General features: G+C 43.6%; 1 protein-coding gene across 3 annotated transcripts; it reads right to left on the reverse strand.

The window, feature by feature from the left end:
• Window positions 1-13,158: 13,158 nt before the first annotated feature.
• TNR (tenascin R) lies at window positions 13,159-438,957 on the reverse strand. 3 transcript variants are annotated; one of them, XM_033199012.1, is made up of 23 exons: window positions 438,426-438,957; window positions 218,908-219,008; window positions 102,380-102,941; window positions 99,115-99,591; window positions 92,803-93,066; window positions 90,047-90,162; window positions 87,181-87,331; window positions 81,944-82,213; window positions 75,297-75,482; window positions 62,608-62,697; window positions 61,257-61,520; window positions 60,392-60,661; window positions 58,769-58,888; window positions 57,738-57,884; window positions 55,025-55,144; window positions 51,732-51,875; window positions 50,917-51,047; window positions 49,388-49,520; window positions 26,383-26,534; window positions 24,574-24,670; window positions 20,032-20,193; window positions 14,300-14,463; window positions 13,159-13,398 (listed from the first exon to the last, which is right to left on the reverse strand). In XM_033199012.1, the coding sequence occupies exons 3-23, from the start codon at window positions 102,876-102,878 to the stop codon at window positions 13,279-13,281; spliced, it is 4,077 nt and encodes a 1,358-aa protein (XP_033054903.1). In that variant the 5' UTR covers window positions 102,879-102,941; window positions 218,908-219,008; window positions 438,426-438,957; the 3' UTR covers window positions 13,159-13,278. The 3 variants fall into 3 exon arrangements, with proteins under 3 accessions (XP_033054903.1, XP_033054902.1, XP_033054904.1); XM_033199011.1 differs by lacking the exons at window positions 218,908-219,008; window positions 438,426-438,957 and having other exon boundaries at window positions 102,380-103,261; XM_033199013.1 differs by lacking the exons at window positions 102,380-102,941; window positions 218,908-219,008; window positions 438,426-438,957 and having other exon boundaries at window positions 92,803-92,962; window positions 99,115-99,195.
• Window positions 438,958-576,716: the final 137,759 nt, after the last annotated feature.

Below are 576,716 nucleotides of genomic sequence, written 5' to 3' on the forward strand. Positions count from 1 at the left end.
CACAAGATCGGATGGTTTAGCATTTCCTCTGCTTGCACTCACTCTGTCCTGCCGCCCTGTGAAGAAGGTGCCTGCTTCTTCTTTGCCTTCCATCATGATTGTAAGTTTCCTGAGGCCTCCCTAGTAATGCGGAACTAAGTAAATTAAACCTCTTTCCTTTATAAATTACCCAGTCTCAGGTATTTCCTCATAGCACTGTGAGAACAAACTTATACAACTATATAGGTCTTTTGACGTCAGATGCAATGTTCTTTCCTCTGCTCCTCAGATAGTCTTAACATTTGCTCTTCTTGAATATGTTATGGATCTGTCCTAAATTTTACAGTACTAAAAGCTGTTGAGTTTCTTTCATAGACAGAAGATAGGGTTGATTCAATTCAGTTTACATCAATTCTATATTGAGTCCAAACAGAGTTCTGGGCTAAATACTGGAAATAGAAATGGAAAGCCCAGGCTCTTCCCTTAAAGAGGTCAGAGATGAGGGGAATTCTCTTCTCACCGGTGCCTTCCCAATTGCTTCTCAATCCTCTCCAGCCCTTTGCGAAGAAAATAAACCCTTTACTCTGCCAAGCTGGAGGTCTTTCCTCCTCAGCGTGTTTTTGTCTTGGAAGAGAAATAAATGGTTCTGCAAATCAGCTAGTGGGTTGCAGCCAGGCTCTAACAGGAGAGACCTGTTTGGGGATACTTCACTGGCTCTCCTTCTGGAAGAAGACCCTGTGATAAACAAGATCATGATGGAGAGCAGCATACCGCCTTTCACACCAAGACGAGAACCTCAAATTGTCCTTCTTTGCTGTGAGCTCTGTGCAAGTTATTTTCTCCCCCCAGAGGACATTTGGCAATGTTGGGAGACATTTTTGGTTGTCACAACATGGTGGGAGGCAGGGGTCCTACTGGAATTTAGTGGGTAACAGCACAGGGCAGGTCCCTACAACAAAGAATTATCTGACCAAAATGTTAATAGTACTGCTGTATTGAAACACTGCTTTGTAGCGTGGACATTTCAAACTGAGTTAACATTCAGGTCATTTCGTTGAAAGAAAAAAACAGATTTATGTGAATATGTCTCAAATTCTTTAAATGATACTGGATGGGGGTTGGGGGAGGATAGGAGGGCAGGCCATTCCACATTGACTTCTTTAATCATCTCTTGCTTTTCCAAGTCCATAAGTCAACTGAGTTACCTTTAATTGCAACCCAGGTTGTTATTGTTGCCAATTGTTTCGGTGTAGCTTTGGTTGTAAATACAAACTTTGGTTATTACTTTGTGGTTTTTATTTAGCGGGGACGGGATGGGGGGGGATGTCATAAACAGCGAGTGGGCTTGCAAATCAAGACAGGTATTACCTGCATGCAGGCATAATATATGCATTCCTCATAGTTTTCATTGTTTATCTTAGATCTTTAAATTTCCTGTGCAACTAGCATACTGAATTTTCATAATTGCTACTGCATTTCTTACAATGTACACATATTTGCCAGAAACCTCTGAAGAGCTTATTGTTTGTCATGAAGAGCACAGCTGTGAATGAATGCCTAGCAGTGATCTCTGATGATAACAATTTTTATTTAAAGCATTAGAGGGTATTAGCATCTAAAAGTTGATCCATACCTTCCACTGGCCCCTGGCCCCTGCCCCCGGGGAAGATTCTACAGTAATCAGTTTTTTTTTTTAGAAGGTTCTGTCAACTTTTTGGATTCAAGAGGCTCCTTAATTGCCACTTTTTTTTTAAGTGTTAGAAGTGTTTGAAATGTGTCTGAGTTTTAAAAAAATATTGTCAATGTTGAAATGACAACGCTCATCCTAATTAACTGAGTTTTTTCACTGTATATCTCTTTCCATTTTCTCATGAACACATAAACATAAGTTTGGAAAGTTTACTTTAATCTATTTTAAAAACTTTGAAGCAAGGAGCCTTACATATGTGTGAAATATCTGAATTAGAGAGTAGGGAGTTTGGTAAAAACTGGTGGAAAAGGACAGAGTCAAAGAGAGAATAAATGTCTGGCCCACGGACCATGGATTGCCGAATCTCTTTCTAGAGATTGACTTCCCCACCAGCAGGAACGTCCCTGGGAAAGGAACCATATTTGGTTTGTTTACTGTCTTGCAACTGTGTGATGGTTTGTTTTATGTGTCAACTTGACTGCACCACAGGGTACCCTGATTAAACATTATTTCTGGGTGTGTCTGCAAAGGTGTTTTTGGATGAGGCTGGCATTTGAAATGGGGTACTGAGTAAAGTAGATTGCTCTCCCTAATGTGAGTGGGCATCGTCCAATCCGTTGAGGACCTGAATAGAACAAAAAGGCTGAGGATGGAGGAATTTGCCTTTTGTTTTCTTTCTGCCCACCTATTAAGCTGAAACATTGTTCTTCTTTAATGATTTGAGTGGGATTTACAACAGTGGCTTTTCTAATTCTCAGGCCTTTGGAATTGAACTGAATTACACGACCAGGTTTCTTGAGTCTGTGGCTTGCAGACTCAGATTGTGGGACTTCTTGGTGTCCATAATCACATAAGCCATTTCCTCAAAATAAGTCTCTCTCTCTCTCTCCTCTCTCTCTCTAACACACACACACAGACACGTACACACACACACAAACACACACACACATTCTGTACATCTCCTGTTGGTTCTGTTTCTCTAGAGAACCCTTACTAATATAAACTGGTATTAAAGTTTCAATAAAAGAATTTTTTTAACTGGGAAAAAAGAAAGAGAGACAGAGGGAGACCAAATCTCTTCCGGGAGGAGCAGGGGGTGTGCAGGCCTTTCATCTTTTTGTATATCCAGAATCAGTATCGGATCTGGTATACAGTAGGTACTTTTTGAATGTAGGTGATGAGATGAGTGAAGAGGAACAAGAGACCCATTTATGTGTAGCTTTACAAGTCCAACGCATACCCTTTTTATAATTCTTTGAAAGCCCGGGCAATGGGAATATTGTACATGTCACATTAGTGGAAAGATACGGGCCCAAAGGGCCCTAATTTGTGCTGATGTCTTATTGCTGACTGGCAAAGGGGCCACTGCTAAAGCACACGTCCCCAGGGACACTGGGGGTATTACAGGCAAGAAGCTGCTACTGGGTAATTGCACTGATTACTAATGTTGCCAACATTTCTCTTGCTTAATAATCCACTTTTAATATTACCCCCTGGCAGTTCTTCGTTCCCATAACACAACAATAATTAAATCTGTGCTCAGATGGTTGTAAATGTACCCAGAGGTCTTAAGCAATGGGTGAATTATACTCATTTAAGTTAGAACATAATTCAGCAACCTCAGGAATAAATACTAATTACTAAAGTTCCTTTAAGTTTCACTGTATTGCATTAGTTTCCATTTTCATTTTCCAGACAACAGAGTATAGGACAAGATTCAAGTGACAGGTTTTTATCTCAATATTATAGCGGTCACTCCTCTAGTCCCATAATCCTGAGCTATAGGTTTCCAGAGTGGCTTATTTAAAACAGGACCAGGAAATATGACTGTTTTTAAAGGGCCACCATGGTCTGACATTCCAGAAATTGTGTTTTTTTTTTTTTTTAGGAAATGAGGATTAAAAGAGGAAATGTGGCATAGGGCAAGGGCTAAGAAAGGTGCCTTCCCTGCTCTGTTTGTGAGGGCGCCTTCTATGATAGATGGCCATGTGGCTGGAGTTTTGCACCTGTTTTACACATGGCCCCAGGGGTGTGAAGAAGCCTGCTGGTATCTAAAAAAGACTAGGAAGAACGAGTCCAGGGTGGGGATCCTGTTCCTTCTTTAAAGCACTCATGATTTCTCCCTTTTAACATGCAAGGTGGAGAAAGGTCTCTCCTTTGTGGTCTGGGGTCTTCACAATGCCCAGTCTGTTCCTGGCTCTGTTATTGAACTCCAAGCAAACATGAGTACTAAACCACTCCTGGCCACGTTCCAGCAGGCTATGCTGTTACGTGCCCCCGACCCTGGTTCATGTGGCTTCCATCTCTTTTTTTTCTCCCTTGGATAATTTCTGTTGTCATATGACCTCCCCTAGACAGGCTCCTAAAATCCCCCTGCCCACTCCAGCATGGGAGAGCAAGTCTAGGTTTGCGGTGCTTACCCTACGCCATTACTCAGTTATCTCTGCACTTCCTGACTGCCTGTGCTCCTGGAACTGACTGGAAGAAGTTCCCCTCACGACTCTCTTTTTAGGGCTGTTCCCTGACTGGGGTCTTACTTAATGTAACCCAGAGGTGAGAGTTGATCTTACATTATGCATTGGGTCCATTTTTAAGGGACAGAAAGGGAAAAGGTTTTTCCAAGTGACCAAGGCTGAGAGGCAGTGGCTAATGGTGCATTAGCTGGAGCTGCTCCCAGGCAGAGCAACAGGACCTGGCAGTGGAGGAGCTGACTGAGTGGAGGGCAGGCTGGTTCAGCATGCCAGACCTGTCAAATGTTCTCCGGCAGTACCCATAGATGGCACTAGAGCCTTGGGGATCAGACCACCCCTGGGCACTTCAGGGTTGAGGGAGCCAGGAGAGGAGGCTGGAAGGAGGTGGGCAGTGAGTCACCATCTCTATGTCTGATCAAGGACTCAAAACTGTACAAAAGGCCCATCTGGTAATGCTAGGGCAGCAGACACCACCACCCATTGGTGACCTTTTCTGATGGTAAAAGCAAAGGGTGAGATGAAATTGGTATTTTTACCTGAAAAGGCTGTTCAAGGTTGAAATGACAAACTAACATTCAGAGGGTTTAGAGGATTTGGTGTTTATGATTTCCCAAAGTGTGTGGAAGGTAGGGAAGAAAGAGAAAGGAAGAGAGAAAGACGCAAAGAGAGAGAGAAAGATGCAAAGAGAGGAGAGAAGCAGGAGAGTAGAAGAGAGGAGAGAAGAAGGAGGGAAGAATGAGGAGGGGGCCCGAGACATTCAGGATATAATGAGAGAACAGAAACAGGGTGGACAAGGGGTGTAGATGAGGGAGCAGGGCCATGGGGGAACACAGTCCACCCAAAGGGTGATGTGGAGAAGACGTGTTGGCAGAAGCGGGCCAGAAACATTAAGGAAAGGAAGCCCAGAGAAAAGAAGGCAGGCCCATCCTTAAGACAGGCATGCCCCCCAATGCTCCTAGGACTCAGAAGACACGCATCATTCTTTCAGGATCTTTTATTAACGTATAGAAAATGTGTTTAAAAAAGGAACTATACAGAGGCTAAAAGCAACCAGGACTAAAAATACTAGTTAACAATGGTTAACAAGCAGAGATTCCAGTCTTTGAGCTACAGTGCCATGAAAGGATCAGGGAAGCTGGTTTTCTCCTCTCCCTTCCTCTGTATGTTTTTATTTTAGCTCATTAAAGTGTGCATTGTCTGAGGAGTATGTACTCCATTTTCTTCTTTTTTTTCTTCCTTCCAGTCTTTCTTTTAAGTAAGCACTTTTTCAAGCTTATTGTAGCTACAAAGTCAGTAAATTGGTCTTTGTTATTTTTACCTGAAAAGGCTGTTAAAGGTTAAAATGACAAACTCAAATTCAGAGGGATTGGAGGATTTGGTGTTTATGATTTCTCAGAACAACAGTCTAGAGACCACCAGCGTGGGTTTCAGCTGCTCGGAGCCCCAGGTAATGACCCCCTCAGTGTCACAGTGACTTGCTTAGGGTACCTGGGCATCCCCATGGGCCTGGGGAGTATTCGAGGTTGGAATAATTAGATGTGTGTGTTTGTGCATGTGCACCTGTGTATGTATGCATGCATGTGTGTGTGTGTGTGTGTGTGTGTGTGTGAATGATTGGAAGGAGGAGCCTGTGTGTTAACCAGAATAGATTCACATAGATTCTAAACCTTGAATCTGTGGGACCATGGTGTTAGTCTGGGCCTCCGCAGCTGGTAAAGGAGCACTTAGTTGGCTGACATTTTTGCAGGAATCATAGTGTCCATTGCATCTAATGCACCGTTGTCACTGCTGCCCAAGCAGCTCCCACACTGGAAGGGAACCAGTGTTCTGGGGTTCTTTCTTGGGGAGATCTATTCCTTTATGTATAAACATCATTCAATTAAAGGGAAGGGGTTTATGTCTGGAGTTTTGGCCTGGCAGCTAAAAATACCAGGTTGCCAAGTACTGATTTCCTTCTAAATTCCCCAAAGTAGCAAAGAAAGCTGAGATTGTAGCCAACTGTCCTCTGATGCCTTCCCACCCACTGGGGATGTGGGGCAGGTCAGGAGTGGGGAAAAGAAACCAGGGGGATAAGTAAAATGAATGTATCTCCTGCCTTCTAGCTTCCTTCCCCAAATATTTCCACTGTCGTACTCCTGCAGGGGACAGTGAAGGTGTTTGTATCCCTGGAAGTCTGGAAGGAGGTGGTCTAAATCAGTCTTCAACCTGCTGGTTTTAACCTACAAATTTATAGGATAACTGCATTTGTACTATCCATATTGGTTTGAATACACTAATAATATAACCCTTTCTTCCCAAATTCTGGAGTGAAATTGATGCTCTGGGAACATGTACCATATTTATTCTGTGGCTTCTCCTTCCTCAATCCTGGCTACACTGCCTGCTCCAGCCTGAAAAAAAATGACTTTGGAATATCCACTCTTCTAATGTTGGGATGTTCCAAAAAGAGTGGGGTGGGGGTATTGGGTTTATGTTCTGGTTCTTATCTTCCCTCTCTCATTCCGTTGGGGACCCTCTAGGGAGAGGGTCCCTCACCTATCAAATTTAAAAAGAAAGAAAAGGAAAGAGATGTCGGGATGTTTCTTATTCCCCATGATGATGGGACTGAGGGTACCCTGGAGTATATGGCAAAATAATGCAAGGATTTCCTTTTCTTAAAAGTCAGAGGAAGTGGCATCAAAGACCCTTTGTAAGAATATTAGTAAAATCCAAGATGGTGGTCACTTGGCTAAATAAATATAAGGGGAGAAGCCTCATGAAGTGGAAAAATCAAGGGCTTCAAAATTAGACAAAGGTTCAGATTATGGTTCTATTCAGTAGCTGTGTGACTTTGAGCATGTTACTTAACTTTCCTGGCCCTCCATTCCCTCTTCTATAAAATGGTTAAAACTGACTTAAAGTTTATGGTGAGGATTTAGTAAAGTAATATATGTAAAGCCCTTTGCACAGTATCTGGTAAATAGTAGGTATGCAATAAATGCTATTTATCTTAGTCTTCATTTGGGGAGAATCAAATTAAAAAGCCTATACTAGACCTGAACTCAGCTCTGTTACTAATTGCCTGTGTGAATGTGAGCAAATTGCCTAAACTTTCTTGCCCTTGGTTTCCTTGAGAGGAAATAAAATGAGAGGATCAGATTAGATGATCTTGAGTCCTATCCAGCTCTGAAAGTGTATTTCCAACATTTGCCTGTTGGAGGCAGTGTTGAGCATGTTAGTGCTCAATGTCAGGATATTAAAGAGCAACACAGGGACTCCCTGGGGGCTGCTAAACCAGTGATGGGAAGAAAATAATAGTCCATGCATTCTTGTCCATGCGTTCACTTACTGACAATGCATCTGGACTGAAACCCTTTCTTGTGACCTAGATGTTCTAGACCTCTTGGGTGTATGGCTTGCTTCTCAGGGAAGACGTTTGCACCACCTGACCTGAATCCATCGTGCCAATGAGTGAGTGCCAGTACCCAGGAGAGCTGGCCTCATGAGAATAATAGAGTAAAATGTTTCTGAACTGGAACGTTAGCATTAGCCCGGCTTCATGGCCCAGACAATAAGGAACTGTTTTATGAAGTTATCAGAGGAGGCTGAGTGGGTCTGAGGAACAAGAGCTGTGTTATTTGGATGCACTGCAAGATCCTTATTAAGCTTGAGGAAGGACGGAGGATTTCCCGTTTGGAGAAAATGCAACACTGTCCAAAGACTGTGAGGTTTGCCAAGGACGTTTGGACAATGAAGTGCTGCAGGTGCAATGAAGTCATGTTTCAGGCAAAGGTTGGCCTTAAAAAATTAAACAGAATGCTGGAGATGACAAATCAGGCTTGTGACTACTGGTGATGCAAAAGTGAGATCCAGGCAGAACTGGTTGAGCCAGCAAAAAAAGCCCTTCTGCTTCTGGTTTTCTGTGCAGTGACAGCCCTTGGTGCCTTAGTTTCTCGTCAAGTTAAGTGGGTGAGTGGCAGAAGCTCTGGTGGGAGGTTGGAAACCAGAACGTGAGAAGTCAATGCTGCTTCCTCTCCCATGGCTGCGCCTGCCTGGTCTCTGCATTTTAGTGTGGTGCCATCTGTAGAAGGCTTGTTTTGAATCTCCAGTGATCCATCAGCTTCTTCTTAATTTTATATATTTCTTCTTCCCACCTGTTTCTCAAAGCTTGACAAATGTAGAACTGGCATAAACAAATCCAGAGTGGATACAATTAGAAAGAACCAGAGACATTTTTTTCAAATGTCTACACCAATACATCATCTTAAAGCATATAGGAGTCACTTTCCCTGCTTGTTTTTGAAAGTTTTCATTTGATCTGATGAGTTCTCATCTAGACTGCTAGTGTCCAAATGCTCCAGTATTGTTGAAGAAAGCTTTATCACATATGTGTAGGATTGGATTATGGAAGAAGCAAAGGTTTGAGGAGGCATTCAGCTAAACATCTTCAGGTCTATGATCAAAGGACTCTGTGATACAACCAGAGAGAGGCTACAGGCACAACCCCAGAGGCCAGCCTGTAACTCAGCTTTCTTTAGAGGGTAGACCCTCTCTGTCATGGTAACCTGGGTGAAAGCAGACCATCGGCGAAGTGAGGCAGAGCTGAGTATGCAGCTCCTGGCATCTGGGTGGGAGGCAGACTCCCAGACTTCATACATCTGCCCCACTCCTCTGAGGTCCTGAGACTCCTCCTGCAGCCGTGGCAAGTTTGAAGCAAGTGAAAACAAATTATCCCAACTTCTTTGGGATTATTGAAACTGAACTGAATTTTGAATCTTTCAGAGGTTTCTTAATAAAAATTTAAGAGTGGACAGTGAGATGCAAGTAAGGTGGAAAGTGTCCCCTGACCCCACGCCCTACATCCTTGGAAGAAAAGACGTAGAACTAAGAAATTAGATTAAACAGCATTCTGGTGATAGAAAGCAAGCAGTAGAAAACCGTCTATCCTGGGTATGTGGCCCCGCCTTTCCTGAAATTCTGGGTGGAGGTTACGAAAAAGAAAAAGAAAAAATGTTTTCATGTCACAAGAGTTTTTGCAAATCCAGGTCACCAGCTCGTCTATTTCAACACCCATAGCTTGGTGTATCCAGTGTTCTTGCACATTCCATCTTTTCTCCAGAGGAAAGGACAAAGAGGAACTCACAAACTCTTTCCCAACTGATGCTTCTACAAGAGCTCTTTGAAAAGATTCCACAATGACCTTTTGTCCCTTAATCTACAGCTCTGCTCTGGGACTGGATTTGAAAAGTAAAAATGTGATTAGGATTGTTTGGTTTGGCACCGAGCTCATTGACAACCATGGTTCTTTAGGTCTGGCTTTGAAATATCAGGGTGCTGGTTGGTTCTCAGGTGGAAAGAAGTGGGGCGTTAGGAGTCTTACCACTTTATGAGTAGTAGAGGGGTAGGTCGGTAGGTGAGGGACAGGTGGATTCAAACATTTGTAGATGTTTACTTGGCATTTCCTTGCTGCCATATGCTGTTGTTGTTTTACAAATCAATCTCCCATACAAATCAGCTGGCCACTTTTCCTGGGTCCTGGTTCCGCTTTCCTGGAAACTGCTGCTGACATTTCACACAGGGTTTCAGGAGGTGACTGCCACCTTGTGGCCACACTTAGCAAGTCCCCGTCCACCAGTTCACTGGTCTCAAGGTCAGCAGTTTTCCATAGACTTGTTCTTGCCACCTCTTCTACACCTGACCCCTTCACCTTCCAGAAATAACCGTGGTGAATGTGTGTTTGATATGTTGGAAACTATCTTTATATGATGGAGAAATGCATAAAAGGGAAACTACCTGGACCTTGGGTCTAGACAGTGAATCTGTTGCAGTCATTGGTGGTGGTTTTGGCTTTGGGTTTAAGTACGTATCCTGATGTGTCTGCAGTCAAACAGCCTCTGAGAAGGGTCTACCTCGATTCCTTCTGAGTCTCTTGAGGGAAACTGGTGTGCATAGGGTGGATGCTTTGTGAGTATTGCTTACTGGATTTACCTTTGGGAAAAGCAGTTGTGCTTGGAGGAGCAGGATAAGCAGGAATCAGTAAGGAAAGTTAAGAGCGTTGAGTCAAGTTGACCATAGACCTTGGGAAGAGAGTGGGGCACAGTGTCTTTTAAACACAGTGAAAACTCATGAGAAAATCACTCTACTTAATAAAAGGAATCTATAAATCCTTTTACAGAGGGTTGAATAAGCTGATCTTTGAAGTCTCTTTCTTGCTTCAAAATAAAGCGATGCAATGCCGCTGGTACTATTTGTAAAAATGTTCCATAATGTAGAATGGTTTCAATAAAAGGAAGATTTTGGTTTCCACTGATGTTTCTTGACTTTCACCTGAATTGACAACACATAATCTTTTTCTATTTCAACTTCCTTGATGAAGTAGGCTGTGCTGGCACCACCCAGGTACCTGGGTTCTGTTTTTATGGACAAAAAGAGTTTAGCCTCTTACTCAGCATGATCTTTCCTGCAATATTTGTGTGTGTGTGGTGTGTGTGTGTGTGTGTGTGTGTGTGTGTTGGTGTTTTACTTATGACTCTTGAATCAATCTCTCTCTTCTCTTTCTTTCCCTTCCTTTTCTTTCCCTTCCTGCCTTCCTGCCTTCCTGCCTGCCTTCCTTCCTTCCTTCCTTCCTTTCTTCCTTCCTCGTGAAACAGGGATTCTAGTGAATTTTCATTACCTAATTGTGCTCTCTCACCGTGCCAATTTCTACTCAGGTTTTCAGATCACAGATTAGCATTGTTGGCTGTCAAAGCTGAAAGGAAATTAGAATTCATTCTAGTCTAATCTCTCATCTGAAAGATGAATAAGCTGTGGCCCAGAGAGGTGAAACAACCCAGCCAATGTCATGTAGCTAAGATGACAGCTGTTGGCCTGTACCTCGGCCCTCAAGTTTCCCATTCAATGTGCTTCCTACTATTCATTGTTGCCCCGTCTCTAGGTAAGTCTTATGTAATTTACCTGCTTGTTGAAAGGATCTGTTTTTGTTTTTTCCTCCTCCCAGTTTGTTGAAGCCCATGGTGAACTGAGAAATGGAAGTGGCACCTAGGGTTTTCAGGGTATGCCTGTCACATCCACACCGCAGCAGTGGACAAAGCCTAGGAGCATGCGGCAAGGAAAGCGCCTCCAGTCAACGGCAGCTGACTGCATCCCCATGAGGTCCGAGGCATGATGGTCAGCCCAAGGGACTGTTCATCCTGGTTCTCAAAACTTGGTAAGAGTGAGAATGTTTCCATTAGAAAATTGCCAATACTCAGGCTCATCCAGTAACTGGTTGACAAAGGTACACACTGCCCTGGTCAGACAAACATAGGCACTACAGAAAACGGTACTGGGCCTTGAGGAATGGGAGAGGAAAGGGAGAAGACAGCTCAGAAAACTGGGATGGATTTGAGCAGATGTTGCGGGGATGGTTGCTGATATTTGATTTGGAGGAGAAATTGAAAGGTCATGGCTTCTAGAGCCTCTAGCTCTCTTGGGCTTAAGAATCAAATCGTGCTGGTGAAGACAGCGCATCTCATAAAATGGGAAGTAGGCCCACAGTTATCACCTATTCACCTTTGGATTTCTGGATGTAATTTCCTTTGGCTATTGTCATTTTTCCTTTCCAAGGCAGAAGAATAAAAGAAGATGGAAAGGCTTCTCATGATCTCACCTCATTAAGGAGGTCATTCCTGTTTCCTACAGGACCAAAAAAGAAAAAAAATTCAACCTCTTTCCAGGATGATCAGTCAGGGGATAGCTCTCTGGGCATATACCTTCTTCTTCTGATTCTTATTAAGCTACCTACACTAAGGAGGGCTTGGGTGAAGACAGATATGAGGCCTTCGGTTTGCAATTCATAAAAAAGAATCTGTGACAAATAGGACCAGAAATGGAGAAAACAGGGCTAGGGAAGATCTGTGTTTCCCATGGAAACTATAATCTCTACGGCAGTGCCCTGATTTTGACTTCTTCAGTTCTTTCCTCAATGCCTAACCCAAAAGTGCTAAAAACTACAACCATCTCCCCCTCCTACCTTTGCAGAAAGTAACTGTCTGTCTGACCTGAGGGTGGGGGCAGTGGCTGATGACTCACAGGTACATTGCCACTGTGCTAGCCAGGGCCAGGAGCAGGCAATGCCTTGGGAACCAGATTCCAAAATTCTGGTTGGGTTTGTGAGGCTCTGGGGTCTAAGACAGGATGGAATTAGGCAAAAGGCTCCATCAGGGCCAGAAAAGAGCCACTGTTCTTGAAAGGTAACAGGACATGTGGCTGGTATAGTAGAATGTCAGAAGATGAGAATCTTTGGCCCCTTATAAAGGACTTGGGGCCGGGTCCAGTGGCTGTAGCTTGTAATCCCAGCATTTTGGGAGGCTGAGGTGGGAGGACTATTTGAGGCCAGGAGTTTGTGACAAGCCTGGGCAACATAGTGAGACCCCCATCTCTACAAAAAATAAAAGAAAAATCAGCCAGGTATGGTGGCTCATGCCTGTAGTCCCAGCTACTCAAGAGGCTGAGGCGAGAGGATCACTTAAGCTCAGGAAATCGAGACTGTAGTGAGCTGAGATTGCACCACTGCACTCCAGCCTGAGCAAGAGTGAGATACTGTTAAGAGAGAAAGAAAGAATGGAGGGAGGGAGGGAGGGAGGAAGGAAGGAAGGAAGGAAGGAAAAGAACCTGGGTTGCTGGGATGGGGTACAGTTGATCTGTTTCCTCTTAAGGGGAATTGTTGGCAAACCTCTCTTGCTGAGGCTCTTTCTTCTGGGCCAATGTGAGAACGTGGCCATGTCAGGCTGTGACAAAATCACAAATACCTGGAAGGTGGAGGACATCTCGGAAGAAGGGTAGAAAAACGTATGTGCCTGTCACCATAACAATCTGCACCCCATGACTTGCCTTTGAATTGGCCCTTTAAGAAAACTTCCTACATCTCCTCCTTGGTGGGAAAGGAGGTGAAGGTTGAGGAGGACTGGGTAGGAGGGAGAATGGAGACTGAGGGTCAGGCTCCAGGGCAGCAGAAACCAAGAGCAGATGGTAACCAACGGATTCCTGCTACATCCCTGCTTCCTTCACATACTCTTAATATGTTGCAAAACACATTGCTATTACCCTCCCCCCTTGTTTCATATTATAAAATACAAACAAATGACAGGGAAGATTGGTTGGCTCGCAGCCACCCACTGCTCAGAACTGTAAGGACTGCCGTTTTCTCCCTGCCATGAGACGGTGACTGTAGGGGCGCATCTTCATTTCCACAAAGGGGATAGAGAACTCGTGGCCTTTCCAATGGTACCAGTTGATACCCTGGGTGTGAGAAAGATAAGCATGTTAGGTCATCTCCCACCATGGAACACCCCACTTCATAAAAAGGATAATTATGGAAACAGGGAATCCACAATGTGGGGTTAGCTATTTTCAGCTAACTTCGAGGCCAAGTTCCCAATAAAGTGAAAGGGGCGGAGTCTCTTTCCAGCTTTCTCCTTAAATGTGCTGCTGGCGTGGGTCCTTCCAGGGAGCATGTTGCAGGTCATTCCTTATTGCCAGCTTTGTTTTTGGCTTCCAGCAGTGGCATGCACCAGCAGATGGTTGTGAAATCCCAACAGGGTGGAAGCATTTGGAAGAGAATAACTGTGTTTGACTGCTCACTCCTAATGGGAGACTTAGGCGGTTTCTACCTAGGGTGACAAACCCTTTTGGTTTGCCCAGAACTGAGGGGTTTCCCTGATGTGGGCTGTTTCAGTGTTTACACTTAGAAAGTCTAGTTGGTCCTGCTGGTCTCCCTGTCACCCAGCCCAGTCTATAAATTTGTGGTCTCTGATAGGGAAAGATTGTCCAGTTCAGACTGGTATTTTCAATCTCTATCTTCCTGGGACCGTTTTTAGGGTCAAGTTGAGCCTGTGAAGCTGTCCTCATAACTGATAAGCTTTCTTCATGGGATCTTCTGGATAAGGGATTGAAATGGAACTTGACTGGGTATCAAGGGCTTCTCTGGGTGAGTTCCGGCTCCTGGGTCCTTTCCTTTCCTTCCTCTGGCTTCTACTCTGTCCTGATCTTATCCCATTGTCTGCATTATTTTTCTCAAGACTCCAAATACTTCTTTTTAAAGGGAAATGAAGGACTCGCATGTGCCTTTAAAACATAAAGCTAAAGGAGCACGGGTTCTACAGCTCGGGCTTATTCACAGCAGAGGTGGAGCATCACTTACCTGACTGTGCCTGGACTCCCCGTACTTCCCATTGAGGTTGGTCCGGTGGCAGTTCTTATACCACCATGCTCCCTTGTATGACATGGCACAGTTGGTCACTGCAACATCATTGTCTCTATCCTCTGTGGAGAAAGGGCGTCCTTGATGATAGCTGAGGGAGTCCCCTGCAAAAAAGATACATTCATGAGACTCTCCCATTTATTACTGCTTTATCAGGATTTTCTGGACATTTGACCCACTTCCAGCAAACTTGGCTTCCACTTATGGAGCCTTCCACTTACCTTTTCATTTCCACCCGGTTTTTCAGCATGGCTCTACTGAACTCTTAATTCACCTTACCCCCAGGGCCAACCACTTTCATGCTACAATCTCCAACCAACTTCCTAATCCCTTCGACCACTTTTGCTGAGAACTTTCTCCACTTAGCCCCATCTCATTGCCCACCCCGCCCCCAACCCTCAGCTGTTTCCTCCAGGCCTGCACTGGGACACGGGCCACTCATGGTTCCTCCTGTCTTCAGAGGAGATGGCAATGAGCCAGGCAGACTTGGGCCATTCTGGGTCACCACCATGCAGCTTCAGCCTGGCTTCTCCCCGCCTCACCAGGCCTGCCCAGACGACACCCAAGAACCCACATTCTGAACTTGAGGCCACATGGGAAGAGGGACATCAGCAAATTAGAGTTCCCAATCATAAGAAATAGGATGATGAAAAAACCATAACCATGTCAAAGGAGAAGTGCTTGGGACATCTGGGCTGTATCTTGGGGAAGAGCGGACTTCAAGAGGGACACATGGCCTATGATCACTGTCACCAAATATTTGATGGGCTATTGAGAAAAAAAATTAAATACATTCTGTGGGGAAGTATGAGGATTAGTAGGTGAAGATGACATTTTTGCAGCCAACAGACACATGAAAAAATGCTCATCATCACTGGGCATCAGAGAAATGCAAATCAAAACCACAATGAGATACCATCTCACACCAGTTAGAATGGTGATCATTAAAAAGTCAGGAAACAACAGGTGCTGGAGAGGAAGTGGAGAAATAGGAACACTTCTACACTGTTGGTGGAACTGTAAACTAGTGCAACCATTGTGGAAGACAGTGTGGTGATTCCTCAAGGATCTAGAAATAGAAATACCATTTGACCCAGCCATCCCATTACTGGGTATATACCCACAGGACTGTAAATCATGATGCTATAAAGACACATGGACACGTGTGTTTATTGCAGCACTATTCACAATAGCAAAAACTTGGAACCAACCCAAATGTCCAGCAGTGATAGACTGAATTAAGAAAATGTGGCACATATACACCATGGAATATTACGCAGCCATAAAAAAGGATGAGTTCATGTCCTTTGTAGGGACACGGATGAAGCTGGAAACCATCATTCTGAGCAAACTATTGCAAGGAGAGAAAACCAAACATCACATGTTCTCACTCATAGGTGGGAAATGAACAATGAGAACACTTGGACACAGGGTGGGGAACATCACACAATGGGGCCTGTCATGGGGTGGTGGGAGCGGGGAGGGATAGCATTAGGAGATATAACTATTGTAAATGACGAGCTAATGGGTGCAGCACACCAACATGGCACATGTATACATATGTAACAAACCTGCACGTTGTGCACATGTACCCTAGAACTTAAAGTATAATAATAAAAAAAGAGGCATATTTAGGCTAAATATACAAGGAGAAATTCCCTAAATATTAGAGGTGTTCACAAGTGGAATAGACTGCTTAAAGAGGTGGTGAGATTTCTATTCTGAGGGGCAAACAGAGGCTTCGTATTCTCTTTTGGAGATATTGTGCAGGGGGCTCAGGTAAATTGTGTATTTAAGGTGAGGGATCAGAGTGTAATTAAATTATAATAATTGATAAGACTTTTAGCAGGATCAGGATTTGTGGCTAGGATGTTGTGGAGGGGGCTCATGCTATTTATTGAATGAAAGAAGTCTTGGGTGCTTTTGAGCTTGCTTTAAGCGAGGAGAGACCTATTCTGATTCTGTGGCTTCTGAGTCTAGGCTCACAGTGGCCACTCAATGCCTCCAATGCTTCCCACCACAACTTAACTCTCAAGAGGTTGATCTTTATTTTGTAGGGAAGGCAGATGCCCTCACTGGGGAGGCCCTAACTCAACATGTCATGATCTTTATCCCATCTTCTTTGTCTTCCCCTTCCAGTCTCCAGGGACTCAGATTTTATGCCCATCTAGAGTTAACCCCACCATCTACAACTCCCTCTTTCCCATCTCTTCTAGATCCTGGAAAAGTTAAAACATATTGCTTACTTTTTCCTTTTTCTTTTATTTATTTTTATTTTTAATTTATTTTTTGTGTGTGAGATAGAGTCTCGTTCTGTCACCCAGGTTGGAGTGCAGTGGCACAATCTTGGCTCACTGCAATCTCTGCCTCCCAGGTTCAAGTGATTCTCTTGCCTCAGCCTCCTGAGTAGCTGTGATTACAGGTGTACGCCACTACACCTAGCTAATTTTTGTATTTTTAGTAGAGACGGGGTTTCACCATGTTGGCCAGGATGGTCTCGATCTCTTGACCTCATGATCTGCCCACTTCGGCCTCCCAAAGTGCTAGAATTACAGGCGTGACCCCGGCCCTTTTTCTTCTATCTTTTTTTTTTTTTAATTTTCACCTCCTCTCACCCTAAGTCACATTCATATCTTTTGTCTTAAAAATTATTAGATTAATCTTACTCCTTAATGATTATTTCTTTCACCATCAGTTCCTTGATTATGTGGTCTCCACCCACATCCTATCTTCTCACTCCCTGCCCCTCCCTCTGTCATCTAGAATTTGTCCTCATTATTCCCCTGGAGCAGTTCTCTCCAGCTTCCACTCTGAGGTTGCCTTCCACTGTGGCAGACATGCTCCCAATGTTGGTCTTTACATCCTCCCAAAGCCTGGCTCCCCTTCCCATTTCTGCCTCATATAGCCACCTCATATGTTTAACACTGTTCAGATTTATAATACCTTTCTCTTAATTCGCAACGTTAGTCAAGACTCCTACTGTCTCCCATCAGGACCAATGCAGCAGCCGCCAGCCGCTTTATGTTCTTCGCTTGGACTTACTTTATCCTGTTCATAGCTGTCACAGGGATCTTCCTAAACCCCACTTCTATTTTTCTTCTTGGGACCTACAATGGCCCTCCATTGCTACCATGTGAAGACTGAATTCTTCTGCCCCTTGATTTTCCAGCTTCTGTATCTGGCTCTACCTGCCTCACCAATCTTCTCTATTCCTCCTGAATTTACACTTTGCCCTGCTCTGCCAGTCCCTTCACAGCCTCCCCTCCTCCACAGCATCTGCACCTTCTGTAACTTCCAGGGTTTGTTTTCCTTACTGTGGGAATCCCAGTTGAATGTAGCTGCCTTTATGATGCCACCCTCCACCACCCAGACTCCCCTTCCACGAACACCCCTTAAACTAGAAATGAGAGGCCAGGCACGGTGGCTCATGCCTATAATCCCAGCACTTTGGGAGGTCGAGGTGGGTGGATCACCTCAGGACAGGAGTTCGAGACCAGCCTGGCCAGCATGGCAAAACCCCGTCTCTACTAAAAACACAAAAATTAGCTGGGTATGGTGGTGTGTGCCTGTAATCCCAGCTACTTGGGAGGCTGAAGCAGGAGAATTGCTTGAACCTGGGAGGCGGAGGTTGCAGTGAGCCAAGATCAAGCCACTGCACACCAGCCTGGGTGAAAGAGTGAGACTCTGTCTCAAAAACACAAAAACAAAAACAAAAAAACTAGAACTGAGTACCACTGATTGCGTGATGAGTTACTTCCTATTTCTTTTTAAAACTAGACGTTTAGTTTTTGTAAAGGCCATGTTTTATGCTTCTATTGAGTCCCCACAACTTGTACAATAAACTTGTAGGAGCTGCTCAACAACCTCTGATTGATAACTTAGTTTGGAATTTTCAGTTCTGATCCAAGCAGCATCCTAGAAACTTGAATGTTTGCAGCCTTGGGAAATGAGGAACAGGAGAAAAGGCTGAACTTGGATCGGAGGCCCTGGAGACGGGTTGATTCAGAAGGCCAGCAAAAATGAGAAACTACTAAAGATAAGGCGCAGGAGAATTGGGCGATATTAAATGCCTGAAGAGAGGGGATGGGCTCTTCCTCCCCAGAAACCTTCTGATCTAGAAAGAACAACCATTGTGTGATGTTGCCTAGGGATGATGGCAGCCTAACGAAGCCCAACTTTTCGACTTTTGAAGAAGATGAACTGAATATTTGAGGTGAGAGATGAGACCCTAATTAGCTGATGATGAACAGCCAAACTGTTGGCAGGATCTCCCCCTGAGACATGACAGTAGCATGCAGTCCACCTGTTCTGGCCTCCATAGGCCCTGAAGCAAGACAGAGCTGGAACAGAGGGAGCAAGGGCCAGGCCCAAGAAAGGCAAATGAAAGCACAGGGGGATGAAGAGGAGGGAGGGAGGGGGTGCCGTAGGGAAGTTGGAAGGCTGGCTTCTTTTCCTATAGGGGAAATCAGAATGGCTTTTCTATAGGCACAATTGTAATCTTAGAAGTGAATAACATCAGGTGATTTTTTAAATGATTTAGTCTGGCATCTTGTTTAATATGCTCCATTTCAATGGCTGTTTTATGCCCAAAGTGTGTCAAATTGGGCCTTTTGTTGGGGGCACTTCAGGCTGATGCCATTGCTGTTGGAAATGATCTCAGACGTGAGCATAAGAAAGGAAAGCATGTCTTCTCTTTGGAGTATCTGGCTAAAAAGAGAAATAATTGAACAGATGCAGTAACTGGAAGGACAACACCCTAATTCTCTTCTTAATTTCAAGAGTCATAAAAATGTTGCTAAAATTACACACCAGCATTTAACCCTAAAATTGGTGTTAATGAAAGGGCCAATAATTCCAAGTATCAAACATTAGAATATTTAGAAAATCACGTTTTATGAAATGTGTTATGATAGAACACAGGAAACAGATTGGCAAAGCCCAAGAAGCAGACTGGATGTTATGTTCTGAAAAAACTACTAATGCAACCAAGCTTGATGAGATGGTTGTTCTGCTTGGTAGAAATAATGTAAAAATCTACACAGAAAACCTGACCATCTATGTGGTTCTTGCGGAGGAATGAAAAGGGACATGGCCAATGAGGAACAGGTAAGTGATATCATTTGCTCCTTGACCAGGTGTTAGCATGACTGCTGATGGCCAGGGCAGAGTGTTGGGGGCATCTCAGAGAGGGGCGACATCTGTATGATTTGCACTAATTCAAAGATAGTTTTCCTGGATGTCATTGCATGGGAGATTTCTACCCAGACAGTGGATGATTCTGCTCTTACTGCGTAAGAGCCCATAGTGACTAGTCTAAACAAGCAAAACAATCCTTCTCCGTCTTCACACTGCATCTTTTTTAAACTTTAAAAGCACATTCACTCTACTGGTCTCATTTTTTTTCTGACTACTCAGTGAAGTAGGGCAGGCATCCTTATTATAATTTTCCAGATGGTGAAACTGAAGTCCTGCAAAGTTGCTTTTAGGTGAGTGGTCAGGGAGAGCTGGGACCACTGCCAGTGGTTCTGAGTGGCATGGCCCTTCTCCCTGGCCAGCAGTGAATGCAGGAACTCTGTGGGTGCTGCTGCTTCCTGAGGCAGCTTAGGCCTAGAATCTGGGGGCTCTTGTCCCATGCCCACTGCCCGTGGGGTCTGCTCAGGAGCCATAGGTACCCGCAGTGCCGTTGTAGCTTCCTATGCGGAGTTTGTACAGGTTTCTGTTGTCTTCGACAGAGAATCTGTCGTAGGAGGCAAAGGCGGCCTCCTGGCCATCCCGCATATCCACGCGCAGCTCATAGCGGCCCTGGGATGTGATCCTGTGTATGTTGTCCAGCCCTGTGGAGAACAGCAGAAAATACACTGAGACTAGCCCCCAGCAGCTTTGGAAAATGGGAGGGAAATGCGTCTGTGGCCTTAAAACATGTTACAGGGAAGAGGAGGGGACTCCAGATTGCTTTTGCTCTTGGTGCTTCACAGGTTGCTATCAAATGGACCCTGCCAGTTTCTGAATTTCTTCCTGCAAAGAGGACAGTCCAGGTCTGCTGATGGGTTTCCAAAACAGGAAACTCAGGGGTTCTAATACCTCCTCTTGACCCAGTAACTGACAAGCCCTGAGCCTCAGGATTCCTGGCTCCATCCCCTCTCACCTCTTCTGCCAAACCATGGTACTAGAAGAAAATTACAAGAGGTATTACACGGATGTGAGTCCTTGGGCATGAGTGATCAAAAACATGAGGTGAAAACATTGATCAGAGGAGTTCAGAGCATCTAGAACATCTTAACATCTCCTAGTAGCATGCACGAAGGGCTCTGTCGACCTTTCCTTACACTGCCTCTCCTGCCCCCAGCCTAGGCTTCCTGGGGCTCCATAGCCAGGTCACAGAATATTATTCTCTGCCTCCTGACTCCAGTCCCTTTCTCTCTAATCTGCCCGCTACATTTGCACTGCTACCTTTCCACTGGCCTTTTCAGCCAGTTACCCTCATTCATCTGCTTCCTCCTTTGCCTCTAAGCTTCCCAGGCCTTGGTCTAATAGATTCCTGTAAGGTGCAAACCTTTGTAAGTCCCTGAGTTAGGCAGAGTCCAGACCCCCCTTGGTGATATGGTGATATATATTTTCTTTCTTTTCTTTCCTTTTTTTTTTTGAGACAGAATCTCACTCTGTCACCAGGCTGGAGTGCAGTGACACAATCTTGGCTCACTGCAAGCTCCACCTCCCAGGTTCACACCATTCTCCTGCCTCAACCTCCCAAGTAGCTGGGACTACAGGTGCCCACCACCATGCTCGGCTCATTTTTTGTATTTTTAGTAAAGACAAGGTTTCACTGTGTTAGCCAGGATGGTCTTGATCTCCTGACCTCGTGATCCGCCCACCTCGGCCTCTCAAAGTGCTGGGATTACAGGCGTGAGCCACCGCGCCTGGCCGATATTTTCTTATTTACATTTTCTTGCCTGCTTGTCATGATTAGCCGTGCCCTGGGACTCTCCAGTTTTGATCTACCTGCCCAAACTTTGAACCATTCATCTTATGTTGCTGGTAATTTCTCTGAGTTCTAAGTTTTATCTGCTTACTGAACTAGAGTCCCCTTGCTTTGCTGTGATATCTGATATCTATTTGAGTATGCCATGATTTAGAATCAAACAATTGCAGAGACTGAAGGGAATTTAGTGGTTACTCAGGCCAGTCTCTTCGTTTTGCAGAAGAAGAAGCTGAAGTCCAAGAGAGGTGAAATGATTGGCTGAAGGCCATACAGGTCTTTTGGCTTTCCTGTCCCATTTGAGACTTAGAGTTTTACCTTGATTATAAGTCAAGGGCTATTTGACTGCTGTTTGCTGTTGGCTGAGTTGCTAACCCACAACTCGCCGTAGACTTGTGCTTGTGCAGATGTAGTAGATGCTGATGGTGCCTTGCTGTGATGCCTTTAATTGGCAGATAGATCTATCCCCCAAGCTGCTACAAGTGTTGGCTGTTAGCAACTTGCAGCTGCCTTCTTCTTGGAAAATTGCCCTTGACCAAATGGGAGTCACTTCATCCTGGAAGCTAAGCTCTTTCCCCCATGTCATGGAGCAGACCTCCATCAGTGACTGATGTGGAGGGGTACAAAAGCTTGGCCTCCTTGCCTAAGTGGTGACCAGCTCTGAGGAGCAATTCATGCTCCCAAGTTTCCCTAGGGATCACATTGAAGGGAGTCTCCAGCCAAAACCACATTTTTGTAGTTTTCTCTGCCCTGTTTTGGTTCCCCCATTCCCTTCTCCCTGGTGAACTCCCCCAGTAAGTCACTTGAACAAGAATTCCTGTTTCGATCTCTGTTTCTAGAGAACCCCATATAGGACATAAACTATGGGTCATAGTGTTATCCCCAACCTGAGTATTGCTCCCAAACTACACTGCACCAGGCCTAGCCTCTTCAAGAGCCCTCCCTGTCTCCCTCTTACCTACATCATCAAGTGAAGACTTCTGTTTCTGATTTTTAAGTTCCCTACTTGCCTCTATTCAACCCACTCACCTCATTGTTTTCTTTCCCTCACTTGCACCTTTCCTCTCAGTGAATGGGTTTCCTCCCTGGCCTCGGTTTGCAGTTGTCAGAAGAATTCCTGCCTTCCCTCCTTTTCATCATTTTCCTCCCTTCATTCCTCTGACTGATTTATCCCTCAGTGCCTTCTCTAGGAAGCTGGTCTCTTCCGTCTTTGAATATCTGTGGCCTTCTTTTCAGTGGTTCATAGGTTAGGACAGTGTTTCCCAGTGTGGATGGCATCTCTGATGACATGAGATATATAAGGCGCTAAATAGCCTTCAATAATCAGAAGAAAGGTATTTCCAGATTTAATCTGAGTCTTTTGTAATAGATCAAGGAGATACCTTAACCCTGATCCTAACCTTCACTCACAATCTCAGTTTGGTTCTAGTATTTTAGTGGTTTGTTTAGCATGAAAAGCATGAAACACTTCCTAATCTCCATTTTTAACACCATCACCACTGCCAGCAACAACAGGCTTGGAGTCCCTGTATTTAACTGTCACTTAATACTATTAATATAGTTTTCTTTTAATTGCATTTATTTTTGAGGCTTTTTTATTTATGACACATGATAACTAGTTTTCTATTTTTGGCAATGCTATAACATTTCTTTTAAAAATATATTTAAAGAGTAATCTATAGAAATTTTAAGTGCATGATAGTTTATGTATTTCAGAAAATATGACACAAATTGTGAAAGTGGTATACAGCTGCTCAGCTTTGGGAAATGTGAGTCCTGTCCTGTCTGCTTATGGATGTATTGATTCATGGGTATTACACTTGTCTCCTAAGTTGCAAGCAAGGATGATAATAGTCCCTCCCTAAAACTGCTCCCCTCCTTTTTCAGGGACTGAAACTACCTTTGTAAGACTAATGAAAGGCCAAGAGATTAGGATTACGGGAGGGACCTGAGTTCTGCTAAACTGTAGGCATAGTTTCTATAATCCCTTACTGCTCAGGGTCATATGGCCAGAGATTTGTGACTTTTCCAGTTGCTCCTATAGATAACAGCACTATTGCAGACTGGTCTTTTGAGATGTTTTTCAGACTTTTGTATTCAGGCAACCAAGTGACCCCACCTGGACCAGTGACACATGACTCAACTGGGCCTGCCTCCCCCAACTAAATGCAGACTCAGTGCACGAGGAACATTTTCCACAATCCTATGATTTCATTCCCAACCAGTTGGCAGTACCCATTCCCTAGCCCCCTGCCCACCAAATTATCCATAAAAACCCTAGCTTCTGAGTTTTTGGAGAGATTGATTTGTGTAATAACTCCAGTCCTTCCACTTGGTGGCCTTGTGTTAATTAAACTCTTTCTTTACTGCAATAATGCTGTCTCAGAGAATTGGGTTTATCTGTGCAGAAGGCAAGAAGAACCTGTTGGGTGATTATAGCCATGTGGACAATGGGGTAGTCCTAGAAGCAGAGAGGCCATTAAGAAGCTTGTTATCTAGGCATCCAGGAGAAGATGGTGAGAGGAGATAGTGGCAGGGAAGACAGAGAGGAGACCACAAATACGGAACTTGATAATTTTTTCCTCTACCTCCCTTTTTCCATCACTATGAAAATCTAACTAAGAGGGGGACACAGGTCATAATAAATGGGTCACCTTCCAGAACTTGGCACCACCACCATCTGCCTGGCTTGGATGTGTGTTTACCATCTCACGCCAGTTTGGTTCTTGATCTATATTTCCTGCCAGTGTCAGACCTCTAGGAAATTGTCAGTCACCTCTAATGCCACTTTCATTTTTTTCCCTTTTCCTTCCCAGGTCAGGTAATAACATTCCCCAAGGAACTAAGTGGAGTGGCTGGCCTCATTTCTCCCCTGACCTGTAGGCTGGCTGGCTGGTTGCCTTGCTTCTGGGAAATGGCCAGGCAGCCTGTTGCTCCCTGTGCCCCTCCCCCACCAGGCAGCTCATTCCCTTTGTAGTAGCCTCATGTCAAAACCCATCAGAACAAGAGACTATTAATGGGGATGGGAAGAGACAGAGAAAAGAGGAAAACACCACAGTAAGATAAAAACAGATCAATAGTGAAGCTAAACAGAGCAAGAGGTTCTGAAAGCAATTCAGGAGCTGTCAGTTTCTCAACAAACACAGGGTTTCTGATAATCTCAGATGGACACAGAAAGGAGAGAGATGGACAAAAAGCCAGAGAAGCACATCAAGGGAAAGCAATAAGGAGGCTTTACCTAGCCAGAACTCATCCTCCAGGTTCCCGAAGCCAACACGGTAATCAGCCCATTTCCGGAAAAAATCAGTTTGGCCATTCTGCCGCCTCTGAAATACCTATGAAGGAAAGGAAAAAAAAAAAAAAAAAAAAAAACCAAGGAGATGCTAGGGAAAATAAACTGTGATAAGTAAAATTGATATAACTGTGTTTTATATCTGCAATGACAAAGATGTCCAAAGAAGGAACATTTCAGAGCAGAGCTCAGTATTTACACAGCAATTTTTGTAGGAGATGCTCAGAACACTTCTCTTGAAGTGTAGAGGCCCCTGATGAATAGGCTCCAGTGTGATGTTGACACTAATTTGCACCCCTGCAATGTAGAAAGGACTCAGGATACATATCAAGCCCTAAATATCAGGGGAAATAGGCTTGGCTCTCAAATGAATCTTTTGCACTACAGAGTGCAGTAGAAAGCATTTCTCACCAAAAGAATAGGACCTACTTCAAATCAGCTAGTAACTGTCATCGGCCTATTGCAGGCAAAGCAATATTGCATATCATTCACTTTCTGAGCTGTTTAAGTGCTTATTTTTTTTAACCTCCAATATATCAACCTTGGCTTCAATTTCCAATTATGCTTTAAGAAGGAGGCACAAATACGTCAGAAACATAAAAGAAAATGTCTCCCAAGAGTAGCTGTTATGAGCACATCACCATTCAAAACCTACCCGTTTTGTACCAGGAAACATCCAGCACTGTTGGCAGAGTGAGAGAGGGAATCCAAAGAAGGGTGGAGGGGCTGGTTTTCCATCCTAAAGCCATTTGGCTAATATTGGGCTGCTTTAGGGCCAGGCGGTGGGAACTCCCAGCTGCCCCGACAGGCTTACATTAAGGAGGCTGCCCTTATTTTCCCTCACTCTGTATTGCCCTATCAGGCATCGGAGGAGGGTGGTGACAGGAAACAGTGTCTCTTTTTTCCTGACCACTGGTGCTCCCTGAAGGTTGTGACGGCTCTGGGGAAGAACCAAGGAGACCCTAGGAAGAATGGGGAAGGGGAGTCAGCTATCCATGTTTGGGCCCTCATCTGCTTTCCCATACGCAGTCCTCAATTGGAGGCTTCTGATCATCTCTCTGTGGCAGTAATCACCTCTTCATACAGAAATACTTTTCTTCCACTGCCTTTTTGTTTGTTTTTGTTTTGCTTTTTGAGTGTTACTCACTCTGTCACCCAGGCTACAATACAGTGGCATGGTCTTGTCTCATTACAACCTCCACCTCCCGGGTTCAAGTGATTCTCCTGTCTCAGCCTCCCGAGTAGCTGGGACTACAGGCATGCGCCACTATGCCTGGCTAATTTTTGTATTTTTAGTAGAGATACAGGGTTTTGCCATGTTGGCCAGGCTGGTCTCGAACTCCTGGCCTCAAGTCATCCACCCTCCTCGGCTTCCCAAAGTGCTGGGATTACAGGAATGAGCCACTCTGCCCAGTACCTCCACTACTTTATTATAGATGCATTTCTCAGCAGGCAAGATCCTTGGGCCCAACAGAGCTGCTACTGCCTTTCCCCAGCACCCTCCTGCTTAACTGTCCTTTCTTCCTCCTCCTTCTGTAAGGACAGATATAGTTATTCCTTTCCCTGCCTGGCCAGACATATGATTGAACTGCTGAACGAGGGCCTTGAGGGCAATGAGGAGCCCCAAGGTGGACATATGGGGCATGATAACAGGATGGCCAGAAGGATGGGGAAGTTGGCTTGGCAGGTGCTGAGCTAGGTAGACTAGAACACCGAGGATGCTTCTGTGCAAGGAGAGCAGCCGCCTGTACTTACAATCCAGCCACCCCCGTCGGTGGTCATATCACAGTACACTTGTAACTTCTGGCTCAGCTCCCCATTGAGGAAGATGGGGTAAACCCCACTCAAAGTGTCTCCATTCATCAAATGCTGGGCACAGTCTTGAGGATGAGGGAACACCCGGCCGCCTGCAAGGAAAATAGACAATGTCCAGAAAGGATTCTTTCTCTCACTTTGCATAAGAGCTCCTTGGATCATAGAAGGTCTTAGCAGGCCTCCTGGTACATCATCAACAGCTGCAAGAAATCCTCAGTGGAGCTCAAGGTGTGAATGTGGGGACTTGGCATCCTCTTGGATTTCCCTTCCTCAACTGTTGTTAGACTTATCAGACAACATACAGTTTCATGGGATCTGAGGACTAAAGGGCTGAGTTTATGGTCTAGCTCCACCAGTTACCTATTTATTGGACTTTAAGTAAATCAATTGGGCATCAGTTTTCTTATCAGTAAAATGAGGATAATAAAAATCTCCCCCTTGAAGGGCAAAGATGTGTTAATGCAGCTAGTGATTGGTTACTCAGGCAATGATTACAGATGCATGGGCCAAAATAAATCACTGCAGGCTCCACCTTTCAAAAGGATGAGAGGCATCTGGGCAAAGCTTTCTATCATCTTTACAGTAGCCATTAAGGAATGCCCAAACAAGCTCGGCATTAGCAAGAAGATGAATTATCTATTCCTTGTACAAAATAATCTCCTGACTGGACTAAACAATCAAGTGGCCATGCTTTACAGTTCAGTTTAAGTTTAAGGAGAGGGCAGGGGAAGTAAATTGCAGCTCATCTTTCAGAGAGAACAGCCCAATTTGTAGAACAATATCTAATTAGCTGAAAGAGGAGTTTAAATCCTGTGTCTTGAAGAGCTTAGCTTCAGGGCAAATTTTAATGCTGACCAGGAAAGCGAACCAGCAGAAAGCCCGCGGGAGGAGCTTTTCTGGACTGCAGGAGCTGCTAGAGCAAGCTAAAGGCAGAGCTTGTTGTGTGGGAAAGGGTGGTTTGGGTGCTCTGTAAATAGAATGATCTTCTGGGTTAACGAAGGGCATGCTGCGATTGATCTAGTTCTGCATCCTTGAACTGTTGCAGTCAAGAAGAGAGGCGGGGGAGGGACAGCACGTGTCAGTCACTGCAGTGTCCCCTAGTGGCAGAACCGGTGCACTACAGGTGAGACATAGGGCCCGCTGATGAGTCAGAGTAAGTGACAGCACAACGCCACCCACGGATGGCAACATAGCAACCTCACTGAAAGCCCTGATCATCTCAGGCCCCATTAAAGATCACCAGTGAAGCCTCCTATGTCAGGAAGAGGTGGTTGGAGTCCGTTTATGGAAGGCCCCCCTGGAGATGTGTTAACTGGTCCACAACCCCGCACCAGGACTGCCCTTCAACTTGCTGCTACCGCCCTCCCCACCCTGCCCCTGTCGAGGGCGCACCCACCTACCATAGTTTAGAACAAAGGCATTGCCTACTGCAGGCATGGTTATACCAGGGAATGACAATATATTTCTATAAAACCTGTCCTTTACCAAGTGTTTTTATTTCCATTTAATTCTTGCAAGAAACTTGAGAGGAACGCAGATTGGTATAGATATACTTATTTTACAGAGAAGGAAACTGCACTTAGAAAGATTACATGACTCAGATTGCTGGAACTCACATTTTCAGATGCGTTAAGTGCTCTTTGCACCCTACTAAAGCAGGAAATATAGTGTATGATAGAATTTACTGAAGATAGAAATCTATGCATACAGCAAAGGATTAATTAATACCTGCATTTATCTTACAAGCAAAAAGACCCCAAAGATTAAAGATCTCAAAAATTTCTATGTTCAGATCAAATATCCATACCCTCTCAAACTGATTTCTTTAATAGCTGCAGAAAAGCTAACTGTCATCTGCAGCGTGTCCTAGAACTCTTCACAGTTCCCGATGCCACCTACCCCTAGAGGCTACAGTTACATTTCAGGAGACAGGTGTGAGCTGTCTCTGTTCCCTCTCCCTGCTGCTTTGGGAGCACTGCTATTATCTCCTGGCTTCCTGGACATTCTTGACCTGGACTCTGGAACATCCAGCTTGTCTGCCTTTCTTTCTCCTCTTTCCTCTCACTGATTTTCTCATTTTAGAAGATCAGCAATTAATGCCCTTGGTCTTTAGCTTATTCCTAAGGTATGCACTAATAGCCCTTTTTCCTGAAGAAAGGTTCTTCATTCAATAAACTCAGCTTCCTGAAGGAGCCAGAACCCCAAATTTCTTTCCAATATCAATGTCTCCCCAACAAAACATCTCCCCACAAATCTCAAAATGACAGTCTCATACAAATACATATATAAATCCAAACATCAGAATGGGGAAAGAAATGATCTCATGCAGCCTTCTTCATATTGATGATGTAGGTTGATTTAATATTTATATTAGAGATACTTTGTAAAGGCTCAAACATATTAGTTGCTTTAAAGCTAGACTTACAAATACAGTAAACTGAGATGACTTGGAGAAGGGGAGTTTTGAATACCTGAATGGCTATCATAAAAGAGTGATTCATTTTTTAAAGTTAGAAAATAAGAATAAAATTATCTGAAGAAAAAAGTGTTTTCTAAGGGGTGCCAAAACACTGGATGGGATAAAATCCCAGATTATACCCTGGGAGAGGAAGGACCACGCTTTCTTCCTTCCAGCCTGGCAGTGATCTTGTTGGTTGGGAGGGAGGCTCCCCAGATGTGCATGAGGCAATGATGCATGGTTGCTGGGTGCGCTTGCCTTCCCTTTGACAAATTGCAAGGCCATTTGGTTGTTTATAGATTCCATTTGCTGTGATTTAGTCTGTGGCATTAATGTAAAGACAAGAAGCATTTTGCTCACACAGACTATCAAGAGCAGCAACCTGGGATTTTCGCATCTTCGGAACTTGGAGAAGACACCACATTTACAGCAAAACCATTCCTTTTCAACCCGCTCCAGCCTGCAACTCTAATCCTTGTCCAAAATATTATTCCTTTTTTGCAGACAAGAGAAGGCAGAGGTTCACTAATAGTTCTCAGACTGGGACCTTATTAAAATTCAGATTCCTGATTTCCATAGCAGATTCACTGAATCAGAATATCAGGGGGTGGTGCAGGGAATCAGTGTTTTACTGAAGCTTCTCAGACAAGTCTGAAGACCAGCTGGATTTGAACCCACTCTTTGTCTGGCACATTTTCCTCTTCTCTAGAGGCCAAGAGGTGGAACTGGCAAACTGAGCAGTGCCTCAGAGGAGCCCTGTGGTCTGTGTTCTCTGCCCAGATCCCTGTGGCTGGGTGGATACATACTATAGATTGAATCTCTGTCTCTCTCTCCCCCACTCGCCCCCTTTCCTCCTCTTTCCCTTTCCCAGTAGGTATGTCTTGAGTGGGCTGGTTCCAAGAATTAGATTGAGTGTGATAGGAAGGAGAGGGGATAAGAGATTGTATTTAGCCTTGAGTCTAAGCTTTGTGTTCTAGTTTTTATTGTTTTGTTCTGCTTTGGGGGTCATTGGACTTTGGCTTAGCTAATAATAAAGAACACACTGGTTCCTGCTCTGCTGTATTCAGTGTGAATGTACTGGGGCTTCATACATTTTAGGAGACTGTCAGGGCAAATTTCAGGCATTCCTAGCTCTCTGGACATCACACCGTTTAATATTATCAGAAACTTGCCTCTAACCCCAACATACATCAGCTCAGTAATTTTTCCCAAAGCAAAAATCTTAAGACCAAGAGCAAAACTGGAAGGTTTTTCTTCCTTGTGGTGCAATAATTGGAGCCTAGACTGATGAAGAAAGTTTTTATTTTTTTTAGCACAGGCTGCGGTGATTACTAAGTTAAGAGAAAAGCCACAAGAAGTGCTTGGTACACTGAAATGTCTCATGGTTAAGTGTTTCTAGATGTAATTGTGAGATCAGCAGGACCATGGTGTTCACCAGAAGAATTGCTCAGAAATTGGTTTGTTCTGGGCAGTGGAGGCTGAATGCTGAGTGGAGTGGAGCAAGCTACATGACACGCAGTGCAGTTGGGGGACCACCGCTGCTGGGACAGACTTCCTCTGTCCTGGCCCTGCCCCTTACTTGTTTTGGATTCTTGGGTGTTCCTTTAAAATGATCAGCTTTAATGGCCCTGGCAAGTGTCTGTCCACTTTTCTGACCTCAGCATCAGGTCTGAAGCCACAATGTCAGCATTTGTCTCTGAAAACAGCCTCAGCAGGTTTCTCTGTAAGCGCAGAACACAGTGTTGCTCCATAGAAGTGCAGGCAGCCACCTCTGGCTATCAGCACTTAGATTTGTTTTTCCCAGAAGCTTGTTTGTGGTTGACTCTCCCTTGTTAGAATCAATGGCCCACATCTGCAGAGTAGCTGACTAGACTGTCAGGGGCAGCCTGAGTCTGCCGACAGGGCAAGGTTACCTGCTCAGCCCACATGGGGTGAGCCACTTGGCCTCCTCACAGCGTCTCCCAGTGTATTTACCTGTTTACACTCTTACCAATTCAACAAATATATAACCGAGTGTCTGTTGGGATTCTAAATACTGGGCTAAAAGATGGGAATGTAAAGAAGGAAAAGACAGAGTCGCAACCTTTCAGGCTGCTCATGCTGTGGTGGGAGAAACAAATATAACCTTGAGCTCTAAATGCTCTGGGAAAGAGATAAACATTGCGGGCTGCCAAAACTTGGATGTGGGTGTGCAATGATGCCTGGCTGGCAAGGATGGGGTGAGCAGTGGGGGCCTGGGATAGGACAGGGGGTGACAACTGCTAATCAGAAAGTGACCTTAGGAACTGACCTAGATGCTGGCCACAAATTGGTGGAGAAGGGTGTTCCAGGCCTGTGCAAAAGTATGGCCCCTTTGGGAAGTTGAAGGTTTAGCAGGAGACAGAGCAAGAATCGGGTGGGATGGAAGAGAGGGAGCCCTGGGGAGGTAAGCAGGGATTGGATCATGTCATTTATGGAGGCAATTGGAGGAAGAGTCTTTTGGTGGACTTTAAGCTCAACTTGTTAGAAAGAACATTCTCACTGCAGTGTGGAGAATGAATTAGATGGGGGTGAGCCTGGACGCAGGACCCCATTCAGGATATAGTAGTGGGAACCCAGGAGGAGAGTGACAATAACCTTTAAGGAAGTAATAGAGTAAGTGGAGAATTAACTGAACAAGGCAGCTTTGATGTGTTCACCCTAAACAGAGCTCTGGAAGAAGGTCCTCAGGTTCTGCAGACCACCTGCCTTCTGCCCAAGGGCAAGTGCAACAGACATCCAAATCTTCCCTTCACAAGTCAGCTAAAAGCATCCTAGTACTAGAGGAATGTTCTGACATCATTTGTCTTATTATTCTGTGGATCCACTTATATCAGAAGATCCAATTTCATGGCAGATTAGGTTGGTCACAGACTGGCAGTTGCCAGCCCGGCCCCTCTCTGTGGCTCTTGATTCAACATGGCAAGGGAGGGCTGGGTCCTGATGACACTTCCTACTGATTTCCCTGATGCCATTCTGGTCACACCTGCATTCATTCTCCACACTTTAGCCAGAGTGACCTTTTTATAATGTGAATGTGATCTGATTTCATCTTATGTCTTACTTGCCAAAAACCCTTCTTTATTGCAATTAGAATAAAATCCATAATCCCTACCATGGCCTACAAAGCTCTGTACACTCCATCTTTGTCCTGCACTCCTTCCCGCTTTCACTCTTCTTCAGCCTCATTGGCTTTCTTTTAACAGATGGAAAAGACCAAACTTACTCCTCCCTCAGGCTGTAGTAATTACTCCTCCCTAGGCCTGGAATGCTCTTCTTTGTGGATTCACTCTCATTATTCAAGTCTTGCCTCACTTGTCTCAGTTAAAGAGACGCCTGTCCTGACCACCGTAGTTGAGACCAGGGTCTGGGATCGGTGGAGGAAGTGGCAAGTGATAATCAGGAAAGACTTCCTACTATAGGTGCTGTCCTAGAAGTCAGTTCTTTACACTGTCCCTATTCCATTACTCTGTTTATTTATTTACTCAGTTTTTGGTCAATTCCCATTGCCTCATCCCCTTGAATGTAAGTTCCATGAGAGTCTAATCATCTGGCTCTTACCTTATTCATCACTGAGCACTTAGAACAGTGTCTAACCTAAAGTAGGTGCTCAATCAGTGTTTGTTAAATGTATGATGCCATGTGAGCACTATATCCTATCCCTCCCCTATGGTTACGAAAAGGAAAATTAAAATTAGATTTTCTGAAAACATTTGGGGCAACACAATTTAAAATAGGCCAGAGCAGCTTCTGTATATAGTAATATGTAAGGTCCTGCTGTAACATTCACGATGTCACCTTCGACCTGTGGTGTTACTGGAAGGCAGGCCTCGAGTGCCAGATGTCCAGGTTTTTGGAGTTTTTGAGCAAAGAATTGGGCAAGACACACAAACAAAGTAACACAGGAATGAAACACAGGAATGAAGCAGAGAAGGCAGGGATTTATTAAAGCAAGAAAGCACTCCACAAGGTGAGAGTGCACCTGGGCAAGCAGCTCAAGGGCTTGGTTACAAAATTTCCTGGGTGTTAAGTACTCCTTTTGAGATCTCTATCAGCTACCCCTTATCTGAATGAAGGTTTTGGTCTGTGGCTAAAGGCTGGGGTGAATTGAATGCAGATGAAGGGATGACTGGTGCTTAGGGTGGCCAATCTAGGACACTTTCCCTTTCCATCTGAGATGTGGTGGATGGGGGAGGGTTGTAGGGAGAGCAGGCTTTGAACCTTTGTTACTAGGCATGGGGAGATGGGGTTTTTTATTTTGGTTTAATTTTAGGAAGTTGATGTTAATTGACCTTAGGGTACCTGCCTTCATACTCAGGTGTTTTCCTTTTGATCCAGCTTTGAGAAATCAGCATGAATTGGTCTTACACTCCCTGCCTCTAGACCCTATTCTCCTGCCTCAATAGTAGGTTGTATTATTGCTTGGCAAGCTTCACTGCCTCCCTGTAGGGGACCACATGTCCCTGTCCTATTGAATAGTATAAACAATTCTATGGAAATCAATTCAGTAACTTAGATGACGTGGACTAATTTCTTGAAAATCACCACATCCCCAAAGTTGTGGAAGATAAAATGAAAAGATAACCTGAATAGTATGAAACTATTTTTAAAAACAGAATTTGTGCGTAAAATCTCTAGAAAAAGAATTTCCAGGCCTAGGTAGCTTCACTCTGAATTCTACCAAGAATTTAAAGAATAAATATCATCAATTTTATACACTCTTTTCCAGGAAATAGAACAAGTGGGAACATTGCACAACTCATTCATCGCAGCAGCATTAGTTTGATAAAAACAAACAAACAAAAGAAACAAAACAAACAAACAAACCAATAAGACCAGCCTGGCCAACATGGTGAAACCCTGTCTCTACTAAAAATACAAAAAATTAGCTGGGCATAGTGACAGGTGCCTGTGATCCCAGCTATTCGGGAGGCTGAGGCAGGAGAATCTCTTGAACCCTGGAGACAGAGGTTGCAGTAAGCCAAGATCGTGCCACTGCACTCCAGCCCCGGTGACAGAGTGAGACTCTGTCAAAAAACAAAAAACAAACACAAAAAACAAAGAAACCACACCAAACCAAACCAAAACAAAACCCCACAAAACCAAACAACACCAAATAAAGGGAGAGGAAGGCTTGGAAGAAAGTTTTGAAAAAGTCTGTTTTGTTTGTCTTTCATATTGCCATGGAGTAATCACTGCCTACCCTTCACATGTCTGTGGCCTTTTTCTAATACCTGCACTACCAGGCGGAGGAGCTGATAACCCCAAAGGAACATGAGCTCACAGAATATCCATTCACTGAAGAATAAGACTACTGTGAAAGAAAGACCACAACCATTATGAGATTGATCATCTGGTATAGAATTATTAGAACAGAATTTAAATTAAGCACAATAACTTTATTTAAGGAGGTAAGTAAATTAACAATGTGAAACAGGATTTTTAAAAAATCGAATAAATAAAAATTAATATATTAACAGTTTAAAGTAAGAATACAGCAGATAGGGTGAATAAGGGATCTGAATAAGCTAAAAAGTAAGCAAGTGAATTGGAAGTTCTGATTAAGGAACTCTTTGAGAACATAAAAAGTAAGAATAAAGAGAAAGAAAACGTTAAAAAAGCTAAGGCAGGGCGGAGCAAGATGGCCGAATAGGAACAGTCTCCAACTCCCAGTGTGAGTGACACAGAAGACCAATGATTTCTGCATTTTCCACTGAGGTACTGGGGTCATCTCACTGGGGAGTGCCGGACAATCGGTGCTGGTCAGCTGCTGCAGCCCAACCAGAGAGAGCTGAAGCAGGGCGAGGCATCGCCTCACCTGGGAAGTGCAAGGGGGAAGGGAATCCCTTTTCCTAGCCAGGGGAACTGAGACACACAACACCTGGAAAATCGGGTAATTCCCACCCCAATACTGCGCTTTAAGCAAACGGGCACACCAGGAGATTATACCCACACCTGGCTGGGAGGGTCCCACGGCCACGGGGCCTCCCTCATTGCTAGCACAGCAGTCTGCGATCTAAATGAAATGGCAGCAGCGAGGCTGGGGGAGGGGTGCCCGCCATTGCTGAGGCTTAAGTAGGTAAACAAAGCTGCTGGGAAGCTGGAACTGCGTGGAGCTCACAGCAGCTCAAGGAAACCTGCCTGTTTCTGTAGACTCTACGTCTGGGGACAGGGCACAGCTAAACAACAAAAGGGGAAGTAGCAGAGGCCTGTGCAGACGCAAACGACTCTGTCTGACAGCTTTGAAGAGAGCAGTGGATCTCCCAACATGGAGGTTGAGATCTGAGAACGGATAGACTGCCTGCTCAAGTGGGTCCCTGACCCCTGAGTAGCCTAACTGGGAGACATCCCCCACTAGGGGCAGTCTGACACCCCACACCTCACAGGGTGGAGTACACCCCTGAGAGGAAGCTTCCAAAGTAAGAATCAGACAGGTACACTCGCTGTTCAGCAATATTCTATCTTCTGCAACCTCTGCTGCTGATACCCAGGCAAACAGGGTCTGGAGTGGACCTCAAGCAATCTCCAACAGACCTACAGCTGAGGGTCCTGACTATTAGAAGGAAAACTATCAAACAGGAAGAACACCTATACCAAAACCCCATCAGTACGTCACCATCATCAAAGACCAGAGGCAGATAAAACCACGAAGATGGGGAAGAAGCAGGGCAGAAAAGCTGGAAATTCAAGAAATAAGAGCGCATCTCCTCCTGCAAAGGAGCGCAGCTCATCGCCAGCAACGGATCAAAGCTGGTCAGAGAATGACTTTGACAAAATGAGAGAAGAAGGCTTCAGTCCATCAAACTTCTCAGAGCTAAAGGAGGAATTACACACCCAGCGCAAAGACACTAAAAATCTTGAAAAAAGAGTGGAAGAATTGATAGCTAGAATAATTAATGCAGAGAAGGTCATAAATGAAATGACAGAGATGAAAACCATGACACGAGAAATACGTGACAAATCCACAAGCTTCAGTAACCGACTCGATCAACTGGAAGAAAGAGTATCAGCGATTGAGGATCAAATGAATGAAATGAAGCGAGAAGAGAAACCAAAAGAAAAAAGAAGAAAAAGAAATGAACAAAGCCTACAAGAAGTATGGGATTATGTAAAAAGACCAAATCTACGTCTGATTGGGGTACCTGAAAGTGAGGGGGAAAATGGAACCAAGTTGGAAAACACTCTTCAGGATATCATCCAGGAGAACTTCCCCAACCTAATAGGGCAGGCCAACATTCAAATTCAGGAAATACAGAGAACACCACAAAGATACTCCTCGAGAAGAGCAACTCCAAGACACATAATTGCCAGATTCACCAAAGTTGAAATGAAGGAAAAAATCTTAAGGGCAGCCAGAGAGAAAGGTCGGGTTACCCACAAAGGGAAGCCCATCAGACTAACAGCAGACCTCTCGGCAGAAACTCTACAAGCCAGAAGAGAGTGGGGGCCAATATTCAACGTTCTTAAAGAAAAGAATTTTAACCCAGAATTTCATATCCAGCCAAACTAAGTTTCATAAGTGAAGGAGAAATAAAATCCTTTACAGATAAGCAAATGCTTAGAGATTTTGTCACCACCAGGCCTGCCTTACAAGAGACCCTGAAGGAAGCCCTAAACATGGAAAAAAACAACCGGTACCAGCCATTGCAAAAACATGCCAAAATGTAAAGACCATCGAGGCTAGGAAGAAACTGCATCAACTAACGAGCAAAACCAGTTAATATCATAATGGCAGGATCAAGTTCACACATAACAATATTAACCTTAAATGTTAATGGACTAAATGCTCCAATTAAAAGACACAGACTGGCAAACTGGATAAAGAGTCAAGACCCATCAGTCTGCTGTATTCAGGAGACCCATCTCACATGCAGAGACATACATAGGCTCAAAATAAAGGGATGGAGGAAGATCTACTAAGCAAATGGAGAACAAAAAAAAGCAGGGGTTGCAATCCTAGTCTCTGATAAAATAGACTTTAAACCATCAAAGATCACAAGAGACAAAGAAGGCCATTACATAATGGTAAAGGGATCAATTCAACAGGAAGAGCTAACTCTCCTAAATATATATGCACCCAATACAGGAGCACCCAAATTCATAAAGCAAGTCCTTAGAGACTTACAAAGAGACTTAGACTCCCATACAATAATAATGGGAGACTTCAACACTCCACTGTCAACATTAGACAGATCAATGAGACAGAAAGTTAACAAGGATATCCAGGAATTGAACTCATCTCTGCACCAAGCGGACCTAATAGACATCTATAGAACTCTCCACCCCAAATCAACAGAATATACATTCTTCTCAGCACCACATCACACTTATTCCAAAATTGACCACATAATTGGAAGTAAAGCACTCCTTAGCAAATGTAAAAGAACAGAAATTATAACAAACTGTCCCTCAGACCACAGTGCAATCAAACTAGAACTCAGGACTAAGAAACTCAATCAAAACCGCTCAACTACATGGAAACTGAACAACCTGCTCCTGAATGACTACTGGGTACATAACAAAATGAAGGCAGAAATAAAGATGTTCTTTGAAACCAATGAGAACAAAGATACAACATACCAGAATCTCTGGGACATATTTAAAGCAGTGTGTAGAGGGAAATTTATAGTACTAAATGCCCACAAGAGAAAGCTGGAAAGATCTAAAATTGACACTCTAACATCACAATTCAAAGAACTGGAGAAGCAAGAGCAAACACATTCAAAAGCTAGCAGAAGGCAAGAAATAACTAAGATCAGAGCAGAACTGAAGGAGATAGAGACACAAAAAACCCCCCAAAAAATCAATGAATCCAGGAGTTGGTTTTTTGAAAAAATCAACAAAATTGACAGACCGCTAGCAAGACTAATAAAGAAGAAAAGAGAGAAGAATCAAATAGACGCAATAAAAAATGATAAAGGGGATATCACCATGGACCCCACAGAAATACAAACTACCATCAGAGAATACTATAAACACCTCTACGCAAATCAACTAGAAAATCTAGAAGAAATGGATAATTTCCTGGACACTTACACTCTCCCAAGACTAAACCAGGAAGAAGTTGAATCCCTGAATAGACCAATAGCAGGCTCTGAAATTGAGGCAATATTAGTAGCCTACCAACCAAAAAAAGTCCAGGACCAGATGGATTCACAGCTGAATTCTACCAGAGGTACAAGGAGGAGCTGGTACCATTCCTTCTTAAACTATTCCAATCAATTGAAAAAGAGGGAATCCTCCCTAACTCATTTTATGAGGCCAACATCATCCTGATACCAAAGCCTGGCAGAGACACAACAAAAAAAGAAAATTTTAGACCAATATCCCTGATGAACATCGATGCAAAAATCCTCAATAAAATACTGGCAAACTGAATTCAGCAGCACATCAAAAAGCTTATTCACCATGATCAAGTGGGCTTCATCCCTGGGATGCACGGCTGGTTCAACATATGCAAATCAATAAACGTAATCCAGCATATAAACAGAACCAAAGACAAGGACCACATGATTATCTCAATAGATGCAGAAAAGGCTTTTGACAAAATTCAACAGCCCTTCATGCTAAAAACGCTCAATAAATTCGGTATTGATGGAACGTATCTCAAAATAATAAGAGCTATTTATGAGAAACCCACAGCCAATATCATACTGAATGGGCAAAAACTGGAAAAATTCCCTTTGAAAACTGGCACAAGACAGGGATGCCCTCTCTCACCACTCCTATTCAACATAGTGTTGGAAGTTCTGGCTAGGGCAATCAGGCAAGAGAAAGAAATCAAGGGTATCAGTTAGGAAAAGAAGAAGTCAAATTGTCCCTGTTTGCAGATGACATGATTGTATATTTAGAAAACCCCATCGTCTCAGCCCAAAATCTCCTTAAGCTGATAAGCAACTTCAGCAAAGTCTTAGGATACAAAATTAATGTGCAAAAATCACAAGCATTCTTATACACCAGTAACAGACAAACAGAGAGCCAAATCATGAATGAACTTCCATTCACAATTGCTTCAATGAGAATAAAATACCTAGGAATCCAACTTACAAGGGATGTAAAGGACCTCTTCAAGGAGAACTACAAACCACTGCTCAGTGAAATAAAAGAGGACACAAACAAATGGAAGAACATACCATGCTCATGGATAGGAAGAATCAATATTGTGAAAATGGCCATACTGCCCAAGGTTATTGATAGATTCAATGCCATTCCCATCAAGCTACCAATGAGTTTCTTCACAGAATTGGAAAAAACTGCTTTAAAGTTCATATGGAACCAAAAAAGAGCCCACATTGCCAAGACAATCCTAAGTCATAAGAACAAAGCTGGAGGCATCACGCTACCTGACTTCAAACTATACTACAAGGCCACAGTAACCAAAACAGCATGGTACTGGTACCAAAACAGAGATATAGACCAATGGAACAGAACAGAGTCCTCAGAAATAATACCACACATCTACAGCCATCTGATCTTTGACAAACCTGAGAGAAACAAGAAATGGGGAAAGGATTCCCTATTTAATAAATGGTGCTGAGAAAATTGGCTAGCCATAAGTAGAAAGCTGAAACTGGATCCTTTCCTTACTCCTTATACGAAATTCAAGATGGATTAGAGACTTAAATGTTAGACCTAATACCATAAAAACCCTAGAAGAAAACCTAGGTAGTACCATTCAGGACATAGGCATGGGCAAGGACTTCATGTCTAAAACACCAAAAGCAATGGCAGCAAAAGCCAAAATTGACAAATGGGATCTAATTAAACTAAAGAGCTTCTGCACAGCAAAAGAAACTACCATCAGAGTGAACAGGCAACCTACAGAATGGGAGAAAATTTTTGCAATCTACTCATCTGACAAAGGGCTAATATCCAGAATCTACAAAGAACTCAAACAAATTTACAAGAAAAAAACAACCCCGTCAAAAAGTGGGCAAAGGATATGAACTGACATTTCTCAAAAGAAGACATTCATACAGCCAACAGACACATGAAAAAATGCTCATCATCACTGGCCATCAGAGAGATGCAAATCAAAACCACAATGAGATACCATCTCACACCAGTTAGAATGGCAATCATTAAAAAGTCAGGAAACAACAGGTGCTGGAGAGGATGTGGAGAAATAGGAACACTTTTACACTGTTGGTGGGATTGTAAATTCCCCATTCAACCATTATGGAAAACAGTATGGCGATTCCTCAAGGATCTAGAACTAGATGTACCATATGACCCAGCCATCCCACTACTGGGTATATACCCAAAGGATTATAAATCATGCTGCTATAAAGACACATGCACACACATGTTTATTGCGGCACTATTCACAATAGCAAAGACTTGGAATCAACCCAAATGTCCATCTGTGACAGACTGGATTAAGAAAATGTGGCACACATACACCATGGAATATTATGCAGCCATAAAAAAGGATGAGTTGTGTCCTTTGTAGGGACATGGATGCAGCTGGAAACCATCATTCTTAGCAAACTATCACAAGAACAGAAAACCAAACACTGCATGTTCTCACTCATAGGTGGGAACTGAACAATGACATCACTTGGACTCAGGAAGGGGAACATCACACATCGGGGCCTATCATGGGGAGGGGGGAGGGGGGAGGGATTGCATTGGCAGTTATACCTGATATAAATGATGAATTGGTGGGTGCTGACGAGTTGATGGGTGCAGCACACCAACATGGCACAAGTATACATATGTAACAAACCTGCACGTTATGCACATATACCCTAGAACTTAAAGTATAATTAAAAAAAAAAAAAAAAAGCTAAGGCATTTGGAGGATAGACTATGTATTTCAACATCTAGCTAATAGAAGTCCTAAAAAGAAAAGTAAAAAAGGAGAAAGTGCTTAAATAAATAATGAAGATAAATGTCTTAGAATTAAAGATGAAATAGATCAGATTTAAAGAGTGTATAGACTGTGAAACTGGAGATAAAAAGATAAATGAACTTCAAGACATATAATGAAGTGTAAGAGTTGCAAAAAGAAAGAAACACTGTTTTTAAAGCTTCTACAAAGAAAAAGTAGACCACCTACAGAAGAACAAGAAGCTGATTAACATTCAACTTCTCAATGGCAACCCTGCATTTGAGAAGACAATGGAAAAAATTTTTAAATATGATGGGAGCAAATATTTTTAGGTAGTATTTTATATCTGATCAAATTACAATTTAAATGTATGAAAAAAATACAAAAGTTCCTCGGGCATATGAAATTGAAGAAGGTTTGCCTTACAAAATCCATTATTGAAAATTTAGAGAACACAAATAAGAGTGATAAGTTCTAGAGATGTGAAAAGTAAGAATGATTAACTACTTGGAAAAACTTTATTTATATTGTCTTAAATAAAAGGCTATAATTAACAGAGAGAAAAGAGAAAGCCTATCCATTAGAATCCAGAGCCAAAACCTAGACAGGGCTTGTTTGTGGGGAGGTGAAGCAGGTAGGGAGGAAAGAGTCCAGAGGGATTTGAGAGGGTGCTCAAGTACTTGGATTGTTACATGAAGATACCATATTGACACATTTAAGAAAGGAGGAGGGATAAACAAACATAACTATGGATCTGAAATCTAAAGTCTTGTTCTTTGAAAACATTAATAAAAGAAATATATCACTGGGAAGATTGAGAAGTAAAGACAGAATATGAAAAAAATGAAAAAGGAAAAATAGCTACAGATGCGGTAGAGATACAAAAAAAAACAATGAAAAGTCTTATGAAGAATTTTATGCTACTAAATTCTGGAACTCAGATGAAATGAATACATTTCCAAAAATTTATAAAGGGTCAAAACTGGTAAAAGAAGAAAGAAAGAGCATGGATGGATAATTAATTTTAAAAACTTAGACGTGGTAGTCAAATGTTTCCCATTCCAAAAACAAAGAAACAGAAAGACACAAACAAAACAACAACAACGTGCCCAGGTGGTTTTAGTGATGAGTTCTGTCCTGAACAAGTTATTCCACAAAAGAAAAAAAAAAAAAAATAAGAAACAAAAAAGAAAAAAGTGAAAAAATGAAGCTGTCTAACTTTTGTTTTGTTTCTTTTTAAAGTGAGATTAGTGAACATGGATTTCAAAACCCAATAAAGAGGTATACACAAGAAAAAAAATATATAGGCCAGTTTCATTTATGACTGTAGATGTGAAAAGTCTAAACGGATAGTAGCTAACCATATATAACCGTGCATTAACAAATCATATTCAGGTGAGATTTCTCTAAGGATTGTAATTAATTTATCAAGAAAGAATCTATTAATATAACTCACTTCATTAGTATACTAACTGATAAAAAAATATAAATTAAACAGGTATTATAAAAACCATTTGATAAAGTTTAACAACAAAGCTTATTACAAAAACTCTTAACTTAGAAGAAAATTCTATACCTTGATAAATGTTTTAAAACTCAAATCTAAACAAACACTATTTGTGTTTACTTAAGGTTAACCAATTATATATTTTCTTTATTTTAGAAAAAATTAAATAGGTTTTTTTGTTTGTTTTATTTTTTGTTGTTGTTTTATTTTATTTTATTTTGTTTTATTTGAGACAGGGTCTTGCTCTGTTGCTCAGGCTGGAGTGCAGTGATGCCATCTTGGCTCACAGCAGCCTCCACCTCCCAGGGTCAAGTGATTCTCTTGTCTCAGCCTCCTGAGTAGCTGGAATTATAGGTGTGCACCACCATGCCCAGCTAACTTATGTATCTTTAGTAGAGACAGGCTTCGTTATGTTGCCCAGGCTATTCTCGACCACCTGACCTCAAGTGATCTGTCTGCTTCCAAAGTGCTGGGATTATAGGTGTGAGTCACTGCGCCTGGCCTAAATAGGCTTTTTATTTTTAATTTAATTTTAATTTTTATCAAAAGGAAGTTTAAAAAGGAAGATTTAGCAAAGATTATGCAATATGATAATGCTTTAGTTACATTCCTTTTGAGAATGCAACTAAAGTCAAAGTACCTAATATTGCTGTCACTATTTAACGTAGTTCAGGACGTCCTAGGTAATGTGATAAGAAAAGAAAATAAGAGGTATAAGAATTAGAAGTACAGAAATAAAATTGCCATTATTTGTAGATGACATAAAACATTTACCTACAAATATTAACAGAAACAATAGATACTTAGAATCAGTAAGAGAGTTCAGCAGGATTGCTAGATACTGGATTGATATAAAAAAGTAATGGTATTTTTCTACATTGGTAATAACCAACTAGAAAATATATATTTTTAAATTAGACAAAAATTATCAGCAATAAAAAATAAAACATTCAGAAATTAACCAAGAACATATAGAATGTTTGTTATGAATATAAAGGAAAAACTTACAACTCTATTAAAAATAAGGATGATTTGAACAAATGAAAATGCATTATAGGCCTTGAGAAGGGATGACTGTAATATTACAAAGATATCAGTTCTCCCCAAATTAATTTATAAATTCATTGTAATTTCAATCTAAATTCAAGTTAAAAATTTTGAGGGGGAGACTTGATAAACTTGATAAACTAAACTTGTTAAACTATGATGCCTTTGGAAAAATAAAGGTCACCAATTAGGTGAGTCAACCTCGAAAAAGAAAACTAAGGAAACTTGTTTTACCATATATTAATATATTAAGCTATAGTTATAAAAACACAATGTGGTATTTGCAAAAGAATGGAAAAATAGACCTGAGAGTAGAATAGGGAGTTCAGATGTCAAAGAGAGATCCATGTACATATGGGAACTTAATATACAGTGAAGCACCGCAAACCAATACAGAACAGATGGATTATTCAATAAATGATGTTAGGAGAACTGGTTCACTATAGAAAGAAAAAGGAAACTGTATCCTCAACTAATACCAGTATAAAATAGACTAAATATAAAGAAATAAATCTAGAAAGTTAATAGCAGAACACATTGAAGAAAACCTTTTGGCTGACATGCAGAGAAAGACTTCTTAAGAAAGGTTTCAAAAGCTCAAATAATAATAGCTAATATTTAGTACAGGAACCTGAAAGAAAATTGACAAACTATATGAGCAGGCAATTTAGAGGAAAATAACACTCAAAAGACTAATAAACATATGAAGAGATGTTTAAACTCAAACTAATTATTAAAGACATTCAACTAAAAAATGAGATATCAATTATCTCTATGAGATTATCAAAAATGACAAAGCTGGGCCATGTCAAGGCATTTGGAATGATACATGTCATTAGGAAATAGGAGCTTTTGTGCACTGTTGGAGGGGGTGTAGACTAGTACAGCCATGTGGGAGAGCAGTACATATTTAAACTATGTAAACACATTCCCTATGACCCAGCAATTCCTCTTCTGGGCATATATTCCAGAAGGCAATGCCTTAGTGATTCATAAGTGGACATGTACAAAGTATTTACTGCAGCACCATTTGTGGTGGTGGAAGGTTGGAGACAATCTGATGTCCATTTTCAGGAGAATGGGGAGATAAAATAAGATGGGTGCCCACCATGCAGTATTTTGCAACAGTTGGAAGCAAAAGACTATCTAGATGTATGACAACGCACATGGGTCTGAAAAACAGTGCTGAGCAAAAACTATGAGAATAGGGAATGAATTATGTAACCCAATACCGTTTATACATATTTAAAATATACTCAAAGTAATTTTACAATAACACATTTTTCAAAAATACAACAAAAGGACACAAATTTAATGTATCAGAATGCTTGCCTATGGAAGGTGGAAGAGGAGAAGAGGGTAAAAGGAAATAAATGAGTAATTACAAACTGGGACCTTGTTGGAGATTGACATGGGTGCTGTGTGATAAACTGTGCAGTGTGATTAATTGAAACCTCTGATCTGACACCTATCCTTCTATTAATTTTGGACATGCATGGAAATGGTTTGTTCAAATGGAATAATTAGTGCCCTACTTCCTTCTCCACAGCCGGGTCCCAGAGAAAGAAGGTAGACTTCTCCTTTTAGGGGTTTGTTTGTCTTAATAAAGCAAGAACTCAAGCTGTTTCTAAACAGTGGAGCAGAGAGAAGCCCCATCACCTCTTCACTTTGGTGAAAAGGATTTGTGGCATATCTGAGGATAGACAGCTGTGGATAGTGATCATGAGGCTTTCCTTTCTAACTAGAATGTCTATCTGATAAGTATGTGAGTTTCCATGATCTGCCATCTATTGTTCCAGAGCGTGTGTTTGCCAATCTTCATTAATTTTCACAACCTCAAAAGCTGAATCTTGTGTTAGACTCCAAAGTTTTCTTAAAAAGCCCCCAGAACAGCTCAGCCTGGATGTGGGAGGGCAAGAATTGGAGCAAAGGTAATAGAAGAAAACTTCTTATTATCCATCTCTGGGTACCTCTGCAAATGATTGTTTTCACTTAACCTCAAGGTCAAGATAACCTATTTTATAGTGCTCACTGTCTCTTAGGGCAAGCTTTAACGAGAACTTTGTTTGCTTTTTATAGTATTAAAAGAGACAACGAAACTGCCTCTCAGACAATCATTTCACCAAGTCCTGGCTGCTCTGTGGGGAATATTTGTTTCCTCATTTATATTCATATCTCTAAAAGACAAGTAGACCTTGGATGAAATTTCAGGCGACAGTAAATTATAAATAATGTATCCATGTTTTCTTCTCTTCCATACTACTTGTATTTAATTCCCTCCAGAGTCTTGTGCAAACACCAGAGACAAGAGGACAGGAAGCTGTTAGCATGATGGAAAGAATGAAATGGACTTACGTTATGTGGCAGAAACACAACAAGGGAAGACATCTTGATCAAAGGAGGTTTTTGAGGGTTTGTGAGTGCCAGTTCTTTTCTGTTCTTCTCTTTTTTGGTTTTATTATTATTTTTTTACATCTTAACTCTTTTCCAGGCCATCAGGTAGGCATCTTGCTTACAATGAACCTCTTACGGTCCACTCAGGACAAGGTGAAGGTTTATCAGTGGATAGAGGCAACTTTGGGGCCAAACTTTAAGCTCTGTTGTTTCATCAGAGAAGGCATAGATAACGCTCAGAATGATGAGCTGATATCAACCCATCCTAAGAGTAGGATACTGCTAAGTGGCAAACTCAGGTACTGTCAATGAAGTTGAAAAGGATGCTAATTGATAAAAAGAAATTAGCCTCTAAATCCATTAGTCCTGGCTTGCGATCACCTGGGAGGCTTCTAGTGTTTCTCAGACTTCTTGCTCAGCAAGAGTAGTTCATGCCTGTGGGGTCCTAACTGGCAGCACTCCAGTCTTGCATGTAAGTGAAGATACACTGCTCTTCAATTTTGCTTTTCCTTATTGGCAATGTCCCCATTCCCACCCCACCAAGTTTGGAAGCTGATACCCTTGTATTCTCTTCCTCCTTAATAAAATTTGCCCTTGGGCAGAAGTAGAAAACTTTGGGATAGAGAGGTGGCATAGGCAATGAGAGCTTATTAATATTAACCTGCAAATGACTATGTAGCCTAGTGGAATTTATTCAGGGAAATTTGCATTGAGGTGGCTGGCAGAGCCTGAAGTTAGAGGGAATTTGGGCATCGTACTCTTGAAGGCTATACCTCTTTGCCTGCGCTATCCCTACAAGGGGTATTAAAAATCGCCTTAGGCTTTGTTTTATCAGAGACCCCTCTTCTCTGCTCTGCAGCTGAGATTTGACTATTCAATTTAACCACCATCTATTATGTCTGGAATGTGCCAGGCTTTGTGCAAGGTACTTTCACATGCATTATTTCTGCCCAAGAATCTTTCATTCTGAAACCAGTCATTTCAATGAGTTCCGATAAATCTCCAAGACAAAGCCAGCAGAGTTTGGTATGCATCAGCGACTTACATTTAAATTTGAGCTTTCCAGTAAAACTGCAAAAGCTTCCAAACACAGACATATCTTTGCCATGTAACACAGAAGTAATAATATAAACTACATGGAGCTGCTCAGTCAGTAGCTACACTCACTGCATAGGAAATTGGGCTTTTTTGTTTTCCCCTTTCTGAGTTGGTATTGGTCATGCCCCAAGAGCCTGGTGTCAACTGGAGTCTTGTAAAAACAAATAAACAACCTAAATACATCCTGCTGGTCCCCTGAACTGTCCACCAAACGAAGTCATTATTCTGCCTCCTCTCCCGATTTCCATGTGTGTTGTTAATCTTCTGCTTATTTGATCCTACTGAGGCCCCCGCTGGATTTGGGATCCCAGATCCAAAAAATTGCACATCCCTTGGCGCAGCTGCATCTAAGAGAGGGCAGTGAGGGGCACAGAAGCTGGTTTACTTTTACAGCCCAGGTGGGTCTGGAGTGAGGCACAGCTGTAAAATGCCACAGAGACTTCAGGCACATTGTCATACTGCTCACAACTGCTAGCTGTGGCATCACCAGGGTGGGAATTAAAAGCCCATACTACACTGAGCAAACATTAAAACCCATGCATTTTGGGGATAAAATGATTAATTTAGACCTAATAAATATGCAAATTGGGAGCTCGGTTTAAGTGTCTGTCATCTGTGTCCTTTTTATAGAAAAGAAATTCTTAATTCAATGGAAAGCTCCAACCCGTGGGTCTTTAAGTGGTAGCGTGGAAAAGAGGACCATGGAGGCCTCTTTAATTAACCTGAGAATGTGCAGGGAAGGGCTTAACAAGAAGAGGGTAACACCTTAGTTCTGAGATCAGACATCTTTGAAAGAGCATGGAGGGGGAGCATAATTGACTCCAGCCCCATAAAAGAGATCAAGTGTCTTCTAAATTCCACTTGGTAAAGATACATCTTCAATTCATGTCTTGTTTGTGTGCCCAAAGTTTATTATTATTTTTAATTAGAACATTTGTTTTTCTGGTTAATATGCTCATTGAAGATACTTTGTGATATATTGAAAGGTGTAAAAAAAGGAAGAAAAGGACTTGTTCACAATCTCAGCACTCTATAGAACTACTGAGGACATTTTCTTATGTCTGATCAGTGTCTTGCTTTGTCATTTAGAACAAGTGTAGTGGGGGAGACACCTGGTGGGGATGGGGAACTTTCACCTTTCTGGGGATGGAGGAAGAGGCTCTGGGGCATGGACAGGAATCCAGTCATTCTGGTGCTCTGACATGGCAGGCAGAATGTGGCTGAGTATATGGGACATGCTCAGGTTTGCCTCACATGTATGCACAGCCATAACCCCATAATGTGGGGCAGGAAGAGAATTCAAAGTCAGGGCTTGGCAGCCTCACATTATGGACTGTAGAGAGGCACAGTGGGAGGTGGTAGAGAGAAACATTAATAGCATAGACCCCAGAACTGAAACATCTGGGGTCAAATTCCAGCTCCCCTACTTAAGAGCTATGGGATCTTGGGTGAGTTACTTCACCTCTCTGGGGCCCAATTTCTTCATTTGTAAAAAATAGAGATGGTAATACACACCACGTAGGCTGTTGTGAGGATTACATTAGATAATACATGTAATTCAGTTAAACAGTACTTGGCAAGTAATTCTCAAAAGTCAGGTATTAGGTTATTTCCTGTTATAGATATTAGGACTTTTAAAAAATCCTTTAGCGGCGTTTTTCAAGTATCTTCTGCTGACTTAAGGAGGGAATGCAGCCGGAACAGCTGCATTTAGAAGTAGAAGACCTGGGTTCAAGTTCTGACTCAGCTACTTACTAGCCATGTAAGTCTTTGGCTTCCATGAACCTTGGTTTCATCATCTGTAGAATGGGGATCATAGGCCTTCCTGACCACTTGTTATACAAGAACTGAGTGAGACCATAGGAATGTAAAAGTGCTTTGTGTATGGAGAAGAGCTGCAGGTTTAATGTTGAGGGTTTACTACTGCTGCTTTTACTAAGTGAGTCTCTGATTACAGGTAGCAGAGGAAGGAGGAAGAGAAAGATAAACTTTGCTGGAAAAACACTTGCAGAAAATCTGAACTAGGAGGAACCTGATGTTTTTTATTTTTATTTATTTATTTATTTTTGAGATGGAGTCTCACCCAGGCTGGAGTACAGTGGCATGATCGTGGCTCACTGCAACCTCTGCCTCCTGAGTTCAAGTGATTCTCTTGCCTCAGCCTCCAAAATAGCTGGGATTACAGGCGCATACCACCATGCCCAACTAATTTTTGTATTTTCAGTAGAGACGGGGTTTTATCATGTTGGCCAGGCTGGTCTCAAACTCCTGACCTCAGGTAATTCGGCTGCCTAGGCTCGAAGTGCTGGGATTACAGGTGTGAGTCACCGCGTCCAGCCAGAACCTGATGTCTTTACTTGGTGCATTTAATTGGTCTGGGTGGACCAGGGTGTTGTGCTGCTGCTTCCTGTGGTTACTTTGTTAGTGAGAGGTTTACTGGTAGGGTAGGGGATTGGAAAGGGGGAAAGAAGGAAGAGGTAATTGAGCTTTTTTGATAAACTGCTCCCAGGGCAAGTCTCAGCAGAGGCTGCTGAGGAGCCAAACATCAGGAAGTGGAGAAGAAGGCATCAAAGTGGCCATGCTCCCTCACCTGTGGTGAAGGCGGTGGAGGTGATGCTGCTCCACGCAGTATCCTGTGCTGCCTGCAGGAGCACCGTGTAGTCTGTGTTCTCTAACAGGCCCTCCAGTCGAATCCACGTGTCTTCTGCATCCACAATCAGCTCCTGTATGATGAGCCAAAGGAAGGGTGGTGGAAGGGAGCAACTGGCTTGCAATTGGGGAAAGTAGGGAAGGGAAGTTCAAATCCTATGGGCAGTTAGGTTAGTACTGCAATGGCCATTATCATCCTCTCCATCCCACAATAAGGATTACTGCACCAATAAGCAGAGAGGAGAGCTCCCATGTGAGATTTAGGCTAGCTCCTATCTCAGGAATGCACACTGGGATAAATTTAGATACCTGCATTATTGAATCTAGAAGTTTTCAGATTGCACTGGACTTGCTTGAGAGCAGAGAAAGAGCTCAGGAAGCGGGATCCAAGTCCTCCTTCTTTTTTTTTTTTTTTTTTTGAGACGGAGTCTCGCTCTGTCGCCCAGGCTGGAGTGCAGTGGCCGGATCTCAGCTCACTGCAAGCTCCGCCTCCCGGGTTTACGCCATTCTCCTGCCTCAGCCTCCCGAGTAGCTGGGACTACAGGCGCCCGCCACGTCGCCCGGCTAGTTTTTTGTATTTTTTTAGTAGAGACGGGGTTTCACCGTGTTAGCCAGGATGGTCTCGATCTCCTGACCTCGTGATCCACCCGTCTCGGCCTCCCAAAGTGCTGGGATTACAGGCGTGAGCCACCGCGCCCGGCCAGTTTTTTGTATTTTTTTAGTAGAGACGGGGTTTCACCGTGTTAGCCAGGATGGTCTCGATCTCCTGACCTCGTGATCCGCCCATCTCGGCCTCCCAAAGTGCTGGGATTACAGGCTTGAGCCACCGTGCCTGGTTAAGTCCTCCTTACTTCTATCAAGGAGACTAACTCTGCATATGATTTCCCTTTAAAAAGAGGTTGCTTCACTAACAAAAACTTGAAAATCAGTGTTCTGGATGAACTGTTTCAACTGATGAAATAAAACAAAAATTTGTTTTGTCTTTACTGTAGGCTACACAGATACCACTTTTCTAATGTTTATCAAGAGGCATAAAAGCCATTGAATTTGGTATCCAGCTCATGTTTCCTCCGTCCTGTTGTTGAAAAATTATTCCAATATCGTGTACTTGGGAGTTTCCAATGTACTTTGTGTCATTGTATTGGAAGCACCAGCACAACCCAGTGAAGTTGCAGGGGTAGAGACCCTCATTAGCTAGAGAAGAAAGCAAGCCTTGAAGAGGTTTAGTCCTTTGCCTCAACTTACGGAGAGAGTAATAGTAGAGCTAAGACTATCATCCAAATCTTCTGGCTTGCAGACCAGGGCTGTCTCATCAACAGCAGGCTGGGTATCCTTGATGGGAAGCTGATGAGTTCCCTGTGGGTTCCTTCCTTCCCCCTCCCTCCAACGTCCCATGGTCACTCCACTAGTCAGTTTCCACATGACCTCACTTGGGAGAAATGGTCTTTTCCCTTTCCAGCAAAATCTCACCTTGCGGCTTCCATCGGTGGATTTGTAGGTCAAGACATAATTTTCAATCTCTGCCCTGGGAGGCTGCCAGGAGATCAGGGCACTTTGTCTGGTGACTTCACTGGCTGTCAGGTTTGCTGGAGGGTCTAGGACTACAAAGAGGAGAAAGTGCCAGGGCATGCCTGCCTCTCCAGCTCCTCCCCCTGCTTGATTTCAGGCATGGGTATCTGTTTGCCCACCTCTTTGGTCTTGGGATTGCTCAGATGCTAACCCCCGCTCTGGCTTGGACAGGAGCATAAAGGGTGCTCCTGGGTCAGATGATAATCATACAGTACCACGATCATTCTTGCAGCTACTTCCCCTTCCCTCACAGGGCCTCTAGGCTTGGGTGTGACATCTTCCACACTGACCCTCTATGCCTGAGATCCTGACCCTGATACATTCTCATGTCTGCTCGTTCACTCGTGAACTTGTGTTTCCACATGTTACCTTGTCTACTTTCTCCTATTCATCACTCTACTCAGCAGCTCTTTCCTAGATATCTAGTCTTTTAATATCCATCAGAATTTTCTGGGGCAGATGCATTCCAAGTACAGACCTCTCTTGACCTGGTTCTTCTGCTGTCACCCAGGGCGAGAGCAGAAAAAGACATGTGTCTGCTGGCCAAAAATTGCAGCTCAGTTTCACTGAATTTGGGCTGTAGTCAGCCCAAATAAGAACAGCTCATAGCTGCTCTGTCCAAAGCCTACAGGTGATAATCTAGTCCACCACAAGAAAACTGGTCATTTCCACAAAAGTCCCCAGGGATTCGGGTATGTAGATGACCATGTACTCACGAGTAGAGAAGTTGGTGCTGATGGTGCCACTGGTGAGAGGCCCATTGGTGGCATACATGGTGGCAGTATAGTGGGTGCTAGGAAGCAGGTCAACAAGCCGAAATTCTTCACTGACTCCGTCAACCAGGATGGTCTCTCCAGCAACTGAACTCAGATGAATATGAATAAGGGTTGAATAAGGCTACTCAGTTTAAGAAAGACCTACCAAATCCAAAGGCATTTCACATGGATTTACTACTAGAGAATTTTGGAAAAAAATCTTTCATAGGTTATCTAGCTTAGTATCTTACTCCATGCAAGGATTCCCCTCTCATCTCTTATATTGTAATTGAAAAAAAGTGTTCTTTATGTGCAGGTCAAATTGTCTTCTCTATAACTTCTATTCAGGTCTCTGGAGTCATAAAGGATAAATCTAGTCTTTTGTCTACATGACCCCTTCCTCTCCACCATCCTTCTAATCAAGTTCTCTCTTCACTGGACAGAAAATTCAGCCCCTACTTCCCATAACATTTATGTGACAATTTAAAAATCTTCACAGTTCTGTCTACTTTTCTCTGAACAAGTAACAGTTTATCAGTGTTCCTGCTAAAGTCCAAAACTCAGAGAACTGAGAACAATAATTGAGAGGTACTGACAAGTGAAATAAACAGGATCAGTCTGCACTTGTGCCACTTAAATTATTAGTTAGGTTTTGGGAATGCGTTGTGATATTGTTGTCACATGCCAAGATTATTGCTAATAAAAGACTTTCTTTGTAACCACTCCCCCTACTTCCCAATCCAATTTTGTTAGTTGATTTTTTATAACCATGGGCAGAGCTTTGCATTTATTTCTATTGCATTTTGCCTTGTTGATTGAGTTTTGGGCCACTGTTTCAGTTTATTAAAATATTTTTGAACTTGGATTCTATTGATCACAATTTTGTTTTATACACAAACTTGGTAAGCATGTCTTCTCTGAATTCATTCAAGCTGTTGATAAAACTGTTCATTAGTTCAGGGTCAACTCCTCTGTTGCGCAATTAGAATACTTGGAAATTATTTAGTGTTTAACAGTTTGCTAGGCACATTTTCAGACTAGGTAGGGCTTTGAGATTTCAAGTTTCTTGTGGTCTAAAGTTATACAAACAAGTTAAAATTCAAACTAATGCTTAAGCTTTGGAAGAGCATATATAAGGATATCATCTTTTTAATGTCCCCCTTTGCACATCATGCCATTGATCAATGCTCCAGCCATACCAAATTATGGCAGTTCTTCAGACTTCTCACACTCTCACATCTCTGCAAATGCCCACAGTCTGCTCTTATTTCTTGAAATTACCTTTCTTCACCTTTTCTTCTTTCACTTTATCTGAGACTTTTCTTCTTTCTTTCCCTCCACAGCTTGACACCAATCATAGTAGCCCATTGGACATGGCCCATGGTGTTCTGTGCATGTCTATAGCATACACTGCTCACATCAAGTTGTAACTATTTACTTCTCTGCAACATCATTAGAAGTGAGTTCCACAAAGATGAGAACTCAATTTTTGTTTCTGAATCCTTATAGCCTTGTAGAGTGTATGGCGCATGGGAGGGCATCAAGAGTATTTGTGGAATGAATGGAAGTTCATTGCTATGTTGGAGTTGTGTGTTTTGTGTCTGTGAGCAGATATGTCTGACTGCCTTCAGGGAAGCTTTGACAGAAGAGATAGGGTTGAAACCAAGACTTGAGGGATGGGTTTTCTAGGCAGACAAGTGGGGGAGTTTCCTGGTGAAAGAAATAGCATGTGCAAATGCATGGACGCTTGAGAAAGCATGATGATTATTTGAAAATGCGGGATCATGTTATGCAAGGAGGGGTGACAGGAACTGACATGGATTGTGCATGCTCACAGAGGGGTTAGGACATATCCATAGTAATGATATCCCTTCTTCATGGAGGGTCATTCATTCAACGACAGTCCCAGCTAACTCCAAATATGACCTTTCATGTATTTTTCCATGTTAACTAAGGACTGAGTGATAAGTGGGGTTTTCTAATGCCTTGATGAAATACAAATGAACTACCAGATTTGTCAGTGAAAACAATGACATAAAGTAGTTTTGATAAAACTTATTCTCAGTGAACCTGTGCTGATATATGGTAATCAGTAATTCCTTTCCCAAGTTGTGTAATTGTCTGTTTTAGTTTTTACCTTCCTAAGATTTGACAATAAGTTTACTTCTTTGCAGCTTACAGAATTGGCTTTCTCTGCCATTTTTGAAAACCAAGACATCTGCCTGCCTTCTGTCTTCTGGTGTCTTTGTTCTCTGGATTCCTGAATATAACCCAAAACAATTCCATGATCACATGTTTGATGTAGGCAGGGAAAGAACTTCCCTAAGCCTAGAGACTTGAAGGACTCAGTACTATTTTGCTTTGGGCTTCTCCGTTCTGTTCAGCTTCAACTGGTGTAAGGTGAACAAGCATGATGCAGAAGACAGTGAAATTCAAGATTTTGTGTTAGTTAAACCTGTTGGGCTGGATGTGAATAGAGAAGATAAAAACAACAGAAGAGTTTAGCTGTCCTGAATCTTTTGTCACCTGTTATCCTGTACTATCTGTTCCAAACTTGGTCCTATATCTTCAGTGTTTTTCTTGCTCTGCAAATATTTAGAAAAGCCTGCTTTCTTGTTTGTCGCATTTTGGGGGCAAGTCTTAGCTCTGTTCTGAGTTTTGTCCTCCTAGTGCTATTGCTCTGATTTTGTACTTGCCCTTGGTTACATGCCTTTCTTGTACCTTTCAGATTCAGCTTTCTCAGTTCCTAGATTTGATACAGTTTGCAGAGTTTGGGAATATCTTTTTTTTTTTTTTTTTTTTTTTTTGAGATGGAGTCTCGCTATGACTCCAGGCTGGAGTGCAATGGCACGATCTTGGCTCACTGTAACCTCCACTTCCTGGCTTCAAGTGATTCTCTTGCCTCAGCCTCCCAAGTAGCTGGGACTACAGGTGTGCGCCACCACTCCCAGCTAATTTTCATATTTTCAGAAGAGATGGGGTTTCACCATGTTGGCCAGGCTGGTCTTGAACTCCTTACCTCAAGTGATCCATCTGCCTTGGCCTCCCAAAGTGTTGGGATTACAAGTATGAGCCACAACGCCCAGCCTAGAGTTTGGGCATATCTTGAGGGCTTCATTGTATACCTGAAGTAGGAACATTTCTAATCTGTCCTTCGGATTGAAAAAATGTTTTGTTTATTCACATCATACTGGTCTGTAGCTCCAATTCCCACCATTCCCACCTGCCTGATCTGCAGGCCTGCAGACACCCACCTGCAAAGTGTGTAAGAACAATGACGTAGTTCTCCACCTCACCCACTGGCGCCTTCCACTGCAGCAGGGCTTCTGTTGGAGTGATGTTGGTAGCAATCAGATCCACAGGGTTGTCCATGGCTGAAACAGAATAGATGATCAGTTATAAGTAAGAGGAGCTGCAGGATAGAAATGCAGGGAATGATCTCAGAAGTTCCACTCATGGTACACGACTGCTGCTGCACTCTACAAAACAAAGAAGTGAGCAGAAACCTCTTCCCTTTCTCCTCTTCTGGTTCCATCAGCCTCTTCCTTTTCTCCCTGCCCCCGTTCTCTCAAGTAACCAGTTCTCCCCTAATTGCCCCCAGCTCTTCCTTTTAATTAATTCATTAAGTTCTTATGTGCAGAATACTGTGCCAGGTACTACAGAGGATTTCAAGGTATGGCTGGAATGAATTTTCAACATTTAAATGTAGATGGAGCAACTAAGAACCCACAGAAATTGTTACAATTTTTTAGTTAACGAGATAATCATACTTCCCAGGCTATTTGCACTTTTATAAATGTAAAGGTGTGCCTCGTGGAAAGATCTCTGTTGATGAGCTTCAGGAAGTGTGGTGGCAACTCCATAGGGGCAGGAGTATCCCCAGGACAGAGAACACAGAAGGTCCATCCATGAAATGACTGCATGAGCTCAGTCAGGTTGCCTCAAAAGTCATATCTGATTATTGGATGATTGCTTCACTGCTCACAGGTCTCACTCAGGACTGAGTCCTGGATATTCTTTCTGTTGCATTAAGAGTCAAAAGGATTCTTCCAGGCTTAGTAAGGAGGACAAAAGGGCCTGTTAGAGGAACAGAGTGTGCTTGTCATAAGATCATCTTCCTAGTCTAATTTGCTCATGCTCTAAGCCTTTGTTGTATTACTGTGCTTCTCTTCCATCAGGTTAGAATTTATCACAAGTGGATGTTATTACAATAGTTTAGGCATCAGCTCAACCTAAGCGTCATATAATTCACTTCTGAGAACCAAGATCTGCTGTGGATCTTACCCTATTCTCTAATTGAAAGTATTTTTTCACTTGCCTATGTCCTTTATCACAAAGAAACAACCTGGAAATATTTTCATAATGTTAAAATTTGAATTGTGTCCCTAATCTGCATGTTCAAAGAGTTCTTCAAATGCAGCCCTTAGACTACACTTGGCTTGATCTATCTGAGACGTGCATGATACCATGAGACAAACATGACACCCTGAAGGAGCACTCACTTCCAAAAGTTGTAAGATCGTAGACCTCAACGTAAAACCACAACAAACAACAGCAAAATAAGACATTCTGGGGAAATCTAGTTATTGGAAGTTGCCAGAATAGCTCTGCCTAGACTGGAAGGAGGGCAGTTTGGATGGGCACACCATTGGGGTTGGTGTACCAAATATACCAAATATCTGCTTTAGAGATACTAGTTGCTCATAACCCAAGGAATTTTTTTTTTCTTTTGAGAAACAAGGTCTTGCTCTGTCACTTAGGCTGGTGTGCAGTGGCATGATCATGGCTCACTGTAGCCTTGGACTCCTGGATTCAAGTGATCCTCCTGCCTCAGCCTCCCTGGTAGCTGAGACTACAGGTTCATGCATCCATGCCCTGCTAAAGAAATGAGTTTTTGACTGAAGTTGCTGCTCTCTTTTATCTTGGGGATAGGAGAAATTCCAAAGTATATTTCCCTCATTTGGGAAATACCATTCTCCAGGGAAATTAAGCAACCATAGAAAATCCAGGTGTTCTCCTAATGAGGCAAGCTTGATATTTTCCCACGTGCTGTGGGAATGATGGCTTAACTAGGAGGTTTGGTTTAGGGTTTGGGAATAGAAAACTTTGGCTGTGCCTGCTAGTGAGTTCTGCAGCAGATCTTTGCACATCCTGCATGGTGTACTTGCTGAGGGACCAGAGACGGAGGAGCAGTGGTGCTACCAAGAGTCCTCCTCAGACCCGTTGTATGGGCTTGTTTTCAAGAGGGAGGCCATGGGATTTGGACTACCCTTCCCCACTTTCCCATATTGCAAGCCAGTCTCTCCCTTGCACCTCCCTTCCTCTGGTCATTATGCAGGAGCTGATGGAGGATGCAGAGGACATCTGGATATGACTAGGGGGCCTGTCAGAGACATGAGGTACATGGTACCCCTGCAGAAAGCCCAGGATGCCCATGGAGCCACATCACCTCTACTGCTTTGGTCCTGGTTGAGGGAGTTATGGCCACTTTGGTGCCTTCTTTCTTCCTGGAGCACAAAGCAAGAGCAAAGGCAGCTTCTTGGTAGTTTCTGGCTATATCTGATGATGAATTTCATGACCCCAATTCCATTACTGGAATAACAACCCTTTTCTTCTCTGAGGTGAAATTTTCTTATCTGAGTCTTTTACAAAATCAGATGAATGATTCAGATATCTGTTTTAGAATTCACTTCCATCACATGTGTGAAAGGGCACTGTTTATGTTGGAAGTTCCACGAAAATTCCTAACCTAAACCAGCAAGACTTATAGAGTGACTCCCTAAACTTTTAGTATTAGAGAGGAATATTAGGGGAAGAGAAATTGCAAACTGCCCTGCAAGACACAGTGAGTTAGAGGAGCACCCCGAAATGGAGCCTCAGCCTCCAGAACCTTTGTATGAGCCCGAACAACTTCACCCAGATCCTCAGCCAGGGTCCTGACCCGACACAGCAGGGAGACATGCCTACCTGTGTGCACGAGAGTACAGATGCGCTCGCTTTCCTCCCTGCCCCGCACGCTGTTGAGGCTGATTTCGTATTCGGTAGCTGGGTACAGTCTGGTGATGGTGAATTCTGTCACAGTGTTGGGCACCACTGAGCTGTCTAATCGTCCCACTGGAGAAGAGAAGAATCTACAGTTAAAATTCAGCAGCCCTCTCATCCAAGCAACCCATGGTACAGTCTATGTCAATAAAGCAGATGGGTGTGAGACTCAGTACTCAGTGGGGAAGGATGCTACATGGTTCATGGACTGGGAATGTTGGAGTGTGAACAGGCTTTGCACACTGGTCTCATTCCTTCATTTTATGGACTCCTTGGAGCAAAGTAAAATTAGCTACCTATTAAGTGGTTTTCTAACAAGCTGGTCTTCTCTAAGACAATGACATTAAGGCAGTATGGAGGGCACTGATGCAAGGAGCAGTCTCTGCAGTCCAGAGACAGTGTAGTCTAGAAAGCTGTCCTGTGTCCTCACTGGAAGTGAGTGTGCCCTCCACTTCCTTAACAATGCCACATGTACCAGCAAGAACTGGCAGGGTGCAGGTGAGGTCTGGGCCAATTTCCTCTGACTTGTAACTTGGCTGGAGTGGCTAAAATGGGACCACGTCACCGAGGCTCCATCTGGCTTTGCTGGGTCTTTAGCCATCCCTCTGGATCCTAGTCTTGAACTTCATTCTTGTAGGAAAGTTCATGTGACCCTAGTTCTTGGCAGATTCTTTTGGGCCTCTTTGTTTCTCATGACACTGCCTAGATAATGGTGACCAGTTACCTCTGCTAGGGAAGGGCCTGCTTTCTGGGTGAATGTAATCAAGCCTTTCTCAAGAGGCATTGGTGAGTGCAGGGTTTCTTGGCTGCTCACCAGCCCACTCTCATTCTGATGGAGCATGCCACAGAGAAGAGGAGAAACTCAGGCAGGAGTGGATGTTCTGCGGGATCTGCTAATTCTCCCATATTCTTCATCCAAATCCTAGCATCTTTGAGAAGTCAAATCACTTTGTTACCTTGGGTGGGTCGATATGATACTCGGTAGTAATCAAAAGATGCAACAGGAGGGCTCCAGGAGACCATCACTGAGTCCTTGGTCACATTGCTAATTGTGATGTCCTTTGGGGGATCAATTCCTACAAGGACCCAGTGGTTGAGGGAAAAAGACAGAAAGCACAGTGTGAAAAAGAAATTCTCATCCCTGGTTTTATATTGACCAAAAAGCCAGTGTTGTCCCAAAGGCAGACAGGATCTTTCTGCGTAATAGGGTATCCTTAAAACCATGGTCAGGCTGGTGTTTCATTTGAAACCTTGTAGGTATGACTAAAGCTATGTCCATGGAGAATGTTTTAACAACATGAAGCCAAGCTGGCAAGCTCTGTACCTGTTACCTATCTGCAGGCCAACTAGGAACTTTTTAAAATTCATATGTCTTGTTTTGAATTGGGAGAAACATAGGCATTTTCTCTGGGGTAATTGTTTTTTTTAAAGCTAAACCAAATTTTGCCTGTATCTCTTATTCTTTAGCAGTTACCTTTGGTTTCAGTTTTGAAAAACTGCCTATTGACTGTACAGGGATTTCAGAGCACAAGTCCAGAACAAATCCATTTTCCTAAATTGTATTTCATTTATGCTATGGCCTTTTTTTTTTTTTTTTTCTTTTTTTTGAGAGGGAGTCTCGCTCTGTCACCCAGGCTGGAGTGCAGTGGCCAGATCTCAGCTCACTGCAAGCTCCGCCTCCTGGGTTCACACCATTCTCCTGCCTCAGCCTCCCGAGTAGCTGGGACTACAGGTGCCTGCCACCTTGCCCGGCTAGGTTTTTTTTTTTTTGTATTTTTTTTAGTAGAGACGGGGTTTCACCGTGTTAGCCAGGATGGTCTCGATCTCCTGACCTCGTGATCCACCCGTCTCGGCCTCCCAAAGTGCTGGGATTACAGGCTTGAGCCACCGCGCCTGGCCCCCGTTTTTTTTTTTTTTTCTGCTAGGGGATCACAGAGTTGATCAGCTGAGTGTTTAATCCACTTGTCCAGTTTGTAAGTTCTTGTTAGTAAGTAGGAAACGACCCAAACATACATGTCTTCACCCACATGCACCTCATATTTGAAACTGTATTTGGGAATAATGAGCTGGGATTGATCCAATTCATCTCAGAGTGCCTGTGTTTTCTAAGCAACATCCAAACCAACCCCATTCTCTGAGTGCCAGGTCACTATCTGATTGCATGCTAGTCCCATGCGAGACTAAGGAAGCATCATTTGTACCAGTGACCTTTCTGGGCAGTTAAGAGGTGGCTCTCCAGAATAGGAACAGGTGTCTCTTCACTGTAGAGGGATTCCTGTTGCAGACTAGCTATCTCCAGTGCTTTTTTTTCTAAGCTGGTAATGGGAAGTGTTTTGGACAAATGCATTCAAACTTTGACCTCCTCAAGACATTGACTTTGTCCCACCTTCCAAATGGGGGTTTCTCATCTAACGCATCTTCTTCATCACTGGAGGAAGTAGCTGTTTCAGAACAGCTCATAGACTTTCTCTAGGCAGTCCCCTACTCCTTGGGTCTTTCTCTTTTAAAATTTCATTGATTTGTCAAAGGTTACTGTGAGAACCCCTTTCATCACCTGCTGCCAAGTCCTCCAGCCTCACCTGTGGTGATGGAGCCCACAATGGGCTCAGAGGTCACTGTGCCATGGACTGCCACAAGGTTCACAATATACTCTGTGGCTGGTTGCAGGCCCATCAGGACAGCATGCCTCTTGGTGGCATCCAGGGAGACCTCTGTCATCTCTTCTTCCTCATCCCTGGGGCTGTAGTTCAGAATAAGTCTGTCTGCTGGGGGAGATGGGTCACTCCAAGTGATGTTCACACTGGAGGAGGTCACATGAGAAAAGTGCAGATGAGAGATGGGACGGAAGCCTGCAAAGCAAAGGAGATGGATGGTCCTGAAACATGTGAGAAGATGGGCCGTTGGGCCAGAAGAACTTCCTGGCTAAAGTGATCTGCTGTCCTTGTTAACAAGGGCTACACCTTCACCCACTAACCCAGAGATTCCACCTCTTCACTCTCCAGTCCTGTTCACTCCACTTTTTCCAATCCAAATATGGGAAGATGGATTCTGTTAAAATGAGAAATACTTCTGTGAGTTAATCATAATACTGGCCCAGGATTGAAAGCCTGTATCCTGGAAGGAATTTTACACGATCCCATGGATTCTCTGTATTCCCACTGATTTACTGCAGTAGGGAAAGATGGGCAGAATTAACTACTATGTCAAGGCCATAGAAAAACCAGACACAAGTTTTCAGGCGAGTAACACTGTTGCTCACCTCTCCCCTTTACTTCCAACCCTTCCCTCTTGATGCATTTATTAGTTTTGCGTCTATCCTTTTCTACCCACCTCTCTTTTCTCCAAAGGAAATGGAACATTGGAAGGGTGAGTTGCCTGGATGAATTTCTCATACTAAGATCCACAGATCCCTGAACCTCGCTGGGATTTCTGCTGCTCTGGTACCTGTGAAAGCATCCACAGTGGACTCCAAGCTCTGCTGCCGACCCCTCTCAGCAGTGATGGAAATGATGTACTCTGCCCCAGGCTCTAGATCTGTCAATGTGTATGAGGTCCTGTCCTTGGGTACAGTGACTTCTGAGGCGATCCCAGACGATGGGGTAAAGGTAATTCGGTAGTGATCAATGGGTCCACTGGCCTTAGTCCAGATGAGGGAGATGGAGGTCTCTGAGGAGGCTGTCACCATGAGGTCTCGGGGACTGTCAAGTTCTGTGGATTGACATAAATGGCCTATTTTACACATGTTCCCCAGGAGGGCAGTATATTATTGGCCTGCTTTGTGTGTTTGCAAGCTATCAGCAGGCCTGCGGACTATAAGCACTAGCTTGTCATTGCTGACACTTATCTCATATTTTGCTAAGCACCTTCCCTCTGAATGATGGCCAGGGGCTTGGCAAACAGATGAACAATCTGCAGAAAGGCACGATGAGCTCTGATACCACTGGATTGCATCCACCTCTGGGACAAAGCTGGCTGCTGATTGTCAAGCTCCTCATATTCATTTTCTCCCATCCTTTCTCAATAAGCCATAAGGACAAAAATCGTAGCTACCACCAAGTAGGGATATGCCATCCTGGTAACAGAAGGGCACCACCCTCCAACCCTGAGGCTATTTTGGCTTGTTCTAACCATGGCCAGGCAGGCAGCTAGATTTGAGGAACTGGAGACCTTTGTCCATGTGGTTCTCTAGAGAGGTTGAACCTTGGGACAAGGACCAGTTTAAAATCCCTAGCCCGGCCCAGGCTGCTAGTACCATAGCTGCTGAAATGACTTTGAAATTTACCCAGGATTTGGAAGCAAAACTGCTGAATCCAGAGCAGCAAGGGTCTCAACTGGACTTTTCTTCTGCCCTCAGATTTAATGGGTTGTTGCAAATCTAGACTTTCATCCAAGTGACCTTTGTGAGGGCATCTGTGGTGCATGCAGGGTGAAGATGCCCCATTCTGCCTGCTGTCGGGGTGGTCTAGATAAAAATATGGCCTGCAATGGCATCAACCTATTTAGGATTTTCCACCTCTGCTCTTCAGAGGTGGAAGTACAGAGGGTACAGCCCTGAGCAACTCTTCAGACCATGGGGGACCGAGCATAGGTCTGTGCGGAAGAGGGTGACTCCATCCTGCATGTCAGAGGTTAGGGAATAGGCATAGGGTAGATGTTGTTTCTAGGCTGACAGTTGTCACCAAAGCCCTGTTCACTGGAAGACATTGCTTTCTGACTAATTTTTGCTGGGACAAGCTTCCATGACTCCTTAGGCTTATAGGCTAACCTGGTCTTCCTCAGCAGTCCTCCTACTCACCAGTCCTGGCATTCATGGTGGCTGGTACGCTTTGTTGTGAGTTCATGACGGCAGATATTCCAACTCCATACTCAGTGCCAGGTACCAGATCTATCAGTGGATGGAGAAACAAACATTATTCTGTGTATCAGGCAGGGCTAGGAAGGCTGAAAGCAGGGAAGAAAACGATCTTAGACTCTTATTCATACCTTGTGTTTGGTCCTCCTTGAATCCTCTCCTAATTTCAACTATTAGGAAATCCCAATTTCACTATTTAGGAATCCAAGTCAATAGGATGAACCAGCCCATGCGGAGCTTCCTTCTTGCAGCCAGGCTCTGTGGGAAGGCAGCGAGGCTGCCTTGTCAGTGACCTTCAGAGGTGTGCTCACCTAAGTATACAAGGACTCCTTGTATGCTTAGCGTCTCAGGTTGGCTTGAACCAGTGAGGGGATTTCTTGCTTAAATTGTGAATTTCAGGAGTATGTAATCAAGAGAGACAGTGTGGACATAAGCCTGTAAAGCATTTCTTGAATGTTATATACAAGGACCAAGTTATACCTTTTATAGGAGTTGAGGCCATATGGGGACTCCTGGGTCCATTCTAGGGAGCAACAGTGGATGGATTTTTTTTTCTAAGCACAGGGCTGTCAAGTAGGGGTATGCAGAAGTCCTGTTGCTGTGGGCTTCCCACCAAGTTCAGTAATTCAGGCCTCAGGGTATCTAAGGTTGTGGATCTAATTTTAGAATATACTTCCAGGGGAGTCCAGGAAGACAGAGGAAATGCAAAAACTGTCTCACTAAAGGGTGTAAGCTTCTCTGAGGAAATTCTTTGGGAGGTTTATCACAAAGGATCCCTGAGAGGCTCCTAGAAGATCTGGAATTCTGTGGGTTCTCTCCTTGCCCTCTTTCACATTTATTTTCAGACTAACCAGTTTGACTGGTGTACTAGTTTCCTATTGCTGCTGTAACACATCACCACAATTTAGTGACTTACAACAACAAAAGTAGATTATTTTACAGTTAGTTCAGGAGGTCTGCAGTCTAAAGTAGTTCAGCAGGGCCGCATTCCTTCTGGAGGCTCTAGGAGAAAATCCATTTCCCTGCCTTTTCTAGCTTCTAGAGGCTGCCTGCATTCTTTGGTTCATGGTCTCTTAATCTATCTTCAAAGCCAGCAGCTTGAAACGATCAAATCTGTTTTCTCTCTCTGACCTCTGCTCCTATCATTGCATCTACTCTGACTCTGACCTCCCTACATCCATCTTATGAAAATCCTTGTGATCATGTTGGACCCACCTGCATAGGACAGGCTAGTCTCTCCTTCTCAAGATCTTTAATTTAATCATACCTGCAAAGTCCTTTTTGTCCTGTAAGGTGGTTATATTCACAGATGCTGGGGATTGTTTGAGGGCTATTTCATCTATTACAACTGGCATCAAACTCATCTTTATCTGTTAGGACTGGGATTGTAGAAAAACCCAACAAAGGCGGGGCACGGTGGCTCACGCCTATAATCCCAATACTTTGGGAGACCGAAGTGGGTGGATTACCTGAGGTCAGGAGTTTGAGACCAGCCTGACCAATATGCTGAAACCTGTCTCTACTAAAATTACAAAAATTAGCTGGGTGTGGTGGCGTGCATCTGTAGTCCCAGCTACTTGGGAGGCTGAGGCAGGAGAATCACTTGAACCCAGGAGGCGGAGGTTGCAGTGAGCCAAGATCACACCACTGCACTCCAGCCTGGGTGACAGAGTGAGATTCTGTATCAAAAAAGCAAAAACAAACAAACAAACAAAAACAAAACAAAACAATAAAACCCAACAAAATCAAGTGATCACCCTGCCGACCTCTAATGATCAGTCTGAGTCCTTCCGGTAGGCTCTTTGTGGGACTTTGTGTGGGCTCATGGCTGATTGCAATGGTATTCTGTTTTATATAACATCTGTGTTTTTCAGAATGGATTGTGTTTTAGAGTCTCATCACAACCTTGGGAGGCAGGTGGGATAAGCAGTCTTTTCTCCATCTGCATTAGCTTCCTATGACTACTGTTATAAATTACCACACACAGTGTGGCTTAAAACAGACATGTGTCCTCCCACAGTTCTGAAGTCTAGAAGTCTGAAATAAAAGTGTCCCCAGGACCATGTTTCCTCTGAAGGCTCAAGGAGACTTTGGTTCTGGTGGTTGCCAGCACTCCCTGGCATTCCTTGGCTTGTAGTTGTGTCACCCCAGTCTCTGCCTCTGTAGACACATGGCCTTCTCCCTGTGTGTCTGTGTCTTCCCCTCTTCTTATAACCACACCAGTCACATTGAATTTAGGGGCCACCCTAATCCAGTATGACCTCATCTTAACTCTACTGCATCTGTAAAGACCTTATTTCCAAATAAGGTCACACTCATGGGTTTGGGGTGGACATGCATTTTGAGGGGACTGTTATTCAACAGAGTACATCATCTTTTTATAAAAAGAAACTGTGGCACGGAGTAAGTCTGTGACCAGCTAGAGATGCCCGCTGGCTTCTAGTCTCAGAGTTCAGGGCTTTTAGGAGGAATGGGATGTCCTATTACTTCTTCCATCACACTGGCTTCTCAGGGCAGCTGTGATTTCTCTGGAATCCCTGATTTTGATTGGAAATACTTTGAGCAACATTTCTTTAACAAATGGCTTGGCTTGGCCAAGAGGAATGCTGCCTGGCAGCCAGGGAGTTCTTCATCCCCTTCCTCAGTAGGCTTTTGTGCAGTCCATGCAATAAATGTTGCTTAAGCATGGCAGAGCTTACCAGGCCAGTTTCCCTCCCAGGAATGCAGTCCTGAAGCCGTCTGGGTAGGCATTCGAATCAGCCCTCTTTCTTTTCTTGAACCAGCTCACTTTCTTTCCCAACCCTGGATTCTTTCTTTCTCTAAAGTGGCAACACCAGTGGAGGTAAACTTTGAAGTTTGACAGCCTTTGACATCTGACATATCTATGTTTATATTCAGTCTCTTCCACCTTTTACCTGTGTAATTTTGATTACTTAACATCTTTGAGCCTCAATTTCTGAAGAATGAGAATAATAACAGCATCTATATCAGAGGGTCATCATGAGGATTATATGAGTCCAGGTGTTTAAAGTCCAGTGCCTGGATCTTACTGGTAATAGCTAATATTTTATTACTTTGCACAGAGAACTATTCCTGGATTTTGAGTACTTTTTTTTTTTTTTTTGTGAGTAGTCTCATCAACTACAAAAAGTAACCCAGGCAAGTACAGGCTGTTCCTGGGTACACCTGTTGTTATTGGTTTGCTGGGGCTTAGCCTGTTGGCTCTGTTGGAAACCAGTGATTCAGGGAGTCCAGGTGGCTGTGAGGACCTTGCCCCTGGCTGGGCCAAGTACCTAGCTCTAGATTGAGTGGGTGATTGCAGTACCTCCAGATCCATTTGAAGCACAGATTTATCTCTATCAATATGTTCAGTGAGTCCCAGGTACATCCTTGGTTGCAGAAATGAGATTACCTTTGGGACATAAACTATTTTTATCAGGCAACTGATTGAGACCTTCAATTGCCTATAATGAAGTAGAAATTCTCCAACATAGATGAAGGGTGACAGATCGAGGGAATAAGACAGAAATTATACGCTGCCAAACAGATCTAACATGTAACATTTTCATCCCAGTTTCTTATTTATGAAGCTTAAATGAAATGTTCAATAATTTACAATGGAATCATCTTCTCCCAGAAAACTGCAGAGCAGAATTTAAAGCATTCTCTTCCCAGGTTTTCTGTCTAGAGGATGGAAAAGTGGGACTCGCATAGGTTTGTGTCTGCTGCTTTCCTTTGATTTTCAGCAGCTTTCTTCTATGCTACAAGTGAATTGTTGCTCTTTGCCAGCAGGTAAAATATAGTTCTGCTGAAAAAAAAAGCCACAAGTATCCAAGGCATAGCCAGTGCACCTATATATCAGCACTCTGAGTACTCCTAGGGATTTCTCACTTTTTAAAGACCCCATTGCTCTTTATCAATGCCCCCTTTATCTCTCCATCCAACTCCTGCAAGTGGTAACATATAAATGGCCCTGTTCCCTTTCTTAACAATAGCACGGAAAATTCATCCCATAGGAAATCACTACTCTCCATTCCTTACAGAACTTTCTTTGTTCAGGTTGGAGGTTGATGCTTTTCTCAACTCTTTTACCTCACACCCATTCTTCTTGGAACCTCTAAAGCACAGTCATCCACTCAGCAAATATTATTAAGGGCCTCCTTTGTGTCAGGCACAAGGTGGTGTGAGCTAAACAAGACATTAGCCTTGCCCTTTTGGGGATGAAAAGGAATCTGTGCTAAAAAAGTAAATTAATTATTTAGTGAGCACCCATAATATGCCAAGCATTAAGCTACATGGAAAAGAATAATGACAAAGGGGAGGGAAGAAAAAGAGAAGTAAAAAAGTTTTGAGTGTCTGATGATAAAGAGTTATGCAATTATAACTGAGCTTCTTAAATATTCACATGTTATTTAATTTCCCTGCAGTGCTACTGATAGGGTATTTTAGATAAGCGAACAGGAGCTCTAAGAAATCTATTCCGGCCGGGCGCGGTGGCTCAAGCCTGTAATCCCAGCACTTTGGGAGGCCGAGACGGGTGGATCGCGAGGTCAGGAGATCGAGACCATCCTGGCTAACACGGCGAAACCCCGTCTCTACTAAAAAATAGAAAAAACTAGCCAGGCGAGTTGGCGGGCGCCTGTAGTCCCAGCTACTCGGGAGGCTGAGGCAGGAGAATGGCGTAAACCCGGGAGGCGGAGCTTGCAGTGAGCTGAGATCCGCCACTGCACTCCAGCCTGGGCGACTGCGAGACTCCGTCTCAAAAAAAAAAAAAAAAAAAAAAAAAAAAAAAGAAATCTATTCCTTGGCCAAGGTCACACAACTATTACATGATAAAACTAGGTTTGGGAGACTGAGATGGGCGGATCATGAGGTCAGGAGATCAAGACCATCCTGGATAACACGGTGAAAACCCATCTCTACTAAAAATACAAAAAAATTAGTTGGGCGTGGTGGCGGGCACCTATATATAGTCCCAGCTACTGGGGAGGCGGAGGCAGGAGAATGGCATGAAACTGGGAGGCGAAGCTGGCAGTGAGCCGAGATCATGCCACTGTACTCCAGCCTGGTCAACAGAGTGAGACTCCATCTCAAAAACAAAACAAAACAAAACTAGGTTTGGAACCCAAGTCTCTTGTTTTTTCTGACACATCATAGCATGGTTCCCATCCCTGAGTCTTACAGGACAGGAGGAGGGAGCAGATTAAGCAAATTGGAAATTGAGAGTGATGTGGTACCTATTATAGTTTGGATGCTTGTCCCTTCCAAATCTCATGTTGATTGGCATCCCCAATGTTGGCTGTGGGGCCCAGTGGGAGGTGCTTGGGTCATGGGGGTAGAACCCTCATGAATGGCTTGGAGCTGTGCTCGAGATAGTGAGTGAGTTCTCGTGAGATCTGGTTGTTTAAAAGTGTGTGGCACCTCCCCCGAGCCCTTGCCGCCTCTCATTGTGTGATGCGGGGGCTCGCCCTCTGGCTTTCCCCATGATTGTAAGCTTTCTGAGGCCCTCACCAGAAGCAGATGCTGGCGTCATGTTTCCTGTACACCCTGCAGAACTGTAAGCCAGTCAAACTTCCTTTCTTTATAAATTACCCACCCTCAGGTATTCCTTTATAGTGATGCAAATAGACTAATGCAGGAGCAAAGCAGGGGCTGCCAACTAAGAGGAAAAGATCAGCAAGGGACTAAGAGGACACAATCAGCAGGGAGAAGATCAGCATGGGCCGTAATAGGCAGATAAGTCTTTCCAGAGAAGGTATTTGAGTCAGAACTTAAAGCTGGCTAAGATAAGGAAAGATAGAGGGAAGGAAATATGGAATTCTCTAGTGGTCAGAATGGGGACATAATGAGCGTTCATAGATTAATGAGGGCTGGAGAGGAACAGGAGCTAGCACACTCTCACCTGCAGTGCAAGGACTGTGGTAATAAAGGCAGAATGACTTATTTAGCCCTGTTTTGGAATGCCTGCTGTTGCTAGCAGAGAAAATGGTAGGGAGAAGGAGGCCCAAGGAACTAAGATTGCTGTCTCTTGCTAGCGAAAACATGAATAAGATACTTGGGGTCTGCGGGCTTGGTTGGGCTCAAGTGGACATGAGGAAATATGGACTCTTTCCATCTTTAAATCCCTAGGATCATCTACCAAGTGTCTGTGAAGCTCAAGTCTATGAAACCGAGGTTAGGGGTGTGATTGGCCCTAGTGCACTGGGTGCCTACCTTCGTGGAGAGGGACAAACTGAGGACCCTGTCCCCAAGGAACTTGCCGTCAATCTGCAGTTTTTATAGTGATTATGTTATTATTGTTAATTTTCATATTGGTTTCCTCACTAGACTCTTAGGTCTTTGGGTCAAAGATTTTATTTTTTTTCAGTATGTAGTATAGTGAGAAAACATGCATAGAAGCAGCATGGCGGTGGTGGCAGTAGCGGTGGTGGTGGGGAGCGTTGGGGAGACTCTGAAGAGAGGATATCTGGACTGGGTTTTGTAGGATCCATGGACATCTGGTGGCAGGGAGGGCATCCCAGACAAAGGAAACAGGGCATGCAAAGGCAGCTCTGGCAAAATAATTCATGAAAACCCAGGGACTAATATAAGGTCCCTCACAGAGAAATTTCCCATCAGTGGAATTTGGAGACCAGAGGTTTCATAGGGGAGATATGCAGAGAGGATCTTTGGAGAGCCCCTGAAATCACACCAGATAGACACCAATCTACTTTTTAGTTAAATGGAGATCTGAGCTCCCAGCCTCCCCACACTTATCTCTTTGGATAATGACAGGTGCATCTTCAGGGTTCCTGGAATGAGTCAGGCTTTCGAGGCCTTTCCCTGCTTTTTTCATGTGCATGATGTTCAAGTCTCAAGAGAAGCAGCCAATTCCATCCTGATTTAAAGGAAGGGACTAGCCTAACAATCCCATTTTTGATAGGAAAAATAATACTTCTAAGGACTGTTCTCAGATGGAGCTTTCTTATTGCTGGTGGAATTAATGAGAAACAAAGCTCATCAGCCTTGTCCTACAGGAGCATCCCTATTCTGGGTTGTTGCTGTGAACAAGTACTCCCTGCTGAGGAAGTGGAAGCTGAAGCTGAAATAGTCCCATCTGGCTTTTCCCCTGGGCCCCTTATCCCCAGCCTTTAAGACAAATAAGGAATAGGCCCTGTATGTCCCAGCTCCGTGAGGAAGAGGTACGTGGAAGCCTTTGTCCTTTCTTTCCTCCACTTCTACTTGGGTCTCTGCAGCCCACTCCCCACCTTCCCGCCCCTGGAAGGTGACACCATGTTTGGTGGGTGCCTTACCAAAGTGACCACTTGGGGTCACTGTGACTTCGCCCAAAGGAGGCTGAGCACTATCTGGCCCAGGCCCCCAGGCCCTGTGCCTGGTCCTTTCCTCCTCAGAAGAGCTGCAGGGCGTTGAAGGTCTGGTGCTGGGTTTGGTGTTTGTGCACTGGCCCATCAGGGAGTGCAGACAGGGCGAGGTGGACATCGAGTGTCGTGGTCAGTGCTGACTCGCCAGCTGGACTCCCTCTGGAGTCTCAGATTTCTTCTCCTGCAGACAAGCACATGGCCTGCCAGTGTACCCTGAGGAGCCCACCTTCTCACCACTAGACCCCCATTGAGGCCAGAAACCTTGAAGGCAGCAGCTCCCAAAGCATGATCAGGACGTGCTTACAGGTGTCAGCCTAGTGTGTGTGAGTGTGTGTAAGTGTGAAGGTATATGAACTTGTAGTGTATATGTATGAGTACATGAGCATGTGTGGTGTATATGACTGTCAGTGTGTGCATGTGTGTATGTGTGTGTGAGTGTGTATGTGCTTAAGTGTAAGTGCAAGAGTGTGTAGGTGTGTTTGTGTGTACATGTGTGCATGTGGTGCATGTGAGTGCATCATGTGTGACTGGCTGTAAGTCTCTGTTTTCTTGCAGTCCTATGTTGTATCACATCTGTAGAAACTGTCAAGCTTCTGGATTTCCTAGGCCCTGTTGGCAATTTTTCAGCTTGTCAACTGGAGATCGAGATAGTCCTGGTCCAGGGAGAGGCAGCAGGTTGGCAAGTGCCACCATGAGGCCCACAGGCAGGTGCCCTGTGGAGTGGGTGAGGGGTGCAATGAACAGGCTTTGGGTGGTTGTGAGAGCATGATGATCCTGTGACCACATGGGCCTGGCTCGTTTTGCCTTATTTCCTAGTCATGAGAATCCTCAAGGATCCTAGGCTTCTGTTCATGAGGGAAGACCAGGTGAGAGAGTGTGGATGGCTGAGGGCAAGTCCCCTCCCCTACTGCAAAAACACAACCACATGCCTTTTTGATGACAGATTAGAGCAGTCACCTTGTATACAAAGGCCAGAGTAGTGTTTATAATTTGCATTAGTCCCAGGCAGGGAAGTTGATGTTTTTGGCTAAATTGCAATCAGCAACTAAAAATCTTCTCCCTCCCCTCTCTCTCTCTTTCCCTCCCTCTCTCTACTTGGAGTTTCCTAAATTATTTCTTTTTGTTGTTCTTGTTGCTGCCCAGAAAGCAGAGTGGTATTGTACCCTGTTACATGGTGCCAGGTTCTAATCTTGCTGGTAAGGTGTGTAACACTCAAGGACCCCTTTGGGACTATAGGTATGGTGCACAGGCCAAACAGACACCATACAGGCTAAGTGACTGAGCCTGAGACAGACTTATTAAGGACACAGAAGCCACCAGAGCAGAGAGCAAAAGTCATTGCAGACATTGAGTCTATTGTTCAGAAGCAAATTCATATCCCAGAAGGAATTCTCTGGACATTGCCTACAGAGAATAATGGGGGGCAGGGGAGTGTTTCGAATTTTGGGCCCCAGCCTGGACTCTGTGTGGCAAAGGGCAACATTTGTAAAGAGGGAGGTCGAGAGGGGGTACTTGCTGCCAGCCAGCCCTGGGAATGTCTCAGAGACCAGGAGAGTCAGGAATGTGGATTCCACAGCAAAGAGGAAAATGGTGGACTCAGAGACAAGGGCTCCTGCAGGGAATGGCAAATACAGGTGCCACAGAGCTTTAAGGGTTGAGAGTCAATAGCGAGAGTAAAGGGGGCCTGACGTTGTGCCTGGAAAAGGCCAAGCAGCCATGGCTTCAGGTCTGAGCTTTGTGAGGTTCAATACCAATAAAAAATCAAATGGGTATTGAGTGCTTGCTGTGTGCCAAGTTCCATCTTAAGTGCTTGAATAGGGTTATATGTATGATTTCATTTAATCCTCACAACAACCCAATGAGGTAGATAGGATGTCTTTCAGGTGCGAAAACTGAAGTGCAGGAAATTTAAGAAACTTGTTCAAGGATGCACACTTCATGAAGCTGGTCTCACCCCTGAGTGGGGTGACTTCCAAAGCTGTGCCCTAAGTGAGTTTCATGGATTTCCTTGAAGCAGGGGTCCTAAAATGCAGGCTTTGAGTTGGTAGTTCTCGGGAGAAGAGGCCTCCAACGTCTCTGGGGGTGATGCCTGGGCTGCTGGTGGCTGCACCATGCTGTGGGAGGCAAAGTTCTAAACCACTAGGCCACCTGGACTAAAGGAGGACATCCTAAACAATCCAGTAGCTCACAGACCTCCTCATCTCTTTCTTCTTCACCACTGCCATCCACTTACTGAGTAGTTTGTTGTCAGAAGCACTACCTTAAGCTCGTTAAATGTATGGTCTCATGAACGCCTCATGATGGCACTGTGGGGTCGGTGGTATCAGTCCCCTTTAACAGATGAAGAAACAGAGGTTTAGAAAGATTCAATCAACTGTCCCAAATCACACAGTAAGTGGCAAGCCTGGGTACAGAGTTGAAAGTCTAGGCTCTTAGCATATTGCACAGAGCACAGCAATCAAATCAAACTGAGTCTGAACACAGGTGTTGGAGGCTGAAAAACTTAACTTTTTAGGCTCCAAGTTGGAGAGTGAGGGAGAAAGCACAATGTTTTAGAGCCAAAGTCAAACTTCTCCCTTTTGTTCCTTTCTCTTTTTCATGGCTCTCCCTTCTCTTCCCCCAGATGCCTCAGCAGGAGAACCAACAATCCTTGCAACTAGCATCTCAGCGAGTACAGATACACTTGATTTCCTTATGTGCCAATAATCCCTTCTTAAATTATGTTAAGCTATTTGCCTTTATAAATCTCCCCAGCAGTGAGCTCCCTGAGATAATTGTGTGTAATATATAAATGTAATGTAATATATATGTTTGAAATGTTTTAAGTCTGACTGTAACAAAAAATCAACCTATTTAAGCCCCATACTCAATAATAATTTTCCCATCCCTTCTAGGTCTGTGGCATTTAAATTTGGACTGTCCCTTACATTTTACTTCTTTAGTGGAAGCAGCCATGGAAGGGTCACCTTCTGACTGGTACTCAGAAGGAGTGGGTTTGAATAACAGCTGTGCCCCTTGCTAGCTTTGTGAACTTGGACAAGTTTTCAAACTCCATGAGCCTCAGTTTCCTCATCTGTAAAATGGGAATGCTAACCATACCCACCTCATGAGGTGGTTGTGAAGATTAAAGAAGTTATAACTGTATGAGGGTGCCTGGAATAAGACAGATGATCTGTGAGTGTCGAATGTTTTTTTTTCCCAGTAGAGGGAAATAAGAACTAGGACGTGTCTGGGTTTTCTGTCTCTGTGACGATTTCATGGTGCATCCTCCATCTGAACAGTTAGCCATTGATTTTATATAACTGCTAATTACCAAATTAGCCTGCGGCTCTAGGCAGGGATGGGCTGCACTTAGAATCAGTTCCCTTCTGTATCATTTCAGTTTTTGTGTTTTTTTGGGGGGATTTAGCTTAATTTTTGTGACTGTTTCAAGCTCTCTGCGAGGCCCTATGCCAGCTGGTCTATCCTTTCTCTGCCTAATTCACCCCTGTTAATCCGCTTGGTCAGCATATCTTCCGATCTCCTTGCTGTGCCTTTAGGAGTGCGTCTGTCTGGAAAAGGCATTTATTATATTTACTTTAACTGGCTGTATTTGGCAAGGCGGTTTGGGATTTCAACTTGGGAGGAAAACTGCTTTGATTATACTGCCCTTGTTTACTGTAAGTGCTCTTTGCTGTGTATCCCTTGTCTACCAAGACAGCAAATACTTTTGTAGGAATCCAAGACACAAACTAAACAGAATCTCTGTCTGTGAGCACACTGGCAGCTCCTGGTCCACGACTGTTCTGCACAGCATCTCCTTCATCTGAAAACCGCGCCCCCATTTCCAGTCTTCTACCCTTTGGTGAGTTTGGGAAGAGAGGTTTTCTTGGATGGGTGAGCCAGAGGCCCCAGGAGTGGTGTTGACTGGGTCTCACACTCCCAGGGAACAGGGAACGCTTCCCAGCCAGGTATCATTGTGACCAAGGACACTGCCTTAGTCCATGCCATCATCATTTCCCTTTGACTCCAGCAACAGCCTCCTAACCAGTCTTCCTGCCTCTGACCTTGCCCTTCTCTGTACAATCCAGTCATTACATCACCTTTCTTAAAATCCCTCAATGACTCTCCATTGCCCTTAAGAATAAACCCAAACTTTTCACAGGGTGCATATGGCATGACTCGGCTCTCATTTTATCAGTGAACTCTTGCAATCCATGCCCAAGTCGTAGTGAACTTTTGCAGTTTCATTCATTCATTCGGGAAATGCTGAACTCTGAGATTCAATGATGAGCAAAACCAAATATGGTGCAATGTTCGCAGAGATTTAGGGTGGAGACTGAGAGTCAAATAATCATGCCACACATGTAAAATGATAACCTGAGGAGTGCTAGGAGGTGAGTGGAAACTGGCAAGATGAGGCTGCTGGACAGAATGAACTGACCTCTTCCAGGAACCAAACAGGCTCCCCGAAGTGGGAAGTAACCTGGGAGTGGAAGGGAAAGTCTGCATCGGCTAGATGAAGAGGTTCCTATCAGACAGAGGGAACAGCATTTGCCAGCCCTGTAGCAGGAGGGAAAACGTATTTGAGAAATGGAAAGAAGCAGACTTATGGGCCTGGAGCCCAGAAAACACCAGCATATGTGGGTGGGACGTGAGTCTGGAGAGGGCAGGGGAAAACCAGGCAGGGCCTGGTGTCCATACTAAGGGTCTGGGCTTATCCTAAGAGCAGTGGGAAGTCCCTGGAATATCTGCATAGTGCAATGGCATAATCAAAAATGTACTCTGAAAAAGTTACTGGAAGGCCAGGTGCAGTAGCTCACACCTGTAATCCCAGCACTTTGGGAAGCCGAGGTGGGTGGATCACCTGAGGTCGGGAGTTTGTGACCAGCTTGACCAACATGGAGAAACCCCATCTCTATTAAAAATACAAAATTAGCCAGCCATGGTGGCAGATGCCTGTAATCCCAGGTACTTGGGAGGCTGAGGCAGGAGAATTGCTTGAACTCAAGAGGCAGAGGTTGCAGTGAGCTGAGATCGTGCCATTGCACTCCAGCCTGGGTGACAGAGAGACTCTGTCTCAAAAAAAAAAAAAAAAAAAAAAGGAGATGTTAGTGGCTTAGAACAGGTGATGGCAGTACAATGGACAGTACTAGACATATGTGCTAGGCACTTAGGAGATGAGATCAATAGGAATTGGCCATGGGTTTGTAAGGTGTGTGGGTTGGGGAGAGAACTGTGAGGGTGTAGACTCAGCAACCAGCATAACCCTAAGAGATAGGTCTTACTCACCTGTCAGGGTGGTCCTGGTGGTTGGACCAATGCCCTTGGGGACCAGTATCTCGTGATATTGCTCACCCGCCAGGGTGCTGTACACAACCTTGTACTCCTGAACTTCGGCCTCACTGTTATCCCACTCGAGGTCAAGGCTGGTTGCTGTGCGAGAACCAACTCGCAAGTTCTTGGGGGCATCAATCTCTACAAATAGACAGACATCACCAACATCACACATGATAATGTAATGTACATTTGTGGTGTATCTTGAACTCTGAAAAGATTGGCGGTGACAGCCCACACCCCCTGACCCTCTGGCTCACATTTGAGTGAACACTGTGGCTACCCTTAGCTTTTTGGTCTGCCATGACAAATTCCTTGGGCAGGTTAGAGTGATACTTGGGAGCTGGAGATCAATACACTTTATGCTTCCCCCATTTCCATTCAAGAGTTCCAGTGGCGTTCTATAAACCAGCCAACATCATAAGCTTAAAAACAAAACAAGGGAAACCCCAGTAGGATCAGAGCCAGCTCCCGAGTGATGGAGATGGAATAGAACAATATCAAATTTGACTGCTAAACAAAAAGACTGTTGATTTCAAGATTTTGAAGTGTAAGGTGCCTTCCTCTGTGTTTACCTGAATAAACACAGCTATAAAGGTAAGACATATATGGACGATGTGATGTAGCAGAAATAATATAGGCTTTGGAGTCAGACTTCAGTTTGATCCCCAGCTCTGACATCTTTGGTAATGGAACCATGAGCAAGTCTTTTAACCCTGCTTGGCCTTGATGGCCACCTCTGTAAAAGGGACAAATAATACCAACATTTCAGGTTGTTGCATGGATTAGGCAATCCATGGACAGTACACAGCATGATGCCCTGTACAAAAATAGGTGCCCAAGGCCTGGGCTGGCTTCCTGTTGCCACTGAAGCTTTTCCTGAGTTCCATCAACCCCAGTGCTTGTTCTCTGGGGTTGCCACAAAAAGACCACGGGGATACTGCTTTTTTTCTCCCAGGGCTGGCTATCTCTTCAAGCTTCTTTGGGCAGAAACAGCATAAATAACTTACAGTGCAATAACGTGCTGCCCAGAACAACTGTCACTTAAAACATTTAAAATAGTTCTTGCCTTTGACACTTGAATTTAACTTTGGAGTGAACTAGCCATTCGTTCTGTGAAAACCTCGAGTGGACTGTTTTAATTTGCAAATGCAAGGCAAGTTTCCACCAATTGTTCTTGTGGAAGACTGAAATGCTGTGAATCAATCTGAGTGCAGAGGCTTCGGAGTGAGAAGTGTTCTGTTTAGCGATGTAAATTGGGTGAATCTTTTAGCAGATTTATGTCTCTGCAGCTTGTTTTCCCAAGAAATGTTTCCTCACTCACTGTACTTTAGCTTGCCAGATACTATGTATTCTTGATGTGTTATGTGTGCTATTTCTCTAGCAGTTGGATGGAGAGAGGCGCTTGGATAGATGGGCATGTGGAGGAACACCTGCCCTTGCATTGTATGCCCCTAAATTTCATGCAGGAGGAGAGGCTGGGCAAAGGGACTGGACTGGGCTTGAGGTGTGCAGCTCAAACTGAACTGGAGCAAAATTAATTTAGGTTTAGGGTTAAGGTTGAGACTTCTACCTAGTGCTCTTCACAACTAAAAACCCAAGCCTTGGAAATGTTAGAGAATGCTTTGGGGTTTTCTTTTTTTTTTCTTTTCTTTTCTTTCTTTCTTTCTTTCTTTTTTTTTTGGTATTTTTGATCACAGTGGTTGTGGCCTGTGGATTAAGGGGCAGTGTTGTCTCTGAAGGGACCAGACACCTCCAATGTCAATGATCCTGAGAGAAGTCAATCCTGAGAATGAGGTCTGGAAAGACGGTTGTTAGAGCTAGGATGAAGTGAAATTGTTTGCTCCCTCTGGCCTTGAAGTCTGACCTCTAGGAGAGAGGGGCCACTGAGGGCACCCCTGTAGGTGGGAGCTGAGCTGTTCTCTGCAACGTCAGTCAGTCAAGAGCAAGGCAAAGCCAGATGTCTAGTGGAGGTCGTGTGGAGAGACTTGAGACTATGGAATAGACATGTCTAGTCTCTAAAACATAAATTAGATTAAGTAATTCCCTTGCTTAGAACTTTTCTGTTGCTTCCTGTTACAAACTCCTAATTGTGGCCGGCAGGGCTCTGTGTGATCCAGCCCTGCCTGCTTCTCAGATATCACCATGTACGACTTCTATGCTTATTCGTTGTGCTCCAGCAATATATTGCTTTTTTTCTACTCTTGAAACTCATCAAGTTTATTCCTACCTCAGGACCTTTGCACTGGCTTCTGCCTTTGCCTGGAATGTTCTCCAGATCCTCACATGGCTTAGGTCATCTAGGTCTTAGTTAAAACGTCACCTTCTCAGAGAAGCCTTTTCAAACTACTCGATTCAACATGGTCATGCCTCTGTATCATTCATTTCACTTTTCATCATAGTACTCATAATCAAAATAATTTTGGGTGTTTATTTTCTTCTGCCTTGTCCAGTTTCTCCACTGGAATGTAATTCATGTGAACCAGGATCTTGTCTATCTGTTTATTCTGTAGCCTCAGTGCCTAGAATAGTTCTTGGCACCTGGTAGGTGTTCGATAAACATACATCAAGTTTTAGAAAAGTCCTGTTAAGTATTTCAGCTGTGGAGCATTGAGATGCTTGGGGTGAGAAGGTGCAGAAGAAAGGATAGCTTTGAGTGAGGGTGCTGGCCTTGTATGAGCAGGAAGCCCTACTCTGCTCTTTGCAGCCCGATTCTTGGCTGAGGTGCAAGTGCCATCCAGCTTGAAACTGAAAGAACTCTCTGAAGAGTCCTAGAGTGGCATCACTTCCAAGCAGGTAGGGGCTTGAACTGTTGGGACTTGGATGTTCCTATTAGTTTCCCAGGACTGCCATAACAAGGCACCACCAACTGGGTATCTTAAATAATAGAAATTATTGTCTCTCCGGGCATGGTGGCTCACACCTATAATCCTAGCACGTTGGGAGGCCGAGGCGGGCAGATCATGAGGTCAGGAGATCGAGATCATCCTGGCTAACATGGTGAAACACCTTCTCTACTAAACATCCAAAAAACTAGCTGGCCGTGGTGGCGGGTGCCTGTAGTCCTAGCTACTTGGGAGGCTGAGGCAGGAGAATCGCTTGAACCTGGGAGGCGGAGGTTGCACTGAGCTGAGATCATGCCACTGCACTCCAGACTGGGCGACAGAGTGAGACTCCATCTCAAAAAAAAAAAAAATTATTGTCTCACAGACAATAGGTCAAGGTGTCAGTAGGGCTGCTTCCTTCTGAGGGCTGTGAGTGAGAATCTGTTGCATGCCTCTCCTAGCTACTAGTGATTTGCTGGTGATCTTTGGCGTTTCTTGGCTTGTGGAAGAATCAAGAATCATTCCGATCTCAGCCTTCATCTTCACCATGGTATTCTTTTTGTGGGCATGTCTGTCTCTAGGCCCAAATTTCCCCTTTCTATAAGGACATAGTCATATTGGATTAGGGCCCACTCTAATGACCTCATTTTAACTTGATTATCTGCAAAAACCCAATATACAAATAAGGTCACATTCACAGGTATGGGGATCAAGACTTCAATGTCTTTTTATGGAACACAATTCAACCTATAATAGCAATAAAGAGAAATCTGGGGTATTCAGGTCAAAAGAGCAGCCTCTGGTTGACCAGATGCCCTGGTGCCTGTGCTTGGAACCTTGAGGGAATCTGCTTAAAGAGAAGGCCTCCAGAGGAGAGAAATGGTGCCAGGAGTTCCCTCCTGAGGGCAACTGAAACCAGAGCTGCTGAGGGCAGGGAGGGGTTTTGGAGATTGGCCTCTGGGTTTTCTGGGCTGGCTTCTCTCCAATCACAGGCTGTAGTGTGCTTTGTTCAGGGTTCTTTCCTCTTTCAGAACAGCTCTAAGACCCAAGCAAATATCCTACTCACCATGCAGGAAGCAAATCTCTGCTTTAATTGCCTGTGCACTGCTAGTGTCAGAGCCATCACCTGGAAAAGCACTTTGGTTAATTTGAATTTAAGCGGAGCTCTCAAATGACTGAGGGCCTCATCGCGAGGGTCTGGGTACCCTCTCATCATTTAACTGGCACCTGCCAAACCAGGCCTGGAGAATCTGTCTGCAATGCTGTTTGCATCTCCTCATCCCTTCTTTCCCCTCACCCTCCTCCAGCAGAGGGGAGCATATTTGAGGTGTAGGCTGAGGCTGTATTGAGAAGTCAGCCGCCTGACAGCTGCCAATCCACCAGGCAACTTGAAACAGAAAACCATGTAGCAATGAACTGAAACTCAGGGGGAGCTCCTAGGAGGCAGAATGTAATTGTCTTGATCGGAATTTTCCTGGGCCACCAGCCAATCCTGCTTCCATCTTGTCGACCTGAACATCAAGAATTTGGTTTTCATCACGCTTCTTAGGAGCCCTCCTCTCCTTTTTTGCCGCTTCAAACTCCTTATCAGAGCAGAGCACAAAGAAACCACTTTTCAAACAAAACTATCCTGAAATTAAGAAAAGGATGCAGGACTCGTTGTCCACAGACAATACCACCCCCCTGAGCAAGTGGTATTGTGGAGGTGGGAAATGAGAAGCTGACCTAGAATTAACCAAGAAGGGACATGAACGTCTTTGGTTAAGTGAGGAAACAGAAGGGAAAAGAAATGGGCAGAATTTAGTTCATTGTTTCAAGGTGCACATTTGGTCATTCAGGATCCCAAGATATGTTCAGTAAAAATCCCACTGGGGCCGGGCGCGGTGGCTCAAGCCTGTAATCCCAGCACTTTGGGAGGCCGAGACGGGCGGATCACGAGGTCAGGAGATCGAGACCATCCTGGCTAACACGGTGAAACCCCGTCTCTACTAAAAAAATACAAAAAAACTAGCCGGGCAAGGTGGCGGGCGCCTGTAGTCCCAGCTACTCAGGAGGCTGAGGCAGGAGAATAGCATAAACCCGGGAGGTGGAGCTTGCAGTGAGCTGAGATCTGGTCACTGCACTCCAGCCCGGGCGACAGAGTGAGACTCCGTCTCAAAAAAAAAAAAAAAAAAAAAAATCCCCACTGGGCGCCCCCTGGGTGAGAGGGTGGCATCTAGCCCAGGAGCTGGAGAGAAAACCTAAAAGAGTATTTTTCAGAATCAAACCTTGCCTTCTCCATTTTGTCAGTGTCTGCATTTGCTCCTTTTTAACGGGAAAGCTCTTCCCTGCCCTTGATGTTTCCTAGGCTCTTGTCTCTCTTTTGCTGGAGAAAATGAGCTTACCTAAATGGTGAGTTTTGCAGCAGGACCTGGGTATTGTCCTTCTGTTCCCCTCTCTTGTGGGACAGGTTGTTCCAAGTGTTCAGGCCTCTACTTGTTCCTCCATGCTGTAAGTCCTACCCTGGGTAGTCTCCCAACTTCTGCCATATGGAGAGACTTGCCCAGGTCCACAGTGGCCATCCAGTTTGCAAACCCATCTGGCCATGACGCTAAGTTACATGCGGCAATCTAGGGGACATTTTGGTGTCCATATGTTTCACTTTTTGCCAATTTATCAATTGATTTTAAACCCAGTGGAGCACAGGGGTGTTATTTATTGATTGAATCTTCTTGAAAACCCTGGACTCATTCCATTCTGTGGCAGGCTCTTATGCCACAATCTAAGGTAGAATTCTTGAATTAGTGATTCTTCAACTTTACCCCACCCGAAGATGCTGGTCTTAGATCTTACAGATGTTATCAGTTTTCTTTGATCCCTGGGTCAACTTGGAGTTGGCAGAGATATTATTTGACATGTGACCACCCCAAGGCAAAGAGGATGAGACTAAGAATCCAGATGAGAGACACAATCACTAATCTGATCACAGGCCCTTATTTACCTAATCAGGGTGCCAGGAAGCCCATCCTTTGGATGGTGCCTGTCCTACTAGCCCACTAGCTGGCCAGACTGATGGGCACTGAGAAAGTCAGGGAGCAAGTCACCTTGAGGTCTGGCCTTTCCCAACTGTTGGCAAAGCTCTAAGAGTCCCAGTGGCCTTGAGAATGTGGGGGTGGGTGGTCACCATAGCAAGGCAGGTTTTACATGGGCTTTATTAACTTCCTATCTGTGGGAATCAGCCTCATATGAGCCTTACTGCCATTACTTACAGGGTGAATCACAGAATTGGTCAGAAGGTCTGCTTAGAATTGTACAGGTTGGGCTTGGCATAATGCCAATGCACACCATCATGGTGGTGTAGTCATTGTAGGTTTATAGAATTTTTATGATAATTTTCAGCAAATGGTAAGAATGTGTCTTGAAAAAGAGATACCTTTCCTGAATTCTCACAAAATTGCCATTTGAACTAGCAATACGGATGCTTGCACGTATTCAAGACAAACTTGTCATTTTACAAACGGGAAACCTGAGGCCCATGGTGGGGAAGGATTTATATCAAGCACAGATCTAGCTGCCAGTAGAGGTAGGATGAGAAGCTAGTTTTCCTCTCCTAGTGAGGGTGTGCTGCTTTTTCTCTATGCTGGACATCTCTCACTTCCTTCTCGCAGTGTCTGTGACAAGGCTGATGCTCTGACATACCTCATCTCATTCCTAATACCCCTCTTGCTGTGATGATACCACTGGCTGGCTCCACCCCTCTTTCCCTCCTTGTGCCTCTCTCCCTCACCACAGCCTTACCTGTTGTGAACTGAGTGGTGGCAGAATCACTCTCGTTGGTCCCTCGGACAGCACTGACTGACACCTCGTAGCGGGAGCCGGGCCGCAGGGCCTGCACTGAGTATTGGCTCAGGGGAGGCTGCAGCCGGAAGGTGGTCCTCCCGCCTTCCCCGCCTACCAGGCCGTATTTCAAGAGAATGAAATCGACTTTGGCTCGAGGGGGGATCCACTCCACAAAAGCCACGGTGTCAGAGACATCTCGAACCAGGATTTGCGTGGGGCCATCAATGACTGAATGAGAAGGATCAAATAGAACAAAAAGTTTGAGTGAGAAATAAACCTTGGGCGTCAACTCTCTCTTTTCCTCCTTATGGAAGTCTGGTCAGTCAGAGAGAGGATGGGTATTATTATTGCATTTTACAGATGAGGAAAATGAGACACAGTAAGATGAAGTATCTTTCCTGAGGACATGCAGTTTGCCTTGGTTCCCCTGAATTTTGGTCTAATTGTTCTTTTACCAGGCTGTAGTTTTCAGGTGATGGCACTTCCCAGTCTGAGCAGGGGAAGGGCACTTGCTGGCTTGAAAGAGTCGGCCCTGTTTCTTTCTGGAGGTCATGGGACAGAGAATTGAGAACTGGGTTTCTGGCACGTTTCTGCCACTCAGCTCTCACCTTCTTTGAGCCCTGAGGAAAGACCTAGGAAATGACCAGACTGCCTAAACATCCAAGACTTCCAGCTTGGTTGCCAAAGAGGTCATAATGAGTATTCAAAAGATGTCCCTGTTCAGCCACTCTAACAGCCCAGTCAACACAGTTACTAAGACCATTTAAAAACCAACAGACACTTGCATTTGAGGACATGAAACATGCCTTCTGGGTAAACTTGCTCCTCTGGATGAAAGGATAAAAAGGACCCCAGCTTTGGAATAGCCTCTTATGGGTCATTTTTCTCCATCTGTTCTGGCATATTTCTACACCAGAAGGGCATTACAGTCACCTCTTCCAGGTTCTCCAGTATATGTCCCTCATAAGCCCTAGCCTCTGGCACTGTGCAGGTCAGGGCAATACCTGGAAAGTTGGTGGATTTCCTGCAGGGCCCACCACCTGTGACTCCAGCACCCACTTGAGGTTCTGTTCGTACTAAATTAGATAATGGGGAGGTGAGGGAATGTAGAAGGAGAAAGAAAAAGAAACAGCCAAGTGAGGAGAATAGGAAACGGTCTTCTCAACTTCTCATGGGATGTCTGCATGGCCAACATGCTCTTGCCTCCATGTTTTCATTTATTATTGGGGCTAGAGCCAATTATTAACCCTTCTGGCTGGAGCCGATTATTAACGTTAATATTCTTTAAGGATTTGGAACTAAAACCAGAACTCTGGTTCTCTAATTAGCCTGTGTTGGACCATGCAGAGCCAGAGCCGGTGTGGCCATTTTCTACCATTCTGATACTGGTATAGAAACCATTTGATCTGGAGAAAAGGGAAAGGAGAGAGGGAGAGGGAAACCAGTGGCCATGCAGAGTTTCTAGAAAGATATATGGAATAATTTGATTCTTGTTGTTCCACTTTCTGGTGCAAGTCTTTTGTGAGGCCCAGATGCATTTCTGGCCCTGGGATTCCCATGAGACACTCTGTGTCCTTCCAGTAAATTTTCTATTCTGCTTCAGCTGGTTTAAGTAAGTCTCTCTTCCTTGTTACTGGAGAGCCTTGACTAAGACTTGTTTCTATCCAGTCCACTCTGGCCCACCTCCTACTCTGTCTCCAAAATGAAGTTTCTCCCTCAGGACTGTCTTAGACTGACCTTGAGTCTCTCAGTTTTTCAAGGTTGAGCCTTTCCCTTGGGTACTCCTCCCTCTTTCTGGGTCTTAGCCTAGTCCTGTTCTCTCTTAAGCTGCTTAGGACTCTTGGTCCAGCACCAGCTAAAATGAAAATCACCAGACCACTTGGGTGCCACATGGTTTGGAGTTAAAATGAACTCCTGGTTTTCATATTTGAGGTAGTAATGTGATTTAACAGAACATATCCAGCTTCTTTTCAGCATGTTGCACTTGGTGGTTTTTAGATAACTTAGGCCTTTTACATTTAATTTAACTTAATTATGAAATGGGGGAAGTGGCCTCCTAGGTGCTGTGTAAGCTTGATATCTGAAGCATAGTAGATACTCAATAAATGTGTGTCGAGTAAATGAAATAAATGGAAAATCTTCTTTATCCATGAGAAAGAAGGGGAAGCATTTCAATAAACTGTAGCTTTTTGGGGAAAAAAAAAAAAAAGGTGTCAGGGAAATGCAACTGACCACAAAAGGCTTTTGTCCTTCAACTCTTTAAATCCAGAAAACCCTAATCATAATGGATTGAACATATTAAAATGTGATTATGTAGCACAAAGGGCTTTAGCTGTGGGAGGTCTTGTAATTTGCCTAGAAGAAGGCAGCCTGAGTGCCTGATGAGGACACAGAGCTTCACAGTAGGGGCAGAAGGAAATAATTAAACAATCGTTTCCTAAAAACAGCACACAGGACTGGGAGCCAACCGTCTTTTTCATAGCCACTCTTGGATTCTGCCCTTTCGTTGGCCACTTGGTAGCAATGTTCCATTCCAATCAAGGAGGTATCAACTTGCTTTCAGCTTTGGTCCTAATGTCTAAATAAACACAACCCCTGCTCAAAAAGTAAACTAGAATAAATGTTTTTCCATTTCTTCATGATTCTGTAGATGATGTCAAAATATTAAGGACATTTTTTCTTAAATGAAAATAATTCTGCCTAGCTTTACCACAAATTTCTAGATCTGGAATTTTAATTTTAATCTTAAGGAACTGCCAAACCCAAAAATACTGCAAATGTTATAAGAATGTGATTTGACTATAAGACTAAGGCAAGGCTGGATTACCTTCTCTATGATCTCTCAATATTCTAGGAGAAAAACATTCCTTAACTGCAACATTTTCTATCCTCTTATGAACCATCTTCTCCTTTTAGCCTTTTGTCTTTTACTAATACTTTCTTAATATCAAATCACAGGAATAATTTGGACACCTTGAAACATTTCATATCAGAAGAGGAGAAGCTGCACCTGCTATTGTTGGGCTCACCCCAGGACACCCCAAAGTTTGGCACCTTGGTGTGCCGAGTGCTTCGAATTAAAGAGGAATGAAAGAGCTTCAGAAATAGCCCCAGAAGCAACAAGGTTTTTCTGACCATCTGCAGTCCTTCCGTCTCCTGACCCTTCTCCCCTTGAAGTGATTAACAGAAATCAGAATTCCTCTTCCTCAAGGCAGGTCATAGAAACTAGAACTCCTCTTCCCCAAAGCAAGCCATAAAACCTAGAAAGGTCACTTTTTCCCTCCTCCCTTCTCCTTTGAGGACCCTCATTCCAGTGGGGTCCTGCCCCATCGAGGAGGTGGAGAAGAAATGCTTCACAGAGAGGCCAAGAAGAATCTGAGCAGACAGGCCTTGCTAGGTCTCCCCTTTAGACTATTACCATTAGATCATAGCCATTTGTCCATTTACATTTCTACATGGCTGTCCATTCTTCCTCAAACCTAAGCATAAAAACAGACAATATGCCCCACGTCTTTGGGTCCTCATTTCTGAAGGCTCCTGTGTCACGTGAAACTTTGATTAAATAAATTTGTTATGCTTTCTCTTGTTAACCTGTCTTTTGTGATAGCAGTGTTGTATATGGTGAGTGAGCAAGGGCATCACACCTTTCTGCCCCCAAGTTATGAAATGTCAACTCTTCAGTTTACAGCATAACCTTGGGGAACAGAGCTGTGGAAAACCTCAGCCACCAGCCTTCTGGAGGGATTCCTACAGAGCACTTTAGGTTTTATGGTTAAAAAACATACTCTGGATCAGAGTTTCTTCTAAAACATACTTTTTGGATTAGACAATGTTTTGAAAGCTTTTTGGGTGGTAAACTTTTTTTTTAAAGGACAAAAATCTTAACTGGATGTACAAAATATAAAACAGATCAAAGTGGAGCTGTCCTGGTTGGAGGCATGGAAGAAAGAGTAATTAGAGGTCTGGCTCTCCACTGGATTCTAGCCTTGAGGCACTGCCATAGAACCTTGGTGCATTAATGGAACACAAGCTACTACCACAATAGTTCTGAACCAATGTTTTCTAAGCTGAGCTTAAGCCTCGGCACCTGATGCTGTTTGGTTTGTATTCAATAGCGGAGCATGAATTACTAATCTGTAAACGTAGTCTCATTACATTGTGTTGTGGGTCTCATTTCTGGTCAACTCAGCCTTTTGTCCTGAACTTAAAACTGGCTGTCTGGTACATCAATTTCTGTTTATGAAAAACACATAAAGCTGTACCAATAGTCACCTATCTCAATTTCTGTTACTGACAGGGAAAGTTGCTTAGCCTCTGAGTTTCAGCTCCATCAACAATAAAACAAGAACCAAAACTTATGCCAGATGCTATGTATAACTTTCAAGACATTCTTGGTGAGGACACACATTGATACATCACAATAGCTAATTTACAGCATTGAAGTTGAACATTCTTTGTTAGCTAAGGAAACAATAAGGCAAAATATGACAATTAATGAATCAATCCTTGAAATATAATAATCTTGAATGAGGTGAACTGTGGGATGAAATAATAATAGACTTAAGCCATCACCTTGAACAGTGACCCAACCCATACCTCCTTACTTTTGAATGACTTGTTTCCACCACTTTCACTTCTGAGTATGTTCTGAGTATATGTGTGTATACCAAGTATTGAGCATTCACTCTCATCAGCACAGAGCTGATCGCTTTGTGTGCTTTATCTAATTCCATCCTCATATTAACTTAATGAAGGAGGTACTCTTGTTTATCATAAATTATTCTTGCTTATCTTGTAAAATAAATTGAGGTTTGGGAAGGTTCAGGTGACTTTCTCCAAATATCATCACAGGTAAGAGTGAGTCAGCTCTTGCTGCTTCCAAAGCTCATTGACACCAGGGGCTGACAAATGAGGCTTCTTCATGAGTAAGATCAGAATAAATATAATGGAAATATTAAAAAAGAATTGTCTCCATGAAACACTCTCCCAGATGTCAGTGCTTGTAAGGATGAGTAATAAGGAAGATGATGAGCTAAGCATCTGGTAGAGTAGCTCCATCGCCAGGTACCAGAATTGTCCCAGCTCTGGGAGAAATTCTAGCACCTCTTTTGTCTCTGCACTCCTTGGGGAATTCTGTGGTTCTTTTCCGAGTGACCTAGTAGCCAGCTCTAGGGAGAAGGGTTGGAGGCACTCACCTGTGGAGACGCTGGCCGAGGTAGGGGGGCTCCGGGCCTGTTCTTTCAGAGCCACCACATTGACAATGTATTCCTCCCCAGGCTTTAGTCCCGTCTGGTTAAAGGACGTAACATCACTGGGGACCTGAGCAATCACTCCCCCTTCATTGTTCTGGACAGTGGGGAGAAGCAGAGAAAGCAAAAGAGAAAAGTCACTGGGAGAGAAATCTGATGAGAGAAAGATAAAGGTGTGGAATACTAACTGTGGGCTGTGAATTTAAAATAGGGCGAAGTCTCTTGCCTCCTTGCTGACAGCTGAGTATCTGGGGCCAGAAATAACTCCCCATGGACTCCACAAGAAAGAAACCACCCTATGAGGATTTGGCAAATGGAAGGTCAATTTTTAGGAACATTTCTTTCAGCTCTCCTGAGTTTGCTGAGTTTGCCAATAAAAATTAGTCATGAGGTGGTGCAGATTGGCTTTTGCCAATGATCAAATGTTTGATGGTTACGGTTAACATTCATCAGAGCTTTTTGGCATTTATCGTAATGAACATGCCTCTGGTTATTTAGAAGAGGATAGTCATGTGTGTTTGTGTGTAAACATCTTTATATACACACACAACACATGTCAAACTAAGACATTGCCATGAGATAATTGTTTATGAGCCAGAGCTAATATTTTGCTATATCTGGAGTTTCTCATGGTGTTACATTCAGTGTGAATCTGTCAATGTCTCGTTTCCCCTCCACCTAGATGAATTAGGACTCAGTGAGACAACCAAACATGAAGTACAAAGAAAGGAAAAAGGAAGCTTGGAAAAAGAGAATAACAAGAAGCAAAGAAGGAGACAAGAGGGAAGAGACAATGAGAAAGAGTAATTTCACAAGATTGAATCTAGAATTTATTATTTATTATCTATCTTTCTATCTTATCTTTCCCTCTCTCTTTCTCTCCATATACTTTCTATGAGTGTCCTTAGAAGTGGAGAAGACAAGAGGGCCTTTTTTGGAGGGCACTGCCATTCTCCCCTATTCTTTGGCCTCTATTTATGGTACCCAGGGTGCCTTATATGTAATTTATAGCTATACTCTTATAAATCAGTGTCATGAATGCCCCCCAGTGGCCTCAATGTACAGATCACAGCAGTTATTAAACCACGTGGCCATGCATTTGGCCTTGGCATTCCCTGGTCAGCTTCTCTTTTAATTAGAGTTTTACATATTGGACACATGTAACAGTAGAACCTGGCATAACTTTTTCTTCCTGAACAACAAGGTGACTTGATTGTTCCAATTGTTATATAACTCATTTGCCTGCTATATTTTATTTATCATTTTAACTTAAATAAGACATATTTGTACAGATGTCTGTTTAGATATATTTACCTTGCTGTGAATGTGACTATGATATGACTGTATCCACATAAGAGAATGGGGCATACAGGTTTAGTGAATAGAGCCCTGGGATAGGAGGTGGAGGCCCAGGTACTCATTTTAAGCCTGTCACCAACTAGTTGTATGATGTCCTTCAAGTTTTCTGAATCACAGTCTCTATAAATTAAACTAAACTAGATGTAAAATGAGGGGTCCTTCAAGTTTTCTGAATCATAGTCTCTATATATTAAACTAAACTAGATGTAAAATGAGGGGTCGTACCCTGTGAACTTGAAGGTCTTTTGTAATTCTAACAGTTCACGGCTCTAAGAATTTTGGAGTAAAAGAATGGTGAAATAGTCTTGTTAGCCAAAAATGTATCATTTGTCATTAAGTCTGATGAATGGCTAAAAAATGTTCTTTGAGGCCGGGCGCGGTGGCTCAAGCCTGTAATCCCAGCACTTTGGGAGGCCGAGACGGGTGGATCACGAGGTCAGGAGATCGAGACCCTCCTGGCTAACACGGTGAAACCCCGTCTCTACTAAAAATACAAAAAACTAGCCGGGCGAGGTGGCGGGCGCCTGTGGTCCCAGCTACTCGGGAGGCTGAGGCGGGAGAATGGCGTGAACCCGGGAGACGGAGCTTGCAGTGAGCTGAGATCCGGCCACTGCACTCCAGACCGGGCGACAGAGCAAGACTCCGTCTCAAAAAAAAAAAAAAAAAAAAAAAAATGTTCTTTGATGTTGAAGAATAAAGACAGAGGGAAGGAGTCTGATTGAACTTTATATCCTCATGTGTGGTACAGTTAGGGAGGACACTGGTAGGGTCAACAAATTCTGGAAATCTGGAGCCAGGCATGCAGCTCTGGCAATTCGGAAAAGTTTGTTTTAGAATTAAGAAAATAAAGAAATACTGCCTTAAAGAGTAGAAAGGAATCTTAGGATACTTTAAAAGTCATAGACTAATAAAAGAAGTTGCTAAATTAATAGGTTACAAATTTATTATGAGTAATCCAGGAGAGCCAAGGTGTCTTTGTGTTATGTCTATAACCTTTAGAGATTGATGCCACGCAAGCTGACTTTTCTCTGGTGCATCTGTCTGCACAGAATGAAGCTTTTGACTGATTATGTAACTGATTCAGTCTGGCTTTTATTATGTTCTAAAGAGAAGCCTCGATTTTTTGAGGGTCTGGCTTTCACGCTCACCAAAACCATGGTTCATCAGGCCCTAGAGTTATCTCAGCAGAGAGCTGGAGCTGGTGGCTGCTTCCTGCATCCTCTGTTCTGCAAGGTCAGGGTGCTATGATTGGAGTTACTCTTGTCAGTGGGTCATTACCACATATTTGTCACAGAAATGTTCTACATCCCAGACACCCACAACATGCCATTTTGTGTCTTTAATGGCATGGAGAGAGATATTGGGTAGTGCCTTCCTTGCTGCCCCTGATTCCAAGCTAAAGGTACAAATACTCCAAATAAGTCTGTCTGACAGTCTAACAGGTGAGTGTTACCTTTGGAATGAAGCTGATTTCCCACCCATCAAAGGAAAATGAGAAGGGCTCCCACTGCACCTCCACGGTGGTCTCTGTGATCGTCTTAAATTGTAGCCCTTGAGGAGTGGAGAGATCTGGAAAACAGCAATGTAGGTGACAATGTCATGGCTAACCCTTGGGACAGAGAGCATTGCCTGATGCTTTGTCTTGGTGAACTCCCTCCACGCCATGGGCATGGTGGTGTCTGGTGGACAATCCCAATCTTACTCCAGACACAGTGAGTCCCAGGTGCAGGAACTACCCATCCCACTGTGGCCCTACTGCTCGATGTTGATGGAATACATGAGTTAACTTAAACACAATATATAGAAATAATTTTAATGCTTTTTATTACATTAATAGGTTACTATTAAAATGCAGACATCCTTTTCCCTTTCTTACTAATGTGGTAGATCTTGGCATTTCATATATAATATAGTGCCTTTTTCAGAGGACTTGAGCAGTATCTTTAGAAGCTTTACAGCACTCTCGGGAGGCACTATGATGGCTTCTATCAGTGTTGTCATTTTGCACACAGGAAAAGAGAGGCACAGAGAAAGCTAACTAAAGGTGTGGAGCAAACCAATTTCAGAATTAATACTAGAGTGATTTCCTTGATCATTGATGCACATTGAGAGTATTTTGTTTAGCTCAAATCAGTAAGTCTAGGATGGTCTGAATTTTTCATTTCATGTATCTCCCTCTTTTCCTCCCACCGCCCCTTCTTCTCCAACCACACAGACACATACACATGCACAGGTTTTGTGAGATGGAAGTGTGCTTGTCCTAATGGAGTTCCAATTATCAGCCCTGAAATATGACAGCATGACTTTTCTCAGTTCTCCAGGAAGCCTGCTCCCATTTTAGCTTTGCCTCTCATGGGCTATTCCCATTGGAAAAAGGACAGATTTTCTCATCCTTCCTGTTTGGAAGCGTTTTCATGCTTCTTGGTTGGAAGGCAGGGCTGACTGTGAACCCACTTGAAGGTGTGTCAGGTGGTTTACATGATCTTGTCCTTGTCACCTGGGAGCTTGCCTGAGGGAATGCCCTGAATTGGCATAACAAATGCCACAGGAGATGGAAACCTCATCACTGCGCGTGCATGTGGATCAGAGAGTAGACGCTTGGGAGTTAGGCCAGGCACTTAGGATGGTGACTCATCCCGGAGCAAGGTGGGAAAAGCGGCAGATGGTGACCTGCCTCTCTGCACAATCATTGCAGATATTTAAAACCAGTTCTCAGGCACCAGAAAAAACTTTTTAAAAAAGGTCAAATATAAACAGAGATAATTATAGGCATATTAACAGAGTCAGCACTCATCTCATAGCAGAGTCCAAAATTGTAACAGAATTTCTGTCACCTGTAAAGCAAGAGGACAAGATGACTTCCTAATTCTTTCCCCTCTGCCTGTCTCTATCCTTGCATCCTTCAAAGCTCAATTCAGTCCTGGAGCTTCCATGAATATTTCAAGGCTAACTCTTTCTACCTTGGCCTTTTCCTTTTCTGAACTTTCGTGGTATTTGCTACCCAAATACCATCTTATCTACACAAAATGGGCTCAAATCTCTTACCCCTTATCTGGTGGTAAGTCCTATTTACTGGCCCAAGAGCTGTCTGAATTCTAGAGGGCTTATGTTTTCATGGTCACTTCTTGTTCCAGTTTCTTGTTACTGCTAAAAATCTCTGTATCACTCATACCTCATCTCCTGTGAATGTTCTCTTCTCTCTTCCTGGATTTTAATCAGATACAGCCCCTTTCTCATGATCTCTCTGAAGAGTTTCCACATAAGGCACACAGGCACTTGTGTGCATGCAGGTTTTGCAGTAGACTTGGGGTGATGAGAACTTCTCTTGTCTAAATTCTTCTGCCTGGCTTTTCAAATTATGAACTAAAACAGGTTTATTGTATCAATTTAAGAATTCGAGGGGTATATAGAAAAATATAATAATAACTTCCTATCTCCTTCTTATTCTACTCTTTGATGTAGTCAGTGTTAATAATTGGTATGCAATCTTTTATATTTTTCTATGCTTGAACATACACAAAATACAGATACACACCCACAAAAGTTTCCCATTATGTGTAAAAAAACTGTTCATTTCTTATGGAGAGCAGTTTAGATTGTTTTCTGTCTCCATCTCTCTCTCTTCTCTGTGAATCCTTCTAAACTATGCTCTAGGGCTTCAACATTTATAACTAAAATGAACTATTAAGATATTTTGCTAAACAAAAGACCAGGAGGAAATTATGCCACCTCTCTATCAGGAGAAGGGGATGTTGTCAGTTGTGGTTTTAAATACGATTTTTTTCTCACTTTGCTATACACTTACGGTCGAGAACATACCATTTAGCACTTACTTCTTAGAGGTACTAGTTCATATCTCCTTGTTTTGTATCTCTAACTGATTCAAAGTCAGTAGATGTCTCATACTTTCCTTGACTTCTAATCAGAGTCTAGCTTATAACAAGTCAGTAGTCTATAATTAAAGTACTCTTTGTCCTTTTGGTTCTATAATTTATGAAAGCTGCCTGAATTTGGAAACTCTTTTTAATCGAAAGTGCTTTTTAATGATGTATCCTTTCTAAATGGACCACATCTGTAGCCCTTCCCCTCAAGGGCAATGACTATTCCAGGCATCCCTGAAGAATTAAGAAAAGACACTACTATCATGAATGTCCATGATCTCATGTAGGAGAAAAGGAAAATGAAGCAGGACGGGGAAATGGTACGTACGGGTGGCCACCTTGGCAGTGATGGGAAGGCTGAGGATGTTGCTAATGACAGCGTAGACGCTGATGTTGTAGGTGAGACCTGGCTCCAGCTCCGTGATGGTGACACCACTCCAATCTCCAGGCACCCGCTGCTGGAGCTGGAGGCCCCCCAGGGCCGTCGGCTGGTAAGAGATCACATATTCCGTCACTGCCATCGGCCCGTCCCATTCCAGCTCAATGGACCTGTCGCTGATACCAGCCACTCGCAAGTCCTCTGGAGGGGCAACTACCAGGAGGCAATACATAGATAGCATGAGCTCAGAGGATTGCCTTCCCCATCCTGGACTCAACTTTCTTCCTCACATCTCACCCCCTATGCCATGTCTATATGTTCTGCTGGGCTCAATGGCTTTAAGTGATTTGTAACTTCCTTTGTGAGCAGGCTCTTGTCTTTTTGGTGCTTAGTACCACAATGTCTATAAGGTCATGAACATGCACTGGAGCCAGCTCCTACTGGCTTGTAAAGGCTGATTGTCAAATTTTCAGGACCGTTTCAAGACTGTCGTTGAATAGCGCCATTACTAAAGATTCAATTTTATAACCTAATACTTAAGTAAATTATATTAAAAACAAAGGTAATAGATACTCAAAATTTGTCACTTTCAAATTATTTGACTACATTTTACTATTATCTATACCTTTCAGATAATTTATGTGTGCTCTATCTGTCTGGTGAAAATATTCTATGAATGTACCCTACTACAAATCTGTTCCCAGCTCCATGTTTAGTGATGTCACGTTGGTAATTGAAATTGGCCATGGAGAGAGTATTTACATCATGGAAACTGGCAAATGCTACACAACAGGGCTTTTAAATTTTTTTCCTTCAGAGAGCCAGGTTGTTAGATATTTAACAGCACACCACTGGCCAAAATTTTTGGTGGTTTAATAAGTTATTGTCATCAGATTGCTCTGGGAGCCAATATCTGATTTGGCAAGTGGAAATAAAGACTCATTCCTGATTATCTTGCAAATTATGAGAAGCCAAAACAGTAAGTCCTGGATACCATGGCCTGATGAAGATACTCAACAGCCCATTATTATAGAATTTTCCCTTTTAAAGACCACTTATGTTCTGAAAGAAACCTAGCTTGTGTTAAACTAATTTTTGTTAGCCTCAATCTTGGAGATGATGATGATAAAAAAAAACATTCTTGAGGACTTTGCTTTACTTTCTTCTGATTTCTCAAATGCTGCTTGGAGTCACCAAAGGTTAAAACACATAGAAATAGCCTTTTGTGTATCGTCTTGGAAAATGAAGATTCACCAGTGTTGTGGCCATTAAATAATTAAGACTTTAAGACTAACTAGGAGGCTAACTCCAGTGTGTCTGTAATTCGACCTGCCCATAGATTAAATCAAAGATCAAGCCAATATTTATTTAAATGATCATTATTAACTTATAAATTTATATGTAGTGGAGGCTTCCATGAGTTTAAGCGTTGTCATAGGTTTTGAATTTCTCCCCTGGGTAATCTCACCCTTCCCCTTTACAACCAGGTAGGCTGAAGCCAGCTGTGTTTTGCAGGACCATGTGAGTGGAGAGTGCTGTCTCATTGTATTCACACATGCACCCTCAAATCCTCAGCAAAGGCAGAGATACAAGGAGACCTTTAACAGATCCCAGACTCACAGGATAGAATCAGCAGCATATATATGCACTGCTGGACATTTGCTTCAATTACTTTTACCTAAAACCATTCATTGAATAAAACAGTCTAGAAAGCAGAGCTTCTTGAGGATGGCAAATGTTGACTGAAACAAAAATTTTAAAAATTTTTGTTTAAAATTTATAAATCTAAAGAAGTGTAAATGAAATTTAAATAAACTTTCAAATGATGTTTTATAAACTGTATCACCTATATTTCTGACCTTTTTAAAGCTTTGAATTTCACTAAAATCTTTGGGACAGCCTGTATAACACGTACAGAATGACTCCTAGGCCATGAGAAGAAGAGTTGATATTTAGAACCTGTCAGGATTTTGCATGATTATACCGAGCACTACTGAGCACTTCTTATGCACCAGGTACAATGCTAACCACTTTTATGTAGATTATTTCATTTCATCCTCTTGCCAACACTGTGGAATTAAGGTATCATTATTACTACTATTTTATAGGTGACAAAACTGGACCACACAGTCAGCAAACATAGAAGCTAGGATTAGAATGCAGGTAGAATGACTGTAAAACTTCTTAGCCAATATACAACACCACTTTACGTTTGTGTAGCATTTCACAGTCTATAAACTATTTTCAGATATACCATCTAACTAGAATTAAAAAAAATATTTAATAGCAGCCCTATGAGGTAGTTCATGTAGATGTAATTATCCCAGCTTTACCAATGAGGAAGCTGAATCCCAGGTTAAGGATGTGCCAAAAGTCAGAGTGGTGTCATAGCAGAACTGACTGTCAAACCCTGATCTTCTACAGTCTTCATTCTTTCCCCTACAATTTAGGCAGCAGGTTACAGATTGCACAAGATGCCTCCTTTCATTTATACATGGCCTCCCAAAGTAAACTATATTAGGAATAATTCAGATGATCTTAGTAGATGTGATCTCTAGACTGGTGCTCATCCTAGAGGTAAGAAAATTCTTTTTAAACAGGTTCTCTAGTGCCTGTCTCCTGTGATTCAACACATTAACTCCAGGTTTCCTATGCAGGACTTCTGTCAGAGTGGCAGAAATGACCACTTCAAATTTCAAGTCACCAGCAATTCTTCAGGCATTTGGAACAAATCGGTGTATTCCTTTTTGCTTCCTTCTTCAAAGCTAATATTGACAATAGAGGGTGATTTAAGAAGAGCATTTTGGGATTTTAAAGCAAAAAAAGAGGTGCAGAAGGATTTAAAAAAAAATCTTGGCAACTTAGCTTAAGGCCTGAGCCTGGTGGTAAACATTGCCGACACTTCTGACTGAGAAAGCAGTAACTGGTGTCATTCCTCGTGGAAGTGGTCTTGACAATGGTGGCTCAATGGAGGAGACCACCACTACTTGCACTCTAACTTAGCGGCAGCTGTGTACACAGCTATGCACACTAGGCATCAGTAATCCTTATAAAACAAAATTATATTGAACTGTACCACAATCAAAGAGCCTCGTGCCTTAATTCAATGAATTCATGGTGAGTGCAAAGTATTCTTAGTCTTACTTTCTTTGGGGTGTCAACTTTGAAACTTGAGGAAGAGCAGGCTGTTAAAGAGGAATAAACTGTGGCTTGAGGAATCAGGGTTGCTTATCTGCAAAGATGCCACGCTGTTTCCTTTTTAGATCTTGCATAAATGTTGCACTTATGTGGTGAGAGCAGTTGGAATTAGTTCCGTGATGTGTCTTACTCCAAAGAGCAAGTGGTTTCGGGTGCCAAAGGTTGGGCTGGCTGCAGTCCTGACAGAGCGGAGGCTGACACTGATGAATCTCCGTGGGTCTGACTGAAGTCCAGGGAACAGCTTTCTGGATTGTCTCAAGACCCTGCTCTGATGGTTCTTTTATCCTGCTGGCTCCGGGGGAGTTTTGGCCAGCTCCTTGGCCAGCCCCCGCACTAACCACCATCACTGGGGAGAGATGTGGACAAATGGTTGAATGTGCTTTTCTACCCTACCTCTGACACCTCATTTTTTTTTTTTTTTTATCATGTGATGGAGCTCAGCTTTCATACCAAAAGGCTACTTCTTTGTCTATGTGGCTTTAAAATTTTTATTTTTCAATTCTATTCTACTTTGCATTCCAGAGAAGATAAAAGAGTGCTAGAAGCTGGTAGGAGACCAGGATTCTTTTTCTTACTCTGCCATTAATTAGCTGTCTGGCTCTGGGAAAATCTGTCTCACTGACTGCTGCTTTTTAAATCTGTAAAATGAGAAGCTTCTTTCTAAGGCCTGTTTTAAGTTCTCATATTCATGAATGTTTTGTTCTGTTATCTGTACATGGGCAGAAAATGGAGGCGGAAGTCTTGAGATTTTGTCCCTTGGCACACTATGAGGATAGATCAAGGCTAGGAGTCAAATGTAGTGACCTTGGCAACATTGTTCAATTGTGCTCAAGTGCTGCAGACCTGGGGGGCCTCAGAATGAAATCCACACAACGGGCAGCTATTTTCTACGCCCTTTCCAAAGAGAAAAGAATGCCCTATAAGGAAGTATATTTTGAGACTTTCAGTGTTTTCACCTTCCTAACCCTTCTGTCTCCTCTCCTCAGTCCTATGGGCAATGGGAACATAGTGCTGTGGTGTGTGCACCCGGCCAGGAACGTCAAACAGTGGATAAATAGCCCCTTCTCCTACAGCCTTTTCACAAAGAGCAAGCAAAGTAGCACTTTAGATAATGACCTAGATACTTCTCTGGAAGAGACCTGTAGCACTTGGTTTAAAAAGCAGGCCTTAAGAGTAGACCTCCTGCAAATGAGTGGTGGCTCTAGGGTTGCTATAGAAACAGATGGAGATTATGCAACTGTCCTTCTTCACATGCTTTGGGAACCTGTAAAGTAATTTATCTGGGCCTATTGAAGTGTTCCTCAAGCAGCACAGAGGTACCATGTCGGAGGTAACGTGCTCATAGTTTGGACTCAACCCAGTTGTAGCTATGCGAGCAGCTGCTGTGTCTTCCCTGGGGTAGCCAGGAGGGTTCAGTGTGAGTCCTGGATTAGATCAAGATTTTGTTTGCAAATGAACCTATCCCTGTAGAAAGGCAGGGTCAAGAATATGACAGGTATATCCAGACCACCAAAGATTGAGTCTACTAAGAAGCATGTGCGCTACAGAATAGCATCAACACAGCGATGGCCCACACTGACCCCGGCTGTCCTCCAGATGGGGCCTCATGGAGCCTGATCCCCTGGATGGGAACTGGGGCCATGCATCAGCCTGGCTTCCCAGAAGGTGCCTAGTGACTTTGGATTCAGAAACAATAAGGCTTAATTTCTGCTTGAAATTCACTTTGGGATAATTGGTGTAGTGACTATATTTTTAGAAAGATATTTCAATTCAGTAAACAAAATTGGGAGGCTAAATGAAATAATTGGATATGGAAAAAAGTAAGGAACATTAAATTTTTTTCCCTAAGCACAGTGCATTATTGTTGTTTTTCTTTTCATTATTACCATTGATTTTTGAAAATAATTTAAGTTGAAGTTAAATGTGCAGGAACGTTGCCTGCCATGTAGGAGTAACTCTGGCTTACAGAAAGCTGGTGAACCTGGCGTACCAGGCTTTCCCCCTTCAACTGATGTCACATGACTTATCAGAGAATTCCTAAAATTGCTCCATTAGAAGGTTTAAAATGTTTGTTTGTTGTTATTTTTTATTTTAAATAATCCCAGTGGGCTCTCTGAGCCCTAAATGGAAAGGACCAACCACTTAATCTGTACTGTTTAGAATGTAAACAAATGTATGTGCAATAGTCACTGATTTAGTCAGAAGAGGATGAGCTATAGTGAAATAATAAACATAATCTGATTTGCATCCAAAAGAGAATCAGTCCCAATGAGACACCGTTTTTTTTTTTTTTTCTCTCTGTTGAGTTTAGATCCCCATTGTAGGACATCATCTTTCTATCAGCTTTGACATTGTAGACTATACATAGGGTTGGTTCTAATTTGCTAGATAGTCATCTGGAACAGAGTCATACTCTTTTAATATTCTGTACTAATTGTTAGAATGTTAGCTGTTACCCAAAGTCCTTAGTACTTTATTCCTATTTAGATTTAAATCCTCGTCTAAAAACACTCTGCTCCACTAGAACCATTTCATAAATTAATAACATCTTGCAATCTGTAAGCTCCAGGATAATCAGAGAGCCTCACAGACCAACCACCATCTCTTGCAGTAGCATTGTGTAAGGCGTTCCTGGAATATGGCAACTGATGAAGGAGATATTTTGAGCGGATGGAACGCTTGGGATACCTCAGAGTTAGAGAATGGCCTTACCTAAGATGGTCCCATGACCTCACTGTCTACCCTCCCCCACCTCAAGGACAATAAGGTGTTGTCATCATTGCTACCATTGCCTTTTTCCCAGTCTCAGGGGTAACAATCCAGCTTTCAGCCTGAACTTGACCTTTTCCTATTTCCACTCTTTATCCCCTTTAATCTGCCTCATCAATTGTTATTGACTCAAGAAATCAGCTCTCTCGGAAAGCAAATGAGTACAACTCAATCGAGAATTATTTTGCCTAAACTTCACTTTCTCGCTCATCTTTCTTCCCAAGTTAACTGGAGGCATCCAGCTAGTTTGCTGGACCACCCTTGCCAAACACCCCAGAGAGTTCCCCTGCCTACCTGCTGAGCAGTCAGGGCCCTGGTAGCCCTCTTCACAGATGCAGAGCCCCTCCTCACATTGTCCTCGCCCACTGCAGTCATTCAGACACTGCCGCTGGCCGCAGTCCTCACCAACGTAGCCCTCCTCGCATAAACAGGTACCGTTGGCACATCTCCCCTTCCCCGAACAGTCCCCGGGGCACCTCAGTTCCCTGCAGTCCTCGCCAGTGTAGGGCTCTTCACAGACACACTCCCCGTCCACGCAGAGCCCCCGGGAGCTGCAGTCTGTTGGGCACCGGAGTTCGGAACAGTCATCCCCGCTGTACTCGCTGTCACAGATGCACTGGCCATCCACACACACCCCCCGGCTGGAGCAACCCAGCGGGCAGTAGGGCTCCGAGCAGTTCTTGCCAAACCAGCCTTCGTTGCAGATGCAGCCACAGGACTCAAAGCTAAAGTTGCCGTGGCCACTGCAGTGAGGGATATAGTCCAGTTGTCCTGGAATGGTCAAGGAGAAGGTCAAAGAGCAGCAGTGGCCTCTCCTGTCAATGGTGCTGGGGAAGGATGGGCAAAGGTCTCTCTACTCATTCTCTGACCAGATTTCTGTTGCTGAGAGTGAAGCTCAACATAGTTTGGTACACATCCAATGTAATAAATATTTTCACCTTCTCTACTAAAAAATACAAAAAACTAGCCGGGCGAGGTGGCGGGCGCCTGTAGTCCCAGCTACTCGGGAGGCTGAGGCAGGAGAATGGCGTAAACCCGGGAGGCGGAGCTTGCAGTGAGCTGAGATCCGGCCACTGCACTCTAGCCTGGGCCACACAGCGAGACTCCGTCTCAAATAAATAAATAAATAAATAAATAAATAAATAAAAATAAAAATAAATATTTTCACCTAACATGGGCTGTCTATGCCTAGCACAGGGCTAGGGGCAAAGATGAATGAGATCTGATCCCTTGTCCTCCAGAAGCTCACCTTTAAGGTGTCTTAGGGTGGATTCCTTAGAAGTAGGTCTTTGATAAAGATCCATGTAAAAGTGATTTATTGGAAGGTGTTCCCAGAAAAAACTGGTAGGGAAGAATGGACAATCAGGAAGGGAACGTGCTCAAGCCCAGGTGCGTTATCAAGCCAAGTCCCAGGAGAGTCACTTGGGTTCAGTTCTGCAGGGCGCTCTGGGCAGTGAAGGTCACATTTCACTGTGGGTTAAGGTCTGTCCCTGAGGGCATGTGAATCCCCCAGCCCCTCATTCGCTCTTTGGGCAGCCCAAGAAGTTTCCAACAAACTGAGGACAGCCCACTGACCAGGATGCCCAGGTGCTGGCTATGGGATTGTGAGGGACCTAAGGGGGTGTAGGCTGAGCACTGAGTCCACTGTGCAGAGAAAGGTCTTACATGTTACAAACCCGTCCGGCTCCCTCCCTGCCTGCCATCTGACTCACTCTGTTCATTCATCAAAACCCAGTGCCAGGGTTACTTCAAAGACTCCCCAGGACCTCACTCTCATTTAGTTACTGTTTGCTGTGACCCCTTTGGGATTCTATGCATGTCTCTGTCCTAGCCCTTACTATGGGATAACGACAGTGGCTAATTTATCTGCCTAGCATGATTCAAGTAAACATACTAAAGAAATACAAATGGAGTACCTGCTGGCATCCTTCTTTGCACTTGGCCCTGAGGATATGAAGTCAGTAAGTTACATCCTTGCTTAATTCTGCCACTTCATGCCGCTCCCATGAAAATATACTTTACTGACATTATTTAACTTAGCTCTTCCTTGCAGATGTTTCCCACATTTGCCAGGGATCCTGGTGGAAGGCTGGCAAAAAGTTCACTTACAGAAGTCCCAAGTTCCTGAGCTGCAGAGTCCATGCTCATGGAAACCTAGGACTTTCCCCATTCAGCTTCGTTGAAAAGATGAGCTGACCTGACCATTGTCATTGAAGCACAGTAGAACTGGACTTGCTCTTCTGTTCTTCAGATTGTTTAATTTATAATGTTGGTTATGGGGAGGAGAAGGATGTGAGAGGAACCCATGAAATATTTTAGTCCTCAGTGACTGCCTCTAGACTTGCTGTGTCTCAGGGTGAATGTGTCTGATACCCCTCTGCAGCTGCAGGCCATCTAGACTCTGTTAAAATTTCACTCTGCCACCTCCAGCCTTCATCCCTTGAAAGCCTTGAGATCATGGACCCTATAGAGGTGAGTGCTTGAACTCAAGACAAATGTCTCTTGTCATCAAAGAACTGAATTGCATGGGGTCTAAGGTACCTTTTGGGAGAGAAAACCTGTGCCCAAAGGGGTATACATACAATTCCCACTCACTGGCATTAACAGCTGATGCTTATACAGTACTTATAGAAGCCAGGCTGACATCTGAATAGGTGCTTTCATTGTTAATAACTTCTTGTTGCTCTAGTCTAGCACCATTTGTAGATGAGGAAAGGAAGGCACAGATATGTAACTGCTTAGATCATCAGCTAGGAAGCAGCAGATTCAGGATTTGAACTTGGAAATTCTGACTCTGAAGACTTAATTATGTCTTGCAGAGAGGTAAAGATAATAACTCATAAGGGTTAGTAATTAGGGGTGGGCAATGTTAGAAGTAAATCCCCTGAGATTTCAGCCTTTCGGAGGGTGCACTAAGCTGTGTGAGTGTGTTGTGTGTGAGCATGCATACGTGCATGCGTGTGTGTGTGTGTGAGAGAGAGTGTGTGTGTGTGCATACGCTTCTGAGTGCTTGTTGAGGGGGCAGGGACTAAAACTTCCATCTCACTGGAGAAGATGGGGATAGGTCCTCCGAGACTTTAATGACTGTCATCTACTCAGATGGGAGAAAGGCTGTGATTGAGTGAACAGAGCGTCTGCATTCTCTAGTCCCTCAGGTTAACATGGATAGATATTAATTCAACAGCTTGTGAAAACCAAAGATGAATGAAGACAGACATCAAATTCCCTGCTCGCCATCGAAGTTGCTGTGCTGAACCGATGAACCGTTACCTGACTCATCCCCCCAAAATCAGGTTAATGTATTTCAAACTGGTTACGCAGTGTAGAAAATCCCTGGACTGAATCCCTCGGGGAAGAAGTGCATTTAGATCTTAGAGACATATTAACCAGCAGCTACAGACTAAGGCACTTTTTTCCTTTGACCGTGTGAAGAGATGCCAGGGTTTTCCTGGGAGTGTGTCTTTGCTGGAAGTGCATTGGTCCTTCTTGTTCACTCTCCCTCTCTGCTCAGCCCTCTCCTTCCCCTCCTGAGACCACGCTGCAAGCTCCCAAACTCTACCTGTGGCAGCACTTTCTTGGCAGCAGTTGGCGTTGCACTGGTCTCGCAGCACTGACACCTCTCTCTCCAGCATCTCGATCCGGCTCAGCAGCTCCTGCAGCATCTGGGCCGAACCGGCACATGGGCAGGCCTTTTTGGGGAGGTTGATCCTGTGTGTAAAGGTGACCTGGCTCTCGTGGTCTGAAGTCTGGCCTGTGTACTCTGCCACAGTCTCGTCTTCTGCGCTCACCTCCTGCTCAGCAGAGGCCTCTAGCCCCGAGGAGCAGAGGCTGTCCAGGGGCACATTAATATTGTACACGTGGTTGAAGACCACAGGCTGTTCTTTGCTAGATGTGTTGTAGTTGGCAATGCCTCCTTCCTCCTCCACTGACTGTCTCTGGACCCTTTCTGTGGTGACCTCCAGCTGACACTCTGAAGGCTTGAGCATGGAGCCCAGAAGGATCAGGTTGACGCCAATGAGCATGTTCTTCAGAACCACTGTTTCCCCATCTGCCCCCATCCTCTCAGCCAGAGATCTGGGTTCAGGACCAGCCTGCAGCACACAGCATGGAGTTGTGGGAATCTGCAAGGGAAACCAAGGAAAGAGACAGCCTCTGAGACCTATGCCTTGGCACCATGGCTCTGCACAAGCCTACAAAGCTCAGGAATAGGTAGCCAGAGATTTTCAAGGGGGACATCAGGAAGGGACAGTGGCTGCCCAATGTCATAAAGGCCCAGGACTTTGTTCCCTAGAGGACTGGACCCCTGAAAATGGACACTGCTTCTGCATACTATTTTGTTTTCTCAAAAGGCTTATCTGGAACACACGGGTCTGGTCCCATGGTGGGCAAGTGGTTCTTGGAGGAAACATGAGGCCTGGGGGCTGGGGCCCTGTGGATGGGCTGTTCCTCTGAGGAGTACTCAGAGTTTCTTTTCTCTTCCAGGTGAGAAATTGGACCAGGGAGCCTTGGGTGTCCTCTCCTATTTCCCCAGATATTTATTGCAAAAGGGCTCTGCCAGCCACTTCAAAACAACTTCATGAGCTCCTCTCAGCTCATCTATTCATACAAGTTGTCTTCAGAATAACCAGCCAGGTAAATAATATAGCTCCAGGTAATTGTGATTGTTAATAATCCTTGGGTACATTTGTGATTATCTATGGCTGTGTGAGCTGAACTTTCTTTAAATCTTCATGTTAGTATAGTCCTTGTGCTCTGTGACCTCCAGATGCTTTTCTTCCAAGTTCCTGTTTAAATTGGTAAAATAATGAATTAGCTCCTCTGCTGGTTACCTAGTCACCAAGAACCATAGAGTACAATAAACTCACTGAGATGCAAATCAGGTTTACAGAAATTTTATTCCTTTTGTATTCTCTATGCAAAACAGAAAAGAGATTTACAAACCTTAGTTCTAAGAGTTACTAAGAAGATTAAGGACTAAGGGACCAAGTGAGTGTGACTATGCGTCTGAGAAGAAGGTCACAACTAGGATTTACTGCATTTGTACTCAGTACAGACTGTGCTGAGCCCCTCACACATGAGCTTACATGACCCTCCGGACAACCTTGTGATGGGACACTATGATTAGCTCCATCTTCTAATGGAGGAAGTTCTTCCAAGAGAGGTTAAGATTTGAATGCAGGTCTGACTCCAAAACCTGTATTACTAATTACTATGTCCCAGGGCCTTTCTTGAAAAGAATATTCCATTTTCTCTTGCTTTTGATGGAAATTGTGTAATTTCTAAGATCTTCCCAGGAATATTGTGATTAGAAAATTTTCCTAGGGTCAGATTCAATGTTCTTTTCTCCATGAGCATTTGTCTCTCATCTTTTCCCTCCTGCCTCCTCAGCTATTCTCCCGAATGCAGGCTGAATTCATATCCCTCTCTTCCAGGCCCCACTTCTGACAGCACTTGCCATGCTAGACCATGGGCTTGCTTTGCCTGCTTCTCCTCACCTGGACTGCTAAGTCCTTGTCGGTCAGACTGTGTCTTATCTGCAGTGTGTGACCGTCGCTCCAGGATGGTGAGAGTGCTCAGTGCATAGTTGTTGAATAAGTGGATAAGTGGATCCCTGGAAGGATGGAAAGACGAATTCATGAGAAAATGCTCAGTGAGCAAAAGGTTAAATCATTCTCCAACTAATTTAATCCCTCTCCATTATCCTCAAGTTAGATACTAGTCTGTTCAATTTCAGTTCTGAACAATGCCTGAGGGTTGATTTTATTAGGAATAACCTGTATTAGTACCTAGTATAAAATCATGCCTTATTATTCAGCCCTTACTATATACTGACTATTATCTGTCCCTGCTTGCAATATGGACAGGAGCAGACCAGAGCAGAGCTGTTGAGACTGTAGACTCTGGAGCCTATGGAGTCTCTGTTTAGGTTCAAGCCTCAGCTCTTTCATTTTCTAGCTGCGAGAAGATCACTTAAGCTCTTTGTGCCTCAGTTTCTCTTACCTGCTCTGTGCTTCAGTTTCCCTTACCTGCTCTGTGCTTCAGTTTCCCTATCTGTAAAGTGGAAATAATAATGGTACTTATCTTACAAGGTTGGAGGGTTAATGGAATTATTATCTGTATAATATTTACCCAGTACCCAGCATTAATTGACATAAATAAATATTGTTTGCAGACAAGTGGAATAATTGTTCCGATTCTTCCCCTAGTCAAGACCTTCCCTGAAATCACTGGAACATATGAAATGTCTTATCCATTAGTGGACAGCAGAAAAGCCCAATCCTTAACATAGCCTTGTCCAAAGATGGGTGAGATCCTTGGAGCAATGTGAGAGAAGATGCTCTGTTGGCCACTTCCAGACAAGGTAAATAAATCTTGGGGATAGGTAGAGTGACATGTTGGGATCAAATTGCCCTCCTACCTGTAAGCTCCTAAAGCCCCCTCTCATCCAAGTCTCTACTTGCCTCCTCACTTTTAGGTTCTCTAGGCATGGCTTTCTTGAGCATCACTTTCTTGAGCCCTCCTATCATTGAAAGGCTCTGCTATCAGTCATTTACAGACAGACGGGGTCTTAGCTATCTTTCTAACTGAAGCAAAGTTTGTTTATCTGATGCATGTGGATATTGCTGAATAATTTTTTCTTCTGGGAATTGGAAAATGATCACATAGCACCCCATAGCACTTAACAGCTTTTTTGCACCTAGTTGACATTCAAAATAAGTGAATGAATAAATGACATTATCAATGAAAAGGAAGACAAGTGACAGGGAAATTAAGAAAGAAAAATGTTAGGTCCTACACTTTTAGGTCCAAAGTGACAGCTACAAAATTACATGGAGGGGAAAAGGTACAGTTTTATGTGTAAAAAACACTAAATATCTTAGTCAATAACTAAACTTGCTCTGAGTCAGTCAACACTGTGATTTTTGTAACCCCTGAACTCTTATTCAAACATAGGCTTTATTAATTAAAATATAAGACAAAAGATAGACAAGGGGCTATGTTGTTCTACTCTTTACTGCACTGATCATTGGCCACTTCTAGGTGCCTAGGTTGTTAGAGGGACTCAAAATCCTATAATATGAGAGGGATAAGTTTAGGATTTTGGTCCAAAGATGTGAAGACTTAGGGGGTACATTTATTCATTTATCATTCACTCATTTGAAAGATATTTATTGAGTACCTACTATATGCTGGTCTTTTTCTTTTAGAAGTTGCATTCAAGTATATGTGGGTGGGGGGGTTGAGGCATATAAATAAATACCACAAACAATTATATATGTCATATATAATGTATTATATAATACAAATTATGTGATAGTTAGCATGTGATAATGCAACACACATGAGTTTGTGCTTGTGTCAAGAAGTGGTAACTGCTATGGAGGGAGCTGGGCCGGTCGACATTGTGTGGGGCATGATCAGGACGGGCTTCTCTGAGAAGCTGACAGCTGAGAGGACACCCAACAGAAGTGGGGTGGTGAGCTGAATAGATAGTGAGGGAATAGTTCGAGTCTCCGAGGCAGGGGCCGGTCTGGTGAGTTTGAGGCATAGTGTGGCTGGGGCCAAATGAACAAGGGAGCCCTGTGGGGAGATACGGTCAGAGAAGTAGTGGGGACCAGGCCATGCCCAGTCTTGTAAACCCCTGTAAGTCATTTGGCTTTTACACTGGATAGATGGTCACTGTTGTCAAATGCATCCATATATCAAACACTTATTATGCCCTAACCTGTCCTTGAGAAACTCTCATTTTCATGGAGGAGATGAAAACACAAGTAAATATAACGACAATGCAATGTGATAATTACCATGGCTAACAAATACATCACCTTCTCTGAGAAGGCTGGAGGAGATGCTAACAACTCTGCCGGGGGCTGCAGGGAGGGGCACGCAGAGTGGGTGGGGTGGCCGTCAGTGCCGTTTGCCAAATATTTCTGGCCTGGCTTTCCAGGAGGACTGCATCTTCCAGCCCTGTCTTGGTTAGGCGAGGCCATGGCGCTAGTTCTGGCCGATGAATTGTGAGAGGAAGTGGTGGGTGTCTTTTCTGGGCTGGTACATTAACATTGCTGATAGGAGACACCCTAGAGCTTTCTCTCTCTGGAGGTAACTGGCAGTGTTCAGGATGATGGCGCTCTGCTCTGCCAGCCTGGGTCCCCCGGTGACTACAGAGATTCCTGCTGACTCACAGTGGACATGTCATGTGAGAACATGTCGTATGAGAAATAATCTTTTGATGTTTGAAGCCCAGATTTGGGGATTGCTTTTTCCCATCATGTAACCTACTCTATCAGGGGATAGTACCAAACTTGACTTTAATGGATTGTTCTTTAGGTGGAGGAAGCCAAAGTTCATTTCACACAGAAGAACTTACATTTGCTAAAACTATGGTATGTACAAGAGCATGGCTTGTTCAATGAATGCAAGTATTTGAAGAGTTGTAAAATGCTAAGTATATGGCAAAAGGTCCTAGGGAAGTGGTTTCCACCAAATGGGAGAATCTACAAGGAAACAGATATTAGGTCAATATACAGACTAGCATTGCTAATAATGAAAGTTATCTGGGTGTCATGGTAAGTAGTGACTTCCTGGTCACTGGAAGTGTTCAGGTACAAGTGGAAACACTACTTAATGAGAGTGCCGAAGAAAGGATGTTAAGCATCAGATGAGCGATTGGGCTAGAATGAACATTGATGTCTTCTCTTTCCTGATGCTTTATAAATTCTTGGTCTTAGTGGGCTTTGAGGAGCCAACCCACTATAATATGGCATTAGTTCCCTAGGGCTGCCGTCACAAATAATCACAAACTGAGTGGCTTAAAACAACAGAGCTTTATTCTCTCATAGTTCTGGTGGCAGAAGTCCAAGTCAGGCATCAGCAGGGTTGATTCTTCCCTAGGTCTCTGAGAGGGAATCTGCCCCATGCTGCTCTCCCAGCTGCTGGTGACTGCTAGCATCCCTCACCATTCCTCTGCTTGTAGATGCATCACTCCAGTCTGCTTCTGTCTGTGCCCTGTGTTCTCCTTGTTTCTTCATATGGTTGTCTTCTTAAAAGTATAGTAGTCACACTGGATTAGAGGAACCACTCCACTCCAGTGTGATCTCATCTTAATTTAGTTACTTTTATCTGCAATGACCCTATTTCCAAATAAGTTTACATTCTGAGGTTCTGGGGGTTAGGATTTCAACACGCCTTCTTAGGAAAGCAGGGACACAATTCAGCCCATAACAAATACTAGTAATAATTGGGCCAAGTTAAGCATTTTCCTTGTATTATTTTATTTATTTCTCACAGCAACCTATCAGCTAGGGAACAGTGATATTTAAGAGTCAAGATATTTAGCGACTGGTGTGGTTTGGTCGGGAACCAATCAGAATGGGGCATCAGTCAATCAGACTTGCTGCAGACAACCAGCAGGGCCCTGTGGTGATTTTCCTGTGATGATAGGTCCTCTTTCTGTCTCCATTATTTAAGATGAAGAAAATCAATCTCAGAAAAGGTCAAAGGATTTGACCAAGATTGCACAGTTATTGTGCAGAGGAGCCAAGACTGAACCCAGATTTTGCAGACCATGGTCTGTGCTCTCAGTGTCTGTTTTCCAGCCAGCTTTAATTAGGGTTTACATACCATTCTCATGAAAAGACTTAGAGCTCTTACAAGTCAACACTCTTCTCCCCCTGGGTTCAGATTTAGGACTTTCTGACAGGGATGACTTTGAGATTAATGTTTTCTCCACCAATTCAAGCTATCTCCTCAGAAATTGCTTCAGTCTCTCCTCGAGAGGAGGCTTGTTTGATGGCTCTTTATTTAAAAGTCTCCAGCCTCTATAGTGTCCCTGAAATCAGGAGCAATTGTAACCCAGTAAACTTTGATCCTAGAGGAGCCGGGGGACATTTTCTAAACTTGTCATTTTCCAGAACAATTCTCCACTGAGCCAGCAGTTATAGAAACCCATGGCCTTTCATGGGCTCCCTCTGGCTTCATTCACTTCTCTGAGATCTCCCAATATGTCCTGCGCTCCAGTTCTACCCAAGGGATGGATGACAATCCATCCCTTGTCACACCACTGTCAACCTGTCTGCTTATCTCCTGTGCTGCTTTTCTAGGGGAAGGCAGAGAAAGAAGATAGAATGAATGGTGTGAGGTGCTCCATTTTTCTCACTTTCTTGGAGGCCTGCTGAAGGGGGAAGTGAAACTAATGTTTATTAAATGCCTACTTAATCAATGTGTCCGTAGTGTTGCTAAGCTCATGTCACTAATTATTTCAAAGTGGCTTTCTTTCTTGTGTCCCTGAAAACTTCATTTCTGCCTTCATTCTCTGTGGCCACCTTTTATTCTTCTGTACTGCCAAGAATGCTGACTGTTCCGCAGGTGGCCTCTTTCTTTGGCACTTTTTTTTTTTTTGTTTTGAGACAGTCTTGCTCTGTTGGCCAGGCTGGAGTACAGTGGCATGATCTCTGCTCACTGCAACACCCATCTCCCAGGCTCAAGCAATTCTCCTGCCTCAGCCTCCCAAGGAGCTGGGATTACAGGTGTGTGCCACCACGCTCAGCTAATTTTGTATTTGTAGAAGAGACGGGGTTTCACCATGTTGGCCAGGCTGATCTCAAACTCTGGATCCACCTGCCTTGGCCTCCCATAGTGTTGGGATTACAGGCATGAGCCACCGCGCTCGGCCTCTTTAGCACTTTTTAGTGATGCTGTTGGACAGAATTTGCAGCTTGCCATGAGAAAGGCCTGGCTTAATGCTGTGGCATATCTGGAAGGGCTGCATTGGACATGTTCATCTCTTTTAAAGAGGTCTTGCTTGTTCTGGGACCCATTCTGTGTCTTTGGTATGAGACAGTGGGTAATGTTTAAACGAGATGCAAAACCTGTCTGCAAAGGCAACAACTTAGAAGGCTCGAGGGGACTAGCAGAGCCTCCTCTCTGCCCTGCACTCTCTTCCTGTATCTCAGATGAGTCAAAGAGACTAGAATAAGTAAGAGTCGAGGACTCGAACCAAAATAGGCCAGTTAAAGAAATAAACTGGTTGTAGGAGAAGCAGGATGCCATGGTCTGAATGTTTGTGTCCCCCCAAAATTCATATGCTGAAATTCCCAAGAGGATGGCATTAAGAGGTAGGGACTTTGGAAGGTGATTAAGTCATGGTGGCAAAATTCCCATGAATGGGATTAGTGCCCTTATAAAAGACGTAGAGAGAGTTGGGCACAGTGGCTCATGCCTGTCATCTCAGCACTTTGGGAGGCCAAGGCAGGTGTATTTCTCGAGCCCAGGAGTTTGAGACCAGCCTGGGCAACATGGCGAAACCATGTCTCTACAAAAATTACAAAAATTAGCCATGCGTGGTGGTGTGTGTCTGTAGCCCCAGCTACTCGGGAGGCTGAGGTGGAAGGGTTGCTTGAGGCTGCAGTGAGCTGAGATTGTGCCACTGCACTCCAGCCTGAGTGACAGAGTAAGATCCTGTCTCAAAATAAAAGGGAGATAAGGATACTCCTTGCCTCTTCTACATGTGAGGACACAGCTAGAAGGTGCCACCTAAGAACTAAAGAGTGAGCCCTCCCCGAACTCTGAAGCTGCCAGCACCTTGACCTGGGACTTCCCAGCTTCTGGAATGGTGAGAAATAAATTTCTTTTGTTCATAAACCACCCAGTCTACGGTATTTTCTTTTAGCAGCCCAAGTGGACTAAGATGGGAAAAACAGGGAAAAACAGAGAAGGAAGGAAAAAAAAGAGAAGGTGGAGGAGAAAAAAAATGGAAGAGTGCTAGGCTGGTGGAGAAACATAAGAGTTTCGCAGGTAGAGTGAGAAAATATAAACCTGAGGGATAGATAATACACCCAGGGCTCAACGATACACTAATAGTTGTGAGGAAGACAGATGGTTAATGACCCTACAAATGGGAGTGCAAGAGAGTTGCAGTAATTCGATAGATTGATACTCAAGAGATCCGTGCACTTCCATTGATTCATTTCCTCCAGCTTCCTTATCAATATAATTATCACGGCCAACACCAGAGGTTTCTCTGAGTAATCTGTAAGAGGTGGATAACAGGATCGTTCTCAAGGCTGATTTAGTGCCTAGTTAATAAGGTGCTCACTCCCCTCTAGGAGGCCTGTGGGGAGAGACTTGGGTCACCGAGGTTGGCTGAAGCTTGTGTCCTACCTAAAGTTGTTTTTCTTTTCCTCTTCCTCCTCCACATGAACTCCTCTGACTTTTGAGAGACTGGGAGGAAGGTCTGGGAAGGTGAGGAGGAAAAGAAGTAGCCAGAAGGTACCCACATGCCTTTGAGCTTTTTTCTTTTCTTTTTGTTTTTTTTCAGAGTCAAAATGGGGTGGAGAAGACCAACATGGGCCAGAGGGGCCTCAGGAAAAGAAAAAAGAAAAGGTGCAGGAGGGAAAATGAAATGAGTGTGAAGGTTGTTGGGCAGGGAAGGAGAAGTGACCTCCCGGGGTTGGGTGGTTGGTGCTTGATTTGGATTTTTCAGCTTCTGCCATTCGTGGTCCCCACTCTGTTCTTAGGGGTGATTTATAAACCAGAATTATGTCTGTGGAAAATGACACTCTTTTTTTTTTTTTTTTTTGTAGAATTCATTTAAAAATAGCTTCCTCCCTGCCACTGGGATGCTCTGTCACTTGGAGAAAGAGGGTAATTATGAAAGATGAGGGTGTAATGTGATTATAGCCGGCCCCATTGTGTCACTGGAGGCAGCATGGGGTTGCTGGGAGAACTCGGAGCCAGCTTCTCTCCATCAGCGCTGGGCCTTTATTGGGCCTGTCAGATTTCTGAAAAGAACCCGAGGGCAGAAAACTCCCAGCAGACAGGACTCCATGGCTGGCCCAGAGCTGTCAACAAGGACATGGAATGGTGTGGGAGGATGTGCTGGGCCAACCCGGGTGCCGCCTCCCACCAGGTGCAGCTGCCCAATGCCCCTGACCATGTGCTCTTTGATGTGTCCCCATGTGGGAATCTGCAGGAAGGGTCTATGGTTCGGAACCTAATGGATCCACACTCATTTTTCAGCACATGCGGTCAGCCCAGTTTGTTCATGGCTTCGTGTCAGTGTGGATTAGGAGAAACCTCAGTGGCTGGTATATGGGACCCAGCTTCTGGTCTTGTCCTCGGGTTCTGCCTTGTACTATCTGGGAGAACTCTAATTGGCATTACCTTTCACAGAGACTCCTTCTTCAACTGGAAAATGGGACCTTGAGTATCAATCAAGGGAATGATACCAAGGGAGTAATGAGAATATCATGACTGGAAGTGAAGATTGGAAGTGAAGGTGAGGTCAGCTAGGTTGGAATTCCCACTTTACAATACAACTGGCAAGGCTGGGCAAATCTACTGCTGGGGGTGGGAGGCGTCTATTTTTTTTTTAGGCAGATGTTGATAGAAAGTCTGTCTTGTAACTTTAGATCTAAAATTTTATGATGCATGAACTAGATTTCCCTATGATAAATAGAAGCCTAATTTAAGTGAGAATTTATTTGATTTTTATAGGCTATAGAGAATTCTTAACATCTGTAAAGCATCTGGCAATTATATATATATAATTGTATATATATACATAGATAGTATATATATACACTATATATAGTATATATATTGTGTGTATATATACAATTATATACAATTATGTATGTATATCTGTATTTGTATGTTATATATGTGTGTATATATACACAATTATATATAATTGTGTATATATACACACATATATAACATATACAAATACACATATACACACATATATAACATACAAATAGACATACACACATACATAAACATATTGTATATGATCCCATTTAATCCTCACAAGAATTGATGAGATTATTTCCATTTTATAGATGAGGGTATGGGAATGATTTGTCCAAGATGCACAGTAAGTTAGAGCCAAACTAAGTCCTGAATCATATTTCCAGGCTCTCAGTTCAGTAGTAGACACCATACCTCCCTTCAGCAGCTGCCTCTATCCCTGGGAAGTAGGTAGGATATAAATAATGAATTCCTAATTAATCTACACCATTTTGGTCAGAAATTCTTCTAAGCACCTGACCTTTTGCTATCATTAATGTCTATTTTTCATCTGTGTTTCTTGAGCTTGGAGAACAGCGTGTCACTGTTCGCTGTTCAATTATTCTTCTTGAAGAGTCATATTACCTTTCATCTTTTTCTTTTCTACATTTAATACAACTGCAAAGAAAGTTTCTTTGCAAGAAAGATTGCCAGCCAGACTGTAGCCCGTTGATGGTTTCTGTTTCCTGCCCACATCCCTTAGAACAGATTGAGAAATTGGTTTGAAATATAAGAAGTGGCCTCTTCCCTCATGGAGCTTATAATCTAGTTGAGAAGACTAGGCTAATATACACGAAACTGAAGAACAAGGCAAGCCAGTCCATTTTTATGTGTTGAATTAACATTACTCATTTAAAATTAGTGTTTTAAAGGTGAGCAGAGATGAGTGTGGGAGACGTGACTGGAGAAGATTTTGTGAAGAGACGGTATCCAAGTCCAGATGGAGGGGGATGGTGGAGGGGAGAGAGGAGTTGTGGGTGGGAGAGGGGGTGGCAAAGGTTATAAAATCAGCAGAATTAACTGGAGTCCCAAGGCCAAATGCAAGGAAGTATGGCTGCTGAAGGGACCATCGTCAGTCTTCATGAAGGCTTAAAGTCGATCAACACTGAAAATAATACATACATACTTCTTGTGTGCCTGTTAGATAAGGGACTGGTCACATATTAACATGTTAGCAGATGGACCACTGGATATCTGGATATCAAGCTCTGGAAACACTACTAATATGTGCTAGACATGGGCTCAGAACTTGTAAGTAATTATAACTGTAAATATAGGAACTGATTGCTTGGTTTTTTTTTCTTAGAACATTGAAACCCTTTAGAAACAAACAAATCTTAGGAATAGTCACCTTTGAAAATTATACTCATCCACATCCAGAATACAAGATAAATTTATCTGCCCTAAAAATGTCAAATGACAGATTCAAATATCAAATTCATGCTGCTTCCAATTATATAGCATAACTATATTGGAGTTGATCCTTCCAGCAGTAAGCAAATAATTGCTTTCATATATTGGATAGCCATCCATTTCTTCAGATTACTTGTGTGCTAGAAGTGGCAACATATTAAAAAGTTCAGCTCTAGTGGTCTAAAGGAGTTATTTACTTCATCGTGTACATTATGTCTTTTAGAGCATTAAATAGCACCACCCTGACCCAAAGACTACAAGCAGGTGAATTATACCTTCTAGTGCATGAAATAACGTAACTGTTTTCTACCTGAAGTTTGAGGGAGCTCTAAGAATATTGGTATACGGAGCAAAACCTGCTTAATTAAATTCAGTTACACACTGATTGCATGCCAGGAACGGGAGTACGTTCCATTCCAGATGATGAGGTCAGGATAGAGAAGTCTCAGGTAACTCCCTATGTGACTAGGAGAAAGATATTCATATAACAAGAATAAATAGCAGGCCATGAGGAGTACCATATCAGAGATATGGGAACTTTTTCTGGGAGTCCAGCAGAAGGAGGCATTTCAGATGCAAGATTTCTCTAGAGAAAGACTGATGGAAAAGGTGACTTTTGAGCTGGGTCTTGAAGAATGAGAAAGATTTTGAAAGGAGGAGGCAATGGAAAATGCAGTTGAGGCCAGGCGGGGTAGCTCACACCTATAATCCCAACATTTTGGGAGGCTGAGGCAGGTGGATCATGAGGTCAGGAGATTGACATCATCCTGGCCAACATGGTGAAACCCCGTCTCTACTAAAAATACAAAAATTAGTTGGGTGTGGTGGTGCACACCTGTAGTCCCAGCTACTTGGAAGGCTGAGGCAGGAGAGAATCGCTTGAACCCGGGAGGCAGAGGTTGCAGTGAGCCGAGATTGCGCCACTGCACTCCAGCCTGGTGACAGAGCGAGACTCCGTCTCAAAAAAAAAAAAAAAAAAGGCAGTTGAAGCAGAGTAGAGACATGTTTGTAGAAGGGCTTGGTTCCTGGGATAGTACAACGTAGGGGTGATTGTGTTCAGGGATGAAGCGTACTAAGAAGATGTCAGAGAGCCTTGATTGGCATTTTTAGAAATTTGCTTTGTATCCGTATGCTTGTAGAGCCAAGCCAGCAATGTTTTCAGAGAAGGGCATAACATGATTAAGAGGCCCTTTGACATCTGCAGTTGCAATTGGCCCCAAAGATGAATTTCAGCCTGAAAAACATAAAAGATTTTCTCTTATCGCTTAACTTATTTTGCAGTTATTTAGTCAGTAAGGCTCAGATTAGCCTTCCTCATTACTTTAGAGAATGGTTCTTCAGGATACATAATTTCTTAAATTCCCTTTCTCCGACTTTCTTGACAAAATGCATTTTGCTCTCCATTAAGTTATACTGCATCATCTTTGTTCATTATTGTTAAAAGAGGTGCCAATGGAATTCAAATGTTCTTTTATTAACTGCTAAATTTAGGATATGTATTGTAAAATATTGGACTTTTAAATGTGTTCAATCTGAATAAAGACAAGAATTGACCATTTAGCTACATACAGCTGCCTTTCTGACAACGTAAGAATACAGAAGGCACTGAGTGGGCTCCGAGGGACGTTGATAAGCAGCACGTTTTGAGGGTTCCCAAAGTTCATGTGGGATCCACATAGGTTATAAAAAAGCCCACTAAGGGGATGCAGAACATTTCAGGGGGTTTGGGGTTTATATCTGAAATAACTTGGGCATGGTGTCCAATTCCTCTGTGGCACGATCTCGGCTCACTGCAACCTCTGCCTCCCAGGTTCAAGCGATTCTCTTCTGCCTCAGCCTTCCGAGTAGCTGGGACTACAGGCATGTGCCATCACGCCCAGCTAATTTATATATTTTTATTTTTATTTTATTTATTTATTTTTTTTTTGAGACGGAGTCTTGCTCTGTCGCCGGGGCTGGAGTGCAGTGGCCGGATCTCAGCTCACTACAAGCTCCGCCTCCCGGTTCACGCCATTCTCCTGCCTCAGCCTCCCGAGTAGCTGGGACTACAGACGCCCGCCACCTCGCCCGGCTAGTTTTTTGTATTTTTTAGTAGAGACGGGGTTTCACAGTGTTCGCCAGGATGGTCTCGATCTCCTGACCTCGTGATCCGCCCGTCTCGGCCTCCCAAAGTGCTGGGATTACAGGCTTGAGCCACCGCGCCCGGCCTATATATTTTTAGTAGAGAAGGGGTTTCACCATGTTGGCCAGGCTGGTCTCAAACTCCTGACCTCAGGTGATCCACCTGCCTCATCCTCCCAAAGTGCTGGAATTACAGGTGTGAGCCACCTCACCTGACCCCAATTCCCTTTTACTGGAGTTCTTATTCCTTCAGTACAACTTCCCTTTCTCCCCCCGCCTTTGTGGTGCACTGCTGTGCAAGACTCATTCTTTTGGCACACATACGTCTTGGAACTCTTCATTTGCCCCTCCAGAGCTTCTTTCTTTCCCAGGAAGTTACCATGCCCTGGAGCTTCCCATTCTGCCGAAGGGGACCTCCACCCAGAGAGCTGAGGTGTGGAGGAGAGTCAGGCCCTCACTGCCTCCCTGGGAGGCTGCCTGGGGCTGGCTGTGCCCCTCAGCTAAAGGGCACTGCTTTTCTCAAGGTGACCTTCTCTACGCCACTGAGCAGGCTCTATTTGCAGGTTTTGGTAGCCTCTCACCCACACCTCTCACCTCTTTGGGGGCTGAAGGATGGTAACAGGTCACATTCAAAGAGACCTGACCACCTGGACACAGTTCTCTCACTGACCAACCTGTGGCTGTCCAGTGCCTGTCACTGCAGGTACTAACAGGAACCGGACTTCCTGGAGGGGCTGTTTAATGCAGATGTTTCTTCCTGTCCCCAAGTCTGTTTAGAACTCACCTTCCTCTGTGACTCATTCCCTCCGTAGTCAAATGCCAAAGTGATAGGAGATACAGCATTGGCAATAAATTAATGCCTTCTGAAAACCCATTTGGAAACAGGTAAGCCTTATACCATAAATAACAGTGACATCTTTATTTTAACAACAGCCTTCAACTAACCTAACAGTGGACATGGTTCAGTGTGGCTTCATGCTGTAGCAGAGAAGAAGATTTATCGCCTGTAAAAGGTTTCAACATTTTTTTCTACATTGATCTTCGTACCTTTCCCCTTTTGAAAAGCACTAAAATGAGTCAGAATAACAGAACACCTGGTATTTGTAGAGCTCATCTGAGTTTTCAAGGTGCTTTCATAAACATAATCTCGATTGATTCCTCTACCAATTCTGTAAAGCATGTAAGGTGGGCCTATTGCTCCACTTTACAGATGAGTAAACTAAGGCTCAATCCTATGGCTAACAAGCCATGAAGTTGGTAGTAAAGAAGTGTTCTGAGGGTAATGTACGCTATCTCTGAGAAATTCACAATGTAAAAAGGAATCCAGCTCACATCTTCTTTAGTTTGTTTTTCTCATAGGGTGGTTGGAAAAATACAGTGACATTAAAAAAATAATAAAGGTGCAGGTTTATTTAATTATTTAACTTTATTTTTCAGGAAGAATATGTTCTCTGAATTTTTTTTTTAAAGTTTCAGCCTTCTACTTTGCTCTCTGGACACTTATAGTTGCTTTAGCGAGCAGCTGGCTGAGGTGGGGATGTGGGAGCTCGCCAACATGGACTCCAAGCAGCAGAGCTGGACATGGGTTGAGTCTGTAGCTGAGGGTGAGATGAGAGTGAGTAAAGCCAAAGCCAGTCATTGCGGAGGGAAACCTTGCTGTTTCTCTCTGTGGATTTACTCAACAATTGTCCTTCTCCAGGACTGGATCACCAGTCCCCATGAGGCTCTCGGATTTCCCTAGCAACAACTCAAAACTTGATTCTTTCCTTGGAGTTCTTAATAGGAAATTCTATTTCTTTGATCCTACTTTGCATTATCAAACAGGATTGCTGCAGGGAAATAATTATAAAAGCGTTCCCCCCTGCTGAGCAAGACACTAGCTCTATTCACTAAATAGAAAGCCCAAAGCAGGTGAGCTATTTCCCAAAAGAATGATTTTGATTATTTTCCATGTTATATTCATCAGGGGCTGTTAGAAGATAATTATGAGATAGTCAGTGACGTGTCTTTCTACCATTCCAGAATATTATACCTTCATTAGTCCAGACCTACAAATGTGTCTAGAATGATCCAAACTTTTTATCTGTAAGATAATTCTATGGTATTAAGTCAACAAGGAATATTTATTGCCTTTCTCCAAAATAACAAGATCTCTGGGTTCTTCCTAGATGACCAACAACGTGGGACTGGTGGCTAGGTTTGCCCAAACCAGCTGCATTTGATTAGGAAGGAAACATCCCCACCACCTTCAGGCTAAACTGATCAGATATGATTATATGCCCCAGAGTTTGTGCATTCTGCCCTGTCCCAATATGCATGCGTGGTTGCACTGTGAAGGAAAGGAAAGGAAGGGCTTTCTTAGACTGACATGTACATAGTCTAGGCACATGCCAACCAGTCTTCTAAGGGCTTTATATATTACCTCATTTCATTCTCACAGCAGTCATACAGACTGCCATTACTATCCCATTTTACAGATGCAGAAATTGAAGAAATTGAGGTACAGAGTGGTTAAGTGACTTGTCTAAAAGTCACAAAGCCTTTAGGTGAGGGCACCAAGATTCAAACTTAAGCAGCCTGACTCCACAGACTTTGAATGTCAAGAGCTATATTCAGATGACTGGGAAACCTTCTTATGAGAAAGAATTTGTGACATTCATCTCCCTCTCTGAGCTCCAGCGGAACTTGTTTTTACACTTATCACAATAGTTATCTGCAGAGCTGTTTGTTTCCCCCCTGGAGGGTCCCTAGAGGGCAGAGTCTATAATCTAGTTATCTTTTATCGCAGCATTCAGCATAGAGCCTGAAGTCTAATAGGTCCTCTCTCTCTCTTTCAATACATATACACACACATGTGATGTGGTTCTAGCCATCCTTACCTACCCAAGTGTCCTGCATATTTCCACAAATTAGTCTTTCCTGCTTCCCAAGTTCCTGGAATTTTTCTCTCTGCAGTGCTATCTGGGAGAACTGCTGCTGGGAGTGTGTGGGGTGGCCCCGTGAGGGCTGGGACCCACTGTCATGCTAGCCATTGGCACAGTTTATTGTTCGGGTAACAAATGTCCTGCCTACCCACTTTGCAGCCTGTCTCACTGATAGCTCCAGGATTACACGTCTCCCCCTCAACCCCAGTTTCTCTTGATTACAGCTGCCTGTCACATTGTTTCTTATTATTGACCTTAGTAACTGTCAGACAATCCACACCCCCTAATTGTCTTTCCCTGCTACATGTCCTTCTTCACTGAGAAACTGGTTTCCTGGATTACACAGGCCCTATTGGTCTCTCATAGATGCACCTGCTTCTCAGAAATGGAGTAATCTTTGGCCTTCTTTGCCCTTGGACTTGATGAAGTGGTTGACTGTGAGCTAGGTCATAGGTGCTCCCCTCCAGGGGTCTCTGTTAGGGAGATTCTAGACAGGGGTCATTGCCTAGTGAACAGGTCACCTGCTTTGGAGACACAATGCCTATCTGTCTCTCATGCCACTTCCATTCTCGGGCTTTATGAGCTTGAGCAAGTCATGTGACTGCTCAAAGTCTCAATTTTCAGATCTGTGAAGTGAGGAATATTTATAGTGAGAATGAAGCATATGTAAAAGCATTTCATAAGCTACAAAGTGGCACATAATTGATGGGAATGTATCAGCATTGTTAAAACATCAAATATAAAGAAGCACATGGTGTTCATTTCCTTGTGGGCCACAGGTTCATTATGGGCCATCCAACCGTGGGGTCATCTTTCCTCTTCCATCTTCCTCAGCCTCAGCCTTAGAGGGGTGCGAGTGGTAGGGTGGGTCATCACTGGGTGCTAAATTGATTGCTGAATTGAGCAGAATTGAGGATGCCTGGATGACTCTGAGTGGCAAATCCCATGGTGGCATTTGTGGTGCATCTTCCCGACCCAGGGTATAGATGAGTACCATTGCTTCATGCAGATGATCAGTGACTCCCAGGGAATGGTCAACCCTGCTTTCCAGAGTGGGGATGACTAGGATATGAATCAAGATCTCAATCCCTTAGGAACCATGAGGATTCCTAAAATATTCCTTGGTTTTTCTTGTGCTGTGTTGTCTGTGAAACTGGATCCTAAGAAACCAGAGGGGATCCAGGGGTTGGAACAATCCACCTGGATACAGAAGCTGGACCTTAGGCTTCAGAGGCAAGCATCACAGTCCAAGGTCAAGGCAGGCTGGCCTGAGCAAGGCTGGAGCATTGGGCTGCGGGACTGGGTGGATAAAGCAACATAAGAGGGTGCAGCCAGGGTCAACTGAAACTCACAGAGCTAGATTAGCACCACTAGTGTCAGAGCCAGAAGGAGAGGAGGCACTCAACAGAACCAGGTGTGAATCTCATAAGTTCCAGCCGGCCAAACGCTATGGGCCTTGTGGGTTAGAATGCCTGCACCAATGCCCTAAAGATAAATCAGTAAGTCTATATTGAAAAAAATTTTTTTTTCTGATTAGAAAATCTATACATATTTATTGTAGAATAACTAGAACAAGCAGAAAGACTGTATTTTTAATTACTGATTTTGGTGGGGTTTTTTCCACTTTTTAATCTGTGTTAATTTCCATAATTGAGATTGCACCCTATTTCTAATGAATACTTCAGACCAACAAGTCCTTGGTCTTGCTGTCTCTGGGAAGCACTGCCCAGTGACTCTGCCCAGACTTGAGCAGGCCTGGAAGGCAGGTCTAAGGTTGACTTGGGTCTGCATTGGAAGCCGGGTTGCACTGTCAAGCAGGTCTGATATGCCGGGCCTGGACAGGCAGTGGTGGGAGCTGGGCAGTTCCCAACAAGGGAACAGCTTCTGTACTTTCCCCTCTGCCCTGGCGCCAAGCACACATCTCTGTCAGTGCAGGAACTTTGGTAAGTGTTGACGAGGAGACCAGCTTCCTCTCCATTAGCAGATGTGCAGAATTGTGTCTAAACCCCAGAGCTGTTGTAAGGGGCATTTTGTTTGATCCTGATCAGAATAATGAACTGGGCTGATTAGAGAAAGTCCTATGGGAGGGAAAGGTCTGCTCTACCTGACCCTGGGGTTTCTGACTAATCTGAACAGCAGGGCCCTTGGGCCAGTGGACCTGAAGCTCGGGCGAAAATAAATGTCAGCAAGGATGGGAGTGACTGGACTGGAGGCCCAGCAGACAGGCTACATCGGGATGCAAACCCCCTGATTCCCATTCTCCACCCAGCAGCAGCTAGTTGCTGCCAGAGTATCAGAAGCTTCAAAGGGGGTTAGAAGGGACAGTGGCCAAGTGTGAGTGGAGCACAGTAACCACTGGCCTCTGTCTGGAGCATGTGCTCAGAAAGAGCTTCAGATACTTGGAAACTAAGCAAAAAATATCAAGCCGAAGACCCTGGAGGGTGACTCAAGCCAGAGGGCTCTAGTAGTGTTGCCTCTGTCAGCAGACCTGGGGGCCCAGGGGAGGATGGGTTCTTGCCCTCTAGAGAGATTCTGGGAGTCCCCAAGCACTATAAGCAGACCTCAGGACTCAGATTTGTGGATGTTATTTGGGGTTTATGAAACCACTGTCGAAGACCTTATGTTAAGAACACTTGAAGTAGAAGACAAGACAGTGCCATAGGTGTGGAGCTTGGGAATCATACAGCTCTGGAATCTAGTCTGAGTGTACTAGCTGTGGCACTGTGTGCAAGCAATATATTTTCTCTGAGCCTCCGTTTTCTCATCTGTAACATGGAAATACTTAATAATGGCATTGATCTCACAGGGTGGTTCTAAGCGCTTAATGTGTAATAGATATTAAGTATTTAACATAGGGCCTAGCACAAAATAAGTGCCCTAAAAAAAAGTACTAGCCTGACCGATAGTGTTTTCTGAGGTGCCATGTGGAACTAAAGCTGAATGAGCTCTTACCATCAGGATTGTATGATATGACTCTCCTGGGTAATTCATGAGCATGGAATGGAATCGGTTTTTATAAAAATCTGTGACATCAGTTCCTGGAACAGTGTCCTCCAAAGCTGAGAAAACGGCCTTAATTGACCACTACTGAGCAAGGTAAAATGGCAGCTGGGAGCAATGGGATCTGTTTGCACCCTTTCTCCCCACACATTGTCCCCCATCACTGCACTTGAATTTGCAAAGAGTAGCATTTTTTTTTTTTTTTTCCTTAACATTTCCATAGGCTGGGTCTGGGAACCTAGGGTCCATCAGGCCCTTCTTCTCTAAGCAGTGAGTAAGGTGAAAAACAATGCTGAGAGTTTCAGGGCATTATTGGGGTTAAACAGCTGTCACAATGCAGGAAGTCATAGCTTCCACGGTGCCTATGGCCTTGCATCATTGGGATAAGGCCAGGATTACAGCCCCCTCGCATCACTGGGATAAGGCCAGGATTATAGCCCTGGGTGGGCCTCAGTCTCTGCCACTTGTAAGGTCAGGGTTCTTTAAACCATGACTTGCCTCCATGCTGTTGTTGGGTCCTAAATCAACCTGGAGCTGGGCTTTTGGCTACTAGAGGAAGCTGTAACGGGAGCCCGCTGAGGTCAGGGAGACTCAGCCTCCAAGATAGTGCACCATTTATATTCTCCTAATTTAGTTACCTCAAAGGATGAAGTGTTTGAAGTGGTAGATTCCCTGAGTAGTCTGGAGAGGACACTTTTCTGGCCACACAAAGATGTGCTGAAGGAAGAAGCATATCTCTATGGATAATATTAGCAACATAAGGTGAAGTCTAATTTGCCTTCGAGGGGTGTTGCTTCTTGCTCCTGGGATACTGGAGTGCTGCGTTTCCTCTGCTGCCTGAATCTACCAGGGCCGCAGTAGCCACTGGGGTCCACTGTTGGTGCTGTCTCTGCTTCCCATGCCAGCCTCTGCACCCTATGACTCACAAGGATGGATGAGGAGGTGGTGGGGCAGCTGCCCTTCTCTCCTCCTTTAGTGCAACCTCAGGAGAGCTTGCAGAGTTTCCACGGGCAGAACTTGAAAGTGACAGGACTGACCTGATGCATCTCTGAATCTCCCTAGTCAGACACAAATCATAGCCTTTGGTGTTTATGCCAGGACACTCTGGCTCAAGGAAGTCCTGTTGCATCATGGCCAATTTAGAAAAGGAACGTTCAAGCACATTTACTCTATTGACCTTAAAAACGCATTTTACTTTGTAACCTAATACCTAATACATCTTTAATTATTGTCTAGTGTGTGTATATATATACACGTGTGTGTGTATGAAACCAAAGACTCACAGAAGAGTATTTACCTTTACTAAATGCCATGGATTCTAGAATCTTCTGATCCCTAGTCAGACATGTTCTCCATTGCACCACTGACCTGCACAATGTCATGCATTCTAATCTAATTTATTTGTTCTATTCTCCTCAAAAAAACACAGGTTGTCACCCACTAAACAGGTTTCATGATCCACCAAGACATCACAACCCACAGTTCAACAATCATTGCTCCAGAGCAGCACTGTCCAATGACTATACGATGCAAGCCACTGAGTGTGAGCCATGTATGTAATTTTAAATTCTCTAGTAGCCACACTAAAGGGGTAAAAATAAGCAGGTAAAATGAATTTTGATAATATATTTTATGTAGCAAAACAATTTTATATAGCTAAAATATTATTATTTTGACATGGAATCCATATAAAAAGTATGAGTGATATATGCTGCTTTTTTATACTAAGTCTTTGAAATCTGGTGTGTATTTTTACACTCAAAGCACAGGATTAGGCACATTTTAGTGCTCAGTGGTCCCATGTGGCTGGTGGCTACAGTGTTGGGCAGGGTAGCTTTAGAGGCTAGTTCATGAAGAAGAACCAGGAGTTTATCATGGTTTTATTTTTTTATTTTTTTTGTTTTTTAATCATGGTCTTTACAGGTATATGCGGTACTGGCATCATGTTTCATTTCCTTCCTTCTTTCCTTCCTTCCTTCCTCCCTTCCTTCCCTCTTTCTTTTCCTTCCTTCCTTCCTTCCTTCCTTCCTTCCTTCCTTCCTCCCTCCCCTCTTTCTTTTTCTTTTTTTTTTTTTTTTTGAGACGGAGTCTCGCTCTGTCGCCCGGATTGGAGTGCAGTGGCCAGATCTCAGCTCACTGCAAGCTCCGCCTCCCGGGTTTACGCCATTCTCCTGCCTCAGCCTCCCGAGTAGCTGGGACCACAGGCGCCCGCCACCTCGCCCGGCTAGTTTTTTTGTATTTTTAGTAGAGACGGGGTTTCACCGTGTTAGCCAGGATGGTCTGGATCTCCTGACCTCGTGATCCGCCCGTCTCGGCCTCCCAAAGTGCTGGGATTACAGGCTTGAGCCACCGCGCCCGGCCTCCCTCCCCTCTTTCTTTCCCTCCCTCCCTCCCTCCCTTCCTTCCTTCCTTCCTTCCTTCCTTCCTTCCTTCCTTCCTTCCTTCCTTCCTTCCTTCCTTCCCTCCTTCCTTCCTGTCTCAATTTCCCAGGCACTTCCTTCCCAGCACCAAAAAATGCATTACAGCAGAATGGATTTGGGATTGGTGTCTAGATTTTTAGATAAAAATCCTATCATTTTTGTAGCTTTGGGGAACAGTTGAGGGGAAAGTTAAGAAGATAGACATTGTACTTCTTTAACCTCAAGATGTGTAAGTTGGTGAATTCAGCAAACAATTATTGAGTAGCTATTGTGCATCAACAGTAAATCAATGCCTTGGCATCTAAGGGATTTTTGAGGGAAGCTTTTCATCAGATCTAGAAGCTAATTTGGTTAGGGCTTGTCCCTCTTTGTCCTTAATGGTCTTCCTTTTTAATTCTTGCTGTACTAGGGGCTGTGTATCCCTGTATAGCTACTGCTGACCAGCATCTCCTACTCACCGCGTAAGTCTGGTAAGATGTGGTGGAAGAAACTGATACAAGCTGCTATGGCTGGGTGTCAAATCCTGCTACGCTTATTATTGTTAATGATGACAGGACTTGCAGCTGACATTTACATAAGGCTTTAAAATTAAAACTTGCTTAAAAATACATCATCTAATTTAATTTTCCAAGGAACCGTAGAAGTCGAAGTTATTATTGTCATCTTCATATTATATATAAGGAAATTAAAGCTTATGGAGGTTAAGTAAATTGTTCAAGATTGCACATTTGTTCAAATCAACATATGTTTTCTGAGCACCTACCAGGCATAATTTTATATGTTGGCCATATAACATAGAATAAAGTGTCCGCTATTGGCTGAATTCTGACTCAAATGCAAATCTCTTTATTTTGAATTTCAAGCTTTTTTCCTCCATGCTGCACGATTCTCATTTTATGTAAGCGGAAATGCTCACCAACTACTCTTAGTTTATTCTTGGTTTGACTTGACTCATCTGTCTGTCATCTACCTTCACTTACTTAAACAATTAACTGGATATCCAGGGATAGAATCTGTTCTGTTTTCTCCATTTAGGGACTCCCTTTAAACTCATTTGGGACCTGAAAAATTAGGCACCCCTCCCTTGGGTTTTGAGTCTTCTAGTTTTACATTTAGTCCAAATAAAGCAGAAATCTCAGCCAAGGATTTAAGAGTTTCATCCTTCCATTTTATAGCTCAGTCCTCAGAGGGATATTTTCATGGTGCTCTAGAACATTCTATGATATGGGTTGTGATCAGAAGCAAAGCAAAGGGAGAAAAAAGTATTTGTAAGGGGTTCTTTGTGTCAAATAAATTATAGAATCATAGAATTAAATAGCATTAGATTTCTTTGCGGAAGAAATTTTCAGAGTCTTTAACATGCAAATCTGATTTGTGAATCATTGAGCTAGATATAGATTTATATGTATATATAGATTTAGAATTGATATATAGATAAAGATACAGATTATAAATATAGATAAATATAGAAACGGGAGGTGGCATCAAGTGATAGTTAAAAGAACAGATTCTAAATCTGGACTGCCAGAGTGAATCCTGACTCCAATGGTTGCTCTCTTGTTTCAGTGTCCTCATCTGTAAAATGGGCAAAATAGAGTTATGAGGATTAATTTAACTAATACCTACAAAGCACTTATAACAGAATCTGTGACGTGATCAGTGCTCAGTAACTGCTAGATGAAAATACTAGTATCTAGCTGAATTTGGCATGCAGAGAATCCTGAATGTAAGACCAAAGGGCCTTCTTTTAAATAGCATCTTATGAGATTAATACTACATGAAACACTCTTTGTAAAGTGCTTTCCAAGGATGTAGAGCACAGGTTGGAATAGGTGGAGAAACTGGGTAGGGTCTAGAATATGGAAGAAGAGTTGTTTGTATAATGTCACTGATGGAGGAAAGATGTTTTCTCTAGAAGAATTTGATCCTTGCCATTGTAGTCTCATCGCCAAGAAGGCACAGGTTGGTAGCCCAAGAGCCTAGGAGCCCAGGGATAGCAAATAAGTGATATGTGTGTTTTTACTTCTGATTTTTCCCTCATGACAGAGATTGCTAATTGATCACAGCACACTTTCCTGCCAACCTTCTCACAGTACTTTGTGCAACTCTATAAAAATGATGGAATATGTATGTGAGACACAACCTACTTTATATCCCTGGGTCTATTATCATTTGGTGGTGAAAAAAGTGGCAGTACTTCACCACAACTGTTGCTGAAACCCCAATATATTGCTTCGACAACAAGTTCTATTGCACCAACAAATTCTCAGCCAGCTTTGTTTAGAATTGGCTCTGCTTAGAGCCTGAGGAAGTTAAATAATGGCCAAAGTAATGGTGGCCATAGTAATAGTAAAAGTGAGAAAGAAATTGCTGAATGGTAACCTGGATGACTCTTAAGAATAAACTCCCTCAGAAAGAATTAAGTCAGGGGTCCTGAAATCAGAATTAGACGACAGTCTAAATGAGAACATTTGTTTTCTCATATTGCAGACTAGGAAGATCATTCTAGTAGTTTAAATCATGTTATGTCCTGGAATATTTCCCACCACTCCCACTCTCAACTCTATGTACTTTCAATGAGTACAGACTCCAAGACATGGAATCAGAGAGCAGAATTTAGAGATCACCTTACACCTTTTTTATTTGACAGGTGAGGAAAACCAATTCTTAGTGGTAGAGCTGAGATTGGAATGCAGGTCTCCTGAATCCTGGTTCCATGCTCCTTACACTGTAGAATCTTCCTCCTTCAATGCTGGCTGATACTTCTCCTTTACATCCAAAGATAACCATGTTTTTCATTGAAATCTTTCAAGTTTCTTCTCTGCTTTCCTCTCACTGTCTTTAGATAACACTTGTTTGGATCTACCATATAGAGAAGAGGGCTCAGGGAAACATCATTGCTTAAAGGAAAATTCTTACTGCAATAATGAGTTATTTTATATTTTGTAGTAAAAAATATAATTTTCTACGGGAAGGAAAATTTTGTTTTAACTATTTAAAGTATTTTGGAGCCTCTCTGGGGTCCAATTTGGGCATCCTTATGTTGCATGTCTGTACATGGACTGGGGGAGATATGTGACCTCATCATCTGCTTTTTCTCATAAGAGTACCTATTCCAGGAATGGAATCTTTCACAACTCCCCAAAGGGCCCGGGGAGCAGCCTGCATTTTGCATAATCATCTGCATGACATTCAGCAATGGACATTCTCAAAACTGCCTTTTCATTTGTGGACTGTACCAAATGGACCTTTAGGGAGGAATAAATCAATTGGGAGAAAAATCTGAACCTGAATCCTTTCCTTGGAAGTTTTAAAATATAAATTTGTTATTAAAATATTTCAGTTTTCATCTCAACTATGTGGTGCTGAGAAACAATAGACATGTTCTCATGTATTTATCTAACAAGCATTATCAAGTGCCTACCATGTGTAGACAGCACTGTCCTTGGTGTTGACGATAATATAAAACAGATTTAAGAACACAATCTGTTCTACATCAATTTAGCTTAAATTCTCACTAAGGTGATACCATAGGTGAGATTCCCACCTTTTTCCTCTTCTCTCCCTTCCATGGGGGGTTGAACTAGCATCCATTCAGTCCTTTAGCTCCTAGGAAGCTCCAGAGTAAAACTAGCTTACTTGGAGAGGGCACTATTTCTCCTAGGTGGCCAGGAAAGTTTCCACTGACAATAACATTTTTTGTGTTTTTTTGTAATGGGGTCAGGCTTCAGGCAGAGGAGGAAGAACCCATGCTTTCCAGCACAATCACAGAGAAAGAGTAGTGGTCAAGGTGGTAGTCTTTTGGTCCCTCAAGGGCAGAGCCAGAAAGCTGATGAAAACAGATGCTTGTGAATGGTGATTACTTCTAGGTAAAGGATCAGCCAGTCTTCAACTCTCACAGGGGTGGAGGCGGGGAGCAGGGGCTGTCCACATCCATTTCTCTTGGGTATGGACCATAATATCTCTCTCTCTCTCTCTCTCTCTGTCTCTCCCTCTCTTTCTGCAGGCTACTGATGGAGGTAAGAACACCAATGTACCTTCTTCCAAGGCTTGAGATCTTGTTTCCCTAACTGGCAAGATATAAGAAGGCATCATGCGTGAACCTCTGCCTGTGGGGAGGGGGCCAGGGATATGGGGTTGCTGACTGGGAGTGTTGAAGCAGGTTCTGCACATGACAGGTGAAGGAGGCATCCACAGAGGACAATCTGTCCCAGAGACAGGTCTGCAAGGGGTCATCTAAGTGAATGGCAATATTTACCCTTGAGATGCTGACCCTATAGTAAAGAACTCCGAGGACTGTCTGGTGAAAGCTGATGGCCAAAGGTGGCCAAAGTTAGCCAAAGGATAGGGGAACTGACTGGTCCCATTTTCTAGGCACAGCAGGAGAAAACACTGGAACAACTGTGGTTAGAAGTAATAGCAGGGAGCCCTGCACCAAGGAAGACACAGAAGAAAACCCTCAGCTCCAGAAACAGGAATCCAAAACTTGCCCAGGCAGCAAAGCCACCCCTGAGGATAGAAAACAGGCACCCTGAAACACCTCCATTACATTTTCCTTTCCCTTCTTTCTATAGCCTTTTACAAATTTTCTCCCTTGTTCTTATTCCCCATTATCTTTCCTACTCTCCTTTCTTTCTTAATTTCCTCCTCTCATTCTCTGTTCTTTCTCTGTTCCATTTTTCCTTTCTTCTTTCAGTTTTCCCGTTATTTCAAAGCTTGTTCCTCTTGCTGAGTATTTTTTTTATTGCTTTAGTTTCCATGGTATTGTATTAGGAACCTAGGGGCCTCTGCTCTGCTCCTCATATGCTTATAACCTAAATGGATCCGAGACTGCTGGACTTCACCCAGTATTCACTTTCGTCTTCTCTTTTGGTGGCAAACACATAATGTTATTTGGGGCCATATTGCATCCAACTCAAAGACTGCATAACCCACTCTTTCTTGTTAGGAAGTAGCCAGGTAATCAAGGGAGGGCCAATGAGATGTAAGTTGATTATAATGTGGGACTCTGAGAAAGTTGACCAACTGTGAAATGTAGGAGCTGACCAGCTGATAATTGCACCCTTTTTGCCCTTTCATCTTCCTACTTCCTGTTGACTGGAACATGGGCATGATGGCTGGAGCTCCAGAAGCCACCTTGGACCATGCAGTGAATGTGAGGATGAAAGCTATACAATCAGAGGAGTAGAGAGAAGACAGAAGGAGCCTGGGTCATGCTGACACTATGTGTCCACAATACTAGTGCTGAACTGGATGTCTCTGGACTTCCTGTACATAAGAGAGAAATAAATTTCTATATTGTTAAGCCATTGATACCTCCAGTCTCTGTGATTATAGCTGAACCCAGCCCTAGATGATTCACCAACCTCATCAAAAAATATTTCACATGCTCCACTATCCCCTCCTAGATCATTTCCTCTTCTGTCTTCACTATCAAGTAGGACTCGATGCTTTGAGAACAGCCTGGGCACCATCATGTTAGATGGCTCATCTTAAGCAATGTAGCATCTCTCACTCTGTTCTCCATCCAACAAACCCTTCACAGAAACAACATGGGACTTTGGGGAGTTAGGGGATGTCACAGTTGAAGGCCTACGTCCTTTGTATTTGCAGTAGAGCCTCCTACAGAAGTGTCATATGGAGAAGCGAAAGCAATATGTCTGAGGCTGTCAGCTACTGTCCAGGACCTTGGGCAAGGCAATGATTTATGAGACGCCTTTGACTCTGAGTGTATGAGAGGGCTTCATCAAGCAGACTTTGCTGGCTGTGTTGTATGTACATTCACAAAGTAATTTACAGTTCCCTTGGAAACATGAAAAAGTTTGGGTCTAAATTTAGAGTGTTCACTCTGAGCTGATGTAATAAGCTCAAAGAATATTCAGAATGAAAAAACATGGGACAATTCACCCGTCAATCTATAAACATCAAGCCCATCCATTGCATCACAGAGACCACAGTTGCTTCTTCAGGAGGTTAGTACCCTGCCTGCTTCTCACAGTCAAGGGACAGAGGGGAAGTGACTACTTTTCTGCCTGCTCTAGGAACTCTGGTCCTCAATACATTATTTTTTGGTTTACTCCTTTGCCTTCTCAGTTGTGTGAGGCCCCATGACATTTGCCATCTGTCTTCTGTTAAATTTTCTTGCAAAGTGTCTCAGTGTGTGGTCCCAAGGAACCAGCATGCAAAGCTCTGGATGCGGTCAGATTGCATTTTCAAGATTCGTCCACATTCTGGTTTCCTAGGAAGGTTCTGACAGCTTGTGAGGTAATGCACATCCATTTCCAGAGAGCAGGCGTGAGGCAGAGCACTGGCAGGAATGAAAGCTCCAGAGAAGCTCCACCTTTTATGTTAACATATGGGGTGTTGACTGTCCCTGGGAACACAATTCCTTCCCTGGGCCTGAATTGGAGTTGAGTCCTCCAACTGATCTTGCTCTGCTTCCTGTGTGTTGCCCTCCCAGCGATTCTCCAGATGGCTGGAGAGAGGATCTGGCTAGCACCGCGGCTGCTCGCTGGCACCCCCTACTGGCCCGTAACACTGTGACCTTCCCGTCGTTTGCCCTGCAGTTGGTACGTTGTCCATACTAATTCAAAAAAGGTTTATCAAGTTACTGAATAAAACCATCTTGAAACCTTGAAATGTCTCCCCAACATCTATATTCCAAGCTCATTAACTCGACAATAAAGGTGCTCTATGGTATGACTCTGTTTAGGCCCCCAACCTTACCTCTTACCGTTCCTGGCCCCTTGATTTATGTCCAGGAATATGGTATGTGTGTTCCTCCCTATTTCAGTTCCTACCATGTTTTGGTACACAACATGAAGTTTCTGAATTCTCTGAATTTACTCCTGCTGCTTCTCTGCTAAAACACCCTTGACAATTCTCAGTTCCTTATTTTCACCCCACCACATGCATCTTACCTCACTAACTCCTTAAGTTTGAGACTCTGATATCACCTCTTCCAGGTAGCTTTCCATGATCTTCACCAGGCTGGGGTAATTGCTTCGCTTTTTCACTCCCACAGCCAGCACTCTGTCATTGCACTTTTACGTTGCCTTGGTAATATATTTTCATATTTCTGTCTTCTCTGTTAGACTTCGAGCTCCTTAAGGACAAGGACTGAATTGAGTTGGGAAACTGTTGGAAGGTTATGAGCAGAGGAGTGACATAATCTGACTTATGTTTTGAAAGATCACTTGGCTGCTTATGCAGGATGGTCTCATGGGTTGGGGAGGGTGCAAGTTGGAAGTAGAAAGACCAGTTAGGAGGCAGGTGAGACATGATGGTGGCTTGGACCAGGGTGGTAGTGGAAGAACAAGTATGTCGTGGTCAGATGCTAGATATATTTTGAAGGAAGAATTAATGGGATTCCAGCCTGATGGATTGAGAAAAAGAAGGAAGTAAAAGATGGTGCCAGATATTTTGGTCTGTGGAAATAGAAGATTGACATTGCATTAACTATGATGGGAAAGACCATGGAGGATCAGGTTTAGAACAGGGAGTAATTAAAGGCTCAACTGGGGACATAAGCAATTTGAGATAGTGATTAGAACTCCAGGAAGTCATACTGAAGGGAACGTTGAATATATGAATCTGGAATTCAAGGGAGAAGTTGGGCTGGAGATGTAAATTTGGTGAATATTCATGGAAATGGGTGGCATGAGTGTAGGAGGAGAAACGAAGGATTCCAAGGACTGATCCCTGTGGCACACCAGCATTTAGAGATTTCACTGCTGACAAGAGCCCAGCAAAGGAGAATGAGAAGGAGGGACTATTGAGGTGAGAGGGGAACCAAAAGAGTAGATTCGCTGATACCAAGTGAATACCATGTTTCAGGGTTGGGGGAGGATTCAATTCTGTTAAGAGTTGAGAATAGATTCAGTAAGAGCTATTAGTCCTATTAGATCCTCAGTCTGAGGACTGAGAGCTGACCATTAGATTTGAAAATGTGGAAGTCATAAATGATTTTAGAACAGAGAAAAATAGATGCTACAGAATAGAGAGGATATTTGTAGGACCGATGTCCTTAAGTAGGAGAGAGAGGATAAGATCCAATACGCAAACGAAGGGGACTGGTTTTAGATAAAAGCCTAACCACTAGAGGCAAGGTAGAGTATATGGCCATAAAAGCAAGCTGGTTGGTAGATGAAAAGGTGGGGGTGATAGAATTTCTCTTTTGATTGCTTCCTTTTCTCAAAGGAATAGGAAGCCAGGTCATCAGCTGAGTGTGAAGGTGAGAACATATGTCTTATTCAACTCTGTGTCATCTTCTTGTCCCCAGCAATTAACATGATGCCTGGCACGTGGTTGGCATTAACACACATTGGTAAATAAGTGAACTGGAGGTCTGCCAAATGACTTGACATTAGAGTTTTTGTTTTCTTTTCTGTCTGTCTTGGAGGTGTAATTTCACTCTAGTTTTGATGTGTTTTATGTGTTCAGAACATTTGTTGGAATTGTGCAAAAAGAGAAGAGCGGATATCATGATAGAAAACAACATGTTTTGACTAAAAATATAATAGATGAGTGCTTTCATGGTGTATGCATATAGTGTATTTATATGTATATGTATGTATGTTATAAATATGCTTACTTTTATACCAACTTAAATATTTGTTAATAATACCAGGTACTACATATATATTAAATGAGAAGCAAATCCATCTTAGATTATTGTTCTTCCCTATTATAGACATGGACTACATTCTGCCAGCTATAAAAATACAGATACTTTCAAAAGATTGTGGGAATTTAGGTCCGTGGATGACCAGCACAGCTGTGAGTGTGTGTTGTTGGGGGGCTCTAGGTAGCCCCTTGAGCTACATTGTAGAAATCACTACACTTCATCTACCTAGTCCTGAAACTGGCCTGAGAAGGACCATGTCCTGTTTTACCTTCCCAGCTGATGATTTCTGACCAGTTCTTTCTCAGCGACTTAGCCCAAAAAGCTCCTAATACTATATCATATTGCCAAAAGAAGAACATGAGGAAAGGCTTCTTTAAAAAATCTAAAAACCAAGGTGGTGGGGGTTAGATAAGCAAGGAAGAGGAGTGTGAATTACTAAAAAACAGAACTGAAAAGTTATGTAGAAGCGTGACATATTTTGCATTTGGAAGTCTTCCCAACCCGAAGCTAGCTGCAGTGGTAACAGAGGGGGAAAAGCTGGCATCTGTTGGATAACGGTGGAGTCTCTGGGACTGCCGTGGTTTCAATCTGCAGAGGGGCTCCCTGTTTATCTTCTCCCTAGCGGGGGCTCTTGAGGAATACAGCTGGTAGGCAGTGTAGTCAATTTTAGTTTGCCTCATTGACCTCCTTTTTTCACATCTTATTTTCCTCTTGGCTTTTTGCACCCTCTCTTCTCCCTTCTCTTTCAACCAATTCATAGAATTCTCTGTGAAAAGCAGGCAGCAGGGCATGGAAACTAGTCTCATAAATTAGGACAAGACGACCCCCCATCAATTTGGCTCTGAATCACAAAAGTGGTAGGGGGCTTAAGTAGGAACAAGATGAAAGCAAGTGGAAGTGAAGTAGCCCCAGGGTCATGCCTGAGGAGAGGGTGGAAGACTAGGAGAGAGATAACTTAAAGCATTTATGTTGAATCCTAGAGCTCTGAAATTATATTGACTGGATTATTGGAACATTGAGAGTGAGAAAGTGGTCTCAAGGCCAACTCAGACACAGAGATTGTATTTGGAAGCCCCGAACCATGAACCATGACTAGAGGTATTGTCTGTTGAGATAGATGCATACAGAGCAACCAGGGGGAAGAGGAGAATGCTTCCACCTGCATCTGCCCTGGCATGCTTCAGCCATTGGCTCTTCTCTTTCCAAGCATTAAAGTAGAATAGATAGGAAAAGTCTTGTCAACTGCCCTAGACCATATTTATTCAAATCAGCCAGAATGGATTTCTCAAAGCAAATGTCAACCTACAGAAAGGTGCAAGTGATCTAGGAGAATGTAGTCTTGAGAGCTCCAAAACAGGTTATCGTACTCAAAGACAGTTGATATATTTCCAGGCTCCACAAATTCACCTATATTGTATACCTTGTTGTAAAATACCCATACTTTTCCAAGTGTTCAGTGCTATTTTGGTTTTAGAAGGCTGTAATAAGTGTAAAATGGGTTGTAAAGATAGTAACATATTCACCCTTGTATATTTACAGCATATTCCTGCAGGCAACTTGTAGCTCAATGGAACATTTACCCTGTAGTATAATTTTTCAATAACATTACATACATTAATAAAGGTAATTTAGAAAAAGCCCCATAAAGCCATTTGACTTTTTTTTGCCAATTGCCAGAGTAATAAAAATGTTTTTACGTTATGCTGTAATAGAAAAGCTGTGCCCTTTTGCTTGGTTAAGTCCCTTCAGCGTTTACAACTAGATATTTGTGTCTCACTTTATTACCATCTTATTTTAATTTGAACTATGGATTTCCTCCTCTGAATGGTACTACCCTTATAGTTTTGGAGAAGGGCACTCTTATCTTGCACAGCAGGAAGATCAGAGGCGTGAATCTTGGCCTAGGATGCCCTATCTCTACTAACTGCTCATGATACTTAGGTTATACGCCAGGATCCCAGGCCAATCAGGTCTTCGAGTCAATGTTTAGCAAGCATTTACCCATCATATTCTATGTGCTAAACTCTGTGGTCAGAACTGTGGCGGATACTGAAGCAAGGTTGTAGTTTGGGGTAAGAAGCTTTTAAATAGCTTTGCTAAGGGTCTGGGGTAGAAGGTGAGACAGTCTTAGTACATGTTTCAGCTTCTATAGGTGATTACTACATTTCTCTGCCAGAACCAAAGAGAATTGTTTTGGCCTTCAGAAAGAGGGAGAATAGAGAGATGGAAAGAAAGAGGAGGGAGGGTCAATGAGAAAAGAAGATAATGAGTTAGTAAGGAAGGAAGAAGAAAGAAAAGGCAATGCAAAAAGATGGATTCTGAGATTGATTGCTTCTTAGTTTGAGAAGTGATTTCCTTCTTTGTAACTTCTAAAACCTTCAGAAAATGTTACTGTCCCTACAAATGCTCTGGTTAGGGGTTGATTTTTTGGGGTAGGGGATCTGCAGAGGAATCTAATAGAGGACTGGATTTCTAATTGATGTGCACTTAAGGCACAGGGGCTCATAAAACCGTTTATGGGAGAGCTTTAGGCTTCATCTGGCCATGGACTTGGGGAGTGGTCTGTGCCCATTAAATCTAGACCTCTTGGGACAGAGAGACCCCAGCCAACTTCTGAGTTATGCCATAATCAGAGACTCCAGTCAAAATACTTATAACCAGATAGGAAAATTAAAACCAACATTCAAAGCCAAGGCATCTGATAGAGACAATATAACAAAGTGGTACATTGTGAGTTATGGCTGTGCTGGTCAGGAGAGGAGGGACCCCTGCAAGATGAGGACAGGTTTTGAATAGCCTCTTGATTTCCTGACCAAGCAATCTAAGACCCATTTAAAGGAATATACGATGGCCGGGCACGGTGGCTCAAGCCTGTAATCCCAGGACTTTGGGAGGCCGAGACAGGCGGATCACGAGGTCAGGAGATCGAGACCATCCTGGCTAACACAGTGAAACTCCGTCTCTACTAAAAAAATACAAAAAACTAGCCGGGCGAGATGGCGGGCGCCTGAAGTCCCAGCTACTCGGGAGGCTGGGGCAGGAGAATGGCGTAAGCCCGGGAGGCAGAGCTTGCAGTGAGCTGAGATCCGGCCACTGCACTCCAGCCTGGGCGACAGAGTGAGACTCCATCTCAAAAAAAAAAAAAAAAAAAAAAAAAAAGGAATATACGAGACTCAATGGAGGCCTTAAGTGGTCTAAGGATTTGGATCAGCTAAACAGAATCTGGGGACATGCCAAGAAAGAGGTGCACATGAACAGGTGCATGACAGGTAGAGGAAGTGTGGCTCGCCCACCACTGGGTTCCTTACGCCTTGGACTGTGATCAGAGCTTCCTGGGCCCTGATTCCTACAAATATGTTAGGTCCTCACTCAAACCTGTCCTTCACACACCACATCCCAGAATTAACAAATACCATGGGTCATTCACTCATTCAAGATGGCAAGTAGCATTCTTCTGACTAGAATTACAATGTCAATAATACAGGCACAGTTTCTGCTGTGCTGTCCCATGGGAGAGACAGAGGCCTAGTATGTAAAGTCACACAACCAGACAACTCTAAATTGTAATTGATGACTTGGAGAAAACCAACAGGATGCTGTTGGATACCACTGCAGAGCCTCATTGGGGAGGTGATGTTTCATCTGGGACCTGAAGAAATGATAAAGCAAAAGTCATGCAGAGAGTATGGGGACAGAGGAAGGAATGACTCAGGGAGAGGGGAAAGCATGTGCAAAGGCCCTGAATGGGGAGCGAATTTGGCGCTTCAGAAGATTTTTGAAGATCAGCATGGCAGAGTTAGTAAGGCAGTAAGAAGCCTGAGACAATCAGGCACGGTGGCTCACACCTGTAATCCTAGTACTTTGGGAGGCTGAGGTGGGCAGATCACGAGGTCAGGAGATCGAGACCATCCTGGCTAATATGGTGAAACCCCCATCTCTACTAAAAATACACAAAATTAGCCAGGTGTGGTGGCGGGCGCCTGTAATCCCAGCTACTCAGGAGGCTGAGGTGGGAGAATGGCCTGAACCCAGGAGGCAGAGGTTGCAGTGAGCCGAGATCGCACCACTGCTTTCCAGCCTGGGCAAAAGTGGGAGACTCCATCTCAAAAAAAAAAAAAAAAAAAAAAAAGAAGAAGAAGAAGAAGCCTGAGACAGAACTGGGGAGAGAGATAGACCAGATAATTTAAAGCCTTGTAAGCCAAACAACGAATGTAGATTCTATGCTGACTGCAATGAAAATTCATCAAAAGAGTTTGAGAAGAAGTTTTAAACCTGTTCAAGGATTTTTTTTTTCATTTCTTGGTTTCTCTGTGAAAATTTTCAACAGTAAATTCAACACAAAAAGCATTGACTTTACAGGCATGTACAAGCCACAGTCATCTATGCTACAGAAAATGGCATAACCTGCTAAGGTTTACTCATTACAGGTCCCAGAGCAGCCAACAGATGGATAATAACATTTAGTCACTGCCGACTGGTAATTACAGTACACATTTAAAGAAGAAATAAGTACATTTCCTGCTTCAAGTTCTCTCTTATAAAATGGAGAACCAATATTTCCCAAATTGTATACCACTGATGCAATCCATAGTTCCAGAACTGATAGAAAACTCCCCGTGGTTAATAATTCATGCATGACCTATGATTGCAGTTGTACGTTATATCTGTTTTCATTAGATGTTCCCCTTTATTGAGTTTTCACAGTGCACATCAGTAGCCTCTATGTGCCCGTGCTCAAAATAAGCTGCTTGCTTTTAAAATGTTCTGGACTATATAATTTCATTCGAGCCATTATGGGAAACACATGGTTCCTGTGTGTCTGGCTTTTTAAATCTTTTCGCACTCTTGTCTAAGACTGTGGTTTGGTTATTGATCCCAAACTACCTAGGTCTAAAGAATCGTGGCTCTTGTTTTCTTATGGATGGATTTGCCCCTCTTGCTCCTCAATGCAGGATTTTCTGATCCTGAGAGGAGGGTTTCTAATTCAGGGCATTTTGCAAGAAGGCGTTGCACGTACGTTGACACAAATGAAGCTCTTGGTTTGCGTGCAGCAAGAGAATGACAGCCCAGCCACTCAGAGCCTGATGCTTGTACTCAGGGAACTGCGGCATCAGAACCAGAGTTTGGGGTCTGACCTGGCTCTGTACCAAATCCTTGGGTCAGAAGCTGGGCTCTGTCACATCTTCCTTTGAGGGATTCATTGTTCCATCCACAAAATGGTTATTATTTTTTCTTTATTTTAGTTTCCTGGGACCAGATAGAAATTTCTGAAATAAGGGTTGTCTTGTAGTTATGGGTGACATAGTCTAATTTGTGGCTCTCATCTTTTTCTATCTGATCTAAAAACCAAATGGAAGCTATATTGCTACGAAGATACAACTCATAGGTATAGATCCATAGATAGATATGTTCAAAGACATAAATTATTAATAGTAGTCATTTCTGGATGGTGACATTTTAATTGTTCGCTTTGTTATCAATATTTTCTAACTTTTTGCAATGAACACAAATTATTTGTATAATTTTTAAAAAAGCAAAAAAAAGAATCTCATTCTTGGTGCTCAGAGCAAGGGAGCTGTAAGTCATGGTGAGCTGGGAAAAGGAGAGAAATGATGGTTCTAAGATAGCCTGCAGGACCAGCCGCCCCGTGAGGTACTCAGGGTGTGGCTGCCTTGGACTTTTGTTGTGTGTATGCGTGTTCATGTGTCTGTGCAGGTGTGTGCATATGCATATTCATATGTATGGGCATGTGTGTATGTGTGTTGTATGCATGTGTATGTGTGTGTCATATGTACATGCAAATATGTATGTGTGTATGTGCATTCATGTGTATGGGCATATGTGTTATGTTTACCTATATGTGTGGTGTGTTATATGCATGTGCATGTGTGTTTGTGTGTATGTGCATGTGTGTACACATATTCGTGTGTGTGTTCCAGACGCTCAAAACCATCCCCATGCAGCCCCCTGGGACAAAAGCCCAGCACTCCTTATCTGGGATCTCTCACTGTTCACTTGGGTTTCTATCTTCTGAAAGTAGTGGTGGTATGGAGTCAGGGGAGGAGTGGGTGCGGAAGGGGTGGGGAGGGGAGAGGCCTGGTCCCTTCCTAGTCCCCCACACCCGCAGTGAATTTGTTCTTCTTTCTTGACCTTTCTCCTGCTTCTCTGAAGGTTTTCACTTCCCCTTCTCTCCACTCCTCCTTCTCTGATTTTATTCCTGCTCTTTTTTGGAGGGTAGGCAGCGGGAAGGAGGGGAAGGCATGGTTCTTACATCACTCATTGTTTTGCCTTCTTCCCAGCCCTTATTTGTGACTAGCACTTTTAGCATTCAATTCCTTCTGCTTTTGACTCTTGATAAAATCAAACTTTTGGAACTTAGAAAACATTTTCCCTATAAACCAGCAAATTGAAAAGTCCTGGTCCTTTTATGAATCAGAAGCAGGGGGACCTCAAGACTGTTGCCTCTGCTATGCCTTTTACAATGACTATTTGGAAACATGATTTCTGTGTTGTCTCTTTTTTGTTGTTGTTGTTGTTGTTAGTTGCTTTCTATTCTTGATTTTGTATCCTTTCTAGGCAAAGAGCGGCTCCTGAGGCAATGAAGGCCTTGGCTCCGTGTGGTCAGGGGGATGTGTGGAGCTCAACAAGGGAAAATTCTTCAGTTAATATCACCAAATTTCATTCCAACACATGTAATGTGGGACCAATTATGTACCTACGCCTTCAGGTTGTTATGAAGATTTAATGAGATAATCCTTGAGAAACCTTTAACACACTGCCTGGCATGTAGAAAGGGCTCAGTAAATGTTGTCTGTTATTTTTATTACTATCAGTGTCACGCTGCTTATTGGTTTCCACTGGGAAAAGAAAATAGACTCCTGGATTCACTGTCCCCAGCCCATGAACAGAGGTGGTTTGGAAGCCATGGCAACACCCAGTGACCTCCGCCTGTGCTCTTCTCCTCCAACTCAGCTTCTCTGATTAGGTGAGCCCCTGAGCCCTGGTAGCTAGCCTTATCTTACCTCCCACATCCTGCTCTAAGTAGCCTTCAGGGATTTTGTTTTTATTTTAAATTTTTTGAGATGGAGTCTCACTCTGTCACCCAGACTGGAGTGCAGTGGCACAATCTTGGCTCACTGCAACCTCCACCTCCCAGGTTCAAGTGATTCTCCTGCCTCAGCCTCCTGAGTAGCTGGGACTACAGACGTGTGCCACCACGCCTGGCTAATTTTTTGTGTTTTTAGTAGAGACGAGGTTTCACCATGTTAGCCAGGATGGTCTTAATCTCCTGACGTTGTGATCCACCCACCTTGGCTTCCCAAAGTGCTGGGATTACAGGCGAGAGCCACCACGCCCAGTGCCTTTGGGGATTTTATAACTTCCCAGTCTGGTGGTCAGCAGCTCACTGTGCTCCTCTATCCACCTCAGACCAGGCCAAGGTTAATGTTCACATGTAACACATAGAGACTTAGGCATGCTGGTTCCGCTTTGGAGCAGTGGAGGCAACCAGAAACCACTAGAGGAAGCCAAACAACCACACACCCTCCCAGGTGGGTAGCAGTGTTTCCAGGTTCAAGCGCTTCTGATATTCACTTTCGTGACCCTTGGAAGTCCACCAGCAAACCTGTGATATAGGATTTAGCCTGGGGCTGTTTCTATTCCAAAGGCAGGCAGGGGAGCACAGAGATGGAGTGGATATGGTTCTCAGTTGTCCTGCTTCCCTCCATGCCAATAAAGAGGCCTGGTCTGATCCTGCACCAACACAGAAGAGCGGTCTAGTCAATGTTGCACACTTTGGCCCTTCCTTGAGTCAGGGAAGACCTGGCTCCAATCTAAGAGGATTATTTTTCTGTAGGTCCTGGCATCTGACCCAAGTATCCACCTACCGGCATTGCCACCTGCTGACACATTTACATGGTAATAGATGATGGGAGGTTCTGCAAAGACCCTGAACTGTCTTATCCACAATAGTAGAGACCACTTGGAGTTGTAGGAAGTACTATGTGGAAATTGCCATCTGCCCAAGCAGCTTGATTAGATGACATCTGCAGACCTCCGTAGAAGCAGCTGGTAAAAAACATTTTTCCCAGGGCACTCTGCTCGTCCTTTGGTCTCACACACACAAACACATATGCATGCATGTGCACACACAGATGCGTGTGCATGCACATACACACAAACACACACATGCCCACAGAAATTCCCAGGGTACCACAAGCCCTGAGTATCACAAGGGTGAGCTAGTCCCACAGGATGTCTTAAGGGCCATCATTCCTCTCCCTTTCCTTCCTCTTTTTCTTTTTCCTCTGCACATGCTAGATTCTTGAATATATTCAATGGTTCTGCAGACCTGTTAGGAGTCATTTTGTACTGGTACTGGATCAGTTGCTAAATGAATAGCCCTGAAGACTAGATACTCATTGCTGCCGCCTGTCCCTGGAAAGGCGTTAGTAAAGATTAAGGTGAAGGGAGAAACAAAAAAGATGAAGCTACAGGGAAATGCTGAGACTTTGCCAACAGGTCAGAAGAAGCATGGGGATCCCATGGGATGGTTAGTATGTTGGGCCCCAACTGAATTGGGCTGAAGTTTTGAAGAGATTTTCTTTCACCTGCTCACACAGGAGAGAGGAGAGCCTCTGAGTTAAGATGGCCAGGAAAATCCTGCCACTTTTCATTTGAGATTTGAGCCTCCCTCTCCAAGGCTTCCTTCTTTGTAACCCAGAAGTTTCAGTTTTTCTGCCCGATCACAGATGGACTCCACCTACAGCCTCTCAGCTACCTTCAGCACAATCATGCTTTGCTTTTGCGACACCTGCTCATCCTGCAGTGTGGCCTCACTGTCCCACAATGCTTATTTTCTCCCTTAGTCCACCCCTGCCTGGCTTCCCTTCCTTCTACCATCTGGCTTTAGATCCTGGGCCTGCCACTCAAACTACTCTCCCGGGGGAGGGTCAGCTCCCTCACTGTATTATGCATTTACTGCATCTTCTGGAAAAGTTCCAACACTCCATCGATAGACCCTCTTCCTTACCTGGTACTATGGGGAGAAAACGATTTCCAGTCTTGTCATTTGGTGCCATGAAAGATTCACGGCCTCTGGATTCAGCAGGGCCCGAGTGGAGCTTCACAGTCACTCTCTCTGTTCCTCTCCCATCAGACCCTCACCCCTCTCCTCAAGCCCTAGTCCCTTGCAACTGTGAGCTGATCTTAACCTTTCCTTCCTCTTTTTCTTTAGCAATGACAAAAATGGAGATATTTAGGTAGAATCCTCTAAGACCCAGCTCAGGGACCACCTCCTCCAGGGAGACCTCCCTGATAGCCAAGAACTTCTCCCTGTGCTGGGTTAAGTTCTCTGCTCTGGGCTCCCAAAGTGGTTTGTGAGACAGCTCATAGCTCATAACATGTATCACACCAGAGAGGCCTTTCATCCTGTTTACTTGTCTTCTGCACAGTGAGCTCAGAGAGAACAAAGACTGTATCTTCTATCTCTGTAGCTAGAGTGCCTGGCACAATTTTGTTTGATGAATGAATGAATGAATGAAGTCTTCCTTCATAGAAACATGGACCTTGACCAGGTGGGTTGGGTGGGACACAGCAGTTAGGGGTAGTGGCTCTTCCTAAAAGGGCCCATAAAAATCTAGGTGGTTCTGGGAAACAATCTGCAGCATTGGGGTCTGAAAGCACAGTTAAGTTGCATCCATCTCTCTGTGACATCCCACAGATTGTTAACTACTCATTTGGGGGGAAGGGGAGTAATTTCCTCCACCATTCTTTTTTTCTCACACAGATAAATTCACCCTTAGCTTGAAGTCTGGATTATACAACCCCACTACAAGCTGGTGCAACGCAGATTGTGAAGGGGATGAAGGCAGTTTGTGATTCTCCTCTCTTCTCATTGCAACCTTTTGTTTCATCTGACCAAAGAACTAAAAAACTTAGACTTTCCAAGCTAAAAAGGCCTTACAGATTATCTGACCCAATTGCCTGCCTTTGCACTTGAGGACACTGAGGTCCAAAGAGATTTAAAGCCTGCTGAAGGCACCTAGTTAGTATGAGGAGTGATCTAGAAGCCAGGCCTCCAGGCCTTCAGTCTGGTGTTCTGCCATGCCATGTGGCTTCTCGCAGGGGAAGCTTCAGTTATGTCTCTCCAATAGGGGATTTTGTCACTGTGGAACTAGAATTGGGGAGACACTTTTGGATACACCGTCCCAGAGAAGCAGACATGTGGAACCTGCTGAAAGTAGTGTGGCGGCTGGCATTCCCTCAGCCCTTTATGGAACCGGCCTATCTCAGCAGCAGGTAGAGCTATCTGCTCCCAGCTTGGCAGGATTGTAGCTCTTACTGATGAAAGAGAAATCAAGCCAAGCCTGAAAAATGACTTAGCATTTTGAGTGTTGGAGAGACACAGACTAATGGGTTCTCTCCTTATATGTTATATGGTTCAGTGACTTGACTGTACTTCTATAACGAATTGCTCTGGTTGTCCCCAGCCAGGTCTCACCTGTTGTCTCTGAGCCCTCTGGGAACACAAAGCCTGATGTGGCTGAGAGTGGACATGTGCTTTGAGTATTACGTCAAGTGTGCTGTGCCATGCCACATGTTTCTCTGTCCCAGGCTCCCACTCAGGGGCAGCCAATGCAGCAGCCAAAAGAGAGGAAGCAGAAGTTAGCAGCTGAGGTGAGAATGTAACGGGGACCAGCATCATGCACCGGTGCCTCCCTTCTGCCAGCTCCCTTTGAGGTCCCGGGACTCCTTTATTCTGCTACACTTTCACTCTGGATGGTCAAATCAGATATTCAGACTTAATGTATCCCACAAGCAATGGGAATGCCTCCTGTGTGCAGGCAGTGTTCTGGGCTCTGAGGCGCAGCAGTGAACAAAGCGCCCTGCTAGAAAGTCTAGCGGGTGAAATGACAATACACAACAGTGATGTGATAGGATATCAGGGCTGTAACTTTTACAAAGAAAATAAACCCTGGGAACAGGGCCTGGGGACAGGGGGCTGCTGCAGCACAGGTGGATGGGGAAGGCTGTCGGAGGAGGAGGTATTTCAGCAGAGACCTGGATGGAGAGAAGGAGCTGGTCATGCTCAGGCCTAGAGAAAAGTTGGTGCAAAGGCCCTCCCAGGCCGTGCTTCGGGTGTGTAAGGGCTGGGCAGAGGCTCACATGGCTGTAGCCTGGGAAGCCGGGGGGACAAAGGTGAGGGAAGCTGGGACCTGTGGGGCCTAGTGGATGAGGGAAAAGAGTTGAGATTGTGAAGTTTGGGAGAGCTGTAAGGGAGTAAAGAGTGATAGGAACTGATTTGTATTTGTAAAGGATGACCCTGAACACTACTGTTTGTAGCAGCATTATTCACAATAGCCAAAAGGTGGGAAAAGCTCAAATGTCCATTGAGGGATAAATGGATAAAAAAAAAAAAAGTGGCATATATATACTGTAGCATACTATTCAGTCTTAACAAGGAAGGAGATTCTGACACATGCTACAACATAAATGAACTGTGAAGTCATTATGTGGAGTGAGAGAAGCCCGTCAGACAGGGGGCAGCGGGAGTTACTGTGTAATGGATGCAAAGATGCAGCCAGCATGATGGAAAAGTTCTGGAGACAGATGGTGGTCATGATGGTACAACAATGTGAATATACTTAATGCCAGGGAATTATACACTTAATTGTTAAAATGGTATATATTTTTATGTATCTCTTACCAAAACAAAAGACAAGCAAGAACCAAAGACAACCCTGCCTTCTGTGTGGAGAATCTAGAGAGACAAAGGAAAGGATGAAAATGACACTTACAGAAAAGTTGCAAGAATAGGGCAGAAACTCCCACTAATGCCTCATCCGGATGATTGGTGATGTATTTTGGAAATAATGTTGAGCCAGACTCCATGTCGAGCCAGGTGTGAGGGCTGAGGGAAAGAGAAGTTTATGGTCTGTCACCTGGAGCCATAGAAAGTTAGATGTGGAAGGGAAGCAACTGAGTCACAGACTGCCAGGTACCAGATCACAAAGATGAGAGGGGAGAGGACCTCTCTGGGGACACACAGGTTTCTGCAAAGGGCCACGATGTGAGCTTAGGTTTCTAACTTGCAGGTTTTGTTTTTTAAACATTAATTATTTATTTATTATTGTATTATTATTATTTTTCAGAGACAAAGTCTCTCTCTGTCATCCAGGCTGGAGTGCTGTGGCGTGATGAGCTCCTGTGCTCCTGGGCTCCAGTGATCCTCCTACCTCGGCCTCCCAAGTAGCTGGGACTACAGGCGTGCACCACCACACCTGACTAATTTAAAAAAAAATTTTTTAGAGACTGTCTCACTTTGTTGCCCAGGCTGGTCTCAAATTCCTGGCTTCAAGTGAGCCTCCTGACTTGGCCTCTCAAAGTGCTGGGGTTACAGGCATGAGCCACTGTGCCCAGCTGTTTTTGTTTTTATAAATCAAGGGTGAAACATTTTCATTTTAGCCATATTTCACCTTTATAAAAAGGCCAGCCAGGTGGTGAGAAAGGGGTGGACAGGGTGAGTTTTTTCCAGAGATGGGGCCCTGCTATCCTCACAGGGAAAGGAAGATGTGCTTAGGCCTAGTGCTGTTGCAGCCACTCAGCAGTTGCTCAGTTTCTCCATCTTCTAAATGGGTCTAGTTGTCTGTCTGTTGGGGCTGGTCTAGTTGTCTGTCTCATGGGGTTGTTAAAAGGGTTTTAGTAGACAGAGCTCTATCCAAAACATCTCCCATGCTCCTAGATGTCTTCCATGCTTCTTGCCACAGTGTGTGAAATGCCCATTGTTAGAATCATTCATTGAGATTACAGGCAGAGGCCAGAGAACCTTCTGGAGCTGCTGGCCATACTGCATTCATTCATCCCTTTATTCACAGTGTGCCAAACTCTATGCTAAACATAGGGTGGTAGAACTAAGTGTCTTCCCCACAACAGCTATTCAGATAAGGTAAAAAGAGCATGTACTCTGTAGTCCAGCACAGTTCTTTGAGTATTGGTTCCATTGTATTTTATTCATTCATTCATTTATTTTTTGAGACAGAATCTCGCTCTGTTGCCCAGGCTGGAGTGCAATGACACAGTCTCGGCTCACTGCAACCTTCCGTCTCCTTGGCTCAAGCGATTCTCCTGCCTCAGCCTCCCAAGTAGCTGGGATTACAGGAATGTGCCACAACACCTAGCTAATTTTTGTATTTTTAGTAGAGACGAGGTTTCGTCATGTTGACCAGGCTGGTCTCGAACTCCTGACCTCAGGTGATCCACCCGTCTTGGCCTCCCAAAGTGCTGGGATTATAGGTGTGAGCCACTGCGTCGGCCTGGTTCCACTGTATTTTAGCTGCATGATTTTAAACAAGTATCCTACGCTCTCTGAGCCTTGGTTTCTTCATCTGCATGGTGGGAACACGGGCAACTTTAAAGTATGGCCACACGTTCTTTTCCGCTCCTCCATTGATAGGTGGGATCTATTTCCCCTCCTCTTGAATTTGAGCAGCTTGTGATTGCTTCAACCAACAGAGGATGGAGGAAGTGATGTTCTGTGTCTTCTGAGGCTACATTATAAAGGCAATGAAGCTTCTTCCTTGTTCTCAGGAATGCTGAGACACCACATAAGTCACTGTGCTGGAGAGGTCACGCTCATGCTGATAATCCCAGCCTGTGAGTTCTGCCAGCAGTGGGCCAGACATGTGCATGAAGAAGCCATCCTATAAACATATCCTCCAGTTCTCTAGATCCTGAGCCTCCAGCCATTCTACTACCCAGAGACCAGCTAGTTACATCTGCTCTGCATTGTTCAAACTCCTCACCCATGGAATCTGTGGGTATAATAGAATGGCTGTTATTTTATACCACTAAGTTTTGGGGTGGTTTGTTACACTGATAATCAGAACAAGGCCAATACACTATTCCTTAGAATTAATATGCATTTTAAATGAAAAATGAAAAACCGTACAAAGCATCTAGCTTCTTAAAGGGCCCCAATAAGTAGGAGTTTCCCCTTTCAAAAGAAAAAATCCTTGCTGTCTAGCAGTAGGAGCAGGCATGCTATTAATAACTAAATACAATGTGTAAACATCATAATAGATTTGAAAACCAAATGCAAAACACATCAGTCAAGGCACTCTTTAATTGTGTGAGGATTTGGGACTGTGGGACTATGTCAAGGAGGTCTTCGGAAGGAGGAGACATTTGAATGACATGCCGAAAAGCCAGAAGGGTTGTTTGGAGTTCACCAGCAGACAAAATGGGAGACATTCGAGGAAGAGTGGAAACAACTTGAGTTTGGCAAAGATCTTGGAAATAGTTTCTCTGCTCCCACCTGGGCTCCTTGTCAGGCCCTCCTAAACAGGACAGCCAGAGTAGGTCCTTGAGGGTGAAATTTGGGTCCTGTCACTGGGTTCCAACTCCCATGGTTTCCATCTTGCTCAGAGTAAACGCCAAAGCCCTACTGGTGACCTGCATGCGGAGGGACCACACAATTTGTCATCCAAACTGGGGTGCTTTAAGAGTGAATGGGGGCACTATTAATAATTCTTCCAGGGAAACAGAACAGACCTAATTCAAGATTGTCTTGAGTAATCAAGATGTGTGGTCACCTGACCTACATGCCAGCTCTAAAGCCTATTGTACCTGCCTGATTGCATCTGCCCTGAGCTCACCAGCTCACCCATGCTTACCCTAGTCCAGCCACACTAGCTTTCCTGATGACTCCAAGTTTCTGCCCCAGCCCCTCTGCACCTCCATGTCCCTCTGCCTAGAGTGCTCTTGCTTTGGAGGGTCACACGACTTGTCCCCTTACCTACCTCAAGTCTTCACTCAATGTTATTTGAGTGAAGGGACTTCCTGGCCAACCTATTTAGAGTGGACTCTTCCCATAGTCTTCACTTCTTCCTTGCTTTGTTTTTCTTATAGTATCCATCATCTTCTAATATACTACGTAACTTACTATTTATTTTGTTAATATTTTTTGTGCCCCCTCACTCAATACAAGTTCCACAAAGGTGAGGATTTTTGACTGTTTTATTTGCTGCTGCATCCCTGAATGTCTACAACAATGCTTGACACTTAGACGGTGCTTAATAAATCTCCTAAGTAAAAGTAGTTGACTGGCCTCCTTAATGAAATATAGTCTCGAAATGAACAGTTCAGGCAGTTCAGCCTAAGTGTACTGAAGAATGTTTTGCATGAGAGATTTTTTTAAGTTAGTAGCTTTTGAAAACAGCCTAGAGTCATGTCTAAAACAAAATGTATGGACCATGTTCAGCACAATTTTCTGTTGTAAACTTTCCCTCCACATCTCTTAGTATCATAAATTATTATAGCTGGAAGAAATCAGCTCTAAAATTCTATGATTCTAAGTGACAAGCTCTATTATATCTTTAAAAAATTGCAATGATATATTTTCTGGATAGTCAAGAAAACTGGAGGTCAGAGCAATAAGGGGAAACTGAGGATTTGGACAATTTATGAGTCAATTTCTGAGGTTGGCAGACTGTTGGCATTTCTCCCAATTGCTGTGGGGGGCATTTCAATTCTGCCTCTAGCTGCTGAAATAATACTTCTTCCATTTCTTTAGCTCCCCTCTAAAGTCTGCAGATTCGGGTAGATAAATTGTCAGCAGTCCTTCCCATTTCTGAGGCATTAAGCTTAAATCCTGTTAAGGTTCCTCATATATTAAAAATAAAACTTCTATTAACTTTTCCCCTGTCGGTGTGATCAGAGTTAAATTAATTTTTAGCACTTGGGTAGAACAGCCGAAGAGAAATGTGCCCCCAGAGCCAACATGCACAGGCTACTGGTCGGTTAGGGATACTTGAACCATTAGACTCCTGGCAGATGCTGCCCCAACCACTAGGATGTGTTGGGAGGGGCTCCATTCCCATAGACAGCGCCCATAGACATTATAAAAGATATTGGTGGCATCCCAGGCTACAGCCATCAGGTCACGTGCAGGTAGATTGCTAAGCAAGACACTAAGCTGTGGCCTGGTGGTAGACCACTGAGTCAGCCGGCCAACCCAGCTGCCTGGTTTGGTCATGCAGCATCCTCACTCCTAGAGAAGATGCTCTGTGACTCACCCACTGTGCCCAGGGAAATAGCTCGTTTCTGGGGCTGAATCTATGGTGTGTGAGAACACGGGCTCTACACCAGATCTATAAATGAACGTGTTTTCATCATTTAAAAGCCAGGAGACCTTGAAGCAAAAAAATAGAAAGAAAAAAGAGCTACTATTGATATTGCACTTACTTTGTCTTGGGCACTGAGCAAAGATATGCATATATGTGTGCATAATATGTCTAACAATATTATATTCAATAGTTATAATTTGTAATTTTATTATATATATATTTATAAAACAGAAAGAGGTTTTCCTCATTGGATCCTCCTTAATACAATTAAGTATTATTTCCCCACTTCTTAGATGAAGAAACTCAGGTCCAGGAACAAAAATTATATCATAAAAGCCATGCAACTGGCAAATGCCAGAGTTGTTGTTTGAACTCATGCCTGTCTGAAGAGAAAGTGAGCATTGTTAACCAAATAATACAAATTATTCAAACTCTCTGATCCTAGGTTTTTCATCTGTAAAATGGGGAAATAGTACCCACTTCACAGGCTTGTTGTGAAAACTAACCAAGATAATGTGTGTAAAGTGCTGAGCACAGAGCCTGGCGCAGTGCTCCATAAATCCTAGCTATTATAGTAGTAGTAGCAATAACTAAATTCCCTCTTTCTTGCAAGTCATAAGAAGATCTTTATGCTCAAATTAATGTTATGATTACTGTGTAAACCATTATGCTGTGTGTACTTTTCGGAGACAATAATAACACCATGGATTTACTCATCAATCCATTCATTCATTTGTTCAGTATATATATTTGTTTAAAGGGTATGGGATTTAAGAAGGACAAGGCATGCACCCTGCCTTCAAGAAGCTTACAATCTGGTTGGGGAGGTCAAACATACACACAAACTAAGATAAATAATAATTAAAGCAATATATGAGCTAAGGGGAATAGGTAAGATTTGAGGAGGGGAGTCACCATGGTGTAGAGGTGTGAAGGTGAACCGAAGCTGGGGTCTAGAGTAAGCAAAATTTGGCCTTTAGGAGAGAGGATGGTCAGGACACCTCGTTCCAAAGTCAAGAAAGTGCTTTGGGCACCAGCAGGCAGGCAGTCCCTCACAAATGGAACTTTCATTTTGCAACCTCTATTCTGTGATACACAAATTTGGACAGGAATTCAGGTAAAGAGTTTTACAGAGGTCTGATTTGAAATAGGAGCAAAGCACTTTCTTTAAAAAGAGGTATCCTATTCCTTAGGAAAAAATATGTTGAATGCAAAGATTATATTGTTACACTCTACCATAATACACAGACCACAGCCATTATCACCATTATCACTGTCAGCATTATGATCATCACCATGTCCACTATCCTCCAACTGTCATTATTGCCTCTACCACCACCACCATCATCACCACCACCATCATCACTTCCATCAACACCACCACCACATTAACTGTACAACCAAACCATCACCACCACCACTACTACCACCATCATCATTAACAACATCACTGTTGCCTCTACTATTACCACCATGACCACTGTCATCATCACCTCTACTATCACTACTAATACCACCACCATTATTACCATCACCACCCCTTCTGCCATCACTACCACCTCCACTGTTACCACCAACACTATTATCATCACCTCCCCCATTGCCATTATCACCACCACCATCACCACCATTCCGTCATTGTCTTATCACCACGACCACCACCATCATCACCTCTACCATCACTACTGACACTATGACCATTGCTACCATCACCTCCACCACCATCATCAACATTATTACTACTACCATTACCACTGCTGTCTCCACCAGGCAAAACTCCTAACCTCTGAGCCAACATGATTATGAAAATCTGCATTTTAAGGCTCACACCAGTGCAAAATGAGTAAGAGATTTATTTCTTCTGCTCTCCAATGTGAGGCCAAGTGGGAGCTGATCTTGACTCCAAACAAACCTATTGAGAACAATTTCCCCAAATTGTGATAATTTGTTAAGGCCAATGCTACAAAGAAAATGCATTAAGTAACTGGCCTTACTCTGAACCAAGGTTCCCACCTCCTCAAGTGTGTCTGGCAATCTGAAGGAAGATCCAGTTCTTCACAGTTCCAGGAGGTGGGGTGGCAGCGGTGGTGACCATGGAGAGGGGAGCCTGAGAAAGCCTGGCAGACAAGGGCTGTTTCTCTCCCACTCAAAGCAGCCCACTTCCTTCAGGCAATAGACAGCTCTGACTTCAAACCCTAGCCAGGGATACTGCCACATGAGTAATGCCCAGAAAGATTCTATAAATGGTTTCTTTCATCTCCTATTGAAATGAAAGAACAAGAGAGGGAGAGTAAAAATGAATTGTATTCCTACTGCAGAGAGTTCATTTGATAAATAATGTATATAGAGTTTGCAGTAATAACGGCTCTTTTCCGATTCAGCATGTGCGGGTGAATTTTGACATATATTCTCTGTATTTCTAACAGACGGTGACTGACTGGTGCCCAGATTGGCATTATGAAAAGCAAGGTAGACTGCTAACATTTGCTGTCATGTCAGAAAGGTTAATCTGGTTTTTCCCCTGAGCTGGAGGCAGGGATCCTTTGCCTTTCAGTGAAGGTGTGGGAGGGGAGGCAGAAGATAGGTGGAGGATTTGTCTTGCTCTGGGCCTAGAAATGGGAAGCAAGGTGACACGTGCCCAAGGTAGAGTGACCAGGGAAACTGTTTCTTGAAGGTCTAGCTCTCTGCTACCTTCTGCTACCTTCTTTAACATCAAAGCAAGTCCAAGAGACCCACTGGGCTTTGGAAAGAATACAGAGACATGCACGCAAGGCCATAGGAGGTCCCTTACTCCCACCAAGAAGGAAGAGGCACCAGAATACTGGAAAACCTGATTCTCTGCAGTTGTCTCTCCAGTCAGCCCTTAGGTTTCAAGGGGACAAACACTGAACTCATGCTGAAATATTAGTAATTTGATTATCACATATTACTTTCTGTTCTGCCACTAAAACAGTGGGAACAACTGTGTGTTTACAATGTATTTTGGCTTACAAAGTATTCTTATACATGTGACCTTTTATAATCCTCACAATAATGAGGCAAGAATTGTTACTCCATCTCATAGATGAGAAAACTGAGGTTCTGAAAGGTTTAGCAACTTGTCCGAGGTGGCAAAGGGATAAGAGGAAGAATTCACTCAAAATATGCTGCAGTTAGGTTTTCTGACTCTAAGGCCAGTGTTTTACTACTCAAAGTTACCTCCCTAGAGGCATTTCCACAGAGATCTTGTTGGTATGTGTAAGGGGGGTTGAGGAGTACACACACAGAAACACATGCATACCCACACACACACATGCACCCACACACATGTACATGCACACATAGATGTGTGCACACATGCATCCATGCACATATGCACTTATGGGTGTGCACACATACACTCTTGCATGTGCACACACTGATGCACGCTTGCGTGGCTGAAGCCAGAAGGGCATTCCAAGTAGGGGAGGGCTTCTGCTATTCAGCTTGTTTGCCTTTGCTTCAGTGAAAAATTACTCAAAGCCTCGAGAATCGCTCCCTTCCTGGTCCCAGATGGATGGGTGAAACAACCTGGAAGCCCCAGGAAATGATTTTCACCCTGCAGGGGTCTGCATTTCTGGAGAGTCATGATCCAGTGGCCTTTTTTTAGCCACTGACCTGCAGTTGGGGTTCATAGCAGCTGGTGGCTGCAATTTACTGGGACTAAGATTTATAGCACTCAGTGTCCAGGAAGATGCAATTTACCTCACAGGAGGGATGGCTTTTGACCCCAAGAAAATGTTTTACCTCCCCTGGCTCACCTTTAGATTTAAGAAATCACTCTGAGGGGTGACAGAGTGTCTAAAATTTTAAATACTAGATTCACTTCCCCCCGAATTAGATAACATTAATGTCAGAGCTGAATCATGGTTTTATCAGGGGCCCTTTCTTAGTTCTCTACTCAAATAACCTACAAGGAACTTTCCATAAAAGAACAGAAAACGAAATCTCTACATCTATCTTACATGTTACTTTCATCCTCCATCTTTGGCTTCGATTTCTTTCTGTGACATCTCTTGGGAAATCTTACTTCTTCATATTTTCAGGTGTTTGCTGCTTCTGCTCACTATTTTTTTTTCTGTCAATTTCCAGTTTTCTTTTCAATAAAACCTTTTCCTTCTACCTCTATGAATTCTTAATAGTTTCCTTCTGATAGTTCCTTATTTCTGCAGATTATTTTGCTTTTCTTCTCACATGTCCTGGGCCTTTGGTTTGTCCTTGCCTTTGCTTTTTCTCTTCCATCCTTTGCAGGGAGGTGTTCTAGGCAGAACGAGGACTTGGGATTGAGAAGAACACTGGTGTGAGTCTAGGCTCTATCACTTTAATAGCAGCATGACCTTGGCAAACTACTTTCGCTACTCTGCAACCCTGGTTTCCAGATCTGAAATATGGATGTAATATGCCTATAATGTAGAGTTGTTTTGAGACTCAAATGAGATCCTATTTGAAAGCACCTATCCCGGGACCTAAAATGCAATAGCTGTCCAGAGAATGTCCAGTTGCTCTCCTCACTTTCTCCTTTGATTGCAAAATATGTCCACTTCTAGTCTTTTTGGGGTCTAGTAATTTACCTGAATTAGATTGCATGGATGCATCAGGCCACATAAAGATAGAAGTGTTCCCTATTTGCTGTATGTGGAAGATGACAAACAAGGATGGGTTTGATTTGATACTGACTCTAATGAAAACACAGAAGCAACTTGAACAATGAAGGAAACGATGAGGCTGACATGAGTCAAAAATCAGTCTTCTTAGGCTTCTTGTGTGTACTGAAAACATTCTGATAAATGGGGAGGGAGAAAAAATCAAAATGTGCTCTTTGGTTCAAACAAGCTGTCATAGCCTGTGAGATAAAGATGTACCCGTCCACAGAAGCCAGCTTCTAGACACACACCCTCATTATGCACACTTTAATAATATACACAGGCATTCTCCGGAGTTCTTATTTGGCAGCAGCCAACACTCTGAGAGCTGATCTTGCTAATTTTGTGTATTTGGATTCTGCAGTAAAACAAGCAGTCTCAATATTTGGGTTCACTGGGAACTAGTTCTGGAATCATAATGATGATTAATTGTGGGAATGTCCTTGTTGCCTTAAAACTTAGTTAATTCATCCTGACAAGGTGAGTGATGATTTGCAAATCACACCATCCCTATCAATGATAACAACACCCTTCCATCACCACCCACAGACATACAGCAACAAGACAAGGCCAGCTGGTCAGAGAACATGAGCAATGGTTGAAAGGGCTATAAGGGAGGGGCACAATTTGCACCCTGTTGTGGTGGGATTTTTTTGGTTAATAATCTGCTTTGCCAATAAGATACTTTTTATCCTTTGGACATAATGAGAGAGCATGTTTTAGAAATTGTTTCTGTAAAATGTCGAATTGTGTTGTACTTTTATTAGAGGAGGAACAGGCCAACAGTAACTTTTGGGAAGTCAGTGGCCAGAGCAGAAGGTCAATTTTCTCTGAATCATGCTGGAGAAACTCTGCCTTAAAAGATTCCATATCTGTTTTTACCCACAGAGAGCCTAGAGTCCCAAGCAAGTGTCCTGGAGACAGCAGGTGACCTTTACATAGGGCCTCATTAGGTTGCTTATACTACTGACTTGAAGGTTTCAACAGGAGCTCCTGATTCCGTTTTCCAGAGATTTCAGTCCCTTCCTGATTTTACTGCATACACTTGTTGAGTGTGCTTCATAAGTATGCTTTTGCCAGCACCACCACTCTCTTCTTTTGCCACCCTTTCAGTGTATGAACTTGTCAAAAGCCACGGCATGGGCAAAGGCAGTTTATTTAGCAGTTAAATGCAACATCCAGGAATAAGATTATTTCTGTCTTCTCGCATTGACAATTCTCATTACGTTGACTTTCTTTCTCAACCTAGATGCCTCTTGATTCCAGAGTAATTTACACAGCTCCACTTATCATATCCTTAACTGGCAATGTCCAAAGTTTGGAAATGAAGTAAGAAGGAGTTTCCCTTTCTTGTAGCCCTTTTAAGATGTGAAAATGTTTCCTAAAGCTGCTTCATAGCTAATTGTCCAGAATTGTGGCATATACCCATTTCCATGACAATTATTTGCAAGGAAGAACAGAGTTACCATCTCTGGTTTAGATTGATCAAGATTACCTCTTCCCCACTAGAGGCTAGAGTAGGAACAAGCTAAATTACTGTCAAGACAGTTCGACCAAACTGGGATTCTGCCGCAAGGGAGAAATGAGGGAAGGTTGCTGGGGAAAAAAACACAGAATATATGATTTCCAATGGAGTCAATAACATAACTCCATTATCTGCTTTATGTATATAAAGCAGAAGGCTGCCAAGGAGTGATGTTCTTTTCTTCTCTGTTGTAACCTCAGCATTCTTGAATCTGAACTACGGATAGGCTGTCAAAAAGAATGTGTGGTTATCACATAAGCTTGTTAATACTGAATAGTGGATCCCTTGATCCTCACATGACTAATCACTTTCCTCACAGGATCTAAGCCACAAATCTCTTTTCCTCAAAACTTAATAGAAAGCCTTGAACTGAAAGGGGAATAATCAAGGAAGAGAATTATTTGATAATAAGACAAAGCCCAGTTGCATTGAACTCAGCACTTCTGAATGAGGGGCAAATCCATTTTCCCCACCAGGTTACATAGACATGGGTTAACCTTTGTCCTAGGAGCCCCAGGGCTTCAGAAATTCAATATCCAGAATTAAAGCAGTAAGTGAAATGTGAACAATCTTGAAGAAAAGCAAGAAGCCCATTAATAAAGACAATAGATGATACAAAGCTGGAAGACACTGCCAGCTACAACAAAGATGAGAAATTGGTTAAAGGGGCTAGAAGAAATAAAGAAGCAGGGACTAGCAACGAGAAGGTCAGGAGTTGCTTGAAAAGACACACACCTCAGGTGTAATAGCACCCAGAACATAGCCGTTCAAGTACCCGGGCAATTGCTGGATTGTGCCTTGGACTATTCCTTAACAATTGGCTGAGCAAAGGTTATGAACAGAAAGGTTGTAAGCATAAGTGAACAATAGTTAATGTGAGTTGAGGTCATTTTTTAGAGCAGAAAAGCAGCTCTTTTGAGACCTTCCACTGTCATATTGCTTTAACAGTAGCCAGAAAAAGGATCGTTCTAATAGATAACATTTATTTCTATTCTAATGCCTCCAGTCCCAGCCATCAACAATATTTATTTATTTATTTCCTGGTCTAGCACCCTGGAGGGGGTGCTGCAAATGAAGACAATTATTCAAATGCAGGGCTTGAGGAGTGTCACCACCAGTTCGCTGCTAGAGAGTGGGTATTGCCTGTCCTGGAGGGGAGAGGAGAGAGGGCTGTTAGCTTTCACAGGCACTCATCCTGCCCTGCCTGTTCCTAAGTGGGCACTGAGCCTGAGCAGGCCTGGAAAGCCAGTATGCAGATTCGGCTGTTGAGGTTTCAATTCAAAACATCAATATCCTCCAGCCCATAAGCCAGGTGGCATCCAGGCATCATAGAGAACTGAGCAGGAGTTCACTGACCCTGGCCAGAAGTCTGATAACACACAGCTGTTAAAAAGCTCGGCCTATAATCCCAGCTCTACCACTTACTTGCAAGATCTTGGACAAGTTTCCTTCTTTTGGTCTTAGTTTCCTTATCTATCAAATGAGGATAATGATGCTACTGAAACTCCTAGGTTGAAAGTTTTAAAACGAGCAACCCATGGAAACTTTTAAGTTTGGTGTCTGGCTTATGATAAGTGCTTGATAAATGCCAGCTATTATTTTGTGCCAGTCAGTGGCACAGAATGAGACCTGATGACAAATGCTTAAGTAGATTTTCAAGCATATTGATCATAAAGCAGCTAAGTGTCCTTATGGGATTTTTTTATGAGGTCTTTCAGAAGTAAAAAGATGCTTGCTTTTCCCTTGGAGTCAGCAGGGCCTTGTTTCCCAGTCTCTTCATCCCTGCAGTCAGGCTCTTTCCAGGTTCTTAGGGTCAAGCCTCTCATGTCTGGCACATAGTAGGGGATCCAGAAATATATGTGAAAGGAATATGGAAAGGAAAGGAGGAAGGAACAGAAGAAGTGAAGAGATATCCAGGAGCTCCACCTCCTCCTTGATCTGATGCAGCCTTGCTCATGGCTCCAGGCTAACCTCTAGAACCATCACTGGTCCCGCGAAGGGCAAGCCCAGTGTGGCAATCTGCCCACACTCACCCTAGCTCAGGTCCCTCAAGCCCCCCTCCTCTTATAAGAAGACCTGCTGGTTAATATAACCGCTGATTGATATAACACTCTTGAGGTCCGACCGTGGTGTGGAGTAGCTTGAGACAGGTCTTGCTTCGTCCTCACGTTTTCATACTCTAAATCTGTTTTACCCACTTGGACCCTGGCTCTGCAAACTTGACCTCGATTCTGCCTCTGGTCTCTTGAACTTGCTGTGTGGAAGTGATCTTTCCTCTGTTGCACTAACAATAGACTTTCAGGAACTGAGCTCCATCACCCTATGTAGTCATCACAGTGGATGCTATTATGTGCCTCTCCATTGATCCTCAAAACAATCCTGTGAATTAAATATTATGAGCCTCAATTTATAGATACAGAAACTGAGGCTCATGGAGGTGAAGTGCCTGGCTTAAGACCACACAGTGGGAATCAAATGCCAGTCTCTGGTTTCAAATCTCATGTTCTAGTCATTCTTCAGCCTCTGCTTTTCTGATGGACACCAACTTGTCTCTCAGAGTTCCCTGAAATGTCAGGGAAGACCCATTGTTCCCCAGTTCCGGATATGTAGAACTCAGTTTATCCATTTGGTTACTTGGCTTCTGTCGAAACTAGGCAAACCTACAGTGCTTCCATCTTCCCAGGAGATTTGTGTGCTGCTGACCCAGTCTTTCTAGGCTTGGAACAAGCACCCCTTGCAAGAGACTGAAGTCCTGGCCCTGGATCTCTGCCCAGTTACTGGGCCCTGCCATTAATGGCCACATTTTTTTCTGGGCCAGCCAGAGTGTCTACCAGCTCCCTATCTGGGGACTCCACATTATTGATCTTTTCATGTTAGGAAATTCTGTTGCTTCTTTCAGATCCGTGATGCCCAGTGTTTGTCAGAAGGATCACCTGGCATTGTCTGGTGCTGTGGAGAGCTTGTTCAACCTGCCAGGTTACCTACTGCAACATGCACCTACACATTGCCACCCTCCATCTGGCATGTTTTACACCCAGTAGACAAACTAGCCTGGGTGGGAATCCGGGCTCCCCTTTCCTATTGGGTTCCCCATTAGTATCCAAGCCACCAAGCTCCACATCTGGAACATGAGACTGTCCCGAACCTGTCTGGTCCTTGCTCTCTGGGGTCTGATTAAATTGTGGCAGAGGTGGGAGAAATGGGCCTTAACCCCTGAATCCTCAGAAGACAGGGGCTGGGATTCCAGGGCCTGGCAAATGATTAATAGGCCTGGCATATCAGATTCGACCCATCAGGGCAACATTAAGTGTGATTTATGACTTGGTTTTAATTGAGATTTTACTGAATTATTATTTGATGTAGAGAACAGACCTGGACTAATATTTCTAAGTGTCCTAGAGTCCTGCACTCAGAGCTGGGGGAATGTGGTCTGCTGGAGGGTGGCGTCCACTCTCTCCCAGTGTGGATCAGAAGCAGCTTCTCACTCTGCCCACCTTCCACCTCTCCCACTCCACCAGCAAGTGCCAATCTTGGACTAGTGACAAAAACAAAGCACTTTGCTTTCTGCTTCCTCATGTTCCTTAAAACCCTCAAACCAAGTTCAAACCACAGGTTGACCTAGTTTGCAAAATGAAACAACGAACTTGATAAAGTTAAGGTATGAGTGACTCCATGGATAATTTCCATTTTAAAAGAGGACAGAGGAATTAGACAATGCTTAATTACCTTTCTAGCTGGGGGATGTCAGCCTAATGGGGAGATGTCCGATGGACTTTGGCACAAAGAGGCACTGAGAGATGGCTACGAGTTTTTGGAGGTGTGAGTCTTGAGGCCACCTCGACCCAGGAGCTAGAAAGTGTAGCTGACTTGCTGACTACTAGTGATAGCTGCACCGAACATGCTGATATCACAGGGGACAGACAGCGTGAGGGCAGGAAAAGGAAAAGGAAATATGTGGGAATTTTCTTCCCACCCTCATGAGGCTGCTGTCTCACCTACAAGTGGGGGACTTGAGCTTAAACAGCATTTATTGAATTTTGAACTGCATTAGGCGAAGAAATTACTCGTTAATATATAAAGGACTACGTTTCCCATAATGTGAATGCTAGTGAAAAATAGATTCATGCTTGCTTCATGGAGAGAAGCTTGCCTTTAAAGTACTAATGTAAATATGTCCTTAGGGAGAGAGGGAATGGCAAATTTGATAGAAGTTTGTGATATGATACGGCAGCAGAGAAAGCTTGTGCTCAGCTCCACTCCTGCAGACATGCAGAGATGAAGGAGGACATTTGCAGAGTAGCAGAAGCAACCGGAGTGGGACAGGGTGTCTTGATCTCTGGGAAGCTGGGACACCTTGGTTCCTGGAGATTTCCGAGGGTGGGAACTTGCCACCTATGCTCTAGTGAAGGAGATGGCACAGAGTGGGGAAAGGGCATGGGATGGAGTGTAGCTGCAGATGTGAATCCCTGTTCTATCTCCGGGTAATTACCTTCTTCAAGCTTTAATTTCCTCAATCGTATATGGATGGAAACAATAATACTTGCTGTGTGGAGTGCCTGTGCAACTTAATTGAGATGATAGATTGAAGGCATCTGGCATATAATAACACCAGTTCATTTCCTCTACCTTTAGGCACTCCTTTAACAAAACATGTTGACTTAGTCAACATGTATTGAGCACTTATTACATGCAATATGGCTCCTGACCTCAAGGAGCATAGGATGTTGTGGTAAGCTCAACAACAGTGACATGGCCAGGAGACTATGAACACAGGGTAGGTAGAGTTAATCCAATCTGAGGAAATGGGGAGGAATCCAAGAAAGCTGCCAGGTCAAGGGGATACCTATGTTTAGTATTCAGTATGAGCCAGAGCAGTCCAGGGAAAGGGCATTCTAGGTAGGAGGGTCTGCACCAGCAAAAACATGATGGTGAGCTTTGGCATGGTGTGTTTAGAGACCTGCAAGTGCTTCAGTGTGGCCAGAGCCTGAGCTTTGGCATGGTGTGTTTAGAGACCTGCAAGTGCTTCAGTGTGGCCAGAGCCTGAGGTGGAGGCCAGTAGCAGGAGGAGGTGGGGCCAGCCTGGTAGTCAGGATGGGGACTTTTGTTTCAGTAGTAAAAGAGAACTTCTGAAGGGCTCTCATAAGGTGAGCAAGAAGCTGGCAGCCTCTAGGAGGCTGGTGCAGTAGTCCAGGTGACAGGCACTGAAGGCAGAAGCAGCATGTTGGTGGCAGGGGAGGGGAGGGCAGACTTGAGAGATATTTAGGCAGTCAAATGGACAGAAAATAGGCCTGAGGGAGGAGTCAAAATGACCTTCAGTTTGGAGATTGCCACCTAACCAAGATAGAGAATTCAGGAAAAGGAGCATTTGGTGAGGAAGACATTGAGCTCAGTTTGGGGCTTGTTGAGTCTAATGGACCTACGAGGCTGCTGGTTGGAGATGATCAGAGAGTGTGGGGCCATAGGACTGGATGGAAGAGATTCACCTGGTTCTCTGGATCCCAATAACAAGAAGACATAGCCTCTGCCTTTAAGAAGTTCAGTGTCCTGCCAGGAGGCAGACATTCAAATGGGAAATTATAACACAGGCTAAGAGAGACCTGATTGCCATGAGAATGGACCCACTGCCCTCACATCCACTGTTTTCTCAGATAGCAGTAAGCTCAGTACAACTATCACTAGTAGCAAGTGGGTAATTAATGGTGTGTAGTTGGGTCAGAGAAGGTTCAGAGAACAAGAGAGTTTTGAACTGGACCCTAAAGAATAAACAGAAATTTACCAAGCAGGGGACTGAGGTTGGCATGTGGGTTAGCACTTCCCAACTGTTGGGAAGAGACACATAAAGATGTGGAGGAACTATAGGGAGGGTTTTGTGGCCTGTTGTTGGGGCTGCTTGGTAACTAGAGGGATGGGGAGAAGGAGATGAGAGAGTAAAGGGATGAGAGACTGAGAGAGCTTGGAAGGCAGGCTAAGGTGCTCTGACATGATTCTATGGGAAGTGAGATCTGTCTACTGGTCTTAAATACGGGAGACCTGGGTTTTAGACTTCGGTTTTGAGCCAATTTCTTTGACATCAATATGGCTCATAGATTAGAGTGAAGTGCTACTGAGGCTGAAAGGACAGAAACTGGTCTGGAGACTACTGCAATGGTCCAAGCAGGAGAGAGTGAGGGCATCAGTTGCTGTGGGGTAAGGGAGCAGGATGGAAAGGGTGAATGCAAAAGACCCTAGAGAGGGAAAATGTACAGTGATGATCACTAGATGGGGGCCAGGGAAGAGGCAGGATGACAGGGAGATTTCTAACTGGCATGGTTGGTATAATGCACTGTGAAAAGAAACTATGAGGAGTAAAGTGTGGAGAGATGGGGGTACACAGGAGTTCAGTATTGGACGGGTTGCATTTGAGGAGTCTACAGAGAACTTGAATAAGCAGCTGGTGTGTGGATCTGGAGCTCAGAAGAGAGATTCAGACTTAAAACCGCCAGTGTAAAGGTGACAGTTAGGCCTTGGAATGGATTAGATCATTGAAAGAAAATGTATAAAGTGAAAAAGAAAAGAAGGCAGGAAATGACATGGGAGGATCATCAGCATGCAAAAGGCTGAAGGGGAAGACAAAATGCAAAAAGAGCAGAGTGAGGATGATGAGGGAGGGGTCGAAAGAGAATCCACCCAAAGGCATGCCACCAACGTCAGGAGCAGAAGTGTGCCTCCTCCAGACTCCCATGGTATGCCCAGCCCTCCCTTTATGTTATTTTAAATTTTTAATTGTTTAATTTTTAACAATTTTTGTGGGTACATAGTAGGTGTATATGCTTATGGGGTACATGAGATATTTTGATACAGGCATGCAATGTGAAATAAGTTCATCATGGAGAATGGGGTATCCATCCCTTCAAACATTTATTCTTTGAGTTGCAAAAAACCCAAGTACATTCTTTAAGTTATTTAAAATATACAATTAAGTTGTTGTTGACTATAGTCATCCTATTGTGCTGTCAAATAGTAGGGCTTATTCATTCCAGCCCTCCCTTGAACAAGATGTATCTTCGTGCCTTGTGATTGTTTATTCACTTGTTTCTCTATTAGCTTGTGGACCCCTGACTTTCAGTGGCCCACCTGCACCACTGTTGGCTGAAATAAGGCACAGGGTTGAGCACTCGGTGGGAACTCGATGACCACTGGTCAATGGAGAGATTAATGCCACCAACTGCAGCAGAGTCAGGTAAAATGAAGAGACAGAGGCAATTGAATGCACTAGAAATTTTAGCTGTTTCTGTAGGGCGGAATGAAGAAGTCAGTTTGTGTTGCTGGGAACAGGAGGCTCACTGCTCTTATTTGACACATCTGAGTTAGTCAGTGAAGAGAGAAGGGCAATAAATACACCGTAATTAGTAAAACAGAAGAACTGTCTTATGAGTCACGACAAGACTGAAGTTAACACATTGGGCTGAGTAATGAACTCATTTATGTCCTTCCCTGCCCATCTCTGTGCTTGTTGCATCACAGCTTGTAAAAATCTTTATTTGGGATCCTTGACAGAGCCAGTGATCACGTCACTCTGTACTTGTTAGAAGATAAGTACAGTCATGCATTGTTTAACCTCGAGGATTAGTGCTAAGAAATGTGTCATTAGGCGATTGTGTGAACATCATAGAATGCACTTACACAAACCTAGGTGGTAGAGCCTATTACACACCTAGGTATATGGTGTATGTAGCCTATTGCTCCTAGCCTGCAAACCTGTGGAGCATGTTACTGTACTGAGGACTGTAGGCAATTGTAACACGATGGTAAGTATTTGTGTCTCTAAACATAGAAGAGGTACAGTAAAAATACAGCATAAAGGATTTAAAAAATGGTACATCTATACAGGGCACTTACTATGAATGGAGCTTGCATGACTGGAAGCTGCTCTGGGTGAGTCACTGTGTGAGTGGTGAGTGAATGTGGAGGCCCAGGACATCACTATACACTACCGTGGGCTTTATTGACATTGAATACTTAGGCAATACTAATTTCATTAAGCTTTTTTCTTCAATTATAAACTTTTTAAAATTCAATTATATAACCTTCGCTTACTGTAACATTTTTATGTTATACACTTAATATTTAAAACTTTTTGACTCTTTTGTAATTACATAACTTAAAACACAGACACATGATACACCTGTACAAAAATATTTTCTGTTTTAGATCCTTATTTCAAAAACTTTTTTCTATTTCTATTTTTTTTTTAAATTTTTGAACTTTTTTTGTTAAAAACCAAAGCACACTAGCTGAGCATGGTGGCACACGCCTGCAGTTCTAGCTACTTAGGAGGCTGAGGCAGGAGGATCACTTGAGCACAGGAGTTCCAGGCTGCAGTGAGCTGTGATCTTACCACTGCACTCCAGCCTGGATGATGGAGCAAGACCCTGTTTCTACAAAATGAACAAACAAAGACACGAACACACAGATTAGCCTATGTCTCTATAGGGTCAGGGTCATCAATATCAGTATCTCCCACCTGGACATCTTGTCTCGCTGGAAGGTCTTCAGGAGCAATAACATGCATGGAGCTGTCAGCCCCTGTGATAACAATGCCTTCTAGAATCCTCCTGAAGGACCTGCCTGAGACTGTTCTACATTAACTTTTAAAAAAATAAGCAGAAGGAGTACTCTCTAAAATGACTATAAGAAGTGCAGCATAGTAAATATATACAATAGTAACATAGCTGTTTATTATCATTATCTAGTATTATGTATTGTACATAATTGCGTGTGTTCGACTTTTTTATATCTAGCAGTGCAGTAAGTTTGTTTACATCAGCATCACTACAAACACTTGAGTAACGCATTGGGCTACAACATCATGACAGCTACTACGTCACTAGAGGATAGGAATTTTTCAGTTCCCTTATAATCATATGGGACCACTGTCATATATGCAGCCCATTGTTGACCAAATTGTGGTTACACAGCACATGACTGAATTTGTGCTGTATGTATATTTACAAAGATTGGAGGAGCTGTGAAGTCAGGAAGGGGTGATATCTTGGAGGAAGGAGGTTACGTAGTCATCTGAGTTCCATATGGGTGCTTGATTCTCTAATCTGTAACACCTACCATTCCTGGCTGGGCTTGTGATGAATCAGGCCTCACACCCGCCCTTCCATACCAGCACTGAGCCACTGTCTGTCTCATAGCCCATCTTTGTGCCTGATAAGCAGGGGTGTCTAGCTTTGGGAGATGACACTGAGTTAGAAGTTAAGATGGGGTCTAAGAATAGAAGGTTTTGGAGCAGAGGTAGCGAATGTAGTAGTGATGAAAGAGGTGGCAGCTTTAAAATAAGCAGTGGTCCAGGAAGAAATAGCTCTGGCAAGATTAGCTCTTAACCATTTAAGCCCCACTTGCTCCTCTTGAATTGTTATATTTCAGCAGACAAGGATCCTAGTGAGGATTGTCTAACTGATGTCTGAAGACAAGCCGCGACTCCATCTCAGGCAGTAGCAAACCCCAGGCACAAGATTTCTTCATCCAGCTTCTTTCCCCAGCTGCCAAATGCATTTTCCTCCTGTTTTCATTAAGCTTCTGGTTTCTGCTTCTGTCAGTATCATCACATCAAATGCATGCACACACATGCTCATCACCAGCAGCTCCCCAGAGATGCTCTTGGCCATCATCTTGAATTTTAAAGACCAGTATTGCCCCCTTGGTGAAGAAACACCAGGGGAGAGATGTTGTTTAGGACACGCTTCAGGCTGAATTATTGTTCCTAAGAAGTGGAGCAACTCAGGTTGTCTCCTAGAGAATGGAAGCTCTAGGACGGGAAAAATGACCCAATGCACTGACAGTGACTTCTCAGCCATGGAGGAAAACTGGTCAAGTGGGCAGAGAAGATGGCCAAGGCCCAAATGTCTACAGAGCCTTGGACATGGGATTTGGGTGGCTCCTGCCCCTTGTCTGATTCTGCCCACTAGACCCTACTGGGTAGCCATAGTGATGCTGGAGGGATAAGGCTGAAGCACTTTGCCTTTGATTCTTGCTTCCCTTTTATGTGGGAGTGGCTAACAGAGTGTGAAAGTGCACTCCTTAATGTACAATCTACCCGGAAAGATCAATGGTAGCTTAACATTCATTTCTGTCTAATATTCACTTTGTCAGGTCTTTGTAATAAAAAATGCCAGTTTTAATGAAGTGCATTAAAATGAGGAGATTCATGGCCAGCCTGTATGCTTTTATCACCATTGCCTCCCCTTGAGCTGTCAGCGCACAAGCCGTTCTGTGGAAGCAAGGCAGAGGGGTGTCATTTTAGGAATCACACGTGCACACAAATTCTCCATTTTCGCAAAGATCCATGTTACTGGTGGGTATATTTCAATTAATGCACGTTATTTCTATAATATGAGATCTTCCCAGAGATGTATCTTTGGGAGGAAGTTGCATTTAGGAGCCAGGTAGGTGGACACAATGGGGAGAAGACACCTGTTATGGGCTAAATTGTGTCCCACCAAATTCCTTTGTTGAAGTCCTAACTCTGAGAACCTCAGAATTTGACATTTACAGATAAGGCCTTTAAAGAGATAATTAAGTTAAAATGAGGCCATTAGGGTGGGCCCTAATCCAATGACTTGTGTCCTTCTAAGAGGAGCCCAGGGCATCCAGAGGCACCAGGGATGCATGTGCACAGTGGGCCAGCCATGTGAAGAGACCACAAGCCAAGCAGAGAGGCCTCAGAGAGAGCTAACCCTGCAGGCCCCTGAAGTTGGACTTCCAACCTCCAAAACAGGGAGAAGAGAATTTCTGTTGTTTAAGCCACCTATGCTGTGGTGATTTGTTATGGCAGCCTGAGCAAACTAGCACAAGATCTCAAGTTTGACATTGAAGCAGTGGGCTCTGAGCTCATTCTTAGGGAGAAGAAAGTGATCCAAAGGCATGAAAGGGCATCCATAACCATGTGTGCCCTGGAGTGAGGTCAGGGAAATCTGGAAACTTCTTGAAAATAGAGTGCTTTAAATGTTGCCACTGGTAAGAGGGAACATGCTGCATGAGGAGGCTGTGCTTATAACTATGGGTAAAATGTTTGCATAGGTAGGAAGGTGCTTGGTTTTTATTTGTTGAATGTTACTGAATGAACTGAAAGACAGCATAGCATAGCTGTCAGAAGCACATACACTGGAACCTAGGCCTCTCTGAGTTCATGGACTGTTGTGAGGATTACATTGTTTAATATTTTTTATGCTTAGGATAATGCCAAGCACACAGAGAATGTTCTCTAAATGTTTGTTAAGAGCAGAAGTGGCTTGGACTCTAGTAGAGGAAGTCTATAGCAATAGTTGCTCATATAATCCCAGAGGCCCCTAGGATGCCCAGCAAGCTCTTTATCACCCAGGTCACCAAGTCCTTCCCACCACCATCATGTCCCCTGACTCCTCCCTTCCCTCTATTTGCTGGCACTGCCTCCCTTAGATTCCATCGACTCATCTAGACTCTTCTCCATATCTTTCATCTGGTCTCCTTGCCACTAGCATCATCTCCCCATTCTCTTACACCTTTCTGCTGAAGTGAATTTAGGGATGATGGCACCTTTCTGCTTATGATCTCTATCATCTAAGGGCTTGGAGAGGAAGCATGGCAGTGTTGGTGAGTTGGTTATGCCCTTTCATGAGATGACATGTAAGTGTTGTGAACACGCTGGCTTTTCAGCGGTGACAGGAATACATTCAAGCTCTTTGGCACAAAAGGGTCCTTAAAACCTGATCTTTCATATATTCCTCTGGCTTTATTTCCTATTGTTTCCCATTACTGGAAGTTTCTGCTACACAAATGCAAAATTCTTACAGTTCTAGGATCATGCAGTTATGAGATGGTGCCACTGTGCCTTTGCACCTGCTGGACCCTGTATCATGAAATACTCTTTCCCTTCTTTTATTAAACTGGCAAATTTATGTTCATCTTTCAAAATCCAGATTGCTTCCTTCAAGGAGGCAATTATTCTTCAAATAGAATGAAGAACCCTCATGTGTTGCTTTTCCTATCCTGGATGAGGAAAAAAAAACTCGTTCTTACCCAACTTACTTATTGTCAATACATAAATATAAGAAGAAGAATCCAAGAAATAATGAGTAATTTGAGCAATCTAAGGACTAAAACTGGCATTTCTTCCAGAGTATCTAACTTCCCCTCTAATCTTCGATCATCCTATGATGAAACGATATTTTAAGGTATAAGCTATCTCTGCAGGATAAGGGGAACATTAAAGCCAATGATGTGAAAAAAAGAGAGCTGAACAGGAAGAGCAAACACAGCCCGAGTGGCAGAATCAAGGGAATGTCATATTGTCCAGTGGCCAGAAATTTATCAACACACCTATGCCTGGTAACCTGCTATCTTGTTCTTGCTCCATTCCATCCTTGGGCAATGAGAACAAGAGGTGAGAGTCCTCGGTGACCACTTAACTGTCTCCCAGAGCCTAGAAGCAACCTAGTGCTTGCCATGATCACAGGACAGGGTGATCTCAGGAAAACCACAGTCTCTCCAGGCATTGGTTTACACATGGGCTTTCTAGAGTCTAATTGACAAGCTTTCCTAGAACGTAAGTAGATGATGTATGGCAAAAGTACTTCCCTAGCTCAGAACGCTGCCCAGACTTCCATTTTGCTTTTGGGAGGAACTGCTCTGTAGGTAGCGTTGATGCTCCCCACTCTGCTTTCCCTTCTTGATATCTCATTGAGATACTACTTTGAGCACCTGATCCACAGTCTTCAGTGCCCTCTTGCTGCTTAGAAACCTCCGAAAGCTGGCCTGAGATTGGTGCTCTTTGGGCCTCCCTTCTTTGGAGCTACCTGAAATAATTCACATTCCACATTTCCTCCACGTCCTCCCAAAGCTACACCTCACAGTAAAAAACCTAACAGTCTCTTCAGGGGTGCTGGAAAGTCGAGTAATTTATCTGCTAACTGATTTTTGCAAAAGCATTATCAGGTAATAACATCATTGTATGCAACCCCTGTTCTGTAAAGTAATAGAGACATATTACCTGACATATTACCAGAACCCTAAATGATGACCCTTCAGGAATTTGAACTCTGGAAGCTCAGAATGTGGGTGAGGGCAGCAAATTCATAACTATTGGTCTTTAAAGACCCATAATAGCACCAGGGAGCATCTATTATCTAGGCCTATGAATAAATTGTAGGATTCTATAATAGAATTACAGTTCCTTCCTCTAACTACATGTTAAGGAGAGTATAATGGAGAGGTAGGACTTCATGGGAAAGAAGAGCCAAAAGAATGGCTCTTGAATGTTTCTGTATTTTGGAAAGTATACAAAATATATTTTGTATATATATAAATATACAAAATATATTTTGTATATATATAAATATACAAAATATAAGGGAAAATACTTGCAAGGATAAATGAGATAATAACAACCATGGATCATTTTTAGTTCCTGGGAAGGAAAGCACCATATAGATTTGAGGTATTATTATTATGCATATAATATCTATATATACATTGTATATTTATTCACAGTGAAGCTCACATATGTCATTCCCACTAATAACATTTCTTTTCTAGCTCCCGCATAAGAGGAGATACGCAATTTTCATACATTCCACACATACTCAGAGGAACCTGCGTGGAGTATTTTTGCCGATGAAATTTTCTGGGTTGTAGCATTTATCTTTTTGAAGAGCCTCCTTCCTATAACCCCACGTGGAGAGTTGTGCTTTTACCTCTCATTGTGATGCTATCTACATGTGGATTTTTGTGTCAACTGCTTATCTTAGCCATTAACCAATTTCTTGTCTGTTTGTATTGTTTATGAAGTGTTGGCATACATAGTGCTTTGCCAATGCATAGGGCCCTGGCTCCCTGCCCCGTGGAGTGCACCATCTAATGAAAATGGACAAGCCCGGCACAATAGAAATCATAAAAATATGAGACCCAGAAAGATGCTACTGGCTTGGGAATGAGGGCAGGCCAGTCAGAGATTAAGTAGAGGATCTGAAGACAGAGAGGAAAGCATCTGGGAGAAAATTAGATGAAGGATGTTCTAACGGAGGCATACATGTACAACATATACTCAGTCAGTTCTTATACAAACACAGGGCTGGAAGAAAGCATTACAGGTTCCCTGTCCATTCTATCTCCCTGAGTGGAGTGTTTCAGTCCCTTCCGTAGTCCTTCAACCTCTGATTGATCATCCTCGGAGGTGTGGGTAGGCCAGTTAAGTGTGGATCTTTGCAGAGCAAGTGCTTAATCTCCAACTGGCTTCTTTTGCCACCCAACTTGCTTCTGGGTGGCTCGCTGCCTATGCTGTCACTTGCTGGGTGCTCAAAGAATGCAAATTCACTTGGGCAAAGCTTAATAGAGAAATTAAATATGCTGCAAATAGAGGGGCACATATTTTATTCTCAACTAAAAATAAACCATTTGGGGTTATGTGTAATTGCTCTCTTGGATTTTTCACTCCATTGGCATTTCTCTTTAGAGTGGATAATTAGAAACTCCCAGTTTAATTTCTATACACAGTCCTATACAGTTTTCAAGTGAGAAAACTCGCACCAACTTTCAATATGTGTGCATATATTGTCCACATGGAGCAACATTAATATGGGAGGAAGAGAAGAAGGAGGAGGAATGGAGCAGGCAGGACTTAGATGAATTTAGAAAGAAAGCAGAGTGCAATCGAGGGCAGAAATGGAGTGCAAGCCAGACACTGATTCATGGTCTGACCTTGGACAAAATCACCTCAGCTCTCTGTGCGTCCACTTCTCTGATTATGTGCTTCGTAATCATTCAATTACCTTTGAGGTGTGGTTCAAGAGGCAGGGCAGAGGCTACCCTGGGTATCATTTCTGTGTCTGTGAATGAATTCTATCTAGCCCAGCGTCCTTTCGGGACACCTACCCTCCCTACATTAAAAAAAAAAAAAAAACACTAGCTGCACTTTCCTTCAAATAGCCTCCGGGGTGATGCTGTACGAAAGGAAGGATGATCCATGTCTGGCTCAGTTCCTGCTGCTGAGGAAAAGGAGATCAGGGGACCTTGTTCATAAAAGAAGATAATGTGGCTGCCTCCCTGTGGTAAGACCTGCTTTTGTTTTTTCCAGATATTGTGCTTAAGCTGTCAGCATTCTCTTATTAAATTCTACTATGATCACTGGCAATTAGGCCAGTGGGGCTCATACTCTACAAATGCAGACATTAAAAGGAAATAGGACTTTAGACTATGGTTACAGGCTAGTAAATCCTGGGGCATATGGGTTACACTAGTCTGTGTACTCTTACCATTTACCTTTGCCAAGCCCTTTAAATATATTAACTCATTTCATCTTTACAATAGGTGCTTGACACTATTACCTCCATTTGACGGGTAGAAAAAATTAAGGTTTAGAAGAGGTCAAAAAATTCCTCAAGATTACACACAAGGTAGTGCTGGGATTCAAACCATGGGAAATTCATTCTCAATCTCTGGCATGTTCTCACTCCGTGTTGACTCTCTGGCTCCCTAAATGGTTGCCCATTGCCCCCTCCTTTGAGATGAGAAAGACACTCTCTCCACTGATGGTCTAACTCTGGTTTCCTTGAGCAATTTGGGGCAACTATTTTCCTAGCATTGGGTTAGAATACATTCAGAGGGCCCTTCCCGGGGCGCCCCTGACAAGTTTTCCCCCACCAACAATGCGGTATTCCCAGGTAGAGCCTGACTTGCTTCAGTCTCTTCCATCTTCGGATGATTAGGCTGCTCATGTGGGGACTCTCCAAGTGGGTGGGATAGAATTCACCTTGCTCTCCTCCCTAGGGATTTTAATCCTGGCGACCTATCACCTCAAACTCAGTTCCCTAAATCCTCAAGTTTTCCATGAGCCCCATCAGCAACTTTTACACAGAGATCTCCTGGCTGAACGTGGCAGCGAGTCCTGAGGTTTATATTCAGATCGACCCCACATACTGCCTTGATGTCAAACTAAAATACCAGCACTGCTTGGCTACTCACTGATGACTGACTCACAGAGGCAACTGAATCCTCAATCTGATATGTGGGTTTCTGAAGATCTTATCATGTCCCTCTGATATGCTTTGTGGCTGGTAGTTTCCTTTGAAAAATGTCCCAGCTGCTGTGGGTAGCCACATTTTCCAGTTACTTCTGAACCAAGCTAATGAGGCATGCTAATTTTGGAAAATGCATAACCATCCACAAATCTACCTCAAATCTCCAGAAGTAGAATTCTGGAGAGATTCTAGATAAATACTAAGAAGTAGCTCCTGTCTTCATGTTCCTCAGATGGTGCAAGGTGAGGTGGTGATACCAGCCAAGTAGGAGAAGGAGCAGAGGGAGGAGAGGCAGGAATGGCCACAGGGACTCATCTGCCCATGTGCACTAATGAGGCCTTTCTCCCAGCCTCAGAACTGACAGTGACCCAAGGACTCCTCCTACATGTCTCTGGACTGATTCTTGGCTCCATTCTCCAGCTACATAGTCAGGAGCTTGGATGTGCCTCGAAGACTGTGCTCACTGCAGGAGAGCTGCATAAAGTTGAGAAGGCAGCACCAAGTGGCCCAGGGAATATGATGAGCAGAGGGAGGGATGAACATAGTAAAAAAAAAAAAAAAGAAGAAAGAAAGAGAGAGAAGAAGGAAGGAAGGAAGGAAGGAAGGAAGGAAGGAAGGAAAAAGAAAGAGGGAGAGAGAAAAAAGGAAAGAAAGAAAAGAAAAGAAAAAAAGAAAAGAAAAGAAAGAGAGGTAGAGGTGGAGTTTGCCCTGCTGTTTCCATAGCCTCGTTTATAGCCTATTCCTCCTCTCTGGTCATAATGACTTGACTCATGTTTACTGAATGATAACATTATGCCCAGTACCGCGCTGAGTACTTTACATGACATTCATAGCTTAGTTCCCACACGCTAGATGAGGATTTTGGAGGAACGTTTACATGTTAAGAGGCTTACCTGAAATCAGATGCTAGTAAATGAGAGAGGCCAGATTTGAATCCAGAACATACCCTCCAAAGCCACTATTCATACTGCCTTTTTTTCTGACCTACCTCTTTTCTCCAAGTGCCTAGTGGCTTAAATTCAGTCCGGCCTTTTTTTAGCTGTTTGAGTCTCATTGCACTACCTCATGTTAAAAGCATATCCTAGATCACTTCCTATCCCTTTTATTAATCAAAACTTACATGGTTCTGCATTTATTCACCCAAAGATTGCCTTTTTCTGACAGAATAAACTATTTTCTACTAAAGTGTTATTGACTAACAAGGAGTAATCTGTAACTTTGAACTGAAAACCTTCTGTGTTGTCACTGTGGATTGGCATGTTTTAAGACCAAGCAGACATAAATTTGTAAATTTTAGGCACTGTCTGGACCAGCGAGAGAAAATGTGGGGTTACGGAAAGGACATTGGGACATTCATCCTTGCACCCTGTGAATAACATTATCTTATAGTAAATGCTCAGTAAATGTTTGCTGAAAAATTACTGATTCAGTGAATGAGGGAACAAACGAATGAATGAACATGAATTATCTAGACGAGATTCAAGTATGTGGTAATACTATGTCTGGTCAGTAGAGGCCACTGTTAACATTTTCCAGCATCTGTGCCTGAAAGGAGAGCCTGGGGTATGGAAAATTCTCAGTCATCCTAAAGGTTGATTTCGGGCATAAGATTCTGAGATGAGTTCCAATGTGCTCCCTTCTATCAGTGAGACACTCATTGGAGGAACTTTCAGGTACAGACAAGGGATTATCCCTTCTGCTGCTTGGAGAGGACAGGACACTTTCCCAGCCCGAGGATGGCCAATGCAGCTGAGGCGTCCACAACACAGTGGAATGAGTCACAGCCCTGGAAGAATAATCAGAGCCGAATCCTGATCAGACTACATGCTTGTGGCTGACTTGGAAAAGAGGGTGGTGGGTGGGCCCATGGAGGGATTGACCACTGGTGAAATGGTGGGTTTTGCTTTTTTGTGTATCTTTCCGATTGTAGCACTACTATAAGACAGTATTCCAGGTCATCCTCAAGGTCCAGTCTTACTCTGGTATCCTGGATAGGAACTTGGGAATCTAGATTGACACAGAACTTTTCTCTAAGAACAAGTACACTCTTCTGCCCAGAAAGCACTGTCCTGCTGCCTCCTGCTGGCAGTTGGGGACCATATCTGTTCTGGTTGTCATTCCTCTGTACCAAAGCCAACTGAATAGTGTCTTAAGGGTTGCCTCTTCTGTGAAGCCCACCTGATGCACTCAGCCTCCACAACCACACCCTGCCTCGTGTTGTCACATTACACACCAACCATGAGAGGTAAGTTTATTGTCATGTTCTGGGTATGTAAGCTGTGAGTTCTTCAAGGGCAGACACAGTTTTCTTTTATCTTTAGGTGCTAGCACCTGGCACAAGAACAAGCACAAAGTCCTTGATAAATGTTTGTTGAATGAAAGAACGAATGAATGAAGTCCACTAGGCTGCACTGTGGTTATCCGAATCAGCTTCCAAGATGACCACATTAATCAGACCTATTTAACTGGCCTATTATTTATGTGAAAAAAGTGAAAACAGCTCTTCCCAGACTTCGCTTTTGTGTCTAGGAGACTGGAAGGGGATAAAACTTTTCTTGCTGAACATAATGAATCAGAGTTAATTTTATCCATGTTAGTTTAGGGCTCTTGCACACACAACAGGAGACCCTTAATGGCCATCCAAGTTGTATCTTATTAAATTTAAAAACATAAAATGAATCACAGGAACCATAAGCTCATATGCTACTACGGGCCAAAGAGGAACATGCTGATTAAAGTTTACTCAGCAAAGAACAGTAACATTCTGTATCTCAGGCATATGAAAATAAATGTATGCTGAGAATATGCCCTGAGAAGGTGAACATCTAGCCTGGCACTTCATAATTATCAATTGAGTATATTAATAGGGATGAATTAACTGGCTAGAAACAATGGAATAAATGAAGGCATTAAGACCCCTCTGCTCCCTTCATGATTGATTATAGGAACCAAACTCACTGAAATTTCTCTAAGGTTGTATAAAATGTGAGGCTTGTACTAAAAGAGTAGAAATTCAAGCCTGTCACCCTCCCTGGGCTTTGTCTGTGCACCAGCACAACAAGGAGAGGTACCAAGACCTCACCCAGTGGAAACCTTACCTGGTGGGTGCTCCTGGGGAAGTCTGCCATTCCACTTTGCATATCAAAGTGTGTCTTGTATCAAATGGGAAGAGGGGTTGAGTGATCCCTCCAAACTGAATTAGGGATTGCCTGCAACTCAACTCACTGGGGACTCATTTCAAGTCAGCTCCCTAAACATTTATAAAACACTTTGTGTAAGCAAGGAGCTATGCCAGGCGCCAGTGGTAAACATATGAATGAACAGGCTCCAGTCCGTGCCTTCAAAGGCCCTGTAGTCTACCGGGAAAGACAGGCTAGTCAAGAGATGGTTAAGACATCAGGTGTGGTAACTACTATGAGAGAGGTGCAGTGAGGGCCTAGGGAAAGGGATGCCTGACCTGTCTGGGTCAGCGAGAGAGGTTAGTGGAGGAAAGCTTTTTAGGAGCAGAAGGAGAGGACGTGGAACCTGGGCTGAATCTTAGGGTGACTTCAAAGTGTATATCAAGGGCACTGTAAAGGCAGGTGGGGCAGGGACAGGAAACATGTCCCAGCAGGAGCTCCTTGCCTGTAAAAGAATGGAGGCCCCTTTACAGACCTGCAAACACTTCAGTATGGCTCGGACATGATAGGGAGACAGGAGAGTGAGTAAGAAAATGGGCACAGTGTAAATACAAGCCAGAAGGAAAAGGGCCTGGATGTTAGGAGTTTGCAATTGATCCTGAAGAGAAGAGAGAGGCACCAAGTGATTCCATGACAGATGGGAAAGGAGGCTGCTATTGGATTTGATCCTTCGTATGCAGGTTAGAGATGAGTTATCTCTAACCAAACCCCAAGGAAGCCAGATGGTGGGGGCTGGGAACCATGAGTTTGAACTGCAGTATAGGGTCTGTGGCTGAGCATCTCTGAGGCTGGAGGACTCTTGGTTTGTGTTTCACTCTGCCGGGTACACTGTCACCTACCCCTCTTACTGCCCATGTCACACACACACGACTGCCCTGGGACTCTTCTGCAAAATTTCCATTGTTCCAGCACTATCCTAACCCTCACCCCGTGGTGCTGGCCAGTTCACTTGTCCATATGCCCCCACTGCACTGTGAGTTCCTTGTGGACAAGGACCTTGTTTGCCTTATTCAACACTGAGTCCCTGGTACCTGCCACGGTGCAATGCATGCAGAAGGTGCACAATAAATAATTGTTCAGTTGTATGAATGGAAATCAGATGGATAAAAGGTCACTTAACCCCTCATGCCTTTCTTTACTTATTGGGAAAATGAAAACCATCTCTATGCTCATTTCCAATAATGAAACTCTCCATTCCAACCATCCACAATTCCTAAGCGTATTACTTTTCCTCTCTCCCACCCCACATATTCTTTTTATCCTCTTCCTTCTTTTCTCTCTACACTCCCACTCTTTCTCTTTCTGTGATTCTTGCTGTGTCTCTGCTGCTCGTGTATTATGTTCCAGTTCTTCACTTTACCTTGGCGTTCTTATGTACTAAATGTCCTTCCCTTCCCTTTCCACTCTTTCCTTTTGCAGTCCACCCTCCCCTGGCCTGTGTCTTGTTTCCTGGCTCTTCTAGTCTTTCTCTTTCTCTCTCTCTCTCTCTCTCTCTCTCTCTGAGTCTTCCCTGCTTCTTTCCATTTATTCCTCCTTCCCTTCCTCAATTGTTTTTGTTCTCGTGAAATTTCTACTAACCTAATTTCCTGTTTGGCTTTTAGCTCCTGGCATGTGGTTCTAACCAACCTCCAGACTTTTTTCTCTATTTATTACCAATAACAAATTGGTGATGATAATGGTACTGATGCTATTTCAGCAAAGAATGGAATAAAGATGCAGAGATGTCTCTGAAGGGACTGGCAGGTCAGCTGTGGACGAAAGAAGGAACACCACTTAGTTCATCACTGAGAATAACCTGTCCTTCGATGGAGCTTCAGAGAGTTTGTGAGCATATGATGAGCATCTGGAACTGTTCCTTCCAGAAAATAATATATCAGAAGGCAGAAAAATAATTACGTTTCCCTCAATGATTCCGGCAAAGATGTTTGCTCTCCTAAAGGACCTCAAGGCACTCATAAAACTAAGAAAACTGAGTTAAGTGCTTTTTATTAAACCATTACGAGATTTTATTCAGCTAAGACAAATGTCTTCACTGAAGGATACAGAGTTTGATAGCATAGAAAACACCCAGATGAAAATGTGTCTGAATAAATTAGACTGATGCATTTGGCATCTCAGGCTCCAAGTGTCTGATTCCCTCCTTCAGCCCCAGTCTGCTGGCCAACCAAAAAAAATCTCTAATGGTGGATTCACTGAGTCTGTAGGGTAGTAGGGAGCAGGCATGAGATAGCTTGACAGCACTGGAAGTTTCTCCCAAACTGCAAACAGCTTTGAGGACAAAGACATAAGTAGCAAAGAATGCATTTTATTTCTTTGATAGCCGTTGGCTCCCAGATCTCCCTGACCTTGTCCCTTTCAGGGACCACGCAATAGGCCAAGGAACACACAGGACATTGGCAAGGAGAAAGGGTTTGGGGTGCGGTGGGCACAGTCAGAAATAGGAGAACTTACATTCAGTTTCAGGGTCCTCAAATTTCTGGTCTGCCACTAAATACATAGAAGGTGTGGACTTAGAGAAGATAAATTTAAAGGCAGATGAATTTAAAGACACTCACTCCCAGCTTTTCCTGCCACACAGGCTGGATCCTTTATCATCCTAGAAAAGATTCTTCTGGGGATATCACAGCTCTCCCCCCACTTTTCAAGACAGAAAAGGAACTGGCCATGGGGATCTTGTATGCCAAGGGATTTAGTATAATGTTTATTTATATAGAATAAAATTGAGCCAGGCACTGTGAACAGCTCAGACTAAATAATAGTAATAGCTAACATTTATTGGGTATTTACCATGTGTCAGGCACCATGCCAAGCATTTTACATATAATTTTTTATTTTGTTCTCACAACAGTTCATGAGGAATGTATTGTCATCACCATCCTTCTGATGAAGAATCCAGGTTTAGCGAAGTGATTTAACCTACCCAAAGTCACTCTACGGCAGTGATCCCCAACGTTTTTGGCACCAGGGACTGGTTTCACCAGAGAAGACAATGTTTCCATGAACTAGGAGGTAGAGGACGGTTTTGGGATGAAACTGTTTCACCTCAGATCATCAAGCATTAGGTTCTTTTTTTAAAAAAATTGTACTTTAAGTTCTGGGATACGTGTGCAGAATGTGCAGGTAGGTTTATTGCATAGGTATACACGTGCCATGGTGGTTTGTTGCACCCATCAACCCGGCATCTACATTAGTTATTTCTCCTAATGCTATCCCTTCCCTATTCCCCCACCCTCTGATAGGCCCTGGTGTGTGATGTTCCCCTCCCTGTGTCCATGTGTTCTCATTGTTCAACTCCCACTTATGAGTGAGAGCATGTAGTGTTTGGTTTTCTGTTCTTGTATTAGTTTGCTGAGAATGATGGTTTCCAGCTTCATCCATGTCCCTGAAAAGGACATGAACTCATCATTTTTTATGACTGCATAGTATTCCATGGTGTATATGTGTCACATTTTCTTTATACAGTCTATCATTGATGGGCATTTGGGTTGGTTCCAAGTCTGCTATTGTGAATAGTGCTGCAATAAACACACACGTGTATGTGTCTTTATAGTAGAATGATTTATAATCCTTTGGGTATATACCCAGTAATGGGATTGCTGGGTCAAATGGTATTTCTGGTTTTAGATCCTTGAGGAATCACCACACTGTCTTACTTAATGGTTGAACTAATTTACACTCCCACCAACAGTGTAAAAGCTTTCCTATTCCTCCACATCTTCTCCAGCATCTGTTGTTTCCTGACTTTTTAGTGATCGCCATTCTAACTGGCTTGAGATGGTATCTCATTGTGGTTTTGATTTGCATTTCTCTAATAACCAGTGATGATGAACTTTTTTTCATATGTTTGTTGGATGCATAAATGTCTTCTTTTGAGAAGTGTCTGTTCATATCCTTTGCCCACTTCTTGATGGGGTTGTTTGTCTTTTTCTTGTAAATTTGTTTAAGTTCTTTGTAGATTCTGGATATTAGCCCTTTGTCAGATGGGTAGATTGCAAAAATTTTCTCCCATTCTGTAGGTTGCTTGTTTACTCTGATGATAGTTTCTTTTGCTGTGCAGAAGCTCTTTAGTTTAATTAGATCCCATTTGTCAATTTTGGCTTTTGTTGCCATTGCTTTTCGTGTTTTAGTCAGGCATTAGGTTCTTATAAGGAGCACGCAACCTACGTCCCTTGAATGTGCAGTTCACAATAAGGTGCACGCTTCTGTGAGAAGCTAATGCTGCCACTGATCTGAGAGGAGGTGGAGCTCAGGTGGTAAGGCTCACTGGCTAACCACTCACTTCCTGCTGTGCAGCCTGGTTTCTAAAATGCCATGAACTGGTACCCATCCATGGCTCAGGGGTTGGGGACCCCAGCTCTAAGGCATACTCAGTTGATGATCTTCCCAGCATCCTTTGATTTTGGACACTGCTTACCTTATTCCTTCTGGAAACTGCTTTCTCCCTTTTCTTCCACCCTACCCATGTGGCTACCATGGTTTTCTGTGGCTCTTCCCATGGCCAATCATCCTCCCCTCAAAGCTAACCCCATGCTTTGGAGTCAGACAGCCTACACTTAACCAAAATTCCATTAATCCCTGCTTCTGTGATCTTGAGCAAGGTGCCTGCTTCCTCATGCCTCAACTTCATCTGAAAATGGGGACAATCACAGTGCCCACCATCAAAAACTTTGTGGGAATCATTGTTCAGGTAAAACATTTTGCACTGTGCCTGGTACATGGTGAATTTCCAAAAAAATGGTAGTGCCTCTTGTTTTTAATACCAAATGGAATTGTTACTTTAGTTATTATTCTTAATCTTATTCATCACTTATCAGGAATTTAGTATGTCTCTCTGATGGTACCTTGGATTTTGAACTTGCCACTCCAGGACAGAAGGTGTGTGCAGGAGAGTGTGTGGATGGCTGTGAGTGGGCTCAGGTGGGCCTTGGGTGAGAGCATTGAGCTGTTTTCTGGCAGGCATAAGGGTGTTTCCAAAAGTAAGAGCTAGTAATATCTTCAGGAGACTTCAGTGCACAGACTGCCATTCTGTGCAAACTGTGATGTGGGGTGCAAGAAAGCAGAGAGGCAGATTGATTTTTAAAAGGCTGAACTTCCAAGCTGTTGTAAGAAGCAGCCAGCAAATGAGAGATCTATAAACCCCGGGAACATGCAGTGCATCACTGGGAATGGTGCTGGGAGCTGGATTAGGCATTGAAAATGAGTACTTTGCAGAACAAAGAAGTTTTTATATGATGTCAGAATTTAGAAATTCCCAAGACTGTTTTTTATGGGCAAAGTTAGGTGGGAAGGGAAGAATGGAGGATGAAATTACATTTCTTAAAAGGATCACCACTGAGGATTAAACACTGGTTGGAAGAGAGGCTAGGAGCCAGATGTGATTTGGGAATGCGGTGAGGGGCAATGGAGGGGAATAGATTCAATACAACCCTGCCCACTTTCTCTACTGGGCTGGGAAATTGATTTAGGGGGAACTAAGCAGGAGATCCTGAAAAGCCCTGCACAGTCTTTGGTGGTAAGTTGGGCCTAACTTTAAATGCCTCCAGGCATCTCTCTCTAGGAAAGTCACTTAGGTGAGGACACTGGTTATTGATCCCCAGCTGCCACCAAAGTTCTACTATGCACTAGTGCACATGTCACTCAAGGAAAAGCAAGAAGATGAAATTCCCAGAATCCCCCTGCCACTGTGAAAAGCTCATATATCAGGTGAGAAACAGAGAATAAGAAGGGAGTATTTTTGCCAGGTCCCAGAAGGGTGGATGGGGCAAGGGTTGTGGAATAGGTGAGGGAGGAAGGGTGCCAGGACTTTGAGAAAAGGTCAGAATGGATAGAAAGCTTGGAGTAAAGGAACAGTAATCCTGAGGACAAAGGAATGTCCAGAATTCATGGGTTTTGAACCTGCAAGTGAATTTAAACTCTACCACAGGTAGGTCCTGGTGAATGTGCCACAGTCCCAGAACTTCAGGTCATTGATTTTTAATTTATTTGTTGGTAACTACACAATAGTTTAGATGCCCTTTCAACATTGTAAGAGTGGAAAAAGGTGATATGATCATCCCTGCTGAATATGTGGGCAAACGAAGCCTCCCTCCAAAAACTTAGCAATCCAAGATCACACGGGCCAAGCCAGGAATAGAACCTAGAACCTCTTGAATTCTAGCTCCTTCTCTTGCACTTTGCTCACAAAGGGCACATCCACTTCTGAGTGCAAAACTCATGTGGTCCCAGGTACTCTGCCATTTCATGCAAGAAAGACTGTTCCATTCCACAGATGGAGGTTAGCTGTGGTCATAGATGCCATCCTCGCTGGGGAAAAGTTAGGGGCTTCTACAGTCACCTCTAGGGTCTGTACAAATATTTGGCCATCCCAAACACCCTGTGAATCATGATCGTTGAGCCAAGCTGGACAGCGTGTAGTGATTTCCTTCAGAAGGGCTAAGACTACAGTGAAGAAGGCACCTTCCTGGGGAGACCACGTAACCTTTTTCTCTGCCCTGTGGTCTCTTTGCCCTGGGAGACCTGAAACACTAAGGCTCATGGGAGGAAACTGTTAGCTATTTGATGTTGTGAACATCAACAAGAGAATGGTGATAGCAAGCTGAATGCCCTTGTGTGTGGCATGCTTGGTGTTTAATAACATTTGCCATTCAGAGTCTGATATTTCTCTGAGTTTTACATCTGTCATCACTTTTTAGAAAGTTGAAATCCTACATACATACATGCATACATGTACATATATGTACACACATCACACATACTTTTTTCCAACTTCAACAAAAAGAACTATGCATTTTCAATCTGTGTTATATAGGTTTCTTATGAACATAATAAATTCAAATACCTGAATAGCCAAGACAATCCTAAGGAAAAATAACAAAGCTGGAGGCATCATGTTACCCAACTTCAAAATATACTACTAGGCTATAGTAACCAAAACAGCATGGTATTGGTACAAGAACAGACACATAGACCAATGGAACAAAATAGAGATCTCAGAAATAAGATTGCACATCTATGGCCATCTGATCTTTGACAAGCCTGACCAAAACAAGCAACAGGGAAAGATTCCCTATTTAATAAATGTTTCTGGGAGAACTGGCTAGCCTTATGCAGAAAATTGTAACTGGATTCCTTCCTTCCACCATATAAAAAATTAACTCAAGGTGAATTAAAGACTTAAATGTAAAACCAAAAACTATAAAAACATTAGATGAAAATCTAGGCAATACCATTCAGGACATAGGCACAGGGAAAGATTCCATGATGAAAATGCGAAAAGCAATTGCAACAAAAGCAAAAATTGACAAACGGGATCTAAGTAAACTAAAGAGCTTCTTCACAATAAAAGAAATCATCAACAGAGTGAACAAACAACATACAGAATGGGAGAAAATTTTTGCAATCTATCCATCTGACAAAGGTCTACTATCCAGAGTCTATAAAGAACATACACAAACTTACAAGAAAAAAACCAATTCCATTAAAGAGTGGGCAAAAGACATGAACAGATACTTCTCAAATGAAGACATTCATTTGGCAAAAAAATATATGAAAAAACCTCAACATCACTGATCATTGGAGAAATGCAAATCAAAACCACAATGAGTTACCATCTCACACAAGTCAGATGGCTATTATTAAAAACTCAAAAAATATCAGATGCTAGCAAGATTATGAAGAAAAAGGAACACTTTTACACTCTTGGTGGGAGTGACAATCAGTTCAACCATTGTGGAAGACCATGTGGCAATTCCTCAAAGACCTAGAGGCAGAAATACCATTTGACCCAATAATCTCATTACTGCATATATACCCAAAAGGATATAAATCATTCTATTACACAGATACATGTATGTGTATGTTTATTGCAGCACTATTCACAATAGCAAAGACATAGAATTAACCTAAATGCCTATCAGTGATAGACAGAATAAAGAAAATGTAGTATGTATATACCATGGAATAATATGTAGCCATAAAAAAGAATGAAATCATGTCCCTCGCAGGGACATAGATGGAATTGCAAGCCATTGTCCTCAGCAAACTAATGCAAGAACAGAAAATCGTCACTGTATGTTCTCACTTATAAGTGGGAGCTGAATGATGAGAATACATGGGCACACGCAGGGGAACAACACACACTGGGGCCTGTCAGAGGGGAGCTTGTGGGAGGGAGATCATCAGGAAGAATAAATAGCTAATGGATGCTGGGCCTAACACCTAGGTGATGGCATGATCTGTGGAGCAAACCACCATGGCACATATTTACCTATGAAACAAACTTGCACATCTAACACATGTACCCCTGAAGTTAAAATAAAAGTTAAAGAAAAAGAAATAAATTCAAATATTAATTTTTCTTCTTCTCTTCAGAGAATCATTTTAGCATGTAACCTCCTGACTTCTTTACCTGCTTAGGCTGAACTATGATGATTTAGTCATTTTTACAAATGAGCAGTAAAGGGTCAGAATTACACAAGTTAGTGGAAGCATCCAGACCTTCTGAGTTAGATAGTGCACTTTCTACCATAGCACAAGCATCTATATAATTAGGTCTAAATTTTTAGGCCCAGACTTTTTTTTTTTTGAGACGGAGTCTCGCTCTGTCACCCAGGATGGAGTGCAGTGGCCGGATCTCAGCTCACTGCAAGCCCTGCCTCCCAGGTTCACACTATTCTCCTGCCTCTGCCTCCCAAGTAGCTGGGACTACAGGCGCCCACCACCACGCCCGGCTAATTTTTTGTGTTTTTAGTAGAGACGGGGTTTCACCATGTTAGCCAGGATGGTCTCTATCTCCTGACCTCATGATTCGCCTGCCTCGGCCTCCCACAGTGCTGGGATTACAGGCGTGAGCCACCGTGCTCGGCAAGGCCCAGACTTTTAAATGATATACTTTTTCATAGTTGGTTCCATGAATTATTTAGAAGTTTCATGAAGAAAGACCACTCATTGTGGGCCAAAGGCCATTGATGGCAATCAGACAAGGGCCTCCTAGTAACCATTTCCATAAACAACTTTGCTTTCCTGCTCAATGAACAAAGAGATTTCATCAAAATTTTGGAGGAAAAAAGAGAGCATTTATTCTTCAGTCTTTCCCCCCTCTGGAGAAAGCCCAAGTTTGTTTTGTCTATTGGTTTTGAATATTGCATGTGCTACTATCATTTATGAGAATCATTTGGTGATCAGATTGCATGTCTCCCTTGTTTAGGTAGTTCTGCAGATGGATTGGCAGTTGCTCGCATACAGCTGTGCACATCTGGCATGCAGGTGGGTTTTCTGATAGGCTAGCTTGCTTACAGAATGATTTCTTCTGGGAATGAAGAGGAGAGATTGCCCAAGGCCTGAGATGAAGCTGTCCACAAGCTTGGACACTGATTCGTCTCTAACAATGGTTTTCTGAGCAGGTAGTTTGGGAAAGATGATGAGAAGCATACACCTAGAAAATGAGGGGTCACAGTTCCCATCCTCAAAGGCGGGTGTGTGCTGAGGCCTAAGTTGGTTTTGTGGGGGTGGGCCTGAGAGAGTTTGGAGAGTTAATGCTCTAGTCAAAACTGCATCTATGGATATTTATGGATGAAATGACATGATAACTTAGAATTGCTTCAAAAAAATCCTGTGTGGGTGTGTGGGGGTGTGTAGGGAATGGGGTTTATGGATGCAACAAGAGAGATGTTGGGTTGATGATTTTTATAGCGGAGTGATTAGTACATGGGGTTCATTGACAACTCACTCTATTTTTATGTATTTTTGAAATTTTCTAGAATAAAAAGTTAAAAACAAAATCTGTTCCTACATATGGGCCTCCAGAAGCACAATTAATCCCAGTAGGCCTCTTGTTAATTCCAGGTAGTGGATGACTGGTGGGGTGCAGGCACGGACACAGGCCATAGGAGGAACAGGAGGTGGGTGGGTGGTCCCTCATACAGCCAAGGGAGGGAGAGTGGACTTGGCGCGTTTCTCCTGTGACACATTATTCTCTGCTGTACCCGTCAGAAAGCAGGTGTCGTTTCATCATGCTCCATAGCTGTCCCCTCTCCTCTCCCTCTTCTCCTTGGCAATCTCTCCAAGGAGCTCGGGGTTGCATGGGGCCTAGAAATATGACCAGAAAAGTGCTGGTAGAAACAAAATGGGCACTAACGCCACATTCTGTCAGAATTCCAAACCTAATCTAAGGAATAGCCCGAGAAAAGGAGAAAGGTGAAAGAGAACAGAAAGGTGACAAAGTAAACCGAGAAACCGAGGAAGTTTTAGAAGAAATGCTCATCTTTTGGGAGAGAGAAATGCTCATCTTTTTGGCCATCTCCTTGCTGATAGAACATAGAGATGCCCAGCAGAAGTGAGGGGTAAGTGCCTCAGGCCACCAGAAGAGAAGAGGGCGGCCTCTCTGGCCGTTGATGTGCTGGTAGCAGCTGGCTCTGCCCCACGCTCACCAGGAGAAGGTCATCCTCTGGATTTTTAACAGCCTTCGTGGAGGAAGCAGCGGCTAGCTTTCCACAGGACAGCCTCTGCCAGGCCCCCTTTCGGACCCTTCCAAAACCGAAAGTGCTCTGCATTAAGCTCCTAAATGACCTTTCCATTCCTGACTCCGGTTGGTGTCTATGGTTAGCTTCCCTCCTTTCCTCCTGGGGAAACTGAGGTCTGGAGTAGCGGCCCTGGAGCCATGCCACGGGAGCCAGTGCCTGGGCAGCGAGGTGAGAGCACCAGCGGCTTCCAGAGAGTCCATATGGCTGCGTGACCACGAATAGGTGCACCGACTCGAAAAAGACGCCCACTCCTCTGAAACACACTCTGTGTGCTTGAGTCAGACACATTCTGTTCTCTCCATCCTGACGGGAGCCTCCGTGAGATCCACTCTCAGTCGAGGGGTCCCTACAACTTCTCTTCTTGAACACCCACTCTCCCAACCTGTTTTTCTTTGTATCCGCTGCTCTCCCTGTGTCTTCTTCCCGCCTCTGACTCTATCCTGCACCCCCTTCCCATCTCTCTGGTCTGTGCCTCCCTTCCCCTGATTCCTCCCACCAGCCTGTCACTGTGCCGCCCTCCTCTCCCTTCCCCACCCCGCCCCCTCCCGCTGCTTCTCTCTGCTCCACACAGCTGGACTCTCTGGGGATGTGGCTGTTTGGGCTGCAGTTCTACGGGCACAGGTGGCACTGGCAGATGCAAGTCCTTTCCATTCATGTGGGTAAACAGTAAACATTATATTAAAATATTCATCAGCAGGCCCTCCGTCTGAATGTTAATCTGGGGCCGGAGCTGATTCATAGTCGCCGGCACCAGCTCCTGGGCAGAGCCCGACAGTGATGATGCAACTCTGCAGCAGTAGAGTGGTCAGGAGAGGTCGGCCCGGTAGCAGAAGCATTGATTTTGCATTTGGTTTAAGAGTGATACACGGTGGAGCTTTCTGGCCAGAGAAACTGCCTGTCTGCCTGGGAGGGAAATGCTTTTGTAGGGCAGTCACTGCAGCTGAGCGTGGCTGGACCTGAGCAGACCTGTAGAACAAGCAGGTATCTGACACTGAGCTCCTGGTTGCCTGTTTGACTTTTGTATTTATATGTCTGGCTATGTGCAGAGTGCTAACAAGCCCAGTGGCTCCTTAAACACTCACTGGTGATCCATTTGCTCTCTGTCGTTAACAGTGGCACACCATGTATCTATTCCATTTCACAGTTAAAGCCTAGGAATCCTGCCGGATTCTGGACAATGCCTCAATGACATCGAAGAAAAATCTAGACTCTTTCTAAGGGATAGATTTTTGGAGGAAGGATGGCACACATTTCTCAGTGTCTAAAACATTTCTTTCTCAGGAACTTCTTTCCGATAATGAATCTAGATCCCTTGCACTCCGGAGGAGTTGAAAATGGGTCAGGCATGGTGCTCTAAGTGAGACTCTTCATGTATAAGAGACCTCTGTTAGCTCACACACTGTCTTCAGCATTCACTTCTGCAGGCACGGCTGCATTCATTCATTCCTTCATTGCTCACCCACTCATTTATCCGATGACCATTAATGGATTGCCTGCCCAGTGACTCATACTGGGCCAGGCAAGGGTGAAGAGATGAGTTGTCCTCCCGGCCTGCCCTTGAGAATTCACAGTCCAGTGCAGAAGAGAGACAGATACATCGTGCACAGGGCTAATTAGTCAGTGCAAAGAGCTATGGGAACCTACATGAGGGAGTGACAGCACCTCACAGATGTTGTTTCAAGAGATTTTTGAGCTCCTCAAAGGCAAAGATCCTACTATAGTCATATGTTTAATTTTAGTGGTTGCACAGTGCCTGCTTCATAGTGAGTGCTCATGGAATGTTTGTTGAATGAATGAATGAAGGTTGTTCTTAGGACACAAAGATGTGAAAGATGATCCCTGCTATCCAGGAGCTTAGCTTTGTTGGGGAAACAAGAGATTATTGAAGGCATGAGTAAGCATGGGGTCCAACAGTCACCTCCTTACTGAGATTTTCTAAATTTCCTTTCTATAATACCCCCACTGTACCCCATACGGGGATATCTAAGCACCCACAAAACTTTACTATATATTGTTTGTGTCTGCCTCTCTAGCTGGACTACATGGGACCAAGCTCTGGGAATAGTCCACCCTGCGGCCATTCCCTCAGGACACATCCATGACAATTACATGCTGTCTAACTGAACTTGTATATTGAGGCAGAGTGGTACTCATGACATCAGAGGTGCTGTTTGTGCAGAGAGAAGCTGAGACTTGCGTCAGGCACTTCACATAGGCAGTCACAATAATCCTCACACACTCAACCTGTCTCTTTTTGAACTCATTCAGGAGGCGGAGCAGAATTCAGAAGTCTTGCTAGAGTCGCTGAATATCACATTGTGTTACTTCCCCACATCCTGTCACCATGCCTCTGAGAAACACTGGATTATACTGCGGGGAGAGCCTTTCAACATCCTGCTGGCTGATGTTTAACATCCCACTCTCTTCAAGGCATTTTGGAATTGATGTGAAACAGTCTTTGCATTGTTTCTCTATATAGAGAAATTCATGTTCTCGTGAGTTTTCCTGTTATTAAAATAGAAAGGCTCATCACTTTTATTTTTTGAGTGCCTGATTCCCACAGATACTAGAAAATGATATCTGTGTCCCTGCTATTTTAATACTCCAGTATATATGCTACTGAGGTCTGTTGGAGCCAAATTCGTCTCACTAATTTAAATACCTTTCACCAGGTATTCCCCAACTTCTCCTTGTTTTCCCACCCTGCCAATCTGTGTTGATGTGCTACATATGTCTCTCTAATGACCTGGGTGGGAGCTCAGCGCACACATGGCTCCTTATTCCATGGAATAAGTAAAAATTAAAGTGCTGGCTGGCACGCACTCTTCTTGGTGACTCGGGGCTGCCATATGCAGAAGCATCTCTGGCACTGTTTACTGAAGTCTCTCATTTTCTGTCTTGCTGGGATCTGGGAATACTTTAAATATTCAGCTCGAGGTAGTGCTTAACATTTATTAACTGCTGATTCTGTGCCAGGCACCGGGCAGGGCATATCCACATTCATCTCACCCACCCCCCCCACCCCCAACGAGACCATTCTGTGAGGCTGTAAAATGATCCTCATTTTATAAACAAGAAATGGAGGCTCCGAGCTGAAAGGAACTGGCTCCAAGTCTCCTAGCTGTTAAAAATGGACACAGGAGTTCTCATCTAACTTTCTGTGTTTTATAGACATCTGTATAGGGCTTACTGTGTTCTAGATGCCACTGTAAGCATTTTACAAACATGAACACTTTTAATCCTCATAACAACCCTGTGAGGGAGGTAGTATCTGATGCTAACAGATAAGGAAACTGAGACATGGAGGGGTGGAATCACTGCCCTCATTTATCTAGCTGCAGCTCTCTGCTGCCTCTCCCCCATAGGTCCTAGACTTCAAGTCATGCCTGTCCAGGCCAAGGGTGCTAGAGAGGAGAACAAAACAGAACAAAGCTCATCCTGAGGCTAAAAAGCTCGCTCTTTTCTGGTTTTCTTAACTGTGATACTAATTGCACAGCTGTCTAGGCATTCTTCTTTTCCTGCTTGCTTTAATAATCCTTCAGGGAAAAAATAGTGCTTACAATCTAATTTTCCAGAACGCATACTTTGCGGCCAGCCCTCCCTTTCCTCTTCTCTTTGCTTCCCCTTGCTTTTGGTTTGGCGTGGGAGCAGAATCCGCTAACTCTGAGAGATCATGCGCTCCTCCGCCTGCCCCATCTCCCTCTCTCTCACCGTCAATTACAGCAAATGTCATTAATTTGAAAGGCAAGGGACCAGGAAGAATGGATTTTGAATTAACTAGTTCAAATAATCTGATATTTTTACTGGAGCATGACAGGGTATCCAGTTAGCTGGGGAACAACAATTGCTTCCAATTGTGCATTCTCTTGGCTAAACCGATATCTGCTTAACAAGGTTTTTCTGTAAAGGGCAATCAAATAGTCATTTGTGTTTCACGGGGCATCTGAGCCTGGATCCTAATGCCTAGGGCAGCTGCTGTTGTGTGTTGTGTTGTACTGCCCTGTGGGAGAAATAAGTTTCCACTTCATGCAAGAAAGCATGCTTCTGGGACTTCCTGGGGCTCAGACATATTATCTGCCCTAGGCCCTCATTGGTACCATGAGTCGGTCCCTTGGATTCTTTAGTGTTAGGTAATAATCATCAGTGCTTATATTAAACACATCCTGGCTGGGCACGGTGGCTCACGCCTGTAATCCCAGCACTTTGGGAGGCCAAGGTGGGAGGATCACCTGAGGTCAGGAGTTCGAAACCAGCCTGGCCAACATGGTGAAACCCTGTCTCCACTAAAAATAGAAAAATTAGCTGGGCGTGGTGGTGCACACCTGTTGTCCCAGCTACTCGGGAGGCTGAGGCAGGAGGATCGCTTGAACTCAGGAGGTGGAGTTTGCAGTAAGCCGAGATCGTGCCACTGCACTCTAGCCTGCGTAACAGAGAGAGGGTCCATCTCAAAACAACAACAACAACAAAAATAAAACAAAAAACAAAGAAAATAAACAAACAAACAAAAAACAAATCCTGCTTGGGTCTTGTAAAATTCCTGGTAGCAGAAATGATTAACGATTCACCAAAATCTGGTACAACCTCTTGCATAGTAAGAAATTGCTGCCAGGAGCAGCTGCCTCACTACAGGCTACATTATCCAGCCCCCTGGCATTCAGGTCCAGTTTTTGTTGATGGTATATGAGCCTGAGTGGTCTATGTTGCTCCCAGGATGAGAATGGAATGTAGGTGAGTCTTTCCCTTTCTTGTCTATCTGCTAGCTGGATGCAAGGATTCTCAGGACCAAGGAATGGTGGAGCCATAATGCAGAGAAAGAAGCCTTAACCCCTTGGTCATCACAAAGAGGAAGACTATCCTGCTGATGAGAACACCCATATTGAGCTGGTACAAGAGAGGAAAATAGCCTTCTCTTGTGCAGCATCTATTTGTTCCCACAGCTCTTGTTAGCCTAACTTGTGCACCATCATCCATTCCTCTTTTATTCTTGTGTTTTTCTTCCTAGCATAGGCAGAGGAGGTCCATGCCCTAGTTTGAAGCTAAGCAGAGAAGGAATATGGTATTGGGGAAAACCATCGAGGGAGAGCATACATGCTGGAGAGCTGGCAGAGTGCAAGGAGGTGGGAGTTCAAAACCTGACTATATAAAAGTCATCCCCTGGGTAGTAACTTAAGTGAGCTGCTTATCTGGTATGGTCAATTACCATGCAGCACATATAACTGTTAGTATCATCATCTATTAATAATATGTGCTATATTAACGTGGTTGTGGCTGCATTTGATGATAGCATTAAACTGTTTGCTCTGTCTTCTATTGCTCATATTCAGGCTACCACACTTTGTGTAACAAGGTCGTTTGGTCACACTTAAAAAGAAAAACAACAAGAGAGGCAACATTAACAGGAAAGAAAACCTATGAAAGTCGACATACCACAAAGCACATGCCTCGGGCTTTGGCTCCTTCAAGGTTGATATTGTGTGGGATCTCGCCAATCATGAGTTTAGTTTCTGGCTTGTTTTTGTTTTTGTTGTCAGCTTTTCCTTTCCAAATATATACAGAAGAGGCAAAAAAAAAAAAATTGCTTCAGAGTAGAAATTGGACATGACATCATCTTCTTCTCCAATTAAAAATTACAAAGGAAAGCATGCCTCATGAGTAATAATAATAATCACAATTAAAATAATTGACAGGTTTGAGTATTTAATATGGGCCAGTAGAACTCTAAGGGCTCCACTCGTCACATGCAGGATCGTAAAGTTGGGCTCTCCCTGCAAGACTGATGGGAGCTGACCTGGCTTCTCCCTGCTCCTTGGCCCATCCCATTACCTTTGTTTCCCATGTACCTCCGGCTCAACTTAAGACCTTGGTATATGTTTTGCATGTGCAGCCCCTGTTCACCTTCCTCCACACCCTCCCTTCTGGAACGATCAGACTCTGCACCACATCTTTAGCAGGTGTGGCCTTCTTTACCATATCCCTTTGTCCTATGCAAAGGTCTTCTTCTGGCTAGGTTCTTCTGGGGAAGAATGGCTAATCAAGAAAATTACTCCTTATAATTAGTTCATCAAAGTGCTCCCCTTATAGCCATCAGATGCCGTCAGTGTCCTGGTTCACGTGCCCTGAAAGTCCTTCTGGAGTGGGTTAGAGTGAAAGGAGAACCTACCTTTATCGTGGTTTCTCTCAGCGGGAAGTACACAGGCCTATTTCTCTCTTTCATTCCCTCTGCCTCTCGTCCCAGTCTATCTACTACATAACTACTGTTGCCCCTACCATATGTTTAGAATAAGACTGAACTTGTTTGACAAGCACAAGTCATGGTACAATACAGCAGAAAATCTGAAAATGAAAGTAACCCAGAAAATACAATGCCTATGGATGTGGCCATCAGAGTCTGGACTTCACATGTAACTTGCCTCATGTCTCTCCTACCCCCGCATATGATGATAATTCTTGTTCCGTGGAAGCCTCAATATACTTGAGACTTGAACCAAATGGGAACAATAGTCAAGTCAGAACAGCAGCCTGGCGGAGCTCAAAGGCTGACGTTTCACCACGTGGGGGACATGAATGAGTCACTACTTCCAGGAGGGATTTTTTAGCTTCTACTATGACACATCAGTCACTTGAGTTTCTCGGAATGAATATGGAGCTCAGGGAGTTGCTTGCTAGAAGGGAAAGCTAAAAAGTGGAGCTCAGGCCTTACAAGTCACATTCTCCTCAGTTTCCATTTTTCTTGTGTGGATGTAGAATTTCTAAGTGGATTTGGGGCCTGGGAGGGCCTCCAAAGCCCAGTGGCTCTGACCTAGCTGCAGACCCAGTAACCCCAGGACCCTGTAATAGGCCCAGGTGAATAGAAGCTGTGTGTTGACAACAAATGATGCTGGGATGAGGACTGGGCGGGCAGGGAAAACCAAGGCTGGGCTGGTGCTGGGTGACCTTCGGGACAAGTGTGTGTTTGACTTCTGTGCTTCTCTACAAGACTCAGTTAGAGTTTTGTTTTAAAAGCAGAACCAGATGCTGCCTCTGAGCTCAGCTTTAGGGCTGAAAATAAATTAGGAAAAGAGGGCTCCATGCAGTGAGGCAGCAGGGCAAGGAATGCAGCATGCCCTAAAAAAGCCATTAAGACCATGTCACAGAAGGGGAGTCTCCCTGTTCAAAGGTGCTGGACAGAAGAGGTAAGGAGCAGGAGGATGCTTAGCCCTTTGCCTGGCTTTTCCCTTTTAGCGTTGTATTGTTAGCTAAATGCGATCTTGGCAAAGAAATAGCCATCCAGTCCTAATGGGAAAGGAAGAAAAACAGAGCCAGGCAGAACGGCAATGGGCTTGTGCTCCAGTGGCTTAGAAAGGAGTCCAAGATGGCCCCAACATTTCCATCCCCTGGTATACACACCTTGTGTGATGCCTCCCCGTGAGTGTAATGAGAAACCTGTGAATATGGCGGGAGATCATGCCCATGATTATGTTGTGTTATAGGGCAATGGGGAGTTTGTAGATGCCTTTAAGTTCTCTAATTAGCTGACTTGAGTTAATCAAAAGGGGTAAGTCAGTGGACACATTCTGATGTGGAGAATGCTGGAGTGCTATGTTCAGACCTCCTCTTTGGGGCAGACTCATTGAACTCCCATGCAGGGAATATTGACTGTTGAAAGCTCACAGTTGTGGCCCTTACTGAGAATTGCCCTGGGATAGAGGGAACTTCCCCATGCAAGACTTCCCTTTCAAGATCTTGGCAGGGATACAAACTCCTGGCTCCTTGCCTCAATTTGACACGATTCTGATGGGTCATCTTAGTTCTAGAACTTCCTATAGGGTCAACTGAGGCCTCAGTTAAAGCCACATATGAGTCAGTTCTTCCCACTGCTCAATCTTGCCTTCCTCACCTTCTTAGAGGCCCATCTCCCAAAAGTTTCCCCCAATAAACCTCTTGCATGCAATTCCCTGGCTCAGAATATGTTTCCAGGAAAACAGGTCTAAAGCAATGAATAAGAGTTAGCACAACAAAGATGCAGTGGCGAGGGTTACAGACAGGGAGAACAGCACCTGTAGAAGCCTAGATGAAAGTGAGGCTTTTGAACTTCAGAAGACAGTATATAAATTAACATGGTTGGAGTATAGAGTTGGAGGGTGGGAGAGATCAGAAGGTATGAAATACATGATCAAATATGCCCAAGGCTGCAGGATGGATGGACCCCCTAGATGAACCAAGGATATTCTTTGTTTTTTTAAGGGGTTCTGCAATTATCCCATAAATATTGGAGCAGGGCTCGAGTGCCTGACACAGGATCTTGAAATGTGGTCAGCATATGCTCATCCCAACCCTGCTCCCTGGGGTGTCCACATGTGTGAATTAGAGAAAATAGGATGCCCCGCTGCAGTGGTGTATGAATGGACACAGGTCCTTATGAACAGCCAGTACACGTTGCTGAGGATGACTGGGGGACGAGAGGACCCATGGCCGGGGGAATGGAAACCTCTCTAAGATGAGAAGGTATAGCTGAAGGGGCCCCTGGAAGGCTGCATTCCAACAGTAATGGGCCCTGAGGATGGATCCCAATCAAGGACAGAGCTTATGCCTCGGTGCTCAGAGTTTAAGGAAGTGCAGACCCGTGATCTTTTTCTGTAATGGATTGTAATAGCGCTATTCATATGGAAGGAATCAATATATTTTTAGAGTGTTATATTATCATATACTATCTATAAATTAAGTTATTATATATAATACATGAGAGTACTTGGTAAACGGAAAAAGAGCTGTACAGATGAAAGCTATTTTGTCTTCTTCTATGGTATTTATGTAAATGAGCCGACAGGGATGACTGTCACCTGGAAACTGTAAATCCGTGTACAAATGAGAAGCTGAATGATTAGGTATTTCACAAGGTACCTTGGGCCCCAGGCAGGCAGGTCCTGGCTTCCATTCCACAAGGGCAGCTTTCTCCCAGCAGAATGAGCGCTGTGTGCAGAGCGAGTGGGCTGAAATCTCACGACGCTCCATTCACGGAGCCGTGGAATAACAGAATTCAAGCTGAGCAATTTGCAGAGAGTAAATTAAGGGGAATAAAAATCCTGTAACAGATCCTGGAAGGAGGGAGGAGACAAAGAGGAAGATGGGGGAGGCAGGCAGAAATTTTTTAGCAATGCCTTCCTTTTGAGGTAATCTGTTACGTGCAGCCTGCAGGGAATGGAAGTTAGGCCAAATTGTGCCCCCATGGAATGCTCTTCCGAGTGGGATGTTGAGTCTACACATTGACAAAGGGCGTCTAGTCTCCAAAAGCCTTCTCCAAGGCGCAGCCTCACGGCAGATGCTGTGATGGGCTGCACGGTGGGGTGTACGAAGAAGGCTTATATCCAGGAGCTCTTCGAGGATTCACACTTGTTTTGCCAATGATGAGGCTGGTCCTAGAAGGAACTGGTCTTGGAAGGGAGTTTCTAGGTTGAAAAATCTCCCTTGGGCTCAATGGTTCAGCTAACATCTTTAATATTTCATATTACTGTGATTCCAGCTGTCACTTCTCATTTAACCAATGTTCAATGAGTGGCTGTCTTTTCTAGGCCCAGTGCTAGGCGCTCTGCATGCATTATCTCTGCATCCCTTACAATACTGCAAGGTAGGTACCATTAGTATCTGTTTTATAGATGTGGTCAGAGGCTTCAAGAGGATGGATAACTGCTCCGCCCAAGCAGAGGACACAGGTAGCGGTGAGCATAGCTCACTAGAATCCACACTTTGTGTAGCTGCTAACATCTCGCAGCTTCAGCAGCCCCTAAACTCCATCCTTCGCCCTCACCCCTGCCTTGCCTCTGCTGTGAGTTGGGTGCTCATTTCTCCCACTCACGCTGGCTGTGGCTGCTGTCTCCAGGTCTACTCAGTGTGGAGAGCACCTCCTGCCCTGCCAGTGGAGGTCCCTGTGGGTCAGTCCCCTCCCCAGGGCAAGTGAGTCCTGCTGCTCCCTCAGCAATGGAGCCCCCGCCCCTCCATAAGGAAAACGTTTAGTCAGGAAAGCTCCAGGAAAGCTTGGTCAGAGTGGTTATCAGAATCGAGTCCCCAGCAGAGTTCATGTGTTGGAGCCCTAGTCCCCCAGACCTCAGAATGTCACTGTATTTGGAACTAAGGCCTTTAAAAAGCTGATCAAATTAAAATAGGTCTTATGGGTGGGTCCTACTCCAGTATGACTGGTGTCCTTATAAGAAGAAGAAAGTTGGACACAAGTACAGAGGGAAGATGACGGGAAGAGACACAGGGGGGAGGTGGCCATCTAGACGCCAAGGAGAGACGCCTGGGACAGATCCCTTTCTCACGGTCTGCTGACACATGGACCTCGGACTCCCAGCCTCCAGGACTGTGAGGCTATACCTGCTTAACGTGCAAGCCCCCGCCTGTGGGACGGTGTTCGGGCAGGTCCGGAACCGAATACAAGGTCATCTCCAGTCTGCAGCCCCCACACCCACACAGGCTGTCTCGGCCGTGCCCACCTCTGCTTCTCCCTCTCCCGCGTGTTTTGGCTGCTTGGCATTTATTTAGCCCTTTCTGCTGACAGGAGCGGCTCTGCGCCACAGTACAACAGGAAGCCTGGCTCCCCTGCAGAACTCTTTCCCACTGGGCTCATCTCCGGCTTCCCCGGGCGAGGCAGGAGCGGGACTGACGGGCTGGCTGACAGGCAGCTGAGAGATCCCTACCCAGGGCTAACAGAGCGGAGTGAGCAGGAAGGCCGCGCACTAAGCACGCGTTCTCAGCCCTGTTCCCTTCAAGGGGACGCTGGGGCCTTTTCCAGGAGGTCAGCACCTCCGCCTCACTACACCGATGGAGGAGGCCAGAGACGTCAGAGCAGCAGGCCAGAGACGTCAGAGCAGCGCCTGGGCTGAGGCAGGAACTGAGATCCCCTGAAGACGCTGCCCACGCCCGAACCAGCACCGCCTCAGTGGGCAGCGTGCTGCCGGGAAAATGTCTGGGTGTGAATCCCAGCTCTGCCATTGATTGGCTGTGTGAATTTAGGCAAATTACTCAACCTCTCTGAATAGTTTTCTCCATTTATAAAATTGCAATTCTCAATTAATAGGATTGTTATGAAGAGCATATAAGAAACAACAGATGAAGCCGGACATGGTGGCTCACCTGAGCCATCCCAGCACTTTGGGAAGCCAAGGTGGGTGGATCACCTGGGGCCAGGAGTTCAAGACCAGTCTGGCCAACATGGCAAAATCCTGTCTTAACTAAAAATACAAAAATTAGCCAGGTGTGGTGGCAAATGCCTGTAATCCCGGTCACTCGGGAGGCTGAGGCAAGAGGATCACTTGACTCCAGGAGGTGGAGGTTACAGTGAGCTGAGATCACACCACTGCACTCCAGCCTGGGCGACATAGGGAGACTCTGTCTCGGAAACAACAGATGAAATGGATTCTGTAAATGATGGCCACAATAATTACCTACCAGGTGAGGTGGGATAGAGAGAAGAATTCGGAAGCCATTCTTAGTGGCACTAGGCTGCTCTGGGAGGATGATTCTATGAAGGAACACTGAGTAATAGAAGCCTCCTTCAACTTTCTGAATGAGCCTCAAAACACTTTTAAAAAGGTGCTGATTCGGGAGTGCCTTTCTGTTATATTGGTTCAGAAACAATGTGTTTCCTGTTTTCCTTCCAAATTGTTAGTGGTCATTGAGAGCACTTTTGTGGGTTATATTCTAGCCAACATTCTTTTTTTTTTTTTTTTTTTTGAGACAGAGTCTCGCTCTACCGCCCAGGCTGGAGTGCAGTGGCCGGATCTCAGCTCACTGCAAGCTCCGCCTCCCAGGTTTACGCCATTTTCCTGCCTCAGCCTCCCAAGTAGCTGGGACTACAGGCGCCCACCACCTCGCCCGGCTAGTTTTTTGTATTTTTTAGTAGAGACGGGGTTTCACAGTGTTAGCCAGGATGGTCTCAATCTCTGACCTCGTGATCCGCCCGTCTCGGCCTCCCAAAGTGCTGGGATTACAGGCTTGAGCCACCGCACCCGGCCTCTAGCCAACATTCTAAACACTTACGTTAGCTCAGTTAGAAACTGAATCATGTCCCCCCAGATTCATATGTTGAAGTCCTAACCCCCAGTACTTGAGAATGTGGCTGTTTTTGGAAATAGGACACATAGGAGTGTGATGATTAATGAAGCCGTTAGAGTGGGCCCTAGGCTAATCTGACTGGCATCCCTATAAGAAGAGGAGACTGGAGCACATGGCAAGGGGACACACACACATGGGGAAAAGGCCCTGTGAGGAGGCAGCAAGAAGACCCCCTTTGCAAGCCTAGGAGAGAGGCCTCAGAGGAAACGCATCCTGCCAATACCTCAATCTTGGACTTCAGCCTCCAGAACTGTGAGAAAATAGACTTCTGGTTTTGAAGGCTCACAATCTGCAATCACTTGCTAACAACACAATCACAGCAAACAAACACAATCATCACAACAAAGAGGCAGGGAATAGCGTTGGTCCCATTTTGATTCGTTCACTTATTTGGTGCAGATTTTCTAGGCACCCACTCTTGGCCAGGCCTCAGTTAGGTGCCAAGGATGGAGTGGACACAGGCTTGCCCTGGAAGAGGTAAAAGACCAGTGTGCTTATGCGAGGTGGAGACAGACAAGTAAGCAGACCCTAACAGTACAGCAGGGGTACGTGTCACAACACGGAGTGTGCGGCCAACAGGGGCCCGGTTATACCAAGGGTCCTGAAGCCAAGTCAGATGGGGTGTATGTAAAGTCTTCATTCGGGTTCGCTGGTCATTGTTTGCAAAGCCCTTGCCATTGCTCTGTGGATAAGGACAGCCTCAGTAGCTGAGCCTCCACCTCCCTCTGCAGTGGTGGGTGTGCCCCGCTGGGGGTGGGGAGCAGGGGCAGTGTGTGGCGATACAGGCCAGTGAGGATGGAGTTGCTATGATGCACCCTCAGTGCCACATGAGGTTTCATGGGTTGCCTGGGAATCCTGATTTCAAGGATTCCAAATATTAATTCACCTGCAGGCTCATTTGGGTCTTCCCATAATGGTCTTCCCTCTTTCTGCTTTCCCAGATATGAAACCCCCTATGCTGCCATCAGAGTTCTTTTTTCTAACATAGAACCACAGCTAATGACAACTGAACACTCCTATGTGCCAGGAATGTTACATGAGTCCTTTGATATCATCACCTGATGGAGTCCCAGAGTCTCTCTGAGTATCTGAGGCTGTTGCTAGCCCTTGCTTTCTTGTCTGTCAGCCTCACGTCTGAACCCCCTTTCCCTGTCCCCCTACCTGACACATACCCCATGCTTCAGGCCTATATAGCCTCAACCTCATCCTTGTTCTCTCTTCTCTCTATAACAGTTCTCAGCCTCAAATGTTTTCTCTATCCACCCAGCATAATGAACTCCTACACATCCTTCAAGACCCAGTTTCTTCTATTTGTTTTCATGCAATACCCAGAAAATACTTCTATTAAAATACTTATCACAATGTATCACCTCCACCATGTTTTCTTGTCTCTGTCTGGCACCAGCCTGAGTGATAAGGAGGGGCTGTCTGTTCATTTTGTATCTTCAGCATTTAGCACATCAGTGATGCAAAGTGGGCATTAAAGCAACCTCTGTGGAATTTACTTACCTATTTATCTTTGTTTTTTTCTCCTTTTGAGTTCTGGTGTTTTTGCCGTAGGAACAATCAACTATAGTCTTAACCCTTTTTAAAAAAGACTGTGTATCCAGGAACAGAAAATCAAACACCACATATTCTCACTCGTAAGTGGGAGTTGAACAATGAGAACACATAGAGACAGGGAGGGAAACATCACACACGAGGACCTGTTGGGGGGTGGGAGCAAGAGGAGGGAGGGCATTAGGACAAATACCTAATGTATGTGGGGCTTAAAACCTAGATGATGGGTTGATGGGTGCAGCAAACTACCATGGCCCATTTATACCTATGTAACAAAACTACACGTTCTGCATATGTATCCCAGAACTTAAAGTAAAATTAAAACAATAAATAAATAAATAGATTGTGTATCTTTAAGTAAGAAGAACCTTAGATACAGCCCTGTTGGTTGCTGTGGTGGGCAGCCTTTGGGATGGTCCCCAGTCATGCCACCTCCTGGTGGGAATTAGACACCCTTGTCTAATTCCCTCCCCTGGAGTGGGGGCTGGATTTATTGACTCACTTCTAACAGTTAGAATATGGCAGAAGTGACTGGATTATAAAAAGACCAGGTCACTTTTAATACTGGGTTATAAAAAGGCTGTGGCTTCTGCGCTGGGGCTTTTTCTGTATCAAACTGCTCACTGTGGCGGGAGCCAGCTGCCATGTAAAGTAGCCCTGTGGAGAGGCCCACATGATGAGAAGCAGAGGCCCCCAAGGACCCATGGGTGTGCGTGGGAGCAAATCTTTCTCCAGTTCTGCCTTGAGATGACTGCATCCCCAGCTAACAGCTTGATTGTAACCTCACAAGAGACCCTGAGCCTGAACCAACCAACTAAGCTGCTTCCAGATTCCTGGCCCTCAGAAACCGTGAAGCACTGGATGATTGTTGTGTGAAGCCAGTTAGCGTGGGGTCATCTGTGACTCAGCAACAGACAATTAATACAATCATGTTCTCAAAACGACTTTCTTGTACTTCTCCCTTCTAACTCCTGCAGCACCACGTGAGTGAGCTCATGGGCAGAAACTATCTCACGTTTCCTAACGATGTGAGTCAGCCCTAGACAGCCCCCTCCCCAGAAGTAGATGATAGATTCTTTGAAGGCAGGGACTGTACCTTAAAAGTAAATAGACATTGTTCACAAAGTATTTATAGAATTAACTTGGAAGAATATTCCTGTTTCCTAGCAGAAAACCAGTAGGAGCCATTGTTTTGCTGGGGTAATTGTTTCTAGTTTTCTCTTTCTCTCTGGACCAGCCTAGGAAGTATGATCCTTCCTCCGCCAGTGGTGTGTTTATTTGATAACAGTAAAGAAAAGAAAAGTTTTTGACCAAACACCTACAAGCTTTTTTCAATTACCTGGTAAAGTCACTTAAGCTGAACTCTTTTGCAGCACTGATCCTTTTCTTTCTCCTTTTCGAATTGCTAGATGGGAGAGAAAATGGTCTTTGGATGATAAAGTCTGTTTCCAGGTTATCTTTGAGAAAAATGTAATCCACTGTATTCTTCTGCTCCGAGTTTTTCTCCTGCCTCCTGATTTTCTTGGCTCTTATCTCCTTTTCATTATTTCACAGTTGCCTGGCACCTAAAAACTTCTCCCTCCCTAACTCCCTGACCCTCATTTTCCAGCGTTTGTTTCATGGCCCTTCCAAGCCACCTCACCCCTGATGCTTGACACTAGGTTGAGAAAAAGCTGGCAGAGAGGACAGGCTTCTAGAAAATGATCTTTTCCAGTCAACTCAATAATAGCTTGGCCTAATAGTAAACCTAAAGAGTTAAGAATTCATAGTCTGATGTTAGTTTGAAAGGGCTGTATCTAAACTCTTTCTAACCAATGAAGAATGGATGCTTTGTTAAATGTAGAGATCTCTGGACCAGGGACCATCTTGTACTATATTTTTAAATTTCCTTCTTTTTCCTGGGGATGGAACTAACATTTTCCAAATGGTGGAGACAGGCTTTATGGGGTGTGTGTATGTGTATGTGTTAAATTCTTTTCTAAAATGTATTTAAGGTCCAGGCACGGTGGCTCACACTTGTCTGTCTGTAATCCCAGCACTTTGGGAGGACGAGGTGAGTGGATTGCTTGAGCCCAGGAGTTTGAGAACAGTCTCGGGAACATGGCAAAACCCTATCTCTATAAAAAATATAAAAATTAGCTGTATGTGGTGGTGCATGCCTGTAGTCCCAGGTACTCAGGAGGCTGAGGTGGGAGGAACACTTAAGCCCAGGAGGTGGAGGCCACAGTGAGTCATGTTTGCACCACTGCACTCCAGCCTGGAAGACAGAGCAAGACTCTGTCTCAAAAATAAATAAAATAAACAAAATAAAATAAAATGTATTTAAGGGTTTTTCTATTCTAAGTTCAGGGACTTTGTTTTGTCTATAAATTACATCCTCATCTTAAAAGTGCACTTGATCCTAAGAACTGTGAAGACCTTTGCCCAAAGTGAAAGAAAAAAAAAAAAGACACCACAAGTTACCATCCATGTGTGCAAAAGTTATCTGTTACTTTTGACCCTGACTCAGTTTACAACCTCTATCCTGTGTCCACCATGGCCTTTCCTGGTGAGTCAGCACCATCATTATTGTTTCCTACCCCTCTTCCAGGATGGAGGTCATTGTACCAGGTGAGTGGTTAGGTAAAGCAAATAATAACTATGGTCAAATAATGTCCCTATAACTACAAGCTGTTGGAAAACTCTTAACTGGAACTACAAATTCCTGATTCAGGAAATCATAAAAAAAGAGAGTAAATAAGTATCTGGAATTTCAAATCAAGATAGTATTATTTGCTTATTTAAAAGCAAGTTTATTCTGTAAATCCAGGAGTTGAGAACATTTATCTTTAAAGTATCAGATAGTAAATTAATGAGATAGCTTTGCCACAGCTTCCCCTGAAGTGATAGTATCCTAGAATTGGCAGATTGTTTTTCTAGAAAGTTTAGCAAGGATATTTTTTACAACGTTCCCCGAAATTGTTCAGTTCTGAATTTATATAGAATGCACATTAAGACTAGTTTAGAGTAGAATTACTGAAAGGAATTAGCTGCTTATATGGCAAAAATATCACCAACACGGAGATGAATAGCCCACTCTTGCCTTGCAAAAGTGGATGTAATAGTTTTGTTACACAACTTCCTGCCCCAATTCAGCTAATTTTTCCTGCCAACAGAACCAGAGTGTGGGCCTGTGGGACTCTCCGAGTTGGGACTCCCTGGATCCCTTAGCTTCTGTTTCTTCACAAGCAAGCCTCAGAGCCCGGTGCAGTAAACATATAATAAAACAAAGCTCTGCTGCGATTGAAACAACAGAGCATGCACAGCAAATTAATTTAAATAAAGCATGTCAAATATTTGCTTCACTTTAAATTCATAAAATGCCATTTCATTAAATTGTGTTTTCGTTTATGTCAGGCAACTGTCATGCCAAAGCTACTTTTTATTATTTTAGAAGTTAGGAAATGTAGGAAAATACACTTTTAGAATAAAATACTGTCATGATAAAGATATTTGAGCCCTGTAATACTGATTTTATAGAGGAATGATGGATTGTGAAGTCTAAGGTTTTATTGTACTGCAATTAGAATAAACATTCATGGAAGGTCTCTACATCCCCTCTATGATAACCCTGTAACAACTGCCATTTGGCACCTCTGAGAAGTAACCCTCCTGGCTCTCATGACTCATGCACATCTTGTAGTGAGAGGCAGGGGTCTCAGCAGGCTGGGATCAAGACAGGGATGCTAAGGAAAATAAGAAGGCCTGCCTGAAAGGGAAGTTAATTTGTGAGTCATGGGGCCACCACTTCTAACTCCTGGGACTGCTTCTCACACTGACAAATCTCTGAGTTCCCCTTTCCTTCCCCTGACCCCTAGTGAGGTGATCATGGACTCTCCTCCCAGAAAGGCACAACAATCCTGAATTTTGGAACTCTTTCCTGGCATTGTTTCCTGGTACACAATGACTTCTCACTAAGCATGATATTATTACATTACTTTTTGAAGAACAAGACTTCTCATTCATTGCTAAAATCAACAACATATATTGGGTAACCACTCTGATCCAGCACTTTAATAGATGCTATAGCTGTAGGATGATTGAGATAGAATCTCTTGATTCTGGAAGAACTTATGGTCTTGTAGGCAGAAATATTCATTTAAAAAATTCCAACATAAATGGATTCACTCCTAGAACATGTCTCCTTGGAACAGAACTCTCTTCACCCTAGAAAGAAGCATGTAAAAGGGCCAGAACTATCTGGGGAAAGTGAGCCATTTAGAAGGAGGAGCACCCTCTCCAAAGGAGTTAAGATCCGTGACCATTTCAAGTAGGCAGCAGAGGCATCATCTTGAGGATTTCACTAAAGCTAATATTTCAGTGAGATTGATTCTCAGTGTCAATTAGAAATATTTTTAAAATCTTTATCAGACACTCAAAGTCACAAGGTTTTCTGTTTTTATTTTCTGGCTATTAGGGAAAAGTAATTTTAAAAATACAGATATAGGATAGTAACTCTTAGTAGCCTCTTTGGGTATCCATCAAACAAGTGATGACTTCTTTCCTCTGTAACTATCCTCCCTCCAACATATCCCTATGGAGATGGAGAGATGAGTACTATAACCCCAGGCCCCTGAACCTGGTGAAAACAGCTGACCTGACTTGGGTCAGTTCTCTGCCTGGGAATTTAGAGTGGGGAGTAAAAGAGTGCTAATCTGTCTTCAGTGTCCAGAGGAAAAGCACCTTTAAGAGTTGTGCAGAGTCCATCACAAGCATGAAAACACAGAGAGAAGACAGCGTTGGTCATCAAGAGAAGCAGAAATGAGAGATGGAGACAGCACATCGTGGGTTTCTGGAAACGCATTAGTTCCTGGGGTCAGTCCCTTCCCAACACGTGCCCTTTGCTCTTTTGTTCTGCAAGACACCCATGGATCCTGCAACACACTTCCTCTTTTAGGTAAGCCAGCTCCAGTTGGTTTCTGTAACTTGCAACCAGAAGTTCTCTGGTTTAGGTATAGTCCAGCCTAAATGACTGAATGGACCAAGGCATCAATCAGCCATTTCCTCACTTGGATGCTATAGAATTTCAGGTGAGTATGGTTCCCTGGCCCCAACTTACACCTACTGAATCTGAATCACCTAGGGTAAGGGTCCAGGAAACCACATTTTGTAACAAGTTCTTAGGATGTTCTGATGGGTTGCCAGGTTTTGAATTGCTGGATAACATGGTAATCCTTGTAATGGGATTCCTACTGTGTATCAAGTGCTTCTGCATGGACTGTCTCTCTGTCTTCCCCACTACACTGTGATGTAGGCGGTATTTATTAGGGGAAATGTTGATTCATCTCCTGATGTTTCCTCCCATATGGAGGCAGCTCTACAAGCTGTAACTCTCCTGTCTCATCTCCATCCCCTTATTCACTAGTGATCTATCTCCTTGCTAAGTTTGGAAGAAGAAATCGAACACATGTAGTCTAGGCTCTTCCTCTTCTTCCTTTATGGAGCTGGCCGGCCTGCAGAGACCAGGTGCTCTCAAATGCACTCCTCTTTCCTAGAAATCCCTCTCCACATGCTCTGTCCCTCGCCTGCAGGGGTCTGCAGGGGAGGGACCCTCCCCAGTGCAGTGCAGCTGCAACTGGGCAGGAAGAAGCCCTCCTCATCTCAAGGTTCAATGTTATAGGTGCAGGTAAAACTAACATCATCAAATATCAGTTTACCAAGGTGAAATCTTGTTCTATACCTGGCTCTCTTCTTTGTCTTACATTTCTATTTGTTCAAAGCTCTGACAGGGAAGAGGGGTGCTATTGATTGGGCTCCTCAGGACCCCTTCCTTATTACATGTTTCCAGATAAAACCATTTTTTGACACCAGAGTCTAAGCTCTTTCCTCTGCCCGCTCAGGGAACCTCTGGAGAGGGCTTCTCAAACTCACTCCACATGCACATCCAATCCCCTGGAAATTTGTGAAAATGTAGATTCTGATTCTGAAGGTCTGGGATGGGTTTAGAGTGTCTGCATTTCTAAACAGCTTCCAGGTGACTCTGATGTCACCATTGGAAGGTCCACACTGGACCCATGAGGTTACGTAAAGGATCACTTCCAGATGTCCAGAGCCATACAGGTTGTGATGGGCAGAATAACAACCCCTCAAAGACACCCATGCCTTAGTCTCTGGAATCTGTGAATATGCTACCTTATATGGCAAAGGGGACTTAAGGTTGCTCATCAGCTGACCTTAAAATAGGGAGAGTAACCTGATGAACTGGGTATTCCTAGTGTACTCACAAGGGTCCCTAAAAGTGGAAGAGGGAGGCAGGAGAGGAAATCAGAGTGATGCTGTGTGAGAACTCCATCAACCACTGCTGGCTTTGATATGGAGGAAGAGGGCACCAGCAAGAGAGCCTGGGTAGCCTGTACCCTGCGTGGAAAATGCAAGAAAACAGGTTCTCCCCCAGAGCCTCCGGAAAGAATGCAGCCCTGCCAACACCTTGGCAACAGCTCAGTGTGACCTGTGTCTGACCTACAGAGCAGTAAGATAATACATTTTTATTATTTTCAGCCACGAAGACTGTGGTCATCTGTTTTGGCATCAGTAGGAAACTAATACACAGATACTTCCCTTCCAGCAGCATAATCTCTAAGCCTGGACTATTTCAGCCAGGGAACCAGCCTGAGAGGTTTATGTGTAGGGAGATGCTTGGTAAAAATGTAGTGTTCCTTGATGAAAAAGTCTAAAGTTTTAAATGCTAAAACTACCAGACTGAGAGAATAGGACCAACTAATGCCTGAACAAGTTTGATTTTAAGTTAAGTGAGCATGACGAGCACGTTGTTAAAAACTCAGACCTGATTAAATCTCTGATGAAGCACAGCATGATAAATGCCAGGCGACCACAGCTCTGTGAAAACTGAATGCAGCGTGCAGAGCGGGGGAGATTTCCTGTGGGGCTGGATGCCTGCGCCTGAGGAAGGCAACATGGTCACCACGTGGTTTGTGCTAATAGTGGTTTTCTGCTGCAGGGAAACATCTCGTCCACGCTGCCCGGTCTGTTTTTTTTTTTTCTCAGATAAAGAGTGGGAGGATAAAGAAGTTGCGATGGTATCACTTACTGTGGGGAGACCCACTCATTCTGGGCCAAGTCTTCACCAGCTGAATGTCAGGTTATGAAAATAAACTTTTAAAATACTTCTACCCAGAGCTGGAGAATGGAAGTGTGGCTGCTGGAATTAGCATAATTCATGTGATTGGGTGTATTTATTTATTCAATCATTATTTCATGTATTCTGTCATTGGCCCATTCATTCATCAAATATTTGCTATGCATCTACCCTATGCCCAGCCTTGACAACACAAGGTGAAACACTGTGTAGTCTTACTCTCAAGGAGATGTCAATCTAGTTGAAGAGAATGATCTGTGCTCCCGTGTATAGTATTGAGTGCTCTGTTCACTAATTGAGCTCTGCCCTCAGATGCTAAGGAAACATGGGTGCCTAATTCAGTCTAGGTTTGGGGGTAAAGAGGGAGTCAGAGAGGGTTTGAGGAGGAGGTAATGTTCAGGATGAACTTTAAAAGGAGAGAATTAGTTTGGAGCAGACATTCTAGTGGGAGGAGCAACATGGTACTATGAAAGAGCATCGAACATTCTGGACTTGGGTGTGGCCAGAATTCAGGGTGCATTCCTATAGGGATCTAAGAAGAGGTGAGGCTGGAAAGACAAGCCTGATCCTGAATTGTTGTGCATTCCTTGCTAAGAAAGTGAGAAGAGTGAAAATGGTGAGTGTTAGGTAGGGATGTGAACAGCTACCAGGGTGCTGTGGGGAAAGTGTCCTGACAGGAGGGAGTCTGGGTGCAGGTAGGCCAGATGGGAACAAAGGGAATTGCAGAGTCTGAATGGGGCCACAGGCATGGATGCTCTTTTTCAGGAAAGACTCACCTTAGCACTAAACTAAAGTGTGTTCTAAATTGGGATGAGGGCTTCAAAATGTATCCAGCTCACTTGAAAAAGCATGAAGGAAATAGTAGGAAAGTGGCAAACGTGGAAGGTTCTTGTTGGTGGCTGTGATATATTCTTTAGGCTCCAAAAGAGTTTGTGGACGGAGAATGGATGGATGTGAGGACTGTGTTTAATATCCAATTTTATATTGTTGTCGTCTGTTGTGATTATAGGCTTGGCTCTTGGTTTTTTATTCAGAACCATTTATTCGGAAAATTTCTTATTCAGAATTCGAGTTTATTTCTCATTAATTCAGTGGTGGCTTTCTGTAACCTAGTGATTCAATTACCTAATAGCACCTGCCTGAAATGATTAACATAAGAGGAAGCCATGGGGTTATATTTGATATAAATGATTTGTTTGCTGAAGTTGTAATTTTATTAAGGGGGGACCCAGTGAACCACCTTTGCAAATGAGGCAAGGTGCTGGTTTCTGCGAGGTACCTGGAAGGTTAATGAATGATTAGCAGCTAACAAATGACAGCATGGCCCAGGAGGAAAGTGGAGCTTCTCAAGTGGTGGGTCAGCATCCTGGAAAAATGAGGAATGGTTTCTAAGGGACTGTGCGGTCCACTTCCTGATAAGGTTGGGTATCAAGGAGAGAGCAAGAAGTGACCGTGCTCATGATATCACTCCCTGACACACCTTCAATCTAATTTCTTGAACCATTTCCATATGGATCAAGCAGGGATTGAACTTCACCACTCCCTTCTGGGTTTCTGTTTCTCTGAAACAGATCCAGGCAGACCGGTGCCAGCAGGACCTGAGCTTTTCTGAAGTGACTATGGCAATATACTAGGATCTTTCAGTTAGCGGCTGATTTAAGAGTTTAAGTCAGAGGGAACAGGAAGAATTAGGGCACTATCTATTAAAAAATATTCTATTATTTTGTTCAGCAATTGAAAAAATACATTTTATTTGTAGTGCATTGTTTAGTAATTATACCCATTTGTTGATAGAAGAATAAACATGTGGATATGTGCACAACTTATACGTCATATAAGCACAGAGATAATTTGTACTTCTCAAGACATAAATTGAATATTTTCATGATTTTGACACCTTTTAATCCCTGAGAGTTCTGAAGCACAAATTAGTACATCTGAAAGCTGAGAGAGAGAGAGAGAGAGAGAGAGAGAGAGAGAGAGAGAGAGAGAGAGAGAGAGAGCCCTTCAAATACAGCACAGTGGTGTCAACCCCTCACCTCTAAATCCATATCCATCCCCACAAGTAGAGGTGCTGAAATATCTTTTCTGGACACTTTCCTCTACCTCCCCTCAACATTTCCTCCTTTGCTCTTCTCACATATGCTTCAGCTCCTGTACTGCTTTATCTTTATATTCTAGAAAAAATAGGAGCCTGTGGCGCAGTGCTGCCTATCGCCATAGTGGTATTCTAGGAGTTCTTTTCTGGGAGACTGTGTAAGTCAACTGTGTGACTTCACAGGGGAAAAGTACACCATGTGCAGGTGGAGGAATAAGCAGGTGGAGGATGATTTTTTTCTACCCAAATTCCTTTTGTGAGGACTGATCTACTCAAAAGTTTGGTTTGACCTACTCCCATGAAATGTGTCTTCCCTACCTCTTCCCTAATCTTCTCCTTATAAGGGACACAGGTTGACATTTAAGCAGTTGAAAAAATGGAATAATTTCATGGGAATTTTTAAAAATACAGATTCCTAGGCCAGTCCCCAAATGATAGAATTAGCCTCTCCATGAGGTGAGACCTAGGAATCTGTATTTTTGTAAAAACTGTCCTGCTGGTTTTGGTTTTGGTATACTTGGTCAAAAAGGTAGCATTTAGGTCCCAGAGGCAGAGAACGTGTGTTTCATACACATTTCCTTGTACAGATGATAAGTTTCTTTAGCTGACTCTGATCCCTTTATTTGCTGATCCCTTTATTTGCTGAGCAAGACACCTTGCTCACATCTCCGCATATGTGATGTGGGTCTGGATCATTTGTCTATTTTTAGTTAGTCTACCCACTGTGCATGTTTCCAGGCTGCTCAGCACAAAAACACAAGCAGCATTGGAGATCCTAGTGCATACCCATTCCCTAGGTTCCTTCCCAGAGCCCAGTGTGCTAGACAAGCACAAGAAAGAACTCCGGAGCCTTAGAGAAACAAGCTCCTAATTCTCTACTTAGGAGGAGTGTTGATGGTTTAAGTAAATAAATAAATAAATATCTCCTTCGTTCATTAATTTCTTCTGAAAACTCACAGATTTCCCAGATATTACACTGAAATATAATATTTCTGTAAGCAGATATGTTTACACATTTGTAATCATGTGTATTGTCATGACTCAATTTGAGAACAAAATTTAGATTGCAAGCTTGAATTGCTGCTTCAGCTAGGTCTGTTCATCCTGGACTGGCTTCATGCACAACAAATGCCTTGTACAAGCAAGAGCAGCTACATTAAGCCAAGTCACCCACAGGGCCAGGTCTAGTAAACATCTCTCAGACTGCACAGTCTTGGGACACACAGGTATGTCCACACAGGTCTGTCCTCAATCCCATCCCCATTCCTCCTCTCATATCTCGCCCCTACAGTGCTAAATACCATCACAAGGCTCCTGATTTTCATGGAGGTCATCATCTTTTCCATTAATGTCATTATCATATTCCAGGGTCCATTAGAACTCCTACTGTAATGAGAACTTTGGGAGTAGCTGTTCATTATTTTCCTGGTCACCTGCAGCTCTAGTTGTCATGATGAATGCCCTGCATACAATTCTCACCTGTATCACACAGTCCCTCTTGCTACCATTAAGAGGATCATATTTTTCCCCCCATTCTATAGTCATCACCTCATTATAACTCCATTACCTTTTAGCATCATCTACATTATAACTCCATTATCTTTCACATAGCCACCATTACCTCCCTTATCACCCCCTCTACATTTCAGTTGCCCTCACCTTCTCCTTTACAGCCACGAGCTTTTCAATTACAGGTCCATTATCTTTATTATTACCTCAGTTACAAGCATAATTGCTACCATAACAAATTTCAATGTCTTTATCCACCCCTCTGCCATGCAAGAACCTGGCCACCTTGGCCACCTTTGATAAAGTTACAGACATCTCTATTATACACCGGACATGTAGTCCAACATCTCCATTAATGTTAGAATTCCCTTCTTTTCTTTCATCAAATCACCCATGATAATGTTAACTACAAAAGTTCCGCCACTTTCTACAGCAATTTCACTATTGCCATTGTCACTCTTATTTACAACTCACTCCTGCATCCTCATTTATCTTTCTGTAACAGCCAGAGAGTAATAATCCTCATCTTAAAGATACCAACACAGTCCTCTGTTACAGTCACCTCTCTGACTCTAAGAATTCTAACTACCAATGTCTTCCTTAAGGCAATTCAAGACCATACTAATATAACTGCAGTGCATACTGGCATTTCTGATCTTCCAGTGTATGTGTTCGGGGGAAGCAAATTGTTTACAATTGTCCCCGTTTTATCCATTAAATTTTGAGCTCATGGTAGACTAGACCTCATTTCCTTCCAAGAGCACTTAGCATCTGGACAAAGTTAACATTCAGCAGGTGTGGCTGATTGAAGGACCAAAAATGCATCACCACGCTTCCTTTATCTTTACACTTGCAGTCTATTGCTGTCGCATTGATCACTATCAAAACCTCATCAATATACTCTTTACCATTTCATTACCTCAGGCTCTTCCTCTTCATGGAGAGATGCATCTACTCTTCCATTTCTCGGCCATTATCACAATAATTATCACAGCTTCAATTGCAGTGGCTCCATTACAATTCATTACCTCTTCTGATGAAGTAGAGATAGGCTACTCCACCGGGGTGCCCCGCTTTCCTTTCAGAACAGCCCTCAGCTCCCACAAGGAATCATGGTCTCTTTGCCACCAACTCTATTGTGACTTCTCCCCCAACATGCTTTCATCATTGCATAAGTGATATTTACACTCTAACTTGGAAGTGACAAGATTCAACTTACAAAAGGCAGCCTGATTTCCTTCCTGGTGTCTGGCTGTATGGTCTTGGATAAATCATTCAGGATAGTGCTTGCGTGAAGGAGCCCTGGACTCAAACTACTTGGGTTCAAATTCCTGTTCTTCTACTTACTAAGTTGTTTGAATTCATGCAAATTATTTAGCTTTTCTGCATCTGGATTTTCTTATCCATAAAATAGAGATAGTAATAATACCTACTATTGTTGGTTGTTGGGAGGAACAAACCAGTTAATACACATAAAGTAATCAAAAAGTGCTTAGCATGTAGAAAACACTTGATAAATCTTAACTCCTCTCAGGACTCTATTTTTCCCTAGCTTGAGAATGAGGGTTGAGGTAGAATGAACTCTAAAGTCCTAGATTGAACATTTGATGGGTCTGTGATTCTGGTATCAGATGAACAGAGTTCTGGCAGAATCCTTACATTACAATTCTTAAATCATCTCCCAGCTTTATTGTTCTCTGCTGACTCAGCAGAGACGTGTGGCACTCCCTTGGCCCATAGCCACAGTTGTTCTGCACTGGGGCCGATTTCCAGGCATTTTCTTCCTCAAGCCTAACGAACAACTTGCTGTGGTTTTGCCACTGCTGGACTTAGCTGCATACTCGTATATTAACCCTGCCACCTGGCCAACCTCACAAATAGCCCTGCTCTGTTTTTCCATATTAAACAATGCTGAGCCTTCTCAGGTGGCACTTGAACATGTCTAACTTTAATGTTGGAGCTATCCAGTTGGTCAGGGCTGCTCCAGGCCTCATGGCCAAGGATGCATGGTTTGATTCTGGCTTTGTTGCATTGTGATTTTTCTGCTCTTCTCTCTCTCTCTCTCTCCTTCTGGCTGTATTTTCTCCCCACCTTCTCATTAGCTCTCCATGTCCACCACTTGCATCCATAACCCTAAATCCTGCCTTTTCTAGCAGGGTGCCACGTTCTAAAATTATTTTTCCCTCTTCTTGTCTCCTTATTTCTCCTCTTCTCTGCTTTTTCCTCCTTCCATGGCCCTTAGACAGAAATTCTACTAACATAATTAGCATTCCACTGTGGATAAACAAGTCTCTCAGAGAACACCTACCTTTCTGAAGGGAAATCTGGAAGAGGCAACACCTTGACAAGAATATACCTCAAATAGTAGGATTTCAGACAACTTGGCAGAACTGGTGTTATTCATTTGTTAGTTTGTGTCCTTTTCTTAAAATCTGGATGGGATGAGGATGGGATGGGAAGTAATTTGAGGGGCAGGGAGATTCCACTGTGCCAATCAAAATATATTTTGTTGGCGATATCCTGCTCTCCATAGAACCCTTTGAAATGTATTTAATATATCATCCTTACTTTACCAATCTCTTCATTTCTCACAGAGCCTCCTAGAACCTCCAGCTAATGAAGCCATCTCATTTGCTGTGGAGCTTCTGTGGGTTCTTTACACCCAATTGTTAGTCATATGAGAACTCAGTTGTCAATGGTCACTCTGAAAGGTATGAGGTTTTCAGTGTAAACAGCATTCCTGTCAAGTAAACATGAGGAAAAATGCCTGACTTTGTGATTACAGAGGCAACAAAAACCGACTGGCTGTGGTCCAATTCTACATAGATGACTGGGACCACAGAAATATTTTCTGCCTCTAAATTGTTGGTCTTTGGCCAAGGCAATCCAAGGGTTGGCACCGGTGTCCAGGGACACGTGAGTGGCAGCTGCTCTACCATCACCATCCTCAGAAACTTTTTCTGTTTTCTCTTCTCTTTCATCTCCTCCTTTTGTTCTTACTTTTTCCTCTTACTTTATTTTATAGTCTGAGGTGTCATGTTCATTTGGTCTTCCTGGGTTTGTGTCACCTCTATTCTCAAGGCCCAGCTCAATGCTTGTGGCCTCTCCCATGGGGTTTTCTCTGGTCTCCGCCACTCCCATGAACCCAATGACACTTGCTCTATTTCTGCTTTCACTACTATAACACAGTCAACGCCAGGAAGTAGTATTTAGGGCTTGATTGTATTGTCATGAACTGATATTTTGTTTGTTTCCTGGGTTTAGAATAGCCCTCTTGGATAAATTCTTAGCCCTTTGAGTGCAGCAAGCATGATACATACTTCTTTTGTGTGGCCTGTAATGCATGCTTTTATACTTGACACAAAAATTGCTCAACAAAGACTTGCTTAACTATGCCTTCTACTAGTTTCTCTTAATTTTCCTTTAGCTGCCTTGCATTTCCTTTTATACACCCCACTCCGCTTCTCCTTTTCTTTTCTCCTGCCTAAATGCCACAGGCTGGCACCACTCAAAGCCACTGCTTAAGTGTGCTGGATGCCACGCAGGCTTAGGAGATTTCTGACTCCTAGTTTCCTAGGAGCTAGGGACCGTGTCTAAGAGTGACAACTTGGGTACCACACTAGATAGGGCTAAATCATGGCCAATCAGAATCTTTTGGTTTGAGACATTGTATGTTCTTACTCATAAGTGGGAGCTAAGCTGTGAGGATGCAAAGGCATAAGAATGACACAATGGACTTTGGGCACTCAGCAGGAAAGGGTGGAAAGGGAGTAGGGGATGAAAGACTACAAATTGGGTGCAGCATATACTGCTCGGGTGATGGGTGCACCAAAATCTCACAGATCACCACTAAAGAGCTTACTCATGTAATCAAACACCACCTGTTCTCCATTAACCTATGGAAATTAAAAAAAATTTTTTTTTTAAACAGAACTTATGCAAAACTACAATCTGTAGGCAAAACAATTAAGTTAATACAATATGTAGTACTGGAAAAAAAAAAAAAGAATCATTTGGTTTGGCATGAGACAGAGAGGCTAACCCCAAGGATGTAAAACGATGCCAAGAGGAAAAAAAAAAAAAAAGCTGTTATGAGGCCATTTAGGTCCACACATAAAGAAACTCGATCACAAAATTATCAGTACTGGTTCACTTGTTAATGACGCATTTGTTAACAACATAGATACTTTCATTTGGGGAAAAATCCGGACAATTTAAATTTGCCTTTATGACATACCAGCGGATAATTTTATAAAGCTTTTTCACCATAAATATGGGTCCTGCTTATGATCAATTCTCATCTGTATGTTGGAAAGCAATTTCAGTAAGTACTTAGCTTAATCAATTTGTATCTGCACATTGACCTTCGGGACTCTGTGCGTGGGTCCCATCATGCAGTGTGCTCTGCAATTCTCTGTCTCTTTAGACAGCATATTTCTCAATATTTGTACATGGTTTTCATATTCAATCAATGCAATCATCTGTTCTCTCCTTTCAACCACTTCCCTTGACTGCGGAGGTGAGAATCCAGCAGCGCCTCTGTCACTTGTGTGTGTTAGAGAATACTTGTTTACTATTTCCCCAAAACCTGAAGAACTGCAAAGATAGTGGGGCATTGTGGGATAGCAAGAATAATGTGAAAAATAAAAATAAATTCATAAACTTGTTTACACAATTATGCAAATGATGAGCACTTATACATGGCTGATTCCTCAATTATTCATGGTTTGAAGCCCTTGAAAATTCAATTCAACTCAATAACTTTTTCTTCAGTTCTTATTATCAGCAAGGTACTGTAATTTGAGGAAGGGGAGACAAAGATACAATTTGATAAGGAACATTAGAGAAATACACAAATGACTGCAATACAAGTTGAATAAGCACAGTAAGAAAAAGTACAATACATGCTCTGAGGGTTTAGTGCAGAAGACATAACATCTGTTTGGGTGGATTCTTGGAGAATGGAGGAGATTACGTTAGAATCCCCTCTTCTCCATCCCTAGCACAGGTTATTTTGGTTGAGGTCCTTATCACCTCTCATTTGGACTATTAGAGCAACTTCCTATCTGATCTCCCCCTCGAATTGCTGTTTCCTGAGTGATCTTTCTAAAGGCAACCTGATTATATCACTCCTGCCTTTAAACCCTCTATTGTTCCCATTGTCTGCAAGAAACGGTTAAAGTTTCTCAGGATCTCCACTCAAAGTCTAAATGTCTGTCATTCTGTGAAGCCTCAGTACTCCTTGTCTCCCTGCCATGTACATAGCGCCTTCTACACATCATGCTGCTTGGGCTCCATGATCTCAATGACCTTGCCCATGCTCCTCCTCCTACTGGACTGGCCTCCCTCTTCTCTCTTTTTCTCATTTCCTTTCATGGGTCCCCCGTTTGCTGGAGAACTCCTTTGACACTTTCCTTGCTGCCCGCTCCTGCAAGACAGGGCTGATGATTCTCACCCTGCCTCTCTATAGTGCATAGCCTCACCATCTCACTACCACACTGTAATTAGGCGTGATGGAAGCACGCCTTGCCTTCCTTGTAAGAGTGTGTTCAGAGTCCAGACGGGGTGTGGCACCTAGTGTATGCTAAATGCATGTCTGCGGAATTATGTTGAATTTGTTGCACGGGTAGGTAGGATGCATTGTTTTCCATAGGATTCAGGGATAAGTAAATGGTGAGAAGTGAATGTAGAATGTTCTTCCCTGGAATCCAGGACAAGAGAAAGAGAGAGTGAATAAGGAAATCAAGGGAAAGTTTTTTTGTTTGTTTGTTTTAATGGAGACCAAGTCTCATTTACAAGCAGAAGAAAAAGAACTTATAGAGAATGAGAAAATGCAAGTAAGGAAAGGAGAGCAATGGGTGGATCAGGCTATAGAGAAGGGTAAGGAAGAGACCAAGGACTCAGTGGAAGAGTTAGTTGTGGCCAGGAGGAACCCTTTCTCTCCAGAGACATGTCAAAAGCAAGTTGGGCAGGATGATTGCACAGAAGCATTCTGAGAAGGAGAGCGAAACTGAGCAAGCTCTTTCTGTATAGCTCCAGGCTTAGTGAAGGAGGAGGTGAGTTTGCATGTAAACTGCCAGTTGATGCATCCAATGCCATTACATTTTGCACATGTAAACCACAAGATGTTGAGAGCAAACACAAGTGCTAGGAAGGTACTTGGACAAGCAGTCACCTGTTAGATAATATGGTCTTAATTAAAGCCTTGTCACAATGGCACGGAATGCTTAATTTCCTGAGACGTGGGTGGGCCAAGACATGGAGGTTCTGCCAAGACCTTCTCTGATAGTCCTCTTTCCCCTTCCATGGTGATATGGTTTGGCTGTGTCCCCACCCAAATCTCATCTTGAATTGCAGTTCCCGTAATTCCCACATGTCATGGGAGAGACCTGGTGGGAGGTACTCGAATCATGTGGACGGTTACCTCTATACTGCTATTTTCATGATGGTGAGTGAGTTTTCCTGAGATCTGACGGTTTTATAAGGGGCTTTTCCCTTTTTGCTTGGCACTTCTCCTTCCTGCCATCATGTGAAGAAGGACATATTTGCTTCCCCTTCGGCCATGATTATAAGTTTCCTGAGGCCTCCTAACCATGCTGAACTGTGAGTCAATTAAACCTCTTTCTTTTATAAATAACCCAGTCCCAGGCAGTTCTTTACAGAAGTGTGAGAACAGACTAATACACATAGGGAACAGCCACTTGAGCTCTGACTGATCAGAGGTTTGGCACAGAGTCAAACACTGCAATTCTGGAGTTGTACTTTGCTGAGCCTCCTTAATCTGGTTTTATCACGCAGGAAAGCAGACATTTACACTCTAACTGTAGTTTCTGATCAAAGCCATAGTTTAAATGGATTATAAGTAATTTCCTCCTGAAATCGCTCAAGAGTCCCTGAAGTCTGGGGTGAGTTTTGGACTGGCAGGGCCAGTGCAGGAAAGGTGGGTTTGCCCGCAGCTATGCCCAAGCCCCAGGTCCCCTCCTTCACCTACCTGGCTCCTTGGAGTCCTTAACATCCCTCCAGGGAAATATGGTGGGCAGTCATTCCCCACCTGAGTGCTAATGCTCAAGGGTTAAGCTCAAGGTTTAGCTTCTCTTGAAAGTCTGTAAGAGCAGCTACATTTGTTGAACATTTCACAGAGAAGGTTAAATTCAGGGACACTTCTTTCATGACCACCCATATCTAGAAGGGCAAACCATGTTTTTAGGAGTTCAAGATTTAATTCTGGGGATAGCCAGGTGCCTAGTTTGGTTGGGACAATATAGCAAGCAGATAACTCGGTTTATTTGTTTGTAAGAATACATTTACCTAAACATTGAACCATCTGTTTATGTCCACTTTTGCTTGTTTTTTAAAATTCCTCTTTCCCACTTTGCTTTTATTTTTATAAAATCTGACAGAAGGGTATTAAGTTGAAAGGCTATGTCTATTTGGCTTGATAAGCGTGTTTTTCCTTTTTGGGAGTGAACCCACCCTTAAGAGTTACAGAGTGTGCTGAAAATATTCATAAAGTGAAACATTCATATTTCTCACTATTTTACATTATTCTCTGCCAAAGTCAGGTACTAACAGCATTAATATCAAAGTAAATTGCTAAATAATAGTTGCTCAATAAAGGTTATTGTCTGGAACTGAAAGTTATCATAAGGTGTGGGGGTATAGAATGAAGCTTTTCCATAAATTATCACCACTGAAAGATAGAACTCTGTCCTGGGCCCCTTCCCCTAAATTACCATTTTTTGAAAGTGCATGATCATGGAGACATATCTACACACAGAATCATAGACCGTTAGAGATGAAGGGCACCTTATGGACACATACAAACCCAGTTTTAGGCTGCAAAATGGGAGAAGGTAGTATGGTATTTCAAAACCTGTCTGCAGTACAGAGCAGGCTTGAAGCTGGGAGCTCAACTCCCCAAATATCACATTTATCTCAATTTGGTAAGAAGCTGAAAACCTATCTGGGACCATTTAAATTCTAATGTTATTAACGGCTCATCTAATCAGCTTTTAAAATAAGCTGCTTCGAATGCATGGGAAATGAAGGTGATATAGAAGCAGGCAAGCAAGGCAGTTCAGGCCAGCCTGTGAGCACCTGGGTTTGAATTGCCAAGGAGCCATGAGGGGACCTGGCTGCCTACCTATTTGGGAACTCCTGCAATTCCAACACCAAGCCATGCTAGTGAAAAGTGATTTGTAAATGTGTGGGGTAGGGGACTAATCTGGACAAGCTATGTTCTCCTGTGAGGTGTTCAGACACATGTGACAAGTTTGGCTCGGAAAGATGGACTACCCTCTGTGCCAGAAGGTGACTTTGAGATTTAATCAGCAGGGTTTGTCAAATATTCTTTTATCCCAAGTGCTTTCCCTGAGCAGAGTGCAGGTCGGTAAAAATGTCTTCATTGTAATACACTGTCAGTGATGCTTTTGTGACAGGCACCATTAGCTGCTGGTACACCGTGGTCCACCCTCCAGCTCTGCTTGGTTGCAGAGAACTTGATCTGAACCAGCTGGTATCCTAGAAGCAGCAAATTCACCAAGTCTCCCTTAGGTGTGAATGGTTAATAGCCAGCATGATAAGATAATGCCTCTTGTGAACTTGAATGTTCAAAGGTGTTTTAAATGGCATGGAGTACTTTGCAGTCAAGTGCCCCCAAGGGAGGCAGGCTGCCACTGAGGGTATTCTGGACTGATTCAAACACGGGGCTTCAGAAAAGACTTGCCTTAAGTCTGCAGAGTAGCATGATGGAAACGGAGACTGCAGTGAGTCTGAGGAAGAAAATGAGCTCCTGAACAAACTTTTCTGAACAAACTTTAGCAATTGTATAACAGAGACAGAAGACTGCTGGCCGTATTATTGTTTTGTACAATGAAAAAGGGCCACACCTGTTTGAAAAGTTCCCAGTTCAGTATATCAAGCTTGAGTGCCATGGAAAGTTATTAAAGGAGCAAAATATTCACTGTGCCTGCCAACTCTGTGAATCCTAACAGCCTTCTCCTGTGGACCATTTTTAAGAGGTTATTATTTCAACCTGAAAATTCTTTAGACATATATATGTGGTATGAAAAAGGAATTAGGAAAGCTTTTAAATTAAAGGAAATAAAACGACAGGTTTTTCCTCCAGCCATATAGTTATGGATAGAGATAAAGAGATGGATACTTTTTCATAATACTTTATTAGGGGTATTGGAACTCCAGAAATTTTAGAGTGAGACTGGTGAATAATTTAGCACTGATTCATGCAGGCCCAGTGCAGGCACGGGCAGGCTGGGAGTCAAGTCTAGCTTCTTGGAGGGACTGAGCATAGTAACACACTTTTATTACCAACCGCATCATGAAATGCATTCAGAAATATTTTATGAGAAGCCAAAGCCTCGGTACCCCGTTTCTCCAGCTTTTTCAGAGACTACAGGAAGCCCAGAGGAGCTAATGCATTTCAAGGAGACTAGCCCCCAGGGTGTTGTTTCAATAACAAAGGGTCTCGGATCCCTGGGAATATGCAGTTACTAACGAAAGCCTCAAACTGGCCAAGGGAATGATTAATGATCAAATGTTCACAGGAAATGGTACCTTTCGTGATGGTGTCCTCGATGTTTTCTCTTTATTGCACGTTCTTTAATCCTAATTCCAAAAGAAACCTGTCCTCTATGCAGTTAAAATGATATAGCCACCTGAAACAGAAATAAGGGAGGGAAGAAATATATTAATGGTTTCAAAATAAGAAAGCCTGGTTTCCTTTTTATTCTAAGTGCCACATCTCCTTTAAAATAAATTTGTATATGCACCATGTGAATTTCCAAAGCAAAAGAAAATTGTTGCTTAGTTGCTTCTTCTCTCCAGAGACTTTCATTTATTTCATTGATTTTCTTTCATTCATCTCATAGTTTTCAATAAAAAGGTAAATATTTGAGGTAAACAAATCTATAGAATGATTATAAATCCAGAAATGTGCTTCAGGTCTTTGAAAGTGGCTGTAATAACATGCTTAGCTGATCTGATTATGACAAATGCTTGGTACTCCCTCCAAAAAGCCTTCCATACAAACCTCTGCTCCCCAATCTGACCCCCTCTTATGTCCTTAATGTCCTTGGCACTCTAAGCATTCCTATGTTGTGAAAGTCTCCATGTACTATAAACCTCTTTGTTTGTGCCATGCTCACTCTGGACTCCCAACTTTTCAGGGTCAGAGTCTTTGACTTGCTCACTGCTCTAGTTCCTGTCCCAAGCACAATGCCAGTGCATAAAAGTTCAACAAAGAAGGAATAAATGCATGCAAAACAAAGAGTCATTCTCCCAGGTTAGAACAACCTCCAATAGAAGCAGTGGCATCGATTGTTAAGTGAGAGGCTTCTGAGTAAGCAAATTTGTCAGCCTCTGTAATCAGGGGTCCTACACAGATCTTGGACCAGGGCCTCCACTACAAAATTTCCAAGGAGGTGTCAACACAGTTGGTGGCTCGATGATTATGCCTTCAAGGGCTTGCTTCTCACAAACCCTGCTAAGTCTTCTCCAAATGGGACACTGAGCCTCAGGGATATCATTTATAGATGCCTCAAGAGGATGGATTTGCAAAAATTAGGTGATGTCTGAGAGAGGAAGAAGCAGGCATTTGGCTGAGGTGCAGGCTTGATCATTTAAGACATTTGTGAATAAATTAACCTTCCCTGGAAGACCTCATGAAACCTCAGAACTGGAAGAAGTGTAAAGATTATTTAGCTCTGAAGAGCAAACATTTTCCATCTTGAGTGAATACTCCAGTGCATCCACCGTGGCTGCCTGGAGAGTGGGGACAAGAAGAATTCTGAGGTGGCATCACAGGGAAAGAACTGGTCATCAATGGGTTTGCCAGGGTCCAGGACTGGGAGGTGTTGCGGGTGATATAAATGCCAGGTATTTTTCTCTTCCAATTCTAATCTGGCTGCTCACCAAATGGAAGAATTGCAGGTTCTTTGGACAGTGTAATTTAGATGGTTTTTGTCCACAAATTGCAGCCTCTTTGGGGGGCAGATAGCTCTGAGACTAGAAAATCTCTCCTTCCATGGAATTACAACTCCCCCTCCTGTTTGCTTCCATCCACTGACCTTTCTTTTCCTCATCCTCACCTGTGAGGTGCTGACTTCACTCTCAGAAAGCTGGTCCAATATCTTTTGAACCAACTACATCAAAAGTCATGAAAAATATTAGGAAAATCCCCTTCACTTGAGTTTATTAAAAACACTGAGTACCTTTGATATGCTATTTTATTGTTATCTGTTTCTCCAACTAGATGTAGGCACAGTTGTTCACTCATTGAACTAACACATTTATTACATTTTAAAGTTCTTCATTTGATATTCCTAAAATTATAAAAGTGACACATGCTTATTATAATAAAAAAGTCAATATAAAAATGCATGCAGAAGATGCTAATCATTTCCCCCAATCTCAGTTCCTTAAGTAACATTTTAATACACTGGTAAGTATCCTTCCACACTGTCATAATTCCCAGGAAACAGCTTGAGACTGGATATGCACACAGAAGGCTTACTGAGAGTTAACTCCTGAAGGCTAGGGCACCTGGGGGAAGTACAGGAAGTGGAACTGGCCAGAGGGAACATTGGAGTTGTCCTGCATTGAAAAAGGACCCACGTCTTTGGGCCCCACATGCACCCATCTTTGGCTCTGGGCTGCCCCAGGGAGAGGATGGGCAAAGAAGCTCTTTTTGGCTGATGGTGATTCCTGAAAAGGGACTCAGCTGTGAGCTGTCAGCAGCCAACGCTCCCAGCAGCTGCAGAATTGAGTGCCTCAGTTGGGTGGTGTCTCAAAGCACCCAAATATACACCCTCCCTTTTGCTCATTTAAACCTAATTACGCATATATAACAGATATACGGGATGTTTTTGTTTATCGTTTTAAACTGAAATACTCTGCAACTTGCTTTGACTTAACATACAAACATCATCATTTTTCCTCTAATTTATTTATGCATACATACACATACTTTTACAAGATTATATTATACTTGTAGAATTTTTAGTGCACTCTCTTTTTTTTTTCCTCCATTGCTTGCCTCTCTCTACCTCCTCTCCTTCCCTGCACCATCCACGTTACCTCAGCCCCTGTGTTGGCAGCATGGAGCACATCCTTTTAGAATTCCTTTCACACTCATTTAACCACATACATACATATGTGAATGTAGATATGCGCACTTATTTACTTTTTCAGTCATTGGCAGCAACCATTTACTGAGAGCCTTGTGAGTACCCAGGCCCATGCCAGGCACCGGGAATACGAGGAAGAGGATACAGCCACCACCTGCAAGGAGCTCCTGTCTTTGAGGGAGAGGGACATGGGAACTTGTCAGGGCATGCACCTCCAAAGTGATTTAGAGGACTAGAACTAGAATGTGGGGCTTCTGTATTCTAGTCCTGTCCTCTTTTCCACTTAACCAGTTTTATTTATTTAAACAGGTTTCCAACTGTTGACTGAGCAACTGCCAAACTGAACTGCAGTGTGTGTGCCAATCTTTCTGAAGTCATTACCACACTAGCTCTGATAGAATGCAGCTCATTGTGAACCCCATATACTGGCCCTGTAATATCTTACCTCACTAATAGATCCACTTAATTTGATGAACAAGTCCTACAGCCCTAATGATATCACACAAAGGCCTTATCTTAAGATAGATTCATATAACTGGTGACAAGGCAAAGGATTATTATGACAGCCATTCTTGAAGCTGATGTGTCACAATGTAGTCACATATTCTTGCAGCAGCAAGTTCTAGAGGCAAAACTATTAGCTGAGACAAATATGGGGTACAGGGCTCATGCTCCCAAGTCCTTTTAACTTACAGTTTCAGAGGGATCAGAGGGAGAGGGGAAGTGGCACCCCAAGAGACATACATGAGAGTAAAGAGCATGCTGACCCGACTCTCCAGCAGCTTCAGCAAATGGATGTGTTCTTTCTGTCCATGCTGCAACCTACTCATTTACCTGCATGTCCCCTTTTCAGTGTCCAGCATTATCTGGGGTCAACTTGCAACAGCTCATCTTTGGGAAAACTTTCCTGTGAAATATATCTGGGAAATGTACATTGTATTTTCCTTCCTCATCAAGTGCTGACCCCTCTGTAACACAGGTGAGTTCAGCCATCTGAGGGACTTGGCTTGGACTTCGTAGCATGGGCTCCCTGCCCCTGACTGCCTTGGCAAGAGCTGAGGATCTGGACAGTCCAAAAAGTGCAGCCCAAGAGACTCTGTTGACTCAATCACAGAGTTTTCTCCAGAGCTTTGTGTTTTTGTCCTCTTTGGCTTAGGTGAGTCATGGACTTTAGAAGAAAGACACCTGCTGGGTCAGGTGAGATCCAACAATCAAGGACTGCAGAAGTTTCAGACTTCACAGTAACAATTCATTTTGACATGCAGTATAAGCCTTGTTGCTTGAAAGGTTTTGGTTGACGTACTGCAAATTGCTGGAGATGTTCCCGTAATGGCTATTTGATCCCAAGGATGCTGGTCAGCTATAGACAAAATTGCCCAATACCCCAAAGTATGGTCAATTCATTTTGTTTTCAATTCTCACAGCAGTTGGTTGCTGAACAATGGATCAGATTGTGAACAGCCTTCAAATTGTACTTAGTCATCTTAATGTGAAAATGGGAAATTTAGGCAACTGTTGGTGATCTGACCCATATTCTGCCTCAGACTCACAAAGTTTCCTACCAGGAGGGATCTTGAATGGCTGCTATTTCAGACTCCTACTTTCAGGCATACAAATCTGAATGTTTCTTAGAAGGATTTCTCTGACCCGCTGGTACTGGCAAGGCTTTGCAATTCAGCAGAGTGTAAGAAGTTCATGAATTCTCCATTTACCTACTGACGCATAACAAATTACCCTAAAACTCAGTGGTTGAAAATAATAAACATTTATTATCTCATAATTTCTGTGGGTCAGGAATTCAGAAGCAGTTTATCTGAGTGGTTCTGGCTAAGGGTCTCTCATGAGGTTTCAGTCAAGATGTTGAAGGCTGCAGTCTTCAACCTGGTAGGAATAGAGGATCTGCTTCCAAGATGACTTATTTGTGTGATATTGGTCATTGCAGGAGGCCTCAGCTGCTCCCCAAGTGGGCTTCTACAAGGGTTCTTGAGTGTCCTTACAACATGCTGGCTAACTTCCCCCAGAGTGAACAATCTGATAAAGCGCAAGGTGGAAGCCACAGTGTCTTATAAGACTAAGCTCACCATCATTTCTGCAATATTCTACTGGTACACAGGTTAGCCCCCTTAATGAGGGAAAAAGCTGCAGAAGGGTATGAATGCCATAAAGCAAGGATCAACTGGGGGTCATCTTGAAGGCTAGCTGCTACAAATGCTTTCACTTTTGCTTTGTCAATAATGGTAAAGACAAGAAAGAAGACATTTCTCTTTCTTGTATCTACCTGGAACAACAAATGAAAAGTGTAACATTTAGCTCAAATCCTAGCTCCTGGCAGCCACAGACTTGGAAAGGAATTTACTGAAACCCTCTAAGCACTTATTTTCTTATCTGTAAGGTGGGAATAATAATATTTCTTTACAGGGTTGCTGTGAGAATTTACTTAGGAATTATATGTAAAAGTCTTAGCTCAGTGTGGAGCAGAAGGAAGGAACTCGAAACTTGTTAGTTCTTTCCCTTCTCTCACATTCTTTCCTCTTGGGGTCATGATGTAACAACTGAATGCTGTAGTCAAATGGCTGGTCCTCAAAGTCAGCCTTCCTCCCCACTCACCCGACACCACCCTGTTTCGTAAATCCTGGGAAGGGCTCGGCCTTGGCTATTTAGGTTTCTCGTTTCCTGAGGAAGATTTGCTGAGGCTTAATAAAATCAGGATGTGTGAGAGACACTGAAGTTCTTTCATATCTTAATTAGCAGTTAATTAAGTGGAGGTGCTGGTGTCTGGAATATCTGACAGATGGATTCCATAATTATCTTTTATTATTATTACTAAGGAAAATATGATCAGGGAGTTCAAGTTTTCCCAGAATCTCAGGTTTAATTGAATGACCCAGTGGAGGATCAAAATGAACAGGCTGCCCTTTCTGCGTTGTTTTATTAAAAATATTTTGAAATTGAGTGGTGCCTTGCATGCAGGAGCTTTGCTGGTGATGTTTAACTAGGCCTAGAGGAAGCTTGGTGGGCCACCTCGGGGTTGCAGGGTCCCTCCAGGAAAGCACACAGTCACACTTTGATGACTGCACAAGCAGCATTTTATTAACACCCCGCTCCTCCTCCCAGGGAAGGTCTTGGTTTGGAGGTCAGAAGACATTGCTTTAAGGTCTGAAGTAGAGAAGAGAAGAGAGGTGCTTTTTAAATGTTGCCATAATGATATTGGCCTCAGTCTTTTAGAATTTTCATCCAGGAGGTGCAACAAATGCCTAATTTGATGTTGGTGACTCAACAACCTCATGCTCACACAAGAGCAATAGACCATCCTGGCTGAGGCTGGCCATGCCTGCAGGACTCACAGGGTTGGGTGTCCTGAGGGATGTTGAAGAAAGTAAGCTGGGGCCTGCCTCTCTTGTATCCTGAATTCGCATGGGGTGGACTCTCCACAGAAGTTGTTTAACAGTGACTAGACAAGCCATTCTAAGCCTTCAGTCTTCTAGAGTTTCCTTGGGACAGCTGAACATATGTCAGACTACATTCTCACCTCGGAGAGAGCTGCACAGTGTCACTATCCACACACAGGTGTGTGTTTGTGCAGATGGCATCACACCTCCTAGATTTAGTGCTACCTCATTCTCATGATTTCTAAAGGGATTATTTGGATGAGTCGTCACACACTGCCCAAGTGCATCAGGGCTCTGACCTGGGTGTCTGGCAGGTTCTAAGTGGTGTCAGTTGGTATCCTTTATCTAGTTAGCAATTTCCATTATTCATAATTCAGGATTCAGACAAGATCATTCATCAGGTGTAACAAGAGATTTGAGATCTGTGGGACAGCTGGTACTAGAGGAGCTGCAGGATTCTGGCTTGGCTTCTGGGCTGCTAAGGTAAAGACTGGCTTTCCCTGCCTATAGTGGCTGATAGATATGGTTTGGCTCTGTGTCCCCACCCAAATCTCACCTTGAATTGTAATAATCCCCACATGTCAAGGACGTGGCCAGGTGGAGATAATAGAATCATAAGGGTGGTTTCCTCCATGCTGCTGTTCTCATGAGAGCGACTGAGTTCTCAGGAGATCTGATGGTTTTATAAGAGGATTTTCCCCCTCTGCTTGGTACTTTTCTCTCTTGCCACCATGTGAAGAAGGACATGTTTACTTCCCCTGCCACCATGATTGTAAGTTTCCTGAGGCCTCCCCAGGCCTGTGGAACTCTGAGTCAATTAAACCTCTTTTCTTTTAAATTACCCAGTCTTGGGTATTTCTTCATAGCAATGTGAGCATGGACTAATAAAGAGGCCATGCTGAGAAGAGCAGAAGCCCTTTTCCAAAAAGGGGCTGCATGTAGCTTCTGGCCTGTATTTGCGGTCCTTAGAGTTGGCTGTTTGCTGAAGTCCCTGATCAGCATTCCCTGTTCCTCAATGTCCCTCTAAGTGAAGAAATTACAATTGAATAATCCTACCTGCAGCAGATTCAGTGCATGAAAAATAGATTAGCAATGAGCTCCATGTCTCAACAGTTAAACTACTATACCAACTGTTAACAGTGGCTCTCTCTGGAGGTGTTTTTAAATCTTTGTCTTTTTTTGCTTAATCGGTATTTCCTAACTTTGCTATAATGTTTATATTTGGCCTAATAATGAGAAAATAAATATTTTAAAATTTTAGAAAGCATGGAATTTAGAAAGCATTATTTTGTGAAGTTTTATAGCAATGATTCTTAGCCTGGGGTTCACAGAGGGTCCATGAACTTAAATGGAAAAAGACTGCATCTTTAATTTCACCAACCTCTAGCTAAAATTTAGCAGCTCCTCTACTTTTAAATGTAGGCAACAAGTCACAGTAGTATCAACAGAAGCTATAATTTTATCACCAATAGAAATCACAGATATTTTTATATCTCATTACAGTTGTTGCAGATGTGTTGAAATATTATTTAAGCTTATTACCAACTTCAGGATTACAGTAGTTATTAGACCTGCCAGCAGATCTTGTTATTTACTGTGTTAATAAAGAAACACATATATTACTATGCCACAAATTTATTTTTTTAATATTTTGATAGTGCTATTTCAATTAAAAATGCAGTTTCCTTTGTAATCTTATATATTTTATTTTATACATTTATACCGTTATTTTGAGAAGGATTCGTACGCTTCACCAGGCTGGTTGAATTTTTTCCATGCCATTAAAAAGAGTCAGAACCCTAGCCTTGGGGAGGAAGAAATGGCTGGCATCTGTGGACACTGCCTTGGCTAGGGCCTAGGTGTCCTGAGCACTGCCCTGCAGAATCCTCACAAAGAGTTAAGAAGGAAAGTTCCATCATTATCCCCATTTTACAGTCAGGAAACTGAGACACAAAGCGATTATGTAACTTGCTCAGGGTCACTGAATTTCCAAGTGGCAGAGCTGAAATGAGAGCTCGGGCAGGCAGGATCCAGATGGCCTCCTTTGTCCTTCCTTCTGTTAGCACCACAGATGAGTCAATATTTATTGTACTCCTTCATGTGTTTGTGTGAGGCGGGGTCATCCACTGATGTCTGGAAGTTTGAGGGGGATATGTTTGACCTTCCCAGCTAAAATACAAATAACTCAAGGGCAGCAGAGTCTGGGCTAAGTTTTTTTGTTCATCTCTTCCAGGCACCAAAGGAAGTGGAATTAAGGAATTCTATTTCTCTGAGCACTAGGATAATTAGCAAATATTATAGAAATTCAGTCATTGAAGGTATTCCCTGACCCTCAATTCATGTTTGGGCCTCATATTGGAAGTGTACTTCTTGGCCAAGTGGGCCCATTCTTCTTGGGATGAGCCTTCCTCCAAGCCAGGAGTGTTCCCTAGCCTCCACTCTGCCTCTTCCCCGCTCCACCTTCCATTCACACTTTTTTGCCCACAGCCTCTCTGCATCTAAAGGAAGCAGGAAGTTCGGGTGGCCAAAGCTTGACAGAGACAAATGCTTCATTACCAGGAGGCCTCAGTGCATGATCGTTAAGTGATCACCAAACCTGGAATGCCACACTGGAAGTGCACCCCTTGGAGAGCACTTAACAGGCCCTAATTGTATTTGCTAGCCATCAATCACCAGGGTAATTTCCTGTCTTAAGACATGTGCTCTCCTCAGTGAGAGAGCCAAAAATGAGTCCAAAAAGGGAAAGAGAAAGCTTCAGAATGAAGGAGAGTTCTGGTCCTCTCTTCACCTGATATAAAGCCCTTCCTTGCCCAGGTGTGGACCTAGGGGAATATTTCTTCTCTCCTCTAAATGGCTCTCGTAGGGCAGGTAATTGCTTACTCAGTGCTTGGCTGGCAAAGCTGTGACCTTCAGGAGCAGAGCCTGAGTACATTTTTTCCTGCTGGTGGCTCTCAGGCCATCCTCCAAGGTAGTCAGTTTCCTCTCAAAGGATCTGACTTGAGGGACTGAGGTGACTCACCCAGGGATCTCTGTCATCTCCGAATAAGTTCAATTTTAATTTGCTTGATATTGTCATCTCCCTTGGATCTGTAATTAAGAGGGGATGAGTTGCTAGAATGATAAAAGCTTGACTTGTCAGACATTTGATGAAGGACTTTGGGTTAGGTTGGGCTGTGAGCCAAAACCCTTCTGTATCCCCCAGTCAACATGAGAACGGAGAACACAGGACTCTCAGAGTAGATGGCACAAATAGCACCTAAGTCCCTCTCACTCGTCAGGGGCCTAGCCAGGCATCTGTGTGGACCAGGGTCTGTTTCTAGGACTAGGAACTGGTGGAATGGTGCAGAACTGGTGATGGGGGGGCGGTTCCAGTTAAACAGGAAGTGGATCCAACTAAGAGTCAAGTGCAAATCCAGTGGAGACATGATTGCCATTTTGAGTGGGATAATTCTCTTTCGGGTGAAACCCTCCAAGGTCACAATGTGGAGAAGTAGAGTATTTCAGAAACCTGAGAATGGGCAAAATACGGGAGATAAAGCTGGAACTTAAGAGCTTAGTGCATATATCAGCAGGCCAGGATATTGGACACAAGGTCAGAACAAGGCACAAGGGGTCCACGGGCCATGACCGTGGCTGGGGTGTTCACAGTTGCTCTGTGCAGATGACAACCTGTGGAAAATGGGAAGGGGTGGTACAGGGTCAAAGCAGAGAGTAACCAGCTACAGTGTGACTACAAGGCCACTGTCCTTTGGGCTACAATGGTTTGAGTAGAGTCTCAACTTAGCAGAACCTGTGTTCAGGTCAGAAAGTTCCCTGAGAAAAAAATGTTTGAAGAAATTTTCCTTACAGTTCATTTCCAAATATGGAGGTATAAGAGATTAATCCAATGTGGAGTGTTGATTGTGGGTTAATACAAAGTAGGCCCTGGAAAATGAAAATATATTTTCTTTAGGCAGCAACTGGGTCTTCAAAAATTAAAATTCTATCTAAAACCTTGACTTCTTGGGATTATGCTATGATCCAAGGTTGTTGTGTAGCCTTATGTTTTAGAGTACACTATTACCATAGGGGGTGAGTTGATTCCTCTTTGGATGAGACTTTCCAGGGTGCTGGAGGTAGACTTCCATCCCTGGCCTCCATCCATGTTGTGTTGGTATGCCTTCTGACAAGCATGTTGACTACCAACAATATCCATCCACACACACACATTTCCAAATATTCCCAGGGTGGGAGGGAGGAGGCGGGCAAGACAGACTCTGGCTAAACAGCTATTTTCTTGGCGTACAGGAAGGTTGCTGATGCCCCAGATGTTGGGATTATGCTCAAGAACTTGAGGCAGAGGCTTGAGAGCCTCCTCAGACCCTGAGATCTCAACCTAGTCAGAGCTGGCCAATTCCCAAGTGGTGGAATTTCAGGACAAGGCCATCCTCATGGGGGAAGAGAAAAACATGCTTTCAACAGTTTCACCCTTTTACATTTATGTTTGAACTGATATTGTGAGATCCTTGAAGACATACATAGTGACTTTTTCATTCTAGTCTCCCCAGTCGGTGAGGGCCTGATGAATAAGAAAATATAGCCTTGAAGGCCGGGCACGGTGGCTCAAGCCTGTAATCCCAGCACTTTGGGAGGCCGAGACGGGCGGATCACGAGGTCAGGAGATTGAGACCATCCTGGCTAATACGGTGAAACCCGGTCTCTACTAAAAAATACAAAAAACTAGCTGGGCGAGGTGGCGTGTGCCTGTAGTCCCAGCTACTCGGGAGGCTGAGGCAGGAGAATGGCGTAAACCCGGGAGGGGGAACTTGCAGTGAGCTGAGATCCGGCCACTGCACTCCAGCCCGGGCAATAGAATGAGATTCCGTCTAAAAAAAAAAAAAAGAAAGAAAAAGAAAATATAGCCTTGAAAAACAACAGAGGCATGCTCCCAAATAAAATCACACTCAGCTTTTCACAGTGCAGTCAACTGTTTGTACAGTTCCCCAGGAAAAGAAAAGAGAAACAAACAATAAATTACTGATTACTTATTATCAGCAAGAGCTAAAAATTGCTGGAGGTAAAGAGAATAATAAGAAATCGCTACTGCTCTTGAGAAAGAAGCTCATAGCCCATGAAGAAGACACAGTTATGTACACCTGGAGAAATATCCACGTAGTTTTGCATCAAAGGTTTAATGGAGGTGTAAACAAACTTCCTGGAAACCCATGTGTGAAGTCTGGGAAGGACCCTTGATTCCAGGGGAGAGGAATCAGATGAAGATGGAAGTGTCAAAGTTCAAAAATGGGAAAGAGTATCTCAGGCAGAGAAAAACAGCTGTGCTGAGACCTGCTGGCTCTAGAAGTTCTCTTGACCTGGGATCCATATACTCAGGATGAAGTTGAAGGGAAACACAGACCCTCTCTGATTTGACTCATTGACTTTCTAAAGAAACCTCGTAGTTCCTTCCAGGGATGTGCCAGAACCAAGAAAGCATATCCTGAGGCCAGGCTGTTGTTCATGCAGTGTGATTGGAAGGTCTTCGCAAAACCCTCCAAATCTCTGTTTCTAAAACTCACACATCTACCTTTATACCTTTATGTTATGATTTGCCCTTCCCAGAGATATTTGCATTCTAAACCAAATAATAAGTAGTTCACACTAGCTACTTATTAGCATAAACTAGTCTCATCAGTTATTGGTCTGGGACACCCATAGAGAAGAGGGACTTAAGGACTGCCATGGAGGACATCAAAAGGAGAGAGGAAAAATGGTAAGACCACCAAGAATAGAGATAAAGAAGACAAGTTGAATCTCTCTCACACTTGCTGTGCTTTTCCAGAAAGGATGGCAAAAGAGGCACTGATTAACACATCAGTCTCAGATGTAGAGTGGGGAGGGAACTGGCACTATTTTGGTATTCAGTTTTTGCTTTTGTAGTCAGACCACATTATTGCCATAGCAATTCCCTCATCAACTAGTCCTTCCTCTGATCCTGCTAATAAGTGCCATCCTGATAACAGAGGCTCCATGTGACCTCCCTGCATTCAGAAGCTGTGGAAGAAATCTCAGGCAGAGATTCACCTTTCCCTGCAGCTGAGCACTGTTAATCACACTCCCACCTTTCCCTGCAGCTGAGCACTGTTAATCACACTCCCAGAGAATCCTTCAGCTCCAGGGTTTGACTCAAATGTTTGAATGGTGATACCAGACTCCCAGGAGGGCCAGATTTATCAGAACCTGGGGATGGTGACGGGAAGGGAAAGGTTTTCAATTTCCTTTCATTGGTCAGGATCACTGTAAGAATTACACAAAGGAGATCCCTGTTGACTCAAGAGAGCTGATGGCTCAGGAAAGGGCCTAGCTCTCAGCCCTGTTGCTGTGACAGCCCAGTCTCACCTACAGATAGCCCTGGCCTAGAGCTAGACGGTTTGGTTTCTTTGGGAGCAGACAAGTACCCCAGCTCATCTTTGAAAGAGTACAGCAAGACACTTGTCTTTTGCACCTTTTTTCCTTTACCATCCTTTCTGCCCCACCCAGCATTCACTTCAAATCCATCCACTCTCCCCTTCCCCAGAGCTAGCCACTTCTCTCGGCCCTTATTATCTTCAGCCTGGTTCACTATCTCTACCTCCTTTCCCCTCACTCAGTTTCCTGCCTCCATTCTCAGCCCACTTCCAATCCATTCTCCATGCTACTCCCAGAGGATTTTTTCTAAAGCAAATCCATGCAAGTTATTTCTTCTTAAAGCTGTCAAGGTTTAAGGTGTGCCCAAGGCCCATTACGACCTGACCCCGCTTATTTCCCCAACCTCCTTCCTCAATGTCCACCCTCCCCTGCCTCCTCTCTACTCTAACCACGCTCGGCTGCATACATATTCCCAGTGCCCAGGCTTGCTCACCCTGGACATTTGCATCTGTTGTTTCATCTGCGTAGAAACGCCAGCCTGGTTACCATTTATTCTCCAGAATTCACCTCCTCTGGGAAGACTTCCTGACATTCCAGGGATGAATTATATGCCATCCCCTCCACCTCCTCTCCTTGTACCATAAACTCTCGCAATAACCTTTTCCAAGTTGTGTTGCAGTTACTATATATAAATCAGCATATCCTCAGCACCCGGCTTTAGCTTGGCCTGAAGGAGAGGGTCAATAAGTATCAAACTAAAGCAGGAAGGCTCAGCGTTCCCCATGGCAGCTCCCTGCCCCTATGGCTTGGAAAACTCAATTCACTCTGCAAAGGGAAAATGTTCACATTAAATACTGCTGTATGCTGCTAGAAACTGTGTGCAGAGGGAAAACAAACAAGTGATTAAGTAATGGCAGGCAAGTATTTCACTAAGAGTCCTATCCAAATAAAATAACAGGAAAAGTGCCTTTCAGTACTGATTAACCACAGCTGAGAATTAAAGATCATTTGTAACAAATCATTATAGTCAACTGATTAAAAATGAATGAGTTTGTACAGAGAACCATTACTGAATCTGGGGCTGAAAAAAAAGACAGTGAAAGCATATTAACATGAAACTCCCAACCTGTGTATACGTTGCTGCATGAGGTTGAATTACCATTTATACCAAGGGGATGCCAGATGTGGAGAAAAGCATGCATTTGAGTTGGAGTTCTGCTTGGGGTTCAACCCCACCCCTGACTCTATGAAACTGGTAAAATCTCTCTAAGCTTCCATTTTCTGCTACTGAAAAAATGGGATTAATATCACCACCAATGTTAGTTTGAACCATATGAAATTGCCAATGTTTGACCACATTTGGCCTACAAAGATGGCAAGGTCATATGGTTTAAGCTTAAACTTACCAAACAAAGCTGTTATGGGGATCAAAATGAGATAATGTGAACCAGAAGATGCTCTACAAATGCAAGCCATCAGAAGAACCTCCTGGCACTAGGGTAAGACTGTGACAACTGACAGCAGTGTGGTGCTCAGCTTGGCATGCCACTGGGTTTGGGGTAAATCTGGGAACTAAGAACCTTCCTCATTTGCATTCATTGTTAGGTTGAAGGAAGGGAAAAGAGAAAGACCAAAAGAAATAAAAGAACTCTTCCAACCCCAACACAGGTTCTCACTCTCTCAGCCCTGTCTCTCCCCAAAAACATTATGCCCCTCCTCTCTGGCATTTCATTTGTAAGTGTCAGCTTTCTTTAGTGTACATCTACAGGAAGTTTGGAAGGGTGTGCTGCATGCTTGGATGCACTTAGCCCACCTCGGTCTCCTGGGGCCAGCCCCCATGTCTCATCACGCACCTGGCCCTGCTGTGAGGAAACCTAATCTGAGTGACTGGCATAAAATGAGTCATGTATAAGTGTTTAGTTGAATAAATGAATGAACAAATGAATGAATTCTCAAACCCTGCTTATCCTGTTGCTTTTTCTTTTGCCATCTGAAAGAGCCCTAATAGAGGATAAAGGCATTTCCCACCCACACATCCAAGCAATGGAATTAACATAATCACTCTACATCTTCTGATTAGACACAAACATTGACAGGTAATTTTTTCATAATTAAAAATGCTTCTGATGAGACAACTTATTCTCACTAAAACAACTCCTACATGGCATTGGTCCAAATTCTTTACTTATTAAATAATCATATATATTAAGCATATATACACATACACATATAACTTTTAAAACTCTCTTTTTTCAACTAAACTTATTCCACTAAATTCTTTCCAGTGCTGTTGCCCACATGCAGGGCACCCTCTCTTCACCCTTGCTAACTCATTTTCCTGAAGCATTGATATATTTCTAGTTTGACCTTCTGCATGTAGCTACTGCCTGGAACTGTCAGGCAGAGCTCAGGGCCAGATTCATGGGCATGAGACTCAACCATGCAGTCATAGTGCTCAGGAGGGCCTTGTGCTTGGTTTACTGCTTTGCTGTTGCCATTTTGAAATTGTAAATAATGTTTGAACAAAGGGCCCCAAATTGTCATTTTGCACCAGGCCCTGCAAAGTTAGTAGCTGGTTCTGACAGCTACTAGAGGAAAGGAAACAGTGAGAAAAACCAAAATGGGGCCGAAAGAGTAATAGCGTAGTCCAGTTTAGAGAACTCCCCGTAGGGAGTGGAAAGGAGTGACTGAGCTGGGCTGTGGGGGATCATTCAGGAAAGCTAGAGAGCAGAGAATGCAGCTGCGAGGAGCCATTTTAATGGGAGAGACAGGTTGCAGGAAAGGAAGATTTGCTAAGGAACCCTATGAAGCTAGCACTGTCAGATTCAGGCTGTCAGTGCTGCAGAGAGAGTACTTTTAATATGAAAACAAGAAGTTAGTCCTCCAACACAGGAAGGGGACCTAGAGCCAGAGAGCAGCCAGAGAGTAAAACTGACAAGTAGAAAAACCTGACCATTGAGCTAATGGAACACAAACTGGAGTACATCATTCACTTATTTATCCCTTCCTTCAATATACATACATTGAGTATCTAATGTGTATGTACTGTGTTAGCTACTGGGAAATTTCAAAGATGATAATGATTCAGTTCCTGTCCTGGGAAACTCATAATTTATATAAGAAGAGAAAGACATGTGAGCAATAACGTCATATGGTTAATGTTATTACAAAGGTTGATGTTGCCTACTGTGAAGTAGGGGCAAGGGGAATGGGCAAGGTTGGGGTAAGTTTTATGAAAGGTGCCCAGACTATACTCTGGTTTCTCTTCAGATCATATTAATCTTTCACCTTTGACTGAAAGGTGCCCAGACTAGGTCTTGAAGGATCAACAGGAAGTCACTGAGTAAAAAAAAAAAAAAGAAGAGAAATAAAAGAAAAAGAAAAAAGGAAAAAAGCATTTGGGCAGAGGGAATAGCATGAGTAAATACACAGAAATGAGAAACATCATGGCAATGAAAAGTCCAAAACAGCCAGGGCAGAGGGTGCAAGACAGAGAGTAGTGGGAATGGGTGTGCAAAGAAAAGCAAGATTTGGTTATTAAAAACCTTGAATGCCACACCATGGAGCCTGAATTTTACTTCAGGTATGTGGGAGAGCCTTTGAAGGTCTTAAGCAAAGAACGGGCAAGATCAGATTTTGGGGGAGATGGGGAGATAGTGTTTGCTGCAATGCAGAAATGGTCTCTAGCGAAGAGTGACTGAAGCATGCAGGCCAGTTAGAGAATAACTGATGGCTAAAATTCAAGCAAAGGATAGTGAGAGCCTGAACTCAGCAATAGCAGAGTAAGTAAAGACTAGAGAAGAGAGGAGAGACTTCTTTTAAAGGTAGGATGAATTATAGTTGACTCATTGGATGGGATGGGGGCAGGGAGGAACAGTTAAGCCTTCTCAGGTTTCTGATTTAAACATTTGGGTTAAAAACATTATCATTAACCGTGAAGGAGAATAAGGGAATGGGAAGATAAGAAAATGAGTTGAATTTTGGACATGTTAAGTTCAAGGGCACTTATGTTCAGCGAGGGTCTGTGCTAGAGATTTGGAAGTCATAAGAACATAGGTATATCGGTGCTTATAAGGGCATTGGATATGACTACTCAAAGAATGGATGCAAAGCAAGAAGCTCTTGAGAACACTGATATTTAGGAAGTGGGTTAAACATGACAACCTGGTGAAAGAAGTTATCAAGGAGCTATTGGAAAGGTAGAAGGAGAACCAGTGCGGTTATTATTTTTTCCTATCATTTGCTGTCTTTCTTGGGAGATGACTTTATGTCCCTGCTTGTTGCAAGTCTCTTGATGTCAGGCTGGAGCCATGTGGCTGGCTTTGACCAATAGAATGTGAGCAAAGGTGATATACACCATACCCAAGCAGAAGTTTTAGGAATCTCTCTGTATGGGGTGGTGTGAGCCCTTTTTTTCTGCCATAAGATCACCTATTCCTTCATCCTGGATCCCTAAATGCAGATGGTATGTGGAGCAGGGCTATATCTAACCGTCAGCTGATATAAAATTTGAGCATAAAGGAAAACCTTTATTGTAAGTCACTGAGATTTGGGGATTTATTACTTGAATGTAACTTAACAAAAGCTGACTGCTACAACCAAAAAAGAATAATGCCTCAGAAAAGAAAACATTTTGAGAACAAGTGAGTGGTCAACAGGGTCAAAAGTGACAGAGAGGTAATTAGGTGTCTCAATAGATAGGTAAATTGTGATCTTAGTGGGCAGTTTTAGTGGTGTGGCAAAAGCTGAAGCCAGATTGCTATGGATTGAGGCACGAATGGGAGGTGAGTGGGTGGAGATTATCAGTGTAGATTACTCATTTAATGACGTTGACTGTGAAAAGAAAGAAATATATAGAGAGAAACAGCTTAAGATGGAAATAGAGCATGAATAAAAGTATCCAGGATAGAAAAGATTTGAAATCGCAGACTGAGGAGGGAGATTTGGTGCAAATGGAGAGACTGAAATTGCACTGAGGCTATATGCTTGAAAACATTTGGACCTCTGATTCCCTCTTAATATTAAAAATAATGATAGCAAACACATAGTGCTCACTAAGTGTCTGGCGCTGCTTTGATTGCCTTGCATGTAATAATTTATTTGATCTTCAAAGCAACTCTATGAAGTAGGTACTGTAGTTATGATTCCCATCATACAGATGAATAAAAGAAGGCATAGGGATTTTGATTAACTTATTCAGATTCACATAGTTAATAAGTAGCAAATGGAGGCCATCCAGCTTCAGAGAGCAGGTCCTTCACTACCATGCCAGGTTGCCTCTCACAGAGGTACAGAAAGATTTTGAGCTATACGCATGGCCTGGGAAGAGGATATGCCAGAGATGGGCTGTATGCATTATAGATGAGGGATGTGGCAGGGAAGTATAAAGAGCATGCCTCCAAAGGAGAAAGTTCTGGCTTCCTGGATAGTGGAATTGGGATGTGAAGAACACTGAGCCTTCCATTTGGGGTACCAGGTTGGTTTGCTCACAGCCTCCTCTGAGCCCTTGTCAGCCAGACTGGAACTGGAATGTGAGAAAAAATAAATGAAGAAGGGAAAAATTAGATTATAAGGGGCAGCAGAAGAATCAAAGTATTGATTCAGAGGAGGAAGTCAAGCTCACTTTTGTGGTGCACTTGTGCTCATGATGTGCCCAGCACTGTGCCAGAGCCAAGGGCGCACAGAAGACGACCTGGCTCTTTCTCAAATAAGTTACCCAGGATAATGGGCAACATGGACATAAAGAGGCTGCTTTGACATGAGGGTGAGGTTAAGTGGAGTGTATATAAAACGGCTAAGGACAAACAGGCTACAGAGCGACAGAACCTGCTGGCGTAGCATCCATCAAGCAAGAAGCAGAATTGCTGGCCATCTCCCATCTTAAAGATATCCTGGGTCCACTGTCTCTTTGTGAGGATCAGGACACGGCTAATGGGATGTGGAACTTCCCTCCAGCCTCCTAAAGGTAGGGGGGCCACGAGGGCAGAGTTGCTTTTCAGAGTTCAAAGCTGGAGAAATCTAAAATGATATCACACAATCAAGTACCCAAGTGTGGCGTGCCTTTCAGAAGGCATTTCAAAGTGTGAGTGGCCTTTCATCACTATCGAGCCTGTGGGACGTGGTGTGAGTTGTCAGATCACCCCATGTCAGCTCAGTGTTCAGAGGATGCTCTGAACTGGAGAGGATTCCTCTGGCCTCTTCAGAAGTCTGAAGACTTCTCTCCATTGTAAGTAAAGATATGTGGGCAAAGAAAGCAAGTGAATTTCCCAAGATTGGCAGTGAGGTGAGTAAAGTAAGGGTCATGGAGGTCATGGAGCACAAGTGGGCACAGGCTTACCTCAAGTTGGCCAGACTCGATTTTGTTCCCAGGTAAGGAACTGGAGGCCAGTGAGCAAAGGGCACTGCTCTGCAAAGTGCCTGTCTCTTTCCCCTTTCTTCTTTCCTTTGCACTTTGTACAGTACTTTGTCTTCCTAGCTCATCCCCACACTCCATTTAGGAGCTATCACTATCAGGACAGGCATGGCACACACATTAACTGTCTTATGCTTGGCAGAGGTCCTCTGTCTTCCAGTAGGCCCCTTTGCCTCTTGCAAGCATAGCAGATCCTGACCCAGGAGCACCACAGACAGCTCATTCCAGCAGCTCGGACATCAGCATCTCTGCCCCAGCGCCCTCCACATCTGACTGATGATTCCCACCTGGGTCACGCTGAAGCCACATATCCCTGAAATCCCTTTTATGTGGGACTGTTGCCAGCCTCCTTGAAAGAGCCTACAACTCCATCAACCCCTTCCCCACAACTTTGAGCCTCTATAATCTTTACTTCTTCTTAGCTAATTGCCAGCCCACTCTGCAGACCGCTGTGTGCCTTAAGGAGGAAAAGATGAAGTAGGAATGAGTGGTAAGGAAAGATCTGCAGAGGAAATGAGACTGAGCTGGTACTTGAAGGATGGGTGGCATGCTTTCTCTCATTTAGACAAAGAAAGGAGGGAGGGAGGGAGGGAGGAAGGAAGGGAGGGAGGGAGGGAGGAGGAAGGAAGGAAGGAAGGAAGGAAGGAAGGAAGGAAGAAAAAGAGAAAGAGAAAGGAAAGGAAAGGAGAGGGAAGAAAAGTCACTCTAGACAGAAGGAGCAGCATGTGCAAAGGCATCAAAGTGTGACAGTGCAGAGCGATTCTGCGAGAAGTACAAGTCAGTGGGGCTAAAGCACAGGTGTGTGGGGCACAGCAGCTAGAATTGACACTGTTAAAGCCACTCTGTAGAGAGCATTGAATGTTATGCTCAGAAATTTGGCCTCGTACTTGGCTCTGTCAACAATTAGAGTCCATAAACATTTTTTAAGTAGGAATCTAAGATGATTAAATTTGGGTTGTAGAAAGCTAAAGGTGGTTGCATGGAAGGTGGATTCATGTGGGCAAAGATCTGAGGCAGAGACCTGGTGGGGAGCTGTTCAAATCACATCCAGGTGAGACAGCAGCCGGGTCCTTGTTGACTCCATGGTGGACCAGGCAGACCATACACCTGGCACAACTGAGGCAGCTCTTACCCAGGGGCTCTGAGCACTTCTGCAGAGAGGAATCTCAGATCCTCCCTAGGATACAGTTTTAGAACCCTGTCTCTACAGTTTTAGAACCCTGTCTCTCCACTCTCCTTTTCCCAGGACAGTGAATAAAGTAGATTTTCTGAAGAGGAAGCCCAGAGCCCCTTGCTAAGAATGAAGGCAGAATGGTATATAGAGTAAGACATGCCCTGCTGCCACTCTATCTAGTAGTTGCACGAGGAGGCTCCTCAACGAATTTCTTCCAAATATTACACACATTTTATTGGTTTACTGATGCCAAGTTGGCTATAATGAGAAATGTGCCAGCATCAGAAAGATTCCAAAACAGACCACTCTCCTCTGTGTCAGTCTCCTCCCTCCTCCTACATCTGCTCTTTCTCTTTTCTATCCCTTTAATCTAAGACCAAATTGTGCATGACCTTTCTCTCCCCTCAGGGTCCCTCTTTCTGCTGGTTACCTGCTACTGGCTCTCCTGCTGGTTTTACTGTAAGCAAAATTAAAAAAAAAAAAAGTGGGGTGGGCAGGGAGCCTCTCCATGGGGAGCACCCGACAGTGAAGGTTAGAAGACATGAAGCTAATGAACTACAGAATATTGGTTACATCTCACTTGATTACACTTAGGAAATGTAAAACCATCCGTTAGTCATGACTGGCCATTTATCTGCTGGAATGCTCAGAGCAACACCCCTAATCACATTTATCTCCCGCCTTCAGGTTCCAGTCAAGGTTTCTAGAAATTAGTGATTCATCACTGAATACAACAACTACCATTGGGATCTGCCAAGACAGGAAAAATCACCATGTCCCTGTGCCAAGGTGCTGTCTCTCATTGGTAATATCTTCTTGCAGCTGCTAGGACCAGTACACAAAATTTACGCACGTGCCAGGAGCGGCAGACCCACCTGATTGTGTGCACCAGGACCATTAAGAACAAAACAGAGTTACATTGCTCCAGTCTGGCCCCCAGACCCCTGATAGGAACGGAACAGGGGAGCCCACTGAGGGTCTGCTTTGGGTCCTTAGGTACATGAGATTTACTCATTTGGGTGAAAGAGGAGGAAATCTTGTTCTTCCTGGGCCATAACTGAAGAGAGCACCACTCACACATGAAACGTTCAGAGTCAAGTTTGTTGCAATGTCTCAAACACTGATACTAAAAACAGCAAGGCAATAACAATGGCAATGCATCAATGAGGGCATGAAAGCCTTCTAATCAAACACAGAAGATTAAACATACATAGTTATTTCTGCTCCCTCCTAAAAATCTCACCACTGTGGTGGCAGAATCTTAAGATAGCCTGCAAGATTTCTCCCCTCCTGTTACACATGCTCTGTGTAATCCTTGGAGCTATGAATATCCGATTTTACTCCTGTGATGATATTATGTTACATGACACAGTTTGGTGTTAAGACAGAAAGATTATATAGGTGGGCCTGTCCTAATCACACGAGAACTTTGAAAGCCTTACTTTTCTTCAGCTTGTTGCAGAGAGGGAAGCATAAAAGAAATTCAGTGCAAGAGAGGTTCTCTGTTGCTGAGTGGAGGTGGCCCATAGCAAGGATCTGAGACTCATCAACAGCCAGCAAGACGATGGGGACTTCAGCCCTACAACTACAAGGAAATGAATTCTGCCATCACCCTGAAGTAGCTTGGAAGAGTCTTTCCCTAAGTCAAGCTTTTACATGAGGGTGCAGCTGGTCAACACCATGATCTCAGTCTGAGAACCTGAGCTAAGTACCCAGCTAAAACTCCCTGAACTCCTGACCCACGAAACTGTGAGATAGTTAATTTGTGCTGTTTTAACCTGCTATGTTTGTGATAATTTGTTGTGCAGCAATAGAATGCTAACACACTCTCTAAAAGTAATAAAGATTTAAACCCATAAAGGGAGGCTATTACAACAGAGGAGAAGTGGCCAACAAATTTTGCAAGATGGAAAACAGGTGGACATAGGTCACCAATTTAGAAGAACAGAAAAAGCGCCTTCAGAAGGGGAAGCCAAAAAGTAACAATCTGATTAGGGACTCAGGAAGTAGAGAGATAAGGGCCTCTGAAGAATGGGGTGCACATGGCACTGCAAACTGGAAGACCAGGCAGAAGGCTGCATGAGGAACTGCTAGACCCGCTAGAGTCCCTCTCTGCCCCTACCCAGCCAAACAACTTTCCAACCCTCACCTCCACAGGAGGCAAGAGGTTACCCTCTGAAATGCTGAATCAGATAGACTCTAGACTTGAGGATATCTGTCACAAAGAATAGTAGATGTGAGGGGAAGTACTAAAAACAGGGGTATTAAGTGAGGCTTCTATATTGAGCCATGGGACTCTCTCCCGCTCACCCCCCAATCTTTTCCCCGTTCAGTCATTTTCTCCTTTCCCTCACCACCTTGAGAAGGAGATTGGAACAATGTCTCTGTAGAAAAGAAGCTAATAATACCTCTCCTACCCTATTTCAACTCCGTGTGTGCACATGTATATACACAGATATGCACACAGCATCCAATCTGCTGTTTGTGCCTCGTTTAAACTTAAGATATGACTAGAAAAAAATTAGCAGACATTTGAAGTCTCTAGTATAGAAAAAAATCAAAACAAAGAAGAAAATGAGAGTCAGAAAATGCAGGGAACAGGAAAAAAAAACTAAGCAAAAACAATATTTCATCCATAAAACAACAAAATAGGATCCTATTTACAAAGGGACACATTCAGAAAACAAGAAAAAGCTCTTGGATATTAAAGATTAAGATAACAGGAAAAAAATGTTTAAATTGACACCATGTGTAGGAGATAAAAGTGAGGCAATCTCCCAGAAAATAGCACACAAAGATAGAAAATAGGAAAGAAAAGATAAGAAAATTAGGTGATCCATCCCTGGAGGTCCAACTTCCAACCAACAGGAGTCAGAGAAAGAGAAAAGCAAAGAAAATAGCTGGGTGAAAATTATTAAAGAAATATATAAGAAAGTTCTCCTCTATGGAGGAGCTCATTAGAAATTTCCAGAGAACAAAAGGCAGGTGACAAAATATTAGAAATCTGAATGGCATCTGACTTCCAAGAGCAACTCTGGGTTCTAAAAGACAATGGGGTAGTTTCTTCAAAACTTTGAGTGAAAACAATAACGATACATTATTCGTTCAGCATAACGATACATACCCAAACAAATTGTGAGAGAGGGATAATTGCATTTTCAGATATTAAGTCTTCAGTCTCAAAATAGTTACCTCTGATGCACCATTTCTAAGGAAGCTAGTGGAGGGTGCAGGCCACAAAACAAAGGAATAATCCAAGAAGCGGGAAAACATTGGGTCTGGAAATCAGAGGATCTTAAAGAGGAGAAAGGAAAAAGGAGTTTCTGAGGTGCCAGTGAAGGGAGTTTCAGAAGGGTTGAGTGTTGCAGACTTAGAAAGCAACCAGGTCGGGAACATCTCCCAGGAAAATGCAGAAATGACACACGGCTTAGGATACCTATCTGTTTTCAATATGGTTTGTCAAAGGGCTTGCTAATAATTGTAATTAAGAACAAAGAAAAATGAGAAGATTAAAAATTAAACTCCAGGACAACCAATAAGTTATAGAAGAGGAGAAATGTGATCATTGTTTTTGACACTGCTTTGTTGTGAATAATACTAACAAAAGTAAAATAATGAAAATACAAAATATCAACTTAAACAATGATTGTAATTAACTACATATATTGGAAGAATGGGGAGGGGCAATGTGTGTGCACCTGTGTGAGCGTGTGTGGTGAATGGAGTGGAAGCAGGGTTGTAAGGGTCTAAGTCCTTATCTTCAACAGTTTTAAATCAACATGATTTCTACATTTGAAAAGCAAAAACATACTCAAGAAATAGCCATGGAAATATATTATCTGAACTTATTTAGGTAAATACTAAAATAAATGACTAAAAGTTGTTGCCCTGAGGAACAGCTCTCAGGGTTGAGGAGGAATGAGCCAGGAAATCATTTTTTGTGTGTGAAAAATCTTATAGTATTGTTTGACTTTTCTAATTCCATGTCGGTAGCTAGGAGGTCATAGAAAACTATCTAATTTACATAGCACTTTGATAATAAGAACACTGTCTTCTCATCTCATGGTAGGGGTGGGAGGTGGAAAAGCATTGTTTCTGATAACTTTAAACTGACTTGACAGTGATGTCCTTGCAGGTAAGCATATACATCCAGTTCCTTCTGCTAACCCCCACAATGTTCTGAATGGCAGGATCCACCTGTAGAGAGCTGAGACACAACTGTAATCATGTCTTCTACACATACAGTGCTGTCCAGTTTACAAAGTCCTTGCACATATGTTATCTCATTTGATCTTCCTAACAACCACGTGCAGTACTCAGGGTGAGGAATTTGTACAGAGAAGAAACTGGAACTCTTAGAGGCTGATTGGCTTATTCATTGTCACATAGCCTGGACTCCAAAGTCTCTGCTACTTCATGGGCTGACTGAAGCCATCTATGTAAGACAAGGGGAAATACGGGACAATTTTAGAAGAAGTCGTTATCTCTGGTACATTGTCTATTTGAGGTCTTCTAATTTTGTGATATTGAGTCTTTCTATTCTTTATCTTCCCTGTCTGTCCACCACATCAATTCCTAACCTTTTCCTTCCCGTTCCTGAATTACTCCCGTTCTGACTTTTTGGATCTTATTCCTGCTTCTTTTCTCACGCCTCCAGATTTAATTCTTTGCTTCAGGAATTGAAACATTTGAACACTGAGCCTAAACAGATAAATCGTGAGTATAGCGTTGACTTCATGGTTAGGGGTGGCCACCCTGGCCAGTCTGCAGCCTGGGAATTTGAACTAGACCTGAGAGCCCTCTTGATCGGAACCATGAGGCACCCAGGCCATCACATATGGTCTGCTTGGACCTCTGTTCATCCAGTTCAGTCTTCCACAGACACAGGGGCTTTGCCACGTGAAATACATCACCGAAGATAGATTTCACATTATATTTTAATCTTTTGATTTATTCCTCAAACACACACTAAGTTTGAGGCTAAAGAAATGGTAGGAAAAGATGAGATGGGAAAAGTGGGGAGGATGAAAGACACTATATTCAAAACATTAGGGTTTGTGTCCACCCTCAATGGCTGCTGAGGGCTAAGTGGATTAGAAGGGCTCATGTGTGAACCACCAACACTTTTTCCACCGTCAGATTCCTTGGAGATCTCTTGATCCATTTTGTGATTGAGGTAGACAGGATCACAGCATCCAGTGTTATGGCTGCAGGCATAATTCCAACATCTGAGAACATTTTCCTCCCAGATATTTAATTTCCTCTTCCAGCCCTTTACCACTGGGGCCCTAAAATCACTTCACAACTCTATCCACCACATCATCTTAGCCTCTTCTGCAAGTCTTTTAATATCCATTGGAAAATAATGCTGTCTTTGATTCTGAGACAAATCCCTAACACTTCTTCCCTTGTTTCTAATTAGCAATATTTCTGTGGTAATTAAGACGAGAGTAACTCCTCAGTTCTGCAGCATTTTCAATTCAGAAAGAAAGAAAAATACAATAATAATATAAAGGGGCTCTAAGAATGAATTTGTTAGGGGACTTGAGTGTATGATAAATAACTTCAACCCATCTTAAAACACACAGACATTTGTGTTGATATACATACATATCATACATATGCATATACAGGAACGCGCGCACACACACACATACACACACAAACAATAATTACCCAATTCTGGAAAAACAGGATTCAAAATGCACTAATGGAAATACTGTCATTCTGTGGGCAGAATAAATGCATTATCTTAAACTCTAGGCATCCCACAAAATGAACAATTGCAGTGAGCTGAATGCTGATGAAAGATGGCCAGAAACAGGCCGTCTTTCTTCTCTCATGGGATGGCTGGAAATGGGCACATTTCCTTCCTTGTCAAACACCCAGTGACTTAGCATTTTCAATACTTTTCAAAGGCCCGCTGCATATGTTCACTCTGTGTTAGCTTTTGTTCTTGTTAAGTGTGGAGTGGAGTCAAAGCTCTGCATTGCCAGACAAAATCTAATGCTGTAGGCTGAGCCAAGAGCCAAAGGTGCTATCATTTCTACTTTACAGATGGCACTCCTATCTCTAAACTTGGATTTGTGCATGAGTGCACAAATACATGCTTATACATCTTCCTAAGGGATTAACAAAAAGATGTCCTACATGTCAAAAAAAAAAAAAAGATATCCTTTCTGCATTTCTGACTTTTTCAAATCAAGGCATATTTTGAGGCTGGTGCTCATCAGAGTTCAGGTAATGAGCTCTTGCTTGTAATTTTGTAAGTGTATATGTTTCTCAGGGAATTGACAGATAGCATAGGGTTTTATTTGTTTGGAAATGGCAATTATTTCTAGCAATTTGGTAATTATTTCTCCAGCTAGTTACTTGGTGCCTTCTCAAGCAAAACTATGTTTGCCAAGAGCCAGCTGGGGCAGTGCACTATTTGGTGGCTAAGGCTCTAGGCATGGCCCATGGGGATGCTGGCCCTGCTAAGGACAGTCTCCCAGCTCCATGATTTCTCCAGCCCTACCCCTGAGCTTGTCCATAGCTGAGGAGGCTGAGTTGCTGAGTAGAATGCTTCTCTTTGTTTTAGTTATGTCTTCCATTGTGAAATCCAGGATTCTCTCACTCCTCTGTCTATTCAATCATACAGTCATTGGGAGTTGGAGCTCACTGAGCCTTAGAGATCATCTTATTCACCTTCTCATTTTATGAATGGAGAATCTGTGGTGCACAGTGGATGGTTATGCCAAGGTCATCCAGCAGTCAGCAAGGGCTAGGCTAGAATACAGGTCTCTTTACTCTCTAGTCAGTGCTCCTTCAACCTCCATTTGATGATTTAATTCTTTTCAGTTAAGCAACTTGTGTAGAATTTCTAGTATGGATTAAGCATAGTGCTAGCTGCTGCAAGCTCAAGAAAGCAAAAAAAGAGGGAATGGTGGGCCGGGCGTGGTGGTTCAAGCCTGTAATCCCAGCACCTTGGGAGGCCGAGATGGGCGGATCACGAGGTCAGGAGATCGAGACCATCCTGGCTAACACGGTGAAACCCCATCTCTACTAAAAATACAAAAAAAAACGAGCCAGGCGAGGTGGTGGGCGCCTGTAGTCCCAGCTACTCAGGAGGCTGAGGCAGGAGAATGGCGTAAACCCGGGAGGCGGAGCTTGCAGTGAGCTGAGATCTGGCCACTGCACTCCAGTCCGGGCGACAGAGCGAGACTCCGCCTCAAAAAAAAAAAAAAAAAAAAGAGGGAATGGTAAATGTCAAATGAGACAACATTAGAAGAGAACCTTACACAGTGCCTGATCCAGAGAAGGTATTCCATGGGTCCCTGCTTTTCTCCCCTTTACTCTTCCCCATCCTCTATAGATACATACAGAGGAGAAAAATCTCAGATATTTGAGTAATCAAATTCTTGCAAGTATCAGAAGGGGAGCTGATAGACAACTCCAGTTACTCCTTTAGAAGCACATTTTCTAGTTCCTAATAAAACCTCTCAGGCTAGGCCCACACCTGGAAGAACTTCCCTGGTATTCTATAAAGACATCAGCTCCCGGGCTGCCCCTCTATTCCAGAGTATTGATGAATGCATGGCTCACCCACACTGCCTGATTCATAAGCACATTAGTGCTGACTCACCAACAACTGAGAGCAAAAAATACATCTCCTCAGGTTTTGACTTGAGATGAAGACACAAGATGCAAAATTCAGCTCTACTGATGGAATGATAACTGAAACACACCATGAGCTAGTCATCTGGGGAAAATATTGTCAAGGCTATTTGGTCTCAAACCCAAGCTCTTATATCCATTTTCTGAACTCATAATAAACCTTCATTTTCCAGAGATTTAAAAGTCTCCTTACTTTACTGTTAACCAAAAACCAGAAGCATAAAACCATGAAGAATCAAAAGTAGCTGCCCCAAGTTATCCCTGAGTTTAGCCTTGAATAGGAGGATTTGGCTAGAAGGCTCCTTCCAACCATGAGTTGCATGACTATAAGATTATCACCAACCATCTTACTGCCAGCTTTACATGAATGTGTTGTTCAATGATTCGAAGCTTCTCTAGACCTTATTCAAAGCAAAGTACACAGGCTCAGACAGCCTGCTCCACCCCTGGATACTTATATAGAATAATCATGTAGAAAGTATCAAATTGGGGGCAGCCAGGGCTGCAACTTGAGTTCCTGGGCCCCTCTGCAAATACATCTCCAAATAAGAAGACTGACAGCCTTGTTGGCATGTAATGAAATAGAGAGCCATTCTGAAGATGTGCTCCTTGGCCACTGGGGAAGGCCATCCTTTGGTTTTGGCCTTAGCTCTTTGCCCTTTGATTCTTTTCCACCTCCTCAGCAGAAGGGTAACAATATAAACACCAAGCTCAACACATCCAGATCAGTTAGCAGGCAGTTTTAGCCACATATAGCACAACACGAGTAATGTTCATGAAGGATGAAGCATATTCAAGTGCATAAAGGACTGGTATACTGCCTGGTACAGAACCAAACCTGATTCTAGCATACATCCTTCATCTTTTTCTAAATCCAACTTGTACCAAAATACATTATGACAAAAACTGTCTCTCTAAGCTCTGTGAAAACAAGACCTTTTCTGGCAGGATTTCTGGTGCAGCCTGTCCTCTCTCCAAGCAGGACCCCCCATCATCCATAATGGCTGCTCAGTAAGCCTGGGTGTCCCTGTTACACTCACCTTCTCTGAACTCTGCTTTTTTGGTGGTTTGGCCTCTCAGCCTCCCTGACTGTCTTCCTCTTGCTCCTTCCTTCTCAGTCTCAGTTGTGCTCTTCTGTATTTGCGTACATGTGTCTGGTTCCTCTGTTGCCCCCTTTCATGGACTCAGGGAGGCACTAGTACTCCTGTGTCCTCAGCACAGTCCCCTTCCTTGGGCAGACAAACTCAGAAATGGCCCCCATGATCCTTGCCTCCTGGTACTCATGCCCTTATGTAGTCTCCTCACCATGAGTGTGTGTGGGACCACTGATGCACTTCTAACCAACAGCATATACCAAAACGGTTGAGATGTCATTTCCATGATTATGTTGTGTACAATTGTGACATCTTGTTGGCAGACTCCCTCCCTTGAAGGTTTTGATGAAGCAAGAAGGCACATTGGAAAGGCCTATGTTTCCAGTACAAGACAGGGAGCTGAGGATGTCTCCCCATTGCCCAATAATCGCCAGGAATTGAGGGCAGCCTCTCATAGACAGTCAGCAGGAATCTGAGGCCTTCAGCCCCGCAAGCCAGAGGGAACTGAATTCTGCTAACAACCACATGACATTGGAAGCAGACTTTTCTCCAACCGAGAAGAGACCACAGTACTGGTCAACATCTAGGTTGTAGCTTTCAGATGAGACCCTCAGCCAGAGGACCCAACAAAGCCATGCACAGACTCCTGACCCACAGAAGTGGTATGATAATGTGTGTTGTTTTAAGCCACTAAGTTTGTGGTAATATTATTCATAGCAGTAAATAACCAATATACATTATACTTGAAGCACCCAACAATATGACTATTCAGTTTCAAAGACTGTTTAGATTCAACAATGTGTGAGGAGGATAACAGGAAACATCTACCCTAACATCCTTTTTTTTTGCAGAATTCCCTCTCCCCAGCAGCTTGGACAGTCCACATCCAATCTCAACTTGAAATTTGACAGCTTTGAGAAACTCACTGTCGTACAACATAGCCATTCTACCTATGGACAACTCTTTCTTTTTTTTTTTTTTTTTTAATAATTATCTTATATCTATGCTGCCCTTATTCTATGCTATTCACTACTCTATAATGTATATGCATCATTGAAATTATTTCTCACAGTAATTCTATTAGTTCAGTACTATTAATATTTACCTTATAATATATGAGGAAACTAAAGCTCAGAGAAGTTAGGCAACTTTTCCAAAATGAGTGTGTTAGGCAGATTTTAACCCAATGCTGTCTAACTCAAAGCCATATTCTGAACAACTATGACATACTGCTCCAATCTTGTTAGAATGTTCCTCCTTATGTTAAACCAAACTCTTCCTTCTTCTGGTACCCCCTTATTGATCCCATGGGAGCTTTACAGGATAAAAATTGTATTTCTCTTCCACAGGAAAAATTTTAAGATGTTTAAAAATAGTTATTATGTTTCCTCTTTCCTTCATTACAATTTTTTTAAAGCACCCTCCTTAAAAACTCAGTATGGAGAAGGATGAATAGGCAGAGCAGCAAGAAATTTTAGGGCAGTGAAACTACTTTGTGTGATACTGTGATGGTGGATACATGTCATTATACATTTGTCCAAACCCAAAATATATACACCAAGAGCAAATCCTAACGCGAACTGTAGAATAATGATGTGTCAATTTAGGTTTATCAATTATAAGAAATGTGCCACTCTGGTGGGAGATGTTGATAGCTGGGGAAGTTGTGCATGTGTTGGGGTAGGGACACATGGGAAGTGTCTGTACCTTTCATTCACTTCTGCTGTGAACCTAAAACCACTCTGAAAACTAAAAATCTATTTTTTAAAAAATTTCACTATACAAACAGACAAATGAACAAAAACCCTTCTATGGGGAATGAAGAGAAACTAGTTAGTGGATATATGGTTTCATTTGCAGTGATGGAAATGCTTTGAAATTAGATAGAGTTGGTGGTTGCACACACTGTGAATGTACTAAATGCTACTGAATTGTTCACTTTAAAATTGTCAATTTTATGCCATGTGAATTTCATTATAATATATTTTTAAAATTCCTCCCCCAAAATGCATTATGGATATTTCAAACATAGAAAATGATAAACAGAGTGAATTAATATGGACCTATATATCCAACCACCAGCTTAAGAAAGTAAACATTGTAAATAGAATAAGAATTGTGTTTTTCCACCACATACTACCTTGCCCTCCCTTTCCACTGAGACATAACCACTGCTCTGGATTTGGTAGTTCTCACTCCCCGAATTTCTTTATTACTTTACTTCATACATTTGTATCACTGAACAATAAATATCATTATTGTACATGTTTTTAGATGTAAATAAATGCTATCATATTTTAGGTATTCTTATTCAACTTCCTTTTTCCATTCTAATTATGTCTGTGAAATTCATGAATATAACACATTTTCTTTATCCATTCTCCTGTTGATGGACATTCAGGTTATTTCTGTTTGTAGCCATAACAATGAATGCTGCTAGGAGCATACTTATATGTGTCTTCTTATACACAAGTGCAATAACTTTTTTAGGTTATATAGCTAGAAATACCTTTAGCTCGACCAGCCACTGCCTAGTTACTCTTATGGCAAGCTTCTGAGATGACTCACCATTGTATTTGTTCTCCCTGGAGAAGTTCTGGCTTGTCAGGAACACTGGTACAGGAAAATGAGACGATTGTCTCTTTTGTCTTAGATAGAATACGTCTGTCTAGCAGTGGTCTGAGATTGCAGAAAATGTTTTAGCAGTCTTACACCTTGTAATCTGCTATTGATATTTTTGTCAGACAGTAAATCTTAAGTATTTTTCACATGAATTTTTCTTAAACCAGGTATCCCCAGTCTGTACCTGCACAGGTTTTGTTTTAAACCTGAATGCAGGACTTTAGTTCTATCCCCGTTGAATTTCACCTTGTTAGTTTTAGGCAGTCCTATAGTCTGTAGAGATATTTTGAGTCCTAACTCTGCTATCCCATCCATGAACTCAATAATCATGCTTTCTGCATCTTCATCTGATTTGATAAAATAAAGGATACAGCCAAAGATAAAACCCTGTGATTTATGAAAAGATGTTCTCAGATGTTGATGTAATCAGTTGCCTGGGCATGACTGGTCAATTAACCATGATGTAGCTCTCAATTTCTGTTCAGTCCACAAGAATATCAAGGCAAACTTTGTCAGGGGCCTTGCCATATTGGCGGTATTTAGCTGATTTACATAACTAGCAAGCTGGTGGAATATGGAAATGGGATTCCACTTAATACGCCTTGTTCTCAGTGAACCCATGCTAGTTTGAAGTGATTACTGCTTCTCATCCAAGAGGCCATAAACCATTTGAACAGTAATTCATCTTAGGATTTCTATGATGATCAGTATCAAATCCAGCAGGCCGTACAATCTGAAATCTGCTTTCTTTCTACAAAAAAAAAAAAAAAAAAAAAATCCAGTTTTTCTCATCTCTTGTCTTTTGGTATCTTTTCCTTAATCATTTCTAAATTGTGGTTTTATGAGCATTTATACACGTTTTTAAAAATTCTGGCATAAAACTTGTCAGATTTGAAAACTTTTAAAGCCTCTGGGTGACCACTTAAATTTGTTTATCCAGTTTGAGTTTCAAGATTATTTTAACAAAATCGATTTTGTGCCTCTCTGTTGAAAGATCTTGCCTTTTGGTAAAGAAATAAAATACTTGAGTGAATCTCCTTTCTCTTCTCATCTTTAACCTTGCACCGAGTTCCCCAAGCAGTGAGCTTGTCCCTTCCTTGTTCTTCTAATTCAGAACATAGCTACTGAAAGCCGTTTTTGTTGTCTCTGGCATTTTTCTGAAGTCTCTGCTCATTCTGAGTGTTAGCCTGTCTGGCACTATTCTTACAGGCCTATAATACTCTATTGTATTTGTCTTTGGTTATGTGTTTCTCTTTCCATCTTTTCTACATGGTATTAATATATTGAATTCACTGAACAGCATTCTGGGTTACCTCACTATTATTTCAGGTTGTCACCTCATTTCTCTCCTCTCTCTTCAGAAACAATGCTATTGCTTGTCTACTTCTGAAGGAGATAAGGGGACCCAACATTCAAACAATTGGAAAGCAGCATAATCATCATACATACATCGCTTTCCATGCCAGCTGCACCTCCTATGATTGGTTTCTTCCTCCTTTCTTTTCTTCTCTTCACCGACATGGAGGCAAAGAATAGCAGAATAGCAGAGAACCAGAAGAAAACCATGAATTAATGGATGCAAGAGGCGTTTTAGCCTCCTTGAGCTCTTTGGCCCCATAATTGGTAGGGTTTTATGGTACTAGAGATGCTCACTGGATCCATTGTCATCTGCTTAAGCCTGAATTAAGACCTGATTTTCAGAGGAGGAAAACACAGAAGCTAACAAACTCTGCTGTATTCAGAACTTAAAGAGTCCATCAAATCTAGATTGCAAAATGGTAGGAGTGCATCTAAGGAAAGAAACTGGTTGGAATGATTCACCTTTCATTTCTTCCCACATTAGAGACGGGACTTTTCTATAATGGCTCGGTACATATAATGTTGCAGTACACAGTCCCTTATTCTGGACACCTGTGAGACTCATGAAACCTGGGCCCCTGAGTCTGTTTTCAGTGGCCACGATCCATTGGCAAGAATATTAAAATAGACCACTTCAGCTGGGGACCACTCCTCACATATCACAACCTCTTTCCCCTTTCTGAAGCAAACTTCCAGCCCTGAAATATGAGAAAACTCACATGACTTCCTGCCAACACCTGTGGAAGAAGAATAAGAGGGCTAATGACACAATATATTGTAAATCTCCTTGGCAAAAGAGGTTACATTATATTTTGATGTACGTGATGGTGCTCAAATCTAGTAGGTGTTCACAATGTTAGCTCCTCCTTTTCTATAGGCTATATTGTTACATTTATTTTCTCACTCTGTAAGTAATTTTTCCAGTCCATTTTTTCTCCAGCACTGAAGAAGCCTGATGGCAATTTTATAAATTCAGTGGCTCCCAAGTTCTCTAACCAAGTCTTCCACACTCACCATCATTCAATAAATGCTCAACTCAGACACATTTATATGCCCAAGTGCCTCACATGGCCGATAATTCCTAAGTGCTAAACAGATTTGTTCTGGACTTGGAGTCTGAGCCTAAGGAGCAAGGCTGAGATAATTTAAGTGCCTCTTGTAACAGAAGGTAACTGGAATTCAATAGAGATAAATGTAAAATATTGAACTAGGGAGCTGAACCATAGACAGGGTAGAATTCTAAATGGAAAAGTTATGGCTGAATGACTAAGCAGGGGAGAACACAAAACCACACCCAAGGAATTCTTGCAGAAATACAAGTCTCGGGTGGACCCTGCAGAGAACAAGAGACAGGATGTGGTAGAACAGCATGGCCAAAGGAGAGCCACTGGGGCTCAGTAAAGGTCACTGCTTGGAAGTCTCCCTCCTGACGCAGACTGTCTGACAAGGGACAGAGGGATTTGGCTGGCTATGTAAAGCTGCCAGTTTTTAGCTGCTGTCATGAGCAGTCAATTTTGCTTTTTCTCTGCCAGGCTCCAAACACCAGAAGTAAAATATCTAATGATAACCTGAGGCATTGGCTGTCTCTACTAGGAAAACGAAAACAAAAACAACCACTCAGGTTGATTAATTCAATCAAATGATTGGCTAAGTTCCATGAAGAGATCAATAGAATCAGTGGTTTGACCAAATGGAGAGGCCGAATCAGGGAGTGTGATTGGTCCCATCACCCCGTGCAGATTCAGCCAAACAAGGAGATGTATTTGCCCATGAAAGGGTCTCTTGTGTTCCCACAAATTTGTCTTGCAATGAGTCCATGACATTGGCATGGGACTGAAATACATCTGACATGGTTCTCCCTTTTCCTTCTTTTAAAGTATGTTTTCATACAATTAACATAAGGGCAGGAATTTGCCCTCTCTTAGATTGGCCACACCAGGAAAAGAAAAAGGGAATGGGGAAAGCCAGTAAAAAGGCAAGTGGATGAACATAGGCTATGATTCAACAAGTGTTCAGAGCAGTCAACACATTTCTTGGGACACAAAAATTACTTGCACTATTTTCTGGACAAGATCCATCAACACTTAGCAAACTAGCAACCCCCCATGAAAGCACTTCATTCCTTAGCTAACGGTTTGCCTATTTCGTGCTCCTCAATAGCCTATCAAAGGGTATTAAAAGATACACCGGTTTACTAGCCTTGGGAACAAGAGAGGTGACACAAGCCCAATTTCTCCCTTTGCTTAGCCTCCTCAATGTCCACTTTGAGATCCCCCAGTCTGTAATGAAGAGGGCATCCATCAGTTAAATTAGGGCAGCCTAACAAAGCTCTGTAGAGTGTTGACATATATACTAAGCTCTTTTGGCTTAAGTTCCAAATTCATTCCTCGCTTTTGGCAGGAAGCAGCATGGAGACTTCTGCTGGGAAAATGCCTCATTATTGGAATGCATGAGAAAGAGGAGCTGTGAGTGCTAGTATTGTCCTCACACACACTCTCCTGCCTTCTATTTTCCAATCAACTATGAACAATTGGGTCCTTTCTGACAGGTTGGCTGAGTGATAAAGGTTCTGTCTTACATCCCTGTGTATTAGCAAAGTGCTTTCTCTAAGGCTCATGCCACCCTTCTCCAACGTTCACAAAACCCCCTGAAAAAGCCAGGCTTGTTTGCTTTCCTCCATCACTTCAGAAACTGGTGTGCACCAAATCTTCATTCTTTAGACCAGAGTCACAGTCAGACTTTCTAGAGAAGCAGTTGTTGATTTAGACAACGATGAGCAAAAGCACAATTATTAGCTTTAAAAGTGCTCTCAAGGTGATCTGTATACATCAACAAGCCAAATTGCAGAAATCCTACTCTGCTCTCCAAGCACCTGACTTCTTCAAGGCACTTGGCAGCTTATGGAAAATGAAATGTACCTGTGTCCTCCCTGGCAGAGGCCCTGAGGCCTCCCTCCTGCTGCCTGTCCTGTCTCTCTGACCATCCCAAGCAGGATGGGCGGCTGTGAAGTGGGCACCTGGATTCGGACCCATTGCACCAGAGGTTCCCTCATGAGCATTCAGTTGTTACGCTTTCCTGGCACCTTTTGTGGTTTACAGGATGGGAAAGAAACCTCTCCTCAAGAGCCTTAGAAAATCTCGGGAGTGGTGGTTCTTTATTAATCCACTTAATCAGTAAATTACATAATTAATATATCAAATGGTACCTAGAGGTTCAGAATATTTAAAAAGAATGTTGTACTGGTTGCACATTTTGATGCTGATTCTAGACATTCCTGGGGACAGCTCCAGAATTTCCATATAGGAGGGGCTTCAGGGTGCAATTTGGTTTGAAGGGGGGAGCTTCAGATGAAGGGAACTCATTTAAATTAAATGTTTATTTGGGGTGGTTTTTTGGGAGGGAAGTTCAGCTGGAGACTGGGGCCACTCCTTAACACACCTACACACTGATTTCTGAGCTCTTCTGCATTCTTGCTGTATTGAAGCAGGCAGGCCCTGGGAACCCAGATGGCTTTGATAAAGCGCTCACCTCCAATTTTCTCTCCCCTCTGCCAGCTTCTTGTTCTGCCCTTGGCTCTTTGCCTCCCCTGTGTCTGGCTTCCCTCTTCAGCTTTCTACCTGCACCCTTGCCCTTTCCTTCACCACTAACTTTGTTTCAAAATCTATCTCCTCTTTATCTCAGTCTAGTAATAAATGGCTAAAAGGCAGGAATGCCCAAGGGACTGCCATAAACCAGAATTATGACATAGCATCCAAGGCTAAAAGCTGAGATCACTATTCTAGTTTGAGAGCAAATGTTTTAAATGGTTCAGCCCATAAAGAATCCTGGATCTTAAGAAAATCACTAAAGTTTGGCTTTGTTTGCTTTTTGCAAATAAGAACAAACAGGATGACTCTGCCAAGCCAGACATTTTGTTTCCGAGCACGCTGCCTTTCTAAGAGTGGGCGAGGACATGTTGCTTCTTTCTGGGGCTCCTGTCTTTGTAACCTTTTAACTCTCCATTCCACTCCCATCCCCACCAGAGGTGACATCACAGAACAGAAATGGGTGAATCTACAAACAAGCTCAGACAAACCAGTGGAGGATGAAAACAATAGGTTGACCTTTACAAATATGCAGTATTGGATTTGAAAGGGCTTGAGCCCAGAGATCAGGAGCCAAGGGTAAAGGCCCTGAATACTAATGCCACCCACTGGGAGCAATTCCATATAAGGAAGTTATTTCTCACTGAGATCCTACTCTAGAAAATGTCCTCCCAGGATCCCCCGAGTGAGGGAGCAGGGAAATCGGAACGCTTATACATTGTTGGCATAATACTTTGGAGTGTAAATCAGTGACATGTATCCAAACCCTTATAGACACACATTGACTTTTTCCTTCAGCATTACTTTCTAGGACTTTACCCTCAGAAAACAATTAAGAAAGTGCACAAGACTTACTTAAAAGGATGCTCATCAAAGTACTGTTAGAAATACTGAAAAATGAAAAACGATCTATGTGTCCAGTAATGATTCTAGTTAAATAAATTACAGTGTATCATACAATGAAATACCATGAAACTACTAAAAAATGAATTACATTTGTTGACATGTTCATCAGGTATTTTGGGTGGGAATGAAAGGCAGGAAGGATGTGAATTGAAATAAGACTCAGACCTGGCCCCCAAAAAGCAGGCACTCTAATAGGGGATGGACAACAGGTAGAATCTTGAAAAGGCTTTCAAAAGAAAAGACAAGACAATCAGATGCTGGTTGATTATTTTGTATTGTTTCCACAAAACTCCTTGTTGTTCTATACAAGGTTTAAATTACTCAGCCTCAAGCAGAGAAGGAAGAAAATAAAGAACACTACATTAGCTTGGGAACATATCCCTGAATAAACGAGAGTTCATTATGCACTCTTAGTACATCAAAATCCAATTAATTCATTAGCTTTGCACTTGCATTTTTATTCTTTCCCCCCGGCTGCCAGCCTTTTACCCTATGATGTAGTTTACTAGCAACCCCAAAATGGGGTGAGTAGGGGAAATAAAAAGGAGATAAAATCCAAATGAATCGATTTGCTACTCGTTAAGTACGATGGACGCGAGCGGGTGGTGAAGGCAGGGAGGAGTGCCGATAACATGGTGTTTGCGAGGCTCTGGCAGAGGCCCTGCCTTGCAGGAGAACAGCGTGTGCGTTGCACATGGGCCCTCAGTAGAAGGTGAGTGAAGGAGTCCATGTGTAGTCCTTGGAGCTATAGGGCCCCCAAGCCACATGCTGCCTGCTGCAGATTTTCTGGGATTGCCAGTGACAAAGGGGGTTCAGCTGGAAGAGGATCTTCCTCTTCTGACCGTCGACCCTTGAATTCTTTCTTTCTTTCTTTCTTTTTTTGAGACAGAGTCTCGCTCTGTCACCCAGGCTGGAGTGCAGTGGCCGGATCTCAGCTCACTGCAAGCTCCACCTCCCGGGTTCACGCCATTCTCCTGCCTCAGCCTCCCGGGTAGCTGGGATTACAGGCGCCGCCACCTCGCCCGGCTAGTTTTTTGTAGTTTTTTTTTTTTTTTAGTAGAGACGGGGTTTCACCGTGTTAGCCAGGATGGTCTCCATCTCCTGACCTCGTGATCCGCCCGTCTCGGCCTCCCAAAGTGCTGGGATTACAGACTTGAGCCACCGTGCCCGGCCGAATTCTTTCTTTTCAGAAACATGACTCCTACAGTCACCATGGAGTCTTTGAGTGACATGAGGTCTCCATGTCATGGATGGCCAGGCAGCTGCTGAATGAGGCATGCTCACGTTCTGATTCCCCAGATTAATCAACCTCACTCCCGCCGTCTATTCCATCCCTCTGCAATCTCCTACTCTCCTACTCACTTGAATATCATAAATCTACATTTTTTTGTCCACAAGGAGAAAATAATTCTTATAACTTTAGTCCCTAGACTATTACTTTTCAAAGTACTCTTTAGGGAACAGAAACAGAATGCATCAGATCATGTCTGCAGCTACTGTCCCTACTGAAATATGGTACATCTTGTGCGCCGTCAGCCTCCATGGCCTTATATTCTTTTCCACAGAACCATTACTCATGTTTTTCTTTTCTGTCCTATTTCCCTCAGCCTGAGTTGCATTTTTAAAAATGGTATCTCAAGATCTTTAAGACACCTACAGTGGTTACTCTTTTATCAGTCTTCCTGTTCAAGTCTTGGCATGAAAAATTTAAGACCTCAGATCTCCTAAAAATCATGTGTGTATAATTACTTTAAATTTTGTTTGGAACAAAATTTCAGTGTAAATTTCCTACGAGAAAAGAAGGGCCTGGGATATGTGCACTGGAAAAGGAAAGGTGGCCCAGGTCAAGGTATTTCCACTGGACCATCCACCAAGCAAGTCCCTGAGAGCTGACAGTGCTGATGAGCCAGGATGTGCACAATGAAAGTTCAATCTAGACAGAAACAGCCTTTTGGGGAGGACTGTGATGATTGACTTGCAGCAGAACCTTGTGCCATCCCTCAAGCAGTCAGATGATGTGTTATTTAGAAAACACCTCAGAGCCACAGCAATGAGGAAATGATGGTTGAAGCATCTGCGGGTCTAACATGGCCATGGGAAGAGCATCTGTTGTGATGTTCATGTCATACCAAGAACTCTTTCTCTCTAAGGTGGAAAGTGCAGCCTGGTGGAAGAGAGTGGGGAGTGAGAAGCAGGAACCTGGGACCTTCACCCCCATGTGCCCTGCACACGCCCCTCCCTGCTCTGGAACTCATTTGCCTCTGCTATGAAATTGCAAGAGAGAGAGCAAAGGATATGAACAGACATTTCTCAAAAGAAGACATCCATACAGCCAACAGACACATGAAAAAATGCTCGTCATCACTCGCCATCAGAGAAATGCAAATCAAAACCACAATGAGATACCATCTCACACCAGTTAGAATGGCAATCATTAAGAAGTCAGGAAACAATAGATGTTGGAGAGGATGTGGAGAAATAGGAACACTTTTACACTGTTGGTGGGATTGTAAACTAGTTCAACCATTATGGAAAACAGTATGGCGATTCCTCAAGGATCTAGAACTAGATGTACCATATGACCCAGCCATCCCACTACTGGGTATATACCCAAAGGATTATAAATTACTCTACTACAAAGACACATGCACACGTATGTTTATTGCGGCACTATTCACAATAGCAAAGACTTGGAATCAACCCAAATGTCCATCTGTGACAGACTGGATTAAGAAAATGCACATATACACCATGGAATACTATGCAGCCATCAAAAAGGATGAGTTTGCGTCCTTTGTAGGGACATGGATGCAGCTGGAAACCATCATTCTTAGCAAACTATCACAAGAAGAGAAAACCAAACACCGCATGTTCTCACTCATAGGTGGGAACTGAACAATGAGATCACTTGGACTCGGGAAGGGGAACATCACACACTGGGGCCTATCATGGGGAGGGGGAGGAGGGAGGGATTGCATTGGGGAGTTATACATGATATAAACGTTATGCACATGTACCCTAGAACTTAAAGTATAATAAAAAATAAAAAAATAAAAAAAATAAAAAAAATAAAAAAAAGAAATTGCAAGAGAAGTAGGGGCTTTCTAAGCACCTGCCCCCTCCCATCCCTTGATCATTCTAGGAATCTCTGATACTTTCATGTGAATGAAGTAGGATGAATATTCTTAATGAGCTTTTGCCAGTCTCATATTTCTTATGATTTAACCTAAAAAAATCAAGGAAAAAAAGACTGGAGAAATTAACGATTAAAATGCCATCTGGGCATTTCTTTATTTCAACTTTCCTGTCATCCTCATGTCCCTAAACCAAGGATAACAAGTGAGCAGGTATATTTCTTTACAATAACATAAGTCTGCCAAAACATTTTTAAGTTTCTTGTTTGACCTTGCGGAAGGCAACACAAGCTCCTACAGCTGACAGATCCTCTCAAGCCCAAGCCCAAGCCTCTGTGGTCCCAGAGCAAAGTCCCACTCAGGTCCAACTGTGGACAGGCAGGTGCTCATTCAAGGACTGCTTTTTAGGTTTCTTTTCATATACTATCACCTTCATTTAGTAAATATTTATTTAGCTGTCTGAAGTATGATGATGAATCACTACTATTCTCTCTTTAAACCTATAGCCTAACTGCTCTTTTTTTTTTTTTTTTCTGTTTCCATGTTGATAGCTAGTTTCTACCTGTTTCATGTCATTTTTTAAAGAGCTTGGGGTCTACGAAACAAGCTTTGTGGGCATTGCTCAGCAATCAATTTGTCCTCTTAATAGCTCCATCCCTTCCCATAGAGAAGATCCTTCACTTTACAAGAGGTGCTCAGGTTTGAAATGATCTGTCTCCCTCCATTCATCAGTCCTTTGCACCTCTTGTCTGCCTCTTTGCACTATGTGCTCTCCTTTTGCATGGGTCCTTCTGCTTATTTCACTCTCTGAGGATCTGGAGCCTGTTATCTGGTGTATCCAGTCCTCTGCCTCCCATCCAATCCTGGATCAATTGCTGGAGCCCTGCAAGTCACTTCATCTCTGTTCACAGTTTCTGCTGCAAGACACAATGCAGAGAAGAGCAATGCACTGAGGCTAGAGTTCACAGGAACCCTCTTCATAGGGACTTGAGACTCTTGAAGGAAGCTGTAATGGCTTCCAGATAGATGAAATGGAATGCAATGAAGGCAAGACAATTTCACTCTCCTCAGTGCAGACTGCATTGAAACGGAAGAGCCTGCCTTCATTTTGATGCCAAGAGTAAGGAAAAGTTCCTCTGAAGGGTTTCTCTCTCTTGCCCTGCTCACTTTTCTATTTAAGTAAGAGGCTTTTTTTTTTCTAGTCTCAGTATTTTTATTCTACTTTCTATGCAGGGACTGCCAAGGAAGGGCCCTTGGTTGGCCAGGAAGGAGAGGAAACACAGCACTGAAAGTGAGGATGAGAGAAGGCACAGCAAGCCAATAAGTTAACCCTCTAGGAGATGGCAAAACACTACCCAAAGGGCTAGGAAGAAATTTGCAGCTCAATTGCACCTGCTGTGGACATCCCATTTTTCTCTTATTTAATTAGAGGCACATGTGTTGAACACAAGAGATAAAGGCATCTGCAGACAGGTCTTCAAGAGCGCTTCAAGAGTGCTCTCCACTAGCCCTTCTTCTTCCCCACCCCTTTAGTCCGACCAGCAGAGGGCTGTCCCATGCATGAGCATCCTCCCAGCATCCCAAATTGTGTGCACAAAAGATCCAAAGATTTAATCCCCAGATATTTACTAAGGTCAACTATTGTTCCCAGCTGATGCCGGGCAAGCTGTATACAACTGGATCTCTGCTTTCAAGCAGCTGACGATATAATTGTTGGAACAAGACAGAGACAAATGAAACAAAGAAAACTGGTATAAAACCATATATCACTCTGTGATGAAATTTGTGGTTTTTGCAGTTTTGTTTTGACCAGTACTCATAGAACTGTCAGCGATCGATAAAATGCTTGCTGGTGATATCAATATGTCATCAAAATTAATAGCACACCATGGCTGAGCTCCATTTATTCACTCATTCAGCAAGTACTTATTAAGCACTTACTCTAATGATATTTTTGCATTTGCAAAGAGCTTTACAGTTTGCTAAAAACACTTTCACAGTGGCTTATTTGATTCTTATTAGGCAGGCATATTTACAGGAGATGGACAATGAGACTCAGAAAGGTAGGTAGTTTTCCACATTCCCAAGTTAATAAGCCTGAGATCCAAGACTGTAGCTCTCTCTGGTCAATGGTGTACCCTCTTCCAGTCTGCCCCTGAGGCTCAGCCAGAAACAATGGCTGTACATTTGAGTCAATATGGTTAGCTGGCGGCCATGACCTTATGCATCCTACCCACCCCTCCTTCACATACAATTATGGATAAAAAGGCTTTCCTTCAAGTTCTATAAAGAGGAGTCCTAGCAATATCATCTATAGGTTTTGTATAATCTGCACACATACTTTCCTGGCCCTTATACTCTGCTTCTTTCATCCTCGCTCCTTTTGTGTGGAGAAGACCAAACTGCTGATTTTTGATCTTTGTGAATGTCTCCAGAGGCCCAGGATGAACTTTACAAACCCACCTCAATTTCAAGCTGAGGGGCAGGGTCATTTGCACAACTCTCTCCATCTTTCTTACCTCTCAAACTCTGATTAAAATGGTAATTGAGGGCAGTTGGGGTGGGGAGGAGAAAAAGGAAAGGAGCTGAGCTTTGTATGACGCTAAAACAGGCAGCTGCTTTCATTACCACCTGGAGAGGGTGTGTGGGGGGTGTTCATGTGTAGATTGGACATGAGTGATATGACATGAATGGATTTGGTTGCTTTAGTCTATGCCATAGCTGACTATACCCCCAAGGACTAGGGTACCAAGACTGATAGGTAAAGATTCCCCACGAATCAGAGTGAGTGCCTTTTCAATTACCAAGGTTGAATTTATCTTTTTCCCTCTTCCCTCCTTCTTTCTTTTTTTCTTTCATTTTCCCCCTTTCTTCTTTTGTCCCTTCTTCCTTCTCTTTTTCTTTATAATGTTCCCCCTTTCACAAATCTATTCCTTACAGCACAAATGACTCCTTTGTAAAAGAAGTCATCGCAATTAAACTGCATTCTAGACTCCTTTGCAAAAAACAATACTCACTACCAATATCTCCAAATACTTCAATAATGTTTTTTCTCCCACACCTTTCCTAAATAGAAACATCTCTTTCTTCACATGATACAAGAATCTCCAGGTTTTTTCGTGGGAGGCTACTCCTTCTCCTTCTCTCACCCAGCAGGACCCAGAGATGGTGTTGACATTCCTTGAGGTCCATGTAGATTGATGTCATTTACTGTCTTCCAGACCCACCTCCATTTAGAATTGTGGCACTCTCTGCTCTTCACCCAGCCCCACTCATCATCAGAGTTGGCTCTAACCCATCTAGCACCTCAACCTGAAAGTTTCTTTACCTTCTGAACTAAAAACCTCTGTCTGCAACCCATCCTGGAGACCCACGACCATGGGTCAGTTGAGAAGCTGTCATAACATGGGACTGCTCCACCTTTAGAACATTCACCTTGTCATATCCCTCCCTGACCACCTCTCCTTCTCCTTCTCTCTCTTTTATGCCTTTTTCAAACCCCATCTTCTGTTGAATTTCAGTAAGAATATGATGCTGTAGTTAATGTTTACCGGAAGCTTTCTATGTGCCAAACCCTGTGTGTCTATTATCTAATTTATCCTCACAACAACTCCATAGATGTAGGTGTTACTACTATTTCCATGTTACAGGTGAGGAAGCCTCAGCTTAGAGCAATTTCCTCAAAGTCACACAACTAACAAATGTGTTAAAAAAAAAAAAAAAAAAAAGCTGGCAAGTGCCCCAGAGCTTATACTGCTAGTCTGTATGCTAAAACCCTTCCATTTTGCCCTGTCCGTTAACTCATGCATGACTCCACTTCCTCTCCTATCTGCCCTGAAAATCTGGATGCATGACTTCTCCCTCCACTGAGCCACACCTTTGCATTTTTCACTCCTTGTCCTTCTGCTGCTGTCACCCCACTAACCTCCAGGCTTGAATCCATCCAACTACTGGCATGTTTTACTCCAGCCCTGGGCCGAAGACCCCCCAGATTCATACTTTGGTTGAAATCTAAGTCAATGCCACTTTACTTGTGTCGTCAGAGGCCAAGCTCCAAAAAGAGCATCAGGCAGAGTAGAGACCATCAAAGGCAATCCTGGCAAAACCACCGGAGTCCAAGTGAAACTTTACATAGAGATGTGCATGCCTTCCATGGAACCAGGCCTATTTTCCCTCAAGGAAGAAGCCATCAATAAAACAAATAAGGAAACAACACCCCAAGGTGAAATGTAAATTCGGTTGAAACTTCCTGATGCCTGCAGTCTCATGAGAAGCACCCTCACCCTCAGCAGTCTGTGCTGTGTGAGCACCTTCTACACCTGGACTGGACAGGAGCAAAGACCATGGTCTGCTGCTGCTGACGGCACTGACATGTGCTGATGTTAATGAGCTCACACCGAGGTCAGCAGAATGACTTCAGCCTGAACCTACTGCCTCGGTTGGCTTAAAGAGCAGCCACTGCCATTTCATTCATTCACTCATTCATTCATTCAACAATTCCTTGAATGTCTTGAGTTAAGCAGCGAGGATACCATAAGGAATATGACATTTACATCTGGAAATATTTAAATTCTTTAGTAATCAAAACTTCATTCCTATATTTACTGTCAGAAAATCACTTATGAAACCAGAAGAGGCTGAGGTATTTTAGTAGAGAATGGGCCCAAAGATAAAAAATGGACAGATAATGCCCCTCTTGATATTCCTCTTGATATTTTCTGAAGAGTGTACAGGAGAGGGACAAGCACCTTTGATGAGGGTCACGTCAGTCAATCAGTCATTCATAATGGTCATTATCATCCATCTGTGCTGCTTGTGTTTACTTCAAGTACAGAAGTGCAGGCTTACTGTAAGAAACTTAGAAAACATAAAAAAATGAAAGATACATATACCATGTATACATAATATAATTGCATGTAACAGAATAACATATAAATTACATATAGAGAGAATATGTATATATTCCAACATCTGAATTTAACTATTTTATCATTTTAGTGTATTCCGTTCCAGTATGTTTGTCTCATTCACATCTTTCTCTAAAATAAAATAAAATAAATTCATCAATATGCTTTCTAGATGCCATTTGATTAGAGCTCATATCCTTTCACCCTACCTAGCCTCCCTAACCATGATTTCGAATATCCCAAGTGACTTTTTTTCGTCCAGGGAGACATGCCTCAAGACAAGGACGCTTAATTTTAATAGCTTAAGTTAAGAAGATTGACTGTAAAATATATTGTGATTTATCCTGAAGCCAAACTCATTATATATCAGTTTGTTTGCATTTGTTGGCAGTTTTTAGTGGTCCAAAATGATCCTCTGATTAGCATGCCTAAGCAGAGGTTGACCATAGAGGTATTTCATACTCCCTGTAATTATTTACAAGTGTGTGTGTACACCCTCTGGCCACACTCCACCAGCTACTCTCTGACTTTGATTAAGGGAGAAATAAGTTTGTGTCACCTGCGACCTGCCTTCTGTTTTGTACCAGTAAAAGGTTCTACCCTTGCTAGGGTTGTGAGCCCACTCTCCCTCAGAGCCCTGCTGCTTTTCCAGGAAGCAGGGAGCTGAGGTATGGAGCTAGCACTAAAGCAGCTGTGTGGGAGAGCAGGACAGTGGCTGAGTAATAAAGATCCTGGCTGCTGTTTTTTGGAGGGAGAAGGCCTGGCTTGCTAAGCAAAGCAAGATGGAAAGAAGTAACTGGAGAGTGGCTTGTCACACCCACCCAGCCTGACAGCTGGACAGGTGAGTTAGCAAATGCTACACTGTAAGGAATTGCAAGCTATTTTCTGCAAAGTGAGCAAAGACTCTGGGATTAACGACTGTACAGCATGATAGATGTTGCTAAAGAAGGCCATAAATTACCAGCCATAAACCTGGCAAAGCTTATCCGATTGTATGCTGCAATCTGGGGCACTGGCAGATTTCCAGCGTGGGCTAGGGGTGGCGGGGTGGGTGTGGGGGTTGATGCAGAAGCTGGCAATGCATACTCCTGGCCATAGGGTACAGATGGTGAGCTTGGCGGATGTCCAGCATTGGAGGCTGTGGAGGCAGCAATGCTGCTGGACGAGCTCTGCCTTCTCTGAACGGCAGCCCTTGGTCAGAGATGCTAGAAAAGCACACAACAAGGCTTGGCATGAGCAATTAAAAAAAACAAAACAAAAAAAACCTCAGTCTTCTTCCCATTTCCTGGGTATGGGATAGATGGCCAAGGGCGGAGGGGGCCCTTCCTTGGATGAGTCTTGAAGAGGAAGATGAGAGGTGGTGGGAGTAGGCGTGGAGAGAAGACCTAGGATGATGTCTGCTCCCAACTTCCTCTGTCAGGGATCCTAAACCTGGTTAAGTACTGTGGATCTAAACTGAGACTGTGACAAGGACCTTCAGGAAGCCATTACCATGGCCTTAAATGCTGACCAATCTCCAGCCAGACCCAAGTCCAGTTCTCGCATTCCCAAAACCTCCTTCTTTCTCCCCACCCTAGGTGAAATGAAAAGATATCCTCTCCCAATTGTCTTTTTCTGTCAGCCCCTGTGGTTTTAAGAAAAGGTGTAAGATAATCAAAGTACAGGAAAAAGAAGAGGAGAGAGAAAAAAGAGGATCAAATGAAAGAAAATATGGGAGTAGGAGTCAAAGAATCTCACTATTTCCTTAGGTGTTTCCCTCCAATCCCCACTACCAAGTGTTGCATCAAACATCACACTGATTAACTGCTAGTGGGAGATATGCAGCAATAAGATATGGAGCTATCTTCTACCTTCTTCCCATCCAGTACACACTTGTACATACACACACACACAAACTCTTTATACACATACTTTTCAAAAAGTGTCTACTTACCAAATAACAAAGATCAGCCTCAACAAATAATTGTTCCCTCCTTTCTTTCCTCTCCTATGGTGCAGAAGGCAATACACCTAAGCAACCCTGATCCTTGTGTGTAAGAACTGCAAAGCAGTGAAGGCATGCTGCTTCCTTCCAAGCGCTGATGGTCACAGAGGCATGGAAGGCAGATCAAAGGCCAAGAAAGCACATGAGCTCAGCTCTGCATGAAGATAAAGGGTCAGAACAAGGCTGACCATCAGCCTAAGTATTTACTGAGTACCTATTATGTGCTGTGTCAGCCATTAGGGATTCAGTGGTGGACAAAATAGATGTAGTACCTTCCTCATGGAATTTAGTAACTAAGCAGTCTGGAGAAGCCATTGGTGCTGTTGACAAAGTATTTCTTGCTCTCTGCCTTATGAAGCCTGGCAGGATTGCACTTTCTGGCCCCTTTAGGTTTGCTGGGGCCATATAGCTTGTGAGTGGAGGTGCACTGTGTCACTTCCAGGACATTGCCAATGTGAGACCTTCCCATGCAATATTCAAGTTGGTGGCTGTTCTAACAGCCTGGGTCCCTGAGAAACTAAAATAAGCAGAGTCTGCCAGCTAACTTGCAATTGACAGGTGGTATGAACAAGAAATCAACTTACATTGTTTTAAGCCACTGAGCATTTGGGAGCATTTGTTACTACAGCATAACCTAGCCTGTCCTGACTGATATACTCCTATCAGGGGCCAACACCTTTTTTGAGAATCCACTATGTGCAAGGCCTTGTGCTGGGCACCGAGGTTGGATAGAAGCATTCATGGGTACTAATCTCTACCCTCAGCCTGTCACAACCTGGTTGAGGAACACATGAGGAACATGCCAACCATCATTTTTAGCACATAGACACCCAATAAATGTATTGGTTGCTAAGAGGAGTTTATCAGTCAGACAGAGGTAAAGATGAATATAACTCAAAGGAGAGAGAGAGTGTCACAGATTGGGTAGTGAGAAAAGACTTTGTGGAATTTGGACTTGAGCTGGGCCTTGAAGGATGGATTGAGTGTACCGAGGTAGACAGCAGTGCATAGAGTATTCCTGATGGGAGAGACCCCGCACCACAGTGCACCGGGGGACCGTGTATGATGGGCTTAGGAGGCAGTTGGTAAAAGTTGCTGTCCACACACAAGCAGTGAGAAGGCTAAGTGGTGGGTACAGCAACTGCTAAGTTGAACCAAGTTGGAGCCTGCAGATACTGGTGGAAAAGTCATCCTCCTGGGAGCTGTGGGGGCAAAGGAAAACGTGGGGCAAAGCGGATGGCCCAGGCCTGCTCTGCCAAGAGCTGCGATTCAAGACATCCTCATGTAAGGAGCTGTGCCTCCAGCCAGCAGCCGTTTTTTCCCCTCATTCTCTGCAGAAGGTAATAACCTGTCACCAGAGCAAATAAAGTCTGATTTACATGAAATTTAATGCTAAGCATTTTCCTTTATTCCCTGGCACTGCGGTGGCAGTATGGCAGTGCTGGCACAGCCGGGCCTGCTGTGTGCAGCTGCGGGATTTCACTGGATAGAAGTTTAAAAAGAAATTACTTTTTTGTGACAGGGTCTATCACTGTGGGCAGGGGCGTCTCAGTCAGCTTGGCAATTTCCCACCTGTTTTCCCTGAAAAAGATGCAAAGTCAGGTGGAGAGAGTTTGAGCAAGGTGGGAGGAGAGGAGGAGGAGGAGGAGTCAGAAATCTATTCAGTATTTCCAAGTGCTGGTGGGTGATCCTCAGCCTCACTGTAACAGTGACTTGAGTCTCATAAAGCAGCATTGGCACCACCCTTGCACATGCCATCATCATTGCCATCTATCACCAACAATCAGAAACATTCTTTCAGGACCAGCCCTGACTGTGCTAGGCATAGCAGCTACAAAGACAAGGCCACTGCCCCTAGGAATTTATTCTTAGTGACACCAGCTACTCACATAAAAGCATGATCTTTCTCCACCTCCATCATCATCCCACCTCATCATCCCAAGCTTGTAAATACTTCATAAACTTTACTATCCTTTGCTAAATGTTCACCCTTTCTCTTAGAATATCTGTATACATCCTATTTATTTTTTGAGACTCTGCATAATCCTACTTCATTTTTGAGACACTATTTTTTGAGATGCCACCTCTTCCATGAAGCCTTCTTCAACCTCCAAACCAAAATAAGGCTTCCCTTCCTCTGTGCTCCCAATGCATACTAATTACAACTTATTTTAGTGCTCATTACTTCTCTACTCTATGTATGATAATTAAGATGCATGTGTTTTCCCATCACTGGACTCTGTAAAATCCTCAAGGACTAATATAAAGACCTTGGTAATATCCAAAGAAGGACCATCCATTCTTTTTCAAGCATGCCCCCTGGAGGTTTCAATTCATTCCCCCACACCATATGCAGGGTGATAAGAGACCTTGTGTTATTCTCATCTGGCAGGGAAAGGGAGCTCATGCAGCAGGTTGAGCATTTATAGGGTACAAGAGGTAGGCTACAGAGAGTCTTGAATCTCGGGTTTGGGAGTCTGGATCCAACTCTAGAGACAATGACCCAGGGAAGAATTTGGGGTAACTACCTTCAAGTAGTTCAGTAACTTCCCCTACAGTTTATTGGGCAGGTTCTATCTTGTTACTTTTCTTTGTCCTTAGGATCTGCATTTTAGGAGTTTTCTAGGTCTGGGAGTGAAGTCATTTCTTTTTCTTGACCAAGTGACTTGAGGATTTCCTGGTCACCCTCTTGGGCCATGATAGTTCCATTTCTGGGACCTTCCTGCTGCCTAACACACAACAGTCAATTATTCTCGCCATGATTTATCTGAGGCCACACTGGAATCTTCCATCTTCACTAGACGTCTGACACTGCCCCACACAAGCCTTGGTCAGTGTGGGTGCTCGGGGAGTAGAAATGGCTTGGAGGGCTGAGAGTGTGGGTTTGGGAGCGAGGCAGGGAAATGGGCTGGCAGCTATCACACTGACCCTTCCTACTCCCGTGAATAATGCCATCTATAGTATCATTTCTGTGGAGGACCACGCTAACCCTAGGAGTGTTCAGAATCTGTGGTCTACCCATTGGCCTTTCTTGCACTGTATTTGATGGTCAGCTGCAGTAGAGCAGCACCAGGAGGGAAATCTACTGCCCCAAATGCTATATTCCAGAGTCTATTAGAAGTGAGTTTCACATTTTTCTGCAGGGAAAGGTTATCCATGCCATTGCTCATGCAGATAACTAAGAGTGGGTTGTCAATATCCTACATGTTAACTGTGTGACCTTGAGTGAGTTATTTCACCTCCCTGAGCCTCAGCTTCCTCCTCTGTCACATAAGGAGGAAATTGCTTTGAAAAGTTGTTGAAAGCAGAAAATGAAGACCCAGCCCAGGGCCTGCCATGTGCTGGATGCTCAATATAATATTAGCACTTGTTATTAGTAGTGAATAGATCCAGACCTCTTGGGTCTGCAGTTGTGGGTGCCTGGTTGAGCAAGGCTCGCCTTACAGTGGAGTTTAGTAGGTTTCACTTGTCAAATGTGGACACGGCTGTGAGGTGGAGCAGGTGGGCCTGCCGGGGGAACCTGGGTGCATTCAGGGAAGATCTGGGGACAGAGAGGGAGGGGTGAGGGCAATTTAACTAGATAGATAACCAGATAATAGCAAGATGAGGGGCCATGGAGAGGGTAAACAAGATTGATAAAACAGATTAAAAAGGAGGCTTGAGAGGCAAGGCACTGCAGGGGAATATAAATAGAACAGAGTATCAACAGGACAGATGCTGTAGATGAAAAGGGGCTGTAAAGCAGAACAGGCAGAAAATACAAACAGTGCAAACAGCCCAGTGGATAGAATATGAAAATGACACGGGCATACAGACAGGGAGCATTACCTAGATAGATGCAGGAACAGTGGGGAGAGAGATGAATGAGAGGAAGGAGGAGGGAGACCCCTGAGGCCGCAGCTCCACCTCAGGTTCACTGCCTCTGGCTGGTCTCTGGCCCCTAATGGCTTCAGTGATGTGGTTTAATGAGGAGATCCCTGGAGCTGAACTAGAATTAAAACAAATGGAAATCCTGTAGGGATTTTGTCACCTCTTCGGCACTCGCCATTGAGAATTTAAATGAGAGCCAGCCCGGTAATTAGTGTGTCATCCTGTAGTTGTGAGGAAGGAGGAATTCTGTGGGTTCTGATGCTGGAGCCAGGTGGCAGGGCGGTGGCTACCCCTGGCAAGGTGAAGTCTGTCTGGACAGAAGCCCCCTCCTCTACTGCCAGGAACCCTGGCTGTTATGGCAGGCCCTGCCTCAGCTCACCAAGGCCAAGAACTCTTTGCCCTGGCCACAGTGCTACCACCAAATGTCATCCGTATAACTCTCTTAACTAAGCAAAATTAACTGACTCAGAATCCTTCACCATTTTCCATCATAAGTCCCATGTATTCAAAGCTAGTAGCTGAAGTAAGTCCTCCCTCTCTTTTCCTCCCTCCCTTCCTCCTGTCCTTCCTTCCTTCCTTCCTTCCTTCCTTCCTTCCTTCCTTCCTTCCTTCCTTCTTTCCTTCCTTCCTTCTTGCCTGCCTACCTGCATGCCTGCATTTAAGATTTGTTAAGCATTTAGCCATCATTATATAACACAAGATATTTTACATGGGCTATGGGAGTGCTACAGACTGTAGGAATGACGAGGAGTCAAAGGCGGGAAGACAAGCTTGCTGTGGGCTGGTGAGTGTGGAGAGGGGCTTGAAGTATGAGCAGGTTCAATGGGGAAGATGGGTGGGACTGGCAGACCAGGCAGAGGGGAGGGTCTGAGAAAGAAAATGAAGGGCACTTTTGGGCAATGGCAATTAGGCCTATGTGGTGGGAGCTGAGGATTCGGCAGAAGAGCAGTGGGCACAAGGTATGGAAAAGTCATTTGGATGAATGGGATGGTCAAGGTCAGGAATTTGGATGTTATCTAGTATCAGTTATAACTCATCGAGGTTTTGAGGGAGTACAGACAAAGTCAGTTTGGGATGGTGATGGGTAAAATGATAGAGAAGACATGGGGTAGAAGACAAAGAGGACAAGGCAGACGTCCCGTCCTTGGAAATAGAGAGGAGGGGGTCAGCAGCACCACCTGCCCTTCTTTCCCATCGTCCTTCCTCCTTGGGATACCCGACTTCTATTCTGATCCCCAAGCAGGCCCTGCCTTTTATCCTTTCATTCCTTTCCTTCTCCCTTCCCTTTTCCTTTCAGCGGGGTGGCTTCAGTTTTTAAGGAGACTATTGGTCCCCATGGCAACTTAGACACATCAGAGATCCCTGAAAAGATGCTGAGGTCCAAATGGCACGAGGAAAGGAAAGCTAGAGACAGGCCCCCACATCAAGGCATTCACCTGCAGAGTCAATCCCAAGAAGCCCACTACTTGACATCTAGACATTTGATTCGGGGAGGCAGCTGCTGGGGAGAAAAGTGGGGAGGTGGCTCTGGCAGTTGATGCAAGACAGCTTGATGCTCTTGCATGAGGTGTGGCCAATTATTTTGACAATTCTGTCTTGTGTGTCAGTTAAATGTTTTGTGTTGTACAACCGAATTTCTCCCCAAAGATAGCAGGGGCAGGAAAACGAAGCCTACCTTTTTCGTATGCCCTGTAGCACCTGGCACAGTGCTGCACACTGGGTAAGAGCTCAGAAATACCATTTAAATAAATGAATGAAGCCTGACACTGTACCTGGGGGGTCTCTATTTGCATATGAAATGTGATTAACTTTTTACAGAGATCCAAGGGAGGGCTGTCATTCAAAGTAATGCCTTTGCTGATTCTCCCACTGCTCAAAATATCCTTTGAACTCCTCTTAGAATTATCTTTAAGGCTAGTTAACGAGCCACATAAGAATAGCAGTCTTATTACATTACAATCACCCCATGCACATGGAATAAACCCTCCCTTCTTCTGCAACTTTCAGCAAAAGAAAGCTTGTGGGATGATTTTTGCCTCTTTTCAAAGAAGCCCTTTTGTGGTTCATTTAATTTATTTTTTTACTTCCAAGATTGTCCACAATATTTTCATGTAATCTTATTTACATGAGAGAAGGGAATGTTGTTTGTGTGTTTGTGTGGTATACGGTCAATTAAGGGCAGCTTGCCCTGCCCTGGCCCCCTACCATTTTATGGCATGTAGATCTGCTTCCTTCAATTGCTTTAAAAATTCTCAATATTGTCTTTCCATTGTGAGAGTGGGGAGTTCCTGTATATTCTTCTAGAAAGAACAGAGGGTTTCAAGTTGTCAGGGGAGGGGATCTCTGCTTTGAAAACAAAAACCGTGTGAAAAGGTATAGTTGTGATTGACAGCAAGTCAGTTTTCCTTCCAGGTTTCCAAGTGGGGACACTGCCAGTCTAGTCATCAGGACTGAAAGCTCAGCGGAACAAGCTTGAGCTGACAGCTGGCTTTTAAAAATCCACAGAACTTTCAGCATGGTGTTGTGGCTGTCCCAGGCTTTACAGAGACTGCTGCTGCTGCCCGCAGTGGCGTCAACTAGAACTGAAAACGGGAACCCCTCATCCCTGCCTACTCTCTGTGTCTACCCAGTGTCTTTACCTCCAGAGCAGGGGTTGCTGGATAGAATGCCATGGATGCGCCAAGAGCAGCCTTCGCTGTAATCCCCACACTCTCAGATGGGGGTTCATCTGAGCAGAGGACTAAATCCTTTCTTGGCATGTGGGCTAAAGTCTCTTGGCAAAGAAACTGAGGTCCCAGCTCATCAGAAATTCTATCTTCGTCAGCCATGAGCAGATGGATTAGAGTTTCTTGGGGTCGAGCATTTGCACTTGTCCACGTCCACCTCCAAACTGGATATTTATAGTAGAAAAACAATCTGTTGGTTGGCAAGAATGAGGAACCCTCATGACAGCATGGCGTGGTGGAGAGAAAATGTGGGAGTTCTGATCTCCTTAAACTTGTATGTACCCAGTGCTCCTTGTCTTTGACTTCACTACAATGAAGCTTTAGAATCTTTTGGGCATTTTTTCTTACCTTTTGAGAGGTCCATTTTTATATTTGCAAAATGACAGATTAGACAGGATGATCAAGTTTATAGTGTTGATGGCAGGCATAAAGTGACATGGCTCCTGCTAATAAAGAAAGATAAGGCTAGAAACTCAGTAACGAGTCAGTGTTTCCCATCACTAGTATATCTAGAAGCCAGCAAACTTGTGCTTATTCATCCCTATCTACATGCCAGGGACTGACAGCACATGTTTGGGATGTGAGAAGCCAGAAGTAGAGATATTATCTCTGGCCCTAGACTAGAGCAAAACCAATCAACTCCTGCAGGCCAGAATCTAGGATTCATCAAAAGGATGCTTCAGCCAACTGAACTCACAAATTCTGGGTGGTACCAGGGAAAGATTATCTTTTTGGCTGAAAAATCTTAAAGATTAAACAAAAGTAAAGCAATATTCCAAAATATTATCTCATGACTTTTCCTTTATAGGTAATGCCTTTTTACCTACAACTCTTTCACCTTTGAAACTAGACCAACAGGCTGAAGCTAATTGCCCCAGGGCACCATAGAACCTCTTGAGAACCAAGACTTACAGTGTTGTTTTTGAGTTCTTGAAAGCCAAGATTTGCTGTTCCAAGAGCTAGGACTGATTGTAGTTATTGCTGCACTGTTTTTGTTTTAATATCAAAACAGCTTTGTGGTGAAAAAAGGCTGAAGGACTCAAGCATGGAATTTACACTAAAAATTAGAGAAGAGGAAATGCCTAAGGCTGTAAAGACAGTTGCACCATCATACAGAGAGGAGGTAGGATGATTTCTAGACTTGAGAGAAAATCCTGAAGAAGACAGGAAGATGACTACAAACAAGTTTCAGTGGTGAGTATGGGCCATGCTCCATGTTCTACTTTGAGGTTGAAACCCTGAAAGAGGGGGTGGTAGAGAACTCCACATAGTGAGCCAAGAGGCCTTTACCATGCTTCTTGCCTGAACTGGTAGTACCAGTGTTCTTGTCTGGACCCAGAGGACCACACCACTATGGGGGAGCTGTGTAGATGAAAGGTGCAATGGTTTGAATGCTCACATCCTCCAAAATTCATGTTGAAATTTAATTGCCATTGTAACAGTATTAAGAGGTGGAACCTTTATAAGGTGATTAAGCCATGAGGGCTCCACGCTTATGAATGGATTAATGCCACTATCACGCGATTGGTTTTATTATAAAAGGGTTAGTTCAGCACCCTTTTCTCCTCTTAACTTCCCTTTGCCCTTCTGCCATTTCTATGCCTTCTACAATGTGATGACACAGCACAAAAGCCCCCCATCCCCAAGATGCCAGCACCTTGATGTTGGACTTCCCAGTCTTCAGAACTATGAGAAATACCTTTTTGTTTATTACAAATTACTCAGTCTCAGCTATTCTGTTATAGCAGCATAAAATAGACTAAGACAACATGATACATATGGGCAAAGAGAGGGTCAGAGGAAATAATTCCTCCTGCCTCAACCCCCTAGACTGCGTCCCTAAGGGTGTGGAGGAGATCTCATGTTCCTGAGTAGAACACAGGTGGCTGTAATTTGAAATCCAAGAGACCTGTCAGGGTAGCCAGGGGAAGAAGACCCCAGGTGGGAGCTGAGCTGGCATTAAAGCCTCAGAAAGCCACAGTGCCTGTGAGAGCTGAAGTAGGAGCCCAGCTGGCTAGGGGGGCCTGTTGAGCTGACCCAGGACAATGACAAGCTTGCTACAAGAATTGCAAGACACCCAGCAGCAGGCAGCAGCAGAGAAGAGACCCTACTGCCAAGATCATGCACAATTTCCACTCCTGCCCATACCCAGAACCTAAGATACCCCAGATAGGACTGAGACAGTGACTAACGGGGGGCTAGCAGGTCTAAGAAAACTCATAAGACAGGAGAGGAGGGCACAGGGAGACTGCATGGACTGGTCACTGGAGGCCATAGAACAGTGGTCAACTAGGAAAGTGCAGCAGAAATCAAGGCTGATGCTCACTGATCAGGAGAAATCATCAAAACTTGCTGGAAACAAGCAAGGCCAAAGGATGGCTCAGATACCAAGTACCCTCTTCCCCTCATTCCTGCAGCATTCAGGGTGTCCTCTGACTGTGCATGGGCAGGCATGGTGAGGGTCAGCCACTACTTGAGACACAGAAAAGGGAAAGGACATCTCCAGTTGAGACAGTTCACGGAAAGATTACAGAACTGATCGATCAAATTCAGACAAATATGTGCTGTAGAGAACTGCAGGATCAACCATGTCATAAGAGAGGCCAGCTCACCCTGTCCAGAATGACATACCAGAAGAGCCAGCACAGGGAAGCCAAGGAGTGTGGGGATCTAGTCCAGAAGACATGGAGCTGTGTGACCTGGACACCTTTCTTGACCCTCTTAGGCTCAAATACCTCATCTATAATACCAACCTTAATGGGTGCTATTACTGGCTAAATTGTGTCCCTTTCAAAAGATATGTTGAAGTCCTAATCCCCAGTGCCTCAGAATGTGACCTTATTTGGAAATAGGATTTTAACAGAGGTAACCCAATTGAAAGGAGGTAATTGGGGTAGGCCCTAATCCAATGTGACTGGTGTCCTTATCAAAAGGGGGAATTTGGACACAGATGCAGACACAACAGAGGGAAGATGATATGATGACTTGCAGGGAGAAGGCAGCCACATGACTGGAGTGATACCTCTACCAGCCAAGGAATGACAAGAATTGCAGGGAAACGCTAGAAACCAGAAGAAGTAAGGGAGGATTCTCCCTTAGAGACATCAGAAAAAGCATGGGCCTGCTGACACCCTGATTCTGGACTTGGACTTCTGGATTGCAGAACTGTGAGACAGTAAATTACTGTTGCTTTTAGCCATCCAGTTTTCTGTACTTTGTTATGGCAACCCAAGGAAACTAATATAGGTGGTCTGCAAGGTTTGAATGTGTGATGTATGAAAAACATTAACCACATAACAGATTCTAAAACACTGAAAGTTATAACAGTAAATACTCACTATTTGATGCTTAAACCTCTTTATGATTCTGGACTCAAGGGCCTAGGATCTTCTGGTTCATAGATAACCTTGGTTTGTGTCAACATTTTCACTTATAATAATTGGAATGTGATAATAATAACAAGAAGTTCTCAATATTCTCACCAGCCTACAGCCTCGTTCTTTTTTAAAGTTTGGTTTAATTTTTTTTAGGCTTAGGGGCGTATACTAATTAGTATAGCTGAATATATATTAAGTATAAATGAACTTTTCTACATCTCCTACCCAACTGTTAATGAAGGGCTCCAATTTCAGATGCTGTGGTGTCTCCTCCACAACTGCACAGAAGCCATCTGGACAGGGGTATGTCTGCACGTCATCGGTTTACTGGATTCCTTTAGCTGCCTCCTACTAAATACTGTTGCTAATAGGAAACATAAACATGAGTGTTGATGATGGGCAGGCACATTCTGAGGGCTTCACTCAAGTCAACCCATTTAACCTTCTTAACAAAAACTGTTAATGTGACCTGGACACAAAAACTGATAAAGTAGGTGCAGTTATCTACATTTGATGGAATAAAACAAAAAATAGAGGCATGGAAGATGGAGTGGGGTTAAATAATTTGCCTAGGGTCATATAACTAACAAATATAAAACCAGGATTTGAATGCAGCTACTCAAACTGAAGCACAAAACTATATGAACTATAATTTGCTGCAAAAATCATTCCTGAAGTAGTTCTGAAACAAAATCACAAAATGTTAGAGAAAATCTTGAGCATGTATTATGTGCCAAGAGTATTGCAAAAATATTATCTTGTTAATTCTCATAATGGCCTAAAAATGAAACTGTTATTATTCCCATTTTATGGATGAGAAAGCTGAGGCACAGAGATTAAATAACTTGAAAGAATACCATAGATCTTAAGTCTCAAAGCTGGGATTCAGACTTGTGTTTTTCAGATTCCAAAACCCATGTTCTTTATACGAGATCATTCTGGCTCGAAAGACAGGAGGACCTTAATAGTATAATAGCATAATATCCTATCCAGACAGGAACTGCTTGAAGAACACCCTAGTAGATGGTGGTTTTTGAGTATCTTCAGTTGCTGAAAATCTGTTCTTACATGGTCAGCCTCTCACTTCCTTCCCTTCCTTCCTTCTCTCTTTCCCCCTCTCTTCCTTCTTCCCTTTCCCTCCCTCTCTCATTTCATTCTCTCCTGTCATTAATGAAGGGCCTAGAAAAGTTTCCTAACTTTTGTGATGTCTTGGCACACATAAAGAATAGTTTCCAGACTTAGGCTGCTCAGGGGTCCAGCAGCTAGGATGCCCTAAGCACTGAGGTGTGCCAAAACTTGGGCACACTTGTAACTCACCTGGAGAACATAGTTAAGAAGCTTTGATCTAAAAGAAGTGACTACTAAGTAATGAGACAATGGTAATACAGCATGGTGTGTCCTATGAAGAGATGAATACAGGACTGGGAGAATATGAGCAGAATAATGACTCAATCTTTGGTGAACAGGGAAGCCCTCAAGGAAGAGGGATTTTCCAGGATGTCATCTAAAAGAAGTTGATTTCAGCCTGGGAAAGAGATGGATGCTGAGTAGGGGGATTTGTAGTCAGGAGGAATCCTATCTGGAGATGCCGTGCTCCAAACATAGCTTTAGTTGTCTTTTTATTTCTCTTTTCTGTATTTCACTTTTGTTTCTTCTACCCGCTTCTTTTTTCAGGACCACTTTCCTTAGTCTTTTTTTTTTTTCCTGCAACCTCTGCCTCCCAAGTTCAAGTGATTCTCCTGCCTCAGCTTCCTGAGTAGCTGGGATTACAGGCGTCTGCCACAATGGCCAGCTGATTTTTGTATTTTTAGTAGAGACAGGTTTCACCATGTTGGCCAGGGTGGTCTGGTCTCGAACTACTGACCTCGGGTTATCTGTCCACCTCAGCCTCCCAAAGTGCCGAGATTACAAGGGTGAGCCACCGTTACTAGCCCCGCTTTCCTTATTCTTATCATTCTTTCCTAGCTGCTACTGTCAGTGTATAGGTGACCCCCATAAATAGCCCTCCAACCTATGGAGAAAAAAGTGGCCATCTTCATTAGAGTATGTTCCAGAAGTTTTGGTGAGAAGAGTCATAGAGCCACTGGATATTGGTCATGGTACTGAGACTCACCTGACTGGGATGGTCTTTAAAGGATGGGATAAACCTTGTGGCTGAAACAATGTGAAGTCACTCTGGTCACTTCCGGGAAAGAGACCACAGTTGTAGGGATGAAGAGTGGCCAGGGCATGGCAACCCTTTCCTTAATTACCAAATTTGCTCTACATAATGAAACATCAGCAACAGCCCATCAGTATTCTACAGTTCTGTGGGAAATAATTTTATATATAGCTCTTTATTTTCTCAAACATTTTATTCTGACATTTATTTTACAACCAAATACCAAAGACTTATTTCTCTACAAAGCCTGCATTACGTCAACATGATTTTTCCTTCAAGAAAACATACCCATAAACAAATCATTGAGAAAAAGGAAAATGCTCCACGTCCCCGTGCAGCTTGGCAGATTACCACGAAAACTTCAGTTCATAACAGTTGCTGGCTTAGGATATGTCTAGCATAGGGTAGGTCCTGATTGTTAATAAATTGTTATGTTAACTGAATTAAGGAATGCAGAGTGGCACAAAAGAAAGGCGGGCTTTGGACTCTGATCCAGGTTTGAATCTGAATCCAGCCACTTGTATAGCTGAGTAACCCAGAGTGAATTGTTTAATCCTTTTGAGCTTCAGTTTTCTCTTTAATAAAACTGAGGCAAGACTACCTGACTCACATTTGAGGATTAAATGAAATTATGTAGTTAAGAATCTAGCTCAGTACTTGTGTATGGTAGACACATAGAAAAAATAGTTCTCTCCTTTTTTCAAATTGACCCACCAACCAAATTGTGTAGCATGCTCCAATAAATCATTGGCCAATCAAAGCAAGAATCAAGGACCTGGTATCAGAAGAACTGATTCTTAATTTGGGCCACACAAAAGAATTACATGGACTTTAAAAAAAAAGTCAGGGCCTAGACCCCACCCCAATAATTTTTAATTTAATAGTTCAGGGATGGAGCCAGGAAAGCAATACTTTTTTCAAAAACTGCACAGGTGATTTTTAATGCGCAGAAGGGTTGAAAAGCACTGGACAAGAAAAAGAAAACCCTTTTGCTCTACTCTGGTCTGATCAGCCTGTGCAGGTTGTTGCATTCCATTCCCATGTAACCATTAAGAGAGGGGAAGCAAATAATGAGGACCTCTCACGTGGTGGAGGGGATTAAGCCTAAGTCATAAAGTGAAGAGCTCAAGGATGGGGGCCATTGACTTGACTGACTGAAGATGGCTAGGAGTGAAGGATCACTTTCCAATTATGTCAAGGGTTACTAAGTAAAAAGGGATTGGATTTGTCTTACATGGTATGAAGAGGTGAAGCTCTATAAATTAAGGATTCAAGTCGGATATGACCAAAGGTGGGATGGACTGCTTTTAGAGACAGTGAGTTCACAGTCACTGGAGGAATTCAATAAGATATTACATGACTGCTTAATGGCAACAGAGAGGAGGAATTCAAGCATTGAATAAGCAGTTGAACTAATTCTTACGGGCCTGCCTCAAAACTTTGTGGTGGTAGCCATGTGACTAATTTTAAGAAATTTCTTGCGACAAAAATGTTGGATGACATGAAAGGGTAAAAAAATTCAAGCTATCAGTCTGCGTGTGCCTCTGTAACTTGGGCCTTCCTAGTCCACGGAGTTAAGTGAACACATCTTTCAGACACAGCTGAAGCAAACTTGCCACTCCTGAAAGCTGCAGCCAAAAGACCATAGACTCAAACATCATAGTTGCTGCTGGGATTATCACAATCATCTAGACAAATGTTTCATGTCTTTTTTTAAGCAGTGGAACCTACTCTCTCTTTTTTTATTCCAAATAAAATAAATCCTACACAGATATCTAATAATTAATCAAACTGGGGCTGCTCTGGTTGAAGCATGTGGCTATGTTCACCTGCCTCACAATCCCATCAGCGGCCCGAGAGACCTGCTTACAACCCTAGAATGCCATAGTACAGGTTTTGAAAATCATACTGTTATAGACAACCCTCTCTTTTTACAGATGAATAAACTGGCCTCAGGATAGCTAAGTAACTTGGTCAGGGTAACTTAGTTCATGAGAGTAGAGATAAGTCCAAACCTAATCTCCTCAATTCTGGGCCAGTGCCTCTCCCACGAGCCCACAGTAATGCCGTAACGGGAACAAGAGTAGCTCCAGTATGACCAGTTCTTGTCACATTAATCTATGGTAACAATGATGCATAAGAAGCCCAAGCACCCATTTCAACCAAAAATGCCAATCTTCTGTCTGAGAGATACCCATTCTTTGTTTCTGTTGGTGGCGATGGATTTGCTCTAATAGTTAGTCTCTTAGTCAGTGTCCACAGTAATCAACATCCTCTTTTTGTACATTGACCAACTAGGATGGAGGAGGGGAAGGGGGGTACTCTTTCTTGAGATCCAAACCAAGCAACTGGCCCACACATATAAGATGTCAGATCTTGGCCCCATCATATGGTGCTCCAACTAACTGAGCAAAGCACATTTAGCTAACTCAATATACAGCATTATTTTTCTTTTCTTCCTTTTCTATAAACTTGGGAAAGGGTTTAGATGAATTAAACCAAAAGGCAGATAATAGAATAAAAAAGCAGTTGGTAAGGACACACGTATAATTCTGGAAGTAAATATGGACACTTTAGATAATTAGAGGTTTATTCTGGAAAGTTTTCACAACCATTCACTCATGTACTCATTCAGTCACCATCTCCCTGACTCTCATTTGATATTCATAGAGCACCTATCACATTCTGGGCAATACTTTTTAAAACAAAAATTAATGCAAAAAGTATGCATATAATTAATGCAAAAACAGGTAGGATGAACAAAATTTTAAAATTTTAAGTTAAGACAGAATCAGAGACTAGATAAAGAAAATGTGGCACATATACACCATGGAATACTATGCAGCCATAAAAAAGGATGAGTTCATGTCCTTTGCAGGGACATGGATGAAGCCAGAGACCATCATTCTCAGCAAACTAACACAAGAACAGAAAACCAAACACCACATGTTCTCACTCATAAGTGGGAATTGAACAATGAGAACACATGGACACAGGGAGGGTAACATCACACACTGGGGCCTGCCAGGGGGTTGAGGGCTAGGGGAGCGATAGCGTTAGGAGAAATACCTAATGTAGATGACGGATTAATGGGTGCAACAAACCACCCTGGCACGTGTATACCTATGTAACAAACCTGCACGTTTTGCACATGTATCCCAGAAACTCAAGTATAATAAAAAAAAAAAAAAGACAAAATCAGTATTTCTGATTTTTCCTTTTGCCTCAGACTCTAGTGTGATTTGATATGGTACTATAACTGATCTATCTTTATTTCAAATATTGAGGGCTATAGTTAATAGTATTGTATTATACACTGAAAGATTGCTAAGTGAGTAGATTTGAGATCCTCTTAACAAAAAAGAAAGAGGTAAGTATGGGAGATGATAAATATATTTGCTTACCTATAGTAATCATTATTGTATGTCTATATCAAAACACTATGTTGTACATCTTAAATTTCTAAAAATGATAAAATAAAATAAAAATTTGATATTTCATTTATCATGGATTTTTGCATTAATTTTGATTTTTAAAATATTGCATTAAATATTATTTATCTTAATTGCTGAGTTTTTTTGGTGTCCCTTTACATTTTGTGTCCCCACGAGGTGCCTCACTCACCTAACTTTAGACCTGGTCCTGTTGAGGCATTGGTAAAGGCAGAGGATACAAAAAATAAATACAACATGTCTATTCTCAAGGAGTTCTCAGTCTGGTGGAGAAGACAGAGAGGTAAACAATGAACTGAAATACAAATATTTCTATAATAGAACTACGTGCAAAGACAGTGTTGGCACAAAGAAGGGAGGGATCCACTCAGTTGAGGTGGGTAGCCGGCAGTGAGGAGGGGAAGGGCATTCCAGGCCAAAGGACAGCATGGGCTAAGGCGAGGAGGACTGCGATGGCAAGATGAGCGGTTCATTCCAACCAGCAGAGTGCAAAGTGAAAGCAAAGGAGGTGATAGCAGGAGGTAAGCTCAGAGAGTTAGTCAGGTGCCAGGGGCTGCAAACACTAATTGAACACCTTGTAGGTGTGCAGTACTCTGAGCATCCCCACAAAGCATCAGTCATAATACGAACGCTGAGGATCTCATGCTAGTTACAGCAGACAAGGCATGTCACACAGGAAAAACAAACAAACAATAAAACCAGGTAATAACAAGGAGTGCAGGGACAGACTGAGAGGACAGCAGTTCCAAGGAAGGCAGTCAGATCTCTGAACTGGGGAGGGGAGATCACAGAAGAGATAGCTTTTAGGCTTAGCTCTAAGGGAATTAGCAAGGTCTCAAGATGCCACATCCTCCTGGCAACCTCCTTTCTGATGTGTGTGTCTGCATCTTTGTAACTAAATAGCTTCCATTCACTCCTCTGTATGAATGCAGCCTGGAAGCTAACTGAGGAGGAAGAACCCTCAACAGCCCTAGTTTGGATGGCATCCAGGGCTCTGTGTCCCTGGAACATAATCCCAACTGACTCTCATTGCTGGATGAGCACAGCAAAAGGTATAAATAACAGCAGAAATGAACCCCTCCTAGGACTGCTGTGGGATTAATAAACCCTTGAGACCCTGGCACTTCAAACCCTGTGGAAACCAGTGCTTCAATTGCTATTATGAGCAGACTCCCAGCCATGGCTCCTTCAGCACATGCTGCTAGATAATCTCTCTCTAGCTATTGCCAGGAGCTATCAATCACCCAGTGCCTATCTCTTAATCCACAGCCTGAGAAGGGAAGGAAAGAGGCTGCAAGGACAGTGTGGGGTGGGTCATGAAGGGGGCAAGAGATTATCAGCTGGTTGATCTCTTCCAGAAGTGTGAGAATAGTGCACAGGCTCTGAAGTCAACCAATGTGGTTTTGAAACTTGGTTTTCCCACCGATTAGATCTGTGAAGCTGGATGGCTAGTAACAAGGCTGTTGAAAAATATTCCCATTCTCTAACTGTGTTCATGGTAGAATTGAACTTATCTGCCCCCTCTGGAGTTAGGTGTGGCCATGTGAGTTGCTTTGGACAAGCAATATGAGGGAATGAATGTAGAAGTGGGAGTTTTAAAAGCTAGTGCCAAATTCATCACATTCCCTTCCCCTCCTGTAGCAACTGAGGAAGCATATGTCAATTTGGATTTAGCCTGGGAATCTAAGTGACCAGGATAAGCAGAGACTCCTGGTCACCTGCTTTCAATGTAAATAACAAATAAACTTCTATTGCTTTAAGCCACTGTTTTTTATTACTGCAGGATCATGTAGTGATCCTGATTAGTTTGGGGCAAGTTACTCAATCTCTTGAAGACTCAGTTTCCTCACTTGTAAGATGGGAATAATAATATCTATATTAGAGAGTTGTGGTAAGACTTATAAGAGATAATTTATGTCAAATCATTAGCAAATAGTCCATAATAAGTGCCTCAACAATTGTTAATTCGGGTGGTTATTATCATTATTGTCACATTATTATCGCGTTTATTACAACTCTCTTCTTAGGCTCCTCCAGGGGCCAGTGCACCTCTCTACTCTGAGGCAGCCAGTGTTCCCTTCACCAGTTCAAATGATAAATAGGTAAGGAGCTCACATACCTCGGGTTCAGCAATGCCACTTTATGTTGGTTGTCAGCGGAATTATTAATGGTCCCCCTGTGGATGGTGATCCACGTAGGTGACTCAGCCCCTGCAGGAGCCTGACTGAGGGACCCCTGGCTCGAGGAGCCGGAGGCTCTCTTACTTTTCCGGCTGGTGCTGGGTGAGATAGTCTTTGCTCTCACTCTCTCTTGCCATCACTTATCTAGGCAGTACATTCCTGAGGAACAATCATTATAGCCCTTTACATCACAGTTTCACTCTGCCGTTAACCATCATTCAGCGGAGAGCACCAGGTGAGTTACAGAGGAAGCAACTGAAGTTCACTGAGGTTAAGTGACTCTCCCAGGGACACAGCTTAGGGCTGGAGCATGAGGAGAACCCAGCCTCCATTTCCTTTGGTGCTTAGTCTCCGGGATTGGACATTTATATTCTTGTTAGTTTCAGGTTGGGCAGTGATTTTAAAAGCCTCACCTTCTCCTCTCATCCTTCCTTCTCCTCATTAATGGCCAAGCAAGAAATTCTTCAAGGGCAAACTAGTTTTTCCAGGGCTTCTGATTGAAGTGTAGAGCTGTTGTTTGGTGAGTATCTACCTGCAGTGCTGGAAGATACATCCCTGTTGTCCTTGGTCATAGGAGGAAGAAAGCATTTATCCATTGCATCTCTGACTGGGGGTTTTCCTTTGATGCCACCTGTTGAATCTCTTCCAAAGAGAATCAACAGTGGCAGAATTTCTTTATGGAAGGGCATTAAGAGTAGCAATCTGGTTGGGAGGCAGCAGGTGTAGGGAACTCATCTTGAAGTATACTTGTAGAGGAACCATCTACTTTTACTTAGTCTGTTTATTTGCCATGGTTGTGTGGAGTACACTGATAGAGGCCATGAAAGAGCTCAAGCCAGTCCTACATCCTCCAACCCAGCCCTTTACACCATTCACAGTGCTGTTGTAAACCAGTCCTCACATTGAGCCAGTTAATGGATAAATAGAAAAGTCAAAGAGAGTGTAGATCAATCTGAACCAACCCAAGCTGACAGTTTGCAGCTCAAAAAGCAGTGAGAAAATAGAGACCCCTCTTATGTAGGGCCCTCTTAAAATCTACCAAGTGGCTTTATGGGCAAGCAATTCCTGCAAAAATAGAATCTAATAAAAGATTGTCAGCTCAAGTTTTAGGAGTTGCGAGTTTTGGAAATTAGCATTGTTTGATAGGCTCTCAATTCCCTCATCACTATGAGCTTCCTTCACTGGTGTTCATAAAATCAATAAAATTATGTTCCAAAAGAGCCTGTCCTTCAGAAACCCTGTCCCTAGCAGTCCCAGAGTCTTCACCAGACTCTGTCCGCTGTTCTATTGTCTGCGCAGAGAAGATGCTGTGGGTGTCATCTGCCTGGCAAGTAAGGCCCAAGATAGTTGTTTTCTCCATGATACAGAAATGTTCTCAAGTTTCCCTCCACAGCGCCAAGCGTCCTCCCAAACAGATGGGGCACAGGCAGAATATTTCACATTGATGACTGCAGAACTCTGGCTGGCAACAGTGCTGAAATTCTTTTATTAGACTTTATTTCTGTGGTCATTATTCACCCATAAAAAGCCACACAGTAGATCTTAGGAGGCTCAACATGAGAGGAATCTCTCTCTTTTCACACATCTCCCCTCCCTGTTACATTAGCATCTCTTAGGAGACTCCCATTCTCTGGTGGGCATTTTGTTATCTTCCCAGAGTTCCTTAAGCCCCATGGAACACTTTCTAAAGAAACAGAGAAGATGGGTGTACCAATTAGGTACTATCATTTTCCAAGGTCTTCCTGATAAGAATCTGGAATGTTATTCTGGGGCCTGTAGGAATTATGCCTCTGAACTTTTTTTTTTTTTTCAGTCCTCTGAATCTGTGTATCAGTCACTATAGAGAAAGGCAAAGGGCTTCTACCCACACTTCCCATCTCTTTGCTTTTGGCCCTGCTGTTAGTCCTCCAGAATGCACTTCGTCCACCCCTTTCATTCCTGTCCCTCAGAAATACACCTATTATTCAATCTTTCCCTTATCACTATGGGTCTAATTTGTTCTTCCCTTTCTACCTCCTAAAGCATTTATTTGCATCTTTTGCTTATGCATTTAATCATATATTATCTTGAATTGTTATCTGTTTTAGGTATATAATATTAATCTTCCAAGTGAGATAAAAAATTATTTTAGGGGCCCAGGCACAATGGTTCATGCCTGTAATCCCAACATTTTGGGAGACTGAAGCGGGCCAATCTCTTGAGCCCAGGAGTTTGAGACCAGCCTGGGAAACACAGCAAAACCCCATCTCTACAAAAGATACAAAAATTATCCATGTGTGGTGGTGCACACCTGTAGTCCCAGTTACTCAGGAGGCTGAGGTGGGAGGATCACTGGAGCCCAGAAGGCAGCAGGTTATAGTGAGCCAAGATTGCACCACTGCACGCCAGCCTGGGCAACAGAGTGAGACCTTGTTTCTAAAAAAAAAAAAAAAATTATTGGCTGGGTGCAGTGGCTCATGCCTGTAATCCCAGCACTTTGTGAGGCCGAGGCGGGTGGATCACCTAAGGTCAGGAGTTCGAGACCAGCCTGGCCAACATGGTGAAACCCTAATATACCTAAATACAAAATACAAAAATACAAAAAAAAAATTAGCCGGGTGTGGTGGTGGGTGCCTGTAGTCCCAGCTACTTAGGAGGCTGAGGCAGGAGAATTGCCTGAACCTGGGAGGTGGAGGTTGCAGTGAGCCGAGATTACACCACTGCACTCCAGCCTGGGTGACAGAGAGAGACTCCATCTCAAAAAAAAAAAAAAAATTAATTATTATTTTAGGATAGGAATAATTGAAGCATTGATAACTGACATTTGGTGATTGCCAGCTATTGGTAGGGAATGCTTTATGTGGAAGAAGATACAAAGACACAGACTCAGAAAATTAAAGCTGAAAGGGACTAAGAGGTTGTCCAGACCAACTCCTTCCTCTTCCAAATAAGATGTAAAAGCAACTACTAAAGGAGCCTTTCACATTCCCAAGTATATACCAAAACTGAAACCCAGGTTAAACCCTATTTCAGAGCTTACTCCTGTGCCTCCCTTTCTGCTAGAGTTTGTCATCAAAGATTGCCTTTTGGAAACAGATGGATGAAGTTGAACCTCTTGGATTCTTCAAAGCTGTGAGGGTAAAATCAGTATACTTTTGCACTGACTCAGTTGGCTTTGCAACTATTTCTCATCCTGCAACCCTCAGAAGTACTGGCTTTCAATGGTCTGTCCCATCTTTTCTGTTTTAAGTCTATAGTAGACCCACAAAATTACCAGACTGAATTGGATCAAAGAGAATTAGGCAATGGAGACAGTGTCATGAAAGAGAAAGGGCATTAGACTTGATTCCTAGTTCATCGTTAGCTAGTTAAAAAATGAAACCAGCAATAATAACAAATAGGGTTTACTGAATGCTCATGATTGCTAGTCTGCTAGCATTTTGCACTTATTCTCTCATTTATTACTCATAACATCCTTATGAGGTAGGTGGTCTTATTATGCTAATGGTACAAATGAGGAGGCTGAGGCACAGAGAAATTAAACAACTTGTGGTGGAGGCAGGGGAATATGATAATGGAGAAGGAGGGGCTATCAGAATCCTATGGTTCTTCTGTTATTCTTTTTTTTTTTTTTTTTTTTTGAGACGGAGTCTCGCTCTGTTGCCGGGGCTGGAGTGCAGTGGCCAGATCTCAGCTCACTGCAAGCTCCGCCTCCCAGGTTTATGCCATTCTCCTGCCTCAGCCTCCCAAGTAGCTGGGACTACAGATGCCAGCCACCTCGCCCGGCTAGCTTTTTGTATTTTTTTTTTTTTTTAGTAGAGACTCTACTGGTCTTAGAAAATCCACTTTTAAAAGCCCATCCTAGTTTCATTGGAAAATTCACATTAGTTTAGAGCCAAGGTTGAAAACAACATCCCATGGCTTAGATCTTTGGTTTGGCTACATAATGTTTATTTAAAAGAAAAAGAAAAAGAATTTGTGAATAACGCTTAACATTGGGAGATGATATATAGAATTATTGATTTTTGACTTCCCTCAAAAGATGAAGAAACACGTGTTTCTGTATGGTAAGAGGGAGCAGGAGCTAAGGAGTGGAGGGTCCTTCTAAAAGGTCCTCCAGTTCCCCTCATCCATCCTTCACCACTTTCTACCAGTTCCTAGCATGGCGACCATGCTCAGCTGTCATGATGCCTGGCCTACTTCCCTCTTGTATGTGGCCTACCTGGCTCCCAGAATCATTTCAGTTTGAGAGAGCTGCTGTACCGTGGGCTCTTCTGCTACTCAAAGACTGATTCTATAAAAGAAAAAGAACTTTGAGAGTTCTCCTGAAAATCAATGATCTTTCTAAATTGGAAGGATGGATTACTGTCAACATAACAAACCTCATTTTCCAGTGTGGGAAAAAAAATATTTGGAATAATTTCTCTAGAAAGAAACAATTTCATTATATGGAAAAATCAGCCTCCATTCAGCAATCCTTGAATGGCGGCTTCAAACATTAGAACCTTGCCAAACCAATTTTCTCCTCTCAGATTTAACACTGCTCCATTTATCTCAGTGGGGACTAAAGACCAGCTAAATTTGAAGTCATAAAGCTCAGCCTTTTTGAATGATTTTGGTCAAAACAGCTCTTTTGTAAGCAGACAAAGTGTGCTTATTTAATGTTCTTCCTTCTCAAAAGAGACTAAAGAAAAATTTCTAAAATTTTCCAAAACATTTCACCTCTGAGCTGATTATAAAGGTGGAGAATTTCAGTTGGAAAGGGGGGTGCATATTTCAGGGTTATCAGCTCTCAGAATTAGAAGATTGTAATGGGATCAGGGCTCCTCCCCACTTGCTTTTAACTACAGTTAATGCTTCTGTAATCATTATAATAATGATGTTTTGCATTTATATAGCACTATTCATTCTTCTGAGGAGCTCAAAATGCTTTACAAACATCTCATTAAATCCTCTTGACATCCCTGCAAGGCAGGTAATAACAAGAGAGATTGTCCCTGAGGTACAAGACTCTCTCAGGGGCCAGCACAGTGGTGAGATGAGCTGCCCATAATCCCAGACCAAGTCCCCACAGGGCTGGAAATAGATTACTGGTCTGCAGGATGCTTGACAGAACCTCATGTGAGGAACAGTGTCTCCTAGGGAATGTGAGAAGTGACTTTGTTCCCCCACGTGTCCTGGCACAGCTTCCAGAGGCTCATGTAATAGGAAACAATGCCTGGGTCCTCCCATCTGGAAACTGCTTTTGGATACTGTGCATAGAGGGACCATTCAGGGACTATTGCTGAATGCATGAATGCTAGCTTAGTCTCAAGATTTCCAGCTGCACTAGGTTGTGCTAGAAGTTCAAATTGTACCCAAGAGCTGAATTTTCAGAGGCTTTTCTTTACTTTTCAGACACTGGGGCTTGTCTATACCTGGTGATGGTTTTAGATGGAGGAAAAAACCTATTGGTTTGGAATATTCAGGTAAAAACCTTGCTGAGGGATGTATTGGAAATGTCAGGGCATGGGGGCCATAGTTAGCTGGACCAGTCATGTAAATTAGCATTGATCCATCCACCTCCAAGCATTTGGCCAGGCCCAAAAGGAAAACAGATGGCAGTTAGGGAAGAATGAATTTTAATACAAATGGAAACTACTGACTTTTCTGCAGTAACATTATTCCTCTAGGCTCATTTCCATTGTTCTCTGTCATGACTAGAGAACAGAGAAGAGTTAGTGAAAATTCAACAGACCTCTACGCCAGCTAGGGTCTTTAAATCCAGCTTCTCAAGAAGTTTGCAAGAAATCAAATAATCTTAGATTATGTTTCCTGGACCTCTCCTTTATCATCAACAAATAATTCTTTCAGGCCACTACACACAGGGCACGTTCCTGAGAATGCCGAGAACAATATAAGGCAGTAAGGCAAGGGACCATCCTTGCATTAGGCAAACAGAATGTGTACTCAAGAACAACAGTAACAGTCTCCAGAAACTAATGTATGAACATCCCTCAGGAAGTAAAGATCACCATGCAAATACAAGGTGTTTTCCCACCTGTGATTCAACCGTAGACCTCATTTAGTCCAATTCTCTATTTCAGTTCAGTTTAATGATTATTTTTAAAGCATTTACCAAAACTAAAGGCCATATAGGTTAAATGACTTGATCAAGATCACTTCATTAGTTGTATCATTGAAAACATAAAAACAAATCAACTCACCAAGATTAGAGGTGCTATTTTCCATGGGACACAAACAAAAGGAATATTAATACAGTTATGGTTTTCAGCAAGCATGTTTTTGTTTCCAAAGCCTTGGACGTTGGCATGGAATACATGCTTATGGAATGTACAGGTGCTGTGTAAACAGAAGGCATGTGTGAAATGGCATGTTGACTGTGAGAATCCAAATTCCAAAATATTATGAGTGTCTAAAACTGGATAACCAAATGAATACAGGTACATTTAGGAGAAGTATGCACTTTGCAGTTAGTTTCTAGAAGGACAGAATATGGGTCACATCTGACACTGATCCAGAGACTTTAGTCAAGTGTTGTGGGAAGGCACTCAAAGAGCCAAGGTCTAGGTAAGACTCCGTTAGGTGAGGCACCCAGCTGCTCAGTGGCATGTAGATCATTCTGCCACTCTGGAATCTCAAGACCCCCAAGTCTTCACATTTTCTGGAATGCTCTAATGAATTCGTAAGCTCCAAGAGGGCAGACATCCAACCCGTGCAGGAACTCCTCCCTCTTTTTTGAGCAGAGAGGAGATGCATCCTTAAATTGAATGCACTCTTAGGTGGCTCTGGCTCTCCAGGGGCTAAAGGGTTTCCCCAAGGTCACACGTTCAGTGACGGAGAGGCAGGGTGGAGCAGCGGTCTCCAGACTCCATTCCAGCCTCTGTGGGCCCCGGGTTAGGGGGTCACCAATTTGCAGAGCTGAGGGAGAAGAGAGGAGGGAGGAGGGAGAGCAGGAGGGAGGGTAAGCTGTCCCCATCTGCCAGATGGGAAGTGTCAGCTTGGCCTTGGCCACCCCGGGTCACTGCTCCTCCCTTTCGGGCGCCCGGGCCTGCCCACGGAGAAGAGCAGCGGCGGAGACATCGCAGCAACGCTAACGCGGCAGACCGCATAGGGGCCCTGCGAGGCACTCGCGCGCCTTCTGCTCACACCTCAGGCAGTCAGAGGGGCCCGGCGTAGCTGTGTTGGTGTTGTCATGGCGACGGGAGCAGACCATTAGAGCATTACCAGGAAATGAGAAGACTTGGGGTCTTGCGATCCCGCCGAGTGACGGAGTAATTCGCAGATGTCACCGAGCGGCGGGGCGGCGCGGTTAATGGGGTCTCCGCCGGGCTAGTGTCCCGCATCAGCGGTAATGGGGCCGGCCCACCCGGGGGCAGCCCGGAGCAGCATCGCTCCAGCAGGCTTAGGCGGAGCTGGCCAACTCCAGAAGCCAGCGGCTCCTTGCCGTGCGGAGAGGAGGAATGAGTGGCCAGGTGGGGCGGGGTCTGCAATCAGCCCAGGCTCTTCGTGAGACCCATTGGCGGATTCCCTGCCACCAGTATGCAGTCTCACAACTGTTTTGTGTCCCACTTGAAACCAGAAAACACACTTCCCAGATAGCAAGGAGGCGGGACTTGGATTCAACTCTTGCTGCAATTTGGGATGGCGGCAACCCCTCAGCGTGGAGATGCTGAGGCCAGGCTTGGGGACTGGGGCTGGTTCTACAGGAGGGAGGAAAGGGGCGAGCCATATGACGGAGTAAAATCCCTTGCAGGAATTCCGTTCGACTGCACGCCTACCTATCTTGGCAGTCTGCATGTTTCCAGAATTTTAGGAAAATGTCACACTGGTTTATTAGCACAGACTCTGGAACTGGACTCGGGGATTGGGATCCCAGCTTTACCACTTGTATTAGCTGTGACCTTGAGCAGGTTACTTAACTCCCTTGTGTTTCAGAGAAGTTCTGCGTTTGTACAATGGAAATGATAGTAATAATATCTTAAAGAGGTGTTATGAGGTGTGTATTTAGAATGATGCCTGGCATATAGTAAGAATTACATATTTTTGCTATTTAGCTATTACTAGTATTATCGTTAGTGTTATTAGTATCCGTCCGGATTTATGTAGTGAGATGTCCTATAAAACAAGAGGGTTGGAAGAAGTGGTCTTCCATTGCAGTATGTGGAACAGTTCTGCAAACATACTTTTGCATGTTACTCTTGACTACCAATATCTATTTGATTCAAAGGTGATTTGGCTTAGCGGGAAGCAAGGCTTCTGTTTATGTCTATACATGAGATGCACCACCAGACACTGACTGTATTGAATTGAATGACTCCACAGCTATAATACCCACAGGGTTTGCTCATAAAGATAAGGCCACCATGTACAGTTGAGTTGGTTGTATATCCTGCACCAAGGTGCCCAGCTGAGGAGTGAGTAGGAGCAGAAACCCAGTCCCTGCTTTACTCCTGAAGCTATGCTCCCTGGCATAGTGCTATCTATGTCTGCCTGGAGAGAGTGCACTTAAAAAATTTCAGCAACTTACCTTATGGGCTTTCAGTAGCCTTGTGATCTTCGGGAAGGTCATAGCAAAATGAAAACAATGAGAAACCCAAAAAGCAAAAAACAGAAAACAAAACATGACATTTAGTCAGATGCAGATCCTGAATTTAAGACTTACACTACAGAGGAACTCCTGAGTTTGTCTGTGGTCTTCAGTGACAATTTGTCATTCTCTTTCCTCTACCTTACGCAGCATTTGTTTAGATAAATTTTGCTGAGGAGATCAAATCGCTTTGCTTATAACAGAAATGATATTGTGGTTTCAACATATTTATACAGACTTATATGTGTGTCAAAATATGTCTACACGTCTAGAAACATGAAGGTACAGAAATGCCTTTATCTTCAGTTTGTGTTTAGCTGACTTTGATAGTCCAGTAGCTATACCTCTCAGAGAAGTCTGGTGAAAACCGCCATATCCTACAATTGCTCTGCAGAGGGTAGAGTTTGGGTAAGGTCACTTGGCCAGTTCTTACTCAGAGATGCGGCCCTCAGGCACTGAAAAAGCCGAAACCCTTGCCTTTGAGGTTGGCCATGGCCACTATTACACAAAACTTAGTCATTCAATTTGATATATATTTGGATGTCTTCGGGGGACCTAGTGTGTGACACACAGACTTATAGTCATCATGGCAGAAGAGAAAGGTGAATGGGCCTAAACTTAAGAGGCCTGGGTTCCAGTTCTGGATTTCTAATATTAAAATCTGTACAATTTTGATAAACACTTAGCCACTCAAGTTCGAGTTCCTTGATTTGAAAATAGGGATAATTATACTCGCGAATATTTATGGAGATAAAATGCTAAAAAGCCATGTGAGAATTATGAAAATGCTATATACAGTCAAGAAACAGATTCAACTGAGAGTCATTGAGAACCTGTTGTGCCAGGGCCTGAGCTAAGCAATACCTAGAGAGAAATTGCTCCCCTCTCCACTCACGATCTGTAAAATGAGAAGGTTGTGTTACACTATCTCTAATTTCAGGTTTAGGGCTTTTATATCTCTATTCTTACCTAATAGAATAATCATACAATTTTATAACTTGGAAGGACTCCATCTTGTGAGGAAGAATAAACACACTTGCAAAACACACATGAACAATTTAAAGAAAAGCCATGAAGAAATGCACACAGTAAGGAAGGTATCTTCAGAGGACACACTTGGCCCCACTGTTGGCCTACCCTGACACCCCACTGTATAGAGCAGAGAGATCAAAAATCATCTGGGGAGACTTAGCATGCAGAAGAGGAAGGATTTCAACCAGGCATTCCTCTGAGTGGGTTTTGAAAGTATATGAATCTGCTTTAAATTGATAATATAAATATTTATTCTCTAGGCTCCTGCCAAGACAATATGTCTTCTAACTACCTGCTGCCTGACTCTAATCAAAGGATCAAAGGCAAAAAAAAAAAAAAAAAAAGCATTCAAAAACGACATGCGAACTACTCATTCCTCTCTATATCACACAGGTCCTCAAATTGCATCAGAGCTTGTTAAAATACAGGTTCCCTGGCTCCATACCCAGAGTTTCTGATTCTATAGGCCTAAGTTGAGCTAAAAAATGTGTATATCTAATAAGTTCCCAGGTGACAGTGATGTTGCAAGTTCAGGGCTACTACACTCTGAGAACAACTGGTCTAACTAACATCAAGTTTATCAACAGGTCAAGACTAAAACAAACAGATGCATACTTGTAGCACATTGTTCTGATCCCTCAGTAAAATTAGGGTGTCTTGAATTTACTGACACTGTGTCCTTCTCTTGCATTGAGGAATAATACAAAAAATGGCCTTAAGAAATGATTGGCATTTTCACTCTTGTGAAGTTGTTGACGATGCAGATTCCCACATCCCCCAATGTCCTTTTATTAGTATCCAAGAAAGAAATCTCTATCAGTTATTAGAAGCAGGAAGAAGTGCTCATTTTATCCCTAGAACAATTAGGATGCTTTCTTCTTTCAGATTATGTGACTTCATTTGCTTCATTAGCTTCCTAGAAAGCTCTAAGACCAACAAACAGCTCATTTCCAATAAACAGGGAGAAACTTATGGCACGTATTTGAGGGTACTAATTTTCCCTGTCATATATTTTTATTCAACTTATTTTTTTCTTTGTCGTCTTCTCCTTTGTAAGTTTTCCCAAATCTCTCCTAGAATAAAGGGGGAAAAATAAATACATACATAATAAAATAAGGAAATGGTGAAAATTATGTGTGCTAGTTCTGAGGGGACAAGAAATAACCGAGTAATAGAAGCTGGTGTCAGTAAACGTGTGTTGTCTGTTTTAGTGTGGTAGGTAACAAAGTGATTTACCCAAGATCCACCAGCTATGTGCTGTAGACCTTGCACTAAAGTATAACTCTTCTTGCTCCAGCAACAGAGACCTTTTCTTCTAGTCTTTCCTGCTTCCCATACATAAAGCATTGAGATAACTGGGCTCCTGCCTCAGTGTTTGGTGTCAAGTTATCCAACCTGAGAAATCAATAAAGTGAGTTTGCTTCAAGCCCAGGCACTCCTTCTCCCAAAGGAAAGAGTAAGGGGTCAGTAAGAATGGACAAAAACTTGAAAAGATGGCCTGAATCACTAATAGAGAAATGTTTTCAAGTTGGGAGGGGACTGATCATTCCTCCCACTCCTCAGCAGTCACTATAGCAATTATTGAATGGACACTAGCAGAAGCAAGAAGTGTTAGGTTTTCATAGGATGCTAAAAATGATGCTTTGATGAATTCACACTGACAATCACGGGGTGACGAAGAGTGATGCCAGTGGTTAAGTAATAGCCATTGCTCACTTACCCCACGTCTTTGGGGTTAAAGCAGGGGTACTGGCTGCTTGGCAGTCTGTGTGGATCACTCTAGGCTTAGCATCTGTGAGTGGGGAGGTGTGGGGAGCCCTCTGACCAACCCAGTGCTCCTTTATGCCTTCCGGGAGGCCTGGAGGAGGCAGGTCAGCCCTTCCTCTGGCCTCTCACTGCCTCTTGTGTGCTGCACTCACCATGTTACCCTAAAGTTATCTATCCCCTGTCCATGTGGCTAGACTGCAGCCTCCTTCAGGAGACAGCCTGAGAAATGATTCCAGCTTGGTCAACATAGAGAAGGGAGTCCCTTTTATTTTCAAGGGACTAGGTTGAAAAGCTTCTAACCCTTGCTGTGGGAGCACACCAGTGCTCCCATCATGAAGACCCACCAGACCCTGATCAACTTTTACTTTCTTAATTGAAAAAGTCAAACTGAAGGAGTGAGGGGGTGGGGAAATGAGGACAGTGGCAGCTTTTCCCCTTCCCCGCTCCCCTCTTTTAATGAATTCTTCAAGCAGCATCCAGAGGAGGAGATGGGCCAAGGCGGGCCCACATTGCTAGCCAGCTACATTAATCACACTCCATCTCTTCAGCCCAGCAGAGATGGATGGCCCCTCAGCATGCCAGTGTTCAGGTGCAGTTCTAATAATAGGCTTCATTCAGCACTTCTTGACTCTCACAGTAGCTCTCTTCTCTCCCCGACAACTGACCAGCCCCGTTAAGTAAGTTACATCAAAGACCTCAAAAGGCATGAAGTTCCAAGGAACTCCGGGTTGGAAATGTAGGCCTGGCTTCAGCCTTTCTTTTACAGTTGGGAAGACTCAGGCCAAGGAAGGTCACCCAAGGTCACAGTGGGAAGGCTGGGCAGCATAAAGAAAAACTCACTTCCTTGCCCGATGCTATCTTGCTGCCCAGAGAGAAGGAAAGGGAAGCAGAGACAGACTGGCTGACTCCATGGCGCTCCAGTTTTTTGAGAACCTATCTTTATGCCATCCTCTCTCCTCCTCTCCTTTTGTTTAAATCCCATTTGCCCGTCAAGAACCAGTCTGTTTTGTGTACAACTGATGGATTGATTCTGTTATTGGTAGGGCTTTCAAAGGCACCTCCTGTGCACCTCCCATTTATGTGCGACAGCCCCCTGGGTCTCTAGCGCCCTCATTCTGTCACCCTCTGCCACAGCGCCAACCAGGGCAACATGACCGCCTGCGATAGAAATTATACCTGTAAGTGCCTAGGGGAACAATGGCGAGAGAAACACAAAATGTGGCTCTTGGAGTTTATATACTAGAGGAGAGGAGGAAGCATACACAAATGGAACACCCAAAGAAGCACCTGACAAAGTATAATTAATGAATTGGCTTGAAGCTCATCTTTTTCCTTTCTCCAGGGTACCAAAGGGAGACAGTGTAGGCAAAGGGTGGAATGACAAAATGGTGGGCAGCACAGAGAAGGATGATGACTCATTCTCACATCAGGCAACCAGGCTGCACATCATAAAGAATTATCAATAGATAAATTGTCAATCCAATAAAAACCATAGACTTTGGAGTCAGAAAGACCTTGGTTTGAATTCTAGCTCTTCCATTTATTCACTATCTGGCCTCAGGAAATTTATTTAACCTTTCTGAAAATTTCCATTTTCTTATCTGCAAAATGGTTATACCTATCTCACTGTTGAGAGGTTTGTACAACTCAAGGAAATCAATGTCTAGCACTGTGCCTGGGTCAATATTGGTACTTTAAAACTGCCAGTGCATGTATACACTTACTTAGTCATTTGACACATATATAATGAGCACCTATCATGTAGTAGACATTGTACTAAGCCTGGCATACATCAAGGGTGAAAAAAAAGACAGGGACCTTGTCCTCATGAACATAGCATTGTGGCCAGAGAAATAGAAAAGCAAATTGACAATTATAACTCAGTTTGTTAAATGCCAGGATGAGGGAAGCACAGGTCGGACCACAGGAGAGCAGAAAAGACATTCCTATTTCATTCTTAAAATTTCTTTTCCCATCCTCTTAGTCACTTGCATTATTTTTTCTCCTTCCTTCTTTTTAAAGATTGCTTGGCCAATTGATTTTTTTTTTCCTTATGCTGATAAATCTTTACTGCTCTAAGGAATTGCTGGTCATCTCATCTGCCAAGCCAGCAAACATGACAGCTTGCTCATCTTTCAGAGTTTCTTTCCTCCCTGCCTGGTTGTCCTCACAATTCTTCAAAAGCAGGCTTAACCCCTTGGTGACTCTCTGCTGTTTGGTCTGTCTATCTATCAGAAGAGGTGGCAAGAGAGATTTAGTGTTGGGAAGGGTTAGGCAAAGCTCTGGATTGAAAAATCCTGATACTGAGCTGAGGGGAAAAAAAGGCAGAAGCCATTTGCGCACTCTTTGCTTCATCCACTCTTTCATTCTTAAACAGACAATAATTTATTTGATGTAGACTGAGATTTATTTCATGACTTACAGGACTGGAGATTTTGGGGCAATAAAAATTTGTCAGACTATTCAGACCTGTCATCTTGTGAGTGCCTTCTTCAGGCACCAAGGTTTCCTTAACTACCTAGATAAGTCTTCCCGATGACTGTGGGGCCCTCTGTCAAGGGAATAATTCTGTTTTCTACTGGGCCACCAAGCGGGGCTCAGTGGGCTGGCTGGGACTTGCAAGGACAGATGCTGGGCCTCAAAGAAGTCAGACTCTAGACAGAGAATAATGTAAATAAAATGCAAAATACGATTGACTGAGTTGGCACAGTATTCCTTTAAGCTTGCAGGGAAGTGAGGTGGCAAGAAATAGTTGAAAGAGCTAGACTTAAATTAAGGAGCCTGACACTCTAAATGTGTCACAAATCAGTTTACATGATTTTTGGAAAGTACTTTAACCTCTCTGTGCCTCTACTTTCTCATCTGTAAAGTGAAGGGGTTTCCCAGGATCCCTAGGAATGGCTACAGGTTGGCAGAATTCCTGAACATGACTTATGGATGGGCTGCAGACCCTTGTCCAGAGCAGCTCTGTTGATGCTCTGCCCAGGCCCACCCTCCACTCCCCCCACTCCCCAAGCTTCTGTGAGCCTTTGCCTCTTTGTGTCCTGTTCTTCTCTGAGGATAGCCCTGGACCACTGGAGCAGCTTGGGGTTTGCATTCCACCATCACTTCTCCCTCTGGCTTTGAACCAATGCCTGATAGAGGGGGGAGTGTGAAAGCCCAGCAACATGGGTTCAAGTCTGAAGAAGCTCTGAGATGCCCAGTGCACTCCAGGGCTCCCTTGCAGGATCAAGCTGAGACTAGGATTTTGCCTGAAATGTTGCCTTTGCTTGGCTCCTTCCCTTCCTTGTCTTGCTTCACTTCCTCCCTTGGCTCTCCTGAGCCACTTTCACATGGGTCTTTGTCGTGTGGTCTGACTCTGGGGACTCCAAACTGTGACACCTTTTAAATCCAGAAAGTTGATAGAGTTTGTTCTGTTAACAAAACATCCACCTACCCCATTTCTTTCTGTTTCTTCTTTCTGTATCTCCAGTGTTTATGAATTTGTGACCCATGTGTTTCGTTTGCCAATGGTAGACAATTGTTGAGATTGAGTGGTCTTGAGACTACAGGTCAGATGACAAGCTTGCAAATGGCTCAAGTAAGAAGGACATTTCATGCCAGATGGAGGTTCTCTCCTTTAATTCCTAGAAGTCCAAATGGAATCCCTGGTGCTACAGTCCTGCTAAGCATTTGTGAAGCCCAATAGTCAACATCCAAATTTGTGACTACAGCATCCATGGGGATCTAATGGAGTGGGTACCTCATGGAGAAAGGTAAAATTAGAAATATTTCCACAAATTCTGAGTAACCACAGAATTCAGTCCTCCTCTAAGGCAGCTCTGCTTTTGACCTACATTGTACTGGCTTGTAGCTACATCTTATCTTCCAGGCAAGAACATATGCTCCTCAAGGACAGACTCCTCATCTAATGAGTCCTTTCTGCACCAAGCACAATACCTTACAGTGGTCAGGACTCAGTAAACATTATGTCTGAAAGGATCAAAGTGAATGTGAAGAGCAGTATGCCAGAGGGAAGGGCCAGCAGTGATGGAGTTAAGCTCACCTAGGTTCAAACCTAGCTCTGTCCCTTCTCTGCCAGACAGGCTGGTTGGTATATACTTATTCAATCTCTTTGCATCTCAACTTTCTCATCTGTAAAATGGAGATGTACTAACTACTTCATGAGGCTTTCCTGAGCGTTAACGAGGTAGTATACTTAAAGGAATTTTGAAAGTTCCCATCATGCTGCCGCTGCTTAACTGATGTACAGGTTGCCTCTGAGTTTGGTCAGTTCTGTGATCAGAGAAGGGACAGCAGAGGCTTTCCGACTTAAAGCCACTGTGCCTCACTAGGAAGAGGCAAGGAGTTTTTGTGTCTGTACGAGTTTTCCTCTAGATTACGGCTCACCCTGGAAGTACTACATGCTTTTAGAAGCCTTTGTCCTTCCTATTTTGAGGAATTCTTCTGAAGGCTTATTACTCCCTAACAAGTGAATCCAATCAGTAAACTTTCTGGTAATACACCTTCTATGGAAATTTAATATACAGTAAAGTGGCACTACAACTCAATTGGAAAGGGATATATAGCTTACAAGATGTTCAGAAAACCAGAAGGTTTCACAAACTTATCTGCCTTTTACATTTGCTGAAGATATCTTTCTGGAAAAAAACCAAACTGGATTCCTTTAAATGAACATCACACACAAAAGTAGAATTATGGACAGATTAAAAAAGTAAATGTAATGGTTAGTAGAAGGTTAAAAGAAGAAAATGTAAGAAAATAACTTTGTGATCTTGGGATAGGCAAGAGTTTATTAAACAAAACTTTGAAAGCCTAAGATACAAGGCAAAAGGTTGGATTTTACTAATTGAAAATTAAGGATTTACAGACCGTGTAGATAAAACTGAAAGATGATATTGGGAAAAAATAGTTGTAGTGTCTGAAACTGACAAGGGATTGAAATATAGGATGTTCAAGGAACTTCTGTGAATAAACAACAAAAAAGCAGCAACACTTAACAGAAAAAAATGGGCAAAGGACAAGAATAGGAGATTAAGAGAAAATCAAACCCCAAAGCCTTCTAAGTTTAAGAAGAGATGTTCAAATTTATTGGTAATCAGAAATGTGCAAAGTAAAACAGTAAGACATCAAATTTAACCTGTGGGAGTGTTAAAAATTAGAAAGCTGGATGCTGCCAGGCAGGGATATGGACTACAGAAACCCCCAGGCCTGCAGGCTGGAGTGCAGTCTTTAGTCAACCTGAGTGCACGCAAGCAGGAACCCAGAAATTCAGCTCCTGGGCAAATATCCCAAGAAACTGTCCTCCACAGGCCCATAAGAGGCACATAAGGGACTACTCCTCACAGCACTGTTTATTGAGAAGTGTGGTAGTGGTTCTCTGAGTGTCTGTCCTTGGGGAATGGATAAGCCAGGCATGGCATGTGCACATCATGGAGCGCTTTGCAGCAGAAAGAAGCTAAATACTGGATGCACGAATAGTGACGCAGATGGAGCTTTCAAACATAGTGTGAAATAGAGAAAGAAGGAAGTTGAATGACATCTGTAACCCAGTTTGACTTATATAAATATTAAACACAAATCAATAATCAATAATTTGCAAGAATGTATGCATACATATATCAAGCACCTTAGAACGCTTGCCTATTGGGGTAAGAGCATGGGAACAGGACTGAAGATAAACAGCAATAACCAAAAGAAGAAAAAAGTATTGAGGATGGGGTCTATGTTTTCTCTCATTCTTCAGTGGCTGCTGAGGTTAAAGTGATTTGGGAGATCAATCTTTCTGGCAGTCTTTGTTGCAGAGACTAGAGGGTTTTATAAAATGGTAGCTGGACATAGTAGTGGGGTCATCTGAGGTGATATCCAAGGTGTCATCCTTAGGGGGCACCTTGCAGATGCCCCTGCACTCTTGGACTTGGTTTTGGCTTTGCAGGGGTAGAGACAAGCAGTCATTGGCCATGAGACCCTGGGGACCCGCCTGTGCTGAGATGCATGTGAGACAGAGGTAGATGTCAGAAGGCCAACTGACAAGTTACAATAATAAGTAATTGTCATACAGCCAGAGCACTAAAAGCTGCCTGATTAGTGCATTCTCTTCTTGTAGTCAAACTACATAGGAAACCAAATCATAATCAGGAGGACAAGAACACAGATGAAGCAAAAAAAAATTTAGATGATCTTATAAAAAGCCACTCAACTGAGACATTTTGAGGGATTATACCAAGACACGAATAGTCTGCTAATAATGGGAACGTGATATTGGGATTATATACATGTTGGAATTTGGGCACATAAAAAATATCTAATTAAACACAGCTAATTAGAAAGAAAGATAGGATGAAGACTGGAACCTAAACAATTTTGAGCATAAGCAGAAACCTGATTCAAGACAGATAATATAACCGACCACCTCAGGGAAAATATATCTCAGAACGAATCTTCCCTGGTCTCTGCAGACTGTGAGGAATAAATGAATAAATGCAAGAAAACCTTCTCACATGTGGGAATGTTGAGTTTTACCTAAGACCCATGATCCTGGAAAACAGAGAAGGTTAAGAAATAACCCCCCTCCTTTTGTTCCGGGAAATGGCTTACTACAAAGAACCACCGTTACCCTGTGACTTAGCTAAGACTCACAGATGCCCCTTCGTTTACCCATGGCAAGGCCAGACTTGGACTCTCCAAATTCCCATGCATTGCCTCATAAAGGATTAGCTAAACAGCTCTGCATTCCTGGTCAATTGAAACAAAAATGCTTGTTAACCAAACTTTAGTTAAGCTTCTCTTCTGCTCCCAGATATCTGAACTTTGGTGAGCATACAACTCCCTTTTAACAGACCCTCCTGAGAAGCAGCTGGCCTCAGGTCAAACACTCTGATCTATTAGCCCACCACGGCAGACTTTCACCCCATCTCCCCACACCTGGTTCTTTCTAGCCTTGTTTACTCTTCCTTATAAAGGAAAGCTATTTTTGCCTGTCCCTTGAGATGCTTGCAGATTTTATGGTCACTGCAGTCCCACTATTGCAATAGCTCCTTTTACCCCTTGCAATCATCCTTTCTAACAAAACCACGCCTTACTAAGTCCAGAAATATTACTTGATTTGACGCACATCATAGACCATGCCCTCTAACTTCTCTGACACCTCTGGAGGAGATGCCACCACTGCAGTAAGAGAGAGGTGGACAGAAAGAATACATTCTGTAGTGCCCACTACGCATTCATGCCACAGTAGAGTTTTTTCCTAACGTAAATAATATTACATGGCTTGATCACTGAGCCGGCTTGGTGTGCCCTGTTGGTAGGGAAACCTAACCTGTCCCGATGCTCTTGCCTACCTTCTACTTTAAAGGTTACCTCTTGATGTTTCTGTGAAAAATTCTTTCCTCCCCCTTGCCCTTTGCTTGGTTCTTCATGGATGTATATTCTTTAAAAACCTTAAAAAGTTGCAAGCTAATTTAACCCGTTCCTTCATTTGGGAAGAAAGTCACAAAGCTTTTCATCACTGGAGGCTTGTGTTCATCTGGGAATGGCTCTTTATTTTGTCACATTAGGGAAATGATGTCCACCCAGGTCCCTTCTCTATGTACATTTTTTTATTGCCACTTATCCTGGTCTCCATTTCCTTAATTTCTACTCTTTTTTTAAAGAGATGGGGTCTTGCTCTGTTGCCCAGCCTGGAGTGCAGTGGTATAATCATGGCTCACTGTAGTCTCAGACTACCGGACTCAAGCAACCCTCCTGCCTCAGCCTCCCAAGTAGTTGGGACTACAGGCACTCATCACCGTGCCTGGCTAAGTTTTTAAAATTTTTTAAAGAGATGGGGTATTGCTATGTTGCCCAGACTGTTCTATAACTCCTGGCCTCAAGCAATCCACCCTCCTTGGCTTCCCAAAGTGCTGGGATTACAGGCATGAGCCACTATGCCTGGACATTTCTGCTCTTTCTTGATCTCCATCTCTTTCTTTCCCCTCATCTTGACCCACTGAGAAATTAATTAACGTGTTCACTAACTAAACAAGTGCCTATGGAACACTGACTTATATATCCAGGGTTATTCTAGGCACTGGAAACTCACAGACGCATAGTCTCTACCACCAAGAAGCTCACAAAGAGCAGAAGAAACAGACCTATAAAGTAATATAGCACGACACGATTAATCCTGTAATGGAGACATTAAAGAAAAATAAAGTGCGGTAGACCGAATGTAAATCAATGGGTGGAAAAACAAAGAACAGACAAGTAACAATTGAAAATGTTTCGTTTTTTTAATCAAATACTCAATCTCCTTCTAGGCTGGTTAGATGATACGTGGCTTACAGTTCACAGACTGGAAAATAAGGATTTTAATCTTTTAGGTACCTGCCAGAGTCCTTCCTAGGAAGAAGTTTGATAAACCCTATCTTGATTTTGGAGAAGCAGCCCACAGGTTGAGTTTTTGGGGGAGAACTGGCCTGGATTCCCTAACCCTTGCCTTTCCAGTCACTCAGAGCACCTCCTCTGTTAATCTCAGAGGTTACAGAGATGTGAGTGGGCCCTATCCTACGCCTAGGTTTCTCCCACACTGGCTGGGGCTAAAAGGTGTTCCATCAAAGGTATCTCTCAAAGCTCTCAATGACCCATGTGGTTTCGCTGGGGAGATCTGAGTCTCTTTCTTGCAAAGGCAACCCTTTGTCTTCGCATATCTGGTGAATCTTATAGGAATTCCTCTTGTTGCAGAGGAAATTCAGGTTGTGGGCAAAGACCTTCTCTTTCAGAAATGCCCTGCGGGGACAGGCATCAGTCAATGGGTCAGGCCTCTGTTCTGTTATTCAAAGGCTGGGCCCACAGGCAGTGCTAAACACTGGGATCTTTCATCCCCCTGAGAACTTGATAGGTTCTTATTTCTATTACCCAAATCCCCCACTTTTCTTCACATGTAAAATAATGCAGCAGTTTTACAAATGAAATAAGGACCTTCTAACCTTGACAAGTGTATCCTTAATGTTTCTGTGATGCCTTTAAAATCCTAAACCACTTATGAGATGAGAGGAAGGCTGGGAAAGAGAGGAAAATCATACTGTGGGAATATAAACTCCTCCAAGTTTTCTGAAGATACGTTGACTTTAATTTTCTTTCTCCATTAGTGAACTTGATTCCAGTAATTTACTCAAACAAATATTCAAATGTTTTTCATGTGTCTGGCATTGTGCTAGGTAGGAACACAGCCCCCCTTTCCCTCAAGGTATCTACAGTTAAGAGGGAATGAAGGGGTATGGTTTCAACGCAGTACCTGGTACCTTGAAAGGCCTTAAAAAATGTTTGATAAATGAATGGATGAACCATTACCTTGTGACTAGAGGTTTTTGGTCCAGATCCCTAAAGCTGTATGTTTAAGAGAGTTAGAAAGCAGTGAAAAGTTGCCAGGAGAGACTTTGCAGGGTCTCCTCTGGGTATTCTGTAAGCAGTTATCTTTCTAGAAGGGTGCTATAGGGCAAGGACATAATCTCTCTAAATTCCTGTGATTCTCTCTAGGCCTCTGAGTCTCTGTAGCTACATCTTATTTTGCTGGCCAAGACCCAAGTCCTTGCCACAGTGCATTCCTGATTCTAATGGTAAAGGCTCCTTATCCAAATCTGGGGTATTTTGTGAGTCAGTCAACAGCACATTGGTAGCTTTAAATTGGCCATGTTGGGAGCATTTACACCTTGAGAATTGGCAAATCCTACAAGTTAGCACCCGTATCCCCCTCCATCCATACCCCATCCCACCCCAGAGCCAGGGTATCAGTATTCCCTGCCTGGTTCCTCTGGCCTGCAGCTAATTTCCCTGGCATGATTGGAGCTTGCCCCCTGTAGCGTGGCTGCTCCTCCTGCCCTCTGATTCCCAAGGACCTGTTGCTCTGCCCTGTTCCTTGCCTTGTTGCTGTGGGTGTGTTATTATTACCACCTACTGAACAGATGGTCTTCTGACCTCCACTTTGGCCAGTGGAGGCCAGAATTCTCTTGTCCTATCAAGTTACTGCCCTCTGCCTTCTTCAGGAAAACATTGTCAGCAAAGCCAAGGGAGCCTGCATCAGAACTTGGCCTCCTGCATATCCAGTCTACATCAAATCTTTATTAAATGCCTCTTATAAGATGAACATGATGCTACCTGTGCTCAAGGAGTGTCACAGTTTAAATCCCATCACCTCAGTCAGAGAGATTTTATGGTATTCTGAGAAATGATGTGCTCTGGAGAAATATGAACCCAGTCAAATCCTAGCCCAGCCATTTACTAGCTGTGTGGTCCTAGGCAAGTTACTTAACCTTTCTAAGCCTCCATTTCTTCATCTATAAATTAAGGGCAATAGTATTTACCTTGCATGGCTACTGTTATTATCAGAGATGATATGCACAGTAGATGTTCAATAAGTTTTAGCTATTACATATTGCTTATGTGTTCATATTTAATTTTTCTTATTAAAGAACTGAGTGCATGCCATCAAAATCCTATTGTTGTCAAATTTAAATATGGTAGGAAGAGAGAGAGGTGTGGGGAAAAGATTATGATACCCATGTATGGTGGGAAGCAAGGTGGAGAGGGCAGCAAGGCTGAGCTGATATTGACACATGGGCTTTCAGCGAGCCAGGCACCCTAGATCAAGAGGGAGAGGGTTTTCTTTCCTTTCCTCACCCATCTGTGCCCTCTCTGTTATTGAACCAAACTGGAATCTGCCCACTTGGCTTGGGAGGTATGCCCAGCAGACCCTTAAGAGGAGTCCCTGCTCTGTCTCACCTCTTACCACCTTCTGGCAGAACATCTGACTTTTTCCACTTTCTACGCATCTTTTTATGACTGTTTTCCTTGAGTATTTCATCCCTCCTTTCTGTGAACTTATCATCATCATCTCAAATTGTTAAAAGGAAGCCTGACTCTTTACAGCATACACTACAGATCTGCACTTCAGGCAGGAAGCTGGGCAGTTCCCTCGGTGACTTTAGTGTCCCCCAGGCTTCCCCTGCCATGTCCCTCTCCAAACACTCTCCAAACAAGCTGTATTTACAGCTTCTTGGAAGAAGTATTTGTAACCAGGGGCTCCTTGGGGTAACTCTGGTCTCATCCTGACCTGTATGAGCACACACAGAGACTTCTCAGCACTCAGATTCTTCCAACAGTGGGTGTCATAAAGGGGACAATGAAGCAATGAGCAAAAATACTGAGGAAGAAAGAGCCGTGGAACTCCCTTTCTCTAGCCCACAGCCTGGAGGGCTGCTATGCAGCCATCTGGACTCATGGGGATCCCCCCACCTGAGTAGGGCTGGTGAAATAGCTTTCTTCCTGAGGGAGGGAGGAAGGAAGGAAGGGAAATGGCTCAGTTACATTAGTGGAGACAAATCAGGGGTGGGCAATAAAGGCTAAGAGGGCTGCTAAAAGAATTATAAACTTTTCATCTTTGGATGTGGCTGGTGTGGTCAGAGCCTGAAGACAGTACAACCAAATTCTATTTTTAACCTGTATGTGTGTCCCAGCTGAAGGGCAGGGAGGATTCTTGGACCTTCTTTTCTCCTTAAAGTTTGCTCTATGAGCTTTTCCAAAAAGGGATGTTGAGCACCAAGCCTGGACTTCAGTCTGGGCAGGTGATTAAACAGTAACTGCTCCTTTTTCAGAAACTGGATTTTAAACATGTGTTGAGAGAGGAGGGTTCAGGCTTAGTCTGCAGTCCTGGAGATGCTTTGATGATGTTTAGGACCCCACGTCCTGCCCCTTACACAGGCAGGGATCCCATGCCTGGAGGAGTGGGGGTCTGAGGTCCACACCAAGGCCCTGCCCTGTGGCTCCAAGGTCACAGAGCCTATGGGTCTCCTTACGGTGTAAACTCAGATGAGTGTGAGCTCTAATCCTGTTCGTGACTCACTTTGGCCAGTCTCCTGACCTCCCAGGACTTCAACGTCCTCCTGTTTCAGGAATTAGAGTATAGAGAGGAGCATGGAGATTAAGAGGAGCCTTCCAATCGTGGCATATTTAGTGGTACTGAATGGAGACAAGAAACAAAACTGGAGCTTTAAACACCCTTATTTACAGCCTGCATCACAAACATAGCATGCACCTTTCAGTTAGGCTTCTAAAGCATCCCACATCCACATATATTTAGGTTTTACTTTGCATAGTAGTTAAGAATCTCACTGAAGTCTGTGCTCAAAGGATATTTAATGAAGTTCCATGCTCAATGCTAGGAGTTTCAAAAGCAATACTGTAATATAGGTATATATTAAATGTGTTTCCCTGAAGTACATACCTAAAATAGCTAGATTAAGGTAATTTTAAAAAATAACTGAGAGAATGGCATGTGGATAGGCTCTGCTCTTTCTACATGGGACAAAGCATCTACCAGGATATGTGCCAGGGGCCAAATAGGCTTCCAGGTCAGCTACGTTTCCCCATGCGACTCTAAAGGGCATTTCTAGATTCCAAGGGTTCTGTTCAGAAGTATTCTCTAGGGGATGCATTTTATCTGATCTCTTTGTCCTTCACCCTGCTCATGGCCCTGTGTTCATGACCAAAGCCTCCCCTCTATAGCCCTCAGTGCCTGGCCCTGCCTGGGAGGTCCCCCACCTGCCTTGGCATGTACGCATTACAGCCCTCAGGAGATGTCACACATCTCCTTGAGAAAGTGACACCGTCTCTTAGCCCTCTGCAGGCACCCACACCTCCTGGCAGCTGGCAGGTGATGCTCGGTGTGCTTTGGGATCCAGGCATGTGAAAGTGACCAACTCTCTGAAGCAGAACTTTGAAGTCTTGGGGGTCTGGTGTAGCCTGGTTTCCCCCTGCTGCAGGATGGGGGCAGAGGAAATAAAACCTCTTCTCTGGAAATCAAACAGGTGGTGTTCAGAGCTGAGGGGATCACGGGGCTCAGCAAAGAGGCAAGGAGGGCTGTGCTCCTTGGTGGTCCCCGCTGCTGTTCTCCCACTATCTGGGCATTGGCATATAGATATTTCAGGAAGCAAGTTTCATGTATCCGGTATGAGGAGCATAGGAAAGAAGACAGGGTTGAGAACTGGGAAAACTGTGCTCTAGTGTTCCCAGCTACTCCCTGTGTGACTTTTGCTACCAACCCCGTGTGACTGACTGCATGCAGCTTTGCCACCAACTCCCTGTGTGGCTGTAGGAGAGGCACTAATTCTCAGTTTCTTGGACTGTGAAATGAGAGGTTGAAAAAGATAACTTCAAAGATGCCTTCCAGCTTCAACCATCTGTAATTCTGGTATTCTTTTTGGTGCCAGCCATTAACAAATACGTGGAGTTGGCAATGTCCACTCTTTCCACCACTCCCAAAATAAATTCGTTCCTCCCTCCCTGCTTCCTCCTTCCATCAGCGCTTTTTTCTCCTCTTCCTTCTCTTAAGGAGTAACTGAGCCCCTTCCACAAGCCAATTGTGAGGATTCAGTGGCATGGCTAGAGTCCCTGTCCACGACCATGCTTGCTGCCATATTTGCTGAGAGTTTTCTGATACCAGAATACCTTTACTGATCATTACACAAAAACATCTCTTCCTCAGAATCTTCCTATATCCTCTCCCCATGGAGATTTATCCTTTTAGGTGTTGGTCCCTTGCACTGAAGACCTGATCCTTAATCAGACGCGAGTGTCTGGGTGCCTCTATGTGCCCGCCTTCCCAGACACAGCTTGCATTTCAACTACCGCTGTCTGCACCAGGCGGTCCGGGAGCTAAGGTTGGCACTGGCTCCAGTCAGCGGGGTAGACACGATTTGGTGACCATGCGGTCCCTCTGCCCTACGTCCCATTACCTTCCACAGCAGGATTCTTGCATTGGGATGGCCTAAAGCCTTCTATTCATAGTGTGGTGTGAGACCAGCCACATCAGCATTACCTGGCAGCTTCTAAGAAAGCAGAACCTAAGGTCCCATTCCAGACCTGCTGAATTGAAATCTAAGATCCTCGGTGCATTAAAGTCTGAGAAGTACTCGCTGAAACCTTTGAAATATTAATAATAACAGTTTCACATTCTTTTGCTATCAAAGGATATTCCTCACCCTGGGAAAAATAGTAATAGTTAATAACTACACAACATCTTTTTTTTTTTTATTTCACCGAGGTTTCACACAAATATGATCTTTTAAAAAATCTTTATCTTTTCAAAGTAGTTTTTATTTTACCCATTTTAGATCAGGAAAATGATACTCAGAAAGGTTTAGTACTTGACCAAGATTGGTAAATAAAAGAGCAACAACATGAACTCAAGACTCTGGACTTCAAACTTGACTTCCTGCATCACTCCTAGGTAGAGGTACCTACTTTTCCCCTAAAATCTATTTTACTTAATTGGGACGGTCATTCAAGCTCAACCAACATTTCTTGTGATAACTACAGTACTGGGGCAGGCTCCCTGCACTCACCCAATTTACATATTTTCATTCCTTCTCTTAAGCTGAGTAAATTGTATGGAAATAGATCTGGACCCTGTTTGTAAATGTTTATTGCCCACTAATCAGAAGTAAGTTGCAATTAGACTGAAGTTAGAAAGTAATGGCATAGCAGTTACCATGTGATTAAGGAGTAATGGCATGTGATTATATCTCTGGCCCTGAGGTTTAAAGTGATATCATTAGAGCCCACCTCCTATTCAGAGAACCTTGAATACAAATGTAGCATACACTACAAATCAACCTGGCAGGGCTGGTTATTTTTCCCCTCTCCTGTTTAATTTTACTACAGTTTCTGGACTCAACTGAATGCATATTGGCAGCCGCTTAGCTGCTTTTGTTCCATGCCATTAAACAGCAGTTCTGTTTCATATGGGGAGTCTCTGTCCCAACTGGCTAAGAGAAAACCATTTGTTCCCTCTGCCCACCCTGCTGGTAGACACTCTCCTTAGCCCTAGGAGTAAGGCATGGCTTTGCTCAGGAGAACCATACAGAAAGCCATAGGGCCGTTGCATACAGCAGGGAGTGGAACCCCCCAACCTGGCTGGCCTGAATACGCCAGTTTTATAATTTGCAGAGGAACCCACATCCTGCTTGTCACCTCCAGGAACACACTGTCTGGAAAGACGGTTAACCTGGGTGCTGGGACTATCGGAGGCTCTACTTTAGGCAATGCCATTGATCAAACGCTGCCCTTGCCTTCTACACAGGAGCACCCAGCACGCAGGTTGTGATTCATTTGAGAAGACTGAGGATTTGGTTGGCCACTAACCTAACGTGCCTGTTTGGTTTTCCATCTGGCTGTTCATTAGGGCACAGCTGTGCCTCCCTGGCGTCATTGCCCAGCTGGGTGAAGGGCTGGCAGGGCAATTTCTGCAACTAGAGAGCAAATGGCCTCCATGAAAAGAGATCTTGCTGCTCCTGGGGTGCTAGGAGGGTCTCCATTAGTGACTGAGTGCCTGTTCTCTCCAGTCTCCTCCTCTATCACGGTCTACTCCTCCACATCCCTCCTAGGCCATCTCAAGTTCCCCAGCTTGCTAATGGAAGAGGACAGTTCCATTAGAAAGCTGGGCAACCATGGGGGCAATGGACCATGAGAGCATTGTCCATTGCTGTCCATAGGACCAAAAGGAACATCTAGTATTTAGAAAGCCCTTTACCAGCTTGCAACACATAAAACTTCATGTAGAATCTCAGTCTAGGATAGCGTCCCAGGATAGTGGCCCAGAGCAGGAGGTACATTATGGAACCATTTCAATGCAGAATGATTCCAGTTTCAGGAGACTAGAAAAGTCATGCAGATAACCCACTTGACGTATTGAGTAGAACAAAGATAAGCAGGCTAATTAGTCTATTAAGTGCCAACCTGGCTGGGAAGAAAACAAGTATCCTCTACAGCTCACTTTTGACCTGAAAAAAGAGTAAACCAATACCAGCCTTGGATGTATAGAATTAGAACACAAGTCTTGGGAAATTATTCAATCCAAACTCACCATCTTACAGATGAGGTAATAGAGTTCCAGAGATGTTGTGACACTTGTTCCCAAGACCCAATACTAGCTATGGCAGAGCCAGGAAAAGTACCCAGGTCATGATGCTCAGGAAATTGGTAGTAATCAAACATTTTCCTGCTCTTCCCCAGAGGAAAAAAGCATAATACATAAAGCCAATCACCACTAAAACAGCAAATACAGAGGTTGTGTGTTGGAATGAAAACAAGAACTTCAGAGTAAGAAAGCATTTGCTCCAACTTATTTTTACCCAAGTGGCATGGCCTCTTGTGTAAATCACTGAAACTTACCCATCTATAAAATGGGATTAATAAAACCTACCTCACCAATTAAATGGAAGGGGAGAATTAAATGGAAGGTAAAGTTCTGTGCAATTGTTATAATGTGTAATTTCACATAGATGGAGTCATCTCTGCTAATAAATCTCCATCTGGCTCTTCCTTGAGCAAGGAAGTCCAAGAAGTGATTTCAGGGGCCCAGAGGTAAATTCTGGCACAGAACTCTTTCTCCCTGGTTTTTAAGAGAGTAATAGGCAGGATAGACAAAGTGCTTAGTGAGCTCAGAGCAATGAGTGTGCACTTTCATCTGGACGGATTGCTCTCAGTTTTATCACCAACGCCACAGTTATTGAGCTTCTGCTGGGTGTAAGCTGAGCTCAGAAGCCTGATAGAATTGGAATAGGTGGAGAGAACTGAGTAGAGGAAACATAATACCCAGGCTGGAGTATTGGTATGAAAATTTTGACCCAGTAACCTCAACCGCCTTTCCCTTAACCTGGCTTTTATTGGAGCTGTTAACAATGAGCCGAAGAAACTAGTCCAAGTTCTGGAGGCTTTCCATCTCTTCGCCCACCTCCAGCAGAGCTGCTAACAAGCAGAACACAGCCCAAAGGCTGGCAGCAGGAGGCAGAGAGAAAAGAAGCAGAGGGGCTGAGCTAGTCAAGCCTGTACAATTGGGCAGAGCAGTGGCGAGTAGGTGGTTCAAAGACTGAGGACCCAGGATGCGCTCCTGAATTTAGTCACACCAGTCATGCTGTGCACTGGGCTGGCCTCTGGTGTCCAGAACTGCAGCAGTCACAGCTGCAGAGCCCCTCACCAGGGTGAGCAGGTGTGTGGGATGCTCTTTCATGGAAGCTCAATCTCAAATGAGTTTGTGTGAGTAGAAAAGAGAGAGAGAGAGAGAGAGAGAGAAGCTCTTCTAAACTCCAACTTGCTTTATAAGCTCAGTTGTTCTGTTTAGTCTCATACTTACCTGCCAGGTGGGCTGGCCCCTGACCCACAGGCATAGTTTCTAGAGTGCCGAGAGGACTCTGAATGCCTCCATTGCCATGTCCCGTTAATTCTACATGTGAAACGCTATTACAACCCATCCCTCTTCCCTTTGCCATAGCTCTTGCCTTGATTTGGGATGGCATTGCCATCGTCCTTGACTGTTAACTGCAGGACGGTGGAGACCTCTTCTTTCTAGCTGACCGGTCTGTTCTGGCAAATGGCAGGCACTCAACGTGTGTTGTGACCGACTGATGGACATGATGTACTGTAATAGGACCCCTGCTCATCTCACTGTCTACATCTGTCTGTGCTCTAGCCTGAATTCTGCTGCCAGACTAATCTTCCTGATCAAAATCTTCTAATGCCTCCTCACTGCTTGCTGAATCAAGTCCAATCCTTACCTTGAATTCCCCACTTCTCATGACCTGGCGCCATCTGACCCTCCTTGTTTCTCTTCATGGATCTGACACCCCCACAACACTCAGTTACTCACTGCCCCAAACTCACCCCTGAGGTGCATTTCAGGATGCTTTCTTCCTCTGGCCATTATCCTCACTGCCAGATATATCTATCTAAATTACACTCTACTTTCCTGTGCCTTCAACTTCCTAATGTATTAAATGGGTTAATAGTAGTACCTACCTCATAGGGTTGGTACAAAGAGTAGTACCCTACCTCATAGGGTTGTATAAAGCGTTGACACAGTTTCACAGCTAGCACGTGCTTGATAAGCTGCTGTCAATATTATTAGCTACCTACCCTTCAATGTCCAGCTCAAATTTCACTTCCTCACTTGGAACTTTCCTGCTCCTCCCTCCTTGCTCTCTGCCCTTATATCCCATCCATTTTATACCTTCTCTAATCATTCAATGTGCTTTGAGTTACGACTGTCCTACCTTTCCTACTAGATGATAAGTACTATAGAGGCAAGGATTTGTATTACACAAAGGTTAAGCCTATGGCCCTAGATTGAGCCTACCCTGGTTCACATCTCGGCTCCACAGTTTCCCGGCTGAAATACTTTTGCAAGTTATTTAATCTCTGCAGGTTTGGCTTCCTTCTCTGTGAAAGAGGGCTAATAACGTTATTCACTCTGTGAGGATGTTAAGAGCATTGAGTGAGATAATCCATGTAAAGCACTAAGCAGACTGCTTTGTACATAATATATGTTGGGTAAATGTTAGGTATTATTGTTATACATTTCTGTATCTTGCATACCAAATGTAGAACTTTGAACACTAAATAAATATTTGGGAAATAAATGAGTCTTGGAGACTCTGAATCTGGAAGGAGCACTGTAGGCAGAAAAGCCTCACACACCCTCATTTCCTATTGAATCCCCCACTGATACTCCTCTGCAGCAGTGAATCAGGTGTTTGCAGGTACATGGCAGAACTGGGGCACCAGGCACCCATGGCACTCATGCCAGTCTTAGAGAACTACCTCAACAGGAGCAGGTGACCTGGTCCCTTCTTTTTCTGGCCACATTGCTTTTCATTCCTCATCAAGCCCCGTGGGACACCCACACTAACCTCCATCTAACCAGGCTTTCTTCCCCAGGCATTTGTATATACTGTTTCCTTTCCCCAGAATATCCTCTAGCCCGATATCCACGTGCCACTCACACCCTGTCCTTTGCCAACTCCTACACATATTTAAGGCCCAAGTATGGGCATCTCCTCCTCTGGGAAACTTTCCCAGAACCCTCTAGACTGCTTTAGGTGCCTGTATTGGTTTCTTAAGATTGTAACAAAGTACAACAACTGTGTATCTTAAAACAACAGAAATTTGTCATCTGGTAGTTATGGAAGCTAAAATTCCAAAATCAAGGTATTAGCAGGGCTATGATCCCTCTGAAACCTGTAGGGAGAAAAAAAATTTTCTTGCCTCTTCCTTCTGGAAGATTTCTGGTGATTTGCGGGCACTCTCCAGCATGCCTTAGCTTAAAAGTCCATCTCTGTCCTCATATTTACACGGGGTTGTCCCTGGTGCCTCTGTTTCCCCACGGCTGTTTTATAAGGACACCAGCCATATTGGATTAAGAACCCACCCTACTCCAGTCTGACCCCATCCTAATTACATCTGCAAAGATCCTATTTCAAATAAGGTTACATTCTGAGGTACTGAGGGTTAAGATTTCAACATATATTTTTTGGAAGACAAATTCAACATGTAACAGTGCTCTTCAACTTGTCTCTCATGGGATCCGAAAGTACTATTGGTTTACCTTTCTAAAGGATCAATTGGCCTAAATTGACCTGGTTGATCATAAACTCTGTGTGTACAAAGACATCATCAGCCAAATTCACCACTATTGTGTGTGTGCATACATATGTTGGGTAAATAGCAGGTATTACTATTATACATTTTCTCTCTATACCTACACAGTATAATATATATCTAGTACCTGATACAGTCTTTGGATAACAAATACAAGACTCTCAGAAAACAGTTTATTACCCAAAATGTAGCCTCCTAGTTGTTCCTAATGCTGTGAATCAGCCCTTTGGCTCTGGGCGTCCCAATTTAGTGGAGGTGCAGGAGGTGATGTTTGCTCATAGGACTATTGCCTGCAAACAAGAGGCAGCAGGGAGGAAACCAGCAGAGGATTAGAGTGAGCTAATTTTCCCACATGTATGATGATAAAATGCTAGGGGAAGAATTGATGTAGGGGTCTTCTGGTCCTATCCCCCCATACTACAGAGGAGCCTGAAGCCACTAAAGTGCTCCGGGGCCCACACTGGTTACAGGAGAAGCCAAGACTTGGGCCCAGGTCTCTTGACACAAGTTAAGGGGCTCTTTCCTCTATGCTACCCTGGTTTTCTGACTCTTATTTTTTCTAAGAATGCCCTGATGTTTTTTATTTCCATCTATATAAAAATGCTAGCATGGTGATGAGAGCCACTCAACAAGATTAGGAAGAGTGGACACACACCCACCCGGAGTAATCTGGTCCCCAGGACTTCCCGGTGCATAGAATTCCACCATCAGAGATTCATTCATAGAAAACCTTCCCTCTTCACTAATTGCTCCTCCTCCCCTAGCTTAAGTAGTATCACCTCTTAATATATCTTGTGGTACATCCAGGCTCATCAGTCATCCTCGCTATATTGAGAATAAGATTACACAATTCTTTCCTGGAAATAGATAAGACAGAGTGTGTACTGGGTTGATCATGTCCCTGTCCCCTGCCCCCCAATTCGTGTTATTCCTGGAGCTTCAGTATGCGATCTTATTTGGAAAAAGGGTCTTTGCAGATATATGAGCTAGTTAGGTCATACTGAAGTAGAGTGGGCCCATAATTCAATATGACTGGTATCTTTATAAGAAAAGGAGACGAGACACAGATACAGAGACATACAAGGGAAGAACTCCATGTAATGACAGAGACAGAGATTGAGGGAAGCAGAGGTTTCAAAAGCAAGCCAAGAAACGCTAAGGAGTGTCTACACACCACCGGAAGCTGGGACGAGGTGAAAAGAGAGTCCCACTACAGGTTTCAAAGAAATCTTGGCCCTACTGACACCTTAATTTTGAGCTTCTAGCCTCCAGAACTGTCAGATAATATAATTTCTGTTGTTTTAAGCTGCTCAGTTTATGGCACTTCATTATTGTAGCCCTGGGAAACTCATACAGACAGCCTAAGGTAATGGTGGGCTCCTGGGATAGGGAATGGACAGCCACCAAGAGGCAGATGGAACAATGTGCAGAGAAGATAGAGTTCCAAAGACAATCATATTCTATTTCACCATGGGGTCACTACAGGATGGGCCCCCTTCTTCAGTACTAAGGGAAGACCAGCCTTCAGCTGAGCACCTCCTGCCTCCAGATTTCCCACTTGCCCGTTTTCTGGGGAGCTGTTAGATGAGGAAGCTCAAAGGTACCTCTAGGGCCTCATCCTAAGCTTGGCCAGAAGTACTGGTGCTCCAACACTAAGGAGCTAGCATCCATTGCAGCTTAAGAACTCTAGGGAAGAAGGGACCTCTACTTACCTGAAAAAGCTCCCAAGAGCCTTGAATAGCCACAAATTTGGCTTCTATGATTCCCAGGTCAGCTCTGATCATCCTTTCTGATGTATTTTTCCTTTCTTTTCAAATAACCCTCAATCGTGAAAAACAACAGTGTGATTTTTCTGCCTATTCTCTCTGTAAAATATCCCATTGTAAATGCAGAGAAACAGAATATCATGAATGCAAAGACTGTAGCAGAACTAGATGTTGGGCCCTGTCAAAGCGAATATGTAATGGCTGGTAAAGGGGGACACGGGGGTGGCATTGACTCTCTGGCACTAGCTTGCACTGGGTCTGCTAGCAGCATCTGGGGAAATGTGCTTTCTTGGCCGGTAGGCTGCCACTGCTTCTTGCAAAAGCTCTAGTGTAGCAGAATTCCCAGAGGCCTGAGCACCAGACTGGATCGGCCAGGCCTGTGTGCTCCATAGTTGCTGTAGGAAGTAAGAGTGACTCTGAGCAGAGCCTCCCCATGGGATTCACAATCCTGTTCTCAATAGAGAATGTTTCTGCTGCTGTTAAAGGGCTCCCCACTACTGCCAGCCTTCACCTGCGAGAGCAGGCACTGCAGAAGTTGATTGCAAAGGCAGCATCAGAACAGCTGGGAATGAGACCGCTCCACTTTCTGCAGAGGGCCTGATTTCATGGTCAGCAAGGGCCTCCGAGCCTTCTAGCCCATCCCCCTCTACCCTCAGCCATCTGCACATCTCCCCACAGGCTGAAATGATATCAAACCAAACAAGGGCAAGATGCTCCTGGATATGGCTTGGCTCTCACCCCACCCAAATCTCAACCTGAATTGTATCTCCCAGAATTCCCAAGTGTTGTGGGAGGGACCCGGAGGGGGGAGGTAATTGAATCATGTGGGCCTGTCTTTCCTGTGCTTTTCTCATGATAGTGAATAAGTTTCACAAGGTCTGATGGGCTTATCAGGGGTTTCTGCTTTTGCTTCTTCCTCATTCTCTTGCCACTGCCATGTAAGAAGTGCCTTTCACCCTTCGCCGTGATTCTGAGACCTTCCCCAGCCATGTGGAACTGTAAGTCCAATTAAACCTCTTCCTTTTGTAAATTGCCCAGTCTCGGGTATGTCTTTATCAGCAGTGTGAAAATGGACTAATATACTCCTGTTGGTCTTCCCTCCCTTCGACCATTCCCCAGTTGTGCAAAGGTCATCAAAATCTCACCCAAGCAGGTCATGACGGTGAAGTAGCTGCTTTCAGAACCATTCCACCTACCTCCAGCACTCTTTCTGCTGCTCCCTCAGTGCTGAGCTGCTATCCTCTCTCTTCTGCCTTTTGGGTGGGCTCTTGCATTTCATAGCTACCTTCTTGGGTTGCCCTAACCTTAACACTCTTTTGCTCTAAAAGAATCCCTCCCTGTCCCTAATTCTCATCAAAAACCATTCCTCATGGCAGGCTCCAGTTAGTAATCGAGAAGAAAGCAACTGAGAGAGAAATTGCAATGAACCGTATATGTTTTCTAATGAGCTTTGTGTATTTATACATATGTCTTATTTACATATGTGTCTTAAAATACTAGTTACCTATTGTGGTAGATTCAATGCTGGGCCCCAGAAGATATGTCTATGTTTTAACCCTCAGAACTTGAGAATGTGACCTTGTTTAGAAAAGGGTCTTTGCAGATGTAATTAAGGATCTTGAGGTGAAATCATGCAGGATTATTCAGGTGAAGCCTAAATCCAATGACAAGTGATAAAAGGCAGAAGAGAAGAAAGACACAGAGGTGAAGGCCATGACAGAAGTAAAGATTGGAGTGATGTCACCTCAAGCCGAGGAATGCCTGGAGCCCCCAGAACATGGAAGCGCAAGAAAAGGTTTTTCTCGTAGATCCTTCAGAGGAACCTAGACCCTGTTATCACCTTGATTTTGGACTTGTGGCCTCTAGAAGTCCTCTGAGAACATAAAATTGTGTTGTTTTAAGCCACAAGGTAATTTGCTATAGCAGCCCCACCAAACTCACACACTTGTTAATCTAAACTAACAGTATTGTTGCCCCTTGGGTATAACCTGTGATTGACATGGCAAGAAGACAAAGTAGAATCTCATGAAAGAAAAAGCCCTGGATTGAGAGTAAATGCCCTGTGTTCAAACTTTGACTGTGTTTCCTACTAGTGAACAAGCTGGGATGAAAAACTCTAATCCTTAGCTTTCTCATTTATAAAACTTGTTCTGTCTGCCTGACAGCGTTGGTGTAAAAATCAAAACAGAACAGTGGATGGGGATGGGCCTTAGCTTTATAAATTTGCATATACTTGAAAAGGAGTTATTAGGTTCAGAAAGACTGAGTTCAAATTCTATTATTATATCAGTAACTAGTTATGTGATTTTGAACCACAACTTTCTCATCTGGTAAAAATGGCATAATGATACTCACCATATCACAGCATTGTAAAGATTAAATGAAATTATGAGTGGTTTGCACCAGGCTTAGAACTTGATAGGTCATCAATAAATTATAGCTCTAATTGTAATGATCATCATAATTGCCATCCCCATCTATACCTACCTCACCTCCCAAATGAGTAAGATCAGTTCTATTTTCAAGTTAACCTAAGGCTCTCCTAACATTTTTACACATTCAGATATGTTCTTTGGAAAGACAACTTTTCCTACTGGAGAGAGCTCAAGAGAGCTGTCCTGGAGGAAGCTGCAAATTTCTAAGAAGACTTTGGCCTTTACAATAGTAGCCACTGAGAGTAATTAGAGGTCTGTAAAAGCCAAAGAAGCCAGCAGTCTCAGCTGCCCCAATCCACATGAGAGTCAGAAGGAGCCAGGACCACTGGGAGAAATGCCTCCAAATTATAGCCAGTGGCTCTCAAACTGTGCCTCAGAATCTCGCAGAAGGCAGGTTAAAAGCTTATTTCCTTGGAAGCCACGGCAGAGATTCTGATTTAGTAATTCTGGGCAGGGAACTAAAAATACGCTCTTTACCAGCATTCCAGGTGATTCTGATGCTGTTGTCTGCAGACCACACTCTGAGAAATGTTGCCATAAGGCAGCAAGGAAAATGTGTTTTCAGGGTTTATCTTTGTTCCCAGGGGAACAAGTCTGAGAGCTGTTATTTGGGGTGGAAGGAACCTCTCCTACAGGTTCCTAGAGCCTTTTTAGGATCTCTGAAATCTGTGGCTTAGATAGTACTTTTCTTGAAGACCACTTAAAGGGACCTATGGGGAAGAGGTCAAGAGTGGCACCTTTTTTTGTGCCACTGTTAACATTTTAGCTCAAATGAGCTCATTGTGTGGGTTCCAGCTGAGAGCTGGAGAAACCCAGGGACACTGGGTTTGAAGCTTGTGGCAACACTGGGCAGCTGAGGAGCAGGGACAGACAAAGGGAAGAGGAGCAGCAGAGAAAGAATGAAAAAGTGCTGGGGACAAACTTCCTCTATAGCACTTTGCAAGTTGGCCCAGTGCCAGCCTGGAGGGAGATGGAAAGAAAAGCCCATCCCTTGTCATCAATGGTGCCAATTCATTCCATTTGTCTATCAGATCCCTTTGGGCCTGCAGTGGGGCTCCTTGTGGCCATCAAGGTTAAGTCATGAAGGACACTTATCTATGGGACTCTGTAGAAAACAAAAGAAATCTCGTTTTCTCTCAAATTTAATTTTACCTTGTGCTCTGAGAGTGTGATCCTATCAGGGCTGGAGTGTAATAGCCCTATTGGAGTGGATCAGATTGGATTTTCTATAGCACCCGAGAGCTCCCATGAGGCAGGCACATCCTGACTCAGCTGTCTGCGGTGAACTGGGCTTCTGAGAGCGTAGGAGATGATTCGCCTCCTCTCCAGCTCCAGCAACTGATCTTGTCATCTCTCTGCTTTAACATATGGCCAGAGGGACTGAGGCACTGAAAATGTCCTACAGATCCAGGCTAAGATGTTTCTATCACAGGATCCCAGGGGAAACCAGGTTGTTTTAAACTTTTCTAGCCACTGGGAGGAAATGATGCCAGGATCATAGCCTCATCCCAGACTTCCAAGAGTAGGCAGGAATGTCAGGCCAAGACAAGAAGCTCATGAACATAAAAAATGCAGAAATTTGGAGGGCAGGCCTGCAGAGACTGGAATGCAGTTAAACAGCCAATGCGTGGCATTGCTGAGAACAATTTTCTTTTCTGTATAGAGATGCGGGGGAGGGGCTGAGAAGTGGAGACAGGTGGGACTGGCCTCACTAAGCATCTGCAGTCACCAGGCTGGCGTTAGACCCTGAGAATCAGAGGGGTGGAGCTAGGAGCTAGAAGGCTGCAAGGGGCTGCAGGAACCTGAGGGATTGGTGTGGACTCAGACTCAGTACTGAGAGATCAAAGCCAACACCATGGTCAAAGTGGAGATTTGGAAGCCAAGAATTTTACCAGTGGAAATAGGATTAGAAGCAATTGCCAGATAATTGCTATAAAATAGCCTTGAGGTGTCTGAAACTCACTTTTATTCTTGGATTGTCCTTAAAGAGCTAGAATGGGACAGACACAATCATTAGTAGGTAAATAAATGGAGATATGGACATAATACCTATAGAAAGTAAAAGTGGTGATAGTTGAGGCATGGCTTCTCATTGTACAAATAAGTGATTATCAGCTCCTGAGGCTGAACCTCAGACCCATGCTGAGTCCTGGGGAAGACTTCTGGTGTGTCCTCTGCCCAAAGTCATTTCCCAGGACACTCCCTGGAGCACACAGAGCTCTCTGTGGTCTGGGGACTTGCTTGCCACGGCTGCTGAAATGCAGGCCTAAGTCTAAGAACAAGGGCTTTGCAGGTGGAAGACGACAGGGGCTCCAAGCTCAAAAAAAATCAAGAGCAATAGGTTACTTTGATGCTCTGGACTCCAAGAAGAGATCTGAAGAGTAGCAAGGTCTCATTCTGCTTTAGAGAGAAGAGCCTTTACTTCAGGCCTGCAGAAAAGAGGAACTCTTGTCTTATCCCTAGAAGCTACAGATAAGTAAAGTCTTTTAACAGAAACTTTCCTGAAATCGTGATTCATTGAGGATGTGTCTATCAGTAGCAAATCACAAGTTAAAAACAATTACGTTGTTCAGTTATTTGACAATGATAACAGCAATCACAATTGATTAAGCAACCACCAGATAGGAGGGTTTTGGCCTCTGTTTCAAATGTATTTCTTCAGGTGTTTAGGGGAATCCCTTTCCTACCACGGTATTTAGCTTCACTGTTAGGCATCCTTTTAATGAATAAAACACAACCTTTTGTAACTGTCAGGGCTATTTCACACTAAATGTACTTGTGCTCCTAAAACTACCTGAGAACCCAGCTGAGCTCTGCTTGCAAAACAAGGGAAGCCAGACAGCTTACCAATAACAGGCTGAATTCTCGCCAAACAAGGAGAGCAGGGCAGGGCCCAGGACTCTGTATGGTCTATCCAGACAGAGGTCATCCAGCTGCTCTGGAGAGAAAAGTAGGGGCAAGGAGATTCATGTAATTAATTTCTGCTTTATCTGATTCACAAAAAATAAAGAGACTGGTACTACCCAGGACTGGGAAGGATGTGGGTCATTGGGTGTTCTCAAATTTCAACAGTGCAATCTTTGGGAAATAGGACCTGGAATGTCCTATGAAAACAAAAAATGCACAAGTCTAATCAGCCACCCCTCACTGTGAGACTTTAATACAGAAATATATGTGTGTGTATTGCAGATCTACAAACACATATGCACATACATATATGAAATACATATATAGGAATATTTCTTCTGGCTTTATTTGTTAAGATAAAAGAAAACTAGAAACAATTGAATTCCGATTATGCAAAGAATTGTCGAATATATTTTGATACATCCTTACAATGGAATGTTTTATAGCTATTTAAAAATAAATTACGTCTACAGGTCTATAGCAAGCTTGTTCAATCCATGGCCCACGTGGCCCAGGACAGCTTTAAATGCAGTCCAACCCAAATTTGTAAACTTTCTTGAAACATTATGAGATTTTTTTTTGGTGACTTTTTTTAGTTCACCAGCTGTTATTAGTGTTAGTGTATTTTATGTGTGGCCCAAGACAATTCTTCATCTTCCAACGTGGCCCAAGGAAGCCAAAAGATTGAACACCTGTGGTCTATATATTGGGAGTCAATTTGTCGGGTAATGTGTAGTGAAGGATTCTATTTGCCAAATCAGACAGAAAAATATATGCCTGTGTGTAAGCGTGTGTGTGAGTGTGAGGGTGTGCGTGTTTGTGTGTGTGATGTGTGTGTTGTGTATGTGTAAACATAGAGAAAGCCATAGAAATGATACACACACCAAACTGTAAACATTGGTTTTCTCAGTCAAGTGGAATTTGGGGGGACAGAAGGATGTTAGCTCTTTCTTTATGCATCTCTACACTGCTTTATATGTCATAAACAACATGTAATGCTTTTTGACTAAAAATGGAATTTTAAAATCATGTTTAAGTGTGTTTAGAAAAACCAGGAAGCATCCATCATTGCTAACAATAGCAATTTTGACTAACTAGCACAATTGCTGCATTAGAGGAAATGGGTAGGAGGAAGTAAATACCATCAAAATGCCCCAAGGGGCACTGGGAGAAGGAAGCTTAGCTCTGTGGAAGATCTCAGCCTGGGCCTTCACAGCCCATGTCACCCAATCCCTTGCAGAGGGGGCCATTTAATGAGGATACTCATACAGTTTCATTATCCACAGCGTTGCTCCATTTGGTAGAAATTTTACAAACAAAAGAAGAGCAGCTTTGGCAAAAGTACTTGGCAAATCTGATTCTTATAGATGGTGTGAAGAGAGCCAGTTTCTCTCTGTTCCCAAGGCTCCCCCATGCACTGTTCTCAAGAACAGAGGACTCTGTAGGGCATGGGTGTGGGATGAAAAAGTGGAACACCCAGGCTTTCATCTCACCACATGATCATTGAGGTCACCCTTGCTCCAACAAAAACTATCATTTCAACATCAGATTGTTTTATTTCACTTAGAAAATAGAATCTATATGGGTAGACAAGGCTGAACAACAAAACTATCTGAGATTTGAAAATGCTGGTAACCATGAATTAGGGGTTGACATTTGGCTAGATCCTGCAGAGACCAAGTAATTCTGTATATTTGTAAAGCATCTAATAACTTACAATAAGCTTTGGTGTTAAAAACAAAATAACATTAATATCAACCTTCATTAAATGCCTATTTAGCACTGTGTACTTTATCTCTTTCAATCCTGAGAATGGCCCTGCAAGGCATTTTATTGTGCCTATTTTCCAGATGAAAAAAAAAAATGAGAAGGGAAAATGGTGACTGCACTGAAACCCAGAGCATCTGGTGTCCATGACTCAAATCCAGAACCTCAGTATTAAACTGAGACTCTCTCACTGTACCACACTGCCTCCCCATATAAGGTTATGATGTCTCTTCCCCTAAAGGAACAAATAGTCTTTGGTGTACTTCTTGGCCATGTACAGCTCTCTGTAGGGAAGAAACTTCCACCATTCCCCAAGCTCCTGTCTCCATACCTTGTACACGCTGTCCCCTCTATCTGGAATACCTACCCCCTCTTCTCTGCTTTACAACTATTTACTACTCATCTAAAGACTTGGCTCAACTCCCCACACTGAGTTAGTGCTACACATACATCCAGGCCTGGTTCAAACCCACATCCATCCTCTTCGATCCACTGTATTTGCAATGATCATCTGTGGGGTCTATTATTCATACTTTAGTGTCTTTATGGATTTTCTCCTTAATTAGACTGTATGCATCTTGTAGGCCAAGACTTTGTCTTATGTTATTTTTTTGTTTCCTCTGCCTTTAGCACACAGAACTGAGGCATGGCTGGCCTCCTTTGATAGCCTGTGTGTCAAATTACAAGGAAAGAAAAAATACATAAAGATCAGAGGGTTAGAGGAATGGTGGGGAAGAAGGAAAGAAATTATAGCAATGGGACAAGAGGTTTTGGTGACAAAGAAAACACATATTTTGGACAATCCAGTTTGTGCTAAAATTAAAATAGAAATGGCTTTCAAGACAGCATATGTAATTACAATTAATTAAATATTCTGCTACCTAAATTATTTAATTACCAAAGCTCACAGCCTGAGTTGATTTAATCGCAAATGCCATAAAAATTAAGGAAATGGTGAATGGATGGCCTCTTAGTACATTCCATATTATAAATAGAACTTTTGGCCAGGAAAGGGAGGAGGAAGGCAGAGAGAAGAGAGTGAGACAATGCTTGCTTATGCTCCAAGCCGCTGACATCTTTGTCTCAGAAAGGAAGAGGTGGGGAGAGGAAAGGAAGAATATTAGGGAATTGTGTTCAAATCTTCCATAGACCAGATGTGGTTCTGGCTGCAGCAGGGGACAGCGAAAAGGCTGTGGGCTCAAGTGTCAGACAAACCCAAGTTCAGCTCAGCACTGGCAGTTACTAGCTAAGTAAACTTTCTTGACTTATTTCTTTTCTTTCATAGAGCCAGGATGATGATGATGATGATGATGACGACGACGACAACGACGACGATGACGACGATAAGGCCAACCCCATGAAGTCACTGTCAGATGAAATAAGCTAATCTACGTAACCACTTGACACAGTGAATGGCCCCTGGGACACTCAGTGATTGTCAATTTCTTGCTTCGATTTTGAAAAACGTTTACTGTTTATATCAGTGGCAGGGGGAAAGACAGGGAGGAGGGCAGAGCTGTGTGCTCCTGTGTTTCAGTTCCCCTGAATAATTGTCTCTCTGTGTAAGACAATGCCGATGCTGATGAAATGCTCACTCCTCTTGTCACCAGCTCTGCCGCCTTCCCTCCATTCCATCCAGTCAGCCGCCAACATCTCTTATCCCACGTCCCCATCAGCCTTGCCCTCTGTCTCACCCGTGGGTCTCTCTGCCTTGTGTGCAGAGCCATCTGTTCTGCTGATGGGCCTTTATCGTCTTTCACATTTTGTTTTCTTGGCTAAATGATTGTCTGACTATCTTAGGTGAGTGGTTTATCTCAATAACCCAAATGCGTGTGAAGAGTGGAATATATCAGAGAGAAAATGTAAGTCAGTGGAGTGAAAATGTGGGTGTTGCTTTGGGACTTAATATGTGGGAGCACAGGACATGACTCATGGGCTTGAAATATTAGAGTTGGAAGGGACTTAACACATCCCCCAGTATTCTCTGTCTCCACCATCCTAAGTTATAAGTATAGAAACCAAGGCACAGAAATGGAAAATATCTTGCTTGTTGTGCTCATGGAACTCCTGTAGCACCAGAAGTCAGTCCCAAGTTGCCACTCCTAATCGATATGCTTTTTTTGATAAACCACACTGTCTTTTCATAGCACGTTAAAATTTATGTGGTGCTACTTATTACCAACTGCCCCCTCAAAACGAACAAAAAAACTGAAAAGAGGTTGTTACGGCTATTCAAAGTTGCCCCAGCCCTCCACATTCTCTTAATGGCAAATGTCCCCAAACCAATATCCTAAAGTCACCGGTCCCTACCTAGCCCCTCCTCTGCTCCTTTGTGGGGTGCTGCAGAGGCTGGACAGGGGCACAGGGACATGATCTCTGGTTTCTTAGACAGTTAATAAGGTATATCCCAGAAAACAAGAGGGCTGCTCCATCCTCAAATATATCAGGAAGCTAAAGGCATGTGCGAGGGTCACCCTGCAAGGAGCTGGCCCAACAGGTCTGACTTAGAGGCCAGCTCTGACTTAAACACTTTCATTGCACCTGGACATATCTGGAAGCTTTTCGACTTTGAGCAGCTGGGGCAGCTCCATCTCAAGTGTGTTCACCAACATGTGTGCAGACAAAAAGGTCTCTAATTTTTCTCTTTAACCTTTGCCCCAGGGCAGTGAATGACCTCTAGTAGTTTGGAAATTCTCCAGTTGGGATTTGTCCTGGTTTTAACATTTGCCTGCAACATCAGCCAGATAATTCCAATATTCAACAAGAGTGAGTTTTCTTATCATGACTCCATATCTACAATTGTAGAACACATTTTATCAAGTGCTTGGCAGAAGATACGAAGTAGCAAGGAGGTAATTCTCTTGTATTGCACTGATTTGAGAATTTTTAATAAAAACTCCCCCAAATCCAGTTGCACCAATACAGATGGAATTGGTAGTGTGTGCTTCAGATGGAATTGACTCTATAGAGACTGAATTACTTGCCGATGTCCTCAGCAATTATCCCATTATCTACACTCCTGTGTGATGCTGTGTTCTACCCCTGCCACAGAAGACCCTCAATTAAACAACAGCACACATTCATCTCGGACTATTACAGTCCATCCAGCCCCACAGATTACAGAGAAGAGAGTTAGCATTACCCACATTTGGATTCCTGAGTGTTTTACAAATATGAAAAATCTATACTTTAGAAATATGAAAATCTATTTCAATTCAAGAGGATTTATGTTTCCCTACACAGATAACATACATACTCAGTTTTGAAGAGCTATCTATTACATGTAACTGCCCCAGAGTCACCTAATTAGGCTATTCTCAGGCCATACCATGGGTGCCAGCTCCACCCCTAATTTTCTCTCTATCCAGGTCCCCAAACTGGACCTACTATTTCCTCTACCTGATGGATCATCCTTATGTAATTTCCCAGATGCGACTACCCAGAGATGTCCAAGGCAGTATCTAAATGGCCTCGCCCCCAGCAGTTGAGATTAGCATTGGTCACCTTGCTGAACTGGCATCCAGGTGTCCAGTATTAACTACTACCTCCTCTGTCCTCAGAATCAGAGTGATAGTGGTGACAATAATAGCTAACACCTACAGATGATTTACTTTGTTCTAAGTCCTTTACACATATAAGCACATCTAAGTTTCCCACAGACTTAATAGTTAAGTCTCAGTCATAGTCTCTCCCTGAGAGTCCCCTGCCCTCTTCTCCATGCCCCTGAGTCATAGTTTCTCCCCGAGAGCCCCTGAGTCACAGTTTCTCCCTGAGAAGCCCCTGCCATCCATGCCCCGGGTCCCAGGCTCTTTGATTCTTTACCAATTGCCATTTCTCTTGCTTTTCCTAGATTCTCTTGTAGACTAAAGATCTTCCCCAAATCCCAATTTAAGGGCTATGACCAGTCACTCATGGACAGAACTCCCAGAGAATGACCATCTGCTGGATTTCTAAAATTCCTCTGTGTAGCCTTTGCTGGAGCCCAGTTCCCTCTCTGTGGAATTCCAATGCTCTCTGCTATGTGAGTCTTGACAGAGGTGGCTTCTCTGTTTGGACACCAAGACTAACAAACCTCAACAAACTCATGTTTGGTGGTTGTAGGTCCATGCTAGCTCTTTACCTGATGCCTCAGGCCAGAGTCTTGAAAAAATAATCACAACATGTCAACAAGACTATTCAATAATGAGTTCCCTTTACCACCTCCGTAACTAACATGCATTAGATATGACTTTAAGCCAACTCAATTTATACCAACAATGAAGAAAGTGATAGTGCAGCTCCAGCATGGATCTTACAGATTTGATTTTGAAATTTTATAGCAGTTTGGAAATTCTCTAGTTGGGATTTGTCCTGGCTTTAACATTTGCTTGCAATATCAGCCAGTTAGTCCCTATTGACTTAGTCCTTATGAATCTGATGTTTAAGAAACTAAGAGATAATGGAAGATGGCTGAGAATTCAAGACAGCTCTCTGGGCTTGCCTTTTGTTTATTTTTGTTGCTCTCCAGTATCCTGAGTTCTAATGATCCCTGATAAATAGCATGCTAGAATATGATTACAGAGCAGACTTTGTTATTACATGGTGCAGTTATCAACTGTACACCCATTACTGCTGATGTTCAGGGATCCATAATAATGAAAGTCGAGATAACATGGATAATTAAAACTTAAAGAGAATTCAATATCATTGTTAAACCATGTAGTTTCTCCAATACCAAATCTTATATCCTAACTCACAAATGCATAGACTACATTGACCTGCACCTCTTCTTTCTACTCATACCCACCCTATGGTTGAGGGGAGATAGGACTGATTTGTAAAGTCATCAAAATACAGAAAGTAGCAAAAGAAAAAAAAATAGAGAAGCCCTGAGTAATCCACAGCCTGATTAATCATGCCTGGGTGACAATGCATGAGAGGTAATACATTTATATTTTCATGATAGGTTCTTCTTAAGGGGCCAAAATAATCCAGGTATCAGCTAATCAGTGGCTGGATAATTAAGTGTTGGATGAACTTCTGTGTGGCTCCAGAAAGAAATCTACCACTAAGAGGGAAATGTCAAATCTAATGTCCTCTAGGCTCCTTTTCATTGTCTGAAGCTTGTCTCAGCTGTGAGTTTGGATTAGGTCTCTTTGCTCAGACTTCTTATCTGTACATGTGGTCTCATGATCACCATCAGTCACTGCTCTGCAGTGAGGGAGACGCTGAATATAATCAGGGGGAAATGAGCATCAATCCCTAGAGAAGACAAGCTCCTTCTCCCCACTCCCATCTCCAGTGAATTTTAGAAGAGACTCATGGGTTTCCTAGATTCCTCCATTACTTGTCAAGCTGCATAGAAGCATCTAGTTGCTCCTCTCTGAAGAAGCATACCTCATACAGTCGGGTCCCTGTGAGTCAGGCTCTTGTGGACCAGGGAGTGCAGACCTTCCAGGAATGTCCCTAATACCTGATGCTGAGACAGTCTCAGGAAGGAGTAGAGATTGCAAGAACAAGCTTCCTTTTACAGAGAATCCTGCTGGAAGAGATGCCTCGCAACTCTGCTCTTGTTCAACTGATCAGAGAACAAATTACAAAAGGTTTCTTAGTCACTGACAATAACCAACTGTGGCACTCTTGGGCAGGCTACAAGGTCCTCCTCCCAATGGCTTCTAGAGGATGTTCAACCTCTCTCATTCACGGATTAGGGCCCTAAAACCCACTTGGACTGGCTTTCCTTCAGACGGCTTCATGGTGAGTGGACACTTGTGCATATGGCTTCAGGCCAGGCCTCAGCACAAAAGGACCGTCCAGCAAAATGCTGCTCTGGACCTTTGCATCAGGGCAGGTGAAAGAGGTGAAACTAGTACTAAAGCTAGTTGGTTGCAGATAACAAGGGCCTACACACCAAAATGCTGTGGGAATAGAAAGTTAGGGTACCAAACTCCTCCAACTGAGATTAGAATGTTACCAAATCATCTTCCACAGGATCCCTCCCATGATGATTGGATGACTCTAAAAAACACCAAGTCCAAATTCCAACAAATCATCCACCCATAGGGCTAAATTATGCCCTGTGGCATAATTTAACTAAACGATCCTTTTTTTGTTTGCATCTCGAATTTTTTTTCAAACAGAAGTATCAATTTTTCTTATTTTATTTTTAAACTCTTATTCTTTCTTATGAAAACACAGTTTTATTAAATGAAATATTCTCTTTGGGTTCCTCAACCCAAAATCTTAGAATCTTTCTTGACTTCTCGCTTTCTGTCAACATCCACATCCAATCTATGGGCAAAGTCTACCAACTTCATCTTCAGAATATATTCAAGATTTGATCACTCCTCCACTTCTATGGCACACACCCTGGTCCAAGTAACCACCATCTCTCATGGAAGGTGGTGTCCCTGTTTCACTGCCTCATTATAGTCTATACTCTACATAGTGACCCAAAGGATTAGTTTAAGTCTCAAGTCAGATCATGCCACTGAGGAGAGCAAACAATACCTGGTGACCATCAAACAGATCATCTGGAGGCAAAACTTCTTATCTGAGCAATGTAGAAGGGAACAAAAGACCACCTGGTAGCATCTAGTTCCAGGACTCTTTCAACTTTTATAAGTAAGTAAAATTTCTATACATCTCTGGAATGCCATGCTGAAACTCATTTTAGAACCCTAAGCTCCCACCTTAAGGTCCATAAATACTCCTAAGGAAAATCCACTACAGCGTGCTGAGTGCTCTCACTGAGGTGCCCTGCTATACCCTCTTGGGGTGTTCTTCCTTTCTAATAAACTTTCCTTTTTCAAACCTACTCTGTTGTCAGCAAATTCTTTTTACCAACCCATGAATCAACTATTTTTGAGTGCTGGGGCTCTGACACCTCGCCCGGCAGCCACTCCTCTACTCAAAAACCTTTAGTGTCTTTCCAGTTCTTGTGAGGTAAAAGACAAGGACCTCATCATAATCTACAAGACCTTTCATGACCTCATCCTGACTAACTTTCCAGCCTCACCAAGGATTTCTAGCTTAGTCCTCACCAGCCACCTGACTTCCAGCTTCATTCCAGCCTGGGAGTTTTGAATTTCCTCTTCCTTCAGCTTAGAATGCTCTTCTCCTAGATATTCATATAGTTCTCTTTTTTCACTTCATTTTGGTCTCTGTTCAAATGTCCTCTGTCAGAACCTTCCATAACCATTCAACTCCATGTCCTCCTTGTCTTGCTTATTTTTCTCTGTGGAACCTGACAACCTCCATAAGAATGTAAGCTCAGTAAGTGCAAGGACTTCTTCTGTTTTCTGCTATATCCCCACTGGCTAGAACAGTGCCCAATAGGTAGCATTACCCCAAGAAACATTTGTTGCCTGAATGAATAAAATTAGTTACGTAAAGCTTCTTGCATATTTGGAAGGTGACATGAGTAACTAGGTAGTTCCAGAGATAGATCTTTTTTAAGGGAAAGCCTGAAGATTTTATCCCTGTATGCCCTCTACACAGCTTAAATTCAGATAAAGGTCTGGTACCACAGAATAAGAGTATCCAAGTCTTCAAATTTCCTTCTTCCCTTTCCTCTATATGGCCTATGCGTGCCAGGCAAACACTGAGCACACCCTTTCAGAATATTCACCATGAACTGTAAGGGCAATGAGCTCCTCAAGTATTTGGACATCTGTCTGGGAGGGAGAATTTAAAGGGGTCTTGGTTGTTAAGCCAAGTACTGGCACCATTATCTCTAGCACCAAAGCCAACCAGAAAATTTTGGCAGACTTTTGATTTAAAGTTTGCCTGTCCAATTAATTGAGAAACTTCATTCTAAAAGCTTACTTTGCCCTACCTACTTCAAAAGATTTTGTGAAGAACCCATATATAGTGGCCCTTTACTATGTGGAAGGACCTAGGGTAAGGTTTCTACCATTCCCTTATATCTCCCTGGGCTCACAACAGTTCTCAAATTGTGTGCATGTTCTCTCCCATGCAAGACAATGCCCTCAGCTACCCTTTAAAGGCCAAGGGCTAAGTATTAGCTGTTCCACCAATTTCATCTGATCAATAACTTGTTACAACTAATTATATAGATATATATGTATATGTATATATGTGTGTGTATATATGTGTATATATATGTGTATATATACACACACACACACACATATATATATGAAATAATAAGGGTTAAAATAACTATAAATTACCAGAAACAAAAGACAAGCAAATTTTCCTTCTAGGAATTAAATGTGTAACCCCTGTCCTACCAAATAGAGGTGCTTTGTGTGAGATCATGTAACTGCCCATGTGCTGTTGGAAAAAGGTAACAACCTAGATTGATGATGTAGAAAGTACTCATCAAGCTGTCTTCTACATTATACATGCTCTCACTTTAGTTATTGTGATACATATTTATGTACTGATATCTTACCTTGATAATAAAAGAACTCAAAGTGGCTGATAAATAGATAAACTATAGAGCAAAATAAAATACATGAAATTTGGAGAAATTGGTTAAGTAAAAATAAAGTAGGAAAACAATGCATCTTAAAATGAGGTTAATACATACAATTTATGCCCTGGGGTCTCACATACTAGCAAGTGGCCAAGAAAACATTTAATGTCAAGCATTTTAGCAGCTAATGGTGGGGGCAGGGTGGAGACAGGGAGGGGAACAAGAAAAAAGAGAGAGAGAAAAAAAGCGAGAGAGAGAAAGAACATCAATTTTGTGGTTTACATTGTTCATAAGATAAAAATAAATGAGTTGTCTAGAAGTATCTAGGTGAGAATACCAAATAATTATCCTAAGTGTCCTTACAGGGAGGACATAGTAATGTAAAGATTAATATACTCAATGGCATCTTCTATTACTGTGGAGAAGGTACAATGGGATGGAATGGCTCATGGGGCAAGGAGTTTTTACCCCATCTGTGGAGGCTGTTCCACAGTACAGTGACCCTCCTTACATACTTTTGTCTTTCAGCTAGGATAAAACAAAACAAAACAAGAAACTTCCCAAGTCTGCCACTGGAATAAAAAAGTACTTTTCACTAATGTGGCCGTTTGTTTATAAAGTCAAGTTACAAATGGGCTTGGTGTAGGATCTAGGATTGTGCTGAGGATCCTTTGTATTAAACCAAAGCAGAAGATGTGTTAGTCAATTATTGACTAGGAAAGCCTCATAGTGCAGGTTAAATAAATGAGCTATCCGAGGTGCTGGAGTCTATCAGTACAGGAAGAAAATGGAATTTTCATGCCAATGTACTTCAGTTCAGTTTAAAAGACATTTATTTGGAACCTAATAAGTGTTAGATACTGTTAAGCTAATGCTATGAAGATTAATAAAACCCTGTCCCTGCTATCAAGTAAGTCATAATCAGAGGAGACAGAGAGGCAGACCCAGTAATCCCAATCCACAGCCATATCATCCTTTAAGGACACTGCCAGCAAAGTGAAGGGGCCTGCAACTCAGCCCAAATGGTTAAGAAATGACAATCAGAAGGAAAGATTTGGAAGCTGAATCTTGAAGAACACTTCCCCCACCACCCGCCCCTAGTCCACAAGTGATAAGCAGAGTATGTGAAAAGTGTATAGGCATTGTGTGCACACACGCACACATGCGTATCTGTTTGTGGTAGGGGAGAAAAAGTGTTGCAAACTTAGGAAACAGCATATGCAAAAGCAAGGAAGCATGAAACTGTAGGCAACTTGGCATGTTACTGAAACTTAATGTTAGAGGCAGGGAGTCACAGGAGATTCGTCTGGAGAAGAACTCAGAAGCCAGAAGCCAGGTAATGACAGGAGCCCGGACTTTTTGTAAGCAATGAGGAATTACTAAAGTGGTTTAAGTTGAGGAGTGACATGGTCATAGTTACAGTCTATGTTAACCCTGCAGTGCAGTGGAGGAAGGACTGAGGTTGACAGCCAGGACTGGGTGCCAGGATCAGGGGGAGAGTGAAGACTTGGGGAACTGGCTAGGCTGTCGTAATGTCTGTCAGAAAGGATGGGGCCTCAGCCTGCTGTGGTGTCTCGCACCTGTAATTCCAGCACTTTGGGAGGCTGAGATAAGAGGATCACTTGAGGTCAGGTGTTTGAGACCAGTCTGAACAACATAATGAGACCCCATCTTTACAAAAAATAAAAAATTAGCCAGGCGCAGTGACATGCATCTGTAATTCCAGCTACTCAGGAGGCTGAAGGGCGAGGATCACTTGAGCCCAGGAGCTTGAGGCTGCAGTGAGCTATGATTGCACTACTGCACTCCAGCCTGGGTGACACAGTGACATGTTATCTCTGAAACCATACATATAAGAAATGCACATATATAATATGTAAAATAAAGGATTGAGCCTCAAATAGGATAATGACAATTGGAAACGGGCAAGTGATAGTTTTGAGAATCATTAAAAAAAAGTTAATAGAATTTTATAATCTATTGGGTAAGAGGTGAAGGAAACAATGATGTTTCTCTCATTTCCCACGAGCGATGATGCACTGAGGGAACCCAGAAGGAGAAGCATGTCTATATTCCTGGCCTGCACCTGTAGACGGGCCTCTTTTCAGATAACGTTGGTCCCTCACACCCAATTCCATAATAACTCCTGACATCCTGGAGTTATGCTCCATGCTCCTCTAAGTTGTGAGAGGACTTATCTGACACCTTTTCAGCTTCTGATAAGAAGGCAGTGCTACTGAATGGGAAGTGTTTGGAAAGGAATCAGGGGTTCTCGGCTTCTAAACCATCGCTGGGCCACAGTGGTATTTGTCTCCATGAGTCACCAACTCCCTGTGTCTCAGTTTCCCCATATACACAGTGGAGATTTCCATGGCCTGTTCATCCACCTCAGAGTCAATGTGAGAACCAGACACAGTGCTTTGTTGGACAATGCTTTTAAAATATGTATACTATGCAAAGACAAGACACTGTTATCATTATAGGAGGGGAAAACAAAACAAAGGGTGGTTTATTTGAAGGATCTAGAAAAAAGAAAAATCTAGAAATGCAAGGGTGGTTCTGCAGAGCCTGGAGAACTTTTAATTATCTTCCTTCCTCTTTTCATTTTCTGTTCAGTAGGCAATGAAAATCACATAGAAATATGACCACAGAAATGATGCCAAATTCAATACTCATAATATCTATTCAATATTCAGCAATACACAGGCGATATTACAGATGGTTGTGGGATGTGATGGTCTCTTTCCAATAGTTCCAAAGGGGAAAACAAAATTTTATAAGACAACAACCAGTCATTTGATGCATCCTGATGGTTTAAGTGATATGAGAGTCAGCAATCATGTGCAAATTAAAACATAACTATGCACACAGACCACCCAGGACTAAGTAACATTTCACAGATGCATGGTAAATTACTAAACACCCTCTGAAATAAATTGTGATCATGATTTTCTATTTCCTCAAGAATATTATTACTTTAAAAAGTCAAAGTACAGAAATATGTATTGCCTAGTATGTTAACAGTATGCATGTGATGAGAGATTGTTACTACAAATTAGGGGGTGTGTTAGCTGCTAAGTATTCCTGTTACCCCGCAGGGTCAGTAAACAATTTATGAAAATGTGCATCAACAGACACATTGTTCAATAGCATGCCATTCCTCCCTTGGCAATGCAGGCTGTTTAGCTCTGAGGTAGTGGTCTCAGTTTATTGCAGATCTAATCAGTGTCACCTTCTCATAACCCCCAGCTGCAATCAAGAATACATTTCTCTATCCTTGGTGTGAGCTGTATTATACCTCAGTCTAACCAGATTATGGCTGTGGGCAGAAGGGCCACAAACATGGTGGTGTTGGAAGTTAGATCCAACAGTTGGAAGATGAAGAAAAACTGAACTGTGTGAGGACATATGTTATAAAGTAGACCAGTGGTTGATTCCTCATTGTCACCATTCCTCAGCAGCCCTCATCCAATTCCACAAAGCTGGACAACTCCAAGGCAAAGGTAACCCTAATGGCAATGTCCTGGGGCCATTTTGTGAATTGTGGCACTGAGGATCTGTATCTTCTTTTCTATGCAACCAGGCTAGGCAACTCCCCACCAAGTCTTTCTCCTGGCATGGGGCCAGGCACAGAGTAAATACTCAATTCGTGTTCGTTAAATACAAGAAATCTTAAAACAGGTAGAATCCATTTTCTGGTGTTGAAGTGTTGTGGCATGCTAGGAGTTCCTACTGGAATCCAAGCCTTCGTTGAGTAAGTCACACATCTTCTTCCTGTGTCAGATGCCCTGTTTATTTACAGAGCAGGGAAAGAGTGTGTGAAAACTATCCCTTCTCTCACTTCATCTTTGTGAATAAACTTTAATTTTTTTACATGATTTAAACTTTTTCCTTCTTTCAGAGTTTTGGGAATGAACCATTAGTCAATGATGAAATGAACAAATTAGCAAGTATTTATTGAGTGCTAACTGGGTGTAGAGCTCTGAGATAAGTATAAACTGAATTTTTTATTACAATTTTAGCTGAGAAGATTAAAGAGATACAAATGAAGTAATTTGAAAACAACAATAAAATGACACATTTTTAAGTGATCTCAAAATATCTGTATAATTTACGTACTGCTTACTTCCAAAACTATTTTAATCAACATACAATAAAACACATATATACAGTAAACAATTAAAAACAACAGGATGAGACCAAGAAAATGAAGCAGAAAGACAGTTGTGCTCCAAATTTAGATGGTTGATGCCACCGGCATGAAGACAGGCTTTAAGATTCCCGGCAGCCGTGATGAAACAGAAAAGGGAGCATTCTGAGGTCTAGAACCTTTGTGATTACTTAAGAGGAAGCATTCTCTTTTGCCAAGAGAAGCAAACATTTTCTTGATATTAAATTCTAAGAGGAATTTATAATGTGGATCATTGTATCAGGAACATTGAACAACATAATGGACAATATCTTCCACAACAGTTTTCAGAGAAAATGTGAAAATGTTCTTCATTTGGCTGATTCTTAAAATGGTCTTCCATAAAAGTCATGGGCATGATAATCAACACGACTCAGTGAAGATATTTCTGCAGGGAATGAAGTTAATATGGTCCAGGAATATAGTTTTTTTGAAGAGCCAACAAGAGTCAGGGAGAGAATTTAATTAACTTTAAGCAATAAATGATTGTCATATACTTTGATCTAACTTAAAATGTATCCATTATCTCAACTAAGCTCTTGTCTGAAACTAAAAAGCAGTTGCTTTAATACTGAATACTGTCAAATACTAGAATGTTGAATGAAGAGAGAGGCATATGCTTTAGATATAAGCCCTGCATATAAGACAAAGCTGGTATTTTGTTATAAAAGTCAGGAAATCTGATAATTTTTCTTGCCTGGACTAAGGGCCACAAGAAAGGATTTAGACAAAGATATTTTTTTCCTAATGCTCAGGTGCCAAGGCAAGGAGGTAAGTTTGGGGTAGTATATTAAAGGGTGAATGTGCTTGGGGCAGGGAGGTAAAATAAAGATATTCTAGTTGCATACATTTATATCAAAGTGTCTCCCCACACTTTCTTCCTTCTCCTTATAACTTAGATCTCTACAAAATTCCCATCCTATGGCCACTAAAAGGGCTCCCATCTGACTCAGATAGTTACTCTGTGAAAATGTTGCTTAGGATCTAACACCAACTTTGGGTCTGTATTTGACTGCATTGACTGGGTCACTTTTTATTGGAAGCTAACCACATAAATAGTGATGGCATTATGTGTGGGCAGAGCACCAAGCTTCCAGGATGAAATAGTCTGACAGAACAGGAGCAGTGCCAGGTAGAATTCTTGCTGAAAATTACTTTCGCAATGGAAAAGCTTCATAAAGCCTCCAGCTTTACCATTAGAGACTCCCTCTTGTGGGCTTCTAACCCTTAAGACATTGCTGCTAAAATACTCAGTAGAGAAAGGAGAACTTTAATCCTCTACTGCCTACTTATAGAACCAGAAAGGCCATAGACATTATCTGATCCAGAGATCATAGGCCAACCACCTGCAGGCCAAATTGGGCCTGCAGATGTGTTTGCCTGGCTTGAAGAGTCATTTAGAAGTTCTGGCAACATTAAGCTGGTCTACCTTATGGCAGCAATCAGTCAATGGACTAGTCCCTGCTCCTTAGTCATGGCAGGCAGAGTTTCTCCATTACGCCCAAGTTCCCACCACTCCCTACTGTCTTCTGCCAGGCCCACTGGAATTTTACATGACCTGCTTCATTCTGTGGCCATTTGAGTTTTAATTCCTCTTGATCCCCAATATTCACATTTTGGGATCCAGTACATCCCAAAGAGGGGAAGAGACTTGCTCAAGATGCCACATCTGGTTAGTGACTGAGTTGGGAGCTGACCCCATCTTCCCAGGCTCCCAGCTGTCTTCATTCAGACCCAAGCCCTCAGCAGGCAGGGTGGTACAGGCGCCAGCAGAGGCCAGCTCCGAAATAGGAAAGAGGAGTCCGGAGAGCACCACAGACAAGCTTCACACCATCCACACAATTTTGCCTCAGGCAGGCTCTGCCTGCAATAATATTTTACAGCATCCTCCAGAAAAATCAATTTGTTTAAAACGGCAACTGATTTTGCCCTGGGTGAAAATGTTTGGTATATGCAAAAAAGGGAGCATTGTGTTTTCTTGAAAGCTCTTCCTAACTTATGAACAAGCAGGATTGTTCACCACATATACAAAAAATGGTTCAAGTGTATTTTCTTGGGGGAGGAACAGATTTAAAATTTAGGAAGGTGGAATTTTATTTAATTATTTAAGAGCCTTTCTTTCCTCCACATAATGCCTTTCTTTGTGATAGTATTTGAAAATACGCTTGTTACTATTTGGTGCAAAAAAAAAAAAAAAAAACACCTCATCATCTCGGGCTGCCTTTTAGGAGAAAGAAGCAAAGTAAAGGGAAGAGGGGAAGCTGGAGGACATGGTTCGCCTAGATGAAGAAATCACAGGCAGAACATTTCCAAGCTACTAAGCACCAGAAGGAGATAACAAGCAGTGTGTGAAATGCCAATTATGGTGGTAAGAATAATGAAAATAGTCTTAACAGCAATCCTGCTGTGCTTTGGAAAGCCTGGAGTCCTCCTCGGCAGACTTTGGCTTCTTTAGCTCTCAGGCATTCTTGACAGTGGGGCCTTCCTCTCCTGGAAGCTGTGTGAATTTAGGGGTGTGGGTCAGCAATAAAAAGTCCCAAAATAGCCCCAAAAGGAAGATGACCCCATCAGTTTCTTGTTTCAATTAATTGGCATGGTTTCTTCTCCAAAGCAGAAGCCCTATTTTCCCAGCCTTTCCCACTTCAATCCTCGCAGACCCCCTTCTCAACTGTGTTCAAGTGCAGGTGGCAGGAGCTTTGGCTCACCTTATTCCCTCATTAGCATGCCCTTCCCATCTTCAGCTTGAGACAAAATTCCAGCCCTCTCTAAAGTTCTCTTCTCCTTGAAGCCTTCTCTGATTTCCCATACCCTCCACCCATCAGAATTATATTTTACTTTCTCTTCTCTGTGCTAGCTGTGGCTTGGGATCTCTTCCTAGCACTGTTTTATTCTGCCTGGATTTATAGCTCTGGTCACTGTCCCTAACGAGACTGTGAGTTCTTTGAGACTGAGGACAATACTGCAGCTATGTTTCTACCCTCAAACCTGCCAAACTTTTTATCTATAGTAAGCACTTAATACGTGCTCAATGGATATGGGACTCTACTTTGCTGGAATGGGAAGACCCTATGTGATACCAGCTAGGTAGAAAGTAAGTTAATTATGGGAATACAGCCTCAGGCTGCCCAGTCAGTTTAAAACATCTTAAAGGGGCAACCAACTGAGGCCCCACACCATCCCATTACTCCACCAACAAATGGCAGCAAGTGGCTTGGCATCTCATCTAAGAGACCGAGATGGGCCAATTTTAGTTCTCACCATTTCAGATTGTCTATCTCTGAGAAGGGAGTGCCCCACCCCACATCGACACAGTTCACACCTTCTCAGTTCCTCCCGCCTGTCTTCTCTCACTTGCCTGTTCAGCTTTCCTTCCCTGTCCAGAGGCCCTTTCTCCTTCTATGGCAGCACTCAGTCTTCTCCCATAGTAACAAAATGTCTCCCCCTTCCTTCAAGTCATCGTTCTCCTCTTTACCACTAACAGCTCTCTGCCCAGCCATGTCCTCAGTCGGCTCCACTGTCAGTCTTCCCATCTCAGTAAATGTAATGCCGTCTACCCAGATGCTTAGCCTAAAGTCTCAGGAGCCATCCTTGCTATCTCCTGGATGTCCACCACCTTCCTGGTTCATGTGGACTTGGGAATACCACGTGATCTGCCCATGTCTCTCTCCGCACTGTGGCGCCCATCATCTCAGGCCTGGACTGCCTCAGCAGCATCCAAACTGCATCCTTGCCTCCACACTGACCCTTATGACCTTGCTTCCTCCCCACAGCTGGAGGGATTGCAAAGCCAGGAGAGACCATGTTCCTCCCTGCTTGGAACCATCCATGGCTGCCCATGGCATGAGAACCAATTCAGCTGTGGTCAGGCCAGTGCTGACCGCTCCTCACTTCTGTTCAGCGGCTCTGCCTCCTAGCTTTGCCTTTAGCACACCCAGCAAATCTGTCTCAGGGCTATTAATTTGCTGTTCCTTCTGCCTCAAAATTTCTTTCCCAAGCTGTCTTTCTCCACCTTCAGGTCATAGCTTGGTTTTACCTCCTCAGAGCTCTTTCCTTCACCCCCTATTTAAAGAACCCCTGCCTGCAGTTACTTTTAATTATGCCACTGTGCTTATTTTCCTCTCAGTACTCAGTTCTGATTTCTGGTTGTCAGAACTTATGATGTCACTGTGCTGTTTGCTTGTGCAATGCCCAGTCCTCACCAAAATGCCGTCATCTCCATGGGGGCAGACAGCATCTTCCTTGTTTCCTGATGGAGCACAGTATTCAGCACAGAGCCCAGCACACAGAATGGGCCAAATACAAGAGTGACCGCCAAGAGGTGAGCTTTCCACTGCTATCTTCACCCAGGCATCACTTCTTCACAGTCCGGCCCCCAGTTCCATGGGAGACCACTGCCTTCCTCACACTCTCCTGAAGCTGCTCCTAACTGCCATCCCATGGACTCCTCGCAGCCCTTATCTTCCTCTGAGTCTCCGTAGCACCTCATTCATTCACAGCTGTTTTTTTTTAACCCTTACTGCCCACTCTTCATGTACACGTGTTTTAGAAACTTCTCTGCCTGGGGCTCCTCACGTGCACTCTCTGTATTCTCCTGATCCATATCTTTGCAAGTGATGTTTCCTGTACCTGGAAGATGTTTCCCTCATTTATTTTTGAACTTGCAAAATATTACAACTTCCCCATGTTAACATGTGTTAAAATGACAAAGGATTAATCTTAAAAATAAATAGAGCAAAGCATGCAGGCAAGAAGAAATCCTTAAAAATCTATGCTGTTCAAACTGAGATTAGTAGAACTCTAGGGATTTTTCAAAATTTGTGCTTTTCATTTTGATATCAATCTTTATTGGGAGGCTGAGGCAGGCAGATCACTTGAAGTCCTGGGAGGCCAGGAGTTCAAGACCAGCCTGGCCAACATGGTGAAACTCCCATCTCTACTAAAAACACAAAACTTAGCTGGGCGTGGTGGCGCATGCCTATAATTCTAGCTACTTGGGAGGCTGAGGCATGAGAATCTCTTGAACCTGGGAGGCGGAGGAAAAGTGAACTGAGATCCCTGCACTCCAGCATGGACGACAGAGCAACATGGTTTCAAAACAAACAAACAAGCAAAAACTAGTTAAGAAAAGAATAATCTACCGGGGCGGAGCAAGATGGCCGAATAGGAACAGCTCCAGTCTCCAACTCCCAGCGCGAGTAACACAGAAGACCGGTGATTTCTGCATTTTCAACTGAGGTACTGGGGTCATCTCTCTAGGGAGTGCCGGACAATCGGTGCGGGTCAGCTGCTGCAGCCTGACCAGCGTGAGCTGAAGCAGGGCGAGGCATCGCCTCACCTGGAAGCGCAAGGGGGAAGGAAATCCCTTTTCCTAGCCAGGGGAACTGAGACACACAACACCTGGAAAATCGGGTAACTCCCACCCCAGTACTGCGCTTTAAGGAAACAGGCACACCAGGAGAATATATCCCACACCTGGCCGGGAGGGTCCCACGCCCACGGAGCCTCCCTCACTGCTAACACAGCCGTCTGCGGCGATCTATCCGCAAGGCAGCAGCGAGGCTGGGGGAGGGGCGCCCGCCATTGCTGAGGCTTAAGTAGGTAAACAAAGCCGCTGGGAAGCTCGAACTGGGTGGAGCTCACAGCAGCTCAAGGAAGCCTGCCTGTCTCTGTAGACTCTACCTCTGCGGACAGCGCACAGCTGCAGTCCATTAGGGGAAAGAGCGGGGCCGCTGCAGACCCGAACGACTCTGTCTGACAGCTTTGGGGAGAGCCGTGGATCTCCTAACGTGGAGGTTGAGATCTGAGAACGGACAGACTGCCTGCTCAGGTGGGTCCCTGACCCCTGAGTAGCCTAGCTGGGAGACATCCCCCACTAGGGGCAGTCTGATACCCCACACCTCACAGGGTGGCGTCACCCCTGAGAGGAAACTTCCAAAGAAAGAATCAGACAGGTACACTCGCTGTTCAGCAATATTCTATCTTTGGCAACCTCTGCTGCTGATACCCAGGCAAACAGGGTCTGGAGTGGACCTCAAGCAATCTCTAACAGACCAACAGACAGTCCTTCTGACTGTCAGACGGAAAACTATCAAACAGGAAGGACACCTATACCAAAACCCCATCAGTACGTCACCATCATCAAAGTCCAGAGACAGATAAAACCACAAAGATGGGGAAGAAGCAGGGCAGAAAAGCTGGAAATTCAAAAAATAAGAGCGCATCTCCCCCTGCAAAGGAGCGCAGCCCATCGCCAGCAACGGATCAAAGCTGGTCAGAGAATGACTTTGACGAGATGAGAGAAGAAGGCTTCAGTCCATCAAACCTCTCAGAGCTAAAGGAGGAATTACGTACCCAGCGCAAAGAAACTAAAAATCTTGAAAAAAAAGTGGAAGAATTGACAGCTAGACTAATTAATGCAGAGAAGATCATAAACGAAATGACAGAGATGAAAACCATGACACGAGAAATACGTGACAAATGCACAAGCTTCGGTAACCGACTCGATCAACTGGAAGAAAGAGTATCAGCGATTGAGGATCAAATGAATGAAATGAAGCGAGAAGAGAAACCAAAAGAAAAAAGAAGAAAAAGAAATGAACAAAGCCTGCAAGAAGTATGGGATTATGTAAAAAGACCAAATCTACGTCTGATTGGGGTCCTGAAAGTGAGGGGGAAAATGGAACCAAGTTGGAAAACACTCTTCAGGATATCATCCAGGAGAACTTCCCGAACCTAGTAGGGCAGGCCAACATTCAAATTCAGGAAATACAGAGAACGCCACAAAGATACTCCTCCAGAAGAGCAACTCCAAGACACATAATTGCCAGATTCACCAAAGTTGAAATGAAGGAAAAAATCTTAAGGGCAGCCAGAGAGAAAGGTCGGGTTACCCACAAAGGGAAGCCCATCAGAATAACAGCAGACCTCTCGGCAGAAACTCTACAAGCCAGAAGAGAGTGGGGGCCAATATTCAACGTTCTTAAAGAAAAGAATTTTCAACCGAGAATTTCATATCCAGCCAAACTAAGCTTCATCAGTGAAGGAGAAATAAAATCCTTTACAGATAAGCAAATGCTTAGAGATTTTGTCACCACCAGGCCTGCCTTACAAGAGACCCTGAAGGAAGCCCTAAACATGGAAAGGAACAACCGGTACCAGCCATTGCAAAAACATGCCAAAATGTAAAGACCATCGAGGCTAGGAAGAAACTGCATCAACTAACGAGCAAAATAACCAGTTAATACCATAATGACAGGATCAAGTTCACACATAACAATATTAACCTTAAATGTCAATGGACTAAATGCTCCAATTAAAAGACACAGACTGGCAAACTGGATAAAGAGTCAAGACCCATCAGTCTGCTATATTCAGGAGACCCATCTCACATGCAGAGACATACATAGGCTCAAAATAAAGGGATGGAGGAAGATCTACCAAGCAAATGGAGAACAAAAAAAAGCAGGGGTTGCAATCCTAGTCTCTGATAAAACAGACTTTAAACCATCAAAGATCAAAAGAGACAAAGAAGGCCATTACATAATGGTAAAGGGATCAATTCAACAGGAAGAGCTAACTCTCCTAAATATATATGCACCCAATACAGGAGCACCCAGATTCATAAAGCAAGTCCTTAGAGACCTACAAAGAGACTTAGACTCCCATACAATAATAATGGGAGACTTCAACACTCCACTGTCAACATTAGACAGATCAACGAGACAGAAAGTTAACAAGGATATCCAGGAATTGAACTCATCTCTGCACCAAGCGGACCTAATAGACATCTATAGAACTCTCCACCCCAAATCAACAGAATATACATTCTTCTCAGCACCACATCGCACTTATTCCAAAATTGACCACATAATTGGAAGTAAAGCACTCCTCAGCAAATGTACAAGAACTGAAATTATAACAAACTGTCTCTCAGACCACAGTGCAATCAAACTAGAACTCAGGACTAAGAAACTCAATCAAAACCGCTCAACTACATGGAAACTGAACAACCTGCTCCTGAATGACTACTGGGTACATAACGAAATGAAAGCAGAAATAAAGATGTTCTTTGAAACCAATGAGAACAAAGATACAACATACCAGAATCTCTGGGACACATTTAAAGCAGTGTGTAGAGGGAAATTTATAGCACTAAATGCCCACAAGAGAAAGCAGGAGAGATCTAAAATTGACACTCTAACATCACAATTAAAAGAACTAGAGAGGCAAGAGCAAACACATTCAAAAGCTAGCAGAAGGCAAGAAATAACTAAGAGCAGAACTGAAGGAGATAGAGACACAAAAAACCCTCCAAAAAATCAATGAATCCAGGAGTTGGTTTTTTGAAAAGATCAACAAAATTGACAGACTGCTAGCTAGACTAATAAAGAAGAAAAGAGAGAAGAATCAAATAGACGCAATAAAAAATGATAAAGGGGATATCACCACCGACCCCACAGAAATACAAACAACCATCAGAGAATACTATAAATGCCTCTATGCAAATCAACTAGAAAATCTAGAAGAAATGGATAATTTCCTGGACACTTACACTCTCCCAAGACTAAACCAGGAAGAAGTTGAATCCCTGAATAGACCAATAGCAGGCTCTGAAATTGAGGCAACAATTAATAGCCTACCCACCAAAAAAAGTCCAGGACCAGATGGATTCACAGCTGAATTCTACCAGAGGTACAAGGAGGAGCTGGTACCATTCCTTCTGAAACTATTTCAATCAATAGAAAAAGAGGGAATCCTCCCTAACTCTTTTTATGAGGCCAACATCATCCTGATACCAAAGCCTGGCAGAGACACAACAAAAAAAGAGAATTTTAGACCAATATCCCTGATGAACATCGATGCAAAAATCCTCAATAAAATACTGGCAAACCGGATTCAGCAGCACATCAAAAAGCTTATCCACCATGATCAAGTGGGCTTCATCCCTGGGATGCAAGGCTGGTTCAACATTCGCAAATCAATAAACGTAATCCAGCATATAAACAGAACCAAAGACAAGAACCACATAATTATCTCAATAGATGCAGAAAAGGCTTTTGACAAAATTCAACAGCCCTTTATGCTAAAAACGCTCAATAAATTTGGTATTGATGGAACGTACCTCAAAATAATAAGAGCTATTTATGACAAACCCACAGCTAATATCATACTGAATGGGCAAAAACTGGAAAAATTCCCTTTGAAAACTGGCACAAGACAGGGATGCCCTCTCTCACCACTCCTATTCAACATAGTGTTGGAAGTTCTGGCTAGGGCAATCAGGCAAGAGAAAGAAATCAAGGGTATCCAGTTAGGAAAAGAAGAAGTCAAATTGTCCCTGTTTGCAGATGACATGATTGTATATTTAGAAAACCCCATTGTCTCAGCCCAAAATCTCCTTAAGCTGATAAGCAACTTCAGCAAAGTCTCAGGATACAAAATTAATGTGCAAAAATCACAAGCATTCTTATACACCAGTAACAGACAAGCAGAGAGCCAAATCAGGAATGAACTTCCATTCACAATTGCTTCAAAGAGAATAAAATACCTAGGAATCCAGCTTACAAGGGATGTAAAGGACCTCTTCAAGGAGAACTACAAACCACTGCTCAGTGAAATCAAAGAGGACACAAACAAATGGAAGAACATACCATGCTCATGGATAGGAAGAATCAATATCGTGAAAATGGCCATACTGCCCAAGGTGATTTATAGATTCAATGCCATCCCCATCAAGCTACCAATGACTTTCTTCACAGAATTGGAAAAAACTGCTTTAAAGTTCATATGGAACCAAAAAAGAGCCCGCATTGCCAAGACAATCCTAAGTCAAAAGGACAAAGCTGGAGGCGTCACGCTACCTGACTTCAAACTATACTACAAGGCTACAGTAACCAAAACAGCATGGTACTGGTACCAAAACAGAGATATAGACCAATGGAACAGAACAGAGTCCTCAGAAATAATACCACACATCTACAGCCATCTGATCTTTGACAAACCTGAGAGAAACAAGAAATGGGGAAAGGATTCCCTATTTAATAAATGGTGCTGGGAAAATTGGCTAGCCATAAGTAGAAAGCTGAAACTGGATCCTTTCCTTACCCCTTATATGAAAATTAATTCAAGATGGATTAGAGACTTAAATGTTAGACCTAATACCATAAAAACCCTAGAAGAAAATCTAGGTAGTACCATTCAGGACATAGGCATGGGCAAGGACTTCATGTCTAAAACACCAAAAGCAACGGCAGCAAAAGCAAAAATTGACACATGGGATCTAATTAAACTAAAGAGCTTTTGCACAGCTAAAGAAACTACCATCAGAGTGAACAGGCAACCTACAGAATGGGAGAAAATTTTTGCAACCTACTCATCTGACAAAGGGCTAATATCCAGAATCTACAAAGAACTCAAACAAATATACAAGAAAAAAACAAACAACCCCATCAAAAAGTGGGGAAAGGATATGAACAGACATTTCTCAAAAGAAGACATCCATACAGCCAACAGACACATGAAAAAATGCTCATCATCACTGGCCATCAGAGAAATGCAAATCAAAACCACAATGAGATACCATCTCACACCAGTTAGAATGGCAATCATTAAGAAGTCAGGAAACAACAGGTGTTGGAGAGGATGTGGAGAAATAGGAACACTTTTACACTGTTGGTGGGATTGTAAACTAGTTCAACCATTATGGAAAACAGTATGGCGATTCCTCAAGGATCTAGAACTAGATGTACCATATGACCCAGCCATCCCACTACTGGGTATATACCCAAAGGATTATAAATTACTCTACTACAAAGACACATGCACACGTATGTTTATTGCGGCACTATTCACAATAGCAAATACTTGGAATCAACCCAAATGTCCATCTGTGACAGACTGGATTAAGAAAATGTGGCACATATACACCATGGAATACTATGCAGCCATAAAAAAGGATGAGTTTGCATCCTTGTAGGGACATGGATGCAGCTGGAAACCATCATTCTTAGCAAACTATCACAAGAAGAGAAACCAAACACCGCATGTTCTCACTCATAGGTGGGAACTGAACAATGAGATCACTTGGACTCGGGAAGGGGAACATCACACACTGGGGCCTATCATGGGGAGGGGGGAGGAGGGAGGGATTGCATGGGGAGTTATACATGATATAACGTCATGCACATGTACCCTAGAACTTAAAGTATAATAAAAAAAAAAAAAAAAAAGAATAATCTGGATTATTGAGTTGACCATCTTATAACCAAGCACTCTGATGAGACTTCAATGCCTGTATTTGCATTATAACAACATTAGCAACAACTAGAGGAGTCTTAATTGGTACAGGCTAACAGACACTAAATATGGAACCAATATGTCCACTACTTTTGCCCCCACAAGATTACTAAACTCTCCTACCTCATTACTCCTCCTCCCCCACCTTAATATTACCCATCAATACAGCCACTGTATTGAGACTGCCCCCACCTTATTACTACCTTTCCCCACCCATTACTACCCCTCCCCCACCTCACTGCTAATCCTTCTCCCCCACCTCATTATTACCCTTCCCAACCTCCTTATTACCCTTCCTCAGATCATTACTACCCCACCCCACCCCACTTCACTAATACCCCTCTCCCACCTGATTAGTAGCCCTCCCCCCATTAGTAGCCCTCTCATTGCTCCTCCTCCCCACCTCATTACTCATCCTCCCTACCTCCCCCACATGATTACCACTCCTCCTCACTTTATTACTACCCCTCACCCACCTCATTACTACCCCTCATTGCTCCTTTTTCCCACCTCATTACTACCCCTCCCCTCCTCATTACTCCTCCTACCCCATCTCATTACAACCCCTGCCCCACCTCATTACTACCCCATCCAACCTCGTTACTCCTTGTCCCCCATATCATTACTACCCCATCCCACCTCATTACTCCTTCTCTTCCATCTCATTACTACCCCTCTCCACCTCATTACTACCCCCTCCCATCTGATTACTTCTTCTCCCTGACCTCATTACTACTCCTCCCCCATCTCATTACTTCCCCTCCCCACCTCACTACTACCTGTTCCCCACCTATTACTACCCCTCCCCTACCTCATTACTAGCCCTCTCCCACATCATTCCTCCTCCTCCCCACCTCATTACTATCCCTCTCCCACCTAATTACTACGCCTCTCCACCTCATTACTACCCCTCCTCATCTCATTACTACCCCCCACCTCATTACTACCCCTCCCCATCTCATTACTCCTCCTCCCCTACTTCATTACTACCCCTCTCCACCTCATTACTCCACCTTCCCCGCCTCATTACTATCCCTCCCTACCTCATTACTACCCGTTCCCACCTCATTACTATTCCTTTCCCACCTCATTACTCCTCCTCCCCCACCCCATTACTAAGCTTCCAGCATTACACTCATAGAGACAAGGTCTAGGCTTTGGGGATCAAGAGACAACTATGGCTCAGGCAGAGGGTTCAGCACATTCTCTGAGGGGTAAGGTTAACTTGAGGAGAGGGAAGAGATAGGTGGCAGATGGGAAGTGTCAGACCTACAGAGAAGCATAAAGGCTTTTTGCCCTAAGGGGAGAAATCCAAACATAGCAGACATTTTTTAGAAAGTAATATTGAAGGATTGTGAATATGTCTTAATAAACTGGAAAAAAACCTAGATAAAGTGTAAAAACTCCAAAAAACATATAAAATATAATATTATTACAGATATTACAATGGTAATTGAAGAACTCCTTCCGAAGAATCCTGGGTCTGGTCATTTATACAGGCACATTCTGGTAGTGTTCAAACAAAATAATCCCTACATCATACAAGTTGTTTCAGAAAACAGAAAAAGAAAGATGCCCAACTCATTTCATGAGGTTAATATTATTGTGAGCCTAAAACTGGATAAGGACAGTGCAAGAAGAACAAAAATTATAGGTTCATTTCACTTATGCACACAGAAGCAAAAATTCTAGACCAAATATTAACTTACTGAATACAACAGTTATGAAATTGTAGCCAAATAAGAGTTATTCCAGAAAAGAAAGGATAGTTTAACATCAGAAATCTGTTCTAAATTACTATGTTCATGGAGGAAATAAGAATAATTATAGTATTATTTTAATACGTTTTAAAAAGGCATTTGATGAAATATAATTCTATTTGTGATTTTAAAATAACTTTCAGAAAACTAATAGAACTTTTTTAATCTGATAAAAGCTATATACTAAAAATATGTAGGAAATCTCATACCTTTATGCTAATAGATTATGTATGATACATTATATTATATATTATATTTTATATAATATATTGTGCATATAATATATAATGTAATATATTATATATTATATTATTCTCTCATATATATACATATATATGAACATATTTGTCACTTCGAGTTGAGAAAACACTTTTGAAGGAAGACTTAAGGGGCACAAAGGACAAGGTGAAAACTTAGTACTTTCAACTACATCAAAATTAAAGATTTCGATTCACCAGTGGCCATCGTAGACAAAATTCACAGGTAGGATACAAACTTGGCAAATATTTTTCAATGTGTAAAACCAATGAGAAATTACTATCTGTATTTAAAAAAAAAGTCCTGAAAATAAACAAGAAAGGGAACGGGTATGGTTTGGATTTATGTCTTTGCCCAAATTTCATGTTGAATTGGCAGAGAGGCCTGGAGGGAGGTGACCAAACCATGGGAGTGGACTTCCCCCTTGCTGTTCTTGTGATAGTGAGTGAATTCTCCTGAGTTCTAATGGTCTGTGGCACTTCCCCCTTAGCGCTTTCTCTCCTGCTCTGCCATGGTAAGACATGCCTGCTTCCCCTTTGCCTTCTGCCATGATTGTAAGTTTCATGAGGCCTTCCAGTCATGCTTCCTGTCCAGCCTGCAGAACTGTGAGCCAATTAAACCTCTTTTCTTCATAAATTACCCAGTCTCAGGTAGTTCTTTATAGTGCTGTGAAAATAGACTAATACGGGAAACCCAATAGAAAAGTGAGCAAAAGCTGTGAGTAGAAAATTCACAGCAAGGGAAAGTAAACTGGCTAACAATAACCAGTTTGAAGAGACTGTCAATGTTACTATTATTTGGGAAAAAGTGCCACTTAAAACAATGATACATTACTTTACACCTATAAAGTTGGCAAACATCTTAAAGTCCGATACCATCAGGGAGAGGAAAATAAACCTAATGGACTCCTATGGGAAGTGTAAAGGGCACAGCAACTCTGGAGAACAACTGCATTGAAATGATGTTCATGAAGCTTTCTTATAACCACTGGGCCCATTCCTGGAGACATACTTTAGAGAAACTTTTATACAAATCTATGAGGGCATTTGTCACAGCTTTGTCTGTGGCAGCTGGAAGTTGGAGTCAATCCAGGTGTTCATCCCTAGGAAATGAGATGATTAAAACGTAGCCAACGCATAGTGCAACACCGCATGCACAGTGAGAAGCAGTGTTTAGGAGCAACATGGGCAGTTCTTAACAACATGGCAGTAAACGATGAAAGTGAGAAGCAGAGTGAAGTATATTGCACAATATCAAAACTCAAAACAATACTATATATCGTATTTTAAAACAAAACAAAAACAACAGGTGTCCAAGGACACACTCAAGTGGATGTTGATAGGGATAAAAGAGCACTGGGAAGGCAGGGGAAATGAAGGAAAGAAAGTGGAACAATACAACAGCGGAGTCTGGTAGTAACAAATTATGATATTTTGCTATGATTTTAAAGGATGTAATTAATTCAATTTCTGTATCTTGAGTTTATAAGAAAGAAAAGCCAAGTGTTGGAAACATTGGATTATTATAGAACACATACAGATATCTCAAAGTCAAAAGAATTGGCACTGTATTACTCAATACAGTCAGATTTGTTATTCACTTTCTAAGGAGAGATTTATTCTGAGCAAATTAACAGACTATCACGTTAAATTGATGCTATTAACTTGAATGTGGGTTTTTTTTAGTTTTTATTTAATTTCTAAATTTTCCTTTGTTTTATAATTATATACGATTTCCAGGCAGTACCTCATTTTTGTTTGTGTAAGTACCATTTATAATAAAAGTAATTTAACATCAGGGGGCCTTAAGAATACATTTTCTACAAGGGATTTTTCTTTACTCGAGCATGCAAAATACTGCTTGAGAGGTGTGACTTTTCCCCACCCCAGAGATTTGATTATTATCTTAAAGCACACTGGTTTGATGCCCCAACATATCTTTTTGTGCCTTCCTCAATAGCTTTAGAGTATTTCTGCAAATATCCCCTCAATCCTTCTTGCTTATTGCCTTTCATGGCCCTGAGACAACCAATTCCCCTTTGGCATATACATGCAAAAGATTGTTTCAATGGGACTCTTCAAGAGCAAGATGCTGGCTATAGCTGCAGAAAGTCCTAGGTGTTTGGAAGGCATTTAAAGTAGTACGTGTCCTAGATAACATAAAAATGCATAAATACAGAAAAAATTAACCCCCCTTCATCTTGGAAAGAAGGGGATTTTGTGATTTATATAAACTAGGTCAAGATGTTGCCCTTAGGTACTGACTTGAGAGGTAACATTGCTCTCTCCCATGGAGTCTCTTGACTTTGTGGGGATCATATTTTTTTCCAGTTCACGGCAATGAGGATCATAACACATTACAGGTATCGCATGACCCAGTAAGGTGGACTATTTCACTGCTCAACGTTTTTGTCTAAGTTCTTCTCTCTTCTTGAAATGCATCCTCATTCCTCCTACACAGCTGCCATCTGTCAAACTCTAAAAATTTATCTCAATGAATGTCTTCCACTATCTCCAACAAAAGGTCCCTTCTTTTTTTTTTTTTTTTTTTTTTTTTTGAGATGGAGTCTTGCTCTGTCGCCCAGGCTGGAGTACAGTGGTGCGACCTCAGCTCACTGCAAGCTCCACCTCCCGGGTTCACACCATTCTCCCACCTCAGCCTCCCCAGTAGCTGGGACTACAGGTGCCTGCCACCATGCCCGGCTAATTTTTTGTATTTTTAGTAGAGATGGGATTTCACTGTGTTAACCAGGATGGTCTTGATCTCCTGACCTCAGGTAATCCAGCCGCCTCGGCCTCCCAAAGTGCTGGGATTACAGGCATGAGTCACCGCGCCGGCCCAAAAGTTCCCTTCTATCAAGAGGGTGTGATCTCTTCCTCCTTTGACTCCCATGGTTCTGTTGTGACACTGAGGACTGATTTAGCTTTATGGTGCTCTGGAATTGTGTTGCTACTGAGGCCTTGCAGGGTGGGGATGGTGGCTTGTTCACTGTTACAACCCATGTATAGGTGAGGGGCAACATGTACCCACAAATGTTCCAGGAGATAAATAAAAAATACAATTCAGCCTCTTCCAAACCATGCTTGTTGATATCTCTGCTCCTTTCAGAAAGTTAATTCATTATTTTGACTCCATAATTTTTCCTACTAATTCACCCTATGTCCAACTCCAAGAAAGAAAAAAAATTATTTCATCTTTGCAATAAGCCTATAGGCAGGCAGCATTGTCCTCAATCTGCAAATAAGCTAAGGCTCAGAAAGACTGTATGCTGTCACTTAGGTAGTAACTGGCAAGAGCTGGCATTCAGACCCAGATCTGCGTGATTCCTCACTCCATTCTCTTTCCACCACATTGGGCTGCTCCTTAAAATAGAATGGTGCTGATGAGTACTGTGGGAGTCCTCGTGGTCACAGTCCCTCATGCAAAAGCACCTTGAAAATTGTGAAGTATTATCTGTAATCTAACTATTATAATAGGTGTTATTAGTGCAGCTTCTCCCACCACCATTAGCAAAGAAACAGCCATGACCTTTTATAAGTGGTTTGTTCTGGTCACTTCCAGCGTAGGGACAGCTGGGACATCACACCTCACCAATGCCGTGCCGTGTGAGGGGGAAAGGAACAGGGAAGTCAGAGAGAGGTTTGTCACCCTTTGATTCTGAGCTGTCACTATAAGGACAATGAGGGGTCTCATTAGGGCCAGATGGGGAGATGGTAGGAGGATGCCTGTTCCAGGTGGCCTTGTAGGGTTAGAGATACACAAGTTGTGCTGTCCACAGGCTCAAGTGTAGGGATGGGGGGTGCTGGATCCAGCCAGGGCTCTGTTCACCAAGCTGTGTGCCCCATGAAGAGGAAAGGGCAGAGGCACACTGAAGCACCAAGCCACAAGACTATCTCCCCAGACAGGGCACCTTTAAAATAATCTATCCTTACAGGGGAAGAAGGGGAGGAAGATTGAAGCATGTGTGTGTGTGTGCGTGTGTGTGTGTGTGTGTAGTCTACCGTTTTAGAATTTTCCCCAAGCATCCATCAGTTTGTCAAGCTCTATGCCAGCCCTGTGCCAACCCTGAGGTGCCACACAAACCAGCAATGACCTCAGCTGTGTGGTGAGGCATGCAGGAGAACCTCTGCCAGCTAATGCAGGGCAGCTATAAGCTGTCAGACAAAAATATTTTTCAGTTCCTGCTGACCAGACCTGGGTCTGAACCAGTGACCTCTCAGTAAAAATCTCTCGACTCCATTAATTCAGCCAGCTCAGCCCAGCTCCTGATTATGGTTGAGTCCTGAAGTCAGAGCCTTTGGCTGGGGATCCAATGCTTGCTGAGGTGCTCTGTGCAGGAATATACTGGATGAGCTTGGAACTGGCTTGCTCTACTGCCTGTGCTCTCTCCTATTCCAATTAGCCCAGGCTGGGGGTGGGAGTGTCACTAGAGGAGATGTGACTGGTCCATGTAGTATGACAGCTAATCAGAGCAGAGCTGTTGGTCATGTCAGTCCTATGCCAGGAGCTGATGGAGGCAAGGAGATGAGAACTCTATGGGTGTGAGGGCATTTTCTGAGTGAGGTTGTACGTGGCTGTGTTTGTGTGAGGTTTTGCATTGCATGTGGTTGTATGAGGTTGAAGTTTTGTGTGTGGTGTGTGCATGTTGTGTGTAAAATAATGCAAGTGTGGTTATCCATTTTTATGATTGGAAGTATATAGGTGTGCAGTTGTGTGTTTATTGTATGTTTGCTGTAGGATACTGTGCATATTGAGTGCAACAGTGAGACAGAAAATTTGAGGAAGAAGGTTAGAAAGAGAAGACATAGGAAGTAAAGTGGTAGATCCAGGAAGGAAGAAGAAAAGTTGCTAATGGAAGAGATGCAATGATTAAGAGAAAGGGGAAAAGCCTGTCCTTTAGGGCTGGTGGTTCTCAGAAGCAGAGGACTGGAACATTCTCTACCAAATGAATGTTCTGAGGTCCCCATCAAGATGCCAGGTGAAAGGGGTAATGGAGAGAGGAGAAGCAAGAGCAACCCCCCTGCCTCCACTTGAGTGCCCAGCAGAGCTGCAGACTGCCACACAGGCAGCACATCACTGTGTCAAGTGACAAGCCCCAGGGACCCTTAGCTGCAGGACTCTTATTCTCAGCTTGGTGGAGTGAGGCTCCTGAACCTCAAGATATGGAGTCAAGCCTGCTGTACTCTCACCCCCAGACCCTCAGGTCAGCAGTCCTCAGGTGGGTGGAACTCAGGCTCTCAGTTGTCCTTGGGTCAGGGCAAGGACAGTGCAGGAAGGAGGTGCTACTTTCCTTTGACTTCATGGGGAGGAGAAATGAGGCATGGGGCAGTTAAGAAGGTTCGCCAGAGTCCATTTACTCTACACATCAACCTGCTGCGTGAAAGGTGGGAGGTTAGGAGCTCACACTCTCAGGAAGCAGGCCAACTCTGTAGGTGAGGAAGTTATTCTTGTGTGTTCCATGTGGTATGCTGCTAGGCCAAGAGTGACCTGTGCTGAGGGCAAAGTAAAACCCCATCACTGTTCACCTCACCTTTGGCACAGCTGCTAAATCATGGGCTTCAAAGGCCTGGCCAGGAACACACAGGGAGGTGCTAAGTACCTTGCAGAAACCTTCTATTCTCAAGTGGTCCCAGTGGCTAGAACTTTTTCAGAGCTAATGCCCATGATCTGGCATATATCTTCCCTTCTCTCTTCTTCCAGTCATTTATACCACTCAAACCTTCAGTGGGGTCAGACAGACTTTATGATAAACACATGTCCATTGATTCATTGAAAACAGAGGCTCACAAATAGGGATTCTCTCCAAAATTCATACTAGAAGACAGAATTTCTCCTTTCCTCTTTTGTCAATCCCTGGAGTCCATTTTCTGGAAACAGAACCAAATTAGAGGAAGAGAGGGAAGAAAACCAAGTCTAAAGCACTGACTATGCACAAGCTGCTGTGTTTTCACATCAATGTTTTAGGCACTGCTGAGCTGAGCTAGACCAGAGGAAGTTGGCAAATGTTCAGTGAGGGATTCTCAAACTAAGCAGCACTTTCCAGGGTGAGAGAAGGGGAGAAAAGAGAATGGGGGTGGAAGCCACCTCTGCCACTACTTGCCCGTGACTCCACTTCCAAAGATGCCAAGCATTGCCCCAAAAGTTCCAGCTCATCAGAAGCCCCAGCTAGCAGCTCAGGCCTCCACTGGCAGAGCTAGTTAGAATCTCATGTCAAAATCCTTATCAGGTAAGTGAGGCTGGTGAAAGAATCGCGGCCTCCCCCAGAAGGCTGGAGCTGCAGCACACCCAGATTACTGAAAGTGGCTGAGGACAGGGGAAGACTAGTTGATCAGAACCCGACTGAAACAGATTCTCTCCAACCCATTATGTATAAAAGCAAAGGGCAAGGTGTCTGCCAAAGATGAACATATCCCTGGAGCAAGCTGCTTTTAAAGATTGTGTGCCAGCCAGGATGGGGAGAACTGGGAGGATATCCTCTTCCAGATGAAGCAGTAAGGTGACCAGGCATGTTGACCCGTCGGCTCCACTTCATTCTTGCTTGTGTGTATTGGTGCACCAAACACCTCCCTTCTTCACCTTTAGAATGATCCCTTTGTAAGAAACCAGGAAGGCCAGTTGAAAATCTTGGCAGCAAGACCCCAGGAGCCCAGGACTTTGTCAAAAGGCTCAGAGCTTTTTAAAGCACTGCTTCTTCAGTCTCCCCAGCCATCCAATGGGAAGAATGGTCCCTGTCCTGCCTCTCTCACAGCATCATTCTGTGAGCCAGAGGACTGATGTCTATACACTCTGGAGGACTGCTCACAGAGACCACAGCCGCAAAGCCTCACTGCTGCAGGATCAGGCCACTGGGATAACTCCAGGAGGTGGCAGGTATGGTGGGGAGGAGGGCCTGCTAGAAAAGAATAACCTGGACTTACACATGAAATCCTTTGGGTGTCTTTTTTTTTTTTTTCTGCCTTCTTCACTGTTCTTAATTTTTCTTTCACCAATTTTTTTCTGGATATAAATTTTCGAGCTGGATCTGGGTTGAATGCTAGAAAATTGACCCCTGATTTAGATGCCTAGATGCGTACTGTGTGCAGAAGACATAGTGTGGATGAATTCGAGACCCTCTATGGGAGAATAGAGTGACTTCAAAGCAGTGTCATCCCCTCTCTGGACTCAGTTTCCACAAATTTAAAATGAAAGCATTGAACTAGCAAGAGGATCTGATGAAAGGCTGCATGCAACATGAATCAGACCTTCTGAGCAACTAGGGTGGTAAGTCAGAGTTGGGAGACAGGCACAGAGCAGAAACAAAACAATAACTCTACCATTTTGTCATGAGCTATTTAGCTCATTCAGTTCCTACAATGCCCCAGCCAGCACATGGGCTGGGAATAGCTCCAGAGGCACGCCCTGGGGACCTCAGTCGCCCTGGGCCCTGTGGGAAGATCACTGACCCAAACCAGCAGGAAGAGAATTCTCCTACGGATTATAGATCTTTATTGACTGGTCATGTAACCCTGGCAAATCCTCTCATCTTTCTGTGTGCCTCAGTCTCTCTATCAGTAAAATGTGTTGTACACCTTCCAGGCTTGCCATGAGGATCAAGTAAAAAGATAGTTATACAAACCCTGTGAAGGCATAGACTGTCCACAAATAAGTTTCTGTCATTCAATATTTATGGGACTCTCAAAAAATACCCAGAGTTACCACAGACATTGGAGAGGGAATGAGAAGTTGGTGAGGATGGACCCAGAGACCACAGCTCCTCGGATGCATAGAGCTCCTGTTGGATTATAGGAGAGAGGAACAACTCCAGAAAGTAGCTGGACAAACCATGGAGCACTGAGTCTACAAGTCCCAGAAGTGGAAGGAAGTTCATTCCTCTCTACTGACTCAGCAGAGGCTCCAGGAGAAACAGAACAAGAGTTGGGGCCTTAGAGATGGGAGAGGAGGCTCCAGCTCTGTACAGCTTGGAAGTGAGGGGCACGCCCCCAGGAATAGCATTAATGTCTGGCACCCACCGCTGCCTGAAAGACACTGTGCCCAGGCACAGTCAGGATGTGTGTCAACATTATCACGATGCTTAGAGTTCTTGGGTTTGGGCGGTGCCCCCAAGTAATGTTCCATTCCATTCTTCAGTTACATGTACATCCCACTCACACTGATTTCCTGCCCTCCACCAGACATCTGGTAGAAGAACCAGGTAGCCCAGTCAACAGTGAGAATGGAGGTCACAGACCCATGACCAAGCAGAGCCACGCTTGCTGAGGCACCAGACACACAAATGGAGAAGGATTTCAGGCATTCCAACCCCAGCTGACTTCATGAGGAGCAGGAATGAGCCATCCCCACTGTACCCATCTGAATTCTTAATTAACCCCAGAGCTTATGAGAAATGAAAAAGATAGTCACTGTTTTCAGCCCACCTAAATGTTGGTGTAATTGAGAATGAAATAGGAACTCAGAGCAGGGGTGGGGCTGTGGAGAAGCACTTCTTGCAGGAACATCAAGAAAGACTTGGCAGGGGCAGTGGGTTTGGGTTGGGCTTTGAGAGGAAAGGGTTTCCAGACCTTTTCATCCTGCCTCACGTTGTACCGCTCCACCAAGAAGAGGCCTCCCGCTGCTTCACAGCAGGGCAGGAGTAAAGCAAATGTCTTCCCATAGCCAGGGATTGTTCTGCAAATCCCTAATCAATGAAGAAAAATTCAAAGAGATTAAGGTAGCTGCTGCACTGCACGTGCCTCCTCTCCCTGCTCCCTGCTGGACATTTCTCTCCCTGACTTTATTTTCTCCCTCTTTATTTCCTCCCCCTCTACATCTGTTCATCCTCTGTCCCTCCTCCTTCCCTCCACTCTTCTCTCTTCTTCCCTCCAAGAACTTCTTTCCAAACTGTGTCTCTTTGCCACACCCCTCTTTCTCCTGCCTCCACAGCAGCTCTCTGGCCTTGAGAGGCTGCATTCACTGCTCATAAATTTAAGACCAGACAAAGCTGCTCTTTTGATGGACCTAGAAGGTGGCATTCCTGCTTTCATCCCCAGCAGCTGACACTACCCAACCTCAAAGACAAAGAGCTTGGCCTCCTGACACTTGCCTGTCTTCATGTTTTAGGAAGAAGAGAGCAGAATTGGAGCATGGGGGGTTAGGACCAGAAACCACAGGTGAGCAAGGAAGGGAGGTGGATTCAAGCTTGCAAATAGTAGTTGTCAGAAATCCAGATTTGGGCAAGAATAACCATGATGATATGATGTGGTGGTTCATAAAAACTGGTGTTTACTACATCACCCTATCAGCCTCTCGAGGCACTCTTCTATATGTCTTGTTTCCTTCCTCTTGTGGGGTCTCCCCTCGTTACTCCAGTCATCATGTCCAGTCCCACTGTGAGTCCCACCTCTTCCACAAAGCCTGATGGACTCATTCCTATAGCCCTGAGCAGCCCTTTCGCACAATTTGGCTCCTGATCATTCCCTGGTCTGTCTCCTCTTGGTGTTGCCTGTGTGTAAGTCTTATCTCCCTACTGGGCCTCCCCTAGGGCCCCAGCCAGGCCTAATGCTTTCTCTGTAACTAGGCAGAGTCTGGCTGGGTGCTGGGAATCATGTAGGAGATTGATAATGTATAATCGATTAATTGAAAGCTAGTCTCATCCAAACCTGTGAGGCAGGCAGGGATGAGGATCTTCTTTCTATCACTGTGATGTCAAACAGAATGGAGCTGGAGGGCATCGGTTACCTGTCCTCAGGACCCAAAGAACATAGTTATTTCTTTAACTCTGCAAGACATTCCATGGTCTGGGTGTGGGGGACCGGGTAGGAAGAAGAGGCCAAGAAGGCCTATGACAGGTTTCCCTCGGGATGGGCGTACCCTCAGGGTCTCACCTGCTCAGCTGTTTGGGGTGGAGGTCATGTCTACAGAGTGAACGCTTATAGTGCCTCAAGTATAATGACGAAGATTTCAGATTCGGTTTCAGATAGAATCGTATTCAAATCCCATTTGGGCTAGAAATATCTCTAAATTTTTTTCTTCTGTGAAATGGGTTTAATGTCTACCTCACTGATTTGTTAAAAGGATTACATGAGATAATTCATGTAACATCCTCAGCATAGCCCTTGGTAAGTGCACAAAAACTGACAGATACTGTTATCTTTTGAGGTCACAGGCTCCATGCTGCCTGGGCCTTACTGTCAAGGAGCCATTAGAATCCAGGAGCCACAGAGTCCTCCTTCAGCTCCCCAAGCAGCCACACTGGCAGGGGATCCATCCACCCTGAGCTCTGGCCCCTCACTCAAGGACACTGCCCTCTCTTTTTCCCCTCAGAATCTCAAGTGAGACGCTGGTGCCAGTCAGGCCGGGTCGTTGCAAGGGTTCATTCTCAGGAGGAGTACAAGGAGGAAGAGAACTGCATTTTAGGAGCAGGGGGAAAACAACCCCCTAATGAAGACTTTGTAGTGCACAGGCAGGCAGAGGGCTGTCCTGGACTGCTAATTCGCCCGCAAGGTGAGAAAGATGAAGCAAGCTTGCAAGTAGAGGATGGGGATAAATGGCTTGTTAGCAGCATACACAGAAAACACACAAGGGTTTTTGTTGACTCTAAGTTCACCATGAACCAAGGATGTGATGGGATGAGAAAAAAAAAGCCAACAATAACCTACAGACAGGGAAAAGCCTAAATGGATGGTTATGATATAGTGACTGAAAAGAAGGAGGGGGAAGTCCTACACTACTCTGTTAGATTACGGTTCTCAAGCCTGGCTCTCACCCTTTAAATGCCAGAAGAGACAGTGTGTTTAGAAAAGAACAGCCAGGACGGCTGAGGATGGAGAACTGTGACTTACAGGAAGCAGCTGAAAGACCCAAATACTTTTAGTCTGGGGAACTGGCAAGTCCAAGGGCATCATATCACCGAACTGACAGGAAGTCTGAAAGGGATTCACTCTTCCATGGGAACTCAGAGGAGATATTGACTGGGGAGGGGGGTAACATGGAGATGGACTCCTGTCCAGAATAAAGAGCTCACCAGCATTTCAAACTGTCCAAGGGTGGGCCCCAGGGGGAAGGCAGTGGGCTTATGTGGGCAGCATGTGAACAGAGTCTGGACCTCACTGTGGGGAGGCCAGAGACCTGGTCACTCCTGTCTTAGGAAGGAGGTTAGGTTGCATGGCCAAGGGGACCTGTCTAACCCTCAGTAGCTATTTGATGAATAGCTAATTCTTTGCGTTGTTTTTCTCCTTGACCAGCTGCAGCCAGCTGGCGTCTGGGCAAAAACCTGGACCTAGGCTTCCTCCCTGTGGGGTTGGCCATGCAGGACCTGGGAGAAGAGGGTGACCTGGTTATCTTCCCCAGCTGGGATAAATTCCTATCAGAAGGGGCAGAGCAGTGGAGGTATGGTATCCAGGAAGAGAATAAAGGGGCCTCTTGCCGAACACCCACTGCATCAGGTGTAATATGGGCGTGAATGTCTGCAGGTAAGTGAAGGAAGGAGTGAGGTATAAAAGTGGGCTGCTCTGATAGCTGGTTGAAACCTTTCAGAGGCAGGGAAACAGGGAGAGAGAAAGGTAAGGTGGTCAGGGCAGAACTCTAACATGTGGTAGGCTACTCTGAAAAAATCAGGGATTTCAGAATTTCCTAGATCATCTAAAACCTTGGTGAGTCTTCTATTTTCTACAATTGCAAAGCTTCCCTAGAACTGTGTGAACTTCTCCCAAACATACTGTTCATTCCAATGACCACAGGACAGGTAAAAGATGTCAACATTTACATAAACAACCAATGAAAGATTCAGGTTAGAATAAGCCTACTTTTCTGTTTATTGTACTCATAATCCAACTTGGTAAACGTGATCGGCACAGACTGACAAAAATCAAAGGCAGAAGAGGCTGGAATGTGGGGCTATTAGGAAACACGCTCTAAAATGACAAAGACAAGGAAATATAACAGAAGGGAAAACTTCCAGGGATGGCCCAAAGACAGCATACCTGAGTGAATTTGCTTAGTGAAGGTAGACGAAACAAAAACCAGTCAAAAGGATGACAGACTCTAAAGAGGGTGAATCTAACTTCCTACCCACCTGAAAGAGTGAATGATACAGCTAATGTTCACATGAGCAGAAATGCTGACAGCCTGGTCTCAGCATTAACCAACTGGTCTTCTAAATGCTGGGCATTGACTGGAAATGAAGAAATAATTGTGGCACAGTTTTGTTTTGTTTTATTTCTGCCACAACCCTGGGAAAGTTGACTTACCACTTTGGGGATTTTAAATAAAATCAGGGTGTTGGATGAGGTGACTTGATTTCTAAAGTGTCTTTGAGTCCCGGTGTTCTAATTCTCTGGCCCACACCCATGCTGTCCGTGAGCTGGTTTTCCTCTGTGTGTAAGAGACTACTGCCAGGCCCAGCTCCTTGGCTGGCTTCCAGGTGGTGACCTCAGGACTGCTGTGGCACTCCCTGGGGCCCAGGAGGCAGGCGGGTGTGTGAATGGGAGGAGGAAACTGGAACTTTTCTCACATTGTTCACTTGCATCCTGGAGGGTCCATCAGAGGACCACTGAGGGAGAGCAGGAGACCCAGAGAAGGTTCCTTTATATCAGCGTGGTTCATAAGAGCGGCCACACAGAGCTGTGGCGTCACCTCACAGCACATTTGTTCTGGGGAGCAATAAAAGTGATTCTACTGATGAAAAGGAAATGAATAGTTGCCACTAGTCTTTTACTTGCTTATCTATTTCTTTATCCCACATTTGTGTGTTTCACCTGTAACAGGCACTGTTTGACACTGGAGATAAAAGGGTAGAGAATTCCCTTCACCTTTTCTAGTCCTAAGTGTTTTAGAGTTCAGCGAGGAAGTCAGGAGGCAGTCAGGCCATAAACAGGAAATGCCCTGTGATTATTACCTTCATGGTACAATGGAACAAGGGGCACGTATGTCTAGGTCTGCTTAAAAGAGTCCAGGACAGCAGACCCTACAAACTCTTACTTACTGAATACCTACTATGTGCCAAAACTTGAGTAATGACAAAGATCATTCCATCCTCTTGGAAGGGAACAGTCTCTTCAGAAACCTTTCTAATTTACCATAAGCCAAAAAAAAAAACAAAAACAAAAAACTTAGTCATATATTAAATTTCTAATGAGTACCTGTCCTGTCTCAGGGGTGTTAAATATATGGCTAAACTCAAACGTCATATAACCCTGAGAGGTGAGTATTACTTATTGTACCCATTATACAGATGAGAACATTAAGACTCAGAGAGGCTGTGCGACTTGCCCAAAATGAACTAGGGCAATTCTTGTCTGCAGTGTCCTTTAAGATGGGATATTGCCTGGCTTTATCTCTCTGGCCAACAGTCCAAGGGTGTTGGTGCTTTGTCCTCCTGCTTCTTGTATCCTAAGGAGCAGCTTTCTAAACCTGCTGTCATGGAACAAGGGCTCCCTGCATTCCCTTGACCACTGTTAGAACCCCAGCCTCCAAACCACCAGAGCTCCAGGCCAGCCTCAGGCCCTGAGGGAGGCTGTCGGCCACATGAAGTGAGGCCAGTCATCTCCTCTCCTCTCTCAAATGTCTCTGTTCTTATCTCAGCTGCTGATGTCTCCAGAGAGCCGCCCAGTGCTCCCAGTATAATGCTGCAAGCTCCATGCTGCCAAGTCCATCACCACTGAAGCCAGCCTACTCCCACTGGCAGGAAGAAGGTCGGGCTGGCTGGACCCCGTGTTGCCCCAACAGAATATTCAGTTCCCACATCTCTGAAAACCCATTCTGGATGCTTCAGGGCCTTGCTTTTGAATCAAAACTTTCTCAGCTCCCTAGATTCATTGTTGTTGTTGCTTATAGAGACAGGTTCTCTTTCTGTCACCAGGCTGGAGTCTAGTGGTGTGATCAGAGCTCACTGTAGCCTCGAACTCCAGGCTCAAGCAATCCTCCCACCTCAGCCTCTGCAGTAGCTAGGACTAGAGGCATGCATGACCATGCATGGATAATTTTGGAAAACATTTTTTATAGAGACAGGGTCTTACTATATTAATCTGGGTGGTCTTGAACTCCTGGCCTCAAGCGATCTTCCTGCCTCAGGCTCCCAAAGTGCTGGGATTACAGGAGTGAGCCACCATGTCCAGCTGCTCTCCTCTGTAATCACACTGTTCCTTCTTCCTGAATGACCTTCCTCATCCTTCTTTGCCACTTGAAAACCTGCTCTTCCTTCAAGGCCTGGATAATACACCACCACGTCCATGACATCTTCCTTCCCTCCCTAAGCCAGGCCTTGTCTCTCCATCCTCTGTGCTCTCCCCACAAAATGACACTTTGTACACGTGGTCTGCTCTGTGTGGCAGTTCATTGTGGACAGCAAGTCTCTCTCATGAGCCTGGAAGCTGTGACAGTGAGGACCATGCTTTAGCTTTCCATTTAAACCCCAGCCCAACCTAATGCTTGATAAACATTCATAAAATATAAGAAAATAAAGAGGCAGGAAGTGGAACCCATCCAGCTTGTATGTGAATACATCATCCCTTATTCATTCTTAAACATTTCTTAATCACCTGCTGTGTGCTGGGAACTATGCCATATGCTAGGGACACAAGGGTGAATAAGGCCCTTCTTTGAGGAGTTTCCAGTCTGATTGGTGAGGCATACAAGTAAACTGGGAATTTCACATCAGAAGTAGGCACACCTAACACACACTGGGAGATACGGCAGCGAGAGAGGATGGGCGTTGTCGGGGAATGCTGCTGGGAGCAGCTGATGTGTGGGATGAAACAGCATGGGGAGCTGTAGGTCCTGCTCCTTGGCATCCTCTCTTCCCTGACTTCCTTTCCTGATTGTTCGTGCACCCACTTCCTTCTCTCCTCCTGCCTGTACCCTCTTGGTCAGATACACTTTTCTTGTATGTTGCAAAAGGATCTGGTTGCCCCAGCTGGTGGGAATGGAAGGACAAGTTGGAAGAACTCAGGGAGAAAGCACTAGTCAGCAGGTCAGCCAGAGACACAATCTATCATGCCCTTGCTAATCAAAGTGTAGGCACGGATTGGCACTGTTAGCATCACCCAGGGGCGTGTTAGAAATGCAGAATCTCAGGCCTCTCCCCAGATCTACTGAATCGGAGGTCACATTTTTAACAAGGTCCCCAGGTGGTTCATACGCTTATTATTCACATTGTAAAAGCCCTGGTCTAATCCGTACCTTTTGATGAGCTTTAGTGGGAGCAGACTCAGAATCCTGTCTTGTAGAAATGGGGTCTGGGGGCGTCTCTTGTGTACCATCTACCCAAGAAATTTGCATAAGGTAAATTAACAGATAAAGTATCTTACCAGAGAAAAGAAGTCAGTATGAGAGACACACGGGGAGGAAGGGTAGCCCCACACGTTTTGCTGGACCTCAGTTTGAGTGGTCAGGTGGCTTTAAAGGCAGTTGTTGGAAGAGAGATGTCTAAGTGTCATCGTCAGCCCCAGGCTCTGCTTCCTGCCAACTGCTGTGTCCCTGCACCTCCACCCATGCCTGCAACCTGGCATCTCCACAGCAGGGAGGGTGCTTTTCCTAAGCATGGCTGTTCTGGGACTCACCTGCTGGGTACTGGGATGCAATCCACCCTTCACAGGAGGTAGAATGACTCGAGTGCCCTGGGACTGGGCAAAAGGGAGAAGCAGAACTTGCTGGCTATCAGGAATACTGACACCTAGCATCTCAAAAAGAGTCAGGGACTTACACCGGACACAGCTGTAATGGGCATAAGAATTTCCATTTATTGAGCACCTACCATGACCGTTTAGTGTGTGTGTATGTGTGTGTGTATGTGTGTGTGTTGGAAAGGGGAAAAGGAATACCATTCTTTAACTGAAGGGCATAGGCTTTGGCATCAGCGCACTAGTTGGCTCATAGCAGAACCCCAATAAATATTCGAATAAAGAGATGGAAGATGGATGGATAGATACAAATTGCTGTTCCACAAGCAGAATGACTTTGAACAAGTTACTTATCTCTCCATCTCAATTTCATCATTAGTAAAATGGGGACATTAAAACCTTCTTGCAGAAGTATTATGAAGACCAAATTTAAAATCTTGTATGAAGTGTCAAGCACAGGCACTCAACAAATGTCCCATCCCCGCCCTGCCTCCACTGGTCAGCCAGCTTGCATTCCCCCACCTTATCTACCTATGGCCAACATGGACAAGAAGGAGATTCTCATGGATATGGCATCCTTCTGTAGTTGCCACCCTGACTTTGGCCCATGAACTGGGACAACTCAGGGACTGGGCCTGAAGTAGGAATAGAGAGGTGCTGACTTCCATCATTTGATTTTAATTTTTTAATGCAGTGAGTAGAAGGTGGGGCAATTACAAGTGTTGTTCTCCCTAAGTGAGGATAAACTGTCTTTGTAAATTAATGTTCATTGACTGACAAGCCTTCACTCTCCATCCAAAGGCAGTTTCTGCAGGCCTTCTCAGTGAAGACAGCCACATCCAGGCCACAACCTGTGCATTCACAGAGGTGAATTCTAACCAGACAAGAAGACATCCCACAGCTCCTTTTGCTGGCAGCACTTGAGAAACTTCCAAACCACTCTCCAAGCCAAATGAGACCTGGGGTCCCTGCATTTCAGGTGTGCTGAGGAGGAGGAAGCAGGTGCATCCTCCAGGGCTTGGGTGTGATTTATCATTGTCATCAGCTTGCATTCATATTCCTTTTCAATTCTGCAGTACCTTCTGCAATGCTGCTTCCTGCTAGGCTGGTCACCACTCTTTTCCCCCAATCAACAGACTCACTTCTTATTCCAAGTCTGCATGTCTCTGCTCATTCCTCTGCTTGGAAACGCCCTGCCACAGTGCTGCTCCAAGGCCTCTTCTGAGTTTCAGCTAAGGCTGAGAAGCATCCTCTGACCTCTGGAGCCACACAGGGCCCTTACCTGTCTCAGAGATCCCAAAGCAGGTGCATCTGCATCCTTCACCAGGGTCCCTTACTAAAATCTGCTTTGAGCTTACTACTTAACTAGTTCCTCTGAATGCCTTGTCTGCTCAACCTGATGGCAAACTCTTGGAGGGAAAGGCAGAATGTGACATTTCTTTCCTGTCCTTCTCAAGCCCGAGCCTGCACTGACCCAGGAGGAAGCACTCGATGGATGATTAGAGAATGGGTGAAAGAATGGAGAGCCAGCACCAAGGATGTTCATTTGTCCAGAGAATTAGCATGGCTGCAAGCCTTGTGGGGAAGCAATTAAACAGACAGGGGTCCTGCCCTTCAGGGATTTATAAACTAAGAGAGACAAGGTGACTCTGATAGAGAATGTAGAAGCATTCAGAGGAATGAGCAGGTGCTGGATAAACAGTTAAGTGTTTGCTTTATGTGGAAGCAAAGGGGCAAGCATATTGGGGTGCTGAAAGAATAAAAAGGGAATCTCAAATGTGAGGTCATTCGTTTAGTCATTCAACAAAGGCTTCTAAGTGCCTTCTCTGAACTCAGCTCCATGCTGCTAGCTGAGGATGTACGGATGAATGAGTCTTGCTTCCTGCCCCTCAGAGCCTCGCAATCGAAGTGAGTAAACATTTCCTCTCATCCAGACAGAACCAGACAGCCTTCTTTGCAAGGTCAGATTTTAAGATCTGCTGGTATGGGAGGGTAGAATTAGAAAGAACTGAGAGTGCAGGATATTTCGGCTTGCCAATCATAATAAAAAGCAATCAGTGTATAGTTATTACTGGTTGACAGAGCCACAAAAGATGCACCCAAAGAACAAGGAACTCAAAAACAAAACAAAACAAAAAACAAAACACACATCGGGAGACTTGAAGTGGCAAAGTATGTAGCGCAATCCACCTGGGAGGTGCTGGAGGCACTGATGCCTACACTTCCCCTTCACCCTCTCACCGTGGGGCCCAGCACTGTGGAATAATAGCGCTGCATGCCTCAACTCTCTTCCCCATCCTGGTGTCAAAGGGGAAGCGAGGGAGATGGATATAGTGGTGCAGGGAACTGGGGGAGTGAGGGTCTAAAACCAGGTGTCCATTGAACAGGGTCTGTGTGTGTCCAGCTTGACCAGGGAGGAGATGCAAAGGGAGGGGTCCTACCTGGGGAAAAGTTAAAGGAAAAGGGAAAAGGCCAAGGAGGTATAGAAAGAAAGGCTGGGGATGCAGGGATGAATGCTCATTTTCTTTTCTTTTTACCGTGAGATAGCTCCCCTCCTGAGAAATTCTCTTTAAAATGGAACAGAAAGACATAGCTCTGAATGGCAGCTCTGGCCTGGAGCTGGACCCCTGGAAACCACAACCCAACTCCATCAAAGTCCATTCTTTATATTTGTGCCGAAAAGCCTCCCACCAGGCTTAAGCTGTCAATCTTGCCCTTCTCCACCCCAATCCATCTCACTTCACTCCATGCACAAGTGCACATGAATGTGCACACACAGCACACACGCACCACACTGGCCTTACCACACCACCCTGTGGGGTTAGGGGGAGCAGTATGTTGGAGACCAGGGTGGCCAGGCACTCCCTTTGCTAAACTGAGACAGTCCTGGGCAATCTGGACGCTTGTTCACCCTACAGTAGCCTGACTCCTCCAGGCTTGGACAGCAATGTCCTAGCGCCAGGCCAGGTGGCCTCCCTGGGCAGTTCCTCCCCAAGTTCCCTCTGCCATCTCAGTCCTGCTCTCTTATGCATCCCTTGGCAGAGAGGAGAGGACCAGGCCCTCCAGCATCAATCTGCTGGACTTCAGAAAACCTGTCCTGTTGTGATGGATTTCTTAATTGGATTGTGACAAACATTTAACACCTAATAGAGCTCTTACCCGCACAGCTAATTAAGAATGTGACTAATCTAATTTAGTGAGAGTGCAGAAAAAAAGAAGGGAAAGCCAGGAGAAGGGGGAGCAGGTTTTGGGAAGATGGGGGTGGCTGGAGTTGCAAAATGACTATAGAGCTTATTTTCTGTTCAGGGTGAGGTGGGAACTCTGACACAAAATGTAGAAAGATTGCATTAAGTTTGCAAAACAGAAGCAAAATGTTGGCAAGTTGCAGAGCAGCCAGGCAGACAAGGACCTCTCTTAGCTTCTCACTCTGTCCCATTGTGCACGTCGGCTTGTCGCCGCTGGCTTGTTAGCAATGCCTGAACGAACGGGCTTTGTGGATCCTCTAAAGCTCTATGGATAACTGCTGAGTATTACAAGCCTTGTTACTGAACCTGCCTCACAGAGGGTAGCACGGCTTGGCACTGCCAACCCAGAGCCAGTGGGCCCTGTAACCCTTTGTGGAATCCTACTGTCATGGCAGACAGCAGTGTGAGCACAAATATGGCATTCATCACTCCCCTTAACCACACAGGTGCATGCACACACAATCGCACTGTGTGAGTGTGCAGTGTATACATGCTCATACGTGTATGCTGTACACTTCAAGCATACAGGTATCACGGTGGTTCCACACAGCAGAAATGCACGCACATGCACATAAGGTGTACACACAGATGGAGTTACCAGCAGAGAAATACACATGGAGCATATCTGCACATCCTTCATAGGTACATGACCTGAACATGGGACCCCTTCTGTCTACAAGAAAAGCTTATCTCTTCCTTAGCCTTGCTCCTACCTAAGCAGGAAACTCCCACTCTCCTCCTGCGGTCTAAGTGTCTGCTTTCCGGGTAGGATGGGGCATAGCTATTAGACAGCTGTCACTTTCATTCTGGCAGGTAGCTCCATGTACAGGGATGGGAAGGGGACCTGTGGGAGGACGCTGGGCTGGTGTTCTGTGACTCTGGGCAATGAAAGATGCCCTGGAAACACTGGATGCTATCAACATCACACCTGACTGTGGGGAAGATGCAAAAGGGAGGGCTCAGTGTCAGGGTTACCTTTCAAAGGGAGTGGTGGGGGGAAATGTTAATCCCTAATATGCATGGTGCCATAGTAACTGCTGGGGAAGAAGAACTATTTTGAGTTTCTCTCTGTTGCAGCACAGTGCAGGCACTGTGCTGAGCTTTACAAATGTACAGCTTTCACATTCTGATCCTTAATGGCAGGTGATAAGATTAGGGCAAGAAAGCTGTGATTTAACAGTTTCCAGGCACTTGATATCTCAACAGGGCTCAACTACCAATTGTCTGCATTAATCCCCAAGGCAAACCTGAGAGGCAGGTGGGTGGGATTGAGCTACCTTTTGTCTCAGGAAAGGGAAAAGCCAAGCCCCTTGAGCATCAGCTTCTGGAGGCAAGAAGGCTCTTTCCCCAGTGCGCACCTCACCACCTCCATACTCAGCTCCGAGCCAGCTGAAGCCCTCACTTTAACTGTCCCTCCAGAGAGAGGCCAGGGCACCTCCCAGCTAACCTGGTGAGTGTGGAGACCAGCAAGCGGAGCAGGCCATGCAGACCTGGCTCTGTGCGCAGAGTTGGGACAGCTGGCAGAACTCTCATCGGAACTGAAACAAAGGAAAGGTCTCCCCACGGGACTGAAAAGGGATTGGGGATGAGGATCACGGCTGGAAATGCCAGAATACTCACCAGCAACAACCAAAAAGGCTAGAAAAGAGGAAAAGCAGCCAGGAAGGGAAAAAATCCTATTTCTCCCTTCTTTCTCCACTTGTCTACTCCTAGTTGATAATTATTCCTTACCTTGGTATGGGCATTTACTATTCTCAGAAGCTTTCACATATATGGAACTCTTGAATACAAATGTCACAAAGAACCATGGGACTCTCCTGCACATGGAGCTAGTTAGAATTGGAGCCACAAGAAGAATCCAGAACTCCTTGATCTCAAACAAGAGCTAGTTCCTCTACACAGGACCTCGCTTAACCCTCCTGCGACACTAGGAGGAGGCAAGCATTGTTCCCATTTTCCAGGTGAAAGGACTGAGGCTCAGAGAGTACGTGACCAGTCACACCTGAGGCCACTCAGAAAATAAGTAGCTGAGATAGGATTTGGGGTTCATTGTGTGCAATCCCAGGGGAATGCTTTTTCTACTTCTCCCTTGCTGGGCTACTCTTCATTGGCAAGAAGTATTAAGAGAGGCTGAAGAAAGAAGAGCTGGAGTATAACTGGAACATAACTGCACTGCTGTTCCTTAACTGCCAGACGGCATGCTGTGCTGGCATGCAAAACCGAGGGGAGTATGTCAACAATTGTGGCCAGAGTGCATTCAGTGAGGGTTTCCTGGGTGTCTTCTTCTACCTCTACCTCCCCTTTGGCCTCTAAGCAACTTTCTTAGATTTCCCTTCATTGCCTCCTAGTGTTTCTGCTCCTGGGCACTGCTGTCTCTCTTTGGTTGGGTGAGGCAAAGTGATCCTCTGTTATTTTGTGACTTTGCTTTCTGGAAGTAGCCACAGGAGGAAAAACTCATCCCCACAAGGGAACCTCCCATCAGAGCACATCACTCCCTCCCAGGGCTGGGCACCAAAGCAGAGACCCTTTCACAACAACATCAACAACATCACAGGCCTTTCCCCGCATTAGAAAACCTCTCAGCAAGTGCTTCCCTGACAACTCTTTACCAGGAGGAAAAGCCAAGGCCCGCAGGCAGGAGAAGAAGATGGAGAGAAGGGGCGAGGAGAGACAGAGTTTGGCAGTGGTAGGCTAGGGCTAGAACAAAGCCATGTTTACCACTTCCTGGTGCAGTGACCCTAGCCAAGGCAGTGTACATTTTGAACTTCATCTATTAACTGGGAATTAAAAATCTGCACACCTCTCTGGATTCTCGTTGGAAAGAAATAATAGATAGGAAAGAGGTTTGAAAATAGCAAAGGGCTACTGAAATGAAAGGTGTTTTTTATTAAGCAGAGAAGAAGGAAGATCAAGAGTAACAGAGAGAGGAAAGAGAAGCCAGGGGGCTAGGAGTAAGTGCCAGCAGGAATGAGTGCTTTCCTCCTGAGAAGTGCATTAGGTACTGTCAAATGTTCATTCTGTTCTAGACAATCATAAAGAAAAAGCTGTTCCTAATGGGCATCGATTATAAGATTTAAAAGTTAGTTTGTGGCACCTGTGATTGGGTTATATCATAGCAATTCTTTTCATTATTTCCTCAACCCCAGTCCAGTACACAAAATTTCCTGTTTCTTACCCTCAGCCATCCTAGAAACAGCATCCCTTCCTAAGGATGAGGGAGGTGGCGTTGAGTAACAGTCCCCCTGGAAGGTGGGCTGAGGTGGAATGGTGTAATTTTGTGCTCCCCAGACATAGGTCTGCCTAGAGGGTGAGTAGAGGGGGCACGTGTTAAACACACAGGTTCCCTTGCCCTACCCTATACCTACTGAATTCACATCTCCAGAGGAGGGCCCTGGCATCTGTATTTTTAAGAAATACACAGCCATGTTTGAAAACCACCCCTTTATCTCATGCCCTCCCAGTCACATGGGCCAGTCTGCAGACTTAGCTGCCTTCTCGTCATCCCTCATTTCACAGAAAGGGGTCTCCTCTGGAGGACACAGTGCTGAGATAGTCCTGATTCCCTGCCCTGCCCACCTCCCCTATCTGCTTCCTCTGGACAGATATCCTTCCTCTGACCCATAGTCCAAGGAGCTGTATCTGGGAATGGGCTAGCTTGCAGCTGCAAGGCATTGACCAAAGAGATCTCAAAGACAAAGTCCAGAGGCAGAGATGACACTGACAGCTAAATAAGCAAAACAAAGAGGCCTAAAACCAAAGGGCTTGGCAGAGACAGGAAGACCAAGTGGGAAGCCATAGTGGTCAGGGAGGAGAGACAGAGAATCCCCAGGGCCTGTGGTCCTGCCCTTCTGGCAGAGACTAGGAGATACCCTTCAGGCAAGATCATCTGCACCATCAGAGTACAAGTGGAAAGCTGTGGTCAGTCGGGGTGACTGGCTGTGCTCCCTGCCACTTCTGGAGAGCAATTCAGTTCCACCCTGCTTCCAAACGTGTGTCTGTCCACACTGCTAGGGAATCTCTGAGTCAGGTGGGCACAGTTCTGCCAGAAGTGGGACAAACCGTTCACAAAAAGCAGCTTCTGACTTGCAGGAGGGCTTTAAAAAAAAGATTTTCCAGTGATTCTCTATATTTTACTATTGATAAAGTTTACCCTTAGGGGTCAGGGTAAAGTATGGGAGGACTTTTTGCAGTCTTGCTTGGATGGCCCTAGTGGGTGCTTCGGAGCAAAGCTGCATCATCACTCAGGCTCTACTTTCCCTCTCTGAAGCTGGCTAGACTTTATACATTCTCCCTGTGCCATGGGGCAGGCTCCTGGGCCAGACAGCTGGAGCACCAGCGAGAGATGTCCAAATTTCGAGCCAGATGCAAGCCCTCTGGGCCATAGACCATATTTACTAAACACCGAGTGAGTGTTTGATGCTAACGTAGCAGCTAGATGAGTAGAAATTTTGCTAGATGCAAAAATTTTCTCCCATCCTGTAGGTTGCCTGTTCACTCTGATGGTAGTTTCTTTTGCTGTGCAGAAGCTCTCATCTGACAAAGGGCTAATATCCAGAACCTACAAAGAACTCAAACAAATTTACAAGAAAAAACAAACAACCCCATCAAAAAGTGAGAAAAGGATATGAACAGACACTTCTCAAAAGAAGACATTTATGCAGCCAACAGACACATGAAAAAATGCTCATATCACTAGTCATCAGAGAAATGCAAATCAAAACCACAATGAGATACCATCTCACACCAGTTAGAATGGCAATCATTAACTGTATAATGTATAATGAATGGCAAGTCAGGAAACAACAGATGCTGGAGAGGATGTGGAGAAATAGGAACACTTTTACACTGTTGGTGGGACTGTAAACTAGTTCAACCATTGTGGAAGACAGTGTGGCGATTCCTCAAGTATCTAGAACTAGAAATACCATTTGGCTCAGCCATCCCATTACTTGGTATATACCCAAAGGACTATAAATCATGCTGCTATAAAGACACATGCACACATAAGTTTATTACGGCACTATTCACAATAGCAAAGACTCAAAACCAACCCAAATGTCCATCAATGACAGACTGGATTAAGAAAATGTGGCACATATACACCATGGAATACTATGCAGCCATAAAAAAGGATGAGTTTGTGTCCTTTGTAGGGACATGGATGCAGCTGGAAACCATCATTCTCAGCAAACTATTGCAAGAACAGAAAACCAAACATTGAATGTTCTCACTCATAGGTAGGAATTGAACAATGAGATCACTTCGACACAGGAAGGGGAACATCACACACTGGGGCCTATTGTGGGGAGGGGGGAGGGATAGCATTAGGAGATATACCTAATGTAAATGACTAGTTAGTGGGTGTAGCACACCAACATGGCACATGTATACATATGTAACAAACCTGCATGTTGTGCACACGTTACCTAGAACACAAAGTATAATAATTAAAAAAAAAAGTAGCAGCTAGAGGAGGGAGACAGACAACATTAATAGAAGACATGATCCCTGTCCTCAAAATACCTACAGTTCAATTGGGTACACAAAATATCTAGTACCTGTCCATTCTATCATGAAGTGCTATCCCCCTAGCTACAAAGATTATATCACATACCATCACCAGCAAGCTACAAAAGACAAGCTATTGAGAAAAGGAGGGATTCGAGGGAGGTTGGAATAACCAAAAGTTTCTTGGAAGAGGCCAGGCTTGAGCAAATGTGATGGACAGGCCACTCAAGACTGTCCATGAGAAGGCCACAGGGGAGACTGAGAGCCTGCGTGGCTCCCTGCTATCAAAGCAATGTTCCAGATGGCAGCATGGAGGAGCAAGGCTGAAGAGAGGGAGAGGAAGGCCTGGATTCTGTTTGGCTCAAGAATTCCATTGCCCTGGCTTCTGTTTCATCTGCCTGAGAGATAGGAGTGCCAGTGAGATAATTCATGGTCACTGCCAGCCATCAAATCCAGAGGTCCTCTGAGTACTGTGCTTCTGTCTGCTGAGGGCCTTGAGGGAAGACAGAGCTTCCCCATGATCATGTAGCCTCCACCTAACTACAGCCTGGCCTTGGCTTTGAGAGGAGGCACTAGCTGAGAACCATGTAGACCCCCAACTGAAGCCAACAACCAGCCAGCTGCTCCATCTGTATGCAGGGCACTCCCCAGCCCCAGAGTTTATAAAGCAAAGAAGTCATTTTGTCCCAAGAGATCACGATGTCTCTTGAAATACAGAGCTGTTCTTTCTTGTGCCTCTGTGGTTCCTGAGTTCATTGTTATTCTTTGGCAAGGAACAGGGCTTGGATTGAACATGGTTCCCATCTGCAGCTGAGAGTCTCAGAAAAGGGAGAGGGGGCAGGGCGGGGAGGCAGAGACAGACAGAGATGCTCTTGGTTGAGCCCTAAAGTAATAAATGGGGCCACGAAAGAAACAAGAGAGGGAGACAAAAGAGAAGCATGGCAGAGAGGGACTGAGAAAGGCAGGAGTGTATTAAGATGGGAAAGGGGAAGTGAGAGAAAGAGATATTGACAGAGATATAGAGACGAGATGCTGAACGAGTGTTCAGACAGCTGAACACTGCGTGCCATGGGAGGAGAGAGATTAAAGAAATTAAAAGGAGAAAAATACAGAGGTAGACAGCTTGAAGTGAAGCTCGAAGACTGGGGAAATGCAAGAGGGACAGAGACAGAGCCTCGAGGGGTCAGAAAGCATGCTAAGGTACAAAAGAGGTGCAACAAGGGGTGGGGACAGGGAATGGGGGACTCACACAGAGATGACAGTGAGGGATAAAGGGGTGCTGTGAGCACGTGGGGCCTGAGTGTAAAGACTGAGTAGCAATGTGTCTGCAAACAAAAGCACAGCATTGCTTGCCTTGCATTTGTCATGGTATAAAGAAGCCACTTTATGTGGTATTCAGAGTATTAACTCTGGACCAAGACTGGGTAGGAATCTTGGTGCTACCAGTTTCTAGTGGTGTGACACTTGGGAAGTTGGAACCACTCTGAACCTTAGTTGTTTGCCCCTGTGCAAATGGGGATGATATTAGTACTGCCTCTAGTATTGTATGAAAGCACCCAGAGCAGTGCCTGGCACATAGGAAGGTTCTTTGAGGGCTCCAGGTGCAGACAGGTTGGTGAGTACAAACAAATAAAAAGGAACAGGAAGAAGGGGGGCAGGGAGAAGCAAAGGCCAAGGGTGAGCCACCTTTTATTTACAAGGCTATTAATTTTAGTAGGCACGCTTTTCATTGTGAGTGGTGGAGCTGAGGAGGAAAGAACAGCTCCCAACAATGCATCAGTGCAGCAGGCCAAGTGAGGAAGCCGAGCCCAGAAAGAGAAAGAGAAGGAGAAGGAGAAAGGAGACACAAGTCAAAGTCACACAGACTCTAAAGCAGCGAGGTGGAAGGCAAGACTGGCTTGCTGGGGATGCCAGCGGGACCCAGAGGAGCAGGAAACCAAAGAGAACCAAGGGAAGAGCTGGCTTTCATGGCAAACTATGCTTGTAGCAAAGAGAGCAGGAGCGAGGAGTGCGGAGGAAGCTCCATCTGCAGGCAGGTGCTGCGGTTTGCCCCATTGATCCTTCTTCCATAAAGCCCAGGAAGAGAAAATCCACCATCTCTCACTCAGATTAAATCCACCATCTCTCACTCAGCATGCTCTTTCCTCTCTCCTGCCCTCCAGGGATGGCTTGCGTTTTATTCTTCCTAAACTAATATGAGACTCTAGGAAATGACTTCCTCTATAACCACGTTTCCACCTGTACACCAGTGGGAGAGGTGATGCACTCCATAAGCAAGGTGCAGAGATGTCGGTGAGCAGAATCAGAGATTGAGCAACTGCAGAGGGAAGGGCTGGGAGCAGGAGTGGGGATGGGGCGGGATAGAAGGAGAAAGGTGGGAAGGGGCCAGAAGCTTGTTCTTTTGGGGTCTCCACCCGCCAGCTGAATCTGGCTCCACGCTCTCAGGGTGAAATGGGGCTCTGAGGGAGGAAGGATAACTTCTCCATCTGTTCCCCCACCCCCACGAAAGGAGCTGCTGCTCATGCAGGAGACACAGCCAGCTTGAGAGCAGTGCCTTGCAGAATAGATGATGCTCCGTGAATGGCACTTGGTCATCAGAGATGGTTCCTGAATCAGTTAAGAGCTCAACAGCCTAAGGATGGTTTTAATCCTGAGAAAAATGCAGGCATCCAGTATCTTCAATCCCCACATTTACTAAACCAGGCTCATGGTGTTGGAATTGAGCCTGAAGCAACAAACATAAGGACCCTCTGAAAAAGTTACAATGTATTAATTACTAACTGCCTATGCTCACTTGTGGTTATGGATATTATAATCATAGCTATCACTTACTGTCAGCTTCTCCAGGCCCAGGTGCTTACATTCATGAGCTCCTAAATCCTCATGATGACCCTATGGAGCAGGCGTGGTGATCCCTGTGTTCTAGGCAGAGACACCGCTCAGAGAGGCAAGTTCCTCTTACAGTCAGTCAGTGTGCAGCCTCCAGAGCTTCCACTCTTTTCATATCTAAATCTACCGCAGGTTCTCTTAAGGAGCATGGATTATTTTCATTTCAGATTCTACTTTATATTCAGTCCACTGGAAGACCTGACTCCCACCATCTTCTGCCCCTGTGGGATGGAATGCTGGGCTCAGGTGAGACTATCCTTATGATTATGCCTTATGATTATAGCATAATCCCAAGACTCTGACGGAGAGGACCAGCCTTCTGAAAGGTGCCTGCCCTGAGACGGATGTCAGTTCGACTCCCTTCCTGCCTTGGTCATGGAGTGCTTGGACTTTAGGTGGAAGCAGAACTGGGTTGTACTAAAGAACCTCCTCACAAACTCTTACGGCAATAAGAGAGTTACAAGAGAATGGCACCCTCCACCCCGGGACCCCACACGTACTCTACATGGGTGCTGGAATGGTGTGATTTCCCTTTTCAGACATCCAAAGTCTAAGATCTTACTCCTGCAGAAAGGAAGTATTCTATGTGTAGCTAGAGCCAGGAAAGTCCACAAAATAGTGGGGCCGCCATTTCTTTTTGCAACAGGACTCAAACTACCCCTGGCCAGATGGTCCCAGAAACAATGGGCGAGCTCGGGGGCAAGGATTGGCACCGACTTGACTGTAGTCTGGGGGCCTGTGACAGTTCTTCCTGCTTCCCCTTTTCTCTCCCTGTCCACTTGAATGACTTCACGCACTGGTCAAAAGATCCCAAAGAGGATCTGCTTAGAGCCAGCTTCCATGCCCTTCTTTCCTTACTAATTGTGTGTGCACACACACAACACACACACACACACGCACACACACACACACACACACAGCTTATTTCCTTACGAGATTAAAGAACTCACAGAGATCTAATTAAGAAAGATAACAAAGGCTTGTCCTAGAAAAATCAGGTTAATGTCTTTACAGGCAGCAGGTGGTAACATGTTACCAATACTGATCAAATGTAGTCTGGATGTGACCAACCCCACAATCTCTAAGTCAGAGCTGCTTTTACTGGAAAAATTTTTCTTAAGGAGTGATTCCACCACCATCCTTCTCCAAAAGAGGCTCTGAAAATGTCTAAATTGGCCAAGGGTGAGTCTGGCAGGTGGAACTTCTAAGCTGCTTCATCTGCCTATGCCCCTTCAGCACAAGGCAGGCAGATGTGCCCTATCTTCTTTCCCCAGCCCAGGCTGGACATCCACAGGGACCTGTGTGGTTTCCATGCCAGCACCTGTCAGGCTGTCTCCCACCTCAGCCCAAACACCTGCAGTGGGAGGGGGAGGGGAGGGCAGGGAAAGGACAGATGAGGAAAGAGGGAAAAGCTGTGAGAGCACGTGAGGGTGTGTTTGAGGAAACCCCAGGAGATCAGCTTCCAACAGTGATTAATTTAGTGAGAGAAAATAGATTCTCACTGCCAGCCACCAAGTCTGCAGTAGCTGACAATGAAGCAGTCAGTTCTGCTTTCAGGCAGCTCTGGTCCTGTGAGAAAGCAATTTGTGAGCTTTCGTGCCCATACACCAACAGGAGAGTGACTGTGGGAACCAGTCCCAAGGTGGGAAAGCAGCCAGCCTGGTCCGAGAGCTGGGAGACTCCAGCCAAAGTGGGATTCAGGAACCCACAGTGCAGACTTCCTATGGACTCTGATGCTTGGCTGCACTGTTAGGGAGACTTTCCTTGTGGCACCTCTGTGCTGGAGGTGTGCACCAGACTGACTCTGTCACTGGAGGAAGGCTGAGGTCTGAGATGTTAGCACTCCATCTTCTTTTCTGAGAGGCATAACATGATGGCTCATGAAATATGAAGCCACTCATCTGTTCATTCAACAAAATATATTGAACTTCTACTGTGTCTCAGGCCCTGTGTTAGGTGCTACAGTTATGAGGGTGCAAAAAATAGATGCAGAGCCTACCCTCCCAGATCTTACAGTTTAGAGAGGAGGACAAAAAATTAATTGAGTGAGGAATGGGTTTCATCCATCTATCCTATAATTTTCACATGACTTCAATATTCAAAGGGCATCAATCAGGACTATAAAACCTAAAATCGAGTAGCCATCAACATCCTCTAGCTCACTGTAATTGACATATGAGCAAACTAAAGCCCAGAGAAGTGGTATAACTTATCAAAGTTACACAGGTGGTGGGTGACAAAGGCTAGGACTGTAAAATTTCCATTTCTTCTTAAAATAATTTTCCTGCCACACCACCCTGCCACAATCCAAAGAGACCCAGTATGAATGATGCATATTGAACATTTCTGAAGTATATTCTTTGAATACCTTCTCTGTCAAATGCTCCATGAAAAAGAGTGCTCTATAGTTAGCTAGGTTCAGAAAATGCCAGTAATGCATTTTCCTTATGGAGGTTGACAATATACATCATCATATTAAAGGCTCCAAAGTCTATGGGAAAGAACTCTGTTCATCATCGTTTAACCTAGGATTTCCCAAAGTGCTTTCATCATGGAAGCCCCTTTATTGATGTAGCTCAACCCCACACACTCCTCTTCCTTAGAACATTGGGAAACCCCAAATCAGTTAAGGCTATGTTCATTTTAGACATCCAACCCTTCCTTTCTGGCTTTTCCTATTTCCTTTTTTCATCAAGGTGGCTTGGTTCTTCCCCTCTAAGTTACATTAGATCTGACTCTTCATTCTCCTCCACTCTTCAATACTTTCCACATTTTGGATAGCCCTTCTTCCAGGAATTCTGGGGCCCCTTATTCTCTGGATTTTCCTCACTTTGCTCTCTCTGAATTGCTTCTGAGTTCTTTTCACCTTTCTGTTCCTCAGTAATTGATCTTCAATTTACTTCAGGCTTGCTTTTTCGTAAGTAGTCAAGGAAAAGACTTGAAACTTCACCAATCATCTCCTTATGAATAAATCACAAATCCAATAACTGACCTGTGACCTTTCTGCACCATGGTTTGCTTCTCCAGCTAACAGTTCATTCACATATTCAAACAATACTCATTGCACACTGATGTCAGGTCACGTTAAAGGCCACTCTCCCAGCAATCTCTGGCTAGTCAGTTCCGCCAGTTAGTGAACTGTGGGGATAAGGTTAAGTTCACGGATTTGGCCTCTGTTGGGCCCATGAGTTGCATTCTGCCCATGGCCATGAATCCTGGCCAATATTCTCTCAAATGGGTGTCCTTGGCATAAAGGAGCAGGATAAGAAGGTGTGTCTGGCTTGATTCAATTCGTCGCCTTTAAAGGAAAAAAATAGTCAAAGTCTATACCCTGGGATTAGAGGCATCATCATATTAAGTATGTCCAAGTGACCATCAGCCCTTCCCTACATCAGCCTTCTACCTAGTTTTCTCAGGTCCCAAATCATCCCCCCAAAAATCTCCCTCTACAAAATCCCATAATTATTTCATTGGGAAATAGCTAACATTTGCCTTTTATTCCTTTTTGACTCAAACAAACCATTTTTTTTTCTATTAACTGTCTTTCTTTTGTTTTTGTTTTTTTTAGTCCCCTGACACTGTTGTTCTCATGTGTTGCTCCGAGATTTCATTTGGACCTGAAGAAATGAGAGACGTGGCTTTAAAAAATGTTACTATTCAACAGTAGAATTACAAGCATTATGGCTCCTTTCTCAAGAAGCTTTCTACCACCAGGCATGAGACATGGATCTGAATTTTGATTGCACACACACACACGCATGTGCACACACACACGCACACACACAGAGTGTTTTTCAATAAGAAGGAAAAAATCATAAGTTTTTTATTAGCCATGATTTGCTTCACCAGCTAACAGTTATTCATGTATTCAAACAATACTTATTGAACATTCATTTATAGGCCACACTAAAGGCCACTTTCTAGTAATCTCTGGCTAGTTAATTCCACCAATTTCATTTCCTGATAAAACTGAGAACTATTTTCATGGTATACCACCTATCACTCCTGCTTCTTCAATCCCCTTGGAAAATCTAAAGTAGAAGACAAACGACATTCAACACAGAGTCATTAGATATGTCATAGAGAACACTAGTAATGCTCACACCAAACATTAATTTGAAGACCACATATAGATTGAGAGATCCTGGCCAGTCTTAGTTTGCAAAACTCATTCCCTTTGCCTACCACCAGGGATTCTTATTTTATTTTATTATAGATTCTGGGGTATGTGTGCAGATTTGTTACTTGGGTATAGTTTGTAATGCTGGGTACATTTCATAATGCTTAGAGTGAGCCCATCACCCAAATAGTAAACATAGTACTCAACAGGTAGTTTTTCAGCCCTTGTCTCCTCCATCCCTGCTCTTTTGGAGTCCCCAGTGTCTATTGTTTCCATCTTTACGTCCATTTGTACCAATTGTTTTGTTCCCACTTATAAGTGAGAACGTGTGTTATTTGATTTTCTGTTTCTGCGTTATTTCACTTAGGATAATGACCTCCAGCTACATTCACGTTGCTGCAAAGAACATGACTTCATTATTTTTATGGCTGCATAGTATTCCATGGTGTATATGTCCTACATTTTCTTTATCCAATCCACCATTGATGGACACTTAAGTTGATTCCATGACTTTGCTACTGCGGATAGTGCTGTGATAAATATATGAGTGCAGGTGTCTTTTTGATAAAATGATTTCTTTTCCTTTAGGTAGATAACCAATAGTGGAATTGCTAGGAATTCTAGATTATTTTCCCTGAGAGGGCAGGAAAGACTCAGGAGCCCAGTTGCATCTATGCTCAGCCCCAGACATTCCCAAGGCACCATGGCACAAGCTAACGCTTAGTCAGAGTCCTTCTGGGCTCAGCTCTGCCTGCTCTGGTACCTCCCTTTCCTCTCCACTGATGCCCATCCTGCCTCCCTCCACTGAGTTCTGGCCAGAGGAGAAAAGACAACATTATCATTTTCACTGACAAGCACCATCTCACCTCTCTTCTCTCTCACTTTTCTTGTCTTTTAGAGCCCTCTTTGTGCCCTCTAAGTCTCTCTAAGAAACCTCTGCTTACTCTCTCTCCAGCCCCTGCCTTTACCCCTGCATTACAGTCTTCTTATAAAGGCTTATTTTTCCAAATATTCAGTCTACATTAGTCCTATCAATTCTTTGTACCTACAGAAAGGAAGCATGCTATAATAGAAAGAACATAGCATTCAAAACAAAACAACATGTTTGGTCCCTTCCTTTCATTTTCTTTTTTCTCCCAGAAACTTTAAGCTTGCCTCTTCCCCATTCTAAACCTTTCTAGACATAGTTAACCCTGAAATGAAGAAGAGAGGTGGTGTGCTGAGCTAGCTCATGCCCAGTCTCATCTCCCATGTGCCTTCTTTTCTTTTCAAAAGACAATGAAGGGGACTGAATTCATGATGAAGTCCCCTGCTCCCCACACTGAGAAAACATGAGCCACAATGTGAGGCAGATGCTCCTGTCAGGATCACATGCTTCAAGCAAGATGCATCCCATATGGCTCAGGCTGAAGACTGCCTGGCCCTCCCCATCTTCTACTGTTAGCGCCCCCCACCATATCCTCCCTTCCCCCAGAATACACTCCAATCTTCCAGCAAGCCGGGCATGATTACACCAGCCATCTCAAACACCCCGGGATTCAGGGAAAGTGTTAAGAAGGAGTGTAAACAATACATACTAATTGCTGCTGTGACATAACTTATAAATTAAATTAGATGGGCCAGAGTGCTGTACTCCTCTTCTCCCCAGCCTCCTTGGAAACACGTTGGGAGAACAAGCATCTCACATAGAGGAAACTGACTTCTAATGAACACCTTTGATATTTCAATAACTAAGCCCCTGGATGCCTGGTGCCAAATGAGCCCTCAGCTCTGTTGAGTGCCAAGGTTCCAGAACATTCTAGGCTGGGTACAGGGAGGAGCCCTGGTCCCGGGGGGGGCTGTGGCAGACAAGCCTATCTGCAGCTCCTGTGCTTTTCATTAGCGTTGCAGACTTGAGAATGAGCACTTCAGAATCAGCCCTGCCTTAAGAAGAGGCTAGGAAGAAAGGAGGCAGTGAGCTTTCTAAATAACTGTGATGAGGCTTGCTATTCCCTTTTGTTGTGACTGCCCAGGAAATTTCTGTGCCTGGAGCAAAGCAGAAGTTAAATGAACATTAGTTGAGCAAATGAATGAATGAACAAATTAGGAAGAGAATGACTGAGTCTGTTGCAGGCCCCAAATGCCGCAGACCCCAGTTTTGTTCTGTTTTGTCCACTGAGTAACCCAGGGAGCAGAGGGCAGTGGGACAAGTTAGAAAGGAAGGAAAAGAGGATGCAATTGATGTGGTGGGGGTGCCTGAGAGGCCTTGCCTTTGCGACTAACAATCCCTAAAGCTGGCTGGATTTAGCAGAATTCAGAAGCAACATGTGACTTTGTTTGGTAAAGTCAGAGTGCAGTGAGGACTAGGCCCTAAGTTTCTGTTTGTTTTTTCCCAAAACTCCCTACTCATCAGCCAGTTCTCTGTAAGTCACTTTCATTCTCATCTTTCTGCCCTCTCAGAGAGTTTCTTCCATGCTGCAAGGCCAAGGCCTTGTCTTTTATGATAGAAGCCAGAGACAGCATTGTCAAAGTCATTCACTCAGCAAACATTATGCAGTGACCTCTGCATGCTTGGCACTGTGTTGTGCTCTGGGAATCCATAAATGAATAAAACACAGTCACTGACCTCAGGGAGCTCCCAGTCTAGTGAGGAGATGGCAAGCACACAGGTAACTAGAGTTATTGGCACCCTGCAAGCCTGAATGCCCTGGTTGTCTCTGTGGGACCACATCAGAAATCCTCCCACTGATGGCTCATATGAAGCCCAGAGAGGACCAGAGGCCTGAGCCTGGAATCTTCTCCTGGCTTCTGCCTAGGACTCTTTGTCCTTCACCAGGCTATTATGCAACATCTTGGCCACCCAGAGGGACCCCAGGCAGTGACACACTGCCTCTTCATCACCTCCCTGCTCGTGAAAACATGTCACAAAGAGCCCCTCTTTCCACAGGGACACCAGGTAGCGTGGCCGAATACCTTAATCTACTCTGGATTTTTTCCCCCATTGTTTTTGTCTGTATAAATCCAAGGTGCCAACTACCTCTTAGATTGGAGGCCTGCAAGATTCCAGGGAGGGAAATGATGCTGGGAGCAGGGCCATTTGCATGTTTTCATTAACGCAGGCTATGGCTGGCCAGGCTGCCAGCTCCCCTGAATGTGTGTCTTCCTGGGGTGATAGAGAATCAATTGGCCTGATGCAACTTCTGGATCCTTGTTACAGCCCTGGCTTGGGTCCCGTGGAGGCCCTCAGACAGACGTCAATAACCTTGCCTCTCATTGCCTTTATTGGCCTTGATGCCATCCCATTAGAATGCACCAATATTTATGTACATTTTAACGGCACTGCCAACAGCAGCATTGTAACAGGGTGGCCAGGCAGGGAGGGGTGAGGGAAGACTGCAGGCTGCGTTTTCTCTCTTTCACTGTGCTTGTTCAATCTACAGGCAGAGGGTTTCTTTCTCACTAAGTCCTTTTCTCTAATATCTGAGGCCTCGGTTTCCGTTACTACCCAGAGGCTCAACACTAATAGGTAAAATTTGTGGCGAATCCATAATAGGAACACACACTATTTTCCATGACTCATTGTTTCATGTAATTGTCACAACATTAAGTAAGATAATGATACTGCTATTTAACAAATGGATAAGTCAAGGCTCAGTGTTGGTAAGCAAATTCAAGGTCACATAGTGGTAAGCAGGTTTACAGGCAAAATTACAAGTTCATATAGGAAGAACCAAGGTTTTGGCTTAGATCTGGACCAAAGCTATGTCTTTTTATTCTATTACATTGCCATGGATCTTTATAACTCAATAAACATAATAAATTTTGATTTGAGTACCTACCATGCGTAGGGTACTGTTATAGGCTCTGAAGTACTGAAGTGACAAAGACAGATGAGGTCTCCGCTTCAGTGTCTGGACATCATAAGAGAGTCAACAAATGTTTAAACAAGAAAATAGGATCTGGCGATGAGTGTGCAAAGCAATTATAATAAACCAATGTGACAGTGAGTGATGGGGTGGCTACTTCTAGATGGGGTGGCCAGGAAAGTCCTCTTGAGAAGGTGACATTCGCATTGAGTCATAAATAGCAAGGAGCATTCCAAATGACTCTCAGAAGACACAGCTCAGCCCCCAGATGGGAATAAGCCAGGTGGGTTTGAGGATGGGAGGGAAGGCCCGTGTGGCTGCAGCACAGCAGCTGGGAGGATGAGAGGTGGCGAAGTGGTGCAGAGCTAGGCAGGACTGGATCCTCCTGGCCTAAGTGCCAGGGGAGCCATTCAGGTTTAAGTTTGATTGTGATAACAAGTTGCTGGACTTGATCTGATGTAATTATTTAGTATTCCCTCTGGCTTTGCACAGAGAAGTATTGGAGTGGAACAAAAGAGAAACAGGTGGAGCGAGTTAGGAGACTATTGTGATGGCAGCTGAGGGAAGGATGGAAGTCATTGAAGGAGGAGAGAAGATTGAACACATTCTAAATTGATTTAGGAAGTAAGATACATGAGGCTGGCTGATGGATTGGATATGAGGTGTGAAGCAGAATGACAAATCAAGGAAATCTTCTAGGTTTGGTAACCAATCAACTTGGTATGTCATGGTAGCATTTGTTAAAATGGAGAGTGGAGAGTGTTGGACGAAGAATTCGTTGGGGTGTTTGACACAGGAAGTCAAGAGTTCTTTGGGGTCATTTTAAACTTGAGATGTTAATTAAACATCTCTATAGTAAGTAGTTGGATAGCACCATGGACAGCATGAAGCTGAGAAGGACATCCAGTCCTATCCACACCTTAACACCCAGCAGCAGAGCAGAACAAGGGGGCTCTGCAGAGCGGACTGGGAAATGCAGACCACAGGTAGGAAGAAAACCTAGAGAAAGTGATATCAAGGAAGTAGAGAGATCAACGGTTTCAAAATAATAATGATGATGATGATAATTATAAGAGGAGGAGGAAGAGGAAGGTAGTAGTAGTAGTAACAACGAAGAACTTATTATGTGACAGGCACAATTGTAAGAGTTTCCTACGTTTCAACTAACTTTGATTCCCACAACAAGCCTAAAAAGGAGATATTGTTATTCTCTTCAAATTGTAGATGGGACTGCTGAGGCACAGAGAGGCTACTCAAAAGTGAAATATCTGGTCTCTCTACCTGCTGTGTTCCTTAACAAGTCAGACCCAGCCCCTTCTTTCCATGCCCTAAATATCAGCTTCAGAGCCTCAAACAGATACTGACTGAGTTCTTGGTAGGTCCTGTCCTTTTTCAGCCCCGAACTTGGTTTATTAATCTCTTTGTCGGTTTCAATGCTCAGATTGGGGAAGCCTGTTAGCTTAGCTGACAGACAGGCAGCCTGCAGCTGTGGAGAGTAATCAGATTTCTTATTTTTGCTCTACTCTCCAACACAAACCTTTTTCTTCAGGCCCATTCCCTCCCTAGCTGCTAAACCCATCGTGTGATATTCCCACGTGCATTCCATTTCAGGGGGGCTATCCCATGCCATCCTGAAACGGCTCCAACTCCTGTATCAAGACTCATCCAAGTCTCACCTCCTCTGAGGGGCTTCCTTGAGAAGAATATTCACATTCATCTCTACAATCCCTCAGAAATTATTTCATATATAATTAATTTTCATTCTTAATTAGGTTCAATTTTGCACTTTGCATTGGCAAAGTAGTTGGGTTCCCATGACATACTTCACGGTCAAAATGCTATTACCAGAGGTGGAAGTAACAACAAATGGAGCAAAATGTATCTGTGGGTGTCAGGAAAGGGAATAAGAGGGATACAATGAAATTAAATGCCAATTAACCTTGGGGCCGATGCATGCAAGAACAGGGGCCATTGGGGAGAGCCAGGGAAGACATGGTCTGGGTCGGGACACTCCAGGACTGGAAAAAGACCTGTCTCTCTGCCCCTGGCAATGCTTGGGACATGGTCTTGTGCCGCTAGACATGGCCCTGGCTGGACCTCCAGAGAGGAGGCACAGGGGCCATCTGGGAATTTACTGGTTCTTGTCACATCCTTCCAAGATGGACCAAATATATTTGGGCATGGCATCTGCCCCAGCAATAGTTAATATAATTGGAGAGTGCTTCAAGTTCCCTTCACCTGTCTTTCCATCTGCTTTGGGTCTGAAATTTGCACACTCAAAGAATAAAGCCTTTACTTTTGCAGCTATAAACAAGGAAGCTCATTTTCCCAGCACAGTTGAGAGAACTTCGTGAGCAAAGATCAGTCTCACTGAGGGCTAAGCAGGAGTAAGCAGTGGAGAAGTGGCCAGAGGAGTTACTTCCCTGAATGGGACCACTAATGAGGGAGAGAAGAGGTAGATCTCATGAAAGGAGCAGTGGGAGACTTGGGAAGAAGTGTCATGAACTTCACAGGCCCTAGGATAGGCCCTATCTTCCTTCAAGGTGTGCGGACAAACAGACAAATAGGGTAAAGAGGGATTATTTATTACACATTGTTATGTGAACTGGTGAGGACCTATGCAGGGAGCCAACACGACATGCAGGGAGAACCATATCAGTCCTGCTTCACAGAATTGGGAAGAATGTTCACTCATTCATTCATCCAACAAATATTGATTGAACATCTACTCTGCGCAGGCACTGTTCCAGGTGCTTGCAATATGCCATTGAGGAAAACAGACATAGACCTCTGCACTTGTGAAGTTACTTAAGTGACAGGACACAGACAGTAAACTACAAACATGATAAACAGTTGTAAACTATATAGGATGTTAGAGGTAATGAGGGCACAGTCTTTGAAACAAAGAGACTTATTTCCCAAAGCATGATGCGTCCTAAGTACTGCATCATCACACACAATCCCAGCTTGCTTTCTGTTACCTCTCCAGGAGTCTCTGAGGTTGGAGTGGCCACACTTCTCCCTTCTCTTTTATTTCTCAAACAACCTCCACCATCCACCTGTCTCTCTTGTAACCTGCACTACACGTGTGTGGGATACAGAGAAGGTGCTCGATCACGTGTGACATCAAATTAACCATCCTAGTTTAGGAACACAAACTGTCCCCCCACAGAAATCCTCCTCTAAGATGATCTGTTTACCTGTTTGCCAGGGCCCTAGAGCCCCATCTCCATAGATTATCCCCTGTGCCACATGTGGGAAATGTGGTTATCCAAGGAGACTTGGATGATTAATTTCCTTCCCTCCTCTCAGGTTTCCCAGGAGCCCATCTGTACGCTGTCATTCACAATGCCTCTTCTCCTGGCCATTCCTGAGTCACAAAAGGGATGGGGATGAGGCAAATACTGTGTTCTATGGGTGACAGTTTTAAAATTAGCCACATAGGACTGAGAATGTTTTGATTTAATCTCACGTCTACAGCCCCACCACCCTGAATGCAGCCAATCTCATCTGATTTGATCTAATTTCCAGCAATGTGTATACAATGCGTGAAATGGAGAAGCCAGCCTCCTTCCATGTGTCCAGCACTAGGGATGATGGGCAATAAGCTTCTGTACAATAAAATCATGGACCATGCTGGAGTACATTTCAACTGCTCTCTTGCCCCTAACTTATTCATGTATATAACATCAAATTCTATGAAGACTTAGCTGAAGAATGCCTTTAAATTCAGTATATGTAAAAAATAGAAGAATAAGCCTTCAAAATCCAATGTTTGTATGTACCAGAGTTCTTTGAGGCTTAGCCCCAGGATCCTTTCTCTTCTTATTCATGTTGTATTTCTGTCCAGTTTTACCCATGTCCTCTCTTCAGACACCACCTCTCTGTCAATGGCTCAGAGTCTAATATTTACAATCCAGACTTTTCCTCTCAGTCTTACGACAAAGTACCGTACAGTATCTCAAGGGATATCCCTACTTGGTTGACCTCCAGGCTCTTCAACACCCCACAATCAGAACAAATTCATCGTCTTCCTGCTATCACTTCTGAACCTGGACCTGTTCCATCATTCTTTATCTCACTAGAGATAATACGTCACAACCATTCAGTGGCTCAAGCCAGAAATCCAAGCACTATCACTGACCTCCCTTGTTCTTGCCCCTCATATTCAATCTATCCAAAGTCCTATCAATTTTGCATCCAAGTAAATAAATTTTTGAATTTCACTGTTCCCTGTCCAATCAGATTCCACATTGCAACCACAGGAAATTCTAAATGCAAATAGTGCCACCCCTATGCTTAAATTCCTCTAGTACTTTTCTATTGCTCTAAGAATAAATATCAAAATCCTTATGGGCTCAACTGTGTTCTCAAAATCATATGTTGAAACCCTACCCTGCCCAGTACTTGGAATGTGATCTTATTTGGAGACAGGGACTTTAATGAGACAATTAAGTTAAAGTGAGAACATTAGAGTGGGCCCTAATCCCCTATGGCTGATGTTCTTATAAGAAGAGGTTAGGGCACAGTCAGGCAGAGAAGGCCATGTATAGACACAGTGAGAAGAAGACATCTACAATCCAAGGAGAGGGGCCTCAAAGAAACCAACCCTGCTGACCCTTGATCTCAGACTTCTGGCCTCCAGTACCATGAGAAAGTAAATATCTATGGTTTAAGCCACTCAGTCTGTAGAACTTTATTATGGCAGCCCTGGTAAACAAACACATCTCAACAAAGCTATAACATCCTCTTGGCTTTTGTGGTGGTTTTAAAATATGTCCATGAATTTTTGACACTCCCCCTTCAAAAGGTGGAGCTGATTCTTCTCCCCTTGGGTGTGGGCTGCACTTACTGGCTCCCCTCTAACAAGTAGAACATGGCAGAAGGGATAAGGTGTAACTTCCAGATTAGGACATAAAAGGAATTAGAGCTTCCCACTTGCTCTCCTTTTTGGATCCCTTGCTCTTGGGGAAGCCAGCTGCCATGTCATGAGAACTCTCAAGGAGCCCAATGGAGAGTCCACGTGGTGAGGACTGAAGCCTCCTGCCTACAGTCATGTAAGTGAGAGATCCTGTACATAGATTCTGTGGTCCCAAATAAGCCTGTAGATTATGGCAGCTCTTGCCAGTGTCTTGACTGCAACTTCAAGAGAGGCCCTGAATCAGAACGGCACAGCTAAGCTGCTCCACAATCCCTGACCCACAGAAACTATGAGATAATAAATGTTTGTTGTTTTAAGGTGCTAAATTCTAGGGAAATTTGTTATGCAGAAATAGATAATTAGTATAGTTTGAGTCTATTCTTCTAGGCTTGTCATTCATCACTCTTGTGTTGCTCTCTGAGTTCCAGCCTCATTTACTTTCTTGCTCAAATTCCCTATGTTCCTTAAACCCCTCCGTCTAGAATGTACCCCTACATTCTTCCTTATTTGAGTCCTACTCATTGTCTTGATCCCTTTCAAGCATTAAATTTTCAGAGAAATCTTTTTTGGCCCCATTCCAGTAATATGTTTTATTAAACCAGGTTCCTTTCCTTCAGAACATTTTCCTAAGTTCATTATTATTTGTTCATTGGAATGATTATTGGATTGATATCTGTTTTCCTTACTAGACTTCAGGTTCCTCAAGGAGCCTGGTACTGTTTTACTTATCTCTGTGTTCCCAGGGCCTGTACAATATAGTCACTGAATACATAATTGTTGGATGGATGGATAGATAGATGAATATTAGCCAATATGTGCATAGGAACAAGTCTTGCATTATTTCAGGATTGTGCTTCTATTTAGTCTCCTGGCTACAGGATCCTCTGTGAATTTACAAATACTGTTAACCAATCTGTAACTAAACATGAATGAACTAGGCTCAGAAATCTGTACACGATTTGCTCATTTTATGCCATTAAAAGAGCCTTCCTGTAGTATTTTTCTTTTTTTCAAAATTTAAGAGACCAATCTAGAACAGATAAAAGGGTAAAGCCCCCACAGGTAAATAAGGTAAATGGGTGGGCCAGCTGGGAGTACCATTCCTCCTTTTTACAGCTGTAGGATACAATTAGAGAGGTTTAACATGCGGAGAGTAGGGTGGGCAGGGAGAAAATGGGCAAGGCCAGTCCTCTGGACTGAAGATATAATGGTTGTTCAGATGGTACACTGCAAATAGTTTTGCCTTAATTGATGAGCCTTGAGAAAGAAAGCCAAATGAAAACATTGGTTACGAATTGGATAATCCTGCCAAGTACAGACAGTAATACACATAGCTCAGTACCTGCCTGAGAGAGCAACCTTAGAGGAGAAGGTCCCAACCCATTTTAAAAATTAAATATCATTAGAACTTTGGGAGGCCAAGGCGGGCAGATTACCTGTGGTCGGGAGTTTGAGACCAGCCTGACCAACATGGAGAAAACCCGTGTCTACTAAAAATACAAAATTAGCCAGGTGTGGTGGTGCATGCCTGTAATCCCAGCTACCCAGGAGGCTGAGGTAGGAAAATCGCTTGAACCCAGGAGGTGGAGGTTGCGGTGGGCCAAGATCGCGCCATTGCACTTCAGCCTGGGCAACAAGAGCGAAACTCAGTCTCAATAATAATAATAATAATAATAATATCATAATTTTAAATGAAAAGAAATGCTTTTATATCCAAGAGTTTATTAAGTCAAACTATTTAGCTGCACTTAGGCTGGTTTGCCCTAGTTTAAATTTGTGTTGTTTGTGAGTGTAGCTTATGAATAACATTTCTTTAAAAGAAAAAACAACAACCAGAAACCTGTTTATCCCAAGCCTCTTTATCTCAGGCTATTTTGCATGTATATGTATGTACATATATCTGTAATTTCTCCCTAGGACCAGCAAAGTCAGGCTTGAGAAGAGCTTTTATTCATTATTTAATCAAGGAAAGAGCTTTAACTCAAACAAGAGCAAGGTGGGGAGGGGGTGGGGGCAGAGCATCCAGGCTGCAGTGAAAGAGGCTGGCCAAGAGAGAACATTTTTATAGACAGTCTCTTGAGATAAAAACCTGAACAAAGAGCAACAAACAGCTCCTTTCTACGTCTTTTTTTTTTTTCTTTCTTTCTTGAAGCTCCTGACAGACTCAATTCTCTTCCTGCATAATCTCCTCTCATTTTTTTCTGGAGCAATGTCAGTGTTCTGAATACAGAAATACATCACCGCTTGTTTTCCCTTAGGGTTGCTCCTTCCTGTGGCTACAGGCTGAGCCTGGAAAGTCCCCACCCAGCCCCCAACAGGCTGACTGTGCCTTCCGCCTCACTCCCAGCCCCATTGTTTCCTTCTTTAATGCACTTTGATTTCAAGTCCTGCAACTGTTTACTCCTATGGACCCTTCCCCTCACCTGAGATGGGTTTCCATGATCTAATTAGTTCTGCAAGAAGCAAATGGTGGCTGTCAGTTCCACTTGGGAGGGCACAGGGGGACTCGGCCCATGCCATGGGCCCGATTCAAGCCCAGCCAACCCTCCTGAGTCCCCACCACACGTTAGGCCCCATGCCAGCACCATCCCATGTGAGCCTCACAATAACCAGGGGAAGCAGGACACTCCCATCCTCATTTTGCAGATGAGGGGACTAAGGCTCAGAATGGCAGCTTCGTTTTTGTGGAAGGAGTCCTGACTTCAGAGTCAGCCCTGCCTTTCCATCATGAGAACTCTCCGACTCTACCCGTGTGTTTCTCGCCTTCCCCACTAAAATATTCCCCCTGAGAACATCCTTTTGCAGTCTGAACCTACCCTCTGTGTTTCTCTCATTAGCTGGACCCTATTCCCCCCTTTAACTTCCATTCATTCTGTAATCCAATTACTATGTATTGTGCACCAGTGTGTGGGCAGGGACACTACCCTGGTGGCACTTACAATCTAGGTTAGGAAGACAGACAACGAGCAGTCAAAGACACCACGAGTCAGGTGGCACTCCGTACCAAGTAAGGAGAATGCACTGAGAAGGGTACAGAGGATAGAGTGCCGGGGTTGGGGGAAAGTCTTTGCCCTTCCATATGGTGGGACCAGGGAGGCCAAATCGAAAAGGTGACACCGAAGAGTAGACGTGAAGGAACTGAGGAATTCAGCAGTGGGGAAACAGGGTTCTATGTAGACGGGACAGTGAGTGCAAAGGTGCTGACATCTTTGGCGTGTCCAAGAGATGGTGAGGAGACCAGCGGGCAGGGGCAGGGTGGTCAAGGACGATTGATGGGTGAGGCTAGAGTGGAAAGAGCAAAGCCAGTGGGAAATAAGAGGTGGTGTTGGCCAGGTGCGGTGGCTCACACCTGTGATCTCAGCACTTTGGGAGGCAGAGACAGGCGGATGGCCTGAGGTCAGGAGTTCGAGACTAGCCTGGCCAACATGGTGAAACCCCATCTCTACCAAAAATACAAAAATTAGCTGGGCGTGGTGGCAGGCGCCTCTAATCCCAGCTACTTGGGAGGCTGAGGCAGGGGAATCGCTTGAACCCAGGAGGCGGAGGTTGCGGTGAATCCAGATCATGCCATTGCACTCCAGCCTGGGAAACAAAAGCGAGACTTTGTCTAAAAAAAATAAAAAATAAAAAATAAAAAAAAAGGTAGTGCTGGCAGTGATGGGAGGCAGAGCCTGTGGGCCTTGTATCATAACGACTTTGGTTTTTGCTCTAAGTGAGCTAGAAAGTTCTGGGAAGGTTGTCAGCAGAAAAACAATATGATCTAATTTGATCACTCCGGCTGCTGTGTTAACAATAGACTGGGAGTGGGGAGGCAAAATCAGAAGGAAGCAGGAAGACCAATTAGGAGGCGCCACAGCAGCCCAGGCACAAGGTGATGGAGACAGGGGAAGTGATAAGAAGTGGTTTGATTTTGGAGCTGCTTAGAAAGTGGAGTCAGCAAGGTTTGCTAATGGCATGGATGCAGGATGTGAGAAAAAGGGAAGAGTCCAGGCTGACTTCAAGATTTTGGCCTGAGTAACTGGAAGAATGGAGTCACCATTTTGGAGAAGGAGAAAAATGGTGAAAGACAGAGGAGTTGTTTGAGGAAAGAGAAAGTGAGAAATCATATGTAGGAGAGTGAATGGACAGGAAAGATAGAGTGGCACTGCCCACCAGAGCAGAGGGCTCATTTGAGGTTTGTGGCCGTAAGTTTAATGTAAAATCATGGATTTTTTTGTTCCTCTAGCCATTTTCAGTTGCATTTGTGTGAGTGTGGAGTAGGTGGAGAGTTGGCTTTAACTGAGGCTGGAGATTTGCCAGCTAGTGCAATGGGAGAGTGAATGCACTGATGCATGGGAGAGATGATAATAATCAGTGAGAGCTAAGCAGGCTAAGGAGGGCAAGGCAAGATGGGGAGAGGGACAGTTAAAGTTGGCAGGCAGGATCGATGGGCTGTCCATTTTGGTAGGTGGGAGAGTTGTTGGAATGGGGACACAGAGGAATAAGCTGGATAGACAGAAGGTGGTGGTGGTCAGAGACTGAAAGACTTACAGTAGAGGTTGTGGAAGGGGCACAGAAACAGTAGCAAAAGGTTCAAAAGTATGAGTATGGAAATAAGTAATGCCCAGGAACATCTCTGATATTTCCATACCTTGGCCTCAGCTCCTTCCCTTCAGCTTGTGTGCATTTCCAAGAATCCTCTCCCTGATATTTATATCATTAATTGATACAAACTTGACTCCTATTCTCCTCCCCATTGGCCTCCACTTGTGTTAGTCTGAGTGCTACAAGAAGCAGAAGGATTAAATACACAAGACTTTCATTAAGGGAAGTATCTATGTGAGAGGGAATGGGGAGGGAGTGGGTAAGGCTGGGACAGCTGCAGGACCACCATGACCACAAGCAAAGGAGAAAGAGGGAGGAGGTTGGGTGAAGCATCCTAGATTGCCGTGCAGTCCAAGGAAGGCTAGAAGGTTCAGCAAGGCAGTCAGTAAATCCTCTAGCTAAAGGTAACTGTCAGAGGAGTCCCCGTCCCAGGAAAAGCCCTCTCTTGGCCTCCCTGACACATTCAGTCATGGCTGAGCTAACACAGCATGGGTTTCACAGTTCAGAAGCTTTGCCCCATGGTCAATTATGTTACCCATAATTAGAGTGATATGAAGCACCTTCTGACACATGCCACACTATTGCAGCTGTGGGACCAAGCTCAGGAGTGAGGTCACTCCTCTTAAATTCACTGCCCTGAGCTTTTTAGCCCTTTCCTAAGATCTGGTGCTGAGATGGTCTTGAGAGAAGCACATAGGCAATATGCAGCCCCCTTGGTTTCCTTCACATGTAGCGGCACTCTCCACACTGACTTAACTTCCGAGAAGTTTCTGTGCCTTTGGAGAGTGCGCAGTGTGCATGCCCACTGACAAGTTCATGTCCAGGCTCTACTGTTAAAAGAGGCACGAGCACGGGGTCTGCGGGAGCTGAGCTTGGAGAGGATGAGGGCACAGTGTTCCATATATCAGGTGACCACGGAGGTAGAATCAAGGGCCCTCTTGGGGCCCATTTTTCACTCCTCTGCTGACACTAGCAGACTCCAGGTATCCACTGAAAGGCTAATTTCTTCCATCCATTTGGCATTCTTCATGTCCCCCATGAAGAATTCTCTGTCCCACATTTTCTACACACTGACACCTGAAAATTCAGCCTTCACAAAACCTTACCTCACTCAAAGGCTTTGTCCTCCTCCCCAAGCCTGATTTCTCAGGCCTGCCATCCAAATAAATATCCATCTTCAGCCCCTGCCAGTTTGCACTTTCACCACAAAATACACCCTTAACTTCCCTTTGCCTCTGCAATTCCTTTCACTCCACGCCCCTCCACAAGGCCTAGCATGTCATTTTTGTTCTACCTCTCAAATTCCCTGTCCCTTTATGCCTGCTGCCAAAACACTGGTTCATGCTCCAGTTATTTCCCTCCTCAACACAATCTATTGCTTTTTGCCTTTGCAGTTTCTTTTTTCATTTTCATTTTGTTTCCTTCCCTACACATTCTCCCTCTTGCTGTGCTCCTGCCTCTCATAATTCCTGTTCCTGCTCTCTTTTCTTCACCATCAAAATGGATCTCACAGATCCACTTGCCCCACCCAGCATTTCTTCTCATGGTGGCCTTGAATAAGTCCCTAATGCATTACCCTCAAAATAGTCTTCTCCTAAAAAAAAAAAAAAAAAAAAAACACCTTCCAAAGACAGGGCCATTGACAGTAAAGTCTTAGTCCAACAAGTCCTTGGTTCCTCAAGTCCAGCTGACTGGCATAGTCCACACTGGATGCATCCACAACAACTGGGGCTTTTGGAGACTAGGGATGAGATTAGAGTTGAGAAAATAATAAAGTGGAATGTGGCTTCTATGGGGCAGGGAGAGTTTCTCAAATTTACCCCCTAATGAGTGGCTGAGCCAGAACCCAGATATAGTGACACTCAGTTCACCATTCTTTCCATTGTATTAACAATGCTTCTGATTAAGAAAAAATTCCAGCACTAGATGAGAGCAGGGTTTTCAGCCACTCCAGAGAGTTGGAGGAGGAGCAGCACCAGGGAGCTGGTTACAAATGTAGCCTCTGGGCCCCAGCCAGACCTACTGAGTCACAACGTGCATTTTAACAGGATCTCCAGGTGATTTGCATGCACATTAAAATAGAAGAAGAACCAATTAGAGAACCTAAGCCGCATCTCCTTTCTCCAGGTTAGAGGCTCCAGAACACAGATATTTGGCAGTCAATTTGTAGTGGAGTGCAAAGAGCTCTCTGTAACACAATAGATGCAGAATCAATTTTATTTACTGACAGATTGATTAAACAGTCTTGTCCCTTAATTATTTTTGTCTTCTATAGAGGGCAAGTCAAATTACTTATTTTCCAGAGATTTTTTTCCAAAGGAAGATACTCTAAATGTGACTCTGAGACACATTCTGTGGTTATTGTATCTTCCATGTGTGCTAAATGACCACACACTGAGACCCGGCTCTGCAGTTTAGGAGCCTGCGCTTGGTGAGGAGCAGCAAGCCAATGTGGGTAAATCACAGAGGCAGCTCCTTAGCTCTGCCCTGCCCACTGAGACGCCTGCTCGATGCCCCAAGCTATTTTTAGACTGACATGCCGCCTCTGGATTGTCACCCAGCCAGGATTCTTTGTGCTCCAAAGAAAGAGAGCCCCAGAAACATTGATTTTTGGATCCATGAGCACCTTCCAGCCTCCAGACCCACAGACACAAAGAAAGGCATCCTTGGCAGGTGCCAGGTACCTCGGACCCAGCCTCTTGGTAGATGAGGGACAGGAAAACGAATATGGGGAGTGGCCAATGTCTGGTTATCCCATGCTGAAATGAGGTAAAGGGTCAGAACACACTGGAAACAATCCTACCTCTAGGCACAGCAGGTGTGTGTGTATATACAGAGCAGTTACCAAAAAGAGCTTCAAGGGAGAAAATATTTCCATCCAAATGGCAGTGTCTGCACTACAGTGACATGAGATTTGGGGTTAGATGTGGGTGCACCTGCCCAATATACATAGAAAAACATCTGGAGCCATTAAATGTTCCACATTTGGGGAATGCTCTGGATCAATACCAAATGAGGATGTAGATATCTTTCTGCTCAGGGTAAAAATGTGCTTGAAACACATAAAATCCTTTGAATCTGCCACCATTTGAAAAGCACAGTTATTCCTAAAGTTTTCAGTTTGCTACCACAGACAGTTTCCTGCTCAAATATAGTAATCCAAAATATCCATCTATAATTCTTAGCATCTGCTCTGTACAGAACACCATATTTCGACATTCCACGAACATTTTTTAAATAAAAGAAGGAAGGAAAGAAGTAAAAAAAAAAAAAATGGAAGGGAGGGAAGACCAAAATAAGTATTCTCTGAGAGTAGTTTTTTCTCTGATAGGCTAATAATATATAAATGTTAAAAATATTTACATTGGCAGATTCTTATGTTGGTTAATTGATAGTCTACATATTTTCAGAAGGCTGTTGGCAAAAGCAGGTGAAAACAATTAGTAATGCAATCATTGTAGATCAATTTATTGTAAAGGTTAATAGCTCTTTGTTTTTCATAAGATCTCTACTAACCCTTCTGTGAACTGTGATTTTCCTTTGCACTCTTTGCAAACTTTAATAGTTTTTCCTATACCTAGCACAGTTCTTGGTTCAGAGGCATCATTCAATTAAAAAAAGCATTCAATGAATGAGCAAATCAATGTTTATGTTTCTATGAAAACTGCCTAAATGTATACAAGAATATTTGAATTTTATGTAACCTGCATTTTACAGCTAGGGCAGGGCCTAGACTCAGTTAACACTTGGCTATACTGATGATTTTAATTAATATGTAAATAATGATCATTCACCAAAGAAATCAGAACAGAAGCACTTTTTAAACTACTAATCAATAAACCACCCAATAGAAAAATGAGCACAAGATATGAAAAAGTAAATCACAAAAAAGAAAATATAGATGACCAATAAACATAGGAAAAGATGTTCCCCAAATGAGCAATCTGAAAGTGCAAATTACAACACCCAGAAGACACACCATGTTTCACCCATCAGATAGGCAACCGTCAGATAAAATGGCACAGAGTATAGGGGAATGGGCTCTGAAGTCAGGCAGAGTCTAAATCCTGGCTACCACTTGCCAATGTAGGCCCCAAGACAAGGTTCTTAACTTCATTAAGCCTGCAGAGGGTTAATAACATTAACACCCACCCTGTTGGGTTGTTACAAACATTGAATTATTTCATACATGTAAAGCACTCAGAACATGCCAGACAGAAAGTAACTGCTTGACAAATTTAGCATCAAATGTTGAAAATCATGGAGAAGCAGATACTTTCATATACTGTTGGTTAGATTACAAACTAATACAGCCACTTTGGAAGGTAATCCAATGGCTTCTATCAAAATTAGAAGTATGCATATCCTATGACCCTGCAGTCGTTTTGAGTATCTACTCTTGAGAAACACATATATTTGTTTCATTCTCATGCTCACTGCAGCATTATATGTAATAACAAATACCTAAAAAATTATTAAATAGGGGAATGGCTAACTATGGTATAACTATGAATATTATGTTATGGTTTAAAATAATAAGGTAGATTTCTAGTTACTGACGTGGGATGGTCTCCAAGAGTTTTGCTGAGTGAAAGTAGCAAGTAGTTGCATAATATATAGAGCTGTGATATTGCTCATGTCAAACTTACATACAAAACCATATATACATGGTTTTTAGTATATATTGAGTATATATGTATAATATATATTTGAGTGTGTGTGTTTGTGTGTGTGGGCATATACTCAGTGGAGAAGCATTGGTATTATATTATGCATGGTAGTCAAAGAGGACTTTATCTCTTTGCGTTATTTTATTTTTTACAATGCATTCCTCTCTTGTTTATATAATTAAAATGTAGTAAAGGGGAATGGAGAGTTAATGTTTAATGGATACAGTATTTCAATTTGGGATGGTGGAAAAGTTCTGGAAATGGATAGTGGTGATAGTTGCACAACCATGTAGATGTCCTAATAAGTACACTAAACTGTACACTTAAAAATGATTAAAATATTAAATTTTATGTTATGTGGATTTTGCCATAATAAAAGACTTGTGACTTAATGGAAAATTCTTTGTATTACAACATGTGACAAGAGGAAGACTTTAGTCAAAGGTTTAGTCTGTGCCACAGAGTACAAAACTTGATGAGATTTAAGTTGAGTCTTTAAAGACATGCAGTATTTGGATCTGGAAAGCTTGGTGGACAGAGCATGGAGAAAGAGAGGCATTGGGGAATGGGGCATCTTCCTAGAGAAGGATAGTCTGGAAAAAAGATGGGAAACAAAATTAGGTAGATATTCTGTGTGAAGTCAAGCAGTACCCCATTGCTGGAACTTGGCACTGATCTGCCAGGAGAAAAGGTAATTCCCCCAGCTCCTCCTTCCCCCTTTCTCCAGTCAAAAGCCCTCCAGAGATGCTTTCCCCAATGGGGAGGAGCAGGGGAGGTGATGCAGAAGGAGAAGAAAGGGTCATAAAAAGTAGAATCTCCTAATGGCTTGTATTTTTGCTGCAGCAGCTCCTCCTTCAAAGAGCTGCCATGCACCTGGAGGGAGCTTGATTTCCTTCTGAGAATATGCCTTTCAAGTAGATTAAAAACTATTTTCATGAGTTGCGGCTGTTTACATGCAAACCTGTCATTCAGATGATGTGTGCCTTCACAGACGCCCACAGAGGCTTATCAACGGCTCCCTTCTTTTTTGGGATAATTTCCTTTAGTTTCCTATGCAGTGTGTCTGGGCAGGGGAGGGAAGTGAGGGGATGGGGGATGTTTTGTTTCCTCAACAAGGTGAAAGCAGAGATGCAAAGAAGATAAGGGAGGTGGGGCTAGAGCTAGAGTCCAGAGTCTCCTCTAGCTGGGCTAAGGGCAGGAGGGTCTCAGACATGAGCATCTGGTGTGAGCTCTCCTTGAGACAGGCAAAGCTCACCCTTGCTTGCAGATATGACAACTTCCTATAGTACCTGGTTCCTGCCACCCGTTCTTCAGTATTGAGGCCATGCTGTCAGAGAAAGAAAGACTTTTTCTAGAGAAGAGCAGGCTGACTTCAGGAAATTGAAGGAGGTATAATAAAGCCTTGAACTCAGCCACTGTAAACCCCAAATTCTAGAATAAATTTTAAAATGTATGCTGAATTGAATTTTAGGTTTTTTTTATTTTGTCAAAAATTAAAAAGGAAGAAAGACATTAATAAACCACTGTGATCTAGAAACTACATTGTTTTCTAAGACTTATGAAATTAAATGTAAGTGTTCTCTACACTGAAGATTGGTCTAAATTCTAGATAGATAAAGATATGGTTTATAAGCCTTTGGAAAGAAATAGTTGGTGCATTCAAAGCAGCATAAGACAAAAATAGATGCCAAACCAATGGTGTGTGTGTGTGTGATGTGTGTACCTATGTGTGTGCATATGTATGTGTGTACCTGTGTGTGTGTGTGTATGCAAGTGCGTGTGTATATTTGGCTGAAGTAGTTATACTGGTTTTAGGTAAATGCCATATTATAATATATCCATACCAGATGCCGTGGATCCAATGTGTCTTGATTTCAGCAAGACTTTTAAAAGAATGTCTCCTGAACAAAATGGAAAGGCATGGTCAGGATATTAACAAATATAGGCCGACAACAATATTGCCCCAAGATTATAACTTATATAAATCTAGGTTTCTTCATGTATATAAGAAAAAAGTTGAACTAGATATCCATTAAGTTCTTTTCCACTTCTTCAGCCTGTGATTGTATTACTTCAAGGAAGTTCTCAGAAGATATTTCCCAAGATTTTTCAAGGCCCAGTCCTGAGATGTGCTTACAAAGCCGGAGAAGACAGCAAGGGGAAATACACTTATGGCCTAGAGGATAGAGTCAGCATTCAGAGTTACCCCCTCTACCCCCGCCAACCCCCAACCAAAGTCAATAACACCGTGGTTTGATGTCAATGAGATAAAATGTAACAGAATAAAGTTTTGATTTAAAACACTCATTCCATAAAGTCAGCATATCAGAGATCTATCTTGGTAGTGGTTTGGATAAAGAAGTCACAGAGATTTAATCAACTTTAAATTAAGCACCAAATATCAGAATGGTATGTGTCAAGCCTGGGTGCAAAGGAGAACTTGGTACAGGCTAGGCTGTATTAACAAAATATGGGGTCCAAATCAAATGGCATCATTACCCCCACTCCATATTCTGCCCTGAATTTGGAGTATTGGGCACCATCCATTAAGAAGGACATTAACGAGCCAGAAAGTATCCAGGGAAGAGGAAAAGATGACAGGAAGACATCTTAAAAGTGTGTGGTAAGGACCAAGGTCTCCTCTGGCCGCCTCCACCCACTGGCCTCCTTGCTCTCACCCTTTCCACCCAGCTGAGCTCTTTCCCAGCATCTCTTCAGTGTGGATGCCAGTTCTTGCTTGAAAAAACAGGATAGAAACACACCATCTCCTGAGGGAACCACCTTCTGATGGGCCTATTGCAAATTTCTTCTTTACCCTGAATGGAAATCTCATTCCCTATGACCCTTCCATTCACTGGCCCAGATTCTATCACTCTGGGCCAGTGCAGGTAAAATCTAATTCCCCTTCTACATAAACAGCCCTTCAAATAAGCCAAGAGAAGAGATAGTTACCACCTCCTTACCCCCCAAAAAACCCTTCCAAGTAAAACTGGTCTGTTTTAAAAGGTGAATCCTCAAGACCCTTTTGTAGTTTTTTGTCCTCCGTGTGTCCTGGAGATAAGGCCTGACTGGGATTCCTCCCCGCTTACACAGGTCAGAAGCAACCATGAGTGGTGAGAAGCTCACAGTGATGTGACCTCGTTGGTATTGCATCTGGCCTGTCATCCAGGGCCTACAGTCTTAGAACGTGGAGTGATGACTCCTAAATGTGACTTTTCTGATACATTAGGGTTAAAATTCTCAAAACACTCTTTTATCTCACATTAGTTTCAAAAATAAACATATGCCCCAGAGCACTTTAAAAACACTATCAAAATTCCAGGTCTCAATTCCAAACAAGCAGAAATCATTGGCTCATTTTGCAATTTTTCTATGTCCAAAATACCTCAATAATCTCACATTTTCTTAATATACTCTGAATGTTATGTGGATTCCTATTCTGTATCTGACAGCCGTTTATATATTTTTAAATGCTGCTGCTGGTATTACTACATATTTCCATTTATCTGATATTTATTTGAGCGCCTGTTTTGTGCATGACACCTTGAAATATATGACAAACAAAAACAAAATAAAAAAACCATAGTGAATTTATTCAGACCATGGTATGAAATGAAATCCCAAATTTATAAAGAAACACTGAGCTACAGACTGCCCAAAAGGTAGTTTGGCTGATCTGCCTTTAGAGGGTTACAGGATTGGAACCCATCCTCCACCAATCCCATTTTTTCACAGGCCTGAAAAAGACCAGGAAGTGCTGCTGGGGTGTCCTCATTGGTATTTTACAGGCTCTTTTTAAAACCCAACTTATTCAAAGTAAATAAAATGCTACTTGTGTAAGTAATTAATCAGAAATTACTCGGAAGGTTTATTATGAGGCCAATAGTAGGCAATCTCCTGAGGCACTCAGCAAACTCTCTCTCTCAGTAAATAATTATTTAAGTTAAAATTATTTACTAAATTAAGTCATTCCTTTTGTGATATTTCTGAGACTTCAAGTAATTGCCTAGGTTTGCTTTAGTTTGGTGTTTTATAAAGAAAAAACAGGGCTACATAATGAATTAACTGTGCAATTAACTATAAATTTAGCACTTCAGAAACACATTTTAATGACTAGGAATAGGTACAAAGAGCCGTGTGTGTGTGTGTGTGTGTGTGTGTGTGTGTGTGTATTTAAACCTAGGTGTAATTTTCCATCTTAATGCAGCCAGGCTGGGAAAGTGTCAGCACAGCATAACTTATTACTTTCCATTTACAGAGAGTCAGCAACATGGAAAGCCCATTTTAGGCAGAGCCATAGCCACAGGCCTCTGCCCTGGGCTCACGGTGAGAACTGCTTTGGCCTTGAGGCAGGGCTACCTCCTTCCTTTCTCTGTTGAGCTCCCACCAAAAGGACAGGCTCTCCAGGAGAAGCCTTCCCTGTACCCTCCTGGGGTTTGGAGAATAATGATCTGATTCCTAGAGCTTCCTCCCTTTCTCCAAACCAAGACTCTTCCTTGTTATAATTATGAAGAGAGAAATGATGAAAAGTAGGGTCTGGGTTAATGAAAACCTTTAATTAGCTGGTTGCTGCTGTTGCTGTTGTGTTCGTAATTTTTAAGAGTATAGTGCAAATCACTGGATTTTTAAAAGCAAATAAAGAAGCCTGAATTAATCTCGTCAAACATCTGTACTATGCAAGAGTATATCCTTGCACTTTATGATTTTCCACACACTTTTGGGTTTATAGTCATGTAACAGGAAGGAAGCATCTACCATGTGCCAAGCACTTGGCTTCTTTCCACAATGCATGGAATAAAAGGATGTGCCTCTGTGTGTGGAGACAGACATCTACCTCCTGACCAGTCATCAAGCCACTGCGATAAGACTGGCCACTGCGATGCTGACAGACAAATGAACCATGGACTTGGTGGTGAGATGATACAGGGGACACACTTCAGGCCTTAAGAAGGAAACCTTCCAGGCACCAACCAACCATTTCAGACAAATGGAGTCTGAGTTCATTTTGGAAGAACTTTACAGGAGGAAACTTTATTCGCATTTTCAATTGTTCATGTTACTTACAGTTAATCAATCTGTGATATTGTCAAGCACTATGAGCCGGCTCTGGAGGGGAAAAGGAGCTTACAGTCTCATAGACATCTGAGATATAAACAAATGTCTCAATATGCACACAAACACCCCCATGTGCCAAGCACTGGGGTCCTTCAAGCATGTTATCTCTTGTAATCCTCACGATAGCGCCATGATATTGGTGTGGTGAGTGTCGCCCCCTGGGGGAAGATGAAGGCCTTTGCATGAGATGCCCTTGGCCTACACAGATGAATCTTAGCTGTTGCCCTCTATTTGTTCGGTGCTCCCCAGTGAAGGTGATATACAAGGCCTCCTCCACTTCTCCATCTCTTGCTTCCTGTGGAGGGATGCCGAAAGGACTCACAGTGTGTGGAATGTGCTGATGTGCCTTGTGTGTAGCTTCTTTGTAACACAGCCAGAATTGGGCTTCCTCCCTTGCTTTCACACACACACACACACACTTCCAACAAGGAGAAATCAGGAACTTATTTAAAATTCTGTCTAGGGCACATTCTCTACCTTTGCTTCAAACATAAAGAACAAAGTTCAAATGAGCTCCCCCAATCCCCCATTTATTAATTAGGTTCTGTAGTTAGTTGCTCTGGTACAATTGCTAAAGGCAGGAAAGTAAAACACATGTGTTCTAAAAAAAAAATCATTTTGGCAACAAGGGTTAAAATAGAAAAGTTTGGATCTTCACCCTATGTAGACACATTTGTTAGCCAGAATGCTCATTCCCCTAACAGGCCAAACAATTAAGCTATCACATGCTCAGTGACATCTCTTTTTGCTCCTAGACATTGTGTTGTGGTACACAAACTTGCTTTCTGTTCCCATGCCAACTCCAACGGCTTTTGCCTAGCCCTTCTTGGCCTCTTCACAGCATTTGATCCTACTGAGCACCCTACTGCTTCATTCCACAATATCCCTAGCACCTCCCCTATGCCAGGCACTCTGCTTGGTGTTCAGACATGATCCCCATCCTCAGAGAGCTCAAGGACTATCAGGTGATGCCAACATCACTGAAACTCATTCTAATGCAAAGTGAGGATGAGACAGATGTGGGTCAAGATTACAGTGGCAGGGCTTCAAAGCCATGTTAGGGATTTGGTAGATTATTCGAAGAGCAATGAGATGCTATTGATGGGTTTTCATAGGAAACAGTATCATTGGGCTTGCATTATTCACGGGTCACTTAGGTTATGTTAAAATAAGTAAACAAAACACCATTAGAGTGAATGGATTGGAGTGTGACAAGAGGAGCCCCTGGAAGATCATTCAGGGAGCTACTGCCATTGTTTAGGAAAGACAGGATGGCTGCCAGGCCTAGAGTGATGGCAGAGGAGAAAGAAAATCATGGAGGACATGGGGAATGCATAGACATGGGAAGGGAGGGACCTAAGATGGTTTTCTAGCTCCTAGCTGGACAGTGAAGCCTTGCCTGAGCTGTGGGGGTAGAGTAGACTGTAAATGGTGGGGATGTTGATTTCTGTCCTGTTTATGCTGGGCATGAGGTCCCTGTGAGGTCTCCCAGGGGAGCTTCTAAAAAGTGTCTATAGGGCCGGGCACAGTGGCTCAAGTCTATAATCCCAGCACTTTGGGAGGCCGAGACGGGCGGATCACGAGGTCAGGAGATCGAGACCATCCTGGCTAACACAGTGAAACTCCATCTCTACTAAAAAAATACAAAAAACTAGCCGGGCGAGGTGGCGGGCGCCTGTAGTCCCAGCTATGTGGGAGGCTGAGGCAGGAGAATGGCGTGAACCCGGGAGGCGGAGCTTGCAGTGAGCTGAGATCCGGTCACTGCACTCCAGCCTGGGTGACAGAGCGAGACTCCGTCTCAAAAAAAAAAAGTTTCTATAGCTCAGTGACCTGCGCTGGAGTGACATATTTGGGAGTCCTGGCCCTATGGTTGATAGCTGAAGCCATGGGAATATGAGATCACGTTGGGAGAGAGTGCAGAGTGCCAAGTGAAGAGGCCCTCTGTACAGAGCCCTCCAGACAGTCCTCTGAAGTCCCACCAGTGACCCAGCCTTATCAATTATTCCCTTAGCAGTTTCCTCAGTCTGCCCCCTTTCTTTCCCACTTCCACTCTCCAAGCTTAGGCCCTAACCACTTTAAAAAACCACTTTTTAAAATGACTGCAACAGTCTGGTCTCAGGAGTCTCACTCACTCCCTTCTATTTACCTTTCTCATCATTGCCAAACTCATTTTCCTAATGCTTGGCTCCTGTCATGTTGTTTTTCTTCTCTAAAACCTTCACAGTCTTCTCATTTCCTGCACAATAAAGCATAATTAGTTCACCCGGATGCAGAGCCTTCCATACGATGGGTTAGCTGACACAGGCATGCCTTCGCTGCTGTCCTCTACCTGTTCTGTGCTTCCCATCAAAGGTGATATATGGGACTTCCTCCACTTCCCCACCTCTTACCTGCTATGGAGGAATGCTGAAAGGACTCACGATGTGTGGAATAAGAGGATGTGCCCCTGTGTGGGGAGACAGACATCTACCTCCTGACACTGATTTCTCCCTAGTCTTTAAGACAGGCAATACACACAAGAAATAAGTAGACTATATACTGTGACAGAGGGTGATAAGTGCTGTGTAGAAAGAGAGCTAAGTAAGGAGACTGGGAGTGCTGGGGGTGTGATTCGCTATAAGTTCACCAGGGCAGGCTTCACCATGAAGGTGCCATTTGAGCAGGACTTGGGGAGATGAGGGCTGAAGCATCTCACCCCTGGGGAAAGAGTGCTTCTGGCAGGGGGACACCAAGTGCAAAGCCCTAGGCAGGAGCATGCCTGCCACGTTCGAGGAACAGGAAGGAGGCCAGTGTGGCAGGAGTGGAGTGAGAGAGGGTACAGGGAGTGGGAGATGATAAGAGGAGTAACAGCAGGAAGGAGTCAGATGGAGCAGCACTCAGATCACCCCAGTGGAAGATTCGGAGCAGGGGAGTGATTTAACTTCTGCTATAAAAGCAGCCCTCTGGCTGCTGCAGAGTATGCCACAAAGGGTAAGGGCAGGAGTGAGGGGCTGGGGAGAAGGCTACTGCAGTAGCCCAGGCAGAGGACTATGGCCTGGCCCACCACAGCGGCAGCCCTGGGAGAGGTGATGGGAGTGGCTGAATTCTGAATAGATCTCACAGATGTGGAAACAGGACTTAAAGATGGAATGAATGCGGAATCCATGAGAGAGTGAGAGCAGTCGAAGTTTTTGGTATGAGCTCTGGGGAGGAAGGGACTGTCGTTCGAGTTGGGAAATTGTCATTTGAGTTGTGGGCAGGGCATGTCTGGAGGATAGAATATAAGTTCAGTTTTGAACTTTCTAAATGTGTGATGTACATTAGACATTCAGGTGAAAATGCTGTGTGGCCAGTTATGTACATGAATCTGCAGTTCAGGAGAAAGGTCAGTGCTACAGATAGAAATTTAGATTCAGATTATAAAGACTTTCCTCTATAATAACAACCATAAAAAGTACTCTCCCCTCTTCTCATCACCACCATCACTTCTACCTCACTAGGGATAATAGCTATGTGCCAGGCACTGTGCTAATTATTTTACTTATATTACCTCATTTACTTCCCATAACAACCCCATGAAGCAGCTATCAGAATTCCCATTTTTACAGATGAGGCATCTTAGGCTTTGAGAACTTGCATATCTTGCCCACGCTCACACAGCTGGAAAGAACTTCATGCTTCATGCAGTGAAGAGTCATTTAAAAAATTGAGAATAACACCATCAAATGTTCATTTTAGATGAATTGCTCTGAGGATACCATAGCAGCTAGAATAGGATAGTTTGAGACCAGTGAGGAGACCATTGCAATAACTCAAGAGTCCAAGCAAGAGGTGACATAAGACGAACTCAGGCTGTGGCTGCAGGAATGGGAAGGAAGGAATAGGATCCAGGAGTTACTAGGCAGCAGGACAAGGCTTGGGGGCTGATAGGGTTTGGATATTTGATCCTGTCCAAATTTCATATTGAATTGTAATCCCCAACGCTGGTGGTGGGGCCTAGTGGGAAGTGTTTGACTCATGAGAGCAGATCCCTCATGAATGGTTTAGGCCATTCCCTTGGTGATAGGTGAGCTCTCAGTCTGAGTTCACATGAGATCACCCACTCTCTCTCTCTTGCTTCTGCTCTGCCATGTAAAGTGCCTGCTCCCCCTTTGCCTTCTGTCTTGATGGTGAGCATTCTGATGCCTCCTGAGAAGCTGAGCAGATGCCAGCACCATACTTCCTGTACAGCCTGCAGACTTGTAAGCCAATTAAATCTCTTTGCTTTATAAATTACCCAATCTCAGCAATTCAAGAATATAAGAATGGCTAGTACAGGGACCTATTGTACTGGGGACATAAGGAAAAAGTCCATGATGTCTATAGGCTTCTGGCTGGGGGAACTGATTGAAGGGTGGTACACTTTGGTTGAGATGGGGAACACAGGAGAAGAGTCAGGACCTTAGACCATAAGGAGCCTTGCAGGCCAGTGCAAAAGGGATACCCGAGCAAGCAGGGGTGATAATGCTAGACGATAGGCTGGGATCAACCAAGGTAAGTCTTTCCTGTGAGGCCTAGCAGGTTAACTTTGCTCTGCAGACAAAGATGCCATTAAGATTCGAACCAGATAAATGTGGTTACACGTAAGAATCAAGTCTTGTAATTCTTTAAGTCCTATGAGGACAGGACCTGGGTTTCCTGTGTGACATGTGCTGCACAACGGTCTATGCACAGCAGCTACTTAATACCACAAACAACACTCTTGCCCCATCCTTTTTTCCCCATTTATCCGGCATACTTGCAGAAGATTTTTTTTTCCAGATGCAAGAACATTGTGGGTTGAATAAACTGACTAAATCCATTCACTATTTCTATAGAATATTTTCAAAATCTAACTTATAACTAGTAACAGCCTCCTGACTCCTCCACAACTCGCTACTCCCCACTACCCCTATTGTCTGTCCTGACTGGGATAATGGGTAATTGTGTTTCAACATGCATTATGCTAAAATGCTTCTCATGGCCCGGCTTCAATCATCACCAAAACCCAGATCCTAATCTAACTTCATTGTCATTAAGCTACCAAACCAGCTGCCGCAGTGAAAACAGGCAGGCGAAGGAAAAAGACTCAGGAGAAGAGTGACATTTCTCTGAGAAACAAAAGAACCATCTCGGATCAAGTGACCTGCAAGAGGAGGAGAGAGCTCCTAGAGCTGACTAAACTGAAATTGCCAGTGAGGCCCTCTTCTCATTAGTTTTTCTTTCACACTTCACATTAGCTCAGTGAAAGGAAGATGAATTAAGAGTTAAATGCACCAAAAAAGCAATCTTTAAATAAGGCTTCAATGTGCTTTATGTTTCTACCAACACTCTCTTCCCGTCTCACTCTCCTCTCTCCCTCATGCTGGCCCTGCTCCTTCCTTTGTGCTTTCTCTTTGTCTCTTTCTTCCCTTGTTGATTCTGTTCTCTATGTGCTGCTCTGTACTCTGCTTGTATGGTTTCTTCACTCAAATAGCTACCCTCTCTTTAAAATTCCTGCACCCTTCAGCTCTGGCCCACCTGGGCACCCTCCTTGTCATCATCTTTCTTTTCCCACTCCCTCTGCTGTCCTCACACCTCCTTCCCATCACGCCCCTTTTCCACACCCAGTTTCTGCCTTCCCATATCTGGCCTCAGATGGCACCAGAAGCCAAATTTCTAGTGACGGAAAGCCCATTGTTGCCTGATGAAGGCAGATGATGTAAACGAGGCAATTGCTTCAATACATAATTAAAATAAGCCAAATGAAGCAGCAAAACAAGACAGATTCATGGTTTAGAGATCTAAGGATGAACGCTTTGCAGAAGATAGTCCTCCTTCCCTCACCCCAGCTGGCACTGAGCCCCAGAAGCGTATTGACTGGCCAATCAATTCTCAAATTCTAGATAGATGGACTGGTGATAAACGATGACCCCGCAGCCCCTTTCTCAGCCCTGCCAGGCCCAGCTAATGCACACTGAACCATCCCCCGTTTTGAAAGACCTTCCTGGGATTGTTTATCTCTCTCCCCTCTCCACTTTTGTTTCCAGCTACAGGGAACTCCTAAGTGGAAAATCGATAGGCGCTTTAATTACCAGCCCCCAATTCATCAGGGCCTCAACTGTAATTACTCTGCCTGAGCCAGGAGCCAATAAGCAGACACTGCCAGGCACTGGACGATGTGCAAGACAATCAGAGCCCAGAGTCTGTGGCTCAGCCTGGGGGAGCCTTGCGAGGCTGCCTGCTCACCTTCCCGCTATGGCCTTCCTGTCCCCTTTCCCTGGTCAGCAGCAGGGGAGAGGCAGTCCCCAAAGAGATCCCAGGGCAGAACTGGTAGGGGGCATGGGATGGACACAAAGCCAACCTTTCTTCTCTCTCCCAGGCTCTGGACTCAGTCAACTGCCTCTAAAACCTTGCTTCTCAAAGTGTGGTCCAAGGACCAGCAGCTTCAGCATTCTGTGGAAAACAGACACATAAAAGCTCAAGCCCCAACACAGATGCACGGAATCAGGTTCTACACTTAACAATATCCCCACATTGAAGGATGAGAAGCACAGTTTGAAAATACCTGGTGTTCATTCTTTGTTAGGGCTGGAAGGGAGTAGGGACCCTGCTCTCAGTACCTGTTCCATGGCTTATCAATACTTATGTCACCCAGAAGGGTTTCTTGAGAGTCTTTTCATTTAGGGTACGAGGGGCCCATAAATGCTAAAATGTTATTTTCCTCTCCATGTCATCGTCATTCTTTTCCCTCCACTTCTGAGCTCTCCCCAAAGGCAGGTATGTAAACTGAGGACCTGAGGGTTGATTGTCCACACTAGATTCTTTCCTCCTCTTTTGTCCATGATGAAGCCTGACCAGCCAGAAACAGATGCAGAATTCTATTTCTGGGCCCCAGGACCCCTAAAACTGATGTGCTTCTGATTCCTGCCCTCCTCAACTCTTGGGACTCTCAAAGGCTGAGTATCAGGGAAACCCACAGGACTCCTCTCAGGAGCTAAGCTGGTAACATGGGATGATGCTGGGATATCATAAGAGATGCTCTCATGGGGTCCTCTTTAAAGAGTGGGGGCTGATTACATTGTTTTCCCCAGGAGGACAGCAATCAATATTTGGGATGGCTCAGAATAAATGACTTCTTTGTGATGCGTGAGTTCATAACCTGTGTGTGTTTGGGGTTTATTCCGCCTTCCTGCTACTGAAGGCCAAGAGTAGTGGCAAAATGAGCTCAGATTCTGTCAGAACACTGAGCAGGCTGTGTTTCTGGTGAGGGAGAGCTGGGATGCAACTGCCCTACTTCCTGCACACACATCAGTGAAGCTTCGTGTCTGAGCACGGAGCTATTGACTCAGCTGATCAATTTCCGAGTCACAGGCAGCCAGGCCCATGAAAAATGACTCTGTTGCCCATTGCCCATCCCCCACAGACACTGGCCTTGGCTAATGCAAATAGAACAATTCTCCATTTAGGAATTGCTTCTAACCTCTTCTTTGTCCTTCTGCTTCCTAAACGTTCCCACCTGAGCCCTCTGGTCTTCTCTTTCTCCTTTGTCTCTCAAAGCTCATGCACTCCCTCAGCCTCAACTACCACTTTTAAGAAGATGAGTCCTCAAGATTCTCCATTTCCCATTCTTAACCTAAATTTAAACCCACTAGACTTACTGGGCATTCCTATCTGATGGCCTAATAATAATTGCCTTTAAACTCAAGACATCTCAAATCCAAACCTTCCTCCTCCCACATCTGCCTCCCCTTCCCCCGGTTGCTGTTTTCTCATTCCTGTGAAGGGCTCCCAGGCTTGCATTCTAGTTGTCATGACTTGTATGTTCCTATGGATGCTCAGTCCTGGAGGTACTGTCTTTCAAGAGATCTTGCTCATCCCTCTCTTTCTGTTCCCATTTGCATCTCCTTTATTCAGATCCTGTTGATGGTGTACCTGTGTGATTGTGACAGCCCCGTTTTGGAACCCCCCACCCCAAGTCCTTCCACAATGCCAGTGAATCTCAATCCAAGCTGCAAATAGAATCATTCAGAGAGCTTTTATATAACGCCAATGAGACCAATGATTAGGAAGAATTAACCAGAAAAGCTGGACATGGGGCCCAGGAGTTGGTCATTTTAAAGCCTACTCAGGTGACTCTAATACACAGCCAAGTGAAAACTGCTGCTCTCGCCAATCGAGAACATTTACTAAGTGCAACCAACTTTTGTCCACATCATCCTTTGTCATTTTGCCATCACCCTTCCTTCTGCCTAGGATGACCTCCACTTCTCCCTCCATCGATGAAAATGCTCCCTGTCCTTCCAAGCTGAGCCCAATGATCCCCCCACCCCCACCCCATGACCCTTCTATTACAGAGCCCTGTTCAGAACTCCTACAGCACTTACTTATACAGTAGCCGTAGTGCATGCCCTGCCCTTCCTTGTACTATGCTCTGTGGTCTTGCCATATCCTCTTTATCTAAATGCCACCTCCTTGAAAGATTAAAACATTTCTTAGAGCATTTATCTTGGAGCCAAAAGAGCTAAGTTTGTGTTCTGACACCTCATAAATAAAACTTTGGCTGTGAGACTTTGGATAGGCTTTTAAAAATCTCGGTTTCCTGTTCTGCAAAATGGGAAGCATGATTCTTATCTGTTTTATAAAAGTTCTAGTAGAGTAGGGAGGGAGGGAGAGGGACAAGGGTTGAAAAACTATCGGGTACTATGCTCAGTACCTGGGTGGTGAGATTAATCACACCCCAAGCCTCAGCATCACGCAATATGCCCAGGTGACAAACCTCCACATGTACCCCACAAATGTAAAATAGAAGTTGAAATCATTTTTAAAGTGTTAATCATTAGTAGCCTAACAGTGATTTTTGCCCTTCATGTTGTTTAACAGTGGCTTGGACAAATTAAGTGCTTAATAAGTGGATCTTGAATAAAGGGGTGAATATATCTATATTTTTATCATAGACTTTTTTCTCCTCCTGAAAATAATTTCAAATTAGAAAGTCAATGCACTAAGGTGTGGGACCTAAGGTCATGGGCCCAGCACTTCCTACAGTAGAGTCAGGCACAGAGACATCTGCTTTCCTAACTACCCTTGTCAAAGGCCCTTGCTGTGACATTTAAACCATGTCCCTTTGTCCCTTTTGTCAGGTATCAAAACCAAAAGCACAGATGTCACAGTTTCTCTGTCTTCATGCAGGGTGTCCTCATGGGTGAGCGCACATGCACACACACACACAGCTAATAAATTGTTCTGCCCTTCATAGATGCCTGCATAATCGAGAAAGCCAGCTTCCCCCAGCAAGTGCTCTCAGAACCAGCACTCCAGGGACAGAGACTGAGCCTGGAGACTGTGGTCCACACTGCTTAGTAACACATGGCAGAGGGTTCTGTTCGCATAAGTACCAAAGATGCCTACTGTCAGTTGTTAGCAGCTGGTCCCTTTTGGTGCAGCCATCGAATGAGTTAATAAAATGTATTTTTCAAGAGAGGGGCATGAGTGTGGGGGGAATTCTGGAGCAGTGAAAGCTGAATTTCGAGGATCCTGAGATCATGGGTGAAACAAAATATCGTGTAGAGCCAAGGGCATCTGCCAAGCAACTCCCCAGAGCTCTGCCCCAGTTCTTCCCCAGCACCCCCTGTCCTGGCCTTCTCTGGCCTGCATTCCACAGCCTTCACTCTCATTTAAACACTCATTTATGTTTCTGGATGAATAATCCCAGAAACAACTGGATTAGAAGAGTCCTTTATCCTGACTCGCAGCACTCGCACTAAGTAATTAGAAAGCATTATCCTATTCATCCCTTGAAACCCCAGAGAGGAGCTGGAGACCTGGGTAGGGGAAGGAGGTGGCCAAGGTCACAGGCAGGCAAATGCAAGGAGCAGGAAAGTGAGGGGCAAGACCCACGGTGCTTGTCAGGGCTGGGCAGTTTAGTAGGCTGGGTCCACCTGGGCCTGGGTCACAGAGACTTTTATCTCCCCTTGATGGGTCTGTTAATACTCTCATCCCATCCTAAATAGACCAATAAACTGAGACTGCAGAACCCTGAGGGGTCAGACAAGCCCAGAATGTTGTTAGGTGTTAGAAGAGTTTGGAAGATCTGTCACATGGCCATATCATGTAAACAGAAGCCCAGGGGGATTATATGACTTGTCTAACGTAACACAAGTCGTTTATAGCCAAGGCAAGCCTAGAATGCAAGTTTTCTGATTCCATCCAGTGCTTTTCCAGCATGCAGACATACACTTAGACTCTGTTAGGTGTTGGGCAAGAGAACTATCCCTGACCAATGGCTTGTCTGAGTTCTACCAGCAAGAACATTCACTTTCCCCTCCCTGCAATCCCACAACCTGCCAATTTCAGACAAGAAGGTCCCTTGAAGCTGCAATTGGTTTGTCCCCAGTGGCCATCCAGGCCTATCTGTGGCATTCATTTGCCTATCTTCTCTCTCCCTGGTATTTCTTTCTCTCTCTCCTCCTCCAGTCTCAAGTCCCTCCTTGTCTCTGGCTCCCTCCCTACAGAAGCATGGGTGAGAAAAGGCCCAAAAACTGAGGATATGCCAAGTCTCAGAAGAGGTGGCATCTGTACCCGGGCTGTGGCCCACCTCCTGAGCTGCACACTGGGGTGTGTTGGGATGTTGGTGCATGATCTTAGAAGCTCGGGCTACTGTGACTTAGCAGAGAGGTCCTCACCCCTCCCCCAGCCACACACTGCAGCACCCCATTGGAAGGCGTGCACAGTGGCAGAGGCCACAGCCCTGAGGGAGCCTGTGCAGCCGTCAGCGTCTTGACTGCAGAGTTTTGAGCCAAGGTTCCCAGCTGCCATCACCAGCTGTGAGAACGTAGGCAGGTACTTCATCTCTTTCAGTTTTCTCATGAAAATGAGGCAACCAGTATGAGGATGCAGTAAGTTAGCACACATAAAGCGCTTAGAATTGTCCTGGGATGAAGTAAACATTGAAAAACACATTCATTCATTTTGCTGTTATTCTTGCCTAGCCCCTGGCTGCTCAAGTAGAATGACTGCAATCTTGCAGGAAAGATGGCCAAGCCCAAGTGTCCCTGATTAGAGAGGCTGTGACTGGGACACAATGGTAGCAGAGACCCCACTGGGAGATACAGCAAGTTCTCCTTTATTTCCCCACCTGCTGTCCCTTTCTTACCCTACTCCTAATACTCTACCCATTCTTCAAACCAGTGCTCAGACCAGGATCAGATTCCACTTACTTGCCCTGTGTGGGACCCTGTTGGAGTCAAGTATGTTTCTTCCTAAATCTTCTCATTTCCACAACAGTTCCTGTAGTGGCAGGTGCCTGCTGGGCAGGGCACTGCCTGCTGCCTTTCCAGGACAGCCCTGCTGAGCAACACGTTTCTGCCCAAAGAGGGAGACCTGGACTGTTTCTAGCGCTGTCTCACTCACTCATATCCTCACTTACAGTCATAGACTGGATGTGTCCCCAAAACTCACATTAGAGCCCTAAACCCCAGTGTGACAATGTGGAGATAAGGTCCTTATGGAGGTAATTAAGATTAAATGAGGTCGTAAGGGTAGGGCTCTGATCAGATAGGATCAGTATCCCTATAAGAAGTGGGAAAGACCAGAGCTCACTTGCTCTCTTGTGCTCTCTCTCTCTTCCTGTCATGTGAGGATACACTGACAAGTTGATCATCTGCAAGCCAGAAAATGAGCCCTCACCAGGAACCTCATTGGCTTGAACCTTAATCTTGAACATCTAGTCTCTAGAACTGTGGAAAACAAATTCCTGTTGTTTAAACCTCCTAGGCTATGGTGTTTCATTATGGCAGCCTTAGCTGACTAATACATCCACAATTCATTTGGTCCTTTAACTTCCATGGGGACACCTGCCCCGAGACTGGAACTGTGCTTGGGCTCAGAGCTTAACAAGGAGTTTACACATAAGTAAAGGAAGTAGATGCTTAAACAGGTTGGTAACTCTATGAACTATTTTAAAAGGCAAAATGAGATAAGTGGTCAAATAGAGGTATTCTGCAATGGGAGCAGGAAGCAATAGATTTTAATGTGCAACAAGGCTTCCAGAGGCAACAGAGTTTGAGCAAGGCTGCCTTTTAGGACAGAAGTTTCCTGCCCAGTGGAGGAAGGAGGATTACACCTCAATCAGGAGGAAGCAGATATTCCCATTTTGTTCTCATTCAAGGTTTTAGAAAACTATATAGCTTTTGTGCTGGTTTAAATAACCACGCTAGCGCTCTAAGGATCTTTCTTCCAGATACAGCTCAAGTACCACCTTTTCCATGAAGACTTTCTGAGATTTTACAGCACACTGAGCAGGGCTTAGCAATCATCTTGCCCAACCCTCTCATTTTTCAGATGAAGGAAGCAGAGGTATGGTGAGGACATGGGACCCTTGTCTTATGCGTGTTTGTCTTCATTGCTTAGCTACATTCTGCTTTCTGCTGTTTTCTTCAGATAGGCACAAGACTGGCTTCTGTTCATCATTCAGGGCTCAGCTTCAATACCACCTCCTCAGGCAGGCGCTTCCTGACTACCCTTGCTAAAGTAGCCCTGCCCCTACTTCCCACATACACTGTGAGTCTCTAACAAAGCACCCTATTTCCTTGTTTCTATAGCTCTTTTGGGTATTTAAAATAATCTTATTTGATTATTTGTTTACATGTTTATTATCTACTTCCTTGAGTTAGAATGTAAGCTCTTTGAGAGATGACCTTTTTCTGTATGCTCAGCCTGCTGCATAGTAAGTGCTCAACAAACATGTGGGCATGCTGAGTTGTGCTATGCTCTTAGTGGGGCAGTAAACATGTACTGGCTGTGTTCACCCCACCCAGGTTTTTAAACCAGACCGATTCACCCCCATTCCACCCAGCTGCCTCCCAACTGAGTCTCTTGAAACCCATTAGCTGTAATCCTGCTCCTGACAATGCTGTGGGCTTCTCTTCATTCTGTACTGCCTTACTCAGCTCCTGAAACCTGCCTTCACCTTTTTCTCCTACTCACCATGGGCTCCCTCTCTCTTCTGCACAACCCTAAGTCTCTCTTTTGTGTTGAGGAACAAACCTTGTCTTTTCTCCCTAGCTCCCCAACCCTGTTCACACACTCAAATCAACTGGAGTGAAAAGTAACCCTTCCTAGAGGGTGACACCTGCTCTCGTCCTGCGCGTCCACACTCCCCTGATTCTCAGATCCATCAGCACCCTCCCCCGCCCCACTGACCAGCCTGCCTCCCTGGTCGGATGTGCTTCCCCTCTCTTGCAATCACAGGACAGCAGTGAGCCTGGCATCAGAATTTGTTTTTAAACCCAATCATGAGCTGCTGGGCTGCTACCCCAGCTGTGACTGACTTTCAGATGTAGGAACACTCCCTCAGTTTACCCATCCCAGGATTGCAAGACCACCCTCACTCCCTCCAGGTGTTCTCAGTTCCCATGTCCAAGTCACCGGTGGGCTTTCCTCCCTCCACCACTCTGGCCTGGTGCCCTTGGGAGGCTGTTCCCATTGCCACCCTCCAGGGCCCTCCCTGGCCATGGAGGGTTTCATTTCCTTGATGTTTCTTTCCTGGTCATTCCCCTCCTCCTCCTTCCCCTATCGGTTTGAATTGTGAATAATTCATGTGTTTCCATGATCCCGCCATGGGTTTTCTGCCTCATGAATCAAATCCCTGAGACACAGTTTATTTCTTCGCCATCTTCTAGTCCAAGTTGCTGACAGGGAAAGGGTTTATTCCTGTAGGTCATGAGTGGACGCCAATACTTATGCCTGCTTATGAGACAGTAACCATTTTTCCCACCCTATTCTTCTACCATGCTCATTTTTTCCAGTCTTTTTAATTTTTTGAGACAAGATCTCACTCTGTTGCCCAGACTAGAGTACAGTAGCACCATCTCAGCTCAGTGCAACCTCTGCCTCCTAGGTTCAAACGATCCTCCCATCTCAGCCTCCCAGGTAGCTGGGATTACCAGTGCACACAACCATGCCCAGCTAATCTTTGTGTTTTTTTGTAGAGACAGGGTTTCACCACGTTGCTCACACTGGTCTTGAACTCCTGAACTCAAGCCACTTGCCTGCCTCAGCCTCCCAAAGTGCTGGGGAATTACAGGCATGAGCCACTGTGCCTGGCCTATTTTTGTTATATATATATATATATATACACATACACACACACACACATAAATATATGTGTATATATATAGCCTGTGTATATATACACAACTCTATATATATAGCCTGTACTATATATCTATATATACTATGTATATATAGTATGTATACTATAGATACTATGTATACTATAGATATATAGTACAGGCTATATATATATGTGTGTGTGTATGTGTGTGTGTGTGTGTGTGTGTGTATATATATAGTACAGGCTATATATATATATATATATATAGTTGTGTTTTTTCCCACCCCCCAAGACAGAGTCTTGCTTTGCTCTGTCACCCAGGCTGGAGTGCAGTGGCTCATTCTCAGCTCACTGCAACTTCTGCCTCCCGGATTCAAGCGATTCTCCTGCCTCTGCCTCCCAAGTAGCTGGGATTACAGGCGCATGCCACCACGATGGGTTAATTTTTGTATTTTTAATAGATATGGGGTTTCACCATATTGGCCAGGCTGGTCTCAAGCTCCTGGGCTCATGATCTGCCCACCTTGGCCTCCCAAAGTGCTGGGATTACAGGCATGAGCCACTGCGCCCAGCCTCTGATATATTTTAATAGGTGTGCGTTTGTATAATATTACATGGTTGGATAAATAAAAAAACAGACAGATACATAGAAAGATGTACAATAGACAGAATTATTTTCCCACATAACTTTCTTAATCACCTTTCTTATTTAAGGTTTTTGGGAGGAACATGACAGAGGCATCTAAACATGTTTCTTATACACAGTGGATGCCCTAATGCCCAATTTGCAGCCCCCTTCTAAAAAGAGGTCCTTAGAAGGACTCTCATAAGAGTTCAGCCCTTACCTGGAGTCTACCTGGGTGTCATCTCCACTCAGTCTCCAAATATGTATCGAGGATTCACTACACACTAGGGACTGGGCAGGACTCTGGAAAGACAAAGGTGAGCAAAAGAGACTCTATCCTTTCTCTTTTGGAGCTTACAGTCTCCTGGGAAACATGGATATTAGTTAAGCAGTCTTATATATATGGTTAGAATATATATATATATTTCCAAACTGATACATTTATTTTGCTAGGCATAGTGGCTCATATCTGTAATCCCAACACTTTGGGAGGCCGAGGCGAGTGGACCACTTGAGGCCAGGAGTTTGAGGCCAGCCTAGCCAGCATGATGAAACCCCGTCTCTACTAAAAATAATTTTTTAAAAATTAGCTGAGCATGGTGGCTCACACCTGTAATCTCAGCTATTCAGGAGGCTGAGAATCACTTGAACACAGGAGGCTGAGATTTCAGTGGGCCAAGATCACACCACTGCACTCCAGCCTGGGCAACAGAGTGAGATTTTGTCTCAATAATTAAATATATAAATTTATTTTTTCTTGGCTCCTAACAGGAAATAACTGACAAATTTATATGTAACTTATATGTTTATAGAGGATATATTTTTATTTTAAATATTTTGAGCAAATTTGAGAAAATTGATATTGGATATATAAATTGTATATATTTCTATGCTTATAAATTCTAAACCCTCCAAAAGTGAGGAAATTATTACCAAGAAAGCAGTTATTGCCAATGGAGGTGAGGGTTTGTGATCAGGGTTCTCATTAGTAATGTGATCATTGTTCTCACATTACTATAAAGAAATACCTGAGACTGGGTAATTTATAAAGAAAATAGGTTTAATTGGCTCACAGTTCTGCAGACTGCACAGGAAGCATGATGCTGGCATTTGCTTGCCTTCTGGGGAGGTCTCAGGAAACTTACAGTCATGGTGGACAGCAAAGGGGGAGCCAGTACTTCACATGGCCACAGCAAGAGGAAGACAGCAAGGAGGGGGAGGTGCTACATACTTCTAAACAATCAGGTCTAGTGAGAACTCACTCACTATCATGATGACAGTACCAATGGGGATGGTGCTAAACCATTCATGAGAAATCTTTTCCCCTCATCCAGTCACCTCCCACCAGGCCCCACCTACAACACTGGGGATCACAATTCAACATGAGATTTGGTGGGGACGCAGATCCAAACCATATCGGGGTGTTCTTCTCGGTGTCTTAGTGATGTTCTATTCCTTGACCTGAAGGGTGGTCATGGGGAATTTGATTTATTGTTATTGATTAAATTTAATGTTTATGTTTTTTGTACACTTCTATGTATGTGTTATGTTTCACACTTTAAAATTTTCAAATGATAAAAAGAAACTTAGAAGGTTCTATGAGAACATGTAACCGTGGCACCTGGCTTGGTCTGGGGAGCCAGGGATGGCTTCCTGAAGGAAGGGGCATCTCAGCTGAGATCTTCAGATAAAAATGAGTTTGGCAGAGGCAGGAAGGTATGGCGAAATGGCCTGGAGGGGAGGGGAAGGAGGAAAAAGGGGAAGAACAGAGAACAGACACTAGGGAATGTGGGGAACTCACAAAACAGCCAAGCGTGGCTTGAGCTCAGGGTGTGAGAGGGAGCAAAGCTAGAGAGAGAAACAGGGACTGGATAATGTAGAGCCTCGTTAAGAACTTTCGCCTATGTCCTAAGATCAATGGGAAGTGCTTGAAGGTTTTAAGAGGGGAGTGACATGATCAGATATACATATTGCTGATACCATCAATGAAAGTGTAGAGAATAGACTGGGAAAAAGCAACAGGCCCCTTTCCACCATGTGAGGATGCAATGAAGAGGTACCATCTATGCAGGAGGCAACCTCTCACCCAAACATGAATCTGCTAGTGCTTTGATCTTGAACTTCCCAATCTCTAGAACTAGAATATCCAACGTATGCCTTCTAGCCATATAAGTGAACCTTCCCACAGCACTGTGGAATTATCACAAACTTTAGTTTCCTCAGTCTTAAGCAATATGACAGTCATCACCATGAAAACCACAGCATTGTCAAAAATGGCAACATCAGGAGTCTCAACAGACACAACTTCCACCACCTTAAATTCTGTACCTAAAATCACAAGTGTTCACAAAACACATCCCAGATGTTAACATCCATGATGACCATAGCTCTCAATAATTCAGTGACATCTGTTTCTTCATCAATAATAGTCATGGCAACGATTTATTCTAAAGAAAATAAAGGATCAAAATTTGGGGGGAAAAACAGGCAAGAGAGGATGTGGGGAAGATAGGAACTTGTTTTAATAGCAGAAGAGAAAGACGAAGGCAGTTTAAGGTGCTAGCGGGCTAGAAATGGAGAGGAATGTCCTGATGTAAGAGATACTAAGGAGGTAAAGTCAATAGAACTTGGCGATGGATGTGTTACACGTCTTCCCCAATGAATGTTTCAGGAGCTCAGAGACCTTCGTCACTGCTGGATATTCAGCACCTAGGACAGTTCCTGAAGCCTGGGTGTCTCTTACTTGAGGACTCTACAATGTGTTTGTGTTTCTGTACTTCAGAATGTGTCATGGAAACGAAAGTGGAGTGATGGGAGGAAGCATTAGAGGTGCCAAGTTCATAAAAAATGCAATAAGAAAAAAAAAGGGTTTAGAGTGTTTAGGAGCAACCCTGAGGTTTCCAGCACTTCTTTCATAGAATGGACAAATAAATGGAGCAGAAAATTGATTACTTAAATGATAGTAAATATGATAACAGAAGAACATATAAAGTTATTAGTGCTATTGGGTATGCTAAAGTACCAGTCCTCAAGAACATCTCAAAGATTACACAGATAAGTAATAAAAGGCCATACCAACACCCGCCAACTAATCATGTTACTCAGATGATACAGGCATCTACACTATGTTATACTCAGCAGTGCTATAGAAGACCAGGAAATGATAAGCAGCAATATATTTGGTGGGATCTTTGGATATGTAGGAGGAAGTCCAAGTTGTTGCTGATTAATGTTTTAAGTTAAAAATTGTGATTGTATAGATTTTCTGCAGTTTAGGCCTGAACCTTAATATGAAAGTAAAGTTGCATCTCAAATATCCCTCCTCAATCTCCTAAGGTGCCTGTAGTCAAATAAGGGTCTGAGGGTGTTGTTCAGTGAGTTTTCACAAGGAATGAAACTACCCTCCTTGTCTGTGGTCAGAGAAAGTACCTCTGCAAAGCAGAATATACTCTGTGACTAAGCAAACATCTTTTTCATTGGTTGTAGGTCAGCAAATGCCTGAGCAAGATCTGCATTTGAGGTTCAGACTTTTAAAGACCAAATCCAGGCCAATGATATAAAATATAAAAGAAAAATTGAAAGACAAAATGTGATCACAAATTATCACAAAGGCTGAGTATTTTTAAAATATTATTTTTTCAAAATAATTTATTTGATAGCATGTTATGAAATCCTTAAAGCAATGACTTTTTCATGAAGTAAATATGATAGACAAATAGCCCTTGATTATATGTAAATCAACAGAGAGGTGGAAGTGGGCAGGGCTGGGGAAATCAGCTTGAATGAGCCCCAATGTGGCATGTAAGGAGTGACAGCCAAGCACTCCAAGGGCATGAAGAAGCCACAGATCAACACTGGACTGAAAGGAAGATCCTTTCTCCCTGCCTATTCCTTGATGGCTCCAGAGAAAGAAGCCAGGCTCTCAGAAGGGGACTGCCTAAGCAAAGCCAAGGGAACTCTCCTGACTGTATGACCTTGCTGTTTGACCCTGTTGTCTACTTAACAGTCCATATGGAGTAAAACAAAATTGTGAATCTTTTTAGGAGGTCCACATTGCCTAAAACTTTGGATCCATGAGATCTTTGTTTAAAACCCCAAATGTATCCATAATAATTATCATGGACCCGTTTTCCCAATAGTAAGGAGGAATAATTGTCCAATAATGCTGACAGGCCAAGTACCAAGTTAACACAGACAAATGACCAGGAGATTTGATGAGATGAAGTTCACTGGAGACCTTGACAAGAGCAGTCTCTTTGGAGTAGTGAGGATGGAAGCCTGCTTGGGAGAAGAGAGACTGGAAGTGAGAATTGGAAACAGTGATGTTTCCAGTAAGTTTTGCTAGAGATGGGAGCTGAGAAATAGGGTGGAAACTAGAAGGACAGTAGAGTCAAGAGAGGCTTTCACTTTCTCAAGGTAGGAGATATCAGAACACATTTCTATGCTTACAGGAAAACAAAGTAGTAAGAGAGAAATTGAGGATTCAAGTGGTGATAATTGCAGGAACAGAGGTTTAGGAAGCATGAGAGGGTGTGGTCTAGGGCACTTGGGGAGGGTTGGCCTTGGCAAGAAGCAGGGCCATGGCACCCATGTATAAAAAGGGAAGGCCAAGAGGATGGGCACAGGGACAACAAGAGGTATGGAGTAGTGGCAGGGAGATGAGGGACTGCCTGTCTATAAAATACAAGGTAAGGTCATCATCTGAGAGAAGATTAAAAAGGGAGGGCAGCCATCTCTTGAGAAAGGAGAAATAAAATTGCGGAGGCAGGAAAGGTAACTTACTAGGAAAATATAGTGAGATTGCCAGACTATTTCTAGTATTCATTTGGGAATTATGATCATTATTGTTAAGTGACAACAGTCAGCACAACTATCTATTTTTCTCTGGCAATGTATAGTTGTTCAGACATAAGTGTGGGTAGACCAGAAACTGGGTTTAACCAGGTTGGAGTTTTGCCAGATGAATACAAGAAAAGAAGTCCAGAGAGATTTCTGCAGGAGATCAGTGGTAACAATGGATAGTAGACTCTAAGCCTGGTTAAGGTGAGGCCAGGGTGAGGCTATGGATGGCTAAAGAGAGGCAAGGTCAGAGGCTGCAACTGTGTAATTGCTGGAGTTGGAATACTAGAGCCAGAAGGAAAAGACAAGCTGTCAGGAGGCCTGAAGTCAAGACTTTGGAGACAGTACAGTTAATGACACTGTCAAGTCAAGGATATGGTCAGCAAGTAGGTAAGCCCTCTGATGCCAAGACCAAAGTTTGAGGGTCCTAATCTCTGCTCTTCTGACCCTGTGCACCATCTGTCCTTACAGGTAACGAGGGAGGTGGTTTCCTAGCAGGCATGATTTAAGGAACTCTGCTGAAGCCCCATCACCCAAATTCTCACTACAGAAGCCTGTAACTGGTTTCTAACATTCTGCCATTAAAGCTTCCTTTGGTTCTTGCCTTCTGCTTTCCATAAGTGCTACCACTAACCTATTAATTCATTATCAATCATTTATACATAGGTGTGATTTAGTGGCTCAGGGCCTTTCAAGTAGGACAGCGGCTGGCTGCAATCAGATTTTAATAGGCTATAGGGCATGGCCTTTGAAGAAGCAGCTGAATATGGGATCCTACACTGGGGAAAGGAGGTAGGGAAATCAATATTTGTTGAGTACCTACTATGTGTTATGCTCTTTCCAAGAGCTTTGCATAGGTGATATTTGAGATTCCATTGTTTCCTCCTACTCAAGGAACAGAATAGGTAAGAGAGAAATGCCTGTTATTTACCCAGGCTCCCGAGCTAATGAGTGATGAAGCCTTGGAGAAGTGTTTGGATCAGAGGGAGAGGCATTCAAGAGGAGAAATGCAAGGACCTGAGGCACATCTTGGTGAACCTCACAACCCTAGTGTTCCAGTTCCTTTCCTGAGGTCCTCATATCCTATGTGTGGCTATTTTTTATTCTCCTTAGCAGGTTGTTCCTTGAGGAGTTTTTCCTTCCTTCCGTTTTTTTTTTTTTTAACAATAATTTAAATTTTTATTAGGTGATTCAGCCGCAGTATAAATACCCCCATTTGAATTGCTGACACATAAATCAATAGGGAAGCATTTTCCTGGAGTGGAGCCCCTGGCATGGGAGCCTCCCAACCACATCCTCTTTCCAGAAGAGAAGGGATTTAGCAAGCAGAATGGACAATTTTCTTAAATAAGCCACAGTTAGAGCAAACAGAATGAGCATTCAAGTTTCTGGTCTAAGGCCTCTCTTTCTCTCTCTCTCTGTCCTCCTTTCAAGACAGGGTCTTGCTCTGTCTCCAGGCCAGAGTGCAGTGGTGAGATCATAGCTCACTGCACCGTCAAACTCCTGGCCTCAAGCAATCCCCTGCCTCAACCTCCCAAAGCACTGGGATTACAGGCATAAGCCACCATGCCTAGTATTTTCCTTCCTCCCTCCCTCCCTTCCTGTTCTTTCATTCATTTATTTCTGTATCTCTCATTCTCACTAAACAATCTTGCTTTTAATCTCTATATTACCAATCTGAGTGGTGTCATTTTTATGAAACTATCTAGAATGAATGAATCACTGTGGGTGGCTGGGAACTGGCCTTAAGTTGTTAAAACGAGAACAGCACGGCATCCCCCAGCATTCTACCAAAGATGAGGAATCTGGCAGCTATGTGGGTCCCATCTCCTCATCCCAAGTCCTTCCATCACTCTTGGACTTGGAGATCTTGCAGTAAAAGCTGTGACTAACATAAAAGAGCATCTCCATCGTGAATAAAATTGAGCTAAGTTGCTCCTGTAATTCTCTGATGAAAGAGGCAACAAACTTGCATCCTACAACGTAGCTTAAGATCTCATGCCTAAGGTACTCTGAGCAGTTGGTAATTCTCTCCATTAGTATTCTGAAGGGAAAACCAAATTCCAATCTCCTTTTTCAGTATCATCTCACCATTCTCACTACCACGTGCACCAAGGCCCAGTGCTTCTCTGTTTTAGCCACATCACATTTCTTGGTTACCTTCCAATATGCCTTTTCTAGGACTCTGAGCCTTTGCATATGCTGTTCTTTCTACTTGGAGTGCCCCTTCTGGGTTGGCAAAGCCCTACGCACCCTTAGTATGCAACCCACCTGTCATCTCCTTCGTGGAACTTAATAAGATACCCTGAGCAGAATGAGTCACCCTTCCCTCTTCTACTTGACACAGCTGGTTCCTAGACATTAGCACAATGCTAGGAAGTTATCTTTGTGACTCCCCCTCTACTCCAACCAGATTGGAAGATCCTCAAAGACAGGGAGCCATCTGTCACTGAACTTCACCTTTAGTGAAACCACGGTTTTCAGCCTTTAATGAAATGACTGGCACAGAGAAGATCTTTAATAACAGCTTGTTGAAATAGAGAACACTGGATGAAAACCCATTTGTTCATTCACTCAACCAATATTTACTGAATGCCAACAGAATTCCAGGCTGGGAATGCAACTGTGAGTAAGACAGATAATGTCTTTATTCTCACCAGGTTTATATTCTGTTGAGAGGGAACAGACAATAAGGAAGAAATAACAAATATATATACTATGTTGGCTGGTGATAAATGTGATAAACAAAAATAAAGTGGGAGAGTGGTGACAAGGAGAGTTATTTTACATAAGAGTACTATAGTGGGCTTCTCTGTGGAGCTAACATTTGAGGCTACTGATCTGCAGCACACACAGGCTTTGTCTTCTGTGGTTAGTGGAGGAATGAGGTGGAAGATGCTTCCTTTGCAGTGGCCATGCTCAGTGACTCAGGCTCCCAAGATGTCTGTCTGGGAGCAGAAAGCCAACGATATTTGACTTAAAGGAAGCTTGTCCTCTATAGCATTCAGCACTAAGTTACTAAGGAAGCTACCTCAGAACACATTGTAGAAATAAGAGGACTTGAAAGACCTGGTACCAAAGTCTCTAAAGGACACCCCAGGCCCTGCCCAGTATCCACAGAGATACTGCAGAGCCCACAGAGCTGGTTCTGTCTTCTGGCCATCGGAACAGTGGGTCTTTTTGACCGTTGTGATTTCAATGACCAGCCCAATTACAGGACAACAAAGGGAACCATAAATGTTTCAACTGACAGGTCTGGGTTAGTGTGGTTGCGATCTCAATTCTGTCACTTATTGCCCTGTGCTATCTTGGGCAAGTCACTGAAACTCTATAGCAATTCTCCCATGTATAAATTGGAAGTAATTAATAACAGTCATTTTGCTTACCTTCACCAATGGTTGTGCAGATCAAATATAGCATATGACTATGAAAAGTATAAAACACAAACAAAATGCAGGAAATTATTATTTCTACTGGGGGAATAAATATTTTCAGAGTACCAATTAAGTGCCCAGAGTCCTATATATGTTGCCTTATTCAATTTTCACAAAATTATGGACAGTAATTATTATTCCCATGTTAGAGACTAGAAAATGAAGGCTCAGAGAGGCTCAATGATTTCATTAAGGGGGGACAGCGGGCAGAGCCAAGATTCTGGTTCACGTTCACTGACTCCAGAACTCATGCTTACTCTGTGTCCTGCTGCCTGTGGGTAGTTGTTCCAAGCCTGGCATGGGTTCTCAGCCCTGAATCACCTTACCCAGAGCTGTGATGCGCCCCCCTGCCAACTGTCTCTGCTCAGCACCTGATGCAAGAACTAAACCCTAGCTTCTAACCCAGCCTACACTGGGGTTTTCAGGCCTGCCGGGACCCCAGTGCACCTCCTCTGGTATGAGTCTGTCGGCATGGTTTGCTGCTGTGTCTGGCATGTTGTGAGTGGCTATAAAGTGCTGAACATTCCACCTGCTTCTTCTGCTGATACCCTGCTGTCATCTCCATCTCTGACTCCAGAGCAGGGATATGCCTGGGCTGCCCTTGCATTGCCCCATACCCCCACCAGCACCCCCTACCTCCCCTTGAATCTTCTGGAGGCTCTGGCTACCATTAGTGCTCAATTTAGGGCCTCACAGCTGAACAAGAAACCTCCACAGGAACAAATTGGGCTTGGCTGTATCTGCCATCCATATTCCTGCCCAGCTGGACCAATCATTTCAGAATCCATTTTAGGAATTCATTTTTCGTGATGGCAGATCAGAGTTAAAAGAAGTGGCCCACAAGTGGATGAGTAGTTACAACTTTGGCCCAGATAATCTCCAAAGTGAATAAGCCACAAAGTGAATGAGGCTTTTGTGGATAGACAAGAATTGACACTACCTTGTGAGACTGGATGAAGGAAAACCCATTTAAGAAAATTCACTTACTTTGGACCTGTATTCTTTTCTCATCTCGTGAGAGTTAGATGCGGCCTTGTTAAAAAAACAGAATGACTCCCCAAGGAAGAGGGGTAGGACTGGCAGAACCAAGCCCCATAGAGAAATAATGACTGTTCTGGTCTTACTTTCAACCTGACCTTTGTAGTTCAGACCAAGCTTGTAAGGACTGTAATTGTCCAGCTCCTTGTGCCACTCTCTGGCAACGGGGAACCTGGAAGGTTTCTGCGTGATGCTCAGAGGCAGCACAGTCATTAAGTGCACAGAATCCCTGGGTTCAAATTCTGGCTCTGCCGTTTGTCACATGTCTTCAGGCAGGTTTTGTAAACTTTGTGTCTTGGTTTCCCCACTTGTAAAATGGGGGTAACAATAGCACCTCATTCCAAAAGAGATTGTTGAGATCAGTTAGTTTCTATACATGAAATACTTAGATCATTGCCTGAAAATAGTTTTTGTCATGTAGACGTTAGCAATTATTTTGCTATTGAAAATAGAGGTGGAGCTATTTGGGGACCCAGCCGGTGATTTCTGAACCAGGAGATCCTAAACATCCCCAAATCAGAGCTCAGGTAACCATTTGCCACAGTTCCTCTTTCATCACTGGCAGGCTCTGGTCAGGCCAGTTGCTGAGCCTGGCTCTGGAGTGAGATGCAAAACGTTAGAAGTAAAAATGCAATTTTTCCTCTCTTGTAGGCTTTTGCCACTGGAAAATAATCTCTTTAGCAATATTTGACCTTAAGAACTTAAAATGAAAAGGTCAAAACATTTCAAATAGTGGGAGCTGGGTCCTTTCCCAGATTTCCCACTGTCACAGAGTTAGTGAATGTCAGGTGTGGTTGCCAGAGGCCCACAGGACCCCTCCTCCCCACAAGAAATAGTGAAAACAGTGGAAGAGGGTGAGTGCAGAGAGAAAGAGAGGTCTCTGCCCTTCTCACTATCTCCTGGGCCTTCAGTCACAAAGAAGGATGCTGCTTGGGAGGGCTCTGTTGGGTCAGAGTGAAGACATGGCGGGAGAAGTCACCCCAGGCCCTCTCGGGACTTTCGTCCCTTTCCCTCCCGGTCTCCAAGAATGGCTGCCTGTGTTTCTCATTCTCACTAAATTAAGCTGATAAAACACAAATGGAAAAAGGGGTAGGGGTAGAGGGGAGGGCATGGCACACTCTTGCCTTGCATTTTAATAACTCAGGCATGGTGCCTCAGACCATTTTTAATGAGAGATTGACTGATAGTGGTCTCCTCCCCACACCCCACTTGGAACAGATCACGGTGCAGATCAACAGCATGCTTTCCTCCCTTCAAGAACATCTCACCTGGCCCCGCTCCTGGATGAAGGGTGGCCCACAACGAAATTCAAGCCCTTGGCATGATTTGCTGACCTCTCAAGGGTCCAGTATGGAAGGGCATCCCTAGTTAGCCAAGACACACTTCCCAGGGAAACCACGCCCCAGTGGGTTACACTGCTGCTTCTTTCCTTGTGAGGGAGTCAGTAATGAGGACATAGCCAGGCCCCACCAAGGGCAACTTCATGGAGATAAGAGCTATCTTATTTGGTCAGCCAACCTTCCCTTGAGCTCAGAGGCCTTGTAGCCAGGGAGAGCTGGTGACAGCATGAGAAGGGAAGAGGGCTCAAGGCCACTGCCTGTCTCAAGAATGCAATGTCTCATTCCTGCAGCCAACCTCAGGCCAAATAGGGCCTCCTCCACTCCATGGGGAGAAGATATGTCAACATATGTTGACATATATGAGGGCAACCTTGTGCCCCTGATCTCCAGCCTTGAAATACACACTTCCTGTCTGGAATTCCCACAAAGTGAGTACTCTATTAATTGAAGAATCTCTATGTGCTAAGGGCTGTTACACGTCTTTTTGTAGAAAATGACATCTCATTTAAGAGACACAGCAATTCTGAGAGGTAGGAGCTATTTACCCCATTTCATGGGTGAGGAAACTGGGCTCAGAGAAGTCAATGGATTTCCCCACAGTTAGTTTCCCCACAGTTACACAGCTAGTAAGTGGCAGAGCCAAGATTCAAACTCTTGTTGGTCAGAGTTTCATTGAGTGTTTCTGCCTGGTGAGCATGGGCAGCAGGGGATGCAAGGTCAGTGGAGACACTTAGACGGTGGAACTGGTCAGGTGGGCTTTGCAGTCACATCCCATCTGGAGGTCTGAGGAGCAGAAACCTGGCAGCTTCCAAGGTAGATGAAAAGCCCTACCTGCCTCAAATTGTTTTATTTAAAGCCAGGCTCCTGACTGTTTGAAGCAGCTTGGTTTTGGCAGTGCCTTTCCCTTTTTGTCTTTCTTCTTCCTGTTTCTAAACAGCCCTAGCAGGAAAGGGGAGCGCATCGTTGCTGGGTGCCTCACTTGCAGATGCTCAAAAGACCTCTGTCCCTCCCATCCCATGGCTGGCTCCAGAGCAAGGCAGCTGGGCTATGTGTGAGCGAGTGGGCACACGTGCTCACAGATAGCTCTCATTTGCAGAAAGGCAGGAAGCCCTGCATTGATCTGCACCTGAAGTATAGATACAGATGAAGTCTTTTGCTTTTATAGTGAGTTTCACTGGCATTAAACTTCATTTATATCTCTATAAATATATACGGCTTTGAATGGGAGGCTTTATGGCTTGCTTTACAAGTTCCACCTCTCTGTGGCACAGACTGGGTCACCGTGAGGAGACAGTCCCTTTATAGGTGGCTCTGGCCTCTGCCCTTTTCAACATAGCCACTTGCGGGGCTCTCATCTGGTGTTCAGGGCCCTGTCCATCTGCCCAGCTGGCCATCTCTCCTCCCAGCACCTGGACAGACATGAGCTCTCCAGCCCTGGCGCTGCCCTCTCCTCTGTCTGCCTGTGCCCTGTCACCCCTGGCTCACAGCTGACCAGTGTGAGGAGGGAGAGAGGGCACTGTGACTGTCAGCTGATCTTCTCTCCACACCTGTCCCTGGGCCCAGGCACCACAGCTGACCTTGGTATTGACAAATTCACAGGGAACATCAGGAGGTACTTACACAGGACAAGCTGGCAAAATCTGGTTTATTATGGTGTATGTTTGACAGAAATCCATTTAGATAAACAGACTATCCACACAAATGCCAGTGCTCAGTGGCTACAGGCCTTACAATACTTCATGAAGCAGGCAGCAGCTTCTCTCCCGATGCACTTGTGGAGATAAATTCAAAGTAATCTATATAAACTCAAACCTTTGAAATTGCACATCGTCAAAAAATTCAAACAATTACTCTAGCCCAGCCAGGAGGTGGCTGTTAGATGTTCTTCTTATGGAAAACATAATTATAAAGGAAGGAAAAATGTTTCATAAATAAAATTCATAATGGCAGAAGAACCTGGAGGGAGGGGAAGGTAGAAAAAAGGAAACTCAAATGTTCATGGTATCTGGCTAACTGCAGAATAGGGCTCAGAAACCCTCCTTAAGGCTCGAATTAATTTCAGTCTAGTACAATTTCAATGTAATTAATTGGGAAGAGGCACCTTTCAGGTATTTAAAAATATCAGATTGGTTCTTGGTGCTAAAAGAGTAGGAGAAAAAATAGCCAACATATGCTTCTAAAATCAAGGTGATGTAAAACAAGGGCCAACCCAACCCATTAGCACTTGAGGAGCATATAAAATCCAGGTCGGCCCAGATAATTGCTACCTTGTTGAAATACCAAGTACCCCGAGCTACACCCAGTCCCCAGGCCATATTAAATAGCAGGTGGCACAATCTGGGCTAGAGGACATGTTCCATGCCAGACACTGTACCAGGGACTTTGTACTCATGACCTATTTAATTCTCATAAAAGCAACTTAAAGAAGATGTGATTATCTCTATAGGCTTTTGGGGATGAGGGAAGGAGGGGACGCGTAGGAATTCGAAGTTCAGTTTCCTGTTAATAACTCCCAGGTCTTGCTTCTTGATGCCTTTACCCCATGGGCTCTGTGTACATGTGGCCCAGAGCAGGGGAGGGATGACTAAGATACAATCAGCAGAGAGAGTGGAAGAACTTAGGCTCTGAGCAGGTGCAGTGGCTTCTGCTTATAATCTCAGCACTTTGGGAGGGAGGCCAATGTGGGAGGATCACTTAAAGCCAGGAATTCAAGACCAGCCCGGGCAATATATAAAGATCCCCATCTCTACAAAAAAAAAAAATCAAAAAATTAGCTGGGCATGTAGGTGCATGCCTGTAGTCCCAGCTCCTCAGGGGGCTGAGGTGGGAGGATGGCTTGAGTCCAGGAGGTGGAGCCTACAGTGAGCCATGATCACACCACTGCACTCCAGCCTGGGTGACAGAGTGAGATCCTGTCTGAAAAACAAAACAAAACAAAAACAAAAACAAAAATAACAACAACAACACCAACAAAGTAGGCTCTGTTCCAAACAGATTTGATCGAAAACCAGCCCTGCCACCTACGAGCTGTGTGGCCTTGGGCATGGACGTTAGCCTCTCTGAACCCCTCAAGAGCTTGGTTTTATAAAATGTGAGGGCTTTATAAAAACTTTCTGATTTTCTATTGGTTCTGTTCAACCCAGAAGAAAGTCATTTAGTATCACTATGCCTCAGTTTTCTCACCTGTAAAATGGTGACAATAGTATATATCATAAAGTTTTACTCACTAAATGATGTAAAGTATTTAAAATGTTCATTAATAGTAAAGACAGAAAACATTTATTAAGGGCATTCTTTGTGCCAAACACTTGGCCAAAATTTATAGTAAGCACCCAGTAAGTGTTGGCTAGCCTTATCATTAAGCCATAGAAAGACTCAAGCTGCCAGGACTCAGGAATGTGAATTTTTAGGTGGACTAGGGTCAAAGACCAAATTCCAGCCCAGAGATGTTGCTAATGTTAGCCATCCTGGGTTGATAATGTCCTAGGACCAATGTTCCAGGCTTCCCCCTTTGTCTTTCCTCATACCATGTGGTTTGAGGAGGACACATCCAGATTTAAGTAATCACAACTTCCTCCTGGGTCCTGGTAATAAACCTTTATTGAGTCATTTATAGCCAGAGCGTGAGACGTTATTATAGAAGCCAAGTTGGGGTTCCCTTGACAGTACCCTGCTGTAGGATAGGGGTCCCTAGGAGACCAGGCTGGAACCCTTCAATAAACTGTAATAGGTCTGTTGGATCATTTGTCCCTGACCCCAGAACTCCTTCCCCCATTTTGAAGTCTCACCTTGTAATACGTAACCCAGAGACATGCTCCCCAAGGGCGAGGGCTGCACTTCTTCCTGCCTGCTAGTACCTCTCTGGGATAAGATTGGGGCACTTGAGCGGGGAGAATAGATGACAGTTTAGCCTCCATGCTCACTTAAACTTTGGCTGTTGTACTGATTAGCAATGAGATTCTGAATATAGAAGATAAATCCAATTCATTCATGTGTACCAGCCCCATGTATCCTCCTCCATTTGCCTCCAAGAAGTCACCTGCTTGAACTTCATAGCGAAAGGGAACAATTTTAACTCATGGGAGTGTCATAACAAGAAAGTTTCCTTTTCTTACTTCATTGGAGAGTAAAGCAGAGGCAATTGGCAAGAATTAAAGGAGGGGAATAGGAAGCAATGCAAGCATCCATTGATGGATGGATGAATAAACAAAATGTGGTACATACATACAGTGGAATATTATTCAGTCATAAAAAGGAAGGAAGTTCTGATACATGCTATAACATGGATGAACCTTGAGGACGTTATGCTAAATAAAATGAACTAGCTAAAAAAGGACAAATATTGTATGATTTCACTTACAAGTAGTACCTAGGATAGTCAGATTCATAGAGATAGGAAGTAGAAGTTGCCAAGGGCTGGGGGAGGAGGAAATGGAGAATTAGCATTTAATGTGTACAGAGTTTCCATTTGGAAAAATGAGAAAGTTCTGAAAATGGATGATGGTGATGATGGTTACATACAATGCAAATGTACTTAGTGTCACTGAACTATATTTTTAAAAAGGAGGGAAAGAGAAAAAAAAAAAAACAAGATTGCTTGAATTCCCTTTGCCAACTGGCATATTATTAGCTTGATGTGTTCAAAATTTACCAATACAGTTGTAACTCAAAGTCGTGTTTCCAAGGCAAAAATACGGTGGTTCTTACATGTGATTGGAAATAGTTTTTGAACAACCCCATTCCAATTCCACCTTCCCCACTGGACTGTCTCTTAAGAAGATGAAACTCTAGTTAGGTAGGAAATCTCATCTTTATTAGCATAGCCCATAATCAAAATGAGGCAAAAGTGTATTTCTGTACTTCTGCCAAATCACCTACTGGAAATGGCTTGTGGACATCATTCAACTTTGTATTTCCATATTAGGGAGTCCTCACTTTGGCTGTCTTCTAACTTGCTATGACATGGTGGTTTAGCAACCAACACTTTACTCTGTGGGATCCCAGCTGGCAGAGATGATTCAGGAGCCTTCTCCTAAAAGAGCTGGCTGGATGCATTGAGTACATTCTCAAAGGCAGGTGACCCCAGAAAGGGGCAAAACCCTGGAAGAAGGTGCTATAGTAAAGTCTCCAAATGGAGAGAGGCAGAGGACATGAGCACCTTCTGAACATGTAAATAGGTCTGTGACCTACCTGGACACATTTTAAGCTCTACTAAAGATTCTAATTTACTGATTAATCTGCCAGAAACTCTGATTTTCTTGTGGAAGACCCTATGTACAAATGGTGCACAAAATTCCCCATCTTTATCCAGTGACCCTTAAATGAGGGACAGAGTAGAAGAGAATTGGACAGGCAACGTGTCCAAACTGGTTATATATGTTTGTACACGTGTGCTGATACCACACATGTACACACACACAAACACACATTCACCAAAGTTACCAAACCTTCTGATAACTCCATTAGTTCTTGATGGTAAAATGCAAAAGAGTAATACCTTACCCAGCCCTCAACCCAGGGATGGGAGCAGGGTGGATGGAGACATCCCTGGATAGAGCTATGTTGGTACATGGGTTTCTGTAAGTGGCTTCTGGTTCTAAATTTACTCTTAAATAAAGAGAAACAGCACCCTCCTCCACCATGACCTTTGTGGATAGGGATGAATTTCATGGCATAAGCTCTATCATAATGAACTCTCCTCTTTCTTTCTTTACTAAGCTCACATAGATACTCTTTCCTCAGCTCACTCTCCTGGAGCCCAGATGGGGAGATTCATGAGCAGCCACCAACTTGGAATATCGAATTCTAAGTTTTTAATAAAAATTTCAAAATCATCTCTATGAACTCCATCAAATAACTCAGGTCAGCTCTGAGGCAGTTGCCTGCAGGAGCTTCTACAGTTTCTATTCACATTTGATTGTTGGTTTCTATAAACACAGTTGAAATGACCACTTGGCTTTCTAACACCATGACCTTAAGGCTGGGGTGCAGAATGTACCCCTCCCACATCTTTGCTACTTACCCAGTAACAATAGCCTCAGAACTCTGAGGTGTTCTCTTGAAAGTCTAGGGTTTACATACCACATCTATTAAGTAATACATTCAGCAATACATTTCCACTGCAAAATGTAGCAGCATAAGCTATGTTGATAGAAGTCAGAAAGTGATGGGGTTGGGAGAGGGAAAAATTGGAAAGAAGCACAGAGAACTTTTGTGCATCTTTTTTGGGGTACTCAAGTGTACACAATTGTCAAAACTTAATCTGAATACTTAAGATCAGCACATTTTATTATATACAAATTACACATCATTTTTTTCAACAACAAAAAAAGTAACAGTGGCCCTTTCCAGGTAAAAGATGGCAACCTATGGCCATGGAGAATAGGGCAGAGCAGCTGACCTCCTCCTTCCATCTTTCCCCACCACTCCTCATCTCCCCAGTCCTGGGGGGCAGCCCAGCAGTCTCCCCTGCACAGTGAAGTGGGGTTGGGCATGAGAACTTAGTGACTTTTTCTCCAGATTTCTGGCCAGATGTGACAGCCAGGAATGCTGCAGAAGTGGTATTATAGGTAAAGTGAGTTTGCATCCAGTTTCCCACTCCTCTTCTAGTGGTTCTATACGTGGTCAGAGCCCAGTCCTCTCCTGCTCCTTAGTCATCCTTGCCACATTCAGAGCCACAAAGGACTCAGTGAAGGTGGTCCCAGAAAATGTTCATAGAGAGAACAGTCACCTAACACCCAAAGCCAAGACATCTATAGCAACATGCCCCAGATAGGGTGGCTTCAGCTGGGATCTCTGGGGCACAGTGATGTGGCAATTAGGTGCATGACATCAGTTCAGCCTAGATGCCACCAGCCCAGGGTTGTCTCTTTGCAGTAAGCCCAGAGACCTCTCTACCTGACTCTTGGCCATCTTATTAGCTGAGAAGTAAAGGCCAGCAGCACCTTGAGACTTCTGATTGATTCTCATTCTTCACCAGAGAGAGGCCATTGCTCCACACTGAGTTCCCTAAAAGGCTGTGGCTACAAGTCTACCCATTGGGGAGCAATTCATACCTTCTCTCCTGCACATGAACATTACTGCATTTCCTAGGTGAGGGAATATTAGCAGGTTAGAAGTTCTATTTCCGCTTTTGCTATCCTCTGGCCTCCCACTTTAAGCATCTGTCTCTCCATTTATAAAATGGGTCCAATAATGTCACTGAGCACTTTTTTTTCCAGAGAATTTAAGGGCATTAATAAGATAACGACCACTAAGTATGGTGACTTCAGTAATAAACGGTAGCTTTGGACAGGGTCCACTGCAAGGGCATAATTTTTAAAAAATCCTTACGGATGTGTCATGCAGAAATCCATCCACTCGCTTGTTCAAACCGGAAGATTTCAAGGACAGGAGGGTTTGGAGTGTTAAAATATTGAATGAGTCAGTGTTGGTTTCTGATGCTCTGCATTTATCTATTTCAGTCTTTCTTCCTTACCCTTACAACCTCTGACTTCACTCTCTTCCTGGATGCATTCTACTTCCTGCCATTCTAGGGAGATGCTAAGATTTCTGGATCCAATGGCAAGCATAGTAAAAAAGAAAAGTGGTGCCATTTCACTTAGAACTATGTCTCTCACCCAGAAGGCTCCCAGCCAGAGGTGGAGAGTGTTTTTTTCATCTTGGAGAAGGGGCCCATGGTGCTGAATTAAAAATAAGACAAAGAATCACCATTCTAGGGTTCATTTGGGGTTGGAAAGAGTGAAACCACCCCACCCTGCGTATGTATCTCCCCTGTCTCAACACACTTGAAGAAAGTGACCAGAATCATAAATAGTTAGGGGTCAAATCAAGGGAAAACTTGCTCCTACAACAAGCCACATCTCTTTCAAGTTCCCTGTAGGATGCTGGCTCCACGGAGACTTGAATGATTGAAGGAAATCCTCAACACCACTTGTTGAATGACTCAATCAGGTAGGCGTGGCCAGGACTGAATGGGGCAGGGGCAGGCATATACTGTCTCCAAGACAATACCAAAGCAGATGCAGGAAATTGACTGAACATACTTCAGAGAGGCAGAAAGCAGGAGAGATAGAATAATACCTTGCAAAAAGTAGTAGCAGTGAAGAATTAAGTAATAATGAGTTACTGTTTGCAGAGCCTCTCAGTGCTGAAGGAGAACAGAGTACCTCTTGAAGCCCTCCTGAGTCTGGGACAAGTCTAAGTTTGTTTCTGCTTGCCCTAGACATATAGAGACAAACCTTTCTTCTTAGTTGTTTTCACTACCAGATGCCCCAGAAAACAGGGCAGAACAGATTTTGTCCTCTTTCCAACCACCCATAGCCAAGGATGACAGAAAAGTGGAGGGTACCTCCTGCCTCCTTGCAAATGTAATATAACCCACACCAGCCAATCTCTGCCAAGCTCAAGACACTAGCACTTTCCTACAACCATGAAGTCAGAAGGGACCTCAGCCCCCCAAAGCCGCCCCAGCCTGAGCTTCACCTGTTGCACCTGCCCACTTGCCATGGGTTCACACCAGGAGAGAAAGTAAAAGGTCAGGTTGGTCTCTCTCCACAGCAAGATAGGAAACTGATATTTTACAAACCACCTCTTTAAAGCTCTTTCAGAGGTGCATAACTTTTAACTCTACCTCCACTCCCAACCCCCAAGGCTTCCTTTGCAACTCTTTCTCACCATGGATGGCTTGTCGGGAGAGAGTTAAAGAAGGTGCACGACTAATTCCCCAAACCCTCTCTCTTATCTACAGACAAAAAGAACAGCCCTACATGGAGACACGCAGAAACCACCGGCAATTTAGCTCAGACCTCACCTGTCTTATGCAACAGTACACACACACATACACACACACACCCGCAAGGCCAGAGTCCACATCCCCCTTTAATTCGGTAAACATAGTTTTGCGCCTTTCTTTTCTCTACGCAGTACCCGACTCTACTGGCAGCAGAGAAATAGATGTAACCTTGGTGCCAAATGCCTTGCAGGAACACACAGACACACAGGAACCAAAATGCATCTCATAGCTCTCCTTGGTGCTGAAATCACGTTAACGAGAAAATCAAAGGAGCGAGTGCTCCGGACTTACCCAGGCTGGGGGTGGGCGGCCGGGGAGCGAGAGGAGCTTCCTGGGAAGAAAATTCTTGTCTGCTCAGGTTGGAGCCAGCTGATGCACTCACCTAGAGAGCCCACCTCTCTCCCTTCTCTTCCGTTCCTCCTTTTCTGGGAGGAAGAGATAAGGCTTCACGAAAGAAATGAAACCCAAGCTGTCAGGGCTACGGGTGGAAGGAGAATGAGGAGGTAACCAAAATAAGATCAAAAAGTCAGGTGGCTTCACTCCACTAGTGGTAATTCCTTGGGTCAGAGAGGACCCCCTTCTCTCACTCTCCCTGGGTCTGCCCCTGTCTCCTCTGCGTGTTGAGCCAACAGCCTTAGCACAGTCGGTTCCTGCCTCTGACGTGAAAGAGAGAAGGAAGCCTGAGACTGCTTTGCTCTCTCTCTCGCTCTCTCTCTCTCTCTCTCTCACGCGCTCTCTCTTTTCCCCTCTTGCTGAAATTTCAGCAGCATGATTTTTTTTAAGCCTCCGTTTTTTCCATCCCCCTACAAGCAGCCCCCTAGTGGACAGAAAAGAAAAGCATTATAAATCCTCTTAAACAGTCCAGATTCAGGCTCAGGAATACTCCCCGCACCCAACTCTTGGGGCTGCCTCTGCATAGCCAGGGTCCTGAAGAAGATAGAGGATTCCCTCTGACCAACCCAGATAGGAAGAGAAAGGGGGAGGATGGAAGCTTTTGCAGATCCTTTGCCCATGATTGTAGGAGAAATCCAGGGTAGAATGGGATGGGCGAGTGGTTGGGATATGGGATAGAATGTTTTGGAATAAGGTGAGTCGTGGGGTTCTCAAGTGGTTTGAGGTCCTCGCTCAGCAGAAGAAACCCTCCAAAAAGTCAGGGTCTGCAGCCAAGTGAAGTATGTGTATACGTAGCACGACCTTAGGCATGGGAATGCCTAAAGAGGCAGAGAATACAGGGAGCTGGCCCTTCATCCAACTCCACAATATAGCTTTTTTTAAAGCTAGCAAGAAAACTATCTGAAAAGATATGGCCTGAGATCATCTCAGAGGTAGAAACAGAAGTGACCTTGATGCACATTTATGGAGAACCTTGGCAGAGAAGGAACATCAAGGGGTCACTGCTCATAGGCTCATAAGGGATATCTAACATTTGCTTTTAAATGTACAGGCATACAGCCTCCCGGAAAGAGTCCTAATACTTACATCTAAAAACCTGAGTCCTAGTTTCAGTCTGCCACTTGCTTACTGGACATTTTGCTTCTCTATGGCTCAATTTTACTGTTTGTAAAATGTGGATAATGCTGCCCCCTCCCTACTGAATGGAATGCTGAGGGATTGGAATGACATAGAGACATAGAACCTCAGGATCGGCAGGGAGTTTAAAGGTAATCTTATCCAAACACTCTTCTTATATTTGATTCACCCCTGGCAAATAACAATAGCTAACATTTATAGAGTATTTATAACAGGTGCTAGGCACTGTTATAAGCCCTTACATGTATTAGCTCATTTAAGCCGTACAATAACTCTATAATGCAGAGGCTATTATTGCTATTCTATAGACTAAGAAACTGAGTCACAGAGGAATGAAATAACTTTCCCAAGATCACACAGCTAGTGAATGTCAGGGATGGGGATGGAACCTGAGCCATCTGACCCTGGAGCTTCCTCTTTGAATTACCATGTACTATAAATATACACTTCAGAAGTGACATTTGAAGTAAATAGAAGATAGCACCATAGTTATCATTGCTTTTATTTATGACAAAGTGCGTAGATTGTTATAATAAATTTATATGTGGCTGAGTTTTTAAAATATTTACCATTGGGGTGCCAAACAAACTGTGGAAATTGCTATTACTGATGAGAATCTCCTAAGAAAATTAATTCTTTTGGTGATTTGGGTAGTTTCACATGTACAAAACTGGCTTTAAATCTTACGAAATTGGAAACTATTGGGTTTTAACATCAGTTCAGAAGACACATCACTCAATTTCTGTACCAAAAGCAAATTATTGCCCAGTGCCTAACACAGTGCAAGAATGGAGCAAGCAATTTGAAGAGCTGAAATGTTGCAATGCATTCAGGTAATAAGCACTTAGTGAGAAATTGATATTTTCTTCAGAATTTCAGAATTATGAATTCCTTAGCTGAGGTGGCTTACTTTTTCTGACTTTTTTTTTGTTGTTGGATCAAAAGTGGATTAAGTAGGACAAAGATGGTATGTGACAATTAACAAATCATGGTCCCTGTCCTCAACAGAGGTAACAGTTCCTCAAAGAGGGAAAGAAAGAGCAAGAAACAAATGATTGCAATTCAAGGACTAAGTGCCAAGACCTTGGGCAGTGAGCACATGGAAAAGATGACTGGCCTGGTCTGTGAGGGCTGGGGGAATTCCTAAGGCATGTAGCATCTAAGTTGAGGCCTGAAGAATCAGAAGCCTTACCAGCAAAAAGTGGGTGAGAGAATTAAGCTGAAGACATGGCCTGTGCAAACTCGTGGAGGAGGGAAAGAGCACAGTATGAAACTTTCAAAGTAAGTACTACCCTTCCACTGACAAATGGGGAATCTGAGGCTCATAAAAGTTAAGTGGCTTGCTCAAGTTCAGGCATCTAATAAGTATAGAACCCAAATCAAATGCACATCTATTTGACTCTAAAGTCATCCCCTTTGTGAAGCACAATGATGTCTTCTCTCATCACTTAGAAGTGCCCACACCATTTAATAGAGTGTTTCAGTAACATAGACGTTAACATAACCGAGTGAGGATGTAGCATCTACCAGGAAGCTGGAAGTATGATCTGTTACTATTAGATGAGAAACCCATAAAAAGGCACTAGTCAGTTCAAAAAAGGGGGAATTTAGGACGGCAGGATTTTTTTCTGGTGAATGTACAATTATTAAATGTATTGGGAAGTAGGAATATTTCAGAAGTACAGAGACATTAGAGACTTGCATTTGAAATGGAGATGAATATAGAAAGGGCTAAAAGAAAGTTTCAGATTAAGTGCTCTGGGAGCCCCGAGGAAGGAAAAGTCCTTTTTCCTAGGAGGGGTGATGGGAGACTTCACCTGGGAAGTGGCCATTCATCTGGACCCTAAAGAATGTAGGTTCAGGAGACTGCTCCATTGCACCTAGACATTTTATAAATAGAAAACATGAGATCTGAGTTGTCTTAATGAATAGTGAGACACTGATTAGAGGGAGAGTAGAAGATCATTGTAGACAGAAAGATGTGAAGCTTTGGAAATGGATGGGTTTGGGAAGAGTGGAGGAGAAGTGAGATTGATGGATGAATTTGATTTTGGATATGTCAGGCTTTGGGAGAGTGAGACTATATACTATAATAGAGCTGTCCTGGCAGTGGCTGGAGTATGTTTCTGGAGCTCAGATTAGAGACCTGGATTGGTGATTTAGATCTGGAGCCCATTTACGTGGACATGATAGTTGCTGGATGGAGACCACCAATAGGAGAGAAAACAAAGAAGACTGAGGGCAGAATCTCAACCCTATTTCCTTGATCTCTGGATTAAGTTTTTTTTTTTTTTTTTTTTTTTTTTGAGGCAGAGTCTCGCTCTGTCGCCCGGACTAGAGTGCAGTGTCCAGATCTCAGCTCACTGCAAGCTCCGCCTCCCGGGTTTCCGCCATTCTCCTGCCTCAGTCTCCCGAGTAGCTGGGACTACAGGCGCCCGCCACCTCGCCCGGCTAGTTTTTTTTGTTTTTGTATTTTTAGTAGAGACAGGGTTTCACCGTATTAGCCAGGATGGTCTCGATCTCCTGACCTCATGATCCGCCCGTCTCGGCCTCCCAAAGTGCTGGGATTACAGGCTTGAGCCACTGCGCCCGGCCTGGATTAAGTTTTATATTTCTTCTTTAGTCCTTGTGGCTGAAGTGCTTGATATCCAGAAAATAGCCCGAAAATACTTACTGATTGGCTCATAACAATAACCAAATATGTAGTTGAAGATGATATTGGGACTGAGATCAGTTACTTGTTCTTTGGATCAGTTACTAGTTCCTTGGCTTCTGATCTACTTCTAACATCAAGACCCCTCAGTCACCATTCCTCTTTGGAAGCTGGTAATCACTGGCCCCTGAGTTTTTTTTTTTTTTTTTTTTATGGAGTCTCACTCATTCTGTCACCCAGGCTGCAGTGCAGTGGCACGATCTTGGCTCACGGCAACCTCTGCCTCCCAGGTTCAAGCTATTATTTTCCTGCCTCAGCCTCCCAACTAGCTGAGATTATAGGCATGCACCACCACCCCAAGCTAATTTCGATATTTTTAGTAGAGATGGAGTTTCACCATTTTGGCCAGGCCAGACTTGAACTCCTGACCTCAGGTGATCCACCTGCCTCAGCCTCCCAAAGTGCTGGGATTACAGGCATGAGCCATGTGCCCAACCAGCCCATGAATTTTTGTTTTCTACCTAGCACTCCAGCCCCTAAGCTCTCCTCCGCCAAACTGAGCATCTCCTTAGGCACCCAGCTGTCTCCAGAGAATCAGGAGCCACTACGTGGTGAACTACCATGGTGGAATTTCACAAGGAAAATCCATACCGTGCCCAGCATTCCAGAAAGCTCTTGAATCAACCCTTCCACTACTTGAGGTCTGTACATAGGGACTCAGGAAGTACAACTGTGGCTTTTTGACAGAAAAGTGAAAGAAACCTAGGATCCAACTTTGAGGTACGGCAGGTACAGAATAGCCAAGGGAGCTCTCAATTCCTAGGCTAACCTAGGCCCCCATCTTGCCACTGTTTCCATGAGCATAGAAAGAGAGGAAGTTTGGCATAGACACCAGATAAGACATGTGATGACCTTAGGGCTCTGGCCAAGAAGGCGAAAAAGGAGCAGTGGACACTATCTAGATGATTGATCAAGACCCCAAAGCCTGTCTTATCCAGGTAATGCTTTGGGAGCAAGTCTTCCTATTTCTCACTTATCCTTCCTACACAATTTCTGACCTTGCAAGCCTGTGTTCACCTGGCCACAGCTATGTAGGATTTTAAATTATTGCCCTTTCATCCTATGAGGATATAAGCTTCTTGGGGGCCAGAACAAGGTTTTCATTTAGGAAACATCTAGCACTGTGGGGCTTGGTCCATTCCCACTCCCAGACAGAACCTGGGAGAGGGAGCGTGCTGGAAAAGAGAGATGGAGAGAGGGAGAGAGAGATGGAGCCAGGGGAGGGGGGAAGAGAGAGAGAGAAAGGCAGAGGGAGAGAGAAAGAAAGAGAGAGATGGGCTTCCAACTAGGTCTGCTAGGTTAAGAGAGAAAATGGAATGGATAGACTAAAGGTTCTTACAGGTGGAGATACCATTTGGGGGGCAATTTTCTTTTTTCTTTCTTACTCCAAATACTTTCCCCATAGCAAAGGTGAGAAGACTGGGTACCTCATATGGTTTTTACACATGACTCTACCCACCACTGGAAAGAAGAGCCCTGCTATGAGCTGCCAACTGTGTGCCTCCACATCTCCTTACAAGAGCATTCACCACCACATTCTGTAGGTAGTGGGCTCAGGAGTGTTAGGCACAGAGACCTAGGAAATAAATGGCTTCCCTAAAGCAATGAAGCAGCTCAGCCCTGCCAGAGAACCCCAGCACTGGGGGAGTACAAAAGTGTAGTGTCCCAGAGTTTCCCATGGAGCCCTGCATGCACTCCCATGCACAGCACCTGACCATGTGTGGACTAGGGGAGCCTCTGCAATGACTGGGAACTCCTGCTTTCCCAGCACCTACCATACAGATAATCAGGAGTCAAATGTTCACACCATCCTAAGGAAGCTGTCTGGGGAACTTCCAGACATTTAAAATAGGGGTCTAGGCACAATGTGATACCCCCTAGGCCCATGGAGAGAGTGAAGAGCAGAGAGCAGACGTTGCCAACAGTAGTCAGACTTGCCTAATGGGCACTTCCTAAAAGCAGCCTAACTCAGGAAGGACAGACACTTGTTAGGACATTGTGGGGGCATTCAAGCATTAGGTGGGTGGTTTTAGTAAATGACTTGTTTACTCCCTTCCAACTGAGATAATGTGGGGTTGTGCTGGACTAATGGCTAAGAGGTTTACTAAGAAAGGACTATTGCAAGACTTGGGGCTTCTTTTCTGGGAAGTGGAGGAGGAACTTCTTAAAAATGACAAAGAATAAGCTGCTAAGCACTGGGTTAATTTTTTAAAAAGACAAAAATAAAAAGATGACCATGAGGATAGTGTAGTTCAAATGGTTACCCTCACAAGGAGCTAGAAAAGGCCCTGTATCCCTAAAGCCAGTGCTGAGCTGGGTTCTGTCCCAGCCTGACTCAGCAGGACTTGGTGACCTCATTGCACAATAGGGATGATGTCTGGGAAAAGTTCCGGAGAGCCAGCTGCTTGCCACAGAGACAGGAAGGTTGGAGTCACAGGCAGGCAGTGGCTGGGGAGGGAGCATGAGAAAGTGGCCACAACAAGCAATGATGAGCAAAAGGAACCTGGGTGGCCGGGGCATGCACTTGCCTGAGCTGGAAAAGAAGGTGGATGGTTGTACAGCTCCAAGCTCTGCCAGCCCAGGAAGAGCCAGGATCTTCCTACTATGTTAGTGAAATAGGTGGGAAGGGACCCTACCCCTGTCCCAAATCTCTCTCCTACCCTGGTCCCACAAGATAGTAAACACCATTATGGTAAACTGTGACAGCTATCACTTTGCCTGCTGAATCTCTCTCCCCAACCCATTTTAGAATCGGAGCCTGCCCATCCCCCACCCCAGGCACTAACTGGACCATTTGACCTAGGCCTGGCCAACAGAAGTTCTCCATTTCTCTAGACAAAGTGATGGGTTCAGTGCACATGTCCCAAGCAGGTCCAATCAGAATCTTTCTCAGAAATTAGGAAAGAGAAGCACTGTTTCTAATGGGCTTCCCAAGTAGGGACCATGCAAGCCCAGAGTTGACCATGGTCATCTTTCCTAGCTTTATGATGGAATCCTATCCACAGCAACAAATAATGACATCGATACCGAGCAGGAAATAGGGCCAAATACAGAAAGAAATGGAGCCCAGACAATGTTGTTTGAGCTCCTAGATCCACCCATCCCTAAACTCCTAGGTAGGAGAGCCAATGAATGCTCCTTTGACTTAAGCTAATTTGTGTTGGGCTTTTGTCAAGCTGGCTTACCTTTTAAGTCTTTGAAAGTCCCTGGAAAAATTCAAATTCCCATTAGGTGTATGCCTTCAGCCAGGTGAGAAACACCTAAATGGGAACCCAAGAACCAATAGTTGCCCGGGCCCTGGGAGCAGGAGCAGGAGTGGAGAATGAGTTGGGCATTCAGAGAGGAAAAATAAACACTTCCTTCTCCATCATTTTGCTGGGGACGGGTACTGAGGCCCATGTGCTTTGCCTGGGGAGTGTGGAGAGAAGGGCCAGTGGAATTGTAAAGCAGCCATTGCTACATCTGAATAGAAGACAGGGAGTCGTGGGGTAGGCCTACCCAAGAGTACACACTTGTTTTGAAGCTTGTGTGCTTACTGTGCTTTCCAGATGGAAAGGTGCTGTACCCAGGGCCAGATACTGCTAGCATCACGAGGCTCTGCTGCCTGCTTTGTGGAGTGCCTGCCTGGGTGGGGATGGTAGTCCCAGGCACCGTGTCCATCCATGACAGACCTGTTCTCCTCCACCCCAGGCTCCCAGCATGGAACATCTCTGAATACTTCTCAATCCTTTTAGCTCCTCTATGGGCACAGCTGGCTCAGAGGGCTCTGAGCAGCATCTTTCTATTCTGGGACACTACAGCCACAAACCCATGTGAGCGAGTTTGCACCATCTCGCTCTGAGACCAGAGTCTTGCCCTTTCTCCTCCTCTGTGCCTCAAGCTTCTGCACGTAGTGTGTCTGGCCCACTGCACCCTGCCTGGGGAGAGTGGGGTGCTGGGTGATGGAATGTTAGCCAGGGAGGGATGCGACTGAGCCCCAGCTCCCCAGCCTGCCTGCCAGCCAGCAGAATCGTTATCTACATCCAAGAGTGAGCCAGGCTTCCCACACTAAATTAGCAAGAGCAAAGCAGATGTCTCCTTTCAGTGCAGCAAAGGATTATATGGGATAGAGTCAGCTTATTTCCCCTTATGTTACAGATAAGGGCAAGTGTGGGGATCAGAGTAGCTGCTTTTCCTGGCCCAGGACCACACCATAAGTGGGTGGACTAAGGTCAAAGCTTCACTCACCCCCAGCCTGGTTCTGCTCCTCCCTGGCTACCCCAGGCAAGTTTCCTTCCCCATAAACTTCTGACTCTCATTTTAGTATTCATTTCTTATGGTCTCTGAAGAAGGAATGTAGGCCATATTTTAGGTTTCATCTTCTTTTGTGTTGGCCATTTTAGAAACTTCACATTCTTGCCCTGTCTGCCCCCTTCTCCCTGAGCCCACTCCCCTGTGGGAGAGCTCTGGTCTGAGACACTAAGCCCTCCTCCCTTCTCTAGATGTTCTCCCCTGCTGCAGTGCTTACAAAGTTCCTCATCAGTAGCATATGGGAGTTAATGTCGTTTGTTGTTTATGTTCCCTCCAAAATTCATGTTGAAACTTAATCTCCAATTTAACAGTATTAAGAGGTGCAGCTTTCAGCAGGTGGTTAGGCCACGAGGGCTTCACTTCCCTCATGGATGGGATTAGTACCCTTATAAAGGGGATGGAGACAGAGAGTTTGAACCCTTTTTGTTCTTGCATCCCTTCCACCATGTGAGGACACTGAGTGCAAGGTTTTATCTTGGAGGCAGAGACTGAACCTCTCTGTGCTTTGATTTTGGGCTTTCCAGCCCAAAATCTGTGAGAAATAAATTTCTGTTATTTATAAATTACCCAGACTCGGGTATTTTGCTATAGCAGCACTAACAGACTGAGACAGAGTGGAGGGGCCAGGGTCCTTGCTGGCTTGTCATTCTGTGATCTCCCACCATCTTCAGCTTCTCAGCCTGAGTTCTGGCAGGTGAAAACTTCCCACCTGAGATGGCCAGGTTCACACCTCCCTCTCTTCAGCACTTACACTCACTGCAGGTGGCAGAGAATAATCGAGAAAGCATGGCTTCCTACACAGCCTGCCTGGGTTTGAATTCTCACTCTGGCACTTATACTCTCTGTAAGTTTAGGAAGTTACTTTCAGTTTTCTCATGTGTAAATTGGAGATCGTCACCAGATGGTGTGGCACACACCTGTAGTCCCAGCTACTGATGGTGGGGAGAGGGACCGTGGGAAGGGGGTGAGGGTGAGGCAAGAAGGTTGCTTGACCCCAGGAGTTCATGGCTGCTGTGCATATGATACTGTCTGTGAATATCCACTACACTCTAGCCTGGACAATACAGCAAGACCCCATCTCTAAAATAAATAAATAAATGAATGAATTTGATATTACAATCCGCCTTACTTCATGGGCCAGCCGTGCTAATTACATGAGTGCATTCATGGAAAGCCCTGGGATGGCACATTCTGCTGCTGAGTGCTTCACTCATGCTAGCTGTTATTCAGCAAACATTTTTGAATGCATATCAAAAAAAAAAAAAAACCCTACCCTTGCTTTAACTTGAGTTGATCCTGACTTTATGTGTAAACTTCCTTTTTGGGGTTGCACCTGCCCCCTTGCCTCTTGGTTGGTTGAATGCTGATAGGACTCTATGGCTTTGGCTCTCTGGGGCTTTGTCAGGTTGTACCAAGAAACACCTCTGAGATGAAGGAGGTAGGAACCTAACCTGGGGTGTGGCAGAACTGGGTTTAAACTTCTGTTAAACCACTTATAAGATGTGCAGCCTCTGGCTAATTCCTCCTCCCTCCATATCTCAGATATTCCTTCTGAAAGAAGTGGTCATGATGGTGACCCCCTCTTGATGGTTTATCGATCAGAGGAAATCACGGATGAGTGTTTCAAGATCAGAGTCCAAAACGTGGTGGAAATTCAGCAGGGTGTCGAGGGTGAGGGTCTGTGGCACATGCTGGATCCTGCTCCCTCCCTGCTCAAATGCCACTCCTCAGAGAGGTCTTTCCTGACATCGCCTCTAAAAATGGCCTTCCCAAGGCCCTTCCCAGCACTATTTTTCTTAATACCTGCTAATATCAATTGACATTTTATATTTCATCCTTCCATTTGTTCCATTTGTCAAATTCTCCACTGCACTGACCCTCTCAGAGGGCAGGCCCTCTGCCTGAGTCTCGTCCCCAAAGTCTAAAGCGGTACCTGGCTCGTGCAGACATATTCAATAAACGTTGCCACTTGAGAGCATATTTTATATCCTAGTCATTTTTGGTTCCCTCGTGGCACATTTTATGGCAAGCGGCAAGGTTTTGAATCCACCAGAACAGGATTTAAAACTTCCCTTTTCTACCTTAAGAAATGAACTCTGAGCTCCTATTCGTCCTTTTGTAAAACAGACAGAATAATATTTATACCACAGGATTATCATGAAGATTAACTGAGATGATGTTGTCTAGAATAGTGACTGACACACAGAGGTAGCTCACGAAACCCTTACTTAATTGGTAAGTGCAGGAAGAAAAGATGGAAGCAACACCCCCTTATCTGAGCCCCCACCTGCCCCACCTTTCTTTCCTCCTTCCTTCCCCTCCCCGAGGCTGGCACACGGGGGACCCTGCTGATCCTGCAGCAACAGGGCATCTGTCTCTCTGAGTTCCTGCTGGCAGCAACAATCTGGATCAGCATTAGAAGTTATTACCCTTTAAAGAAAGGGTCAGCCACTATTTTAACTCAAGTGCCACAAATAGGAAAGAAATTCTGCCAGAGGCACCAGAGTGGCTGAAGGAACATTTTTCCAATTTTCACAAAGGCATCACCGATACCCATTGGCACTTTGGGTTTATGTTTGGCTTTTCTATAAGGCCATTAATATTCACTTCCTGTATCTCTTTTTTCCTTTTTTTCCAATCTATGCAAAGTCATTCTCCTTCTTGTTGCTTCTATTTTTTTTTTTTTTTTTGAGATGGAGTCTTGCTCTGTCGCCAGGCTGGAGTGCAGTGGCACAATCTCTGATCACTGCAATCTCCACCTCCCGGGTTCAAACGATTCTCCTGCCTCAACCTCCTGAGTAGTTGGGACTACAGGCACATGCTGCCATGCCCAGCTAATTTTTTTTTTTTTTTTAAGTAGAGATGGGGTTTCACCATGTTGCCCAGACTGGTCTCAAACTTCTGAGCTCAGGCAATCTGCCCGTCTCGGCCTCCCAAAGTGCTAGGATTACAGGCATGAGCCACCATGCCCAGCCTCTCACTTCTATTTTTGTATCTCTCCTTTTTTTCGGCTTTTGTCCTTTTCTTCTTTCCTTAAGAAGCAAGCCTCCTCGTGCTAGTCTCAGTGCCATGTATTCCAGCCTTCTCTCACTGGTCCCTTACTCTCAACCCCATCTTCCTTGCTCTGCAGGTGGACAGAATATGGTAAGATTTCAGTATCTGGACATAGGAGGAGGTAGAAGGCCCAATATTGTGGGGCCTACATCACTGGAGAAAATTGATGCTACCGATCTCTGTCCCTCTCTTTTCAAGCTGTCAGAGTGAAAGCACTGGGCTATCCCTGCCACACGATTTGATCCATTATCCTGTCAATAAGTAGAAAGAACTACGCAGTGAGAACAAATACAAAGACAATGTACTCTGCGGGGCTTCCGAAAGAAGGCATCAGGGTTGTTGGGTCTGGGCTAGTTTGATTTCATATCTTCTCATCCCCGTCCAAGAGTCAATCTGTAAGACTTCTATAAATCACACACAGGCAGCTCACAGAGCACAGGCTCTAATCTTGGTGTTCAACCAGGGACCTGCCACTCTCCCTTGGGCCAGTAACCCTACCCTTCATCATTCATATATAGCCTCTTGAGCTTCCATTTTCTCTTCTGTCAGATGAGAACAATAATCTCTACTCAGCTTTGCACCATTTAGAGCATGTTCTGGGGAACACATGTGAGGCTGCAGGCTCTAGGCATTTGGAAAAAGGGTGGGGAAGGGCTTCAAAAACAGTCTGTAAATGAATCCTGCTTTTTCCCCTGTTAACACGGGTAAGTGGAGGTCCAGATCACATTTTTTTTTTTGCAAATTTGAAGAAAGCCCAGATTCAGAGGAGCAAGTCCCATCTGAGATGGAGTATTTTCTCACTTGGAATAGCACAGTTGGAAGGTGTCCACTCAACAGCTCAAGTCAGATTTTGAATACACTTGGCCTCAAGGCAAGCTATTCCTTCCTGTATCAGCATCCGAGCTTCACACATCCCATCTGAGCTGAGCCAGGGCTGGATCTCAGAAGACATACGCTCCGGGGCCTTTGCTCAGTCTGAAGTGAGGGGCCTAGCCTTTGTCAGAATGTGATATGGTGCCTTGAAGTGACTGGAGTCCAGGGTACTGTGAACCTGAATGTACCAGCCACTTAGGAGTAATCCAGAGAAATCTTTTTCTTACAAAGAACAAGCTGAGTGGCCCTGGATTTTAAAAAATGAAAAGTGTTTTAAATGACACAGATATTAGGCTAAAGGAGAAAGTTAGAGGAAGATATATTAGGAGAATATATATATGCACATATACAAATGAATACATTATTATGAGCCAGGCATTGTGCTAAGCGCTTTACATGCTAGATTTCATTTATTTAAGTGCTTAAGAAGAAAAATGGAGGAAAAGAGTTGTCTAAGTCGCTGAGAGCATACATTTATCCTGTACCACAGAATGAAGATGAATGAGAAGCCCTGGTAAAAAAGTCAGTAAAAGGATCCTACACAGAGACCATTTTTAGTCTGGGCTGCTAGCCAGAGGTATCTAGAAGAAAGGAAATAATGAACTTGTAGAATGTCAGAGCTGGAAAGAGCCTCAAAATGCATCTTGTCTAACTACCGTCTGTTCCATCTTACAGATGAGGCTGCCGAGGTACGAAGAAGGGAAGTGGCATACCCACCGTGACACAGTTGGTCAGATCCAGTACCCACTCCTCGGCCAGGGATCTTTCAGAAAAATCTAACAGTGTCCTCAATCTCCCACCAGCTAGATTTTTTTTTAAATGACCGTTCTTACGTTGCCCAAGCTGGTCTCAAACACCTTGGCACAAGCAATCCTCCTATCTCAGCCTCCTGAGTAGACAGGACTGCAGGCACACAACCCTGCTCCCGTCAGCCAGATTTTTAAGTCACCATATTTCATGGGCCAGAAAAGTCATCTCTCCTGGAGTGCTGTACATCTCTGCTATTCACTTGTTAACCTGTGAATGAATGAGTAATCGCCATGTGTTGCCATTCCACGCATCACATAAAAAAGTCTCTTTTTGCTGATGCCCAGTCTTACCAATCCAGCACTAGAAGTGATGTACCCTCCTTGGCTTCCTAATGCATCTGCTCATGGAGCCAGCCAGCCAGCTTTATCCTGGATTATGGTCCCAATGTCTTTATTGAGGTCTGGCCCCTAAACACAAGAAAGCCAGGTTTGGTATCTGCCATTTGAACCTGTTTTTGTTTCTTGGGACCTTAGATTCACAGGAGATTCAAGCTGATAGAGAGCCCACATGGTATCTAGCTCAACCCTACCAATTATAGAGCAGCAAGATGACTTGCACAAAAGTGGCACACCTAGTTAAAAGCTGTGATGTTAGTACCTCTGCTCACTTCCTATAGGAAAGTACTAGTGTTGATTATGGTCATGTACTAATAGATCACTAGTACCAATGGATACTGGGAGAGTGTCACTGCTGGGACCACAGTATGAGGAGAGAGGAGTGGCAGGAAAGAGCAGCATCCATTCAGCCAGATACTGGTGCACTGCACACCTGACCAGGGAGGCTGCAGGAGCTCTGCTGCCTTGCATTTGCCCAGAGAAACACTTTACACTGTACAACTCATTTACATCTCATTTGACCTTTAGGAAGGCCACAGAACAATAATTCTCAGTTCCACTTCCCAATGAGGTTGTACAGGCTCAAAGATAAATAATTGATATCAAATAACAATATGATTTAAATATAAGTATAATATAAATAATAAATGATAATAATGTAGTATCAAATAATTGACTATGTTCACATAGTAAGTAAGTTATGGAGACTGAGGCCCCATATCTCTAGGGGTGCGCTTCCTATACAATAATAGCCATGATAATAAATGACATCTAGCATTTACCAGGTGCTTCACACTGTCACTCTAAGCTACACAAACATATATATACGTATATATGTATGTATATATAACTTCTCATTCATTCTTCATAACAGTCTTTTTAAGGTAGGTACCCATTTCATAGACAAGAATATCAAGAGGTTAAAACAAAGTTCAAACCAAAACCATATTCAAACAGCAATACTTTGTTCAGGGATGTCAGCTCGTGGAATCTGGCCAAGACTCAGTGCTCTTGAACCATCAGTTGTAGGCAGAACTTTCCTTCCCTCATTGCCTTCCACCCAACTAAACACACACACTGTCTCTTCGTTCCAAAAAGGAGCTAAACTAAAGCCCAAAAGTTCCATGAACTTTTGTTCCTGGGTTGGCCAGGATCTCTCATATTAAGCTTAATAAAAGCAAGAGGAAAAAAGTTCACTTGGGAAAGCTGGCTGCATCAGGAAACCTCAGGGTGCGGCGGCAGCCCTTGCTGAGCTGCACAGCCTGGGCGAGCATGGAGCAGCCAAGCACCCCGCCATGTCCTGAGAGTGGGGAGGCGGCAGGCCGCTCCAAGAGCGCCTCCAGAGGCCGAGCAGGGAAGTGGCAGGGCCCAAGGCTCCTGCGCATGGGCGAGATAGGGATGCTCTTAAACAACAGTGATATTAAGAGAGTTTGACTCGAATCTAGCAAGCAATGAACTGAAATCTTTAAATCCATATAATGCCCTACAATCAAAAACCAAATTATCTGGTATCAAGAACAACTGAGTAGATAGTAAGTACAGGCAAGGAAGGGGTGGGTGGTGGAGTGAAAAATCCAGGGTGGAAAGAACATGTCAGTCAACAGGTGGGAGACAGAAAGAGCAGGATAAACAGAGGATTTGCAAGAAGACCCAGGAGAGAAAATGAGATATTTGAGCAGAGCCAAGCTGCAGGATGGGGGTGGGATCGGTGTGTGCTTCCTCAGCACAGCATGATCAGAGGGTGCTAGCCTCAGAGACAGCAGGCTCCATGTTCTGCTTCTCCAGGTCTGGGATTCTGTTACCACAGGGAAGAGCTTCTTCAGGAAAGGCATGCTGCAGGGACACATATCCTATAATCGATGTCAAGAGTGTGGTGCCATCCCTAAGGAGTGGCTAGAAATCAAAATTATAGCTTTAAAAATTGAAAAAAAATTATTTTCATTTCTATCTATTTCCAGGTCACTAAGTTCAATAATAGGATCATTCACTTCTCAATCATGCTCAACCCCAGGCATCTGCTCAGTTCATATGTTTGCAGAATGGAAGAAATATGCAACCTGAATATCTACTAAAACCATGACAGGTTTTCTTTCCTTCTTTCTTTCTTTCTTTCTTTCTTTCTTTCTTTCTTTCTTTCTTTCTGTCTTTCTTTCTTTCTTTTTTTTCTTTTTTTTTTTTCAGAGTCTCACTCTTGTCACCCAGGCTGGAGTACAGTGGAGCAATCTCAGCTCACTACAACCTCTACCTCCTGGGTTCAAGTGATTCTCCTGCCTCAGCCTCCCGAGTAACTGGGACTACAGGTGCACGCCACCATGCCTGGCTAATTTTTGTATTTTTAGTAGAGATGGGGTTTCACCATGTTGGCCAGGATGGTCTCCATCTCTTGACCTTGTGATCTGCCCACCTCAGCCTCCCAAAATGCTGGGATTACAGGCGTGAGCCACTGCACCCGGATGCAGGTTCTTCCTTCTACTCTGAAGAGCTCACATTCCAAGTTTGTCAGTAACTGTTTTTTTGTTTTATAGAACATCTCACACAGTAAGAAACTCAGGGTTTCAGACAAGTGATGAGATAACACTGCATATGTAATTATGTCAGAATCCCAAGCCAAGAGTTTGTGATGCTGAGCTGAGAGAGCACAGGGCCTCTCAGTGTTATTGAGTGTCTGTGTATGTGTGTGTGTGTGTGTGTGTGTTGTGCATCTGTGCATGTAACCCATGGGCAACAGGGAATATGAAGTGGTCACAGCAGACACTGGTGGGCCTGTCCCAAAGGTGCCACATGTGGCATGCACATGTTCATCACCATCCCTGAACCAATTTGAAGAAGCAGGGTCCTGTGACTGTCTTACTGAAGGCTCCCACCCAGGGCTTCACTCTACCTACAGGGAATAAATCAAGCTTAAGGTAATGAACTGCTGGGGGCAGGTAAAAAATCTCAGGGAAAGATGGGTCCCTGTGAGCTACATTTGGATGTGCAAAGCCACCAAAAGAATAATAAACAAGGAGGGACATTCACAAAGACATAGCCCTGAGAACAAGGAGAGTGGGGGCTGAGGTGTACCAAGAGGGGATCCTGATGAAGGATTAAGCTCCTTGGGTTATTTTCTTCCATCAGCTAAGTGAAAAATGGCACCGAGCTGCAGCTCTAAGTTTTCCATTCTATGAGATAACTCCATCTGTGTTTCTTTCCTAGGGCTGTGGCAGCAAAGTACCACAAACCGGGTGGCTTAAAAGACAGAAATGTATTGTCTCACAGTTGCGGAGGCTGGAGGTCCATACTCAAGTTGTCAGCAGGGCGGTGCTTCCTCTGCAACCTGTGGAGGGGATGCTCACTCACCTCTCCCAGTCCCTCGTGGTTGCTACCAATCCTTGGCATTTCCTGGCTTGCAGCTGCAGCACCTCAATCCCTGCCTCTATGGCTCCATTGCCTCTCTTTCCCCCATGTCTGTCTGTGTCCAAATTTCCCTCTTCTCAGAAACACATTTTTCACTGGATTAGGGCCCAAACCTAATCCAGTGTGACCTCATTTTGACGTGACTACATCTCTAAAGATTTTATTTCCAAAAAACGTGACAGTCACAGGTAATAAACTTGTCTTTGAGGGGACACAATTCAACCCATCCCATCACCTGATTACCTTAGCCTTTTGGTAAACCTCACACAGCCTTGAGTTGTACTGTGAAGAGAAAGAGACAGAACCACAGAGGAAGTGTAGCCTGCCTCCCACCCCTCTCCACTGTGGGGGGAGATAAGGGTTCTATTTAAACCAGCTTGGGAGAGGTCGAGAAGAGCAATAGCAGCTGCCTCATGTACTCCTTCTCTTCCCCAATATCATTTAGAGGGCAATGACCCTTAGAAGGTGTGTGTGTGTGTGTGTGCGTGCCCCATTTGCACTGGTGTTATTCCACCTCCATCCCCAGCAAATGATAAACTTCTTGGGAACAGAACAGTGCCTGGCTCCCACGTGTATTCTCTGTATTCCAGGTGCAAGCTGCTACACTCAATAAATATTTGTAGAACTGAATGGAATGAACCTAAATTGAGTTGTGGGGAACAAATTATGCCAACACTCCTTTGGTCTTAGAAAGTAAAAACAAGGGAATTGTTAAGAGAAGGGCAAGGACTGGGAAAGGAGAGAAAATTATTCCCCCAAAGTACTGATGAGGCCAGCCATATCGATAGCTCTTCTTCTAGCATGTTATTAACTTTTCAAAGGTTCCACCTCTCTCTGTCCTCTCAGTAAGGACATCTGTCCAGCTCCCTCTCTATGTTGTTTGAAATTATCAAAGTGTCACCACATGACTACTGGTGTCCCTCAGGTGCCCCTCAGGCGCCCCCCACCAAATGATGCTTCTGTCACTGTTAGTACCCAAAGAGTAACAGTGCTGCCACTAATGCCCAGCTCACACATCTACAGCATCACTGACTCCCACCAAGCACCAAAGCCACCACCACTATCACTGTCACCAGCTTTCTGTGGAAGCCAGCACCACTGTCCCAAGCCTGCAACTCCTGTTAGCAAAGCTGCTGCCAAAGCAACTGCCCCCAGCCCCGAGGCTACTGCCATGCTGGGCTCTCCGTGCTTCTTGGAGGACATAGAAATACTGCTTCAGGTATCTACAATGCCTGTCTGGCAGCCCCCTCACCCTAAGGCCCAGCACAGGACCATGGAGATGAAGGCATCCTGAGCAGAAGACCACGCTAGTCTATAGTCACCCCTCCAGGCTGCTATGGCCCACTGTCCTTGACCCAAGCACAGCTGCTGCATCCTCCCTCTACTCAGATTTAGTTCTGACCCGGATCTCAGGCCCTGCAGACAGACCTCTTTGTAAGACTTCCCAGCAAGCCTGAATCCTGCAGCAGACCCTGATGAAACCAAAGCCGGAAATCCTAATACATCACTTCATTAAAGCTTGATTTTTGCCTAAAATGTATTCTAGGTAAAAAAGCTAAACATAGTGGCAGGGCCCAAGAGCAAGCAGGACAAGGTTAGCCAGCAGCTTTAACAAGGATCAAGCTTCGGGCAACAGAGAATCTCTGCGGCTCCATTTTCTTTTCCCCATTTGGCCTTTCTAAGAACTCTAAATGTGTTGCCTATAGTCATCGTCCTTGCTTTGGGAAATTGATTAAGAGCAAGGGCCAGGGCCTTGATACAATCAGAAATAGCCCAAATTGTGGGACAAAGTGAAAACTGCAATGCAGGCAGCCTGCCGGCTTTGCCACAGCCCTACCCAAGGCTAAGTGCAATCCATTTTATCAAGCTCTATATATTTACTTTTTTAAAAAATAAAGAAGCTCCAGTATCCTACCAGTCCCTGCCCCACCTTCTTTTATTATATCAAAGTGTTCAAGGCCACAGCAAGCCCTTAGGCTTGGGCTGTCCTTGACTGGAGCTCTCTGGGGCTGATGCCTCCTGATTTGAGGGACAAACCATGACATGACTGAAGGTCTCTCTAGAGCTGTGAAGAGCTCTAAGGGCACAACATAATCTTAACAGTGGGTCAAACTCAACCATCCCTCCCCACAGCCCCACTTGACTCAGGGGCCAATACACAGGTAGGCCATGGGAGCTGGCTGGAGGACTCTCAGGTCCTCATTCTATACTCAGAAGAGGCACTTAGTGGAGAGAATGATGCCACGTGCACAACAGACAAAGGAATGGAAAGACTTTGAAATAAATATGTCCTTTAACAAAAGGGGAGATCTCACTCTGTGTCTACACAGCGTTAGCTCTGTGCCTAAGAGATGCGGAATGTGTAAGACATGGCCTCCTGTCGTCAAGAACAGCTTTCTTCTTGAGAGCATTTGATGACCAACAGTGATCCATGGAACACGAGAAAGAATAATTTAAAAGTGGATGTATAGAAGGGCCCAGCATTTACCTTTCAGTTGTTTGTGTGTTTTAATAGACTTTGTCTTTCAGATCAGTGCCAGAATCATAGCAAAATTGAGCACAGGTACAGAGATTTCCCATATACCTCCTCTCCCCACACATGCACAGCTTCCCCTGCTATCAATGTACATCACCAGAGTGGTGCATTTGTTCCAGCTGCTGAACCTACCATGACTCATGACCATCACCCAGGTCCATAGTTGACATTAGGGGTCACTGCTGGTGTTGCACATTCTATTGATTTGGGCAAGTGTGTGATGATATGCATCTACCATTATAGAATCATACAGAATAGTTTCACAGCGCTAAAAATTCTCTGTGCTGCACCTATTCATCCTACCTTTCTACTTTTACTTATAAGAGTTTGCTTCAATGAAAACAACAACAACAACTGGGAAGTAGCTTTTCCTGTTCTTGATTCATTCTGAACAACTCCTTGGGGAATGGGCTATGGCGAGTTGGCCCCAGGAAATTGGATGCTGTTAATGCCGATGTGAAGTAAAAAGATGGGAGAGTCGAGTTCCACCTCATTCAAAGGTTTTAACTGGTGAGAACCCTACTTAAGTAGGTATCTTCCTGTTGTGGGTTGAATCATGTCCCCTAGAAAGACAAGTCCTACCCCAGGCTACCTGTGAATGCAATCTTATTTGGAAGTAGGGTCTTTGCAGCTATAATCAAGCTAAGAGGAGGTCGTTCTAGATGAGGGTGGTTCCTAATCCAATGACTAGTGACCTTATAAGAAAAGGGAAATTTGGACACAGAGACACACAGGGAGAGCACCATGTGACGATGGGAGGAGAGCCTGGAGTGATAAACCTGCAAGCCAAGGAACACCAAAGATTGCTGGTAATTACCAGGAGCCAGGCAGAGGCAAAGGAGCCCTTTCTCCAGTGCCTTCTGAGGGAGCGTGGCCCTGTCAACACCTTGAGTTTGGACCTCTGGTCTTCATAACTGTGAGACAACAAATTTCCATCATTTTAAGCCGCTCTTGTCATGGCAGCCCAGGACACTCAATGCTTCCCAATCTCTCCTTCCCTGTCCCTGCCCCTCAACTCCACACATCCCCCCAATGCTGGTGATGCTTCTGCTGTTTTAAAGCAGAGACTTGGAACTGCTTCCTGCCTGGCCAAGATTTCCTCACTCCTTATACAGGGACCTTGATCCTGGATCAGTCTCCTGTGGCAGAGTCACATGAAGATGGTCAAAGCAGCCAGAAGAGATACCTCCAGAGTGCCTGAGGAGCAAACAACTGAGACAACGGTGAGCGAAGAAGCCACCAGAGAACATACTGCTGCTAACCTGACACAGAGGAAAGAGACTCTTGAGAGAACAGCATTTTATTTGTTCCAAGCTAGGACAGACCCCAGCTGGGCCTCCCAGGACCATTTTGCTTCCTCTGAGGCTAGGAGAGCCCCCGGCGAGGGGAAGTAGCACCCTTCACCATGCCGGGGCAGACAGCCTTGGAAGCTGGATGTCACTTACAGGGAGAACTCTCAGGTGCTTCCTCAGTTCCCACTCCTATCCCACATTGGCAGTTGAGGCCTCTCAGCACCCTCTTGTGAGTCTAGCCACACCCCTTCATGAAAGCACAGGCTCAGTTGAAATTAAAGAGATTCTCAGAGCACAGAAAAACTCAGCCAGTGAAAACCCAGCCACCTGCACAATTGATAGGGCCCAGAGGCTTGGTATCATTGCCTCTGTGGAATTTATTTGCATTGCTATTCCCCTCCAAACTAATTGGCATACTCATAAATACCAGCCTATTCCCTAACTCACTAAGTGACAATAAGAAGTCAAGGGACTCTGCATCCAATTCAAGCTCTCCTAAGACAGAGCTGCCTTCCCCTCTTCACTACTCACAGTGCCTTGTACCAGGGGAGCTCAGTAATCCTGCCAATTGGCAGGTTTGGCGAACTGAATTATGGGGAAGCACAGAGTCAACACATCCAAGGAGGTACTACACAGAGCCAGGGTGTTTATTTACCTCCCTAGTGCCAAGAGATCTGCATCATATTTAGAAACCCATTTTGGCAGAATAATAGTGAAAAGAAAAAAATTCACTGAGAAATCAATTAGTCCAACACCTTCATTCTGCAGCCCAGAGAAGTGACATAATTCACCATACAGCCACCTATGGAAAGACTGGGACTTGTACGTAGTTTCCTTGACTCCTAGTCTAGTGCTCTCTGAGGAACCAAGGACAAGAAGCAATAGGGATACTCAGGCCCAGGAGGACACTGAGAAACTGGCACTCAAATCGCCACTTGATAGCCCTGGCCAAGAGCCCCCTTTTCACCCTTACTAGGTCATCTCCAAGTCACCAGGCCAAATGGGGGCATTGCCTATATTCTTGCTTGCCTGAGAAAGTGACTCTTACGGGGTTAATATAGTTGTCCAAGCCACATTAAATCCAGAGAGCACTGCTGATCTCTGATCTGTTCCTTGGTGTTATGATGACCAAAAAAACCAAAAAAAAAACAAACAAACAAACAAAAAAAAACCTCTAGCTTTTTGTTCTTATTGTTGGATACCTAGGCATTCAGGGCACTCTACAGTCTGATTCCAATCTCCCTATTCAACCTTGCCTCTCTGGGAGGCGTAGATGTGTAAATTGTTTTACTGTCCAGCTTTCATCCCTCTTCTTATATTCATTGAAAGTAATGCTAACTAGTAACAGGTAAACCTCAAAATTATTAATATAATATGCATGTTTCTTTTTTCACCTAACAGACTAGACAGGCTGAATTACATCTCCTCCAGGATGTAATTCAGAGACCTAAGCTCCTCTATCTTACAGAGCAGCACCTCCAACATGTGGCTCTCAAGATCATGTTGGATAATCATCTGCATTGCAGCCGGCCAAAGGGGAAAGGAGCATGGAAGAGCATCACTGGGAATTTGCATGGGAGTGATGCATGGGATATGGCTTCACTTCCACTCATATTCATTGGTTAGAACTCAGTCACATGTCCACACCCAAATACAAGGGAGGCTGGGACACACAATCTGGTTCTGTGCCTAGGAAGAATAAGGAGCTTTGTTAATTAACTGGTAGTTTCTACTACATGTCCCAAATTACTTATGTGTACTTAATCTTTTCTTTATTTTGTGGAATTGACAGAAGGATGATTTTTAGTTCTCCCTCTCATTGGCCACCTCCCACTATGGAAGCCGGGGAATCCAGAAACTTCCTCTACAACATGCACAGCCCAGGACCAAACATGTGACTTAAACTCAGCCAATCACTTATTTTCTATCAGGATATTGAATCTTGAAAAAAAGGCACAAAAGATACAACAAAAGACAGAGCGATTGGAGGTCATTCTGATTACACAATGCTGGTGGTGACAGTGATGGTTATGGTGGTGGTGATGGTGGTGATAGTGATGATGGTGATGGCAGTGGTGATGGTGATGGTGGTGGTGATGGTGATGATGGTGGTGGTGGTGGTGGTGATGATGGTGATGGTGATGGTGGTGGTGGTGGTGATGGTGGCAATGGTAATGATGACGATGGTGGTTGTGATGGTGATGGTAGTGATGGCAGTAGTGGTGGTGATGGTGATGGTGATGGTGGTGGTGATGGTGGTAGTGATGGTGATTGTAGCGCTAGTAGTGATGATGGTGGTGGTAGTGGTGATGGTGGTGACCTCTAGTGAGCACTGAGATGCCCAGTATATAAGTAGAGCCCAGGTTTGTGCCTTTAATGCTGTTTTCCACTCCCACTCCACTTATCCTTCTTGCCATGGTGCCATGTGGTTACTTCCAGCATCTAAATACCACTACCTTGTTTTGCAGTAGAAAGAAAGTCTGAGAATGACTGTGCTGGGCAGAAAGAGCTATCCCTTGGAAATCTCATAATACTCGCACCACCAATGTTGCCACCAATGACTGAAGAAATTCAGAAGATCTCACCTTTATTATAATCCCTTTATTTTCAAATAAGAGGAAAGTAAGTGGCAAAAATTTAAAGACTTCAAACCCAGTAAGTGATGGGTGGAACAAATATCTTGACTACCCACTGCAGTCACACACTCCCTTATTTCCACCTTCCTTTGCTTACAGTAGACTGTCACAATTGGCAGCCTACCTAGTGACTGGAAGCAATTTAGTGTGAACTTGTTAATCTCGGCATTTAAAGTCAGCATTCTAGTGGCACTCCTCCTCTCAGTCTCCACAGGCTATTCCACTGTCCTCTCTTCTCCAGAGACCTGGGTTGATGGGCTGCAGTGTTCAAGTCAAAGGAATGTTTTGGAGAGCAAGGCCTTCTAAGAGTCTTTCTAGTTGGAATGGAGCTGTCTGCCCATGTTGACTGCCTAGAGTGTGATAGGCACTAGAGATGCCAAAATGAAGATATTCCAGTCTACACTCCATCTCTGAAGTATATACTTAGATCAAAGTGAAGGTAGCGGGTCTGAGGCAGATTGCGCCTCCCTGGAGAGGTGAAGCTGCCCTTCTGGCTGAGGAAATCTGAAGCAAGAGCGTCACAGAGGGTAAAGTGGCAGCTATCACAGAATGATATGGTTTAGATTTGTGTCCCCACCCAAATCTCATGTCGAATTGGAGGAGGGGCCTGGTGGGAGGTGACTGAGTCATGGGGGTGGATTTCCCACTTGCTGTTCTTCTGATAGTGTGTGAGTTCTCATGAGATCTGGTGATTTCAAAGTGTGTGGCACTTGCCCCTTCTGTCTCTCTCCTGCCACCACATGAAGAAGGTGCTTGCTTCCTCTTCACCTTCTGCTATGATTGTCAGTTTCCTGAGGCCTCCCAAGCCATGTCAATTAAACCTCTTTTCTTCATAAACTACCCAGTTTCAGGTAGTTCTATATAGCAGTGTGAGAATGGACTAATACGTAGATTCAGTCCAGAAGTTTTCAAACTTTTAAAACTGAGAAACCTGCTTTCAAATGAAATTCCATGTGGAATCCCAATATGCAACAGATAAAAGTAGAGTGCTCTATTTGAAGTAGGAATAGAAATTCTAGAGCTCTGGCTGTCTGGCTCTCACTCCACCCTCTTGATGGGCCCACAGGCACTCAGAGTTCCAGGAATGCCAGTTTGAAAACCACTGATCTTGCCTGGGCACATGGCTCATGCCTATAATCCCAGCACTTTGGGAGGCCAAAGCAGGTGGATTGCTTGAGCCCAGGAGTTCAAGACCAGCCTGGGTAACATGGCAAAACCCCATCTCTACTAAAAATACAAAAATCAGTTGGGCATGGTGGTGCACACCTGTGGTCCCAGCTACTCTGGAGGCTGAGGTAGTAGAATTGCTTGAATCAGGAGGTGGAGGTTGCAGTGATTTATGATCATGCATTGCACTCTAGCCTGGGGGACAGAGTGAGACTCCATTTCAAAGGTTAAAAAAAGAAAAAGTAGAAAACCGCAGATGTAATCCAGTTAGTTGTTTATTTTACAGATGAGGGATGTGATACTAGGCATTTTAGCCACATTAGTGACTGGAACCCATGTCCCCCAATCTTCATTTCAATTCTCTTTCCACCAAGTTTGCCATTTTCTGACTCAGTTTCTTCATCTTTAAAATGGGATAGACCCATCATATCTGCTTCACCTACCAGGGGGCTCCCTGAGGATCAAGGGGGTGTGAAAGCACAATGAAAAGCCTAGCCAGGTGCAGTGGCTCACGCCTATAATCTCAGCACTCTGAGAGGCTGAGTGGGAGGATCACTTAGAACCAAAGAGTGAGACCAGCCTGGGCAATATAGTGAGGCCCCGTCTCCATAAAAAAGTTAAAAATTACCTGTGTTTGGTGGTGCACACCTGTGGTCCCAGCTACTGAGGGAGCTGAGGTGGGAGAATCACTTGAGCCCAGAAGGTCAAAGATGCGATGAGCTATAATTGTGCTACTAAACTCCAGCCTGGGCAACAGAGTGAGACCTTGTCTCAAAAACAAAAAGAAAAACACAGTGAAAAGCCTAAACCTACTTCTCCAGGGTAAGAAAATTGTACCCAATGATGCTTCCTCAACATTCCTTGTTCCTGTTGAAACTATTCCTTCTGCCGGGCGCGGTGGCTCAAGCCTGTAATCCCAGCACTTTGGGAGGCCGAGACGGGTGAATCACGAGGTCAGGGGATCGAGACCCTCCTGGCTAACACGGTGAAACCTCGTCTCTACTAAAAATACAAAAACTAGCCGGGCGAGGTGGCGGGCGCCTGTAGTCCCAGCTACTCGGGAGCTGAGGCAGGAGAATGGCGTAACCCGAGGCGGAGATTGCAGTGAGCTGAGATCCATCCACTCATCCAGCCCGGGCAACAGAGCGAGACTCCGTCTCAAAAAAAAAAAAAAAAAAAAAAAAAAAAAAAAAAAAAGAACTATTCCTTCTTCATCTCCAGGTGACAAAGGAAGCCAAGGATCGGGGCTTAGAGACCAATGCGAGGCTTCCCCATACCAGGGTCTGCAACCCCTGGTACAGAGGGCAGGTGAGTGCTGCAGCAGTGTGACTCGAAGGAGGCATAGCATCTGAGAAGTGCCCTCCCCTCTGTCAGAATGTCTCCTTGCTATTTAAAAGGAGCTTTAGGTTTCTCAGGAAAGTCTCAGAAGCCCCATTTTCTTAGTGTTTTTGCTGTGAGGAGCTACGCTAAGTACCTCAGGGCTGCCTGCTTAGAGCCCAGCTCCTTCATGAAGTTTTATCTTTATATCCCATTGTTTGCCTCTTGGGGAAGATGAGCAGTTTCTTGCCTAGGGCTTCAATTAACACAGGGTAGGACCAGCAGCCCTGCACCTTTTCTGGAGGGTGAAGGTAAGGCGCCTTGCAGGGGCTCCTTGGGATGGAGGAAAGATGAGCTTAGAATGCTGCGGCTTAATTCTCAGGACTGGGAATAGAAAGTAAAAGCAGATTCCTCATTTCTTCCGTCGTCTGGAGATAAGGGGGCATCTAGGAGGATCCAGGCACTTTACTTGTACACCCTCACCTCCAGCTCCAGAGCCTCCCAAGCCTGAGAGGGGCAGGGAGGGCATCTGCAGGGGATGGGACTAGACGTAGTCAGACCTTTCTCATTGCCCCAGAAGCCCACACCACGTGACTTGCTGTACTTAGGCACAGAACCTTCCCCAGACACATTTTTTGGATCCCGCAGATTCTGGTAGGAATCACGCAGTGAGAATATTATTAGCTGCACTGACAGATGAGCAAACAGATGACCACCAAGGATAGGGGTTTGGCCTGCATCCTGTGTGGGGACTTCAGCAGACATATGCTAGCCAGGGCTTCTACACCCCAATTTGGGACTGTTAATTGTCTGACTGAACACTGCTCCGTCCCAACTCTGTGGGAGCTGTGGATGTGCTCATCTGAGTTGGTGAAAGGCTAGAAGCCAAACATGGGGCAAGAGACCTGGAGGGGAGTCCCAGGCTTTCCAAGGTCCTAAGCCAGTTTTCCCACACCAACCACACTCAGCATGTTTTATCTGGGTCACAGTGAATCAGAGACAAGGGTCAGATCCAACAGATCAAGACTGAGGTGGTGTCTGAGTGCCTTAACTCCAGACTTTCCTGAAACTGTGAAGAGGCAGCACCCAAATGGAAGAAGCTATACAAGGTGAGTGTGTTTACACTGCAGCAAAAGGGATTTAATTTAGATTGCAGGAGGAATTCCACAACATAAGGTATGCTGTTTCAAACTGTTTGAAGAAATGATATCTAAATCTCAAAGGCCTGATGATTTATCTCAATTCATTCTTTCTTTTTTTCTCTTCTTTCTCTTCTCCTCTCTTCTCCTTTCCTCTCCTCTCCTCCCCTCCCCTCCCCTCCTCTCTCCTCTCTCCCTCTCTCTCTCTCTTTCTTTCTTTTTCTGTTTTTTAGAAAGGGTCTCACTCTATTGCCCAAGTAGAGTACGGTAGTAAAATTATAGCTCACTGTAGCCTTGATCTGCCAAGCTCAAGTGATCCTTATACCTCAGCCTCCCAAGTAGCTAGGATTATGAGTGCATGCCACCACACCTGGCAGAAAGAAAGAAAGAAAGAAAAGAAAGAAAAGAAAGAAAGAAAAAGAAAGAAAGAAAGAAAGAAAGAAAGAAAAAAGAAAGAAAGAAGAAAGAAAGAAAGAAAGAAAGAAGGGAGGGAGGGAGGGAGGGAGGGAGGGAGGGAGGGAGGGAGGGAGGGAGGGAGGAAAGAAAAGAAAGAAAGAAAGAAAGAAAGAAAGGAAAGAAAAGAAAGAAAAAAGAAAGAAAGAAAGAAAGAAAGAAAGAAAGAAAGAAAGAAAGAAAGAAAGAAAGTTAGTTAGTTAGTTTAGTAGAGATGAGGACTTATGTTGCCCAGGCTATTCACAAACTCCTGAGCTCAAGTGATCCTCCCGCCTCGGCCTCCTAAAGCGCTGAAATTGCAGTTCTGAGCCACTACTCCCAGCCTGGAATATTTCTTTAATTGGTCCTCCCCTCTCCTAGGTTGAGGGAATTCCTCTTTCACTTAGACAGCAGAGTGAGTCTCCTCACTGCCTCTCATCTTGCTTCCTTCTAAGCTGTCCTCCACAAGGGAGATAGAGGCAGCTGGAAACCAAGCCTGACCACACCACTCTCCTTCCCAGATCATGACTAAGATGTTTGCCATGGGCTCCTACACTTTTGCCTTCCAGCAACACCAGTCTAGCCTCCTGCCTTATCCCATGCTGTTTTCAGCTCTGTGGCTTTGCATATTCTATTCCCTCTGCTTTGAAGCCCTTCTCTCCTACCTCACTTCATCCTCTTCTCTACCTGGAAACTCTTACTTATCCTTCAAGACTCAGTACAGGTGTTTCCACCTCTAGAAAGCCCATCCTGGCCACAGTGGGTTTGATGCCTCCCTTTCAGGTTCACTTGGCACCTGGACACATCTTCACCATTGCCCAGGTCATCCACGTCCTCACTGTCTGGATCTGTCTCCCAATGTGTCAGTGTTCTTTGAGGGAAGTGAGCCACATTCAATGCATCTTTGATATACAGGGTATGGCCTGAGAGGGGTTTAGTAAATCTTGGTGGAACTGTTTGGAAATGAACTCCCTCAGTGTAGGGCAGCCCAGGACCACAGGATGAACTGACCTGCCTCCTGGGGCTCCAGTCCCAGAGTTCTGTATGGTCATGTGCTGGAGTATGTGTGGGGCTCCGTCCTACAGGTCTTTAGCCCAAAACGGAGCCTTCAAACATCCTCAAGGGATTACTGAAGCAACAGAAAAACAAATCTTATTAAGAAGTATAATAATGATGTGATTGAAAGAAATAAGTCTTCTGAGGGTAAAAGTGATGTCTTTTGCTGGGAGGAGGAGATATGAGATTGCTCACTCATCAGAACATTGAAAGAAGAAGTAAATCCATTTATCTATATTTGAAACAACTATTAGCCCTTTGATCTGGCTCTTTCCTTGGTCAGATGAGCTTGCCATGTCTGAAAGATCACCAAGCACACTCAGGACTCAGTTCTCCCAGTAGCACCCCTGGGTCTCCAATGTGGCCAGGGATTTTCTAGTGTTTTGTTTTGTTTTGTTTTTTTACTGAGGCTTTCAGGTTGTGGAGCCTGCATGTAAAGGGCTAAGGTGGGGAGAGGTTGAATTTAAAGCCATAAATTAGATATCTTGACTTTGTTTTCTGATCAAGATGTGAAAGGCCCTTGTTTTGCACCTGCATGTAGCATGGCTGCTTTCACTGGGAGCGAATACTCGACGGCAGGGACTGTAGTCAGTCGGCTTCTGCTCTTGCTTCTGCTCTGTGGGCTCACTGGCTGCTTTGTCCATGTCACAGTCTGGCCACCAGTGCAAATGGTTCAATAACTTCCTCTCCTTCAGAGCAATAGCCACAAGGAAGGGGCCCCAGGGTCATGTTTGAGAGGGTCCTCTCTGCCTCAGCCACACTGGGGGCTCACTCTCTTCAAGAGCTTGGACGTATCTTTAGTGCAAAATATTGTGGTTTGGTTTGCCTTTGCAGAAAGGCAGAGGACTAAAATTAGCAGCCTGTCTGGAACACATTCCCCAGGGTGTCTCTACCCTTTAGAGAGAACGCAAGAGAAATGCCTCCCTAAGCAAGAGCAACCCACCCACAGGGGTGTGGGGACCAGACTTCATACCTTCCTTCCCAACAGAAGCTGTCTGCTGGCACGGGACTTCAACAGAGAAAACAGCAACTACATCCTTTCCACTCCCCTGCTCAAGATCTAGCAGTGAGTTCCTGTTGCCTTTAAAACTCAACCTGCTTAGAAGGATCTGCAAGGGCCTCTAGAATCTGACCTCCATTGACGAACATTCATTTAATACATAGTGGCTGAATACCTGCCTTGTGGCAGCCTGATACCAGACCCTGTGATGCAGAGGTGAAACCAGTCTTTTCCTTCAGGGAGTGCACAGTGTGGTGGGTATGATGGTCATTTTGTGTGTCAACTTGGCTTAGCTGCTTAGCTATAGCTACATTATTTAATCAAACACTAATCTAGGTTTGGCTGTGAGGTTGCATTGTAGATTGAAATCCATAATTAGTTCACTTTAAGTGAGGGAGATTATCCTAGATAATCTGGGTGGGCCTGAATTGGTTGGAAGCCCTGCATAGCAGAGGTGGGGCTTCCTGAAAAAGAATAAATCCTACTTATGGACAGCAGCTCCTACCCATGTTGAAAAGTTCCAGCCTTCCCTTCCTATCACCTGCCCTACAGATTTCAGACAAGCTAGCCAGTCCCCACAATTATATAAGCCAGCTACTTGCAATAAATTGCTTAATACATATCTCCTACTGCTTCTGTTTCCCTGCTTAAGTCTGACCGACACAGTGACCAGGCCATCAGAATATATAACCTGCTACTACCAGTTTGTGATCCTGGGCCACATACACCTTGGACTAAGTGCCTTTTCTATGTCAGGCACTGTACTAGACATTATCCCATGTATTAGCTTAGTTCTTCTTCCCAATATTAGGCTCTTAGAGATTACTGAGGAGAAAATTGAGGCTCAGAAACAAATAATTTACCTGAGGTCATGCAACTAGGAAGTTGCAGAGTTGGGATTCAAACTAATGCTGCCTAACCCCTAAACTTGTTATTTTTCCATTACACCTCACAGTCTGGTGACCTTTTATTTCACTTAACTGGTGACCTCTTATTTCACTTAACTGAGTGTTAGTTTCCTTATTTGTGAAAAGAGGATGACCCCTCAAGTTCATTCGACTATGAGATCTCAAGTTCATTCAACTATGAGATAGCAAAGTGGTGAGGTTTATATTGCCATGATAGCTGGGAGCCAGATTTCTCTTCAGATGAGAGAAATCTGTTGAAACTATACTTTGAGGCCAGGTACAGTAGCTTACACCTGTAATCCCAGCAGTTAGGGAGCCTGAGATGGTCAGATCACTTGAGCCCACGAGTTTGAGACCAGCCATGGTAACATGGTGAAACCCCATCTCTACAAAAAATACAAAACATTAACTGTGCATGGTGGCACATGCCTGCAGTCCCAGCTACTTACTCAGGAGGATGAGGTGAGAGGACTATCTGAGCCTGGGAGGTTGAGTCTGCAATGAGCCACGATAGCAGCACCACCAATGCACTCCAGCCTGGGAGACAAATGAGACCCTGGGATGAGGAGGAGGAGGAGAAGGAGAGGAAGGAGAACAGGAGAAGAAGGAGAGGAGGAAGAAGGAGGAGGAGCAGGAGAAGGGGAGGAGGAAGAGGGGGAGGAACAGGAGGAGGAGAAGACGGAAGAGGAAGAGGAGTAGGAGGAGAGAGAAAAGAAAATATACTTTGATAACTGCTTATAGTAAGAAAGAGGCCTTTCTCCTTTTGTCCTGAAAACTGAGAATCACATGATACCAGGCTGCTGAGAAAGGGGAGGCTACTCTGCAAAACAGAAGTGGTAAATTGGAGGCCTTAGAGGCCAGGAGTGAGCAGTAGAATGCAGAAGGAGAGGGAGGAGGAAGCCACAGGATGGCACAAGTCCGTGTCCCTGATGGCAGCCTTCCCAGGATCCTCAGTACAATCTACTGAAAACACAGCACTTAGTAAGAGTAATTTTTTTGATTGGGGAGAGACCTTTAAAAGATTTGAGTTTCTCCTTGTGATCAGCTTAGAGGGGAGATAGGGATGCCATTCAACAAAGCTGGAATCCAAGAGGCAAAGGAAGCCAAGACAATGTAAACTCCATCTTGCCAAAAGTCTAGCCATCAGCTCTTTCAGAGATTAGTAAAATTCTTGGGAAAGTCTTTAAACTTTCATAGTCTGTGAAACTGGGGGTTTATTCAAAGTAATTTCATCCAGATTTCAAAAGACATGGAAGCCCCAAACCAACAGCTGGGTTTCACAAGTGACACGTGATCCTTCCAAGGGGGAGCTACATCCTTCATGCCAGAGCCAGCTCTCACCTGGGCACTTGTCTGCTGATAGCATCTGCCCACGTATGAAACTCATGATCTTTGACAGATTGCATTTTGTCTCTTAGGGGGTGTGTGTAATCCTAGGTAGGCTGAATATTCCTTGATGTGTTTACATAACAATGAAACTTCCCGCTCCTTGGAGGACCCCATAATTTCCAACGTAAGCCTGGTGCACGGGCATATGGAATCCTGCACCTCTTGGTTGACCTTTGTCCTTAGTCCCTTAGGAGAAGGATTAGAGTCAGGCAGGGAGCTGTGGCTCACACCTGTAATCCCAGCACTTTGGGAGGCCGAGGCGGGTGGATCACGAGGTCAGGAGTTCGAGACCAGCCTGGCCAAGATGGTGAAACCCAGTCTCTACTAAAAATACAAAATTTAACCAGGCACGATGGCAGGTAATCCCAGCGAATCGGGAGGCTGAGGTAGGAGAATCGCTTGAACCTGGGAGGTGGAAGTTGCAGTGAGCTGAGATAGCACCACTGTACTCTAGCCTGGGTGACAGCACAATAGTTTGTCTCAAAAAATAAAAACAGAGAGAGAGAGAGAAGGATTAGAGTCAATGGCAGTGGCTAAAGAATGGTGTCCTTCCGGGGCCCTGAATCCAGAGAGTCCACCCCTGAGATTTGTGGCTCCACCTCAGCAACTGGAGAAGACACACCAGGACTGTGCCAGCACTAGATACCCTACTATTGTGGGCCCTATAGAAAATGCTTGCCCACTCCTGGGAAGTCAGCCAAGGCACTTGAGCAAACTTTTGACATGAGGAGCTGGGACCTTGTCAGTCCTGCAACTGAAAGGATCCCTGTCCACCCCCAAATGACACAGCTGAAGAAATCCAGCATCAGAAGGAAGTTACCACAAGTGGTATCTATGGGATCACCCTCAACACCTCAAGAGAAATGAAATTTTCTCTGTCTTTCAAGTGCCCTGGGAGGTCTATAGTAAAAATAATTTAATTGTACATTTTAAAATAACTAAAAGAGTATAATTGGGCCCCACCCTGGTGCTACCACCACCAACAGCATGACCTCGCACACAATCACCAGTGGGGACCCTCACGCTGCCTCTGCCACTGCTGCAAATGCCCACACAGAGACTGACATTCCAGCACCTGCTAGCACCCTGCCATCGCCAGTGAGCATGCATCCTGCTGTGGGGCCACTACTGCTGCTGCTGGTACATGCAAATGAGAGCAGATCCCACTGCCAATGCCCTACAAAATGCTTTGGCTGGCACCACCCATCAGACTGTTGTGACCAGTGGTCCAGGAGCACCTCGGCCCCCATAGTGCAGTAGATTCTTAACCTTAAGGAGCCAGAGAACAAAGTCAGAGCCCGTTCCAGTCTCCCAGAGTTAGAGCACAAAGTCCCACACACTCCAGGAGTTGGGAGCTGAGCCTTGGCCCCACAAAATCTTCCAGAAATGAAGTCAGTTGACTGAATCCACCTTATACCACAACCAAAACCTCAAGGTCATCAAATAGGATAAAAATTAAAAAAAAAAAAAACTGATTCAAAAGACAGAACTTCAAAGATTGAAGGAACATCAGCTCACAAAGATGAGAAAGAACAAGGGTAAGATCTCTGACAACTGAAAAAGCCAGAGTGCATTCTTTCCTCCAAATGACCATACTGTCTCTCCAGCAAGGGTTCTAAACCAGGCTGAGATGGCTAAAATGACAGAAATAGAATTCAGAATGTGGATAAGAATGTAGATTATCAAGATGCAGAAGTACATTGAAAACCAATCCAAAGAAGCTAAGAATCACAATAAAACAATACAGGAGTTGACAGACAAAATAACCAGTAGAGAAGAGAAGAGAACTGACGTGAAAGAGGTGAAAAACACACTACAAGAATTTCATAATGCAATCACAAATATTAATAGGAGAATAGATAAAACCAAGGAAAGAATCATAGAGCTTGAAGTCTGGCTTTCCAAAATAAGACAATCAGACACGAATAGAGAAAAATGAATTAAAAGGAATAAACAAGAACTCAGGATTAAGAAACTCACTCAAAAAACGAAGGCAGAAATAAAGATTTTCTTTGAAACCAATGAGAACAAAGACATAACATACCAGAATCTCTGGGACACATTTAAAACAGTGTGTAGATGGAAATTTATAGCACTAAATGCCCACAAGAGAAAGCAGGAAACATCTAAACTTGACACCCTAACATCACAATTAAAAGAATTAGAGAAGCAAGAGCAAACATATTCAAAAGCTAGCAGAAGGCAAGAAATAACTAAGATCAGAGCAGAACCGAAGGAGATAGAGACAAAAAAAAAAAAAAAAAAAAAAAAAACCCTTCAAAAAATCAATGAATCCAGGAGCTGGTTTTTGGAAAAGATCAACAAAATTGATAGACTGCTAGCAAGACTAATAAAGAAGAAAAGAGAGAAGAATCAAATAGACGCAATAAAAAATGATAAAGGGGATATCACCACTGATCCCACAGAAATACAAAGTACTATCAGAGAATACTATAAACACCTCTACACAAATAAACTAGAAAATCTAGAAGAAATGGATAAATTCCTGGACATATATACCCTCCCAAGACTAAACCAGGAAGAAGTTGAACCTCTGAATAGACCAATAACAGGCTCTGAAATTGAGGCAATAATTAATAGCCTACCAACCAAAAATAAAAAATAAAAAATAAAAATCCAGAACCAGACGATTCATAGTCAAATTCTACCAGAGGTACAAAGAGGAGCTGGTACCATTCCTTCTGAAACTATTCCAATCCACAGAAAAAGAGGGAATCCTCCCTCTTTTATGGCCCATTTTATGAAGCCAGCATCATCCTGATACCAAAGCCTGGCAGAGACACAACAAAAAAAGAGAATTTTAGACTAATATCCCCGATGCACATTGATGCAAAAATCCTCAATAAAATACTGGCAAACTGATTCCAGCAGCACATCAAAAAGCTTATCCACCACAAACAAGTTGGCTTCATCCCTGGGATGCAAGGCTGGTTCAACATACACAAATCAATAAACGTAATTCATCATGTAAACAGAACCAAAGACAAAAACCACATGATTATCTCAACAGATGCAGAAAAGGCCTTCGACAAAATTCAACAGCACTTCATGCTAAAAACTCTCAATAAACTAGGTATTGACGGGACGTATTTCAAAATAATAAGAGCTATTTATGACAAACCCACAGTCAATAACATACTGAATGGGCAAAAACTGGAAGCATTCCCTTTGAAAACAGGCATAAGACAGGGATGCCCTCTCTCACCACTCCTATTCAACATAGTGTTGGAAGTTCTGGCCAGGGCAATCAACCAAGAGAAAGAAATAAAGGGTATTCAATTAGGAAAAGAGGAAGTCAAATTGTCCCTGTTTATAGATGACATGATTGTGTATTTAGAAAACCCCATTGTCTCAGCCCAAAATCTCCTTAAGCTGATAAGCAACTTCAGCAAAGTCTCAGAATACAAAATTGATGTGCAAAAATCACAAGCATTCCTATATGCCAATAACAAACAAACAGAGAGCCAAATCATGAGTGAACTCCTATTCACAATAGCTTCAAAGAGAATAAAATACCTAGGAATCCAACTTACAAGGGATGTGAAAGACCTCCTCAAGGAGAACTACAAACCACTGCTCATTGAAATAAAAGAGGACACAAACAAATGGAAGAACATTCCATGCTCATGGATAGGAAGAATCAATATTGTGAAAATGGCCATACTGCCCAAGATAATTTATAGATTCAACGCCATCCCATCAAGCTACCAATGACTTTCTTCACAGAATTGGAAAAAACTACTTTAAAGTTCATATGGAACCAAAAAGGAGACCCCCTTGCCAAGACAATCCTAAGCCAAAAGAACAAAGCTGGAGGCATCACACTACCTGACTTCAAACTATACTACAAGGCTACAGTAACCAAAACAGCATGGTACTGGTACCAAGAGATATAGACCAATGGAACAGAACAGAGTCCTCAGAAATAATACCACACATCTACAACCATTTGATCTTTGACAAACCTGACAAAAACAAGACATGGGGAAAGGATTCCCTATTTAATAAATGGTGCTGGGAAAACTGGCTAGCCATATGTAGAAAGCTGAAACTGGATCTCTTCCTTACACCTTATACAAAAATTAATTCAAGATGGATTAAAGACTTAAATGTTAGACCTAAAACCATAAAAACTCTAGAAGAAAACCTAGGCAATACTTTCAGGACATAGGCATGGATAAGGACTTCATGACTGAAACACCAAAAGCAATGGCAACAAAAGCCAAAATTGACAAATGCTATCTAATTAAACTAAAGAGCTTCTGTACAGCAAAAGAAACTAGCATCAGAGTGGACAGGCAACCTACAGAATGGGAGAAAATGTTTACAATCTACCCATCTGACAAAGGGCTAATATCCAGAATCTATGAAGAACTTAAACAAATTTACAAGAAAAAAATCAAACAACCCCATCAAAAAGTGGGCAAAGGATATGAACAGACACTTCTCAAAAGAAGACATTTATGCAATCAACGGACACATGAAAAAATGCTCATCATCACTGGCCATTAGAGAAATGCAAATCAAAACCACAATGAGATACCATCTCACACCAGTTAGAATGGCAATCTTTAAAAAGTCAGGAAACAACAGGTGCTGGAGAGGATGTGGAGAAATTGGAACACTTTTACACTGTTGGTGGGACTTTAAACTAGTCTAACCATTGTGGGAGACAGTGTGGCAATTCCTCAAGGATTTAGAACTAGAAATACCATTTGACTCAGCCATCCCATTACTGGGTATATACCCAAAGGATTATAAGTCATGCTGCCATAAAGACACATGCACACATATGTTTATCGCAGCACTATTCACAATAGCAAAGACTTGGAATCAACCCAAATGTCCATCAGTGATAGACTGGATTAAGAAAATGTGGCACATATACACCATGGAATACTATGCAGCCATAAAAAAGGATGAGTTCACGTCCTTTGCAGGGACATGGATGAAGCTGGAAACCATCATTCTGAGCAAACTATCGCAAGGACAGAAAACCAAACACCGCATGTTCTCACTCATAGGTGGGAATGGAACAATGAGAACACTTGGACGCAGGGTGTGGAACATCACACTCTGGGGCCTGTCATGGGGTGCGGGGAGGGAGGAGGGATAGCATTAGGAGATATACCTAATGTAAATGACAAGTTAGCAGTGCAGCACACCAATGTGACACATATATACATATGTAACAAACCTGCACATTGTGCACATATACCCTAGAACTTAAAGTATAATAATAATAAAAAGAGCTTCTGTACAGCAAAAGAGACTGTCAGAGTAAACACCCAACCTACAGAATGGGAGAAAATTTTTGCAATCTACCCATCTGACAAAGGGCTAATATCCAGAATCTACAAAGAACTTAAACAAAGTTACAAGAAAAAAACAAACAACCCCATCAAAAAGTGGGCAAAGGATATGAACAGACACTTCTCAAAAGAAGAGATTTATACAGCCAACAGACATATGCAAAAAATACTCATCATCACTGTTCATCAGAGAAATGCAAATCAAAACCACAATGAGATACTATCTCACGCCAGTTAGAATGACGATCATTAAAAAGACAGGAAACAACAGATGCTGGAGAGGATGTGAAGAAATAGTGACACTTTTACACTGTTTGTGGGAGTGTAAATTAGTTCAACCATCGTGGAAGACAGTGTGGCAATTCCTCAAGGATCTAGAACTAGAAATACCATTTGACAATAATGACTGGGCATACACCCAAAGAATTATAAATCATGCTATGATAAAAACACATGCACATGTATGTTTACTGTGGCACTATTCACAATAGCAAGGACTTGGAACCAACCCAAATGTCCATCAATGATAGACTGGAGTAAGAAAATGTGGCACATATACACCGTGGAATACTATGCAGCCATAAAAAAGGATGAGTTCATGTCCTTTGCAGGGACATGGGTGAAGCTAGAAACCATCATTCTAAGCAAACTATCACAAGGACAGAAAACCAAACACCACATGTTCTCACTCATAGGTGGTAGCTGAACAATGAGAACACATAGACACAGGGCGGGGAACATGACATACAGGGGCCAGGTGGGGGGTGGGGGTGTGGGGGAGAGATAGCATTAGGAGGAATACCTAATGTAAATGACAAGTTGATGGGTGCAGCAACCCAACATGGCATATATATACACCTATGTAACAAACCTGCATGTTGTGCACATGTACTCTAGAACTTAAAGCTTAATAGAAAAAAAAAAGAAAAGGCAAAAAAGAAAAGAAAAGGAATAAACAAAACCACCAAGAAAGATGGGATTATGTAAAGAGACCAAATCTATGACTCACTAGTGCTCCTGGAAAATATGGGGAGAATGGAAGCAACTTGGAAAACATATCTCAGGATATTGTTCATGAGAATTTCCCCCAAACTAGCTAGAGAGGCCAACATTCAAATTCGGGAAATTCAGAGAACCCCAGCAAGATACTTCACAGAAATATTATCCCCAAGACACATAATCATCATATTCTCTAAGGTCAAAATAAACAAAAAAATGTTAAAGGCATCCAGAGAGAAAGGTCAGGTCACCTACAAAGGGAAGCTCATCAGACTAACAGCAGACCTCTCAGCAGAAACAATATTTGACAGATTATTGAGGCAGAAAAATTACAAATATATTCAGGACCTGAACTCAGAACTGGATCAAATGAACCTGACAGACATGTACAAAATTCTGCACCCAAAAACAACAGTATATACATTATTCTTATCACCAGATGGCACATATTCTAAAATCACCATACAATTGGACATAAAACAATTCTCAGCAAATGCAAAAGAACTGAAATCATAACAACCACTTTCTCGGACCACAGCACACCAAAATTAGAAATCAAGAATAAGAGAATTGCTCAAAACCATACAACTACATAGAAATTAAATAACCTGCTCCTGAATGACTTTTGGGTAAATAATGAAATTAAGACAGAAATCTACAAGTTCTTTAAAACTTATGAGAACAAAGATACAATATACCAGAGTCTGTGGGACATAGTTAAAGCAGTGTTAAGAGAGAAATTTATACCATTAAATACCTACATCAAAAAGTTAGAAAGATTTCAATTTAACAACTTAACATCACAACTAAAAGAACTAGAGAATGACAAGTAAATCAATTCCAAAGCTAGCAGAAGACAAAAATTAACAAAAATCAGAGCTGAACAGGAGATTGAGACATGGGAAACCATTCGAAAGATCAGTGAATCTGGGAGCTGTTTTTTTGAAAAAAATGAATAAAATAGATAGACCACTAGCTAGATTAATAAAGAAAAAAAGAGAAAAGATCCAAATAAGCACAATTAGAAACAACAAAGGGATATTGCTACGGAGCCAAAAGAAATACAGATAACCATCAGAGAATATTACGAACGCTTCTATGCATACAAACTAGAAAATCTAGAAGAAACTGATAAATTCCTGCACATATACACTCTCTCAAGACTGAACCAAGAAGAAATTGAATCCCTGATTACACCAATAACAAGCTTTGAAATTGAATCAGTAATAAATAGCCTACTGGCCAAAATAATTTAAGAAATAAAAGTCCAGGACCAAATGGATTCATAGCTGTATTCTACCAGATGTACAAAGAAGAGCTGGTACCATTGCTACTGAAACTGAATAAAAGTGAGAAGAAGGGACTCCTCTATAACTCATTCTATGAGGCCAGCATCATCCTGATACCAAAATCTGGCAGAGACACAACAAAAAAAGTTAACTTCAGGCCAATATCCTTAAAATCCTCAATAAAATACCAGCAAATCAAATCCAGGAGCACATCAAGAAGCTAAACCACTATGAACAAGTAGGCTTTATTGCTAGGATGCAAGGTTGGTTCAAAATACACAAATCAATAAATGTGGTTCATCCCAAAAACAAAACTAAAGACAAAAACCACATGATTATCTCAATACATGCAGAAAATGCTTTTGATTGAATTCAATACCCTTTAGGTTAAAAACTCTAAATAAACTAGATATTGAAGGAACATACCTCAAAATAATAAGAGCCATCTATGACAAACCCACAGCCAACATTGTACTGAATGGGGAAGAGCTGGAAGCATTCCCTTTGAAAACCAGCATAAGACAAGGATGCCCTCTCTAACTCCTCCTATTCAACATAGTAATGGAAGTCCCGGCCAGAGCAATCAGGCAAGAGAAAGAAATAAAGAGCATCCAAAAAGGAAGAGAGGAAGTCAAACTATCCCTGTTTACAGATGACATGATTCTAAATCTAGAAAATCCCATAGTCATGGCCCTAAAGCTCCTTAAACTGATAAACAACTTCAGTGAACTCTTGGGATACAAAATCAATATACAAAATAATTATCATTCCTACACACCAAGAACAGCCAAGCCAAGAGCCAAATCAGGAACACAATCCAATTCACAATTATAAAAAGAACAAAACACCTAGGAATACAGTGAACCAGGGAGGTGAAAGATCTCTGCAATGAAAACTACAAAACACTGCCCAAAGTAATCAGAGATGACACAAACAAATGGAAAAACATTTCATGCTCATGGATTGGAAGAGTCGATATTGTTAAAACAGTCAAATTGCCCAAGGCAATTTATAGATTCAATGCTATTCCTATAAAACTACCAGTGACATTCTTCACAGAACTGGAAAAAAAAAAAAAAAAAACATTTTAAAGTTTATTATGGAACCAAAAAAGAGACCCAATAGCCAAGGTAATCCTTTTTTGTTTGTTTGTTTGCTTAGTTTTGTTTTTAGAGATGGGCCAAGGCAACCCTAAGGAAAAAGAATAAAAAGCTGGAGGCATCACACTATCTGACTTCAAACTATACTACAGGGCTATAGGGCTATAGTAACCAAAACAACATGGTATAGTTTTGGTACCATGGAGTTTTGGTACTACACTGTTTGATGTATATGTAATGTGGTATATATACACTGAACAGCATGATACAAAAATAGACACATAGACCAATGGAAGAGAATAGAGAGCCCAGAAATAAGGCCACACACCTACAACCATCTGATCTTTGACAAAAGCAGGCAATAGGGAAAGACTTCCTATTCAATAAATGATACTGGGATGACTGGTTAACCATATGCAGGATACTGAAACTGGACCCCTTCCTTATATCATATACAAAAATCAACTCAAGATTGATTAAAGACTTAAATGTAAAATGCAAAACTATAAAAACCCTGGAAGACCACCTAGGCAATACCATTCTGGACATAGGAACAGGCAAAGATTTCAAGACAAAGACATCAAAAACAATTGCAACTAAAGCAAAAATTGGCAAATGGGATCTAATTAAACTAAAGAGTTTCTGCGTGTTGGGAGATCTACTGCTCTCTTCAAAGCTGTCAGACAGAGATATTTGCGTCTGCAGAGGTTCTGCTGCCTTTTTGTTGTTGTTGTTGTTGTTTTTTTAGCTGTGCCCTGTCCCCAGAGGTGGAGTCTACAGAGACAGGCAGGTTTCCTTGAGCTGCTGTGAGCTCCACCCAGTTCGAGCTTCCCAGCAGCTTTGTTTACCTACTTAGGCCTCAGCAATGGCGGGCGCCCCTCCCCCAGCCTCACTGCTGCCTTGCGGTTAGATCGCCGCAGACGGCTGTGTTAGCAATGAGGGAGGCTCCGTGGGCATGGGACCCTCCTGGCCAGGTGTGGGATATATTCTCCTGGTGTGCCCGTTTGCTTAAAGCGCAATATTGGGGTGGGAGTTACCCGATTTTCCAGGTGTTGTGTGTCTCAGTTCCCCTGGCTAGGAAAAGGGATTCCCTTCCCCCTTGCGCTTCCCAGGTGAGGCAATGCCTCGCCCTGCTTCAGCTCTCACTGGTCAGGCTGTAGCAGCTGACCAGCACCGATTGTCCGGCACTCCCTAGTGAGATGACCCCAGTACCTCAGTTGAAAATGCAGAAATCACCGGTCTTCTGTGTCTCTCACGCTGGGAGTTGGAGACTGGAGCTGTTCCTATTCGGCCATCTTGCTCCGCCCCCTCAAGCTGGAGGCATCACGCTACCTGACTTCAAACTATACTACAAGGCTACAGTAACCAAAACAGCATGGTACTGGTACCAAAACAGAGATATAGACCAATGGAACAGAACAGAGTCCTCAGAAATAATACCACACATCTACAGCCATCTGATCTTTGACAAACCTGAGAGAAACAAGAAATGGGGAAAGGATTCCCTATTTAATAAATGGTGCTGGGAAAATTGGCTAGCCGTAAGTAGAAAGCTGAAACTGGATCCTTTCCTTACTCCTTATACGAAGATTAATTCAAGGTGGATTAGAGACTTAAATGTTAGACCTAATACCATAAAAGCCCTAGAAGAAAATCTAGGTAGTACCATTCAGGACATAGGCATGGGCAAGGACTTCATGTCTAAAACACCAAAAGCAACGGCAGCAAAAGCCAAAATTGACAAATGGGATCTAATTAAACTAAAGAGCTTCTGCACAGCAAAAGAAACTACCATCAGAGTGAACAGGCAACCTACAGAATGGGAGAAAATTTTTGCAACCTACTCATCTGACAAAGGGCTAATATCCAGAATCTACAAAGAACTCAAACAAATATACAAGAAAAAAACAAACAACCCCATCAAAAAGTGGGCAAAGGATATGAACAGACATTTCTCAAAAGAAGACATTCATACAGCCAACAGACACATGAAAAAATGCTCATCATCACTCGCCATCAGAGAAATGCAAATCAAAACCACAATGAGATACCATCTCACACCAGTTAGAATGGCAATCATTAAAAAGTCAGGAAACAACAGGTGTTGGAGAGGATGTGGAGAAATAGGAACACTTTTACACTGTTGGTGGGATTGTAAACTAGTTCAACCATTATGGAAAACAGTATGGCAATTCCTCAAGGATCTAGAACTAGATGTACCATATGACCCAGCCATCCCACTACTGGGTATATACCCAAAGGATTATAAATTATTCTACTACAAAGACACATGCACACGTATGTTTATTGCGGCACTATTCACAATAGCAAAGACTTGGAATCAACCCAAATGTCCATATGTGACAGACTGGATTAAGAAAATGTGGCACATATACACCATGGAATACTATGCAGCCATAAAAAAGGATGAGTTTGCGTCCTTTGTAGGGACATGGATGCAGATGGAAACCATCATTCTTAGCAAACTATCACAAGAAGAGAAAACCAAACACCGCATGTTCTCACTCATAGGTGGGAACTGAACAATGAGATCACTTGGACTCGGGAAGGGGAACATCACACACTGGGGCCTATCATGGGGGGGGAGGGGGGAGGGATTGCATTGGGAGTTATACATGATATAAATGATGAATTGATGGGTGTTGACGAGTTGATGGGTGCAGCACACCAACATGGCACAAGTATACATATGTAACAAACCTGCACGTTATGCACATGTACCCTAGAACTTGAAGTATAATAAAAAAAAAAAGAAAGAAAAAAAATAAAGAGTTTCTGCACAGCAAAAGAAACTATCAATAAGTAAATAAACAACCTACAGAATGGAAGAACGTTTTTAAAAATTATGCATCTGACAAAGGTCTAATATCCAGTATCTATAAGGAACTTAAACAAATTTACGAAAAAACCAACAACCCTATTAAAAAGTTGGCAAAAGACATGAACAATTACTTTTCAAAAGGAGACACACATGTGACCAAAAAGCATATGAAAAAAAGCTCAACATCACTGATTATTAGAGAAATGCAAATCAAAACTACAATATCATCTAACACCAGTCAGAATGGCTATTATTAAAAAGTCAAAAAATAACACATGCTGGCTAGGTTGCAGAGAAAAAGGAATGCTTATACACTGTTGGTGGGAGTGTAAATTAGTTCAACCACTGTGGAAAGTAATGTGATTTCTCAAAATGCTAAAAACAGACCTATCATTTTATCCAGCAATCCCATTACTGGGTATATACTCAAAGGAATATAAATCACGCTATCATAAAGACACATGGACGTGTATGTGCATTGCAGTACTATTCACAAAACCAAAGACATGGAATCAACCTAAATGCCAATCAATGATAGACTGGATAAAGAAAATGTGTTACATATACACCACAGAATACTATAGTATACAGCCATAAAGAAGAATGAGATCATGTCCTTTGCAGGAACATGGATGGAGCTGGAGGCCATTATCTTTAGCAAACTAACGCAGGAACAGAAAACCAAATACCACATGTTCTCACTTATAAGTGGAAGCTAAATAATGAGAACACATGGACACATAGAGGGTAACAACACACACTGTGGCCTCCCAGAGGCTGGAGGGTAGAAAGAAGGAGAGGAGCAGGAAAAATAACTAATGGGTACTAGGCTTAATACCTGGGTGACAAAATAATCTGTAAAACAATCCCCGATGACATGAATTTACCTATATAAAAAACCTGCACATGTACTCCTGAACTTAAAATAAAGGTTAAAAAATAAAAGACTATAATTGGATTATTTGTAACATAAAGGATAAATGTTTGAGGTGACAGATACTCCATTTACCTCATGTTATTATTATCCACTGTGTGCCTGTATCAAAATATCTCCTGTAACCCATAAATATATACACCTACTATGTACCCATGAAAACTAAAAATAGAAAATTATTTTTTTAAAAAGAGCCCTGGGTGGTCTCCTGGTTTGTTTGGGTACCCAGCAGTCCGTGTTCTGGCAGAGGCCCTCCCCTGCATCTAATCTGTCCTCATCACTCCCCTGCTCTCTCTTTTAGGAAATGAAGAGAAACTGAACCTCTTGCCTTCTCCATGGTGAGGCCTGCTTAGAAGTCACTGAAATGGCAGCATACCACACTGCCTGCACAGTAAAGCCCTGGCCTTTCTTCCTCCTGCCTGCTATTCTTTCTCTGGTAACTATGTTATATGCAGATGAGATCAAGAGAGTCAGAGAAAATCCACCTGTGAGGCCAGGGAGAGAAGGAGGAAAGGGCTTTAGGGAAGCAGGACTGGTCAGGCACAGACATAAACACATGGAATCTCTCCTTCCCCATCTCAGCTATGTGCCTTCTCCACAGTAACAGAGTTAGGTGACAGAGCATCCAAGCCACAGACCCTGCACTTGGTTGCATAGACTTTTCTAATTATTGGGAGCCAGGCACAGGATCCTGCATTTCATCACTGTGTTATTACTGTCTAACAGGCCCCACTGAATGCCAAGGCAGGAGGACAAGAGAGAAGGGGAAGGGACAGCTCTGGAGGAAAGATTCATAGAGGGCAAATCTCAGGCCCACTTATTCCCTGCAACTGCTGTTGATTCAACCACGCCCACTCTGTGAGGCATGGCGATGGAGATGGAACTCAGGAGAGCCCGGCTTGTTCAGAAGTCACTAACGCATGATTTTCCACTGCAGGGAGAATGTTTCAATTATGTAAAGAATAGCTGTTGTCAAGTACCCTGAATGATCTTGAAAGGTCCACTTATGTAGTACCTGTATATGATCAGGCTGACTGCAAACCATTTTCACCTCTTGATTTAAGGATCCCTTAAATGGGACCTTGGTTCACCTACGTTGAGTTACAGGATCCCCTTGAAAATGAAAGAATGCATCACTCCTCTCTATTATTGGTACTTCTCACTCATCTATCTGGCCCTCTTCTGCTCTTAGTAGGGCACAGTGAGCTAGGCATTGTTGAATGGCTCATGTGTCTTTCTCCTTCTAAATTCAGTGGGCTCTGTTTCCTGTCTCCTGATTCCTCTGACTCCAGCCAATGGCCCTGTGAGGCCTGGCCTGGCTGCTACAGTGAGCTTGTTTCCGGAGCAAGAGCTGCTTCAGGCCTTGAGCCTGAATCTCCAGAATTTCTATACTCCACCTCTTGGCCTGCTCCTACCCCCAGTCCCTTTCTCTGTTTTCCTTTCTCTATCGGCCTCTGCCTTTTCCCTCCATTTTCATCTAACACTTCCTTGATTCCTCAGATGCCTACCCCTCCTTTTCTTCCCCTCTGCTCCCCTGTTCAGTGTGGTAGCTGACCTGCTTTGGGTTTGCCTCTTCTCTCCTGGATTTGCAGCTCCAAGAAGACTTACCTTCTCCTCCTGATCCTTGTTACTTCTCAATGTTTGCTCCGTGGATCAACAGCACCAGCACCACCCAGGAACTTGTTGGAGATGCAGAATCTTAGGCCCCACACAGACTTATGAATCAAGTTCCCAGGTGATCTGTATGCACATTAAAGACTAAGCAGCTCTGCTCTAAACTAGAAGTTGCATTCTAGTGCAGCCAACACCATGATTGCTTTTGCCCCCATTGTTTTTCCAGCACCAACTACTATGCCTGGAAAATAGTGTGCTCAATAAATATTAACTGAATGGTGGAGCTCTCTGGGTTTTTCTCTCTGACTTCGTGAGACACTCTGCCTCTTCCACACTACCCTACACCACCCTTCCCCTTGCCCTTCCCCACTTCCTTTTCCTCCTCCTTCTCTGCCATCAGGGATAGGGTCAGACTGGTGTGTGGAAGAGGAGCTTGCTAAAGATGGATCTGAGACTCCAACAGAAGATGTTACCAGGCCATAGAATTTGCTCATGCAAGCTGTGGAGCAGAGCCCTGCACAGAACAAGAAAGGTATCATGTTCCCATTGCTGCCTTATTCACTCATCAGCCAGCAAGCCTCAGACATAATAAGACTCGGTGAATTACTTGGAGGCTCAATACAGTCATGTCTTTTAGAAATGACAAATTTTGGTTCCAAATAACTTAAAACCAGAGCTCCAGTTTGCTTGCTTCTGTATTCGCCTTTTTGTTAATTAAATGCACATGTATGAAATGCCAGTGACAGGGTAGGAGAAGAAGAAGATAGAAAGAATAATAAGAATAAATTGTGCCCTCAAGGAGCTTATGAAAGCCCAGGCAGTGAATCATGAGGCGTTGAGTCCTAAGATACCTTAGTTGTTTCTGACAATTTTATTTTATCATAGTGCACCTCTCATGTGAATGACAAGGAAATCAAATTGAGCTCCTGCCCAGATTACTCAGGGACCGAAGGATTGTCAAAGTATGATTTAAAATGAAGAGGAAGGGAGAGAAAACTCAGAGATGGAAGCTGACCGCCTTGGCAAAGAGGAGGATGAAATGTAGAGATAAGGGAGAAGAGAGAGAAAAGAAAGAACCAAAAAGAAAAAAATGGCTTCTGCTGCCATGAAATTTGTGCAGTATAAGCCTTTAGTATATATAGTAAAAACCCCTCTACCTTGCAGTTATTTAGTAAGCAGATGAGAAACTCCAGGCTGTGAGCTTGCAGACTGTTTGTTCAGCTGCCATGGAAATGTCAAGGGTGGACACCTCTGATGAAGTCTGCTCCCAGGGGCTGCAGTGCCCTCACTTGCACCACATATTCTCCAGTGCTTTGTCTGGTGCCATTTAAAATATCTCAGGCAACAGTCCAAGTTCTGCAAGGACGTGCCAGTTGAGAGCCCAATCTGCAGAACTCCTCCCAAGCAGCCTTCATTTTACTGGTCAGGGACTAACAGTGCTTTACTGTCCTGTGTAACCCCGAGGCAGCCACCCACCCCACAACCCAATGGGCATGGGCAGATTTGGAGCAAATCTACAAAGCCTCATGTCTTGGGGAGAAGCGTCATGGGCCAGTCATCCTGGCTGGGCCAAGAGGGGCAGCTGTGACAGAGGGCACATCACTTGGCCTGTCTTCAATGGGAGCATGCCAGGCAGGGCAGCAGGCTCCTGGTGATTAGCACGTGCACTGGGTGACAATCTGACTAAAAGGCACAAAGCCAAAAGATCAAGTGACTTTTGCCAGTTGAGACTGTGAATGCTCATTTCTGAGAGACTGAGGAAGGGCTGATTGCTTAATTACAAGGTGGAAAGTAAAGAGAGAAGCAGGAAGACAACAAACAGGGTTGGAATGTGAGAAGCTGAGTGTCATTGGACCTTTTCCCCTTGGTTTCCTGGAGCATTTACTATGCAGTCTGCTGCTGCCACACACCAAGCCCTTGGCAGACTTGCTTATAGCTGCTGTTTCTCTGCCACACATGCAACAGTTAGCCTAGTGGACTTATCCTTCCATAGGGTCTTAGGACGGAGATGGGCTTATCCTAGAATTGCAGCATGGGAAGTCTAGGAAGACACGTGCCTCAGTCCAGGTTATAGAGGAGCCTGAGTCAGGAACACTTACTAGCAAACTGCTTAACCTCACCAACTGCCATCAATAAAGTGGGGTAGTAACATACATGTCATGAGATTGTCGGTGGAATGAACTGAGATGGAAATATAGTATGTCATTCCATACCCAGAACATAGCAAACATTAAGTGATGACTAGAACTACTTTATACCTTATGACTATTTTGGAACATCAGCATTCATAATCTCAAATGAAGAACATATTTGTAATTCTTACATAAAAAGTAATTAGAATTGAGTGACAATTCCTTCTTAGTTATTTGAGCAGTACTTCTCAAACTTCTGTGAGCATAAAGATCACCCAGAGTGACTGTTAAAAATTCAGAGTCCACAGCTACCCTCCACAGCCCACCCCTGCCCACGACCATCTGATACAGTATCTCTAAGAAGAGGCCTTGGCCACAGTTAATGGAAATGAGCTGTTTGTGTGTCTGTCTATAAATTCCTTACGGGAGGAAAGTGTATCTTCATTTCTGTATCCCCAACTCCCAGCCCAGCTCCTGGAACATAGGAGGCACCTAGTAATATTGTTCTAATGTTCAAAATGCCCATTTGCCCTTGAGAATAGCATCTGGGAAAAATCTTAACACAGAGCTACAGTTAGGATTAATTTTACATCTTATCCAGAGGATGGGTGCTGAGCTAGAGCACAATAACATGGCTAAAACCACTGAAAATATTTCGTGCCTTCTGACGGCAGCACTTAAGATAAGATAGAGGAGAAACGCCTGGTTTGTGCATTCCCAGGAGCAGAGTTTACTGAGAAAATGTGGTGTGTTCACAGAAGGGAAGAAAAGGGTACTTTTCCTAAGGTCAGGAAGGCAGGAAGAAAGGTGATCCAGGAAATATAGAAATGTGGAAGCAGTGAGAATTTCCTTTGTCTCCCACTCTAATTTCTGGTTTGTACACCCTTCCATCAAAGGCATCAAGTCACTGAGCCTACGTCTAGCTCTGCCACTACCTAACTTTGCAGGCAGAGGTAACCTCTCAGTTGTCCCGCCTATAAATAACAACATTATCAGCTAATAAGTATGAGAGTGCCTAGGAATGTGTGTTCAGGAGAACGAATGGAAGAGGAGGAGGGAAAGGTCCTAAGATTATTTTCTCAGATAAGAAAAGAAAAGTGCCTGGCTATGCACAACAGAGGAAAGAAAGGATGACAACCTCAGTGCTCTAGAGAAAGTCCAGAGAGCAGCAGGCAGCTGGCATTCACCACCCCACAGGGCCCGAACCCCAGCAGGCTGCTGGGTCCACTCATTTGCATAGGCCACTCCCTGAACAGAAGTTCCTTTCCTCCTCACTTCCTACTGACAGCAGTGCACAAAGGAATGGGTCATCTGTAAAACTGAGGTTGAATCTCCAAAGACATTCCTGGGAGGAACACACCATGAGCGAGGAGGGGGCAGTTACCACCAGAGAAACCACTACAAATGATGCTCCCATGAGCAGCTCCCCTCTCTCTTCACTGCTGCCTGCCCCAGGCAGACCCCTTTGGGTGGATGTACCACACACTGATCAGCATCTGGCTGGTTTTAGACTGAGCACATCTGAATCCTGCTTCCTCACCCATGTACCTGGGTCCTGGGTACCTTCCTCACTCATGTACCTGGATCCACCACTATAATCTTATAGAGTCTTGGTGTCTTTCTCTGAAAATGGAGATAAGTAGGGTTATTATGAGTAGGCTCGTAACAAACAGTAGTTATAGTTGGTGTTGCTTCTTTCTACAGTGGATGTTCTTCTTGTACCTAAGAAAGACATTGAAGAACCTGAGATCTTTTATTACTTTAGTTTGGTTTGATTTCTGCTGTCTCCTTCTCTGCCTCCAGTGATGAGAACCGGAATGAAAGTGATGCTGCTGTTTTGGAACTACTATTGTTGTAGACTAGGACCTGCACAAATGTGAAAGACCAGGTACATGGGTGAGGGAGCAATCATATGTGTACAACTGCATGGATTTTTGTATTTCCTCACTGGCAATTGGGAGCAGTAAGATTACCTACTGGATTTGGTGAAGACTAAATAAGAGACATATGTGATGCCCTCCGAACAGTGCATGTCATACATTAGTGCTCCATTAATGTTAGCAATCTTTCATGAGGACTTTTATAATGATGATGATAGTGGTGCTGATGATATCTTGTGTGTCCCAGGCAGATAGTCTGCTTGTCTTCACTGCAGGTTGAAGTTCCCAGAGTGAGGATCAAGATGTATCTACTGCAAATACAGATGTGTTAGGCCATCTATAGGGCTGCCATAACAGTTGGGCCAGGGTCTATTACTGTGAGAATCTGAGGATCCTCATGGAGAGACAATGTTGGTAGTGGTCACCAAAACTAAGACTCCCGAGCATTTGGATAACCACAGCAACACTTTAAAAGCGAGTAATGATAGGGACACATTCATGTCAGGCTTTAAGTCTTCAAATGTCTCCCCTTGACTTTTCAGATAAAAAATTTACACCTTCTCTTGACACAGGAGGTCTCCCACTTTGTGATCTGGTCTTGGCCCATCTCTCTAGCCTCAGCCTCTCGTCCTCCCATGACACACCCTTGGCTTCAGCCATGCTATTCTCTTGTCATTCCAAGCTTTCCTATTTGCAATCACTGCTGCCAGCAGTTCTTTCCTCAGCTATCAAACTGCTGCTTATCCTTTAAAATAAAACACAAGTATCAGCTCTTCCAGGAAGCCTTCCTTAAACCCTTGGTCTCATTGAGGTGTCCCTCCCTGCACACGGTTTCCCACAGCACCCCACTAGAGGATCTGTCATCCTCTTCTGTATCCGTTGTCTTGTCTGCCTCCCCATGAGAGCATGAGTAAGAATTGTCATATTCATCTCTGTGTTCCTATATTTTGGCACAATACCTGATACATTATAGATGCTCAACAAGTGCTTAAATAATTAATTGATGAGAAATAAACCTGATGAAAAGTAAACTCCCTGGGCAGTGAGGAATGAGAGGCAAGAAAGCAAGATGTGCAAATGCCCAAGGCTGTCAAACATTTGTTTCTTTTAATTCCCGGGAAAAGAGAAAGTGAAGTAAACAACCAGGTGCACGAGGAGGATTTTAACAGACTACAAGCACAGGGTAGTCTTGCTCTGTGGTCCTAATAAGAAAGAAAGTTGAGAAGGGAACGTAGGGTATTTCTCTAGAAGTGTTTTAGAACAGAAATGTCTTTATACAGCCACTGGCAAAAGTCAATATCAAAACAATAGGATAGAAGACAATCTCCATTCAGAAATTTACTTGAAAAGAAGATTTGGGTTGGATGATTTTGGTTGGAGGTTAACCCCGAGATTCTTTCACTTGTAACTGTAAGTGGACCCTGTTGAACTTTCTTCTCTGGGAGATGTCAACAGGAATGAGCTTATGGAGTTGGAAAGCCCTTGAATATGTCATTGGGGGAACTGCCTTAGATGCTGAATGACATTCTTGTTTCTCTTCAATAGTTTCCTGAATATAAATTGCCCCCAAGAAAACTGTTAAGTTGTTGAGGAAAGCACTTGCATTTTTAAGTTAATCTGTATCCCACACACAGCCTAAAATGAGGATAGACAACTACACAGGCTCAGACAGAAAAGGGTTTGAATAAATAACACCACACTCCCTTGGGTTTGCATATTTTGACAAATATTTACAACAGTGCTCACTCTGTGCCCAGCTCTGTGCTAAAAGTTTTGCATGTTTTGTTTCATGGAATCCACATCATGAGTCTATGAGGCTGGAATATTACTAGCTCCATTTCACTGATGAAGAAACCAAGCCACAAAGAGGTTAACAAATCTGCCCAAATTCATCCAGTCAGTGGTAAAGCCGGGATACAAACCAAGGAAGTCTGGCCCCACATCCCTGCTCTCAACCAAGAGCTTCATGTTGAGAGGCAAAGCACGTGTGGATGCTGACTGCTGATCTGTTCCTGTCATCACCAGGCCACCATCCTGCAGGGCAAAAAGCTGAAAAGATGTATGAAGTAGGCAGAATACACCTCCAGTGCCTCCTCATAGACCCTTTGAACACAATCTCCTCCTGCCTCATTCCCAGGATTGGAGCTGATCTTCCTACCCCAGGCTCTGGCTTCAGTGCTCCTACAGCTTATCCTCTATCTCCCACTGAAGTTCACCTGTCCTGTTTCCCACCCTAGCTAGTGTTTAGACTATGTTTTTAGTTGTTGTGTTGGTGCTCTCAGCAATACCACCTTGAACTCCATCACTACCCAGTGAAGCCAATAATGTAGCATCTACCTGACTGGTTGTTGTGGAGATTAAGGGCAGTGACTCATGTACAGGGCTTATAACAGAGGTCATCCCTCGGTGAACATTGGCTTGGCAGGATTGCATAACTCTCCCTATGTCCCACAGCTGGTAATTGGTAAAGCTGGGATACGAATCTTGATCTTTCTGCCTCCAAAAACCAAAGCATCTGTTTTCCAAGATGACAGCATATCAGTAGTGGCTCCCTTCCTTATTCACGGAGTAATAGGATTTTCTTTCCAGTTCTATTCACTACTTCAGGTTAAAAAAAAAAAAAAAGTGTGTAATATGTGTTGTATGCAGTGTGTGTGGTGTGTGTGTGTGTGTGTGTGTGTACATGTGTGCACATTTTTTTTCAGCTAAAAGTCATGCCCAGGCACAAAACCACATTCTGTGAGCATTTCAGGCTATGACAATCTGATGGACATAGCCTGATAGTCAGTGTTTCTAACAGCTGTGCTTCACTCCAGCCCTGGCTCTAATTTCTTAAAAGACAGGGAAAGGGTGCACATTTTTAGCACCAGCCTATGGCACATAGCAGGCTCTTGGTACATATTTGCCATGTTGAATTGCTACTGAGGTAAAGGGAGGCAGGTACCAGGCTGGGCAGGCTTGGGACACACAGACGGCCACATCCCACATAAAAGCCAGCAGGCAGGATGGCTCCTTTGTGCACGGCCCCAGCTAACATTTTGGACCTACTGATTAAGCACTCAGCAGAAATAGCCATGTAAGTGCTGGGATGGGACTAGAATTTTAAGGAACCATTAAAAATAAGCAGTGCCCATGACATCATTGTCTGCTGCTCAGTGAAGCTGAAGGAACTGCAGTGAACCACTGGCCAACTGGGAGTTAGGCCACAAAGACAACAGGGGCAAATGAGGCCAGAGCACACAGAGCCCAGGAGTAGCATCAGCTTGGAGACAAGGGGCCCAGCCCTTCCTATTGTCCTCAATGCCCCATGTCTCAGTCATCTCTCTGTTTAATGGAAGCTTGAATTTCCTGGGTCTCACCACTGGTCTTTTTTGCAATAGTCCAAAGGCTTCCTAGGGAGAGGTCAGTCCAGCTATTCTGTCTGTGCTGGAGCTGATGGCTGGGAAGAACCTCTGCAAAAGAGCCACATAAACTTGTGGGGAAAGACTCAAAGTTCTTCCCAGCCAGTGCTCTACAGGGTACAACTGTGGTTAAGCCACTTCCATCATCTCACGGGCAAGGCAACCCACCTGCATGGCTGATTCTGGGGTTTTATGTATTCTCTTTCACAGAGAAATAGACCAAATTACTAAGTTTACAAATTACTGAGACTAAATTGCCTTATCCCAGCCCTCTCCCCACTTCTAGTGCCTATTTCATGTAGATCCCTCCATGCTGCAATTCCTGACTACTCACAGCGTCTTGGCTTCCCACTGCAGCCCATATTCCTCTCTCCTTTTCAGAACCATCCTCTTCAGTATTCAATCACTTTCTCATTATTTCTCTCTCCTAAGCCTCCATGTTACACCTTAGATGAGGCTATTTCACAAGATCCAGTCTCTGCTTTCTTCTTCAAATTACACCCCTGCCTGGGCAGTCCCATCCACTGCTCCCTGTAAACTCAGTGACAATTCAGAAACACAAATCCATTCACATTTTTCTCCTTAAATCCCTTCAGTGGCACTTGAGAGCCTGCAGAATAAATGGCACATTTCTTAGTTGAGCACATGAAACTCTCCAAGATGGACCTCCCACTTCTCTCTCCAGCCTCATTTCCAGCCACTTCCCCCTCCACTATGTGCTCCAGTCATATGGAAGGTCCTTCTCCATTTCTGACATGCTCCCAATGCACCACATGCATATTTTCCCTGTCCTCCAAGCCTTTTCTCAGGCCAGCCAATCATCCAAGCTGGAATGCCAGACCTCCACCCTCTCTCCACCCCAACATCCAGGGATTTGACAAGCCCCGTGGGTTCAATTTCATGGATGTCTTCCTCATTTTTCCCCTTGTCTCCTTCATCACCTCTTGCTCAGATGATTGTAGTAGCCTTTGTCATGATCTCTAACCTCAATCACACCCCACCCCCACCAACGCATGCTCTCTACCTTTTTCTCAATTTTCTTTCTAAAATACAAACCTGACTTGGTTCCTTTTCACAGAGTCCTTTCTCTTTGCCCATAGTAAGTGCAAGTGCTTTGCATGGTATTTTCCAGTCTCTTTTTCTCCGCCTCTCCTCAGAAAGTACTGCTAGTCAACCTGCTTCCACAATTTTGCACATGTTATTTCTCCTGGTAGAACCATCTTCTCTGCTAGCGAAACTCATTTTATCCTTAAGAATTAAACTAAAGCTCACTACTCCTATGATAACATCCTACAAACTCCAACCCAGGCACAGTTGATGGATTCATCACACTTACCATATTAAATAGTAAAGATCTCCTTGCACACCTGTGCCCCCATTTATATATAAACTCTCCTGAGGGCAGAGCCGCTTTCCCATTTAACTTTGTGTGCCCAAGTGCCTGGTGCTGTTATTTTATTAAATGAACAACTCAAATAGAGGGATGTGTCAGCTGCGTTAGTCTCATCATCTCAACTAGATAGCAAGGTCCCTGATTTCAGAGACCATGTCTCATTACTTCATTGTCCAAGAGGCTATCTTGGAAGAGACAGAAAAATCCATATATGTGCCTCCTCCTACTTCATTGACAATATTTTCTTAGATCCATTAAAAGCATCAAGGACTCTAAAAGGTAAGACAAGCCACAAAATATGGAGCTATACAAGAGGGTCTCAAACAGGAAAGACCTGCATCCTTTTCGTGGTATGGAGAACATGGCTGTGTATAATGATGTTTGATCTGTTTGGGGTCCCCACCAGCACTGGTGAGCTAAGGAAGAGGAAGGAAAGGCTCAGAGCCCCCCTCACTGACTCCCAGCTACATACTAAGGCCACTATCTGCCTGAAACTTGTAGGTTAGACTTGCAGCTTGTTTTCTGGTTTTTCCAGTTTGCTGAACCTCCACTTTGCAAAGCCACCACTAGTTTCCTAAATTTAAGCTGCCTGGAAATGTTCATTTTATGGCCAAGGATCTGGAGTCACTTTAGACAAGGAAAATACTGCAGACCCCATTGGCTCATACTCTGCCACCATTATAATATCCTCAATGAATGGTTAAATTGCTGATTGCCTTCAGAAGGTGATGTTCTTCTTCTGAATGAACTCATTCAAGCAAATTACTGTTTTGAATCCAAGACAAACACGTAGGCTTATGTCATGGGAACACTCTGAAAGAGGTCCCCTAAGTCCACTAAGTTCCAAGGACCCACAAAGGGCCCTGGTCACTGTGTCTTTTAGGGAAAATCATTTCCAGGGACACTGAGGTAAGAAACATTCTGAGCCCACTGCCGCTGTTAGGTGTCAGAGGCAGAGAGCCAAGCTGCTACCAGCCTGCAACATATGATTCTAGGGGAACTGTGCCTAGGGATGTATGTCCCTGTCCCAGTAAGCTCACTTCAGAAAGGTGCAGGGCCCAAGAGCAGGGACAGGTTAAGGAGGCCAAGTTCCCAGGTGTACACAGTTTCGAACTTCTACAATGGTCTCACAGTTGGCAGCAGCAGGGAATGCTGGCAAGAGAGAACTCTCAGAGCCATAGTGGCAGCCGGGAAGGAGTAATCACGAATGAGGGTAGTAGGGAAGAGACTGGAAGAAGCAGAAGATACTCCAAACCTAGAAGAGAGCTTCTATACAGTGAGGAGGGCAATGAAGGGATGTTTACCACTACAGTTTTCTAAGGAGGATGTGTCTGATTAAACATAAGCTCTCAGTTCTGCTGAGCATCTGATGGATATGGATAAACCAAGGTGGGAGACCTCCTTCCCTAGCACCTTCTATCTGTCTTTCTCTAAATAGAGCAGGAAGACGTCAAGGTTCAGGGGCCCATCCTAGAGTGAAGGGAGAGATGAGCACAACATAAAGGCAAAGAAACCTCTGAAGTAGCCTCAGGGGCAGGTGGTCAATTAGCTTTTCAAAACAGAAATATCTAATGTGGAGTTTGATGTTGTAGGATTGCTGTAGTATAAACAGCCCCTCCCCATCCCCATTCCAAATCAACATCAACATCGGCTTTACATTCAAAGATCACAAATCAAAGAAAATAGGTGAGATTTCCATCTAAGTCAACATGAGACAGAAGAGAGGCAGCTGACACCATGGGACACTGTGACCATCCATGAAATGAGCCCAGTCTTCAGAGGCAGGCATTCAGAGAACTCGCATATGCTGGGAAAGGAGGGAAATTGTGATGTAGGTACTGCAGTTCCATGGAGCATGCAGTAGCAGCTGGAGGAAATCTGATACTGATCTCAAGGGCTGGGATACCAGCCAGGCAGATTAGAGACAGAAAGGCAGACATTAGGCAAGGGACCAGATAAAGTGGGGCATGTGGGGACACTGGGTTGAAGCCTCATTATCAGAGGAGGACACCAGGAAGGAGCATGGTCTATACCTCAGAGACCACCACGGAGGCCCTCATAGCAGATACCGCCACCAGGGATAGCTCAATAGGAAGAAAGCTTTAGTACTTAACCCTGAATAAAGGAGGGGTTGGAACAGCTGATATCTTCCTATACCCCCAGGTAGGTGGACCCCAATAGCCTACCTCTAAATAGCTCTCTAAGGTGGTATCCTTGAGAAATCAGGTGGAGAAGGACAAATAGGAGCTATGAAAAGCTTGGAGTGCTGGCATGATGAAAGAGATGTTCCAGGAGGATAATATAGGCAGAGGTCAGGGTGAGTTTCCGGTGAAAAGACTGAATGTAGGCAGAGGTGCTCGTTGGCATCTGTGATCATTAGACAGGAAATCATGAATACCTGAATGAGACAGGTGGCTGTGCTGATGGTGGAAAAAATAAGACTATGTGAGGCTCCCTCAACAAGGTTGAGATACAAGGCCTAGAGAAGGAAACAAAGCAAAGATGTTAAGTTTGGCTGCTAGATAAAATATGAAAGTGGTAGAAATCATGAAGGGGGTGTAGTTTTAAAGGAGAAGACAAGATCATCTTCAGAAGTGCTGAGTCTGAGGTGACAGACAGATGGCCAAGTGAAAGTATCTAATTAGGTCATCAAAAATACAGGACTGCATTTAAGGCTAGGGCTTAAGATTGTGTTTGTGAATCATTTTCCTAAAGTAAATTAAATTGCAGGAGAAAGTATGTGATAGAAAATTGGAGATGTCTGCAATTACAGAAGTGGAGGGAATGGCATGAGCCGAGAATAAGGCACAGCTAGGGAAGAAGGACGAGAGAGAGAAAGCGATGCTATGGTGCCACATGAGAGTCACAAACTGTGTCAACAGCTACAGAGAGGCCCCCAAACCCTGACTCCAAAAGAGACCTTGATAGATCCTCTGGGGAGAAAGTAGCCTGATCAATGGCCACTGGGGGCCTTTTATGAGAAACGTCTTCAGGAGAGCACTCAGTCAGATAGACGTCAGGGAGAGAATCTGGTAGAAGAAACCCTCACTACTTCACCACATTCAGTAATAACAAGAAGAAATGAAGGAATGCAAAGTTGTAAAACAGTGGGATCATCTCCCCTAGAGGCATGTGCAGAGGAGGCAGCCAGAGGGGGAAAGGCTTTTAGAAACAGAGAAGCTGACTAAAAACAAATTAGCCCCAGAAAGAGTCTCTGTATTAGTTATCTGTTATTGCATAACAAATCACCCCAAAACTCAATGGTTTCAAACATTACTGTGTTAGTCAAGATTATTCAGAGAAACAGAACCAGCAGAGTGTGTATGTATGTAGAGAAAGAGAGAGAGATTTATTTTAAGAAATTGGCTCATGCAATTGTGGAAGCTGGCAAGTTCAAAATCTGCAGGGTAGGATGGCAGGCTGGAGACCCAGTGAGGAGTTGGTGTTGATGCTTGAGTCCAAAGGCAAACTGCAGGCAGAATCTCTCTCCCATAGGAAAGTCGGTCTTTTTCTCTCTTTTATTTTTTAAAGTATTATCATTATTTTTTTGAGACAGAGTTTCCCTCTGTTGCCCAGGCTAGAGTGTAGTGATGTGAGCTCAGCTCACTGCAGCCTCAACCTTCTGGACTCAAGTAATCCTTCCACCTCAGCCCCTTAAGTACTAGGACTATAGGTGCATACCACCATGCTCAGCTGATTTTTTAATTTTTTTGTAGAGACAAGGTCTCACTATATTGACCAGGATGGTCATGAACTCCTGGGCTCAAATGATCCTCCTGCCTCAGCCTCTCAAACTGCTGGAATTACAGGCATGAGCCACTGCTCCCAGCCTAAGGTCAGTCTTTTTCTTAAGGCCTTCAACTGATTGGATGAGGCTCATCCACATTATGGAGTGAAATCTACTCAGTCTAATAATTTAAATGTTAATTAAAAATAATTTCACAGCAACATCCAGATGGGTTTGATCAAATACTTGGGAATTGTGGCCTAGCCAAGCTGGCACACAAAATTAGCCACAACAAGTACCTTTAATTTTTAACACAAATATATATGTAAATTGAGCAGTTCTGTGTTTTGGACCAGGCTTGACCAAGGTCATCTAGATTTTTTCATGCATCTATGGTCAGCTGCTGAGTTGGCTGGGGGCTTGGCTGGCCTGAGATGACCCTGCTGGGGCCTCAGCTCTCCTCTGTTGTCTCCCATCTTCCAGCAGGCTAACCTGGACTTGTTCTCATGCTGTGAAGGGGCTCTGAGGAAGAGCAGATGCCCATAAAGACCTCTTAAGGCTTGGGCTCGGAACAGGTGCCCCATCACCTCTGCTCATGTTTCTGTTCAAAGCAAGTCAGAAGGCCACTCCAGGTTCAAGAGGAGTGGGGGAGAGTCTACCTTATGATTGGAGAAGCCACAAAGTCACATTGTGAGAGGAAAGAAAAGACTGAGGCCATTTTTGCAATTAATATGCCAGAGTTTTCTTGCCCTCTGAAACAGGAAGAGATGTATAGATGAAGAGGAAGGAAGGTAAATAAGGTCACAACATGATCTTAATTGTCTCAGGAAAATGGGAGGCCAAGACCCCAGCAATATAATAGAACAGGGGCTTAAGTAAAAGGAAAAAATATTAAAACAGTCACTGAGAGTCATGTGTGAGGAAATTAGCATACAAGAAAAGAAAGAAGTGTCAAATCTTGTAGAGAGGACCCACCTGAAAGCAGGGAGCAGAGACCTGCAGTGGCCCAAGGCTACACTGCGCCTGGAAGAGGAAACATGCACAGCTAGGGCTGACAGGAGATGGGGCTTTAGGGAGAGATGATGAGAAAGGGCAGACAAGCAGCAGGGTCAGGGATGGTGTTGGAGCCAGTAGTCCACTGGGAGTCCTCTTTCTCCTCAGAAACGTTGACAGGCAGCCTCTGTGCAACGTACCCATTTACCCGGGGAACTGGTTAGAGCCTTCTCTGAGAAGACACCCTGGCCCTTGGTGTCTCAGAAGCTCCCTCAGAGTTGGCAGGACTCCCCATGAGAAGCTCAAAACATGTAAAAAAGGACTGAGTGAGCAGATGCAGCTATGAAGGGCAACAGAATCAATGAATGGAAAATAGTTCATTTTTGTCCCATTGATTTTTTTTCTGCTCATTGAGGACACAGCTACACATTGTCATTAAATTCACCACTTTTCAGTGAAATGCATTAACCTTCTTTAAGCCTGACTCCTGCATAACCAATTCTTAAAATAAATTATTTATAATGCTCCTCATTCCCTAAAAAGTGAATTTTTTAGGTGGTTGCATAACCACAGTGGGGTAGACAATCCAAAGGTTTTCCTTTTTTCACATCAAGACAGAGCCTCATCAACATGAGGCAACATCAACACTTTTAGCCACATCATCCCTTGTGAAATTTCCCCTTCCCTCAGCCTCCATACCAGTCTGGGTTTTCTGCTATGTCCCCAAGCCCTTCTCTAAATAGTTCCTTCTCCACGTCCTTTGATTCTCTTCTTTTTCCCTTCCCATCACTTACTGTTCACACTTCAGGCCTCTGGTAGTTGCCAATATTATCTTGCCCTAAAACGCCAGACAGACACACCCTCTTTGTTCAGAAACAGTATCTCACCATGGAAGGATTCATAGAAAGACAGGCATATTCAAATCTTGAGGGCATATGTATTGTTTTAAAAACCCCCATCTCAATTGATTCTGATGGTCCTCCTTCCCCTGTCCCAAGTTAAGATCCCTCCCCACCTCCCCACCCCGACCCAACAACCTTGGTGTTTTGGGCAAATGCTTGTTCACACAAATACCTTTGTTCACACAAATACCTGAATGACCACCTGAAAGGCTGGCTCTTCCCTGCTGGACCCCTCATAGGGGCGCAACTTCCAGGCTAGATTCTGAAGGAGTCAGGGGAGGGTATTCAGACTTTCGCATTGTTGCCTTTTATGTGAAAGCTGCCCAACTCTCTATTTTCAGGACTGATCTTTCTCCTGGCACTCCTCCAGTTGCCTAGGGGACCCTTGCACTTGGATGTTCCAACAGTAAGTTAAAACTCAAAATGCCCAGTTTGGGATTTTATTACTTGACCTCCAAAATCAGTGCCACCTAGTGGTTTCTCTGTTTCTATAAATGGCATCATTATTTATTTACTCAGATTTGAAATCCTTAATCATTTTGGCTTTATTTCCCTCTCATTCTTCCTGGCTCTCCTTGGCTAACAAATCGAGCCATTTTCCAAGTCCGCCTATTCCTTCTTTGTCCTGTCTGTTCTTCCTTCCCTTTCCATTCCAAATTTGATCCACTAACGTCATTTGAACCTTTATTGCTTCACTCCTAGACTGTACAAGTGGGATCCTAAAATTTAACCTCTGTCTCTTTCAGTTCCATCTTAAGCTCCACTTCCAGATTGCTTGAATATCATTTTGTTAGTGTCACTCTTGTACCCCCAAACTTTAAGGGCTCTCTGTTACCAATCACTTATGGACTAAACTCCTTACCTGAAACACAGAGCCTTTCACAGTCCGGCCCCAACATATTTGTCCTCACTGATCTCTTATTCTCCAAGTGCACCTATCTGCCCTAGCCAGCCTATGCTCCAGGGCTTTCCCCAAACACACTCTGCTCCTGGTGATGCTCCATGTGGTGCTCATGCTAGTCCATGCCCAGGAATGTCTCCTTTCCTCCTCTCTGCCTCCCTAAGTTCTACCCAGCTTTCCAAGCTTGGCTGAAGTCCCAAGCTCCATGACCTCTTCTCTACCTATGCTCTAAAATGAGGGAAGGAAAACTAACATTTGCCTGTTCTCCTGTTTGCATTCAACTTATACTTCCTTTCTCAGAACTCCCTCTGAATTTATTGTTCGCCCACTTCTAAGATGCTTATTCATACTCTCCATCCTATTGGGTTTCTGAATATCTTTAATGATTAACATATCAGAGATCAGTTATTTGGAGCTTACAGGATACTTCCACATATATTATCTTGTTTTATTCTTAAAACTCTGTGTGGTAGGAATTATTTCCCACATTTTAAAGATAAAAAATCAGTTTTAAAATAGCTATGTCTGGAGCACAAGCTCAAAAATATTTTGCAAAAATAAGTGATGCTTTCCCAGATCCCAAGCCTCACCAGAATATAAAGACTGGGGCAGAAAAGGAGTTACAGCATCTTCTGGCCTCCACACTGCAGGGATTCTAACACATGGTAGCAAGAGCACTGACTGAAGCAGCAGACAGAAGGTGGGGGTCCAATCTTGATGCTGCCTTTTGTTGGTCCTATGACTTGGTAAATTCCCTCTGTGGGATGGGAAAGCTACAGCTAAGATGCAAGGAACAGCCAATGAAAAAAAATGTAGATCCACTAATATTTTTTTAAATTTTTTTATACCAATAACCATCTGTCTGAAAAAGAAATCAAGAAAACAATCCCATTTGTGGTTTCATCAAAAAGAATAAAATGCTTGGGAATAAATTTAACCAAGGAAGTGAGAAATCCACATACTGAAAAGTTTAAAACATTGATGAAAGAAATTGAAGAAGACACAAATAAATGGGAAGATCTCCCAAGTTCACAGATTGGAAGAATTAATGTGGTTAAAGTGTTCATGCTTCCCAAATTAATACACATTTTCACTGCAATCTCTATCAAAATTTCAATGGCATTTTTTTCACAGAAATAGAAAAAACAATTTAAAAATTTGTATGGAACCACAAAAGACCCAAAAGAATCTTAAAAATGTAGCCAAAACACTCTTGAGAAAGAAAAACAAAATTGGAGACATTATACCTTCTGATTTCAAATTATATTATGAAGCTATATTAATTAAAACAGCATGGTACTGGCACAAAAACAGACACATAGACCAATGAAACAGAATAGAGAGCCCAGAAATAAACTCAAGCATACATGGTAAGCTAATTTTCAACAAGGCTACCAAGAAGACACAATGGGCTGGGTATGGTGGCTCACACCTGTAATGCCAACACTTTAGGAGGCCAAGGTGGGCAGATCATGAGGGCAAGAGATTGAGACCATCCTGGCCAACATGGTGAAACCCATCTCTACTGAAAATACAAAAATTATCTGGGCATAATGGTGCGCACCCATAGTGCCAGCTACTTGGGAGGCTGAGGCAGGAGAATCGCTTGAATCTAGGAGGCAGAGGTTGCAGTGAGCCAAGATCATGCCACTGCACTCCAGCCTGGCAACAGAGCAAGATTTCATCAAAAAAAAAAAAGAGGAAGAAGAAGAAGAAGAAGACGACGACGACGACGACGACGACGACCACGACGACACACTGAGCAAAGAATAGTCTCAAGAATAATCTCTTAAATAACTAGTGTTAAGGAAACTGGATATCTGCATGCAAAAAACTAAAACTGGACCCTGTCTTATACCATACACAAAAATCAACTCAAAATGGGTTAAAGATACGAAACTGAAACACCTAGAACTGTAAAACTTTTAATAAAAATCATAGGGGAAAAGCTCCTTGATGTATGCCTAGGCAAATATATTTTGGATATCTCACCAAAAGCACAGGCAAAAGCGAAAATAAACAAGTGAGACTATAAACTAAAAGGCTTTTGGTAGCAAAGGAAACAATCAACAAATTAAAAGGCAGCCAATGGACTGGAAGAAAATATTTGCAACTCATATATTAGATGAAAGGTTAACATCCAAATATATAAGAAACACAAACAATTCAACAGCAAAACAAATAAACAAACAACTTAAGAAATGAGCAAAGAACCTGAATAGACATTTCTCTAAAGAAAACATAAAAATGTCCAACAGATATGTGAAAAGGTGCTCAAAGTCACGAATTACCAGGGAAATGCAAATCAAAACCACAGTGAGATATTACCTCACAACTACTAGAGTGGCTACTGTCAAAAACAAAACAATACAAACAAACAAATAAAAACAAAACAAGAGGTAACAAGTGTTTGTGAGGATGTGGAGAAAAGGGAGTCCTTCTACACTGTTGGTAGGACTGTATGTAGATTGGTGCAGCCATTGTGGAAAACAATATGGAGGTTCCTAAAGAAATTAAAAGTAGAACTGCCATATGACCCAGCAATCCCTCTTCTGGATATCTACCCAAAGGAAATGAAATCACCACTTCATAATAATGTCTGAACTCCCACGTTCTTTGCAGTATTATTCACGGTGGCCAAAATATGGAAACAGTCTAAATGTCCATTAACTAATGAATGGATAAAGAAGTTGTATTATATCTACAATAGAATACTGTTTAGCCTTTAAAAAGGAGACCCTGCCATTTGCAACAGCATGGTTGAAACTAGAGGACAATTTTGCTAAATGAAATAAGTCAGATACAGAAAGAAAAATACTGCTCAAAATTTCACTTGCTTATGAAATATTAAAAATAATAAAACACTGGCTAACACAGTGAAATCCCATCTCCACTAAAAACACAAAAAATTAGCCGGGCGTGGTGTCAGGCACCTGTAGTCCCAGCTACTCGGGAGGCTGAGACAGGAGAATGGTGTGAACCCAGGAGGCAGAGCTTGCAGTGAGCTGAGATGGTGCCACTGCACTCCAGCCTGGGTGACAGAGACTCCGTCTCAACAAAAGACAATGACACACATAGAAATAGGGAGTAGAACAGTGGTGGGCAGAGGTGGGATGGGAGAAATGGGGAGGCAGAGAGCAAAGGATACAAAGTGATAGTTATGTAGCACGAAAAAAATCTAGAGATCTTCACCATGAGGACTAGAGTTAATAATATTCTACACCGAAAGAAAACCCTTGAATTTTTAAAACAAATATGCACATATTATTGTTACAATTAAATTCACCCAATTTCACATGTATAAAAATGGAAAGATTGGGTAGTGAGGAATTTGAGTTCCAAAATATGGGTTTTCAAGGCTTCATACATCTCCAGGTTATCTGACCATAGGATTGGCTGAACAAAATAATAACCTAAAAAGTTCCAGTTTTGTTAGTTCATTTGTTCTGGAACTATTTAAAACTACTATGTCCCAAACACATAGTAGGGATGTCACAGTACATACAACAAAGATTCTGCCCTCATGGAACTTAGCTTCTGGGGAAGGAGTCACCTGGTCCTCACATAAATAACCTCACATAAAATATCAGGTGATAGCAACTACTAAGAAGAAAAATTAAGGCCTACTGGGAGCATAGAGAGTTCCCAGATGTAAAGAATGTTGGTCTTTTATATGGTGTAGTCAATGTGGGCCTAGAGAAGTGACATTGAGTAGAGACTTGGAGGAAGTGACGTGTGATCTCAAATCAGCATTCTTCAGCTGCCTGTCCATCTTGGTTGGAAATGGCTCCAATTTGGTCATTTCTGGTCAGATTTGACTGCAGGAGGGTGGTCCTCAAAGGTGGTGTGGCTGGTTTCCATCAAAGAGTCAACTTAAGGAAACTTCGGCCTCCCCTGAACTCTCCATCTTGATTGTCCTGTTCCCATCTGGTGCAGAAATAGCAAAATGGGACCCTTGCCCTTGGTTGAACCAAGTCCTCTGATCCCTTTCTGTACCTCTCTCTGATACACAATGAGCACATCAACAATGGAGGAAGGGAACAGAAAAAAGGGAGGTGGGGCAGGGATGGAACGTCAACCCTGCTGTGATTGGCTGGAGCGTCTCTAGAGCCAGCCTCACTTGGCACCTCCAAACACCAAACTCCAAAGTCCAAACAATGCTTCTCTAAGCAAGTTTGGCATGAGAAAGGAAAATTTGATCAACCACCAGATGGGAATTCTTTGAACAGTTCAGCTCAGATGCAAAAAAGTCCAATCTGATGGGTTTAAGATTTTCCAGCAAAATTGTTTGTCCTTTAATGCTTAGGAAATGCCCTTTCTCCATTCTGAATATTTATTATCCCTAGCCTCTTATCCACCATTCAAGGTGGCAGGCTCATGATAACAAGCAAAAGGGAGTTTCATGTTGTTTTCAGTTTAATTTTCATGATATCTGGCATCCTTTCTTCTTCCTTTCCTTTACTCTCTCTCTCTCTCTCTTTTATTTTTTCTTTTGCATTTACTCAGACTCACAGAGAATATATCCGTTCTCTGTTCCTCAGTCAGAACTTGTTGTATTTCAAATGTGAAAGCAGAAACATTAATGATAAAAGGAGGATAGGAGACAAACAAGAAAAAGGAAATAGCAGGAGTCAGCGGGGAGGAAAAGTCACAATTGTAGAAGAAAAGGCTCAAAATAGAGTAATAATTGATAGTTTGATAACCCCTCAGTTCTCCCAAAGCCACAGCCTCAGACGCACATAGCTCTTGTATTAGTTTGTGAGGACCACCATAACAAAACTCTGCAGACTGGAGGGCCAAGACAGCAGAAATGTATTTCTCACAGTTCCGGAGGCTAGAAGTATGAGATGAGAGTATCGTCATGGTTGGTTTCTCCTGAGGCCTCTCCTAGGTTTGTAGATGGCCATGTCCTCCCTGTGTCTTCACACAGTTGTCCCTCTGTGTGTACTTGTATTCAATTTTTCCTCTTCTTATGAGAACATCAGTCATATTGAATTAGGGTCCATGCTAATGACCTCATTTTAACTTCATTATTTCTTTCAAGACCCTGTCTGAAAATACATTCACCTTCTGAGGTACAGAGGGTTGGAACTTAAACCTATATTTTTTGGAGAGCATTCAGCCCATAGCAGCCCTGAAGCCTCAGAATCACTGAACACCTCAGTCCTCACTGTCCTTTTCCTTCTTCTTTGCTGGTCTATTTATTTCAAGGAATAACAAAGAGGGTGGGCAGAGCCAGTGATACATCAGAGGCTATCTCCACAACAGCTGTGATTTAGGTGCCATGTCAGCAATCCTCCCGGCTCAGGACAGGCCCTAAGAATAGGCACCATGTGGCACCTGCCTCAGGCCCAGTCCAGCAGGGAAGCTGCCTGTGACCCCTGGAACCAGGGACCAAAATCTCCATCTAATGAAGGCTGACAGGAATTGGTTTCCTCAGTGATGAGCCACTAGAGAAATAAAAGTTTCCTCTTTTCCACGGAGCAGTCACTAGTCCACCAACAGAAGTCAAGTCCTAACCATCAGCAACCTCCTTCCCCACACATCCATCTTCCCTACTCCCAAGACCTGAACATTTTGCCCTTCTTTTCCTCCATTACTACTTTCCCATTTCCTTTCTCCATTTCTTTCTTTTCCACAACATCTGAACATTAGAGAGAGTGAGAGAGAGCGCACCCTTCCCAAAGGTCCCTGGAACCCTGTCCTCAGAGGTAACGACAAGTTCTGCGTTCCATCAGTCATCACCTTCTCCTTAATGCAGACTTTTAGGAAGTTCTCAAGTCCTGTTCTAAGACTCTGCCTCACTCCCTGACCTCCTGCATATATTTCCCTGCAGAAATATATGAAGAAATATATGAAGATTACATTGTCCACAGCTATTGGCAATCACTAGGGATCTCTAACTTTCAAATTTTTGTAACCCAGTGAACAAACCCCCTTCCAATCCCTTGCAGTTGGGTGCAGTGCTGGATTAAAGGGTCAAAGATAGGACTTTTCTCTCATTCTTTTCTCTTAGACTCATCCAGCTTTGCAGGAAAGGCAGTTTGAGCAGTGCCTCCATGCCTGAAAGACACAGCTATGCAACATTCTCAGGCAACACAAGGAGGCCCTGGGCTAAAGTGTGTGATACGGTGCTGATAAGATGGATTCCAAGAGTGTTGTGCAGAGTTGTCATATGATGACAGAGCTTTAACGATGATGCACGCACAGCCCCTCGGGTGCTTTAACTCATCAATGACACATATGAAACCTACTGATATTGCTGGAATGTGCAGGAATCTCTGCTGTGTCCTCTTTCCCTACCCAACCCCTGCTTCTCAGGAATCAAGGAGAGATGGGCTGCCTACAGGGAGATGTCAACCATCCCACAGAGCCCATCAGATAAACGTGCCCAAGGAGCAAAACTGAGTTCATTAAACTTACTGCAGCAAAGGGAAACACCATCTTGTCAGAGTGTTAGTGCTGCTTCAAAAGGACAATAAGGAAGGCTATTTTTAGTGTTTTAACCCTGCACTCAGATAGTTTTAGGTGGATTTTTTTAAGATAAGGACCTAGTTGGAATTGGACAAAGTTCCTGACATAGTAAAGTTTAGTGGACACAGCAAAGAAAGGGTCTTGATATGTAAACTCTTGTTTAATAAGCAAGTTATTTCTTTAGGCAAGCAAATTGTCTTTCTGATAAGGGAGCTATTTGTCCATATAAGAAAACTGATTGTCTGAATAAATTGGATGGCAAACAGTAAGATTACATTGTCCACAGCTGTCTCAATTCTCAGTCCCCACTTGTGGCCAGTCTCCAGCCTGAGCTGGAGAATAAATCATTACTTTCTGGGGTTGCAATTAATCCACATCTGCACTGATGTTTGAGGTGTCATGATCATGTATGAGGTTCTAATGGCAGTTGTTTCTACCTCTATAAATGTCAGGTTTTCCTGTTTGTGGAAGACAAAATAATGGCCCTTCAAAAATGCCCAAATCCTAATTGCTGGAATCTGTGAATATGTTACATTCAATGGCAAAGTGAACTTTGCAAGTGTAATTAAGGTGACAGACCTTAAAATAGGGAGATTGTTCTGGATTATCTGGTGGCCTAATCTAACCACAAGAGACCTAGAAAACTGAGGGCTTTCTTCGGCTGGAAGCAGAAGAAATTAAGCAAAATGAGAAGTCAGAAAGACTCTAAACGTGAGAAGGACTTGACGGGCCTTTGCTGACTCTGAGATGTAGGGGCCCATGTTCAAGAACGAAAGAGAGGCCCTTGGGAGCTAAGGGGGGTCCCCAGATGACAGCAAGGAAACAGGAACCTCTCTTTTATAGCTGCCAGGAACTATATTTTGCCAACGACCTGAATGTGCTTGAAAGCAGTCTTCTCATAGCTTCTCAATAAGAACCCAGTTGCCAACACCTTGATTGTGTCTTTTGAAAAATTAGACTGGAGGCTGGGCATGGTGGCTCACACCTGTAATCCCAGCTCTTTGGGAGGCCAAGGTGGTAGATTTCTTGAGCTGAGGAGTTCAAGACCAGCCTGGGCAACATGGTGAAACCCTGTTTCTACAAAAAATGTAAAAATTTAGTAAGGTATGGTGGTGTGTGCCTGTAGTCCCTGCTACTCAGAAGTATGTGGTGGGAGGATTTCTTGAGCCTAGGAGGCAGAGGTTGCAGTGAGCTGAGATTGAGCCACTGTAGTCTAGCCTGGGTGACAGAGTAAGAGCTTGTCATAAATAAATAAATAAATAAATAAATAAAATTTGGAAAAGAAAGAAAGAAAGAAAAGAAAATCGGACAGGAGAAGCAGTCAAACCAACCCAGACTGCTGACCTACACAACTGTGCCATAATCAAGTTGTGCTTTTTTAACCCACTAACTGGTGGTAATTTATTATGGCCATAATAGAAAACAGATGCACTGCTCTTACTGCCCACTCATGATTTGTTGGCTGTTGATCAAATGACAACTGCACACCAATATGTAAGCACTGCAGCAAGGCAAATACTGAGAGAAAGAATAAGGTTAGAGTCTGTAGTCCTTTTCTAAGCTATGAGCCAATTATGTCAAGAGAAAAAAAAAAAAATCATCCCAGTGAGAACAGTCTACAGAACCATATAGGGAGGTGTTAGTTAAATTACCTAATTCCTGATATCTTCACTGCTTTCCCAGAACTGTAGAAATCTAAGTACAGGCCAGGTGCAATGGCTCACACCTGTAGCACTTTTGGATGCAGGGGATCCTTTAGGCCCAGGAGTTTGAGACCAGCCTGAACCACAGAGTGAGACCTTATTGCAATTTTAAAAAATTAAAATTCAAGTACAGCATTCTCTGCCTAAGAAAATATAATGTTCCACCTTGAAAGGCTTACATTACATCTCTAGGTCTGCACTATTTTGAATCACCATCTGCCCAATCTTAAAAACTTCCCTAGTCAATTCTGTAGACTTAGTAGCATTGTATAACTCTGTCAATGACTAAGGCATTACAAACTCAGACTTTCAGACTTTCAGGTTTTTATTTCAGCCATGAAATAAAGAGGCTTAAAGGGGAAGAAAGTAGTTCTGAATTCTCCTTAACAATAAAGATTTGGGGTATCAGGCTGGGCGCGGTGGCTCATGCCTGTAATACCAGCACTTTGGGAAGCCAAGGTGGGTGGATCACGAGGTCAGAAGATCGAGACCATCTTGGCTAACACAGCGAAGCCCCGTCTCTACTAAAAATACAAAAAATTAGCTGTGCGTAGAGGCGGGCACCTGTAGTCCCAGCTACTCGGGAGGCTGAGGCAGGAGAATGGCATGAACCTGGGAGGCGGAGCTTGCAGTGAGCCGAGATTGCGGCACTGCCCTCCAGCCTGGGCAACAGAGCAAGACTCAGTCTCAAAGTAATAATAATAGTAACAATAATCAAGATTTGGGATATCAAATGAAGGCCCAGTTTTCTTAGTTATCTAAAATCTCTTCTGAGAGGAGAAATGAATGGGCCAAAGCAAATTCTGGATGATATCAAAGACTATTTGATAGCAGGAATCAATTTTTTAAGATAACAAATCCCTGGCTGGTTTGTAGGCTTTTTGAACACAAATCCAATTCCAGTGATTGGGAATGTCCCAAAGATTAGGAGTCAGACAAATATCCCTACACAATTGTCAAGTAGTATTATCTGGTTTTGGCACTCCTTGACAAAAGTGGTTTGGCACTAGCCAGTGAGATTTGTAGAACAGAGATCATTAGGCAGATTTAGAGCAAAAGTGCATAAAGCTGGGGTAAGTAGTGATGAGGTCTGTCAAAGTGAGGCACCTCCCAGATGTTCATAGTCCCACGGCCCAGATGTTTCAGAGCTGCTTTCCAAGTTCTATCTATGGGAACACTTAGTTAGAAAGACTAATTCCTATAAAAAGTCCCCAGGTGTTTTTAGGTGGAAATAGAAAACTTCCATTCTAGGTATGACACAATAGCAAATTTTATATTTTCAGCTTTTAGGCCTTTTTTGGTGTCCATCTAAAAAGTCACCAAGTGGTTGAGAAAACCAACTGATTCATGACTGCTATTGAAGAAAGCTGGATGCTGACAAAAGAAAATTAAGTGTAAAGCCAACCTATTGTTATTGTGTATTTTAGCCAAATTGTGAGGAAATCATAGCAAGATATTGGACTCTTGTCAAGGAGTAACTAGGGATGCAAAGACCAGTAATAAGAATAAGGTCCTTATGGATACTGTAGTTAAGGGTTGACAAGTGTTTGCTAGCAGAATTTTAAACTAGCAGAGAGGAAAAAAATAATTAGCTAATAAAATACAGGATAATATATATAAAATAAAGCATGGCAATCTATGGCTCTGGAAATCTGGATTTTGTTTTGTGGGTCTTGCGTGGAAGTTTGTGGGACCAAATTACTCAATTGTCTACTTGATCCAGGTATTGGGTAGGAGCTCTCCTCCTTTCTGAAGATTATCAGAATCCTCAGCTAAGGTCTCCAGCAGGGACAGTGATCTGAGGGTGGCTTGCGTCGCTTTATGTCAGAGGCAAAAACCCAAGGATCAACCCCTTGGCGTTTTACTGCTGTGTTCTTTATTTCTTAACAGTATCTAAGGTTATTTTCATTGGTGTTTGAAGTCTGCCTTTCTCTGATGTCTCTTTCAGAAAACCATGTTCCCAGGGTTTAGATCATGAAAGGATTGTTTAGGAGGATGTTGAGGGAGGCTGCCCATACCTGTTGATGCTAAAATTGGGTGCAATACATGAGTCTCTTGCAGTATTTGGCCATGTTTTCTTGAAACAGAGCAGCGTCTGAGATCAGAAGTGGTATTTCTAGACACAGGAGTCAGCTTTTAACTAACTTATAAAAGAGCATTGAAGAACCCCAGGGTTTGATCTTATTGTCATTAAAAGCAGTAGCAATACCTTAGTCCAGGGAAGTTCAAGAGGTCTCTTAGAGTTCTGCTATTCTTAGTTCAGAGTTCCATTTTTTTTCCCAAAGATTGGGTGTAATATGGATAGCAAAGTCTCTGGATAGGTAAAAAGGCTTCACAAAGCTCTTTAATGACAGTCCCAGTAAATGAGTGTCCCTTTTACTAGAGAAATAAATTAGAATTTCCCAGAATGGGAATGCAAAATCAGGCAATTTTTTCCCCTGCCTTCAGAGCCATAATTCTTCGGCAAGGAAAAGAATCAGTTCCTCCTGAGAAGACGCAAACAATGGTCATATTCAAAACCATTGTGAAGGATAATATGAAATTCTTTCAGTGATGTTCAAATGGTACCTGAAGCTTAGGATTTAGGTACTTATTATTTTTTCCTTCAGTTTCTTAGCTAGCAGAGGACAATTGTTTGTCCCATGTCCTTTTTGCTTATAATATCGATGGGCATCTAAAATAAGAGGCTCCTTTACCTGATTTTATTGACTAGGGTGGAAATATTGAGGTGTCTTATCTTTAAGGCGTTAGTTTAATTCTGCTTTTGTCCTAGGGCTCTTTGAAAATGTTCAGCAAGGTATTGGAGATATGGCCATGGAGCTCTTTCCCACATACCAGATTTCCTATTTCTGGCTCAAGGTCATTCACAAAGATGAGGAGGAAGCCAAAGTTACATCTGTATCAGGATCTACTCCTGAATGCAGTCTAAAGGTTTTAAAGACTCTATCTCTGCAGTCTTCAATGGACTCATTCTTTCTTTGCTTACAGGACCAAATTAGAGTCCAATCTATTTTCTCATGATAAACTTTGGGGATATACGCCAAAAGAACTTGTTCAATATGTAGAGCTATCCTAACCTTCTTTGTGTTTCTATGTAATTCAGAGTCCTTCAGGAAACTCTCAAGTTTATTACAATCTGCCTTTCCCATCCAAAGTTTTTGTGTCAGGGGTCCATCTGAGGTTTTGTGTCAGGGGTCCCCAAGACCACCTTGAGGTTCTACAGGTAACTAGAAAAACTCACAGGACTGAGAAAACCAGTTATATTCATGCTTCCAGTTTATTACAGCAAAAGGATACAGATTAAAATCAGTAAACGGAAAATGTTCACGGGATGAAGTCCAAGAGAAACCAGGCACAAGCTTCCAGCTGTCCTCTCCCAGAGGAGCCACAGGAGGGCCAGTTTAATTCTCCCAGCAACAATGAGTGACAACACAGAGTGAAGTGTTGCCAATCAGGGAAGCTAACCTGAGACTTAGCGTTATAATTGAAGGTCGTTCTCTCCATTGTGTCTGGGCTTTAGAAAATTCTTAAGAAATTCTTTTAGCTCAGTCTGATACAAGATCTTAAAGGCAATCATGGAGATTTTGCCCTGTGTTGAAGGTGTTTAACTTTAGAAGGCAATTGAGTTTAGGGTGTTTCTCCCATCTCAATTAATGGCCTTTCTGTCTCTAAGGCCAGAAATGAGGACTAGTCCTGGACTTCTCCCTTTCCTCAACTCCCATATTCAATAAACTTTTAGGAACTGCTTCCATTTCCTGTGACAATGTTGTTCTGTTTATGAAGCAGTTTAGTGTGAGTACTGGGGGAAGGGAGGAGTGTGTTTCTGTGTGTTAACATAACATAATAGGCAGATGCCACACAAGAAGAAGGAAGTAGCACATTGCCTACTATGCATTTAAACAGGCATTTATTGATTACATGAGATTTTTACAGAAATATGTTTTTACAGAAGTGCCAGTTTCATTTGGTGAAGCTGACTGGTTCATAAAGAGATCCAAAGAACACTTGGGTGCCTTTTATGTCTTTTTACTGAGGTTTTGTGTGTCCCCATTCATTGATAATAGCAGAGCAGAGAAATTCTGGCACATTTTATCATTATGCAAATAAATGAACTGGCTTTTCAATAACTTTCTTAAGATAAATTCCTAATTTCCATTAAAAAAGAAAAGCCAGAACTCCTTTATAGAATGACCTTCGTCCCAAGCTGTTTTGCAAAAACAAGTCTTTTCAAAAGCCCATTTCTAGAACGTACATTTTCTCTGGTAGGCGTTTCAAAAGGCAGCACAATGCGTGCATACACACACACCAAATAAATAAATAGTTCCTAAAGCCATGGTAAAATATCCTCAGGCTTTCTTCCAATTAGCGGTGCTGAATTCAGGGAGGATATGAAATTTCTCTCCATAGAGTTCCCTCTAACAGTTGCAATCTTTAGACCAGCCTCATATCGAACATTCTACCTCTTGTGCTACCCAAGCCCATTGCACCTCTTGCCATCTACCCACTCTCTTATTCTCACTTCAAATTGTGTCTTTCAGCACCACGGAACTGCTCCTGTGACTCTTTCAAAATTCCTCATGGTGAATCCAAAAGACAGTTTCTTGGTACCATGGATAAATAAGGTACAGGGCAAACAGCAGCAGACCGATCCTTACTGTGTTCCAACAGATGAGTGCAGCTCTCACCAACTAAGCAGTGAGTCTTACCCATCCCTCAATTGAAAAGTTCAGAAAATAACTCCTTGTATTATTGCCTTGGGCCAATGTGGATACTAACAAACAGATAGCCCTCTACATTCCTGCAACATTCTTCCAATAAAACCTTTCAACCTGCATCCTCAACTTTCTATGAGAAAAAAGGCAAGAGATCCATAAGCCTCCCTCTTCATACACAAGAACAACAGCTTGGCTGAATCAGGAAGGCATGAATTCCATCAGTGCCCCATATGACAGACACTCTCTCCTGTCCTCCAGGAAAATCCAGAGCAACAACTTCTCAGGACACCAGCAACCCCTTCTCAAGCATGGGTTTTCCTCAGTGTCCCATCCCCCAACCTTTTCAGGAAAGGTCCATAAATCAAATGACTAATATTGACACAGCACACTGGGCTTACTAGGAGGCATTTGGAGCCAGAGACAATAGGCCTAGGGCTCTGGCTGTCTCATAGCCCAAGGAAATCAATACTTCAGACATACCTGTTTGGAAGCTCTGCTGGAGTGGCCTCCTCCTGACTTTTACCTTAGTCTGGATGGTTTATTTAGGAATATTTCCAGGTGAGGAACTAGCAAGTGGCAACCTGAAGATGAACCCTAAGTCATGGGGTGAAATATCTGAAACACTTCTCCTTACAAAGAATTACTAAAACCAATTCCTGTCAATTATTGAGCACTGATGGAAGGCACTCTGTATGCATTATGTAATTAGGTATATGCAACACCATGAGATAGCTATCATTATCCCCATCTCACAAACAAGACAACTCAAGCTGAAAGTCATGACAAAGGATCAAGCCCAAGCCAGGTCCATCTCTCACCCCAGAGCTAGAGCCTGGTCTTTTCCACCTTGACACAACTCCTGCTAGGCCACAAGCTGAGAGTCCTTCACTTACTATGAACTGACCCCATCTGGCAGACCAGACACACTTACCTATGGTTTCCTAGTTGGGAAAACTAGAACCTTTTTGTGAAGCAGTGAAAAGAGAAATAGTTTCTAGGTTAGGGCTTTTCTGATAGGTTTGGCAGAGTAAGGGATGAAGAAAGGTCTGTAAAGGGAAGTTCCATTTTCTTGGTCTCTCTCAGGCCAACAATAACACATTTTGTCTTATTTTATTTTGATGCTGAAAATAATTCTGTAAGGGCAGAGAGGAAAGAATATGCCTCAGACTGTCTTCATATAACTCCAATATTTAATGCCTAAATCCAGTAGTATGTTAATAAATATTTTAAAACTGGCACTCTGGAGTATGAGTGTGGGGCTTACTTATCGCATTTACTAATTTCCCTGCTATAAATACTCCTATAATGCTCTATTCAAGCTACTGATATATGGTATTGTGAAAATTTAACAATAGGGTCCCATGAGCCCATGCCAACAGGTTCTAGTACACCATTGCTTAAATTCATCACAGAGGAAGAACAGTTAGGAATTCCCAAGAATTTGGCCCAAACCAACGACCCTCTTATGGTTTGAAGCATTTTCCTTCTGTTAAATATAAACACCTCTAAGAGAAGCAGCATATTATCACTAATTGTCATTTTATGATAGTGGTTACCAACCTGTCCTAAGGCTACTGACCACACAAGAGGGTTGGGAAAAGAGGCATTAAGTGACCCCAGGGACCCCTGGCTTTGTCCATAGCATGGACATTGTTTGAAGGCTAAATAAGAAATACATATGTCTTTACTGCTCAAAGAAATCAGAGATGACACAAACAAATGGAAAAACATTCCATGTTCATGGATGGGAAGAATTGATACCATTAAAATAGCTATACTACCCAAAGCAATTTATAGATTCAGTGCTATTCATATTAAACTACCATTGACATTATTCACAGAACTAGAAGAAAAAAGAAACTATTTTAAAATTCATGGGGAACCAAAAAAAATAAATAAAGCCCAAATAGCCATGGCAATTCTGAGCAAAAAACAAAGCTAGCGGCATCACACTACCCAACTTTCATACTATACTACAGGGCTACAGTAACCAAAACAGGATGGTACTGGTACAAAAGCAGACACATAGACCAATGGAACAGAATAGAGAGCCCAGAAATAAGGCCACACACCTACCTACAGCTATCTGATGTTTGACAAGCCTGACAAAAAAAAGCAATGGGGAAAGGATATTCAATAAATGGTGCTAGGATAACTGGCTAACCATATGCAGAAGACTGAAACTGGACCCCTTTCTTATACCATATACAAAAATTAACTCAAGATAGATTAAAGACTTAAATGTAAAACCCAAAACTACAAAAACCCTGGAATACCACATAGGCAATACCATTCTGGACATAGGAATAGGCAAAGATTTCATGCCAAAAATGCCAAAAGCAATTGTAACAAAAGCCAGAATTGACTAATGGGATCTAATTAAACTAAAGGGCTTCTGCACAGCAAAGGAAACTATCAACAAAGTGAACAGACAGCCTATGGAATTGGATAACATTTTTGAAAACTATGCATCTGACAAAGGTCTAATATCCAGCGTCTACAAGGGACTTAAACAAATTTACAAGAAAAAAAAAAAAAAGGAAACAACCCCATTGAAAAGTGAGCAAAGGACATGAACAGACACTTTTCAAAAGAAGACATACATGCAGCCAACAATCATATGAAAAAAAGCTCAACATCACTGATCATTGGAGAAACGCAAATCAAAACCACAATGAGATACCATCTCACACCAGTCAGAAGAGCTATTATTAAAAAGTCAAAAAATAACAGATGCTGGCAAGATTGTGGAGAAAAGAAAATGCTTATATACTGTTGGTAGAAGTGTAAATTAGTTCAACCACTGTGGAAGACAGTGTGATGATTCCTCAAAGACCTAAAAACAGAAAAACCATTCAACCTAGCAATACCATTACTGGGAATATACCCAAAGGAAAATAAATCATTCTATTATAAAGATACATACATGCATATGTTCATTGTTGCACTACTTACAATAGCAAAGATATGGAATTAACCTAAATGCCCATCAATGATAGACTGAATAAAGAAAATGTGGTATATAACACCATGGAATACTATGCAGCCATAAAAAAGAGTGAGATCGTGTCCTTTGCAGGAACATAAATGGAGCTGGAGGCCATTATCCTTAACCAACTAATGCAGGATCAGAAAACCAAATACCACATATTCTTACTTATAATTGGGAGCTAAATGATGAGAACACATGAACACATAGAAAGGAACAACACACACTGGAGTTTATCAGAGGGTGGAGGGAGAGGATCAGGAAAAATAATTAATGGGCACTAGACTTAATACCTGGGTGGCAAAATAGTCTGTACAACACATCTCCATGACACAAGTTTTCCTATATGAAATACCTGCACATGTACCCCAAAACTTAAAAAGAAATATATATGTTTTTGCACTGCTGTTTTTAAAATAGACAAAATACTGTTGTGGTTAATAATATTCTATTTTAGATTATAGCATTATTAAATTGACAGTGGCTTTTTGCAATTCTGAACGTTTTCATGGACACACACACAGACACACAAGCAGCCACTAATGTGTGTAAATTCTGGGCCAGGCATAGGGGAGAAGAAAATTGCAAAAGTACTGATGCTGGAAAAGTGTTTCTGAAAAACGAGGGGTTAAAAAACATAGCAAATGATACTAGAAAGATGCAGTCAGACAAATCCAGAATGTGGGAAATTCTACTAGAGAAATGAGCCTATTTCCTCAACAAATACGTGGCATTTAAAAAGAGAATGTTAGGCCAGGCGCAGTGGCTCACGCCTGTAATCCCAGCACTTTGGGAGGCCGAGGTGGGTGGATTATGAGGTCAGGAGATTGAGACCATCCTGGCTAACACCATGAAACCCTGTCTCTACTAAAAATACAAAAAAAATAGCTGGGCGTGGTGGCACGTGCCTGTAGTCCCAGCTACTCGTGAGGCTGAGGCAGGAGAATCGTTTGAACTTGGAGGCGGAGGTTGCAGTGAGGCGAGAACGTGCCACTGCACTCCATCGTGGGCGACAGAGTGAGACTCTGTCTCAAAAATTAAAAAAAAAAAACAAAAATTAAAAAAAAAAAAGGCCGGGCGCGGTGGCCAGCACTTTGGGAGGCCGAGGCGGTCGGCGGTCAGATCACAAGATCAGGAGATCGAGACCATCCTGGTTAACACGGTGAAACCCTTCTCTACTAAAAATACAAAAACATTAGCTGGGTGCTGTGGCGGGCGCTTGTAGTCCGAGCTACTCAGGAGGCTGAGACAGGAGAATGGCGTGAACCTGGGAGGCGGAGCTTGCAGTGAGCCGAGACGGCGCCACTGCACTCCAGCCTGGGCGATATAGCGAGACTCGGTCTCAAAAAAAAAAAAAAGAAAAGAAAGAAAGAAAGAAAAAGAGAATGTTACAGGTTTAAAGCAACACATGAGCCAATTGCAATGTGTGGATCTTGACTGGATCCTCAAACAAACAAGGAGGTTGTTGAGGCAACTGGGAAAATTTAAACATGGTCTGAGCACTAGATTATATTATAAAATTATTACTATTTTGTTAGTTGGGATAATGGTTTTGATGTTTTAATTATGTCAAAATATGACCGGAGGTAGAGGCAGACATGAAACTAGCTTGGCAAATGCTAGCAAGCTGAGTAATGACGGATTCATCATATTTTTCTCTCTACTTCTTTGTTTTGTGTCAAAATTGCTATTATAAATTTTTTTACAGCAGGAAAAAGAGGAAAAAGTGATTTTTTTGAATCACACTTATAGAAGTGATCCAAATAAGTATTTCACAGTAGGTGACAGAAAGTTAAAAGCATATCCCCAATATGACAACTTGGTGTGTGATTTCGTAGGAAACAAACAAACAGACAAAACAAAACAAAATAACAAGTTGCAAAACATAGTTTTTAGTATGAACCATGCCACTTACTTTACCCTCCCAGGACCTCAGATGATTCCTCCTCTGTGAAGAAAGGATAATTGATAACTACCAAACTATTTAAATAGGCATCAAATAAGCCTGTAGCATTAAATAAGGCAATTCACATTAACACTATCTAAAATATGAAATCATATATGAATGGAAGGGATCATTATTTTATTAGTCATTCTCATGATCATTATCATCAACATCATGCTGATTCCAACGTATTTAATTATGGGAGAGTGAAGATAAATTGATCCTGGAAACGTCCTATAGAAAGTAAGGGTAGTGATGGGCCCCAGTGTTTTATGGACAGGAGATGATCAAAAAGACCAGAGCAGGGTTGGATTCTCCTCCCCTGGTTTAAGAGATATGGCCAGGAAGATTGGGCCTCCTGGGCCACGACTGAATTCATTCATTCTTTCATTCATTCATTCATTCACTCATATACTTACTGAGGACCTGCTACTTCATGTCAGGCACTGTGCTGGCTGCTGAGGATGAAATGAAGCTCAAAGCTGAGAGGGAGGGACAGATGTCTAAGAAGATGATGGTCACACAAGATAGTATTACAGAACATGGGATAAAGAGACAGAGATCCAACCCAGCCTCAAGATGGGAAGTGGAAATAGTAGGTAGGCTTCTTGGAGCTGTATTGGTTCAATGGAAAGAGGGGAGAAAGAAAATCATCAGAGGAGGAGAAAGACCAAAGATGTAGAAGAGGTGCCTTAGGAAACCACCATGCAGCAGTGGTGGTAATTATTCACCACAGGCAGGAGGACCTGAAATTGAGGGGACCTGTCAGAGCTGAGATTGAGCAAGGTGAGAGAGGACAAAAGCCAGAAAAGAGCCTAGGCCAGCCCTCAGAAGTGGTGTCCTGAAGCAGGGGTCAGCTGCAAGTGGGAGGCTATGAAGGTTTGGAGGAGGTGGGTAGGGAACTGCTATGCTTTTCACTGCATTCTGGCTCAGCTCTACTTAAAGGACCTCCAGGGTAATACTTCTCAGTTAAAGGCAAGGAAGTCCAGGGTACTGCTCTGGTGTAAGCCACTGGGCCAAGGGCAATATAAACAGCAAACTTTAATCAAAGACGCCACAGAGGAGTGCGTGGTGCTGAGTGCACATTCATTAGAGCCTCCCGGGGTGATCAAATGGAAGCACCACTTCCAGTTTAGTTCAGAAAAATGGCAATTTAAAAAAGCAAATAAAGTTCAGGTGCTTCTCCACGCTTCTCCACTGCCTCTTCAAACATGGCCTAAGCACTAGATTATATTATAAAATTATTACTATTTTGTTAGTTGGGATAATGGTTTTGGTTGATGTTTTAATTATGTCAAAATATGGCCAGAGAGTAGAGGCAGACATGAAACTAGCTTGGCAAATGTTAACAAATTGAGTGATGAGGGATTCATCACATTCTAAATTGGGTGTGGTGAGTGAAGACACCCACTTCACCTGTGCAGCTGCAGAGGCAATGCCTCCCTTGCCACTGCAGGTAGCAGATGGCTTCATGGAGCCCCACCACGCCACCAACCCTCACCTCTCAGCTCATGTGTAACTCACACATCACTCTCCTCCTTCCTTATCAGAGGATGAACCTCAATGTGGCTGACTGATGGGACTGCCCTCCCAATAAAAGAGGCTAAGATGCAGTGTTTTATTACAGGACTATTTTGTCTTCTCTTTCCATGAAGCTGAAATCAGTCTACTCCGGAGAGCTGGGACATGAGAAAATACTGTTGCATGAATCTCTCAAACCAGAACTCAGGACCTATAGTGTGGGGCTACCCTTGGATATATTCTCAGTGGTCTCCAAGTTCACTGATAATTTTCTTTTAATTTTGAGTTTTAAATATAACCTTAAAAATAATGAAATCATATACTGGAGTCATCTTATCATTAAGTGATATGATAGGATTGGGATTTCATGTTCCTGTTTGTCCTGTGTCAGATGAAGTCTAAATTATGTCAAGCTACTCTGTGAACAAAAGTTTCCATGTCATGTACATTGAATAAAATTGTTGGAAGAACAGTCATCACATCTATTCTCCCACAATAGCGCACTTAACATATCTGCATTAAATAAAATCTGCAATACTAATCCTTTCTTGAAGTACATAAGATACCTTTAAAGAATGTTTAAATTGGCCGGGCGCGGTGGCTCAAGCCTGTAATCCCAGCACTTTGGGAGGCCGAGATGGGCGGATCACGAGGTCAGGAGATCGAGACCATCCTGGCTAACACAGTGAAACCCCGTCTCTACTAAAAAATACAAAAAACTAGCCGGGCATGGTGGCGGGCGCCTGTAGTCCCAGCTACTTGGGAGGCTGAGGCAGGAGAATGGCGTAAACCCGGGAGGCGGAGCTTGCAGTGAGCTGAGGTCCGGCCACTGCACTCCAGCCTGGGCGACACAGCAAGACTCCGTCTCAAAAAAAAAAAAAAAAAAAGAATGTTTAAATTATATTTTATTAAAACTGGCATTTGAGGTTGGCATGCTGGTAGTTGTGATCAAGGTTAAAATCTGATTGTCTAGAACTGGAAAACACAATCTTGAATTTACCAATATCATTTGAACCAATATGCTTAAGTATATTCTTGTCTTTATTATTGTCAAAGTCAAAATAAAGAAGTAAATATAAAAGTGAAACTCAGGCTGCAGTTTTTTACTGTGAAGCCCAACAAGCTGGCTTCAGGAAGCTCTCATCATCTCTCAATGTGGGCAGGCTTTGGAGTTAGTCAGTGCAGGGCAAGTCTCCGCTCTGCCATGCCCCATCTTTGTGGCTTCTCTGTCTCAACTCCTCCAACTGTAGAATGGGAATGGAAACAATGATAATATGTGCTGAATAGGGTTTTTTTTTTTTTTTTAAAGAACTAAGTGAGCAAATACATGTAAAGTTCTTAGTACCCAGTGCTTAGAGAGAGGTAAAGAAAAAAATTAATCATGAAAATTGTGGTTTTAGAGAGCCATGGGCAACTTGCAACTTTGTCAAACCAGGGAGGATGCATGAATAGTCACTAGTGACTGCCCATTATGTCTTTCAGAGATGCATGCTGGAGACAAGACCTCTGTGAATGAAGTGACCTGCATAAACTTTGGGTGGGTTTTTCAGCTGTCCTCCTTGGAACTCAAGAGTACCCTGAGTTCCATGGAATGCTTTGGGTTCCACAAATGTTTTGATTCAAATTTCTCATGTAATTTTCAAAACTATAATAAGAATCAACACAATCTGAAATGTGCTCTATGCTAAATTTGATATATTGAAGACAACCAATACTGCCTTGTTAACGGTTTTCAGGCAGACCTTGCAGAAAAGCTTCTACTGCCAGATCTGTGGATATATTTGAAAGTCTTGGAAATGAGTCATTGATTATGACGTGTAGAGCTCCCCACTGATCATTTTAAAATTCAAAAAGTGCACAAGAATCAAAAAGTAAAAATTAAAATGTAGATTTAATTTAATACTTAATGAGATACCAGGCAAGGTTGGTTTGTCCATTCATTCATTTATTTGACATTTATTTTATGCCTACAAGATGGTAGGCTCTTCTCTAGGCACTTGTATACAGCCACAAATGAAGTTCAGGCACATTTATTCAGCCTGTATTGAGCTATAATAAACATGCAATGACAAGGAAAATCAGAACACATTTATTTGTGTTGTGACATAAAATTGATAAGCTTTGCATTTATAGTAAGCATGAGATGTTTATTGACTGACTTTTGTATTTATAATAAGGAAGTAAGCTAGTTGCTAGATATTGTGGCAACATAACTTTGAAACAAAAAAATTCTGCAAATCCTCCTCAATGATTTGAGATCAGTTTGATTGAAGAGAATCTTGAGATTGTCAGGTAAGCTACTTATCTGTTTGAATCAGGATTTTCTTGATATTATGTATCCAAAAAAGATTATAGAAATCAATTGGACATTGAGATTTGGGTAAGACTGCCATTGTGAGCCACAATCATGATTTTCAATTTTTGTGTTCATTAAAATAGCCTCAGTATTCTCTTTGATTGACTTTATAATAATTAGGAAAAGATATAAGTATGAAAAAAATTAGCTAGACACACTGGTGCATGCTTGCAGTCCTAGCTACTCAGGAGGCTGAGGTGGGAAGATCACTTTAGCCCAGTTGTTTAAGGTTACAGTGAGCTATGATGGCACCACTGCACTCCAGCCTGGGTGACACAGTGAGACCTTGTCTCTAAAAAAAAATTTTTAATTAGCCAAGTGTGGTAGTCGCAGCTTCTCAGGAGGCTGAGATGAGAGGATTGATTAAGCGCAGGAGCTAGAGGCTGCAGTGAGCTATGAGTGTGTCACCACTCTCCAGCCTGAATGACAGAGTAAGACCCTGTCTCTAAAAAAAAGAAAAATTTTAATTTTGCCTGGAAGAAAAAATTATGCTCTTGACATTTTTAAATTGCTAGCTTAAGGAAGCCAGCAGACTGAGGGAGAGAGAAGTTTTCATAAGTTCTACCCTTAGGAATTAAATTAGAGCTAAAAACAGAGAGCAATCAGGGCTTCCAGCTACTAAAAGAGGAAAAGAGTCAGAAACAGAAGAATTTTCTATAAGAATGCTATAAGGCTCCAGAATCTTTTTAATCCTCACAAGTTTGTTATTAAAACAAAACAAACCTCCAACCCTCTTTTCCTTGCCCTTTCTTAAATATTGGGAATAAAAACAAAACAAAAATAGAAATCTCAAAGGAAGGTCTGTACATCTATTTTAAGGGACTGCAAAGTAGAGAGAAGCTAGGGAGACTGTACCTCACCCACCTTCTAGAAATATGGTCAGCCTTGAGGTCTCTGAATTGGAAGGCTAAGTTAAACAACTAATACCTGCTCTCCAGCCTCACCTGCATTCTCAGTGTGATGGCAATCTCTTCCCTTATCCCCAAAGAGTTTTCTCTTTCTCCTATTATAACAGTTACTCCAAACATTTAACATGCTTCAAGTTCTCTACCCCAGCCTTCCTCAAAGTGCACCTAGACTAGGTATCGTGATCAGAAAGGAGGCATGTGTAGTGGATAAAATCATGTACTCTTCTTGAGTCATTCTTCCTGGGTTTGAATCCTGTCTCTATCATGTAGTAGCTTCATTACCTTGGGTGAGTTAATTAACCTGTCTTGAGCCTCCCCTCATCTACAAAATAATGTAATAATGACACCTTTCTCATAAGTTGGGTTAACGATTTGATGGGTATAGAGCTTATAGAAAAGGAGCTGGCACATACTAAGTGCTCAATAAACATTGACAGACTAAACACACAACATTGCCTCTCTTCCATATTCACTAAAATCAAACACACACACATACACACACACACACACACACACGCCCCAAACTTAAAAACAAATCCATAGCACTGTTGGAAAATCAAGAGAGGAGCCAACTAGCACTCCACAACCAGAAGAATTTTCTGAAAGTTAAAAAGGGAAAGATTGGCAACAAAGCCCACAAAATTAAGGAAGCCACAAATTCAACAGGAGGAAAAAGAAAGTTCTTTTTAAAAAAATGTAAATTTTTCATTGGTACCCCAGAGAAATATAAAAATGATGGGCATCAAGGGATAAAATAAGGGAAATTAATTAAGCTTTCCCACTCAAGTCAAGAAAAAAATAAAACGCTCATTTTTAAAATTATTTTTTAATACTTTTTTGTAGAGACAGCATCCCACTATGTTGCCCAGGCTGGTCTTTAATTCTGAGGCTCAAGTTATCCTCCCACCATGGCCTCCCAAAGTACTGGGATTACAGGTATGAAGCATCACACTCAGCCATAAAATGCTCATTAATAATGCTTCAGTGCAAGATTATTTTCACGTCCTTGCCAATGCAGTAAGACAAAAAAAAGAATTAAGAGTATATATACTGGCTAGTAGAATACTAGGTTTTACTTATCTGTAGATAATATGAGTCTTTATCCAGAAAACCCAAAAGAGTTAACTGAAAGGGCCGGGCGCGGTGGCTCAAGCCTGTAATCCCAGCACTTTGGGAGGCCGAGACGGGCGGATCACGAGGTCAGGAGATCGAGACCATCCTTGCTAATACTGTGAAACCCCGTCTCTACTAAAAAAATACAAAAAACTAGCCGGCGTGGTGGCGGCGCCTGTAGTCCCAGCTACTCGGGATGCTGAGACAGGAGAATGGCGTGAACCCGGGAGGCGGAGCTTGCAGTGAGCTGAGATCCGGCCACTGCACTCCAGCCAGGGCGACAGAGCGAGACTCCGTCTCAAAAAAAAAAAAAAAAAAAAAAAAAAAGAGTTAACTGAAAAACTTTTTGAGTTATTAAAAAAGTCCAGTAAATTGATCAGACAAAACTTATATGCAAAAATGAAAAGATGATTAATCAGAACCCTTTTAACTTCCAGTCACACCCAGCTGCAAACATATTTGTATCCACATACAACCTTACTTCTTTCACCATTCAACTTTAGGATATACTGCAAGCAGTTTTCCAAAATGGTTGTATTAAGTACACTTTTGGCGAGATGCAGAGGCTCACACGTATAATCCCAGAATTTTGGGAGGCTGAGGTGGGTGGATCACTTGAGACTAGGAGTTCAAGACCAGCTTGATCAGCATGATGAAATCCTGTCTCTACTAAAACTACAAAAATTAGCCAGGCTGTGGCATGAGAATCGCTTGAACCTGGGAGGTGGCGGGTGCAGTGAGCCAAGATTGCGCCACTGTACTCCAGCCTGGATGACAGAGCAAAACTCTGTCTCAAAAACACAACAAAACAAAAACACTTATACCAGGAGGGTAGGAGAATTTCATTTCCTCCACATCATTGCCAATACTTGGTATTTTTAGTGTTTTTAATTTTAGTCATTTTAGTGTATGTATAGTGATAAATACTCATTATGGCTTTAATACCCAATCCCTTGATGGCTAATTAATGTTAAGCACCTATTCATGTATACTGAGCTATTTGGCTATCCCCTTTTGTAGAGTGCCTTTGCAAGGTATTTGCTTATTTTTTTTTTATTGAGCTCTCTTTTATTTTTTTCTTTTTGATGTATATATACTAGAGTTGAGTTCTTTATTGGACATGAGTATGATTAATATTTTCTCTTATTCTATGGTTTGCCTTTTCACTCTGTTAAGAATACCCTTTGATAAAGAGAGGCTTTTGATTTTAATGTAATTGAACATATTTCTTTTATTTAAATTTAGTCATTTTTGTGGTCTCTTTAAGAAATATCTGCCTACACCAAGATCATGAAAATATGATGCTCCATTGTCCTCAAAAAGCCTTGTTGTTTTCCCTACTATATATCTGTAATTGATTTTTTAAATTGGTGTACAGAGAATTCAGAATTAATGTTTACATGATTATCCAATTGACCCAGTGTTATTTATTGAAAATATTTATTTTTCTTATCCAAGATTATCTTGGCTATTCTCAGCCAGCCTAATGCATTTCTACTTCTCTTCTTTCTATCTCCTGAAACAACTTTTGATGATCTCCCCAATTTCCCAAATATAAAATACAAAGGAAATGTTTTCACTTTGACCTTAATTTTTCTCCCACCATTTAACACTCAAACTTTGGCTCCTTAAAACTTCTCTTCCCTTATCTTCCAGGACAGCATGGTTTTCCCTTTTTTTTTTTTTTCCCTGTACTGCTTTTTTTTCAGTTGCTCATTCTCCTCTCCCAGGATCCCTTCTTCAGTCTTTTCACTTCTTTTTTACAGGACTCACACTCCTCCTAAGTGATCTTGTTCAAATGCAGGCCTTTAACCACTTCTACTCATGGATAGCTCCCGAGCATTATTCCCAGCCCAGGTTTCTAATTCTCAAGTGCAGACGAAGATACTCAAACATATACAAAACTGAATGCATTAATCTCATCAGAAAGAAGTCCAGTAAAATGGCCAAATAAAACATATATGCAAAAAGTAAAAAGACTATTAATCAGAACCCCTTTAACTTCCAGTTCCATCACATTAAGTACTAGAGACTTCTTAATACTCCCCCAACCACACTACATCCTTCCTAGATCTCCATTAGCTAAAAATATACCAGTGTACTCAATTGCCTTAGCCAGAGGCCATGAAATCTACTTCAAATACCTTGTCCAGGTTCTGATGACTTAACTAAGTTTCTCTCCTAACCATTTCCTCCTCTCAACCCCCACTACTGCTGCCCTATTTCAAGCCATCGCTGTCTCTCACATGGCTTTACCACAGCCTTTTGCCTTATTCCTCTGTGTTTGGTTTCACATGTTCAGTTTCCATACGAGGATCTCCCAACTGATAACTAACATTTCCTTCTTTTTCCTACAGACCAGCAATTGGTTCTCCCAGTTAAGTTACACTAAATCCACATACAAGGTCTCCATAAATCAAAATAACCACCTGACAAGTAGGTGCCTCATGCCATTAAGTGCAATGGGAAGATTTGGATACAAAAGCAAGGGGGCTTGAAGCATTGCTGGCTGCCCAAGAGGTGAGGGCATCACTGCAAGGGCAGAGAACACACAGGGGAAAGTTCTAAGGGCTGATAACTGGTCGTGCTTGTTATCCTCTACATAGAGAAACAATACTGGCAGCCATTCCCCACCAAATCCTTATTTCATATCTATACCCTGTGGCCTGACTCTGATTCAATAGACCCTTGATATCTAAGAAACTAACATTATCACCTGCACCATTCACCAACAGCCCCAAAGACTTTGATCAAGTGAAGACGTGTAATTTTGCAGAGGCACAAATCTCAACCATACATGCTATGGGGCTCCTTATTCTGTGTGAATCATTTAGCAGTGAGAAAGCCAAACGTCTTGGGGTTGGTGAGTCACACCCTTGGAATAAAACCTGAAGGCCGAAGCTCAGAATTTGCAGCACATGACTGAAACCAAAGGGGCCCTGGGAAATTGTCATTCTGGGAGCAAAAAGGAGGGAGAAAACTGAGATGGCAGCACTGCTTTTCACAATGAGTGACCCCCAGGGCTGGTTCGGGCAGCTGAGTTCCTGGACTTCTAATGAAGAAAGAAGAAAGTAGGACAAGCTGATCTGGGCCTGAGACAGAGACCCAGCGCTGAGCTAAGGCAAGTCCCATATGCAGTTTACAACAAGGACCTTAGCTCTTCTGAAATGGACCAACCCAAAGAGACAAGCTAACATCTACTCCACCCATCAGCAAGAAGATTCATATTCCTTTTATTTTCCTAAGAAGAACTTACTTGGAGCACAGCAGGTCAGTCAGAACCATAACTGGAAGAAACCTGTATGTAAAAGATCAGCAGGAGTGACACAAAATCCTCAGGGTCCTTGCCCAGAAGAATGATCCTTCAAAAAAGTGAGTCTCATTTGGGCAAAAGTGTCAGACTCCTAATATCCATTTATTCATCTGGTTTCTGCTCCATCTTGTATCCCAGGGTGTCTGGATAACTCTACCAGTGAATAATAAGTCCATTTTATTTCTTTAGGGGATTCTGCACTTTGGGGGATACCTTATCCTGGATATCAAGTTAAATGCCCATTCACGTTGAGCTCAAGTCACATGTCACCAAGGGCTGGGTGTAGCAGCCAAGGAAGACGACACTGCCAGAGCTGGATTTTGCAAGGAAATGAGTTTTAATCATCAAGTTCAGTTTCAACGCTTGGAAATTATCCATCCTGATGAGGAAATAAAATTAGCTGATCTTTTACTTTGCTTATTTGAAGGTAATGAGACATTTCTTTGCATCAGATAATAAGTTTCTGACCCCAAAGGACACCTGTTCTCTCTTTACCATCTCAGCAGCTGTAACCCCTGAGCAGCACATATGAGCATGAAGGAAAAGGGGCTTCCTTACTGGGCACAGTCAAGGATGGATGGTCTGAGCCAATAGCAGGGTCAGAGATACAGGGAACCCCAAACAGCAATTAATTTTAATTTTAATTTTAATTGGCCTTGGCATACCCTTGATGACTTCTTGCACAATAAATCTGTCCTCCTAATTATTAGCTTAATTAACTTAATTATCAGTTAGGCTAATATTTAAGTTAGTTGGTATTCTCTAAGTTATTCATAGTGCAAAAGGGCCCATGAGCATGCAGAGTCAGGAGGCCTGGGACTGAGATCACACTGATGGGTAACTGGGAGTTGACAGGCACTCCCACTGAGAACATCAGACATATTGCTGACCTGGTGTAAACCAGCTAAACAGGGCTCTGGGTCAGCCAAGCCCCCACACTCTCCAGTCATCCTCAGGGAGAGTTTTTCTCGAGGGTGTTGATCGTCCCTGAATTGAGGGAAGTGGCCCCATGTCACCATGCTGGTGCTTGCCTCCATGCCCTTATTCATCCTGCCTGTGGTACCCTTAGCCTTAAATTTCACCGAACTCTCTCCTACCCAAACTTTATGACTCAGCTCAGTGATACCCCCTGCTGGCAGTCGTCTCAATGGGCTTGCTAATCAATTGTTCATGTATCAGTAGCACCCGCAAGTTTACTTGTGGGGTAATGCACTCTATAAATGTTTGATGAAGAAATGAATCAATTATCCTGTACTTAGCACTTTTTACATTTAAAGTAATTGCCTCTTTTCTTATTTATCACTGCCAGTATGGTGAACCCCTTACGGATAGGAAACTTATTCTTTTATATGTCCCTGCTCTTCATAATGAATGGCACAGAAAAGGCACTTAATAAGTGGGGGCAGAGCCCACCTATCCCCACCCTGAGAGACTGACTTTTTTGCTAAGTAAGCTAACTTTTGTGTGAACCTTCTTGGTGTATAAAGTATTTTCATGTGTCTTATCATTGTTTATCCTCACAGGGACTGGGGATGAAGGAGAGTGTGTCTGGGGGCAGGGGTGGTGGGGGGGACTGTGAGTTAGATACTTTCATTATTCGCATCATACAGATGAGGAAGCTAGAATTCTTGAAGTTACATGGCTTGCACTTGATCACAGGGTCATAGGTGAAACAAGAAGTCTCTGGCTTTCCTGACTCTAAATCTACACTCGGTTATTTTCTAATCAATAGGCAAAGTTTGTTCCCATCTCTTAACCACAAGTCCTATCTCCCAGGGATACTCTCCTATCAACTGGCCATGAACTAATGTCCATTTAGGGGTTAACTCATCGCAGCTTAAGGGTTGAGATAAAGCACAAACAGAGGTGTTTGACTTTCAAGATGATGATACTGAAAATTGATATTCAGAAAGGAATGAGCTTCAAGTGCAAGAATTTTAGACACATGGCCAGGTGAGGAGAAGTTGATGAACAACTATAGGCAGTAACCTGAGAGACCAGGTCAGCCATTTGTTATGTATGTTATCTAAAATGACAATATTAGTCATTTATTGCTGCATATCAGATACTCCTTAACTTAGCAGCTCCCAAGAACAGTAAACATTTATTATTGCCCACAGTTTCTAAGTGACAGGACTCTGAAAGTGGCTTAGCTGGATGGTTCTAGCTCAGAGTACCTCCTGAAGTTACAGTCAAGCTGCCAGCCATCAGGAGGCTTGAAAGGAATTGAGGATCCATTCTAAGATGGCTTACTCACATGGCTGCCAGCTATTGGTAGGAGGCATAGGTCCTTCCTATTTCGACCTCTCCATGGACTACTTGAGTGTCCTCAGACCATGGGGGCTGGCTTCACTCAGAGTGATCCAAGAGATAGTAAGTGATGGGTTTCAGGACACGCTACCTTCAAGTATGGCACCTTATCATTTGAGAAAATAGCAGAAGCCGGAAGGTCTCCCTGACTTTCCCCTTTGACCTTCTCTCCTGAAGCTGGCCATAAAAGAATTACCTGACCTTCCTCCCTAAAGTCAGTCATAAGACCCTTATTCTAGAGATACCATCCCTACACCCGGAGGAAAGGAACATACTTATCTTCAAAGACACAGAAATGCCAAGAAGAATCTGAACAAACAGGTCTTGCTAAGTTCCTGCCAGTTGATCACTAGTAGATCACCCTTTTGTTCTCCAATCATAATTCTCCACAATTCTCCACTTCATCAAACTTGGTGTAAAAAATGCACAAGTTTACCTGTTTCTTTGGGACTTCATTTCTGAAGGCTCCCATGTCATGTCACATTAATTAAAAAAAAAAAAGTACGTTAAGTAAATCGAAAGGTGAGGGTAAAGGGCAATGAAGAAAGATTGATTAAGGGGTACAATTATACACTTAGAAGAAATAAGACCTAATGTTCAATAGATCAGTAGGGTGACTATAGTTAACATTCATCTATTGTATATTTCAAAATAGTTGGAAGAGAATAATTTGAATGTTCTTAGCATATAGAAAAGATGAATATTTAGGATGATGAATATTCCAATTACCCTGATTTAATTACATGAGGGTATCAAATTATCATGTGCCCCGAAAATATATACATCCAATATGTATCAATAGGAATAAATAGGCCGGGCGCAGTGGCTCATGCCTGTAATCCTAGCACTTTGGGATGTCAAGGTGGGTGGATCTCTTGAGGCCAGGAATTCGAGACCAGCCTAGCCAACATGGCAAAACTCCATCTCTATGAAAAATTAAAAAAAAGATACAGGCGTGGTGGCATGCACCTGTAGTCCCAACGACTTGGGAGCCTGAGGCATGAGAATCACTTGAACCCAGGAGACAGAGGTTGCAGTGAGCTAAGATCATACCACTGCACTTCAACCTGAGTAACAAAGTGAGACTCTGTCTCAAAAAATAAATAAATAAATAAATAAAAAGTGAATAAATAATTTTGTATGCTTTTCTATCATTAATCTGTTTTTTTATTACTGGTGCCTCAGTCATGAGCCTTATGATGGGTGAGAAAAGAGATATTACTTTTTCTCCTCTACACAAAGTCAGAAGCCACAAAGTCTTTTCTGATGTAGCCTTGAAGTCACACTTCCTCATTTTTACAATATCCTTTTGGTTACAAGGTCAGCTGCATTCACTGTAGGATGCATTCAACATATGGGGAAGTGGATATTACTGGGGACCATCTTAAAGGTGGCCACCATAACACCAACAGGTTGCTCTGAACAAGATCTTTGCTTTGCCCCAAAATGTAATTCACTGATGGTTCCACCATGAAATCACGGTTTTGATTTTTTGTGGGTTTTAGACAACTAGATCTTTAGCAAGAGAGTAAATCAAAGATAGCCAAAGACACTAAGTTAGATTTTCTACCCTGATGAAAGTATGAGTGGCCAAAATCACACAGTTGGTTTCCGGAAGAGCTCAGAAGAGACAAGAAGGGCAGGAGAGCCAGCTGGCCTCTACATTCACCAAGGTCTCAGATTAGACTTTTAACTTTATCCCCAAATAAAATCTCTCAAATAGTGCTAAAGATATAGGAGCGAAGGAAGGCAATATTCATTGTCCAACCTTAAACCCTGAGCCTTATAATGATACAACACTGCCTGTAGTACAGGATGACTGTAAATTAATATTTTTCCAGATTTTGTGACTATTAAAATGCACTATATTGTATTTTTCTGTAAAAAGTTTTAACTTACAAAATGTAAACATCGAAAACTTTCCTAATTCTTACGATTCTCATTTTTAAAATTGTTTCTTTTAATATACAAGGGACCTCAAAAAAACTGAAGTGACCCTGGTCTGTTAACATCTGAGAGGCTCATCTCATGACCTCTCAACCCCTCAACTCCTTGGAGTCTCATTCTTTTCCTTTGAAAAAACCAGAGGGTTGTGTAAGTGACCTCTAAGGTTGGTCCAGTTCTTGCATCCCTTCAGGCACTAAAGCCATAGTAGTCAGTGCTTATTTTTCAATGCTCTGTGTGCTCTGAATGCTCCTTTAGTGAAGAATAAGAAGAAGGAAAGGGAAGTAAGTGTAAAGGGCAAATTCTGACCACCACACCATGTGGTGTAGTGAACCAAGTAAGAACCTGAAATGGGAGAAAAACACAGAACCATTTTTGCAGGATTTTTTTTTCCTTATCCACAAAGTCACATTGAGACTGGTTTTTGGTTTGAAATAAAAGGGAGCTCCAAATATTCTGGCAGGAGGTCATCTTTCCTTTATGGTCATTGCTCAGCCTAGGCCTCTGACTGTCCCAGGAGCTGGGCCCTTACGCCACAACAGATCTGCTCTGGAAGAACTATATTTAGATCCCTTACCTTAGAAACCTGACCACAGAAGGGCTGGCTTTTTTCATAAGAGATGGGGGTTGTATTAGTCCGTTTTCACACTGCTGATAAAGACATATCCGAGACTTGGCAATTTACAAAAGAAAGAGGTTTATTGGATTTACAGTTCCACATGGCTATGGAGGCCTCACAATCATGGTGGAAGGCAAGGAGGAGCAAAGTCATGTCTTACATGGATAGCAGCAGGCAAAAAGAGGAGCTTGTGTAGGAAAATTCCCCCTTTATAATACCATCAGCTCTCATGAGACTTATTTGTTATCCTGAGAACAGCATGGGAAAGACCTCCATCCATTATTCAATTACCTCCCACCAGGTCCCTTTCATAACACATGGGAATTCAAGATGAGATTTGGGTGGGGACACAGCCAGACCATATCAGGGGTCTTGCTATGTTGGCTAGGTTGGTCTTGAACACCTGGGCTCAAGCAGTCCTCCGACCTCAGCCTCCCGAAGTGCTAGGATTACAGGCATGAGCCACTGTGCCCAGCCTGTTTTTGTTTGTTTCTTGTTCCTACTAGAATTGCTGCAAAGAATCACAAAAGCAGCATGGCTAGGACACTGGGCTGCTGCAGCAAAGGGAGGCAACAAGTGAAGCAGTGATTCTGGGTGACCATGATGCCACCGGGCAGACTGCTGTTTGTGCTGCCAGTGTTCTGCTGAAAAACACGTTCTGGGTCTGTGGAACTGGCAAATAGACTTCTGTCAAAAGGCACAATTACAACAAATTTAGTCTAAAAATCTTAATTGCCTTTTATTGGCAACTCTAAAGTCTGGCAACACCTCATTCTGTAAAAAACAATGAGTGTTCCAATGAGCTGAGCAGAGGAGATTGGCTTTATGGACAAAAAAGGGCTGAATAAAGCAGAAACAAAAAATAAAAAGTAGACTGGCAATTTCAATTATTTTCCTTGTAGAGGTTAAAGCAGAGGGGACTTCCTTATGTTGGCTAAAACTGGCCTATTTGGCTATTTGGAATTTGGCTATTCTCTCTCTCTCCCTCTCTCTCTTTCTCTCTCTCTCTCTCTCTCTTTCTCCCCTGCCCCCCATGTCTTGGAAGGTTAGATAAACAACTTAGTTTTTAGCTTGATAGCATGGAACTTTAGAATGAGTGACTCCATCTTGGTTTGGTCCATTGGGCCTAGTGCAACAGCTCAGGCCAAACCAATAGCCTCCTACACATTTTATTTAACACTTCCTTGGACTGGGGCAGGGTTATGGCCAGGTGAATGAATGAGGAAGGTTCTGAGCTGCCCCCTGACTTTGGGCATTACCAATATCCACGACTTGTTTTGTTTCAGGCCCTCCTCTCCTCCTCCTATCTAGTGAGCACCCAGTGATCCAATGTCCTTGTCCCCTGGTAAGGCTACTCTGCTCTCCTCACCACTGGAATTCAGCAAAGTCTCCTTCCTGGGTATCATATACACAGGAGGACACACATATTGCTAGTGAGCCAGTCTCATTTTGCCTATTGCATAGTGTGTCAATCAATGAGAAGATGAGTTTTACAGCAGAGAAGCTACCAAGTGAGCAGATGGGAGAAGAATTCTCAAATTTGCCTTCCCAAAGACAGAGTTTAGGGATATTTATGGGATAACAAAACAGGGTGGTCTGAAGCATGGGGAAATGTGGCTTGAGGTGAGGAAAAGTGAGAATCAGTGATCTGTACAAGGGTAGGCAGACTTCATGGCTTTTCATATGATGGTGTTGGTGCTACCAGTGTCCCGGGTTCCTGCAGTCTCCCAGGATTTAAATCAAGAGTGATCAACAGGCATAGAAATAAAGGGAGTTTATGAGGTGGTGCACAAGGGAGGCAGCTGCTACCTGAGGGTAGTGTGTGTGTTAGTTTGACAGGGTCTTTCCATAGGGAAGGGTTACATCAGGGCATGTATAGTAGGGGTTTTTCTAGTGCTTATGTAGTGACGCAACATGTTTCTTCATATATTATATAGAGTGCTAGCATTTTAAATCTCCACCCTGGGGCATGAACTTTAGCATTAAAATGAGGAAAGTGTAACTTTAATTTGGAGTTTAAGTCTGATGCACATATAGAGCTCCCAGGAAGCCCCTAGCCCTCAAAATAAAACCTTGCAGTTAAGAGCTTCCTGGGTCTTTTGTTACTGATTGACTGAGGGTTAGATAAGCTAGACTTTTTCATTCAGACCATCTTAAAATAGGGAATCAGCCAGTCTGAATGTCTCATTTGCATGATCTGAGAGTGGAATTTTTGGTCCTCTGACATCAAAAGGTTACCTATAGGATGCTCCAGTAGGCTCAGTTGGTGGGTTAATGGTCTCAGCTGGTTTGAATTGGACAAAAACTGACCCTAAGTTCCTGAAAAACAACTTAGGCAACTGTTACCATAGTGACCATTACATCAAAGCTGTTATCTATAAGAAAGCTAGTGAGTGGAAGTTTAATTATATTTTGCCTAGCTACATGACTTTTAGCTATATAGGTTTTAAAATCAGCTAGAAGTGAATGACTAAAAGCAAGCAAGTTTGACAGACCTAATCAGGTTAGCCCTTCTGTTTCAACATTTCCCTCAAACTTCCTGTTGTACCTGCCACTGGCTGGAGCTGCAGAGTCTGGCTACCCAAGAACCTGACATACTTCCCAGTGGGATGCAGGCTGTCAATTCAGCTATTCCTTTAACAGAAACAGCCAACATCACTGCAGCTGAAGCTTTCTTCCCTGAGGTAATTTCCCTCAAACCCTGGGGAAAAAAATAGGCCTGGCCTCTGCTTTTTCCAGCTTTTCCTTCTGGAGGGGCAAGAGATTCATCTGGCATCCAAGGATGGAGATGCCCCTGTGTTGAAGATCTGTCCTGTGTTTTCACTGGAAACCAGCCAGATAGGTGGGGCTAAGCAGAACTTTTCTACATTGGTGTTTGATTGCAACAAAAGAACCCAGGAAGACCTGCAGTTGTTGTCTACAACCATGTGAAGGACTGCCACAAAGAAAAGTGAATGGGTCACTTAGTAATCCCAGAGGAAGAACTGGGACCAGTGGGAGAGGTTGATGGGAGGTAGAGTCCAGCCCAGTGTAGCACATCCTGCTTCAAGAAGTAGTGATCTCCCTGTCACTTAGAGCATGTAAGTAACAATCTATCAAAAATGTTGGACAAACTCCAAATGAAAAAGAAATTTCAAGAAGCTTAAAAACCAGTTGAGTCTTTTTTAAATGGACCTGAAGAAGTAGATGAATGTAGGAGTCCAGAGAAACTCGAGCGTGAGATTTCTCGCTCTATCAAAGTCCCCAGTCTGAGGAGCTGGCCCATCTTCTAGTTTTACTCCAACTTCAAAAAGCTTCAGGGACCTGGAGGGAGTAAGACAGTGTTCCTACCACAGTGCCTGCCGGAAGGGTGGGCTGAGGGAAGACGGGTCTCTTCAACTCTCAGCATCTGTGATTCTGACAAGGAAAAACTCAGAGGAGATACGGAAAATGCTTCAAATCATCCCCAGACTGTATATTTAACAAAATTGGGGTTTGATTTTTTCAAATAAGGCATCAGTGGCTCTTTTTAAGCAACAAGAAGATTGTTTTATGCAAATTTCCCCTTAGGGCTTTCATTAAGATGTTAACATCTTTCTTGTCACAATATCTACTTTATTGCAATGAGTCACAGTCTTTCTTTATTCTCTTGCTGAGACATCTTTGTAAGATAAACTCTGGGCTGAGAGCAGGGCCTAATATTTTTTTAAGTAAAAATCCCTGCCAGAGAGTACTAAGGAAAGGGTTGGGAGACAGAAATTTTTAAAAAAGAAAAAAAAAAACCATACTCCCAGTATGGTGAGATCAATAGATGGAACCAGAAACATTCCTGAGGAAGAAACTGGGCTTACTGTACTCTGCTGGTTAAAACCCAACTCCCATTGGACCAAATACATATATCTGGTGCTGGGAACATGCTAGAACCGTTTTTGCTTCTACCAGTGGGGATATCTAAGCCCTTTGAACACAGCCCTCACCTCTCCATCCAACCCTTAGCTCCCTCTCTGGATCACAGGTAAGTGACTGTACAGTCACAGATATTTTTCTTCTGCAGAGATCCAGTCTGCGGAAAAGGTAGTCACAGGAAAATAAACGCCATAGTTATGGGGATAGAGGTGTCAACAAAAAGAGTCTAACTCTAAAATATTTGAAGATTTATTCTAAGCCAAATTTGAGGGACTCATAATGGCCCATGGCACAGCCCCAGGGGATCCTGAGAACATGTGCCCAAGGTGCTGAGGCTACAGCTTGGTTCTATACATTTTAGGGAGACATAAGACATCAATCAATACACGTAAGATATACATTGGTTCCATTCAGAAAGGCAGGACAATTGGAAGAGGGGCTGCTCCTAGATCACAGGCAGATTCAAAGATTTTCCTGATTGGATATTGGTTGAAAGAGGAATCAATAGAAAGAAATGTCTGGGTTAAGATAAGCAGGTGTGGAGACCAAGGTTTTATCACACAGATGAAGCCTCCAGGTAGTAGGCTTCAGAGAGAATAGACTGTAAATATGTCTCGTCAGGCTTTAAGAGCCTGTCAGTCTTAACGTCTCTGTGTTGATGTTAATGATGATCAGTTGTGCCTGAATTCCGAAAGGGAGGAGGTATGAGGCATGTCTAACCCTCTCTTCTCATCGTGGGCTGAACTAGTTTTTCAGGTTAACTTTGGAATGCCTTTGGCCACAGGGAGGGTCCATTAGTCAGTTGGGGGGTTGCTTATGGTTTTATTTCTGGTTTACAGAAGGCCTTTTGTGTAAGATTCAAATAGAGGGAGAGCAGGGCAGAGCAGCCTTTAAGGAGAAGAGACATCCCTTTAGACTAGAAGTGAGAAGCCTTTCTCCAAAGGACCAGATGGTAAACATTTTAAGCTTTGAGGGAGGGCCACAACTGCTCAGATTTACTACCCCTGGGAACACAGAATGAGTGAACTGTGTTCCTATTAAATTTTATTTATAGACACTGAAATTTTATTTCATATTATTGTCACGTGTCACAAAAAAGGATTCTTTTGATTCTTTGTTCAGCCACTTAAAAATGTAAATTCCATCCATAGCTAGCAGGTCATATAAGAAGAGGCAGCAGACGGTAGAGTTTCCCACCCCTGCAGGGGATCCTAACAGTTCCATCATGCAGTCTTTCCATGTGCTGTGTCCTGGGCATAGGACTGCATTAGGTGCACAGGAGGAGCTTCCCAAACACTGGGGGTGGCTGACTAACCCTCCCGGGGGATTTCCCTCACCACTCAGGCTTTTCTTGCCACCAGACCTCAAATGCAATATTCCATCGAGAAAACCACATATAAACATTCAAAGTGCGTTTATTCTTCCTGTTGGAATGTGACTTACGTGTGCAGGAAGCAAGGTAGAGAAGTAAAAGCCCTTCAAAGGGACATTTGGCTCAGACAGAAATCCTGATTATGAAATAGTGCTTTTAGAATCATCTTGAAGTATGTTGGTGCTAAATATTCATAGGGAAAGAGATGTGTGTGAGAGAGAAGTGGGTTAGAAGGGAATGACACAGAGCCCAACCTTTCAGAGTGGCCTCACTGGAAAAGTGGTCACGAGAAAATAAACATCACAGATATAACGACATGGTTGTCAGGGTGGAGTTCTTGTACATTCATGTCACAGGAGGGAGAGCTGGGGACATTTTTCCTTTTAGACGTAGACCATAAGAGCTGCAGTGGAAATTAGAAGGTGGTTTTCCTCTGATGAGGAAAGTCTTTAGCTGAGACATTTTACCCTGAGAAGGAGAGGGAATGGCCAGTGCATTCTGGAGAAGTCTCCTCCCAGCTTACCAAAATAAATCAGCTGGGCCTGCTCTAAGAAAACATTTAGAAAACAGGTAGAATATAGGCCTCAAGAGGTAACAGGTTGTATTAAGTAGTAATGGACCCTGGAGTTTGAATCCCAGCTTTAAAATTTACCAGCTCTGTGACCTTGGGCAAGTCACTTAACTTTGTGTGCATCCGTTTTTCCTCTAGAGTTCATACCTACTGCTATATTGTTGAGATTAAATAAGATAATTTTCATAAAAGACATAGTACAAGGTATGGCAAAAATGAAGGCTTAATGAAAACTGGCCTTGGTTATCATCACAACTTTAAACAAAAATAAATTCCATAGCCCCCTACCAACTGAACAGACCCCCTCTTGGCCAGGGTAACCCCAGAGAAACCTGAAAATGGAATTCCTGGCCATGTTGAGAAGGGAGGTCTGACATACCCCCACCTGTGGAGTCCTGATAAGTAAGCAGCAACAAGAAAGGGGTTCCAGGTAGGGGAGAACACTTGTTCTGAGAGACAGCTAATTACAGACAACCCACTGGCACAACATCCTGTTCCCAAAGACTTCTTTCTGCATGTAGTCCCAGAAGCACAACCTTATCTGCACATCTTGTCTACATGTAGCCCCTCCAGCACGACCCTGTAACATTTCCCTCCAGCCCCTGCCTCTTGGTAGACATCCTCTTCTCTGCTGAGCTGCCCATTGCTTTCTTGCAATGTATCTTTGTACTTTTTCTAATAAATCTACCTTCTTTACCCACAACTGTCTTGGCAAATTCTTGTACCACCCTCAATGCCAGCCCCAGCCAGTCACACCAACGACACCATCTTTTGGACTTTATGTTAAAATAAAGATCATAAGACTGGCAAAACAGACTATTTGTGGCAATGTCAAATTATTAAGAAGACCTAAGGCCATGCAAGGGAGTACTTAAGTCACACCTACAAACCATAATATCTCATTAGATGGGTTTTTATTAATCCTGCATAATGTAGCCGACTTTTTAACCTGACTCTGGTATGGCATGAAATGACAGATAGCAGATCCCAAAGGAAATCACAATATTTTACCCCCAAATACATTTTTTGGACATGTTTTGAAATGGCCACCACAGGGCCAACAAATTGAAATGGTCCTGCAAAGCCCTCCTTTGTGGGAAAAATTTGCATACATAGAGAATCTCTATTAATGCAGCAAGGCCTTCCCAATATAGGTCTTTTCCTGGATCTAGGAGAGATTAAATAAGAGTCTGACACCTTTAAGGTCTGAAAAGAGACATTTACTATCCTCTCCAAAGGCTGCTACCCTTGAAGCTTCATCTATATAACAAGAACCTTGACCTCCATGAACCCCCTTATCTTAATTCAAGCATTTCTTTCTACTGACTTGGAGCCTTTAGACAAAGTTTTACTCTTTCAACCAATTGGCAGTGGGAAAATAATTGAATCCACCTATGACCTGTAAGTTACCCTCCTTTCAAGGAATCCTGCCTCTTCAGATTTAACCATTGTATACCCTTTATATATTGATTTATAATTTTACCTACAATTCCTGTATTCCTAAAATATATAAAACCAAATTGTAACCCAACCGCCTCGGGCATACTTCTCAGGACCCCTTGAAGCTGTTCCCTGGGCCACGGTCACTCATACTGGCTCAAAGAAACTCTTGAAAATATTTTATAGAGGTTTATTTTTCCATTAACACAACTATTACCATTTCTTAGAGACTTTCGTGTCATTTTCAATAACACATATTATTTCTAATTAGTTATGCTGAGATCTTACATTTTGTGCTTTTCTCTTAAACACTTTTTGTATACTTTTTCCATGTATGTGAATAACTCAATTTGTGAGTAAATGGTTTTATAATCTGCCTTTTGATGGGGGCTATGGTCATTGGCCCCCTAAAGGTTTGCTCAAAAAAATCAATGGCATGAGGCATAATAGGAGAAAAGGTATACACATTTATTTAACCTGTATGCACAGGAGCCTTCAGAACGAAGATCTAACTTCTCAGCGAGTTATACAAGCTTATATACCATCTTGAAGTTACAGAAAGAATGGGGCCTTGGATTCTGGTAAAGCAGGTGACAGGAGTGGGGAGAAGAGGAATTCTATTGAGGGTCAATAAATGATTACTACAGAAAATGATTGGATGAGGAACAGAAATTAACTTGTAAATAGTTTGTAGAGTCCTGATAAGTCAGCAACAATGAGGAAGGGGCCCCAGGCAGGGGATAACAATTGTTCTGAAAAATGGCCTACTACAAACAACCCACCTGCACTACATCCTATTCCCAAATACCTCATTTGGTACATAGCCCCTCCAGCACAGCCCTATAAAACTTCCCTCACTCCTGCCTCTTTGCAGACAGCCCCTTTTCTGCTACGCTGCTTGCTAAACTCTTGCAACATATCTTTATATTGTCTCTAATAAATCTGCCTTTCTTTACCCACACCTGTCTTGGTAGATTCTTTTACTGCTCACAACGCTGGGCCCAGCCAGTTGCACCCACGATATAGTTTTCTTTTGAATTTAAATGATCCCTAGAGACAGACATTATGCTCCTAAAAAGGTCTGCTGAGATACGGCCACATCTTGGTATTCTTTTCTGCAATAAATGATGAGATAACAGGGAGGGGAAGAAGGAGTAATTGTGCTCCTTGGTGGGTCTGGATCTTAGGGAGATAAAGGAACTTCAGTTTCTTTGGGAGAGATAATGGGGTGGGGGCGAGGTCAGAGAGACCCTGAGGTTTCTTCATTTCGATATGTCAAAATGCCATATTTTCAGGTACTGGTTTCTGAGTGAATGAATAAGATTCAAAGTGAAGATTCATTCACTTTGAATGAATAAAATTCAGATTACTTACCCTCTCCCCAGTGTATGAATATTTTGATCTTCAGTATTATGAACCATGCTACCATAAACACTTATATAAAAATATGTTACAACTTGTATGCAATAAATTTTTTTGACTCTCCCAGAGAAGGAAACATTGGCTTGAAGCATGCATTCAGGTATGAGTTTCATGGTGTGTCTTATAGAGATTAACGTTGACACTAGTGATGTGTGAGAATTCCTGTCTGCAGAGAAATGTAGCAGCATTGAGTTCTATTATTTTGGCTTGTTTTTGCTAATAAATATGAAGTGGGAGCTCACAGTTGCTTTGTCTTTAAATTAAATTAATTACATGTGAGGTGTTCATCTTCCTCACCAACTTTTCTATTATATCCTATTTTCTATTATATTTGCTACTGTTCACATTATCCAGCAACAGGTTCAGTCGACACATGGTCTTGTCCCTTGTAGATGTGTATAACCTGTTGATATATTTTGAATTCATACTTTTCTCTATCTTATCTGCAATGGGCATTTCCCATTTGTTTTCTTTATATCTGGATTTTATTGTTTTTCATGAAGTTTTAAATCTGTGTGGATCTTAACCTATCATCCTTATTGCTAAAAATGTTATGATTCAAGTAAGGAAGAAATTAACTTCCCTCCACAGTTGCATAACGATAAGATTCTATTTTCTTTTCCTTTCTTTTTAACACTATAGTCCCTAATCCACCTAGATGTACAATGCTATACGTGTAAGTTATAGATCTGGATTTTTCTCCACATCCCTTCTAGTGATCCCAGCAAAACATCCAATTATCTGTTTCCCTTTGGTTCCTTATACTTCACTTGTCACATATTTTTAAAATATTTTTTCTTTAGAGTCTATTTCTGGAATCTCTATTATCTCCCAGTGACCTATATTCTGTTTTTAAGCCAGTTCTACAGCATCTGAATAATTGTCACCATGAAACAAAAAACACTTGCTAGAGCAAGTTTCTGGCAAGCCAGTCCAGTACCTGGCATACGGTAGAGGCTTATTAATGTTTATAGAAGGAATGTACAATGATCTCCAAATTATCTTTATTTCTTTTCTTTTTTTTTTTTTTTTTTTTTGAGATGGAATTTTGCTCTTTTTGCCCGGCTGGAGTGCAATGGCATGATCTCAGTTCACTGCAACCTCTGCTTCCCGGGTTCAAGTGATTCTCCTGCCTCAGCTTTCTGTGTAGCGGGGATTACAGGTGTGCGCCACCACGCCTGGCTAATTTTGTATTTTTAGTAGAGACAGGGTTTCACCATGTTGGCCAGGCTGGTCTTGAACTCCTGACCTCAGGTGATCTGCCCACCTCGGCCTCCCAAAGTGCTGGGATTACAGGCACGAGCCACCACACCCAGCCCCAAATTATCTTTATTTCTACATATTATCATTTATAATAACATCTATTTACCCTTATGGAGTATTTTTGCGGTTAATTTAATAGGATCAAATCTGTAAGATAACTTGGAGAACATTGTCATCTACAATACTTAGCCTTGTCATTCAGCAGTAGGTTTTCCTTTTTTCCTTATAGGAGTATAGATACGTGATATTGTAATTAAGGATCTTATCTTTATACTAATCCCCATTCTATTATTTAGTTGCCATTTCTCAGCTACTTGAAATTGTCTGAGAAATTATATTTCTCTTCTGTATATTTGCTTGAGATATGCCTTTGTCTTTAAAGCTTTTTTTTTTTTTTTTTTTTTTTTTTGAGACGGCGTCTCGCTGTGTCTCCCAGACTGGAGTGCAGTGGCCAGACCTCAGCTCACTGCAAGCTCCGCCTCCCGGGTTTACGCCATTCTCCTGCCTCAGCCTCCAGAGTAGCTGGGACTACAGGCACCCGCCACCTCGCCCAGCTAATTTTTTGTATTTTTTTAGTAGAGACGGGGTTTCACCAGGTTAGCCACTTTAAAGCTTTTTTAAAATACAATTTACCAAAGTATTTTCTGATCATCTTTCTCTGGTAATTAATCCTGAAAGAGACTCTATACAGATTAAATTATTTATTAGAAAAAGCTCCAGGAAACTTTCTACTATTATATCTTTATTTACTGTTTCCGTATTTGGTTAAGCTTTCCCGCTTTCTATTTTTCATAGAATAAATCTATTTTGTTAGCTCGGGTTTTTTTGTTTTTTTTTTTTATGCATTACTATTATGTATTTATTTAGTTCTTTGTTTTTGTTTAGTTTTCTAATTCATTGTCAGTCCCAGTTTCAGTGTCAATTCTAGTCTTTTTCATTTCTAACAATATTGAATTTTTTACATAACATCTATTATGCAACTATAGTCTCCACCTACTTGTGTTTATTATTGTTAATCCTTAGATCTTCTTTCACTTTTTTTCTGGGTGTCTTTCTTCTCTTCCTTGAAACCAGAGTTGTCTGTATCTTTGTTTCATTTCTGTCACTACTCATGTTTTCCCCAGGCTTTTACAACTTTTTTTTTCTTTTTTTGTTGCTGCTGCAAAACTTGTATTAATCAATTCAGGTTCCTTTAGGAGGGAGGGAAGCACAGGAACCTTCAAACAGTGTTGAAATGTGCCATTGCCTGGCTGAGAAAAGGTCCAAGCAGTAAGTCACAGGTGACTAAGGAGGAGAAGGGTTAACTGACCTAGAGATGCCTGGAAAAGAGGAAACTAGAGGTTCATTCCAACAGGAAGTTTGTGGGAGACATGGAGGATCTCCAGGTTGGGTAGAGGAAAAAAGAAGGGCAGAAACACACACTGTGTGGTTCAGGAATATCTCAGGCTTCAAAAAGATCTGCAAGACAAACACGGGGAGATAATTGGCTTCACAGAAAGGGCAAAAATCAGGGAAATTTCTGGAGGACTGATGAGCCAGACTCACGGTGTTATATAAACATGAGAGTTTAATGGAAAATGTTTAGTAAGAGGTCATAATCACACATTACAGCCAATTAAAAGTCAGAAATGGAGCCTCACTACTGCTTGTATGTAAGCTGATACATCAGGTAATTAGGTTAGTTGCATAGGTTTAGTGAATAGCACAAGGACACAGACCTCACTGGGGCTAACTCCTCATCTGCATGTAGGAGGGAACAAGAGAGTTGTCACCAGGAACAGACAAGCCCCTGTTAGATCACTGTGTACATCACAGGAAGCAGGAGATGGGAGATAATGGGCGTGCAATCTAGAAATCCAGAGTTCAGAGGGTGAAATATTACACACAAGTTTCCTGCCCTGCCCATATGAAGAGTCCGCTCACCTAGTGACAAGAGTAGCTCAGTCAGCTTGGCAGATGTGAGAAGTGTGACTCAGTCATTCCCTCTAGTTTAATGCTGGCAGTTTAGTGCTTAGCAAACATCTGAGCTCGTATCTCTCTCCTAACTAGATTTTGCTTCTGTGATGAGAATTCACTATCAGGAGCTTTGCAGTCTGCTGTGTGTTTTGATTTGTTTTGCTTTTCTGACCTCTTAGAGTAGAACTAACAACAACGGGCAGAATCTGTCACAGGCCGATTTAGGTATTTCTGGGAAGAAGCCCTCCAAGAATTGGGTGAGTGGGGCCAAAAGGTATAAGTTCCCTGTATCCAGGTGCTGGACGTCTTTAGTGGGAAGACTATAGATGGAGCTGGTAACAATGTAAATTGTTGGACAAGACCACGTTTAGAACTTCCACTCCCAAAATTCTATTGGATTAAGTGGTATGGAGCTGCTTCCAGTCTTCATCTGGAGTGAGAGGAAGCTGTTTCTGAATGAACAGAACTCTCAAGAGGAAGTCACGGAGTTGAAGTCACATCTTGGTTTGGCCAAGTCTTATAGGTTACATGACCTGAAATAGATCCTTTCACTTTCTCTGGACTATAAGGTAATGAGTTTACATCTATTTTAACCCCAATGTCTAAGTCATACTGACTCTACCTCTAAAATCTTTTCCCTCCATACCTACTGCCTCAGCAGACCATAGTCATCTATCAGCCAGACTACTCCACGAGCTTCCTAATGAGATCTCTGGTGTTATTCACCATCCCACACCCTGTCCATCCCGCACTCAGGCTCCAGAGTGATCTTTTTTAAATGCAAATCAGATCACTTCACTGCCTTGATTAAAATTGTTCAGAGGCTCCCCAGCACCTTCATAGTAAAGGTCACACTCCTTAGTATGGCCCACCAGACTCCCCAGCTGGCCAGCCGTAGACTCCTTAAGAATGCAGACCAAGAATAGCTCATTCCAGCATGCTCAGAACCTAGCACTATGCCTGGCACATGAATAGGAGCTGGGTGATAAATAAATGAATTTCCTGCCAGCCCTGATATTATCCCACGTCAGCCCAAATTGACAGCTTCTCCAAAGCACAATGCCTGTTATACCTGTTTTCTGAAATATTCTCCTTAACTTCCCTAGACCCTCCCTTGTGCCATTTCCCTAAATACCCCCAAGACCCACTCTGTCTTTCCTAGAGGTTTCAGAGCAGATATATTGTATACCATTCAGGAACTGAGCATGACTTTTGAAAGTGCAGTTGACTTCAATGGCATCTGCAAAAAAGCCTCAGGATGCCCCACGGAGACAAAGGTCAGTGCCCCAGTATGAAGAAATTAATAGCCTACTCCTGCCTGAGGCTCCTGGGGGCTCCCTGTTCTCTGAGCAACAGAGCGAGCTAGAGCTTCTCTTAGGAGGGAGGGAATCAAGCCATACTCTCCTCCTGCCATGTCCATCAAAAAGTCATAAACAAGATTTAAAAGGCAGAAGCGGGGAAGAAGGGGATTACGTTAGAGGCTGAGGTCACCATGGAGGTGTTTGCTCCGCTCTTAATGAGAGAGGAAAGCCCCACCAGGTAGGCAGGAGGGAGGCAGGAAGGCAGTGAGTGGTTGGTAATTTATTGGGAGGCAGGAAAACTGCTCAATTTGACACCAGTAAACGGAAGATGTCAGTTCGACATCTGTTCCTGATACCTCAGCAACTAATTATTTCTCTGTGCACTGCGGTAGGCTGGGTGGAAGCGCCTAGGGGCAGGCTCAATCCTGTCAATAAACCTGAGTTTGACTGGCAAAATTAATAAGTAAATAAATAAATATAATCTGCAGCCACCAAAACAATAAATAGCACCCAAACAGCCATCCTTACCCCATAGGATCAACTGCAATTTGTGCTGGGAGGGTTAGGGGAGAGGAGGAGAGGCAGGCCATGGGAAAGGACTCAAAGCCTCCAGAATTTCTGTTGTTCTCAGGGTCTCTCTCCCTTGGGGGTTTTGAAGAGCACTAGCCCCCATTTCTGAGCCTCTTATTCCGTAGCTGCTGAAAATTTCATACTCTGTCAGCACATATCTTCCTCGCTATCGCCATCTGTGAGGACTAGAAGGACCACAAACATTTTTAAACAGAGGCTTTTTCTACTCAGTGTCTCCTGTTGGATTAGATTGCAGTGAATTTGCAAGTTTCTTTGGGAAGCTCTTTCTGTACCCTTTTCCTTTTCAAAACCCAGTCTCTTCCTTCCTCTGTACTATCCCTTACCTCCCCTGGATCTCCAGCAAGGGGAACACATCTGGCCAACTTCCTCAAATGCTGTTATCCAGTTAAACTGTGCTAGCTGGTTTTCATATCTTTTTCTCCAGAGTGGTCAAGGATCTTTTCTGTAACCTTGGGACCTGGAGCCTAAGTAGAGTCCAGTAAGTCAGAGGGAAGATGAAAGGGAAGGGAGGAGGGAGGGAAGAAGGGAAGAAGGAAGGGAGGAAGGAAGGGAGGGAGGGAGGAGGAAGGAAGGAAGGAAGAGAAGGAGGGAGGGAAAGAAGAGAAGGAGGGAGGGAGGGAGGAGGGAGGGAGGAGGGAGGAAGGAGGGAGGGAGGGAGGAGGGAGGGAGGGAGGGAGGGAGGAAGGAATAGGGAGGAAGGAAGGAAAGAAGAGAGGCAGGGAGGAAGGAAGGGAGGATGGAAAGAAGGAAGGAGGAAGGAAGGAAGGAAGGAAGATTTGTTGAAGGAGGGAGAGAGGGGGATGTTGGCAGGAATGTCAGTAACAATATGTTATCTCTCCAGGGCCCCATGAAGAGACAATGCTGAATTCATAAATGCTAAAAAGGATAGGGAAATGAAGACCACACCTGCATCCTTGGAACTTTTCAACCCAGAGGAGAAGTAAAATCTATGGAAAGATGGAAAGGGGTAAAAGCCTGTGGCCTGCAGTCTGAGAAGGGGCAGATCAAACCCCCATAATTGCACTGGTCATTATCGGGTTCTATAGTCAAGTGGGGAGGGCGTCGGGGTTGCTGGGGAGAGAGGGGGAAACCCTGAGGGCAGAAGAGGTGAAAGGGTCCAAAGGGCTATGGATTTAGACTCCAGAGGGAAGAGTCAGCCACGCTGTGTATCCTGGCCAAGAGGCATCAACCCTGTGAGACTCAGTTTCCTGTTCTGTAAAACGGGGATAGAAGAACTTCCTTCAGAGGGTGAATGTGAAATAGAAAAACGGAGCTTTCTCCACTCTGCATCCAGAGGCCTTTCCAAGACATATATCCAACTATGTCATTTCTACGGAAAACCCTTTCTTAACTCTCCACAGCACTTAGGAAAAAGCCCAAGCTCCTCACCATGGCGCCCAAAGCCCCACATGGCCTGGATGCTGCCCGTCTTTCCAGCTTCACCTCACTCTTCATTTTTGCCGAGGCCCACAGATCTGTTTCAATGCTTCAGACTTGACTTGCCCCCACAAAGAGCCTGCTCATTTATGTACTGGATAGTCTTTCCTTCTATCTTCACCTGGTTGCTTCTACTAAGCCTTCAGATCTCAGTGTAAATGTTACCTGCTCAGGCAAGTCTGTCCAGACCTTCCTGACTAGATCAAATCTTCTCATGGTGGAAACCCAAAGCCCACTATGTCTCACCTCCTCCACCGCCACCAGCCCAGTCCGTGTCCAAGCCTGCATAATCGCTCCTCTGGGCTCCTGCCACAGCCTCCTGCTGGCCTCTCTATCTCCACGCTTGCCCACCCACAGTCTGATTCCACACAGCAGCCAAGGTTGTGCCAGCCTCAGAGTTTCTGCACATGCCTTTCTCTAGGTCTGGAACTGTATCCTGCAGATCTCTGCAGGATCTTCTCTGTTTTTCCAGTTCTCTTCTCAAGAGTCTCCCTTCAGAGGGACTATCCTAGCCAAAGCAGCCACCCAGTCACACTCCAACCACTTACTCTGTTTTATTTGTATCGTAACACCTATTACTACCTGAAATTATAGCATATGTTTATTTTGAAATTATATGTTTACGTGGCTTTTGTCTCCTGTGCGAGGACATAAGTTTCAGGAGAGCAGGCTTTTGCCCTGTTTACTGCTATATCCTCAACTCCTAGAACAGTAGCTGCCACATAAAATATGTATTCAGAATACGATGAATTTTGTTTTAGAGATGGGCTCTGTCTATGTTGCCAAGGCTGGAGTTCAGTGGCTATTCACAGGCATAGCTCACTGCAGACTTGAACTCCTGAGCTCAAGTGGTCCTGCCTCCTCAGCCTCCCAAGTAACTGGGATCCAGGCATACCCAGCCATAAATTCATTTTGGTAGTAATATCACAATAGTTTTCTTCTTTTTTTGAGACAGGATCTTGCTCCCAGGCTGGAGTACAGTGCATGACCACAGCTGACTGCAGCTTTGACCTGGGCTCAAGCGATCCTCCCACCTTAGCCTCTCCAGTAGCTGGGACCACAGGCATGAATAATCATGCATGACTAATGTTTGTATTTTTTGTAGAGACAGGAGTCTTGCTATGTTGCCCAGGCTGGTCTTGAACTCCTTGAAGTGATCGTCCCACTTCAGGCTCCCAAAGTGCTAGGATTACAGGCATGAGACATCACGCCCAGCCCACAGTGAGTTTTGACCCTCTGACTCCTGTCTGCCTCTCACACTGAGCTGTAAGCTCCATATGGTCTACAAGGACTAGAACAGTATTTATTCATTGCTTCCCAGGGCTCAATTACCTGTGTGGTAAATAGTAGGCACTCAATAAACACTGAATAAATGCATGTATAAGAGAATGAATGTAAGGAAATGGAAAATTATAATGCAAACACAAACATGAGGTTATATTATGAAGATGATGATTAGATTGAGTCCTATTGCCCGATGATACTTACCACCCTGGGAACAGTAGTGTGGGTAACTTAAAGGCTCAGTTCTCTCTATTGCTATTCTCAAGGATGTTTGGAGGGAGGGACACATTTCCCTCCTCTCCAATTTCTCCTATACTTTTAGCTCAGGCCTGCTAACTCAGTTAGAATTCCCTGCTTGTTTCTAGTGCAATTAATCATTTCCCCCAATTCAGTGCTCAGAGTAACCTCCCATAAATATTGCCATTTTCTACACTGGCAGCACAGTGACATTTCCATCTTACTTGCAGACAGTCTGCAAGCTCAACTCATGGCAAATACTGCCCCTGTCTATGTCCCCTAGATTCTGTGGAGAAGGTTGAGAAGGTGTCAGAGCAGAGCTCTGCCTGAGTACAGGTTGATGGCATGTGATGCCATAAACGTCATTGCCACATATTGGAGAAGACAGAAGTAAGTTACTGGCATCTCTGCTACTCTGAAGAAACACAGTCATTCCCAACTCGGGGATATAAAACTTTATAGCACCCAACTCTCTCTTGGGGCACAATAACTCACTTCCCAGGGGAATTAATCAAAGCTCAGCCACAGTTTATTTCATAACTGCATTTAGTGTGGTGATATAAATTACTATACCCACTCCCACCCCAACCCAGGATTAGTCTGGAATGCAAAGGAAATAGACATCTAAACTGACTAACGCAAATATCAATAGCCACAGTCCTGAAGTTCTTCCTTTTGATCAATACCTTGGTCAATGAATTTTGATCTATCCAAGTTCTGTTTCTAGAAAAGTACAGGAAAAGATTATGGAAAATGTTGCAGGATAGTCCTTTTAGAATGATTGCTGTGGTGTTTTCAAACTTTGCATTTTAAGGTCTTAAAATGAGACCACTATTTCTTGACTTCCTTTTCCAACACTTTTCAGTGATAACGAGCCAGCATTGATCCACAAATTTGTCAAAATAGTGTGGTGTTAGAAGACCTATTTATTAATCACATTACACAAGGCAAGACATTTAATCATTCTGAGCCTCAATTTCCTTCTGTATAAAATCAGGATGATAAATCCTGACTCATAAAACTATAATGAGAATTAAGTGAGATCATCTAGGTGGCTCATAATAGATACTCAACAAATAGTATCTTCCTTTTCTGGGGCACCATCTCAATTAACTACTTACCTCCACATCAGCCATAGTCTAATTTGTTGGCACTGACTCTTGCTTCTGTCTTGTAAATTTCCTTCCATCTTTCTTCCTGCATTTGTTCTGACTTCAAACTAGATTATAAGCTCTTTTCGGACAGGCAATGCCTCTCCCCTTTCTTTTGTAAATCATGGTTTCATAACATTTAATGGTCTTGACCTGTATGCAAGACGAATTTAGTGCTCTATTGACTGAGTAGACTTACAAATGAGGTGCGTGGTGATATTCAGAGGGAAAGAGCTGTTCTTAGGCAGCAGGGAAGCTGAAAAGCTGAACCTCCTGTATTGGCCTTTCACATTTTGCAAGAAGTAGGGAAGGTCCTGTCCCAGAAGAGAGAATATCAGGTAGCAAGAACCTTCTCTATTGCCCTGAAAAGGCAACTTCTGTTTTGTCTTTTGTATTGCTTTGTTTTATTTTGTTTTGCTTTGTTGATAACCTAGATATCATCATGGAGTAATAACCCAAATCCCCATAAGATCTGGTTTTAGATAGGGTTACAGAGCATCAGGTATAAGGTTGCCACATTTTGCAAATAAAATTGCAGAATAGCCATTTAAATTCAAATAATTGCATAGTATAAGTGCATCTCATTCGATATTTGAGGCATACTTATATTTAAAATTCTTTGCTGTTTGATTGAAGTTTAAATTTAGTGGACATCTTATATTTTCTCTGGAAACTCTAGTCAGGCAGAGGCAACCACAAGACAGCTAGACAGAGAGGAGAGAGGAAAAAAAACAAACAAAAGCTTCCCTCAAAATGAGCCTCCAAACTGAAATTCCAATATCCATGCAGAAATTAAGAGCTAATTCAGACAGTCAGCAAAGCAGTTGAATACAAATTCTCTCTAGGTGAAAACAAGTTTGTACAACAGTTGGACAGACATTTTAATTTTTATTTTTGATTTTTAGAGACAGGGTCTTGCTCTGTCACCCAGGCTGGAGTGCAGTGGCATAATCATAGCTCACTGTAATATCAAATTCCTGAGTTCAAGTGATCCTCCCACCTCAGCCTCTCGAGTAGCTAGGACTACAGGCACATGCCACCACATCAGACTAATTTTTTTTTATTTTTTGTTTTTTGCAGAGACACGGTCTTACTACGTTGCTAGTCCTGAATTCCTGGCCTCAAGTAATTCTCCCACCTCAGCCTCTCAAAGCACTGGGATTACTGGTACGAAACAGTGTATCTGGTCTGGACAGACTTTAAAGTACAGTATCTTTAGTATGTTCTTAGAGAAAAGTGAAGCCATAACTTCCAAATAGAAAAGAATAAGGAATTATTAAATCTTGCAGCAATAAAATGCAAACAGTGAGATAAGAAAGAAAACCCACTAGAAATCCTAGGAATTAACAAAGTTATTAAATTTTAAAAATTCAATACTTGATAAAAACTTGAATTGAACACTGTTAAAGATTTCATATCTAGAAGATGAAACCAAGGAATTCACCTAGAATCCTGTGTGTGTGTGTGTGTGTGTAGAGATATATATATACACATATACATATACAGATACATAAACACACATATACTAGGTATATCTGCACATTTGTGTGTTTATGTATAGCAATATATGTGTATGTGTATATATAGACATACATATATATTTGGAATGCAGTTAAGAGACAAGAAGGAACAATTGAGAGAGAGATTTTAACATTCATTTAATTCCAGGAGAAGAGAGAATGAAAGCAATGGCAGAAAATCAATATTTGAAGAGAAAATTGCTGAAACTTTTCCAAAATTGGATAAAGACATGTCTCTAAATGGAAAGTGTATGCTAACTATCTAGCAAGTTAAAGAAAAATAAATTCACTCACAGACACATTAAAGAATAACAAGGATCACGGGAAAATCTTTACAATTACCCAAACACCAAGATACAACAATTATGCTAACAGCAGACGTCTCGTCCACAATAACAGATGCTAAGGGACAATAGAATATCATCTCAAAGTGCAAAAAGAAAATAAACAGTAACCTAGATTGAGTTTTGCTATTAGCAGCAAAGACTTAATAACAGAAGCTAAAACCAATTAAATAAAGGATTCATTCTCTCCCATCAAAAGGGTGTGGAAGTGGCAGCCCAGGAGTGGATGGTGCATCACGGAGCCTGAAGGGTCCCCTCTCCTTGGGTCCACTCTGCCTCCCTTAGCTAGTAGCTTCTTTCTTCACTGTCTGGTGTAGGCTTCTGTGTTCAAGGAAAGAAGGATGAGGGCAAAAGTGTGACCCTCTTAGTGATGTCAGCCCCTTTTAAGAAGGTTCCCTGCACTCAGTGTTTTCTTCTTATATCTCATTGGCCACTCATAGCTAGAAAAGAGTCTGGGAAATGTAGTCTTTCTGCTGAGCACATGACTGTCCCCAAATAAAACCAGCATTCCAATTCTGTTTCTAAGGAAGAAGGAGAATAAGGACATGGAGTGGGTAACTAGCAGTCACTGGCACAGCTATTATTTAAGAATAAGGACAAAATAAAAATATTTTCAGATATAAAAATACCAAAAGAATTTAACATCCACAGACCCTCACTAAAAGCGCTAGCAAGAATGTATTTCATTTAGAAATAAAACAAAGCCAGAGAGAAGATCACAAGAAGCAATGATGAACATAGAAATGTACAAAACATGGCAGTAAATGCAATTGCAATTTACTGTAAAAAGATAAATATTTGTGTTTGTTTTTTAAAAGGTAAAATTAAAAGTCCAAATGAAAAATTACAAGATAGTGGGGGTATTCAAATGAAGCAAGATGCTAAAATTCTATAAAGTTGGTCATGAGTGTACAGATTTTATGTTATTCTTTATATTTGTCTATTAGTTTGAAACCTTCCATAATTTGAAAAATAGAGGCTATACTTACTTAGAAATTTAAAACTTCTATACATTAAAAGATGCACAAACTTAAAAGACAGAAGAGAAAAACCAGTGGGAAAACTCTTGCTCAATATGCAACAGAAACAAAGTCAATATCTAGAATATAGAGAGTTACCGTACATCAATAGAGAAAAGACAAAACCCAGCAGAGAAGAAGCAAAAAATACAAATGAAATTTTATAGAAGAAGAAATACAAATGGCTAATAAATATTTTAAATGCCCAACCTTGTAATCAGGGAAATTCGATTTAAACCAAGAATAAGGTGTCATTTTTTATTCACTAGAAAAGTAAAAATTTAGAAAACTGGAAATACATAGCATTGGCAAGCTAGTTGGGGAATGGCGCCTCTTGGATTCTGTTGGTGGACAGGTCATTTGGCAAAACTGGTTCAGATTATGTGTTAGGCCATCTTGCATTCCTACAAAGAAATACCTGAGACTGCAAAATTTATAAAGAAAAGACGTTTATAAAGAAAAGAGGTTGAACAGGTTCACGATCCCGCAGGCTGTACAGGAAGCATGGCACTGACATCTGCTCTACTTCTGGGAAGGCCTCAGGGAGCTTTTACTATGGCAGAAGGCAAAGAGGGAGCAGGCACATCACATAGAGAGAACGGGAACAGGTGAGTAGTGGAGGAGGTGCCACACACTTTTAAACGACCAGATCTCACAAGAACTCACTCACTATTCAAAGACAGCACCAAGCCATAAAGGATCTATCCCGTGTCTGGGTCCCCATCTGACCCGAACACCTCCCACCAGGCCCCACCTCCAGCACTGGGGATTACAATTCAACATGAAATTCAGGCAGGAACAAATATCCAAACTATATCAAATTATTGAATTGCAATTTGGTAGTACTTTTTTTTTTTTTTTTTTTTTTTTTTTGAAGTAGGGTCTCACTCTGCCACCCAGCTGGAGTGTTGCAGCCTCGACCTCCCAGGCTCAAGTGATCCTCCCACCCCAGCCTCCTGAGTATCTGGGGCTATGGGTGCACACCACCACGCCCAGCTACTTTTTGTATTTTTTTGTAGAGATGGGGTTTCACCATGTTGCCCAGGCTGGTCTGGAACTCCTGGGCTCAAGCAATCAGCCCACCTCAGTGCTGAGATTACAGGTGTGAGGCAATGCGACCAGCTGGTAGTACTTAAAATTTTTAAATAACCATACTATCAGGCCCATAATTATATTTCTAGAAACCCATTCTATGAAAATTGTTGCATGTGTGCACTGAAACATATGAATAAGGGCAATCATTGCAGCATTTACTATAATCACAAAAAAATAGAACTAACCTAAATGCCCAATAACAGCAGAGGGAATAAACAAATACTGACATATCTATACTATAGAATATCATGACATCATTAAAAAAAATGGAGCAGACCTCTAGAGAGTAACATATTGTGAGGCACGCAAGGCCGACAATGAATACAAAACAATCACATGCATGTTCCTTAAATGTTGTAAGTGCATATGCACTACGCTTACCAAAAATACTGGAAGAACAATACAAAAATACTAATAGTGATGGATACCAAGGAAAAGTGTGGGAACGCCACTCTATATCCCTCTGTACTGTTTGAATCATTTAAAAGATGATATTTATACCACATGATCTCACTTATATGTGGAATATAAAACAGGTGAACTCCTAAAAATAGAGAATATTAAAACGATGATTACCAGGACCTGGGAGGGATGAGAGGGAGTTGTGGGATCTGGAGGAGGAGATGTTGGTGAAAGGACACAAAATTTTAGTTAGGTAGGAACTTATTCGTTCAAGATAGCTACCGTAAAACATAGCAACAATAGTTAATGCATTGTATTCTTTTTTTTTTTTTTTTTTGGAAACAAGGTCTCACTTTGTTACCCAAGCTGGAGTGCAGTGGTGCGATCTTGGCTCACTGCAGCCTTGACCTTCTGGGTTCAAGGGATCCTCCCACCTTAGCCTCCTGAGTAGCTGGGACTACAGGCGAGCGCCACCACACCTGGCTAATTTTTATAATTTTTGTAGAGATAGGGTTTTACCATGTTGCCCAGACTGGTCTTGAACTCCTGGGCTCAAGCAATTTGCCCTCCTTGGCCTCCCAGAGTGCTGGGATTACAGGTGTGAGCCACTGCACTCCATCTATTGCATTCTTTAACATAGCTAAGAGAGTAGATTTTAAGTGTTCTCACCACAAAAAGCAATAAGTATGCAAGATAATGCATATGTTAATTAGTTTGATTTGGCTGGGCGCAGTGGCTCACGCCTATAATCCCAGCACTTTGGGAGGCCAAGGCAGGCGAATCACGAGGTCAAGAGATCAAGACCATCCTGGCCAACATGGTGAAACTCTGTCTCTACTAAAAATACAAAAATTAGGTGGGCATGGTGGCACGAGACTGTAGTCCCAGCTATTCAAGAGACTGAGGCAGGAGAATCACTTGAACCCCGGAGGCAGAGGCTGCAGTGAACCAAGATGGCGCCACTGCACTCCAGCCTGGTGACAGAGCGAGACTCCGTCTCAAAATAAAACTAGCTCAATTTAACCATTCCATAGTGCATACATATTTCAAAACATCATGTTGTACATAATAAATATGTGCAATTTTATTTGTCCATTGAAAATAGATCAAAAATTTTAAAGATATCTAAAAGACAAGAAAGAGAGCTAGTAGGATGTTCTGGAAGGAGCCCAGGTAAAATGCTAGGCATCATTTTTCTCCTATATAAAATGAGGATAATTATACCCAGACTTGCTCTATCACTAAGGGTTGTGACGTTCAGAGGAACATATTAAATGGGCAATGAGATATGTTTGGAGAAAAGAGACTACATGCAAAAATACTGGATTATCATGCAATGGGAGTGTCCACGCATTTTACATACTTCCCTCACAGGAAATAGATATTTATGACCTAATTATCTTGATGACAAACCAATCCTAGTAAATGGCAGAGCTAGCAATAGAACCAAAATAATCCTGTCTCCATGCTTTTCCAGTGACCCCAAGTCCAGCATCCTTTGAGAAGCAGTGCCTGTAATGGCTAAGAGCACAAACCCCGGAGCTAGGCTGCCTACGTTTGGGGCCCCACCACTCTCCAGCTCTGTGACCTTGGGCAAGTTACCAACGTGCTCTGTTTCTGTGTTCTCCTTCATGAAATGAGCACAATAATAGTACCTATAACAGATAGTTATGGTAAGGATTGAGTTAATATATGTGACAACTTAACTCAGTGCATGGCATAGTAAACAGTATGTAAGTATTGGCTATTATCATTATTTGCTTCAATCAACTGGTTGATCAGTGGGAAAGGGAAACATTTTCCCTGGCTCTTCTACATTTGGATTGAGTGATGATTGAAAACCTCAATATGGATCTCTTTTCACCCTTTATAATAATTTGCATATAAGACCAAAAAACAGTCTGTATTATATTTTGAGTCTCTAGTTCTTGAGGACATCTCCACCACTCCATCCCAGTCCACATGGCTATTAGAACTCCAACCAGGCCCAGGACTGCGATTGCTCTCTCACATGTTGTGGACTGCCAGCTCTGCTCTCAGGGGCTCTCTTATGTCACCTCTGTCTAGCTCCACACTCTTGAATCCATCCTGCCAAACCAGAAATCAACACTCAGTTTTTTAGGCACTGGATGGATCAGAGGATGGCAAAAGACACAGGTCCATTCTAAACCTTCATATTCACTATGGAGATTTGTGTTTCCTTCTTAAATTGTGCATCTATCTGGGACATGGAAAGCTTGCTCCTCTGTCTGGCACGAAGGTCCAGAATTAGGGGTGGCTGATTTATTCCAGTTCATCTACCTGGGACAGGCTGAATCTATCATCTCACTGCTAGCCTCTCACAGACTTCCAAGAAGTTCACAGCACAGGGTACCTGCCCACATCTTAGTCATTCAAGTGGGTGGAAGGAGGCTGATTGAGGGCTGGAAGCACAGCACTGGAACAGGCCCTCCACTGCCTGGCAACACCCAGAAGCCAGAGCTAGGGAACCCAAGAGGAGGTAATTCCAGGGCTGGAATGGCTCTGTCTTGGTTCTACCAGGGACATGCAAAAGCAGGGGCAGTAACATGTCCTCCACTTCCCATGCCTGACCTGGGGCTTAGGGTTGCCAAACAGTATGTCCCATCAGTAGATAAAATGGTTGTGGGAAGCACTGAATGGCAGAAGAGCCAAGGGTGGAGAGAAGGGAGGAATAAAGAGGGAAGCCAGAGAGATGAAAAGAGCCCTTGGGAGAAAAGAGCTCCCGGTACCAAAAGGCAGCAAGCGGCTTTGATCTTCAGGCAGAAGAAGAATGTCACCTGATTCTTAATATTTACAGATCTTTGCAAACCAAAGAAGAATTGGGAATGTGGAAAGGCAGTGCTCTGTCTCTCAGGAATGTGACTGCAACCTCTTCTTTTACTAAAGAAGTGGGTTTGCGCAAGTTGCTTAACTGTGTTGAGCCACAATTTCTCCATTCAAAACACAGAATAATCATACATATCAGTATAAGATATATTGCATTGACTTAAACAAGATAGAGGTTTATTATCTTCTCATGTAAAAAAAAAAATTAACAAACTGTTCCAAGCTGCTACGACAGCTCCACAGTCATTTGGAGACTCCAGGCTCTTTCTAGTTTTTGTTTTACCATCCTTGACACATGACTTTCAACTTCAAGTACACCTCATAATCCAAGATGGTTGCCACAGCACCAACCATGTCTGAATTCTAGATAGGAATTAGAATGAAGAAGGGATGGGGGAAAAGGGCATACTCTTAGGTGAGTCAGCCTCCCTGAAAAATTTTCCCAGGACTTCCTTTCAACCTCAACATCTCTCGCTTACATTACAATGACCAATTCTCTCTGTAAGGAAGATTGGGAAATCTGTTTTAGTTTTGCACATTGCCACCTGAAATAAAATAGGGAGTTTTAGAAACAAAGCAGATGAGAATAGATATTGGGTTGGTACTCTATGCTCCAAAACTCTGGAGAGTTGTTAAAGAATTATAGGAGATAATGCGTGCCAAAATGCACTTTGTAAACTCAAAAAGGCTTTGCAACTGTTCTCATTCTCCTGTACGACAATCCTGTCAAGTGGAAACTGAGGTGTAGAAAGACACTCAAGGTCAGTAGCCATTAAATAGCAGATCCAGGATTCCACCTTATGCCTGTCTATGTCTTCCCCATCTTTCAATAGCAGAGATAAAGAGTGGATAAAAATAAAGGCTTTTATTAGGAGGTCTGTTGTGAGTCTGTTGGGGGGATGTTACGGTCAAATGCGTGTGGCCGACTTCCCACCCTGCTGACACTAAATATGGGGGTGTGGGGATTCTCTTGGGAGCTGAGAGCCTGAACTGCTGTCCACCGAGTGTGGAGCACAGCAGCCTCAGTTATCCTCAGTCTCATGAACTCTGGAGGTGCTGTCTTCTTTGAGATTATGAATGCTTTTAATTTTGCTTTTTACCAAGGGCCTTGGGACCCAAGGCCTTCAAGCATGAGTGCCCATAAATTGCACCTTATTACATTATTAATTACCATGTTATCTGGAGTCAAATAACTGACTAATGCTTTGGCAAGCAATGCTGTGAAATAGAAATCTTCCCTATTTGTTTCCTCCCTGTCCCTCCCCAGCTCACAGAGGGAAGTCAGAGGTTCTACACCTGAATGTGTTTCAACTATTTATTTTAGGGTCTCACTCTTTCACGCAGGTGGGAGTGCAGTGGCATCATCATGCCTCACTGCAGCCTCCAACTCCTGGGCTCAAGTCATCCTCCCACATCAGCCTCCACAGGCACATGCCACCACGCCTGGCTAATTTTTAGATATTTTGTAGAGACAGGGTCTCACGATGTTGCCCTGGCTGATCTCAAACCCTGGCCTCAAGTGATACTCCTGTCTTGGCCTCACAAAATATTGGGATTACAGGCATGAGCCTCTGTACCCAGCCTGAATTCTTTAAAAGAATTGCCCGTGACCATGACGAGGCTGCTGTCCTGAGGATTTGGGAAGCACTGATGCATCATGAGGCAGAAATTAACCCACTGAAAACAAAATGAAGGAAACAGACATCCTGCCATGTCTGAAATCCAAGGTGAGGCATTGGAGGGGGTAGTGGAGCCAGGAGGGAATGAACTGGGCTGAAGTCCATGTGACCAACTGAGAAGTAAGAGAATGGGTGTTATTTTTGTGGGAACAAAGGTGCCCCCTTGGAAGAGCTACTGCTGGACCTTGAGGGGTGGGAGCATCTAGGAAACAGAAAGCAGGCATTTGGAGCTGAAATACAGGATTTTCCCAGAGGGTAGACAGAAAGTACCTTGGACTCCTCGAGAACCCTGAGAGGCAGCCCTGCTGGCCTGGAGAATAAACCGTGGAGGTTTACAGAGGGACATCAGATGGGACTGAGACGGGCCAACCTGGAGACAACACTGCATACCTGCCTTTTGCTAGCAGTTTGACTGTGACCTGTTTTCCAAGACTCCCTGACACTTCGTCATTTCCTGCTTTGCATATAGCTGCCTCAGAGGATAGCACTTGGGCTCCCTCAATCCAGAAGAGGAGCTTGAGAATAAGGTGGTGGTCTAGGGGCCTGCTCTACAGAAGGGAACCTCTCTGCTTCTGGGTTCCCCCAATGAATGGAACCTCTAGCTAGTGCAGGGACCCTCTGGTTCAAGACTATTCCAGGTTTCTCATGGGCTTTTATGAGGTTCCAGGACAATGGAATTTTAGGAGGTGGCTACTGGTGAGTGGTAGATCTTTAAGGATATGTGACTGTCTTAAGCTGCAGCATCCCTGCTGTCCCCCGCCATCTGAAGAGTGGTCAGACATGCCAAGGCAGCCAGAGTCCTGGTGGGCTCTTCACATGGGAAGAAAACCCTGGGCTACATCTATTCAGTGAGCAAAATCCCTACCTGAAGAATTGCTATGAGGATTAAAGAACATTCTTTTTTTTTTTTTTTTTTTTGAGACAGAGTCTCGCTCTGCCGCCCAGGCTGGAGTACAGTGGCCGGATCTCAGCTCACTGCAAGCTCCGCCTCCTGGGTTCACGCCATTCTCCTGCCTCAGCCTCCTGAGTAGCTGGGACTATAGGCGCCCGCCACCGCGCCCGGCTAATTTTTTGTATTTTTAGTAGAGACGGGGTTTCACTGTGGTCTCGATCTCCTGACCTTGTGATCCGCCCGCCTCGGCCTCCCAAAGTGCTGGGATTACAGGCGTGAGCCACCGCGCCCGGCACATTCTTAAAACCCTTCACACACTGCCTGACACAAAAGAGCTGCTTAGCAGATGTTAGCTGTGTATATCGCACTCAGTCCCTCCCGCGAGTGCTGCAAACGAGCGCCTGGCTATGGCGGCAGGTGGAGGCAGGTAGTGGCTCTGAGGAGGAGGGGTCTCAGGTCCTAAGATGGTGGCTCCAGGGACTGGGGACTCTCCCAGTGAAGCGCCGGCTCCTCCGTCTTTCCAACTTGGAGTTAGAGCTGCCAGCAGGCAAGCAATAAAGGGTTTGAACTGGGTCAAATCCAGGTTTGGTCCAATCTCTGGCTCGTACTAGTTAGATATTCTCAGGCAAACTGCTTAACTTCGCTGAGCCTTTGTCACCTTAGCTATAAAATGGGATTCCTGATGCCTCCCTCTGGAAGGCTAGCTGTCCCAGGAAACCCAGCCAGGGCACAGGCAATTGGAGAGCCTGAGCCAGCATACACGGCCCCACAACCCCCATGAGGTTAGCTCCCAGAGGCTCAGTCAGAGAGAAGACAAAGCTAGAGCAGCGGAGAAGTTTCTCTTCCCTGGGTGTGGATGAGCATGCAGGAAAACTGCCAACGTGACACCACGTTCTGTGGGCTTCTCACCCTGATTCCAAGAAACACAGCCATCATCATTACACATGAGCTCACTGGCTTCACATCTCTATTTGGACGAGGAAAGAAACAGGAAACTCAGGTCTAGAGAAAGATGGACAGATAAGAAATCATAGGCTCGGAAAGAGTGAGGACCTGGGGTTCTCTGAGACAAAACCCAGTACAAATCCAGACTGTCTGTGGCTTGTTCCACCTTTCTCTCTCATACATGTGTGCACATGAATACCTACACAGACATCACCTAAAACAAGCAGAACACACACTTTAAAAACTGTCAGAAATTTGCACTTGAAGTCGATGGAAAGCAAGGTCTCTTTATGTGAGGACTGAAGACTTGGTATCTTCCCTGGTGCATCTTACCATGAAATTCCTACTTACCAAATTGCTGTAAGGATCAAATTGCATACAAATCCTTCTCATAGTGCCTGATGCAGAATGGCTGCTTAACAGATGTTAACTGTACATTACTGCATTGGGACCCCTCTGAAACTTACCCATATACAACCGTGCACTGCCCAACTCCAGAAAACATTGTTTCCTCCTGGGTTTGGGCAGTGTGCATCCTGCACCACCATACACGAGATGCCTGCTGAGGGTCCGCTCCTTATTTGGGACAGACACAAACTACTCCAGGGTATCCCTTATGACTTTGACTCTCAGCTCACTTTCCTGTCTTTTCACTTGTTCTTTCCCCTTTTAAGTTACCCCAATGACAGGGAGCCTAAGTGGTATAGCCAGCTAGGAAGGCAGTGTGGACAAAACTGAGGACTGTCTGCTGCCTTTCCTCCCTCACAAAGTTTACCTAAATCTTTGGTGTCATCATTGTTTAGGACCAGTGGCTTGATTTCTACCCCTGGCCCTGGGCCTGAGCTGTTCAGCATGGGTGCTTGGAGGCCCGGGTGGGCTAAAAAGTGGCCATCAGGTAGAAAAGGGATGTTAAGGGATCACAGGTTCTTTACTCTCAGCAAAGCCTGAGCAAAAAACACTGGGAGGCTGCTGTTGCTATTTTGATTTAAGTGTTGTTGAATCTCAATCCTCAAGTCATTCTATTGGATGAGCCTGCAAGGCAGGGACAGAGCCTAGTTCTCAAGGCCGCTCCAGCTCCCAATGCACTAATGACACTTGACAGACACCAAATCCTTGCAATTTCCAAACAAAACCTTGCTGCTCCAGTCCTCGGGCTCCCGGGAAACACTCCATCACTTCCCAGGCTTTGCTCAGCTGGTCCTCACTGATTGCCAACAATCCCCAGCTGAACACGGTCCTGCCCTCCAGCTCCTCCTCCCCTCCTAACCCTTCCTTGTCTGCTTTCTCTTCCCTGATTCAGCTGGGGAGACTGAGGGAGGCTCCCCAGAGCCCTCTGAGAGGCTGGCCAGACAGTGCGGCAGACCCTGATTTATGCTGCTTAAAATCATATCACCTGTTCCACAAGAGCTTCATCCAGGGGCTCCAATTATGTCAGCTGGTGACAGGGCTGGCACATGGGGATCCACCATTTTAATTTTACCGAGTTCCTGGGCTGCTTCAAATATTGTCAGCCAAATAGCAAAAACCTGGCTGCTTTTCACTCAAAAATGTTTTACACAAGACACAAGATAAAACAAACTCACAAATAGATTTGAAACCTCTTTACTCTGCTTCAGTTCTCTTTCCTAAAATAGAGTTGTGGGGTTTTTTAATTGTATGGTTATTATCATTTTAATTATGGAATAATTCAAACACACCAAAAGAAAGAACATATAATATAATGAACAACTGTGTATCTGCCACACAACTTAAAAAATGAAATATTACCTAATGTGTTGAAAACTACCAATGTAAGCCAATTCCATTTTCTTTTCTTCTACTCTACTTGTAAGTGTGTGTGTGTGTGTGTGTGTGTGTGTGTGTGTGTGTGTGTTTAGAGACAGGGTCTCACTCTGTTGCCCAGGCTGGGGTGCAGTGGTACCATCATGGCTCACTGCAGCCTCCAACTCCTGGGCTCAAGCAATCCTCCTACCTCAGCCTCCCAAATAGCTGGGACTACAGGCATGCACCACCATGCCCAGCTAATTTTTTATTTTTGTAGAGATAGGGTCAATGTTGCCCAGGCTGATCTCAAATTCCTGGGCTCAAGTGATCTTCCTGCCTCAGCCTCCCAAAGTGCTGGGATTACAGATATGAACCACTGGGCCAGGCCTCATGTGTCTACCCTTCACATTATTTTTTTAAAACTTTCTAGGCCGGGCGCGGTGGCTCAAGCCTGTAATCCCAGCACTTTGGGAGGCCGAGACGGGTGGATCGCGAGGTCAGGAGATCGAGACCATCCTGGCTAACACGGCGAAACCCCGTCTCTACTAAAAAAATAGAAAAAACTAGCCGGGCGAGTTGGTGGGCGCCTGTAGTCCTAGCTACTCGGGAGGCTGAGGCAGGAGAATGGCGTAAACCCGGGAGGCGGAGCTTGCAGTGAGCTGAGATCCGGCCACTGCACTCCAGCCTGGGCGACTGCGAGACTCCGTCTCAAAAAAAAAATAAAAAAAATAAAAAAATAAATAAAACTTTCTATCGGCCGGGCGCGGTGGCTCAAGCCTGTAATCCCAGCACTTTGGGAGGCCGAGACGGGCGGATCATGAGGTCAGGAGATCGAGACCATCCTGGCGAACACGGTGAAACCCCTTCTCTACTAAAAAATACAAAAAACTAGCCGGGCGAGGTGGCGGGCGCCTGTAGTCCCAGCTACTCGGGAGGCTGAGGCAGGAGAATGGCGGGAACCCGGGAGGTGAAGCTTGCAGTGAGCCGAGATCGCGCCACTGCACTCCAGCCTGGGCGACAAAGCGAGACTCTGTCTCAAAAAAAAAAAAAAAAAAACTTTCTATCTTGAGATATTATATATTCACATGGTACCCCTTCACCCAGTTTCATGCAAGGGTAGGATCTTACAAAACTGTAGCGCATGTCACAACTAGAAAATTGGCTTGATACAACCCACTGAGCTTATTCAGATTTTGCCAGTTCTTACATGTCTATATTTTGTTCTACACAATTTTATCTCATGTAGATTTGTGTGACCACCACCACAGCCAAGATATAGAACAGGTGTCACAAGGATCCCTTTTACAAACAGTGCCACCTTCTTTTTTCTCTCCCTCCCTAGCCCTGAGCAACTACTAACCTGTTCTCCATTTCTGTAATTTTGCCACTCCATGTCACACAAATGGAACCATACAGTATATAATCTTTTGAGAATGGTTTTTTTCACTTTGCATAATAGTCTTGAGGTCCACCTAACTTGTTGCATGTATCAACAGTTTGTTCTTTATATATTGCTGTATTCCGCTATTCCACTGTATGGATGACTATAGTTTATTTAAGCACTCACCTGTCCAAGGACATTTGAGTTGTTTCCAGTTTGGGGCTATTACAAATAAAGCTACTATGGACCTCTGTGTAGAGGTTTTGTTTTAACGTAAGTTTTCATTCCTCTGGTGTGAATGGTCAAGATTGCAATTGCTGGGTTGTATGGTAAGCACATACTATTACCCTTTTAATTGTAGAGACAGAGTCTCACTCTGTCACATAGGCTGGAGGCAGTGGCCCCATCACAGCTCACTGCAACCTTCATCTCCCAAGCTCATGCAATCCTCTCGCCTCAGCCTCCTGAGTAGCAGGGACTACAGGCACACACCACAATGCCTGGCTGCTTTTCCTATTTTTTTGTAGACATGGAGACTCACGATGTTGCCCAGGCTGACCTTAAACTGCTAGGCTCAAGCAACCTGCCTGCCCCAGCCTCCCAAAGTGCTAGAATTACAGGCATGAGCCACTGCGCCCAGCCCACATACTATTATTTTTAAAATATGGCACTGATTCACCTCTTTTAAACATAAATTGATATCATACTGTTTGTATATTCTTCTGCAACTCACTTCTCTCACTCAACATATGTTCCCTCCATTTCATCCATGTTGATACATGTAGATTTAGGGTATTGACCTGTACTATTATATATTACTCCATCATATGAATATACTATAATTTATTTATCATGCTAATTCTGATTCTGGAAAGCATAAAATCTTCACAAGGCAATGGGTTTTGTAGGTAAGAAAGTAACATCTTCCTTGTTTTAAGATAGAATAATATGGGGAAGACTTGAACTTGTGTTAAAGATAAGACTTGGATATTTAGTACTAGTACTTCCCACTAGATTACCTTGGTAAAGTCAATTAACCTTTCTGAGCTCAATTTTCTCATCTGTAAAATGGGAATCTCAGGAATAATAATAGTAATAATAATATTTGCCTTGATACATGTGAGAATTAAATGAAAATATAGTATGTGAACTAAACTATAACATGCTGAATAAGTGAAAATTACTTTTGTTGGTTAATAATTATAATACCCTTTTCACCAAGGGAAACAACAACCAAACTACACATGATGGACTTTTCATGAAAAATTCAATTTCAAATAATCTCCCCTCATTGTCCCCCTAAATTGCTTTGTCACACTCATCCCACTTTGGGAATCAGAAAATACCATCTGTACACAAGGTCAGGGTAACTGTGGAGGTCCTAGCTCTGACCTACCTTTAAGATGGAGATTGTTATCCTGGAGTACAGATGGGAAAACTGAGGCCCAGGATCACACAACAGCTGGACTCCATTGCCTGTAACCTGGATCCATTGACCACATTCCTCCAAAGTCCTCAGCTGTGTGAAGGGCCTTCGGGAATCCCTGGGTGGTCCCACGCTCAGCATCCAGGCTCAGGGTGTGGAGGAGCAGCTCCAGGTCCATGTCTACGTGGCAAGAGGCCCTTCCCTGTGGCCAGCACCCCTGAGGACTGCCCACCCTTCATCTCAGAGACTCTTCCAGCCACACCAGCCTCCTGAAGAGGGAGGACAGAGACCAGGGGGTTGAGAAGCTCACACACAGCAACCACAGGATGGGAGGAAGGGAGGAGGCAGGCAGAGAAGGCTGCATTAGACCAAAAAAAAAAAAAAAACACGGCTTTAAATATCCATTGCTGGATTGCTGGGCTAAGCAACAGCCACAGGGTGACATGACAACAGTCTCCAAATATTTAAAACGTGTGAGTCCTCAGGAAGCAGAATTTTTCTAGCCTGGAATGAGGAGGGGGAGGCAGTGATGGCGGTTGGTGGGGAGCAGTGAAATCAAATTTAGAAGGCACCTGGAAGTCAGGTCTGGAGCCGCTTTCACTTGCTTTGCCTCAGTTTCTCTTCCTGTAAAGGACTGGATGTTTGGATATTCTCTAAGATCCAACGCAACTCTGGAATATTCTTTGGGGAAAACTGTTTTAAAAGCTTTTGTATCCCGATAGCAAGGTACTGCCTGTCCCTCAGGGGAGGCAGAGAAAGGAACAGCCTTCTGGGGAGCTCACCGATGCACCACACCGTGAGGGGACCAGGGCCTGGAGTATCCCAGCCATGTGACTTGGCGTCTGGGCACTTTCCAGCCTCTCTGCAGAGTCCCTGCCCTTGCCTCGCAGTGCACTGTAGCTGGAAAAGGTTCAGAGGTGGCAGGCTGCGTAGGATGGGGAGGCAGAGGGCCTTTTGGGAAGAATTTCATCCTAGTTCTGAAAAGAGCATTCCCTGAAGTCTTGTTTTCCAAAGTGTGACCCACTGAGTCATAGGTCCTGGGCTCTATCTGCTCAGAGAAGTCGCCAGCAGAGGATCCGACGCTGATTTTCCAAACAAGTGCTGAGTGAATCTCACAGGTGCTGTGTGAGAGCTCACACAGGTGCTTTGAGAGCTGCGGGTCACTGGAAAGACCCTAGAGAGTGAAAAAGCCAAAATCACCACCTGAGAAAGTCACTCAACCTTTCAGGGCCTTAGTTTCTCATCGGAAAACACAAATGACGATGATATCTCAATGCCCACCTCACATGGGTTGCGTGAGGACAAAGGGTAAGGCCACTTTCCAGGCTGTAAACCCATAAAAGCTGGAACAGTAGTGGTCTCAGGTGTGAAGGAAAACAGATGCGCAGGGGAAGGCTCTTTAATCCTCCTCACCAGGCCCTTTCTCTCCTCTCTTCCTTTTCTTTATTTCTTTCTTTCTTTTTTTTTTTTTTTACAATGTATTGCAATATAATTCATTCACTTAAAGCATATAATTCAATGGGTTTTGGTATATTACATTCTTAATTTTTTCAAATTGTGTTAAAATATATATAACATAAAATTTGTCATTTTAACCTTTTGAAGTGGCATTAATTACATTCACAATGCTGTATAACAATCATCAGTATGCCAAAACTTTTCACCCAAAACAGAAACTCTGTATCCATTAAGCCATAACTCCCCATTCCTCCCTCCCCCCAGCTCCTGGTAACCTATTCATAGAATTTACTTTCTGTCTGTGAATTTGCTGTCCTAGGTATTTCATAAATGGAATCATATTTGTTGTTTTGTCTCTGGCTTATTCCCCTTAGGATAATGTTTTCAGTGTTCAACCATGTTGTAATATGTAGCAGAACTCATTCCTTTTTATGGCTGGACATGAGGGTTTATTTTGATAGAATAAAATGTGTTCCCAGCACCATCATATGCATTTACAAATACTAATTCCTGTCCTCCTCACGGACAACCCTATAAGGTTAGGACACTTAGTATCTCCATTTCAGAGGATGAGACACAGAGAGGTCAAGCATCTTGTCCGAAACCACACAGCCAGTCAGCCGGGAGCCAGAAGTGCACCCAAGGCCAGCGTCCAGGCATCAACCACTACAACCCCGCCTCCTGCTCTGCGAGGCTCCTTCTCTCCCACACTCTCCCCACTCCCTTGTCCTCCACAGCACACTCTTTTTAGCTTTTTGAGTTCTTCTAGGGGTTCCTGGTGAACCCCAGAGAATCTGGACCTTCCTCCTTTCCAGGCTGCTGGACACCCCACCTGTGTTGCCTCTGTCAGCTGTTTCTCAGGGCGTGGGATCAAACCATCTGGAGGGTTTTGCTGTCCTGATCCGCTGATCTGTTTTCCTCGAAGCCCTTTATTTCGGATGTCCCCACCACACCAGAGAGGCCGAGGACAGGCCTGTAGCCAGGACGGGCGGGACAGCAGTCACAAACCCAGCCCCCTGAGCCGCAGGTCACCCAACAGTCATGACCCCCGCAGATTTTCCAGAGGCCTGGCCCAGACCTCTTCTGCCGTGCACACCTGTTTTCTCGGGGGAGAGAGTGCAGTCCGAGGTCCCTTTCTAATACAGTCTCTGATAGAAAATGTCTGACTGGACTCATCACCATTCTTGGAAAAGTAAAAAAGAGCTCCTGCCCCACCCTCTAGTCACAAAGACTGAGCATCCCCCACCCCCGCCCTTTGTCCCTGGTCCTCTTCCTCATCCCCAGGTCCAGTCAGTGTCAGGCCCCTCCTTCCTCCCCTTCTGTCCCCAAGGCCACCCCTCACACAGTGCATCCACAGGTCACAGGCCCACAGCTCCTCATCCAGAACCTGGGGGGCCCAATGTGTCTTGGAATCTGGAAGGGTTCAATTTTAGAACAATGATGTGATGCTTATCCCCTGTGGTATGTCCCATCCCAGCCCTTGCTGGGCAACTCCCTGCAATCAGGCACCTTAATACCTCTGCAGAGAGCGGCATGAATATTCACACCAAGTGGGATAAATAAAAGACTATAAATAGCCTCGGTTCAGGGCGGGCTTTGCCTTCCGATGAGTTACACACAGACGCTGCTTTCTGGTTTTGTATTTCAAACCTGCGGGTAAAAGAGTCAGGGCTGGACTCAGAACTGGTCTCCTCTTATACCTGGGCTGTTACCCATTCCCTTCCTAGTTGTCACCTCCAGTCCACAGACATGCCTGCGGTCACCCAGTGGGCCCCTGCAGCTCACTCCTCCGTTCCTGTCACCCTCTGCTCCAAGACCTTTTAGACCACCCTGAAGAACACCGAGTTCTTCACGCTTCCCTCAGCTGCTTCTCCCATGCACCAGGTGCAGCTGGGCCCCCGGACCCGTCAATGGGGCCTTTCATTTTACAAGCTTCTCCAGGCACAAAGCTGGACAGTATTCTTCCTCTGTGACATGAGGGTTTATGTTTATGGTGAGGTGAAGTGCAGGCTGTTGATTCAGAGAGAGGAATTGCTCGAGGAGGCTGAGGAAAGTGCTTTGCACCGTGGGGTGGATGGGACAGAGCTGCTCTGTCTCAGGTGTTCATCCTGGTCACTACCTGTTTGGTGGACAAGTGTGCATCCTATACTCTCTAAATGAGGCCCAAGGGTGGACACTGAAGGAGCGGTTTTCACCAGGATGCCCTGAGTCACGGGGACATAGGCAAGGTGACTTTGGAGCCCAGGACACAGCATGCAATCAGAATGGCAACGAGGGCAAAGGCAAGCTTTTGTGTGAATTAGAAAATGCTGTTGTGCAAACTATAATGAGGCTTCCCCTCCAGGCAGATGAGGCCAGAAGGCCCATGGTTCAGCATGGGGTTCAGCCCTTCTCTCTCCTGTCTTGGCTCAGCACCCTGGGGGGGTCACAAATGCATATTGTACACTGTGGCCCTGAGGGGTGCTTTGCCCATCCTACCCATGGACTTCAGGGAGGGCTTTAGGGAGGGCAGGCAGTGGGAGGGTGGGCTGCGTGCATGGTCCACCAGAGTTGGTAGTTCCTGGAGCACCTCTTTCCAGAAAGGCAGTAGGGGAGTCAAACCCTAAATGGCTTTGAGGTCAGCCAACACTGGGAATCGTGGAGAGTTGGTGGGGTGTGTTTTGCAGAGGGGTGACATCCAGATTCGTGACTATTGAATTATCATCCCCTTAGTACCCACAGACTGAGGAGCCCAGGGGGTTTAAAGTCCCCTTTGGACCTTAGGCCGTTAGAGCAGCTCTCGGCCTAGTTCTCCAGAATTGGTTGGCCCTGAAGAGGTGGAATCAGGAGGGGAGCTACCATCCCGCGTGGAGGAGGTCAGCAACGGGAGCAGGAGAGTGGTCCCATCACACAGCCTTGGGTGGGGAGCTGCCTCTCACCTCCCACATTCTTCAAGGTGTCCTTCTGTACCCCAAGGCCCCAGGCACACTAAGGAAGTGCGGTGAGCACAGGAGTGAGAGGAGGCAAGGGGAAGATCATTAAGCAAAAAAAAAAAAAAAGGATGACAAATAAAGACAAATGGAGAGAAACAAACTGCGAGACGGGCTCGCTTCAGCTCACCTCCCCCTCCCCACTTTCCCTAGAAGATCAAATTATGACCTGAAATCACTGGATACATATTTTATTATGTGGATAATTTAAAGGATTAGAGTGAGACAAAGAATTCATAAGCTGTAGTCACATTAGAAGACAAATTGTTTCCATTAATCTCTGAAGAAGGGAGGGAAGCTGAGAAATGAGAAAATGTGCGTGAGCAGGAGAAAGGCAGGCAGAGAAAAGTGTTGTTGGGAAGGGGGGGTACCTAGAAACAATGATGCTTTCTGTTCTCCCAGTCTCTTGCAGCGCCCCCACCCCCAAAACAAGCTGAGGCTCCACTCCAAATAAGGCTGATTTGCATTGCAGATTTATCTCAGCTGCTTTTTGCTTCTGTTGCCAACTAGAGATGGTTTAAATAACATGTATTGTTCTGTGTGATTCCTTATGCAAATGTTTCTGGCCTGTTTGTTATTCCTGAATAATTTCCAAGGCCTGCTGTCTGAGCAGAAGCAGCAGCTCACTCTCCCAGCTGTGCCAGGAGTCACCTGCTGGAGGCGTGAGGACAGTGTTTGTAATGGCCCCATCCCCATTCAGGAAGACCTGCAATTGTGTCTCAGACAGCTGGGTCTGCAAACCCCACCCCTGGCTGGATCCTAGGCTGGCAAATGTCACATCAGGAAGGACTTCCAAGAATCCAGTGTAACGAGCTAGATTTTATAGCAGAGGGAACCAAGGTCCATAAGGGGGTTGTTCCCACTGTGCCAGGGCCCATGTTTCTCCATTGAGTGCTGGCAACGTGAAGTCCTGTGCAGAAGTAGACGGTGAAACCAAGCGCTGAACCAAGCCTACCATGAACCAATGAAAAAAAGGAGTAGACTCAGATTTGATGACTGAATTGTGTGGGCAACCACTGAGCACCCACTTTTTGCCAGGAGCAGGATTATAAAGTGAGGACACAAAGCAGGCCCTGCTCTCAAGAAGTTAATCCTTTGAAGGCAGCTGGGGTACAGGAAGCAAAACGCCACCTTCATTGTCTCCTTTCTTACTTCCACTGGCCCACAAATTCTGGGCTTTTTTTTTTTTTTTTTTTTTTTTGGCATTCCGAAATCAGAGCATGCTATTCTTCATTCTTAACACACTTTACAATCACCTCCCACCTAATGAATCCAGGCCAGCATATGACTGGTCACTCAAGCTGGATATGTACAGCCCCAGAAAACACCATTCTGTGTTCTTTCATTCACTCACTCATTCATTCATTTGTACCATTTATTTATTCACCAAACGTATGTTGTCCTGCAATGACCATGGCTGAATGGTGTAGCGTTAAGATGCAGAGGCCCTGAAATCCAATAGACCTAGGTGTGAATCCCCACTCTGTACTTTCTGTAGGATGCTGGGCAATTTTAAACTCTCTACACCTCAATTTCCTTACCTGTAAAATGGGGATAAAAGTTACCACAGGACTGCATGAGGTAATATACATAAAGCTCTTAGCACAAACTCTGGCACATGATGACTGTTCCAAAATTGTCATTTAAAAAAGAATCAACTCTGCTAGGCACCGGAAATACAGAGATGCACACAAGTGTCTCTGTCCAGTCCCTGCTTCCTAACAGAGCATGGAGACATGCTCAAAGTGCTGTAGGAGTGGAACAGGCAGAACAACTCTGCCTGGGGGTGACCAGTATGGCATCACCAGGAGTCCACCATGGAGCAGAATCTCAAAGAAGAGTGGGCATTCTTTAGGCAGAATGAGAAAACATATATGAGCAGGAGAAAGGCAGGTGGAGAAAAGTGTTGTTGGGAAGGGGTGGTACAATGGACAATGATGCATTCTTTTCTCCCAGTCTCTTGCAGGGGTAAGGACCTCCTGGAGGAGCAAATAGGGTGTGTGAAGACTCGGAGGAGCAGAATAGCATATCTTGTTTCAGAAAGCACAGGCTGGGGTGTGTGGCCTGGGCAGTGTTTCTGAAAGCATGGAACGTGGACTTGAGATGAATCTGGCTGGTACCAGGATGCCCCTCCTTCTCTCCTTCAATTACAATTTCCTTCCATTGGGATCCCACTCTAGCAACTCCTCCCTTTGTTCCCTTCATTCCACTGGGGTTACAGGGACATTTGAGTGACAGGATTTCACCCCTGGCTGGATCCTGTGCTTGATAATCATTGTTCTGTGCACTAGAAAAAAATATATAACTGACAAAAAAATTTCCTTTTAAAAGAATTAATTGTAAGTAAAAAAATGTTAATTTAAAATATATTAAGTTAATAATTGTGCAGGTGGTACTCATAGAGTAGAAAGTCTCTTTAAGATGACATGCAAAAGACCAACCTTTGAGAAAACCTGGACTAACATACAAAGCATGAATCAAGGAGTTGGAGGCTATGAGACCACAAAGGTAAAAAGACAAAGAACAGACTTCATAGGCCAGGCCCGAGAGTTTCTGCTGCCTGAGACAAAAGACTTGAGTGGGTTTCATTTACTGAGCATGCCCTGATACCCCCATATAAACTCAAAGACCCAGTCTTATACTTTCTGTGTCCCCCGTGCCCAGTGGAATTCAGCACTCAGTGGTTCATTGACTTCGCTGATGCAGACAAAGGCGACGGTGGTCTTCCCACAGTGCTGAGTGTGGGCAGCGCTCGTCAGACTAACCTAATGTGGCCCTCCTGGACTCGCTCTTCTCTGCAGCCTCTACTGTGTCACTGAGAAGATTAGGATTCCAAAGAGACTGGGGTCCCTGGGGCATTTTACAGAGGAGGTTAAATCACTAAACGGACACCTCCCTGGTGTGTCAGGGCAGGTGGGTTGTGATGAGCATCCCCAGCCTCAGAGCTCAGACTCTCCAGGTGTGGTCTCTAGACTGCCTGCACTAACCTAGAAGATGTAGCTTCCAGGGCCCTTCACATACCTCCAGTGCAGGAAGACGAGAAAGAACAGGAAATCTTCAAGTCCTGGCTCTGCCTTCTGACATGCCACACTTCTCCCTATCCTCCAGGCTCTTCATATGGATGAGGAGACAGGAGTGCTTGCTCACTGGGGGTGGTTGTGAGGACCAAGTGAGTTGGTACCTATAATGCTCTTAACATCATCCTTGGTGTAGTAAGCAGCACACAGCGCAAGTTCTTGTCATTTCCAGGACGAGGCCCCTAAAATCACTACTTTCACCAAGCACCCCAGTCAATTGTGATTTATACCAAGGTCTGGGAACCACTGCTCTAGACTGTTAGGTTTTTAGATCCCCTGACCCCCTGCCCATCCTCCTTCAATTGCGAGACATAACTTCCTGAAATTGGGCACATCACTATTGACCCCTGTGTTGCTCCACTGGGACCATGGGGACAGTTGTATGGCAGATTCTACCCCTAGCTCTGCTGGGGAAGATGCAAAACCACTGGATTCTCTCCCATCATCCGTTTTGTTCTCCACATCATAGCAAATGCATGACTAGAGTGGTCACAGTGGTGATACTTGAGGACACAGACAAGATAAGAAAGTCCACACAAAGGAGAATAGAGCTGACTGCTAAATCTGCTTCCTAATATAAAGTTTGATCATGATCCTGTGTAAGAGCTCATTTAACTCATTTCCACAAGCAAAGAGCACGAGGATATGTAGGGAGTTGAAGGTCGATAGCCAGGGCTACGTTGAGAGACTCCTTCTGAGTAACAATGGGACCCTGACAAAACCAGTGGCTTTTAATAACAATCATAATAATGCTGGTACAATATCCAGTTCCTTTCTTTAGAGACCCTTACCCAAACACTCTTGAGGAATAGGCAGGGGCAGATGGGCAAGGGGGCAGGTATTTGTAACCACAGAGCAGCAAGGGGAATCATAAAGCATCACCCTCACTTTCTCTCCTCATACATCCTCCTGAATCGCACAGTGCTAGGAACCAGTGTAACTCACTTCGGCACACTTTCCTGAGTGCCACTGGTTTGCCCACCCTGCCTGTGGGGTAGTGTGAGGGTGGGAGGGGTCAGAGGCATGGTCTGGGCTTTGTGATTACACAGTTTCCCAGGGACCTGAGATTTTCACACATGAAACAAACAGAGAATGAATAATAATGCATTGTGGTGGAAGGAAAGGGGAGATGTGTTCAGAGTGTTGACTTTAAGACCCACTGTAATCATGTGCCTCAGTCTTACTAAGCCCCAGTTTCCTCCCTTATAGAATCAGAACAATAACTCTGTCTCAGTGCTGCTCTGAGGATTAATTGTGACACTGTTCATAAATGCAGGGAGCCCCAGGTGGGGCTTCCACATCCCCCTGCCGCCTGCTTCTCCCCAGAAGGCCAGGATGTCTCCTGCCATGCTACCTGACCTTTGGGTAGCTTTGCAGAGGTCTTCATTTAGATACTGGCCCTTGTAATTCTGCACATGCCTCATCCGGTAATTCCAAGCCTCCAGCCTAGCAGATGTAATATGTTAGCAAGAAACCCATTTCAAAACTATGGTTGGTTAATTTGTATATTTTCTAGCTTGAATTTGCTTTTAATGAGCCTTGGTCATTTTTTCAAGGGTAATGGAGACTATCCTAGTGTTCTATGAGTTACTGCTCAAATTATGTCACTTAAACCTTTTGAACATACATTCCCGATACAACTGCAAATAGCCCCATTTGGCACTGTCTTTTGAAGGCACAGCATCTAGGAAACACATTGTTTGGGGTTTGCTTTCTCCACTTGCTGAAAAAGCACACATGTTCCCCACCTCCCTCCAGGGTGAGGCCCCCAAAATCAGTATTTTTACCAAGCACCCCAGTTGACTGTGATTTATCCTAAGGTCTGGGAACCACTTACAGGGACATGAAGAAGCTATTCTCAGGGGGTGTTGAAAGTCTGGAGACCATGTTACTTGAGGTTCCTCAGGTTTTACTTGGAGAAGGGGAGACCCCCAAGGGGCCCCAATGGTTCTCTTTAAAGATCTGAAGACTTCTCATGAACCAAGTCCACAGGCATATTTCTACTCAAAGAGAGGAAAAATTTTTGAATGCTTAGAGCTATCTCATAAAGGAATACTTTGAAGGGTAGGGAACAAAGCAGAGGATGATTACAATGGAGAAGATGAAGAAGGAATTCCAGAATTGGCTAGGAGGTTGGACTGTGTACTCTAAAGTTCATTGTAGTTCCAGAGTGTGTAGAGCACACAACACGTGCACTGGTAGGTTGAGAAAGAGGAATGAGTTTTCTAGAAGAAGGAGGACTCAGATTGGCTCTTACAGGTGAACAGAATTTCTGATAAATTTCTAAATTTATTAGAAAGGACAAGTTGGAATGTTCTCAGCTGGGACACTACAGACTATGAGTTCCCTTTCTCATGAGCTGGTTCTGCCACCCTGATCTCTTGCTCCTGCCTTCCCAGGAAAAGTGCCAAGGTCTGCCAACCAGGCCTGGAGCTAGAGTTGCCAAGGCCTCAAGAGGAGTTCTGCAGGCCTGGAGAGCAGGCCTCCAGCAGCCCTGGCCACCCCATTCATGTTCCAACACTGAGGACCCCGACGCCCCTACAAACCTGAACCAGAAGCAGCATGTGCTCTGGAATAGGGGTGTATGGCCTGCGGCTTGGCTGAGCTGTGGTCACCTTAACCATCAAATCCCATTACCCACTGCACAGGTGATGCATCGCATGTGGAACAGTCAATGGAGAAGCAGTGAAAACACCAGACCAAACAGGCTGCCACTGGATTTGGTCACTGCGTCCAGATGCAGCTGGAGCCAAGAAGTCAATAGGTGCTCTATGCACACACGTTCCAGAGGGTGGGATCTCAGTTTGATCTTACTATCGGTGGGGCACTGAGCAACTTACTTAATTCTCCAAGCCCAAGTTTCATCTGCGAACAGAAGAGAAAACACTGATCTCATGGGATTGCCATAGTGGTAAGATGAGATAGAACAATGTGTCTGTCTCATGAGATGGAGATGGCGGCCAGCACATGATAGGTGCTCAATAAATACCCTCCCATTCATTTAATTCCTCATTCAGCCAAGGTGATGGATAAGTAGTGGGAGGGGCATTTCATAGGATAGCTAAGAAGGGGCTGCATTTGGGGTAAGAAATGGATCTGTCCCCACACCTGAGAAGCTGTGCTCCTAGACCTGATTTGTAGAAAGTGTTCTCATTTCACGGCAAAAGGGGAGAGAGAAAAGCAGTAACATAACAGGCACCAAATATCTTAAAACCCATTAGCTTTTTGGATAATGATTCTAAATGCATATCTGAAATTTGGGAATAAATACCACTATTCGCCTACCTTTCTTCCAGTCCCTTAGGCTGAGTTGGGTGAGTAGCATCTTTACTCCATCAATTTAGAGCAGTCTTAGACAAGTCACTGAGTCTTCATTTCTTCATTTGTAAAATGGGCATTATAACACCAACCTTACAGAGGTAGTGCAAGGATCAAATGACACAGTGCATAAGTCACCTAGCACAGTGCTGGCATATGACAGGCTTTCAAAAACTGAGTTGCCTTCCCCTTTCTTCCACCTGCTACTGATTCTAGCCCTTGGTTGGGGGCCTTCACAGAGAGGCTGGGTCACCCTAAGCATGTCACTCCCTGGCTTGCTCCCTCGGTGCCCCTGGAAGTGAGCTATTACCCACCAGTAACCAAGACTACTGACAGGACAGGGCAGGATGTTGAGGGGAGAAGGAAGAAGTAGCACTGAGAAAATAGGCTGGCATTTATTAGAAGAAAGTTCTTGGTAGATGTAAAAGGAATTAGTGTACCTTGTCTCGTACCAGATGCCACACTGATCTATCTTTAGAAACTTCTACGCGGGGACAGGTTCCAGGGATATGAGCATCCCTGCTCTCCAAGGTTGGCTCTATAAATACCCTCCCAACCAGCCTCAGCAGCTCTCTCTCCTGTGATCCAGAAATAGTCCCTTCTCTCAGTAGCTCCCAGATACCAGCTCCTGAGGCCCACCTGGAGCCCAAAGTGTCCTGGACACTGAGAAGAAACAGAAGGGCCCACCTTTCTCTGTCCTCCTCCCCCTCTGTCTCCCCAAAGGCCGCTGCACTTCACAGTTGTATTGTGGAGCCTGAGAGCATGAACCAAGAAGACAAAAGAGAGAGGATAAAATCATGGTGTGGGAGCTTGCAGGATGAAAGGCTGGGGGACAGGGGCACAGGGGGAAGTGGGAAACTGGGGGGTCTGGGGTCAGGGGCAGGGAGGGAAGAAGACAAGGCATGGTGAAAAGGAAATGATTTCAGTCTTTATTAACTATTTCCTGAGCTCCTGCTGGAGGCTGGGCAAGGTCCCGGATACTGGATGGACAGTGTAAAGACAGACAAAGCCCCTGCCCTCGGGGAGCTTGAAGTCTACAGGCAATACTCCAGAGAGGCATAGAAATCCCAATCCCTTACTATTTGGAAAAATGGAGCCTGAAGAGAAAAGGGGCTGATGGGGAGGGAATTCCCAGAAAAGCAAAGAAACAGATGTTATTTCTTCAGTTCTCTTGTCTGTTGATGTTTCTCACTTTGTGCAGTCTCTCTGTAAAAAGGTGTACAAATTGAACGTCTACCACGTGAGTGATGTTTTAAATGTGCCAGGAGAGCTCCATATTTAAGGTAACATTGGTAGAGCTTGTCTATGATGGA

The sequence above is a fragment of the Trachypithecus francoisi genome, unplaced genomic scaffold (genome assembly GCF_009764315.1).
Source record: "Trachypithecus francoisi isolate TF-2019V2 unplaced genomic scaffold, Tfra_2.0 Lachesis_group5, whole genome shotgun sequence".
Classification (NCBI taxonomy): Eukaryota; Metazoa; Chordata; class Mammalia; order Primates; family Cercopithecidae; genus Trachypithecus; species Trachypithecus francoisi.

What these genes read in the sequence shown, in the direction of transcription:
- TNR (XM_033199012.1), bottom strand. Translation starts at nt 102,878, where the DNA reads ATGGGGGCAGATGGGGAAACAGTGGTTCTGAAGAACATGCTCATTGGC. An exon ending in CACCATGAATGCCAGGACTG is followed by an intron (nt 61,521 to 62,607) that starts GTGAGTAGGAGG and finishes GTCAATCCACAG; the next exon opens with AACTTGACAGTCCCCGAGAC. An exon ending in TGTTCTTACACACTTTGCAG is followed by an intron (nt 51,876 to 55,024) that starts GTGGGTGTCTGC and finishes ATCTGAGTTCAG; the next exon opens with TTGCTGGAGAGACCATCCTG.